A 442,446-nucleotide genomic window follows, 5' to 3' on the forward strand; every position below is an offset into this window, starting at 1 on the left:
TTGTTCGAACTTTCCTCCCTCCCCGGGCCCCGTCCTGCGGGGGAGCATCGCGGGGGAGACGTACCCAGGGAAGCTAAACGAATGCACCCAATATAATGCGCATGATCGGGAGTTGTTCATTTTCTGAAATGGGTAGACGAAGATTATTTTTAGGAGGGATGTGCTCACTTGGGTGAGCCCCTGACAAGAGCAAAACGAACGACCACTCACCGCTCTCGTGGTGACGTCGTTTACATGGGTCCAGACCCCAAGTGACCCACTCCACAAGCAGGGCACTGGATGGGGGCTGACATGACCGAGGTGAGCCCCTGGAATGACGTCAAAAATTATTCGAACGCAACGGGGCAGACCGGGGATGACCCAGGGAAGCTTAATGTAATGGGCGAGATTGCACAACTTAAAGAACCCTTGGCTTCGGTTTCAGGCTCCGTTCTCGCGTCTAATGCCCTGCTTGTGCACTGCAGTGTGCACGTCACCAAAGCAAAACAACCTGGGCAAGCCTGAGCCGAATCTGGAGCCGAGGCAGTGGTTTCGAAAAGGGCTTTACACATGATGCACACACATCCACTGACAGTGTGACAGCGGAAACATGGCGTGTTTACATCTTACTGCAGGGCGAAACCGGACAATTGTTTACATTTTTTCAACTGTTCCGTTATTTTTTCTCTCTCTTTTCTCTGGATGTATATATGTGGTAACCCTGCTTGTTAGGTAAGAAAACATTTTAGTGTAATTTGAGCTAATTTAGGCCGGATAAACTGGTGGCGACGTGCGGAAAACTTGCTTAAGTTTCTTAACAAGTTTATAGTTAGGACAGTAATTTTTAGGCATGAGTGTCATTGTTTTAATGAAATCACTGACGAAGGCAGGCAACTTCACATTACTACAGTGCGCACAATTGTTTAAATTGGCTTCCATTAAGTAGCATTTGGATTTCAAAACTATTGCAAGTGTCTCAACCCACAAAAAGGGGGATGATGGAGACTGATCAGTGTCAAATCCTACCTCCATGGTCAAATAAACCACACTTACTCTGCTAGCCTATGGTGAGCCAAAGGGGAAAGAACTAATAACATAAATAAAACAATAATTTGTATGTTAAAAAAGAACATTACAGAATTGGTTTTGCTAACACAAAATGTTGCTGGCAGTGTAAGCACTCTATGTAATCCACAATATAAATAAACTGAAAAACCTGTTGAAGTTTGAGATTGATCGGCCATCTGGGTCACGAAAGAATAGTGAAAAAAAGATTACAAATTTTGCATTGCATCGATGCCAAAACAAAAATTAATAAAATGCTCACTGAGCGATAAAAGCGAAATTAGATAACTTATTTCTCATCAAATATGAAATTTCAGACATAAATATTTCAAGGGATGTCTTCTACTATCATCATCATTAGACCATGTAAGTTTTATGTAAATCTGTGATCTTCATGGTTTTTGTTTCTTACCAATTCTGTAACATTCCTTTAATATACAGGCCCATAACCAGGTTTGTGTTTTCTTTGTGGTATGGGGGGGGGGGGGGGGTGGGGGTGATTTATTTATTTTCATTTTTTTTCGGGGGGGGGTGTTTTTTCTTTTATTAGGGGGTGTTGTTTTTTAGGGGGAAATTGTATTATTTTTTTTTGTGGGTGTTGTTTAAAGGGGCACTGCAACTCACCGATTACGTAGTTTGGTGGTGTAGATCATTGGTAAAATTGGTTTAGATGGTTGCTGTACAAAAAAAATCATCAAAATATCACATTATTGGCGAAAAATGCCGTCAAAGGTCTGCATGTAGTCCCCCTAGCTAGGCTTTTCCAGCCAATTCAACTGTCAAATCTACATTGTACATGACATTGAAGCGCACTGTTGTAAGTACACGGGTGCTTTGTTTATATCAACGTTTGGCTATGAAGCAGCATAATGCTCCAGTCTACCCATTTGTTATACCTCGATAACAGATTGTGAAGTTTGATTGGTCGAGAACCGCATGTACGTTTGTACCATGGCTGCACAGCGGGGTGGGTAACCTGAGTGACGTTAAACGATGTACATCAACTTGATTGTTCCCACCGTTGGACGATTTTCAGCGCTTAGTACGAAACAGTCGCGGGTTCAAGAGAACAGTGAAGAATGGTTTCTTATTTGAACAATGTTCATCTGCTATTAATTAAACGATGCATACTTTGTCGTTAAAATGTTTGAAGATGACAACAAAACTTTGAGAAAAGGAATAATTTTGTTACCAAGGTATAATGAAAAGACGTTGGACCGGACCACGTTGCAAACTGACCCCATCTTTAGTTGTTTTGCTGCGTCCAGCAGCAATACACCTGGTCGACTTTTTTTTTCTTTCTCAAAATGTACAAACTGACGACTAGGACTTGCATGTACTTGCGCGTACGTGTGTTCAATGTTCGATCGAGGCAAAGTCTGCCTGGATTGACGTCACAAAAGGGGTAGGCGGAGTCACCCCCTAACAGCTTTATCTATTTTTTAAACATATAAATAGTTTACAAACAATTACTAAAAAAATTATTTTATTGTTCATAAACATAATATACTCTAATGTATGAAGAAAAGAAAAATCTATTTTCAGGTGACTTTCAATTTTAAACTTTGTGGCTGGTGCCCGACTGAATATTTTGTTAGTAAAGAGATTTTTTATGCAGTATTTTCTGCTAAACATATGTACCATGGGCCCCTGTGTTTCTTCAACGATTTTAAAAGCATCTTGAGTTCGGGGGAACGAAGGGGATCATGTGGGATTCGAAAGCGTTCCTTGTTGGACTGATGAAAGCTTCTTGAGAGGCTGTACTTGAAAGCATGAAGGATTGTAAGTGTATCTTGGAATGTATATGTCGCTGGGTATCTTTAAATGTAATTTGAAGGAACAGAACCATATCTTGGAACGTAAGCGTAGCTTGACTAATTGAAAAATACTTTTTGATAGAATGAAAGCATAGCTTGAAAAAACATATTATAAGCGTATCTTTGAACGCAAGCGTATAAAGAATAAGTTGCGTATCTTGGAATGTAAGCGTGGCTTGACTCAGTATTGAAGGTGTACTTTTGGAAAGAATGAAAGCATAGCTTTACATACATACATACATATAGGGCATTTATATAGCGTCACTACGTCAAGAACGGAAAAATGTATAAGCGTATCTTTGAACGTAAGCGTAGCTCCGTATCTTGGAACATAAGCATAGCTGCCTATCTTGGAATGTAAGCGTATCTTGATTCGGGATTGAAAGCGTACCTTAGTGAATTTAGGTGTAAGAATTATAGAATTTGGGTGTAACTTGAAGGTATACGTAAGTGTATCTTGGAATGTAAGCGTAGCTGGGTATCTATTTGGAACATGAGTCTTTGTAACTAAGCGTAATTCTCATAGGAACTTGCAACTCTTGATTGCTGGACAGTCAAGGTGCGACTATCGCTATTCAACTCACTCGATTAATCGAACTGCTATGACTAAAACTACAAAAGTAGTCGCGACCTGCTTGTTTTGGGGTTCCACTTTTGTCACTCACGACTATTCAGGACAACATAATATACAAAACGCAACCAGACATCACTGACACATTCCTTCAATCATTCCAGCACAAGTTTTACTTCATTGCGCCTGTGGCAAACAGTAAGTCGCGATGCATCTTGGGCAATGGTAGTTAAAGTTTCGCGACTTTAGTATCAAAGTCGTAGCTATTTGAAACGCGACTAGTTGAGTACAAATTTCCACTAGTTGCCCACTGAGTCATTACTTAAAAAATATCAAAGTAAACATTTCATTCAAATAGTTCAAAAATTGTATTTTGTTTTTACAAAATTAAACTTTGAGGAAATTTTGTTTTATCATTATTTTTGTAAGCAACCTTTTAGGCCTATTTAAGAGATGTTAAATTTGGGTCGGGGATAAAGAATATTACATTTTGGTTTTTACCGATACACCGATGTGTGTTAGCACTGTATACTCAGTACTTTCTCAAGTCCTGTGAAAAAAATCACAGGCTTGTTACTTGAGTGGGATTCAAACTCACGACCCTTGCAATTCTTGAGTGTTTTACCAACTAGACTACCGAGATTGCCCAGTAGCTAAAGGCAGTTCAAATCCAATGATTTGGCAGCGGGTACCGCAACGATATAAGAGATGTTAATTTTGCATCGGGGATAAAGAATATAAATTTTGGTTTTTACCCATTCATCGATTAGGGAATAACAGTGCAAGGACCCGTTCTTCACTGCGTGGTAATGACCGGATTGGTGGCTGGCGCTGTTAACAGACCGAGCCACCAACCAAGGTCATTGCCATGCAGTGAAGACCGGGTCCGAACACTGTTATTCCCATTAATAAATACCTTTTTTTAGCAGATTAAACAGCTAAAATTGTCAACATTTTGTGACTTTTTTCTTGGCGGTACTTCCAGACATGTTCAGGCGCTATATTTGGGCTTTCGACGGTTCCAATCTCTTTAGTGCGCTTATCACATATCTGATCTTTGAGACCAGTGACTCTTTTAAATAATGGTCTGTTCAGCGCCTTCACTGGGGTCAAAGGAGGCAAATGATTGGACGATAGCTGTTCTTTGTGCATTAAAACGTGTGCATGAGCTCAGCGTCCATGTAGCATGTTGCTGTAACTGCGCGCACTCAAAATTGATACATTTTCAGCGCGCATACGCGCAAGTGCGCGAAGTTGCAATGAAACTAACATGGGTATAAATAAGCATGCAATTCAGTGCAAGGCACAAGTTTTACACAATGTATGCTGATTTAGGGGCCACTTAATCGCTATTTTCCGAAGACGGTCTTTATACCAACCATTAATACACCCCCACGTGACGGGGTTTTGACCAATAAGAGAATTGAAACCGTCCAAGGTATATTAATTTGTGTTATAACACTGTATACAGTACTCAGTAGGCCTACTTTCCTGAGTCACAGTCATATTTTGCAGCTCAAATAGCCTAATTTGGTCGAAGGTCAAAAAAATGCAGTCAAAGGTCAGCATGTATGTTTTTCCAGCCAATGCAACTGTCAAATCTACATTACATTGTTGGGCACTGTTGTAATAAGTAGACAGGTGCTTTGTTTACATTAACGTTTTACTTGCAGCATAAGAATCCAGTCTACACATATAATGTATAATAAGCAACCGACATAATACACGCATCAGGCAAATCCTTCTCGGACATACATCCAAAGATTGCCCGAAGAACACAAAGAAACTAACCCAAATATGATTGGACCAGTTAAGAACAAGTTAATATTTAAGCGTTTTTATATGTCCGAACTTGAACGACATACCACTGGCACTAACTAGGCCTATAGGGCCTACCGCATTGCCATGACACAGTTTGGAATGCGATTGTGTCATGACATGTTTATGCTCCCGGCGCGCAGGGCCCAAATTCATTAAGCCTGTTAGCACAAACATTTTCTCAGCACAGAATAGTATGGGTTGTATCAGAAATTGGTTACCAGCCCAAATTACTTAAATTTTAAACTTTGTGGCTGGTGCTCAGCTAAATATTTTGTTAGTAAAGACGTTTTTAAGCAATATTTTCTGCTTTTAAAACATATGAACTGGGCCCCTGTGTTTCTTGAAAGAATTTAAATGCATCTTGGTTTAGTAGGAAGGAAGATTATCTTGAGGGATTCGAAAGTGTTCCTTGTTAAACTGATGAAAGCTTCTTGAGAGGTTGTACTTGAAAGCATGAAGGATTGTAAGCGTATCTTGGAATGTAATTTGAAGGAACAGAACCATATCTGGGAACGTTAGCGTAGTAAGCTGCGTATCTTGGAACGTAAGTGTAGCCTGACTCAGTATTGAAAGGATACCTTTGGTAGAATGAAAGCGTAGCTTGAAAAAACTCATAAGGGTATCTTTTAACGTATGCGTAGCTGCGTATCTTGGAACGTAAGCATAGCTGTGTATCTTGGAATGTATAAATTAAACAAATCTTGATTCGGGATTGAAAGCGTACTTTAGTGATTAGAATTTTGGTGTAACTTGAAGGTATACGTAAGCATATCTTCTCTTGGAATGTAAGAGTAGCTGGGTATCTATTTGGAACATAAGCATATGAGTTTTTGTAACTAAGCGTAGTTCTTATAGGAACTTGCAACCTTTGATTGCTGGACAGTCGAGACGCGACTATCGCTATTCAACTCACTTGATTAATCGAGCTGCCACGACTAAAACTACAAAAGTAGTCGCGACCTGCTTGGTTCCACTTTGGTCACTCACGACTTTTCAAGACAACATAATTTACAAAAAAACATCCAGACATCACTTCAATCATTCCGGCACGAGTTATTTCATTGCACCTGTGGCAAACAGTATGTCGCGATGCATCTTGGGCAATGGTAGTTAAAGTTTCGCTACTATAGTATCTAAGTGGCAGCTATTTGAAACGCTACTAGTCTAGTACAGAATACCACTAGTTGCCCACTTAGTCAATACCTCAAAAATCTCAAAGTAAACATTTCATTCAAATAATTCACAAATATTATTTAGTTTTTGGTTTTTATCCATACAACGATATGTGTAAGCACTTATACTCAGTACTTTCCCGAGTCCTGTGAAAAAATATCACAGGCATGTTATTTGGGTTGGATTCAAACCCACGACCCTACTCTAGAGCAGTGTCTGACCAACTTGACTGCCGAGGTTGCCCGGTCTCTAGCTAGAGGCAGTTCAAATCCTATGTTTTGGCATAGGGTACCGCAACGATATAAGAGATGTTTAATTTGCATTGGGGGTAAAGATGATAAACTTTGGTTTTTACCCATACACCGATGTGTGTTAGCACTGTATACCCAGTACTTCCTCAAGTCCTGTGAAAAACTATCACAGGCATGTTACTGGGGTGGGATTCGAACCCACGACCCTTGCAATTCTACAGCAGTGTCTCACTAACTTTATAACCTTATAAAAAATTCTTAAGCACCTGTCCTTTTTACTAGGGGCTCCGGTTTTGAATTCATTTTTTTTCCATAAACAATTGTGATGGCGCCAGACCGAAAGATCCCCACCTTTGAGGGCCGAGAAGACTCCCCAGGAGAGTCCATTCCAGTGGGGGAGATGTGGCGCCAATGACAAATGCATTGAAGAAGTATAACGTGAAAGAAGAGCAGAAAGGTCAGTTCCTTCTTGATTACTTGCGTGCAGGCCCGAAGATCGAAGTAAGGTTCCTCCTCTCTGGTGGGAAAAGGGCCCAGGATTGTTTGGAGTATCTTCAGTCCTAATACGGAGAACCACCTACGAGTGGGGTATTACAGCGCCAGTTCTTGCCATCCGCCAACGCCAAGGTGAGTCAATCCGCCAGTATGCTATTGACTTAGAGAGACTCTTTCATCGATTGCAAAAAAAGGATCCAGGCCTGTACAAAACCCCTGACACAATCATTAAGGAACAATAGGTGGATGGGATCGAGACAGAGGGACTGCGTCACTCAAGTGAAGAGGGATGAATGCGAACATGCTCATCATCAAATGACACCTCGAAGTGCATCTGCTCTGCATGTTCAAGAAAATTCAAGGACAGAGTCATTTGCTTGGAGGAGCAGATGAAGAAAATTATTGACAAACTAGATGCCATCACGAGTCATGCCAATATCTCCTTCCCCAGCAGTGGTCCCATGTGTTGTGTAACGCATGTAAAAGAACCCAGTGTACTTATCGAAAAGAGAAGGGGTTCGCCCCGGTGTTCCTGGCTGTGGCTGCTTAATGCGCCGTAGCACCTTGTAAACCCTTATAAGGTGCTAACTAATTGGGTCTCAAAAATTCATCACTGCAATAACCTATCTTTCTGAAAGTTTGTATATACTCAGCGCTTTGAGTACCTTGTTTGGTAGATACGTGCGCTATATAAGACTTCGATATTATTATTCAGGTTGGCTGTTTAATGAATGACTTGGACGTTGACTGGACCATCTAACGGAGTTGCTGGGATCGACCTGTCGCTGTTTCTGGATGCCTTACTCTCAACTTCAACAGGTAGATATTTTTTGTATAAATAAATTATTCTATAATATTAATGACCTACAAAAGCTCTATTAAATTCATAATGTTCATGTTTTCAGTTTTTGGTATGTGTTATTCAGGTTGGCTGTTTGAAGACTGACTGGGACATTGACTGAACCATCTAACAGAGTTGCTGGGATCGACCTGTCGCTGTTTCTGTATGCCTTACTCTCTACTTCAACAGGTAGATATTTTTTGTATAAATAAATTAGTCTGTAACATTTACAATCTGTCAAAGCTCTATTTAATTTTGAATCTTCCTGCTTCTAGTTTTTGGTATGTGTTATTCAGGTTGGCTGTTTAATGAATGACTTGGACAATAACTGAACCATCTAACGGAGTTGCTGGGATCGACCTGTCGCTGTATCTGGATGCCTTACTCTCTACTTCAACAGGTATATATTTTTTGTGTAAATAAATTAGTCTATAACATTTACAATCTTCAAAAGCTCTATTTAATTCAAAGTCTCCTACTTTTAGTTTTTGGTATGTGTTATTCAGGTTGGCTGTTTGATGACTGAGAGGGATGTTGACTGAACCATCTAACGGAGTTGCTGGGATCGACCTGTCGCTGTTTCTGGATGCCTTACTTTCTACTTCAACAGGTAGATATTTTTTGTTTAAATAAATTAGTCTATATCATTTACAATCTTCAAAAGCTCTATTTAATTCAAAGTCTTCCTGCTTTTAGTTTTTGGTATGTGTTATTCAGATTACTGTTTGATGACTGACTGGGACGTTGACTGAACCATCTAGCGAAGTTGCTGGGATCGACCTGTCGCTGTATCTGGATGCCTTACTCTCTACTTTAACAGGTACATTTTTTTTGTATCAATAAATAAGTCTATAACATTTACAATCTGTCAAAGCTCTATTTAATTCTGAATTTTCCTGCTTTAAGTTTTTGGTATGTGTTATTCAGGATGGCTGTTTAATGAATGACTGGGACAATGACTGAACCATCTAACAGAGTTGCTGGGAACGACCTGTCGCTGTATCTGGATGCCTTACTCTCTACTTCAACACGTAGATTTTTTTGTGTAAATAAATTAGTCTATAACATTTATAATCTACAAAAGCCCTATTTAATTCACAATCTTCATTCTATTAGTTTTTGGCATGTGTTATTCAGGTTGGCTGTTTGAAGACTGACTGGGACGTTGACTGAACCATCTAACGGAGTTGCTGGGATCGACCTGTCGCTGTATCTGGATGCCTCACTCTCTACTTCAACAGGTAGATAGTTTTTGTATAAATAAATTAGTCTATAACATTTACAATCTGTCAAAGCTCTATTTAATTCTGAATCTTCCTGCTTTTAGTTTTTGGTATGTGTTATTCAGGTTGGCTGTTTAATGACTGACTGGGACATTGACTGAACCATCTAACGAAGTTACTGGGATCGACCTGTCGCTGTATCTGGATGCCTTACTCTCTACTTCAACAGTTAGATATTTTTTGTATCAATAAATTAGTCTATAACATTTACAATCTTCAAAAGCTTTATTTAATTCAAAGTCTTCCTACTTTTAGTTTTTGGTATGTGTTATTCAGATTACTGTTTGATGACTGACTGGGACGTTGACTGAACTATCTAACGGAGTTGCTGGGATCGACCTGTCGCTGTTTCTGGATGCCTTACTTTCTACTTTAATGGGAAAATATATTTTGTATAAATAAATTAGTCTATAACATTTACAATCTTCAAAAGCTCTATTTAATTCAAAGTCTTCCTGCTTTTAGTTTTTGGTATGTGTTATTCAGATTACTGTTTGATGACTGACTGGGACATTGACTGAACCATCTAACGAAGTTACTGGGATCAACCTGTCGCTGTATCTGGATACCTTACTCTCTACTTTAACAGGTATATATTTTTTGTATAATTAAATGAGTCTATAACATTTACAATCTGTCTGAGCTCTTTTTAATTCTGAATCTTCCTGCTTTTAGTTTTTGGTATGTGTTATTCAGGTTCGCTGTTTAATGAATGACTGGGACAATGACTGAACCATCTAACGGAGTTGCTGGGATCGACCTGTCGCTGTTACTGGATGGCTTACTCTCTACTTCAACAGTTAGATATTTTTTGTATAAATAAATTAGTCTATAACATTTACAATCTTCAAAAGCTCTATTTAATTCAAAATCTTCCTACTTTTAGTTTTTGGTATGTGTTATTCAGATTACTGTTTGATGACTGATTGGGACGTTGACTGAACTATCTAACGGAGTTGCTGGGATCGACCTGTCGCTGTTTCTGGATGCTTTACTCTCTACTTCAACAGTTAGATATTTTTTGTATAAATAAATTAGTCTATAACATTAACAATCTTCAAAAGCTCTGTTTAATTCAAAGTCTTCCTACTTTTAGTTTTTGGTATGTGTGTTATTCAGGTTGGCTGTTTGATGAATGACTGGGACAATGACTGAACTATCTAACGGAGTTGCTGGGATCGACCTGTCGCTGTTTCTGGATGCTTTACTCTCTACTTCAACAGTTAGATATTTTTTGTATAAATAAATTAGTCTATAACAGTTACAATCTTCAAAAGCTCTAATTAATTCAAAGTCTTCCTACTTTTAGTTTTTGGTATGTGTTATTCAGGTTGGCTGTTTGATGAGTGAGAGGGACGTTGACTGGACCATCTAGCGGAGTTGCTGGGATCGACCTGTCGCTGTTTCTGGATGCCTTACTTTCTACTTCAACAGGTAGATATTTTTTGTATGAATAAATTAGTCTATAACATTTACAATCTTCAAAAGCTCTATTTAATTCAAAGTTTTCCTGCTTTTAGTTTTTGGTATGTGTTATTCAGATTACTGTTTTATGACTGACTGGGACGTTGACTGAACCATCTAACGGAGTTGCTGGGATCGACCTGTCGCTGTATCTGGATGCCTCACTCTCTACTTCAACAGGTAGATAGTTTTTGTATAAATAAATTAGTCTATAACATTTACAATCTGTCAAAGCTCTATTTAATTCTGAATCTTCCTGCTTTTAGTTTTTGGTATGTGTTATTCAGGTTGGCTGTTTAATGACTGACTGGGACATTGACTGAACCATCTAACGAAGTTACTGGGATCGACCTGTCGCTGTATCTGGATGCCTTACTCTCTACTTTAACAGCTACATATTTTTTTGTATAAATAAATAAGTCTATAACATTTACAATCTGTCAAAGCTCTATTTATTTCTGAATCTTCCTGCTTTTAGTTTTTGGTATGTGTTATTCAGGTTTGCTGTTTAATGAATGACTGGGACAATGACTGAACCATCTAACGGAGTTGCTGGGATCGACCTGTCGCTGTTTCTGGATGCCTTACTCTCTACTTCAACAGTTAGATATTTTTTGTATAAATAAATTAGTCTATAACATTTACAATCTTCAAAAGCTTTATTTAATTCAAAGTCTTCCTACTTTTAGTTTTTGGTATGTGTTATTCAGGTTGGCTGTTTACTGACTGACTGGAACAATGACTGAACTATCTAACGGAGTTGCTGGGATCGACCTGTCGCTGTTTCTGGATGCCTTACTTTCTACTTTAATGGGAAAATATATTTTGTATAAATAAATTAGTCTATAACATTTACAATCTTCAAAAGCTCTATTTAATTCAAAGTCTTCCTGCTTTTAGTTTTTGGTATGTGTTATTCAGATTACTGTTTGATGACTGACTGGGACATTGACTGAACCATCTAACGAAGTTACTGGGATCAACCTGTCGCTGTATCTGGATACCTTACTCTCTACTTTAACAGGTATATATTTTTTTGTATAATTAAATAAGTCTATAACATATACAATCTGTCTTAGCTCTTTTTAATTCTGAATCTTCCTGCTTTTAGTTTTTGGTATGTGTTATTCAGGTTCGCTGTTTAATGAATGACTGGGACAATGACTGAACCATCAAACTGAGTTGCTGGGATCGACCTGTCGCTGTTACTGGATGCCTTACTCTCTACTTCAACAGTTAGATATTTTTTGTATAAATAAATTAGTCTATAACATTTACAATCTTCAAAAGCTCTATTTAATTCAAAATCTTCCTACTTTTAGTTTTTGGTATGTGTTATTCAGATTACTGTTTGATGACTGACTGGGACGTTGACTGAACTATCTAACGGAGTTGCTGGGATCGACCTGTCGCTGTTTCTGGATGCTTTACTCTCTACTTCAACAGTTAGATATTTTTTGTATTAATAAATTAGTCTATAACATTAACAATCTTTAAAAGCTCTGTTTAATTCAAAGTCTTCCTACTTTTAGTTTTTGGTATGTGTGTTATTCAGGTTGGCTGTTTGATGAATGACTGGGACATTGACTGGACCATCTAACGGAGTTGCTGGGATCGACCTGTCGCTGTATCTGGATGCCTTACTCTCTACTTCAACAGTTAGATATTTTTTGTATAAATAAATTAGTCTATAACATTAACAATCTTCAAAAGCTCTGTTTAATTCAAAGTCTTCCTACTTTTAGTTTTTGGTATGTGTGTTATTCAGGTTGGCTGTTTGATGAATGACTGGGACATTGACTGAACCATCTAACGGAGTTGCTGGGATCGACCTGTCGCTGTTTCTGGATGCCTTACTCTACTTCAACAGGTAGATATTGTTTGTATAAATAAATTAGTCTATAACATTTACAATCTTCAAAAGCTCTATTTAATTCAAAGTCTTCCTGCTTTTAGTTTTTGGTATGTGTTATTCAGATTACTGTTTGATGACTGACTGGGACATTGACTGAACCATCTAACGAAGTTACTGGGATCAACCTGTCGCTGTATCTGGATACCTTACTCTCTACTTTAACAGGTATATATTTTTTGTATAATTAAATAAGTCTATAACATTTACAATCTGTCTCAGCTCTTTTTAATTCTGAATCTTCCTGCTTTTAGTTTTTGGTATGTGTTATTCAGGTTCGCTGTTTAATGAATGACTCGGACAATGACTGAACCATCTAACGGAGTTGCTGGGATCGACCTGTCGCTGTTACTGGATGCCTTACTCTCTACTTCAACAGTTAGATATTTTTTGTATAAATAAATTAGTCTATAACATTTACAATCTTCAAAAGCTCTATTTAATTCAAAGTCTTCCTACTTTTAGTTTTTGGTATGTGTTATTCAGATTACTGTTTGATGACTGACTGGGACGTTGACTGAACTATCTAACGGAGTTGCTGGGATCGACCTGTCGCTGTTTCTGGATGCTTTACTCTCTACTTCAACAGTTAGATATTTTTTGTATTAATAAATTAGTCTATAACATTAACAATCTTTAAAAGCTCTGTTTAATTCAAAGTCTTCCTACTTTTAGTTTTTGGTATGTGTGTTATTCAGGTTGGCTGTTTGATGAATGACTGGGACATTGACTGGACCATCTAACGGAGTTGCTGGGATCGACCTGTCGCTGTATCTGGATGCCTTACTCTCTACTTCAACAGTTAGATATTTTTTGTATAAATAAATTAGTCTATAACATTAACAATCTTCAAAAGCTCTGTTTAATTCAAAGTCTTCCTACTTTTAGTTTTTGGTATGTGTGTTATTCAGGTTGGCTGTTTGATGAATGACTGGGACATTGACTGAACCATCTAACGGAGTTGCTGGGATCGACCTGTCGCTGTTTCTGGATGCCTTACTCTACTTCAACAGGTAGATATTGTTTGTATAAATAAATTAGTCTATAACATTTACAATCTTCAAAAGCTCTATTTAATTCAAAGTCTTCCTGCTTTTAGTTTTTGGTATGTGTTATTCAGATTACTGTTTGATGACTGACTGGGACATTGACTGAACCATCTAACGAAGTTACTGGGATCAACCTGTCGCTGTATCTGGATACCTTACTCTCTACTTTAACAGGTATATATTTTTTGTATAATTAAATAAGTCTATAACATTTACAATCTGTCTCAGCTCTTTTTAATTCTGAATCTTCCTGCTTTTAGTTTTTGGTATGTGTTATTCAGGTTCGCTGTTTAATGAATGACTCGGACAATGACTGAACCATCTAACGGAGTTGCTGGGATCGACCTGTCGCTGTTACTGGATGCCTTACTCTCTACTTCAACAGTTAGATATTTTTTGTATAAATAAATTAGTCTATAACATTTACAATCTTCAAAAGCTCTATTTAATTCAAAATCTTCCTACTTTTAGTTTTTGGTATGTGTTATTCAGATTACTGTTTGATGACTGACTGGGACGTTGACTGAACTATCTAACGGAGTTGCTGGGATCGACCTGTCGCTGTTTCTGGATGCTTTACTCTCTACTTCAACAGTTAGATATTTTTTGTATAAATAAATTAGTCTATAACATTAACAATCTTCAAAAGCTCTGTTTAATTCAAAGTCTTCCTACTTTTAGTTTTTGGTATGTGTGTTATTCAGGTTGGCTGTTTGATGAATGACTGGGACAATGACTGAACCATCTAACGGAGTTGCTGGGATCGACCTGTCGCTGTTACTGGATGCCTTACTCTTTACTTCAACAGTTACATATTTTTTGTATAAATAAATTAGTCTATAACAGTTACAATCTTCAAAAGCTCTAATTAATTCAAAGTCTTCCTACTTTTAGTTTTTGGTATGTGTTATTCAGGTTGGCTGTTTGATGAGTGAGAGGGACGTTGACTGGACCATCTAACGGAGTTGCTGGGATCGACCTGTCGCTGTTTCTGGATGCCTTACTTTCTACTTCAACAGGTAGATATTTTTTGTATGAATAAATTAGTCTATAACATTTACAATCTTCAAAAGCTCTATTTAATTCAAAGTTTTCCTGCTTTTAGTTTTTGGTATGTGTTATTCAGATTACTGTTTGATGACTGACTGGGACGTTGACTGAACCATCTAACGAAGTTACTGGGATCGACCTGTCGCTGTATCTGGATGCCTTACTCTCTACTTTAACAGTTAGATATTTTTTGTATAAATAAATTAGTCTATAACATTTACAATCTGTCAAAGCTCTATTTATTTCTGAATCTTCCTGCTTTTAGTTTTTGGTATGTGTTATTCAGGTTTGCTGTTTAATGAATGACTGGGACAATGACTGGACCATCTAACGGAGTTGCTGGGATCGACCTGTCGCTGTTACTGGATGCCTTACTCTCTACTTCAACAGGTAGATATTTTTTGTATAAATAAATTAGTCTATAACATTTACAATCATCAAAAGCTCTATTTAATTCAAAGTCTTCCTACTTTTAGTTTTTGGTATGTGTTATTCAGATTACTGTTTGATGACTGACTGGGACGTTGACTGTACTATCTAACGGAGTTCCTGGGATCGACCTGTCGCTGTTTCTGGATGCCTTACTTTCTACTTTAAAGGGAAAATATATTTTGTATAATTAAATTAGTCTATAACATTTACAATCTTCAAAGGCTCTATTTTATTCAAAGTCTTCCTGCTTTTAGTTTTTGGTATGTGTTATTCAGATTACTGTTTGATGACTGACTGGGACGTTGACTGAACCATCTAACGAAGTTACTGGGATCGACCTGTCGCTGTATCTGGATGCCTTACTCTCTACTTTAACAGTTAGATATTTTTTGTATAAATAAATTAGTCTATAACATTTACAATCATCAAAAGCTCTATTTAATTCAAAGTCTTCCTACTTTTAGTTTTTGGTATGTGTTATTCAGATTACTGTTTGATGACTGACTGGGACGTTGACTGAACTATCTAACGGAGTTGCTGGGATCGACCTGTCGCTGTTTCTGGATGCCTTACTTTCTACTTTAAAGGGAAAATATATTTTGTATAATTAAATTAGTCTATAACATTTACAATCTTCAAAAGCTCTATTTGATTCAAAGTCTTCCTGCTTTTAGTTTTTGGTATGTGTTATTCAGATTATTGTTTGATGACCGACTGGGACATTGACTGAACCATCTAACGAAGTTACTGGGATCAACCTGTCGCTGTATCTGGATACCTTACTCTCTACTTTAACAGGTATATATTTTTTGTATAATTAAATAAGTCTATAACATTTACAATCTGTCTTAGCTCTATTTAATTCTGAATCTTCCTGCTTTTAGTTTTTGGTATGTGTTATTCAGGTTCGCTGTTTAATGAATGACTGGGACAATGACTGAACCATCTAACGGAGTTGCTGGGATCGACCTGTCGCTGTTACTGGATGCCTTACTCTCTACTTCAACAGTTAGATATTTTTTGTATAAATAAATTAGTCTATAACATTTACAATCTTCAAAAGCTCTATTTAATTCAAAATCTTCCTACTTTTAGTTTTTGGTATGTGTTATTCAGATTACTGTTTGATGACTGACTGGGACGTTGACTGAACCATCTAACGGAGTTGCTGGGATCGACCTGTCGCTGTTTCTGGATGCTTTACTCTCTACTTCAACAGTTAGATATTTTTTGTATAAATAAATTGGTCTATAACATTTACAATCTTCAAAAGCTCTGTTTAATTCAAAGTCTTCCTACTTTTAGTTTTTGGTATGTGTGTTATTCAGGTTGGCTGTTTGATGAATGACTGGGACAATGACTGAACCATCTAACGGAGTTGCTGGGATCGACCTGTCGCTGTTACTGGATGCCTTACTCTTTACTTCAACAGTTAGATATTTTTTGTATAAATAAATTAGTCTATAACATTTACAATCTTCAAAAGCTCTATTTAATTCAAAGTTTTCCTGCTTTTAGTTTTTGGTATGTGTTATTCAGATTACTGTTTGATGACTGACTGGGACGTTGACTGAACCATCTAACGAAGTTACTGGGATCGACCTGTCGCTGTATCTGGATGCCTTACTCTCTACTTTAACAGGTACATATGTTTTTTGTATAAATAAATAAGTCTATCACATTTACAATCTGTCAAAGCTCTATTTATTTCTGAATCTTCCTGCTTTTAGTTTTTGGTATGTGTTATTCAGGTTTGCTGTTTAATGAATGACTGGGACAATGACTGAACCATCAAACTGAGTTGCTGGGATCGACCTGTCGCTGTTTCTGGATGCCTTACTTTCTACTTCAACAGGTAGATATTTTTTGTGTAAATAAATTAGTCTATGACATTTATAATCTACAAAAGCCCTATTAAATTCACAATCTTCATGCTATTAGTTTTTGGTATGTGTTATTCAGGTTGGCTGTTTGAAGACTGACTGGGACGTTGACTGGACCATCTAACGGAGTTGCTGGGATCGACCTGTCGCTATTTCTGTATGCCTTACTTTCTACTTCAACAGGTAGATATTTTTTGTATAAATAAATTAGTCTATAACATTTACAATCTTCAAAAGCTCTATTTAATTCAAAGTCTTCCTACTTTTAGTTTTTGGTATGTGTTATTCAGATAACTGTTTGATGACTGACTGGGACGTTGACTGAACCATCTAACAGAGTTGCTGGGATCGACCTGTCGCTGTTTCTGGATGCCTTACTTTCTACTTTAAAGGGAAAATATATTTTGTATAAATAAATTAGTCTATAACATTTACAATCTTCAAAAGCTCTATTTAATTCAAAGTCTTCCTGCTTTTAGTTTTTTGTATGTGTTATTCAGATTACTGTTTGATGACTGACTGGGACATTGACTGAACCATCTAACGAAGTTACTGGGATCAACCTGTTGCTGTATCTGGATACCTTACTCTCTACTTTAACAGGTACATATTTTTTGTATAATTAAATAAGTCTATAACATTTACAATCTTCAAAAGCTCTATTTAATTCAAAGTCTTCCTGCTTTTAGTTTTTGGTATGTGTTATTCAGATTACTGTTTGATGACTGACTGGGACGTTGACTGAACCATCTAACGTAGTTGCTGGGATCGACCTGTCGCTGTTTCTGGATGCCTTACTTTCTACTTTAAAGGGAAAATATATTTTGTATAAATAAATTAGTCTATAACATTTACAATCTTCAAAAGCTCTATTTAATTCGAAGTCTTCCTGCTTTTAGTTTTTGGTATGTGTTATTCAGATTACTGTTTGATGACTGACTGGGACATTGACTGAACCATCTAACGAAGTTACTGGGATCGACCTGTCGCTGTATCTGGATACCTTACTCTCTACTTTAACAGGTACATATTTTTTGTATAAATAATTAAGTCTATAACATTTACAATCTGTCTCAGCTCTATTTAATTCTGAAACTTCCTGCTTTTAGTTTTTGGTATGTGTTATTCAGGTTGGCTGTTTACTGACTGACTGGAACAATGACTGAACCATCTAACGGAGTTGCTGGGATCGACCTGTCGCTGTTTCTGGATGCCTTACTCTCTCTACTTCAACAGGTTGTTATTTTTTGTATAAATAAATTAGTCTATAACATTTACAATCTTCAAAAGCTCTATTTAATTCAAAGTCTTCCTACTTTTAGTTTTTGGTATGTGTTATTCAGATTACTGTTTGATGACTGACTGCGACGTTGACTGGACCATCTAACGGAGTTGCTGGGATCAAGCTGTCGCTGTTTCTGGATGCCTTACTTTCTACTTCAACAGGTAGATATTTTGTGTATAAATTAGTCTATAACATTTACAAACGGTCAAAGCTCTATTTAATTCTGAATCTTCCTGCTTTTAGTTTTTGGTATGTGTTATTCAGGTTGGCTGTTTACTGACTGACTGGAACAATGACTGAACCATCTAACGGAGTTGCTGGGATCGACCTGTCGCTGTTTCTGGATGCCTTACTCTCTCTACTTCAACAGGTTGTTATTTTTTGTATAAATAAATTAGTCTATAACATTTACAATCTTCAAAAGTTCTATTTAATTCAAAGGCTTCCTGCTTTTAGTTTTTAGTATGTGTTATTCAGGTTGGCTGTTTGATGATTGACTGGACGTTGACTGAACCATCTAACGAAGTTGCTGGGATCGACCCGTCGCTGTATCTGGATGCCTTACTCTCTTATTTAACAGGTACATATTTTTTGTATAAATAATTTAGTCTATAACATTTACAATCTTCAAAAGTTCTATTTAATTCAAAGGCTTCCTGCTTTTAGTTTTTAGTATGTGTTATTCAGGTTGGCAGTTGATGACTGACTGGGACGATGACTGAACCATCTAACGGAGTTGCTGGGATCGACCTGTCGCTGTTTCTGGATGCCTTACTCTCTACTTCAACAGGTAGATATATTTGTATGAATACATTAGTCTATAACATTTACAATCTGTCAAAGCTCTATTTAATTCTGAATCTTCCTGGTTTTAGTTTTTTTGTATGTGTTATGCAGGTTGGCTGTTTAGTGACTGACTGGGACGTTGACTGAACCATCTAACGAAGTTGCTGGGATCGACCTGTCGCTGTATCTGGATGCCTTACTCTCTACTTTAACAGGTACATATTTTTTGTATAAATAAATTAGTCTATAACATTTACAATCTGTCAAAGCTCTATTTAATTCTGAATCTTCCTGCTTTTAGTTTTTGGTATGTGTTATTCAGGTTGGCTGTTTGATGACTGACTGGGACGTTGACTGAACCATCTAACGAGGTTGCTGGGATCGACCTGTCGCTGTATCTGTATGCCTTACTTTCTACTTTAACAGGTACTAATTTTTTTGTATAAATAAGTTAGTCTATAACATTTACAAACGGTCAAAGCTCTATTTAATTCTGAATCTTCCTGCTTTTAGTTTTTGGTATGTGTTATTCAGGTTGGCTGTTTGATTACTGACTGGGACGTTGACTGAACCATCTAACGAGGTTGCTGGGATCGACCTGTCGCTGTATCTGTATGCCTTACTTTCTACTTTAACAGGTACTAATTTTTTTGTATAAATAAGTTAGTCTATAACATTTACAAACGGTCAAAGCTCTATTTAATTCTGAATCTTCCTGCTTTTAGTTTTTGGTATGTGTTATTCAGGTTGGCTGTTTGATTACTGACTGGGACGTTGACTGAACCATCTAACGGAGTTGCTGGGATCGACCTGTCGCTGTTTCTGGATGCCTTACTTTCTACTTCAACAGGTAGATATTTTTTGTATTAATAAATCAGTCTATAACATTTACAATCTGTCAAAGCTCCATTTAATTCTGAATCTTCCTGCTTTTAGTTTTTGGTATGTGTTATTCAGGTTGGCTGTTTAAAGACTGACTGGGACGTTGACTGAACCATCTTACGGAGTTGCTGGGATCGACCTGTTGGATCTCGATGCCTCACTCTCTACTTCAACAAGTAGTTTTTCTTTCTGTTATTTTTACATTCAAGAAAGTCATCACTAGTAATTTGACATAATACCAAAGGTATGCCACTTTGTTCATAATTCTACTAACCAAACTTACACCTCAAACCCAGTTGCTGCATATGCGGCTTTGCAAACTAACCTAAATCTGCTATGCTCACTTCCCATCTTGCTTGCAAATCCGTGCACATCTCAATTTATCATCTATAACTTCGCACCCTCCGCATTGTTCACGGGGTCAAATGCAACAACCACCCACACCATATATTGCACCTGACATAATTTTTAACTAAAATGAAAAAATTCTTTTTCAAAATGCATTTTCTGATTGTAGGTATTTGTCTTTTTTGTATTTACTGCAATGATGAATTGTGGAACCATCTGCCTTTGGGAGTCCAACTGAAACGTCACGTGTCAATCCAGAGCCATCAATGGAAGCTGTGTACGCTGTGTGAAGGACATTTACTCATCCAATGGAGTTGCTGGGATTGACATGTCGCTGTATCTGGATGCCGTACTCTCTACTTCAACAGGTAGATATTTTTTGTATAAATAAATTAGTCTATAACATTTACAATCTTCAAAAGCTCTATTTAATTCAAAGTCTTCCTGCTTATAGTTTTTGGTATGTGTTATTCAGGTTGGCTGTTTGATGACTGACTGGGACGTTGACTGAACCATCTAACGGAGTTGCTGGGATCGACCTGTCGCTGTTTCTGGATGCCTTACTCTCTCTACTTCAACAGTTAGATATTTTTTGTATAAATAAATTAGTCTATAACATTTACAATCTTCAAAAGCTCTATTTAATACAAAGTCTTCCTACTTTTAGTTTTTGGTATGTGTTATTCAGATTACTGTTTGATGACTGACTGGGACGTTGACTGGACCATCTAACAGAGTTGCTGGGATCGACCTGTCGCTGTTTCTGGATGCCTTACTCTCTACTTCAACAGTTAGATATTTTTTGTATAAATAAATTAGTCTATAACATTTACAATCTTCAAAAGCTCTATTTAATTCAAAGTCTTCCTACTTTTAGTTTTTGGTATGTGTTATTCAGATTACTGTTTGATGACTGACTGGGACGTTGACTGGACCATCTAACAGAGTTGCTGGGATCGACCTGTCGCTGTTTCTGGATGCCTTACTTTCTACTTCAACAGGTAGATATTTTTTGTATAAATAAATTAGTCTATAACATTTACAATCTTCAAAAGCTCTATTTAATTCAAAGTTTTCCTGCTTTTAGTTTTTGGTATGTGTTATTCAGATTACTGTTTGATGACTGACTGGGACGTTGACTGAACCATCTAACGGAGTTGCTGGGATCGACCTGTCGCTGTTTCTGGATGCCTTACTTTCTACTTTAAAGGGAAAATATATTTTGTATAAATAAATTAGTCTATAACATTTACAATCTTCAAAAGCTCTATTTAATTCTGAATCTTCCTGCTCCTAGTTTTTGGTATGTGTTATTCAGGTTGGCTGTTTGATGACTGAGTGGGACGTTGACTGAACCATCTAACGAAGTTGCTGGGATCGACCTGTCGCTGTATCTGGATGCCTTACTCTCTACTTCCACAGGTAGATATTTTTTGTATAAACAATATAGTCTATAACATTTACAATCTTCAAAAGTTCTATTTAATTCAAAGGCTTCCTGCTTTTAGTTTTTAGTATGTGTTATTCAGGTTGGCTGTTTGATGATTGACTGGACGTTGACTGAACCATCTAACGAAGTTGCTGGGATCGACCCGTCGCTGTATCTGGATGCCTTACTCTCTTATTTAACAGGTACATATTTTTTGTATAAATAATTTAGTCTATAACATTTACAATCTTCAAAAGTTCTATTTAATTCAAAGGCTTCCTGCTTTTAGTTTTTAGTATGTGTTATTCAGGTTGGCATTTGATGACTGACTGGGACGATGACTGAACCATCTAACGGAGTTGCTGGGTTCGACCTGTCGCTGTTTCTGGATGCCTTACTCTCTACTTTAACAGGTACATATTTTTTGTATAAATAAATTAGTCTATAACATTTACAATCTGTCAAAGCTCTATTTAATTCTGAATCTTCCTGGTTTTAGTTTTTTGGTATGTGTTATGCAGGTTGGCTGTTTAGTGACTGACTGGGACGTTGACTGAACCATCTAACGAAGTTGCTGGGATCGACCTGTCGCTGTATCTGGATGCCTTACTCTCTACTTTAACAGGTACATATTTTTTGTATAAATAAATTAGTCTATAACATTTACAATCTGTCAAAGCTCTATTTAATTCTGAATCTTCCTGCTTTTAGTTTTTGGTATGTGTTATTCAGGTTGGCTGTTTGATGACTGACTGGGACGTTGACTGAACCATCTAACGAGGTTGCTGGGATCGACCTGTCGCTGTATCTGTATGCCTTACTTTCTACTTTAACAGGTACTAATTTTTTTGTATAAATAAGTTAGTCTATAACATTTACAAACGGTCAAAGCTCTATTTAATTCTGAATCTTCCTGCTTTTAGTTTTTGGTATGTGTTATTCAGGTTGGCTGTTTGATTACTGACTGGGACGTTGACTGAACCATCTAACGAGGTTGCTGGGATCGACCTGTCGCTGTATCTGTATGCCTTACTTTCTACTTTAACAGGTACTAATTTTTTTGTATAAATAAGTTAGTCTATAACAATTACAAACGGTCAAAGCTCTATTTAATTCTGAATCTTCCTGCTTTTAGTTTTTGGTATGTGTTATTCAGGTTGGCTGTTTGATTACTGACTGGGACGTTGACTGAACCATCTAACGGAGTTGCTGGGATCGACCTGTCGCTGTTTCTGGATGCCTTACTCTCTCTACTTCAACAGTTAGATATTTTTTGTATAAATAAATTAGTCTATAACATTTACGATCTTCAAAAGCTCTATTTAATACAAAGTCTTCCTACTTTTAGTTTTTGGTATGTGTTATTCAGATTACTGTTTGATGACTGACTGGGACGTTGACTGGACCATCTAACAGAGTTGCTGGGATCGACCTGTCGCTGTTTCTGGATGCCTTACTCTCTACTTCAACAGTTAGATATTTTTTGTATAAATAAATTAGTCTATAACATTTACAATCTTCAAAAGCTCTATTTAATTCAAAGTCTTCCTACTTTTAGTTTTTGGTATGTGTTATTCAGATTACTGTTTGATGACTGACTGGGACGTTGACTGGACCATCTAACAGAGTTGCTGGGATCGACCTGTCGCTGTTTCTGGATGCCTTACTTTCTACTTCAACAGGTAGATATTTTTTGTATAAATAAATTAGTCTATAACATTTACAATCTTCAAAAGCTCTATTTAATTCAAAGTTTTCCTGCTTTTAGTTTTTGGTATGTGTTATTCAGATTACTGTTTGATGACTGACTGGGACGTTGACTGAACCATCTAACGGAGTTGCTGGGATCGACCTGTCGCTGTTTCTGGATGCCTTACTTTCTACTTTAAAGGGAAAATATATTTTGTATAAATAAATTAGTCTATAACATTTACAATCTTCAAAAGCTCTATTTAATTCTGAATCTTCCTGCTCCTAGTTTTTGGTATGTGTTATTCAGGTTGGCTGTTTGATGACTGAGTGGGACGTTGACTGAACCATCTAACGAAGTTGCTGGGATCGACCTGTCGCTGTATCTGGATGCCTTACTCTCTACTTCCACAGGTAGATATTTTTTGTATAAACAATATAGTCTATAACATTTACAATCTTCAAAAGTTCTATTTAATTCAAAGGCTTCCTGCTTTTAGTTTTTAGTATGTGTTATTCAGGTTGGCTGTTTGATGATTGACTGGACGTTGACTGAACCATCTAACGAAGTTGCTGGGATCGACCCGTCGCTGTATCTGGATGCCTTACTCTCTTATTTAACAGGTACATATTTTTTGTATAAATAATTTAGTCTATAACATTTACAATCTTCAAAAGTTCTATTTAATTCAAAGGCTTCCTGCTTTTAGTTTTTAGTATGTGTTATTCAGGTTGGCATTTGATGACTGACTGGGACGATGACTGAACCATCTAACGGAGTTGCTGGGTTCGACCTGTCGCTGTTTCTGGATGCCTTACTCTCTACTTTAACAGGTACATATTTTTTGTATAAATAAATTAGTCTATAACATTTACAATCTGTCAAAGCTCTATTTAATTCTGAATCTTCCTGGTTTTAGTTTTTTGGTATGTGTTATGCAGGTTGGCTGTTTAGTGACTGACTGGAACGTTGACTGAACCATCTAACGAAGTTGCTGGGATCGACCTGTCGCTGTATCTGGATGCCTTACTCTCTACTTTAACAGGTACATATTTTTTGTATAAATAAATTAGTCTATAACATTTACAATCTGTCAAAGCTCTATTTAATTCTGAATCTTCCTGCTTTTAGTTTTTGGTATGTGTTATTCAGGTTGGCTGTTTGATGACTGACTGGGACGTTGACTGAACCATCTAACGAGGTTGCTGGGATCGACCTGTCGCTGTATCTGTATGCCTTACTTTCTACTTTAACAGGTACTAATTTTTTTGTATAAATAAGTTAGTCTATAACATTTACAAACGGTCAAAGCTCTATTTAATTCTGAATCTTCCTGCTTTTAGTTTTTGGTATGTGTTATTCAGGTTGGCTGTTTGATTACTGACTGGGACGTTGACTGAACCATCTAACGAGGTTGCTGGGATCGACCTGTCGCTGTATCTGTATGCCTTACTTTCTACTTTAACAGGTACTAATTTTTTTGTATAAATAAGTTAGTCTATAACATTTACAAACGGTCAAAGCTCTATTTAATTCTGAATCTTCCTGCTTTTAGTTTTTGGTATGTGTTATTCAGGTTGGCTGTTTGATTACTGACTGGGACGTTGACTGAACCATCTAACGGAGTTGCTGGGATCGACCTGTCGCTGTTTCTGGATGCCTTACTCTCTACTTCAACAAGTAGTTTTTCTTTCTGTTATTTTTACATTCAAGAAAGTCATCACTAGTAATTTGACATAATACCAAAGGTATGCCACTTTGTTCATAATTCTACTAACCAAACTTACACCTCAAACCCAGTTGCTGCATATGCGGCTTTGCAAACTAACCTAAATCTGCTATGCTCATTTCCCATCTTGCTTGCAAATCCGTGCACATCTCAATTTATCATCTATAACTTCGCACCATCCGCATTGTTCACGGGGTCAAATGCAACAACCACCCACACCATATATTGCACCTGACATAATTTTTAACTAAAATGAAAAAATTCTTTTTCAAAATGCATTTTCTGATTGTAGGTATTTGTCTTTTTTGTATTTACTGCAATGATGAATTGTGGAACCATCTGCCTTTGGGAGTCCAACTGAAACGTCACGTGTCAATCCAGAGCCATCAATGGAAGCTGTGTACGCTGTGTGAAGGACATTTACTCATCCAATGGAGTTGCTGGGATTGACATGTCGCTGTATCTGGATGCCGTACTCTGGATGCCGTACTCTCTACTTCAACAGGTAGATATTTTTTTTATATAAATAAATTAGTCTATAACATTTACAATCTTCAAAAGCTCTATTTAATTCAAAGTCTTCCTGCTTATAGTTTTTGGTATGTGTTATTCAGGTTGGCTGTTTGATGACTGACTGGGACGTTGACTGAACCATCTAACGAAGTTGCTGGGATCGACCTGTCGCTGTATCTGGATGCCTTACTCTCTACTTCAACAGGTAGATATTTTTTGTAAATATAAATTACTCTATCACATTTATAATCTACAAAAGTTCTATTTAATTCTGAATCTTCCTGCTGTTAGTTTTTGGTATGTGTTATTCAGGTTGGCTGTTTAATGACTGACTGGGACATTGACTGAACCATCTAACGGAGTTGCTGGGATCGACCTGTCGCTGTTTCTGGATGCCTTACTCTCTCTACTTCAACAGGTTGTTATTTTTTGTATAAATAAATTAGTCTATAACATTAACAATCTTCAAAAGCTCTATTTAATTCAAAGTCTTCCTACTGTTAGTTTTTGGTATGTGTTATTCAGGTTGGCTGTTTGATGACTGACTGGGACGTTGACTGAACCATCTAACGAAGTTGCTGGGATCGACCTGTCGCTGTATCTGGATGCCTTACTCTCTACTTCAACCGGTAGATATTTTTTGTGTAAATAAATTACTCTAACACATTTATAATCTACAAAAGCTCTATTTAATTCTAAATCTTCCTGCTTTTAGTTTTTGGTATGTGTTATTCAGGTTGGCTGTTTAAGACTGACAGGGACATTGACTGAACCATCTACGGAGTTGCTGGGATCGACCTGTCGCTGTTTCTGGATGCCTTACTCTCTACCTCAACCGGTAGTTATTTTTTTTGTAAATAAGTTAGTCTGTAACATTTACAATCTTCAAAAGCTCTATTTAATTCAAAGTCTTCCTGCTTTTAGTTTTTGGTATGTGTTATTCAGGTTGGCTGTTTGATGACTGACTGGGACGTTGACTGAACCATCTAACGAAGTTGCTGGGATCGACCTGTCGCTGTATCTGGATGCCTTACTCTCTACTTCAACAGGTAGATATTTTTTCTGTAAATAAATTACTCTATCACATTTATAATCTACAAAAGCTCTATTTAATTCTAAATCTTCCTGCTTTTAGTTTTTGGTATGTGTTATTCAGGTTGGCTGTTTAAGACTGACAGGGACATTGACTGAACCATCTAACGGAGTTGCTGGGATCGACCTGTCGCTGTTTCTGGATGCCTTACTTTCTACCTCAACAGGTAGTTATTTTTTGTAAATAAGTTAGTCTGTAACATTTACAATCTTCAAAAGCTCTATTTAATTCAAAGTCTTCCTGCTTTTAGTTTTTGGTATGTGTTATTCAGGTTTGCTGTTTGATGACAGAGAGGGACGTTGACTGAACCATCTAACGAAGTTGCTGGGATCGACCTGTCGCTGTATCTGGATGCCTTACTCTCTAATTTAACAGGTACATATTTTTTGTATAAATAATTTAGTCTATAACATTTACAATCTGTCAAAGGTCTATTTAATTCTGAATCTTCCTGCTTTTAGTTTTTGGTATGTGTTATGCAGGTTGGCTGTTTAGTGACTGACTGGGACGTTGACTGAACCATCTAACGAAGTTGCTGGGATCGACCTGTCGCTGTATCTGGATGCCTTACTCTCTACTTTAACAGGTACATATTTTTTGTATAAATAATTTAGTCGATAACATTTACAATCTGTCAAAGCTCTATTTAATTCTGAATCTTCCTGCTTTTAGTTTTTGGTATGTGTTATTCAGGTTGGCTGTTTGATGACTGACTGGGACGTTGACTAACCATCTAACGAAGTTGCTGGGATCGACCTGTCGCTGTATCTGGATGCCTTACTTTCTACTTTAAAGGGAAAATATATTTTGTATAAATAAATTAGTCTATAACATTTACAATCTTCAAAAGCTCTATTTAATTCGAAGTCTTCCTGCTTTTAGTTTTTGGTATGTGTTATTCAGATTACTGTTTGATGACTGACTGGGACATTGACTGAACCATCTAACGAAGTTACTGGGATCGACCTGTCGCTGTATCTGGATACCTTACTCTCTACTTTAACAGGTACATATTTTTTGTATAAATAATTAAGTCTATAACATTTACAATCTGTCTCAGCTCTATTTAATTCTGAAACTTCCTGCTTTTAGTTTTTGGTATGTGTTATTCAGGTTGGCTGTTTACTGACTGACTGGAACAATGACTGAACCATCTAACGGAGTTGCTGGGATCGACCTGTCGCTGTTTCTGGATGCCTTACTCTCTCTACTTCAACAGGTTGTTATTTTTTGTATAAATAAATTAGTCTATAACATTTACAATCTTCAAAAGCTCTATTTAATTCAAAGTCTTCCTACTTTTAGTTTTTGGTATGTGTTATTCAGATTACTGTTTGATGACTGACTGCGACGTTGACTGGACCATCTAACGGAGTTGCTGGGATCAAGCTGTCGCTGTTTCTGGATGCCTTACTTTCTACTTCAACAGGTAGATATTTTTTGTATAAATAAATTAGTCTATAACATTTACAAACGGTCAAAGCTCTATTTAATTCTGAATCTTCCTGCTTTTAGTTTTTGGTATGTGTTATTCAGGTTGGCTGTTTACTGACTGACTGGAACAATGACTGAACCATCTAACGGAGTTGCTGGGATCGACCTGTCGCTGTTTCTGGATGCCTTACTCTCTCTACTTCAACAGGTTGTTATTTTTTGTATAAATAAATTAGTCTATAACATTTACAATCTTCAAAAGTTCTATTTAATTCAAAGGCTTCCTGCTTTTAGTTTTTAGTATGTGTTATTCAGGTTGGCTGTTTGATGATTGACTGGACGTTGACTGAACCATCTAACGAAGTTGCTGGGATCGACCCGTCGCTGTATCTGGATGCCTTACTCTCTTATTTAACAGGTACATATTTTTTGTATAAATAATTTAGTCTATAACATTTACAATCTTCAAAAGTTCTATTTAATTCAAAGGCTTCCTGCTTTTAGTTTTTAGTATGTGTTATTCAGGTTGGCAGTTGATGACTGACTGGGACGATGACTGAACCATCTAACGGAGTTGCTGGGATCGACCTGTCGCTGTTTCTGGATGCCTTACTCTCTACTTCAACAGGTAGATATATTTGTATGAATACATTAGTCTATAACATTTACAATCTGTCAAAGCTCTATTTAATTCTGAATCTTCCTGGTTTTAGTTTTTTTGTATGTGTTATGCAGGTTGGCTGTTTAGTGACTGACTGGGACGTTGACTGAACCATCTAACGAAGTTGCTGGGATCGACCTGTCGCTGTATCTGGATGCCTTACTCTCTACTTTAACAGGTACATATTTTTTGTATAAATAAATTAGTCTATAACATTTACAATCTGTCAAAGCTCTATTTAATTCTGAATCTTCCTGCTTTTAGTTTTTGGTATGTGTTATTCAGGTTGGCTGTTTGATGACTGACTGGGACGTTGACTGAACCATCTAACGAGGTTGCTGGGATCGACCTGTCGCTGTATCTGTATGCCTTACTTTCTACTTTAACAGGTACTAATTTTTTTGTATAAATAAGTTAGTCTATAACATTTACAAACGGTCAAAGCTCTATTTAATTCTGAATCTTCCTGCTTTTAGTTTTTGGTATGTGTTATTCAGGTTGGCTGTTTGATTACTGACTGGGACGTTGACTGAACCATCTAACGGAGTTGCTGGGATCGACCTGTCGCTGTTTCTGGATGCCTTACTTTCTACTTCAACAGGTAGATATTTTTTGTATTAATAAATCAGTCTATAACATTTACAATCTGTCAAAGCTCCATTTAATTCTGAATCTTCCTGCTTTTAGTTTTTGGTATGTGTTATTCAGGTTGGCTGTTTAAAGACTGACTGGGACGTTGACTGAACCATCTTACGGAGTTGCTGGGATCGACCTGTTGGATCTCGATGCCTCACTCTCTACTTCAACAAGTAGTTTTTCTTTCTGTTATTTTTACATTCAAGAAAGTCATCACTAGTAATTTGACATAATACCAAAGGTATGCCACTTTGTTCATAATTCTACTAACCAAACTTACACCTCAAACCCAGTTGCTGCATATGCGGCTTTGCAAACTAACCTAAATCTGCTATGCTCACTTCCCATCTTGCTTGCAAATCCGTGCACATCTCAATTTATCATCTATAACTTCGCACCATCCGCATTGTTCACGGGGTCAAATGCAACAACCACCCACACCATATATTGCACCTGACATAATTTTTAACTGAAATGAAAAAATTCTTTTTCAAAATGCATTTTCTGATTGTAGGTATTTGTCTTTTTTGTATTTACTGCAATGATGAATTGTGGAACCATCTGCCTTTGGGAGTCCAACTGAAACGTCACGTGTCAATCCAGAGCCATCAATGGAAGCTGTGTACGCTGTGTGAAGGACATTTACTCATCCAATGGAGTTGCTGGGATTGACATGTCGCTGTATCTGGATGCCGTACTCTCTACTTCAACAGGTAGATATTTTTTGTATAAATAAATTAGTCTATAACATTTACAATCTTCAAAAGCTCTATTTAATTCAAAGTCTTCCTGCTTATAGTTTTTGGTATGTGTTATTCAGGTTGGCTGTTTGATGACTGACTGGGACGTTGACTGAACCATCTAACGGAGTTGCTGGGATCGACCTGTCGCTGTATCTGGATGCCTTACTCTCTACTTCAACAGGTAGATATTTTTTGTAAATATAAATTACTCTATCAAATTTATAATCTACAAAAGTTCTATTTAATTCTGAATCTTCCTGCTGTTAGTTTTTGGTATGTGTTATTCAGGTTGGTTGTTTAATGACTGACCGGGACATTGACTGAACCATCTAACGGAGTTGCTGGGATCGACCTGTCGCTGTTTCTGGATGCCTTACTCTCTCTACTTCAACAGGTTGTTATTTTTTGTATAAATAAATTAGTCTATAACATTAACAATCTTCAAAAGCTCTATTTAATTCTGAATCTTCCTGCTGCTAGTTTTTGGTATGTGTTATTCAGGTTGGCTGTTTGATGACTGAGTGGGACGTTGACTGAACCATCTAACGAAGTTGCTGGAATCGACCTGTCGCTGTATCTGGATGCCTTACTCTCTACTATAACAGGTACATATTTTTTGTATAAATAAATTAGTCTATAACATTTTTAATCTGTCAAAGCTCTATTTAATTCTGAATCTTCCTGCTCGTAGTTTTTGGTATGTGTTATTCAGGTTGGCTGTTTAAAGACTGAGAGGGACGTTGACTGAACCATCTAACGGAGTTGCTGGGATCGACCTGTCGCTGTATATGGATGCCTTACTCTCTACTTCAACAGGTAGATCTTTGTTGTGTAAATAAATTAGTCTATAACATTTACTATCGGTCAAAGCTCTGTTTAATTCTGAATCTTCCTGCTTATAGTTTTTGGTATGTGTTATTCAGGTTGGCTGTTTGATTACTGACTGGGACGTTGACTGAACCATCTAACGGAGTTGCTGGGATCGACCTGTCGCTGTTTCTGGATGCCTTACTTTCTACTTCAACAGGTAGATATTTTTTGTATTAATAAATCAGTCTATAACATTTACAATCTGTCAAAGCTCTATTTAATTCTGAATGTTCCTGCTTTTAGTTTTTGGTATGTGTTATTCAGGTTGGCTGTTTAAAGACTGACTGGGACGTTGACTGAACCATCTTACGGAGTTGCTGGGATCGACCTGTTGGATCTCGATGCCTCACTCTCTACTTCAACAAGTAGTTTTTCCTTCTGTTATTTTTACATTCAAGAAAGTCATCTCTAGTAATTTGACATAATACCAAAGGTATGCCACTTTGTTCATAATTCTACTAACCAAACTTACACCTCAAACCCAGTTGCTGCATATGCGGCTTTGCAAACTAACCTAAATCTACTATGCTGATTTCCCATCTTGCTTGCAAATCCGTGCACATCTCAATTTATCATCTATAACTTCGCACCATCCGCATTGTTCACGGGGTCAAATGCAACAACCACCCACACCATATATTGCACCTGACATAATTTTTAACTAAAATGAAAAAATTCTTTTTCAAAATGCATTTTCTGATTGTAGGTATTTGTCTTTTTGTATTTACTGCAATGATGAATTGTGGAACCATCTGCCTTTGGGAGTCCAACTGAAACGTCACGTGTCAATCCAGAGCCATCAATGGAAGCTGTGTACGCTGTGTGAAGGACATTTACTCATCCAATGGAGTTGCTGGGATTGACATGTCGCTGTATCTGGATGCCTTACTCTCTACTTCAACAGGAAGATATTTTTTGTAAATATAAATTACTCTATCACATTTATAATCTACAAAAGTTCTATTTAATTCTGAATCTTCCTGCTGTTAGTTTTTGGTATGTGTTATTCAGGTTGGCTGTTTAATGACTGACCAGGACATTGACTGAACCATCTAACGGAGTTGCTGGGATCGACCTGTCGCTGTTTCTGGATGCCTTACTCTCTCTACTTCAACAGGTTGTTATTTTTTGTATAAATAAATTAGTCTATAACATTAACAATCTTAAAAAGCTCTATTTAATTCAAAGTCTTCCTGCTTTTAGTTTTTGGTATGTGTTACTCAGGTTGGCTGTTTGATGACTGAGAGGGACGTTGACTGAACCATCCAACGAAGTTGCTGGGATCGACCTGTCGCTGTATCTGGATGCCTTACTCTCTAATTTAACAGGTACATATTTTTTGTATAAATAAATTAGTCTATAACATTTACAATCTTCAAAAGCTCTATTTAATTCTGAATCTTCCTGCTCCTAGTTTTTGGTATGTGTTATTCAGGTTGGCTGTTTGATGACTGAGTGGGACGTTGACTGAACCATCTAACGAAGTTGCTGGAATCGACCTGTCGCTGTATCTGGATGCCTTACTCTCTACTATAACAGGTACATATTTTTTGTATAAATAAATTAGTCTATAACATTTTTAATCTGTCAAAGCTCTATTTAATTCTGAATCTTCCTGCTTTTAGTTTTTGGTATGTGTTATTCAGGTTGGCTGTTTAAAGACTGACTGGGACGTTGACTGAACCATCTTACGGAGTTGCTGGGATCGACCTGTTGGATCTCGATGCCTCACTCTCTACTTCAACAAGTAGTTTTTCTTTCTGTTATTTTTACATTTAAGAAAGTCATCACTAGTAATTTGACATAATACCAAAGGTATGCCACTTTGTTCATAATTCTACTAACCAAACTTACACCTCAAACCCAGTTGCTGCATATGCGGCTTTGCAAACTAACCTAAATCTACTATGCTCATTTCCCATCTTGCTTGCAAATCCGTGCACATCTCAATTTATCATCTATAACTTCGCACCATCCGCATTGTTCACGGGGTCAAATGCAACAACCACCCACACCATATATTGCACCTGACATAATTTTTAACTAAAATGAAAAAATTCTTTTTCAAAATGCATTTTCTGATTGTAGGTATTTGTCTTTTTTGTATTTACTGCAATGATGAATTGTGGAACCATCTGCCTTTGGGAGTCCAACTGAAACGTCACGTGTCAATCCAGAGCCATCAATGGAAGCTGTGTACGCTGTGTGAAGGACATTTACTCATCCAATGGAGTTGCTGGGATTGACATGTCGCTGTATCTGGATGCCGTACTCTCTACTTCAACAGGTAGATATTTTTTGTATAAATAAATTAGTCTATAACATTTACAATCTTCAAAAGCTCTATTTAATTCAAAGTCTTCCTGCTTATAGTTTTTGGTATGTGTTATTCAGGTTGGCTGTTTGATGACTGACTGGGACGTTGACTGAACCATCTAACGAAGTTGCTGGGATCGACCTGTCGCTGTATCTGGATGCCTTACTCTCTACTTCAACAGGTAGATATTTTTTGTAAATATAAATTACTCTATCACATTTATAATCTACAAAAGTTCTATTTAATTCTGAATCTTCCTGCTGTTAGTTTTTGGTATGTGTTATTCAGGTTGGTTGTTTAATGACTGACCGGGACATTGACTGAACCATCTAACGGAGTTGCTGGGATCGACCTGTCGCTGTTTCTTGATGCCTTACTCTCTCTACTTCAACAGGTTGTTATTTTTTGTATAAATAAATTAGTCTATAACATTAACAATCTTCAAAAGCTCTATTTAATTCTGAATCTTCCTGCTGCTAGTTTTTGGTATGTGTTATTCAGGTTGGCTGTTTGATGACTGAGTGGGACGTTGACTGAACCATCTAACGAAGTTGCTGGAATCGACCTGTCGCTGTATCTGGATGCCTTACTCTCTACTATAACAGGTACATATTTTTTGTATAAATAAATTAGTCTATAACATTTTTAATCTGTCAAAGCTCTATTTAATTCTGAATCTTCCTGCTCGTAGTTTTTGGTATGTGTTATTCAGGTTGGCTGTTTAAAGACTGAATGGGACGTTGACTGAACCATCTAACGGAGTTGCTGGGATCGACCTGTCGCTGTATATGGATGCCTTACTCTCTACTTCAAAAGGTAGATCTTTGTTGTGTAAATAAATTAGTCTATAACATTTACTATCGGTCAAAGCTCTGTTTAATTCTGAATCTTCCTGCTTATAGTTTTTGGTATGTGTTATTCAGATTACTGTTTGATGACTGACTGGGACGTTGACTGAACTATCTAACGGAGTTGCTGGGATCGATTTGTCACTGTTTCTGGATGCCTTACTCTCTACTGCAACAGGTAGATATTTTTTGTAGAAGAAAATAAGTCTATAACATTTACAATCTTCAAAAGCTCTAATTAATTCAAAGTCTTCCTACTTTTAGTTTTTGGTATGTGTTATTCAGGTTGGCTGTTTGATGACTGAGAGGGACGTTGACTGAACCATCTAACGAAGTTGCTGGGATCGACCTGTCGCTGTATCTGGATGCCTTACTCTCTACTTCCACAGGTAGATATTTTTTGTATAAATAATATAGTCTATAACATTTACAATCTGTCAAAGCTCTATTTAACTCTGAATCTTCATGCTTTTAGTTTTTGGTATGTATTATTCAGGTTGGCTGTTTGATGACTGACTGGGACGTTGACTGAACCATCTAACGAATTGCTGGGATCGACCCGTCGCTGTATCTGGATGCCTTACTCTCTTATTAAACAGGTACATATTTTTTGTATAAATAATTTAGTCTATAACATTTACAATCTTCAAAAGTTCTATTTAATTCAAAGGCTTCCTGCTTTTAGTTTTTAGTATGTGTTATTCAGGTTGGCTGTTTGATGACTGTGTGGGATGTTGACTGAACCATCTAACAAAGTTGCTGGGATCGACCTGTCGCTGTATCTGGATGCCTTACTCTCTACTTTAACAGGTACATATTTTTTGTATAAATAATTTAGTCTCTAACATTTACAATCTGTCAAAGCTCTATTTAATTCTGAATCTTCCTGGTTTTAGTTTTTTTGGTATGTGTTATGCAGGTTGGCTGTTTAGTGACTGACTGGGACGTTGACTGAACCATCTAACGAAGTTGCTGGGATCGACCTGTCGCTGTATCTGGATGCCTTACTCTCTACTTTAACAGGTACATATTTTTTGTATAAATAATATAGTCTATAACATTTACAAACGGTCAAAGCTCTATTTAATTCTGAATCTTCCTGCTTTTAGATTTGGTATGTGTTATTCAGGTTGGCTGTTTGATTACTGACTGGGACGTTGACTGAACCATCTAACGGAGTTGCTGGGATCGACCTGTCGCTGTTTCTGGATGCCTTACTTTCTACTTCAACAGGTAGATATTTTTTGTATTAATAAATCAGTCTATAACATTTACAATCTGTCAAAGCTCTATTTAATTCTGAATGTTCCTGCTTTTAGTTTTTGGTATGTGTTATTCAGGTTGGCTGTTTAAAGACTGACTGGGACGTTGACTGAACCATCTTACGGAGTTGCTGGGATCGACCTGTTGGATCTCGATGCCTCACTCTCTACTTCAACAAGTAGTTTTTCCTTCTGTTATTTTTACATTCAAGAAAGTCATCTCTAGTAATTTGACATAATACAAAAGGTATGCCACTTTGTTCATAATTCTACTAACCAAACTTACACCTCAAACCCAGTTGCTGCATATGCGGCTTTGCAAACTAACCTAAATCTACTATGCTGATTTCCCATCTTGCTTGCAAATCCGTGCACATCTCAATTTATCATCTATAACTTCGCACCATCCGCATTGTTCACGGGGTCAAATGCAACAACCACCCACACCATATATTGCACCTGACATAATTTTTAACTAAAATGAAAAAATTATTTTTCAAAATGCATTTTCTGATTGTAGGTATTTGTCTTTTTTGTATTTACTGCAATGATGAATTGTGGAACCATCTGCCTTTGGGAGTCCAACTGAAACGTCACGTGTCAATCCAGAGCCATCAATGGAAGCTGTGTACGCTGTGTGAAGGACATTTACTCATCCAATGGAGTTGCTGGGATTGACATGTCGCTGTATCTGGATGCCTTACTCTCTACTTCAACAGGAAGATATTTTTTGTAAATATAAATTACTCTATCACATTTATAATCTACAAAAGTTCTATTTAATTCTGAATCTTCCTGCTGTTAGTTTTTGGTATGTGTTATTCAGGTTGGCTGTTTAATGACTGACCAGGACATTGACTGAACCATCTAACGGAGTTGCTGGGATCGACCTGTCGCTGTTTCTGGATGCCTTACTCTCTCTACTTCAACAGGTTGTTATTTTTTGTATAAATAAATTAGTCTATAACATTAACAATCTTAAAAAGCTCTATTTAATTCAAAGTCTTCCTGCTTTTAGTTTTTGGTATGTGTTACTCAGGTTGGCTGTTTGATGACTGAGAGGGACGTTGACTGAACCATCTAACGAAGTTGCTGGGATCGACCTGTCGCTGTATCTGGATGCCTTACTCTCTAATTTAACAGGTACATATTTTTTGTATAAATAAATTAGTCTATAACATTTACAATCTTCAAAAGCTCTATTTAATTCTGAATCTTCCTGCTCCTAGTTTTTGGTATGTGTTATTCAGGTTGGCTGTTTGATGACTGAGTGGGACGTTGACTGAACCATCTAACGAAGTTGCTGGAATCGACCTGTCACTGTATCTGGATGCCTTACTCTCTACTATAACAGGTACATATTTTTTGTATAAATAAATTAGTCTATAACATTTTTAATCTGTCAAAGCTCTATTTAATTCTGAATCTTCCTGCTTTTAGTTTTTGGTATGTGTTATTCAGGTTGGCTGTTTAAAGACTGACTGGGACGTTGACTGAACCATCTTACGGAGTTGCTGGGATCGACCTGTTGGATCTCGATGCCTCACTCTCTACTTCAACAAGTAGTTTTTCTTTCTGTCATTTTTACATTCAAGAAAGTCATCACTAGTAATTTGACATAATACCAAAGGTATGTCACTTTGTTCATAATTCTACTAACCAAACTTACACCTCAAACCCAGTTGCTGCATATGCGGCTTTGCAAACTAACCTAAATCTACTATGCTCATTTCCCATCTTGCTTGCAAATCCGTGCACATCTCAATTTATCATCTATAACTTCGCACCATCCGCATTGTTCACGGGGTCAAATGTAACAACCACCCACACCATTTATTGCACCTGACATAATTTTTAACTAAAATTAAAAAATTCTTTTTCAAAATGCATTTTCTGATTGTAGGTATTTGTCTTTTTTGTATTTACTGCAATGATGAATTGTGGAACCATCTGCCTTTGGGAGTCCAACTGAAACGTCACGTGTCAATCCAGAGCCATCAATGGAAGCTGTGTACGCTGTGTGAAGGACATTTACTCATCCAATGGAGTTGCTGGGATTGACATGTCGCTGTACCTGGATGCCTTAATCTCTAATTTAACAGGTACATATTTTTTGTATAAATAAATTAGTCTTTAACATTTACAATCTTCAAAAGCTCTATTTAATTCAAAGTCTTCCTGCTTTTAGTTTTTGGTGTGTGTTATTCAGGTTGGCTGTTTGATGATTGACTGGGACGTTGACTGAACCATCTAACGAAGTTGCTGGGATCGACCTGTCGCTGTATCTGGATGCCTTAATCTCTAATTTAACAGGTACATATTTTTTGTATAAATAAATTAGTCTATAGCATTTACAATCGGTCAAAGCTCTATTTAATTCAAAGTCTTCCTGCTTTTAGTTTTTGGTATGTGTTATTCAGATTGGCTGTTTGATGGCTGACTGGGACGTTGACTGAACCATCTAACGGAGTTGCTGGGATCGACCTGTCGCTGTTTCTGGATGCCTTACTCTACTTCAACAGGTAGATATTTTTTGTATAAATAAATTAGTCTGTAACACTTACAATCTTCAAAAGCTCTATTTAATTCAAAGTCTTCCTGCTTTTAGTTTTTGGTATGTGTTATTCAGGTTGGCTGTTTGATGACTGACTGGGACGTTGACTGAACCATCTAACGAAGTTGCTGGGATCGACCTGTCGCTGTATCTGGATGCCTCACTCTCTTCTTCAACAGGTAGATTTTTTTGTGTAAATAATTTAGTCTATCACATTTATAATCTACAAAGCTCCATTTAATTCTGAATCTTCCTGCTTTTAGTTTTTGGTATGTGTTATTCAGGTTGGCTGTTTAATGACTGACTGGGACGTTGACTGAACCATCTAACGGAGTTGCTGGGATTGACCTGTTGCTGTATCTGAATGCCTTTATCTCTACTTCAATAGGTACATATTTTTGTATAAATAAGTTAGTCTATAACATTTACAATCTGTCAAAGCTCTAATTAATTCTGAATCTTCCTGCTTTTAGTTTTTTGTATGTGTTATTCAGTTTGGCTGTTTGATGACTGACTGGGACGTTGACTGAACCATCTAACGAAGTTGCTGGGATCGACCTGTCGCTGTATCTGGATGCCTTACTCTCTACTTCCACAGGTAGATATTTTTTGTATAAATAATATAGTCTATAACATTTACAATCTGTCAAAGCTCTATTTAACTCTGAATCTTCCTGCTTTTAATTTTTGGTATGTGTTATTCAGGTTGGCTGTTTGATGACTGACTGGGACGTTGACTGAACCATCTAACGAAGTTGCTGGGATCGACCCGTCGCTGTATCTGGATGCCTTACTCTCTTATTTAACAGGTACATATTTTTTGTATAAATAATTTAGTCTATAACATTTACAATCTTCAAAAGTTCTATTTAATTCAAAGGCTTCCTGCTTTTAGTTTTTAGTATGTGTTATTCAGGTTGGCTGTTTGATGACTGTGTGGGACGTTGACTGAACCATCTAACAAAGTTGCTGGGATCGACCTGTCGCTGTATCTGGATGCCTTACTCTCTACTTTAACAGGTACATATTTTTTGTATAAATAATTTAGTCTATAACATTTACAATCTGTCAAAGCTCTATTTAATTCTGAATCTTCCTGGTTTTAGTTTTTTTGGTATGTGTTATGCAGGTTGGCTGTTTAGTGACTGACTGGGACGTTGACTGAACCATCTAACGAAGTTGCTGGGATCGACCTGTCGCTGTATCTGGATGCCTTACTCTCTAATTTAACAGGTACATATATTTTGTACAAATAATTTAGTCTATAACATTTACAATCTGTCAAAGCTCTATTTAATTCTGAATCTTCCTGCTTTTAGTTTTTGGTATGTGTTATTCAGGTTGGCTGTTTGATGACTGACTGGGACGTTGACTGAACCATCTAACGAGTTTGCTGGGATCGACCTGTCGCTGTATCTGTATGCCTTTCTACTTTAACAGGTACTAATTTTTTTATATAAATAAATTAGTCTATAACATTTACAAACGGTCAAAGCTCTATTTAATTCTGAATCTTCCTGCATTTAGTTTTTGGTATGTGTTATTCAGGTTGGCTGTTTGATTACTGACTGGGACGTTGACTGAACCATCTAACGGAGTTGCTGGGATCGACCTGTCGCTGTTTCTGGATGCCTTACTCTCTACTTCAACAGGTAGATATTTTTTGTATAAATAAATTAGTCTGTAACATTTACAATCTGTCAAAGCTCTATTTAATTCTGAATCTTCCTGCTTTTAGTTTTTGGTATGTGTTATTCAGGTTGGCTGTTTAAAGACTGACTGGGACGTTGACTGAACCATCTTACGGAGTTGCTGGGATCGACCTGTTGGATCTCGATGCCTCACTCTCTACTTCAACAAGTAGTTTTTCTTTCTGTTATTTTTACATTTAAGAAAGTCATCACTAGTAATTTGACATAATACCAAAGGTATGCCACTTTGTTCATAATTCTACTAACCAAACTTACACCTCAAACCCAGTTGCTGCATATGCGGCTTTGCAAACTAACCTAAATCTACTATGCTCATTTCCCATCTTGCTTGCAAATCCGTGCACATCTCAATTTATCATCTATAACTTCGCACCATCCGCATTGTTCACGGGGTCAAATGCAACAACCACCCACACCATATATTGCACCTGACATAATTTTTAACTAAAATGAAAAAATTCTTTTTCAAAATGCATTTTCTGATTGTAGGTATTTGTCTTTTTTGTATTTACTGCAATGATGAATTGTGGAACCATCTGCCTTTGGGAGTCCAACTGAAACGTCACGTGTCAATCCAGAGCCATCAATGGAAGCTGTGTACGCTGTGTGAAGGACATTTACTCATCCAATGGAGTTGCTGGGATTGACATGTCGCTGTATCTGGATGCCGTACTCTCTACTTCAACAGGTAGATATTTTTTGTATAAATAAATTAGTCTATAACATTTACAATCTTCAAAAGCTCTATTTAATTCAAAGTCTTCCTGCTTATAGTTTTGGTATGTGTTATTCAAGTTGGCTGTTTGATGACTGACTGGGACGTTGACTGAACCATCTAACGAAGTTGCTGGGATCGACCTGTCGCTGTATCTGGATGCCTTACTCTCTACTTCAACAGGTAGATATTTTTTGTAAATATAAATTACTCTATCACATTTATAATCTACAAAAGTTCTATTTAATTCTGAATCTTCCTGCTGTTAGTTTTTGGTATGTGTTATTCAGGTTGGTTGTTTAATGACTGACCGGGACATTGACTGAACCATCTAACGGAGTTGCTGGGATCGACCTGTCGCTGTTTCTGGATGCCTTACTCTCTCTACTTCAACAGGTTGTTATTTTTTGTATAAATAAATTAGTCTATAACATTAACAATCTTCAAAAGCTCTATTTAATTCTGAATCTTCCTGCTGCTAGTTTTTGGTATGTGTTATTCAGGTTGGCTGTTTGATGACTGAGTGGGACGTTGACTGAACCATCTAACGAAGTTGCTGGAATCGACCTGTCGCTGTATCTGGATGCCTTACTCTCTACTATAACAGGTACATATTTTTTGTATAAATAAATTAGTCTATAACATTTTTAATCTGTCAAAGCTCTGTTTAATTCTGAATCTTCCTGCTTATAGTTTTTGGTATGTGTTATTCAGATTACTGTTTGATGACTGACTGGGACGTTGACTGAACCATCTAACGGAGTTGCTGGGATCGACTTGTCACTGTTTCTGGATGCCTTACTCTCTACTGCAACAGGTAGATATTTTTTGTAGAAGAAAATAAGTCTATAACATTTACAATCTTCAAAAGCTCTAATTAATTCAAAGTCTTCCTACTTTTAGTTTTTGGTATGTGTTATTCAGGTTGGCTGTTTGATGACTGAGAGGGACGTTGACTGAACCATCTAACGAAGTTGCTGGGATCGACCTGTCGCTGTATCTGGATGCCTTACTCTCTACTTCCACAGGTAGATATTTTTTGTATAAATAATATAGTCTATAACATTTACAATCTGTCAAAGCTCTATTTAACTCTGAATCTTCCTGCTTTTAGTTTTTGGTATGTATTATTCAGGTTGGCTGTTTGATGACTGACTGGGACGTTGACTGAACCATCTAACGAAGTTGCTGGGATCGACCTGTCGCTGTATCTGGATGCCTTACTCTCTATTTTAACAGGTTCATATTTTTTGTACAAATAAATTAGTCTATAATATTTACAATCTGTCAAAGCTCTATTTAATTCTGAATCTTCCTGCTTTTAGTTTTTGGTATGTGTTATTCAGGTTGGCTGTGTAAAGAATGACTGGGACAATGACTGAACCATCTAACGGAGTTGCTGGGATCGACCTGTCGCTGTTTCTGGATGCCTCACTCTCTACTTCAACAGGTAGATATTTTTGTATAAGAAAATTAGTCTATAACATTTACAATCTTCAAAAGCTCTATTTAATTCAAAGTCTTCCTACTGTTAGTTTTTGGTATGTGTTATTCAGGTTGGCTGTTTGATGACTGACTGGGACGTTGACTGAACCATCTAACGAAGTTGCTGGGATCGACCTGTCGCTGTATCTGGATGCCTTACTCTCTACTTCAACCGGTAGATATTTTTTGTGTAAATAAATTACTCTAACACATTTATAATCTACAAAAGCTCTATTTAATTCTAAATCTTCCTGCTTTTAGTTTTTGGTATGTGTTATTCAGGTTGGCTGTTTAAGACTGACAGGGACATTGACTGAACCATCTACGGAGTTGCTGGGATCGACCTGTCGCTGTTTCTGGATGCCTTACTCTCTACCTCAACCGGTAGTTATTTTTTTTGTAAATAAGTTAGTCTGTAACATTTACAATCTTCAAAAGCTCTATTTAATTCAAAGTCTTCCTGCTTTTAGTTTTTGGTATGTGTTATTCAGGTTGGCTGTTTGATGACTGACTGGGACGTTGACTGAACCATCTAACGAAGTTGCTGGGATCGACCTGTCGCTGTATCTGGATGCCTTACTCTCTACTTCAACAGGTAGATATTTTTTGTGTAAATAAATTACTCTATCACATTTATAATCTACAAAAGCTCTATTTAAGTCTAAATCTTCCTGCTTTTAGTTTTTGGTATGTGTTATTCAGGTTGGCTGTTTAAGACTGACAGGGACATTGACTGAATCATCTACGGAGTTGCTGGGATCGACCTGTCGCTGTTTCTGGATGCCTTACTCTCTACCTCAACCGGTAGTTATTTTTTTTGTAAATAAGTTAGTCTGTAACATTTACAATCTTCAAAAGCTCTATTTAATTCAAAGTCTTCCTGCTTTTAGTTTTTGGTATGTGTTATTCAGGTTGGCTGTTTGATAACTGACTGGGACGTTGACTGAACCATCTAACGAAGTTGCTGGGATCGACCTGTCGCTGTATCTGGATGCCTTACTCTCTACTTCAACAGGTAGATATTTTTTGTGTAAATAAATTACTCTATCACATTAATAATCTACAAAAGCTCTATTTAATTCTAAATCTTCCTGCTTTTAGTTTTTGGTATGTGTTATTCAGGTTGGCTGTTTAAGACTGACAGGGACATTGACTGAACCATCTAACGGAGTTGCTGGGATCGACCTGTCGCTGTTTCTGGATGCCTTACTTTCTACCTCAACAGGTAGTTATTTTTTGTAAATAAGTTAGTCTGTAACATTTACAATCTTCAAAAGCTCTATTTAATTCAACGTCTTCCTGCTTTTAGTTTTTGGTATGTGTTATTCAGGTTTGCTGTTTGATGACAGAGAGGGACGTTGACTGAACCATCTAACGAAGTTGCTGGGATCGACCTGTCGCTGTATCTGGATGCCTTACTCTCTAATTTAACAGGTACATATTTTTTGTATAAATAATTTAGTCTATAACATTTACAATCTGTCAAAGGTCTATTTAATTCTGAATCTTCCTGCTTTTAGTTTTTGGTATGTGTTATGCAGGTTGGCTGTTTAGTGACTGACTGGGACGTTGACTGAACCATCTAACGAAGTTGCTGGGATCGACCTGTCGCTGTATCTGGATGCCTTACTCTCTACTTTAACAGGTACATATTTTTTGTATAAATAATTTAGTCTATAACATTTACAATCTGTCAAAGCTCTATTTAATTCTGAATCTTCCTGCTTTTAGTTTTTGGTATGTGTTATTCAGGTTGGCTGTTTGATGACTGACTGGGACGTTGACTAACCATCTAACGAAGTTGCTGGGATCGACCTGTCGCTGTATCTGGATGCCTTACTCTCTACTTCAACAGGTAGATATTTTTGGTAAATATAAATTACTCTATCACATTTATAATCTACAAAAGTTCTATTTAATTCTGAATCTTCTTGCTGTTAGTTTTTGGTATGTGTTATTCAGGTTGGCTGTTTAATGACTGACCGGGACATTGACTGAACCATCTAACGGAGTTGCTGGGATCGACCTGTCGCTGTTTCTGGATGCCTTACTCTCTACTTCAACAGGTAGATATTTTTTGTATGAATGAATTAGTCTATAACATTTACAATCTTCAAAAGTTCTATTTAATTCAAAGGCTTCCTGCTTTTAGTTTTTAGTATGTGTTATTCAGGTTGGCTGTTTGATGACTGTGTTGGACGTTGACTGAACCATCTAACAAAATTGCTGGGATCGACCTGTCGCTGTATCTGGATGCCTTACTCTCTATTTTAACAGGTTCATATTTTTTGTACAAATAAATTAGTCTATAATATTTACAATCTGTCAAAGCTCTATTTAATTCTGAATCTTCCTGCTTTTAGTTTTTGGTATGTGTTATTCAGGTTGGCTGTGTAAAGAATGACTGGGACAATGACTGAACCATCTAACGGAGTTGCTGGGATCGACCTGTCGCTGTTTCTGGATGCCTCACTCTCTACTTCAACAGGTAGATATTTTTGTATAAGAAAATTAGTCTATAACATTTACAATCTTCAAAAGCTCTATTTAATTCAAAGTCTTCCTACTGTTAGTTTTTGGTATGTGTTATTCAGGTTGGCTGTTTGATGACTGACTGGGACGTTGACTGAACCATCTAACGAAGTTGCTGGGATCGACCTGTCGCTGTATCTGGATGCCTTACTCTCTACTTCAACCGGTAGATATTTTTTGTGTAAATAAATTACTCTAACACATTTATAATCTACAAAAGCTCTATTTAATTCTAAATCTTCCTGCTTTTAGTTTTTGGTATGTGTTATTCAGGTTGGCTGTTTAAGACTGACAGGGACATTGACTGAACCATCTACGGAGTTGCTGGGATCGACCTGTCGCTGTTTCTGGATGCCTTACTCTCTACCTCAACCGGTAGTTATTTTTTTTGTAAATAAGTTAGTCTGTAACATTTACAATCTTCAAAAGCTCTATTTAATTCAAAGTCTTCCTGCTTTTAGTTTTTGGTATGTGTTATTCAGGTTGGCTGTTTGATGACTGACTGGGACGTTGACTGAACCATCTAACGAAGTTGCTGGGATCGACCTGTCGCTGTATCTGGATGCCTTACTCTCTACTTCAACAGGTAGATATTTTTTGTGTAAATAAATTACTCTATCACATTTATAATCTACAAAAGCTCTATTTAAGTCTAAATCTTCCTGCTTTTAGTTTTTGGTATGTGTTATTCAGGTTGGCTGTTTAAGACTGACAGGGACATTGACTGAATCATCTACGGAGTTGCTGGGATCGACCTGTCGCTGTTTCTGGATGCCTTACTCTCTACCTCAACCGGTAGTTATTTTTTTTGTAAATAAGTTAGTCTGTAACATTTACAATCTTCAAAAGCTCTATTTAATTCAAAGTCTTCCTGCTTTTAGTTTTTGGTATGTGTTATTCAGGTTGGCTGTTTGATAACTGACTGGGACGTTGACTGAACCATCTAACGAAGTTGCTGGGATCGACCTGTCGCTGTATCTGGATGCCTTACTCTCTACTTCAACAGGTAGATATTTTTTGTGTAAATAAATTAGTCTATAACATTTACAATCTTCAAAAGCTCTATTTAATTCAAAGTCTTCCTGCTTATAGTTTTTGGTATGTGTTATTCAGGTTGGCTGTTTGATGACTGACTGGGACGTTGACTGAACCATCTAACGAAGTTGCTGGGATCGACCTGTCGCTGTATCTGGATGCCTTACTCTCTACTTCAACAGGTAGATATTTTTTGTAAATATAAATTACTCTATCACATTTATAATCTACAAAAGTTCTATTTAATTCTGAATCTTCCTGCTGTTAGTTTTTGGTATGTGTTATTCAGGTTGGCTGTTTAATGACTGACCGGGACATTGACTGAACCATCTAACGGAGTTGCTGGGATCGACCTGTCGCTGTTTCTGGATGCCTTACTCTCTCTACTTCAACAGGTTGTTATTTTTTGTATAAATAAATTAGTCTATAACATTAACAATCTTAAAAAGCCCCATTTAATTCAAAGTCTTCCTGCTTTTAGTTTTTGGTATGTGTTATTCAGGTTGGCTGTTTGATGACTGACTGGGACGTTGACTGAACCATCTAACGAAGTTGCTGGGATCGACCTGTCGCTGTATCTGGATGCCTTACTCTCTAATTTAACAGGTACATATTTTTTGTATAAATAAATTAGTCTATAACATTTACAATCTTCAAAAGCTCTATTTAATTCTGAATCTTCCTGCTGCTAGTTTTTGGTATGTGTTATTCAGGTTGGCTGTTTGATGACTGAGTGGGACATTGACTGAACCATCTAACGAAGTTGCTGGAATCAACCTGTCGCTGTATCTGGATGCCTTACTCTCTACTATAACAGGTACATATTTTTTGTATAAATAAATTAGTCTATAACATTTTTAATCTGTCAAAGCTCTATTTAATTCTGAATCTTCCTGCTCGTAGTTTTTGGTATGTGTTATTCAGGTTGGCTGTTTAAAGACTGAATGGGACGTTGACTGAACCATCTAACGGAGTTGCTGGGATCGACCTGTCGCTGTATCTGGATGCCTTACTCTCTACTTCAACAGGTAGATCTTTGTTGTGTAAATAAATTAGTCTATAACATTTACTATCTGTCAAAGCTCTGTTTAATTCTGAATCTTCCTGCTTATAGTTTTTGGTATGTGTTATTCAGATTACTGTTTGATGACTGACTGGGACGTTGACTGAACTATCTAACGGAGTTGCTGGGATCGACCTGTCACTGTTTCTGGATGCCTTACTCTCTACTGCAACAGGTAGATATTTTTTGTAGAAGAAAATAAGTCTATAACATTTACAATCTTCAAAAGCTCTAATTAATTCAAAGTCTTCCTACTTTTAGTTTTTGGTATGTGTTATTCAGGTTGGCTGTTTGATGACTGAGAGGGACGTTGACTGAACCATCTAACGAAGTTGCTGGGATCGACCTGTCGCTGTATCTGGATGCCTTACTCTCTATTTCCACAGGTAGATATTTTTTGTATAAATAATATAGTCTATAACATTTACAATCTGTCAAAGCTCTATTTAACTCTGAATCTTCCTGCTTTTAATTTTTGGTATGTGTTATTCAGGTTGGCTGTTTGATGACTGACTGGGACGTTGACTGAACTATCTAACGAAGTTGCTGGGATCGACCCGTCGCTGTATCTGGATGCCTTACTCTCTTATTTAACAGGTACATATTTTTTGTATAAATAATTTAGTCTATAACATTTACAATCTTCAAAAGTTCTATTTAATTCAAAGGCTTCCTGCTTTTAGTTTTTAGTATGTGTTATTCAGGTTGGCTGTTTGATGACTGTGTGGGACGTTGACTGAACCATCTAACAAAGTTGCTGGGATCGACCTGTCGCTGTATCTGGATGCCTTACTCTCTACTTTAACAGGTACATATTTTTTGTATAAATAATTTAGTCTTTAACATTTACAATCTGTCAAAGCTCTATTTAATTCTGAATCTTCCTGGTTTTAGTTTTTTTGGTATGTGTTATGCAGGTTGGCTGTTTAGTGACTGACTGGGACGTTGACTGAACCATCTAACGAAGTTGCTGGGATCGACCTGTCGCTGTATCTGGATGCCTTACTCTCTAATTTAACAGGTACATATATTTTGTACAAATAATTTAGTCTATAACATTTACAATCTGTCAAAGCTCTATTTAATTCTGAATCTTCCTGCTTTTAGTTTTTGGTATGTGTGATTCAGGTTGGCTGTTTGATGACTGACTGGGACGTTGACTGAACCATCTAACGAGTTTGCTGGGATCGACCTGTCGCTGTATCTGTATGCCTTTCTACTTTAACAGGTACTAATTTTTTTATATAAATAAATTAGTCTATAACATTTACAAACGGTCAAAGCTCTATTTAATTCTGAATCTTCCTGCTTTTAGTTTTTGGTATGTGTTATTCAGGTTGGCTGTTTGATTACTGACTGGGACGTTGACTGAACCATCTAACGGAGTTGCTGGGATCGACCTGTCGCTATTTCTGGATGCCTTACTCTCTACTTCAACAGGTAGATATTTCTTGTATTAATAAATTAGTCTATAACATTTACAATCTGTCAAAGCTCTATTTAATTCTGAATGTTCCTGCTTTTAGTTTTTGGTATGTGTTATTCAGGTTGGCTGTTTAAAGACTGACTGGGACGTTGACTGAACCATCTGACGGAGTTGCTGGGATCGACCTGTTGGATCTGAAGCCTCACTCACTACTTCAACAAGTAGTTTTTCTTTCTGTTATTTTTACATTTAAGAAAGTCATCACTAGTAATTTGACATAATACCAAAGGTATGCCACTTTGTTCATAATTCTACTAACCAAACTTACACCTCAAACCCAGTTGCTGCATATGCGGCTTTGCAAACTAACCTAAATCTACTATGCTCATTTCCCATCTTGCTTGCAAATCCGTGCACATCTCAATTTATCATCTATAACTTCGCACCATCCGCATTGTTCACGGGGTCAAATGCAACAACCAACCACACCATATATTGCACCTGACATAATTTTTAACTAAAATGAAAAAATTCTTTTTCAAAATGCATTTTCTGATTGTAGGTATTTGTCTTTTTTGTATTTACTGCAATGATGAATTGTGGAACCATCTGCCTTTGGGAGTCCAACTGAAACGTCACGTGTCAATCCAGAGCCATCAATGGAAGCTGTGTACGCTGTGTGAAGGACATTTACTCATCCAATGGAGTTGCTGGGATTGACATGTCGCTGTATCTGGATGCCGTACTCTCTACTTCAACAGGTAGATATTTTTTGTATAAATAAATTAGTTTATAACATTTACAATCTTCAAAAGCTCTATTTAATTCTGAATCTTCCTGCTGCTAGTTTTTGGTATGTGTTATTCAGGTTGGCTGTTTGATGACTGACTGGGACGTTGACTGAACCATCTAACGAAGTTGCTGGGATCGACCTGTCGCTGTATCTGGATGCCTTACTCTCTACTTCAACAGGTAGATATTTTTTGTAAATATAAATTACTCTATCACATTTATAATCTACAAAAGTTCTATTTAATTCTGAATCTTCCTGCTGTTAGTTTTTGGTATGTGTTATTCAGGTTGGTTGTTTAATGACTGACCGGGACATTGACTGAACCATCTAACGGAGTTGCTGGGATCGACCTGTCGCTGTTTCTGGATGCCTTACTCTCTCTACTTCAACAGGTTGTTATTTTTTGTATAAATAAATTAGTCTATAACATTTACTATCTGTCAAAGCTCTGTTTAATTCTGAATCTTCCTGCTTATAGTTTTTGGTATGTGTTATTCAGATTACTGTTTGATGACTGACTGGGACGTTGACTGAACTATCTAACGGAGTTGCTGGGATCGACTTGTCACTGTTTCTGGATGCCTTACTCTCTACTGCAACAGGTAGATATTTTTTGTAGAAGAAAATAAGTCTATAACATTTACAATCTTCAAAAGCTCTAATTAATTCAAAGTCTTCCTACTTTTAGTTTTTGGTATGTGTTATTCAGGTTGGCTGTTTGATGACTGAGAGGGACGTTGACTGAACCATCTAACGAAGTTGCTGGGATCGACCTGTCGCTGTATCTGGATGCCTTACTCTCTACTTCCACAGGTAGATATTTTTTGTATAAATAATATAGTCTATAACATTTACAATCTGTCAAAGCTCTATTTAACTCTGAATCTTCCTGCTTTTAGTTTTTGGTATGTATTATTCAGGTTGGCTGTTTGATGACTGACTGGGACGTTGACTGAACCATCTAACGAATTGCTGGGATCGACCCGTCGCTGTATCTGGATGCCTTACTCTCTTATTTAACAGGTACATATTTTTTGTATAAATAATTTAGTCTATAACATTTACAATCTTCAAAAGTTCTATTTAATTCAAAGGCTTCCTGCTTTTAGTTTTTAGTATGTGTTATTCAGGTTGGCTGTTTGATGACTGTGTGGGATGTTGACTGAACCATCTAACAAAGTTGCTGGGATCGACCTGTCGCTGTATCTGGATGCCTTACTCTCTACTTTAACAGGTACATATTTTTTGTATAAATAATTTAGTCTCTAACATTTACAATCTGTCAAAGCTCTATTTAATTCTGAATCTTCCTGGTTTTAGTTTTTTGGTATGTGTTATGCAGGTTGGCTGTTTAGTGACTGACTGGGACGTTGACTGAACCATCTAACGAAGTTGCTGGGATCGACCTGTCGCTGTATCTGGATGCCTTACTCTCTACTTTAACAGGTACATATTTTTTGTATAAATAAATTAGTCTATAACATTTACAAACGGTCAAAGCTCTATTTAATTCTGAATCTTCCTGCTTTTAGATTTGGTATGTGTTATTCAGGTTGGCTGTTTGATTACTGACTGGGACGTTGACTGAACCATCTAACGGAGTTGCTGGGATCGACCTGTCGCTGTTTCTGGATGCCTTACTTTCTACTTCAACAGGTAGATATTTTTTGTATTAATAAATTAGTCTATAACATTTACAATCTGTCAAAGCTCTATTTAATTCTGAATGTTCCTGCTTTTAGTTTTTGGTATGTGTTATTCAGGTTGGCTGTTTAAAGACTGACTGGGACGTTGACTGAACCATCTTACGGAGTTGCTGGGATCGACCTGTTGGATCTCGATGCCTCACTCTCTACTTCAACAAGTAGTTTTTCCTTCTGTTATTTTTACATTCAAGAAAGTCATCTTTAGTAATTTGACATAATACAAAAGGTATGCCACTTTGTTCATAATTCTACTAACCAAACTTACACCTCAAACCCAGTTGCTGCATATGCGGCTTTGCAAACTAACCTAAATCTACTATGCTCATTTCCCATCTTGCTTGCAAATCCGTGCACATCTCAATTTATCATCTATAACTTCGCACCATCCGCATTGTTCACGGGGTCAAATGCAACAACCACCCACACCATATATTGCACCTGACATAATTTTTAACTAAAATGAAAAATTCTTTTTCAAAATGCATTTTCTGATTGTAGGTATTTGTCTTTTTGTATTTACTGCAATGATGAATTGTGGAACCATCTGCCTTTGGGAGTCCAACTGAAACGTCACGTGTCAATCCAGAGCCATCAATGGAAGCTGTGTACGCTGTGTGAAGGACATTTACTCATCCAATGGAGTTGCTGGGATTGACATGTCGCTGTATCTGGATGCCTTACTCTCTACTTCAACAGGAAGATATTTTTTGTAAATATAAATTACTCTATCACATTTATAATCTACAAAAGTTCTATTTAATTCTGAATCTTCCTGCTGTTAGTTTTTGGTATGTGTTATTCAGGTTGGCTGTTTAATGACTGACCAGGACATTGACTGAACCATCTAACGGAGTTGCTGGGATCGACCTGTCGCTGTTTCTGGATGCCTTACTCTCTCTACTTCAACAGGTTGTTATTTTTTGTATAAATAAATTAGTCTATAACATTAACAATCTTAAAAAGCTCTATTTAATTCAAAGTCTTCCTGCTTTTAGTTTTTGGTATGTGTTACTCAGGTTGGTTGTTTGATGACTGAGAGGGACGTTGACTGAACCATCTAACGAAGTTGCTGGGATCGACCTGTCGCTGTATCTGGATGCCTTACTCTCTAATTTAACAGGTACATGTTTTTTGTATGAATAAATTAGTCTATAACATTTACAATCTTCAAAAGCTCTATTTAATTATGAATCTTCCTGCTCCTAGTTTTTGGTATGTGTTATTCAGGTTGGCTGTTTGATGACTGAGTGGGACGTTGACTGAACCATCTAACGAAGTTGCTGGAATCGACCTGTCGCTGTATCTGGATGCCTTACTCTCTACTATAACAGTTACATATTTTTTGTATAAATAAATTAGTCTATAACATTTTTAATCTGTCAAAGCTCTATTTAATTCTGAATCTTCCTGCTTTTAGTTTTTGGTATGTGTTATTCAGGTTGGCTGTTTAAAGACTGACTGGGACGTTGACTGAACCATCTTACGGAGTTGCTGGGATCGACCTGTTGGATCTCGATGCCTCACTCTCTACTTCAACAAGTAGTTTTTCTTTCTGTTATTTTTACATTCAAGAAAGTCATCACTAGTAATTTGACATAATACCAAAGGTATGTCACTTTGTTCATAATTCTACTAACCAAACTTACACCTCAAACCCAGTTGCTGCATATGCGGCTTTGCAAACTAACCTAAATCTACTATGCTCATTTCCCATCTTGCTTGCAAATCCGTGCACATCTCAATTTATCATCTATAACTTCGCACCATCCGCATTGTTCACGGGGTCAAATGTAACAACCACCCACACCATTTATTGCACTTGACATAATTTTTAACTAAAATTAAAAAATTCTGAATGATGAATTGTGGAACCATCTGCCTTTGGGAGTCCAACTGAAACGTCACGTGTCAATCCAGAGCCATCAATGGAAGCTGTGTACGCTGTGTGAAGGACATTTACTCATCCAATGGAGTTGCTTGGATTGACCCGTCGCTGTACCTGGATGCCTTAATCTCTAATTTAACAGGTACATATTTTTTGTATAAATAAATTAGTCTTTAACATTTACAATCTTCAAAAGCTCTATTTAATTCAAAGTCTTCCTGCTTTTAGTTTTTGGTGTGTGTTATTCAGGTTGGCTGTTTGATGATTGACTGGGACGTTGACTGAACCATCTAACGAAGTTGCTGGGATCGACCTGTCGCTGTATCTGGATGCCTTAATCTCTAATTTAACAGGTACATATTTTTTGTATATTAAATTAGTCTATAGCATTTACAATCGGTCAAAGCTCTATTTAATTCAAAGTCTTCCTGCTTTTAGTTTTTGGTATGTGTTATTCAGATTGGCTGTTTGATGGCTGACTGGGACGTTGACTGAACCATCTAACGGAGTTGCTGGGATCGACCTGTCGCTGTTTCTGGATGCCTTACTCTACTTCAACAGGTAGATATTTTTTGTATAAATAAATTAGTCTGTAACACTTACAATCTTCAAAAGCTCTATTTAATTCAAAGTCTTCCTGCTTTTAGTTTTTGGTATGTGTTATTCAGGTTGGCTGTTTGATGACTGACTGGGACGTTGACTGAACCATCTAACGAAGTTGCTGGGATCGACCTGTCGCTGTATCTGGATGCCTCACTCTCTTCTTCAACAGGTAGATTTTTTTGTGTAAATAATTTAGTCTATCACATTTATAATCTACAAAGCTCCATTTAATTCTGAATCTTCCTGCTTTTAGTTTTTGGTATGTGTTATTCAGGTTGGCTGTTTAATGACTGACTGGGACGTTGACTGAACCATCTAACGGAGTTGCTGGGATTGACCTGTTGCTGTATCTGAATGCCTTTATCTCTACTTCAATAGGTACATATTTTTTGTATAAATAAGTTAGTCTATAACATTTACAATCTGTCAAAGCTCTATTTAATTCTGAATCTTCCTGCTTTTAGTTTTTTGTATGTGTTATTCAGTTTGGCTGTTTGATGACTGACTGGGACGTTGACTGAACCATCTAACGAAGTTGCTGGGATCGACCTGTCGCTGTATCTGGATGCCTTACTCTCTATTTTAACAGGTTCATATTTTTTGTACAAATAAATTAGTCTATAATATTTACAATCTGTCAAAGCTCTATTTAATTCTGAATCTTCCTGCTTTTAGTTTTTGGTATGTGTTATTCAGGTTGGCTGTGTAAAGAATGACTGGGACAATGACTGAACCATCTAACGGAGTTGCTGGGATCGACCTGTCGCTGTTTCTGGATGCCTCACTCTCTACTTCAACAGGTAGATATTTTTGTATAAGAAAATAAGTCTATAACATTTACAATCTTCAAAAGCTCTAATTAATTCAAAGTGTTTCTACTTTTAGTTTTTGGAATGTGTTATTCAGGTTGGCTGTTTGATGACTGAGAGGGACGTTGACTGAACATCTAACGAAGTTGCTGGGTCTGGATGCCTTACTCTCTACTTCTACAGGTAGATATTTTTTGTGTAAGTAATTTAGTCTATAATATTTATAATCTACAAAAGCTCTATTAAATTCAAAATATTCATGTTTTAGTTTTTGGTATGTGTTATTCAGGTTGGCTGTTTAAAGACTGAATGGGACAATGACTGAACCGTCTAACGGAGTTGCTGGGATCGACCTGTCGCTGTATCTGGATGCCTTATTCTCTACTTCAACAGGTAGATATTTTTTTGTAAATAAATTAGTCTATCACATTTATAATCTACAAAAGCTCTGTTTAATTCTGAATCTTCCTGCTTTTAGGTTGGCTGTTTAATGACTGACTGGAGCATTGACTGAACCATCTAATGGAGTTGCTCTGATCGACCTGTCGCTGTTTCTGGATGCCTTTCTCTCTACTTCAACAGGTAGTTATTTTTTGTATAAATAAATTAGTCTATAACATTTACAATCTTCAAAAGCTCTTTTTAATTCAAAGTCTTCCTACTTTTAGTTTTTGGAATGTGTTATTCAGGTTGGCTGTTTGATGACTGAGAGGGACGTTGGCTGAACCATCTAACGAGGTTGCTGGGATCGACCTGTCGCTGTATCTGGATGCCTTACTCTCTACTTCAACAGGTAGATTTTTTGTATAAATAAATTAGTCTATAATGATTACAATCTTTAATATTTATAATCTACAAAAGCTCTATTAAATTCATAATATTCATGTTTTTAGTTTTTGGTATGTGATATTCAGGTTGGCTGTTTATAGACTGAATGGGACCTGACTGAACCATCTAATGGAGTTGCTGGGATCGACCTGTCGCTGTATCTGGATGCCTTACTCTGTACTTCAAAAGGTAGACTTTCTTTCTTTAGATAAATTAGACACTTACACTAACTATCTGAAAAAGCTCTTTTTAATTCAGAATCTTCCTGCTTTTAGTTTTTGGTATGTGTTATTCAGGTTGGCTGTTTGATGACTGATTGGGTTGTTGACTGAACCATCTAACGAAGTTGCTGGGATCGACCTGTCGCTGTATCTGGATGCCTTACTCTCTACTTCAACAGGTATATACTTTTTTGTGTAAATAATTTAGTTTATAACACTTTTAATCTACAAAAGCTCTATTAAATTTATAATCTTCATGCTTTTAGTTTTTGGTATGTGTTATTCAGGTTGTCTGTTTGATGACTGAATGGGACGTTGACTGAACCATCTAACGAAGTTGCTGGGATCGACCTGTCGCTGTTTTTGGATGCCTTACTCTCTACTTCAACAGGTAGATATTTTTTGTATAAATAAATTAGTCTATAACATAAAGAATCTGCAAAAGCTCTATTAAATTCAGAATCTTCCTGCTTTTAGTTTTTGGTATGTGTTATTCAGTTTGGCTGTTTGATGACTGATTCGGACGTTGACTGAACCATCTAATGGAGTTGCTGTGATCGACCAGACTCACCAAAAGTATAATAAAACACTGTAACTTAAAATCCTGTTAGTCCAGTCACAAGTAGGGAGGCAAAAACACTGTAAAATACTCTCTTTGGGAAACAAATAATAATTGAGAATAACAATTAAATCTGTAATATACACAAAGCACAACTTATAATAATCAAAACAACTTTGAAATAAAAACAAACATCAGAAATGAGACAATAACTAGTTAATTAAAAAATATAGATATAAAGTATTAATAAACAAATAAATGAATAAATAATTAACTAAGTACATGTAAAATAAGAAACAAAGCATCAAATAATTCAATATATGGATGGATAAACAACCTAAAATGTCAATAAAGAAATGACAAATTGATAAAATAACACAAGCAACGAACGCATTAATCAAACAATTTCCTTTTCCAACATGAACATCAATAAAAGTATTAATAAATATAAAAAAAGCAATCAAACAACAAACTAATTAATATACAAAATAATAAATAAACCAGAAATTATACAAGCAATCAAAAAATTAAATGAGTTTAAATAAAAAATATAGAAAAAAGTATAATTAAATAGACGAAAGCAATCAAAGCAACAAGTCAATTAATATACAAAATAATAAATTAACCATAAACAAGACAAGCAAATAAATAATTCAATGAATTTAATGTGAACATGAAGAAGAAAATAAATGATAGATGAATAAATAAACCAATCAATCAATTATTTAATAGATAAATTAGTACATGTGGGCTACGGGTAAGCGGGTAACATGACACAGAAGCATTTGCTTATTATAATGAAAACTTTTAAAGGGCACAAATCCATAAAAGTGCCCATCCTGGCGCTAAATAAAAACAACAACTTTAAAATTAAACACCAAAACAACAAATTAAAAACATAACTGTTATTTGTGGGGTGGGAGATGACAACCTTCACGTGGTCCACCCTGTTGTTAACTAATTGTCATCAAACAATAGAGCTATATGTAAATATAGCTCTATGCATCAAACCAATCTAAATGTATCAACTCCCTGTTTTTATAGCATGGTATATTTTTCGTCTAACATTTATTTCCAGTATCTGTATGCCATTGCTATTAATGCATTAATATTAATCACCTTACTTTGAAGTTTTTTTCCCATTAGTAAGTTTGATAAAATAATGTTCAACTTATTATGCCACCTTTAACATTAAACATGTATGGCTTAAGAGTGGATATAAATACATCGATCATGTTAATGAAGGGCATGATTTTGTATCTCTGGGTTTTTACTCTGTAGGCTAAGGGCATCAGAGGGGGTAACGATACAAAGAAGCAATTGTTGTTATGGTTATACACACTCAGATGTATTACGATCCCTTTCAACTGTTATTTGTGGGGTGGGAGATGACAACCTTCACGTGGTCCACCCTGTTGTTAACTAATTGTCATCAAACAATACAGCTATATGTAAATATAGCTTTATGCATCAAACCAATAATGTATCAGCTCCCTGTTTTTATAGCATGGTGTATTTTTCTTGTAACATTTATTTCCAGTATCTGTATGCCATTGCTATTAGTGCATAAGTATCAATCACTTTACTTTGAAGTGGTTTTTTGTTTTGCCCATTAGTAAGTTTGACAAAATGTCAATTTATTATGCCACCTTTAACATTATACACGTATGGCTTTAGAGTTGAAATAAATACATCAATTATACTAATGAATGGTGTTGAGTACTCATCAGCGAGGTTTTTAAATTACAAAGATCATGGCATTGTCTGTGGTGTTTATTGAGGGTGTTTAAAGTACATACGTAGTAATGCAAGCAGGGTTTTCCCGGAGTATTTTCTTGCAAGATTCTTCACACTCGGATGAATTACAATCTCTTTTAACTGTTATTTGTGGGGTGGGAGAAGACAACCTTCACGTGGTCCACCCTGTTGTTAACTAATTGTCATCAAACAATAGAGCTATATGTAAATACAGCTCTATGCATCAAACCAATCTATGTATCAACTCCCTGTTTTCATAGCATGGTATATTTTTCTTCAAACATTTTTTTTCCAGTATCTGTATGCCATTGCTATAAGTGCACAAGTATCATCACTTTACTTTGAATGTGTTTTTGCCCATTACGTGTATAGTAAGTTTGATAAGTGTTCAATTTATTATGGCACCTTTAACATTATACATTTATGTGTGCCCCCCCCCTAATCTTTTGGAGGATGGGGGACACAATATCAAATGCCCCTGCCCAAGTATCTGAAGCCCAAGTATTGCACTGTGTAAGACCAAAACCTGTGTTGACCCGCCATGAGCATTAATCCTCGGGGCAAAGGATATGTAAATATAGCTTTATGCATCAAACCAATAATGTATCAGCTCCCTGTTTTTATAGCATGGTGTATTTTTCTTGTAACATTTATTTCCAGTATCTGTATGCCATTGCTATTAGTGCATAAGTATCAATCACTTTACTTTGAAGTGGTTTTTTGTTTTGCCCATTAGTAAGTTTGACAAAATGTCAATTTATTATGCCACCTTTAACATTATACATGTATGGCTTTAGAGTTGAAATAAATACATCAATTATACTAATGAATGGTGTTGAGTACTCATCAGCGAGGTTTTTAAATTACAAAGATCATGGCATTGTCTGTGGTGTTTATTGAGGGTGTTTTACAAAGTACATACGTAGTAATGCAAGCAGGGTTTTCCCGGAGTATTTTCTTGCAAGATTCTTCACACTCGGATGTATTACAATCTCTTTTAACTGTTATTTGTGGGGTGGGAGATGACAACCTTCACGTGGTCCACCCTGTTGTTAACTAATTGTCATCATTGTGTTGACCCGCCATGGGCATTAATCCTCGGGGCAAAGGATATGACACAACTTGTTGAAGGGTGAGGGACAATATATCAAATGTCCCCCATCCAAATTGGCCCAAGATTGCACCACAGAGTATCTAAAATGCAAAATTCTCCATAGCTCGTAAGCGGGCCGGACCCCACGCCATAAAGGCTTCTCACACGAATGCTCCATCGTTGACCGATTTGCACATCCCCCCTTAAAAGAGTGAGGGATGTGTCCCCATCCCCCCCCCCCCCATTTTTGAAAGGTGGGGGACACAATATCAAATGTTTACCATGTCTTGACCATCTTTATCATAAAACTCAAGTATATCACTGTGTCTCGTCATTGGCATCCATCCTGGTGAGGGGGGGGGGGGCAATGTTCCCCCAGTTTTTTGTTAACTCGTGTGTCTTAAAAGGGCACGTACGTGCGTGTCATCTCCATACTTTTTTTAGTTCTCTTGTAGTTACTGTATGTTTACTTTACGTGGCGCACTGGCTCATCTGCCCTTGACGTTCTGCGGCCTATGGCTAGTTCAAGCGATAGTCATGTTTTACTCAGGTAACTGCACACCCAATGCTGTTATTAACTCTGTTCCATTTAACAGCATATTCTATTGAGACGCTTCTGTGATTGTTTTCTTGTTCTGCAAACCTTGCAAACAATCACCTACACACATCCATCTTTTTCATTTAGATTTAATGAAAGTTCAAGCATTTCCAAACTCCTAGCCTACTGCTCAAATTTTGATGGCTTATTATTCCGTTTCGTTTGCCATTGGGCCTCTAAATGGCCAAAGATTGCACCACAGAGCATCTAAAATGAACATTTTTCCCAGGCCCCTTAGGCGGGCTCGAACCCCAGGCTGTAAAGGTTTCACACTCACGTGCTCACTCTTTGACAGATTTGCCCCCTAAAACGTGTATCATAGATCCACACCTGAAGATGCTGTTAACCCGAAAGGTTCTACTGCTGCTCACATTTTAAAAGCATTATGTTCTGTTCCATTTTTTATGCCTCTTATTGGCCTAAGATTGCACCACAGAGCATAATGCACAATTTTCCCGGGCTCTTAGGCGGGCCCGGACCCCAGGGCAAAAGAAAACTTAGCGTTCTGCTTTATAGCAGGCTCCATCTTTAATAGATTTGCCCCTCCCACCAACCCCAACCCCCTAATGTCTTGTCTTGATCCACCCTTGACGATGCTGGTGATGATAGGGATGAGACGCGTCTGAGCATTATATGCAGAAACTATGACTACGAAGCTATAATTTAGTTGTTTTCTAGGTACAATAACCATGGTAGCAATGGTGCATCATAGCTTGAAATAGGCAATAAATTCCAACATCTAAAAGGGGGGCAAATCACCCCTCAGACTCCCTAGATTGCACCAGAGAGTGCCTAAAATGTGTCCGGGTCCCTAAACCGGGCCTCGAACCCCACGCATTCAATGCAATGACTAAATATGTTTGTTTCTATTAATTTTCTTCAAGTATGTATATTCTGAGAAGTGTTACCTTTTTAAATAAAAAAGTGTATGTACTGAGAAGTGAAATGTTTCTCAAAATGCAATGTACCAACCAAAGCAGCTGTAGGCCTACTTCTTACCACATACGTTTTTATTACCATTAGTTTTCAGAGACCAAACGTATAGAGACCCTTTAAAATAATTATTGTTTTAAACATGTTTTAGTTTGAATTAGCATCATGCTACGATGTTTCTCAAACACGTACTTGTTCCTGATCTCTGTTTTTATTACATATCTCTAAAGAATAGAGAAATCTCAATTGGAAATAGAAATCTCTCTTTGAGGAATAGAGATATTTTTATCATAGAGATGTTTCTATGTCTCTTTTCCTTATAGATATATCTTTATATCTATCCTTTGTAGGAAAAGATTATTAGGTATATAAATATCTGTGTAAGAATAGATGCATCTCAATAATAAATAGATATCTCTATACTATGAGGAATAGATATATTTTATATTTATTTTTGAGATGTTTCTTACAGATTAGTCTCTATTACTTACAGATTTAATATAGATAAGTCTACTAGGAATTTGAGATTAAGATATCCCTGTTTTAAAACCCAATAGAGAATATCTATTGTACTGTTCAAGATATTTGAATTGTATTAAAAAAATGTATAGTATACTATAATAATCTTGCAGTGTGCCCTCTATGTCTGAGGATTTTTCTTGATGGTGCATTACTAAACACATTTTTTATTAAACTGATAAAAAAATTAGGCCTTTGTACAAGTTCTCTCTTTGTTTTTGCAGGGTATGAAATGGATAAATCTGAGATGGATTTAAAAGTATTGAAAACAGTGTAGGTCTACCGTACCAGTAGCCTAGGCCTACTTGTAGGACTGTGTCTCATCATCAGTAATATCAAAGTATAAAATCAATCAAATGTTGATAAGTTTTTGTCTGGTTCTTAATCTTAGAAGACTGTTCTCTTGATTTTATTGGAGATTTGTATTTATTGTCCAAACCAACAGTGCCGATTGGAATGTCAGTCACAACATCTAGAGAAAATTAATACTGAGAAATATTCTTTTTTTATGAGTTTTTGGGGTTAAAAAAGACAACTTTGGTAAAATGGGATTTGAATCGATGTTGCTGGATCATTATGACCTAGCCCTAGCCCTATGTTGGCTGTCTCCACACAATATTGTGTTCAGGGGTGCCAGCAGTCAGAAGCCATACAGCCTCTGCAGTGGGATATCATACCCAAGTTTAGTTTACACACACAGTTAAAGGCAGTGGACACTATTGGTAATTGTCAAAGACCAGTCTTCTCACTTGGTGTATCCCAAATAACAAACCTGTGAAAATTTGAGCTCAATCGGTCATCGAAGTTGCAAGATAATAATGAAAGGAAAAAACACCCTTGTCACACGAAGTTGTGTGCATTTAGATGGTTGATTTCGAGACCTCAAGTTCTAAATCTGAGGTATCGAAATCAAATTCGTGGAAAATTACTTCTTTCTCGAAAACTATGGCACTTCAGAGGGAGCCGTTTCTCACAATGTTTTATACCATCAACCTATCCCCATTACTCGTCACCAAGTAAGGTTTTATGCTAATAATTATTTTGAGTAATTACCAATAGTGTCCACCGCCTTTAAGGATAAAACCTGGGAAGCAGCAGCCAAATAAAACCACAAGAGAAATTGACTTGGGGTTGGTTTGGAATATCTTGGGGTTGAACAAAGACAAACAAACTTACTAGAACTTGCGACACCTCAATGTAAAACAAAGAAGTTATTATGAGTTTTAAACAAATATTATCTGGAGAAGTGAATACTGGACAGATTTGGGGAATTATCATCATCTTCATTTACTGTGCAAAACATCTTCATATACTGTGCAATTTTAGCAGGTGCAAACAAAACTCAAGATATAAAATTGATCAGTATGTACAAGTAAAAGCAGTTATTAATTTTAGCATTTGGTGTAGGTTGGTATTAAGGGTAAGACTCATTATTTAATTTGGCTTTACTTGTGAGTTTCAAAAAGTAGTTATACATACTTCCGAAAAAGTGTTTTGTACGATTTCTAAAGAGTTTTGGTTTTATTGAATTCGGCTTTTTTAGACCACTGTTTCGCTGTATAGCGCCCTCACTTTTTAACCCTCATTTTAACATGACATGAATATTCATAAGCCCTTCCAGTGGTTGCACTTTAGTTCAGCTGGGTGACAAACATGGCGCTTGTTGTCGTCGAGGCATAACGCAGTTGAATGGGGGTAGTCCTTATCAGGGATACTATCATCAGCAGCTAGCCAAGCAAACACTGTACGTGTATTCACAACTGACTGACTGACCGGCAAGTGCAGTGAACGTACGGTGCTTGACTAAGTAGGATTTGTTGTGTGCCGGGTCAAATTTATCGAGCGAGTGAGCTTCCAATCTCGGCCATCCAGAGCAGAGAGCCCCCCGAAAAAGGTTAGTTTTAATTTAGGGTTTGCATGATTTGTGGATTGAAACAGGATTGAATGAAAACTGTCTATTGTTGAAATTATCAGGGGGTTGGGACAGTTAGGGGATGTGTTCCGTGGGTTTGGTTTGTTCATTTGATTCAATTTTGCCTGATTTAATATATGATAATTTGTGTAAATCTCAAACAATTATTTTTTTTCATTCACCTCGGTCGGACTGAGGTGACCACTCTCTCTGGCACCACTCTCACTGGGACCTCATTTTACTGTTTTATTTTAATGGTCATTTTAACTTATATTATGAACTGGTTTTCCTAGTTTCAGAATTTTGTCATGTTTGTGGTGTATGTGATAATTAATGTAAAAAGTAGGTCGATAATTAATAATCCTTCTGCTGCAAACTTATCGCGGCTCAACACTGAGGTAGACCTAAGTAACTTAGGCACTGTTAATACTCCTTTTTGCAATATTTTGTCATTATCAGTCACAACCGATAATAACAACATTTTGAAAATAGGAGCACAGCGCCCAAGTTACTGGGTCTATGACAGGGGTAGACTCCATGAAAAATATAAGTTTGGTTTGCATAAAACATAATTGAGAAAACTATATCATAAAGTTTTTTTTTAAAACTATTTTAAATGTTTTATATGTCAACTGAGACCAACCTTGAACCCTGTCCAAACCCACACCAAATGTTGTTTCAGATGCACTCGTCGAGCATTATAATTAAATATTTTGGTGCATCATTAATTTGTTGTGTTAGTTACAATAACTGTAATGCTCCGGCGTGGGTCGAACTGCATTAACAAAATTATTGTTATGTAACTATTGTTGTGTCAGGGTCAGTGTCATTTAAACGTATCCAAAAACAGCATTGACCGGCGCACAGGATTTTGAAAGTGTCGAAAGCTTGTATCTCGCTTTATCTGGATACGCGCACACACAAAACCAATAGATGCTGAGAATACAATTGTTTTTTGCACCAGAGTGTTTTTGTGTGAGACACGACTCATGTACAATCGAGATGACCTTATGACAGTACTGATGTGACACACATGGTGTAGAGGTAGTCTAGATAGCTTTTGACAAATGCCAACCCCCTCCCCCACTACAATTTTAGAGTCTGTACTGAACTTTTACCCTTTTGATAAAAAAAGGTCTGGGAGGGCACATCTATTTTGATGACAGTTTTTTAAAACTTTTGCTCTGCTTGTTAGAATTGTATTGTCCAAAGATTTAAAATAAAATAAAAATAAATAATCTAAAGTTTTTAATAAGTGAGTGACGACAAAGTATGGTAGGGTTCTGCAGCTGATTTCACGAAACGCCGGGATTATTCCTATCTTGAGTTAGGACGAGTTAAGGCCAAGTCACACTGCAGTATAACGAAAACGATAACGGTACGTGCAAAGAGAACGCGTTCTATTGGTTGAATTGCTCCACGCAGAATACGCCCACACTTGTCAACTAATCAAGGGTGCGCATTTTTATCGTTCTCATTTTCGTTCTTGTTATCGGGGCCTGTGTGACCGGGCCTTAACTTGTCCCAACTTAGGATGGGTTCAATGCGTCCCAACGTCTCTTGGTACCGAACTTAACTCGTCCCAAGTCCTACATGTAAGATGAATCCCAAGTTGGGAAGAATTTGGTTAAGTCGACGGCTGGTTCTTTGACGTAAAAAGAGGAGTTCAAAAAGTAGGCCTTTTTTTACAGACGCTAGATGTTTCATTTGAACTTAGGAAGACTTATACGTGTAGGAAACACTTGATACAATGTTGTGACCTTTATTACAATAGGAAGTGGCATAACGGCATTCACCATTGTCATCCATTTGTTTACTTTATATGCTGTGTTTATTTTACATAAGAGCAGTAACCTTTCTTCATTTCCAAGTAAAAACAAAAACCCACACAGATAAAATTTAGCTCAAAAGTAGCAGTAGTCCGCTAGCCTACATGTATGACTACTTGACAAAAACAAAATACATTAAATTTGATCTGATTTTATTTTTATTTTTGGGATGAATTTGTCCATTCTGTTAGATAGGCCTATATGGCAAAATTGTTCCCGCACAGCGTACATTGTAATGGTTTGCACACTATCACATCCGGTGTTAACAGTAAATTTGTCTACATGAAGGCCTATACAATGTGTCCATTTTGTTTACAAAGGCTTAGCAAATATGGAAGGCTAACATTTTGAGGTTTCTAGTGGGCGACCATAAAAGTCATATTGAACCACGTTGAGCTTTACCGGCCTACAATGTAAATAATGTAGCCTTTGATCGTATTCGTACCTGGGCATAATCAACTTGTTGATTTCACAGATCTTATTAGTGTGGGAAACATTTGTTTGCAAAGCAAAAGAAACAATAAAATTAGCTGTTGTGAACTGCTTACCAATCAAAAGGAACTACTGTATAACTGGGCAAAACACTTTATGGCCTGGCCTTTTTTACCCTACCAGAGTCTTTCTCAAAGGTTAAGACAACGTGTTATGCAATAACTTGGAGAAGAAATTCCATTGTGACAAACCCTGTCAGAGTCAGAAATGAAAGTTGACATGCTTACATTTGAACACGTACATGTAATGTAGGTTTGGTATAAAGCTATGTTCCATGGTAACTGTCTTATAATTCCCCCAAGTCCCACTACTGGCAGGTACACATTGTATCATTCATATTCACACAGTTCAATTTATCATGATGTCTGTCTGCCTAAATCCATTCCACAATTGTAGAGGTTACCCACAACTTCACACTGGATCAAACCATAAAATTAACGGCAGTGTATACATGTACTTAAGTTATGGCTTTAAAAACTTACTTGGTAAAGAACACTGGATAGCTGTTGATATTATAAAACATTGTTAGAAACGATCCCCTTTGAAGTAATTATGTTGTAAGAGAGAGAGGTATTTGTCACCGAAAGTTTGAGCCTTTCTCAGGCATTTGAAAGCACACCTACATGCACATGTAACTTATTGTAAGTTCTATAATTCTGTGCGACAAGGGTGTTTTTCGTTCTTTATTTTCTTGCAACTTTGACGACCAATTGAAACAAATGTTCACAGGTTTGATCTTCTGCATGTTGAGATACACCACTGGTCTTTGGTAATTACCAAAAGTAAATCCTGCTTTTATTTTAAAAAACAACTTTTGCAATACCGTGTTTGGCCTATCGTAAAATGTGTTTTATTACCTGATAAATGTATAGTGTGTGAAAAATTTTGCAATTCATGTTCCCCAAAAGTAATAACATGAATTTTCTGATTGGGATCTTTTATTTTAAAACAAGTAATGTGTGTTTTATAACTGTAAGTTTTTTTTTTTTAAGTACTTAAATTTTTCATGGGGAGATTTTATATGAATGATTCAGTCAAAGCAGGGTACAACTTTCAAAATGACTGCAACCATGTTACAATGTATGCTCTACTATTAAAGGAACACGATGCCTTGGTGGATCGGTCGAGTTGGTCTTTTAAAAGCGTTAGTAACCGTTTGTTATAAAATGCATATGGTTGGAAAGATGTTTTAAAAGTAGAATACAATGACCCACATAAACATGGCTCGAAAATGCATGGTTTTCCTGTTAGCTCGTCGACTAACACGATCGGCCATTTATATAAATGGCCAACCGTGTATAGTTGGCAACGTAAAAGGAAAACCACGCAATTTGGAGGCAAATTTGTGTGGGTCATTGTATTCTAACTTTTAAAACATCTTTCCAACCAATGCATTTGATATAAAAAAAACGGTTTCAGACGCTTTTTAAAGACCAACTCGACCGATCCAAGGCAACGTGTTCCTTTAACTTTCTTGAAATATAGTAACGTGCAGAAAACATTTGTCCACTGTGATTGGCTCATTTGGTGATTTTCCCTCTCTTGAATCTGAATATGGGCTGTTAATCAATATCAAAATGATTGCATGTGGTCATTGAAATCACACCTAGTAGTAAACCCCATTGTTCAATACCCACCTTTTTAATAGAGTACCTCACTAGAATCACACCTTCATGATGTAGTACTAACTACGAGTAGACCAATCATTGTTCAAAACCCACATTTTTAAAAATAGAGTGCTTTCACAAACTGGTAAGTTAAGTCAGCCCGACAAACAAAGTGCTCAGGATTAGCTCAGGGCCAGCGTGTATTGCTAAGCAGTCTCAAGCAGGTCACCTCAATTGAAAGAAAATCTAACTAGTCATTGCCCAGACAGTAAAATTTCATTGTTGAGCCTATTTTCCCCCCAGCCCCGGCTGTTGGGTATTCATTTTAAATCTCCGGTCAAGGTAACATGCAGACAAAAAAAAAACAGTTGACTGAATAAAAATGCTTTCAATTTTAAGAACAACAATAATCAGTTTTTAAGAAGTAAAACCTCTTTTTCTACAGTCGTCTCAAAGCGATTTGTGTTTTTATGACAGGTTTGCTAAGTTTTGAACTATGAAACCAATTTGTTAATTTTATACAATGTACCCGGATGTGTATCACCTTTTAGGTGATTACATGTACAAGTTGATGCAACGCATTCTGCTGCCAAGGTTGCCCCCAGCAACACCGGGCCGGGGTGAACCCCTTCTCCCGTTCTACATGAAGCACGACTTTACACCCAATTTGTTTTGAAGCAAAGTGCTATTCTTTACAGATGCTATGTCAGATTTTTTGAGTGAATGGTATTTCAAAGATTATCACCCGCTCTAACGAAAACAAGTTTAACTTTTACTTTTAATGGTCATGGAACCATGACAAAAATTTAAAACGTTTCTTATAAAACACACAAGAGTTGGTCACGCGATATATTGTCGGGATCCCGACAAAAACTAATTTTGAGCACTTTATTTCACTGCTACTAATAATTGGCAGACTTTTTCGAGCAATGGCTCAAATGGCTGAAACAAAAGCTTGTAACTTTCTCGACCCCCATCAAAATACCTATTGAATTTTAAATCAAAATTTTTGGGTCAAATCGGCCAAAAATCTGACATAGCATCTTTAAGGTTGTGTTAAGAGCAGGACTTGAACCCGTACTCACTGATTAGTAAGTAACACCAGAGCTCGAGTCCGGTATGCTTGACTTCTCTGCAAGGCACACATTATTTAAGAACAACTCGCTCATGTCTGGTAATAAAATTGTGCCTTCAAGTCAGTAGATCGTAGTTTGGATTCTCATCTGGTCATAATAAGATGTTTAGTTTCTCATTTCTCTGTCTGTGTGTGATGAAGTGAGTCATATACCGTTTAACCCTAACTGCGAGTCCCTGTCATCGAATCCCAATCATGGTTATTGCATACATGTATCAACGGCTATACTCACATTCACATTATAAAGAATGAAGATTAGAATGACCTCTCTGAGATGGAATGGTTCTTTTTCTCACTAGACATTGTATTACCTGTAAAACCACTACATGTGTATGAAAACTTTAAAAATAATGTTATAATTAATTATTACTGTGTGGCATGCACGTTGTAAAGACTCAGAATTTACATTCACCATTTTGCTCTGTCAATATTGGTTATTGTATTTATTCAGGGATAGCAAATTGCAGGTAATTACCTTAAAATTAAAGTCTTCTGTGATTTAATGTCCTATCATAATGCCCTTCATTTAGGACAACTTTTAAAAAGATGTAGAAAAATAGCAAGAATAAATTATCCTTGCTTTATAATAACCAAGGACCCTCGTTTTTTTTCTCGTTTTTTTTTGTAAGAGATTTAGACCTACAGAAAAATAGCAAGTCTGTTAAAATAACAATGAAAATTGTAGTGTGAAACCGATTACTGAGCCATAATCAAGGACCCCTGCTATGGCAATAAATTCTCATGCACAGAACGTGTCACTCGTTGGAGAAAGCATAATTTTAGTGATTGAACAAGCATGACCAGGTGTCGAAATTAAGTGTATTTCCATGGTAGTCAGCAGGGCTAGTGACCAATAATTTTTAGTAGCCCTGATAAGATTTTGGTAGCCCAAAAGACACATTATGTCTCGCGTCACGGCTCAAACTTTACAATACACCAATAACATAGTTCTTTATTGTTTGTAATGATGATTTTTGCATTATTTTTCCACTAGCCCGTTGGGCTATCAAACTGGAAAAATGAGTAGCCCGGCTGTAAATCTGGTAGTCCCGGGCTAGCGGGCTAGTGGCAATTTCGACCCCTGATGACCTTCCACCGAAAAACAAGGGATGTTGGAAAATTGTGAAAAGGCCTAGGACATGTACCATACATCAATGTAAGCTCTTTAGTTCTTAAAAAAACTGTGTATTTTCCAGGGTCAAACCCAAAAATAATCCAAATGTCAAACCAAAATATTTTATCCTAACATTTAGCCTACGTATGAACTGTATTTGTTGCGCTGAAAGTATTTAAGTTCTGGTGGACATGGTTGCAGTGCTCAAAATGAAAAGAGACCAGAATCAGTATGTGCCCCCACATTATGGAACAGTCTCCCCTCCAACGTATCCAGAATGCTCAGACAATTGACAGATTCAAAACACAATTAAAAACTCATCTTTTCAATGGTTTCCATCAGTGCCAATGAGATTACAATAATTTTGTTCTCATAGTCTAATGATATTGGTTTCTTCTAAATAGCCTGTTAATTGTACATTTCGTGTACCTTTTGTATTATTATTGTATATTTCTAGCTTTAATTTTCCCGTTTGCTTACTTATCATTTATATTTGTTTTTTTTGTGAAGCGCTTAGAAACTTATTTTTAGTATAAAGCGCTATATAAATGTAATCATTATTATTATGTTTATCAAAATGAGGGCACGGTTTAATCATCTAAATTGTTTTATTTGAACAAAACACTAAGAAAAGATACTATGTATTGCTTCTGTTTCATGGGTGATACTCAGAAAGATTGAAAGATATTTGTGAGACTCAATCTCAACATTTGAACATCTTTCTTTTGAGACATACACCATAGATGAAAAAACACAATACCACTAGACTTGTCCTATCCAGATCCAAGCCCCTGTGATAATGTCTTCAAATAATTTCTCACTGATTGAAATTACAACTCTCAAAAAGCTAAAAATAAATATTTATTGTCTAAACTTAGTGACAGTTAAGTACAGCTACCCTATTATAAGCCTGCTGTTTGCATTGCTAATTTGTAATTTATACAGCCAAGTGTTTTTTCTATTACAACATGTAAATTAGTGGCTGTGATGTTCCTATCATAGCAATCATTTGTCATTTGTTTCTGCCTAGCCCAGAGTGCACAGGGACAGAGCCCTGTCAGTCATCAGTAATTAATGCAGTGACCCAGAAACCATGACCCCTGCCCCAGTTTCTTCCAATGCCATGACCCCTTAATTACCTGCCATCAGGCAGGCATAGTGCAGAACACTGTCTAGGTGTAGTCATGGCCGTCATTTTTTAAAGTTACCGTTCATTCCCTTTGAAGTGTAGTTCAGAATTTGACAGGTTGAAGCTTGATTTAGGTCAGGTTACATAATTCTGAATACATATTTTCAATTTTCATATTATGTATTGTTTGTCTTAAACATTAAAGCGTCTAGGTACTTTTTGTAGAACACAAACACTATGTCCACATTATTAGGCTACACGGTTCAAAGATAATGATGGTAGGTAGGAAGATTCATTGAAATTTTGCTTACATGTACTGAGGTGCTGTAGTTTTTTTGAGAACTGAATAAATCAAGCCACATTTGTCTCGTCTGATGACAATTATTTTAGCATGTGAAACGTATTTTCGTGACAATGTTTTTCTCATTTCTCAAAACTACAGCACCTCATCAAGTAATATTTGAAGGGAAGCTTTCTACTGTCATTATCTTCAAACTGTGTGTGTTTAAAGGCAGTGGACACCATTGTATTGGTAATTGTCAACCTTCACAGTTGGTGTATCTCAACATATGCATAAAATAACAAACATATGAAAATTTGAGCTCAATTGGTCATGAAGTTGCGAGATAATGAAAGAAAAATAACCCTTGTCACTCGAAGTTGTGTGCGTTTAGATGATTGATTTCGAGACCTCAAGTTCTAAACTTGAGGTCTTGAAATAAAATTTGTGGAAAATTACTTCTTTCTCGAAAACTATGGCACTTCAGAGGGAGCCGTTTCTCACAATGTTTTATACCATCAACCTCTCCACATTACTCGTCACCAAGAAAGGTTTTATGCTAATAATTATTTTGAGCATCTACCAATAGTGTCCACTGCCTTGAAGTACACAAATTCTTTAACTAGGCCTATTGTTCATCTTTTAAGATAAGGGCCAAATTTCAAAGAGCTGCCTTGATTGAAGCAGAAAAACTAGCTAAGCTCAAAAGCAGTTACATGTATGCTTACAGTGTACAAGATGTAGGTTACCAGCCCGAACACCATGTCAATGGGAGACTTTGAGACGCTAGGTGGCAGCAGACTTACCAGGTAAATTGCCATTGTTTACATATTCCTGAGCAAGCGCACATTCCTGAGAACAAAGGATTTTACCTGGTAAGTCTGCTGCCACCAAGCGTCCCATAAGTCTCACATTGTCATGACATTATTTTTGACTTGTGTCATACTCACTTACATTGCTGAGAACAAAACAAAATATTCTCCTAGTGAGAATAATTTGTTTAAAAAAAAATTGAGCTCAGCTGTGTTAAAAAAAATGAAAATCAAGCACAGAATAAAGATGTTATTTTCAATGAATAAGTAGTAGTCTCCAGACCTACATGTATTAATTTTCAATGAATAATAATATTTATTTGCAATGAATAGTATTATTTATTTTCAATGGACAATAATGTTCATTTGATCATAATTTTATGAAGTAGTTTGGTTAGGCAGGTGCCAATTGTTCCATGGGGACTAATTATGAAACAAAAATATTCTTCTTAAAGGCCTCGTGGAATGATAGCGTGCAAGCCAGAGGAAGTCTGTGTAGGTCACTGTGTATAGTGTGTCAGGCGAACCACAAAGCATGGATAACATTGTAAACCTTCAGCAAACTGTTTTGATTCAGTCTTAAAGCCTGGTTCATACTTCCTGCGAATGCAAAACAAATTTTGACGTCACAGCTCTGTTTTCGCTGCGTATATTTCGCAGGAATTTAATACAGCTGAGCTCACCTCTTCATAATTATTTGCTACGAATACGTGTGACGTCAAAATTTGTACAGCATACGCAGGAAGTATGAGCTGGGCTTAAGTATAGTTTGAACACATACCTTAAAAGTAGAATCATTATTCTTATAATTGAACTATTTTGAGAAATTAATTTTTTGGAAAACCTTGATTGTTTTTTGAAAAGATTGTTTCTGTCTTGTTTTTCATTCGGGTTTATATTCATTTAGTGTTTTACAGGCTGCAAAGGAAATTACACTCCTTCGTGTCTAGAGATCAAAACGAAAGTTGTTAAATCACTTAAGAAAACAAATATTGCTCTTGAAAATACTTTCATAATGAAAAGTTAGTATTTCAAAAGTTGAGAAAGGAAGTTTCTGAAACATATAATAATACGTGTAACCGCATTTAGTTTAGGAAGTTTACATTATCTTCACGACCACCAAAATCTGTGGCTTTTATTGTTTTTAAACCATATCTGTAACAACCATCAACTTTTCAACTGAACTTGGCCCAATTTCATGGTTGTGCTTACCACCGAACTCTGTGCTTAGGCCCCCTATAATGATATCACCATTCTCCCCTTAGTGCCAGAAAGCACAAAATTTCTTTGCTACTACTGTAGCTGTGTAAGCGTAGAATGCCTAATTAATCGTGGAGTACCCACGTGCACTTGTAAGCAAAAATTCCTGCTAAGCTGTGAAATACAGTTGATGGAAGTGCAGAATTCCCTGCTTCAGTAAGTGCAGACTCTTGTCTCCTGTAAGCCATGCCATAAATTTTGGCCCAGCTGAGCTGAAAAGCGCTTAATAAAAGAGCTCTCCTCTCCTAAGATGTAAAATGAATGCCCACAGCTTATTCTACAGAGGATTCTAAGAAAATGCAGCCTGTATACCTTTGTGGTATCTTTTTTACATGACTAAACTTATCATTTTTTTTTCATCATTTCTGTCTTTGTTCAATTTGTCTGTCAGTACATGTATGCCCTTGTTCCTGTTAACATTCTGTTTGTCTGTAGGACCTTTACTGTATCATACAACAAGCCCTGGCTGCTGGAAAATGGCTATTTTCTGCTTTGTGAAAAGTACACTTTTTAAAACTTCTTTTTAAATCTAATTCAACTTTTTGGGTTGTGTATTGTCCAGAAATGTTCATGAAGTATTGAAATAAATGCAACTTTAGATAATTTAATAAGTGCCATTGTCTAAACAATTTCTTGAAGTAATGGAAACAAATGTGGGTTTAAAATTGAATTGAAATACGATGTTGTGCCATAAGAAAACTGAAATATATTGCATTATAGTGACTGATGTGTGCTGCAAGCCCTGTAATAGTTTTGTTTTTGTGGTTTTCTTTTGAGCACAAAAAATAGTTGCTTGTCTCTTTATCGAGATCGTTGGTTCGAATCCCACTCTAGTCAATTCTTTGTTTAACCCAATAAATCATTTCAAAATTTACCCAGTCAGTTTCCTGTGTGGTTTATATGGATAAAATTATCACAAGTCCTTTTTTTCTTCCCTCTAGTCTTCTTTTTGAGTGCTGTCAACAAATATTTCTAGCCGCAACCCCACTGTTTTGTTGGTAGGCCTGTGGTCATTGTGATTTGCCAATTTGTAACAAGGTGAGCGTTTGACCCAGTACTTACCCAAGAACACTCTCCCCCATGGGGTGCTGTACAAAGCCTCTAGGTTCGGAATATCGGTGGTCATGTCACAATTCCTTTTGGGTTTTTCTCTAACAGCGGCCGGTTTTAACTGGAAGAACTCTCTGACACAACTATATAGGGAAGGTTGCCAAATGAACTCACTTTAAATTGTTCTTTTATAAACCATTTCTTTGTCTAAGCAATTATAAATGTTTTTGAATAACTTCTCTCTAGCCCTTTTCACTTCTTTGCAGAAAAAAATCCTCGTTTCCAAGTCTCACTTTTGACTGGAAGAGGTGTAACTTTTCCATCGCAACAAGGTTGCCAAGACAACTCACTTGAAATACTTTTTTTTTAAACTCACTTCTTTGCGCAAGTTATTATATAAATTTGTGATGAATTCCTCTTCTTTTTCTTCAGTTTTGCAAGTTACACAACACTTGTTGCTTGTCTGCGGGGTATTTTATGAAAATTTATGTATGTTTGTCCATTTTGAAACAGTATCTGTCAAAATTCGTTGAGAGACATACGTAATCCTTTAAAGTAATTCTTTCAGCAAAAAAAGGACCTTTGCAACTTTTAACAGCATACTTCTGCAATGAGATACAAATTATAGTATCTTGAGGCGCAACCACCAAAGTTGTAAATGACCATTTTACCAAACTGTACGAGCATGATGCACTTTCACACATTAAAAAATATAATAGGTCGGTTTGATCACTTGTAAAACAATAGGCATCAACTACTTTTGTTAGCTTGTTTTATTCTTGTAGTTTCCTATTCTACTGTAAATATTTCCTGGTAGCGAAACATCCAATGTTTATCCCACCTTGTTGAGCTGTTTTTGCTCTCTTTCAACATTGGTCTAGTTTTATAATAGTTGCAATTGCTCTTTCATTTTACAACCCACCCTCTAACCATGTCTAAAAAATGCTAAGTTTTCAAAGTGGAAGCAAGTCGAAGACGTACCACTTTGATTGCAAATATAGCCCGCATATAAACATTGAATATTGCTGATATAATTTCTTTTTTTTTATACTCCTTACATACTCAGTTGAGTGTTGGATATTGCTGACTGGATGTGTACTTCACCTTACAGCCTTACTCCTCACAATTTTGTAGACTTATATTTTCATAATTATTAGTATCATCAACTTGAAACACGATGGTGTTTTGCAAAATGATTAGTAACTTTAGTTCGTCCATGTTTTGAAAAAATTACGGGGAAAAAATCCCTACTGTACAATTTTTTTTCGAATTTGTTGTGACAGGAGGTTGCGATCTTAGTTTTTATCAAAAGTGTGCCAACCAATTGATAGGATAGTTCTAAAGTGCATTGGGATATTAAAAAATACAAAATCAACAAAAGTACATGTACTGTATTCCCATGTGATGGATGAGCGAGTGACAACGAGACTTCATCATGTAGTACATTATAATCGTGAGTCACCATCGCGGTGTATTTTATGTAGGTCACAAGAGTACTTGATACCATGCATATTGTATGGACCGCATGCGGCCATCTTTGTTGGCTTCCCTCATTGTTATGATAACCTGTCTGTGGGATTGTGTTGAAGGCACCAGACTACATTGTAACTGGATGCCCCTGGTTTGACCATGTGACCTGTTATTTGCATAATAGGAGTCAGTAGTTACCAAAGGAGTCACATTACATTACTGTACTATTTACACTTTTTTTTATTGTGAACATGAATTGTACATTTTGTAAATACATTCATGAACATTTTATGCAGCCTGAACATTTATTTCTTAAATAATTGTAAAATGAATCATGAATATTTTATGTTAGATAAAAATTGTGACCATATTTTGCTCTTTGTGAGTTGAGAACATGGATGTAGTGCAACTGTTGAATGATGTACATTTTTGGATGTTAAAAGGAAGGATTGCTTTGGTTCAAATAAAAGCCATTCAATCTTCCTTGGTGATCTGCCTCTGTAGGTAAAACTAGTTGAACTCCTACGATTGGGAAACTATGGGACCATCCAAAGATTTCAACTCTTTCTCTTTCATACAGTCATACATGTAGTACTGGGGGGGGGGGGTGGAGACAGTGATTGACTGTATTAACAATTCAATTCAATTATTTGTTTATTGTCACACATACATATACAGTGGAATTTACTTCGGCTTGCGAGTCTAAAGATATTAAAAAATACAGAAACCCTTAAACCACATACACGTAGGCAAGCAATAACGAACAAATAAACAGTTACGCACATTATGCAGAGTGACAATTACAGTAAAAAAATATGCAAACCCTAGAAATAAAAAAAAAAGTTTGATTACTTTAAGTGCATACATTTTTAGAAAGAGATGTTGATGAGAACCACGTTGTGGTAAGGGGAGGTCTGAAAAAAACTTACATCCGTTGTACAATGTACAAATGGACCCTGTCTAACCTGACAAATTTTTGAGAAAGTTTGGATGCTCCCTTAATGTACAAAATGTATCGTGTGTACATGCCATTCAATCACTGAGCAGAAACTGTACACAGTCCTCTTAGTTTTTTGGTCAAACAGAATAGCACTCCACATTGACTGTACAGCAATTGAGTTCTCCTTAAATGAAGCTTAGTTGGTTTTGCATTGTTATTAGCTCACACAGGGTGCGTTCGTTTAGCTTCCCTGGGTCAACCCCGGTGTGTGGCGGTTTTTTCCCCCAGGACAAACGTGGGTAAAAAAAACGTCGCACACCGTACTCGACCCAGGGAAGCTAAACGAACGCACCCACATATGCAACATTAGCCACCCTTAAAAGACAGTGGGGCCCCAAGTGATCCACAAGCAGCTCTGATTAAATGCCTGTACTGTACATAAAGTGGCTGTTTACTGCTGCAAGATTTTACCTAATTCCTATAAGCAAAGGTGATGCCCTGAGATGACCTTTTCGAGAGTCCCTCAATGTTTAAAAAAAGAATTTTTTTCATTAAACAAAAAGTTTCTACATGGTATGGTATTATTTTTCTAGAAACTTTCACTGGAAACATTCAAGTAATTTTTTTCAAGAATACATATCAGCTGGGTGGGTGGGAAGGATGATACAGAATAGAATTTGTCTCAACAAGTTAAAAGTGATCTTGAACCACCAGTGTGGGATAATTTTCAATGAAAGAGCAACATGTTTTCAAGCCCATAATAATTTGTTTGGTCGATGAAACTTGGTTCGGACATCCGCGTGAAGACGTTTCCTCCTTGATATTTGCTGAATTTAATCGCTTAACCAGATACTACACGATTGTGGGCCTGTATCTGTAATTGTAAAACAGTTTGATTTTTTTCTTTGCCTCAAACATGGCCGAACAGTTTGTTTTCATGAGTTTTCATGACAGATGATCTGAGATCTGAGGAAAATCAAGAGTAAAATGATACAAAGAGGACAACATCAAAATCAAACGGGCATCTACAGGGTGGATTGGCAATACCCATGGATGCTTTAGTGAACTTAGTTTCAAGGCCTGGGGCTTTTCTCCACACCCTAGATGAGGCTCTGGATGGTTTGTTGGGCTCCATTTGATGATTGAAGAATTGTGCAAAATGCACACTGCTCCAAAATTGATGATGGAGCCCAAGCCCAATTAAAACCTCAAAATTTGTGTCGCATTTGCAGGAATTATGAACTGTTGGGCTTAAAGGAACACGTTGCCTTGGGTCGGACGAGTTGGTCTATAAAAAGCGTTTGAAACCGTTTGTTATGAAATGTGTACGGTTAGAAAGATGTTTTAAAAGTAGAATATAATGATTCACACAAGTATCTCTCAAAATTACACGGTTTTCTTTTTACGTCGCGAACGATCACGGTCGGCCATTTATGGGAGTCAAAATGTTGACTCCCTTAAATGGCCGACCGTGTTATTGGACTAGGTAAAAAGAAAACCACGCAATTTCGAGGCATATTTGTGTAGATCATTGTATTCTACTTTTACATCATCTTTCTAACCATATGCATTTTATAATAAACGGTCACAAAACGCTTTTCAAAGACCAACTCGACCGATCCAAGGCAACGTGTTCCTTTAATGCATGTCAAATTTTAGGGTATACTACAACCTGCACAGAAACTCAGGACATGCTTAACCCACCATCCCAAATTCACTAGTGCATAGTGCACATGGTACATTTAAGTATACATTTACATGTACATGTACATGTTGTGGCTCATGTTGTCTCACCCAGTGCAACATGTCACTGCTGATCAATTGGCAAGCAATAAGTGGATAACCTGACCTTGGATGCTAAGCCCAATGTGGCTGTCATTGTCAGCTATTCTAAACTGCCATTAATGATCATTTGTTGCATTCAAAGTGTGTCCAGGGCTTACTGTTTAATCCATTCAAATACTTCAATGTTGTCATTGAATCTCATTAGTTTGTAATTGATAGTGTACTTTGTCATCGCACCTTGCCGGCAGCATTAATGGCATATTATTCATTTATCGGTGTTATCACTGGTGACAGGTTTGGGATCTGTTTGGGATGAAGAATGGGACTGTTTAATTCTGAAAGCGCTAATTTGTTGGAATCATGTACTTGGAGAGTTGGTTGGACCTACAAATATGTAGTGTAGTGCAGTCACAAACTTTTGTAGGGTGGTTTTTAAAATAAAAAATGTTTCCAAAACGTTAGGGGGCTTTCTTTTCGAAATGTCCTTTGTGTGAATTGTGTATTCAACAATTGAAAAAGGACTGCGCTGGTTTTGCAGCTGGAAGTTAAAATTTGTTGATGTTTTATCTTTTTTTTTTTTTTTACTCATTTGTATTGAATTTTGTGAGCTTGGATTCATGAGAGATCAGTGGGGTTTTTGTTAACTGAAAGGATTACCTGTTAGGATTAGTAAAGAAATAGAATAAGTAAATAAGTTAACTGCATTCTTGTGACACTGTACACCCCTACCTTGGACACACAAACTGTGCAGCACTTCTTTGTGTCTATGAAAAAAACACTGATTGTAAAACGACTAATTCTTGCCCCGCTGTGCCAATGAAGATTACAAAGTACTTGAGTTTGTCACTTCAAGAAAGAGTTACTCTAGATAATACGAATATCTTTGTTCGTAGTGGTCTTTTTAAAACAAGAAAGCATAATTGCAAATTGATAGGAACAGGTAGTTCAAGTAACTTTAATTCCAACTGTTGACTTTTGAAGTAAGAAGGCGACTACCTGTAAACTTAACTTTACAGTGGACTCACATGTTAGCCCACTTTGTGTGCAGTTTCGTGTCGTGTAAAAATACATATATTTTGAAATACATGTACAGTAAGAAATGGATATCTAAGGATTCCCAAACAAATAAATCATGATGAAAGTTCCATAACTCCAATACATAAATTCCAGACTGCAAGCGGAGATTTCAAAGCACGGCACAGGCCGCTGCCGATGCGGTCTTATCCAGGTGGTTGATTGATCAACGCCGACTCCACACACATGAAACCCGCACTTTGCGGTAAGGGGGGAAACCGACACGCAACAACGACGTCCTGACATTACCCGGGCCCAGCAGATGGTTTTTCCTGTCAGGAGACTAGGTCCTTCCTGCCAGCCTGTTTCTGATATAATACTAGCTTAACCATAATGGCATTGGGATTACAAGCAGTCATGGTCGATCAGCGATCACATGCATGTGTTCACTGTACTTTTTTTCTCTCCAGTTTTGTCGGTTGTCCCCTTGCTGTGGAAAGCGGGGGGGGGGGGTTTTCTGTCTGGGGTATTGGGATAGCAATTACCCCCCTTCTCCCTAAGGAAAGGAGCTTGATTCGTTACTCCTTTTAAGCTCACAAGGAAAACCTTAAGTACTAGAGACGTGTGCATGCTCTTTCACTTAAAAAAAGAAGAAGAAAGTGCATTTGGAATTTAGATGGAATAATGAAGTGCCGAAGGAGCAGAACATTAAATGACATGGTCAGTGATTATAATGAGGTGATAACCATTCAGGTATTTTTTTTTCTTCCTTCCTCTTCTTCAAGAAAGTACAGCTCTTCTTAAGTCGGTCAGGAGGCTGGTGTACATTTTTTAGATGATGTTTACTCTTTTGGGTCCCCTGTTGTTGGTTCAGGATTCAGTGTGGGAGTGAATGTGAAAAGTATGTTGAACTTTTTTTGTGTATTCAATGATCGGACAACTACCTGTCAACCTGTCGCACAAACTTTATGTCGGGCTTTCACATTACCTATAGACCGTATCGGGTATGACGTTACCGTTCAATACCTTTCCCACAACATGACGTCAGTGAGCATGTGCGTGTACGTGTGTGTGCCACAGAATTCAAACCAGGAATGCTGCGTGCTTCATTGATGTGCGCGTTTAGACGCACATACGGCCTGCCCTAGGTTATACCCACTTTTATAGCAACAAAGGAGTTATTTGATACGGTCTATAGCTTTGTAAATGTCAGCACCATTTCGGCCTTTTATAGGCTACTTCTGCTATTTTCTTTGTATTGTTGTTATAATTTACATGTATGTTGTTAGTTGCTGTAACCAGATGTTGAAATAGACATTTCGTATTGGGGATGTTTTGAAAAACAAAGGAAGGGAAACAAACAAATTGAATAAAACAACATTTCTATTCAAATTTAGAAGATATTTTTTATGGTACATTTGGAAACAGTTATTTTTGTATCTTCTGGGGGCGTAAGGGTGGGACAAGAAGGCAGGGGTCCTGCCTGAGCAGAGCTGCATGGAGTGGCTGGCTCAAGATACATTGTTTTGTCAAACATGACTATAATGTTACGTCAAAATGTATTTTTAGTCTGACCAGTAGCCTGGATTTCTTTTTCAATTCAACTTCTTGGTCTTAAATAAAAGAATGATGTTTGCACTTTTGGGTTTGAGCCTCACGACTATCTTTCAATTCTGCCGAGTATCGCCCATAAAACAGAAGAGATCAATCTTCCATTAGTGTTTTGTTCAACTGAGACATTTTAGACGATAAAACCGTATATTCTTATTTTTATTCAACTCCTGTAATTAAAATTCCTTGAAGATTCTAGTTTTTTTCCCATTTTGATTCTGGTCTTGTAAACAAAATCCAGGTCCAGTAAAGATTTTGAGCGACAAGTCCTGCGGTCTTGTGGATTTTCCCCACCAATTTGAGCCCTGCAAACCCATTAATAGATTGAACTCAGCTGGACACAAACCTACGATGTATTTTAAACACTGAATTTGTATGCCAACGTTTGCCTGAACCTAACCTCTAGACTCTAAAATGTAAAGAGTAAGTCCTGGGGCCTTGTCATACGAGGCATCTTTTTCACTGTACAATGTAAGTGTACATACATGTATGCTACTTTGGCAGCACATGAGTAATTTCTCCAACAAGGTTTCACATTCCCAAAGAAAATATGTGAACATTGAAATGTGACTGCCTTTTCTTCTTGGAGATTGCCTTGAACTGGTTGCCTGCAAACTGCCTCGTCTGACATGGGCCTTGGACAGAGTTGACAGGGTAAGACATCCTCATCCCATCTCTGTGACCTCAGTCAATCTGAGGACTAAGTAGGGAATGCACCCTCCACAGACCGACCTTTGTCTTATCCATCCAGTAACAGAGGAAGAAGATAGACTGACAAGGTCTTGAAGATGACCCAGAAGCTGGGGGAGCATAAGGATGGGATTATCTTGGGACAGGATGAAACCTGTCAGAGGACATCTCAGTTGTCTGAGACCTTGATCTGTCTTTAATTTCTTGTGATTGCTTGGTCATTGTTCGGCTTTTTAATTTAATCTTCCATCGGGAAGCCTACCAGGATGAAGATGTCAGTAAGATGTACGGAAGAGTCCGGGATATTCGCGGGACGGACTGTGTTTGTGTCTGTGTGTGTGTGTTGGATGTTCTTGCTGGGTCATCTGAAGTGAAAGTGGTGATAAGTCATAATTCATGCCAACTGCATGATCATGAATGATGGATGGATGAAGCACATGTTACTGGAACAAAAAAATTAAATGCATTAACAAGATTCTTGGAAACCACAAAGACTCATACATGTACTACCCCCCCCCCCTCTCTTCCTTTTGTTTTATGTTGAAAGGATTTGAATCACACCAAGTAATTCAAAGTTCATATCAGGGTTTCAATCATATCCAGCGAGTTTTGCTGTCAGCGCAAAATCATTTACACTAAACCAGGCCTGCAATTATCCTTCATAGCCCTGGTCTTAGCCTTAACTCCCCTTCAAATTGTTTACCTAGACTTGAAATTTTTTTTATGAGAAAGACTCTTGTTAGGGTCTAAATCTTAGGGCCATTTAAAACCATTTCTTGCTAAAAAACAGTTTTTATTTATTCTTATCAGTCGGGAAAACAATTGGTTTCATATTAAAATGCTGAAAATGAGAATTGTAAATTTGAAAACAACTCTCTTTGTAAAAAGGGCTCTATGCAATTTTTTCAACAACTTGAGCAGATGTTTTGGTAAAAAAAATATTGATCTGGGACGACTTCACAAAGAGCTTAGATTGATCTTCGCTGTGACTCGATCTTCATTGCTAAGCAGTGGTACAATACAAACCACTATGGTGATACTGACAACTCATCTTAAGATGAATCTTAGTGCTTTGTGAAAGCGAGCAGCCCAGGTCAGTTTTTAAGAGAGCTTGAGCGGCTGTTCTTTCTTGTCTCACTTACTAATAGACATCATTCCGTTATTTCGCTTCCATCAGGCCTGGAATTTTATCTTTGAAAGGGCAAGGCCATTTCATTTTGCAAAGAGCACTTCCGGGGTTAAATCTGAAAGTCTATTGGACACTTTTGAAGGGGCACCAAGGCCGAGACCAGGGGCAACACAGGCCATGGCTGCAGTGGCTTCCGTGCATTTCCAGGTCTCCATGTAGTTCCAGGCCTGATCAATTCTAAGTTCTTTCAATGCATAGAAAGACTTGATCTTCCAGAATCATAGTTACTGTTCAACGTGACATTAAGCTTGACACATGAACACGAAAGGATTAAGCCATCTGTCAAGTAATCCATCTTAATCCAGCCTCTATTAAGCCATCCAAGGCAGATTCATCAGAGTCTGATCCCCTGGCAGGAAATTCCACTTCCCAAATGCCACAAGAAATCTAGGAGTGTTTCTAATAATTTCCTGCAAACAAGCAATAAAGAAGTTAGATTTTCCTATCGTGACTTGACCCATATCCAGAAAAATGGAGATTCGTTGCTTGAATTTTTTTTTATTGTTTTAGTCCTAGTACCTCCTAGACATATAATACAATAAAACTCTCCTGTGAGGATTTTATCTCAAAAGGTGGTAGTTTTTTTGAGATTTTACCGAAAACCATGAACGATCATTTCAATGAAGGAAGAAGAATCGGTAAAAGAAATGTGGAATACACTTTCTGAGAAAGATTAGTGTCAGTAAGGCTTCTCAGATTCAAATTTAACACATGAAAAACAAGTGAGTTTCAAGATGCTTTTTGAGATGGAAGTGGAAGTCACATTTATAGCCACGGACATGTTTTTTTGTTCCAGAGTGTAGGAGCAGTGCATGAGAATGACGGTCTCCAGCCTTTTCTTTTTTCTTTGAGAAATCTAGGCTAGTCCGGCATGATGAGTGCAGATTGTACGCAGACTGGTGGATATGGGGTTAAGCCCAGTTCACAGTTCCTGTGAATTTTGACGTCACAATTTCGCAACAAATAACTTGCATCAGTTGTTGTCAACTCCTGCGAAACATTTGCTGTGAAAACAGCCCTGTGATGTCCACATTCGTTTTGCATTCGCATTCGCAGGAAGTATGAACCGGGCTTTACTCTCTGAGGTACGTATGGCGTAGCCTTGTTGTAAAGTGACTTAAAAACAAGTGTTGGTATTTTAAACTGTATCCTTTGAGGGATTCTGAGCCAGTGAAGGGCGCACTAATAAGGGGAGAAGCTGGTTTGTGCAGTAGGTGTCATATGGATCAGTCATGCAGCATATTTTGAAGGTATTATTGGCAATTCAGGGTGGATTTCACAAAGAGTTAAGACTAGTCTTATCTCAAGTTAGGACTAGTTACTCATCCTAACGTAGGACTAGGCTTAAGTTTTAACTATATCCTAGGATTCAAGTCCTACGTAAGTTAGGACTAGTCCCAACTCTTTGTGAAATCGACTCCAGGTACATTACATGTACATCTTTGTGATGCCATTGAGTAAAGGAGTTATTGCAGTAGTCCAGGCGAGATGTTATCAAGGCACTAACTGGTGTACATGAACGTACATGTTTAACAAGCTAATTCAACCGTGTTAACCTTGACACTCCACTCAAAATTATTTTGATAGATAGTACAGGTGTACATCAAAATATTGGTGTGTCGAACAGCTTGTGAGTTTATTTCCTGATGAATCTAAATACTTTTTAGATTTTAGATGTTTGAAATAGAATTAGGCTTTGTTCTTTGGGAATGGATGTCATGTACATATGTTACAAGTTACAATGTATGTATTAAATATTTAGAAAACAAAAAAGTACAGTTACTTTTAATAGATGTTATTTTTGATATTGTTTGCTTTAATGACGCACATTTATTGTATTGATCAGAAGGTGAAAGTCGCCCTTTCCTTTTTAATAAAAATTAAAGCTATCAAGTATTTTGGGGAAGGAAGGGCTATAACAAAAAGAAGAAAGAAACGAACCCAAATTACAACTTTGATTGTAATAATTTTAACCAGTGCCCAGTTTCTTTAAGCTGTTCCAGCAAAAAATATTACTTAACAATTAGCACAGCTAAGCATAAATTAGCAAGATACCAGTCACAGAGGGTACATGAGACATTATAGTTTTCCTGGTAAGCATAGTTGTTTTGTGCTTACAGTTGGGTACATTTTGTACCTTTTGTGCCTAAGAAGCTCTGTGAATTTCATCCCTACGTCAACTAACAAAAAGTCACCCAAACCTCCAAACTCTGTGGGCCGCTCTCCGATTTGTGGTTGAAGAAAAGTCCACAGCACCAACAAAATATGGTAGAAGTGTAGAAGTCATTCCCAACAGTCCAAGACAGACAAATAAAATTCTTGACAGCGATGTCTGGTGCCCGAACTTCTCCCATTTCCAGCGGCTTGGTAATTCAATACTGATTGATCAGACGCACGTGAACCAGTCAAACGGGCTACTGCACTTTTTTATGGATCAAGTTGTCAAACAAGCCAAAGGTGTAGAGGATAGAGATAGGTATATTAGAATGATAATGTGTAGTAAGGATCGGACACCTAGTGTTAACGGCACACATAAAATGCGCCACACTCCCGCATATAGCTTACATAGTCCAATTTCACGGGCAAGGATTCCACACAATAGCAAGGAGTGCAAAGCACTTTCGGTGCTTCACTTATTAAGAGATACTACGGGTTGATAGAGTTTTGCATTGTCTGAACTCATGCTCTTGAGTAGGGATGGCTTTGTTCACCCGGCAACAGGTGGTTTAAGAGACATAATGACACATGGTGTTCATTTGGATGTACTGAAAAACGCACTTTCATGATTTCAGCGGGGAGATGCTTTTGTTTCGCTTCAGAGTTCAACCAGGATCGGTTTCATTTTTTTGTAATATTTTTGGCAATTGTAATTTGTTTTGCCGAGGGCCTGGAATATGTTGACACATATTTTGTCAGGAAGCACATGTAGTTTGCTTTTGTCTCCTATGAAAAAAAGAACAAGAGTAATGTTTTTCTTTTGTAAGTTCATAATGCAATGCTCAGTTGCCCCAGGCAAGGAATGCAGTCAGGCAGAACAGATACTTTGTTTGAGTAAAGCCTTTTTCTTTCTGGCTAAACTGGCGTAATTCCTTCCATACAACTGTAGTATTGAATCAAATCTTGCTTGTTTCTCACTTGAATATGCTGTGATTTGTTAATGTATGATGCATGAACAATGTAATGTAAATTATTGTCGATGTTTTCATGATACACACATTTTTTTTCCTGGAAAAGATCTAACTTTAAAAAAAAGTGCTTTTTGCCCTTGAGCTTCTGTGCATTTAAAAGAAAAGTTAAACTCAATATGGCAAACTTTGTTTTCTATGAAATGTTTCCACACCCCACCCCAGTGACCCACTCCTTTAACCTTACAAAAGTACACGTACATTTACATGTACATCAGGGTTATGCTCTCCATCACCAACAGAGGGCAGTATTCACTCTAGTCACTGGCAATGCCTTAGCTGTGCTTTATCTTGGGAGAGTACAGCCTGAGTGCCCGGTAGCATGGATAACGCACTCAAACCATACACCTGTAATAAAGGGGTCATGTGTACACAGCGTAATGTAGAAGCGACTGATTGAGTGACCGTATTACAAATTCACCACGGTAGTAGTAGCGGCCCCGGCTGCCTGCCTGCTCCTTGCATATTGTGTATGCATTGAAAATCAGGGACGGCCATCTGCTATGTAGGGTTAAATGCTGTATGGGAAATCTTTCCTCAGATGTGACTTTTTAAATATCAATTTATTCATTAATAAAAACACTAGGCCTACAACCTTGATTGAATGGTGAGTATGCTGTCACTTTTCAAAAACATGCTTTTTTATTTATTTAAGTATTATATTTCGCTAATTCTGTACAAAATGATCATTCAGTCTGATTGTGTCACGTAATAATTTGTCGGTGCTTTTGTTTGTTTTGTTTGTTCTTCTAAGTTTTCGAAAGGAAGTCATTGAGATGTTGTTTTTTGGTATGCTGGGGATTTATATCGATTGCAGCCTAATGAATAATGATTAACTAATGTCTACACATTAAGCAAACAGGGCGAATAGCAGAAGGTGTTATGATATAACAAGTGCTTGTGTACTGTACACAGATCTGCGCGCACCTTGGTGAACTTCTCCCCCAAAGTGCTGCACTTTTACCAATCGTGACAATGTGTGCAAATGAAAGGCGGCTAGCAAATAACTCTGCCGATAAACCAACATAAGGGCAAACAGCAAATCCAATGCAGAGGGTTACTGTACTCTATGACTATATACCATCTTTTATCTCCGCCTGTTAGGTCTGAGTTATTCACTGCTATTTAGGGTGATACTGACTACCAGTGAAGCTTTTCTGCCGTGGCTCGTTCCCTCTCGCCACTCAGCGACACCATTTATCCGTATTGCATGAGCAATGGCCCTTGTAATAGAATTAAGAATTAAGCCAGTACCGGGCTCTCCACTGATTCTGCTTGACCTTGTTTCCTTATTTGACTGATTAGCCATTTTAAGGTCAAGCGGACTGGGTCCATACAACCGTGCTGATATTTATGAAAATACAGCAAGCGGACCATGGCTGCTGTACTATCCCCCTTCCTCCATCCCTCCCTCCGGTTCTACCCAGAGCTTGGTTTAATGTACTTTTTTGAAGGTTAAATCATTCATGTGTTGAATGTTCAATTTGAGTCTTGGGATTTGTACTGCTGAGGAGTGAGAGTGACGTCTGCGAAGGCAATTTGAGAGACTTTATTTAACATGATTCGTAAAGCATGACGGAGTTGTAGTATGCAGATCATACTGATACCCTTGCCTTGGTTGCAATTGACTACAGACACATTGTCCAGCACACTTGCATTGTTTTAAAGGAAAACTTTTTATTTTTAAAATCTAAAGAAATTCCCTAATAATTATTATTTTTTCATTTGTTTACTCATCACCAACAAAAGCCATGTGAATGTTTGCTTGCTATTCCTTACGCAGGCCTGGAATTAACCCACAACACCAATATCAATTGCAATGGTGCCCCGCTGTGGTGCCCTGCCTTTGTGCCCTGTGTTTGTGCTGTTGTGCCCTCTGCAAAGTTCCACTACAATTTTACACTTTCCTCATACATGTAAAAGTGCCCCTTCCAGAGAAAAGATGCTGTGCCCCGTTATGAACGAAATTCAAGGTCTGCTTGCGTACATGTGTGTCTCCCGCACGTTTTGAGAACTTAGTTATGAGAACTGTGTACAAAGAAATGAAACATACGTGTATACATGTAACGCCGGATGGGCGTGCACTTACATACTTACAAGTTCATATCAAATTGTATATTCGGGAAGTACTTACTACAGCATTGCAATAGAAATATAACATAACTGAGAATTGTTTATAAGTGGATTCACTGAAAGGGAAAAACCCAAAAGTTTGTAATTTTGTAATGTTGGAAAAACAGTTTGTCAGAAACCAAAACCGCCCACAAAAATGATATTCATGGTAAGGTTTATTGATCCAGTACATACATTGTACATACATTGAACATACATTGTACATACATGTACATTGTACAAACATTGTACAAGCTATTCTAAAGAATAGCAGGTTAACCTTTTCTCAATTGTTTGCATGAGGAATTTGTGTGTGTTTTCCCCTGTACCTCTTTGTTTTCCAGCTGGGTATGGGACAATTCATAATGCATTTAGCTTTATAGTACAAATTGTCTTATAGGACCAAAATGGAAATTACTTCTGTTGAAGTGTTGCTGTTTTGTACAAAATTTGAATCTGAGAAGAGTAATGTTCCACGGTCTCAATGCCCGGGTTGTGTATTTCTATAGGGATTATTTTCCTGCATGGTCATAATTCGCTCCAGTCTTTCGGCAATACTCTCAAAAACACTGCCACCTTTTGAAATGAAAATTTCACTGGTTAAAGGCAGTGGACACTATTGGTAATTACTCAAAGTAATTATTAGCATAAAACCTTTATTGGTAACGAGTAAGAGGGAGAGGTTGATAGTATAAAACATTGTGAGAAACGGCTCCCTCTGAAGTAATGTAGTTTTTGAGAAAGAAGTTTCCAAAAAATTTGATTTCGAGACCTCAGATTTAGAATTGGAGGTCTCAAAATCAAGCATCTGAAAGTGCACAACTTCGTGTAACAAGGTCGTTTTTTCTTTCATTATTATGTCGCAACTTGGACGACTGATTGAGCTCAAACTTTCATCGGTTTGTTATTTCATGCACATACGTGTATGTTGAGATACACCAAGTGAGAAGACTAGTCTTTGACAATTACCAATAGTGTCCAGTGTCTTTAATTAATTGATACGGCTTCATTTCAATAGGATTTGTTTTCTCCAAAAACCTTGCCTTTATGTTAAACAACTTGAAGAGTTCTGTAGGTGCTGAAAACCTTGCCAAATATTTCACACCCACAAATTGATAACAGGTGAGCAATTAAGAAACAAGGTAGTAGAAAAATAGCCACTAATGTGTCCACAGCAGACAACCTGCTGTGTTATGAGGATGGGATAGCCAGTGCAGCACTTCAATCCTCCTTCAACATTCTAGAGGAAAATCATGCCATATTTTTCCTTCAATTTTTTTTTTTTCTTTTTCCCTTTTTACTTACATTGTAGAACAAAATGTTGATTATCATTGAGTTCTGTAACCGGAGATTGTAAAAAAGAGTCTCAATAATGATGTTTTTTCCAATCCAATTCTGTTTGTACGTATAAAGAAGATGAGTATTTTGCCTTGGACGCTCGTCGAGCAGAATCTATTTGTAATTTGTGATAAAATTGCAGAATCTGGCAATCATTTCTGACCTTGCGACACTCCTGAAGTAATAAGCAATTGGCACCTGGTCCCAATTGCATGGTGCTGTGTACTGCTGAAATGTGCGCTGTCTACAGAGTCATCTCTTTTTGCTTATTTTCAAGGAAGGGCACTGAGTGTCTGGGATTGTGCCACATATCTGGGTTAGCCGTGTGCATTTGTGAGAAAAAGCTTTGTATGGACCCCTTGCATTGGCCATCATCATTGATGAAACGTGCGCGCGTGGAATGGCTATCATTGGCTGAGAGTCATGCACAGCGCATACACATGTACACATGTCCATTGTTGGTTATCAAAGGTGGTGGTTAATGACGTCATGTGCAAGCTATCTGCATACATGTGTAGACTGAAATGCAAGTCTTGCGCCTATTTGAGATGGTCCCAACTTTGTTGAGTTTTATGTGTTTGGGATTCTGTTTCTACAAATACTTTAAAGTTTACATTGTTTATGGCTATGAAGGTCATATTGCTGGCAAAGTAAAATGTAGTCATAAATAAATATTTGAAACTACAATGTAAAATAGATTGAACAAATCGACAAAGGAAACCGGACAATAAGACTTGACCTCTGTTTTGGGTAATAATTGAGAATCTTGGCAACTGGCGTTTACAAACTTAACTATGTAGATGTTATCAAACCTCTGCAACAAATTTGGCTTGATTGGCAAACGGGGTTTCTAAAAAATAAGCACTCTTGTTCCAAATTTTTTGTTTGATTTCAATGTTAGTTTTAACAAGTTATTTGGGTGGTCTTTTTGATTGAAATTGTATTCAAAACAGTTCGTTATGGGTACTGTTTACTATTGATGTTAGCAGGATGTTTCTAAACAGAAAGTGTTTTAATTGGTTTAATATTGAGTAATGACTAGTACATGTATTCTATTAGTTCTCCCCAGGTGTTTTCGAAACGGTGGGGCATGATACTCGCATTTAATGTTCCTCACGTTTTAAAACTGAAATCGAAATACTGGGAACAAACCGCCAGCGATGAATAATAGTTTTTTCCCTGCAGAGCTATAATAGAACCATAGATGTACCTGACAATGTCGATAAGTGAAGTTATCTTATTTGTATTTTGTAGCATCATAACGGATTTCTATAAAATTAGGATTTAAAACAAAAATCTAACAAAAAAATTAGCTTTTAAAGGGGAGGTACACGTTTGGTAATTACTCAAAACAAATATTAACTTAAAAACTGACTTGGTAACGAGCATTTGAGAGCTGTTCATAGTATAACACATTGTGAGAAACGGCTCCCTCTGAAGTAGCAAAGATTTTGAGAAAGAGGTAATTTCTCACTAAAATAATAAAAGTCTTTTATTCCTATATCTGAAAGCACACAAATTCGTCCAACAAGGGTGTTGTTTCTCTCATCCTTTTCTCGCAACTTCAACGACCAATTGAGCTCAAATTTTCACAGGATGCTTATGTTGGGATACACCAAGTGAGAAGACTGGTCTTTGACAATTACCAAACGTGTACTTCCCTTTAAGTTCAAGGCCTTTTGGAATGTTTGTTTACACTGTACATCGAAAAAATCACTTTTAAAGAATCTATACATTTTTACTGCAACTTTCCAGCTTTTCAGACTTTATAAAGATATGACAAAAGAACTAAATCATATTTTGAAGGACAAACTAAATTTGAAATTGAAATGTCAAAACAATTATTATGTAGTCTCAAGCTTGATTGGTAGGTGGAAACAAGTTAACAGTACATATTCATTGGTGTGACTCAAGATGTGATGAAAAGATAAATCAGGGTTTTTGTGTGGAATTTTACGTCAGGAAGAAAATCAATTTGAGATTTTTGTATAGTGAGACAAGTGGCTGTTTGTTGGTACAATTGTGGATAATTGCACTTCCTAATTGGGTTGAAACTGACTTTCATTATGGTGTCAAAGCCATGGTGTTTTTCATTCAATTTATTACTTCAAAGTGAATTTATTCCTAAAATTATAAAGGATACATCCTATCAAAAGCTGCTTTACTTCTAACAAAGTAAGTTTTTTATATTGCCGTTAATTTTAGGAGTGGTTTCCCATAGGTATACCTTCCCTTTGAGACAGATTATTTTATATAAAAGATTATAATAAAGTTATCCAGTATTGAGGGGATAGTTCTTGGAGAATTTAGGTTCACCTTTACACTTGAGTCACACTTGAAATATGTATTGCTTCTAGGGAGTATAGGGTTAAGCCAGACCATACAAATTACAAATCTCAGGAATTTCCCAAGAAAATGCTTTATGGGGATTTTAACTCATGCACTCTCCCGGGAAATTTTGTTTCCCAGGATTTTGTTTTACCCCTGCTTGGATGTTAAGGGTTATAGTTTGATATACATGTAGGCCTTACTCCGGTCTTGTAGCATCTTGAGCATGCCTTTATCTGAGGAAAATCGTAAGAATTGTGTAAATGTACATCAAACATTGGGTGACAGGTTAAATTTGCCAAGGAATGCCCTTTGGCTTTTACATTATTTGATGGGAACTGGTTGAATAGTGTGAAAATGGCTTAATAAAATGTTCTTTTTATCAGGAAAATTGCATGGTGGTAAAAACTGGGATTTCTGGGAAAGAAAAGGACGGGTTGGCAGCGGTTTTTATGGGGTGGTATTTCCTGAGAACTTGCTTAATAATGTGAAAGGGGATGAAGAAACATCAAGTGACTAATGTATTGTTGTGAACGAACCTCCCCCTCCCCCATTATCTATAATTAATCTTTCTCAAAATGTGCGTGTACTTCATCTCCATTGGGACTGCAGGTTTATTTGTTTGTGTCACAATCAAATCCAAAAGTATTATTTACAAAATCTATACTGTAATTTGCAAAATCTACACTTCAGCATGGACCAATTTTATTATGCTGTTATTTCTCCACTTCAAATTTGAAGCCCCTTTAAGATCATTTTCAATCTCTTTATTTGTGATTTTTTTTCCCTCAGCTCTTTACTCTTGATTGATGGTTAGCAAGCAATGCAATTTCAGTTCTCGTGATTCCTGTAAGAGTCATATAGAATTTCAACGTTAAGTGGGACAGAAGTGCATTTACTTTTTGTAAATTGAATATTTCATCTCTTTATTCGTAGAATACTTGCAATCAAACTCAACACAATGTTAGGCATGAGCAAAGAGGCACACTTGACAAATGAAAATCAGTTAAATTCAGTCGGTGTGTGTATTGTGCTGCAATGTTATTGCGCACAAAAAAATGGAATGGACCCACACACACAAAGGACGCAAGGACCTGCAAATTTTAATAATTGGACTTGTGCCTGGTCAGAATCTGTGTCCTCGGGGGGTTCTTTGGTCAAATCTCATTGCCCATAATGATGGAAGGGAAATGAGCTGATAAGTGCACGGAACCTCAAAACCTTCTGGGTCAGGACATTCCATGCTATATTGATTTTATGGTTGTGTGTATTAACATGTAAATTGGGACCCAAAGTGTACATTCAGCGACTTTCACCGCTTACATCTCATTTGCACATTTTTTTTACATACGACCTCTCTACAATGCTTACAAGCAAACTTTCAAAGGCGTGCATTTTTTTGCAAAACCATGAAAAAATCAACTTCTTGATTTGATTCTTCACCGTGGCATGATTTCATTACCCGCTACCCCCGCCATCGTTTCGTAGTGTATATTTGCATCTGGCATGCTTTTTCTCGCACACACCCACAAAAAAAAAGGGCCAAATCACCGAAGCAGTAAAAAACCCGACACTCCCCGACAGTGAGAATTTCGGTGTCCGCTTACACCTTGTGCAAAGGGTAAGGGGTAGCCAATGTATGCCGAGCGCCTGGCGATGCAGGGTGTCAAGTTACAGCGAGATGAGTAAAGAGCCCAAATGAAATGAAGACGAGCTTAATTACATAGTGCCCTGTACTTAATGTGCACACGTGTGCACTGCCATGCTGCTTTTGTGGATGTTTTTCTCGCAGAGCGTGACGCTACCTGGTCCTGCAAGAAAAAGAGCGAGATGTTTGGAATCGCTCGGTGAAAAGGAAATTAAACAACTTAGCAGTTGTTGAAATGGAGTACACATTATAGTGTACAAATCAATAATGAAGACTGCATTAAATTTAATCACTTTCGTTTAATGGCAGGGTAGAAGAAAATTGTCGTTGTCCGATTGAAAAGTTTCTTTTTTAATGTTATTGCGAAAGAGTGGAGATGTCAAATTACTATGAGAAATTATTATGTTTGACTGAAGTACGCATTTTACAACCTATTGAGATAATTTAATAGAGTGTCCATATTTAACGAGGTGCTTAAGTTACTTCTAGTCTCTCAATCATTTTTCAATTTGGCACAAGTGTGTTGAAGACTGTAATATTGTTTTGTACATTGTATTTCAGCCTTTTGTGCTGCGAGGACAGTTTTTTTTGTATAACACGTATAAACCATTTTATCTATCTACCTTTCTAAGAATAATTGATTTCCATCAAGGAATGTTGTTTAAGCAGTTAAGGGACAAGATCACTTTCCAGACTAAAACTTGTATTAAAATCACAATGTGTGTACATGGTCTTTGTACATTCTTCTGAGAGGGTGGGTGCGGGCAGGGCACTTGGCGTTGAGGGGGTACTTTGAAGGGACACCTATGCTGAAACCACGAAGACAGGCTGTAGCTGTCAAAGTTTCTTCTACATGTAACCCTGTTTGCAGTTATTAGTGTTTTTAACTGAGTTATTAGTGATCTAGCATGGTAGCGAATCTCTTAAAATTTGAACATATGGGGCTTTAACGAAATTAAAGTACATTTAACCATGTGGCAGCATGACTGATTATTGTGACGTGATGTCATGATCGCGTGCCATGTTCCGAGCTATTTCTCTCCATCGGCCACAGAATGTGGGAAATAGTGCTAACCGCATGTGGCAATCAGGTCAACACTTCTGATCATATCCGTTATCTCCCTATCTTCCAACAAAGTTTCAATTCCATCGACATGGCTGTCAACATTTTTCAAATCTGATAAACCCGTTAGTCCACATACTGGTAATTGAGTCACGGTTTTATGGAAAAGGAAACCGTTTGTGTCAAAGTCGGAAATGCATGTTGTTTGGCATGACGAAGTGATAACTGTTAGGGATAATGTGGCTGTAATTGGGTCAGGGTTAAAGGAAGGTAATGGTACTTGAGTGGGGTCGTTCGTTGTACATGTCTAGCTGTTTAGTTTTGTTGTTGTTTCATTGGGGATTTTTTTGGCTGGTATAGGAGGCATCTCTGGTTTTGCTTCTTGGCTCATAGGCCTAATGCTCTAACCAGGGTATGCTCTTACCAGGGGTTTGCCCTTCACTTATTTCATTGAGTAGGTAGAGAGTTAGCTCATCATTTAACTGGCCCACTAGCTTCTTCACTGGCCCATATTTGGTGTTTTATGTGGATGCTTTTAAAACTGTAGTAGTCAGTCAGATCACTTGGAATGAATTTTGACTTGGTCTCATTTTTAAAGGCAGTGGACACTATCTGTAGATACTCAAAATAACTGTTGGCATAAAAAGTTACTTGGTAATGAGCAATGGAGAGCTGTTGTTACATGTACTGTACATGTACATAGTATACGTAGAACATATAAACATTATTGAATTGAATTTGAGACCTCAGCTGGGGTCTCCAATTAAAGCATCTGAAAGCACACAACTTGAGACTGGTCTTTGACAATTACCAAAGGTGTCCAGTGCCTTTAAAACTAGTGTTTGGTCAGCAGACCACTATTACGGGAGAACGCTGTATTTTTACAGATGTTTTTTTTTTGTTTCCTCCAAAAGTATCTGTGCAGGAATTTAATTCAATAAAGTACAGTGTATTTTCATGCTTTTAATGGTATTCGTTTTTTCTGCTTAAAATCCTTTGACATGTACATGTGCACCAGGGTTTGTAATTTTGTGTCAAGTATTCATGGGATTTTTCTTCCGAAAGGACACATTTATGAATGTTTAATTCTAAATAAACGTCAGTCTGAAAAAAGAAAGGCATTTGTTGAATTAGCCTTAATACAAAAATTGATGGTAGTCTGTTGCCAGTACCAGCACTTTTAGTTTCTGTACCAGACAAGGGTAAATAAACTATTTTTGACTATGTGTAGTAAAAATTTTCATGTGCCGACCGGTCGCTAGCAAACAGTTTAAAGCCCTTCAGAAAAATAGTGTGTCGATGATGCAAGGGGTCAACAGGGGTCATATCAAAATATATAAAGTGAAAAAAATAATTACAAAAAAACCAAAGACACCCTTGGATCTGACAATGCCCCCCTGCCCCGATTCCTTTGCTCAGTGAAGCATCCAAGCTAGATGAAGTATTTAATTTGCATCATGACCCTCAATTTGAGACCGTTTTGAAATATTGTACTCAAAATTTATAATCATTGTTATTTTCTTCTTTTCTATATAGTTAACTCGGGAAGCATCTTTATAATTTACAAACGAAGATAAATCGAATCCATTTAGTGTCCTGATGGAAATCCAAGACTGAAGTTTAGTGTTCATTTGGAAAGCTGACACATCAATCAGAGGATCTGGAGACCGCCCTCTAGTGACAGAAGAGAGCCACTTGCCTAGGGAGTTTTTCGGTAGAGGTGAGCTTTTGTAATCAGTCAATATTATCAAATGACAACAAAAATAAAGAAAACAAAAATCTGAAAGAATTTATGAAGAGTTTTAAACATTCATGATATCTGGTGATGAGTAATAATAATAAAATTTGAGCTCAATCAGTCGTCGAAGTTGCGAGATAACAATGAAAGAAAAAACACCTTTGTCACACGAAGTTGTGTGCTTTTTCTGATGCTTGATTCTGAGACCTAAAATTCTCAATCTCTTGGTCTCAAAGCCAAATTTATGGAAATTTCTTTCTCAAAAACTACATTACATCAGAGGGAGTCGTTTCTCACAATGTTTTATACTATCAATCTCTCCCATTACACATTACCAAGAAAGGTTTCATGCTCATAATTATTTTGAGTAATTACCAATAGTGTCCACTGCCTTCAAAAAGAAAACCCTTTAAAATCCATACAGTAATAAAATATAACCTTCGAGAAAGCACAGAAATTTCCGGCATTTTTATATTGCCAGAGTCCCTAATAAGAACTGCACTTTTTGGAAACCTTGTAGGTAACAAATGTGGTAAATCTAAAATTAAAACTAAGGCCATTTCCATTAAAACAAAAATAACCTAAAATAATTAGATGTCCTGGTTGAGTTCAAGGTTAATGTGTGTACTATGTAGTACATCTACATGTACATTGTAGTTGGTGATTTTGTGAAACTAATCAAGGTGTAACTTGAATTTCAAATTTCAAGACCAGGGCCCACTTTCATAAAAACTTGCTAAGCACAGAAAAATAAAAACAGGTTTCTTAGCCATCATTCCATAAAGTTAACAATGTTGCTACTGGTTCCCCACTCATACTTTCTAAGCAGTATTTTCTGCTATAAACAGCTTTAGGAAACTTGGCCCAGTTTATTACAGCAACATGTAAGCATAGCAAGAAATTTAGTAACAGAAAGATTCATCCAGTAAGCAACATTTAGCAGGATACCAGTACTTTACAAATCATCATATTATTATGGTGTTTTGGTGGTTGGTTACATTATTTCCTGCTAAGCAAAAGCTTTCTGACCTTAGCAATGTTTTCCAGTTTTACACCATGAATGGCAGCCAAAAGCCTAAATATGCAGGTACATCTTCACTGTAAACAGAAATGCTGGTCAATTTAATTTGTGTCTGTGTTTCTTGTCTTTGGTTATGGAGAGGCAAGTTGGGTCAAGTGTAGAAACAAACGTTCCGGTCTGAGAAACAATTGATTTGTTTATGTTGCTTCCTTTTTATATGGAGGCTAAAAATGTTTATATGCTAATAAAAAAAAAAGGCCAATGGCTGTCCTTGTACATGTCAAAATAAGGGTGCTTTTTTTTCAAATTCAGAAAGTTTATATGAGAGTATTTAAGGTATGAGAAAACACAGTGGCATAGGCAATAGGGAACGACACGTACCAGCATTTTACAGCTGGATTGTTTTGACTGTGCATTTGCAGGGCCTATTAATTTCGCTCTATTTGCAACACATTTCTATTGGTTACAGACACCATGTGACCTTAAACTTACCGTTTAATTTAACATCGTAAAATTGTTTGGGAAGTCAGCTTTTAGCTTGAGTCTGCCTTGACTGTAGTCAGCAATTCTATAATTTGTATTAGCAATTTCTTTTGAAAGGAAAAGTAGTTCTTGACTGCTTAAAATGCATGGCATATGGGGCGATGCTAGGGTAACAAGTAGTAACATTAAAGGCAGTGGACACTATTTGTAATTGCTCAAAACATTTTTTTTAAATAAAAACTTACTTCATACGGTGTAGTTTAAACAATTGTGAGAAACAGTTCAAATTTTCACAGGTTTGTTATTTTATGCATTATGTTGAGATACACCAAGTGAAAAGACTGATCTTGACAATTACAAAAGGTGTCCAGTGCCTTTGATGTACCCATGTACCTACATACTTAAATGTAGTAAAAGAAATTCAAAAATCTTGTGGCTTGTCAAGTTAGTAGAAATGTCCTACTAGTGCTACAAAAATATGGAGTTGAGAAATCCATAAACAAAACTGATTATATTTTTACCGGTGAGGGAGTCGGGGTTTTCCCCTGGATTGTTCAAAACTGTGGGGCATTCTGGAACCAAATTTGTTTTGATGTTTGACCAAAGCACACTGAATTGAAATAAAGACAAGGAAATGTTTTCTAGTTGTAATAGCTGTCCTCCCGCTGCAATAGCTTCCCAACAATAATGTACACATTATCCTGCTGCTGTCAGATTGTATATCAGCCCCTTCGCAGAATGTTTTCTACTTCTCAGTGTTTATCTTTGTTTTGAAAGCCCTACTCAATCTGGAGCATTCTATATGGTTTTTCTTTTGATAATTTTTGTGAAATTTGCACAACTGGTCAAAATCCTGTAACAGTTTGTGTTATACCTTTTGTGTTTGTATTTTTGCTTGTTTTTTTTTACGTTCATCTCTGTTAAGTGACCCTTTAGCATTTAAAGCTGTCAGTCATTTTGTCTTTGAATACCAATAAAAAAGAGGAATAAACAAAACAAACTAAAAGTATTAAATTGTGTTTTTTTTACAGGGTGATGTTTGGGTGGCCCTGTGCCAGGAACAATGTGCGACTCAAGCATGGACTCCATTGACCTTACAAGTAAGTCCATCTTTATATTTCAATCCTTATATCTAAAACGCATAAATGGACAACTATTTTGTTTGTTTGCCCTCATAAGTGAACATTCAGTTTCTACACTAATTAACCCCTCCCCAACCACCAGTCGGCAAAAAAAAAAAAAAATGAGAGAGAAATTGGAAAAAAATGATCATTGATTCAGTGTGATTGACAGCTCATTTGGCAATCGCCAACGAATGTTTATTGAAATAAATTTTAAAGTGCTTTTCCGCTGAAGAGCAAGGTATTCCTGATGGGGCCAAAGTGCCTCATTTTATTTATCGAGAATGATGACAGAGGGACTTTCATCATCGCTGGTTGAGCTGGACAAGTCATGTGACCAAGTCCCTTCTACATGTACCTGGTTAAAGTGGTGCTCTATTAAAAAAAAAAACCAAATATTCTGCTGTGTGGAGCTTCCATCCATAGTCTTTTAACCCAACCCGGTGGATTGTGAAACAACTGCAGTAATCACAGACCTGATACTTCGTAAGAGGCGACAGGGGCAATTGCCTTTGTGTTTCTGCTCATTGCCTCAGTGCCCCGTAAAATGCTCCATTATTATAATAGTACAGTGTCTCTTGAAGAGATGCCCTGAATGGAACAGAGATGCCAACTCTCCTCGATTTTGCAGAAAGTTCCCTGAATTGAAACCAGTCTTACCTTGTTCTAGTGAACAAATTTGAAAATCTCCCTGGTTTATAGAAACTGTTTTCCCTATTGAATGGAATTCTAAATGTCTCCATGATTGCTGTACAAAATGTCCTTGGTTGCCAGATGTAAATCTTGGCAGAGCTGATTCTGCAGAGAGAGAGAGAGAGTTCCCTTGAAATAAACCAATCTTTCTGTGTTCTAATGAGCGCATTTGAAAATCTCCCTGATTATAGAAAGTGTTCCCCCATTATATGAAATGTAATTCTAAATGTATCCCTGATTGTTGTACAAAATCTCCCTAATTGCAAGATGCAATATGTTGGCAGAGCTGACAAGTCTGTTTGATTATGCAGAAAGTTCCCTGAAAATATACCAATATTTCCATGTTCTGATTAACAAATTTGACAATCTCAATAATGAAAACTTTCCACCTACATGTATTATCTTCAATGTAATTTTAAATATATCCCCCATTGTCGTACAAAAAATCTTCCTGATTGCAAGATGCAATATGTTGGCAGCCCTGAAGAAACATCAGGCCTGAATTGGGGCTGAACGTAAACAAATATTTGAAAAGCATCTTAATGACAAAGACAATCTTCAAAACCTCAAAGGTAATCTTGTCATGGCTTGTTTTCAAAGTGCAAAGTACTAATGAATCAAGAGTGTTGTTTGAAACGTCGGACCCACACCGTTCATCTCCCACCACGGTATCATCAATCGGGGGGTGTTAATCGGACCAAAGTTTGGTTTATATCTCTCAGCCTACTAAATCGCATCCTCCCGTGTCAAATGAGGCAATGTTTCACTGTCAACATATTGACTATGCACTATCCTTGACGTATTCCAATCTTGTGGCCGTGTCAAGATGCTAGTTCAACGGTGTCTCGCAGCCATCAATATTCATACTTTAGCCTGGACAAACACCATTTTACCTCTGTAACAGGATGCGGGAAATGTTAGCTTAGAGGTAAAAGGCAATTTCACATTTTTTTTTTGCCTGTCGTTCCCCTCCGCTGATGTCTGCGCGTGGATTTATTGCTTTTTACATTTCGAATGTCAGGATCACTCAAAACACATCTGTGAAAGCCTCGCACTTTAGCGACATGTTTTGATTCCAACAAATTTGTTGGCAAGTGAAGATCTATAACTTACTTACTTTCATTTTATCCACCTTGACTCTGAGAATTAGGTTTTCATTTACGTGCTGTCTTGAGATTACAGGTTGCATTTGTTCATGAATGTAACATCATCTGACTGCAGCAGAGACTTGCACCTGCAAATAGTTCCGGTATAAAATGTATAAAAAATACAGATATTATGGGATCAGTGGGGTACACATTATCTTGTGCAAATATTTGCGTTTATTTTTTTTTTACGTTTTACAATATAGTGGTCAGATATGACAAGTGTTAGGAATTTGACCTTTTATATTTGATTGTGTCATTATCTCAAGTACTTATTCTACTTTTTGGTGTTTTGTGGTGTTTATGAAGCTCATCAATGTTGACTTTTGCTGATTGCTTTATTGCTAATAGAATATGAAAATAAAATATTTGGATTACGGCAACACCATGTGTATTCTACCCATGTTCTTTTGAGAACTTGTCTTGGTTCTACTACCGCGGAGTAAATTTTACGGAATTTTTGAGACCTCTCTACTGCCACAGAGTAGAACGTTTAAAAAAAATTTAACCTAAAAGTTCTCAAATTTGAATTTGCATGGACTGGTTCAAACAAAGTGGCAGGGTTTCACAGCATTTGGGTTTATCAGTTAACTCTGAATGATTATGTTGCCACATTTTATAGAATTGCATATAACCTCCATAGAGACAGTCATGGTAAAAACAATGCCAGAGTTTCGAAAAAATTAGTAAAACATTTTTTTTATATCTTGCTAGTCCAAAACTTGATGTTTAAAAACAATGAACACGGACACACTTACATGATAAAACATTTCCCCCTATTGTATGACTCCTTTAACCGATTGAGCTTTAACTTTCACATTTTTTTTCATGTAAACATGTTAGTTTGGTCACATAAGGTATCAATACTACTCTATGACAATCATTAATGTTGTTGCATGCTTTAATGCGCACTTTTATACATTTATTCAGTAGAATGTGAATTGGAGTCAGTAATCTCATTATTGAATCGTGTCGGTTTATTGTTCTTTTGTTGTCGGCCAAACCACTGAGTGTGTCAGCGTCTCCAATAAAGACAATAGATCAACTCATATTGACTCTCTCAAATTAAAGAATTCTACTTTTGATCGATGTACTCAAACAACACAAATGTGTCAACCCACTATGTGTGCAGCAGGAGTCTTTAATTTTGTTCAGTTACGAAGAAGAGAGAGGTCCTACTGATCAAATCCCTCTTATCGGCGCTTGCAGGAAGGGACTTAAAGTGACACACGTTGTGAAGTGAACGAATGTAATTGACGATTCCCCCCCCCCAAAAAAAAAAAAAACAGAAGAGAAAAGTCCACCGCTATTAAATCTCTGCAAATAGAAATACCTTGTCAATCTATGGCAACTAGAAAGCGCTACTGTGTGTGACCATCGTCGTTGTGTCTCCTTTGGTTTGAAATGTGTGTACATTCTCTTTAGTTACAAGGTTTGAGGACTAAGTGCAAACATAGAGACTGCCTCACCATCATTTCGTCTGCCCCCATAATTTGGTCGTCTTCATTGAAAATGCCAGAGTAGAAGTAATTGAGTCTCTGCTGAAAGGATTTTGACAGTGTCGTCAGAGAATACATTGTACACTGTTCATGTAACACTTTAAACGCATCAACTAAATTAAGCGCAAGGCCTGGTGTTTAACTTACGGTAAATTTTCTCATGGAGTAGTGGGGAAAATATTTCATCTGGCGGATGTGAACTTGTACATTATTTGTACATAATTTTACCAACATTATCTAAACTTTGCTTTTAAGTTGACTTACTGCAATTGTGAGAGCAATAATCTGCGACAATATGCTTCGTTTGTGAATGCTTTACATCACATAAAATATGGCTTGGGCTTACAGTATTTATCGTCTGATGAATAAAATCAGGGCCCCATTTCAAAGAGCTGCAAATTTAAGCTAAGCACAAAACATTTCCGCTCAAAACTTTAAGGTTCGCACCAAGCAATATTTTTTTGCTTAGCAGAAAATGTTCAGCTACATGTACATTAGTGTTGTCTGCTTTAAAGAAGTTCCATGAAATTGAACCCTTTGAAGTTTTAAAGTTCACTGTTGCAGCGCCCTCATGTGTTCATAATAATTAATTCCATTTAATTTCACTATTGTCTTTACTATTTTACCTACTGTTGGTCAAATAATCCAAGTGCGGACACCATTAGAATTTACCCATTGGATTGTCACCCATTGTCTCTATCAAATTCGAGCGCGGCTTTAGGTTCAAGTTCATATACATTTTGGTTCTTCAACAGCACTTCATGTACATTTGATAAATGATTCAATGCAAGGCAATTAATTAGCTCTGGTATTGTCAACAGGTTACAGGAGATAGACAAAATCCGTTGTCAGCAGTAACAGACATGCGCCGCTGACATTCCGAAGTGGCTTATTCAATTTTTATTTATTTAAAAGAAAACATTACCAAATAAATAGTCAAAGACTAAAGTCATTTGGAGTACAATTAAACAGACCTCCTTTAAGCGGTCAGCATCTACATGTACATGTACATGAACCAACATACACATCGTTGGTAAGTGTTTTTAATGTTGTTCCTTTATGGTACAATTATCCTTAAATTAGCATGGTGTTATGTAATTATTTAGTCATGCAAATGTGTATGCAAATGCCTGCTATTGAAATATGCATGGTCTTAAAAAAACTAAACCTGAATTATTGCAAATGGTTTTGTCATCAAAATATCAATATTATCAGAATGTATTTGTCTGTAAACCTCTAAACAACTTAACTGCAATTCTCTAATTGAATCAACTTTTGATATATTCCCATCTTGACATTTGCTGATTGAAAAAGGGGCCCATTTCAGATATAAGGAATAAACTGACAAAAGAAAATGTAAATACAACTTATTTATTTTATCTCAAACACAAATAGGCTTGATTCCACCTGACAACATCATGTTTTCTCCCAAGACCCTATCTCAATGACTCGTTGATTATCGATGGAAAGTAATTAATTAAGTGAGCTTTAGAATGATAATTGAATCAATGTCCCATTAAATAACTTTCTCTTTCCTCGCTGACTCTCGTGAGAGTTTCCAGGAGGCTTCCAGACAGGGGACTTAAAAGAGGTCAAATTGTAAGAATCTCTCGGCATAATAAGAAACCCCCAATGGGTTGACCGAGTCGTCTTTACTTAAATATACACTCTGTATAATAAAGTGTAGTACATGTATTTACTCCAGAGTAATCAGAGTTTTTAAAGCAAACATATGTAGACATGAAATGTTTGCCCATGGATTTATATATAACTGTACTGGGTTAGGGACGTTTATACTTGACCACTGTTTTCAGAGAATTCAGTTAGGCAAATAATTTTAGTGTTGGGCCAGTAGGCTCAAGACAGGACAGATTTGTGGTCTTGTTATTTTTTTTGATTCAACATCTTTGTCTTAAAGCCATTGGACACTTTCGGTTAACAGTATTGTCCAAAGGCCCACACTTCGTGTATCACAACTTATATATAAAATAACAAACCTGTGAAAATTTAGGCTCAATTGGTCATCGGAGTGAGGAGAAAATAACGGGGAAAACCCACCCTTGTTTCCGCACGTTTCGCCGTGTCATGACATGTGTTTAAAATAAATCCGGAATTCTCGTTAACGAGATTTGATAATTGTTTTAATGTTTTCTCGAAAAGTAAAGCATTTCATGGAATAATATTTCAAGAGAAGTCTTGCACCATTACCTTCTGTAAACCCTGTATAATGGCTTTAAAAGAATGATGCACAAATGTTGAGTTTGAGTCTCACAAAATATATCTTTTAATCCTGCTGAGTATCACCCATAATCAGTAGAGATCAGTCTTTGCTTCTAACAAATGAAACAGTTTAGATGATAAAACTGTGTTTTCATTTTGATTCTTGTCTTTTTTCATTTTGATTCTAATCTTGTAAACAAAATCCCGGTGCAGTCTTGTGGATTTTTCCCCTGAAAAAAACTTGAGCCCTGCTAAAAACTTAACAATCAACTGTGCAAATTGATGAACTCTTGTATAAATTCGAAAGAGGAAATCAAAACAACAGTGGAACCTCTTCTCTTCTGAACTACAGTACATGTAGAATTTGCATGCTAAAGGTTTTACCATTTTAAAAAAGCATGAGTGAATTAAACAAACCAATTCATCACCAAAAAAGAAAGCGCTCCTCTGTATTTGAGTCAGCAATCAAAACTCATGCGTGTTTCCTCCCATGTTTGTCGCGCAAATGTATTTTCTACCGTCTAGAGATTGGACTCACTTTCAAAACGACGAGGAAAAACAAAAGCGAGCAAGGCGGTTTCAGGAAGATGGGAAGTGGGTCAGCGTACTTGGCTAATTCCTCTGACTGCTTAGCATTAACCATTAGCTTCATGATTTGTTAAGTCCTTTTCACTAATGCTTGCAGTCCCTATACATGTTAATGCCACCCCGGGGCGATGGTTATGTGCCATTCGCTCAGAGATAGCGGTACACTTTGTACTAATCTTCGTTATTCCAAACCAGGATGGGATGCATAATGCATGTTTTTATCATCCGTGACATTCATCCAATGTACTTTCCAGGGTTGAAGGATACAAAGTGAATGATAAATTGTTCCCAAGGCGAGTTTATGAGTTTTTTATCATTTCTTTCTCTCTCTGTCTTTTTCGGTGCTCAGCAGAGGGATCGTTGTTTTTTTGTCTAATTAATAATGAGGCCAAGGTTGCACCTGCAAATGGCTCAAACAATAAAAGTAAAAATCTGATTTAATAAATCATCAGGGGAGTGTCAAAAAGATCTGGCAGTTTGTATTTTGAAAAAAAAAAAAAAAAAATTCCCTTTCTGAATCGCTATGTCATCGTTATCTTGTTGTCTTTTTAGTTTAATGTGTGACTCCAGAATAAAAAAAAAAAAAAAAAAATTAATGTTATTAAAATATCATTGTTTTAACCTGTAAACTGTAGCAATGTAGCCCTCAGGGTAACAAATGCATTGTTTTAATAAACCAGAAAAATAATAATAGTTATACTTATAGTATTTCAACATACTCGCTGGGGACCATGCTTTTCTGTCCTGGCTGAGTGTGATGGACATTTCTGCTGTATTTGAAGGGTAGTACGTAGTTATACGTTTGTTTATCACTCTTAAAATTAATGGCAATACAAACTTTCAGTTAGAAGCCTAAAACAGCATTCAAAGCATTTTTAGAAACATTTCATTTTGACATAATATGGACAAATTTTACCTGAGGTGTTACTACAGTAAGGCTTCCTCAGACTGTGTATCTCGTACAGCTAGATAATCAATGATACCTGAAAGATGTACCATCATTTGAAATGAAGTTTACACATGTTAGTTTTATTGTATATGTACATTTACTACAACAGTTCCAAAATACCAAAGGTAAACTTTGCTGTTAAGAGACAGTGGCGAGGATTTTTAAAAGACCAAGCCCACAAATTCAGGCGTTATTGGCAAGTGGGGTTTATGCATCGTGGTCCCAATTTGTTTTTACATTTTTGTCCGATATTTTTCTAGACAAATTCTACACAAATTGAAACTGTATTTATGGATACTTTTATTTTAAAGAAATTTGTATAAATCGAATTTCAAAAGAAGATTTAATTTCATAATTAGAATTTCGTTTTATATTTTAATATGACATGCACAGTCTATTGGAAGACCGTAGACTTGACCTACATGTATACTTTGACCTTTTTAGTCTGATTGAAGTTGTTTACATTTCAAATTGCAACTGTATGGTATGGGTGCAAGCTTTTGGGTTCGGCTGGTGTTTTTAGAATGGTCATCTTTGGGTTGAAACCTTGACCAATAACAACATTTCTTTGTAGTATTCCATTTTTTTATTGTTACATTTTCCTCCTATATTATGTCTGGTTACAAGAGTATACTTCCTCCATTTTTATATTTCATGTGTAATCCGTCATGAGGGTTTATGAGCTGTTCATTCATAATGAAAACCAACCCCCCTTGAAGAGAACTGGTTCTCTTGGATGAATGAATCTCAGTGACCCCTTTCTGAAACTTTCTACTGCATAAGGTCATGGCCAGCATGGAGCACAATAACTAGCAGAGTTTGTGGAAAAGGATTGTGCTTTCCAATCCACCCGGAGTTCCAACTGTGTTTTGGTGTCACTGATTTCATATTTTGTGTAGGTCTTTGTGCTGGGGGGGGGGGGGGGGGGCTGGCTTTTTTGTACACTTGATTCACTGTTTTCATTTCTGAAGTTTGTGTGTGAGATGGATGTGGAAGTTAAAGTTAACAAACACCTGTCTGTTTGTTATTCTGCAAAGAGTCTGGACTCTGTAAATGAACTGATGCTACAATGTACTTATCAAATGATTACCAATCTACGTGTACGTTTCGTTCGTTACTGAATCTCGAGCTGGACTTAGGAACTGTGAGATGAAAATAGATTTTGGGTTTCAAATATTGAGCTGAGAAATCACTACTTGAAATGACGTCTAGGAAATACCTGCTACATTTGTCAGTTTCAATTTAATCACTGATTTAATCACTGTTTTAAACAAGAGCCCCATGGAGAGAAGACAGGGAAGAAAGTTTCAGTTTTAAATGGGGGAGGAAAACCCCAGAAAATTATTCAAGGGAAAACCCACATAGTCAGACTGAAACCCAATCCACATAGTGCCCCTGGTGGGATTCGAACCAGAGTCCAAGAGGTGGAAGGTGAGGAAAGATACCACTTCGCCAACCTGACCACCCTAGTTCAGTTCTAAAGTTATATAACCTTACAGTGTATATTCAGATCATTAAAAACTAAAGCATCGGATGAAATGCACATCATGAGACGTGAGACCATTCATATTTGTAGGTTTTTTTTGTTTAAGTTTTTTTTTTAAAACACTCTTTTGGTCAACTTTGTGTCAGTGTTATATCAAACGGATATCTTGATCTTATTATTTAATTAAAAGTCTTTGAAATATGAAACTTCAAAGTTCTAGTTCTGGACCATCAGGAAGTTGATGAAGTTTCTAATTGAATTAATTTCGGCCTTGAAGATTATTATTGGGAAGTTGATGATAGGTGGGAGTAAACTTTATACTAGCCAGATCATCTGGTTGAAAATGAAACCTGTTTTTTTCCCTTTCCCCTTTTCTTTTTTGTATTCACATAAATTTGTGGACCATTAGACACGGCATCGGTTGGGCTTGGTAGTTGGGTAGTGATCGCATGGTTGGTTGCAGTCTATAGGTCCATCAATATTTCATAAATGGAATGCCATGCTCTGTTTCCCATGGCAGGAAAAAAACTGTCTTTCTGCCATTGTCATTTCTGTGTCTGTGTTTGGTGACTGATACATGGCAAACATTTACACTTGTAATGCTCGACGGGCGATTTACTTGTAATGCAAAGTAGACCACCACTGGAAAAAAATAAAATATATAATAACCAGGTGTGGAGACCAGGTAAAGTTTTCAACCCAAACTCAACGCTGCTAGCTCGGTGGAATTAAAAAAGGTAAGATATCATTCCCTCTCTCTCTTATTTTTTATCTAGAACTGTTTTTGTGTTTGTAGTTTTTTTATTTCTCCTAGTTTAGCCTTAATTCCCCCCTCTGTTGCCAGAGGCCCTTCTTTAACAGGACAAGTTGAAAGGCAGGTGAGGTATATACACAAAGACAGCAATGGATTGTTACCATTCCCTGGTGTCCCCGTTGTATAACACAGACGTGGTACACTCACTCTGCCCGGCCCTCATCACCAGGCTGGCGGCGCTCGGAGGTCGAGCTTCTAAACGCACTTGGTTATGAGATCTAGGAGGAGAAGTTAGTGAGAACGAGAGACCGTTGAAGGAAAAGAAAAAACCTCTCGGGCAAAATGTGTGCAAACATGAGACACTAATCCTTATGTGATGACTGGGCAAAACTCCCCTCTCTTATCCCACTCCTTTGCCAATGATATTGATGTGGTTGGAAGGGTGGAGTTTTTTAAGTGGGCCATTAGCACGGTGCTAAACACATGGAGTGTTTGATGTTTGACATGGTGGAGACATCTGTCAAGTTTGATGGATGGAGTGGGGCCATAGTGGGAATTATTAGCCCCTCTTGGCTCAGGAATACATGTTTCTGAAGATGGTAGAGATACATTTTTCATATTTATGGATGTTTATGCACATTGCAGGCTGATTTTGTAAAAATGGATGAAGGGGTCGCTTCTTAGTGGAAGATGGAACATCTGGGCTATAAGTCATCAGTGGACAAAATAAAATTTCATATTGAGTGGCAACCATATTATCGATTTACATTTTGGATCTGCGACATTTTGGATCTGCGATGCATATGGGAGTTTGGTCTTCTTTTGTAAGACTAATGGATCTAGGAATGATGTAGAAGAAGCGTTTCAAGTGAGAATACTTATTTAAAAAATTAGAAGAGGTCGGAAGAGTGAATTTTGCTTCAATTGCCACGCTTGCATGTTTGAGAGATATATCTTGCATCTCATCATATTTAAGTGTATTCAGAGTGAATCGTTTTCCGGGTTTCTGTGCCCCATGGAATATCAGAAAACTGTGAATATAGCCTGAAAAGTCTATTAAATCCTACACCATGTGTATATATGTAGCCCTTCTACATAAAGTAATATTCCCATTTTTTCCCCTCAAAAATGTAATGATCAGAATTTTGTTAATGAAAAGCACAAATTGTCTTCACTGTAGGTAATTGAGTAGTCATTAGAAATATTTTTAGAAACACTAGCAATAGAGAAGAACAGCAGGCAGGGTTATTTCTAGAATTTTTCAAAACTTAGTGGCAACTGGACCCAAATTTTGAAGTTTAGCCTAAGGACACTTAACTGAAACAAGTTATTCAATGTTTTCTACTTGGTGTTTGGTTTCTTATGCTTCACTGAACCATCTTAAATAGTTTTTGGAATTAGTAATATTTAATTATTATTTTTTTGTGAAATATCTACTTAAATACTGGCACGCATTTTCACAAATTCAGTCCGATACTCTAGTTTGTGCATGGGAAAATCCTAGCAGGTATTGTAAACGGAAGTGACAAATTTTTTTTACCAGCAAACAGTTATCGAATCTGAGGCTGAAAGAACTGGAATTTTTCTTAGTAGGGCAATGCTATTTTTCATTTTGCAGAGGGTAATATTAATGGTCATTGTTTCAAAGCGCTGGAGAGAGTTGTAAAGTCTGTTGGAAACTATTGAGGTGGGCACCAAGGCTAATGAGACCTGGGCAACAGATGCCATGTCCTTCATGTAATTCCAGATCGGGAGGTTGTTTAAGAGAAGATATTAGTTCCCTACAGATATGTGTTTTTGAGGTCGAGCATCTAAAGTTCACTTTATCTTATGACAGATCAGTTCATAAAGAGGCATATATGAGAACAGAGAAAAAGTCAAAGAACGCAAACAACCTCAGAATGTTAGTACATTACACTAGAGTCTGGAATGTCATTTACTCTTGTTATTGTGAATAGTTGGATGGCGTGACAGAGCTGTAACCTTAGATGATGTTTAGTTACATTTCCAGATAGGATCTGAACTGGAATTTGTGTTTCTCAGGAGAAATTTCCAAAGGGGGGAGGGTAGATTTGTACCAAATTGATTTCTGTTTCAGAAGGAAATCTACAGATTCATTTATTCATATAAATTCTTTCAAAGTGCAATGGGATTAGAGAGAGGGGAAATACTTGTTCATTTGCAGGTTCTATTTGCAACTTGTCAGCAGCGACAACTTACAAAATGTGAAAATCACTTTGTCAAAACTGGCAATTCCAGACTACCTTGGTCAAATAAATACAGCAGGGGGTGAGGGGAAGCAGTAATTTACAATTACCAGTTGTAAACAATGTCAAAGTTTGAACAAGCCCTTTGTCCGAGAAAAACCTGGTCACGCCGGAGTGAAAATAATACACACAGGTGAAAAGAAGAAGACGAAACGCAAATTGGAAATGGGGTCATAGCTGAATTGGATACTCCAATCTGTATTATTGAAGTGTACACTCCCCGGAGGTAACAAGGATTACCTTTGCCGTGGCCTGCCAGTCTGAATGAACACCCATGAGTCTACACCAGACTCTGACTGCTCGGAACTCCCGAAGAATGAAATCATTTTTTTTTTTAATAGGACCATGTGGTACCGAGTGCCATTCAGATGAAACAAGTCCCCTGATAAAAAAAAAGGGCCAGGTTCTATTGTGCTTTACAACTCCTTTTCGATTGTAGTAAAAGGGCAAAATGCATTCTAGTATAGGAGTTTCCGTTCTAAGTTTGTTTTCTTGTGTGCGGCGTTTCCTTCTAGAGTTTTTTGTGACTGTGGTACTTTTCTCTCTCTCTCTCTCGATCAATAATGTGGGAGTTTGTTAGTCTACGTGTCGTAGTGGTACCGCTGTGGTTTAGATTGTAACACATGAAAAGAAGGTCTTGGACCCGATAGGGATTACTCTTTTCAGCCAGTTTAAGTACAAACATTTCAGCCTGTTTCGGGAAAAGGAGTTCCAATTCATGTTTCAACAGCTTTTCTATAAAAAAATCAATATAGGAAAAAAATATATAAAAAGTTATACGCCATTATGTTTAGGATGTAAGTTTTTCATAGTTTTTTTTTACTATAAAAAAGATAATATGTTCCATTTCTACATGGACATGTACACTGTACCCTCATGTTCCTTTTGAAAAAGAATGGATCTGACCCAGAAATATATAATGCACAGAGTTTTCATAAAAGCATTAAACTTAAGACGCACAATTTGTCGTCAACCATTTGGGAATTTCTTTCCTCCATGCTTCGTCAAACTCTCAGCAGCTTATCTCTCGACATTTTGAATGTTTTTTGTTGTCGACTCACAAAGTTGTTTAGGTAGAGATCTAGAAATAAAGATCAATTCAGAACAATTTTAACAATATGTATTTTATTTTTATTTTTTAGGAAAGCTTCATTCAGTTTGTATTGCATGGATGCACCAATGGATTTAACATTTTGTTTTGTTTCTTCAATGCCTCCCTCTCCCTTTACTTGAAATGCTTGGAGTTGGCATCCTAAATTTGGATGAAACAAGTCAAGTTCCCCTAAATTGTGGCACAACTCCTATAGACAAAAACAAATTTACTGTAAAAATTTAAAGGGATGGTATAAGTTTGGTAATCACTCTTAAAATAAAGGGCAATAAACTTTTGGTTAGAAGCCTACAGTAGTTTTTGATAGTAAAAAGTATTTTCAAAGACATTTCACTCCAAAGTAATGTAGTTAATATGTAAAATATATGATGTCAAATATATTCTTTGCTAACGCAAAGCATATTTCCCAGGTTAGTATGGAACTTTTGCTTATTGGCGGGCGTATACAGCATCACTAGGCATTCTTTTCTTACACAGCTAGTGCAGAAATTTGGCGCTTGCACAGCTTGAGCATAAAATGGTGATTGTAAGCGCTGAATTCAGTAGTAAGCAGAGCCATAACAGTGTTTTCATGACAAGTTCAAATTATTGTAGAGAAGTACAATCATTTTTTTCAATATCATCTTTTTTTCTTACTTCCGATTATTGAAATCTGATTTTTTTTATAATTTCAAAGTGTTTGAGGTCAATGTGAATTGAGTGTCCATTTTAATTGTCAACTTTCCTCGCAGTTCATTTCTCTACAGTGTGTAATAAAATCCACCCACACCCCTGCGGGATCTTTCTCGTACATGTATGCACTAAAGCCAGTTTGAAATTATAAGTCTGACATTATCTATTTTCCCCCATACTTTTATTAAATTTTAATCATCGCAATTGCTGAGTGGATCGTGATGTGTTGAAAATTTTGAGTATTATGATGTGGCACTTTTTCCAAAGATTCGTTTGTTTGAAAATTTCCTTGTTTTTAATAAATATTTTGTCTGTCTTATATTTTTTTCCCAATAATTTCATTTCAACACATAATTTCCCCTTATGTACTTCAATTCTCCTGTCTGCGGAAGAGTTAGACAATATAAAGTAAGTCTGTAAAATTGTCTCCATTTTCCAGGTCGGATCGTGGCTCGGTCCTTTCTTCTCTTTTTTCCTTGGCTCAATGCCCCGCTCCTTTAAATCCAGAAGAAGAGGACAAAAGTACTGTAAAACCTTTTTATGCTCATCAATAAAGTAAAAAATATATAAAAAAATCTGTGGTTAAATGGAAAAGCTTTTAAGATTCTCAAAGACCTGGAAAAAAGGAAGATGCTTCGGCTTTGCACTCAATATTCCTCTTATTGTTGTCTCTCCCATCATCGGAGGCCCTAGCCTCCTCTCTCTGCTATCACTCAAGCCTTGTATTATTGTGTACCTGTATCGTAGATACAGTGAGATATGTTAATGTAATCTTACTTACTTACTTAATTCCCCCTCCCAACCCCTTAAAACCATGGTAACCTGGTCTTACAGATGAACTGATTGTGAAACCTGTAAAGACTGTAGAGAACTTCATGAAGATGACTTGTCAAATTCTGGTCAAATTTTGGTATTTTTTTTGATTGAAAATTGGAATTGGATTTGATCACTCTCTATCTCTGATTTATTTTTACTGAATCTTAAATTCTCAATTAATTATCCATCTATGACTTTAGTATTCACTTAGCTATCATTCCCCCCCCCCAAAAAAAAAAAAAAAGAAGAAAAAAAAAAGGGTAAATTAAAAAAATAAAGCTAAATTAAACAATTCATACTTGTAGAGATTTTATCAAATTTTAGCGGAAGAACTCTCCGTTATAAAAAAATAACATTTTATATTACGAACTTAGATATTGACAAAATGGTGACTGACACATTAATCTGGAGATAGTTGGTTCAAATCCTCCTCTAGTAAAATGCTTGAAAAAAAATTGATATCTTTTTTTTGGGGTCACAACAGCTATATTTCAACGTGAACAATTTCTCAAAAGGCATTATATTATCCAGATTTGATGTACTTCTTACCAAATAGACTCTTTAAGAGACTGTCATGAATCAAATAAAATTGTAATTTTAGTCTTCATTCATGTTATGAATTCGGAGACCTGCACTTTTTCATTTTCATCCATTCCAATTTCTAAATCATATAAAATCAAACTGAGGTGTGGGGGAAATTAAAGTCTGGTGCCTCTTACATTTAGCAATTTACATTCAGAATCGTGCTTGTGCACAGGGAATCTAACATTATTGGATAGTTCAGTTACGAATGCTAATCGCCCCACACTGTAACCCCCTGAAACATTCTGCTGACAGCTGATGCAGTGCCACCAAGGTGCACATAAAACCCAATTTGTCATTTCATCTGCGTTTTTTCTTCTCTCGCTCCCGACGTGGAGAGTGTAATAGAACATGTAATAACGCATGCAGCACCTTTTAAGAGATAAAACATAGTCGGCAGTTAGCCCCACCTGATAATATTGCCAATGTATATGGCTGCAGGCAAAGGTAGGGGGGGGGTGATTGGGACACAGAAAGTGCTATTACCGAACGTCATACGTCTTCCCCCTCCTCATGCAATCTTTTGGTTTACTGTTCCATCTTAACTATTTAATCCCCCCACTCCCCCTGCGATAGGGTACAACCCTTTGGGGGACATCTGTGAGTTTGTGAAGCACGGGACGAAGAACGGCAGAGTGGACAGCTTCTATCGATTTGTAGATTTGGATGTTGAGAACATGGTCATAGGTAGGTGCGAGGTGGGGGGGGGGAGGGAGAGTGGATTCAGAGAATTCCCATTACGGTTTGCAAGGGTTCAAACTGTGGGTTAGGCTGAGGAATTATTGCTTATTTATTCAGTTGTTGGACAATATTATGTTGAACTTAACATATCTTTGTAAAGATACATGTATATCACAATGTTTTTTTTTTTTAAGTATTTTGTTTTCCAAGGTATCAACTGTGTTTGCATACATGTACCATGTGTTCAACAACACAAATACAAGTCCCATTTTTCCCAATTTCGTAGAAGCTGTTTTCCAATTTCATAGAAGTCGTAGAGAAGTATAAGTTCATAGAGAAGTATAAACAATTTAAGATGATTGAGAAAACTACCAAAAGAAATCAACTAACTTGTCAAATGTAACGGTATAAAACTTGCATGTTTGGATCACAACAAATATCGTTGACAAGTAACTTGCCCTTTTCAGGGTTTTTTGCTAGACATTAAAACGAAAAACAGAGTTCACATAAAAACTAAAAACAAATGGTGGGTGTTATTGTGAAGCTGACATTAAGAGTTTAAAGTGTGATATTCGCGGGGGCACGTTTGATAAAAGAATTTCAATTTGTTTCTTTTATTTATATATCTTATAATACTTGTCATGATTTCTCCAAAGGAAATAATAGTCCACTCGGTGGAGAGTTATAATACATTAAATAGATTATCCAATCAGGGTTGGGCTGTGGTTAGCTTCCATTTTTAGCGGTTGACCTTACCACAATCCAAAAGGATTTTTGGAGCTTATAATAGGTCAGGTCAAACCATATGTGTCTGAAGCAGAACTCCAACAGCTTGTGGAGGCTTTTGTTTGTTTTCGGTCAGAGATCTTTTGCATTTTTTCGTCAACAAGAAAATACCCATAAATAGTTTTTTAAAGGGAAAGTGTTCCTTTGGTTTTTGGAACCATCCGATTGGTTTTATCAAATGAATATGTGTACAACAAAACTAAAATGAACACTTTATTTTGGTTGCTTTTTTGAGATATCACCAAAAAATCTGGAGCGATTTTGTCACACAGGTAGAATACAGTAATCTATAATTTGAATAAACATCCTGAGAGATGTTACTGTTAATAACGCTTCACACTTCTCAGATTTGGGGGATAGAAATTCTGTATCATCTTCAAAACCACATAACTTCAAAATGCTTTTACACTATTGAAAGCTGCTGTGCTTTTAATTTAAGCCTAGTAGTTTTTTTTATAGGCAATAATTTTAAGAGTGATTACCAACAGTATAGCTTCCCTTTAACCTGGACATTTTATGTACGTATTGCACTTTTGATGGTGAGGTAAATTAATGTATAATTGGCCTTTATTCCAATTATAGCACTATACAAGCACATGTAGTTGGAAATATATAGCAAACACTCAGATAATTTTTAATTGGAAAGTTTATTATTGTAAAGCAGTTTTGATGGTGATGTAAATTTGTGTGTAATTGTTTTTTAATTTTAGCTTTTTACTTGCACATCTGAATACAAATTTTAAAAGATGAAATTATTTTGAAAAGAAATTTGCATTTCTTGGTTTGGGCTGGAAATAAGATTTATTTTTGTAGCTCTAAAAGTTTTTTTTTTATACATGCTCTGCCATTTTAATAGAGTTAGTAAAATTGGCTTAAAATTTGACTGAGTTGTTGACCAAACTGGTGCTCTAATTTATTTTGATCCCAAGTTTCAAATGAAAAAAACCATTTAATTAATGTTAATTGGATTAGCTTTCACCAGCTTCAAACCATGATTAGTTGTTTACTACAATTTATGAAATAACGGTTGTTTACTTAAATATTTTTATTCTGAACTTTAACTAGAAATCACCATTGAATTTGTGACTATTCATGAAAGATATGAAAGGGTTCTCTTATTGACTCCAGTACCTTACAAGACCTACATGTACATGTATGCATGACCCAACAACACACATTGTCAACCACCAGACAAAAAATCCCCCTCCACGAACAATAAAGGGAATCATAAATCACCCCTCACCTAAATAATGGAACAACCTGGGTAAAAGTGCACTTGAACCATCCGTTCAATCAATCAATCCTTGAAGCATAGCCCTTCCTTTTTTTTTTTCTTTTTTTTTTTTTTGAATTTAGGCTGAGGCCATTAAAAATTATTATTCGGTTACTCATTTGATGTAGGGCTGAAATTACAAATGTGACACAATTTCTGTCGGGATGAAGTGTTACCTTGTCGTTGATAAATTTTGTTGCAGATGGTACTGCGGCTGTAAAATAGAGAGTCGGAAAGATGAAATAACAGTTATAGGCTTTCTGGCAGATCGATATTTCCCCCAAGAATCTCTCGGGAACCAATCAGTAGTGGAATTTTATTTTACTTTCCAAGATGAGTTTGAATTTGAGTGAAATTATTGGATCACATCAATAGAATAATGTCTTGAGAGAATTTAGGCAAAACATTAGTCTCATGGTCAAATTTTTGAGATATTGCTGAAAATCGGGGTGAAGAATAATTTGTAAATGGAATACACAATCTGAGAAGTGTAGGCCTATCTGATGGTACATGTAAATGTTTCTCATATTCAAGTTTGGGGATAAAAACTGACATATTTGTCAAAAACGCCTACTTTAAAGCCATTGGACCCTTTTGGTACAGAAAAAAAAAAGATTTACAAATAACTTACAGGGTTTACAGAAGGTAATGGTGAAAGACTTCTCTTGAAATATTATTCCATGATATGCTTTACTTTTTGAGAAAACAGTAAAACAATATAAATTCTCGTTAACGAGAATTACGGATTTATTATAAACACATGTCATGACACGGTGAAATATGCAAAAACAGGAGTGGGTTTTCCTGTTACGTTCTCCCGACTCCGATGTCCGATTGAGCCTAAATTTCCACTGGATTGTTATTTTACATATAAGTTGTGATACACGAAGTGTGGGACTTGGACAATACTGTTTACCGAAAGTGTATAATGGCTTTAATGTGAAATGATTCTCAAAATGCACTATACTGGCCAAAGCTGCTGTACTTCTAACATTGAAGTTTTTATTGCCAATAAATTTAAGAGGGATTACTAAACATGTACCTTCCCTTTCAATGAACAGAGACTAATAATTGCATGGAAGCTTATAAAAACAGTGGTTTTTTTCTAAGTAAATACAATGGTTTATGAAAGAGATATGTAATATAGAAATGTGTTCAAGCAGCATTCATCATTTCTCTGATGAAATGTTTTGTCATTATTTCTGATGTAATATGAAAGTGATGAGCTGCCAATTTGTTGGTGTAAGGTGGAATTTGTTTGCCTTCAAGGTGAGGTTGTTAAGAGCTTGTTTGCAAGTACATACAATTTGTAGCTTTCAGTACACAGTATCAAATGTGTGGTAATCAAATTCCAATAAACTAGCTGCTCTGATAATTTTTTGTTTTTACTTGATTTCTAATCAAGTTGACCTTATTGGATAATTGGTTTTTGGAATCTTTAACCAATGTACGTATGCCATAACATAAATATTTTCCTGGATTCTTTTTAATGTGAGCATGTTTTTAAGGCAACAATCAGGCACAGTGAGCATTGGCAGTTACCACCGGTAACCCCCTCCCTCTTCAACAGTTGCACACCATATGTTTCGTTCAGTATGGTATGTAGAGCTTAACCTATATGCATAGTTGTGCAAAAAAAAATTGCCCGGTACCCCGTCGTGGGGCAGTCTGCGGGGATACTCCTGTGGCCCGACAACCCGGATATCCCTAGCGTGTAAATGGGACGTGCACCGGGGACGTCGGAATAATGCCCCAAATAAACTGTAGCAATCATCATAAAACAACAAGCATTCTTTCTGTGAGTTTGGCTGTGTCACAGTGTGGGGTCGTGGTAGAATCAGCACGTACAGGCAGTTAAAGAGTCCTGTAACACTCTGTAATATAACCAACAATGTTTGTTTTGTCAATGTTTGTATCGCTGAGATCTTACTTACTGGTTGAGGAACTGTACCAAACATCCCATGAATAAAATTCCGCTTGAGTTGTCGTCAATTGTTTGAAAACGGTGAATGGAAATGGGCCAATGAGCTATTTTATACGTCTGAAGAAGTAAAAACAATTCATTTGTGTACATGGTACTGAGGATACTTCCTGCAGATGTGTCCATGATACGTAAAGTACGTTTTGGATTATTGTATGTTTGGATAATTGTACAACTAGTTCACAAAAGGTGTGCCATTTCCTGTCAGGACATACAGTTTTAGTTCAATTAAAATAAAACATGGATTCACTCTTCCAAGGTTAACTCCCAAGTTTCTCTTGAGCCCAGCTTCCAATTTTGTTGATCTGTATTTTCATAATGAGTACAAACCTCTCGGAAAGGTGGAACCCACCTTTTTTCAAATTTGCTTCCATTTGCCCCCCTCTCTGGTTAATTCCTAAATGATCTAGACTTTCAGGCCTCCCAAAAAACTTACGACACCCACTAACCATGGTGCCCTGTGCAAGGTTCCTGGACAAATTTTCATTTTCCTCTTGCCCCTTACCAGAGGGAAATTGCTGTGCCCCTTGAAGAGCGAGTGCAGGGCTTGTGACTTCGTATACATTCCATATGAACGCACAAGTTTGTGTTTCACAAGAAACTATTTCTTCGTTATAGTCCATTAATATTGCATGTACATAGCTCTTTGTAGATATTGCGTGCAATTCTGAGAAATATGTTATCATTTTGAACGAGGGTAATCTACACTTGTGTATGCTTGAAACATGATGGATGAACTATTAGATTGCAACTCCATATGTCATTGTCTGGAAAGAACATTTAACGACACTGGAAAGAATTGATATCATGACTTAGTTATGAATTACCAAATATTTATGATCAACATCAATGTTGAAGGTAGGGTTTTTTGGTGGAGTCGTTAGGCAAAAACTTCTGTGTCGTGGTGAAAAGCTGAACATTCTTTTTCAAAGCCAGGCTTTGAGTGATGATTGTGCAAGACATCACAGATGTTTCGGGGAAAAAATGCAGGCATGATATTCCTCCTAGTTTAGTCTGATTTCTGAATTTCTTTTGCTCTGGGAAAAATCTGAAAAATTTGTGATCAAATAGCCTGAAATGTCTACTTGAGATATTCCAACTTTTTCCCAAGGACCAAATATCATGCCTCGACATGGTATGGTAAAAAAATGAACATCGATCCCATTCCTCCATTGAGATAAGAAGCTTCTTTTTTTTTTTTTTTTTTGAGGCAACCAGTGAGGGTGTTCATCGCAACGGTTAGTCACTTTTTTGAGAGAAAGAGAGAGAACTGTTGTAACAGTTTTTAAAAGAATTGTTTTCCTCCATACGAAACCTTGTTAGTTCGGCAAACCCAGTGGCTACCTGCTCCATTGAGAAAACATGTTTCGTTAAGGGTGTCTCTTCAGTCTGGTGCTTTGTTAAAATGTAATGACATTACAATGTGAGTTATTGGTGGTTAGTTTCTTACGATGCTTTAGAACATGCATGATTGAATGCTGACCCAGATCCAGGGATGGCTCTTAAACATACAAACAAACAAAAACCTGAACAAGATATTGTATATTCATCATGATTAAAGGCAGTCAGGTTTGCTGAGTGTTTTCCCTCCCTGCTTTTTCACCTTTGTGTACCCAGTTCGATGCCCTAACTGGAGCCTTGCATGTGTTTTTTTTCTTCTTTTTCTCAGTTCCTGCCTAATTGCTTGGGTTTCCCTGTAGGTGTGATGTTTTCGTTAGGATGCTTTGCCGATCTGAAAACGCAAAAAAGGCCATATTTACGATTCTGATTCAACCCATAGAAAGATATATCTTTTCTGTACTTGAAGATTGTCCTTCCAGGTTGATGTTTGGTTGGAAATATATGCTTTGTTGTTTAAGACTTACTTCCCCTGCTGCGTCAAGTCATTCAAAAGTCTTTCCCCACTCGCTTGGAATAAGATAAGGCCTACTCTTGTTAGAAGTTACTTTACAAAGGCATGGACATAATAAGTATTTGGTAAAAAACTTAACTGTTAGAATTTGTAACTGAATCTCTTAAGTATTTTTCAGTTGTCTTTGAAGAAAATGCAGCAAGAGCAGATTTCCAATTTCTTTTTTTTCTTTTCAGGTTAAAAACATACTTGAATACCCAGGCACTAACAATGTAACAATGGGCTTCCACTCTTCATTATGAGGTCATCATAGCGTCAACCATGTATAATAATATAAAAAAATATTAAAGCGTTAAATCTCTCCATCGATTTATGATCTTAAAACAACTTTTTTTCTCTCTGGCGTAAGGCCTCGGGCGATGTTTTCACATCCCAGTTAGAAAGAAGGGATTAAAAATGAGGGCATGAGGAGTACCTTCCCACCATGTGTGTTCTGACTCAGCCCTCAGCCTTACCACTACTACTAGTGTATATTTATATGCAAATGAGTTGTCGTGGCCCTTGGCCACGATTGGTTGCAGCCGGTTGCAGCTGACCTGATCGCGACCCCTAGAGTCGGGCTCCCGAAGCAAGCCGTGTGTGGTATTCATGCTGTATGGATGGAAGGAATCTCTGTGTGTACATCTCAACTGCATAGAGAGAGAGAAGAGTGTGTGTGTGTACTATGGCTGAATGTGCATAAGCTATGGGTACTTTATTTTGACATAATACTACACTGCGTGGTATCCAACCATCAAGATTCGGCCTATGTGAGGTTATAGCGGTGTGGAAAGTACTAAACCCCCATGGTGATGTGTGGGGTTGTCGGAGTGTAGCATTAACCATCAAAGGACGGGCATCTGATCTACTTAATGTAGCTGCTGAAAAGGCAGAGGCTCATCATACTGCCTGACACACGCAGTCAGAGACCCTGGGTTATTCTCTGGGATGCCGTACTTCATCCACAGTACATCTTGAGTACTCTTCAAATCTTTTGACTGAGTCGGATAACTCTGTATGTAGGTAAGGCCTTGTATTCAACTTCTTGTTTTGCACAAGGAGTAAAACCAGCACAAGAAGCAACTGCAAGAGTCTGCAGGGAGAATTCACTTCGATATCCGGTTTTGAATCGAGATGATCAGAGCTCCCCGGATTTCTCTGCTGAGTATTTTGATGTGACATTTTGTTCCAGCAAGTAAAGCAGTGTGAAGCACTGAGTCTAACCTTGACCCTATGACACACCTTATTGGATGGATCCAGAGAGTGTCTGGCTAGCTCAACCATACATTTTAAACACTGCAGATGAGACACCTTTGATCATTCGTCAAACAGCTTGTGTCAGCCAAGTCAGCTCGGTCAGCGATCTTTTTCCCCTGCAGTAACCCCCCTATGACTAAATAGTAATTCTTCAATTCAGATCAGATCATTGTTACACTAGTTTACACATTCTGAATGGTGTATAGTACCCCGTGTCCTCACGTGTGGATTTGTAACCCATTCATTGGCAAGAAATTCAACACTAGGTTCACTGACCATAGTCCGGTAAACATCAACCATATCTGCTGACTCTTCCTCCAAGAAACATCATTCAGGTAACATCTGTGATTTTGAGCAATACTGCAATTCTGTAATGGTGTACGTACTACGTAATACTAGGCAGTGTAAGTAGCACTGCATGTTCTCAGTGACTGGTTAGATGCTGAGGGACCTTATGACCAAACACAGTTAAGGTAAGCTGCATCAAAACACTAGTAAAATCTTCAAACCGTCGTAGTTTGTCAACGTTGATGCTGTGTTTCACTACACCAAGGCCGCATAGTCACACGCTTATGAGAAAAAAAGTGTAGAAATATTACATGAATAGAGCTCATGCCACAGATTTCGTGACGGTGGCTATGTTTGGGGCCTGAACCAGATATCTTGCCCGAGAGCACGGACTAATTATCTCTGGAGGTGGGCTCTTCTATAACGATTACCTAGATTGCCCTTAAGCAAAAGACACGTTACAAAGCACCTGAACACTGTCCAGTGGGCCTCTGCGGCAGGCCACATGCTGTGGCCATTTTGTTTTGCTGGACATTGCTGGAGATAGGTTGCGAGACGGAGCACAGCCAGCGCACTGGAGAGATAGAGGGAAAGTCGAAGGGTAAAGGAATCGGACGACGTGGAATCTCACCTTGAATTTGCGTCATCTGTTTGTAGCCCCGCTGTGGCATGCTTAGCGTGGTACTAGGCTTAGACGAACAGCACTGAGAGATCAACAAGACGTTGTTCACCAGTGACTATAAATACGCTGGAATTCTGACCAGGGTTGGAGAAATACATTCAAACAATTTTGAGAAAACTATTTGAAGGGGAGAAAAAAACCTCTTACTCCTGGTAGAAGAATTTTTGAGTTGAGTTTACTCAGGATTTGGAGTATCAACAAAAATTCAAATCACTTTGAGAGTAATATTGGAGAAAAAACTAAACACTTCTCAAGCAAACTGAGATAGTTTTTAATTTTTGAGAAGACAAGTTGAAAAAGGGGGCAAGTGAGAGACTGAGATTGCAGCTTTGTGACATTGTAAGCTTGTTGTAGTCCGAGTGTGTGGAAAGCAAAACAAATCAAAGTTTTGATTTAGAACCTGCAGTTGCAGTTGGAACTCGGCTTCAACACAGAAAAAAAGACTAAACAAACAAACAAACAAACAAACAAACAAACAAACAAACAAATAAACAAACAAACGGCAGCTAGATCAGCTGGACTGACAGTTATGTTGGCCTCAACAGCATTGACGCAGCACATTAAAGGCCTAGCAATCGTACACTCGAGTGGGAAAGCCATCCCGGTCGCTATGGAATACTCCATACCGACTTACATGCGTACAGGGGGGCCGGCAAGCGGAGCCAGTTCTAGCAGTGACGAGTACGGCCAAGACATGGATACATCTGTACCCAATGGTAAGTCACAGGTCTTCGTCTCAACCATTAGAAAAATGTTGCTTATTGAACAGGGTCCAACTTTTTAGCCAATCAGCTGAGTTCCTCGTCTTTGGTTTGTCAGCCTGTGCCTTTGAAAACCGAAAATTTTAAAACACAGAACAAAGTCTTGTTGTTTCTGGCACATCTTCTTTTTTTTTTTTTTGGTTTTGTGGAGTAGTAGTTGCATAACCTGAATTTAAGCTGAAATGTTTCTTTGATTTCAACATTGTCTGCTGTAATTTTGTGAATAGAAAAAGTAATTTGTTTAGTTTTGCAAAGTTACAGAAATTGGTTGATAAACTGTTGGTCTTACTTGGGTATGTCAAGTGAGCCCACATTCCAAAATTCTTTATGTAAAATTATATGTAAAGTATGTAAATTTGTATTGAAAAATGGCAAAGAGCCCAACAGTTAAAAGCACGGGGCACCACGGCAATCGCTGTTGGTGTCGTAGGTTATGTTATGCCTGTCTCAATGTTTGTTCACCTGGGGCATTCACAACAAAATTATAGCAGTTAATTTAAATCGCTTTTAAAATTTTGAACAGGTCTAAACTCTCAGTGTTTTTTTTTTTTAAAGTTTAATTTTTAGGCTACCTCATGCCGTGCCCAATAGATTTGAAAACAAATTTGAAGCATGTCGCGTAATAGCCCTGGTAATCCAATCCGGTGTGAGCTGTGCTTGAACAATCAATACTTAATGAACGCGTTGCCTTGGATTAAGCGAGTTGGTGAATGCTTTTCATAGACCAACTCGCCCTATCCAGGGAACAGGTCCCTTTAATATGAAACTGGCCGATGGCACCTTGCACTTTTTTCTTGTCCCAGTGTAAATGTTGCTGTTTCTTCTGTTGTAATAACTCTTTCTTGATTAATATACGGCCGCTGCAATAGAAGACAATGATGTTACGGGATACACACGCATCATCCTCAGCTTCGGTGTATTGTTATTGAAACATGGATTGGGGATGCTGGAGGAAATGAAATGAGAAGGAAAAAATTCTGTGTGTGTGTTTTTTTGTAATTCATTGGTGTCAGATGGACATCAGATATGCAGTTAATAACTTTTTTTTGAGCATTCTTTCCTTGACCTGGTTTGGTATATTGTTAAAACATCCATGCTGTCACTAGTGCACTTTTCTTGAAATTGGCCTCTGTGGACTTGGGTTTAAATCCAAGTCAGACTTTAGCCCAACTGAGAATTAGGTTTTCTAATAGAGGATAATTTAGAAATCCCCCCCTCCCCACATCTACTTAGGTTGAAATCCAAGTCAGACTTTAGCCCAACTAAGAATTTGTTTTTTTCCTAATTCAAGATAATTTAAATATCTCCCCCTCGCCCCGTCTCAATTTATTCCTTTCCCGAAAGAAAATTTCATTTTGGTTACTGTCAAAATCAAACCTACTTTGATTTGTTCGTTTATACAGTAATACGGAAGTACAAAAAGGAAATAAGCTGTCTTATTTTACTTCCTACCACTTTCTTTGTTTCTTCCTCTTTCTTTCGTTTTTATTTTGTTTTCCAGTCTGGGGTAAGAAATTAGATGGTTGCTCCATTATAAATGTCTAGACATGTAGTAAAAGTGAAAAGTCAAAATGACCTACATTCAAAGCTCATACAAGTTACAATCAAACTTGTATTTTGCAATATACCACTGTTCTGATCCCTCCACCCACTCTGTATGGTACTATATTTCCCCCAATATTACATTCCCCCCCCCCCCCCAAAGTCCTGTCATGAATTTCCTTCTCTACCAGTGAGTTATTTTCACAGCATGACCTGAAGTACCCCCTGTGTTAAGGTTCTACACCCATTCCAGTGCTCTCCTCTAACCCCAAAACAAGCTTCCCTCCAGTTTTTCTCTCTCACACATAAAGGTGTATATATATAACGTACATATAATCAGAAAGCGGTGAAAAGGATAAACAGTCCTTGTGTTGTCCGCGTACATTGTAGTATTATTTTCTCTGTCGTTCACCCGCCGCGCTCGGAACGTGCACAGGGGGCAGAGCCAGCGGATTACTTCCACGTGATAGGCCCTGAATAGCAATTGCCCTTTTTGTCAGCTCTTTCTGATGGTTTTGGACAGAACTAGAATGCCATTGTGCAATGAGGGGGGGGGGTGCCCACACAGGACCGGGGACAAAGGCAAGGTTTTAAAAACCCCATGGTTTATCGTGTTACATATAAACATGCTAGGCCCGTTGTGTGAACCTTGTACAATGTTAACTTCCATGTGGGGGTTTGTCTGTGATTGCACTATTTCCTTAGGGTTGTGAACTGCTTCTGACAGTTCATGCACACATACTCGCATTCTTTCATTTTCTTACCTTTGATTTTTGGCTTGAATTTCACGATTCTCTTCAAAGTTGTTTTCTTTTATTCTCCCCCCCCCTTATTTTCAGTATTTCTCTCTTGCAATTTGGATTTCTTCTAAGCTTTAATCACAGTCAACAAGATTTTGTAAAACATCACACAGTCAATGTCTGCTAAAAAGTGACAGATATTGTGGCATTTAGGACACAAATATTAGCAAATGGTTGGCATTTTGTATCATGATATAATCTGACTGGGTAAATTTGAGAACTTTTATAACAGTTTAATTTTTGATGAGTAAAAGTTTAGATGTTTGGAGATGACTGTGAATTGTGACACATCCCGTGAATAGTTAAGAAGGATAATTTTTTACAATTCTGTCGAGGAGGCAACAACCACAAGTGAGACATCTCACACTCTAGTTTCGTCGGAAGAATCTCTGCCCGATAACACAGATAGGCCTTGGTGGTTCTGTTGTATGATCAAGTTACTCATGTATCAGTAGTTTTGTCAAGATATCTGTTTTTCCTATTTTCTTCTTCTCCTCTTAGTCATCCTTCAAAAATAATTTCCAGTTCTTGGATTATTTCACTTCAGATGTTTCCACAAACGATTAGACACCCAGAAACAAAACAAAAACTGTGGATGGACAGCGATACATTAAATCTGCAGCACCGTAATAATATAAGTTCTGCTTGTTTGCTCCAGAAAATTCATCCGTGAATTTCTTCCTTTTTTTTTTTTATTCTCTCTCCATCCTGTGTGGGGTCGGTCGGGGCTGACTCGCTACCCAGTGATCTCTGGGGAGAGAGAGTAATAATATTATCGTCCTGTGACATCAATGTTGTTGGGGAACGGTTGCTTGGTGAATACCGGCGCTCTTGATCGGCATGTTTGTGATGAATGCATCAGCAAGCGTTTTGGGATAGTCTCGGACCATTATTGAGCTGAATGCAACGCGCCTCAGCACTCTCCACCAAATACCGCACTGATTTAATAATGGCAATTGAATTAATGAACTGTTTTTCTCCTCCAAACAGGACTTCATTCACACCCCCCCCCCCTCACAACCTCGGTAGATTGCAAACTATTTCATCAGTAAATAAATCACAGGACCTGATTAAAGCTGATGCGTGTTCCTTCTTAAATCTTCATTAAAACTGTTCACCTGTTATATTGTTTGCTGATCTATGGTAATTTATTTAATTCAAATTTGTAATGCTTCACTTCCAAGAAAGTCTCCCCCTTTGTTACTGATAATGAATATATCATACACATTTTGTAAAAATGTTGAATATTGTTTTTGCAACAGAAAGTGAAGAGTTTAATATAGAAAGGTTTACGGTAACACCATGTAATGATAATCCCTAAATGAGTAAAAAAAAGGACTTTTATTTATTTGTTTTTCAGTGGTCTATTGATGTTTATTGTTCTAAGCAGCCATGACTCTGAATTTCAACAATACAAAAATGTTGAAAGACCAAAACCAAAACAGTGGCAGTTGATTTCTCAATCTACTGCAAGAAATTATATAGTGTAGGAGCAGGAGGAAAAAAATCCCAACAGTTGAAAACCGATGAAAGAAAATAGTCTGAAAGAAAAACAATTGCATCCCATTTCACAAGCCGAGAAAAAAAAAATATATCAATTTTTTTTAACAACTAGATACACTCTAGTGTCTGTTGGGAATCAAGCTCCATTGTGGCTAGAAATTTAATCCAAAGGGGTACTCCGCGTTCCGTAAAAAAAAAACGTATGCTCTCCCGAGTTGTGAGAACATGACTAAAAAGGGGTTCTCATATTACTGGAGCATTGCTCCCAAACGGAGAATGTTTTCCCTGATATAGTCCGATACAAAATACAGCAATACAAGAACGGAGACTGGTAATGTTTGGGTTTTCTCGATGATGCCTTCTCATAACATATTAGCAGGTGTTATGGCTGTAATTTATGCCTAAGAGACAGTCAGAGAATGGAACGTTATGTCGAGATGGTGACTTACACCGCCTGGACATTCAGAACAGGATGCTTGGTGCTTCTTGCAGGTGATCAGAACTTTCAAGAGGGCTGTGATATGTCTAAGTTTTTTTCCCCAGGTTTTTTTTTTGTGTGTGTGTGTGTGTGTGAATGTCTTGACTTCTTGAGAAATTGATCAGTTTCTTACTAAATGTCGGGTTTCCATTACCAAGAATCCCTATGGCAGGGTTTAGTATTGCAATCAACTGTAATTTTGCGAAATGAAAATTAATGGCACCCCTAAACAAAGATTATGACAAAAGAGGGAGACTGTCAACATAGGACTAGATAAGCTCAGTTTGTAAAGTGTGACGGCACACTAATCCGTAAGTCACATCGAGTTTCAAGTCCCACTTCGAGTTCTTCAGCCCCAAATACACTTTTAGCAATTACTCTACCAGTTAAATACCATTAAAACTGACTTTGTAAAGAGCAATGGAGAGCTGTTGATTTTGAAAAAAAAATATTGTTAGAAATGACCCACTTTGAAGTAGTTTTAGAGAGAAGGTAATTTTTCACAGAAATTTTTTATCTGAGAAAGGCTTCAGACATGAAGCTTCCCAGGCATACATGTATGAAGGCACACAATTCTTTGCAACAAGGGTGTTTTTTCCATTAACTATTTTCTTGCAACTCCGATGACGGATTGAGAGCGAATTTTGTTCGGAATCACCAAGTCAGGATACTAGTCTTTCACAATTACCAAATGTACAGGTATGCCCTCCTTTAACGCTCATTCATATGTTGATCACTGTGTACACAGAAATCAAACACCTGAGGGACTTATCCTCAAACAGACAAATTCACTTCGTAATAGGGTTTAAAAAAAAGTAGGCAATGACGTCATTAAAAACTTACTCTGACGTTTATTGTCCACTTAAAGGACGAATTAAATGAGGCAAGTATGAGCTGGGAATAATTGAAATGACTCTGGTTACTGTAAGAGTGAAGTTGGTGCTTTGGGAAGCAGAATAATCCACAGTGTTAGCGTGAACTTCTGCTCATTCGGTTGCATACTTCAAGCAGTATAAGCTTAAATTTCACTTCGAAATAGGGATAGCAAATGATAGGTGATGATGTCATTAGCACAGATTTTATTTTTATTTTTATTTTAATTTTTTTTATATATATATTTTTTTTTTTTTTGGGGGGGGGGGGGCGTGGGTTGGTGTCCGTTCGCAAAAGCTGTGGCCAGAGATATTCATGTGTAAATATTGTGGCTGTTTTATCAACAACTTGAATAAAACTGAAATTGGCAGAAAATTTCTTCATGTAACTTTTGTGATATCTTTCTTGACATATTTTTCTTGATATTAAGGAAGCATTACAATTACATTGAAAAAGAAACAAAAAACCAATCTACCGGTACAATTAACCCTGTACCTTTAAAAAGGAATTATCAAAGTGTATGTGCAGACTGGCTGGACTGGTACATTCCTGCCTAACTTTTTACTTCAATTGCGGATTTTTTTGACTAAATTTGTAGCATTTCGTATTCTGATGCCAAGTTGTTCAAAATCTACCTTTAAAGATGATTTATTCAGCAACAGTTCTCATGAAGTGCACGTATTTCCCTTTCGCTACAAGCTTTTAGTTTGTTGGCTTAAATCTATGTACGTGTAATGTATGCAATGCATGCAGGCACACAACCCGATAATGTGAGAAAGGTAATGGTAGGACATTGTACCATTTAGAAAAAAGGTTAGCGTGACACATTAGCATTAGGGGCTAAATTTGAGCCAAATATCAGATAGTTTCTTGGCGATTCGTCATGCTAATGCAGGGAACAATTTCATCCAGCATTTTTGCACTGGCATAATATTTAGACTGAACAAGTTGTGTGCAAACTGAAAGCTAATATTGAGTAGCACATGAGGATTTTTGAATATTTGCTGAAACATTTTACGTACATGTAGCATTTGTTATGATGTCACTACAAATGTCTAATCAAATCAAGGTTTTTTACATTTTTAATTTTTTTTTTTACAATCTACTGGAGAGTGTCTTTACAATGTATATAAAGCAAGTTTGATCTAGTTTGAAATATGTAGTGAACAATATTTGTGACTATCCTTGTTCGTACATCCTGCGATGGCAAATGCGAAGTGAATTTGACGTCACAAACTCGCATCAAACAATTCGCAACAGTTGAGCTATGCTCACTCATTGCAAATCATGAGCAGCGAAAAACAGAGTTGTGACGTCATTTGCAGGAAGTATATAAACCGGGCTTAACTCTTATCGAATGCATGTTAGTAATGGTTGGACCATTCGAGTCGATGATTAGCAACTAGTCTATTGGGGTTGGTTGCATCACTATTACCATTAGCTGTTTTTAATGGCATAGTGTTGAGAGAGGACCATTTATCAAAAAAAATGATTATGTTGATCAGACTTATTTTGTTTTCAACAGTCAACAATTACATTTTTCACTTTTTTTTTTTCTCAATAGCAAGCTTGCAATGGTTTGTGTGTACTGTTTTTCTCACATCGTCTGAGGCACTTGTTCCCACTTGGGAAATATGCTGTGTTGAGCAAATAATGCTTGTCTTGCTTTTACATTATGAACTCGTTCAAAATCATAAATAAACTCACCATCGCCATCTTTTCATGGTCACGCTGACAGTTATTGCCATAGAGTTCTTCGCACTTCAATTTCCATTAATGTGCTATGTACGTCACGAACCAACCACTCATCAACCATTGGTCCTTGTTAGTTGCTCTATTTCTTTTCTACATTCTCAATGATAATCACGCTTTGGGTATTTGCAAATTCTTCCCCAAAAGTACATCTTCCGGGTCGTAATATGACCAAGAAGGTTTGAGCTCTTTTATTGTAGTTGATATTTGCATATTTTAATCCCCGCCCCTTTTCGCAAATAAACTTGCTGTAAATTTATGGCAGTGTGTTTCCCCCAATTTGCAAAGTGTTTTCACAAATCAAAGATCGCTTCAGATTCTTGTGCTGTGTGTCTGTGAAATATTTGTTTTGTAAATTGTTTTGTGTTTTTTTGAAATATTTGTTTTGTAAATATTACTTATTGAGATATGTGGCTCACAAAGTCACAAATGGTATTATGTATTTTCAAACAAATGTTTATGTTGCATGGATATTGTTGAGTCTGAAATGTTAAACTTGGGGGGGGGGGCTTTCAGATTTGATCCCTTTGCGTAGTAAACAGAATATTTCATCAATCTTCGCATGGCTCCCCATATCTGCCAAAAATATTTGCCATATTGTAAACAGCTTATTTTCATATGTGGGACTTGATCCACCCATGTCGTATGATGTGAGTTAGACGATAGGCCAGTTGCCTTGGGTAAGCCCCCGCCGGATTACGACGGAAACTCTCAAATGGTGTTACCACGACAGAACCTCGTCCAGGTTCAAGGCGATTGAACTGGAGATGTCTTACACATGGATGCGGCCGACACTCCAAACCGCGCTCAAACTGAGCGAATTGTTGACAATACCCGAGCCTGACATTGATGTTTCAGACAAATTAACATGCCTCACAAGCAATCTCTTTGTATCAAAATGTCATGTTTTCCGGCTGTGGCATAATCTACCTGAGGAATCACAGCAAATCTCAGGAAGGTCAGGGTTAGGGTGTCCTTTTTTTATAGAGAGAAGAGAAAGAGAGAAGGAAGGGAAAGAAAAAAAAGCAGAAATGAAGAGCTTGTGTTCTTTCAATTTCATGGACAGATTTAGTTCTGTAGGCGCTGGAGCGTGTTGTATTAACAATGTTTGTTCAAGACTAGAAATTCTACAACAGATCCACAAGATGTGTTTTTTCCCGTGTTGATTTTGATGCACATGCGTTAATAAATTGCTGGGATTCTCACTGGCTCATCTTATTTTGAAGTTAAGCTTTCATTTTCCATTTTTGTTTGAAATTTCAAACAGTTCATTCATTGCAAGAATCCATCTTGAAATTTAAATCTCTGTAAGTGACCTTTTCCCCCAACAGTGAACTGTGTGTTTCACAATTGGTTTTTCCCATTCCTGTCCATGACATTTTCAGAATGTCATACACATGTAAGCACTTAAGAGTACCTAATATAACTGACCCATTTAAGTGCATTAACGCATCACAATTGAGAGACAAATAATATTTTTTTTAAACCAACAAAAAACTGTCTCGAATTAGAAAGTGCCAGCAGTGCAATTGGGAAACTATGCTAAGCATTCTCCAATGTGGTTTAAGGTCTCAAGGCCTTACCCTGAAGGCACCCCGCACTCCTCATATTGGACCCCCCCTGAGGACGAGTTTAATGTACCATACCAAACAACATTTCTAGTCTGCGTTTTAAGGGTGGATTTTTTTGCTTTAAGGTCATGACCTTTTGCTGTGACCCCTTACCACTCTCTGATTGATGAGTTTATACATATATGAAGACTGTATTTATAGAGGGATTTTTTCTTTCGTTCCCGAAGTGGGGAGTTTGAAAGAAGAAGTGGGTGTTTGATATTCATGAATTTTAAAATGCGGGTTGTTCGCTTGGTTCAAGCTTATTGTGCAATTTTACAAGGCTGCTAATGTATTTATAAACCAGGTGTTTTATTCATCCTCAAGTGTTGTTTGAACTTGAATAAAAAGCAGACTGTCTTCTTGTTGTAAATTGGGATCGTATTATAGTTTGGAATAAGTGTTCTAGTTGGCCTTTCAGTGTATAGTTTACTCTTGGAGATTTTATTTTCTTGAGCGGCCATTTTGAAAAAATTAAGTCAGAATAGTTAGAATATCTGTCAGCACACATCCAAAAGATGCTTGAATGTTTTCATCAAGAATTTATCTGTGCATGGAATCTTGTAGAAATAGATACCTTTTAAAGGGTGACTGTGCACAACATTGGTAAGAGTGAAAATATCAATGTTCACAGAAGTTTTAAAATTTCTACATGAAACAAGGAAGGTAGTGAAGGTAGTGGTAGCACTTTTAGACTAAACGTAGTTACAAATTTAAGTGGACAAGCTTTTGTAGTAACAATTACTTCATAAGAGGCAATGAAGGGGACAAGTGAAACAGAAAACTCCCTTCCACATATATTTGCCTGAGGTGCAATAGTTTTTGAGAAGTGATAAGCACCATTTTTCCTCCATGGGAAGACGAATAGTTTTGATCTTGTGAGTTCGAAACTCCAGGGTTGAAAACAATTTTTTTTTTTTTCACAGTCTGTGTGTGACTCCGGTGACTGATGTAGCTCAAACTTTCCCAGGTTTGTTATTGCATGTAAATACCATACTGGTCTTTGACAATTACAAAAGCTGTCCCCATCATTTATTTATTGATTTCAAATCTCATCTATTGATCACATCTCAATGATTTAAGGAGAGTGAGTGTGACTTCACAAGGCTAATGGGCAACAACAGCTTTTTCAAATCTGCAGCCAGGCAGACAGCTACACAGCAGAGTAACACTAGATAGCTTAATAAGGGCATCACTTGATGATAACCTTTCCAATTCATGTCATGGGGTTGTGACCTCATGTTGTTTGTGGGTGGGGAGCTTTGAAGGGGACTCTGAGGAGGAGGGAGCTTTTTTTTCCTAAATTAATGCAGTAATTTTTGTCAGGGGGTTTCAGCTGCCATGGATTCTGAAATTCCAGCTCCCTTGGACTAATTCCTGCTGTCATGACTAGTGAGCTACCAAGGATGCTTCCATAGATGTTTGATTGAACATTTGACCTCGTGACCTTCCACCAGGTGACATTGGTTATACTGAAAGACAGACTATACCTAAGCTCTCTCTCGGCAGCCATTTGATGCAAGGAGATATCTAACTGGATTTATATGTTAAGACAGGAGGATTTCTTAGCAGTGGGTCAAAAATGCAAAGGGGTGGAGTTTTTCGGGGTAGTTGTTGAGCAGCCCTTTATTTGGGGTTGTGTTTGGGTCATGTCTCTTACTGACTGATTTATTGCTGTTTATGAACCCTGTTTATGAACCTTTACAGACGTCTGTGTATTGCAGGTATAGGACCTAGTGTGACTGCAAGATATTTAGATAAAATAGTCTAGGCACTTTTTAAATACTGAGAACAAAATCAATTTGCAGTCAAAAAGAAAGACTCCAGGCTGGCTGCTAGGGTCGAAACGTCAGGTCATTTACTATTTTTGTTGCATTTATCGGTAGGTCCTTTTGGTTGGTAAGCAGTTTGAAAAAGCTAATTCTATTTCTTTGGAAAGAATGCAGTTGTTTTCACTTGTTCTCCATTCAGATTCAGATGAATGTAACTGAACCCAAGGGTAGGAGGGCAGAGTAGTCTGCGCCCCCGTTTTGTTGAAATGAAAATCAATACTCACTATTGTGTGTTTGCACACAAGGAACTATACAAATATAGCAGAAATTTGACACAAAGGTCTTTCCATAATACCGCTCCGTAAACCCTCACGATTTTGGAGTAGAACAAAAAAATTAAACGAAAAAGTATAGCATTTGTTGTAGAGTCAACAAGACTCAAAGGGGATTCTGTTTCGTCCTAATGTGGCAAGCTCTGAACGCTGGCTATTTGACTAAGTCCCAACCCCAACACCATTCCTATCTTGAATAGCATCTTTCAACACTGTCACATTTACATTTGGCTTTTATGGACACACTGTAATCACTATTGACAGAAGGCCTGTGACTCAAGATCATCTGGCCATCTCTACATAATCATAATGCCTTATAGTAGGTTGATACTTTATAAATGCCCCTAGAAAGGCAGGGTTATCCACATGCACTAGCAAGCATATCTGGCTGAGATAGGCGTGAATTACGTTTCGCACAATTAAGCTGATACGTATTTTTTAAAACTGTCATTACCAATTTCACACAAAAAATTCCAAATAAATCCAATACTTCAGAAGGCACATCAATATTTGTTTGATATAACTTACACATAGATCATTGTCATTTGATATCAAATTCACAACAAAACAAAACAAATATGTAAACTGTGGCAGCTCCATAGAAAAATCTACTTAAAGCCACTGGACACTATTGGTAATTACTCAAAATAATTGTTGCCATAAAAACTTACTAGGTAACCAGCAAAAAGTAATGGAGAGCTGTTGATAGTGTATAACATTGTGAGAAATAGCTCCAGCTGAAGTGTAGCATAGTTTTTGAGAAAGAGGTAAATTCTCACTCAAATAATGGAATACTTCAGCCCTGAAGCCTTTTATTATCCATCTGAAAGCACACACATTTGTGCAGCAATGGTGTTTTTCATTCATTATTCTCTTGCAACTTTGATGACCAATTAAATTGAGCCCAAATTTTCACAGGTTTGTTAATGTATGTTATGCATGTTTGGATACACCAAGTGAGAATATTGCATATATGACAATTACCCAATGTATGTTTAATGTAGTAACATTATTATTATACAACATAGGCAGGTAGATCAAATTCCTCAACAACAACACCATTGACATCACTAAAACATCCCTCAACAATGTGAAGTATGTTAATACAGTCTGACAAGGCAGTTGCTCCCTGGACATGGTGATGGATGTTGACTGATTTACTTTATCAGCATGATGTCCTTACTTTAGGCCATGTACACAGTTACCTTAATGTAATGAGTATCATATATAGTGGCTAGACAGTACAGTTGTCAGGTTAGAAATCCTATTACTGGACAGGATCAGATTTCCTGTCATTAACCCTGGCTGTAAGGACAACTGCCCATCCATAAACAGTGGAGTAGAGACTAACATTATTACTGTCTAAGACCATTTAGAAAGGCTTGCCAGCCATAACACTACAGCAAGATTAAAGCTTACTGTATGCTAAAAGAAGAGCCACAAATTACTGGCTAAGGACAACTTGCCAGCCATAACAGCAACATTAAAACTTACTGTGTGCACAGAGTAGTGGTATGCAATGTGTAGAGCCACAATCATTGTACTTACTGGCCGGGTACAACTGGCCAGCCGTATCAGCAACATGAAAGCCTTCTGTTTGCTAAAAGTAGAGCCACAAATTACTGGCTACAGACAACTGGCCAGGAATAGTATATAGCAAACTTAAAGCTGAAGCCCGGTTCATACTTCATGCGAATGTGAATGCGAAGCGAATGTTGATGTCACAAATTCGCAACAAATAATTCGCAGCAGTTGAACTCTGCTCTACTCACTTGCAAATATTGCTGCGAAAGGAGGGTCGTGACGTGAAATTTGCTTCGCATTCGCATTCGCAGGAAGTATGAACTGGGCTTTACTGTGTGATAAGATAAGAGCCACAGTTAACATTACTGGCCGAGTACAACTGACCAGCCATGACTGCAATATCAAAGCCTACTTCATATAAAGAGTGGGGGCCTACCTCTGTGCAAAGAGTAGAGTCACAAGTAGTTTCGCTTACTGACTAAGGACAACTGGCCAGCAACAACAGCTTTTTAAAGCCTACTGTTTGAAAGATACATGGTTAGTACCCAACAGAAAGGCATTTGTGAATTAGCAACTGCGGTTGTGGCTAGATCACCACATTAACATGGCTTAAAGTATAGTCTGCCCATAGAAAAACACCCTTAACATCAGCTGCAGCTGGAGCCACAGCTGCCAATTTGGACATGTCCGAATTTTAAGCCTATTGTTTTTAGGCTAGATGACCAACAGGATAGCCACACTAAAGCTCACTTATTAAAAGGACAACTGCCCAGTCAAAACACAAGCCTACTGTACTAAGACTACCTGACAAGCAGAACAGCCACTCTCAATCCTGTAAAATTTCACTACTGTAAGGAAGGTCTACTGGTTGAAATACTCTTTTTAATAAATTTCAGTTTCTGGCTGGAGAACTTTTTCCCAAAACTGTGATGCTCGATCTTACTCACTAGCAGCTGTTCATTTTTAAAAAGTGAGAATGTACAAAGTGTGCATCCAGGACCCGTATCCAATACACTCTCAATTTTTTATCTGTTGTGTTTCTAGTCATAGGAAATTCTACCCCGATGGCATAGGAAGCGATGTATTCAAGCCAATATTTCCAAAATTAGAAGGAGACCGTGCACTGAAAGGAAGGTATTCACTGCAGACCAATTGCAGGAATTTTCATACGACAATAGAATATAGACGGTTACAGGTTGTGCTTTGATCTCTTTAGAAGACGTGGCTTGAATGTGTTGAATTGGCCGCCAAATCCCTGAGGTGCTGGCCTGGAAGTGAAGAGAATGAACTACTGACTCTGAGAACTGGCCTTCTTTCTTTCAGTCGCTAGGGTCTGGCTTGTATTTCACAGCGTAACTGTGGTCATTCAAGTTCTAAATAGAGCAGAGTTCGAGAGGACTTGAACTTTAACCTATGATATTTTGTTACTGGGTTGGAGGCTGACCACTTAGTCTTTCTTTCAGTCATTAGGGTCTGGCTTGTATTCACAGCATGACTGTGGTCAATTAAGTTTTTAGTAGAGCAAAGTTCATCAGGACTTGAACTTTAACCTATGATATTTTGTAACCAGAGCTTCAATGATATTTTGTCCAGAGCTTGTCATGCAGAGTGGCGACCACTTTGGATTAGTCTTTCTTTCAGTCAATAGGGTCTGGCTTCTATTTCACAGCATAGCCATGGTCATTCAGGTTTTAGTAGTGCAGAGTTCAAGATGACTTTACCCTGAGGCTTGTCCAGAGCTGACCAGTATGGACTTGTTTTGAAACTTTGCACGTACATTTGAGTTGAAACCAATGGTTCTTTTCAGAACCACCCCAACTCATTTAGAGATTATCATTACATGGGGTTACCACAAACCTTTACTATTGACCCCTTGCACGCACGTCACACGCGGCAAATGTGCCATGCTCACCATTTTGGTGGTTATTGTGTTTACATGTAAATGCTGCGTGCGTGGCCTAAAATGTGCACTTCACTGAACAATGCACAGTGACACTGGTGCATCCAAGATTATTCTGATGATGATGTCAGGTGAATTGGGTCAATACCTCAAGAATAATAGCCAACTGATCATTTGTGTTTACTGTTACTTTTATTTGAGCATCAATTTGACCCAGCGTGGGGGGAAACTGCATTTTATTTCACCATTTTCATTGAAAGATACAGTACATGTTTGTCATATTTTAATTTTTTTCTAAAGTTTACTACCATCTGTATACTATTTAGTAAGTGCACAATGTTAATATATCTAACAGAACTTCCTGAACATTTTGCACTGATGTCACTTAGTAACTTCCTGTGTAGTCTGTCAGATTGAATCCATTCAGCTAAAGATAGTTCAGTGTGGATTAAACGCTGTTGTAAATATGCCTATTCACTAATAAAACACGTCCATGTACACATACCGGAAGTGACTTTTAGTCTTTCTACATAATTTCGGTGCACATTTGTGACACGAAGCCAAGCTGCAAAGCATCAAGAAGGACATCAGGCCTAGACCTTCATGGAGGCCACTAAGGCCATTGTGTTACGAGTCTTTGCCTTGATGCCCCTTCAAAAGTTTGCCATAGACTTTAAGATTTTCCAATGGAAGTGTCCTTTGTAGAAACAGAATGGCCTTGCCCTCTCAAAATTGAAATTCCACGCCAGGAACATATTTGTTAGTTTGTTTAGATGATCTTCCCATCAAGAGAACTCGGCATACTCGGGATCAAAACACCAAGCAGGCAACAGCCAATCTCTCTCATACAAACATTGGTGTTAAGGTCTATGATTATGAATTGCACAAATCAAGAAATTGTGATTAAGTAACTAGACGACACTACATTGTGAAATCAGTGGTTAGAATAAGGGGATTTGAACCCACAGCCTTGTGATTGCAAGTCCTGCAGTCAATTCACTGGACCACAGTGACTCCCATTTGACATCATATTATGTATCTCCATTTGAAAAAAAAATGTTTCTATGAAAAGAGGTTTTGTGCAGTGCTGCTATTAAACTGTGTGTGTCTCAGTGTTTAAATGTCTTGCTGGTAAGTAAGACCCCCGCCTCCTTCCTCCGGATTTCGCATTTGATTGCACGAGTGGACCCAATATTGAAAGAAGTGGAACCGAAAGATTGAGACTGCTACTGAACACTGGAGCTCCAAAATAAGTCAGTGACGTCAAACACTCACCCACCCACACATATTTGTCCACCCCGTTTATCGAGGACTGCTCCGTGCCCTCCCATTGTTATTTTTGTTAAATTTTTGGGTGAAGTCCCCAGAAACGCATCAAGGACATTCTCGCTCTTTATAAAACACTCTGAATCCCTTCAATAAAGTCTTCTGTTTCAATGAGATAACAAGCTCACACAGGTCAAGAATAAAGAGATTCAAAAGAAATTTTGTATTAACCAGTAAAATTTTAGGAAGAAAGATCAGAAGTCATGTTTTTAAATACAGCGATAAATAGTTGATATTTCCTTCCAGATCTTATCTGATTAATTATTCATGAGTAACTTCTCAGTTGAAAAAGACACTTATGTATAGTTCATGTAGTTCTAAAATAAAGCTATGAATTTTTCATTAATTTAATCCAGCTCTGTCATTCCAATTTTTAAGCATTTCTTTTGAAAAATGAATTATTCATCGCCCAAACTTCCTCAATGTAGAATTTGTTGTTGTCGACACACGCAGAAGTCATCAGTCAAAAATCATGCTGGAAAATTACTCAACTGTGTCTGGCCAAGTTTAGCTGTCTGCCCCGCCGCCACATATACATCTGATGATCACCGTCCCAAACATATTGAAATGATACCAAAGTTGTATTGAATCGCAAACTAATGTTCTTTGAAACCCAAGTCAGGCCATGGATTTTGATTGATCAGTCGAGATCCGGACAATGACATTCGGTCGGCTGCACTATGGAGACGCCTGGAAAAAATCATAATTAAAGACTTTTACAGGGGAAATGTTTTTGAAAAGGAAATTTGACTGCGAACTTGTTTTTTTGCTAAAATTAGTCACTGTTCTTTTTTTCATGATTTACCAAATCATTAAAATAACCAAGGAGGCTTCATAAATTGCTTTCCTTTAATGGCAAAGTATTCTTTTGGTTTTTGGAACCATTCGATCGTTTTAATCCTACACAAAAGTATTCATGTATAATGTACAAGTAGGCCCTATGTAGTGGCCAACAGTAGCATGTGAAATTTAATTTACACTGCGCAACTTTTACAGGCAAGTTCAAGACAATCAACTGCAACCGGGCTACTTTGAGTAATTTTTCAAACAATGTCTTAAGATCCCAAGAAAAAATATGTGAAGATTCAATTGTGACTGCCTTTCTTCTTTGAGATTGCCAGGAATCGGTTGCTTGTAAATTACCCCATGTGACATGGGCCTTTACATAGTTCTTTAAGGCAAACCAATTTTCACTTCCTGGGATAAATATCACAACAAACTGCAGTGTATGCTACCAGACTGCTTTGTCAGCACATGAGTTGTTTTTCAAACAATGTCTTGCGATCCCCAAGAAAAATGTGTGAACCTTCAAATGTGACTGCCTTTTTTTCTTGGATGGAACTAGTTGCCTGTAAATTGCCTCATGTGACATGGGCCTAAACCAATTTCCACTTTCTGAGATAAATATCACATGGCTGTCAAACCTGCGGCAAGTTTATTCTGTGATTTCCCCCCTTTAAGATTGAGTTTCTCTGGCTATGTTGGCAACTGTCCATGTTTACCGAGAATCGCATCCAGTTGACATATCCAGGAATTGAATGACCAGTAAGCCATTGACATGTTCGTACATTGCACCACATTTCAAAAGAAAATGCAATTTGTTAGCGGGTCTGTTGATCAGCCTTGCCACGTTGCCGTCGTCAGGGGGAGAGATGAAAAAATGTCTGCCCAATAATAATCAGATTGTTTATAGGTGACCCGCCCTCCCTGTGTGTGTACACTTGGCAATGATGAAATATTTGGGTCAGGTCATAATGGGTTTAGTTTGATTGCGTGACAACCTTTAGGGATCAACCGCAAAATTCTTTTGAAACCCAGCCTGTTTTGTCATGAGGGTTAAAAGCGTCAGTAAATCTCAGACAAAGTTGTTTCGCTTTACAAGAAAACAGCTTTAAAAGAGAGAATCTTTTGATACTTTGTCCTACAACAGCAGTGTAACTATTTCAGTAGCGTATCTTGAATTTGTTTTCTTTTAAAAACAACAAAATCAATGTTAAAGCAATCGCACAACATCAGTAAATAGTATTGTCCAAAGGCCCACACTTTGTGTATCAAAACTTAAATATAAAATAACAATCCTGTGAAAATTTAGGCTCAATCTCTCTTCGGGAGAAAATAACGGGAAAACCCACCCTTGTTTCGGCACGTTTCGCCGTGTCATGACATGTGTTTAAAATAATTCCGTTATTCTCGGTATCGAGAATTACAATTGTTTTAATGTTTTCACAAAAAGTAAAGCATTTGATGGAATAATATTTCAAGGGAAAGCTTTCACCATTACCTTCTGTAAACCCTGTAACTTATTTGTAAATCTGTGAACTTTAAATTTTTGTTCTGTTCAGAAAGTGTCCAATGGCTTTAATGTGGAATTGAACCTGAGACTTGCACATACTTGGTCAGTTAGGGTTACAAATTTGGTAAGGATAAACTTATCATTGTTTCATTTTTTAATGCTAACTGGATATGAATTTCGTACCAAAACCATTTTTTGTGAAATATTTCCCTCTTAAGTGAGGTCATATCCAAGAAAACTGTATCAACTCTGAAAACCTTAAAACTTGCAACAGCTGATTTCAGTTGTTTTACCCAAACTTATAAGGACAGTATGTTTTCACTATTTACAGTAGATTTAAACCCAAAGCTTCACAGGTTTGTTATTTTATGTATGTTGATCACGCAAAACATGGCCACTGTCTGCGACTGTTTTGTCGAGTCAAATCCTAAGAAACCTGTCAAGATTTGGTTGTGTCTCTTGATTTGTTCTCTGGAGATCAACTAATAAGCCAAACTAGCTGAGCCAGATCTCCCTTGTTCCCAAGAAGCAAGACGCTTTCAAGGTCTTGATAGTCACAGGGGTTCAGCCCTCCTCGTCCCTACCTAATTTGTTGTCTAGCTCAGTCCCCGTAGGAAGCAAAACCTCCATGACAAAAAAAAAAAGGAAAAAGCTGCATGTTGCAAAGTTTGGATCACCTTTCTTAATGTTTAATAGGTTTCAGGAGAATGACAATCTAGTCATAGGCCAATATTATGAAGGCCAATTTTATAATGGCACACCAATTTCATAAAGGCACACAGAAACAGGTGACCAGCCAAAATTACATTTAGTTTGTATTATTGTGACTGGTGCCCCACTCAATTTATGCTTAGCATGGAAATTTGTTAAGCAGTATTTGCTGCTAAACAGTTTTATGAAATTGGGCCCAGGTCTGTAAGGTATTTTTTGTCAAGTTGTATTTTTTTGATTATCAAAACTGTATTTTGCAGTGTGGATATCATACTAAATCAGAAAACCGATTTTTCCGTTTAATGGCAGGCATTTAAAGAGCACTCTTACCACAGTGCTTTGCAAGAAACATTTTCCAAGAGGTGTGCATTGCGGCCATCATGGATTTTTCAAACATCCCTTAAGTTAAGGGTTTTCTGCTTGTTTGCAAGTGTTGATTTTTTACCAACGATGAATGTGCATTCAAAATGGAACCCAGGTGGTTTTTAGCCAGCAGTCGATATAAGCTTTTGCTATTCTTCCACCACATATCAAAAAATTTCTCCCGCCTAATTTGTTTCGGTGCCCCCATCTTATAATAAACCCAATGAATAATCAGAAAGGGCTGATTTATTTCTTATTAGCGAAACGTATTAAATTGTATTCGATCAATACCTGCAACCAATCAAGTTCAGTCTAATAAACGGTACCTGGCATTGTTTTTATTGGACGATTATAACAACCGGGATAGTGCAAAGACATTCATGCTGTACCTTCTCTCTCTGACAATCTATGAATTCCGTCCCCAAACGATTTCACCACCAAGTTCGCCGATATTAATGCCTTAAATGCAATAAAAAAATCTCCGCTGCTGATTAGGCCTAATAGTTAGCCTGCACTTTTTGGGGGAGGGGATGCCATTTTTTAAATTTTCTTCCTTCTCTCTCGTTTTTTTTCTTTCTTCTCTTCTTTTTTTCCTGGGCACAATAGGAGCTTGATTAATAAGGATATCCCAGGGAGAAAAACAGCTTTTGGCTCGTGTAAGAGAAGTGCACTGAAGGTTCACCACACGCATAAATGAATTTGATCCAACTTAACCATTGGGTCCTTCACTGAGCGGAACTCAGTCGGGGATGTGTCGTGTATTCAGTTTACGACAGACTGGCTCAGTAGAGCGTAGGTACCAGTAACTGGTCGGCTCTCTGCTGTGGTGTTTTTAATTTTCATATTTATATATTTTGCATGTACCATTTTGATTTAAATTGCTTGTACTTTTTTTCCCTAGCCCCGTTAAAAGCAATAACACGGCATGCACTTCAGCGCATGGATAGCCTGTATTTAGCTCAGTTTGACAACTTCATTTCATGGCCTGATTCATTTGTTAATGCGCATGTCATTGCTCTCATTTTTTTGTCCATCAAAAAATAAAATAAGATCATGCCCCAATTAAAAAATAAAATTCATATAGAATTTATAACTGAGGTGATATAGCGTGTCCTGGGCGATTTTTGAATATTTTTTTATTAGTTTTCACTTTTACATGGGTGAATGCGACTCGACCAAGGTCATTTGAAAAGTACAACTTTGTAGTTCAAGCGTTACTTGCAGCTGGAGAGAGAGCCTACATGCATGTGTCATGGCCGCCCATCTATACATTAGGTCGCTTGTACTTTTTCCCCCCTCTCTGCGCCTTTTGAATAAAACCGAAGCTGGTTCCTTGTAAAGTAACATGACCAGCAGAATTGCTGGTAGCATGTTTACATACCACATGTAACATTGTATCTCGTATGCTGAAAACTTCTTTTCACCCTGCCCTGTTTTTCAAGCAAATGGTCCATGTTTTTCTAATTCCCTCTTGCATTTTCCTCTCAACTTTGAACACCGATTGAATTTCTTCAATGCCATTGTGTAGCCATTGCCTTGTTATTTTTTTACTAAAAGGAAGCCTTTTTTATATAGGGTCTTTATGTAGTGCACTTAGTTGTACGTGTATGTGCCTTTGATCTAGTGGTGTGGGTTAGCAAGTCGCTTAGTTGACAGATTTTTCTAACCTACTTCTACTGCATAGAATACATTCCCTTGCATTAGTTCCTTTTGGGAAACGTTTGTCCAGTTTTCTTAAAGTGTTGTTCACTATGCAATTCTCGTGTGTATTCAACTACATACTTTGGTTCCATGCACATTGCTTCAAGGAGTGAAGAAAACAAACTATCACACTTTAACAGGTTCTACAGTAAGGGAATCAATGTGTGGTGAAGAGGTGTAAAACTAGTGGTTTAAACACGCTGGAACTCTGGTTGTTGATAATTTTACCGAGACGAAGTCGAGTAAATTATCAATAACCAGGCCTCGGTTGATTAAAACCACTAGTTTAAAACCGATTCAACACACTTGGATTTCCATTCATAAATACCTTTGCGGTCAAAAAACATCAACACTTTTTGGTCCAAAAGTAAAAAAAATTCAAAAATTATAATTGTTCAATGATTTCTTTCAACACAACACCCCTCTAGCTATGAAATGGTAAGGCCCTCTGGTGAATACTCCTTATAAGGCGATTGGGGTGCGCGTCGCGTGTATCGCGTGATGTGACACAGGTGTTCCAGCCATTGCTCTCGACCAACAGGAATGAATAAACTGTCTTATAAGCACGTGCAAGCTCGCGTGTCACGTCTATGGTTAAACACTTTTTACTAATGTTATATCATCCGTTTAAACACCCCCATGTGATGCCCTCTCGACCAATTACAATGGATAAACTGTCTTAGGTATTTATGAATGATGATTTAAGTCTGAGACTTGCACAGTCTATTTTTATTTGCAATTTACATTAAAAAAAAGTTTAGCATCAGATGCAGGACATTACATATACAATACAGGGCACTGTAATTCTGACCAAGTTTTCATGAAGCCTTGAACACGAGACATCAGCTCACCTCCAATTTTCGAAAGGGGTAATACGTACATGCACTCCATCCCCAATGCATCACCAATGCTGACATATATTCAATAAGTCATCATTATGTGTTCACCATGGTAACCTAGGAGTGATCTGAACTTATGAGGTCTGTTTCCCCCAGCAACCATCGACGATGACGAGACCACGGGACCCCCCCCCCTCCTCCTCCTCCACCTCCTCCTCCTCCACTGATGATGACACAACGTTATGGAACACGTTGACAATCTTCATTAGTAAAGCACACAGCAGGTGTGCCTCGGCATTCATGAGGGGGTAACCTGCTGCCTCCTGCGGACAAAGTGAGATTGTCTCTCAGTCTCCTCGCACATAAAAAAGTACTTTGGAACCTTACACCTTATCCTTGATCAAGTTAGTCTGAAAAACGACATGGAGAGAATATATGGAGCTCATGCCTGCAGTTGAACCATACTAATGGGTTTGAACTTTAGGACCACCCTCTTCAAGGGTGAAATTTGCTTGCTTTCATTTTATCTTTTAAGAACTCTGAAATTTGTTGAAAGGGAGCATGTTCTTTTATCTTCGCTGGTTTCCCTTCTTGGGTTAATGTCTTTATGTGATGTTACCTAATCAATATGTCGTCATAACACTGTGAAGAGAGGAGAAGATGGGTTTTTAAATTAAGGTGGGGGTGGACTTCTTCGAGTGGTTTACCTTTTGGTTGGCCGATGTCTTGTGGTGTCTTTGGAGGCCTTGAGTTTCGTTCTTGTAGGGGCACAGCAGTTTTCCTCTGATAAGGGGGGCAAACTTATGTACATTTGTATTGGAACTTTGCAAGGGGCACCACATCAACAAGCAACGGGCACCACGGCAAATGATGTGGGTACTTATTTTAAGGCAAGTCGTTGTCCTGCATTTAGTATGTTTTTTGTGAGAAAGTCTGAATGAGGTTAGATTTAGAATGACAAATATGTTGTCGGAGGAAGTCAGTTCTTTTGGACTTAGGTTTCATTTCAAAACGCAGGGAAAACCCTACAGACTTGAAAATGAAAATTTTCTTTCTGAAGCATCAAACTCAGACAACAGTGTAAAGAATATCAATCAACCATGCCATATTTCACAGTCAGTTAAAAGAGTGTGTAATTTGTGGTTTTGGAAACGACGAACCATTTTTTATTTTTTTATTTTTTTATTATTTTTTATATATAGATTTTAGATTGATGTGTTTGCCTTGGAGCTTCTTATACTGGACCTATCTCATTTAGTATTGTCAAGGGACTGACTGTCTTTGACTGACTGCAATTTTCTAAGTTTTTTTTTCATGGCATGGGTGATTACTAGAATGCACAATTGCACCCAAGATTGCCTTAAGGAAGGAAGACAATTCAAGACAAATATGCTGCAATCCTGTCATGCAAGTAGCAATCAGGTCCCCCCCCCCCTCCTGAAAAAAAAAAAAAATAAAAATAAAAATAGTAGGAATGAACCATGTAGTGATTTTTTTTATAACTTTGAGGGGAAAAACAAACTCGGACATCCAGAAAGATAATGTCATAAAGGTGATTGCATATATAAGTTTTTTGTTTCTTTCTTTCTTTTCTTTCAACAAAACACTTTGTCCTATCGAAGGCTGTTGTGGGCTTCTAACCAAAAGTTTGTATTGCCATAAATTTTTAGAGTGATTGCCAAACAGACACGTTCCCTTTAAATGATTTTTGCAGTCAATGTTGTCAATCGGTTTCAACCTAAACTTCTGCTCACGAAATTCAATATTTTAGTCAATACAAAAGCCTTTTTATTATCATTTCTTTTAATTCACAGTTCTAAGCAAGACATTTTACCATTGCTTCGTCCTTCGGATGGGACGTAAAGCCGTTGGTCCCATGTGTTGTGCAATGCATGTAAAAGAACCCAGTGCACTTATCGAAAAGAGAAGGGGTTTGCCCCGGTGTTCCTGGTTGTGGCTGCTTCTTGTGCCGTAGCACCTTCTAAACCCTTATAAGTGCTACATAATTGGGTCTCAGAATCCATCACTGCAATAACCCATCTTTCTGAAAGTTTGTATATACATGTACTCAGCTCCTTGAGTACCTTGTTTGGTAGAAGTGCGCTATATAAGACTTTGATATTATTATTATATTATTGTTATTAAGCTTTTAAGTTTCTGAGTCGATAAAGCTGTTACATAAATATCTCTTATCCTTTTGGTTAAGGAGATCTTTTCATGTGTTGATGAATTGGAATACAAATCAGTTGGAAATATGTACCATGTATTCTATATGCGCTCCTCAGTGGTGTCTCGTTGCTTGAACAAATCTTTAATTTGTGGTATAGATTAATTCTGATCTTATCTTTTATAAGACTCTTCTTGTTTTGTCCTTAAAATAAAAATGGAATGGAACTGAGTGTTCTATCCTTCTGAAAGTTTGGGATGTTCATTAGATAAATCAGGGAACAAGTCAGGTGCTCATAAGAAATAAATTGTTTTCTTATAACTGTAATGCAAAAATATTAGTCTTCTGACTTTGAGAAAGACTTAACTAGAGTTGAAATGTCAGGCTTAATGATAAACTATTGTTTATCATTTACATCGTACACAAATAGGTCCTTTTGGTTGGTAAGCAGCTTGCAACAGCTAATTCTATTTTCTTATTCATTTTCTGTTCACTTTCGTCACAAAAAAGCCAATTTCTTTTGTACATTGAGTAATTGTTTTAGCAAAAGTTAACAAGTGAAACAAAGCAGTGGAAATAGAATTTCTGTGCAATTTCTGAGGGTTTATGTGTAGACTATACTCAAACAGAATTGAAAGATGTTTATCACACTCATAATTAACGATTCTTTCACAAAGAGATTACACAAGGAGGTGGCCTATTCTTATTTAAAGAAAAAACATAAGACCATCTGTGAGTTTCTTTGCCAATTGATAAAATCACTGGCCTTAGGCCTGCAGTCTAGTGTTCATTTTGGGACCTGAATTTGCAATTTGCAGGGGTGGAACTTTAAGGTGACTAAGATAAAAAGAAAAATTGACGTGAACAAAAAAAGAATGGTGTATCAGTAGGAACAGCAAAGTTGATTATGCTCCTGTTTTAATTTTTAAAGAGTTGCCTGCGAAGGCTGAGAAAATGCAAATCAGACTAAAGGCATCTTTTCTTGTTAACTCTCTGCAAAGTGGATCATTTTCTGTCTATTTTATATTTTTCAGCGACACTTCTGACACACCTTCGTGAGGGTACAGTGTAATGTAAACATTTTTGAACCTTGTGATAAATCTCCCTTTTGTATAAATAAATGTGGAATTGTCAATGTGACAGAAAACATAAATTGTTACCGTTTTGATGATGTGCAGTATTTAGTTTACAAGATTACATGTAGATCGACCAACTGCAGTGCTGCAGATAAAAGGGTGTGAAGATGGGGTGCATGGGGAGTGGGTTCCTTTTTGAGTGTTTGTTTGTTTATTTGTTTTGGGTTTGTTTTGGTTTTGTCTGTTTGTGTTATTTTAACTGTCAATTTTTTTCTTTTCTTCATACCTTTCACAGGGTCTGTATATGTTTGGTAACTCGCTAAAAATTATTGGCAATATTATAAAAACTTACTTGGTAAGAAGTACAGCAGCTTTGGATAGTACAATGTACTTTTAAAGTACTGCAAATATGTACACAAATATCACATTTTACACTAACAAGTTTGCGTTACTGACAGTAATGTTAAAAAATTCGCTCTGAAAAAGCATCAATCATCAATACTTTTCACCCCAAAATTTGAATCTGAGAAGGGCTTCAGGCATGAAGCCGTTCCCAGGCATCTGACAAAGTACACAATTCTATGCAGAAAGAGTGTTTTTCTTTCATTACTTTCTTGCAACTTGGAGACAAATTGAACCCAAATGTTCACTGATTTGTTATTTTATGCATGGTGGGACAGTTACACTAAAGTATGCCTTTACTACACATCAGTGCTAAAACACACAGTGAATGGGTGAAACACAAGTAATATTCTATCTAATTTAACATCTGTTATAATCTACATTGTTCCGTGGAATAATACAAAAGTAACCACACAAGGCGTTATACTTTGGATTTTACAAAAGGTTGCCATTAGTATTTTAAATTCCATCTCACAATGTGGTATTAAGCACTCCATTACAATGTATGGCAATTCAACATTGTTAATTCTCAACCCGTTAAGTACAGGCTCTACGATCGGCTTGCCGACTGATACAGAATTGAACTATTTCTGTTTACATTAATGGATTGTTAGATTTTCTCAAGGTCATCTTGGAGTAGTTTGAAGACTGCGGTCTTTTTCTTGAGTCATCCATCTTTCATTGTACTTGTGTCTTATTCTTCATTTTCTCCTCTCTGTATTATGGAAACTATGTACGGCCTTGGGTTTGATTCCGTGACTCAAGGATTATTGAATGAATCAAATCATTTTTTGTCTCCCTGCAAATCTCATAAATAATTGATGCGGACACAATATGTATTCTCCCCCCCCCCTACCCCGGTTCAGTATGTTAGATATTATACAAGTTTGTCATGTTTGTTGAATGAATTCTTCAACTGAAATGTTTTTGACTGTCTTTGTGCGACTGTCTGCTCTTTATCAAACAGATGTTTCACATAATTAAATGTGCCAGACTATTAATGTTTTACAGTAAAATTTTGGAGGGCTATTTTTTTTAGTTATATTTTATTTATTGAAAGATGTATTTATAAATTTATTTATTTATAATATTTGTTTATTTATTCATTTTATTGTAATGTGTTATTTGATGATTTGTTGTTCTGCTGTTCATTCTCTTTATTTTGTCTGGTTGCATGGACCATAGAAATTGAGAACACTGTATGAATATTAATATCAAAGGCACTTTCCTCTTTTGGGGGATTTTTTGGTATTCTGGTTATTCTTTCTATTGTGAAAACACTTTTTCTCAATTGCTGGACCCAGCCAACATTTTGTTCTGCCTCCCATGAGAAAAAGATGCTGTAAAGAAGAATCTGGAAGCCCTTCAATTCGTATTGATTATTCACAATTTAATGAACCAATTTGAAGGCTGACCATTTTTGTGAAAAGGTATGTTTACTCAGATGGCCATATGTACGGTGTGACCCCATTGGCCTAAATACATGCAAGAGTTCAGCCACGGAAGGGAAGTGTTGAATCTCACCACTAGAGGGCACTCTTCATATTTTAAGGTCCTGATCAATGTTGCAATTTACCTTACAAAATCGTGAGGAATAAAGTGATTTGTATTCAGATCATATTCTCTTGGCTTTTCTGATGTCCATTATAAAAAAAAAATGCTTTACACAATTGATTGAAACTTTGCTCTTCAAATCTTCATAATATTAGCTGTCAACAAAGTAATTTTCTTGATTGAAAAAATATAGCAAATATTATTTATGTTTTGGCTGTGAAAGTCACTAAATTCATACACACTTTACTCATTTTCACCAATACATCAAGTTGATTTTCTTCAAGAACAAGTCTTGTCAAAATCCAAAAACATCCAGTGACGCACAACATTTTAAATGTACATACAAATACATGTATGTGCATTTTTGTACAGGAAACGTTTTAGCTCATTCTTGAATGACGGCGCTATTCAATTAAAACGGCATTGAATTTAAGCCTTTTGACTGAGTCTCTTAGGAATGTACAGAACGCTTATTGGTGACATCCAACGATGTCATGTTTCAAATTTCACTCTCAACAGGCATTAATCACAATGACATTTTTTTTTTACCTCATTTTATCATGAGGTTAGTGACTTGTAATTTTTCCCCTGCAGTTTCATAAGGGTTGGAACTATTGAAATATAGCTGCATTATTAAGAAACGAATTTGACCTTGGAGCTCCTTTTCAACATATTTTGTAGGTTTCATTGTATTATAGCCGGTATTTGTCACATTGTTTATAATTTGAAATTTCTTGCTTACTGCAAGTTTTCTTTCTAAAAATGTTCCATCTTTATCATGCTGTTGTCATCCATGTCGGATACCCTGCATGCAACAGTGGCAGTGGTACAGTCGTTCTCATTCTCATACATGTATCATGAAAGGGGCCAGACTGTCTTTTCCTTCCAGCCTCGGTTTGGTTACATTCGGTTGATTATAAGAAAAGCAAGATGACCGCACCATCATGCAACATCATGCATGGTTAGTTTTGCGCATTATACTGGAAGTATTGTTGTAAGATGAATGGTGTATCAATGCTTGTCACGTATTAGTCCAACAAACCTTTCAAAACTTTGATTTATCCCATAGGATCATGTCAGTTTTCACATTAAAAGGATTGAAATGTCAAAGGTCAAAATGTGAAGCTCTAATTGGAGAACATTGTTGTGGTGACTATTCACAGTGTCACATAGGCTTTCGTTTTTATTTCGGGGGAAAAAAACCTTTAAAATTGTTTGTAAGTGTCTTTTTTTTCTTTTTCTTTTTTAGCGCTTCCTGAATCTAGCGTGTGTTTTTATTTTAATTGACAGTTTTCCTTTGGGAGGATTTACCGGAGGTGATACGAATGTGACACTTTGCCAATTATCCCGGCAATCATGCACGCTCTCCGCCGTGTTGCCATAGCGATATCGAACGTGTCCCGCATTGTCCAAAGTTGGCCTGTTTGAGGTCAGAACGAGCACATTAGATACATGTAAGGAAGCCCCCTCTCTCCCCTTCATTCGTGCAAACTGGGGAGTGCGCCAAAAGCATTGTGTCAATTTCGTTATTTCATTTACTAAAAGCTGATTTGATGAGAGAGAAAACAATCCAGAGAGTACGATTTTGAAAGATCGTTTTTAGGTGCAGTTAAAGTGTAAAGTAAATTACTGGAAACTCAACTGAAGAAGCTCAGTGTGTATTTACCTTGACGCAGAATGGCGGTGGAATTTAATTTTCATTAACAACGTTATTGATACTGTACGTACACTGATAAATAACAAAGATGCAAGCACCAAATATTCAATATTCAAAAGTTTTAAAGTGGTTCTACAGTTTATACGACAAGTTTGAAGATAATTCATCAAAAAACTTCTTTTTTTTTAGGGAGAGTTTATTGCATTCTTATATTTTTCAAACATAAATGTTGTCTAAAAAAGTCTTTACTTTCTGAAGCACAGAATAAATCAATCCCTTATATAAAATGTTAATATGTATGATTTAATTGAAATTTTGAAAACATAAAGAACGAAAAAAGAAGAAGAAAAAAAAAAAAACCTTGTTGCACAAATTTGAGTGCTTTCAGATGCCTGTGAGTCTCAAATTAAAATATTCTCTTGAGAAATTGTACACTATAAACAGTTGCTCATTAGTAAGTTTTAATGCTAATACATTATATGTTGAGTAATTACCAAACATGTCCAGTGGCTTAAAAAAACAAAACATTTTTTGAGAAAGACCGTACTCGAAATGGTTCATACTATCAACAGCTCTCAGTTGCTCATAAGTTAGTTTTAAAGCTAACACGTTGTATGTTGAGTAATTTCCAAACGTGTCCAGAGCCTTTGAAAAAATACCCAAAGCAGAGTCCCTCTCGCATCCTCCTAGAAGCATCCTTTTAGAAATCTCGGTCTATCCTCTTCACCCACAATCCATCTAAAGGTCAATGCCAAAATGATGAATGGTTTGCAAACGCAAAACCCAAGGCTGATCCCTGTGGGATAGCTAGCTCTAATAGATGACCAGGGAAAGACTCCCTCTGGGCTGTTCTTTAGATATGTATCTTTGGAATACTGATTGAGAGAGTTGAGGAGACAAACTGTCAGCTCTCAATGGGATGATACACTAGTTCTGTATAATGTGGAAATCTACTGTAAGGTCTGTCTTAAAGATGCTTTGTATAAGCTACAGAAATCACATTATTCTATTTTAAGGGAAGGCATACGTTTGGTTAGCGCTCTTAAAATCAATGGCAGCTTAAGGTTAGAAGCCTACAGCAATTTGAGAAAAATTTCACTTTTAAGAAAAAGGGTAAAAGTTTGTATGCCCCAAAAGTTTAAATCTGAGAGGCATAACTGCCTCTAACCTCATGTTAAGTAGGTGTATACATGTTAGATGTCCTTCTATTGAAACTCATTGGCACAATTGTTTTAAATGTGACATAATCAAATATAAAGACATTACATACATGTATGTATGTATTGGGTCTGTTCATTCCAAAGAAGAATTTTGTTGGCAGTGAGAAGGTAAAATTCAATGCCATCTTGGTTATTGAATATCCTCAAAATTCAGGAAGTCTCTTAACAAAAATATACAGATCATAATCTTATGAAATTTGATGTCATGAAACATTTTTGGACTCCGACAAAGATCTGATAGAAATGCAATTAACACATTTGATTCTTGTTTTGAATCCCACAAATATTTTCAAAAGTAGTTAAGTAAATTTGTGGACTGTAAAGGGTCTTGATATGCAATTAAATTTGTGTTGATTATAACAATTTAACATCTATTGAAGCAATTTACATGTATTATAGATATTTTTTGTGTGTGAACATCTGCAAGTAATCCAGTTGAATATTGGCAAATGCACTCAGTTTCTGTAGGCTGTGCCACAAATAGCGCCCTCTCAAGTTCAAGTTGGACTAATCTTTATGAGATGCACAAAAGCACAACGGCAAGCCATAGGTCACTGTGTCAGTCCGTGTTGTCCCAGGAGCTGAAAGCAACTCATTCAATAGCGCCCTCTTTTGTCTGATTTCAGCAGAGGCATTTCCCAGGCTGATATATCCCAGAAAAACATTTGATTCTCTGTGTTTTATATGTCATAACTGCTTGAATACAAACAAAACATCAAATTCAGTTGAGTAATTTGAAAATGTTATTAACGAATCAGCTATGTGTTTGTGCACAAATGCAATCATTTCTAGTTATTTGTGTTTTGTGTTATTGATTAGGCTCTGTTTTTTTAGCAGTGTGACAGATGAGGCTATAATTCTGCTCTCCGTTGATAATCTGCTTAGCAAATACTATTGATTACCAGCCAAAGCTTGATTGTTCTTGAATGTCATGAAGTTGGTAGTTCGTTTGGATGCTGCTTAGCAGAAAGAGGAACTTGTTTCATCGATAAGCAGCTGAATTGATTTAACCCCAATAGGGGTTAATTGATTAAAATAAAATAAAAGTATTTTTTACTTAATTACTTTACTAAATTTCTGTGTTTTTTCTTCTCTTACCTTTACAGGAAAGAAATCCCCAAGAAGTTCAGGATGGGATCAAATGCAATCAGACGATGGTGAGTAGACATTTTTGGTTGTGGTGAAATGTTGTTCATCAGTTAACTTGATAATCTTGACTAATATGATACAAATCTGGACTGGATGAAACAGTCGAGATTTCAACAAATGATTATGTTTTGCTAGATTGTATAATACAAAGTTATGAAAAGTGGCATGAAGACCAAGATCAGAGCAGTAGGTGATATGCCCTTGCAGGTCTGTTGCAAGGGCACCAAGGCGTTTTCTCCCCTGTAAAGGGCTCATCTATGAGGAAGTTGTAGATTTCCGTTTGAACCTGAAGGCCAGGGGCAACTCAAGCCTCTGTTGCCTCCGTGAAACATCATGCCCTGGTTGGTGTTGATGTAATTTCAGTCTTTACTCACCGATCCCCCCTCAAGTTTGTATACCTTAGAGCCTGTATGTTCTCTTCCTACTGCGGTGTGATAGATTCCAACATCAGAAAGTCGACCTCAAGAAAACAACAAACTGGGGCACCAGACTTGACAAAAGCCTACCCCAAAGGACAGGTCCCAATTTCTAGTCAATTTGTGTGCGAGAACCCAACGATGTTGTCTCGTTACAGATGTTTAGTGAATTTGTTGACTCTAGGAGGGAGGTACCCATGTTCACCCTGGGGCATAATTAAATGTTGTTTTTACCATTAGGACTTGTGTGAATGGAGGGTCATTTAAGAGTCAAGTTGGAAAGAAAAAAAGAAAGGAGGTGAAAATATGATGGTTTGCGGAGGTTTAAGTGGTGGTTTTAAAGTACTGTGATTTATTTAGTTTGTGGCGTGGATCTGATTGGCCCCATTTTGTGGTTACTGTGTTTCTGAAGTTTTTGAAAAGGGAAGCCATCACTTTGTCCCCGGCCTGTGGCCGTCTGTCCCTCCTTTGTTGTTCGGTTTTCTTGAAATCATTTCACTCATAGAAATTCTTAATGTTCTCATTACTTCCAAACTAGTCCTCTTAAACGTGATTAAAGGTTTTATTTTTGTGAGGGCTTGGTTTTCCAAACCCCATTTTCCACCAAATGATGGAGGGAAAAGATGTGTTGGCCTTGGCCAATTTTAAAGAGCTGCTTAAGCACAAACAAAAGTAGCTAACCACTTTAAATTAAGCTTACCAGAATAAGGTTAACGACGGAACTACCATACATGTCACATGTACAAGTTGTGACTGGTACTACCTATTTCTGCTTAGCAGGCAATTGTAAAGCAATAGAAGCCTTATGAAATTGGGCTTTTTTGTTGCAGTAAACCTTTGCTCTAAAGCTGAAGTATCCTAAAAAACAGTAACCTAAAAAACAGTAACCTAAAAAACAACCTAGCCTTTTTCATATGAAAAGTCCACTCAACTCCAGACACTGTGGGCTGTGTTCTCCGCTAATGTTTTAACTCAACGGATCTAGATGAATTATTCACACTGGGTAGGCCTCTTGTAAAAATTCATGCTTTCCGGAGGCCCCCAGGCAGAATTTTGAGTGTGGCAAAAATGGAATGCAAACAAAAGTGGAAAATGCCTGTATAATCTTCTAACCTATGGGTGTTGGAGGGAGTCTCGAGAATAACATCAAGACAAACATAGCATGGCAACAAATAACATTGATGGGAACTCCATGCCTTATATTTAAAAAAAATTGGGATTGAAGTCACTGACCTACCTACATGTCTTAAAAATAGGGGCATAGATTTTTATTTTTTATTTTCAATGAAATGCTGAAATAAAAGCAACATTTTTAAGGAAGATCTGTAAAATTTACCTCTGAAAGTTTCAGCTGAATACAGTGTCTACTTGTCGAGGAAACAGCAAAAGAACTGTCTCAACATTTTTATCAAGAATATTGAATCCATTCATGTCTAGCGAGGTGACACATAGTTAGCAGCTGCATCTCTGGCCACACTATTTGCCAACAAAAACCACAGAATTAGAACTTTGAGTTAACTGTCAGAAATATGAGAAATGATTCAAAAAAAAAAAAAAAAAAAAAGATTCAAATTTGTTTGGGTGAAAATTATCAAAACATTTGTTAGGCTGAGATACAAACAAAATCCCACATCCTCTTTTTTAAAAGGTTTTTTTTTTTTAAAGAGAACATTTTGCAAAATTTAATGTGAATCACATTTTTGTAAAAACATTGGGAGCAAAGAACCAAAACCAATCCAATGTTTTTAAGTGGAAAACAGCATTTTGCATTGTTGAAACATCCCCTCCGATAATCAACGCAGCTGATATGCAGCTGATATATTCAACGTCCTCTGAATTTACATTCTCTGTAAAAGTCAAGAAGCCCTGAGACAATATTATTTCTACTCCTGAGTGCCGTCCCAGTTTAAGGTGACGAAACAAAAAGAAAAAGAAAATCCAACTTGGTATGGAGTCAATTGAGAGGTCAAGCAAAGGTCACACGATTTCCTGCAGCTGGCCCTCTGTTGACGTCCTGACCTCTTAAAGTCACTTGTGGGTCAGCGTGAATTACTCAGATGCCAGAGACTCGTCCCGAGATTCAGAGACTCGGCAACAGCAGACCATGTTATTTTTTTTTCTTTCCCCCGAGCGAAACCCTGTCAGGCCTAGTGGGGAGGCTTGAAGACACTGGAATGTAGAATGTGAATATTTAGTTGGCAATTACTTCGCCAAAGCTGGACTCAAATTTGAGCACAATGGGGAACATTTTTTATTGAGATCCAAGAATCTCTTCATCTGAAAGTTTTCTCTTTCTTTTGTTCTTTTTGATGACTAGAATAGTTAAGAGCTTAAAACAACATTTTCTTGAGTGTCTGAACAATGCTTTGATGACTAATACCAGCATTTGATGATGTGATGACTGATTTTTAATCAAATACTAATATTTCCACAAATAAAATACTTTTGAAACAGTGATTGACCATTATTGTATTGAAGAGGAAAACCATTGATTTGGGGTTGACCAAAGCAAAACTTATTAGTGCGGGATTTGAACCAACGATTTCCGGTTTAAGCCCTATGTTGGCGCTACCTCATTTTGTAAATATCTTTGTTTGTGGTTTATTATTTGATTGTTTTTGGTTTATTATTTGATTGTTTGTGGTTTATTATTTGAAGTAAGAAGAAAAACAATTATTCTCCTTTATCGTGTATTCAAACGGTTTTCCCCGGATCAGTTTTTTAAAAAACTTGCATGTTACTTTTCAAAAGTCACTATTTGAAATGTAGAAAGATTAAGTGCTCCTCAGTTGTATTGGTCACAAGAGGGCAGTAGACTACTTTCCTTTTATTAGAGTCAAATCTAAGTAAATCTATATTTCTGCTCTGTAAGCATTCCCATTCCCTACTTTTGAAGTAATGGGAAAGGTTTACCTCAGCACTTAATGGAGATTTGTTTGATCTTAAACCCACCATCCTCAATGAAAAGAAATTGGGCCAGCCACTTAAAAAGAAATATTTGAGGTGAATGACCGACCGGGCATTGCCCTCCATTCTAAGATGTAGAGCAATGGTGTCACAATATTATCACAGTTCTGTATCACTGGTAGTGTATGAGTAAGGAGGGTGGTGCATCTCACCACATCGCCCACCCCTATTAGTATACTTGGAATAGGGGACACAACCTTGACCCGTAACTCTGAGTAATTGGGATCGGACCCCAGCATTGTATTTGAAAGGGGTGTTGGAGAGCTTCAAGGGGTACCCTACCTGTGGGCTAGGAGATGCTCATGTTACTGGTTGTGGGGAAATTGCATTCCTATCTGAAATACTATATGGTTGATTTTTGATTTAATATAGGTAACACCTGACCAAAAAGGACAGGTTACCTCACTGATTGTCTTCTCTAGGAGTGGGTGTCAGTGGAGAGAGTAAAATAAGAACAGTGATCTTGCCAAGGAAGTGTGGTTTTACCAGTAAAACTAGCTCATAAAACAAGATTTGTAACCTTAAAGGTTTTTCTATATTTGGGTCAAATTTCAATGTGCATACGTTTTTATCACACCTTTATTCATTTAATCCCCCCCCCCCCCCACTAGAATGTGAACTAAAACGCCTCCGTTTTTAAGAAGTGACGCACATGTAGTGTTGTAATACAAATAGGAATGTGTCACTTGCACTGTCACTTGCAAATTATCCCTTCAGCTTCCCTTTTTTCCCACGAACAGACCCATACCTTTCTTACCTTTTTGCTGATTAATTTAGGATATAAAAGAGTCAAAAACAGTAGTTTTTATCAAATTTATCTCCTTTTTAACTCTTCCTATAGAGAAATTCATTAACCCAGAATCATAAAAGCAACCCAATTAGATGACAAACTTTGACCGAACAAAAAATAAAAAATAAAACAATTTCCTGCTCTCCTAATAAAGATAGTGATTCTGTTTGCTCCATCTCATTTTTACTTGTATTTTCGTTCCATTTTCTGAGTATGTTTGGTCTAAAAAAATAAAATAAAAAAAAAAAACCATTAAATAACCATTTGTCCTTGCTTTGAAGTATTTTATTTTGTTGTTCTGAAATTGTATACCCAATCATTTGAGCACTTCTAAAATTATAACAGCTCTGTCAAAAGATGAGTAGCAGATGACTATGATAGTGTTTGTTTAAAGCAATCGCACAACATCCTAAACAGTATTGTCCAAAGGCAAACACTTTGTGTATCACAACTTATAAAATAACAAACCTGTGAAACGGTCATCGGAGTCGTGAGAAAGTAATGGGAAAACCCACCCTTGTTTCCACACGATTCGCCATGTCATGACAAGTGTTTAAAATAAATCCTTTATTCTCGATATCGAGAATTGATAATTGTTTTAATGTTTTCTCAAAAAGTAAAGCATTTGATGGAATAATATTTCAAGGGAAGTCTGTCACCATTACCTTCTGTAAACCCTGTAAGTTATTTGTAAATCTGTGTGAACTTTTAATTTTTGTTCTGCTTAGAAAGTGTCCAATGGCTTTCAGACGAGAACATTTTGCGCAGTTGTTGTTTTTGAAAAGCTGGACTGGGTCCGAAGAATTGACATACTATTGCTAATTTTGTAATTTGTTTTTAAATATAATGACGTGACAAAACGCCCTTTGCGTGCTTGAGTAAAAACTTTTTTGGGAAAACTGAGGTTACTATCCCTATAATCAAGTAAATAATTCTTTTTCTGTTTATATCAAACTGTGATCTAGCTTCACTGTTGGTCTGCAGGGATTTGTCGAAAACTAATTGTACAAGAGAACAAAATTTGACCTAGTATTGAGATTTTGTTTTGGGGTTTTCATAGCCACTGTGTGCATTTTTAGGTTAGAAAGAGGGTACTCTGTCAATAACCATTGAATTAAAGATGTCATTACCCAAGTATGTGCCAAAAGATGGCTGGTTTGTTTAATTACTGTATCTGGGTCAACGAGATGATTTTTTTTTTGCCCACTCGTTTTGATGATTTTCTGGCCTGTCCTGTCGTTCCTCCCCCCCCCCCCCCCCTGAGGTAGCCAAGCTCATATTACCCTAGCCCACCATCACTGTGTACCTGACCCACTGTTGTTTTGCCAACCAATCCCGGGCAACTCGACACCTCCCCTGCGGGTAGAATGGTATGACCTTTTGAATTCATGAAAGTGAGTGAGAGCCCAGCATGAAATCGTTGGATCCTATGTCAATTAAATCTCAGGTTATAATATTGATAATATCGATTATAGAGTGATCAATGTCGCGTTGTTTTGCTTGGGATGGGGGAACAACTCCATCAGCCCCTCCCTCTTTTTTCTTCCACCGGACTGGAAATGACCATCTTAGGTTTTTTATGGAACCGAATAGCCACATGAAACGGCCGTTTGATATCGCATGGATGAAAACTATCGATTTAGAAATTGTTATTTTAGACGTTACCAATGCTGTCCAACACGTTGATGAAATCATCGCCTTTGTGCTTCAGTCGTCGTGAACTTGCCCAGCACAATTGGCTGGCCCCACCATAAAGGAATAAATTAACCTTGTTAACTTTTTCACTCCCCGAAGTTCGCCGTGAGTTGAGACAGCCTCTCCCATCCCCGGACGGTAAATGGATCGGCCCATAACTATGAACTTTTTTTTTCAAAGGTAGTTTTGCTCAGAGGGGTTTTCGCTCGTTGTGTTGTTGGTAGTCCCAAGCCATGTGTGGCAATCAGCACTTTTTCTTGGGAGTGAAGGCAGGCATGTAATGTATCCAATGTATTGAACATGTGTGCGTGCATGTGTGCGTTACCAGTGTACTCACCTGAAACATGCCGAGTTCAAATCTGCTCAGTAGTAGCCAGTCGGAAATAACTTTAGAACGAACGGGTAGGCTTCAAACTATTGTGTGAACTGCTACCTGAACCAAAGAGAGATCTTATCGGTTTGGAGTCGACGACAGAGAAAAATGTAAGAGACGAAACCCTCTCGTCTTGTTTGCAGCTCTTCATTTCTCACCCAGGGGAAGGTGGAGAACATCCAGTGAATTTGAGACGGTCTATCATTCTGAAATGGAACACTCGTACTTTTGTAGATGCTAGCCCACCAGCCTATCTGAGTCCCTTTTGGGTGGTTCCTGACAACTAGTTTCCAAGCGTCTGGCCACCCACCTCAGAATACAGGGAGGGAAAAAACTCACCTCGGGCCAGAGCTGCCCCCCTTGTCCTTTTGTAGAGGGAACAACCCTACTGTACCTTGGCACCCTGTTTCTCCGGGCGAGACCAGGTCCGACCGACCGGGACCGATAGTTCTAAGAGACCCCATAGTTACAGCTCCTCGACTTACCATACCCCTACAGCTGACTTCAAGATGGGACAGCAGGCTAACTCCAGAATTACAGGTAATGTAGATTTGAGTTCTGCCTGCGTATCGTAGATATCCGCACTAATACCGTGGAAGCCATCCCGAGGATTACACACTATGCGCATGGTTGCGATGTGCTAAGAAGTGACGTTTTGATAATCACATTTTAAAGGATGTGATTTGGAGGTGATAAGGAAAGATATGGGGAAAGCTGTTTGGTGAAAGCCGTCTGTTTCTTTAGCGTGTGTTGGTTTGGTGTTATATGTGCTTTGGTGAAGTAGCGAGTCTAAATTGGTGTCAATTTCAGATCATTTTCCTAAAAAGAGATTGGGGGTAATTTGTATCTGAAACAAGAGTTTTTATTATTTTAAACGCTTTTTTATTTAGAATAAGCTCTACACAGAAGTCAGGATTTGGGAGGAAATTTTAATTGTGCCCTAAACAAATTAAGTGCTTTTTTGCTTCTGACATAAAATACTAACATTAAAAAATCAATTTTTAAATTATTTTTTTTAATGTTTTTTTTTCATACTTAATAATATATTCAATGAAATAACCACAGATTAATGAAAATTCTTCATTTACAAAAACAAATAAATCATTAACTAGAAATTTTTGTGACTTCTACTCATTTGCGCACAAAAAAAACTGACTATCATTTTCAAACTTTAAGCCAAAATTCCAAACAGGCCAGGACATTGAGTGTTTGATAGTTTTCTGTGACAAATTTGAAATTTCCAGACTTTCATTTAACACATGCCCTCATGGCTTATTAAATTTGTTGCAGAATGAATGAAAGAAATCCCTTTTTACAAAAGGTTCACATTTACTAAAGGTTAACATTTAGAAATTATGTCTACAATTCTGACAAGCCAACAAATTAGCTCTGGTTTGTCAGAATTGTAGGCATCGATATTCTTTAGTCTGATTTCCAAATTTGTTTTGCCTTTGGGTAGAACTGTGATTAAAAAGTCTGAAAAGTCTATTAAAGCCCACACACTATGCGTACATGTAGGTCAGCCCTTATACTCAATGAAATGTTCCTACTTTGTTCCCAAGGACAAAATCTTATGCCTGGATTTGTGACAAGAATAATGTTTCAAGTTTGCACAAAATAGTTTACATTGACCATTTTTGTTAAAAATATTGATTTTTTTTGTAATTTAAGAATGATAACCAACAATAACTGGAAGATTCATCAGTGAGACCAGAGAACAAATTTTAATCAGAACTTCAATTTTGCCGGTTATTTCCAAAAATAATGCAAGATTCCCATAAAAACTGTCAGTCCCAAGATTTTTCCTTCAAGCTTTTTTGAAAAAGGTTGAGTTGCCATTACAGAGATACAAGATCTTCCCATATATATTTGATTTGATGTAGACAGTTTTGTAAACCTCTAAAACGTAATATCCTGCAAGTTCAGAGGGCTTCATCTTTACCACACAAAGACAGAACTGTTCCACAACTTTGTAGGATTTTGTCATTTTTCTTCCATCTCACAACTGTAGTTGAAAATTAAACTTGTACATGATATGACTTGGTGTTTTGGCTGGTAACCTAAATCTGGTAATCTTGTGTTTTTTGTGCTTAACTACTTTTTTTAAAGGGTGCCTTTTTGTTATTTGGTTTTCATTCAATTGAATTAACATGAGATAAGTTTGCATTGTAAGTGTAAAGTTGGTTGAACTTCATATTCTGTGATTTCGACAAGAGAAACCTCATCTACACAGACTCTCAGTCAACTCAATAATGTAATGATATTAAATGCAATTTCCACACACTTAACTATCAATATTAAATATGAACATAAAAAAAAGAAGACAACTTTTTTTTATTCTTCAAGATTTGACCAACTACACAAACAGCTCAACAAAGTCTCATTGGTTATGTTCATGATAAAGGAAGAAAGAACAATCGTTTGTGGCAGACCTTTCTTCAGTCACCATTTTCCAAATGTAGTTACGCAGCTTCCTATGTTAACAAAACAAAAACCCAATTACTTTCCATTCTGCAAATCTATTGAATTTTTTGTTATCACAATTACCGCCTCGCCCTATCAAATTCCTGTATCAATTTAGATTGAAAATTCAATAAAAAACACCTACATGTACTGTGTGTCCAAATGCATCTAACATTTGTAGCAGCCGTAAGGTTTCTTTTCCCCCCTTCTCTCAACCACAATGGTAAATCGTCAAATTGTCTCAACAGTAAGGGGCTAGGAATTTACTACCCTTTCCTTTCACAATTGGCCTAGTTCAGACGGAGGTCATGTCATCTCGTGCCTCCATTGAGACTTGTAAATCTAAGACTTCCACACAGGGCCTGTATGTATTAATACCCAGGGTCTGATCTCAGAACTCTGTGGGTTATAACTGCTTTGAATCTTAACAATGTTGAGAGGTTTTTTTTTTGTATTTTTGAAAAGCAGCTAGACTGTGGTCTGCTTCATCATCATTGAATCTAATGGAGAAAGACATTTCTACTTTTATTTATTGAGTAACATGAACTTTCTGCTAGAATTGTTTCAGAACAGTCTGTAGTCACTGCAAGTTCAAACACTCTTTCATTACAAAAAAAAATTGAAGTGCAGATTACGGGTTTTTTTTTGAGAGAGCTGTAATAAATATTTTCCTCAAAAGAATCAATTAAACACCAGTGTTTAACCTGCTCTTTGCAAACTTGAATACAATTAAGTTCAGCCCTATTTTTGTAAATTTTCTCGCTGGCGTACGTATAGCTGTGGAATATATTGCCTTTCACCAAGTTTTTTTCTTCTTCATATAAATATTTTTTCTTATACTTCTTCTCATCTCCCCCACCCCCCCCCCCCCCCCTACTATACTGGAAAATTCAATCTGTGCGATTGGTGTGGTTGTATCACAGAGTAATTTAACCTCGCGGCTACCCACCCTAGCTTTACTACTAACATTGTACCTCAATCCTTTTCACTTCCTTCAATACCTGCCTATATGGACCTACGTCAAAACTGACCCAACGGCGACCCCACGCCTTGTGTAGAATTTGACCCCTGACCCCTGTGGTGATATGCAAATGATGTGCTGGATGTTGTTGGCGGGTTGCCCGAGGGGAAAGTCTAGATGTGCTCCTGCCACCGCTTTTTTATTTTTTATTATTCTCTCTCTCTTTCTTTTTCTTCTATAACTTGTCTTCACCGTGGGTGTTTGTGTAGGGGTCCTGAATCTGGCTTGTGTGTTAGTAGGTTAGGTTTTTCTTGCTGAATGGCTAGCCCAAGCTTTGTGATAAAAGCAATGGACAGCCATGGAAATAAAAAAGAGCTTAGAAACCAACCGTGTAAAAGATTTCCTCTGGGTATATGCGTGTATTTATGCCAAAATTCTGGCAAATTCAGAACGACAGCCTGCTTAATCTGTTGGATAAACCCCTTTGTCAACCCCATCTTTTTTTTTTTACCCCAGAAAAAAAAACGGGCTCAAAGAAATAAATTACTAAGTTTAAATTTTGCAATACCAGTGCTTTATTTATTGCACTTGAACTTTGAAAAATATTTTAACATCAAGCCAGCTGAATATTGAGCAACTCAACGTTCATCAGTGTTTTGACATTATGATGGCACTGTGCTTCAGTTTTTACTGGTAATTTGTGGTCTAAAAAACAAGGAATATTATATTTCTTTCAATAAGGAAATTTCATCTGTTTCTCTTAATAAGTTTTAAATATTGAATGTTAACTATTGCGTCTTAGCCAACATTTCATAATGTTATCAGCACCCATATTCCTCCCCCAGCAAGGTTACAATCCCATCTACATCGTAATTGCAAAAACCAAGATTTGTGCACAGGTCGGTGTTTGTTTGGTAACAACTCTGAAATTTATTTGCAAGAAAAACTTACTCTGCAAGATTGCAAGAAGTACAGCAGGTTTGGATAGTATAATGCATTTTGAGAAACTGTTCTTGTCAAAAGTATAGTGCTCATAGAAAAAGATTTCACTTCCCAACAAATTTGAGAAACAATACTGAAAGTAGCGTTTCTCAGATTGCGTATTCCAATCACAGATAATTCTTTCTGCGTGGACATAAACGCTCCAGATTTTTGGCAATATCCCCAAAACGCTACCTCCTCTTGATAGGAAATTTTCACAAGTTACTTTATTGGTATATATCTACTGATTGGCACAAACAGTGGGTTTACAATTAACAAACCGTATGCGATCCCTTTAAGAACGTTTTTCCTTCGGCTGTATGCTGACTTATTTTTCTTCTTCCTTTTTATGTATGTTTTGACTTCATGTGCGTTATATGAATCTACGTTCCCCCCACGGCAAGGCAAGCAATGTCTTTCTCACATTAACATTGATTTATGTACACACACATACATGCATTCTCTCATTACAAGTCATTGTTTGTAGTATCCACCCACACGTTATGTTGAATTTAGGTAAAGGTACTCCTAGTTTGTCCGGTCCGCCTTCAGAATACCCCGAGGGTGCTCCATTCAGTATTATTACGCACAGCTCCCCCGCCAGCTTGCCATCTGATTTTTTTGGTGAGGGATGTTTTTGTCGGTGAGGTTACGAGCACTAGGAGGTGGAAAGGGAATTACAAGTTCTGACAACCGGCATCCGTTGCCAAAGATGAGAAGTTGCAGAACTCTCTGTTAACAAAGAGAGGGAAAAAATCCATTGAAAATAATCTCAGAAATTTAATTGAAAATGTCACGTATTTTGACACATCCAAGGGCGAGAAATTCTTCTTTGGAAGTTCTTTTGAAGCACTATTGTTGTTTTGCTTTTTATTTTTGTCATTTCATTTTTCTATATTTTAATTGGATTTTTCAATAAGATTCATATTACTTTGGAAACATTTCTCCTGGATAGATTTTTCAACCTGTATAAGAAATTGGTCATAAATTTTGCGCATTTAAGTCTGGTCGCCTTGAATTCTACAAAGATTTATATGTTTTGCTACATTGAAATATTTCTTGTAACCGAAATTAGTTTGCAGTGTGAAAGTGTCAAAAAAATCTGTTAATCTCTGCCTCTACATATTTTTTTGAAAATTTATGACTTGTTTGAACATGACTTATTACCGATCAGTGGTATTTATTGACAAAGTTGAAACCTTGGCCCAATTTGCTGCTTAAGCACAAATAGTAGCTATGCACAATAAAATCATGCTTACCAGAATAAGGTTGCCAGTCAAAAATGCATTCCACAAGTACAATTTGTGGCTGGAGCAAAATTTTAAAGCAGCTCTTTGAAATTGGGCCTTGCCCTCTACTTCGAACCGGGCCAACGAACAGACGTCCATTGTCCCCATTCAAGTAATATATCTTAATGAAATGTGAGGCAAAGCCTTGTCTGGCTTAGTCAGTCAAAGGAAACCCCCCCCCCCCCTCCACCAGAGAGGGAGGGAGAGAGAAGGGGGAAAGAACAGAGTCATAGGTATGGCTTTGAGCTATAAGGATTTAGCAAGTAATGAAAAAAAAAAATCAGCGCCGACTCAGGGAGGACACAAATTGCACGGCAATTAGTTTGCCACAAGTCATTATATGAATCTTAAGACTCTGTGTGGCGAGGACACATCATTGTTAATTTCTTTTGACGAAGCATCACGAGGGGGGGAATTATAGACAGGGATGTGAGAGAGAATCAGGAGTGTTAGCGGGGAGTGGGAGGGACAAGACTCGATTGCCTGTCTTGCAGTGGTTTGTCCGTAAAGGCAGGGTATACCTTTTGGTAATTTCGCCAACAATTAATAGCCATACAAACTTACTTGGTAAGAAGCACTGCAGATAATGTATATCATTTTGACAAAAGATTATATTCAAAGGAATATGGTTTTAGAGAGAGGGATTCAAAATCATTTCAATCTGAGAATTGTTCTGGGAGGAGTGTTTCCCAGATTGTGTTTTCCAATCACGGCTTATTCTTCCTAAGTGGACATTACTCCATTTTAGGTGTCTTTTAAAAACATTGTGCCGTTTCTTTAGTTCGTAATCATGGCTACCGCGTCAACACGTCTGGACGTCACTCTATTTTAGGTGTCTTTTAGAAACATTGTGCCGTTTCTTTAGTTCATCATCATGGCTACCGCGTCAATACGTCTGGATTTGTAAAATAACGTTTGTCATACTTTTGTTCTCTTATAACGTTTCTTCTGTTTGTTTAATTGTAACATGCAGACTAAATTGTGCTGGTATAAATATGTGTATAATCCATGTGTTGAAAACAGTCTACTTAGAGTTCTAAGAGCCAGTGATGTACTGTCAAATAGGCAATGGCATCATAACAATGCAATCTACATCAACATTTACAACAGTAGATAGGTTAGTCTTCTTACTAGGCTAGGCATAAGTAATTTAGGAAGGGCCCAAACTTATCATCAACAACAACATCAAAACACTGTAAAATTTGACTTCAATATAAATCCAAGATGGCCGCTTTAAATAAAATCTATAATTGTTTACCTTTGGCTTTATGCTCCAAATCAACTCATCATACCACAGAGCACCCTTGCTCTGTGGTGTCACAGAGCACCCTTGCTGTGTGGTGTATTGCCCTTTGCTATACGCTCATACAATGACATCTCGGATTGAATAGATGCAAACAAAACTAACAACAGCTTTTAGCTTTAAAGCTTTAAGTTTTCTTTTTTGAAGCTTTGTTAGGGGTACATTTTTTGTATGAATGGTGGTAGTTATTGCTTTTAACAATTTTCGGTTAGTATTTTGACTAGCAACGCTCTTTGCTATAAATGGACCTGCACATTGAATGGGTTTTATTCCATTAGTAGTACTGAGTGACTTTACTGGAATTATATCTTATTTGTTCAGAAGAAGGACCTACAGTTATTAGACTTGTAACGATGGCTGAGGTGTAAATTAACCCAAGTGTGGAGCCATTTTCCAGTCAACCGTTTGCTTGCGCCTCAGCCAGGCTCCTATTATTTGGGTGTGTATAGGGGGAAAGTGAACAGTTGTGTTTGCTGACCTGGCCCGGCTGCGCGCTCCAGAAAACCCTCTGTCATTTTGTTATTTTTGAAAACATGGCTTGTCATAGAACGAAGAAACGCTCTGAAAGAGGCAGTTTTTTTTTATTCCACTAAGTGGAGATAGTGCACTGGTGTACATGCAATGTACTTAACCACCAATGCCATTGTGTCTAAACCCCTGTGCATGCCCAGCACACAAAACATTTTGTAATGTTATTTTAGAGGAGATTTTAAGGGGTTTTGGATGTATAGCAAGAAATTTGTGGGGAACTGAAGCTCAATTTCAAAGCTGGAGCAGAAAATCCTGCTATACATGTACATGAGTTTATTTGCAGAGCATGAACTAAATGAAACCGAATTCTAGCGATATTCAGTGCACAAGGTGGTTAACTCCATTATCTTTTCAAATGCAACCTCTGAACAGACAAGCAGTTTTTTTTGGGGGGGGGGCGGGGGATGGTTTCTGTGCCGTAGAAATTTAAAAAACACTTAATAAAATGTTCATGTCCAAAGCAGATTCCTCTTAAAGAAGTCACAGATGCAAAAATTATTGGGAAATAAACAGAAAATATTTTTTAATATACCTTAGATTGTGTGACAGAATCAGTTGGCCCTTTCAAGCATTGGCGTAAAGATTAGTCTTTTCACAACGTTAGGAGTTTTCAAAGGTTGCATTAACCACACACATATATTGCCTTTGTAAGGTTCCAGTGCACCTCAAAGTTTCAGTCGCTGATACATGTATGCTTTTTTATCTGAATGTTAGATCTGGGTCAAGCTATCTTATGTCATCTTCATTCGGGTAAAAACATGAGCTGAAATTACTGAAACACTGTCAAAGGTTGGTTTGTTGACAAATTTCCTTTGAAGAATTGCAGATGGATGTATTTCCACTTCACTGCTTATGTTTCACTTAGTCTTGCTCATGTTTGTTGTGTTGTCATTCTAGAAAGACTCTACCAGGGTCAAATGTCAGGCCATTTACTATTTTTTGAAAACATGTCTGTTCACTTTGAACAACTATTGCTGGTTTCCCACTTACAACACATAGGACCTCACGATGATATGCGCTTTATAAGAATTTTTGTTTTATCATTATACTTGGTCATTGCATGCTAATGTTCTTATTTCCTTCAGCCGATTTCAGACCTCAGTTTGAATAAAACAACAACAACTCTGATGTCGGAGAACAAATCCAATCCAAACCACACATAAACCCTAGCCTTGAACTTACCGATGGCAGACAATCTCAGGGGGCTGCTGTATTCAGCACTGATTCCCCTGTAAATAACCAGTAATGCCTGGTTTCATCATGTCCCAATAGATGTATATATCTGCCTTGTTTCCAGACAGGCTGCATACCCTGAGAGATTTACATCAAATTGTTCCCACAGTGTTTCATCATTGGTCCATTAAAACATATCCAAAGACTAAAAATAACTGTGCAAATGTCTCGGACAGAAACAAATTTTATCAAATGTTGACCTTGAGTCTGGAAAAAAACCTTTCAATTCTGTTGAGTAAAGAAGTATACTTAATACTCCGAAAGACAGAGTTAAATCTCCCTTGAAATAATTACATGTTTTTCAAATAAAAACTTCTGGTCTAGTAAAAATGTTGGCCTGCAGCCTTGACAAGTTTTCTGCCAATTTTGAGCCCTAGAATGATATTTTCATGTATTGAGAAATTTACATTCCTACTAGTTTCCTACTGTCTCTCATTTGGAGAGTCAAAACATAACACAAATATATTGGCTTCCATAATTGTGGAAATGGTAGATGCAGTTTTTAACAAAGGTGCATTCCATTCCAAAGGATCACTAGGCAAAAGATGCTTCTTACGAGGGCTTGGTTTACGCACTCTTAAATCTATTATCTGAATTTACTTTCAATGGGTCTTCATTCACAAATCTGGATTTTTATCTCATGAATATTCATGAAGGCGTAGATGTGTGACAAAAAGCTGGTAGTCGAGTCGCAGGTTGCGTGTACTTTAGGAAACAGTCAATGGCGTTAGGATGTACTCTATGTCTGAACTTTCAAGGCTATTCTTCATTAGGGACACAATACTACACTTTATGGAATAATTTATCACTTTTCTCTATTACACGCACCGACTATCCAATTGTGCTTTTGGATAGGGAAAAAAATTTTATTTATTTTTTAGAGTGATTTTTTTTTAATGAGATTGGTGTGTTTGTACTTTTTTGGATGGCACGCTCTAGGTAATTGTACTTAAAAATTGTGGTTTTATAAAATAAAATAAAAACCAAGGTCAAGAGATAAATAAACTATTACAGTGTCATTGGTTTATTTTTTGTGTTGGTGTACACAATTGATGAATCCCATATACCATTTTCCCCTCCTTCCTTTTTTTATGTGGAAAGAACAGGCAATTTGTCAGTGCTAATTGTAAACTTAATCATTCATCTATTAATCATTCATGATCATGCCAATCTGTTGTCTGGTCGACTCCCAAAGCAAAGGAACATTTCAGAATAGTGTTTGGTCGGCAGAAACGGAGCTTTTGGGGCATAAGAACTGGTACTTTTTACAGAAACATTACTTTGAAGTGAAATATTTCTCAAAATAAATCATACCATCAAAAGCTGCTCTATAGCTAGGCTTTGAACCAATACTTTTTGGGCATTAATTTTTAAAGGAACACGTTGCCTTGGGTCGGACGAGTTGGTCTATATAAAAGCGTTTGAAACCGTTTGGTATGAAATGCATATGGTTAGAAAGAGGTTTTAAAAGTAGAATACAATGATCCACACAAATATGCCTCGAAATTGCGTGGTTTTTATTTTACATCGTCAACAAACATGGTCGGCCATTTATGGGAGTCAAATTTTTGACTCCCATAAATGGCCGACGGTGTTCGTTCGCAAAGTAAAACGAAAACCACGCAACTTCGAGGCAAATTTGTGTAGATCATTGTATTCTACTTTTACAACATCTTTCTAACCATAGCATTTTATAAAAACGGTTACAATCGCTTTTCAAAGACCAACTCGACCGATCCAAGGCAACGTGTTCCTTTATGAGTGATTACCAAACAAATAACTTCCCTTAAATTGAAGTGTAAATGGACACTTGGTACTTCCAAGTGGGTGATTAGGTACTTCCAAGTGGGTGATTAATTTCAGCTTTTTGGACTCAGCTAGTCATCAAAATTAGTATTGATCCAAAACTTTATGGAGCCTAAAGACCAAAGTATAGTATTTACAAACTCCCAAAATAGCACTAAACAGTTTATTTGGCACATGTACACGGGGTATGTGGTTTTTACAACTCACATCGACATACAGACAAACATGGCTAATCAGTCTAAACATATTCACATCTCACAAAAGGTACATTTTGAGAAACAATCACTTAAACAAAAAAACATGGGCAGTCTTAGGCAACTGCACAACTCTAAATTACCAAAGCCAGCATTTCTTTACTGACCAAACAAACATGGCTTATCAGCCAAAATGTGTTCACATCTTACACATTTTGAGAAACGATCACCCCATACTTTGAACAAAAAAACATGAGTAGACAGGTTTGGAGGTCTTAGCAACTGCACAATTCTAAATTGAGGGTACCACAGCCAGCATTTCTGTACTGACCTGTATAATCACTGCCCACGGCTACCAATCCACAACCCGAAATTGAAGCCCCTTTGGCTGCTCTTACACAGACATTTTTTTTTTGTATGTGGGCCGTCCGTTTGAGAAGTGCTGTGAACTCCGTGATAGTCTGTACCTGCTGCCAGATATCTGTGGCTAGCTAGCGCTTGGTGGTCTGTCCACGGACCCTTGGTGTGAAACTGTCAAGGTTAAGACAGGAACCAGGAGTGTTGTTGTCTTATTTTTTTCCTCCGCCAAAATTGGAAGTGGTTTTTGTTGGTTTGGTTTTTAATTAGTTAGTACTGTATGAAATTTTGCATTTTGGTTGTACGGTAAACAAAATATCTGCATGGTGTAGATTCGAAACTAGCTACTGCACTGAATTTGTTGTCTTTTTTCCTTCTTGATCTTCACAGTCTGTTACTTCTTCGAAAGATTATAATGAGATTTATTTCACTAACCAACAAAACATGTTAAGAAGTGATTACACAAAAAGATTATCCTTTTGAATTTATAAAGTCCAAGAATCCACCAAAGCTCTGCAAAATGTCACAGGGTTAGTCTTCTTGCAAATCAGGAAAATTGTTCCGCAGATTTTAGAAGAATAACAGCCTCAATCTCCCCTTCTTAGCCGCATTTTCAACTGTCACTTTCAGGATGTGTACCATTTCAACGATTATTGAAAAGAATACCCGCTATAGATTCTCTGCTCCTTTCTAGCGTCAACCACAAATCCAGTCCTACACTTTCTGGGTCGTGTCCTACTTTCCCAATATTCCGAGATCCACTACCCTAGTTTTTTAATTCCTTCCCCTTTTTTTCCCCAAATCAATCCCAGCGCTGTCCAGTCTCTTGTACGTCTCCTGAGCATCAATCGTCGCAGCTACCGTTGTTCGGAGGGCAAAGCGCTGGTTCACATAATTCTGTTGCTTTGGAAGCCCACCATATATCACCATTTTGACCCAGTTGCTTAGATTTCAGCTGATGAAGTAGTTGTAGTCGTCTTGTACCATTAAAGGATGGACGCTAAGGGACCCCAGAGTGAAATCCCCCGTGTCCCCAACCAGAAGGTCTCCTTGTAAAGAGAAATTTGGGTCAATGAGAAACTTGAAAAAGTACACTTGCTGGGGATAAGTACATCTTGTGACGTTAGTTACCTTTTGCCAGATTGAGACGTACCTTACCTCCCCCCCCCCTTCTACACACGCTGCATTGAAACTCCCCTCAATGGTATTCAGCTAATGTACTATTTGGAACGTAAACATCCTCACACTTCATCACTCATACTTTAATCCCCCTGCTTACGAAAAACCTCGACCGAAATAATTACAGTTTTATTTGAGTTTTTCGCTGTGCTCAGTGAGTGTTCTCTTGCAGTGACACATTGCTCAGACGGGCATAGGTTTGTCAGATTCACATCATTACCTTAATAGTCTGGGTTTGACAAGAAATACGACAAGGGTTTTTAGTCAGGCCTGTTTAGACAGCGAAACAACAGAACCGTGCCATGAAACAAACAGTGCAAAGCCGAAAAACTATACAAAACAAATAACCCTAGAGCATGAGTGAACTTGTACGTACCAGTCATGCTGAAAGTTTATAAGATGTCTGTTAAAAAAAAACTATAAAAAAAACACGGAGTTGAAAAGTACAGGTGACTCCTCTGCCATCACCCCCTACAAGAATTGGTTGGTCAAGCAAGATTTGGCACGGTTCATGTACCAATGATGGAGGTGTATGTGGGAGTCGTGTAGATTGTACATTGCACTTCAACATGCCCTGGAAATAGTACAGTTACAATGGGGAGTCATGTTGAAGAATGTAGTCGTGTCTTTCTGACGGGCGGGATAATGATCAGTAATTCTCTGCCCCGCCCCCTCTTCTTTCCCCCCACCCCCTCTTCTATCACTTCCTACTCCACGTTCTCTGATGTTCTTAGCCGTTCCCTTGGCAACAATGATGTTATGATTACCCCTTCATAGTTTGACTTAAAGGCACTGGACACCTTTGGTAATTGTCAGAGTCCAGTCTTCTCACTTGGTGTATCTCAACATACATGTACATGAATGCATAAAATAACAACCCTGTAAAAATTTGGACTCAATTGGTCGTCGAAGTTGCAAGAGAATAATGGAAGAAAAAACACCCCTGCTTGCACAAGTTGTGTGGTTTCAGATGCTTGATTTTTAGACCTCATCAGCTGAGGTCTCGAAATCAATTCAAATATTTCAGTGAGAAATTACTTCTTTCTCAAAACCGACGTCACTACAGAGGAAGCCGTTTCTCGCAATGTTTTATACTATCAACAGCTTCCCATTGCTCATTACCAAGTAAGTTTGTATGCTAACAATTAGTTTGAGTAATTACCAATAGTGTCCAGTGCCTTAAGGTTATTTCTCGAAAAAAACCACTACAGGAATGAAATGAATCATTTGTTGTCAGTCAACATCCCCTGATTGTGTTACTGCGAAAGAAATTGGATAATGATTTTTTTCTAGGTGAACGAATCCATCTATTTTCACGCACTTTAGGTTGTCAAGATAAGTGACACCTGTTTTGGTGGAGGCACTCAATTAAGTCTGTCAGTCGAATTCATCAAATTCTTTAACTGGTAAAATAGAAATGAGCATCCAGTGGACTATTGGTGGCGCTATAACAAATACCATGATGTGACTCTTGTCAACTCCTGTGAATATTTACATGTTAATGGGTATTTATTTCTCCTGGAGTTTATAACTATGCAGGTACATGGAGCTAATACAGTGGTTTTGAATGGAATATAGTAGAAAAGGAAAAAAAATTTGTATTGTGTCTAAGTAAGAAAATACAGATACTTGTTATCCATTGCCCTTTGGGAAACACTAAAATCTTACAAGAACTATTATTTTATAGATAGTAACAATCGAAAAGTAAACTTGGAAGGCATCAGGGTTGGGATGGTACATGTACATATACTTCATTCATAAACTTGGTTAAGACTGGATAACAGGGCTTTGTGTGAAGGTGTGAGATAAACACGGCGAGGAGTTTTTTTTTAAATGCTGGGGAAATTGAGTCAAAAGAGGGCGATATCAGACTTTTCCTCGGAGGGTGCAAATTTAACGGCCACAATTGAAGTTGGTAGGTGGCATTTTGCCCCGTGCAGATTTTGAAACTTGCGAGATATAAACTTGTGGGTGGAACTACCTAGTGCTCAACATTGAGTTTCGGGAAACTGAGGCTGAATTGTCAAAGTTGTTTAGATGTTTTTAGCGGAAAAGGTTTTATGAATGGGATTGTGCAATAATGGACCTCGCCTTTAGCCGGGTCCTTCATCGCACAGCCCTGACCTTGCTGGTTTTAAATGGCTCTTTAAAAACTTGTCTCCACTTTTTTATTCCCTTTTTAGTTACATCAAACGTCTCTTGATGACAGTTTTAAACATCACATGAATTGTCTCGCCTCTTCAAGATTTTGAAGAAAAACAAGACTATAGGAGAAACATTTTTTATTATTTTGAGGCCTATTATTATTAAGTTATGTGTATTACTTAGGGCTGTCTCCCTGCCCGCCTCCCAGATAATTAATACCCCCTATTATCCTCAATGAGACATTCCCATTTCAAAAAGAACAATGGGAGTGGTCCACGTGCAAAAAGGGGGGTAGCTTCAACTTTTTTTTTATTGACACATATTTAAAAAAAACTTCTTGCTTCTTATATCAGAAATGAAGGGTAAAATATGTTGATGTTGTCATCAAGAATAATGGATTTTATTGATGAGCAAGGTATCCCTTTTGTCAGGTTGTTGTCTTTAACACCACGGAGGGGGAGGATATTGTGGTGGTCCCCCCCCCCCCCTCTTCAGAATGTCCATGGTACAAAATCCCTGTAAAGAGAAACCCGGTGTAACCCTAAAAGGCTACAAGGAGTGGGTCCAGCCCAGGATCAGCCCAGGATCGTTACTTAACTGGCCCCCTTTTCTCCAAGATTACCTCTGGACAATGGGGCTTACTTAGTCTGGGCTGTCTGAAGGGAAGAAGATCAATTATATCACGTCAGAACAACACCTGGTGTGATTTGGGTCCGGTGCTTTACTCCCTCGCTGGAATTAGAAGTTACCTGGGAATCCAATAATAAGTTGGTTTTGAATGGCTTGCTGAAGTTGCTGGGTGGTTTTTTTTTTTTCTTCTTGTTATTTTGGCGATGTCTTCCTTTGGGACATCATCAGTACAGCTTCCAGACCTTCGGTCTTTTGATTCTTTTTGGATGCTTGGATAGAAAGAGACTGTTCGGCGAGAGGAAGAGGTGTCAAAAGAAGAGTCTCTGGTCAACCGTTCATTGAACCAGGTTTCGAGGTGGTCATTTTTACATTAGTTGGCGCATATGCTGGAGTTGTAAACAATTTAGTCCGTAGGTTCTACACTGAAGTTGTAAAACAACCGTTGAAAAGCTATCTGTGTGGAGCTTTTACTCGCTAACCCAGAAAGGATTTCTTGAAGTATTATTTCATCATTACACTATCGGGAAATTAAACTGGCATGGATGTGTGAGGAGATTCCCACGAGTGGATGAAATGAAGAATCAACCGACCAATATTTCTTTTCCAGCGAGCATTTTCCTCCCGTAAAAAACCGACCAATATTTCTTTTCCAGCGAGCATTTTCCTCCCGTAAAAACTCCTGTTTTTTTGTTGTGTGTGTGTGTGTGTGTGTGTGTGAACAACGCTTTTTATCAGAGGGCCATTCAATGGAGCTATGACGGCACAATTAGTTTTCATATCGGAGGAAGCGCCCGTCGTCGTCGTTGGCACAAGAAAGACAGAAACATTGATCTTTCACATCAATCAAATCTCATCAAAATGATGAAGGCCTCATCGCAAATTACTAGATTAAATGACGAGGCACATGCACACTCCATCAGTGTAGATTAAACAAGACACATGTATAGCTTGGCTGACAGCCTAGTGTCCTGACCATCACCAAACGCCATCCATCTTAGCGTGGAGTAAGACCAGTTAGGACTCTCGCCGGATTGTGTGTGCTTCTCCACTTCCGTCGTCGACCATTTTTGTTTCCAGGATGGATTTTGGACAATATTTCGGTTAGGAAACTGACAAGTTTAATCATAACACTTAAGCGTTCACAATGTGGAATATGCAGCGACCGAACGGGAGGTGGTACGGTGAGTGTAAAGATTTAAAAAAAAAAAAAAAAAAAATGAAATTGGATGGTAATTATTTATAAGCCCTCGTTCACACGCCGGGTTCAGTTACTTCATCATGCCTGTCAACCAAGGTTTAGGAGCTTGCCATTATATCAAATCAATTTGCGTTCAACTGCTCTTTAAAAAGTATATTTACAATTTGGTAGCAGAGTGCACTTTTGAATTCTGGTTGAAGTCGGGAGTGAGCTTCATAAAAGGCGTTAATAGGCTTGGTGACAAATATTTTCATAGTTTATCTTGGGGGCAGATTTCCTTGGTTTTCGTTTCTCTATCTGTTGGGAACTTTCTTTAGTTTGCACCAAGTTGCTGAACCAAGTTTTAGGCGGGAAACAACGTAATGATTTTAAAAAGAAGAACTTTGGTAGAATTCTGCTTAGTGATTGCATAATCATTGTTAATTTTTTATTATATACATTCAGTCAGTATGGAAAATAATTTTATGATATCTATAAAAAATAAGTGATCTTTTTTTTAATCGAAAATATAAAAACTGATAAAAGATGTATATTATTTGCCACATCATGCGATTAATTGCTGTAGTAATAAGTTTGCATCAGGGTACAGTTTTTTAGTAACAAAAAACACCATATCGTTTATACATGCAAGGTTTACTTAAACTTGAGGACAAGCAGTGGGCTGCAACTCAATAAACTAATTCCTACTTTCCCTGTTTAGGAAAAGTTAATATAATTTGTGCCAAGCCTTATTAATAATTCATTCACAATCTTAATTACAGTTTAACTAAGCCTTTGGCCACTTAAGCGACGGGTAGCGTTATGTCATACCGTCCTATTTCGTCTGGGACATAAATCAATTATCTATTGTGTTGTAATTATAGAAAGTGTATCAATGAATTAGAGAGTTGGGTCATATTGACAAACAAGACAGGAACATCATTCGGTGGAAATTCTTAAGGGATATGTGCATTAGGGGGGGGTGGGGGACGAAAAAAACGCGAGAAAGCCTAAAGAAGTCATTTAGATGTAAACAATTGTTGGGAAATGCACTGAAAATATTTTTTAACATGCCTGCTGTGGTAGGTTTTGGTCATGTCAAGCCTCTACAAAATGATTAGACTTTTTTTAAAAGATAGGAACATTATTCAACGAATGAAAGAAAATATATATGAACAAATGCAAGAAAGCCGGAATAAGTCGATTAATATTCAACCTCTGAGCAGATAGAAACATAGAGACTTACAAATGTTTGTGTCCAAGGCAGTTTTCTCTTTATTATGAGGTCGCTTAGACAAACAAAATTGTTGCCAACTGTACCAAAAAACACTGTTTAATAAGCTAGGATTAATGGTCATTTCAAGCCCTTGTGAAAAGATTAGACTTTTCATCCAAAGAAGTGTTAAAGCGCATGTCATTTGGGTATTTGTCAGTGACAACTATCCACATGTGATGAAGGACTATGTATGCCAAGTACCGTAGTAGAAGTAGAAGCATGGCCCAACATGTATGAAATAAACTTGTGGAAGTTCAAGCTAAATTGGCATTGGAGTCATCAGAAATTGGAGTCAGTCAGTGGGAAAATCTGTAAATGTTTTTACTGATTTCAAACATTGAAGTTTTGACAGTTTGCATGATAAAAAAACTAGTTGTTTTATTCACTACTCAAAACTGCTTCATTTCAAGCAAAAAATTGTGAAGGGAATTTCCCACCATGTCCAACTTTATGCTGATTGGGCAGAACAATGAGCCATTCTAAAAGCTTTCTTTCCACAAACTGCATCTCTTTGGAACTCCTTGCCAGTTGAAGACTGTTTGAAGGGAAACATCAATTTCTATCTTTAGCTCCGGCCCCTAAGTAATTTTTTAACAATAATAACTTCCTGTTTTCTGTAGCCCCTTACCAAGAGTGGCTTGGACTTGCTGGAGGCGAACTTGCAAAAAAATAAAAATCTGTGATTATTTACATTTTTACTCTTACCAATGTTTTGCACACCCTTAAAATTACTGCCAGATTTTGGGGGAATTTTGTATATGGGGAGGTTCATTTCAAGGCACTGGATTCATTCGGCGAAACAAATCATTAATTTTGTCTAATCTAACATAGCTGGACATCACGCTTGGTATGTCTCGCTATCAGGCGATAGTTCCTCCTGTCATTTAATTAGAGCCTCAAAAAAAAAAAAGAGAGAAGAGAGAAAAATAAAAAATAGAAGAAGAAAAAAAAACCTGAAGACCACTTGGGCATTTTTTCATTAACGCCAGAATACTATCATCTTGGCCTCTTCTTTCTTATCAATAACAATAACCGGCTAGACAAAATCAATACTGGTTGTGGCTGGGTTTAATTGCTGTGAAAGACCTCCCCTTCTCTCTGTACACGCGGCTCTCTTAAAGCTCATTGATAATTTATGCAGTATGAGGGGAAAGTGGTCAAATCTATAATTCCAATTTAGGACTCCAATTCGAAAGGATCTCTAACTGTCCAGTTCTAACTCAATAAAAAAAGAGACCCATTAAGGGCCTTACATCCATATTTCATAACTGTCATCTGTGGGAGTTTATTTTATTTATTTTTTGTTGATGACATTTTTCAATTCCTGTGTTTTCCACCCTGAGAAGGAAGGTGTAGAAAACTAGATTTCAGCGATATATTAAAAAATCAGTTACTCAATCTTTGGTCCCCTCTGTAAGCACACATCATGTGTAAGTCCCTAAATTGGCATAATGATGTCAGTTATAATCATTTTGTAGTAGTCACTCCCACCATCCGTGTAGTCTGTGGCTGAATTCAACCCCCAAACCAACTCTCCAGATACCTCTAAACACCAACAGTACTTTTTTCCCCTGAGTCTCACTATGGCAACATTGTTATTAATGATCAAGACGACCTTCGCTGGGATGCAAAACTCCAGTTTCTCAAGAGGTTTTCAAGATGCCCTGAAGCTGAGAGGAAAAGATGGCCGACTCTTTAACAATTGAGTCTATGGTGGTTTTTTTCTTCTTCTCTTTTTCTTCCTCTATTCCATGGACCAAGGACAACACTTAGCAATTAGTTTAGATTCATTCTGGCTTCACTTGACATTATAGAGGGAAGAAATTGTTTTGATGTTTGTTAAGAAAACTTGGTGTGTCAGTTAGCAATAGAGAATGAAGTAGGTAGAATAGGGGCGGATTAAGGGTCAACATAATCAGTTCAGGAAGGTCAGAATTGGGTTTTAGAACAGGTTTAGAAGAGTTGTTGTCTGTGAGATTAAAAACAGTTTTCAATGATTCAAAGTTCAGAAAACATTTCTATATAATTCAGTAGTTACTTTAGTAACTTCTCTTACTTCTTTACTCTTGTCTAACTTTATGTAAAAGTGCAATTCTCCCTAAATTTACAGAACTTTGGTTTAAGCTCCATTCTACCAAATGTTCGTACAAACTTTGACGTTTTACTATTCTGACATAAAAGCATTTGAAGTACATGAATGGGTCAGATATTTTTGGTGAAACTGTAGATTCTATACTGCCCTCTGGCGGACACAGAATTCCTTGGGATACATTGGCACGCGTGTAAAACAAATAGTGAATCAGATGTTCAACATTTAGAATCTTGTCATAAAGGGGTTTAAAATTTACAAGGTTTTTGTTGGTCCATAATTTTGAAACCAAAATCCTAGTCCCATTACATGTACCTCACAAAATAAAGAAACAGCAACGGGAAACGACAAATGTCATTCCCAGTCATGTCAACAGCAAATGTGACCACAACATAAAAGACCACACATACAATTGCGCGTAAACAAACGTGGCTCCCAACAATACCATCTAAATAATTGAATTGTATTCTTCCCCTTGCTGTGCTAAGGCCATTTCGTCTTCTTCAAGAGTGCATGCCTTCTTGCCAGGCTGATGCTGAAAGCACTTTACTAGACACACATTGAGATGATTGGGTCAGGCAAGCTATAAAGTAGGTGGTGGGAATGTGCACTTAAAAGCATTACATAACCATCACACAATGAGCAATGACACATGAAAGGATATCCGATTGTCTGGCCCAAGACAGTTTTTTTTTAAGTGGCTGAGATCGTCCCTATTTGAGCTAATTACTTGATGAACTGTGTTCGGGGATCGTCTCAGAATATCAGGGTTAAATTCCTGCGTTAATTGAATTTGATGATGTTTGGTTTAGCGCGTGACATGCCTCCCATAGTCTGAATTTTGTTCAATCGTTATCATAATCAGAGAGCTTCACCTTTATATGGGGTTTCGGTTGGAAAGATTATCGGATCTTGCCACCACTTTTTCGCTTATTTTCACCAATATGAACATCACATTTGAGTAAATAAGATAAAAATATCTTACATAACAAAATGAGAAAGTGGTGGTCTGATACCGCGTGTAAAAAGACATTCAATGCGCCTTATTTTTTACTGCGTGAGGCCATTCTCAATAGTATTTGTTTTTTCACTTCTAGGGGTATATGCGATTCATCCAGCACAGTTGTAAACGGCGTTCTGTCATTTTTGTTGCGCCAGTTTTTAAGTTGCTTTAGAGGTGGATTATAACGGCTCCTTTAAAGGTCTTATAGTCAGTGATAGATATGATGTCTGTGGTGGTAATGTGTTCCAATATTGAATAACATTTTAGGTATAAATGAATATACCCCCGGAAGTGATTGAGAGCGCCCTCACGTGGTCAATAATATATGGGCATTAATTAAGATGCAGTAGAAGTGAGCAGTGATGTAATTACCACACCATACTCACATGAACAACAGATTAAAAATAATGGCGTAATGTACATGTATGTCTGTCTCGTTACATTACCGTGAGTCCGATCTCTTTAATTCCTACGTGATTGATTAATGGCCAGACATTAGACCATTAAGCTTTTAGCCGTTGATAAAAAAAGAATTATAAATTCGCTGTCCCTTAAATCAATATACAACAGATAAGAACAGTATCAAACCATGTAACGAAACATCTCTACTAGAGGTTTCTCGATTCCAGGAGCTGATTAGGACTAAAGTAAATAGTATTTTCTAGAGAAACCTCGAATAGTAAATACTCTTAATATCTGGACTATCTATCAAGCTGATAGTATAGAAGCGATGTATCCAGTGCCCATATGGGTCGAGCCACTCACTCTTAAAATCCAGAGCCATTTTGGATGAAGTTGTTTGGTATTGGACCTAAACAACTGTGAGTGTGGATAGTGCTGCATATTCGGTGTATTCTAAACATGTTTCTGGGGTAACTGCGATGAAGTTTGTAGTGATGAACTTTTGGAGTTATGATTAGAGCGAGTTGATTCTATGTGATTTATCGGATTTGGAAAACGCCTGGGTATCGTCTACATACGTACATGTAGAACATGGCCAAGGTGCGTGTGTATGTTAGATGATAGTTTGATAGTAGTACTCAGGGTAGGAACATTGATGAGTCATGTGTTGATTTGACTTCTTTCTTTTTCAACAGATTTTCACAAGGTAGACTGTCATGTATTTACATGGACAACTATATAGACCTTGTCTTTCATTTTATGTGCGACCATAGTTAAGAAGATCTACTTTAACTTGAGGAAGACCGATGGAATAGGACTTTGCTTCAGTGATCATGTGTTGGATTCGACCGGCAGTTATTCCCCCTACCCCCCCCCCCACACACTATTTGCCGAGAATACCCTATTTTAACATTATGTTTCAGCTCATACATGAAACAGACCTTAGGAAAGTTGAACCAAAATCATGCAAATTTTCTGCTTCTTTCATTTTTTTTATTATTTTCTTTTTTATTATAAATATTTATAAATGACTTGTGGCACCCAGACAACTTTTTTTATAGGCTCTGGGAGGCAACCATCTGTGCTGCATTTGAAAGTAAATTATTACAATTAGTAAATGTTGTTGGTAATGAAACCAAGGATGCCTATTAATCACTTAAGCTCCGAAGCCTGTAAGCATGGGTTCTTTCTGTGTGAACCAGAAACACAGGGTTAAACCCTTACTCTTCCACGGCAAGTGTTCTTGGTTCTAACACAACCATGTTTGTCAAGACCGGGACTCGAACCCACACTCTGCTATTAATCAGAAATACCAAAGCTTGAGCTTGGTTCTCTTAACTGCTCTGTCAGGTCACAGGATAACTTTTGTTTTACAAGATCAATATTCATCATGTTGTACCATCTTTCCAGCTGAGATTTCTAAGAAATTGTCCTTATTTCTTGAACTTTCATAAACATTTTAAGGGAAGCTTTTGCTATATGCGGACATTGTGTTTTGTGCTTGGAAAAAGTACAAAGACCCTTTAACCTTCAAGTTTTCTTGAAAATTGCAAAGTAGTCACCAAAGTCTGGAAGAAATAGTTCTCATTATGTCTAAATCTGAAGGTCTGTCTTTCTGGTGAGGCACAGAGTCTGTTAACTTTCTGAATTGTAGCATCTGAGATGTTATGGGTCTAGAACTGATTGGGAACCCATTTGCCTGCAGTTTATCTTTCAGGAATTTTTTAATTTATCTAACATGTATCGCATTCTCGACTGGTGAAGAAAAGTGTATGAACACAAGATTTGGTTTTCTTCTTGGAGACAGCCCTGAATTGGTTGCAAGAAAGGTTGTCTGCCGTGACATTGCCCCTTTTCCCTCTGAGATCATGTGATAAAGAACTCCTTAAAAGGAGTTCTTGTTGAGAATGTTGTATAAAGTTATCAGCCTGAATCACGCTATCGTGCCATCATGTTATCTCAAACGTGCCTTACATTGTTGAATGTACTTGGGCCATAACAATGTGATATAGAGTCTGATTACACATGAGCTTGGAAAATAACTTGTATTGTTGACGTGTTTTGATCATTGCTTGGGAACTAAGTCTAAAGTTGTTGGAATTTCAGGTGATGTGTGTTTTGTAGGTTTTTTGTTACGTGGTAAAAATTGCGCTGGTGACTGGAGTTAGCTCTTCTCTGTATGTGACGAAAGAATACCTTTCTAAACAGTCGCTGCTAGGTGTAGCTTTTGCTTGTTTGTGATCTTCAACCAATTGTTCATTATTAGTTTGTTGAAAACCATCGCAACGAACATTTGGATTCACTTTACCTGAATATTGGCTTCAATCTCCGTTTTCATAATTGTGTGAGTTTGAAAATATGTATGGGCCAAATGTTCGTAGTGTTATCAGCAAACTTTGTCAACTGATTCTTAAGTTGACTTTAACAAATTATTTCTTTCCATTCTCTCCACCTTTTAAGTTCTCGCTGATGTTTTATGATGTGATTCATCATTCTTTACTGTCACATTTCTCAACCTCCTCTCACGTTATGCCTCTCATTTGTGACACGATTGTTTCTATCATTTTCCTTATTGTCGATTTTGTTTTGCTTCTCTGCAGATTCTGGGTCCAACTCGGTCATCGTTAAGAGGGAACCACCGGATGATGGCTATGACATGTCCCCACAGTATAGCAGTCAATACACACCGACCAGCTCAATAGGGAGCACGTCAAGCTCCGGAACGCTAATCAAAGAACAGATACCTGACGGAGGATTCAGCCTGTCCAAGAAACGGAAAGGTCCAGCGCCCAGGATGGATCTAGAACTGTGTTTAGTATGCGGGGATAGGGCGTCAGGGTTTCATTATAATGCATTAAGTTGCGAGGGTTGTAAAGGTGAGTTTGTTTGTTTGTGTTTATAGGCCTTTTCTGACATTACCAATAAGACATTTGGGAGTTAGATTTGAATAAGTTCTGGTACAATGACTTGTTAAGTCACAAGATACCGCTTACATTTGAATTCCTCGGACTATAGAGACAGTTGCTATGTCACATGGTTCGGGGCAAGCTTTTGCATAGCAATCTCCAGATGGGCAAACCCTGTATTTGCCATACAATCCATTTAAAATTGTGTATGCGTGTTCACCGTCTCTCACATAACTACGCAAAAGCTTGCCCCAAGTCATGTGACATAGCAACTGTATCTATAGTCTGAGGAATATAAACATAAGGGGTGACTTCATTGTATCAGACAACACTCAAATCTAACACACAAATGGCTGGTAAAGCAAGGGTTCCTTGCTTAATTTTAACACAGTTGCACAATTTTACAAAATGCAGCTCGTGAAAGGACAACATTGTTTCTGCTGTCCATACAGGAAGGCAAATTCAAGAAGGTTTTCGATAGGGACCTTGGACGGTTAAAATATTGTTTTCCTTTCACTCGAAGGGCAACTATTAAAACTTCACAACCGTGCTAAAATTAAGCAAGGGACCCACTGCTAATATACATGTACTGTTGTGTGAAATGCTGGTATTTTGGCTGGTAATCCATTTACTGGTCAGCAACATTGTTTTGTGCGTTAATACTTTTGGTGCTTTTAAGAACAGCTCTATGAATTTTGGGCCAAGGTACTATTAGCTGTTTTGCATAATTGTGGATCCAAAATCTTTAAATCTGTGCTGTCTTACAGCAGCTGAAATACAAAATGTGATAATTTTTATGTACCAAATAATAAACCACAATTTTTCTTTGTTCAACGCCAAATCCTCTTTTTTTTTCTTTTTCTGATAGGTTTCTTCAGGAGAAGCATAACAAAGAATGCTATCTACAAATGCACGCGAGGCGGCAACTGCGAGATGGACATGTATATGAGAAGGAAATGCCAGGAGTGTAGACTAAGAAAATGTAGAGAGGTCGGCATGCTACCAGAATGTGAGTTTTAAGTACCGATAATCACGCAGTTCTTATAAGCCCTTTCACACTTGGCTCGGTGTCCCCCTGATCTACCCAAGCAAATTGGCATACCCCGGGGAATAGTCACCCCTGTTCTGGTGTAGCGGTAAGCAGTAAAACCCTGGGGTATTCTTGAAATGGGCAACAGAATTCCCCTGGAAAGTGCGCTGGGGTAACCATTGGTAAAAAAGCACCTTGGGCCTCCTTAGGGCTGTATTCCACGGGGATAAGAGATGCAGGGTGAACAGGGCTACAGCTCTTGCAAGTACCCATGTACTCCTTGGTGATGAGAAGCAATTACAGTTAAGTGTCTTGCCCATTTATACAAGTTTCACAACCGGGATTCGATTCTATACTTGACTGCAGCGTTAGACCTTAACTTTTTCAGTGACTGGCCAGCAGGACCAGCGAGCTTGTCGTTACTGGTCCGCTAGCTTTTTCACTGGTCCATATTTTGGTATACCAGTTGGACAGAATTCTGTCTTGTCCTAGTGTTTTTTAACTGGCATTTGGCCACGGGACCACTGTTAACTCAGCCAATGGAGCTTGAGTTTTGATGCTCTATTATAATAGCAACAATATCTTCTACTTGTCTAATTGCCTCCAGGTTTGTTAACGGAAGAGCAATGCAAATCAAAGAGGCAAAGGAAGATGATGAGGAAAGCTCAGGCCCAGGCTGAGATGAGCCCTCAGCAGAGTGAAGATGAGAGTCCAGTGCTCACAGACGAGCAACGAGAAATCATTGAGAGGCTGGTTGTAGCTCATAAAGATCTGGAAGTCCCTGGACCAGAAGATCTCAAGAGTTTGACGGTAGGCACCTTAAAGATTAATCCAACTTCCTTAGATTTTTTGAGGTTTTTGTATAAAGCTCGGAGGCACGATAATTGTTTACGGTTTATCTGAAATAGAAGCTTTCCTGGAAAGTACTGAGTATAAAGTGCTCACATACATTGGTGTATATGGGTAAAACCAAAATGAATATTCTTTATCCCTGATGCAACTTAAACATCTCTTAAATCTTTGCAGTACCCGCTGCTAAAACATAGGATCAAACAAACTGCATCTAGCCACCGGGCAATCTCGGTGGTCTAGTTGGTATGACACTGCTCTAGAATTGCAATGGTCGTGGGTTCAAATCCCACCCTAGTGATAAATGGGGAAAGTACTGAGCCAAAATGACGGTTCTTCATCCTGATACAAACTGGGCCATCTCTTAGAAGCTTTCCTTTTTACCAAAATTAATGTAAGATGGTAGCAAGCTGTGTATCTTAATTTTGGTTTTTACCCATACACCGATGTGTGTTAGTACTGTATACTCAGTACTTCCCGAGTCCTGTGAAAAAATATCACAGGCATGTTACTCACACACATCGGTGTATGGGTAAAAACCAAAATTAATATTCTTTATCCCCGATGCAAATTTAACATCTATTAAAGCTGTGTATCGTAAAATCAAATTGACCCAGTCAGTTTCCCTTTTGGTTTTTTGTTTTTTGTATATAAAATAAAAAGTCACATTCCCTCAAGGTGATCCCCTCGCTGCTGCTTTCCAGGTTGTATCTGACTGGCACCCAAGATGTTGTCTAAAAGGGGAGACCACCAACATAGGGCTATGCATTCAGTTAGCCCAGATTTTACAAACTTTTGATGCTCATGTTGCATGAAAATTTTTATCCCCCCGGTCACTGTCCCACTTTTTATATCTTTTTCTTCTCTGAAACCATATCAGCTCCCTGTGGAGTATGCAGAAAATGCTGCCAAGAACTAAATCAATCCTACAAACCACTATGAGTGCATTTTTCCACAAATCAATTTCAGAGACACAGATACTTGTTATTGTTAATTGATTCTTGATTCTTTTTTTCCCCTGTTTTTTATTTTTTATTTTGCAGCCGTGGAATGATGAAAACAAAGAAAAAGATGTAAGTAGAGAAATATGTCTGTATATTACTTTCTGATAAAAAGGTGGTGACCCCACATCATACAGGTTTGAGAATTTTCAGACTTTTATATGAATTCAGAATTTTTATAGTCTGTATTGTAAACAAAAGATGCTGGGTTTTTTTTCTTTAAATAAAGCAAGTCAAGCTCTTTGATCTACTTCTGTAGTTGCATGGATACTGTTTCTAAAATCTCCTATTGTGGAAGTGTCGTGGCCGAGCGGTTAAGAGCACCGAATTCAAACTCTGGTGTTTCTGATCAGCAAAGTGTGGGTTCGAATCCCCAGCGGTGACACTTGTGTCCTTAAGCAAGACACTTAGCCATTGCTTCATCCTCCGGATGGGACGTTAAGTTGTTGGTCCCGTGTTGTGTAACGCACTTAAAAGAACCCAGTGCACTCCCAAAATGGTAGACCATGGGCAGATGTCAGCTACTAGTGACGTCAGTGCAAGAGAATGATAGAGAGAAGCTTCATTTTCATTTTTTACTAGTGATGTCAAGTTACTTCTAAACAGTATTTCAGTTCTAAAACTTCTTCACTGAATATCTCCCATGCGTTAAAAGCACTGGACACGTTTGGTTATTGTCAAAGACCAGTATTCTCACTTGGTGTATCCAAACATATGGATCCTAAAATAACAAACCTGTAAAAAACTGTGTCAATTGGTCATTGGAGTTGCAAGAAAATATTGAAAGAAAAACGCCCTTGTGTCAAGTTTGTGTGCTTTCAGATGCCTGAGGAAGGCTTCAGGTCTGTAGTCTTTCTCAGACTCAAATACTTTAGTGAGAAATTACCTCTTTCTCAAAAACTACGTTACTTCAGAGGTAGCTGTTTCTCACATTGTTTTTTACTATCAACAACTCTCCATTGCTAGTTACCAAGTAAGTTTTTTTATTGTTATATATATTTTGAGTAATAACCAACTGTGTCCAGTGCCTTGAAATAGGCCATGTTTTCTGAGACTATTGGAGAGTTTGTTGGCTCCAATTTTTCGAAGATTCGACATTGGCCTTGTTGAACTCAGAGGTAAATCCACAAAAGAAGAATCTTTGACCTTAGATGACCCTGCCCTGTTGTAAACCATTTTTTCTTCTTTTTATTGCAGTTAACCCAGGCAACCCTCGCAGAATGTTTCACAGCAAGCAAAGTTGAAAAAACTTTTAAGCTACACGTAGAACCGTGTAAAGATGGCGAGGGAGTGGTACGTACCCACCACTAGAGGGCGCTGCTTGCTGGCAGAAGCCTTATGATTACTATAAATAATAGCCATTTTCACACCCAAAGGGCGTCTCTAAGCACTTCCAACATTATTACCACTAATCACTAATCATTCCTTTAACCATCTAAACCCCCATGGTTGTATACAGCCATTGCAACAAATATGCAGTACTTTTACATAGCTGAATCAATCACAAGAACCATCTCTGCCCTCACAGGTATCTATTTACCCCTGGGTGGAGAGAAGCAATTTTAATAAAGTTTCTTGCTCAGGGACTCAAGTTGTCATGACCCTGATTTTAACCCACACTCTGCTGAACAGAAACACCAGAGCTTGCGTTCGGTGCTCTTATCCGCTCGGACCATGACACCCTATGTTCTTGTGGAACATGCATGACTATTAGATGCTCCATTATTGAAGTTTCTTTTGACCCAATCAAAAGAGAAAAAATTCTGACACTGTTTTTTTATTGTCTTGTTCCATGCAGTCCGGTGAAGAAGATTCCACAGAAGAGATACAGCTCAGGTTTGCACACATCACAGAGTTGACGATCCTTACCATTCAGCTCATTGTAGAATTCAGCAAAAGAATACCGGACTTTCTGGGTCTAGGGAGAGAGGATCAGATTGTTTTATTAAAGGTAGCCTTCGTGATATGCCCTCCTTTGTTTTATTTAAGATTTGTTTTCCTTCTTTGTAAAGCCCGGTTCATACTTCCTGCGAATGCGAACGCGATGCGAAATTTGACGTGAATTTGACGTCACAACTATGTTTTCGCTGCAATATTCGTAAGAGAGTTGAGCACAACTCAACTGCTGCGATTTATTTGTTGTGAATTTGTGACATCAACATTCGTTTCGCACTCGCATTCGCGGGAAGTATGAACCGGCCTTTATTAGCCCTTTGCGTACTGTATCTCTTGTCCCTGTGGATTACAGCCCGAGGCCTGTATGTTTCAGTTTTAAAAGGCAAGGGCATCAAGGTGTTTTCTCCTCTTGGTAAAAGGCAACCTATGAGCAAACTGTACATTTCTAATGGAGCATTTTAAGGACACTAACGCAATGACATGGGGGCATGGAGGCAATTGCTTTCGATGCCTCCGTGAAGTATCAGGTCTGCAGCCCTGGGGAGTTTCAGGACTTTTTTTACCCTACTGTTACCCTGGCGCACTTTCACACTGTGTCCTTAATCCACCGGGTTCCGATTGCATGTTTCAAGACTACCAAATGTATGAGGGTAATTGATTCCAAAGTCCAGCATGTGCAAAGGTACTGTCCCCCCAGTTTTGTTAGCCCATGTGGCGGGGCAGACCAGAGGTAGTTGCTTCTAATGCCAATTTGTCACCCATTCAGTTGAAATATTCCTCCTTTTTATTCTCTCCCTTCAATAGGGTTCCGCCATTGAAGTTATGCTCCTGAGGACGGCGCTACGATACGACAAAGAGCAAGACGCCATCATGTTCGGCAACGAGCAACCCTACACGAGGAAACAACTCCAAGAGGGCGGTATAGGAGACCTTGTGGATCCCATGTATAACTTTGCACGCAGCATGTCTGAGCTAGACCTGGACTATGCTGAGTATGTCCTTCTCATGGCAATAACGATACTCTCCTCAGGTGAGAAATTGACTCATTCTTTTGACTTAAAAAAAACAACCACCATTTTATGCCAGTTAGGGGTGTGTTTAGCGGTCATAACCCAAAATTGTTTCGATTGGACTTAACCATTGGTTGATCACTGGCCATTGTTCAAAACGTTTATTGGTTATGACTGCAAAATGTACCCCTGCCCAATATATGGCTAAAAGATGCTCTTGGTAAAGGGCTACAAGATGACAAATATTAAAGATGAACATATCTCGGGGGAGCTGGAGGTAGGAATTGATATTCCTCTTAAAACAGTCTGGGTGAATTAAGCGCAGCACGGAAGGTGCTTGCCTGTGCTTGCTAACACAATGTCCGGGTGGATATTCACGTTAGCTGTACGACTGACTGCAAACAACTTGAGGGCACTCCATACTTGTTCCGGGCATTTAAAAATGTCCAGACTTGAAAAGTTTGGCATATATGGCCTAAGGAATATGCTTAATAAATGGATGTTATTCTTCAAGCTCTTATTCATTTTTACCTACCAGTTTCTATCAAGTGTAGAATATTTTCTCTTACGACTTGTGCAAATTCGTCTTTCCTACTGGTTTCTACCAAGTTTAGAGTAATTCCACTCATGACTTATTCAAATTCTTTTTTTTTTATATATAGACCGGCCGAGCGTAGAAGACAGGGAAAAGGTTGAGGAAGCACAAGAGAAATACCTGGACATGCTCACCGCCTACCTGAAATTACGACGGCCAAAAGAGACTTTGATTCTTCCGAGGGTCTTGATGAAACTCACCGAACTACGGTCTCTGAATAACAGCCACTCGGAGTTACTGTTCCAATTGAAGCTGAAAGACCAGAGAATCCCACCGCTACTCAAAGAGATCTGGGATGTACAGTAACCGTCCCCGATCGGCCCAAAATAAACACCAACAAAATGGCAAAGGGGACCAGTGAAGTTATAAACAACTATTATTATAAAAAGAAAGAAAAAAAATTGACGTCGGTTTATTTTGTTTTGTTTGTTCTGTTTGGATTTCCCATCGGAAGATGTTGTTGTTTGACATCGACACTGTAAAGAAAAAGACAGAAGCGTAGTGATCGTCTGGCTGGGAATGCGGGTAACATCATGTGACAGTATCGGCCAATCACTGAGGCGTATTGTTGTGACAGAATATGACATCATTTCAAACACTTTGTGGTTATGTGATGATGAGGAGCCATTTTATTAGTCACATCTATGGAACCCTGGAGGGATAAGAAAACAAATCTTGTTTTTGGTGACAAGTAAATCACACGCAGAACATGTGTATTGACATAAAGGCTGAATTAACTAATGCAGATATACCGCCCTCTATGGGAGAGAAGTGGTTGCATGGTCAGATCGCAACACTTGAAACCCCGCGTGATGTCCCAGGCATACTGTCACACGGGGATTATTTCAACCATGTTAACCAATCAATAGAGAAGTTGTATTTTTCCTGATTTCCTGTTGAAATCAAATTTCGGAATAAAGGGAATAAAAGTCAACTACGAGAGACACTATTGCAATGCTGCACATCAGGGATGCGCTCCTGTTTTAAGTTTTTGTTCCCATGGCAACCCTCCCGCCTCAATGATGCACCCAGCGGGTCTGACGGTGGAGCCAGGTTCAAAACCCTCCACTGACAGCAACGTACTCCACCTCTTTAATGTATAAATAAACTGTTGGTTCGGCCTAGGGTTCGGAGTGCATCAGATGCTGATTAACGTTAACAGCAGAGGGCGCTATTCAAGTGAACTTTACAACACCTACTGTAGTCGGAACATCTGCAGCACACTTTGAGGCTCGTGAATTACGCCAGAGATCTTCTGTTGAGCTCGCATACATAATCACCTGGCTTTCATGGTTCTGGAGATTCGCAGTTGAAAAGCCGCAGACATGCGTATGACATAAAAGGCAACACCTGGGAACTACATGTAGTCTATTCCTATGGTTGGAGAGCATTGGAGCTGATTACTGTCAACAAGAGAGGGCACTATTCAACTGAACTTTACAACACCAACTCTCTTCATGGCAGTAAGTTCACAGAGAGCCCATATTATTATTCAGAGAGCATCGGAGGTGATTAACGCCAACAACAGAGGGCGCTATTCAACTGAACTTTTACAACATCACCCCTTCTCATGGCATTATTTTCACACAGTGCCCACTCCTCTTAAAAGCTGCAAAACGGGGGATGTCAGTTGTTATGAAAACTAGAAAATAAATATTATGAGTTGTTACTTTTGTTTTTTTAATTAATTTGTTGCTGTGGCTGAGCTCAACTAGACATGTACATATTGAATAAATTCATCACAGCCAGTTAATTGTAATAACCGAATGATTAAACCGTCTAATGAGGTACAGATGTATTTAAACATTGCCAATAGTAATATACCCCCTCTGTTGGAAGGGAAAAAAAAACGTAATAATGTAAATTAAAACGGAGTACAAATTCCCAAGGTTTTTTTAACATGGATACTTGATCATTTTATCCAGTGCCAAACGTAGTCTATTTTAGATGGGGGTTTCTTTTTTTAGAGTGTGGTCCAAACCCTGTTTATCGTGTAAACACCACTATGTGTATAATAATCTAATAATCTAATAATCCTCAAACTCATATCAATCATGGTTTCCTATGCACTTTGTGATGAACAAGTCGTGAATATTGTCCAAGAATAACTTGTAAAGATTCGTGTGGGGGGGGGGATTTTTTTAATAGAGAGGTATGTTATATATAAACGTCAGTTGGGACGTCATCAGCAATACAATGTTAAACATGTTTTCTGCCTGTCCCCAGCTCCCCCCTTTATCATTTTCATACAAATTAGAGATTTTTTTTAATGAGATCAGAGTTGTGTATTGGGAGAGTTGCAGCATGGACATACCAGTTTTTATGAGGTTTGCGGTAGCACCATGTGTAAATCTCTTTTGATTAGTGGTGGTTCTGAGAAGAACTGGTGGTTGAAAACTCAATGTTTTGCTCAGTATACTCCGATAGTCTTTAGGAGTGTGCTGGATGCTGCTTAAATACTGCCTTGGAGATTAACTTGTAATCTCCATGACGCGCTAAGACAGGAACAGGAAAATTTGCAAAACCAAATGTGCAGTCTAGTCTGGCAACCCACGTGTGCATTTCGTTGAACGAAAACCGCCTCTAATCACTCTCTCAATACACGACTCTGAGTGAGGTTCTCTGAATCTGCCCTCACGAGTCTGAAAATGTCCAGTTTGTGAAAGTCCGGTAATTTTCTGGTTTGCCATCGAGAGTTTAACAACTGGCAGCCTCAAATGCAAAGCAAATAATCCTATAAATTTTACACAATCCCATTCAAACACTGGATGAAAATAATTCCAAACTTTTTTGTTTGGGGGGGGGGCAAACAAAATGTTTCCAAGAATATGGTTGACATATTTTGAAATTCAATGTCACCAATCCCATGGGCACAAACCATTTAATAGATAACTTTGTATTCAAAATTCCACCATAGAGGACTTCATAAATGATATTTTCTTTTGCAAATGCTGTGTCAACCCTCTCAAGGGATAGTCTGATTGAAACCAAATCAGACAGAATCAATTCCCTATCACCCAAATGTTCCTTGATTGTGAACTAATAATACCCTCATTGGCTCAGTGTTGATCATTTATGTTGCATTGACCCTATAAGTGATATTTTCCCCTGCTTTTATGGTAGAGTGCATCTACAAAGACTATAGGTACATCATTGGGAATTGGGCCACCCATACTGCGTGTAGATTTAATGTGTGTAAATAATCTCTTTCTCAATGGTGGACATTTTTACCACATTTAATTAAAAAAATAGAGTAGATTTTATGGATACTTTTTTTAACAGTTTAAGAGGTTTATCATCGTAGGCGAATTCATTGGAGTGTTGTGCATTGATTTTATTAAAAGTAATTCTAAATAATTATAGTGTATGTTTTTTCTATCAAGTTTGTGGAACTGGTTTCAACTGGTCAGAACTGGTTTGAACTGGTTTTTACACAGTCCACCTGATAGGTATACAATGGTGCAAATCACCAGAGGTTGTGGAAGTAAAGTTTGAAACACGGAGAAAGTAACAACCATAAAAGAAGAAATGTTGTTTGATAGACTCCCAACTGGTAACCCAACTGGGAATGGGAACCCATCTGGGAATGGGAACCCATCTGGGAATAACGCCCCCTTATTGCTGCAACACTAATATCATATTCATGATAAAGTATCTAAAATCTATCTCTCCTGTGCTTCCTTGGTTATTTTACTATGTTTTTATTTTACAAAAAGATGTCTTGTAAATATAGAATTTTGTAAACTTTCCTTACAGTCAGATGTCTATGTTTTGCAATCACCGGGTAAAAAACCCGGTGGTTCTCTATTTTGTTTTCTTTTATTTTTCTTCTCCTCAGCTGGAGTAGATAACTTTAGACATTTAACGTTTAAAAATGAACACAGTAAACATTATTTAAAGAGCCCTTTAAAACATTTGGTTTTATTTTTTTCATCAAGTAAAGGCCATTTTTGTCAAACGTTTCTCAGAAAATTTACAGCATGCATGCCGACATTCATTATTATCATCCAATTATTATTTTGAAAAGCCACTTTTTATATAAACTTGCACATGGGATTTTAAAGATTTAGGGAAATTACATAAGATTTAGAAATAATCAAACAGCAATGGTTTCACGAATACACATTATTTAAACTTAACTTGCTCTCTATGAAGGGAAGGGTTATAATAAGGAAGATGTTATAAAAATATCTCTAGCAAAGATTTTATTTACTATTAAATTGTAACAATTGCTAAAAGCTAAAGACACGTCTTTTGTTTTAAAGGCAAATACAATCATTTGTAACCTCACAATATCAGAACCATCATAGAAAGCTCATGATTGGTCTTATAATTAAGAACCAATTGTTACATTTTTATGTAGTTTTAGGAATAGAGATGACATGTTATGCCAGGAAATGTTCTCACATGAACCCACTGTTTGTAAAGTGTTTGTTTTGATTAGCGAATGTTTTGGACAGAGGTTTCGTTATAGTCTCCAAACAAAATCATCACACATGATCGTCAGGAATGCAGCCTTCAGCTGATTTCAAAATTTTTGTTTTGTTTTCGTTTCTCTGCTGTGAACTTGAAAAAGCACAGTACAAAGACGTTAATGTGCCTGATTTTTGACAGCCTTATAAATGCATGTCTGGATTGTAGATGGTATAGTAGTAGTTGATAAGTATTGTGATCTCTATTTTACCGACTGAATATAATCTTCTGTCACATAAAGTGATACATCTTTGAGGTTCGATAAAGCAGTGTTATTCAAGATCTTTCCTCAATATCCAGTGCTGCTTATAGATCTCATTGTAGTCTGCAGTGACTTGTCACAAATGAAGCCATGTTGGTTTTTGTTCTAAGATCATTTCCAAAACAAGGCTAGGTTTCAGTTTCACCTTGGGCTTCAGTTTCACTTTGGGCGCTGGGTGTCTTTTTAAAGGAACACACTGCCTTGGATCGGTCGAGTTGGTCTTTGAAAAGCGTTTTGTAATCGTTTGTTATAAAATGCATATGGTTAGAAAGATGTTGTAAAAGTAGAATACAATGATCTACACAAATATGCCTCGAAATTGCGTGGTTTTCTTTTAACCTCGTCCACAAACACGGTCGGCCATTTATGGGAGTCAAAATTTTGACTCCCATAAATGGCCGACCGTGATAGTTTGCGATGTAAAAGGAAAATCGTGCAATTTTTAGTGACACTTGTGTGGATCATTATATCCTACTTTTAAAACATCTTTCTAACCATATCATAACAAACGGTTTCAAACGCTTTTATAGACCAACTCGCCCGATCCAATGCAACGTATTCCTGTAAGTCATCCACCAAAATTGCAAAGTTACTGATGGGAGCGCAAGCCAAAGTCATATTGCGTAAAGGGCCTATTCAAAGTAGTGTACTTTAACAAAATAATGCTGATCTTTGTTTTTGTATGAAGTAAGATTTGGACCTACCTCTGTTGATAGAAAAACAAATGTTGGACTGCTGCTCATTTTGTACTTCTCTTGAAAAATTGCCTCACAGATCAATCCTACATTCAGTCAATATTTTAGAGATCATGTACTAAAAGACCTAAGATGTCATTTCACACCGATTTGTAATTCACTCATAAATCCCTTTTTTATTGGTATATTCTGACCATCTTTGAGTGATAGTGTTTCTAGTTCCTAAGTTAAGAGTTTTTCCTTCACCAGTAAAACATGTCAATATCCCACCTTAGTAATAAATAAAGTAACACTCGATGCTGACTGCATATTTTGTATTAATCTGTATATTTCTTGATACAAATGTTCAAGAAAATCAGGTAAAAAGATTAATGTAATCTGCTTCCACAAACTCCTCTAAAAGACACTTATTCCAAGCTCCTTCAAGATGAGAGTTAGCATCTAAAGACTAAGCAAGACCTCACAAAAAGTAAGGGTATAAACATCAATATTTTATATCAAGTGATTTCAGCAAACTGCGTCTTCAAAGGAGCTTTTGACCAAAATTTGAAAATAAATGCTGGACTTGCCACTTTTTTGTTCTTATATGTTTTACTGAAAGTTGATAAAATTGCAAGACCTTATCCATGTGGTATTTTTTTCTTCAAATTTTGATTGAAATTTTATGAAATAGTGCTGTTCCCCCTTGTGATTTTTTTCAATTTTTGACTCAAAATGTATATAAATAAAATGACCCTTGTGGTTTTTTTTTCTAACTTCAGTTGTGACCCAAAATTTATTTAAAAAAAGCCAGATTTACACCTTGTGTGTTTTTTCTTCAGTTTTTGGTTGAAATTCACTAAAAATGCTGGACATGGGTTTTTCTCAATTTTTTTTAACAACAATTTGATTAAAAAGTTGGACTTCCCTATGTGTTTTCACTCAACACAGTTATTGAAAATGTTTACTCTCATTTTGGAGGAACCAACTAGTCAAGTAGTTTTCCATGTAGTTAATTCACGTTTGTTTTTAACATCCAAGCTTATAGTTAAACATATCACAATCCACCGGACTGGTTTTCCTTAATACTGAACAATAATGTGTACATTTTCGGTGAGCATTTCTGTATTGAGTTATTATTTGGGGGTATCTCTATGAATATTAAAAATGAGGCAACGTGTATGTAAATAAGTATGAACAATCATTGCATATGTGTCAAGTTTATTAAATGGTTTGTGTTTATCTTATGTTCCTCGTAGTTAGTACATTAATACTATGCATAGTTACATAAACATTACTTTTCGAACCCAAGATTAATGTCTAACAAAACCATACATTATTAATGTTATTTTCATTTAAATATTCATTTTGGGGCCTTTTAAACATAATTTCAATGAGTCTAAACAAAAAAAGCCTTACAGTATTAATTAATAATGTATACTGTTTCAAAATATACCAATATAGGACTTGGGATGACTGGGATTCGAACCCACACCATAATGACTCAACTACCAGAACTTGAGTTCGATTAAACGGTTTGGCCACAACAAGGCCTCACTTTCATTATAATACTTCGTCAACATTGAAACAAGATTGCGGCACCATGATAAGGGAAGGTTAACACTTTCCTGTGTACAGACAAGATGGCAGTTTCCTTTGTATCTTCTCACATCCAAGCAATTTTCTTAAAAAGCGTTTGCTTTTTAGAATCACAAAATTATTCTACTCGTCCCAGCGCATGACGGAACAACCTAAAACACTTGAAAATAACGGTGTTTATTGAGACATGTGCATTAACACACATTGCATAGATATGGAGGAGATTTGAGACGGACTGCATCATCTGTACGCAAGGATGTAACATTGTCTTAACACTACAACATAATAGGGACTAGCTATTTGCTGAAGGCTTACCCTTCATGGAAGCTCCAAAATTCACTTTCATTAACGAGCTGTCATACAAAGGCAAGAAAGAACAAAATTGGTAAAGTACGACAAATCTAACAGAGAGCTTATCATGTACAAACAATATATAACCTTCTGTGTAATACAGAGCTTAAAATAACTTACTTTCTTAGAATCGGGTAATAAGTGTGAAATACTTAATCAAATCAATGCACAAATTTGTACTCGTACAACAAAAGAAACAGAAAAGAATATGGTAAATCACACGCAAAATTTCCTCCTGTTGCGCACGCTTTCTCGGTTACAATCTTATGATATCATTTTTATCAAAGAGAAGGAATAATTACACTTCACTATGTACATTTTGTTATAAGAAGAGCGCCCTCAAGCAGAGACGGCCGTCATCGAGTTGCGACTCTGATTGGAGTAGCGTTGTGATTGGTTGGAATATCGCTGTGGAAGTCTTCTGCCCTGAGGCCCCATGGTACGCTTGTAGGACGTCAGCTTGGGTTGTGTTACTTCCATCTGATTGGACAAGGGAAACGAGACGAACAATTAGTGGAATAAATAATGAACAGTTCTGAAATATATGCTTTATCACACCAAAGTTATAAAAATAGTTTGATAATTTTTTTTTGTTTTTAACTGCCCCTTTAACTTTTGAATTATTGGAGAGCCCTCTGTTGGTCACTTTTGCTCAGGTTGGTTTGACAGTGTTGGTATACTATTATGTAAGACATGTGACAGCAGGGGCAGTCCTGCATGGTCTGGTATGAAGCATGGCTGAAGTAAACCAAAGGCCAGGTGGCCTTATTTCAGAGTTAAGATTATTTTGCTGAAGGAGTAGTTTGCCATGCACCATCCACCACCTTATCTGCACTGTGCTGTGTGAGTAAGTACTGTTTTAATTATCACCTACAATATACATGAACATCATTGTAGGCCTACCTTCTTTGTGCCAATATTTTAGCGTGCTTACTGGCCTGCCCTGCCCTGCCCCCTATATTTTGTCCATGCTAACCTACTCCTAGAACTATGAGTAGGTTTCCATTTTTGCTGGCTGGCTCCACTATAAAACTATGAGGTTCATTCCACTATCATCTCGGGCTAAGCAGAATGAACCTCATAGTCGAGTTCTAGGACTATTGGATAACTTTCTGTATGGCGCCACGACTTTTTCACTTATTTTTACAAAAAGGGATATTTACCTATCCGATAAATTAGATTATTTCATATCGAATGAAAAAGTAGTGGCGCCATGCCCCAGAGACCTTTCCCCCACAGCTACAGTTTCAGTTTTTGCTGGAGGTCGTAGCTTGGGGTATAACTGTAACTTCCTTCCGAAAAACGCCTGCTTTCCATTTTTGCTGGCTGTGGCTCCTTCTATTGCGTTAATATTAAATTTAACTGTGTAGTCTAATAAACTTGGAGGTAGGATGGTCTTAACTGAAATTTGTTTCCCTACATGGGCAGCTACAAAGTTGTGAGACCGAGTGACCAACATTTTGTTTTTAATGTGATTAATAATTGTTAATATAAGGCATATTTGCACGCTATAATTAAACTTACTTTCCATCTATTAATTCTAATTGACCAGCCATCGATTAATTTCACTAAACTCTTCCCAACTTAGGATTAATTTTCTGTAACTATAGACAGGATGGTGATGAGACTTATAATAATAGAGAGCCATTAACAGCTCAACAAGGTAGGCTACATTGAACCCATCCTAAGTTAGGACGAGTTACTCACCTTTCCCCCTTGTGATTTGTATCCATTTTTGACAAAAATTCAATGAAAATGCTGGACTAACCACCTAGTTTTTTTCTCTATTTTTTTACAACAATAAATTGAAAATGGACTTACTCATTGTGATAATTATTTACACACTTTTGACTGAAATTGGGGGAAAAAATGACCTTACCACGCATGATATTATCAAATTTTTAACTAAATTCAGCAAAAATGCTGGACTTATCCCTTGTGAATTTTTCCCAGTTAGGACCAAAGTTTGATTTTTTTTAAAATGGACTTATTTGTCCCCCTGTGATATTTGTTGACCAAAATTAAACACAAATGTTGGCCAATCAACTGCTGACCAGTGCAATACTCACCCCATCAAAGATGTTTTCAAGAGAGCCGAAACTGAACGTCTTGTCGTTTCTCTTTGTATCACCTGTTTTGTCTCCAGAGGTATCGGTAGATTTGGTGCTGCTTGTCCTCTTTGCTTTAGGTTTGGGAGCTTTGGGAGGTGGGGGTTTAATTCTGGTCAAGAAGAGAGAAAAAGAAGAGAAAAGATGAAATTTAGTTAGCAACTTTTAGTATAGACGCCATCTTAAAAAAAAAACCTGCAGTGTGGCAAGTCATAACAAAGTCGTTAAGTTAAGAGCACTGGACTCAAACTCTGGTGTTTTTAATCTGAAGAGTGTGGGTTCGAGTCCAGGCCATGGCACTTATGCCTTGATTAAGATACTTAAAACCAAAATTACTTTGTCCAGATGAAACATTCAGCCATCTGTCCCGTGTACTCACATTTGTAGTGCACGTAAAATAACCCTGAACACTTATTGTGGATACGTTTGGTCACATAAAGTGCAGGTTCTAGTCTTTGACAGTTCGGTCATTCCACCAAGTTGGGAAACACTTTGTGACATTTGTACGACGTGTGCATGATTTTAAACACCGACATCCTGGTATATATTCTTAATCCCTAACCATATAAGCCCTTGAACCCTAGTACATGTATGTAAATAAGGTTTTCGGAACAGAGCGGTATCGGAATACTGACAATCACCGTAAAGTTCCTGCATCTTTGCAAATTGGACACACCACACAATCCCTTCCTCAAACTTACTTAATAACAGTAGGGCTTGTTGCATCAGCGTTGCTACTTTTCCTAGGAACTGCCAAAACATTTTTCACATCCTTTGCCCCCTTTCCATCAACTTCATCGCTGGCGGAGATATTCTCCTTTGAGTTAGACTTCTGCCCCGCACTCTTCAGTCCCTCCTTACTGGACAAGATCTCGGCTAAGCTCGTCATCGGCGCCCTTGGCTGTGACGAAGCATCTTCAGAAGCCTTCCCCTTGGCTTTCTCTTCGGGCTTTGTGTCCTTTGCGCCAGCATTGTTTTTCGGTTTGCGAGCTTTGCCCGCACGCTGGGAACGACGTGCTTTTCTGTGGCCGCTGTCGGTGCGAGGTCGTTTGGAAGACCCTTCCTCCTCGGAAGACCAGTCACTCTCTTCGGCACTTTCATCTCCAACTATAAGATCAAAAAAATTATACCCATTTTAACAAGTTATTTAACAAGTTTGTTATAAAAAAATGTGATTTACTATTTAGGTATAAAGGGCAGGTCCAAGAAGGGGGTCTATTTTTGTAGGGCGGGGAGCTAAAAAATTTGATTTTAACTTTGATTGTGGGGCAATTTTACAACACCCATGGTATAAATCTTTTGCAGTGTAAGTGCTGCACCGTAGCACAATCCACATGTACTGAAATCAGAGTCCAGCTTTCTCCCGAGGACTATCCGAGCATCCTTATCGAAATGTCTTCACACCATTGGATTTTTATTATTTTTTTTTTAGTGTAAATGTTGAATGTTATTCAAGTTTTACCCAGTTGTGTGGAAAAACCTCAAAGATTAATTAACAAAATTAATGGTATTTCATTTATTCAGTCTCCTGACAATTAAGAACTCATTCCGCGGTAGTAAAGTTTATAACGAAAGGTACCCTTAATCCACTAGAGCAAAAGTAGTAGTCCCGGCTGATTTCCTACCTTCCGCCCAGATAGTAGTTAATAAGTCTCTCGAATTCCAAAAAATCTTCACTGCGGTAGTACGAAGCAAGTTCTCAAAAGAACATAAACTATCCAGTAAGTAGACACACATAAGGTGTTACCCAAAAAAAATATTCCTTCCTTTTATGCTTACGTAAATCTACCCCTCCCATCAACATGTTCATCACTTCTTAATTAACGGGTTGATTTCTGATTCATTAGAATGTTTGACCACAATCACGAACACTGTGCGACTCTTTCATTTTATGGTACAAGATACAAGCAAGGGTTTGGAGTAGGAGACTAATTGACAAATCCTCTCTTCCGAGAGTTGACCTGATGATGAAATTAGACATTTATGTGTGATATCCTCAGTCGTGAATCAAATGTCACGATATGCATCTAATCCGTCACATCGACATCTGAAGTAGGAGCTTCAAGGTCTTTTATTTGGAGTTAAAGTTCTAGGTCGGACCTTTGCAAACCGAGGTTTTGGGTTCTGACACCCTGTCATAAATTTGGAGCAGTGTAAAGTGTAGTCAATGTTACCAACATCTAACAGAGCCTGCAGCCGATTTCACGAAACACTAGGATTAATCCTAACTCGAGTTAGGATGAGTAAATGGGTTCAATGCTTCCTACGTATTTGGATACAGAATTTAACTCGTCCTATGTCCTATGATTAATCCTAAGTTACACTATAGCCTGTACTAGGAAGAGTTTGGTGAAATCAACGGCTGGAGCTGGAGCCTAGGAGGAGTTTGGGAAAAGTCCTTTGGTATATCACTGGGTTTGACAAAAAGTTGATTGTTTTCCAAGCAGTAGTTTTCAATCAACATTTGTCGACCCATATTGATTGACATTCGTAGGTTTAGCTGCACGTTACGCGAGCAAAAACAAGAGCATGAACTTCAACAAATTGTGTTGTTTGTAGGTGACAACCCCACTTTGGGCTTATTGCATGCTCACGTATGACGTCTGCACATACTTACCTGATGTGAGAAATGGTAAGAATGTGAGATTTGTTCAACAACATTTTCCCACGGTCATGTTCAGGTTTTTGCTTGCGTATCGTGCAGCTTAACCTCCCTATTGGTTGATGTATGCCACATATGCCAGTATATTGGTTGACATAAACATGTATGTCAATAGATTGGTTGTCCGTTCGCATGTCTGTAAATGTTTTTGTCATTTGTGTCCATGGTTTGTCTTGTCCTGTATAGCATTCCCAAACCAAGCAAAAGCTTAACGGGGATTGCCACCATTTCACTTAACTCTGTCCGCTCCCACTATTATTATTTAGTATCATTAGCTGGTTTATTGTTAATCTTTATTTCGAATGATACTTGTAATATGTTTTGTGAAATGGAAATACATTTTGTTGAAGAAAGTCTGGTATAGAAGATTGTACTATGTACATTGTTGGCATTTATAAACATACAGTAAGAGTAGCTACGAAACACAGAAAATGGTGACTAAACTTTATACAAAACAAATGTATTTTTTCATCAGATAGAATTTTAGTGAGAAAAAGTTATCAGAAAGTTAAAGCACAGGTTTTGATTAAAATTGAAACTGTCAGAACTCCGCTAATTCTTTTAGGAAATTGATTGATCCATCATTTTTTGACAGGTCTACTTTGGGACTCCAGAATTACTGTAGAATTATATTTAAATATGGCAAATATACAAAACAAGGAAAGGCAGGGGTCATGCTGCACAGCTGTGTCATCCAGATGTGTAGCCTAAAAAAACATGGGGTGAAGTATCATGGGTGTTGGGTTTAGAGCATGGAATCTAAACTACTAGGAATACACGATAAGGCATATTTGCACGCTATAATGGGATGTGTGTGTTTAGAGAGTGCAATGCGTCGCTTAGTCAATTTTGAATTTTGACAAAATTGTTTTGAATTTATTTTAAAGCTAAGCGGTAAAACATCTTCTCTACCAATGCTAAGGTCGTGGGTTCGAATCCCAACCGAGTGGTTTGCCAGGTTTTTTTTTTTTTTCACTTAACTTTGCAAAGTTCAGTGTACAGTTTTGGTGTTACAATTGGGTAAAAACTAACTACATACTCAAAATTAGTACAAAACTATATTGTTGCATAGAGAAGTGACATACATGTATCACTCGTCCAAGTGATATGTTTCTTTAACTGTGGCATTACAATTTCCTTTATTTAGACCTCAGGTGCCTATCCATCCCATAGGCCTTGCTGTAATATTTTAACTGGTTTAGGCCACGTCAAGACAAAATCTGGACGGCAGATTTAGCTCCAATATTTAAAAGTCCCAATGTGACCCACTCTGTGTTCATACTTTCCTTGGTTTCTCACCCTTGATAGGAAGACAAACCCTGGTTCAAATTCAACCCCAGTCAGACCTGGGGGCAGAGTCAATGCCCCCCTCCCCCTGGGTAAAGTGTGACACATGTAACAATGAGTCAACATAGTACATGTGGCCCCACTGTCTTAAAATAGTACAAATAGTACATTAGCACATATATTTTCAAACACAACCTAACCTGACGATGACATAAAGTTTTGAATGTGACTGTCTGGATTTTTTTTTATAGAGAAGCTGTCGTCCAATTACCCTAGACGCCATTTTCGCCTAAGGGTACACCCAATTAAATGAACTCCCATAACATACTGTGCAAAATGCTAGATATTAAAAAACACGGGAAAAAAACTACTTAAAAAAATAGCGATTTACGGTAGGCCTAATGGGGAAAATACTCATTGACTTTCTTGAACTTTTATCCTCTGCGCACTTTGATATGGGGAGTCCCTGGACCTTTCAAGTAATCTCCATCCAAATAAACCACCCCTAGCAATGTAATTTTCTACGCATCAATCTTGAAGATAGGACCATTTGTTTCTGAGTGTGTCAAACAAAATACCTCAAGCTGGAAGTCAAGGGGTCGATTTCACAAAGAGTTAGGACTAGTCCTAACTTAGGACTAGTCCCCTAACAGATAAACAAATTGCATGGCTAGTCCTAAGTTAGGACGAGTAACTGGTCCTAACTCGAGATAAGACTAGTCCTAACTCTTTGTGAAATCCACCCAAGAACCCGTAGATCACAATCAAGATTTTTGTTAAATCCCTTTTTCTAGAGAGTGTCAAATTTTTCTTTAATAGAATATTTTGAGGGCCTACCTACAAACATGTACTAATGAGAATGATGCTCTGTTTTCTCCCTATTCAGTGGGATGCCCCCCTCAGAACCATCAAACTCCAGCAGCATGTTTAATTTGATTCTGTTCGACAAAGGACTGCATTCGTAAACTGATTTTGCTTGGGATCAGGCACACCACCAGAGAGTCCAACAGTTTGGGTGTTGAGCTGGTGCATGGTGCTGGATTTGAAGTGAGGTAGGATCTTATAAAAAAACACCTTTGGGAATAAAGCCCGGTTCATACTTCCTGCGAATGCGAATGCGAAGTGAATTTGACATAAATTTTATGTCACAACTATCTTTTCGCAGCGATATTCACAAGTGAGTCGAGCAGAGTTGGACTGCTGCGAATTATTCATTGCGAATTTGTAACGTCAACATTCGCTTCGCATTCGCATTCGCAGGAAGTATGAATCGGGCTGGGTTGTAATGTTTGTGGATTTTGTGTTGTTATAATCTGTTCCCTGTGTAAGAATGCATCATATCACTGTGAAACCCTTCTATTTATTATCTCTGATTTTTACAACATTTTAGTCGCTTAATTTGGAAAGGATTTAAAAAGTTTTTGAGTGTTTGTTTTCATAACTGTCACTTGTCCTGGTATTTAGAGTTGTCAAATTAATGCTGGTATGATTAGACCCAAAGTCTGTAAGAGATGTGTTGTTCATTTTGTATTTCGTATTTCATTAGATTGTACATATTTTTAAGAAGTATAATGGCCTGACATTTCGAACTTGCAAGCAGAGTCTTTCAAAGAGGCTAAAAAGAAGGTTTGGAATGATTGAAATTATTTATGATTCCACCTAGGATATTCTGTAGAAACCTTCTGCATAACAATAATTATTATGATTGATTTCTGATAGTGAAACAAAGGATGCCTCAAAAGTGAATCTAATTATTGTAGCTCACAAGCCTGAGGAAACCTGTAATCGAGGGTGCTTGTTGTGTGAACCAGGAACTCTTTGGTTTAACCCCTCCCTACTCTACCATGATAGCCTACATGCAAGTGTTCTTGGTTCTTTTACAAACACTACAAATCCAAGTACACAGGACTGACAAACAAGAGCTTGCTATGTGAACCAGAAACACTAGGTTAATCCCTACATGTACTTTGAAGTGTTCTGGTTTTTTTTTTTACGTGCAATTATACAAATCCTAATACATGGGATCAACGGGTTATAAGCGCAATTTTGATAAATTATCTTGGTCAAGGACACAAGTGCCACAATCAGGACTCGAACCCGACACTCCTGCTGGTCAGAATTAAATTCCAGAGCTTGCATCTGGTGCTCTTAACTGCTCATCCGAGACATGCCAATGATGATTGCACTCAACAACACAAATGGATAGACCACATTGAATGGTACATGTACATATGTTGGTAAAAAAAAACAGATCACAAATCCAATAACACAATTATTTATAAGCATATGTACAATTTTGCCTACCCTATAACAAAAAGGGAAACAGGAGATATAAAAACATTTTTCAACTTCCTGCACTTGAATGTTTCCGTCTATCACATTATAATAAATGGGTAGATACATGTTCTATTATAACTATTATTTGTGTAATCGTAGATGTTTAATTTGCATCGGAGATAAAGAATATTTATATCATGTTCAAATTATATAGCATCAAACAGTATAGTCAAAAATTTATGTGAAAAAAAGCAAGGGCACAACCCACATACCCCTGTATGTAATAAAATGCTTTGATGCTTTCCAAATGACATGTCTTAACACATGACCTCAATCCATGACGCCATATTTAAAAAAAAAAAACATTAATGAGTCATTGTGGCAATATGTCACTGACATCCATGTGACAAATATACCCACCTTTGAACACACTCAATATTTCTTACAGCCTATTTTGCGTACAGCCTAACGCACATGCTCTCGAGTTACACTCTGCGCTGTGACCGTAAAAACATAAAATAGCATTGAATTGGAGGAGAGTGAAGCTGGGCTTGCTCTCAACTCGTATATTGTTTAATAAAAGGCCTTAACAATAACAGTATACACTTCACAGACTACAGGCAGCCATGTTGCCATTTCTCTGAATTACAGTTGTGATAATTTGTAGTGACTGCATTTATGTCCATTTTGGTTGAGCAATTTGCAAAAGCTAAATTATTTAATTTTTCATTTTATTTGTTTCCAATTTTAGTGCCATGTCTATAAGGTTTAGAATGACGGAGAACAAAAATTATAATCAGTCTTAGGCTTGAACAAAAATTAACACGCCCAAAGAATATCATCTTTAAGAGGGCAAGGCCATTTTAATTTTGGCAAACGGGATTTTCCATTGAAAAAATTCAAGTCTGTAAGAAACTTTTAAAGGGGCAACAAAGCAATGGCTTCCCAATAGCAAATTTACAAGTATCTTTTATTGCAATTTTCCCCAAAACAACTTGAAGGGCAGTGAAATAAATAACACAAAAACAGATCAAACATGTGAGTTTGTAGCTCAAGGTTTGAACCTTAGAGATGTGTCAGCATTTGGTTACACCAAATTCAAGGCACTGATGAATGGTAACCATTTAAGTGTAATTTGCTAAACTGTATAAGGGCACTAACATACTGTCTGAACCCTGCATACATGTATGTATTGAATACATTGTACAGCTGTCAGGTGATTGAGATATTTACATAAATATATGGGAAGTAATTGTGAGTCATGAAGTCAACATTTTCCAGTTGAAGAGTAGAAGCAGACCATGCAGACAGACCATCTTAAAGACACTGGACACTGTTGGTAATTGTCAAAGACTAGCCTTCGTTGGTGTATCCCAACATATGCATAAAATAACAAACCTGTGAAAATTTGAGCTCAATTGGTCGTCAAAGTTGCGAGATAATAATGAAAGAAAAAACACCCTTGTCACACAACAAGCTGTGTGCTTTCAGATGCTTGATTTTGAGACCTCAAATTCTAAATCTGAGGTCTCGAACTCAAATTTGTGGAAAATTACTTCTTTCTCGAAAACTACATTACTTAGGAGGGAGCCGTTTCTCACAATGTTTTGTACTATCAACCTCTCCCCATTACTTGTTACAAAGAAAGGTTTTATGCAAATAATTATTTTGAGTAATTACCAATAGTGTCCACTGCCTTTATATCCTGGACACAAGCAAGTAAGCCATGATTAAAACACACTTAAGATGTATTCCTCTATATATCTAAATGTAGGCCTACAACATGTACTGCAATTTCACTGATGAAACAAGAAATCTTAAATGAGGAGGAGGTATGTAGAATGCACAATTGCAAGTCTCCTCCAAATGATTAAGAAATCCTATAAATGAAATATACCTGGAATTGGAATTTTCCAATAATGACAATATTATTAGAGTATTTTAATTGCACCTTTCTGCCAAAGAGGTGCTCAAGAAACACTTTTTGTTAAAAAGATTTAAAAGTTGATGAGTTATGAGCCCATTTATGTAGCACCTGATGGATTTAAAGGGTGCAGTGCATTCAGCAGCCATTCAAACACCCCCTTCTCTTAGCGATGAGTGTAACAACACATTGGACCTACAGCTTTACGTCCCATCCAAAGAGGCAATAATGGTGAAGTGTCAAGACCAGGACTTGAACCAACACTCTGCTGAGAAGCACCAGAGCTTGAGTTCAGTTTGCTTGACCGCTAGGCCACGACATGCTTCCTAAGTTTAAATTTCCATGAGAATTATAATTATTGACTCATGAGAAATATTTCTACAACATTTTTCATGTTTCAGGTGCTCAGGATCTCCTAAAACATAACTCCATTTTCAATTAAGGTGATTCAAACAGACATTTCAAACTAATTTCTCTGACCTCAGTCTGGTGTAGACTTTAAAATAACCAGCAAAAAACACAAGTCATAATTCCGAAACCAAAATTATCTCTAAAGTGAACACTTCCAAGGGAACGTTTCAGAGCAAGAATACAAAAGACATTTACCAGTCCGTCGCTGAAGCGTACCCCTTGCATCCTCGCGTGGATAAAAACTGCTCAATCTATTCCGAACCGATCGGCGGGCAGAAGTTAGCCTTGATCTGAGGGGCACATTCCGAATACTGCTATTACTCAATCGAAGCTGGAATCTCACCAGGTGAGAATATACTCGCCCAGGAATACTCTTGATGAATGATCTGGAAGTTTCCACGGAAAGTGCCATTATTTAAAAAACGATTGGTTGTGAAAAGAACTATTCTGTGTAACAGATGTTCATCCCTCATCAAATGCAGTTCCAAATATGAGAATGAATGCTTTCCTTAATGAAGTCCTTATCTTGCAGTTTCCTTTTTGTGGTAAATGCATTTTGCTTTCAGTTTTGAAAACAACACGTCACATGAGGGCTGTTGTTCTGTTTCGGTCTTCCTTAGTCTGGTAGAATTGAATTTCTATTCTTTAATTTCCTCAATGATAAGTTGCGGGGAGATTTTGTTGAACAAGCTATTGTTTTAAAAGACTATTTCTGTCAAGGGCAGTTCCAGAAATATTACTATGAGAGGGGACCGGTCCTTTAAAAAAGTGTTTAAAGACGAAAAAGTAACTGGAGGGTCGCTTTAATAGTGAGCAGGACGCATGTAAGCGGGCAGTATAGGAATACATTTTTACGTGTTTAATTATGGCACCATTTTGAAGCGGGTGACTGGGTACTAGTTCATGGCAAAACAAGGAAGGTACATGTACCTGTGGGGAGCCACTTAAAGACTTCTAATTAAATACGAAACTACAACGCCACACCTTCGGATAAGACAGATTTTGTTATGGCAAAAAATGGATGACATGAAACCTGTGTTTTAACAATCAAATGGCAAGAGTCTCTATTTTATGACTGTGAGAGAGTTAATTCATTCACCAAATCATGTGAGCTAGATTAAAGCTTTAATGTGATGGTGGAAGTTTAAAGATTACAAAAGGAGAACAAATAATTTTTTTTAGAGCAGGGAGAGGAGTTGGAACCATCAGAACCAACCCCCTTGAATCAATTGCCTGTTGTAAGATAAAGTCAGAAAAAAGAGGAAAAAACAGACACAAAATGTATATCTAGAAATTGTGAGACTTTCGTGGTGTTTACTGGTACTTCTACTAATCTTCCCCTCCCTCTGACTCATTTTCCAGTTGTCTTCTAAAAGTTCTGCTTCCCCCATCCCTCTCCCCGTTGTGGTGTTGTTTTTGCTTACTCTCTCGTTCAGACTTCCACTCTCTTTCATTTCTGTTAATCTTACCAGTCTTACTAGGCCAATTGCGCTAACCAAATCCTACCAAGCTAACTGCTTCCAGATTAAGTACAGTGTATTGTTGTCTAGTTACTGAATCACAATATTTTGGTTTGTGCAATTTATACATAGAATCAAGAAAGTTACAAGCTTCCATTTAAGGCAATGCGCGAAGAAATCCGACAATGACGTGTAAACAACAAAAATTATTTATTAGCTGTGATACCAACATTAATCCATCAACCATGTAAAATTAATTTATCCATGTTTCATGTATTATGTGCATTGCTCCGTTGTGGCATAATGCAAAACTTTTCATATTCGTTGAGAGAGAAAAATATGTGAAGAACAAATAATATGGTAATAATAGTTTCAGCGAAAGTCCTGCCATGCATTTTTTATGATGCTTCTTATAGCCTACCCTTAATCTCAACTTGACTTGATGGACACAAAAGGCATAAATTTAGTCATTGTCTACTATGGGATGTTTTCATGGGTTCTTTCTTTTGTGCATTCCTAGCTTGTTGCCAACATGTTAGTGTTATTTTATATTCATGTCCTCATTCTGCATATTGTCATTGTTAATTATCATTATCTTAAATTTATTTTTGAATTGTTATCGTTACTATTATTAGTTCATTCTATGTATCCCCCTTTTGTTTGTTTGTTACTTTTGTTTTTGCTGTAATTTGTGTCAGTTTGTGATTTTCAGTGGGCGCTTCAATTTCAAGCCTGATTTTGACTTCTGAAAATGCCCCGTATTGGTTTTTGCTCCTATTCATTTCATTTGTATATTTTGTTATACTTAACGATCTGTTCTTGATTGTCTTTGATTTCAATAATTAATCCAAGTCAGCTCATTTTTCTTTCTTATCTGCCAATTTGGAAATAAATTGAATTGAATTTTTAATGAATAAACAATGAAAAAGAGATCAAGGTAAAATACAATGCTCTTTTTCCCTGTTATGTTTTAAACTCTTACATGCGATGAACGGTCACTAGCAACTGGTTTATAAATGTCCCTTCATAAAAATAATTGTAAAATGAAAATAAAGATCGCGCGACAATACCATCTTTAGAATAGGAAAGAGTACTTGATCCTGAGGGCACTATTGTGACCTGTTTCGGTAGGTTGCCATTTGTGAAAACGAGTAGCCTAAACATTAAGTGTGTCCATATTATCAATTTACATGCATCACTACATGTATATAAAATAAATGGTACAATATGAAAGGGTTAAATAAAATACATATTTCCCGTTATATTCAACATACCCTCTGATAAGGAGTCCCATCCATGGAACAAACGGTTGATGAAAGACATAAATCGCCGTGGCAACTCCAATATAAACGCCATGCTCCCAAATACGCATCAATCACTGTCGGTTAGTCTCATGCAGTGGGGACAGTTCATGCAGGGAGGTTGTAGAGAGGGGGTAGGGGCGGGGCAGGCAGAGGGGAGGTAAAGTTTCATCCAATGAAGGTAGGGTGCTGTTCGGGATTCACACTCAATACGCAGACGTCATCTGTCAAGGATCATCGCATGCAAATTCAATGCACATTAGTTCTGCCATACACAAACCAGACCTGTGAATTGAAAAGACAACTTTATTAGAGACGGAATTAAATTTAAAAAAAAACTTCCTTTTTTCTCAGAAAATTATGCTTCGACTTTACCTCAATAATTGTTTACGATTGTTTTGTTGCAGTGCTTGTACACACGGATCGCTGCATCCATTCTGCTAACATTACAACAATCTCCATGGTAACGTCATTGCAGGATATTGTCCAAGTCGTATTTCCCCTGGGTAAGTCGCTATTGGGAATTATTTATGCAACGATTTGAAACCTTTCACTACAATTTAAATTAGCTTCCTTTGGAAATATTGAACAGTAGTTGTATCAAGTAAGGAAATATAATGTGTAGGTCTGAAGGGTTTTAAAATGCTCAATGCTGGAGCACAAAGAAGTAGCCAAGTACAATAAATTTATGCTTGCCAGAATTAAGCGTTTTTACCGGCTTAAAATACCAAGTACATTGTAACATGTACTTTGTATCTCTGACTGGTTTAATCTTGTTCATTTTTGTTTAGCAGAAAGTTGTCAAGCAACGTTTACTGTTTAATCATTAAATGTAAGCGCAACATAATTATGCTTACCAGAATAAGGTGCCGAAGTACATTGCCGCATGTACTTTACATCTGTGACGTGTTATCTTGTTCATTCTTGCTTAGCAGCAAGTTGCTAGCAACATTTTCTGTTTAGAATCATTAAAGGAAGCTAAGCACAAAATATATATATGCTTACCAGAATCAGGTTACCAGCCAAAATGTAAAGTCACATGTACTTTTATTGTATCCTGCTTCATTTTTGCTTTACAGAAATTTGTTGAGCAATATTTCCTGCTTATAATCAGCTCTTTATATGAAATTTGGCCCTGATTCTGTAAACCGTTAGCACATAAATTGCGCAAGCAAACCTTGACAAACAATCAGCATCCTCATAAGCAATTGCTCTAAGAGTAATAAAAAGGTTATACACACAATCACACCTAACATATTCACACTCTAGTGGCTCTTTTAAATTTGACGTCAGTGGATGATGACGAGTCAAAATCGTTTTAAAGTGAAACTACACCACAGCTTCCTCTTTCACTATTGCATCCCGATTTACGCAATGATGAAGTCAATTTTTCAGAAAGGAATTTTTAGAAATAGCGTTGACTTAATTGTGCCGGTTGAGAGGTAACTTTTATATTTTGCTGATTGCAAAATTCAACTAAATTGGTTAACTTGAAAAGGGAAAATGTCTACCTATTTTATTAGAAGAATAACTGCTATGGACTCTATCATGGAGCTAAAGTACAGAGTACTGGTTTTAAAAGTAAGGAAGGTCACTGCTTTCTGTTCCGACAACAACCCCTTGTGATCTGCACTGTTAGACTTTGGAAAATACATTAGGATTTTTGGATCATAGGTGTGAATGACCATGGAAAATGGGTGATTCTGTGCAGGTTACTCATCCATAAGTAAGCATAGCTTGTATGAATCAAACCTGCGTCCAGGTCGAGCGTGTGTGCATTGAGTTGCGTTGTTTAAGATACTTAATGGCACCCATATAGAGGCATTTCTGTTTATTCAGACAGCCATTTTGTCCCATACCAGACCCCCAAACAGTAATAACACTAAATTAAGGGGATGGGCTATAATTGTACTTCAAACCTCAATTTGGTATAATTGATGTATAGATAAAAGCCTGTCAAAATGTATACAGAGGGAATGTCTGATTTATAACAGAATCTCAGTCAATTTTTACTGGAGTGATAACTAAAAGTCTTGTCACTTACACACTTGTCACACAAGAAACTAGAATGCATTGTTGGGTCAAATATTATGACAAATCATTATCATGGTCACTGTGGTCTTGTGGTTAGACTGTAGGACTTGCAATCACAAGGTTGTGAGTTCAAATCCTACTAAGCTAATCGATGATTCAGAGTGACTACAATAAGTAGTATTGCTGGTTACTGAATAACAATTTCTTGATTTGTGCAATTCATAATCATAAATGTCCAACCAATGTTTGTTTGAGAGAATGTTGGCTGTTGCCAGTTGATGTTATTATTCTTGTGAGAGTTTGCCAAGTTCCATAGACAGGAAGATCTTCTTAACAAACAAAAAGAAGAAATAAGCAAACAAACAAACAAACAAAGAAACAAACAACAAACAAATGTATCAAAAGGTTATTTCAGGTTTAAGAGAATCTCAACTTTTACAGTAATCATTCATTCATGTAACAAGTTTAGAGAAGAAACTTACACACCCCAAACAGTAAACTAGATATAAGCATGGTAAAAATGGGTTTTTCTCCAGAACGCTCCACGCCAAATTTCTGGAAAACGCTGGACAAAGGATAGTGACGTCAGTGGCGGCTATTTGATGTAGAAAATAGCGCCCTCAGTTTGCCAAAGCTGGAGAACTGTGTTCAAACCCAATAAGAGGAAAATCGTCTCTGGCGTCAAGGGGTCATTATAATAGATAAGCCGGTTTTGAGTCTCGGCTGAAAAAGCCGCGTGGACGGGTGAATTTTTGACTCTAGTTATTTATTACTAAATGCAAATTTTGAGAGTAAAATGGTTATTAACCGGTATCTACGATGTCTATTTGGCCATAAAAAGGTAGTAGTTGAAATATTGAGAGTATCCTTTATTGGCTGTTTAAACCATCAGAATACTACCCTTGGTCCCTGATCCCTTGAAACTGTCTATCACATCAACTACAGAAATGAACTAAGTAATTTGCATCAATGGATTCTACTGATGGATTAATATTTCTCATGGATTGAGCCAAGGCCAAAGGGATGTACTGCCAAGAAAAAATACTTGGAAAATTATGCCAAACTCTCTTGATAATATGACCCCCACCACTAACAGGGGGAAATAAGCCTTTAATTTTTTTATGAAGGCAGTAATAAGAACAGCAAATTTAGATGCATGTAGATTAAGAAGTTACTTCAATGAAATTCCGTTGGTATAGCATGGTAATGACACTGCTCTAGAATTTCGAGGGTCATGGGTTCGAATCCCACTTAAGTAATATCCCTGTGATTTTTTTTCACCTCTGGAAAGTACCAACCGTGCCAACACAAATCGGTGTATATATGGGTAAAACAAAAATGAATATCCCGATGCAAATTTAACTCCTATGAAATTCCAGATATTATAATGTCAGACACTGTATGCAGTTGCATGGGTTTTGTGCTGTAATTCCAAAACCACACAAAGGACCTAATGTAAATATGGAGGGATGATAATGACAAAGGGGTATAAAGAGGTTACTAATTTAATTTTACCTCATTACCTTCTGGTTTATAGCTCTACTCAATCAGTAACTCCCTGCCTTAGGCCCCCTAAATCCCCACTCTGAACGCAACAAAGAGCATCAGATCAGATATCTTAATTTTTTCATCGTCAGTAAAAAACCTACAGTAGGCTACGGTACAAAACATATTCAAATGCAGATAATGAAAACCTGTGCTTCATAAACACACAATGTTAAATGAGACCATATTACTCACCGTGGTGATACAGCCTTATAGGAGGAATATTCTCAGCATTGATGATTAGGATGTGTTCAAAGTACAATACATTTCAGGCGTGGATCACTTAACATGTGATTTGAGACTCAGTAGCTGCAATACTCAGCAGCCAAACAAACGATAGACCTCTATCGTCGGCCCCCCTTCTCCTGGCCCCTAAAACCCAAGCCCGAAGCTCACTCCTACACCATAGATTAATTAAAGCATGCTGTTGGTGATTTGCACATGAAAATACAGGATCATGATATTGCATCCGTAGAATATACGACGGACCACTGCGTTACACTAGTCAAGAGGTCATTGATAGTAACCGTGCGACTGTTTTCACTCTGGGTATGTCGTCGTCCTAGCCATGCAGCTAGCTCTCACACATTAGCAGGTTTCTGACAATAGAGAGGCTTGGCTAGACAGTATTCAATAGGCACAAGCCCCCAACATGCTGCTATTTAAAGTCAATCACATCTATACTGTGTACACTCATCTAGGGTTGTCTCTTTTGTTATGGTATCGTTCTATTGTGTGGTCTGATAAGTTAACACAATAGACCATTGATCTGTGGGGTTATTTTGTTATCAACCAGAAAAGAGGAAGTGTTTCTCATTTATATTTCCTGGTGTTCCAAATTTTAATAAGACTTTCTTTTCCGAGAAATGTATACAGTGGTGCCATGCACAGAAAACTAATTTTATACCTACAAACAGGTTTAAAAGGCTATTTAAAAAAAAAAAGGCTCCATCAAAAGTATTGACAAACTATTATAGACAAGAACACTTGTAGCTACCTGTCCTGTCTTTTCCGATTTCAACCGGATGGAATTAGACTAAAACTTATCTTCGTAATACGGTTGAATAAATAATTAAAATCACACATTTGTGTTTACTCAGACTATAAGTCATTAGCAACAGTTGCTATGGGCTGTTATGTGTATGATTAATATCTGATCATAACATATGCACTTTGTGGCACACAAATGAACCATAGTTCTAGTCAGCTCTTGCCAATTATTGAATCAAATTGCTAGATAAGTCGGAGCTGCAAAAATTTGCATCATGCAATCAAAGAGATTGTGTACATTAATCAAGGAGATATTTAGAAACTTACATTCAACACAATGGGGAAAAAGTTTCATAATCGTTGGGATTTTCAAACTTATTCATCAGAACATGGAAAGATTGGTTTATTTTTAGGGAACTTTCTGTTCTGCAGAATCAGGAAGAGGTGGCAGCTCTGTACAGTTGAGTTGAATGGAAAGTCATAGAAAAATTTGTATGTAAAAAAATATCAAAAAATATATTAAATATTTATTCTGGGCTATTTTACAATAGGCCTATTTGGGGGGTTTCTATATGACCTATCATTTCCTAATATTTGCTCGTTTATGGGAGCTTAAAATATTAAGGTTGCACTGAATTTTTTTTATAATTTCTGGAATGAAGAAGTTGTGTATGTGCCCCCTTACCCCCCCCCCCCCTTAGAAAACAACAACAATAACAACAACAACAACAACTTGAAAACTTGACTCTTATGATTAAAAATGTACATTTTCATTTGTATACTTATACAAAGCTTAAGCTTTTAAAAAATGATAATGTTGATGCTTTTAAACTTTGTTTCCAATATTTTAGAAATATTGAAAAAAGGACCTGTTTAAGAGAAACCAAATAGAAACTACAGTTTTAATTGGCCAGAAGTACCCTCTTGACAGCATGGTACAAAACCCTCGTGAAAAAATAGTTACCGTAGTTTTAGCAAAGGACTAAAGTAATTTCACTTGGAATTATATATTCCTTCCCGTTAAAGGCAGTGGACACTATTGGTAATTCACAAAAAAAGTATTAGCATAAAACCTTATTTTGTAACGAGTAATGGGGAGCTGTTGATAGTATAAAACATTGTGAGAAACGGCTCCCTCTGAAATAACATAGTTTTTGAGAAAGAAGTAATTTTCCACGAATTTGATTTCTAGAGCTCAGATTTAGAATTTGAGGTCTCAAAATCAAGCATCTGAAAGCACACAACTTCGTGTGGCAAGGGGGTTTCTTCTTTCATTATTATCTCACAACTTTGACGACCAATTACGTCAAATTTTCACAGGTTTGTTATTTTATGCATATGTTGAGATACACTAAGTGAGAAGACTGGTCTTTGACAATGACCAATTGTGTCCAGGATCTTTATATAATGGTTCAACTGCTCTAGTGTTACAAAACTAGGATCACATACTTTTGGAGGTCAATTGTTTATTTTAAGGCATGACAAACAATGACTGAGATGTGCAGGGGAAAGCCATGAGTGATATCCTGTTCAATATAACATAAAGAGATATACAAACACAGTGACATTTAAAATAAAAGTCTGTTTTAATGAGGAAACCTGCTAAGGGATGTAGGACTTGAGATTTGATTTAAGCACAATTGTTTTCACAACCGCAGAACTTGTTTTCTTTTGAAGGGCAGGTTTACGTTTTGTAATCACTTTTGAAAATAATGGCAAATTTGTTGCCTGTGTGTTTATACATTTGATATTTCAATTTTTTTATTTTTCATATAGTAATGTTTTTAATTACTATTTTGTAAACTGTACATTTGGGCTTTTAGCCGCTGTATTGCAGTGTTTTAATAAATAAACCATGAATATAATATAATAACAACTTTTGGTCACAGGCTTTTGATAGTATAAAGCATTTTAAGCAACATTTTACTTTGAAATAATGTGGTTTAAAAAGATGAAATTTTTTTCAAAATTTGAATCTGAGAAGTATTATTGTCAGTAATGCACAAAACGATTGTCATGTATTTTTTATTTTTTTTTATTCCTGCAGGGACATATTTGCATTTTCTCTGCGATATCTAAAAATCACTGATGTGAGAATATCACTTTATACTCAATACTTTCCCAAGATCTGTGAAACAAAAATCACAGGCACTCGGTGGGATTAAAATCCACAACAACCTTTACAATTCCAGAGCAGATGTTTCTGTTATGTCCCACTCTACTTAAAAAGAGTTATGAAAAATTATGAAACAATCAACATGTGTTGCTTGGCTAATCGGGACTATTCTTCCATTCTCGGTATTGTATTTCTGGTTTCTGTTTTCATCCCAAATGTATTGATGAAATTTTTATTTATTTTGTTAAACCATATTTTACAAGGGGGACCCATCCAGCACAGCTGATCAATTGGGGCACTCACATTGTATAGAAATACATCAAAAGATAAATTACTAAAAGTGACAAGACTTGGCACTTGGCAGAGTGTGTGCAAAGGGAAATAAATTACTAAAAAAGAACAATAGGCTTTACGTTACAGGCAGTGGACACTATTGGTTATTACTCAAAACAATTATTATAGCATAAAACCTTACTTGGTAATGAGCAATGGAGGATGATAGTATAAAACATTGTGTGAAACGGCTCCCTCTGAAGTGATGTAGTTTTCAAGAAAGAAGTAATTTTCCACGAACTTGATTTTGAGACCTCCGAATTAGGTTTTGGGGTCTTGAAATCAAGGATCTGAAAGCACACAACTTCGTGTGTCAAGGGTGTTTTTTCTTTCACAGCTTTTTCTTTCATAACTTGGACGACCAATTGAGCTTAAATTTTCACAGGTTTGTTATTTTATGCATTTGTTGAGATACACCAAGTGAGAAAGTCTGGTCTTTGACAATTACCAATAGTGTCCAGTGTCTTTAAGGACAAAGTGGACAAAATTAAACACCCTCGGTAGAAAATGTTGAGAATAATTGTCTCTGGAAAGTCTAGAGAAACAATGGTGCAGAAATTTAGTGCTGACTAATATCAAACAATAAGTACATAAAAGCAAAATTTTGTCAGGAAAAAGTAAGATAAATACACGGAAAGAAAGCCATATCAACATCGAATAAACTTTCTGAAGGCATTGCGAAACTCTTTTCTGAAGATAGTGTACAGTACAGGGTTCAATACACAACTACACCAGTTGAGCCACCATAGAGATTTTGACAAATGCTGGTTCATAAATCGTTCTTCTGGGTATCTTATAAGATAGCATTCGAGTATAAAGAGGGGAAGACAGGAGCAAGCCAGCGTCCCTAGACTCAGGATCACGACGAAGAAGGTCTTCTTCTCACGGTGAAGTGGGAAACGGCTCAAGTTGTTACTTTGATCGCATGATGATTGGCGTCCAGTTGTATCAATCATTGAGATTCCGTCGAGGTTCATGCGAGAGAAGGAGCGGTGACGGACTAGCTTCGAGGGATGGGAGTTGGGATGAATACAGACACTTTTGGACGGACGCTTGATAGGGCGCTTCGACCGATTTGGAGGAGTTTTGCGCTCGGTGATGACAGGCAACGGAATCCCAGGTAATCTGGTTGTTTCTTGACAACCAATATTATCCTTGGAGACTTGAGACATCATCGAGGACGACACACCACATGAGATGGTGTTCTTACGACGAGGAGCGTGACTTAACATTTTGGAATCTCTCCGTTTGGTTCCAGGCGACTGAAGTTGCCGCCTGAAAGGCATCAACTGCATCTGCCTTTTGCGTCTCTTCAAAACCACCTTTAGGATGGCAATGTTGATCACGAAACACATCAAGAGAGGGAGCCCCATACCAACGCACACGCACAGAACAAAGTACCCGAGACCTTTAAAGTTCTCCCATGATGATGATAAACCAGTCTCTACTTGTCTGTCCTGCAAACTATCCTCCCTTGTGAGTGTGTACAGTAAGACCAGGATCAATGGCACTACCCAAGAGACGACTATTACTGTGACAGCCAATGGAACATTGCGTTTCTTCATATAAATTAGTGGTATCCTTACAGTGAAATGTCGATCCAGAAGTATTGGACAGAGCGTCCATAAACTCACCAAAGTAATAAAGGTGTTGAAACTCATAAGAAAGTTGCACGAGATCTTGAGGCAAGCGTCTGCATCCACCTGAAGGAATATATCAAACGGGATGATTACAGTACAGATGATGAGGTTGGAGAGAACCATCGAGACGGTTAAATAGTTCGGCACGGTTCTCATGTGCGTATATTTACAGGCAACGATGCAGATGGCCGCGTTCTCTACTGCTCCGATGACCGCTGCGCAGGATAAGAAGACAATAACGGACAAACTGTAGGTCAGAGCATCCATGGAGGAGGAATCTGAAGGAAGGCTTTTGTTACCTAAGATGTTCTCCATGGCTGTAATTGACGTAACTTAACTTTCAGATGCACAAAGCTGATTTTGCCGACTGCCGTCAATGTGCTTGCTTCCACAGTGCTTGCCTCTTTAATCTCAATTACTTTTGAAATGCAATTTCCAGAAACTTCAAATCTTGAAGACTATTTAGGTGAGGTTTGCAGTAGCACCATGTGTATATCTGCTTTGAGTAGTGTTAGTTCTGAAAAAAACGGTGGTTGAAAACTCAATGTTGCGATCAGTATGCTCTGATCGTCTTCAGGAGAATGCTGGACTCCGTGTCTAGATTGAAGACTGTTGTAGTAAACTGTCGTATTTTTTTTTTTTAACAAACAGTAAAATGTTTTGTCTTTCGCAGTGAGAAATCATTTGGTTGAAAAATGGAGAAGTGACTAGATCAGGATTTAAATCTGTGCGATCTCCGAATTAGAGTACCGGTGCTCTACCCACTGACTGGCGGCCCCTAATTCTGTCAGTATGTTTGTTCAGGGGTGCCATCAAATCTCTGTAAGACAAAAACTGTTCTCTTGACGTCTTCAGAAAGAATTGTGCTGTTTGTGTTTTCATCTCTTTATATATCATCTGGCAGTCTTATCAATTTAATTTAAGAAAGCTCATTTGCTGAATGGTTTAATTATGGCAGAGAAGCCCACAAACAAACTTGATGGAAAATTCTTCGCAGAATGAAACAGACCTTCATTCCCTCCACAGCCCTTTCAAACTAGACAAGAACAGGTAAACATCATTAATACCTTTGATGTCATTAGTAGTGGACATACACATTCCCAGGGTTATAATTAAGTGGTTAATGAAGACAAAAATGTGGGTTGGAGGTCAGTCATTTTCCAAATGACAAAATGACAATGGGGGCTGATTACAGGAGAAAACAACATTCATTGTGATTTTCTGCATCAAATCTTTGATTTGGTTTAGTTTGACATCGAGTAAGAGAAATCTTATTGAAGCAGAAAGTCGAACGACTGTAAAGAAAGGTTGATATGGTTTTCTTTTGTCTAGCCTCATTTATCTATCTTTATATTTTATCTAGAAGTTTTTTGTAAGAACACTAATTTCTTAGATGATTTTTATTTCTAATTTATTGGTCTTTTGTAAAGCCCCATGAGCACAGGAGATGTGCGCTATATCAGATCAGTATCGTTATTATATTATGTAGAATTACTCTCAAACAGTAAGAATACTGTGAAAAACACAGAAAAACTTCAATTTGATGATATAAGCACAAATACAAAACTATTCACAATTGCAAGAAGTTTTCATGAGCAAAACTAAATTTTATATTTATTAAAGGCAGTGGACACTATTGGCAATTACTCCAAATAATTTTTGGCATAAAACCTTACTTGGTGACAGGTAATGGGGAGAGGTTGATAGTATAAAACATTTTGAGATACGGCTTTCTCTGAAATGACATAATTTTTGAGAAATAAGTAATTTTCCACGAATTTGATTTCGAGACCTCAGATTTAGAATTTGAGGTCTTAAAATCAACCATCTAACTTCGAATGACAATGGTGTTTTTTTCTTTTATTATTATCTCGCAACTTTATGCATATGTTGAGATACACGAAGTAGAAAGACTGGTCTTTGACAATTACCAATAGTGTCCACTGCCTTTAAAAAGGATCGACTAACTTAGGAAAATGTTGACTCTGGTGTTTAATTACGGAAAACAAGATGATTCAGAATTACCAATGCTTTTACATTTTAACAAATGGTGGTAGTATTTCTCTTTCCCCCCCCTTTTTTTAAGCCACCCCCAATAATATACTAATAATTGTGGCTTCTTATATAGCACATGTCCATCACCAAGTGACGCTCCTGGCGTTTAACATACAGTATTTCCTGCAATATGTGGGACTACGTTTTTGAATTATAAGACCTAAAAAATCCTTATGCTACGGGTCCACTGGGCCAGAAAATGTTTGAAATTTTCGTCGCGCCACTTGCATCGAGCAATCAGCGCCAAGTGTCCGCCAAGTGGCACCAAATAGCACGAACATATCGCCCTTTGGCGCAAACAATCCGTCTATTGGAATCCACTGGAATGTTGCGCCAATGAGATTTCGCGCCACACGGCGCCACTTGGCGCCAAGTGGCAACTTATTTGCACCACTACGCGCCAAATAATTCCAACCGAGGCGGATAGCTCGCAAAAGCGCGCCAAATGGCACCAGATTGTTATGGTGACAACTTCGCGCCAAATGCCACCTGGTTGCCCGCCATTCGGCGCCACTTGCCGCCTATAAAAGCAGGGCGGCATCGCAGGACTTTCTCACACAACTTTCAAGATTTGACTAAACAACACCTCCACGCAGTTTTTCCTTCACAATTTCTACAAGATTTCACACAATTTTCAACAAAGATGCAGCTGAGGAGAGTCTGAACCAGGTAGCCGATGGCCGGTATTTATATAGTCGGCAAGTAGCGCCAAGCGGCGGCAAGTTCAAACCAATTTGGCGACCTTTGGCACAAACTAATCACCAAGTGGTGCAAAGTAGCCATCTATTGGCGCGAATGGCGCCAACAGGGTGAATTTTGGAATCAAATGATTGTGTAATAGCGCGAACTGGCGCAAACTGGCGCAACATTTTGGAGCAATTAGCTGGGTGGCATTTGGCACACGCCATATGGCACCCAGTTTATTCCACTTGGCGACACATGCCGAGCGGACATTAATTCGGCGCCACAGCGAGCAACTACGCGCCAATCACATAATCTTTGGCGCGAACTGGCACCAACTGGCGCTGGCCAGTGGACTCCTAGCATTAGATAGCACCATGTAATGTTTTACAAGGTGCTGTGGCGCAATATGGGATTAAATTAATCAAACGATTCCACAAACCGAGGGTAATACTTTATCTTTAATCTACACTATGTAGGCCAAAGGAAGTCATTGCAATGATGCAAAATTGTTTTGTCTGGGGTTTTCCCCCTTGGATATTCCCATTATCAATCACCCTATTGCAGGTAGGGGATCAACAGTCCAAATAGAAATCAATTAACTGCCATGAAATCTTTGAACTGTCCAACTTAAATTTACTTTTCTTTCTTCTTTAATTAATCATCATTCTGTGTGAAATGATATTAGGCGCCTCATTCTGTTTATGTAGCAAACAGAAAAACAAAATAATCAATGCACTAGCCTATAACCCAAAGGATGGAAGTTTCAGTTTCAGATGTGTGGGAGGAAACCCCAGAACAATTTATTCCAGGGAAAACCTACACATTCATATTTAGGGATTGAGAAACCAATCTTGAGAACTCAACACCAATTTATCAACCTAACCACCCCAAGAATGGTTTGGGGTTAAATTCAATTTCAGCCATTGGGGGAAAAGCTGAGCTTGGAAATGACAAGGTGAAAAATTGGAACTATGATGTCCCCCCCCCCCCCCCCCTTCCCCCAAAAACACCACACATCACTGCTGCCCTAGGGGTAATTCACCTTGTTGCTAATCAAGCTTGAGCATCCACTACAATAAGTATTAAATTGGTGCAATTTTGCTTACTAGATCACAAATCAAATGCACAGGACACCTTTGGTAAATGTCAAAGACCAGTATTCTCACTTGGTGTATCCCAACATATGCATAAAATAACAAACCTGTGAAAATTTGGGCTCAATTGGTCATCGAATTTGCAAGAGAATAATGAAAGAAAAAACACCCTTGTTGCATTACTTTGTGTGTTAGTTTCAGATGCATATTAAAAGGCTTCAGCTGAAGTTTTTTTTGTTTGAGTGAGAAATTACCTCTTTCTCAAAAACTACATTACTTCAGAGGGAGCCGTTTCTGACAATGTTTTACACTACAGCTCCCCTTTGCTCAGTACCAAAGTTTTTATGTAACAACTATTTTGAGTAATCACCAATAGGGTCCAGTGCCTAAAACCAAGAAAATTGTTGTCCTCCTTTCAGCCTACCTTGTGATTCCTCATCCAGAAGATGCCGATCCTGAGCGTAGAAAAGACTTTGGATAAACACGTACAATCGATGAGGCAGACTAAATAGATATTCCATCCTAAAATGTAGCACCAGGAAGCTCGGACTTAACATACAACAAAACCTCAAATCAACAACCAACTTTTTCACCCGTACTAAAACAAAGTGAGAAATGACAGCAGCAAACGATCAAGGGCAAATACACTACCGACCAAGGGCAAATACACTACCGTTTTAGTCACGCAGTTATTGGATGAGTCTCGTTATTGATACAGATATAACTATGACTTGAATGAATGGACCTTAAGGTCATTGACTATATGATACCAGATGCTGTGCGATGCAGTTGACTGTATCAATTGTTCAGTAAAATTGATATTAGAAAAAATGCCTAAATTTACTACTAGTCTCCTGATGATGAGAAGAGCAAAGCTAGTCGAAACATTGAGACCAATTTAAAACTCACTCTGCGGCAGTGAAGTTACTAACGAGAAGAGTCCCCTTGATCCACTAAGCGAAAGAAGTAGTCCGAACTGATTGCTTCCGCCCTAGTTTGTAGCAACAGTTCTTTTTAGAACTGAGAAGTTTCCAGAATTCTGAAAATGTACTCTGCGGTATAGACAAGTCTCCGAATTACGAAAAATCTACTTGGCAAAAGTAGAATATAAAGCAAGACAAGTTAAAAAACAAACATAATCAACCAGCAAGTAGGTATACATTGTATACATGGCGTTACTGCAAACCAATACAATGAATGCCTCCAATCCAAAACACATACAACAAAGTATTTTTGCAGTATATTGAAACAAGCATTCAATGGGTGAAGGAAATGTTAATCAAAATTGAACAGAGCAGCCTATATTTAAAACATGGGTGTTTGACTATCGATTTCTGGATTTATCAGATTATAATTGCAGGCCTGCAGCCGATTTCACAAAACTTTACCTTCTGCGTAAGTCCACTTGCGCAACGTTTATGGCTTGCGCAACATTTATGGAGCAACTTGCGCCATAAACGGCTGCTGAAACTTCATCTTTGAGAGGACAAGGCAACTTACATTTTTGCCAACCATTGGAAAATCTCAATATCTATAGGAAACTGTTGAAGGGGCACCAAGTCCACGACCAAGGGCAAGAAAGGCCAAGTCCACGACCAAGGGCAAAAAAGGCCAGGCCTAATTTTGTCATTTAAAGAACCCAAAATACTCAAACAAACAAACAAACAAATAACAGACAAACAAACAAACAAAGCAGAATTCTTCAAGTTTGTGATGGGGTGAATTTTAGTTGACCTTTGAATGGAAAATAGTTAGTCACCGATGACAAGTTGAGACACGCTGAGTTTCCTAGGTGAAAGGTAGCCTATCACTTTCAAAACGTTCTTCTGATTACCCTACGTATACAAAAATATTGATATAATCGATATAAACATGATGTTGTTACACATAGCCATAACTCTCATATGTAAAGAATTGACATATCATATGTTGTACTCAACATTCCAATGATATGATTAATCACATAACAATCGTTCCTTGCCTTTTCTCAGAAGAAAATTGAGACATAGCTTGCAATACTACAACATAAACCTTTTTATCATCCAATATACTCAAATATTCTGAATAATAACAATCTATAGTTCGTATATATGGCACAATTTAAAGTAATGTATCAATGCACTTTATGCTTATACTAGTGCCCTCATCATTGGGCCAATAACATTCATGTAATCTTTCTCAGCTCCCTTGTGAATATACAGCCCTAGGCTGCCATTGTGCCCCATAAGCTTTTTCAAACAGAATATCAACCTCTTCACTCACAGGTACCCATAAATTATACCCCCTGGTTGAATAGAAACAATTATAGTGAAATATCTTGCTCAAGGACACAGGTTTCATGACAGAGATTTGAACCCCCACCATGATGAGTAAACCTCTTGCATTTTAATTCAATGCTCTAAATAATTGCTAGTCCATGAGACCTTAAAGAGGAATTTGATTACTGGACAAATCTCCTTGATGAGGCTACAGAATCATTGAAAAAACAATTGTTAGCCTCACGTTTTAACCCCAGCAGAGTCTTTCTCAAATTGGTCATTGATGTTTTGCGGCTTTGCTAGGGTCCACATGTCAGACCATTTGCATTTTGGGCATTTACAAGTCCTTTTGGTTGGTAAGCCATTTGCAACAAGTTATTTCATTTTCTTACTAAAAATTCATTCCTACTTATTAATGTGGCCTGGTCACATGGGCCAATACATTCCTGTAGTCTTTCTCAGCTCCCTGGGGAGTATACAGCCCTGAGCTGCCGTGGCGATACAATTTTTTTTTTCAAAAACAAACATAACCTCTAGCTTCGCAGGAACCCATTTGTACCCCTGGTTGAAGAAAAACATTTACAGTCAAGTGTCTTGCTGAAAGACAGACACAAGTGTCATGACAGGGATCCAAACCCACACCCCGATATGACTAAACCTCCAGAACTTAGATTCAGTGCTTTAAATTGCTAGTCAATGAAACCCTATGTATAAGGAATTTATTTACAAGACAAAAATCCTTCAAGAATTGTTGTAAAACAACAGAATCATTAAGCTCTGCCCCATTGAGTGTTGACCAATCACAACCCATTGCACTACCAAAAGTCCGGCACTATAAAGTCTGACATGCGTGTGCATATGCTTGGCGCGCGACAGAGTTGTGCAGAACTGCAGTGGAGAGGCTCACGTGTATCTTGCTCACGAGTGCACCATGGGCAGAGCCTAATGGATCGGTGTACTTTTGCTAAGGCCTCCTGTTTTTACCCCAGCAGAGTGATTCTCAAATTAGCCTTTGAGAAAGACTTCTCTAGGGTCCCGTTTGGTTGGTAAACATTTTGATACAGCTAAGTCAGCCAAGTTAATTAATGTGCCCTGGGGCGGATTACACCGAGCGGTCTTAAGCCGGTCTAGGCGCTATAGCCGGCTAACTTAAGACACGCTTAGACAATCTTTAATTATAGCCCGATTGCAATAGCGCGGTCTATAATTATAGCCAGTCTTAAATCTTAAGTCTGCTATTAGCTGGCTATTATCGGTCTTAGTTTTGTTCTTTAAAGATGGTGTGCATTTGTTAGTTGTAGACGGTTTGATGCGACGAGCTCTACGACGAGACCGAATATTAGAGATATACACCCATGAGAGGCATTAGGATGATGATACATTGTATCATAAATATATGTTCCCAAGAGTGAAAATGATTGGATATCCGATGATTTTAACCTAAGCAATAAGAACAATGCCGTAACACCAGTGCTGCAGATGTGCTAAGTATTATGGGACGTTTGTTAGTATTGCATTACTTTTCGCCGACTTATCTAAGACCGGCTTATTGCAAGAGGCTTAATGACTGACTAAGCTAAGACCGTCTAAGGCAGATAGCCGGCTATACCTGACTGGTCTTAGACTGCTGACTAAGACCGTTTTATTGCTACCCGCCCCTGGTCATCACCATGCCAATAAAGTTTCTGATCTTTCTCAGAGATCGCTGGGGAGTATACAGCCCGGGGCTGTGATCCAAGTACCTATTTACCCCTGGGTGACGAGAAGTAATTGTAGTGAAGTATCTTGCTAAAGGACACAAGAGTCATGGCAGGGATTTGAACCCCACCCCGATGACTAAACCTCCAGAACTTGAATTCAAGGCTCTAAATAATTGCTAGTCTATGAGACCCTAATGACAACTTGAATTTGAATTAAATGCCAAATTGCTAGTCCATGAGACCCTAATGAGAACTTGAAATTGAATTCAATGCTCTAATTTGCTAGTCCATGAGACCCTAATGAGAACTTGAATTTGAATTCAATGCTCTAAATTGCTAGTCCATGAGACCCTAATGAGAACTTGAATTTGAATTCAATGCTCTAAATAATTGCTAGTCCATGAGACCCTAATGAGGAATTTGACTACTGGACAAATCTCCTTGATGAGGCTACAGAATCATTGAAAAAACAATTGTTAGCCTCAAATCTCAAATTGGTCATTGATGATTGCGACTCTGCTAGGGTCCAATCGTCAGACAATTAACATTTTTGTTTTTTTATACCGTAGGTCCCTTAGGTTGGTAAGCACTTTGCAACGGTAAATTCCATTCTCTAACTACATAATTATTATATAGGATTTTAGACTTTGCATGGTGAGGTATCAATATATATTTGGTTTGCGGTAAACACCATGTGTGTATCTACTTGCATGGTAGAGTTTGTTCTTAGAGAACTGTCTTTCTTTATTCTACTACCGCGGAGTAGATTGTTCGGGTGTTTGGGAGCCTTCTCAGTTCTGAAAAGAACTGTCCTGCTTTTTAAACTATTACCCGGGCCGATGGTAAAGAAATAGACTCGGACTACTACTTTAGCTTACATAATTATTCCTACTTAATGATGTGGAATAATTTGTTTTTATCTTCTATTATTAGCCTTCTGCTAACGGTTTTGTTTGTGCAGTTACTCCATTAAATATTTGTTGGGGGAAAAAGTCAAAATCGATTGCACAACCTTAGCCAAAAAGAGGAGGGAAAAGATTTGTTTATCCTTTGGTGCTCCAATCAAGCTGAAAAGTTGAAGGGATAGATCTGTTTATCCTTTGGTGCTCAAAACCAACTGAAAATGAGGAGGGGACAGATTTGTTCATCCCTCGAGACTCAAACACGACAAAATGTGCAATATATTGTACTAAAAAATTAGTGGAATTTATCTTTTTTTAAATACTAATTAAGCATAGAAAAATTAGATTGATTCGTAAAATCTACAGCATGTTTTTCACAATTTGGAGGAGAAAATGGTAAAACAAGAATTTCTTGCTTTACAATCCTGTTGAAAAATAACGAAATGTAAAACGAATGTAGTCAAATGCAAACTTTTTTGTTATGACAGTAACTATGGCAACATAATGACAGGATTCAGCTATTTGACGTCTACTACTGTCATCGTGGGAAATATACTCGACCTGTACTTGCCGATGGTTTCACAAGCACCATCAACAATTCCAATTAGTTCTCTTCCTGCATTCGGATCTTCACAAAGGACACTTGCGCTGTTTAATGAAAGATTGTTGTCCTTCAATTGTTTGATTTCCTTGAATCTCACATGGCAAGCATTTTGCTTGGGGTGGGGGGAAGGTACAATATTGGTGATATGCCAAATCTGAAATGGATCCTATTAGTTTAGTCAAGTCCCTGGTACTCCTCTCCGACTAAACCATAGAGGGTGTGTCCACTCCAAACCAATAAATACGCAAATAAAATGCTCCCATACTTTAACACAGTTTTTTTCCTGTGACACAATTCTTTTCCTCCAAAAGGGATTTACACATGGTTGTACCCGCAAATTTACTATAGTTATATAGTTGCTTTATATTTTCCACGCCTTGCAAAGCTTCAAGCATCACTAAAGCAAAGGTTATCTCACTATGAATATACAGCATTGGCAAGCATTGGCGAGGGATTTTAATTTTGGATTTTTTTTAAGGTTAGATTTCCACTGTTGTATAACATGTACACTGTTATAGGATTTGAGGCATTGCATGGTGGGGTATCAGTATATATTTGGTTTGCGGTAACACCATGTGTGTATCTACTTGCCAGGTAGAGTTGTTCTTAGGGAACTGTCTTGCTTTATTCTACTGCCGAGGAGTACTCCTGACGATGACTAGAGCAAGCTAGTCGAAACGTTGAGACCAATTCCGAACTGACTCCGCGGCAGTACAGTTATTACGATCCTATAAGCTAAAGTAGTAGTCCAGTCAAATTTCTATACCATCCGCCCTGGTAATAGTTATAAAGCAGGACAGTTCTTTTCAGAACTGAGAAGTCTCCCGAACCTCCGATTATCTACTCCTCGGCAGTAGAATAAAGCAAGACAGTTCCCTAAGAACAACTCTACCTGGCAAGTAGATACACACATGGTGTTACCGCAAACCAAATATATAATGTACACTGTTGATTCCAAATTGTATTATGATTTTAATTCTCAGTAAGCCTCAATCTGGTTACCTGCCCTCATGGATGATACATTGAATTGATTTGTCATACTATGTGATGCGTCACTCAAGCTATTAAAAGTCGTTTGTCTTAAAGCTTTAAAGGCAGTGGACACTATTGGTAATTGTCAAAGACCAGTCTTCTCACTTGGTGTATCTAAACATATGCATAAAATAACAAACCTGTGAAAATTTGAGCTCGATTGGTCGTCCAAGTTGCCGGATATGAGTGAAAGAAAAATAACCCTTGTCACACGAAGTTGTGTGCGTTTAGATTTCGAGACCTCAAGCTCTAAACCTGAGGTCTCGAAATCAAATTCGTGTAAAATTACTTCTTGCTCGAAAACTATATGGCGCTTCAGAGGGAGCCGTTTCTCACAATGTTTTATACCATCAACCTCTCCCCATTACTCTTCACCAAGAAAGGTTTTATGGCAATAATTATTTTGAGTAATTACCAATAGTGTCCACAGCCTTTAAGTTACTAGGTAAACATGGCTGTCAAAACTGGCTACACCTTTTTTGAACCACCATGTAGTAAATGTTTCCTTTGTTTGTATGTAGTTGTATGCTTCCGATCAAGATTTAACCAAATCATAAAGTAAAATTATTGAAAACTCTGCCGAGAATGTATGTTAGAGTGATTTGTCCTCCCATTTCTTTTCCAGTTTTCCTTTGTTACATAGTTTTTTTTCCCATTTCAATTAACAGGTCATTGATTGTTGTCACCCCCCCCCCCCCCTTCTTCGATGAGCCCCATGGTATACTTCTATTTATAGCTATTTAATCAACGAAATCCCATTATGCAACAGCATGATCCTCAAGAGACTCTTGTTCATTGCCATTTCTTGGGTATGTCTTAGCATCAATTATTGCCTCAATCACTGTAATATGAGTCACTAAGATATGACCCACTGTTCCACCACTAAAGATTGTTCTTTTTGAGCAACTGGCATCATCATATCAACTATGTAATAAAACTTATATTGGAGTCTCATAATATAGTGAATCAGGCACTACAACAAAGAAAAACACTTTTTAAGACAGTGTATGAATTAGAATATAACAGTACCGGTACTGAATTGTTATAAATATCACACCCGATTTGGGAATAAAAGCACTCCTGCAAAATATGTGGAGCTATTATTGAAGTATGGAACCTGTTCCTAAGGTGCTGATCAAACACAGGACGAACCCCTTCTCTTGACGATAAGAGTATGCAAGTGTTATAATAATAATAGTACCAAAACTTATATGGCGCCCGATTCATGCTAACATGCTCTAGGGCGCTGAACATGGGTATAGACAAACTAAAAATTAAGCAAATATTGCTCTACGTTATGGGACCTATTGCTCTACATCCCACCCATAAAGTGCCACAGCATACTTGGTAGCCTCTGCCAGCCATACCCTGGAAACCCAATCACTTATGTGATAAGTGTAACTGGGTTCTTTCACATGCAACACAACACACAGGACTTATACGTCATCCAATGATCGTCCTAATCGACAAACACCAGTACACTAGAACACTCGGCCATAAAAAACCATGTGATGCTGCATCATATTGTCCTCCTCTATATCACTATGCCCCGCCCCCATTTACCACTCCTGCAAATTTTCATTAATAAATATAACATTCTATAAATAGGGCAGTTTGGAAGTAATTTTTAAATATTCTCAATTAATGAGCAGATGCCATACGCCTAGCAATCATATGGCTTCCGAAGTAGAATTCTCTGGCAATTGGTTCTAAGTGAACTAATCAAGTCATTTGCAAACTGTGAACAAAGTTTTATCAAGTTGGAGACAAGGTTACAGTTGATTGGCTAGACAAGTAGCAGGTGTTAAAAAGTCAGTGATTATGAAATAGATCCATGCAAATGTGAGAAGAGGTCATGACTTATAAAACAAACAGGGTGAGAGTAATTTCTGACAAAAAAGTCTGAAACTGGGATCCGTTTTTTTTCTTTCTTGTTACAATATACATTTTTGTTCAAGTTTGGTCATAAACAAGGCTAAAAGCCACTCTAATGGGGCTACAATGTAAATTGAAATGATGGCATTTCCACCTGGTGGTGACCCCTCGAGTTATAGATTCCTATGAGTTTATGGAAACAGTTTCCTCGGTGCTAGAGAGAGTAGATCAAAGAGAATGGCTTATTTTGTTTGAAGATTTGTGTTTGTATTCAGATAAAATTCTGAAATTTCCTGTACTCTCTAGTGTACCTGTACTTGTGTTCATGCAATCATCGTTAAGAGATTGAAACAAATCCAGACTACCATTGCTGAATAAGAAGGCTTGCAATCTTTCAAGAAAGATACCACTTCACTATATTCAATATCGTCTACAAACCATTTCAAAGTTCTCACCATTTATAATTGCTTTTTTACTTGTGTTGTTAATTTTTTGCAAAGAGGCAAGCATAATAATTCAAATTTGTAACTGATTATGATATGGGTTGAACTAAAAAAGATTTACCACAGCGAGGTTTGAACCTTTGGATGAATGTGTTGTGCTCTACCAACTTAATTATCTCGCCCTATGTTGCTGGTCACCCTATTTTTGTTGGTTTGTTTGTTTGGGGGTGCCAGTCGGAAGCCATTCATCAACCTGTAACTGCGACATAGCCAAGGATCACACCAAAGCTTACTCTACAACCTGGGAAGTAGCAGCTGTGGGATCACCTTCAGAGTTTTTATTTCAAACATCAAGTAATAAAACCACAAGGGCTATGACTTGGTAAATTTATAACATTCGATACAAAATTTTAGAAAATCTCACCATGTTGCCCTAGAAATACTGATAGAGAAAATTTGTAACAATTTGTTGCAGCTATCTGTCAACATCATGATATCATTGTCACTTCATATTCTGAGTGAGTTTGATGTCCGATTTGAAGTGACTCATTAGAGAGAAGTTTTAGCCTACTTTATAAATCCACTACCCCCTCTAAAAGCATTCAGGAAAAGGTTTGAAATCCACATTTCGACCTGAGGAAGTAATAACAACAAATCATAAGACATTTTAAAATCAAAATTGACTTACGAATCAATGGCGTCCGAGTGAATCTCTGGACCGGCTCCATCGGGATCTCGTACTCTGACTTAATGGAGCCTTCCTCTAGACTGGACACATCGGGTAGCTCGCAGTTTGAGGGCGGCGCCGCCGTCGTGACAGTTTTCGGCGTCTTTGCAAAGAATCTTGACTGCATGCGGTTGAAGAGTGACTTTTGCACCTCTGTCTTCGTCTGGGCGCTGGAGACCCTGGATTGAACCCTCTGGAGGAAGGACACCTGGTGGAAGAAAAGTACAGACATTGATGAATATTATCAAAAAGATAGTATTATCTCAAATCTGTCTGTGTTTATAACCTCAAGTTAATGATTCCAAGTAATGATAATAGTAATGATAGGAACTTTTTCATCAAGCATGAACTTAGTATCACAGCACCCTGGAATAATAAGAGGGTGAAGAGGTGGACGATCAACCCCCTCCAGCTCAGGACCACCCTCCATCTCCTCCCTAATGTAAATTAAACGGTTTTTCTTTAAATGCAAAATGAATGTGTTTTTTTTTATCTTAAATACCCTATCACCTCCCCCACAATAAAAATCATTTGTTATGCCCATGCCCACACACTGTCACTGCACCTCTTGATTTGGGGCCTTAAAGCATACCTGAAACAATTTCAACTCCTATGGAGTACGCAGCACCGACAACCGAATTGTCTCACTGTTTCACATCAGAAATCTTTCACACTGGTACCCAACAGGTACCACTTTATTACTTGATGGTGAGAAGCTATAGCAGGGTGACCTATGTTTACATTCAAACCGCCCTTTGTTTGACAAAACAATGTATACGTCATGTTCCAAAAAATGTTTGAACGCTCCGACACAAAGTAGTGCCTCTCATTCAAGAGACCTTCCTATTGTTTTCACGGTAGACATAAACTTTTTACAGCAGTTTGTGTGCTCTGCTAAAGGAGGTTTTACCTCCTCTGGTTGCAACCCTCATTTGTACCTAATATTGTTGCACATCTTTTTTACTTGTAACCAATATTCTTGCACTTTTGTTGTTGTTTAACTGGAAATATAACAAACAAACTCCCCAATACAAACAAATAAACTTTACCTTCACCCAGGGGTAAATGGTCGCCTGTGAGGGCAGAGATGGTTCTTGTGATTGGTTTAGCCGAGTAGTGCATATAATTGCGCACAGGCTGTATTGCCCAGGGAGATGAGATTGTTTAAGGAATGTTTTAAGGCCCATTGAAAAGGGGTAATGATGTCGGAAGCGCTTTGAGACACCCCTCGGGGGTGAAAAGCGCCATATAAAAACGGTTTGTTATTATTATTATTACCTTTCCTGAATTTTTGACTTCCTTTTCCTCCTCATTCTTAACCTGCTTGTTGGCTTTGCTTGCCTCTACCTTCCGCAGGCGACTCGGCGACCATGACCTGTTGTGTGCCTTTGCTCGTTTGTTCCCGGTCCTGCCTGCTGTACTCCTCACCACCGCTGCCTCGGCAGTCTTGCCTCCGAGATTACCGCTGCTGTATGTGCTGGGTATGGCAGAGGCGGTCGAATTGTGCTTCTGGAAGTGTTTCGGTGAGGTTCGAATCCCGACTGACATCATTGGCTTCATGATGATGTCGTTCATGCGGGGTGGGATTTGTGGTGGCTTCGGTGAGGAGGATCTTGGGAAGGTGTTCACATTGCAATCTTTTGACCCCAGCAAGCGTCTTAGCTGCAAACAAGTTTTAAAAAGGTTAAGGGAGCTAGAAGAATTTAAATTTGAACAGATCTTGTTTAATTTTAAAGTATTCTTCATTAATACTGAGGACTCCACATAGCTACCTTTTTTGTAATTTACCATCCCAAATTGACCATTGACATAACGATTGCCTGATTGGTGAATCTATAAAGGGATGGTGGGAAGGTGGACAGTTTGTAGTACTACAAACCCCAATGCCCTGTGTTGACGGCACTCTAAAAATACTGCTCTATGTTAGGCCATGAAATTGGTCTTAAAGCCCACTCAGGTGTAGGGCGTTTCAGTTGGGAAAATACAGTCATTTTTTATTTGTGAGATGTCACAAAGTTAGGCGTGCCAGGACTCACCTCATGTTCAAGAGCAAGGGCTCGTGCCTCAGCATTATTAGCTCGGTCCTCGGCCATGCGGACTAACTCCCTGTGAATCGTGCCAGACACCATCTCTGCCCTGTTTAGACAAAGAAGAAAGTTTGATATAGATGGAAGCTATGCATGATCAGAGCATTTGTAGTTTTAGTGTAGGATTTTCGGATATAAGCTCAGAGAAGAAGTAAAACCGTTTCCTCCAGCTTCTAACTTTGCAAGATTCCGCAACTCTCCTTTAGAAAATTGAACTAAACTTCATCTTTCACTTAAAGCCATTATACACTTTCGGTAAACAGTATTGTCCAAGTCCCACACTTCGTGTATCACAACTTATATATAAAATAACAATCCTGTGGAAATTTAGGCTCAATCGGACATCGGAGTCGGGAGAAAATAACGGGAAAACCCACTCCTGTTTTCGCGCGTTTCGCCGTGTCATGACATGTGTTTATAATAAATCCGTAATTCTCGTTAACGAGAATTTATATTGTTTTACCGTTTTCTCAAAAAGTAAAGCATTTCATGGACTAATATTTCAAGAGAAGTCTTTCACCATTACCTTCTGTAAACCCTGTAAATTATTTGTAAATCTGTGAACTTTTTTTTTTTTTGCTGTACCGAAAGGGTCCAATGGCTTTAAGGCCATTGGACACTTTCGTTAAACAGTATTGTCCAAAGGCCCACACTGTGAAAATTTAGGCTCAATCGGTCATCGCAGTCGGGAGAAAATAACAGAAAAACCCACCCTTGTCTCCGCACGTTTTGCCGTGTCATGACATGTGTTTACTATAAATCGTAATTCTGGTTGTCGAGAATTGATAATTGTTTCAATGTTTTCTCAAAAAGTAAAGCATTTCATGGAATAATATGTAAAGAGAAGTCTTTTACCTTTACCGTCTGTAAACCCTGTAAGTTATTTGTAAATTTGTGATTTTTTTTTTCTGTTCCGAAGTGTATAATGGCTTTAATAAATAAATAATAATATGAATAATAAGTCATTTTAATGTTGCGCTTTTTATCTTCGGGCACCTCAAAGTGGATAAATCATTAATATTTTCAGACGGATTAAAAAAAAGGTTGAACTATTAAACCCATTTACTTTACACCCGGTAAAGGAATTACAGGGTGCTGCGGCACATTCAGCTGCCCTTGCAAGAAACACTGGGGCAAACACATTCTCTTCGCGTTAATTGTAACTGACTTTGTCTACATGCATTACACAACACATAGAACTCTCTGCATTACATGCCGTCTGAAAGAAGACACTCTATAATGTTTAAGTGTCTTGCTTAAGGACACAAGTGTAAGAACAGGACTTGAACCCCAATATGCCAATCGGAAACACCAGAGCTTGAGATCAGTGCGCTTAAACGCTCCGCCACAACGATCCAATGGAATAGCATGCATGGAAAGTTTTTCTGGCCTGTAAAGTGTACAACAACTTACTTTTCTCGACTTGCTGTGGCCAAGCGAGACAGCAATTGGTTGACTTCATCTTTGGATGTAAGCAGCTCTGTCTGGACAACTTGAGACGGGGAGAAAAAAAAAGTCGTTCACATTAATTGATGGCATTAAAAAAGTGTTTTAAGAAAGTCAGCTGGCAAGTCTAGACTTAACTTGAATTTCTTTGTTAACTTTAATTGTTATAATTCGTTGTGCTTTGTTATGAGTTGCCAGGCTTGGCTTAATGGTGGATAATAATAAATCCTGTAAGGGGGAGGGTTTGTTTGGTCTTTTATCGTCAAAGTGTTTTTGAGAACCAAATGACCAGCCACATTGAAAGTAACTTTCTGACAGGGTTCTCTTGTATTGTTTCTTAAATTTTTTAGTGCACCAGCCGCATTGGGGGTTGTTCCTTGATGTATTTGCCTGCCCAGCTGGGTTGCTCAGTACTTTGCTTTCAATACTTTCACTTTTTCGCTGTGTTCTTCTTTTGAAGAAAACGTATAGTTTGCTCTTGTAGATCTTCTGCTTGTCCAGTTTGTAAATGTTTGTTGGCAAATAAAATAAAATAAAAATTAAATTAATTTATATGGAATTTATGTGGAGATTTGAAGAACAGCAAGCAATGAAGCATTTGTTGTTCAGTCCAGATAAACAAACATAAGACCTTTGCACACAAAAAGGACCTGGGATCCACTGCCCTGAAAATATCTTGTGACAGCGAGTCTGCCAGGGTTGTGGGAGTGCTGGTCATTAATTAGAGACACACGATTTAAATATCACATTTGAGAATATTTACCTTCCAATCTAGCTTTGGCTTCTGTGTCTTTAGCCTCAGCAATCTTCCGATCAAGATCACCCTCTTGCTCCTTTGGGCTGACGGATGAGCTGAGCAATAATTAATCACATCATTATTTAGCAACACTTAGTATAAACTAAACCAGTTAAAATTGCTTAAGTCAGTTCTTAACACAAGTCAAGACAAGACATTACAGGGAATGTATCACCATGGGCAAGTCATAAGTCATTAAATTACAAGACAAGTTGAAACCGAAGTAATATGTCAACAAGGCAATTCCACCGGATATCTTGTAAAGACGATTTCATTAAATCATAGGTCAGTTTAGTCATGCTATACAAAGTAAAACACAGCAAATTATCAAAATTTACAAACTTTCACATATACCCAGGGCTTGCCCTTGACTTTGTCAGTGACTACAACCCCGGCCAAAATGCTTGGGCCACCCATTCGCAACGTGGCTATAAACATTCTCTCCCTTGTCTCCCCCCCCCCCCCCCCCCCCCCCCCGCTCAATGTGAGTGCAGATCGCACGACAACAGGGGGCCTTGGTGCAGGGGCCCAACGGCAGGATTGTAGACTGCAGGACCAGTTTCTTATTTCTCAAGTTCACCGGCTTTTTCACCAGTACATATTCAAACAAAAAATAGGTTGCCACCAGGACCACTTGCACTGGAGACTTTGGATGGGCCATCTGTTTTTACCAGAATTTAGCCACCAGACCACTGTTAAAGGAGAACACTGATACCTTTGCTCTTAACTTTCAAATGTTTTGCCTTGAAATTGTATGGTTTTCCCTGTATGTCGTGAATTAATACGGCCCGCCTTTTTATTTTTGAGGTCAGGTTTTTTACTCCTTAAAATGGCCGACCGTGTTAGTTCGCAAAGTAAAAGGAAAACCACGCAATTTCGAGGCATATTTGTTTATTCTATTTTTAAAATATCTTTCTAAACAGATCAACTGATAACAACTGGTTTCAAACGCTTTCCATGGACCAACTCGACCGATCCAAGGCAACGTGTTCCTTTAAACTTACCATGTCTCCCCACTTTCACCTGTTCGCCCTCTCTCAAGGTTGGCTATCTGTTTGCATATCGAGAGACAGCAAGTAAGAATGTTATCACGGAAGGTACTAGAGAGGACATGACTGTTGACACTGAACCTGTCATTTCAAGTGTTAAAATGTTGTGATGTTTTAAGAAAGGGCAAGGTTGGAGGAAATAGCAAATTGAGATCCTTGTCTCATGTGGCACCTCGAGGATGGGTGGGATATGCATCTCATCTGGCACCTCGAGGGTGGGCGGATGGCGGTCAGAAATGTACCCCATTTCTAGTTCAAATGAAGACTTCTACTTATCCAATTATTTATGCTTTCAAATAATAACAATAATAGTAAAGCGCTTTTTCCAGCAGTTGCAAAGCACTGCAGTAAAACAAATGAAAACCACAGAGGAAACATATTAAACATGTTTAACAAACAAGTGAGTTTTAAGATGCTTTGTTGACTTGGAAATGGAAGTCACATTGGCCATTAACGAACGAAGTACTAAGCTCCAGAGTGCAGGAGCAGTGCAGTTTCACAAAAACTAATTTTGCACACTTCAATATGTTGATCCTGTTTGTTGTTGTTAGTGCCCACTTGTTTGTATGCTTGTTTTCATCGTAATTGCTTGAATGAGTGGATGTGAACTTGCTTGTTCTCCGAGTTTCTGTAAACAATATTGCTTCTTGGCAGTGTACTTTGTTTCCTTGCTTGTTTTGCCTGCTTGAGAGTCTGATTGCTTACTTGGGAGTCTTGTTACTTACTTGATTGATTAGTGGTTCTACTAACCCTTTCCCAAATTAGTTTTCCACCTTGCTTGCTTCTTTGATTGCTTCTTGCTTACTTGAATGCCTGCTTCCATACAGGTTTTACCAGACTGCCTACTTGTCAATCTAATTGTTAACTTAATATTATTGTCTGCTTGCTCATCACAATGGTGGTTACTTTTCAATTGTTAGTGGTATTTCATATAGACTGTTGTGCCTACTTGCTTACTAGCAATCTGCTTTACTTGCTTAGCCTTTTTGTAAGTTGTTAAGCTTATCTTACCTCCTTTCTTGCCTTAGCTAGGCTCTTCTCTAACTCTGCTACTTGAACTTTGTACTGAGCGGCAATTTTGGTTGCCTCTCTGAGCTCACCCTGTCATGGAATAATAAAAATTATACTTTTTAACACCCAGGCAACCATAACATTTATTTTGGTTCGTAGACCATAAAAACGTTAATTAGCTTGAACTATATGCACTTTCCATTTCCATTTCAACCTGTCATGGCTTTAGACTAGTGCGGAGTAGTTCAAGAATAACAGGTGTCCTGTTGAGACACACTTAACAAACACGAGTAGGCCTATATTTGTTCGTAAATTTAGATCAAATTTTTTTAACACAAAATTCAAGACTCTTTCCTCTCAACGGGACCTGCAAAAGAACTTCTAGCTCTTGTACTTTTTTTTCTGCCACAGGTGACAACTAAAAAACAGTTTCCATAAAGGTTTTTGTGACATATGCCGGATGTAAGCTCTCAATTAATTAACTAAAAAGAAAAAAAACATTTTTCAAAAGAATAAGAAGAAAGCTTGGGACATATATAGTTTTCATTGCAGTCCTATAAACTGTGTAAAATGAAATAAAGATCATCATAATTTGATGTCCCCAAAAAGAAAGAAATGGGAGCAGCTGGTGTTTTGGGGTAGAGCAGAAAATTATGTTTCTAAACAATCAAAAACTGTATAAAAAGTACAAGAAATTGTATAAACTTATATGAACAAAATGAGGCTTAAAATAAAAAGCAGGGCCAAATTTATGATGCTGTTGAGCAGAAAATACTATTCTTTGCTGAGAATTTTTTTTAGTGTTGCACCTGTAAACTGTACCGAGTTTAGCCTTGTGGCAACCAGTTTCTGTCAAGGAATGTTTTTCTGTGCTTACCAAGTTGATATGAATTTGGGCTCGGGTTGCTTCACCACATTATAAAGAGTTTGTGATAAATCATTGTGCAGTGGGCAGGGCAATTTCGTAAAGCTGTTTAGCAGAAAATACATACTGCTTTCTTTGCTAAGCAAACAATTAGTTTCAACATTGTAAACTGTCAAGCATTGTGCCTGGTAACCAGTTTCTGTTTCTGTGCTTAGCAAGTTTTTATATGCTTACATGCATTATAGGGACCCATGTCCCATCACCACATTATACAGAATTTGTGTTATATCATCGTGTGCAGGGGGGCAGGGAATCGGACTAAGATTTCCTCACCAGGCAATGGCTTCATACAACAATAAGCAAGATTGATGAGCTACTGCTTATCTTAAGAAAACCTTCAATGAGTTTATCCTACCTCCTCATAGTGTCAAGACACTATTATCAGTAACCTTAAAATGTGCTCTAAGGGTGTAGCTCCCGGTCTTGGAAATGTTTGATTCTAAATTTGAAAGTGCATGGTTTTTATAAATCCATTTTCACGATGCTCTATTCCCTAAATGAGAATGAATTGCTTTATCCCCAGGTCTACCCCCGGCCTGCCTGGACAAATGTGGAGTCTGGTTCAGTGGTAAAACCCTTGGGTATTTTTAAAACAAGTCTGAACCCTGTAGAATAGGGACCTATAGACGGGGACAGTAGGGTTACAAAAAAAATGGGCTGCCATAACAGTGATGGGTCCTTCCAGTAGTGGGATCTTCTTGAGCTAAATTTTGTCCAACCTTTAACTGGCCAGTCGCTACCACCCACGCCGATCAAGTCACAGGGTTCCCGACGAGGGCAACAGACTTTACGTCTACATGCTTGATCCTTCCTGTCTTCATAAACATACCAGATGTCCTTATCAACAAATTCTAATCTTGTGATAATGGACAAATTTACCTCATCAAAACGCTTCCAAGTATAACTATCTTTAACATGTATAATGTGGAATCTTAGAAAGAAATCAAGACGTGTGGATTGGTTGGTAATTTCTGGATTTGATTAAAGTTGGACTGATCTCTGAATGACTAAGGTGTGAATGTTGGACCTCTGCCGCAGTACTGAAACGAGAATAACCAAATTCGGTTGAATCCAGATTAAAGGGAAGGTACATGTTTGGTAATTACTCAAAACAAATATTGCCATAAAAATTTACTTGGTAACGAGTAATGGAGAACTCATTGATAGTATAAAACATTGTGAGAAACAGCTCCCTCTGAAGTACCGTAGATTTTTAGAAAGAGGTAACTTCTCACTAAAATAATAAAAGACTTCTAGCCAGAAGTCTTTTATTCCTATCTGAATGCACACAAATTCGTTCAACAAGGGTGTTTTTTTCTTTTCATCATTTTCTCTCAACTTCGATAAACCAATTGAGCCCAAATTTTTACAGGCTTGTTATTTTATGCATATGTTGAGATACACCAAGTGAGAAGACTGGTCTTTGAAAATTACCAAACGTGTACCTTCCCTTTAAATCTTAGAAAGAAATCAAGAACACGTGGACAGGTCTGTCATTTCTTGATAAGACGATTCCAGGTAGGCTCATCTCTGAATCACCTGGGTGTGAAAATTGGACCTTTGCCTAAGAATCGTTACGGAAACGAGAATAACCACATCCGGTCTAGAATCCAGACTCAATTTCCTACTGTTTATATATACACACAAAACACACGCACACACGCTTGTGCAAATCCACAATACCCTCGGTCTATTCATATAGGTCAACCTAACTGATGACAGCTGTCAAAGTAGATAAATAAGTCGCTTCCTCGCTTACCGAGAAATAACCATGGCGACTGTTTTCAAACAAAATTATGTTGTCACTCGACACAAAAGACCACTTGTTATGAAGCACAACAGGCCATGGAACTTTGTGAATCCCACAAGAACAAGATGCGTGTCAAGAGTCGTGTGATGAAATAAAAAAAGGTACTCACTAGGTCAAGTTTGCCGACACTATGACTAGGTACGGAAATTCTTGAAAAACATTTAAACCCCCCTTCCTACTCAAACGTTGATTTAATTTTAAATTTTACACAGGTTCAGAAAAAAAGCAACAAAATAATTAAAAACTATGAACAATTCAAATAACTTTATCTTCCAGCACGCGCTAGTCCTCCAATCAGATGTTCAAACGGGAGTGTGATATCAGGCGATAACTTACTCCCAGTTTTTATATTGCACTCTGTATATTGTGAGTGTCAATGCTTCACGCTCCGCATGCGGTCAGTGCAAAAAGTAACATTCTAAACTTAGTGCTTGCAAAACCCAAAATAAAAGCATAACCTAACCTCATTGACTTAATGAGGCTGGAAGATAATTTTGTTATCAAAACTTATAATAGTTAAAAATATACTGTCTTTAAAGGCAGTGGACACTATTGGTAATTACTCGAAATAAATATCATAAAACCTTTCTTCATTAAGAGTAATGGGGAAAGGTTGATAGTATAAAACATTGTGAGACACAGCTCCCTCTGAAGTGACGTAGTTTTCGAGATAGAAGTAAATTTCCACGAATTTGATTTTGAGACCTCAGATTTAAAATTTTAGGTCTCGAAATCAAGCATCGGAAAGCACACAACTTCGTGTGACCATGGTGTGACAAGGATGTTTTTGTTTTTTTCATTAATATCTCGCAACTTTGACGACCAATTGTGCTCAAATTTTTACAGGTTTGTTGTTTCCTGCATATGTTGAGATACACCGAGTGAGAAGACTAGTCTTTAACAATTATCAATAGTGTCCAGTGTCTATAATTCTACAATAGCCAGTGGTGTAACAAGATAACAAGGGGGGTGGCAGCAGCCTCAAAATTTCGAACACTCTGCTCCTCTTCAGGAGAAAGAGTAGTATACTTTTAGCAGCGTCTATATCAAACCATGGCTCTTTTGAAAGTCAATACCCCTCCCATAAGAGGGTTGTACCAGCAAGTTTACTAGTTATGTTCCTTTTTTTCCACTCCATGTAAAGCCTCAAACATCAATCACTTACAATGATAACCTTTTCAACCTGTTATGCTTTGTTTACTTGTTTAACTTACACTAATTATAGTAACCAATGGACATCTTTCCTTTTGTGTATGGCAACACGATTTTTGAGAAAGGAAGACAATTGTATTTGCGTGGTAATCTAAAATAGCCTTAATGTCAAGGCGAAACTCTTGTGACGTCCAACAGATAAAAGGATTAGTGTTAGATCTGTGTCTCCTTTGCAATTATAAGCACCTATTTTCTCAAAACAAAAGGGCACTTTGTGCTACTCCTCATCAAGCAGTTCAGCGAAAAAGAAGTTTTATATCTGGAAAGCAGTTCCTAAAAAGGTTCTTAAAAAGAAGGCAACTTAAGATGAGGTCTAAAAATAAGGAAAAACTTAGTTGAATTACCTTATTAATTAAACCTTATTTTAAAGGAACACGTTGCCTTGGATCGGACGAGTTGGTCTATAAAAAGCATTTGTAACCGTTTGTTATTAAATGCATATGATTAGAAAGATGTTGTAAAAGTAGAATACAATGATCTACACAAATATGCCTCGAATTTGCGTGGTTTTCCTTTTACCTCGTCGACTAACACGGTCGGACATTTATGGGAGTCAAATTTTTGACTCCCATAAATGGCCGACCGTGTTTCTTCGCGACGTAAAAGGAAAACCGTGGAATTCTGAGGCATGTTTGTGTGGATCATTATATTCTACTTTTAAGTTATCTTTCTAACCATATGCATTTTGTAACAAACGGTTTCAAGCACTTTTCAAAGACCAACTCGACCGATCCAAGGCAACGTGTTCCTTTAAGAGGAGACCACAGAGTAGGTATTTATTAATTGGCTTTATTTTTTTTAGTTTGGCCTAAAGGGAACATATACATTTGGTAATGAGTCTGAAAATTAATGGCAGTACAAAATATACAGCAGCTTTGGATAGTATAATGCACTTTGAGAAACTTTTCACTTCGAAGTAAAGTGGTTATGGAAAAAGATAACAGTTTCTATCCCCCAAAATTTTAATCTGAGTAGAGTTTTTCACAGTAATGCCTCTCAAATTGTGTATTCCAATTGCAGGTAACTCTCCCTGTGAGTGCATTACCCCTCCGGATTCAGGTTAGTTTCATTGATATTGACCCCTTGCACGCGCATCACACGCGGCGACTGTTCCAAGCTCATCATTTTGGTGGTCAATAGGTTTACGTGTAAACACGCGTCGCCTAAAATGCACACTTCACTGAATAACAAGACTATTCTGATGATGACGTCAGGTGAATTGGATCAATAGGATTAAATTAATCAAACAGTTCCAAAAGCAAAACAAAATAATACTTTCCCTTGAAGTTCTGGAGTTTTGTTCTTGAAAACATCCAGTTTGCAGAATTTCTATCTTTAATCTAATTTATAATAACAAAATATCTTCACCAAAGGCAATTCTACTTGATCAGTTAATCCCAAACTCCTAAACAGAGTGCTAAAAGTGGGGGACTAGAAACTGTCATAGCCCACATCTTTTTCATTGGCTAAATGTTTTGCTCATAATGGGCTCTGATTGGTTGGCTTATCGGTACATGTTTGCATTATTCATAAGAGGGACAGTTCTGATTAGATACAACAGGAACAGGGCAATTATTTACCTTTAATACATGTTTTAAGGTCTCAACATGTAAAAGCAGGCCTAAAATTTGGTTATTGAAGGGGCACATCAATTTACCTCTAAGGGCACTTCCAGGAAAAGTTTTATTTGTATTGGAAATTTGCAGAGGACACCACATAAAGGGCACCACTGCAATTACCAGGGGTGCATTGGGTTAATTATACAACAAAAACATCATTATTATTCTCTAGAAATCATTTCAAAAATATACAAGCTACCAATTTTACACTAATTCAAATTTCCTCCCCAGTCCCCAAAATGTGCTATAACTTTTATGAGTTGGTGTATGCAATGTTGTCTATTTAAAGTGTGACTGTCACTGAACAGTTGTGTGCACCATCAGTGATGACTGATGCTTTTGAACATTAGCTTAGGATTAGCCATAAGGCATTGGATATTATGGGCAGGCTTGATATACAACATTCCAGACGCCTCCCTTAAAACCCAAAAGGTTATCGTACACTATCTGCTTCTCTTGATCCCAGCTTTCTCTTAGCTGTCATGAAACATTTCCACGTCCAATGTTTCAGTTTGGCTTCCACATTTAGTTTTGCCTTTCTTCTATCAAATAATAAACCGCAAGGGAACCTGACTTGCAAAGTTTTACATGATGTGGGGTTGGACAAAGAAAATTGACCAGAGCGGCATTTGAACCAACACTTTGAAATGTGCCGGCACTCTACCAACTGAGCTAACTAGCCTTTTTTTTGCAAGATAAAGGGATTGTACATAGCAAATAATATACAGACATGAGATGGAAATCTCAAATTAGAACAAACTTTGAAATGAAAACAGTATTTGGTTAAAGTTCTTTAAATAAAGGGGTAACAAATAGGAAAAATGTTTGGATTTTTTAAATTGGGCATAGATAGTATACCCATGGAGTTCTACCTCCACGGTATACCCAAGGGTTTATAAACTAGTAGATCCTACCCCAGTTGGGTCATTACTGGACCAACAATCCCAGCCAAAATGCTTGGGTCGCACACTTAATGTTGTTAACCCCTGCCAGAGTGAGGGCCAACATTGACTGGTGGGGGGGGTGGGGGCTAGGGGGGGGGGGTCAGCGAGATATGCCCGGGATTATAGCAAGGTTAGAAGACCCTGTACATAATTCTGACCCTATATTTAGACTTTCCAAGGATTCCCAGGATATCTCCAACACAGGCACGCTTTGGGTCAATACCCTATCCCCGTTATCCCCCTTGATTAGGAAACATACCTCTTTTGTGTCACTACCTCCCCCCTATGCCCAACTCCCCCCCCCCCTCCACTGTCCACACCTCTATCCCAGCAGACCCTCCTAGGTATTTTCCTGAGCATTTCCGGCCATCTTAGTATCTCTAGCTGACTGTAGTAAACCAACATACATGTCACGTACATGAAGGGTATTAACCAATTTCCTCTAAGTAATTCAGATCTGGACTAATGCCAAGTGCTCGTGTCTTGTAAGTTGAAATAAGGCCTTGAAGAAACTTAGCAGCTAAAACTTCAACTTACTGAACAAAAAGACATCCTTGCTGGATTTTTTCCTTTCTTTTTTGCCATTTCATGTAAGAATGTAAATATCTTTAATTCAATAGAAGGAAGCAACTCATTGCAGCATGGACTTTTTTTCACCAGGTGCTTTTTTATTACTTTTTTTATTTTACTCTGATCCATAGAGATTACTTCCAATTTTTACATCCGCAAATATTTGATGATCAATCCAAAATCAACAACTGAGCCGTTTAGCTCCATTTTGGCAGTCTCCCTGTCAATATATTGATTCGGGGGAAGCAAGCTTACAACCTTAAACTGCCTTGTAGCCAGGGGGGTGGGGAGTGACCAGGGGAAGCCGCATGCAGCCACGGGGATCACCTAAAGGGGATGCAACTTGTTTTTAAAATATCAAATAATAAACTAATTGGGAAATCGATTGTGCGCAAAAGTTAACATTCCAATGGAACCTTTGACCAGTCCACTGGATGGTAAATTAGCACACACTGAAATACTGGAACCCAATTAGAATGTTTCCACTATTCAAACTTTAAAGATGTCTCTAAGTATGACCTACCAAAAACTATCCTAAGATCAATCATAATGGTGTCCTCAACACTTTCTAACCTTTGTAATAGTCTCTTTTTAACAATAGCCCCTTTAACACTTCATTTTAATCTGGAAAATCGCCATGTTAAGGACAAATTTTTAACACAGAGATACTCTGGATTAAGCGGAGTGTTCACACTTCACTTTTCAGAGCTAAAAAATCACTGGATTAACAAATCTTAAACTGGCTTAATCAAGGTAAAAACTGTTAAACCCTGCCCAGGACTAGGGTTAACCTGCCACTGTCGGTGTTAGTATGGAACTGGATTAACTTTTCTCTGGGTCAGATATTGTAATGTGAAAGGAATCTCCGTTTCAGTATTATTCCATGTAGAAGTCTTTTTACATGGTTGGCCAGTTACACGAGTCAAGGTAGTGTTAAAAGGGCTATGAAGACAAACTTTACAAAAATGGAATTATGTCTCACTTACCTGTGCACTGCATTTTTCATCCCTGGCCAATGAAAGCTCCTTCGTTTTCTCCAGAAGATCCTCTTTCAGTTCCTTCACCTCAATCTCAACCATCTTCACCAGCTGCTCCGACACCAACCTCATGTTCCTCTCCTGCTTGATCTCCGTCACCATTCCCTCAACCTGAGCCGGCTCACACACAAGATCTGCGCATTCACACAATCCAGTGCATAGTTTGAGCTCCGTCTGGGTCGCCGTTGTTCCAATACTAATCGGGGTTTCATACTCATTACAGGAGGTCTTATTCAGGCTGGTTGTGGATCCCTTATATTTAGAACTGTCCAGGAGGCTGGCAGCAGGGGTGTCCGTAATCTCCTCGTTTGGATCAACATACTCCCTCTCTACAGTGTGATTACGCTTGGATTTTTGGCCGAGCCCATTCTGCGTGGGGAGGTTAACATAAACCACTGGCTCTCTTGCTTTGTTGCGTATGGAACCACAGAACTGCAGTGGCGGTGGCACAACAACCATACTTTGACTCTCACCAAGGCGGATAGAAGAGTTCCCGAGATTATCAGTAGAAATGAATTCTGAAATTTCTGCATAGTAACCGGAGCTCTTGTTACTTACGACCGAGTTTTTCTGACCTTTTCTCCTATCTGCCAATGGGGAAACGCCTTTGTTCTCTAAACTGAGGGACCAAGAGTCGTACAGATTCTCCACAGGGGTGCAGTTTTTGGGCGATTTCGTCCGCTTCGGTGTTGAGGATCCGAGATGAGAGGTATTGAAGAATGACTTTCCGATACTGGATTCAGAGGACCCTGAGCTGGAATTACTGGAGGTGGAGGTTGCAGAGGTTCCGGAAGACGCAGATGCAGATGATGATGCCGAGGCTGCTGAGCAAGCGGAAGATGCAGAGCAAGTTGTGGAACGATGATCAGATGGAAATAGGCCAGCCGCTGAGCTCTTAGTAGTTTCTGTCTCTTTAGACATCGAGCTGTCAAGCATGGACACAGATCTTCGCTCACTAACATCCTTTACTACACATTTATCAGCTTCTTGTGCGGAGCTCTCTTGTTCGGCGATGCCTTTCTTCAGCTTGGAGGTTGGTTCAGCATCTTCATCTGTTGCCCCTTCTTTCTTCACTTCAGAAGGTGTATCTTTCTCTTTTTGTAACAGCAAAGACGACTGTGCATCTAAAGCTATTTTATCTTCCAAGTCAGGCCATCCTTTTCTGTGGGATTTATCTGCAATGCTTGACACAGTCTTATCAGATTTTACAGCTGGAGCTTCTTGGGATGTGGCGTCGGTTTCTTCTCCACCATGGTCTTCCGAGGCAGGTTCTTCTAGTAGAGGTGGCATTGTTTTACCTAGAGATGCAGTACATGGTTTCTCCTTGATATTTTCTGACACCAAAGGAGTTGGGTCAGGGGTCACTATCACATTCAAAGAGCTTGATTCTGCTTTTGGGGTCACTTTTACGAAACTTGGTTCTGTGTTTCCAGTAGGATGAGGCACAGGTTTCCTGGGGAAGTTCACTGGGGAGTATGGCTTCTTAAAGAATGTCCCTTCCATAGGAACAGTGTCATAGATGTGGTTCTCTCGATAGCCCGGCTTTCGTCTTGGAAGCGTTTTCGGGGGTGTCTTCGGCTCCAAGCCGCTCATAATTGGGCAATGTCCGATTTTAGCTGGTAAGGCGACCGGTACCGAAACAGACATGGTTAACACTGAAGTATCCGTAATTTTCATTTTCTTTCTAGATCCTGTGACTCAATTATAGTTGCTTTGTCTTTCCGCAAAGTTGTCACATAACATCCTGGTACTTGATTCCTGGTACTTCTCATCCAATCTTACTGATCATTCTTCCCTGTACTTTTCGTCCTAAGTCATCACATAACTGCTACCCCCTAAAATGGTGACCAGTTGAATCCAAAATGTCTCCTCCAGTTTTCGACAAAACGGTCTTGTCGGCTAGGCAGTTCAGACATGTGAATGTTTCCTGTGTAGTGTCACTTTGCTTTGGTCAGATAGGCCGCTGGATCCTATGACTCTGTTGCTGACCATGCGAGTGCTTGATCATTCTCTCTCTCTCTTGCCCCTCACGAGCAGCAATGATTGTGTCATTCAGTCTGAAAATCTCCTGCCATGTGATGTTCCTTGTCACTTGAGTCACTACCCGTGCCACCTGTGGGGGTGCGAATTAAAAAGTTAATGCAACCGTCAGAACAAAAGTCACGTAAGTGCCAGGACTGTCTTCTATTTAAGGCTGGGTTTTTTCTTGCCAAAACATGGGTCTATCAAAATAAAGCTGGCTTTGATTTTGAAAGTAAAATGTATGTCTCTATTGGTTTTAAATTAGATTATCTTACCAAGTGTAACATTGTTTGGGTCTCTTATATTTAGCAGTTCGTGCAACACCCGAATAACCATTTACTTCAATTGGAAATTCTTGAGTGCTGTTTACACAAACAAAGTTATTTGTTTGGTTTTGAACTAACAGAAAAGCAGCTCATGCGTTTCAAGAGAAATAATTAAGGAAACAAACTTTTCAATGGGAAAGTATTTCGGTCATGAAGCCACTCAATTGTTTTGATCCTATAAAAATATAGATGTCTACATCAAAACTGTGTAAATATCTCAATTCAAAAAGCTGTTGCGTTTTTAAAAGGGGATTACTGACTTCTCAGATTAAATTTTTGGGCCATGAAAACTGTTACCTTTTTACAATGCTTAATACTATCAAAAGCTGCTGTAGGCTTTTAAGCAACAGTTTTTATTGTCATTAATTTTAAAAGAGATTACCAAAAGTGTTAGTAAAGCATGGTAACACTCTCACAAATCTCTTTAAATTTTGAAGATACAAAACGTCCTTGGTGAGTTTTCATCAACTCAGCCCATGTTAATCAGAACAAACACCTCTCTTTCCATTGCATTACAACTGCTCAAGTCTGCAGCTAATCTGGGAGATAAAAAAAAAATCACTGATCAGCGCTGGTGAGCAAAACAGACACCTGCCCAACTTCTTAGTCTCTCGTTATAGCTTTATCCTGGAGCCAAAGCCTTTCATTTTCTCAGCTGTATATTGACTGACTCATAGTTCGATTAAAAAAATACAAATAACTACAGTAAACGTTCATTTTAAAGAGCATTGTTGTATCAAGGGTTTCTCCTTGTAAAAAGTAAATTCTGAAGTCCCAAATCTCATTACTGCTTTGTGTTTCTTTGTTTTGCTGTCCTCTCATGTGCCCCTAACATTTTACTCTAGATGCGGTGCTGGATTTAACTTATTCTTCTTGTTAAAGGCACCGGACACTCTTGGTAAATACTCAAAAACAACTGTAAGCATAAAAACTTACTAGGTAACGATCAATGGAGAGCTGTTAATAGTAAAAAAGAATTGTGAGAATGGGCTCCCTCTGTATCTGAAAGCACACAAAATTTGTGCAACAAGTTTTTTTTTCTCAATGACACATTGAGCCCAAATTGCCACAAGTTTGTTACGTAATGCATATGTTGGGATACACCAAGTGAGAAAACTGGTCTTGACAATTACTAAACAAAGGCACTGGACACTTTTGAGCCCAATTGGTAATCGAAGTTGCGAGATAATAATGAAAAAAAAAACACCCTTGTCACACAAAGTTGTGTGCGTTTAGATGGTTGATTTCGAGACCTCAAATTCTAAATCTGAGGTCTCGAAATCAAATTTGTGGAAAATTACTCCTTACTCGAAAACTACTTCACTCCAGAGGGAGTCATTTCTCACAATATTTTATACTACCAACCTCTCCCCATTACTCGTTATCAAGTAAGGTTTTATGCTAATAATTGTTTTGAGTAATTACCAATAGTGTCCACTGCATTTGAGAGAAGGGGTTTGCCCCAGTGTTTGTGGCAGATTGTGCTAAATCAAGGTACTGCAGAAATGGGTCTTGTGATTAAAAAACTTTGCACACTCTGTCTTAAAACATAAATAATATCACTTTGAGACACTTGTAGACAAAGTGATTATTACTATTATTGTAAAAGTTGCTTAGGTTGTCTTTTATAACATTTTTGGGGGAGTAGTAGTTTGAACCACCAAACATACTTTTTTCTTTTAAGTTAGATAACCATGTAAAAGGTTTAAACTTGAAATTCTGGTAGTCAACAGTTTGTTTTGGACAGTTTGAAACATGCAACAAATTTTTTTGACATTTGATCATTTGACAGGACATGACAGAATAAAGAAAGCATTGGCTTATGTTTTGCCAATAAACTTTGTGAAAGCAAGTTATATTCACTCATTATCAAAGAAAATTAATTTATGGGTCACGTTGTGAACAGACTTAATGCCAGTGCATCACAGCCAAAACTTGGTGTTTGGAGAAAGTGGCGGTTGAAGTTGCAACTCTTTTGTCATACTGCTGTTCGAAGACTGCTTTCTATTTCTATTTAAAAATGTAATACCAAAACAAAGCTGACTTATTCTTTAATCCAAAACTGTCAATGTGTATTCAATCTTGCAACTTTCCTGATTGTTTATTATTTCCATAATACATGCATGACTTTGTGAAAATGAAAAAACGAGACATGAACACACTAGAGTGCTGTGTACAAACTAATGCATAAGTCGCTCAATGAAAATGCAAAACTTTAATAGGACAACAGATACATCACTATGTAAAAATGCATAGTCGTACTTAGCATGTTTGGCACCCTGCCAGCGCTATGTGTTTAAATTGCTAATGTTTCATGTGACTTTGTGGAAACACAAAATGGCAAATCTAGTAATATGTCAGTCATGTTAATTAGTGTAACTACAACATTTTTTGTTAGGTCCTGAAACTTGTTGTAAAAGTTAACAGTAAATAAAAAAAACAATAATTTGTCACCTAAACTTTTAACCCATTCATCATTTTGTGAAATGTAACTAATTGTATGCTCAATGACACAACGACCAACTTGATTAGGATTGGAGCCCCACACTCTTATTCATGACTCCATGCATCCAAAGACTTTTTTAGCAGACAGCTCTGCCCCAAACACTCATTTCCAGTTTGTGAATCTGGTCAATTTAACCAGCAAATGTAATCGGTTCTTCACACTTAAAAATCTAAATCAACCTGAACACAACCAGCAACGCCTTTTACTCTGAAACGACATCCTAAGCAGGTTCCATGGTGAATGAATAATATGATTCACACCATTAATTTCATCCTTAATGCTATTTGTGATTATCCAGAAACCCTTTAATCCAATTTAGCGAATCAATCCCTCGTTTATCCCTCCTCCGGATGGATGGGAGACCTCAATCAGGAAATCTCTTGGCTGAAATTGTAAGATTTATTTGAATTGATCCGTCAAATACAAGTGACATTTAATATCAGTCTTACTGTTCAAATGAAGAAATTCAATTGGTGTAATGGCAACTTCTGTTAAAGGCAGTGGACACTATTGGTAATTACTCAAAATAATTATTATCATAAAACCTTTCTTGATTACGAGTAATGGGGAGAAGTTGATTAAGCATAAAACATTGTGAGAAACAGCTCCCTCTGAAGTGACATAGTTTTTGTGAAAGAAGTAATTTTCCATGAAATTTGATTTCCAGACCTTAGATTTAGAATTTGAGGTCTCGAAATCAAGCATCTGAAAGCACACAACTTTGTGTGACCATGATGGGACTTGGGTGTTTTTTAATTTCACTAATATCTCTCGCAACTTCGATGACTGATTGAGTTCAAATTTTCACAGGTTTGATATATTTTATGCATATGTTGAGATACACCAACTGTGAAGACTAGTCTTTGACAATTACCAATAGTGTCCAGTGTCTTTAAGATACATGTAGGTTGGTTCAGGAATTGAACTATAAACCGTGTGCAGCACTCAAAAATTAACAATTGACCGCAATGTATTGTTGGACTGCAAGGCCAAGGCCAGTAGTTTAGTGTGGGGGGCTCAGTAAACTCAAGACCAAGCAAGTTCGGTGGATTTGTTTCTGAATTGAATAATAACACCTCACTATGTATTATCTTGAACAAATACAAAATATATTAAATGTGGAATTTGAGTCTGATAGCATTTTCAATTCTACTGAAACTATGGCTATACTTATAATAAACATAAACACCCAGTATTTGCCCAAACTGGCTCTTCTCCTATACAGCGTTTAAGCCCCCTATCATTTCTAGCAGTCTAGCATTCTCCTAAATTCACTGTTTCTCAATTCCAGTTCTCCTCAGAAACACAATATCTCACAAAAGAGATATTTCTCTTAAGTCTTATTGTACAAAGTTCTGATTAAAAATAATAATCTAAACAAACGCAAATTTTAAAGACAGAAACATTTAAATCAAAATTTATAAGGAAATGTGAGTCAGCCAAATACCTTTCTGAACTTTCTTGAGGTAGTTCTGCACAAATAACCTGAAACAAATTTCCATTAAACCATTGGCGCCAAAAGTTACTTTTTGCCCAAATTGTATCAAGTCATTGAGAGGATCACCACAGAAAGGAGTCTGTCTGTCTTAAGTCTAAAAGCGATCAAACCGAACCGACCTGACTGATCATGACGGGCTTGGAGTTTTGTCTTTGAAGGGGATAAGGACACTTTCATTTTGAAAACAGCACTTTCGTTGAAAGATTTTTGATTGGGGCATTAAGGTCAAGACAGGTGCAACATAGTCTATGTAATTCCTGGGCCCAATTTCATAGAGCTGTCTAAAGGCAGTGGACACTATTGGTAATTACTCAAACAAATTATTAGCATAAAACCTTACTTGGTAATAAGTAATGGGGAGAGGTTGATAGAATAAAACATGGTGAGAAACGGCTCCCTCTGAATTAATGTAGTTTTCGAGAAAGAAGCACTTTTCCGCGAATTTGATTTTGAGACCTCAGATTTAGAATTTGAGGTCTCGAAATCAAGCATCTGAAAGCGAACAACTTCGTGTGACAAGGGTGTTTATTCTTTCATTATTATCTCGCAACTTGAACGACCGATTGAAATCAAATTTTCACAGGTTTGTTATTTTATGCATATGTTCAGATACACCAACTGTGAAGACTAGTCAATTACCAATAGTGTCCAGTGTCTTTAACCAGTAAATGGTGCTTAACAGTTTTCTCCGAAGCAGAAATTGGCAGAAAACAGGTTACAAATTGTACATAGTGACATGGTAGTTTGGCTGATAACCTTATTCTGGTATCAACATTTTATTGTGCTTGGCAACTTTTTGTGCTTAAGCAGCTCTCTGTGGTTGTCCTAATAAAACAAAAACAATTAAGATGGAGCTAAGATTGATAATATTTTGCAGAGCCATGATTTTCAACACTGAAACTGTGGTTGGAGATTGTCAATTGACCTTATTTCACCATCTTTCGAGAAAGGTGTGGCAAATAAAACATTTCTGTCTCCACTCAAGGAAGTTTATATTGGTTTTGAAGTGACTCAGACAAAGTGCAACTTCTTAAAGGCAGGGAACACTTTTGGTAACTACTCCAAAAAGTTAAAAGCCATAAAAAGTTATTTAGTCAAGAGCACTGGAGAGCTGTTAATATAATTAACAAATAAATAAAACCGCACACCCTTTGAAGCAATGGACTGTAGTTTTATAGAAAGAGGTAACTGTTGAATCTGAGAATTTTCTCAGGCGTCTCAAAACACAGTTCTATGCAGCAATGGTGTGTTTTCTTTCATTATTTCTTGTAACTTAGATGATGAATTGAGCCACAACTTGCACAGATTTTTGTATTTTATTCATCATGTTCATACACAGTAAGTACCAGCACTGCGAGCTGTTGATATATATTAAACATCCTTGATGTAATGTAGTTCTAGAGAAAGAGGCAATTATTCACCCCAAAATTTGAATCTGAGTAAGCCAAGAAGTGAGGAAACTGGTCTTTGACAATTACCAAAAGTATGCCCTGTCTTTAAAGCCATTGGACACTTTCGGTAAACAATATTGTCCAAGGCTCACACTTTGTGTACCACAACTTAAATATAAAATAACAAACCTGTGAAAATTTAGGCTCAATCGGTCATCCGAGTCGGGAGAAAATAACGGGAAAACCCACCCTTGTTTCTCCACGTTTCGCCGTGTCATCACATGTGTTTAAAATAAATCTGTTATTCTCGCTATCGAGAATTGACATTGTTTTAATGTTTTCTCAAAAAGTAAAGCATTTCATGGAATAATATTTCAAGATAAGTCTTTCACCAATACCTTCTGTAAACCCTGTAAATTATTTGTAAATCTGTTAATTTTTTTTTTTCTGTACTGAAAGTGTATAATGGCTTTAAGGAAAGATTTCTTGAGCCTTTCACAGAATTTGCATGAATTTGTACACCTACTCAATTAGGTCCTTATCCCTTCTGACCACAGCAATTTTTATGTGACCCAATAAAGTAAATCTGATGACTTGATATCATGATGAAGAACAAAATCCTAATTGAAGTGACACCTTTATCATCTTTTGAGTAATGCCAATAGAAGGCGCCATACTAGACTTAGTCTTCCTCACAAGTTACTTGTGTTGAAATAATTGGCATGCGAGACATTGACCCCCCCACCCCCCCCCCCCCCCCCCCAAAGGAAAGGACCTTGTCACCAAGATTCATATCTGAACCGACCCACTTTGAAGGTTACCAATGGGGAAACTAGGGGTTGTTTTTTCTTGAGGTGACTGAAGAAAAACTTTAGCTGGTTGGAAATCTCTAACTTGCAATCTTCAAGTTGGACAGGAATTTCCCCAATGTTAATTTGGATTGGGATGTCGCCTTCACTTAGTCTCCCGTGCACCGGAGCGAGAAAACACAACAAACGAAGAACTTTTTTTCATGAAATCAAATCTTTGCTTTAAATTATTCTTAATGCCGAATCTGAACAACAACAATAATACTCATTACAGCTTGTTTAAATTAATTTTAAAAACAAATATACAATTAATCGGTTATAGTTTATGTATAGAAAAAAGTAACACTCTGGGACAGGGATGTTTATTTGATCTTAATTTTTTTTTGAAACCCCTGTTGTAAATCTATGCCCGAATGTGAAACTACTAAAAGCTGGTTTATACGCGGACGCACAATGGTCACGAGGGCGTTAGATTAACACGTGACGCAGTTTAAAGAGTAGCCTTGATCAAGGCGCTACAGCCAGCCGCGATCTGCAAAATCCCAGTCCCCATCACTGAATTCCACCAGTGCACCCCCATACATAACACAGTGCATATAATACGTATACAGCGTATGTACACACATACGTACTGTACATGTACATGTACCATCTGTATACGGTACACTTACGGTACATGGGTACTTCCTAAGTAGCGCCTTGATGGTTTTGTATCTGCCAAAATTTAGGGCGTGCCTCATTATGCTAATGTTTACTGACAACCCGTTCTCATTGGTTGTTGGTTGACCTATAAACTCTCGCTGCGATGTCAATCACAACGTTCTGCAAGCACTCGCACACACGTGCTCGTCGACGTAATTGTAAACAAACCGTGGTTGTAGTTGCAATGGCGGCGGGCGAGGGAGAAATCCCTACTAGTAAACAAAACAGTAAGTCGCTGGAAATCAGTGGTGTATAATTTGCAACACAACTACAGAAACTTTCAACAAAATATAACAACCGCGTTTAATGCATCAATCATGGGTTAATAAATAGAAGGAAGAAAATTAGAACATGTGAAATGTGTTTGAGAAAGGTTAAAAAAGTATCCAGGTGTCATGAGTTTCCGGCAAGATGGCTACTTGGTAAGAATTCTTAGGTGTTGGGCATATGACAGTACAACACACCCCATCCCTTTGAAGCACAAACACAGACCAGATGAGATAAGAAACCCAGCTGTTTATTTTGTCTTAATGTAGACATATATTATTTATTACGTTTCTCGCGGTAAATCAAAGTTGGGGATCAAAAATATGTGTTGTCGAAAACATACCAGACGGTAGAAGATGGCGTGTGGCTGAACAACAACTACAAGTAAAGTTCAATTTCATAAACTAACTCTTGCCATACTACTAGTACTACACTACAACGCTACACTTATAGTACAGCAGCTTTCAATTCAGGGACAAATCTACCAGCTACGTTGTAATTATGATGCTAGTCCTCGTGTTATAATGAAACGCAAGACAACGGAAGTTGTTCGAAGTTGTTCAACACCATTACCGACCGGGCGAGTCTTGTCCGGCTCACCCGTCCGGCAGCGCATTCAGACCCCTTACAATCATAGCTAATATACACACCACGCTCCCGACACTGCTATAAAAAGCACGTATTACAGTACATGTCCATACAGCTAGCGTACAGCGTACACACACACACACACCCATGCATGCATGGACGTGGCATGATTGCTTGCAGTAATACGTCATTCTCAATCGCGCCTGTGATTGGCCAATGTTTAGAATGACACGCCCACATCATGAATACCCTTTTATCGGAATTCCGATAAAGCTTTACAAACCCATCAAGGCTGTTGTTTGAGCCACGTGTGCGAGGTTGAAAGTAGAAAGACACGACCGTACTCACGACTACGCTATACTGTTCTCGCTGTACAATGTATGGTAATGTACATTTGTGTATGCACTGCATGCGTGTGCAGCGAACCGGGCCGGGGAACAGTACGTCAACAGCCTTGATCAAGGCTATTTAAAGAGGGAACCGATGCGTAAACGACCAATGAAAAGGCTTTTCACCCCGCGCGACCAAAGCTACTGCGTAAGTTTTGTGATCGCAGATGGGCACAAATTCTTCATTATTTTTCAAGTAACCTGACCTAAGGTCAAACTTTTTTTGTCATTTTACTGAATTTATTTTACTTTGATATATGTTGTTTATTAGTATTACATTTTCAACAACATATGTAATTTTTATGGTAATAAATTACCATAAATTAAAATAGCGGACGAAACAAAACCTCCCCAACGTAAAACTCCATGAGGTTCGGACCACAATGGTCCCAGAAGTTCAAATACGCGCGAGACTTGCGCAGTCTATTGCCATCCCTGGAAAGAGGTATTGAGATCTCATTGATCTCACCGGGATTGTGATTGATCTTGCAATGGATCTTGAATAATATCTGAATTGTAATAGTGACTAATATGAGTTGTACAGTTTAGTGATGAGGAAAAGTTAGTTAATTGTGTTATAATTAGTGTGTTGTATTTGTGCAATGTGCCATTGAAATGACAAGTTGTTTCAATGGGTATGTACAATGGATGTGCCAGTCTTGTAGTGTATCAGTGTTGTACAAGGAGTGTACCATTGTAGTTACAAGTCAAAGTCAATGTGGTTTAATGAGTGTGCAGTTGCAGTGACGAGTCAATGTTGTACAATTAGACTTCCATTTCAGTGATGAGTCAGTGCTTTACAATGAGTGTGCCGTTGTGGTGACGAGTCTACATTGTTCAACAACAACTCATTATATTGAGTTGTCAACGTTGTATGAGTGTGCCGTTGTTGTGACGTGTCAATGTTGTACAATAAGTGTGCCGTTGTTGTGACGAGTCAATGTTGTACAATGAGTGTGCCGTTGTGGTGACGAGTCAATGTTGTACAATGAGTGTGCCGTTGTGGTGACGAGTCTTCATTGTCCAACAACAACTCATTGTATTGAGTTGTCATCGTTGTATGAGTGTGCCGTTGTTGTGACGAGTCGTTGTTGTGACGAGTCAATGTTGTACAATAAGTGTGCCGTTGTTGTGCTGAGTTAATGTTGTACAATGAGTGTGCCATTGTAGTGGCGAGTCAATGCTGAACAATGAGTGTGCCGTTGTTGTGACGAGTCAATGTTGTACAATGAGTGTGCCATTGTAGGGACGAGTCAATGTTGTACAATGAATGTGCCATTGTAGGGACGAGTCAATGTTGTACAATGACTGTGCCATTGTAGGGATGAGTCAATGTTGTACAATGAATGTGCCATTGTAGGGATGAGTCAATGTTGTATAATGAATGTGCCATTGTAGGGATGAGTCAATGTTGTATAATGAGTCTGCCATTAATGTAACGATTCAATGTTGTACAATGAGTCTGCCATTGATGTAATGATTCAATGTTGTTACATGAGTGTGCCATTGTAGGGATGAGTCAATGTTGTATAATGAGTTTGCTGTTGATGTGACGCGTCAATGTTGCACAATGAATGTGTCATTGTAGTGACGAGTCAATGCTGTACAATGAGTGTGCCGTTGTTGTGACGAGTCAATGTTGTACAATGAGTTTGCCATTTCAATGACGAGTCAGTGCTTTACAATGAGTGTGATGTTGCACTACTAGTCTACATTGTACAACAATATCTCATTGTATTGAGTTGTCAACGCTGAATGAGTGTGCCGTTGTTGTGACGAGTCAATGTTGTACATTGTATTGAGTTGTCAATGTTATCCGAGTGCAGTGTTGTAGTCACAAATGCAATTATATAGAATAACTGAATATGACGTGTTCTCAATGTTGTAGAATGGCCATTACAGTTGTACATTTAGTGACCAATCACTGTACAATGAACATGCTATTAGTGACGAGTCAATGTAATAAAATGAGTACCCATATCAGACGGGGCACGGGAGGGGGTGGAGCCCTGTTCAGAACCCTTGCTCAGAATTAGTTTAGGGTACAAAGAGTAAGTCATGGTAGCGACGGGTCAATGTTTAAATACAAGGCAGTCATGTTTTCAATTCAATAGCACAAAATGTGACATAGAGTAAGTAAACCTGTCATTTTGCTGAGTGAAATAAATAACAGCTTAAATTTGCCTTCAATGCTATAAAGTCAGTGCAACTTAGTAATAAGGTTTATCGAGATTCAAAACCGCAATGAATTATGGGACTCGTTTCTATGACTCGTTTCTATGACTCGTGCACGCAACGCCTATACCTTTGTGTGGGTTCAATAGCGCCCTCTCTTGACATTTTGCTATTCGCGATAAACCGTATTGGCGGTAATACTGACAGAGTCAGTCCAACAGTGTTTGGAGCTCGATAAACAGTTTGTCATGTAAATTAATCAATGAAGTCAAGGTTATAGATTTAGCAATGAGTCAAGGATTCAAAGGCAAGCAATTTGTAAGCATTTTACAGGCATCTTACAGTATTAAATCTAACTTGTTTAAATGCAAATGTCCCCAATCCCAAGACATAGACATAAGTATAAACTGTAACTTTGGCTTCAAAGTCACTTATTATCCTATACAATCCTTGATGGATAACACAAATTCAAGTAACTATGTGTTTGATACCCTTCACAAGTGCAGTTTCTGACAAGATCCAAAGCTAATTTTTAGTTCATTCCCGAAATTATGATGATGCTCAACCAAAATGGCAATGAATTTGACATTTTGACTGCGGACAAAATCCTAATTTGATATGTAAATTGTTTTTTTATATATCTGATCACATAATTGTTCAAATCTTGAGTATAAAATAAAATGATATTTTACACCATTTTAACATCGCCAGTTAGACCATAGAGCAAGGAAAGCGACTTATACCTCCCCTCCCCGCTTTCATCAATTACAAAGCAACTTTCCTCTCTTGGTCTCAGAACCATGCCGGTGTCATCGTAAGCACAGAATAGAGAACTTAAACAATGAATTGTCCTTAAAATTAATACTCCCAACAGTGGTATGGTCTTACTGTTGATATTGGAGGCAAAACAAGCTAGCAATAGCATCAATCACTAGACAGCCATTTCGTTCGGTGATAACGTGTTCAACATTTTCTTATATGATCGTTTCTATCATTTTAAGTCAATCCTAACAATGGCTAGTTAAAATATAAAGAGCTGCCTTATCTTAAAGACAATGGACACTATTGGTAATTGTTAAAGACCAGTCTTCTCACTTGGTGTATCTCAACATATGCATAAAATAACAACCCTGTGAAAATTTGAGCTTGAGTTGCGAGGTAACTATGAAAGAAAAAACACCCTTGTCATACGAAGTTGTGTGCTTTCAGATGCTTGATTTCGAGACCTCGAATTTTAAACTTGAGGTCTCAAAATCAAATTCGTGGAAAATTACTTCTTTCTCGAAAACTATGTCACTTCAGAGGGAGCCGTTTCTCACAATGTTTTATACCATCAACATCTCCCTATTATTCGTCAACACGTAAGGTTTTATGCTAATAATTATTTTGAGTCATTACCAATAGTGTCTACTGCCTCAAACATTAATCCGTGCAGTTTACTTACCTTATTTTGGGGCTCTGTAGTATTAGTTAGTAATGGAACTGAAAACCTCGCCTCAGCTTGGATACAAAAGGATCCTGGTGTTTTTTTCTTCTTTAAACTCTCCTCTGGGTTCCAGCAATTACCAATGGTGATAACTACGCACCGAGTTCCGGTTTAATGCAGTGCCGCGTACAGGAAACAGATTTTCAAAAGGGGGGAGGAGTAATGCTGGAAATTGAGGTGGGAGTATAACTGAGTCATTGTGAAAACAGCTGCTCCAAGGTTACGTCTTGGAGAGTGGCGACAAAATGTCTTTAAGATTTGCTACCAACTGGTATAAATAAGTAGAAATAGAGAGCTGGTGAGTTGATGCAGATTTCTTGCTTTGCTTTTTTTTTCAGCTGAAAAGGTTTCACTGGTAAAGTAGTATGCAGTCTGTCAACAAGTGTTCAGATGATGCTCTCATGATAAAGTGACCTGCACATTGCCGCACATGTGGTTGGACAGTCCTGAGAAAGCGTGTCATCAGTTTTACAGTTTTCGTTCTGTTCATAAAGTTCAGTCCTTACATTATGGGATCGGTGAGGGCGCTATTGTCGAAACTTATTACTCTGTAATGATATGGTGGTTATTCAACTTTAGTGAAATATCAATGTACAGTTTGGGTTCTTATTTCTCTTTGTAACAAAGAACGATCGAAGTTTGACTCTTCACTCGCGACAGAGTATTGTAATTTGTCCTGTGCACCTTATGGGTGATTCAATTCACCATAATTGACAGGTTGTGACAGCGAAAAGTAAAATACCCTAAAGGCTACCCGGAATCCGTTAGGAAAACATTATTTCCTGGAACTGAAATAGAAGCCTGTTATTATATTGATACTTTTGAGTTCGTAATTTATCTGTCTTTTCTCTCTCTCTCCCTACCCCCACCCCCTTTTTGTGCATATAGTTTTTATATAAGCTTTACTTAATCTTTAATTCATAATGCGCGTTTACCTAACAGTGGCCTACTTTTTACTTCAGTGAACCGAATGGTACTTAAATATTGCAGAGTACTGAATAACTTCGGGGGTTCTGATGTAGGGAACTTAAGTACTATGTCTTCGGTTACTATTTACTTTTTGGAACTTTGGGGTGCTACATTAACTTTAAGGTAATAAAATTAATGCTATTGTACCCGCCGAAAAAAAGACCAAGGTTTTGTGTTTGTATTTTTGGCCTTAGGCAGTAACTGCATTGAGAAGGTGATAAATATACAAACCATTGACAGCTGCACCCCCACCCTTGGACTTAGTAGACTCTGTATCTAGTTTGAAAGTCAAAAATAGGGGGGTTGCACCTGGTCTTCCTGATCTGCAAAGGGTAAGGTTTACTGTCTCTGAAATTAGTGTTGTGTTTGTGTTTATTTACTCTTCAATAGTAGTTCAATTTAAGTACTTTATTATTTTAGAGAAAAAGTTAAGACCTTTTTTTCCCGTAGCCTAAGCGTCGTGCCAAAATAAAGTTGTCTTTTGAGCTTTGAGATTTTTTCTCCAAACTTTGTTAGTGATGATGTTGCCGGTTTTGTGATGACGTTTCTGACGTCATTCTTGGGTCTCGGTCTCCACATTGTATTTGATTTTGACTCATTCGGCACATTTTGAGGTATCCATTATCGAGACGATTTGTTTCTGATGGGTTTTGATAGCGCGAATTGTAGTCGACAAGTTCAAGCGCCCTTTGGAACTGATGATGTTCGTTTGGTCACTCTTGAAATCAATGGCAATTTTAAAACTGTGGGTTAAAAACCTGCAGAAGCTTTCGGTAGTTAAACCATTTTGAGAATTTTTTTTGTATTCCTTTCGAAGTGTAAATGTGGCTTTGTTTCAAAATATGTTATATGTTTTTGGTCCCAAAATTTGAATCCAAGAAGCGTTACTGCAGTAATGGTATCCTATTCAATAGGGATTATTCTTCCTGCGCGGACATATTCCAAATTTTCGGCGATAACACAAAAATTGTGTATCTACAATAAAGGATTAAAACAATCGAACGGTTCCAAAAACTAAAGGACGGTATATCTTTGCCTTTAAAGACATTTGACACTATTGGTAATTGTCAAAGACCAGTCTTGTCACTTGGTGTATCTCAACATATGCATAAAAACCCAACCTGTGAAAATTTTAGCTCGATTGGTCGTCGGAGTTACGAGATAACTATGAAAGAAAAAAACACCCTTGTCACACGACGTTGTGTGCTTTCAGATGGTTGTTTTCGAGACCTCAAATTCTAAATCTGAGTTCTCGAAATCAAATTCGTAGAAAATTACTTCTTTCTCGAAAACTACGTCACTTCAGAGGGAGTCGATTCTCACAATGTTTTATACTATCAACCTCTCCCCATTACTCATTACCAAGAAAGGTTTTATGCTGATAATTATTTTGAGTAACTACCAATAGTGTCCACTGCCTTTAAGCTTATACTCAAGACTCACAAGAAAGAGAAAAAACTCAACAAATTAGGCCTATGCCGTGTTCTTTTGATAATCGCGTGTCTGAACATAAATCCAAAACAATTAAATCTGATGTACGCTAAGATTTCCGAGATACCAAGAAAGGTCGATGTTGCCTCCCTAAGACGTTGACGGATGTTTGTCTAAATGGAATTTGTAATTTCCTCTAGGTCCGACATCAGGAGCAAGTTATGTTTGGAGGGATATGATATGTTTCCGGGTCAAACCAACGCAGTCACGAAACCACAGTCAAAATGAAAAGCTGTATCAATCAACACGATAGATCATCAATCAGTGAAAGTACATCTAAAACACACTGAGATGGACTCTGAAAGATAAAAGATTGGTGAATGTGCACGGTCACTGTCAAAATAATTGTATATAGAGGGCGCTATTTTTTACTAATACGGTCGCCCTTGCTCTTTTCCCGTTTTTGCAAAGATTGTTATGTTAGTTCCACAGTGTGAGACTGATATCGGAACTTCAATAGTGTAAATGTATTTGTAGCTGCTGTACCTCGGTGTAATGTTTAGCACAAAAAAAATCTGCATATGGTAGACCTGTCATCTTGTTGGCTTTAGATTTTCCTTTATTAAACATCCTATATAAAACAGCCGCAATCTTTCCGTCTTTAACTGGACAGTATGAGTTAAAGGCAGGGTGGTATCTTATCAGAGACAAAAAAACATCCCTTGTTACCCAACATATGCATGAGAAAACCCTGTGAAAATTTGGGCTCAACATTTGTCGTCGCAGTTGCAACCCAAGAAATCTATGAAATAAAAAAATAAAAAACATTGTTCCAGTGTGCTTTCAGATGCCTGAGAAATGCTTCATGCTCAAAGCCTTTCTCATTTAAGGTTTTGGGGGAGGAGAACACCACCTCTTTCTCTAAAACTACACTACTACTTTAAAGGGAGTTGTTTCACAAAGTTTTTATACTATCAACAGCTCTTCAGTGCTTCTCTTACAAAGTGAATTGTTATGTATAAGTAAATGCCAAAGTACCCTGCCTTTACAGTAAAACACCGGGTTGTGTTTGCAGAGGTACTACAGAATTCTTGAACGTGAGAAAGTACTTAACTTAAGTTATAACGACAAGCGTGTGATGAAGTCATAATTAAGTAGTTCCTTTTAAAGTTAGAACAAAATGCAATTATACCTCTGGTTTTTTTTTTCTTCTTTTCCACATACCTCTAATTTTGTTGGAGGTTGACCCAGAAAAGTTTTGACCGTTGACGAGAATAAAAGGTTTTTTTTGTCGGTGTAGCGGACCCTCTTTGCCTCGGTTTTGTTCTTGTTGTCGCGCGTGTCATTCCCGTAGGAAATTATCAAAGTACAAACAGGTGTAGGAAGTCATTACTCAATTGACAACAGGAAAGAAAACAATTTGAAGTGCGGAAGGATGCTACATGCCTTGGTTTTTATTGTGGCAGGTCTTTTCAACGCGGCTTCCTTGATGGGTAATTATTGCTGTTCGTTTTAGTGGTGGTGTACCCAAGATTTCAAGAGATGGATGACATGGTTGTATAGTTTGTAGACTGGTCCCGTGTCCTTATCCCGTATTGGTTCATGTATAAACATGCACGTCGGATTTAACTGTGAATCTCCAGAACCATGCTGAAAGCCATGTGGAATAAAATCTGAAATAGCTTTTCCAAAACTATCAATCCATCACCGATGTTAAAAAATGTTATTCAGCTTTGTTGTCCACAGTGGGAGAGGAGAGGGGGCGGGTCTGGCTGGGAACATTTGGCACAATCTGTAAAAACGCTGCAGCGCCCTGTGACAAGAGAAGTTCTACCACCCCCACTCCCGGAGATTCTATCCCCCGCCCCCGTTATGGCAACATGTACAAAGTACTTTCGGGGATAGCGCCCTCTTTTGTCCAGCCCATGTTAATAATTTATTAATAAATCTCAGGCGGATGGAATTACCTGGGACACCCCCATGGTGCCTCTACGAAAAAGAACTAGCTATATGTGCACTAAAAGAGAGGAACAAAATTGCCCCACACCACTCTGGAATAAATTTCTCCCGCACCATTCTGGAATAAATTGCCCACACCACTGAGGAATAATTTGCCCCACACCACTCTGGAATAATTTGCCCCACACCACTCTGGAATAAATTGCCCCACACTCTGGAACAAATTGCCCCTCACCACTCTTGAACAAATTGCCCCACACCACTCTGGAATAATTTGCCCCATACCACTCTGGAATAATTTGCCCCACACCACTCTGGAATAATTGCCCCACACCACTCTGGAATAAATTGCCTCAATGCTCAAGTGGAAAACCATTTTGGCTGCACTACTGCTCTGATTGCTGTGTAGGCCTATGCTTTATTATATCCTCGATCCAGTATATAGAATAATATAGATTCAAACTAAATTTAATTTCCTGTCTGTACTGTTCTTGGAACATAGCAATACACAATTCATGGCCGGATGTTTAGCATCAGGTTTTACAAATTGCTTCACATTTTATTTTATTTTAATGTCTTCTTCAGTCAGTCAGTAGTGATCTTTTTCTCTAATGACAGATGAATATTAGAACATTTTTGTTTTACATCAAAGGTTCACTGTCCAATCAAACAACAGCTGGTTGAATCGTCAAAGGTGAAAGTAATCCTGTTGAGCATTGATAATTAACACTTCCCTTTTGCCAAGATTCTTCCCGAAGTTAAAACCTTTGCACTGATTGTCACGTACCAAACATTGTCACGGACCAAGTTCACAATTATACCTTAAAAATTACTGATGATTCGGCGACAGAGGGCGCAGTTTTAACACACTGAAGGGTGCACTACTACATGCTGAAACTTTAACAATTTTGTGTGTGTGAGCAAAACACAGAGATGTTTTGCTGATAGATTGCTTTGATTGCGAGTTCCAAAACTTTAAAGTGGATCTGACATCATGATAAACTTTGAACTTCCTGTTATGAACTGGTGTGGCAGGAGCTTCTGTCCTCTTTTGAATGCTCATGCTCTTCCCTCCAGACCATGTTGTTAAATTCCTCAGGGGGCAGAATGACAGAATTGCCTGGGACACCGGGGAAGAAAGTTTCAAAACGGATGTTTTATTATGTTAGAAGAGCTGTAAGCTAAACAAAATATGCCACAATCTTGACTTTCATGTTGTCAGGAGATATAATTAATTTTGTCTAAAGTTTGGGCTTCCTGTTGAACTACCGTTCCTTTCTACCGCAACATTGGGGCTTATAATAGTTTTTGCATGTCGCTTACAACATTATGGAGGTAGAAATAGGCTATGCTTACAACAAGCGTTTGTCGCCGTCGGCAGTGTGCATCGTCTATTTCCACTCCTTTTTCTTTTTTTTTGGGTAGTAAAAAAAAAGCTCTTTTGTGTTCTTGACTCAAAAATGGAGGACAGGAAAGACGCGTGAAAAAATTAGATCGGTCCCACTCCCTCCCTTCATCCAAAGGGTGAGACCGATATTAATTTTTGGAAGAGGGAAAGTCTCCCCCTCTATATAGTGAGATGCACATGGTCATTAATGTAAGATGCCCATTCATTTTTTTTAATGACCTATTTAAAATAATTGACGAAATAGGTCTATTACTAACTTGGGTAAAAAATGGAGACTGTTTTGAATGGTCGTCGTTATAAAACAAATTCTCGACAGCCGTTGTGTCAGAAATTACAACGTATTTCCACAAAGGATGACTGGATCCGCCCCACGTACACCCCCCCCCCCCCCCCCCCGACGATGTGACGAACTTTCTTTCAAGAGAGGGCGCCCACCCCACCGTACCTCTTACAAGTTCAGGTTTTATTTTTCGATCCTCTGCCCCCACCCACCCCTCCCTCCCTCCTAGTAATAGTAAAAATGTTGTATGTGTTGAGTAGTATGTTATGCTTAATATAACGTAAAAATACAATTGGAGAGCTGAACAATAAATTGTCACATTATTTGCCGGGTGAACCGGGGGGGGTGGTGAACAAACTACTTGAGAGTGACATCAACTACACGTTGTAAATAATCACATTGCCCTAATTGAGTTGCACGGCATGAAGGCAGCAACGGTTTGGGCGGATGATCGACATTATATCCTGCATCATGTTTGACAGTTTTAGGTGTAAGGGTTCGCTGGAAATGTCTGCAAAACCGCATAGGAAATGAGTAAGGTTAGTACCTCAATATGGTTAGAAAAAATTTCCTTTTTAGATCGTAGAAATACATATTTTTTAAATTTTACATAGTGTGGGAATAAACCGAACGGTGGAGTGCCATATTTTATTGTGTGCATGGTTTCGTGCATTACTGCACGTCTTATGTTTATTTGTTACACCATGTAGGCCTACACTGGGTTGCGTGAAGAGTATTTATGACGTGTATTTTGTGTCAGAGCTATCAGTTTGCTGTCTCGTCCTGGTTGGACGGTATTTTCCCTTTTCAGTTGTGTTGAAAGTAATTAATTAATTAGCTATTTATCTGTTTTCCTTGGCCTAACTAAAATTTTACAAATAATGCTGTACAATGGTTTTGATTTTCATTCGAAATGTTGACCCTCCCCCTCCCCCTCGCACAATCACAATGTTTTATTAAGGGAATCAATGTGTGGTGAAGAGGTTTTCAACTAGTGGTTTAATCCCAACGAGGCCTGGTTCTTGATAATTTTACCGAGACGATGTCAAGGTAAATTCTTTTGATTCCCATTCATAATAGCTTTTCGGTCAAAAACATCATCACATTGTCGGTTAAAAAGTAAATAAATGCAAAAATTATAATTGTTAAATGATTTCTTTCAACACAACATCCCTCCAGCTATGAAATGGTAAAGCCCTCCGCCGCCCTCGGGTTAACAACTCCTTATAAGGGAATGCTGTGTGCGTCGCACGTATCGCGTATCGCGTGATGTGGCACTACTGTTTCAGCCGTTGCTCTCGACCAATAGGAATGAAGAAACTGTCTTATTAGAACAGGTGCAAGGTCGCGTGTCACGCCCATGAATTAACACTTTTTACCGGTCATAAACAAAGGTTTATACACACCCACGTGACGCGCTCTACACCAATAGGAATAGCGAAACTGTCTGAGGTATTTATGAATGTTCAATTAACATGGCCTGCAGGAATTTTAATTCCAAAGATGGCTCTATTAGATGCATTGCTACACATTTCAACTTATTGGGGGGGGGGGGGGTGAGGGGTAGCAGGAATCTCCCGTAGGAGTCCTGCCTTTGTGTCCATTGATTAATAATAACTTATTCTTAATAATAGGCCTACTAGCGTCTTACATTAAAAATCTTAAATTTAAGAATTCCATCAAGACTAGAGCCCTTTACCATAAAAAAAGTACATTGACCTTACACGAACAAAGCATCAGGCTTACTACATGTACTACTACAGTAGTGCCAAAATTGACAAATTTTGTATAGTGTTTAGAATGCGCCAGGGTCCATCACAAAAGATCTCATGGCACAGTAAACCAGAAAGAAATTACTCAATAAAAGAGTAAATAATTGCAACTACCTGAGAGAACACAATAGCGATGTACTTTATGGACTACATGTATAACAATATAGCTTGAGAGTACAAAAATTTTGTTTAGAGTTTCATAAAACTTTAGAAGGCTCTAAAGATCCACCATTTGTAAGAAAAAAAACAAAAAAGGAGAACTATTTAGTCTACATTTTGTACCCTTGGCACCAAAAAATTGACTTAGGTTTAAAAAAAAATGATGATCTGCCTGTAATGTTTGATTAAAGTTTTTCAAGTTCATGAAAAGGTTTGATAATAATGTTTACAAGTCGGAGAGAAGCAGTTCATTGTGTATGTAATACATTGGCAAAGTGTCATATTTTTTTCCCGGCTGATTTGCGATGATTTGCATGAATGAAAACCATGGAGGATAATAATAAGTTGATTTTTGAATACATTTATTTTTCAGACAACATTTACGTAGACTGATATTTCTGGCAGTGGATTTTCATTAAAATGGTAACGTAGGTGTAAACCATCGTCCATAGTCCAAAGAGAAAAAACAAAGATGTATCCTCAACATCAAGGAAATGTTCTAATCCAACTTCATGACTTCTAACATAATTTTATAACCATAATAATAATAAGCATTTCTAAAGCACCATCTTTCTAGAAAAATCTACCAAAAGTCTGGAGAGGAACAGAAACCAAACAAAAAGTTGATACCAAAATTTATAGGATCAAAAGAGTGCCTAATTAACAAGATGGGCGTATGCGTATCATCTGAAGAAAATAAAAAACACAACCCCCCCAAACCCCACCCCCACAGCATTACGGTAATATTTGCAAAGAGCAAACTACACACCCACACAGCCTTGTCCACTCCAAACACACTCTGTGTAGGCGTAATGGTAGATATTAATATTATAATTGTATCCTGAATCTTTTCACCAAGTTTAATACCACATGGTGAACCTTTTAGATTGTCAAATGCAATGTAAATTAATGTGCGCATTCTGAATATCAGTTTTTTAGTTTTCTCTCGACCTTCTCTCCCCCTCTCTCTCTTTCTTTTTCGCACACTAAATTGTTTGTTGATGATTCCAGCATTCAAAGCCTAAGGGGGCGCTTTTAAGTGGTCAGTTATTAAGTTTGACCATGTGACTTGACCTACCTACATGGAATGCCTACCCCCTTGACATTTAAACATTTAACAAAACGCTGGAGGGCAAAACATTTGCGTTTGTCTAGCATTTGTTTATTTATTTATTTTAAATAATGAGGTGCTTTTGTGTATATTGCTCAGTGATCATGTTTTAAAGGCAAAGTATACCTTTGGTTGTTTTCATGTTGTTTGAAAATTTCATTATAAAATGTGGTACCTTTTTTTAGAAAATTTACGAAAATCTGGAACAGTTGTAACAGTGCATGTCCATGCTGGAAGAATAATCAGTTTCATGCAGAAACATTATTTTGTCAGATTGAAATTGTTTGTTTTCCCTCTCTCTAAAACCTTCAAACAATTTATCAAAAACTTGATTTGTTACCAAATCTGATGTGGTAGCAAATCAAGTTTTTGATAAATTGTTCTAAGGTTTGAATTTGTTCAGTTTATATCCCACTTCATAATAATTTAATAACAAGACAATTGCAGATACATACATACTGTACACATAATATGTAGGTCAACTTCTTTATGGTCGACGAACTTTACTTTGGGGGTGCACATTACAATGTAAGTGTACATCTAATACATGTAGGCCTAGTGTGTATTCAATATTTACTGAAATAATATTGGTAAAATCCTACTTACTGACCGCTATTTTTACAGCTCATGTTACAGGAAACAGTATTTTTTTGGGGGGGGGAAAGACCCGATGTACTGTAAACTTGTTTGCATGTTTACGTTGTCTTGAGTTTGACAACATGAGCACCTAGTTCCCAGACCTGCTTAAAGCAAATTTGCTAAGCAAAACAAAGTTACCAAATTCAGGTTACCAGTAAAAATACCATCCCACATGTGGATTGCATTCTGCTTTGAAAATACATAAGTGTCAAGAACAGGACTTGAACCCAGCACTCTGTTGACCAGAAACACCAAAGTTTCAGTCTAGTGCACCAGACTCACCCCTGACATGCCATATTTAACAAATAAAGTATGTCTACAAGAACTTTCTTGTACTTTTTATTATGGACACTGTTGTGATTGTTTTTAGCAGGTTCTGTTATCGCATTCAAAATTCCATCGTTTTTCTTAGCTCTATATATTTAAACACATAAGGATGAAAAAATGTAGCCACCATGCATTTTCTGAAGAAAGTTTTTTCCTGGGTTTTCCGTCGATACATTTTTCCTTTCTTAATTTTCATTCCAGGCTTGTGACTTTGGTGCACAAGAAAGTGGATGTCAATAGATTGATCATTTTAGCTTCATCCCATCCCCCCCTCCCCCTCCCCCACCAATTGCCTTTCTAGACAAATCACAATCTGTAACCGCGTGCTCGAAGGTCTCACATTTATACAGTGCTGTTACAGATTTTTCTTACATTTTGATTGCTGCGTCATTTCTTCTGGGTGTGGAGCCTTGCAGAGAGACGTACTACATGTACATTGTACCCGTTGCCCACGTGGGTGTCGTTGTTTGACAGTTGCTAAGGTGGGAGGGGGCTTAGCGGATGAGCACTTTCCATCGATCTTCCTGTAAAAATGTAAATTTGTGTTTTAAAAACTAACAATATTGAGTCCTGTGTAGTTTTCTCAGTGCTGCGTGGGCATTAATGAAAATCCATTTTGCTTCCCCCGCCCACACAATGTATTGTTAGCGATTGAACAGTTGAGCTTTTGGGTATGCGCGTGTATAGTGGTAGGCATGGTCACTTCTGTCAATTTGACTGGATATTGGTTATTAGTACATTAGGTATTTGTGTGGATGTACAGGGGTCGAAATTAAGTGTATTTCCATGGTAGTCAGCAGGGCTAGTGACCAATAATTTTTAGTAGCCCTGATTAGATTTTGGTAGCCCGAAAGACACATTATATGTCTCGCGTCACGGCTCAAACTTTACAATACACCAATAACATAGTTCTTTATTGTTAGTGATGATGATTTTTGCATTATTTTTCCACTAGCCCGTCGGGCTATAAAACTGGAAAAATTAGTAGCCCGGCTGTAAATCTGGTAGTCCCGGGCTAGCGGGCTAGTGGCAATTTCGACCCTTGATGTACAGTGTGTAATATTTGTACACACAATTTACACATCAGGCATGACTATGTTGTTTGTCTTTATTAAAATACAACGTATTATTTTAATTTATGAGAAGCAATGTTTATGTACAGGTACCAAAATGTTTATAACCGTCATTTTTGGTCCTTAACTTGCCATGAATGTAAGCCACGTTAACTGGAAAATCTCTAGAATTTTTTTCTAAGAGGCTGACCAGTGTAAATTGGCCCGATAAGCAGTTCCGATTTAAGTAAACCACATTTGAGAAGCGACAGAACGTGTTAACTTTCATTTCTAACTAGTAACACAAAACAACTCGCAGTGTACACTATTATTTAATGGTTGTTCAGCTTCTTCTTCTTCCTTTGTAAGTGAAGCCTTCAAATGATTGAAGATGTAGTACGTCCTGCATGTGTGTACATGGTTTGGCTTGAGACAAGAGGAAAGAAATTGTGTCAAAGCTTCAAAGCATTAAAACAATACTTTCAGAAGTCTTGAAATGCTCTTCAAAGTAGAAATTTACAATTTCTTCATAAAGGGAGAAAATGCCTGGGTGCCCTTGTACGTATGTACAGGGCTGAGAGTCCTAAAACACATTGTGTACCAGACTACATGTAGGTCTACGTACATGTAGACGATGGATTTGTACATAATCAAATCGTCAGTGTCTTAAAATAGGCCTATATTATGTAAACATTATCAAAGAACGTTGCGTGCATATTGTTTATTTAGACAAAGATTTGACAAAGTATTGTAAACAAACAGTTTAGAAAACTTAACTTATTGTTTTCATTAGTTTCAGTTGTTCAAATTCCAAAGTTTGTGATTTTTATCGGAGATTCACGAAAACGCAAGTTTACTTTGCCAATGATGTAAGTTCTATAGCAAATTGCAGAAGAAGAGATCGGAAAATCCGCTTCTTGTACACTTCATGTCTGTAGCTCAAATCAATGGAATGTTCACTACTACACATACGTATGTACATGTATGCATTGCATTTAATGTACATTACACCCCCCCCCCCCCCAACCCCCACCTATTATGAAGCATTGAGTGTAAGTTTCTCAAAACTTACAACCAATGTCAAAAAAGTAAGAGAAACTTTCCCCAAATAATCTCTGGGGAGGCATGAAATTCCAGTGTTGAAAGATTAAACCACAGAGCAAGGTGCGCTAAATGTTGTGCACTGAAGAACACATTGTAATATTAGTGTGTGCCAGTTGAGAGTCCATGGTCCAAGCTTGCTGTTCCCATAGATGTCACAACAGTAGGGTTGAAGAATGTGATCTATGTGGGAACGGGAAGTCAACTTTCGGTTTTGAACAATAGCTGGACCTAAAGTCTATCGTTGTGTGAACAGCTCGGTACTTTAGTGCAACTTGTGTTTATTTCAATCATACTTTTGGTTTTGGGGGAAAATGTGATGATGTAATTTAAATGCACTGACATGATCAACTGTAACAATTGGGGTTGTTGTGAAATGTTATAGGAACACAACAAAGCTTTAAAAAGGAAAGCTATGAAACATGGATGTATTCCTCAAATAGAATTCCTCTGGTTCAGGTTTGGGGCACTTCTAAGCCATGAGGAACTTCTAAATTTGTAAAGGAACTTTGCAAAGGGCACCACAGCAAAAGGACAGGGCACCATGTCAATAAGCCATTTGCGAGTTAAATTTGAATATCGTCTGGTACAATGACTTGCTTAGTTACATAGCACCCTTTCGATTGAATTCCTCAGACTATCGAGACAGTTGCTACGGCACGTGATTAGGGGCAAGCTTTTGTGTAGCAACCTCCAGGATGAGCAAACCCTGGTACCATTGTGCTATAAACATCCATTCAGAATTGTGTATGGGTGTTCACCGTCTCTTACATAACTACGCAAAAGCTTGCCCCTAATCACACGGCGTAGCAACTGTCTTGATAGTCTGAGGAATTCAAATGTAAACAGTGCATTGAAACCAAGCGAGTCATTGTACCAGACATTATTTAAATCTAACTCGCAAGTGGCTTATTGCTGTGGGTGCTGTGGGTTATTTTGAGGCCTGGCATCTAAATGGTTTTATCAAGTATCCAGTAGGTACGTACAATGTATGCCATACAGACGTTCAGTTCACAGTTTTTATACTAAAACTAAAGAGACTGTGTGACAACTACCTGTACAATGACCATGTATGATGCACGTTCTAATTTTATGAGTTCGTGGAATTGTGTGCCTTCATGGTTGGTTGCAGCTTGCATTTTTCACTGACCAGTATAGTAACCAGGTGAGATGGCCCAGACCTGGTTACACTTCATTGAGTACTGTCCTTTTCTAAACACTTAAGGTCAACAGCCGGCTGACCTGTCCTTATAGTCATACATCAGGCCTTGAGCTTCGCTCTTGGAGGGGCGCAGCAATTTCCCTCTGATAAGAGGCACTTCTAATTAGGACAATGTAAATTTGTAAGGGACACCATGGCAAATGCTGTGGGTCCCGCAGGATATTTCAAGCCCTGCATATTTTGTGTATTTTTTCCCAAATTACAAGTACATGCAGGCGGATCAACAGAAGGTTAGCAAAAAGAAAGTTTTCCATTTTGTCTGTGCTGTTCTGTTGTCATCGGTCAACCTTTTCCACCTTGCATGTATTCTGACCAACAGTGCAGTACAATACACTGTAAATAGAAAAAACACTTTATCAGTGCTTTATCAATTTTTTAATAGGGATAGTCAGTCAATGTTTTTGAAAATAAAACATTGAATGGATGAGGGGTTCAACATAATTTTGAAATAATGTCAAAACTTTTAAACATTGGATATTCTGAAAGGCGTTGTAATACTAATGATAGCATTGATAGCATTTCCTCTGTAGTCTTCAAATTTATTTTACAAGACCAGCAGCCAATTTCACGAAACTTTACGCAACTGCGTAAGTACAATTGCGCAACGTTTACGGCGCAAGTTGCGCCATAAACATTGCGCAAAGTGGACTTACGCACTTGCGTAAAGTGTCGTGAAATCGGCTGCAGATTCTTAATATGAACTTTCTACATTTATAGAGAAGGTTATCTCATTTGTGTTGGGGAATGGGTTAGTACATTTTGATACTCAACAGAATTGTACAATGTACAATTACCAGACTCAAAGTGATCATTTGGTTATTCTTTCTGTTAAAGATTTTACACAGTAATTATTATTCAATCATGTCAGTTGAAAAAACACAAGCCAGCTGGACTTCTTAGGTTATGATTTCACTGACCCAAGGCTAAAATCACTTGTCGAGGGCCTATGGTCCAGTGTCAAATTCAGGCCCTGCTCCCACTAGACATACAAAGAAGGCCCTATATGTCATCTTCCTCCATGATGTCACACACAAACATTTATTTCCAAAGATGATGTAATTGGGATTTGGGAAGATATCTTTTGCAACTTGACCAGGGGAAAGATAAACACAATGAGGTCATTTATGACCAATTGCATTCCTGGAAATATGGTGTGGTTTTAAGCCAATCATCAGCCCTCTCAGAATAGGAAATAACACCAGAGGCGGCCATTGTTGTATTCTCTCAGTTGGTTCAGCACACAGGGCACAATGATATGCTAGAATGCATAATAACTGTACGTAGCTAACTTTATTACATTGAGTAAAGAAGCACTTGGTTAATGGAGGGTGTGCATAAGAATGTCTATTGATTCATTGCACTTCACACAATAGAAACTATTTAAATGCCCTTCAAGTTTCTGAAATGGTACCCCCTCTGGTATGTGTACATTGTTGGACATAGATGTCATGGATAATTTAGCACTCAGTTGAGTGAGAGATTCCCAATTTCATTTTTTTTTGCAAGTTTTTAACAACATCATACTGGATATGACTTGTTACCTGTTTCCTATCCCGTAGTCTTCTGACCGTGGGGGCACCCCTTAAAGACTTGTCAACTTGTCAGTTTCCTCCGACCCTCTCGATACTCGGACTTACTCAAGGAGTCATTTATAGCATCAGGCCTGCCACTCCAGGATGTTGTCCTCCCACTTTTTTTCTCTGTCTGCCTCTCTTTCTTGTGCCTTGCAAGTCTTTGCAAGTATCCATTTGATGTCATGTATTACATGATACAATTGGAGACTCGGATTGAATAGAAGTTTCCATGGATCCATGTTTATTTCATCATTTTGGGGTTGTTATAATAAGCAGAACAATTTCTTTTTAGCTTTTCATATTTTACTTCAATGGTAAGTTTCATCAATAGGAATGAAAGCACATCTCACTGGGACTTTCCATTTTGTGAGTTTTAATTATCAGAATACAGTGTTTGGTAACAATCATGTCCATTACACCCCCACCAATTTACCACAAAGCATCCAATACATTGCATCCAATACATTGCGTCAAATACATTGCATCCAATACATTGCAAAATCTTTCAGAAAGTTTTATAAACTTGGTGCTTGGTGTGATGCATCATGTAAGTTGTAGTACCTTCAAATCACAGGATCCACTGCTTAACCCAACCCAAGGGCAATGCAACTATGGTAGTGTCACTATAGGGACTCAAACCCACTCTCTGCCTACCAGAAACAGCAGAGCTTGAGTACAGTGCTTTTAATGGATCAGCCACAACTCGCCAATGAAATAAACAATTGAATTTTCTTGATAGCTAATTTTGTGTAATTCAAATGAATAAAAAGTTCAAAACAAGAATCTCAAAAAAAGACAACTGAACACCCCCTGTGGCTATAAACTTTTGTTCACTAAACAGAGACCACCATGTTTATATTGGTAGCTAATTTCTTGCAATTCAAATTGATAAAAAGTGCAAGACAATCGCAAAAAAATACAACTGAACCCCCCAGCCCTGTGGCTAACAACTTGTGTTCACTAAAACTTTAATTAGCTGAGACCACCATGTTTACATTGATAAATAATTTCTTGTAATTCAAGTTGATAAAAAGTTCAAGACAAAAATCGCAAACAAAATACAACTAAACACCCCTGTGGCCAACAACTGTTGTTCACTAAAACTTTAATTGGCTGAGACCACCATGTTTACATTGATAGCTAATTTCTTGTAATTCAAATTGATAAAAAGTTCAAGACAAGAATCGCAAAAAAAGACAACTGAACACCCCCTTTGGCCATAAACTTTTGTTCTCTGTTGCTTTAATTGGCCGAGACCACCATGTTTACATTGATAGCTAATTTCATGTAGGTCTAATTCAAATGAATAAAAAGTTCAAGGCGGGTATCGCAAAGAAAAGACAACTGAACACACCCCAGTGGCTATAAACTTTTTTTCTCTGAAACTTTAATTGGCCAAGACCACATGTTTACACTATAAGTATTTTGTAAAGGATGGTTTGTCAAACTGCCAAGCCCTGGACACCAAAACAGGACCATGGGTTTACCTAGGCTCTCTAGCTATTTATTATGTGTAGCAGCCCAACCCATCAGACATGTCAGACAGGATCTTGTGAAACTTCTGTTGAGAGTCACATGATGGTAATTGGTAACATCATATCCATGGACCACAGAAAGCTTCAAGGGTTCTCATCTAAAGGCGAACTTGTAATTTTGTGTGAAACATATTTTAGTGAATATAATTTCTTGTTTGCACTAGAGTATAGTTTGCAGTTTTTGCAGTTCAAAGCTATTAATTAATGTATTTTACAAACACATGTAGGCCTACAGGCAGGCCTTGCGCTTCAAAGCTTTTTGTTTATAGTCCAACGAGCTAGTAAACTTTGTATTTGATTCGCCCCTGAGGATTTTGTAGTAGCCCGTAATAATTATACTTTCTTAATGTACATGTAGCAAAAATTTGTTCAAATCTGAAACAGAAGGAACATTCCGCATTATGATTTTTAAAGTGTAGGCTGTAAAGTTTTAGTAGCACACAGGGCAATTTGAGAAGTGGGATTAAATAGCAGTTTTTACTAGAAATGTAGGCTTGCTAGTGCTAAGGGTTAGCCCTGTCGCCAAACTTGTAAAATCTTATGCAGCTGCACATGCGGGACACTTATCGCGTAAAGGTTGGGTTCCACTAATACAAGAAGTCTTGCGCAAGTGAACTTTATGCAGTTTGGTAATGTTGTTTGAACTCTGCTGCTTGCCTAAAACCTTTTCCTGGATTATTACTGCAAACTTGCATGAGGATGTGACCGCAGTCTAGTTTCCTGTAGTCCGACAGTTACTGCACAGAACAAGTTCAACTAGCACCCAGTCAACATATAAGTCTACTGATACACTACTGTAGGACTACATTTTTGCTTCATTCAGCAGCAGACAAGGTGACAGGTAGTCATATTTGATTCTCCCATCGCAGATCCTCAACTCTCCCCCTCTGTTTCTCTGTCTGTTTCTCTCGGTTCAACTTACCATGTAAGGTGGGAGCTTGCCTCATTTGTGTGCCTAGGATTTATACCAATCAGTTTTGTGTCTGGCAGAGTGTAGGGGTTTCTTATCATCATGGAGACTGTAGAAATAGGCCTTGATCTATTTCTTGGAATTGTAATGGACCGAAATAGGGTAAGTGTTTCTTAAGTGTGTTTCAGTCCTTGTTTTTTTAGAAATTGAAACAATAGGAGAGCCCTTACACTACTTGTCATCGGTATTTGAAAAACATTTTTGTGACCATCTGCGGTATTATTTTTCTGAACTTTTTTTTTTAGCTTTTTGAGTTATTGTTTTTTCTTTTAAAATATTGTTGCCACAATGAAACCCTCACTTAACAAAGGAAAGAAAACAAAGATTGTTGTAATAGAATCTGGGATTTGAAAGTTTGTGTGTGAACAATTTGGTAGACATTCACTGTGGTTTCTCAGAACCTCAGTTGCGAAAGTTTAATAATAATAATAATAATAATAATAATAATAATAATAATAATAATAATAATAATAATAATAATAATAATAATAATAATAATAATAATAATAATAATAATAATAATAATAATAATAATAATAATAATAATAATAAGACTTGTAATGCGCACGTATCCACCCTGCTGGGTGTTCAAGGCGCAGTTTGGGTGCATAAGAATGTCAGCTGGATTGCAGAAGTAGATAGCTCAGATGTTTAATTTTTTTAATTTTTTTTTAAAGCAAGTGAACAACAAATTTGTCCTCAATTCCAAGTGAGAATAAATCACACTATTTTTTATTATTGTTCAATAAGACCCTTTTTTCGCAGTCTTTGGAAGGTTAATGAGGGGGCAGGAGTTTGTACGTGTCATGATCAATTTAGTGTGAGCTGGCCATTGGATTTGAAATCTTTATTCTTAAAAGGAAGTTGCAATGTACATGAAGCAGTGAAAATAAAATGCAACTAAAATGGCAGTCACATGGGTAGAGCAATAGAGGATGTGACTGTGACATCATATACAAAAGAGCCTGAACTTCCTGCATGCACAATTTGAACACAGCTCAATGGAAGAAATCATAAAATCGTTTTTTTTAATTTTTATGGAGATCACACTGTCAAACTGTAGCAACTTTTTTATCTGATGAAAGGGTGCACATCTTAAAACTTGTTCAGCCAGCTGTTACTTTTATACCAAGCTCTTGGATGTATGTGGAAGTTATGACACAAAATGAAACTTTCTCATAACAGATGACCAAGGTGCAGTATCTTGCCTGGTAGAAAGGCCCAAGAATGTACTAAGGTCACACCTACATGTTTATAAACAAAGGTCACATGGTCTGTAGGGTCAATGCCTTCCAATGTTATGATGCTTCAAAAGAGCATCTTTAAAATGTTTATTTGTGTAGCTGAAACATACATTGTACTTTGAACATCACCTGTGGATTACACGTGTGTGGCACACAAACACAGCACATGTAGCACGTGACTCCAACTCCAAAAGAACCCCTATAAAATTATAGAGAGGGCAACTTGTGGGAAATCCCTTGCAGTGAGATCAAGTAGAAACCACCCACCCACCCCAATCACATGGCGGTTAGATCACCTTGAAACTATGTTGTTGACTTGAACTTGGGGCAGGACATGAGGTTCATGTTCACTCGTCAATGTCGGTGGGCAAACTTTCACTTTGTCCAGGGTTATTTTTATTTTGCTGGCATGTCTGGGGATATTACTTCATAATACTACGCTGTGCAGGTAATTGACAATCAGTCACCTCGATGGAAAGACACAGCATTAACCAAGGTGTTTGTATCTACTACGATTGGAACGTAAGTTTGTTGGTTTGCTTACTTGTAGTTTAGCAATGACTGAAGATAAGTGTTGTACAGGTTAGGAGTCTATTTCAATTGCAATCAGTCACCTATGGAAAGACACAACATTAACCAGTGTGCTTGTTTGTATTGTACTACATTTGCAACGTAAAATGTTGGAACGTAAAATGTAAGTTTGTTGGGTTGCTTCTTTAGCACTGACTGAGGACGGTGTAAACTTAGAGTTTTATTTCAACTGCAAAGTTATTTATGTCTTAAAAGTGTAGTGTGCGTGTATCGTCCAAGATGAGAAATGTTAGACTTTGATCTGAATTCAGGAATTTTTGTGTCTGCTTTGTGAACAAAATCTTTGTGATTTTCTTCAAATCTGAAATAAATCCTGATCTTTGATCCACTTCTCTAGCAACAAGGCTACAGTTTCTAAAAGCTCCTCGGAATCTTCAACTCTATGGGTCACCAAAAGTTGGAAATGCAGATGTTACTTTGACAGCAAATATGTAGGCCTACCTCAATAAATTTGCATCCTTGTTTCAGACCTACGTAACTGTATGGTATTTGTCAGCAATGACCCTCATCTTAGGTCATAACTTTTTAGTTTTCCTACACAAATTATTCACGAGGCTCTACGTATTTTGGTTTGGATAAATATACCACAATTTTTGTTTTTAAAAACAAAAAGTTTGCTACATTTTTTATGAGATGATAGTACAATGTGTGTGTATGCCTAGTTTGACTCAGACTGTTAATTAAACCAAGACCCTGTTAAATTATAAATGCGAGTCATACACAACATGTGTTGCGTAATCATTTGTTTTGTGGCCTTAATTAAATTGTGTTTTTTCCCCAATGACACTGTACAGTACATGTGTACATTGAAATTCTTTGTAATGGAATGGTACAAAAATGTATTAACTGATTATATATCCTTTTTGTTTTTGTTTTAAGAATGAATTAGTTCTCATCTGAAACACTGTAAAATTAACCTGTGGAAATTTAATACAAATTTGTGAGGCCTGAATGAAAACAACAAAGAAAATGAAAGGCCAACATTTGGTCAGGGAATTTGTGTGTTTTCCATATTAGGCTCATTCGGAAGGTGGCAATACAAATCAAAGGGATGCAATATATTACTGATCGACCGAATTCCTCTTACTTGGTTTCGTAGCTGTGCCATTGAACATTTTAAATACAGACCTGTACAAAGTATTACTGTGCCTGGCACTTTCCTCTCTTATTTTAATATTTTGTTGACAAATGCTGTATAAAGACAATGGACACTATTGGTAATTGTCAAAGACCAGTCTTCTCACTTAGTGTATCTCAACATATGCAGCTCAGTTGATCGTCGAAGATGCGAGATAATCATGAAAGAAAAACACCCTTGCCACACGGAGTTGTGTGGGTTTAGATGGTTGATTTCGAGACCTCAAATTCTAAATCTGAGGTCTCAAAATCAAATTCGTGGAAAATTACTTCTTTCTCGAAAACTACATTACTTCAGAGGGAGCCGTTTCTCACAATGTTTTATACCATCAACCTCTCCCAATCACTCGTCACCAAGTAAGGTTTAATGCTAATAATTATTTTGAGTAATTACCAATAGTGTCCACTGCCTTTAAGCAATGTTCAGCATTATTACAGACAGAATTTCTCTGCAGGTTTTGTACGAGGAACATTTTGGCCTGCAGTTTGTGAAAGGTTGTTGACTGTGTGAAGTATAGTGAATGGAATACAGAGCAATTAATAAAGACTCTAGGCGAAGAGCCATTGTAAACTTTAACAATGTTATTTTTGTAATGATTGTGTTGGGGTATTGTTGGGCCTAATCTCACAAATGCCTCTTTGAAATCTGTTGACATTGTATAATTTTACATTGGAAATTATTACCAAGAGGGTTCAAGCTAACCATTTACGTGGTCTCTTGCTAATTAATGCTAGCATGTTATCCATGCAGGACATTCCCATGTTACTCAACAACTTACTAGGTGATTCTACTACTGGACTACGTGCATTGTTACATGCGTGATACTGCCTGTACTGTGTACTGGTGGTTTTTAATGATGAGCAAAACTCATGCTCAGAATTCCTGTGGTTTGTGCGGTCATTGGAAAGGTCACTCATTCATAAAAAGGGCATTCATTTCCTTGTACCTTGTACAAACTGTGTACATGCAGGGACATGTAGTTTGTGGAACACACATGCGCACTACGTATGCAGATTGATAGGATTCTTGATGATCCTGTACACTACAGTACATCCCATCATGGAGGTAGAAATAGACCTCCATGATCCCATGTAGAAACCTTGACTTGTACACTTGTACTAGTACTGGACATCTCTATACATTTTTAATTCTAGTATGTACAGTACATGTATTTAATTACGATCAACACACTAACATTTAAACAGGTGGCTAAAAAGCCAAAGTAGCTTCTTTGAAAAAGTTAATACAAAAAATTGCATTAAAATATTATACAATTACATTGTTGAAAAGTCTACAAAAATATGACAAATGCAAGACTTGCCAAAAATGGCTCTAATTGCAAAATTATACACAGCAAATTGTAAAATAATTCAACTTGAGACTAGAACTAGAAGTGAGCAAGATGGGACCAGGCCCCACTGTGGCATTCATGAGTTTCCTTAGTTAGAGTAGGTATTGCAGAATGTTTGTATCAATCAAGTACAAATAGGTATTGCAAAAGGGAATAAGGAAGCTACCCTAAAGTGCATTGGACCTGAGAGAAAATTAAAAAGAAAAAATATTTAAAGTTTAGACATTGCTGCAGTCAATAATAGTTTAGACATATTGACACAAATAATGACAGCTTTTTATGATAAGTCTTCATGCAATGTGAAGAAGTTTGGGCACCCATTGGGTTAAAATGTACAATCAGTAATATTTCCTCCTTGTATGGTCACCTGTACATAAACAGGTACCGTCAGAACATGTAGAGTGCCATGGATGTCCTGTTGCTGGCCCCAAGCCGCCAGTTCTTCAATAAGGGTCACTTCTTCGGACAGCTCTATTAATGAGAGGATCTTCGATCCCTCAATTTGCCCTCTAGCGCTGTTACACTGTCCGTAATTAAATAGCGAGTCAATCACTGTTGCTTCTGCCATGCATTGGTATGGTGGATACAATGTAATTTAAATTTCCTAAGAACTGTGGGATTGCACAAAAATGATCAAAAACAGGGCGACACCTCAAATTGATTTCCATGGTGCATACGTATGTTTTTTCGTTGGTTGTTAACATTTTCAATAGAATTGTTGTGCCCTTTTTTCAGTCAAAACTTCACAGTTTTTACATTTCTTCCTACATTTGTATAATTTTGATTTGCAAAATGCCCACATGCATAGGGCCTACACAATTACATTTATGGCCGTGAATTAACGTACGGCACCCACAGCATTTGCCATGGTGCCCTCGCATTTATTTGCTGTGGGGCCCTTAGCAAGGTTTCAATACAAATTTACATTTTCCTCATAAAAGTACTCTTTATCAGAGGGATTGCAGTGCCGAAGAATGAAATTCAAGGCCTGAGATTAAATATTGATAAATTTTTAACTGCGATGGTCGTCATTCAACCCCCTGCCTTCACATCCCTGTTACAACTACTTCATCTTAGGGTCATAACGCCTCCCGAGTCATAACTCCCCAGCTCAGTATCGACTTTCATTTGTGGACCCCTTTATTAATATTTGTACAGAGCACACAAATTTATGCTGTATCAAGCGCTGTGAAAAAACAAAAACAACTTTACTTGCACTGTATAAAAAATTGTTTCCTGGACTTTTACGCACAATTAGTTCACTGAAAAAATAATTTGTTTGCCATATTCAAAATAAGCGTACAAAATGGTGCAGCCTACACCAACAGGGGTGTGAAAGTGAAAAATTGATACCGATGAAACTGCACAAATTTTCTTCTGAATTAAGACTTGTAGGCCTATTTATGTCTGTCTGACGAATGCGATATTAAAGGCACTGGACACTATTGGTAATTGTCAAAGACTAGCCTTCACAGTTGGTGTATCTCAACATATGCATAACATAACAAACCTGTGAAAATTTGAGCTCAATCGGTCATCGAACTTGCGAGATAATAATGAAAGAAAAAAACACCCTTGTCACCCGAAGTCGTGTGCGTTTAGATGGTTGATTTCGAGACCTCAAGTTCTAAATCTGAGGTCTCGAAATCAAATTCGTGGAAAATTACTTCTTTCTCGAAAACTATGGCACTTCAGAGGGAGCCGTTTCTCACTGTTTTATACCATCAACCTCTCCCCATTACTTGTCACCAAGAAAGGTTTTATGCTAATAATTATTTTGAGTAATTACCAATAGTGTCCACTGCCTTTAACTGTTTAAAATAAAGATATTGTATTCTCTTTGATTTAATCTCACACAATCCCTGCGGATACTGTTCCCAGAAGCTCCTGTAATCAAAAATAGAAATATTCAATCATTTCAACAGCCTTCTAAAACAAACTCTTAATTCCTGAATTCATTTGTCAGCAACCATACACATCAGGGTCTGCACTTTTGTGCGCATCAAATAAAAGTGTACCATATGTAGAACAAGCAGTAGTACCTGTAACGATTGAACGATTTTGTCCAGCAACTATGCATAGCAGAATATTTTTTACAAAACATTTTCTATGCACACCGAATGCTAAAATTGAGTAGCAAATGATGAAATTTGAGTAGCAATCGATACATTTTGTATTTCGCTCTGCTACAAGGGAAATCGTTCACCATTGTAGTGTACATTTACGTTTAGTACACATTTTTGATTTTAGAAATGGTCAACCCTACATGTAATATAATGACTGAAGTGTTAGGACACCACTCATTCAGTCAGCACTACAGCATGCCATCGCCAAGTATCATGTATACGTCCCATGTATGTTTATATGGTTGCAGATCATGCAATAACAAACACATGTCAGCCCAGTTGAACCTTAGTTGAACCAAAGCACATTTACATGTACCCATCATCATACCCAGCCACGCGCCGTCGTGCTCCTGCCCTACAGTAGTACAGGATGTATTGCAAGATCTTCAACACACGTCATGCGCAGAGAGCAGGATTTCCCTAATGATATGCGCCACCAGAAGGGGAAAAACAAAAAATATCCAGGCCACGTTTTGAGTGACGGGCAGTCGGCGCATTACAATGGGACATGAATCCGTATCCTCTCTCCGTGCTAGACGTGTCGATGTGTTTGACGGGTGAGCCTTTTGGGAGGGCTTCGTCTGATCAGTATCTGATGCATGAATCATTTATTCCACCGTAGACCACAACGGAAGAGAGAATTTGGTGATTGCGTTGTGATGTTTCTTTTCCCGAAAGTATTCCCCGCGCCATGATCACGTCATCCCCATACATAGGACTCGGTATTCATGTAGTTCCTGCAACTCCGGTGCAGATTTATGGCATATGTTTTTCAGCTCCGTGCTAAAATAGCTGTTCCAAGTCGTGTCAAGAAATTGTTGAAATATCTTTGGGGGCTCTTTTTCAACAGCCACTCCTGTCAACTATTATCGGGAACGTTGAATTCTTTAATCCCCTCTTCCATAAATGGATGGACCCTGTTTTTCTCAAGTTTCTTTAACTCGCCAGCAGCCTGTTGAGAAATTCAGAGTACGTTGCAGCGATCGTCGGAAGCACCATTCATTTGTTGTCTCAGCGGTAAGCACAAGAAAATTTACTCCCATAGCAGATGGCCGGTGCAAATCAAGCAGGTTTGTGGTGGGTCTTAGTTGATGAGAGTGATTTCATTGTAGTCAGAAGCCAGCACTTCTTGTGGCCGGTTTTGTGCTTTTAAATTTTACAGCCCTTTTTTTTATTTTGGTAATGATGTATGGCAGCTGCCTGATAATTATTGCAGGCTTACGTATTTGGAACCTGGTACTTTTTTTTGTAGGCGGAAAATCTCTGAACCTCTCCACCAATTGAATTCATGGGTGAGAGTCGGAGTCAGTCTGGCAATGGAAGGAGCATCTGTCATGCACATCTGCTTTTTAATGTGTACTACAGAGAGATTGGTACAAATAATGTCAAACACATGAACTTTGTGCACTACTATACATGTACTGCAGGCAAAAATAATATCCATTTTCATTTCATAATGTACATAACTACTGTGTAAGATTGGCACTGTTGTTTTCTTGTGTGGTCATTATACACTGTACAATGTCATTCCTCATGTACTTGTACTATGTTTTTGTAATTGTGAATGTATACAGGCTCTCAAATACATGAAGTGCAGCATGTTCCTGTTTCACTTTCAGTGTGCAGTCCTTTAAACTGTTAAATGTATGTATGCATGTTCACAACACAGAGATAAACATGGTACATTATTCACACAGGTGTAGGCCCACAATGTAGGTATAAGGGGTGGAAGATTTTCACTGACAAACTGCATTTTTAACATAGTGTTTATTTAACCAGTTTGTTCAGTGCATAAAATAACAAAAAGGGTCGTAAAATTCACAAACATAAATACTTCTATATAAATTTTGTGTTCATGTATTGAGCACAGTGCTTGGTTTCTTGCTAACATATAAAATGTACACTTATTCAAGTTGGAAGCTGTTTTGTTGAATGAATTTCAGCGCTGTACATGTACATTGTATGCTTCGGAAGGGAAAGTCAATCCAGCCTTACCACCATCTGATATTGATCTTCAAATTGACCTTGAAGTTCAATGAACTTTAATAGCGGATGACGTCACAGTGTGTCAATTTATACCTGGCTTCTGGCTACTTGACATTCTTGCTGTGATCTAAGATCACATAGCATTGAAACCTAAACTAAATAGCCGATAGGGATGGTAGAGATGTCAAGCTGGGGTCGTAATTCTCAACTTTCTTAGCTATGCTTTTTCTTTCCTCTTCTTAGAACTGTGTACTGCAGAATTATTATTAAATTTATGGAGTAATGTGCTGAACTGTGCAGTTTCATGAGCATAATTAGTGTGTAATGTACATGTTCTGTCTGTAATTACCTGCGGTATTGATTCATTAAGGGTCTTTACTTTAGAACACAAGTGACCAGGGGTCGATTTCACAAAGAGTTAGGACTAGTCCTAACTTAGGACTAGTCCTAGGAGATATACAAATTGCATTGATAGTCCTAAGTTAGGACGAGTAACTGGTCCTAACTCGAGATAAGACTAGTCCTAACTTTTTGTGAAATCCACCCCAGACTGGAATGTGAACCCTTGCTCTACTGATCAGAAATTGTATGAAAGTTTGAGTCCGGTTTGCTTGGGTCTGGTGCTCTTGAGTCCGGTACTCTTGAGTCCGGTACTCTTGAGTCCGGTACTCTTGAGTTGGGTGCACTTCAACCTCGTTCCCAGGGGTGTTCGATCTCGCCGTGCCATTTTTTTTTTAAAGCATGCCTTGCTCAATCATAACCCTGGAAGTGTGACTTTAAAAATATATATACAAATATATTGGATAATTAGTCCTGTGGTCGATGTGTTCAGTGTTAGGCGGTAGTCCCGCACAGGCTGGATGCGCTGTGTGGAAAGTTGTAGAATACATACTGTGTATGTAATAAGTCATAAACTTGGCGGTCAGTGTAGCGCGACAAAAAAAGTGAATACGTCGGCATTAGAGCTTTTAAAAGACACACAGCGTTTCATATTTCGTGCCTTTAAGATAGCCAATCAAAGACACGGGTCTGAGTTTCCCTCCCAGGGTTTAGAGAGGCACGCAGAGCTAGCTTGTGATATGGCGCCCATGGTAGCGAGGTTGGGTGTGCTTGAGTCCAGTGCGCTCGAGTCCAGTGCGTTGGGCCACGACACGCTACATGTGTTACAATCTGTACATTGTACATTGCACCTAATTCTTACAACACGGTTGGCTAGTTCACTGATGTCACTCCATACATGTACGTGTACCCTGTAAATATGTTCATATTTCAAAAAGTTTGTTGAAAAATTTACAATAATGCCATGTTTGAATCTATGTGAGCATATTTTATTCCAAGTGGACAAACAGCTGGATAATTAATTTATGAATTTGAAAATGTGATCAACAAATTTTACTTCATTGATTTTCAGTCTGTTGTGTACACTGATGATAAGAGACATCATTATGCTCATGAGCAGTACACATTCTTCCAAATGTCATCATTCTTGTCATTTTTTAATCTTGGCGTTTAAAGGCAAAGCCGTTTGGAACCATCGTGATTGTTTTTAAAATTAACGTGCCAGCGTTCTACCAACTGAGCTATCTAGCCCTATATTGGTGGTGTCCCTATTTTGTCAATATCTTTGTTCGGGGGTGCCAGTCAAAAAGTTGTTATGAGATTTGGATTGGGATTTGTGTGGTTAACTCAAAGAGATGAAATAGGAAACTGGAAATAGGAAATAGGAAATATGAAACTGTAATCATTTTCTTCATATAAGCCATTGACGAGTAACATATTGTAGATTTGAATGCTCTCCTGTACGAAGACATTTCATCACAAGTGAGTAAGTGAGCACTTAGATTTGGATTCCTCTGATAAACTTAGAGACCATGAGACAGATGTCACACGATCCGGGGGAAAGCCTTTTTGTAGTTGTGCAATAGAAGGCAAACACCCATCCCATAAACCATTCTGAATGACAAGTGTATTGCACAAATGTACGTGGGTTAGCTCTGGCTCGTTATACAAAAGCTTTCCCTAAACCAAGTGACACAGCAACTGTCTCCATAGTCTCAGCAATTCAAGTTAAAAGCAGCATCTTGTGACTTCAAGCAGCGTCTCATATAAAAGTTGGTCCGCTGGCCAAATGCTAGTTAAAACACCAATGGACCAGTTACAGTTCTCTCCAAGTGGTTCAACTGGCTGGTTCAGTTTGAAGCGCTTCCATTTCATTAAAAAAATATAGACCAATGAAAAACTTGATGGACTAGTAAAATGACAAGCTACATGTACATGTAGTAGGCCTAACTGGTCCTGCTTGCAAGTCTCTACAAATGTTAAGGTCAAACCCTGACATTTCATTGTACCCTCAAGTCAGAGGCCGTGTCCGAATTGGCTACGGCTACAGAGCTACGGCTTTAGCTAGATTTCTGCGTCATCATGTGTTAGAAGTATTAAGAACGTCCTTAGCAACACTGGTAGCCGCCAATTTGGATGGCTTAATGTAACTTGTAAATGGCTTATTGGTTTAAATCATTAGTGGTCAGGAATCAAGGTGAATGGCTAATGTGTAATCAGGTCAGTGTTGATACTCAAGGCTCTAATCGTAGGCCATACGTCCTGTGTTTGCCAGAAGTACCGGTATAAAAAAAATAATTCCCTCTTAAAAGGCACAGTATACCATTGGTTTTTGGAACTGTTTGATTGTTTAAATCCTGTAACAATCTTGACACAATGAAATTGTAACATGATCAAATCTATTTCAAATGGTGGCTGTCTTTTTTAGATACTCAAACATTTTGGAGCGAAGATCACTAAACTGTAGATTCAGATTCAATTTTGGTGGCATAAAAACTGATCTATAGGCTAGCCCTATCTTTTTACATACATGTAAAGTGTATAATCACATAACATACTGTGTTAAAGGCTTTTACATGTAGGTTAATTGCTTGCTACTGTCGGAAGCTGCTTAATTTTTAATTGCCATCAATGTCAGAGTGACCAAAAATGTCTACCTCCCCTTTAATACAATAGGCAGCATAGGTCAATTGTGTAGTGTGGCCTTTAGTGGAAGTGTTAATTTGTACAGGTACTCAGCTTTTCATTTGAAATGTTATGCTAACTGTTGCTCCAAGTACAGTTCATTCGAGTTCACTGTAGGCACTGCAGCCTGACAGACTAGACATTAATGCAAATTCATCTCTTGTGATCTTACCCATGCTCTTGACATAGTCCTTGGACAAGTAACTGGATTGTGCTCATCAACACGTTGAACAAAAAGTCTTTAACGTTAACGAGGCATTCAATAACGAAGAAAAGGAATGTGAATCATTTCATAGAAAAATCAGTAAAATACTATTAACAAAAATTATATTGAGTTGACATTGTGTGATAATCACGGGATTATTTTTATGCCCTTGAGCAAAATTCCAGAAAATTGTATCGCATTACAAATCGTAACGTGTCTCTGTGAAGGTGCTGGTATACTGTACACCACTGTACACAGGGTAGGAAAATTAAAAGCACACAGTCACATGTATGGTGTGAGACTGTAAAACTTAATGACGCTATCAATACCAGTTCTAAGTATCCTCTGAAATTACACTTCTGTTTGTTTGTTCTTAGTGTGGAACTCATTTTGTGTTAGTGTCAAGCAACGTCAAGGCTCATGAACAGGTCACGTACACATGTGCACGTGTCACTGAGACGTACAGTGCGTGTGCAAGCAGAGCGTGCATACAGCACTGGTGGTTTACTTGCGTAGTTAGTAGTAAGACACTGTGTACTTTCAAACGTGATAAAAGAATTGATACTGTGAATGGATGAGTCACATGTTCATGAATGTTGTTTTGTTTACATCGATAAAATAATAAAACAACCAACATCAGCGTGTAAACAAGGACGGTAAACATTCACCTTGCTGATTACAGATCGCAAGGGTGTGCAAACTGTCATTTTAGATCTTCTGATTTTCTTAAGGGTAGGACTTTGTCAAGTGCGTATGTTTACTTCTCAAGCTGGTGGTTGCTGACAGGCATCAAAGTTGAAACATTTATTTTGCTATTTGGGAAGGCTGCTTTATTTTTAAAAGGCATGTATTGTTTGAGTGCACAGTTCGTTTCATTTCTTTTAAAGCTACACAAAAATCAAACTCTTCTGTTTACCCTCGGGAAGACTTAAGCCCGGTTCATACTTCCTGTGAGTGCGAATGAGATGCGAATTTGACTTGAGTTTGACGTTGCAACTCTGTTTGCTGCGATATTCGCAAGAGAGTTGAGCACAACTTAACTGCTGCCAATTCTTCGTTGCGAATTTGTGATGTCAACATTGGTATTGCATTCGCATCTGTATGAACTAAAACCGGCCTTGAGGACTTCGCACAAGATGTGTTGGGATCCTCTAAGTAAGCTTGCATGACATACTTGGAATTCGTATTTATGTTTTTAACGCGCACCAATTGCTTGTTTGAACTGATATTCCACAAGTTTGGTACAATGGATTTTGTATCAGTTGGAAACTGTTTGTACTCACTGGACCAATCAAACGTCACATCTACTGTAACAAATTTATGAACATGGAAACATTGTGTTTTAAACAGTATACGTAAGATTACATAAACAGTGATTTCATTTGGACTTTGTTTAATCATTGTTTCTAACTTCGTTGTTTTTTGTCTTTTCTTTTCTACTACAGATGAATGACGGCAGCACTAAGCAGTTCATTGAGGATTACTGCATCAATAGGATTAGACGCGGTAATATTGACTTAGACGACTACAGCCATGTGAGCCGGGAGCCGTTCAACTTAGTGACAAGAAGAATGAGGGAAATAGGTTTGTTCTTTTGTCCTCATCTTTTGCACGGTTTATTTCGTAAATCAGGAGAGTGCAGGCCTGGAATTAACCCATGGAACCCACAGCAATGAGAGACTAGGACGCTAGGTGGCAGCAGACTTGCCAAGTAAATTGCCATTGTTAACGTAGTTCTGAGCGTGGGCACATTACCAAGAACAATGGATTTTACCTCAGGTAAGTCTGCTGCCACCTAGTGTCCCAAAAGTCCCCTATTGCACTGTGCCATGTGCTTTTGCTGTGGTGCCCTTTGCAAATTTCCGATACAAATTACATTTTCCTCAAAAATTGCTGTAGGCCTACCCCCTTCAAGAGTGAAATTCAAGGCCTGATAATGTTGTGTAGCAAGTTTCCCAAGGGTAGATTTAGGAGATTTTGCTATCCTGGCCTGGAATTTCATCTTTGAAAGGGCAAGTCTCTTTGCATTTTGCAAAGGGCATTTCCATTGGAAAATCTTAAAGTCAATGGGAAACTTTTGAAGGGGCACCAATGCCAAGAACTGCGGCAATGGAGGCTGTGGCCTCTTTTGCCTGCGTGTAATACCAGGCCTGTATGCAAGTTTCCAAATAGTGGATTGAGGCGATTTTGCTACCATCTCACAAGTCCGATGCTTCACTCTAAGAAGGGTAGTATTTCTCGGTACAGGATCCCTCTGTGGTGAACATTTTAGTTGCCCTCTGGGTTATTCAGAGGGCACCAAGGCATTGGACACAAGGGGCATGGTCTCCATTGCCTTTATGAAGTATCAGGCCCGTAGTCGTATTGTATCAGGGTTATCGACTCGTCGTACACATACAGTATATCACGTGTTAACAGTAGAGACGCTTTATATTACCGATAATATACGGATACATCAACACTTTGTTGTGTTTACGTTACGCGTTACCGCGGCTGCCAAGTTTTGCATGCACAGAGGATAGGGAGTTCCTACATTAAAAACGGATACCATCTTGCTGATTTTAGTTTTATTTTTTTCCCCTAGATTAAGAACATTTTTCCCAGTATTTGCCCTTAATGATGTCATTTCTGATATAGATAGAAATGTGTTAATCGTTTGGAAGCAACAAATTTAGAAAATGCAGTTTTAACATGGTGTCAATTTTACCAACTTACTGGAAACTTTCCAAACATGAGTCTAACACCCAACATGAGTCTAACGTGTGGGTCAAACAACTAGTTAATAAAAATACTATATAATCAAATTGCCAAATCTAACCAGAAAACATTAATACAATATGTTTTTGGATTTGTTTTGATCACAAAAATTATGCCAAAGTGTATCTCTTCTTTGCCCTAGGCCTGACACATAACTCTACGATTGCGAAAAAAAATCTGGCGCGTTTCCAATGTTAACCGACACAGTTATCATTTCTGTAATTTGTATCCGCACACTTGCAAAACCTCTCTAATAAACCCCTTACCAGTTTTGTACTGAACATTTTCATACCGTTTATTGACTGACAATCCAGTTCACTCATTTTCTTGATTTCACAATCAAGTTATATTTCCTCTTTATTGTTAAATGCCTTGATTTCATCCCTATCTCCTCACTCAGCAAGATGAATTTCTGGTTCTGAGCTTGGCTCAAGAAAGTAGGTCTATCTTCTGCAATTTTCTGGGGCGGGCAAGTTTGTTGTGGTATTTTTTTTTCCAGGCACGCCAGGATACCCATGGGAACAAAGTTTCTCAAAAAACAGGCAGAAAGGAAAAAAAAGTTGTTGTAATTCATGGCTCCGTGTACTCTGCTGAGACAACCACAAAAGGTGTTGGTTTGGTTTCAGCTACTACTCTAGTAATTTACCTCATGTTTTCTTGTCAAAGCGCGGAACGAACAAGAGAAAAAAAACACAGTTGCCCACCGGGAGGGATTTTTTATACAAGACGCAAATAAATATCAGACACCCTTTCAATAAAGTAGGCCATGGAAAGGCTTCTTTCTCCCTATTATACTTTAGGGAACACTTGGATACACTCGATGTCGACGGCATGGCTTCAGTAATGCCAAAAAAAGAAAAAGAAAAAAGAGAATCGCCGTGTTTTTGTCTTGAGTGAGCGAGGAGTAGAATGTCTGTATGTACATCTGAGCGTGATCAGAAATGCAACCTGTGGCGATTTTCGTCCGCAGTTTTTTTTGGTCCCTTCCTCCCCACTCATTGTCCTTGATGATGGGGGTTCATTGTTCTTTTGTAACTCCATAGAAAACGTGGAACGTGCAAGATTAGTTTTTTAAAACCTCTGCTGTTTAAGATGCGTGGGATGGTTTGTTTGTTTTTCCCCCCTTTTTTTCTTTTCCTTTCTAAGTTTTTTCAAAGAACTTGCGCACACGTCTAGACAATATTCAGTTTCAGTCCCTGGATGAAGGTAATAATCAACTTGGCTGCCTGTCCCCTTAGGATGGCGGACGAAGGATGCGAAACGTGGACGTTACGCGGTTTTGTTTTCCCTCCTCCGCCATGCTGGATCTAATTCCATTTGGGAAACCCAGATGGGGTTGTTCATGGTAGTGGGGGTGAAAGATGCGAGAATGCAACAACAAGAGGACAGCACACTTTTACAGGTGTGGTAAAAGTGTGTTATTCTGATGAAAAGTATTTCAGACCGTCCAGATTACAAGGACATACATTCATGTCTTCAAATTCAGGTTATGAACTTTTTCGAATTTATAATTGTACTAGGTACTTCACCATGGGTATTTAAAAAACATTTGAGTAAATGACAATAATGATTAAACATTGTTTTTAAGCGTTTTCAGACCTTGAACTTCGCTCTGGAAGTTCTGGTAAGGGCCATTTCAATGATGAAAGAGTAACTTTATACATAGAAAAAGCACAGGGCACTACGCAATTGCTGTTGGTGCTGTTGGTTAATTCAAGGCATGTTTTTTTGTTTTTGTGTGGGTTTTTTTCTTCAAATAATAGAGTGATGAATTCTCCAGACCAGGCCTGATATTTCACGGAGGCAATGAAGTGATTGCCTCCATTGCTCCCTGGTGCCCTTGAAATACTCTTGTAGAAATTTACAGTTTCCTCAATAGGGTACTGTGCCCTTGCCAAGGAGAAATTGCCTTGGTGCCCTTGCCCTTTAAAAACGAAGCCTACAAACCTGCCAGAGTACTTGTAAAGCTTTTAATGTACCAGTCCATCAAATGTGATTTTTTTTCTGATTGATCACTGGAGCTGTACCATGTCTTAAAGAAACCAGACGCAACAACAATCCTAAAAAAAGCCTTGCCGTCTTGGCTGTCTTGAGATGTTTACCATGCACACATGCTCATGGGGATCCTCGTACATAAAAAATGTGCCCCTTCTCCCGTCTGCCGAGGCCTCGATTCTTTGTAGCGCTTCATTCATCAGCAGACACCATTCACGACGCTCCATAACGGGGGTCGGCATTTATTCCCATGGCCCATTGATTTCCAACTACCAAGGAGGGAGGGTACTCTTCTTCTTTTTTTTATTCCCTTTTTTCTACATTGATAAGAGGAGTGAAAGATGTTGATACCTAAGTGCATCAGCCTCTTGTGGGTTCTGGATGAGGCTTCTGTGGTTTCCTGAGTTTCCTCTTTTGAATGAAGAGGATTTGTTGACGAGTGGGAGGGGGCGGGGGGACTGTCGTCAAATGTCACATTTTCATCTTAGCGGTGTGGTTTTGATACATAATTGTATTACTTGCATTAGAGATAAATTGTTCTTTTTGTTATATGATCAGAAATGTCAAGCATGGTTTTCTTTGATTAAACTCATTTTGTTCAGTATTTTCATTTTAGAAATTCACCTTTTAAAACCCAGTTGAAAATCACAAAAAGTATGTACAAAACAAAACCAGAGATTAGTTTTCTTTTCATCGTACACATTTTTATTGATTGCCCTCCCAATTTGATTAAACTTGTTGGAAGTCAGTCTTGTTCCCAAGCTCTTGTACATCAGAGAGGGATTTACTGAGTGGGAGATAAAGTACTGCTTCCTGGACTGTTCGCCTGTTTTACGATTATCATACAACCAGCATTTGCAGGAGAAAAAAAACACTAAACATTGTTAATTTAAAGGAACACGTTGCCTTGGATCGGTCGAGTTGGTCTTTGAAAAGCGTTTGAAACATTTTTTTATACATAATGCATATGGGTAGAAAGATGTTGTAAAAGTAGAATACAATGATCCACACAAACATGCCTCGAAATTTCGCGGTTTTCCTTTAACCTCGTCGACTAACACGGTCGGCCATTTATGGGAGTCAAATTTTTGACTCCCATAAATGGCCGACCGTGTTAGTTGGTACAGTAAAAGGAAAGCCACGCAATTTTGAGGCAAACTTGTGTGGACCATTGTATTCTACTTTTAAAAGATCTTTAATGCATTTTATAAACAACGGTTACAAACGCTTTTTATAAAACCAACTCGTCCGATCAAAGGCAACATGCTCCTTTAAAAAATACATCCAAAGGCACAGGCCCCCAAAATGGGATGGATAGGAGTTGATTAAAAGATGTTTGGCCTCGGTGCCCCTTCAAAAGTTTCCCTTAGACTTTAAATGATTTTAAATCAATGAGTTCTCTGGGGCATGGGGATGCCTATACTGAAGTGAAGTTTTGTTGTAAACAATGATCACAGGTTTGATGCACAGAGTGCATCTGTTGGAATAAAACAGAAACAAAGCATGGCATGGGGATGCCTATACTGAAGTGAAGTTTTGTTGTAAACAATGATCACAGGTTTGATGCACAGAGTGCATCTGTTGGAATAAAACAGAAACAAAGCAATAGAGAAACATATTGTCTGTCCCCAGGCATCTTACATAAGCCTCGGCTTCCAGATGATGCCTCCATACTCTATTGTTTTTCACCCTCATTAAATAGCTTTGTTTATTGGTTATTCCTTAAAAAACATTGTTTATACTCTGTTTGCATGAAGTACGGAAATAAAGATTAGTTTGGATGAATGAATGCTTTACATTGTAGCACTGTTTGTGTGGAGGGCACTGCTGTTATTATTCAACATGACCGCCTGGAAATACACATGAACATAGGGGCCAAGGCCTCTGTTGCTCTCGTCTTGGCATTGGTACCCCCAAAACATTTCCCAAATTCTCCAATTGAATTGCTCTTTCAAGTTAAAATTTAAAAGTTAAAAGTTGAAATTCATGGCCAGATGCTGTGCTCTTAAAAAGATTAACATATTGGGAAAGGTTTTTGCCCCTCTTCTTTTAAATTGAGGGGGTGGAGTCGTAGAGCCATTCAAAGTATTGTTCTTCAGTTATCAAAATGATGTTCTGCTGACACTAATGAGATGAAACATCACTATTAACTCTGGCAAAGAACCCTAAGCCAAAACAAACCAGACAAACTCAGGAGAGATCCGTCCAGACGCAAACAGGTGGGTGGGATGTGAGGGCGTTTTAATGCAGAGGTTGGAAATCTATAAAGCCTGTTGACTCAGTCGTTACCATGGTAATTTATTGCCGATGTGTTTGTCCCCTTCTTCTTACTAGTAGTGCTTGCAACCACAACAGTTCAGACAGCATGAGTCCATTACCATCATGGTTTTTTTTTTCTTCGAATTTTGAGTGAAGGTTAACAAACCAAAAATTGAACCAGTCTATTTGAGCTGAAAATGTTTTTGCCGCATTATTACAATAATGAAACAGATGGCCTGGGTTCATAAAATTGCTGTATATCGTTTTATTTTTTTTATACATATATATTTGATTTACCGATAATTTTTGTGATGGCTGCCCTTTTTGCCAGTTAACACACATCTGTGCACACACATTGTATATTTTAAGGTCAACTAAAAAAAAAAACTTTAAAAATCGGCTGGAGTGGTGGGCATTGTGTTGACTGTAACAAATTTTGAGAAAACATATCATCTTTCATGGCCATTCTTGAGACATATGGTGTGTTTTTCTGTTAACTGAGTGAGAGGGTACATGTACAGTCAGTGAACAAGTATAAGTCCAGGGTTGACTATTAAGTTGTTATTAATGGCAGCAGTAATGTGAGATGGATTCGGATCTTTGATGATGCATGGTCCTGTCCAAAGTGTCTAGACATTTCTCAATCAGGTTTGGACAAATTTTACCATTGTGGAAGTTTTGAGAATTTGGTTGGTCAGTTGATCCTTATCTGTATCAGTTTATACTGTTTTTTTGTGTACAGAACAAGGCTGAATGCAAGGCTTAAAGGCCTGAAGTATCATAATTTCTGGAGAAAGAGATAATTTCTCACTGAAAGATTTGAATATGAGAAAGACTTTGCAGGCATGAAGTCTTTCTTTGGCATCTGAAAGCACACAGATGTGCAGCTAGTGTGTTTTTTCTTCCATTTTTTTCCTTGCATCTTTGATGATAAATTAAGCCAAAACATTTTCAGAAATTTTATTTTATGCATATATGGTGAGTTACTGGTCTCTGAAAATTACCAAATCAGGTCTGTTCCAGTTCGTTTTGGCAAGGGCAAAGGCACTGAGGGATTTTGTTCATGTTAAGGGGAACCCTATGAGGAAATTGTTAATAACTGCTGGAGCATTTTAAAGCCAGTGGACATTTTCGGTAAACAGTATTGTCCAAGGCCCACACTTCGTGTATCACAACTTATATATGTGAAAATTTAGGCTCAATCGGTCATTGGAGTCGGGAGAAAATAACGGGAAAATCCACCCTTGTTTCCGCATGTTTCGCCGTGTCATGACATGTATTTACTATAAATCCGTAATTCTCGATGTCGAGAACTAATAATTGTTTTAATGTTTTCTCAAAAAGTAAAGCATTTCATGGAATAATATTTCAAGCGAAGTCTTTTACCATTACCTTCTGTAAACCATGTAAGTTATTTATAAATCTGTGAACTTTTTTTTTATCTGTTCCGAATGTGTATAATGGCCTTTAAGGGCACCAAGGCCTTCATTGCCTCCAGGAAGTTTTCCGGCCTGCCAAATGTGTCCAGTGCCTTTTCAAAAGCCACTCTTGGTAAGAGGCTATAGGAGGAAAACATTAAAGATGAAAATGTGTTTTCTTGCCTGAAGGACCTTCTTCAGTTTTTTGTCAGGAGAATTGGGTTGGGAATGGGAGGGGAACATTACTTTGAAGAATTTTTTTCATTATTTTTATTTTATCAATTCTGTTTGTGAAGCCGAGGGCTTTCAGAAAAGCGAACATAATTTCTAAAAGTACACAAGCTAACAACTCCATGGAGACAAGACAACGATGGATGTTTTATTTTTGATGTGGGAGGAATACCGTTGAGAATTATTTAAAAAAAAAACTTAAAAAAAAAAACGGTAGGGACTGAAAAAAACAACCTACGTTTTGTAGTATCCATGGGGATTGAAAAACCAATCCACATTTGTGGCACCCCCTGGCGGAATTCGAACTGGGTCCTAGAGGTGAGAGGCGAGGAAAGAAGCTCAACCACCTTGTGTGCTTACACTGTATAGGTCGCTGGTTACTTCAGGGACATTTCTGTAATTTGTTTATTTAATTTTAATTTGTTTATTTTTTAATGCAAGTTTGCCCCAAACAAGGCTGAAAGCAACTCGGGGTAAGGGGGTACAATAAGTAAAAACATTTAAGATTAAAATAACTCGAGGGGGGAGCTGAAGGTACAGTAGGGTTTGATAAAAATATTCTTCCGTATTCAGTCTACTAGTGGTACTGCATGCATGACATGTAATTCGGCTGGTAACCTCTTAGCGCTAAGCAAAAGTACTTTGTGCTAAGCTTTATTATTTGTGTGAAGCAGCCTTGGTTGTTGGTCTGTTAGACATTTTGTACAATGTTCGATAAAAGCTGAACTTTGAAAATATTGATAAAGATTTACATATCTCGGTCGTACAGACAGTCAACAGACTGTCAACAACCGTTTAATTACCAAGCTCCGGCCTTTGTCTTGTTGACATATTTATCATGAGGGATTATTCATCTCCCACCTGTGAATTAGAACAAAATTAAAACACTAGCTGCCCCTGGTCAGCCTCAGGTTGAAGCGAGACTGCAGGCAGTTGAGGCGTGTTTTGGAGGGTGGCCAAGATCACTAACAATCATGTGTTGGCTGAGTACTGCAATGTGTCAGGGGTTTTTCCGAGAACATTACTGGAATTACACAATGAGGGTTTGGATCGTGTTAGTCAGTCTCCACTAACTTACAGAGAAACAGACAGCAGAATGATGTCATGGCTATATTTGTTATTTTGTGATATCCGTTATTTGTTCTAAGTTTCTTTGGGTTCAATGAAACCATCAGTAGAGACTGTCATTTGATCGTCTTTTTTATTTTTTATTTTGTTTTTCTATTTTACAAACTAATAGAGAAACAGACAGCAGAATGATGCAATGGCTATATTTGTAATCTTGTAATATCCGCAATTTTTCATAGGGGCTTTTGGTTCAATGAAACCATCGGTTGAGACGGTCATCTTAACATTTTGTTTATTCTTTCCTTTTTCTATTTCTGCTGCTGATTTGTTATGATTTCCTTTCGGAGAACCCCAGATACTTATAATGATTTCCTGTCACAAATACAGGTCTGAGACGTTTGGAATAGTCTGGTTTTAAAGATGTCTGCGCCTTGGGGCAGTGGTGGCACCAAACATGTTTTTCATGTTCTGCCTTGATGAGATTCAGACAACATTTAACCGAGAGAGAGGGAGAAGAAGGAAAAAAAAACGAGAGAAGATGAGACATTAATATGCATACAATGTTTGTCTGTGATTCTGCAGCGAATGACTGGTCTTCTACGAAAAGTTATCAGGCCTGGATATTCATCTTTGAGAGAGCAAGGCTATTTTCATTTTGTACAAGGCACATCTACTGTATTGGATAATCTTAAAGTCTATGGGAAAGATTTGGAGGGGTAGACCAGGGCGTTATTCAAGACCTGAGTTATCCTTGTGTGGGTGTATATCAGTGTTAGAGGTAGATCAGAGTTAGGTGAAGATTATGTTTTGAGTTTGAATTGTCCTCATTTTTGAGAATCATTCGAGTAGGGGAATATATTAACTTAAAAAGGTTGCCTAGGTGTATGACCTACTTTATGGACAGGGTTGTGACAAGAGACATTTGACATGTTTGAGTGCTGGCTGCAGAATGTGTACCTCGAGCCCAGTGTGCACTGTAGCATGCAACACACGCACAGTTTGTTTCTACGTCTAGTAGTGTTAACCTAGGGGGCATGGTTGGCTTGTGCGTAAAGCGCTCGCCTCTCACCAAGGTGACCCTGGTTTGATAACCGGCCAGGGCCATATGTGAGTTGAGTTGTGCGTTGGTTCTCTGCAGTGCCATAAGTGTTTTCCAGACCATCCGGTTTTCATCCCTCGGGAAAAATTCATCACTTTTGATCTTTTAGCTGCGAGTAAGAATGATTAGCCTCCCAAATTATTATTAATAACAAACAAACAAAGTATTGGTGTTGCAATTATTGCAGATAGTTACTTTATAGCTTACCAGACAAATTACCTTACAATTGTTTTCAAGTGACACTGCAAGCACGCAAGTCATTAATTTCACATCACAAATAACAGTTCTCAGGTGGGCATAATGATGGATCATTTGTTTAGATGATCTTCCCATCCAGGGAACTTGGCAAACTCCCACCAGGGGATATAAACACCAAGCTGGCAACAACCTATCTCTCTCATACAAACATTGGTTTAACGTCTATGATTATGAATTGCACAAAATCAAGAAATTGGGATTCAGAAGACAACAATAATTATTCTAGTCATTGTGAAATCAGCGGTTAGCTGGGGGATTCGAACCCACAACCTTGTGATTGCAAGTCCTACAGTCTAGCCATTTTACCATGGTGACCTCTATCAGTGGACACAACTGCTGGTGTGGGAGCCTTCAGTGTAGCGTTTTCATTACACATACATGTACCAGTTGTAACAGTTGTACCAGTGCTCTTATTTACTGTGTGCATCATGTTAACTGCATTGACAAGTTATGTGCAGTCTGTTGTAGTACACGTGTTTGAGATCAGTGAGATGCACATTTTACCAGGTTTGGTCGAGTAAGAGGTTAATGAAAAAAAATTGTTTAGCAATAATTCAATCAGGCTTGAACGTTTCATTTTTGAAAGGGCAGGGGCACCAAGGCATTTTCTACAATTATTAGTAGAGGGCTCTCTGTGAAGAAATTGTAAAGTTCCACTTGAGCATTTCAAGGGCACAAAAGCAATGCTTAGGGGGCATGGAGGCAATTGCCTTCGTTGGATATTGCCTTCATTGCCACTGTGAAGTTTCAGGCCTGATTCAATTAATAAATACTGCAGGTCATTTATAAGAAAACAATACACAAAGAACTAACTCAGGACAGTTGGTCGAGGTTCATAAAAAAAAGTTTGTAACCTTTTAGATTAGAGGTTCCCTTTTAAAGTTCTTTTTTGACCATTCCCAATGATGGTCTTTGTATCTTGAAATACAGAAAGGTTACAGCAGTAGGCGTTTGAGACTTTCGTTGTTCATTTCTGCAATTAACTTTGAAAAACTACATTTACAGTCGTACTTAAAGAAGTATTTTTCTAAATGGGATTTGATTCAGTTGACTTTTTTTCCCCGTTCATTTGTTCGTATAGCCTTAAAAGGTTGCCAGTGATATCAATTTGGCAACTTTGAGATAAAGATCGGCCAAAAGGAGGTATTGATAAGTCTGTTGAACTTTTCTTTGTAATCCCTTGTGGTAAAAGGTTTGGCTGTCGCACTCACCTAAGCCTCATAATATTGCTCTAATCATGAAGTGCTACAAAAACAAGTGAAGAAAAGGACTTTGGAAAAAAGTCGTCTTAAGAGAGAGTGAAAGATCCGGAGGAAAACAACTTGATACGTGTCATGGGATATGAATGCTTTGAAAGCAGATGTGAAGTTTGGCAAAAGGTTTTTTTGAATGCGATGGGGGGATCTGTAAACGCTTACCGGTAAACGGATCCCCAAATGGTTTGGTGATTGGCCTATAATGCGAGGTTAGAGTGAATGCACTTATTCAACAACAACGGGAAGTCACAAGGCGAGAGTTTTTTCCCGGGGAAATAATCAAAACGGGGAGAGATTGATTTCATGGTGGCTGATGATTGCCGCTATTAGGTTACGTCCATTGTTATAGGTTGTCCGAGGAGTTTAGTGGATGTAGGTAGGGGGTGATGATGACTTGAGGGAAGGGGGCGTTGAAATGTAGAGAAAAATGGGGGTGGTGTTCTTGCGTTTCTTAGAACCTTGCGACATAAAAGCTGTTTTGGGGGCAATACACGGTTTGCCCGTTCCTTTTTCACTGACTGGCCAGCAGGACCCATTTCCCTGTTGTTTCACTTATAGGCCTAATCTGACATAAACAGGAATGCCTTTTTACACTGACCTAGTCAGCTGGGCCACTTGAGTGAACTCTGAGTGGTCCTCTCATTTTGTACAGTTGGCCAGCGGACCTCTGTTTTAGGGAGAACACTGGAAAAGACTGTGTGGAGGTGTGTAAGTCCACAAAGTGTTTCAAATCCCAACATGTGTAAGTCCACAAAGTGTTTAAAATACCGACATTACATGTACAGTGTATGTGGACTGCTTTTGTTCTCGGGTCCACACTTCGGTAGCGCTGAAGCACAGAGAGACAGCTTGGGGAAAGTTTTTGATTTTGTACGATGTACTTTTAAAACTTTACAAAACTACCACGTTAAAGGTGTGTTCCATTTATAAATAGCGACAGCTAGTGGTCAGCATACCTGGATGAAATCCAACTTTCTGTTGAAAAAAGAAACACTATATTCTGTCTATGTACCAATGAAGGAATAAAAGAGAGGTGACTCAGTCTCAACGGCCGTTTAAAATCGGCAGGGATTGTGGTCGTGCGATAAGGGACCGAGCCAAAGGCAAGGTCTTTTATATGCTTGGCCACGGTCCTGAGTCAACACTCTTTTATTCCCATTTATAAATACTTTTCTGCTAAAGACATCCAAAAACCTTTAAAAGTTGAGAACAATTCTTAAAGCTTAGTGCCAGCTGCGCGCCTTGACTCTGCGTTGAATTTCATCCATGTTGAGCTCCAAGTAGCTTCTCATGTGAGTCTTGATCTTGCGCGCATTTGTTTCAAACTAACGCACAGAAGTTTTAAATTTGCGTCAGCCATAAGTGCAACCTACATTGTACATGTACCAACTTTATTTTGGATGAAATATGTGCGTTCTGCACAATTCTCTGATAGTGCCCTCTTTTGACTTACATGTAGGCCATGTTTAAACATTCCTCAAAGTGTTTATTTAGCATGTTTAAATATGGCTACATGATCTCCTCTCGACCAATCAGAATGGATTTACTGGTATAAACTGTCTCCGGTATGAATAATTAAAGTGTCTGTCCATTTTTGCTTTTTGATTGGTTGATTTCCCATGGAATTTATGGAACCCAGCTTTACTTACGATAAACAAGACTGATATCGGTGAGAAGAAATGCACAAATTTGTGGTCTACACATTCTTTTGCTCATTCTCATCAAGATAAAAAGTTGTTCTTGGAACGGGTGAGTTATTGACAAAAGTCTGTTGGTTTTGTAATCTAGTTTTGTGCTGTAGTTGTCATGGAAGGATTCAGGTATTGTTTTTAAAGACATGGATGCCTTTGGTAATGTCAAATACCAGCATTCTCACTGGGTGCTTCCCAACATTTGCATTAAATAACAAACCTGTGAAAATTTTGACTCGATTGGTTGTTGAAGTTGCGGGAGAATAATGGAAGAAAAAACACCATTTTCGCACAAGTTGTGTGCTTTCAGATGGAGGTCTCAAATTCAATTCAAATATTTCAGTGAGAAATTACTTCTTTCTCAAAAACTATGTTACTTCAGAGGGAGTCGTGTTTTATACTAGTATCAACAGCTTTAAATTACTCATTACCAAGTAAGTTTTTATGCTAATTATTTTGAGTAATGTCCACTGCCTTTCAGTGTGCATGTTAATATTCAGCCCATCAAAAATGATGCAACTGTAGGCGGGATTCCCTGACTCAGAAATCCACTGGCAGGCACATGTAAGAACTTCCACGTTGTAAAGCGTGGCTGCTCTTGAATAATTGTAGAGGATTTTGACAACTCTCCAGAAAAAATGTACATTAAGCGTAGGAAGCGAAAGGTCACTAAAGGTGTTGCATTGAATAAAGTTTGTACCCATAGGCATGAATGTGCTTTTTATTTACGAGTGATGCAATACCCAAGTCTTGTGACCTACATGTAATGGGTTTTTCCGTGATTGCAGGATGTTTTTTCTTCCGAAGATCTTTTGGTTTGAAACTTTAATCGAGATCAGGCGTGTGATTTATTAGGATTTTTTTTTATTTCAGGACTTGTAAATGGTCTCCCTCTAATCTTACAGATTTTCTTGAACAGAGGCAAAAAATTGCCACCACTGGGATGAAAAGCTGAGCCCACGTTTTGACAATGTTTTTCTTTCTGAGAGATCTTTTGCTTTGATACTTAAATGAAGATCAGGTGTGTGATTTATTAAGACTTTTTTTATTTCAGGATTTTTCAGTGGTCTCCCTGAACCTTCCAGATTTTCTTGAGGAAAACTTTTCATCACAGAGATGAAAAACTTTGCCCTTTTTTGTTGTACTATTTGAAACTTTTTTAGTAGAATGGTCAAGTTGGAACTTCGTATGTATGCGGAGAGTTTGTAAACCTCTACAATTTAACATCTTGCACTTCGGAGAAAACCTTTTGCTTTTGTAAACTGCTCGATAACCAAAAAGACGTTTGATATAAATACACAAAATAAATGCACATAATTGCACAAAACTATCTTCCATTACTCAGGATTTGAAATTTTGTGAAGAGAAAACATTCTCTGCAAAGGTTAAGTCCATCAAACCACATTCACACACGTGTCCCCATGTGGTTTATAATGCCTCCTCTCTGCAAAAGGTCAACAGTTTGTAACAAAAAACCATCTTTACAGATAAACAGATTCACCTCTTTTTGGACAGTATCACTCGCCTTATAGAGAAACACTTGACTTGCTGGCACGGTCCCCAACGGCAAGGAGTGCTCTCCTTGTGGAGATATAGTGCATAATGTATTCATGTAGCATTTATAGCAGTGATTCGTACTACACTACATGAACATAGGCCTACATGATGTGTAAACGTCTAAATTGTAATAATAGAGAGGTTTCGCAGAGTCGCGGATACGAATACGCATACAGATATCGAACCGTACGCGTTGGCGTCAAGTGAGCTTTGTAGTATTGTTTCGCAAAATTCTAACGAATACCCCCAACTTAAGGCTCAAGAGGGCGCTATTAACCAAATGGCTGCACCCATGGACAATCGCCATTTCTCTTTTTCTAAAGCATGGTGGTTAACAAATGTCCAACTACATCCATGTATGATACCTCTAATAGACCGGGTGAAAACCTGGTACATTAAAAAATAACAATCTGCTACAAAAACATGAACAAAATATACTCGTTGTTTACTTACGTGTATGGCGACAGATTCCTGTTAGAGTGACTATTCTAACTTGTGTACAACGGTTATACATACGTCACATGGACTTCAAAAAGTGATGACTTATTATGGCGTATCCGTTCACGTAAGAGTATCGGTGACTGAGCGAAACCTCTCTATTACTGGGTCCTTACCAGTATAGCACTTTAGGGCCATATCATAGCCCACTTTTTTCTGCAAAGTATTTTGAGCTACATTTTTAAATATGACACGTATAGTATGGTAGGTGCTGTGGCGAAAGTTGCTGCCAATGGACCAGGAACACAGGGGCGCACCCCTTCTCTTTTTGTTAAAGACAGTGGACACTATTGGTAATTGTCAAAGACTAGCCTTCACAGTTGGTGTATCTCAACATATGCATAAAATAACAAACCTGTGAAAATTTGGGCTCAATCGGTCATCGAAGTTGCGAGATAATAATGAAAGAAAAATAACCCTTGTCACACGAAGTTGTGTGCATTTGGATGGTTGATTTTGAGACCTCAAGTTTTAAATCTGAGGTCTCGAAATCAAATTCGTGGAAAATTACTTCGTTCTCGAAAACTATGTCACTTCAGATGGAGCCGTTTTTCACAACGTTTTATATCATCAACCTCTCCCCATTACTCGTCACCAAGAAAAGTTTTATGCTAATAATTATTTTGAGTAATTACCAATAGTGTCCACTGCCTTTAAGTGCACTGGGTTCTTATTCGTGCATAAAGGCAGTGTCGCAGCGATAACGAAAACGATAACGACACAAAGAGAATGCATTCTATTGGTTGAATTGCCTCTCGCAGAATACGCACATGCTCATTCAACCAATAGAATGCGCTCTCTTTGCATCGTGATCGTTTTCGCTATCGCTGCAGTGTGACTCGGCCTTTACACAACACATGGTTTTATGCCCAATCCAAAGGTTGCAGCAGTAATGGTTTAAAAGTGTCTTGCAAGGACACATTTTTGTCATGACCCGGACTCGAACCCACATTCTGCTGATGAGAAACTCTGCTGATCAGAAACACCACAGGTTGAGACGGTCACAATGCAGGGTTTACCCCTGTTTTTTTCTTCAGTGACTAGCCAGCAAGACCAATTGGCCTGTCATTTCACTATTAACTAATCCATACTTTATAAAATAGGGATGATTTTCTACATTGAACGACAGCCATCGCTGCTACTAAAGGGCCAGCCATACTGGTAACAAAAACGATAGCGATCACGACGCAAAGAGAACACATTCTATTGGTTGAATTGCTCCGCACAGAATACGCTCACACTAACTCAACCAATCGAGGGCGTGCCTTGTTAAACATGATCATCATCGTGTTTTGTTATCGCTGCAGTGTGACTGGGCCTTTACAGTGAAGTTGCTGGTTTTGTTTACACCAAGGTTTATTATTTTTTTTATCGAGACACTGGTTTTGTTTTCCTTACTCAACTTTTACAACAAAGTTTTTTGATTCACCTCTTGATTTTTTTCTCTTTTGTTTTGTTTTGCAGGTGAAGAAATTGAGAATAGGAATCCAGAGTTCTTTGCAGGGTGCTGTGAACAGCTTCAGATTAGTGAAACGACGGCATACGCAAAGTTTAGAGATCTCGCTGATGAGCTCTTTAAGGACCAAGAAAATGGGCAAAGGGGAACATGTAAGTAGATGATGGTCCCAACCGCAGGGCTCAAATTAACCCATAGCACCCATTGCTGTGGTGCCCTGTGCTTTTGCTGTGGTGCCCTATGCAAAGTTCAAATACAAGTTCCTTGACATTTTCCTCATAGGGGTGCCCCTTACCAGAGCAAAATTGCTGTGCCCCTTTAAGAGCGAAGTTCAAGGCTTGCAACAGACCTTTATCAGGCTGCCTCCATCTTGGTCATGTTCCTTGTATCAAATAACAGTAATGGTTGCTAATAATCACTTTGCAAATAGGAACCTGACTGTTTTGTTCTTCCAGCCTCGGTCTAGAAACATTGATAGGGAATGGGAGAAATTCAAGATGGCTGTACCATGATAAAGGCCTATTGAGGTTCACATGTGTTTTTTCAAATACTTAAGTTTTAAAAACCAGTTAATGGTTTTAATACAAAATTTGATTATACTGTTGTGAAAGTAAAAGTTGATAAAATTGTTTGAAAGTGAAATCAATTTGACAATTCAAGGAAAGAAAACTTGAGGAGAAGACCTGAGTTGTTTTTCTTGTTTCTGGTGAATGATTAAGAAAGTCTGTCCAATTGACATTCATGTTATCATAAAACCTACATGTACTGTATGTAATGATTGCATGTACATTGTATTCGAGCGTTATTTAGAAAAGATTTGGTTGTTCCAATTATCATTAATAGAACTCATGGTTTATAGCCTTCATTTGTCTGGCAACAAGTAATTCCTTGTCATACAGTGTAAGTGTTTGCCATGGATAGATGTTGAAACTGTGTGCCCAGTAGCTCCGCTTTGTACGAGTACATAAATTTATTATTTAGAAACATTAAATTTTATTTACTTAGTGCATCGCTGCTCTATTACATCTGGCCTTTTACCATTGTTTAGTTTACACGAAGGTAAACATGTATCTTGTATACGTGTACGTGTGTAGGTGTGTATACAACAGGAAACACTTTCGTCCAGCAATTTTGCGTCTTGCAAAGTATCAAGTTTTGTTCCCACTGAATGCTACATATTGAGTTGGCTAATGATGAATTTGAGAAGCAGCTGACACACTGACACATGCTGTGCTGCATTTTGCTATGCTGCTACAGTAGTTGTGAATCTTTTCTCGCCTTTCACCAGTGGGACCCTGGTTCGAATCACGCCGGGGCACAACATAGATTGGGTTTTCAGTCCCTACATGTACTTGTACCTGGCTGAGTGGGTTTTCCTTGGTATCAGTCTCTGGGGTTTTCTTTCCACATCTAAAACTGAAACTTCCTTCATAAGCCTTTTTGAGGTATGGCGGACGTGATTAGAGTGTACTGTTTGGTTTGGGTGTATACACACAAATTTACCCAAACCTTATAGTGTTGTAGCATTGTGTCCGCCATATCTCAAAAAGGCTTATTGTCTTCGCTCCATTGGGTTCCTGGCTAGTACAGTGATTAAGTTCCCTATAAGTGATTAAGTCCTTGGCTTCACATCCAGAATAAAATGAAACAAAATGAAATGAACGAAGCTGTACATTGCAAATCATCTCTAAAGAAAACCATTATCACTAAACTCTTCTCCTTCTAAAGGATTGGGGTACTCTTTGTAACCAAAAACACAATGTCCACAGATTTACTTGAAACTTACACTGTTTGAAGATATGACTAGTAGAAAGCTTACCTTAAAATATTACTTGCTGAGGTGCTGTATAGTTTTTGAGGAACGAGTAAAACAATGTCACATTTCTTAGTGCTGCTAACTGTAAGCACACAAAAAGGCATGCTAACCTTCCGGTGCTTACCGCATCAAAATAAATGACGTCACAATGCAAATCCACTGTAAACACGCAACATGGCCGCCCATTTTTTCTGCTAACCTTTGAAATACGCTAAGGCTTAAGCAAATTTTTCTGCTACAGTAAGCATGCAAATTTGCTTACCATTAAGCAGCGCTATGAAATTGGGCCCTGGGTTTGCTCATCTTGAGGTTGCTGTACAAAAGCCTGCCCCAAAACCATTCCACCCAACAACTGTCTCTATAGTCTGAGGAGTTTAAATGTAAGCGGTAACTTGTGACTAAGCAAGTCATTGTACCAGACTTTATTCAAATCTAACTCCCAAAATGGCTTATTTCAAACATCTATATTCACAGGTATGTCATGGGGTAGGATAGCAGCTTTTATCACATTCAGCGGTAGGTTAGCTCTTCATTGTGCGTCGAATAACATGGAGTCGCTAGTACCAAGCGTCATCGGCTGGACGGCCAGGTATATCGACACCAAGCTAGTCTCGTGGATGAATGAGCATCAAGGCTGGGTAAGATCACTTGTGGATGTTGGCAGGAGCAGAGAATCAGGGGTTGATTTCACAAAGGTAGTCCTAACTTAGGACTAGTCCTAACTTAGGACTAGTCCTAGGACTCTTTAGGAGTTATTAAAAACTGAAGGCTGGTCCTAAGTTAGGGCGAGTATTATGTCCTAACTCAAGATGAGACTATTAACTCTTTCTGAAATCCATCCAAGGCCTCGGTCTGGTTGTTGAAAGAGGCACTGTTGGGGTGGGGTGGGAGGGGTGGGTGTTGGCTGGTAGTGGCATTTATAGTCTGGCCGGGAACTCCAAGAAAAGGCCTTCAATGTTCTTGTACAAGTACTTGACTGAACCTGAAGAATTTTTTTTAAATACCGAAAAGTATTTCTTTCTTTGTTCATATGTATGCTGAACTTTTAAGAGATTTGGAAGACAAAAGCTTATGAATACACACATAAAGTAAGTTTTCAGAGGGTGATGCGAGATAAGGTTCATTGAAATATTTCTCAACGTGCGTTGTCGACAGATTGTTGATTCACAAAGATTTGATTGCAAATGAAGTTCAAAACAACCGATCCTCAAATCACGAATCCATAAAAATGGTTGTTGACGGTAAAAGTATAATTTAGGGCAGAAATTAAGGGATAAAATCATTCCAAAATCTAATTTTACGAACTTCACTTCACGTAAGTTACAAAACCTGCGGGTGATCCAAACTTTTTTTCTGACTCGCCCGGCCAGCGATTGAAAACAAAAGTTAAGGGAAACCCCTGTACATAGTTAAAACGTATAGCGAATCCTGCCATATCTCCATTGAGGGAGGAGGGCCCCATCAAGGCAAAGGTGCATAGATATCCCCTTTGGGATAGTGCCAATGACAAATCTATCCCTAAGAATGTTTTATAAGTCTCTAGTCTGTAGAGGTCATTTAACCTCAATTTGTCAAAAATAGTTTCACCGGGAAGAGCAAGTCCTCATGGACTAATTCGGGCTGGTTATCAAAGTTATTTCCGACAGTCAGATATGTATCGGTAACATTCCCCCAAATGTTATGCATAAATTCATGGTGATGCATAGAGGCTCATGCTTGTAAACCTACTTAAGATATTTTGAATTATTTAAATCGGTGATTTCTAGGAAAATGACAAATCTCCGACTCCAATCGTCTCTTTTTGTTGCTGTTTGAATTGAAGGGGATAGTATCGCTTGTTAGGGATTTGTTTGGCCGGCAACTATTTTTAAATAATTGCTAAAGATGCACCGCACCTTGGCTTCCAGTCTATGACACCTTATTGCTTTTAAAAGAGTAAACAAAATGTTTATTTCATGCATTGCATGTTATGATTTCAGCATAACCCAACATACCTGTGTTATAACGTTTGTGTTCAAACTTACTGTATTTGTTTGTTTGTTTAAAGGCAGTGGACACTATTGGTAATTACTCAAAATAATTACTAGCATAAAACCTCACTTGGTGACGAGTAATGGGGAGAGATTGATGGTATAACACATTGTGAGAAACAGCTCCCTCTGAAGTGCCATAGTTTTCGAGAAAGAAGTAATTTTCCACGAATTTGATGTCGAGACCTCAAGTTTAGAACTTGAGGTCTCGAAATCAACCATCTAAACGCACACAACTTTGTGTGACAAGGGTGTTTTCTTCTTTAATTATTATCTCGCAACTTTGATGACCGATTGAGCTCAAATTTTCACAGGTTAGTTATTTTATGCACATGTTGAGATACACCAACTGTGAAGACTAGTCTTTGACAATTACCAATAGTGTCCACTGGCTTTAATTGTTCATTTATTTATTTACTTTTTAAGGGGGGGGGGGGTGTTGAAAGTGTTAAAGAGACACGTTGTGTCTGATACACCTGTACCTCGTGAACTAACAAGGTACGCCATTTTTTGGAGTCATGTTTTTGACTCCATAAAATGGCCAACCGCATTTAGTTCGCAAAGTAAAAAGCAAACCCAGCAATTTCGAGGCATGTTTGTGCACGGATCATTGTATTCTACTTTTAAAACATCTTTCTAACCATATCGATTCATAACAAACGATTTGAAATGCTTTCATGGACCAACTTGACCGATCCAAGGCAACGTGTCCCTTTAAAGGTTATGAGAATTAACTACTTTGATTGGTGTTATTAAATAGCTAGATATTAATAAACAACAAATCCAATTTTTTTATATTTTTTTAGCCCTCCCTTGTATTTTTTATTGAATTAAATTGAATTAATATGTAGCGCTTCTGGAACGCCCACTAAAAATAGACCGTAGCTCATGAATAAGTGACGTCATCGCCGTGACGTCACTTGGGGAACGAAGAGCAACCACCGGTCCACACTCGACCTTCGCGTTGTGCACGACCGACCCACGCTGACTCCACTCTACTACACATCGCGCAATCAACGACTTACAGAAAAATTATCAACAAAATGGATTCCGACAGCGAAGTTTCCAGCGATTTATTTTCTGAATCATCGGGATCATCATCGGGCGATGGTATCACTGAAGATGAAGTAGGAGAAGTCGGGGGAGTCCGTGCTATGCAGCCGTATATGTACGAGCCAGAACGTGGCTCCGATAGCGACAGTGACAATGATGTTCCCCCGGCAGTGCGGGACGACGACGACGACATCGAAAACAGACTGGGAAACTCCCAATGGTGTGTAAATTGTATTTTGTTTTAGCGCTAAATTTTGTTGTTATACTTTTGCTACGAATTATACTGATTTTATAAGATAAGAAGGATTCAAAACACATATACTAGAACAAAACCTGGCAGCTGTTACACAATCATATCGCAACTGGTTAAGGGCATAGCAACCCACTTGGATTGGACTGACAACACGTAGATACGGTGGTATCTCATTCATGTCGCCTTCATAATTTATACAAAGCTAATATTTACTCGTGGGGATTTTCATGGAAATTGGCAAACTTTAGGAAGACGGTTTGTTTATTTATTATATATTTTCTTCTCCCTGGTTTCCTTCTTCACTTGATGATAATGTTATTTCTTTCCAAACCGTCAATATTTTGGCATACCAGACCTTTTGTTTGGTCAATTCAAATGACGAAACAATACATTTTGACTGTTGTTCATAAGACAAAATCCCTAATAATCCTTTTTGGTAGCATTTATTTTTGCACAAACCAAAAAACACTTGATGGAATAGACCAAGATAAACCTATTAAATAATAATTTATTTCAATCAATATCAACAGGTGCCTGTGTGGATGCTGTGTGGCAATGCCAACAGTCAAGGAGAGCATTTGCTGCAAGGAGGTTGAAAGGGTTGTTGCCAAGATGGATGAATTTGTCTTGGATGTCGATTGTATAACCGAGCACCCAGGTTTTTCGGCAGTTTGCCTTAATTTATGGGTTTTGGAAACCGCATTATGGGAATACAATCAGGCTTATAATCCACCGGAGCAGGAAGTAACTCAAAATCAGTAAGTTTGACAATGATTAATTGAATACTAGTGATCGGTTGCATTTCCATCTACTTGAAGAGTAATGTTTATGTAAGAGTTAACTACTATTTATTTTAAATCATGGTTTTATTTTCAAATCATTGCTCAGTCCTCCGTTTCGCAATGTACATGTACATGTCGACAACGCTCAGTTCACTTGTCAAGTTTTTATGAAGAGGTAGTTTTGATGAAACTGTTCACTGCAAAGTTTAATCAAAGCTAACTCATCAAATATGATTTATTAATTTTGGTTTTTACCCATACACCGATGTGTGTTAGCACTGTATACTCAGTACTTTCCCGAGTCGTGTGAAAAAATATCACAGGCATGTTACTCGGGTGGGATTCGAACCCACGACCCTTGCAGTTCTAGAGCAGTGTCTTACCAACTAGACTACCGAGGTTGCCCGGCAGTTAGAGGCAGTTCGAATCCTATGTTTTGGCAGCGGGTACCGCAACGATATAATAGATGTTAAATTTGCATCGGGGATAAAGAATATTAATCAAATATGATTTACCAAAAACTTAACTCAATTTTCTGTATATTTCCTTTGCTTTTACACAGAAAAAATCGTCATGCTGCCTACAGACAGTTGGTACGCTGGATATGGCACTTCTTGGGGAAGGAAGTGAGAGTGCCATTGCCGTCCTGTGCGGTGAACAGGATCCGGCAAGCCTTTCCATCAGACGTTTACAAAGGTTTTAAAGAAATTGAGTAGTTTAATTTTAACAAACCAGAGGCAAACATGTCACTACACTGTACATGTGTAGATTGAAACAAAATAAGAAACTTAATAACTTAAAATGGATACTCATTCATGTGATTCATCTGGAATTACCATGTAGGCCTTTTATTTCAATTCCCGGAGAAGGGTACAGCTGACAAACGGACAGATCCTCGCTAGGTGTTATCTTATAATAAGTTTGGGGACTTTGGGGTCAAATGTGACCATTGTCCAAGTCCAAACCTAATAAATTTCTTTACTACTAAAATTAAATGCCAACAGTTTGTCCAACTTGTATTTTATTTATGGCACTGTCATTCATGTCTAAACTAGGGTTCACATAACTTCCCGTCAGTAAAGAAGTCTCCCCCTAACAAAATTCCTCAAATTTGAGCCTCAATGAAGAAATAATATTGAGCACCAAATGAAAGACAAGTACACGAATAGTACAAATGATTCTTGAGTCTTTTGTTAAAGTTATGTTTCTGCACTTGTCATTGATGCACTTAAAACAAGATGAAACTGGGAATTGTATGCAAGCTAATGCCTCGATAACAACACCCCATCAGTCAAACAAACTGGTCAGAGCTTTGTACTGAGAGAGCTGCAACACAGGGGGACAAGTTGTCTTTGATCACATTTATTATTCAAAATGAAGCACAACCAAGTGTGCAGTCTCTAGTCTGGCAGCCTGCAATGTGCATGTAAATGGGAAGGTTTCGAATACAAAATTTCAATACAGAGCTTTGTAGTTTGTATCACAAAATGGTGCAACACAATGCAGTGTTTCTAATCTAGAGAAGGTTAAACCTGGTTCTGTGCCGAGAAATTAACTCGTCCTTGGGAGGAAACTTGTACACACTGCATAGTGTCGGAGGTGGTTTCTTCATGAGTTCTCTTGACGAGGTTTTCACTCTACGTACTACTTCCGCCATCAACTCGTCTACATAGCCTGCACATAAATCGAACAAGAATGGTTTTGATTTATTACAAATGTTTAATTTTTTACAGTGAAACAACTCGTTCTCAGGGTTCCTCATAGCCAAAATATTCCTGAGTCAAACAAGAGTCTTTTTCTTACCATATTTACAGGGTTCTTTCACTGCCTTCACAGTCGCACTCCCTTTCTTGTACTTCGGTTTGTTGAGTTGGTATCTTAGATTCCCTGCCCTTGTTTTTGCCTGTGCGCTGTCACTAATCTCATTATAATGAAGAGCAGTCATCTGTAACCTTTCAAAAACAAATACAATTTTAAAAGGTTAGAAATAATAATATTATGTTTACCAACAATAGGCATTATTCAAGGGCTGACAAGTTTCATTAAAAATAGGTGAAAACAGAGCGAAAAAGGTTAAAATGTCATTGAAGCATGACATGTATAAAAACGGGCCAGATCGACATTCACATACTGTTTTGCAACCAACAATGCAACAATACATGAAGACATTTGGGGCTGTTTTAATCTCGTTTTACCCTACACATGAACTGTTTGTCGCCAAACTAACCTGCAGGTCATCCCATGATATGTGTACGCATTCATCTTGGGTGCAAAGTAGTTTAGAACGCTGTGGAAGGATTCCAGCGATGATGTCTGCCTTGTTGTTGACATCATCTTGATATCGTTAAGAAGCATCGTCTTGGTCAGGATACTCGTCAACTTTTCGGTCGCTAGTGTACCTTCAGTTAAAACAACAAGATTATGTTATAGCATTACAAATAATTGTACTGTTCTCTGCTGCAGGAGAATGCCTGTGGTCCTCAGTTATATTAAAGTAGCGAATAAAGAGAAGTGTACTTACTTGGCTTCATATATTTTTTTTTGCGATCGCCATCCAGAATGTCGTGCTCACAGTTAGGATACAATTCTGAATGGCCATGGTGAACTCCCTGAATGTGGTTTACTATCGAGAGCCATTTGGCGGCACGCAGTGCCGACTGGTCATCTGTGGTGCTGGATGCGCACCAGTAAATATGGTGGTTTAAACTCTTGGACCATTCAGTCACCGCCCCACAGTTCTTCACCTTTGAAAGTTTATCCACTTTCTTCTTCAATCCTGTGAGAACAGATTTTAAAAAAAAGTGGTATTTAAAGAGGGCCACTGTGAACTTGAAAAGTTTTCCAAAAGTATCTGATATGCCAAAATCCATGAGCATAATCATCTATCGCTTGGCACCATAAAATCTGTCTATTACAATCAATGAACTGTTCAAGCTTACCTTTGGCGATGTGCCACACGTCAAACATGTGGCTGATGTCAGTTTTCTCCCGCACATATTTCGCAAGCTGCCTGTGCCTGTCTGATACCAGCTTACTAACAACTAGCCCACTGGTGTTGAGCTTCTCTAGAGTTCGTTTGAAGCCTTCTAACTCCATATGGTAGCTCCCTTTCACTTCGTTGCTCTGAATAAAAAGTAAGAACAATACCATGAATAAAAATAAACGGGAGTTACAAACTTTACTTTGCTAACTTGCACACAAACATGAAGTAATTGTTTATTTACCTGTACCAGTTGGATATCAAGAATCTTGTTCCGTTCGAGATCAAGGGCTGTGTATGATCCATACTTAGCGCTGTGTCCAGGGCTGTCTGCCCTACCATCCCCTCCAATAACCAGAGGGTCACCCTCTGCCGCAATTTCCATTATCAGTCTTCTCTGCTTACTGACAAATACTGCATTCACAGCCGGAAGCAGGAACTGCTTCTGATGCTTAAAGAAGTTTCGTTGCGTCATGGTAGCAACACCCATATGTCGGAGCACACGAAAAGTCTGTGCTACTGTTCCACCTGCAAACAAGATGGATGCTGAGAGAAGGATGTTCCCAGCCGGTGTATTGTTTAACCAGGGCTGGCTATCCCAGGTGGTTATGTCGTCACATATCTCACAGGACTGCCGAACCCTTAACATCCCTCCTTTCCTAGAGCTCTTCATTGTCACCAAATAACCACCACAGGAAATGCATCTGTTGAACAACTTCATCAGCTGACTTTCAAACACAATGAACTTTCTCTCCTTGTGGATATTACTGGAGCTGTGAAATGAAACAAAGACATGACAATCACTTTAAATCGCTGTCTGTTTTTATGTTGGTGTAAAAATAAAAATAAATAAATAAAAATAAATAAAGAAAGGAAATAAGAAATACAATAAAATTCTCATTAATTTTGTGTTACAAAAATCAAGTTGTACAAATTTGGTTCCCAGTTAATTTGCATTTAAAATTCTTAAAAGGAAGAAAAATCATGTAGTGATCCGTACCCTTCATTATTGTGAGTGGAACTTGAACCATCCGAGTCTGACGATGGACTATCATAACAGGGCTGGTATTCTGGATCTCTCCCATCATCATCATTGCTGCTGTCTGAACTGGACTCCTGAGTTGGGACATCATCAAGAAGTTTACAGATGACTCCACATGAGACAGTTCTTGGCTGAGCCTGGATCCCCGTACAATGCATGTGAGCAGATGCTTGCACCACTAAAAAAAAATGCATTGAAACTTATTGAGCCAAAACATTGATACATTGGTCAGTAAATTTTCAGTCATACAAATAATTGGATCCAACGTATTATCAAGCCTCAGTAATCATGATTGTTAATATGGATTTCCTTAATGACAAATTCCCTAAGAAAACAGCACCTCAAACACGGTAAATTTTGTGAGCTGTGCTAACTTACTCCGTAGTTTATGGGAAACATGTTTCAAGGTGCCACAAGCTTATCGGGAGACTATCATGCAAATTAAACTGAAAAAAATAAATTAAAAAATAAGTGAATAAAAATAGTTACATTTTACTCTTGTAGGGAGACGGGTTTGAGTTGCAACGTGTGTGGTGCATGGTGTTGTCTGGCATTGTACGGATACACTGTGTGAAGCTGAAGCCACCTAAAAGAAAAAGATTGGAAATCAAGAAATCACATTCAATGTAGGAAGATGTTTTAGTTGTTGGTAAAAAAAAAAGGAACATGATATAAAAAATAAAAAAAGTGTGCAATTGTTTAACCCCAAAAATTATTTGCAATATTTTTCAAACAGATTATTATAAATTCAAGTTTTTGATTAATCCTGTTTAAAAATATTCTCATTCCATAAATTGTTTAATGCAGAATGCCAACATTTGTCCCACTTACCGAGTTATTTTCGTTATTTGATTGCTTCCTCTTTCATTGTATTGTTTCAATTTAGCCTTAGCTACAATCATGTACATTATTGTAATAAACAAGGTTCATAGTATATTATCAACAACAAACATCCACGGAATAAGTAAATGTGCAAGTCTTGGCAGCTGTATGATAGATGAGATATGTAGTCTAGTCAAATGTACAGAGTATAGCATTCTTTCAGCAGGTATACTTACATGATCAATTTCTCCATAACTTTGATCTGAATCCATGTCCTGATCTGTGGAAGTGGATGAGCTGCATGCTGACGTGGACTCGGCAACAGGACTGAGCAACTCTTTCAGGAGCTGAAATTAAATAATGATTTTATGATTACTGGGCTGCAAAGTCAGTGTGAAGTTATGTAGCCAACAACCAGCAAAAAGATGTGCTGAAAGCTACTTCAACCTTCTAGATGTATTTTATTTGTACTATTTAATTATCAGGTTGGAAATAAAAACTACTATGGGTGGTGCGGTTATTTTTATTATTTTTTTTTTATTTCTTGCATCCTATAAATTATTTACCCCCAATCAATTAAAAAAAAAATAACAGTTTCATCAAATCAATTAGTTTTCAATCATTAGTTTCAAGGTCTGGTTGACATTTCCAACAAACTAAGCGAATTGTGTGCGACTAAATCTCACGTAAAACCCCGAGCAAGTGACAAAAATTATACTAAAAATACCACAAAAAAACACCGACCACTCTCGCGCGGTACCTGCACGTTGGAGCGCGAAACACTGTGCATTATAATATAGTAGTATGGTGGTACTGTCTACGTTTCACACACAAATTTACCTTAACTTTCTCCCGTTTCTGGATCCCTTTCCGATGCTTCTTTTTGACTGGAGACTTCTCGGTTGCTCTGAATATGGTGGGGATGGCCTCTGGCTTCAAAAAGCGTTTCCTTTTTAGACCAAATTCTTGGTGGAGTCCACCCTCGAAGCATTCTGGCGTGAAGTGTGAGCAACATAGTGTGCTATGTTCAGTAGGCCCCTGCCACTTCGCACGAGTGAGACGAACTTTTTTGGCCCAGATTCGTCTTATTTTGGGATCAAGTGGAAATTTGTGCAGACTCACTCCAGCAGAAGTGGTGTTGCTGCACCCAGCAGCAACACATCTTTTGGTCATGCCAAAAGAAAGGCTCAAAATCGAGTTAAAAATCGAAAATCGTGGTATGATAAATCGTGGTATGATAACTGAAACTGTGAGAGACGACGATGGTGCGACGCGGCATGCATGCATGCACGTAAAAACACACACCACCAGCGGATGGATAAATATAACTTTGTATTTATATCGTGTGTTTGTTGTGTTTCTTATAACTATATTAAAATAATCTGTATATATATATATTCATTGTTACAGTCATTATTACTTTCCGAGGTAAGTACAAAAAAAATATAGCTGCAATCACAATTAACAGACCGCACCATGAACAAGCATATCACTGCCGTCTTTCCTGTGTTGGGCAAAGGTTTGTTTACATTCAGGCAGCAGTCTCTTCGTTCCCCAAGTGACGTCACAGCGATGACGTCACTTATTCATGAGCTACGGTCTATTTTTAGTGGGCGTTCCAGAAGCGCTACATTTTAATTCAATTTAATTCAATAAAAAATACAAAGGAGGGCTAAAAAAAAAAAAAAAAATCGGATTTGTTGTTTATTAATATCTAGCTATTTAATAACACCGATCAAAGTAGTTAATTCTCATAACCTTTAATGTGGACAATTAGCAATACAAGTGCGCCCTCTCTGAAAAGGTTCGCATTGTCTCACAACGCCCCTCTTTAGCAATGATTGCTCATTTTTGGTTTGCAAAGCAGCAGCGAGGTTGTTATTTTCTGTGTCTACATTGTATGGCATAAGATTGTATTTTGTTTGCGAGGCCGGTTAATGCTTCTAATATTTGTGTAGGCCATTTAGAGGTCCCAGCCTGTGCAGTGCTGAGCTGAGCTGTTAGTGTGGTTGGTTTTTAGTCAACCTATTGGGGGCAATAGCCTGTCCAGGGTCAACTGCAGAGGGCGCTCGTCATTGTGAAACGGCTAGATTCGAATGCATGAAAAGCTCCCTTAAATGTGTATTCTAAGTTTTGTTATTTTAACTGTGCTGTACCACTACCCTTGACTGCACCATACTATTTTCTTGATCTTTACATACTACAATCCCGGCCAAAATGCTTGGGCCACCCTTTCCTAACGTTGTATACAACGATTCCCTGTGCACTTCCCATTCACATTCAAAACATTTGTCCCCCGCCCCCCGCTCAATGTTGACTGTAACTCGGAACACAACTCAGAACACAAATAGCAAAACACAACTCAGAACACAATCAGCAGAACACAACTCAGAACACAATCAGCAAAACACAACTCAGAACACAATCAGCAATTGGAACCAACATTGAAAGGGGGCAGGGGGGCCCAACGAGATATGGACGGGATTGTAGATAGACACCATGTTGCCACAATTGCTATCTGTTTCCATACAGTCGCACTCTTGTCTCACAGTAGAGAATTGATTTATTTCTGGTCCATATTAGTTTCGGGTTTGTGCGCTGTCATATTGAATGAAAACAATGTGGTTGAAGCTTAAAGGAACACATGGCCTTGGATCGGACGAGTTGGTCTATAAAAAGTGCTTGTAAATGTTTGATATAAAATGTTTTATGGTTAGAAAGATGTTGTAAAAGTATAATACAATGATCTACACAAATATGCCTCGAAATTACATGGTTTTCCTTTTACCTCGTCGACTAACACGGTCGGCCATTTATGGGAGTCAAATTTTTGACTCCCATAAATGGCGACCATGTTAGTTCGCAAAGTAAAAAGAAAATCACGCAATTTCAAAGCAAATTTGTGTGGATCATTATATTCTACTTTTGAATTATCTATCTAAACATATATGCATTTCATAACAAACAGTTTCAAACGCTTTTCAACGACCAACTCGTCCCATCCAAGGCAACGTGTTCCTTTAATGTACCTTCCCGTGCCTTATTTTAACAATATTGCTTGTGCTGTGGAAAAACATGATTGAAAAAGAAACACCTTTTTTTTGTTGGAGAACATTTTTGTTGAAAATCCAGCATACAAATGTTATGTTAATAGCGTTAGGGAGGATCGTGCAAAGTTAAATAGGCAGTAACTGGAGTTAGCAAAGCGTTTTAAAATAGGGGTTGTGCAAGGTTACCCGAGTTTCAATTTTGAGTTACTTTGAGTTACTTTGAGTTACATACATGTACTGCTTGTTTAGGCCAAATTTAAAAAAATACCAGTTGATCGTCCGGATTTTTCAACAACAAAAAGGATGAGGGCCTTTTTATGTGTTAATATTTTTTTTTCAAGATGGCCGCTAAGTATTTCAAATCAAACGGGCCACCAATTCTTCAGTTTAAACCCATTGCAAACTTCTTTTATACCTATTTGTTGCGTGAGGACCTGTGTTAACACTATTAACAGGGTCGGATTCTAAAAAGATTTGCTGGTAGGCATTCACTATTATTGTTTTATGAAACAGACGGTTACACGTATTCGAGAGCATCACGTTAGATTCGGGAAAAGCTCCTAGGCCAGTCCTTTTGAAAAGATGGATTTAAATAAAATAAAATAAAAAATATAAAAAACCCAAAAGGATGCGGGCGGGAAAGATCAACTGTTATTTATTTTTATTTGGCCTTAATTCTGCCTGTTACTCCTTTATCTCAAGGATTCTTTTTTTCCCTGCTTTTGGAAATTTATATCTTATACCTTCACGTTAATGTGGAAGTTGCAAGTTCCTCCTCACTGTTGGTCAGTTGATTCCTTTGTGACGAATTCCTCTCTGAGGCGCAACCACAAGAAAGAAAAACTTTTGAGGTAGCATTGACTAGCTACATGTACCTGTCAATCTCGGTGGTCTAGTTGGTTGACACTGCTCTAGAGGTGCATGTACACATATGTAGGTCGTGGGTTTGAATCAGAAAATGCTACGCCACAAAGTTTTCTTTAACAGACATTAAATTTGCCATTTCTTCGCAATTTTAAATTGGGGGGTTTCATCCAACATTTTAAAAATGCACTCATCATCTCACATACATGTATTGTATCTTGAGTCCAACAAGTCACAGTGCTAGTCGCTTTTATGAGTTCTTTGGTCTCATTATCAGAAAGATATACTAACATTAATAAAAATGGGAGTTCCCGACCAGTTAATTCTAACATTGCCACAGTGTTTCAACATACGTTCAATAGCTGTAGGCAAAAGTAGCTCATAACCCGAGATGGCCAGCTTGCTTTAACTAGACTAGATGCAATTTTAAAAAGCACTGTAATATTTAGCCAGCCTTTCTGGCCCAGTTATTTGAGAATACAACTCTGGCCCAGTTGTTTGAGAATACAAGCATTGCTGGTTGCTCGTCTGGCGCTCTTTAATTTTAATCAATTTATCAATTCTGGAAAGAAGACAAAAACAACAAAAAGCATCAGGAAACTTGCAACGATGATTGCATGCACATTGACATAAATACTGGAGGCATGCCCGAATTCCTAGCTACACTTGCAACACGAAATATGTGAGGAATTTTAAGGGCGTGTATTTTTTTAGCTATTACGGTGGTGGTTGTAGGCTTACATTACTTCTTTTTTTTCCCTTTCTTTTCTTTTCCTTTCTTTTCTTTTTCATTTGGGATTCACATGAAATATGTAACCAGGCTGTCAGATAGTGTGAAGTACATATAAAACACATGTACCCCATGACCTATTTTAGAGAGGCTGTCGTTTTTTTGGATTTTCTTGAATTAATGACAGATTCAATTTGATGAACTTATGTTTGTTTTACAGTGTACATGTAGTTCAAATGAATTTTGTGGCTAACAATGCCTTTCAACATGACACAAATGTATTATTGATGGAGACACTTATTTTTGTTAAATGCATACAGTTTTATGGGATAGGGAAAAGGGATGCTTTTAACACTGAACTAGCCAGGTGGACTACTTAGAGTGAAGTTTGACTAGTCGTTGGGTGTTTTAACTGCAATTGGCCAGTGGACCACAGTTAAAGGACATACATAAAGCAATTCTTTTTCACTAACCAGGTCCCAGTTTCAAAGCTCTGCTTATCACCAAATTCTGAACAATATGATCACCATTCTCCACTTATGTGCAAGAGCTGAATTTCTACTCTAACCAGCTAGCTGTGTACATATGTAAGTGACGACTGCCTGGAAACATGGAGTAACACACACACAACACCAAAAACCCCTGCTAACCCGTGAGATATGCTTGACTTAAGCGCAGTGTTCCCTGCTTCGGTAAGCGCAGATTCTATGCTTAGGGTAAGCAGAGCCATGAAATTGGCCCTACGGCATTTTGGAAAACCTTTATACTTACCTTTTTTCTCTATCCCCTTTTCTTTACCTTTTTTATTCAACACCTTCCTCTTGCCGCGACGACCAGGACGGATTTGCAAAATTCTTTGACGATGACAAAGCGAGGGAGAAGGCGTTGCGAGATACCGTCACGGATATCGTGACGTCTGTGTGCCAATTTGCGGTGTTTGGGGCTGGACTTGCAGCGTTAGCATGCCTCCTGAAGAGATAGGGTACTAATGATTGCTTCATTAACAATAAAATGAATGGTGTTGTCAAGGGTATTTTGTACTGTTATGTCAGATGTTATTTTAGTGTTATGGTTTCTGTACTTGTGTATGAAATTTTAGTAGTGTTTTTGTTTAGTTAATTCATGTTAGTTAGTTTTGTAAAACTGTAGTACTTTACTCATTAATCAGTTGGGTCATCCTCCCAAATTATTTTAATTTTTTTATGAATGTTGTGATTGTACGTAATTTGTTGTTAAAGGAACACGTTGCCTTGGATCGGTCGAGTTGGTCTTTGAAAAGCGTTCTGTAACTGTTTGTTTTAAAATGCATATGGTTAGAAAGATATTGTAATAGTAGAATACAATGATCTACACAAATATGCCTTGAAAATGCATGGTTTTCTTTTTACCTCGACGACTAACACGGTCGGCCATTTATGGGAGTCAAATTTTTGACTCCCATAAATGGCCGACCGTGTTAGTTCGCGACGTAAAATGAAACCGTACAATTTTGAGTGATACTTGTGTGGATCATTATATTCTACTTTTAAAACATCTTTCTAATCATATGCATTTCATAACAAACGGTTTCAAATGCTTTTTATAGACCAACTCGTCCGATCCAAGGCAAAGTGTTCCTTTAAGAAACAAAACAGCCAACAAACTGTCTCACTTCCCTTTTCAAATTGCAGAACGGCTTTTTGGAGTTCTTTGATAAGGATAGAATGCAGAACAGGAGGGAGACTGACATTCTTGGCGATGCAATCGGGACAGTGTTAACGTATACGGCAGTAGGGGTTGGCGTTGTCGCAGGACTTGCTATGATTTTCAAACGGTGAACTCTCTTTCACTGAAATGTAGACTTACTCCGCTACTGTATCCGGAAAACTTGGATTTGTATGAAAGGGATGAGAGGAAATCAGTGCCCGCTGGTGTGTCTTATATCTACGAGTATTTTCTTTTGCGACCTCAAGATGACAACACTGGAAACAGGAAGGGAAAGAAAGACAACAAATACCACCAACAATCCTGTATTCTTAATATCTCAATTCCTCCCCCGCTATGTAAACAGTGTAAATATGATATGTGACTTCGTCGTATGGAAGCCAAAAGGAAAGCAGGATGGACCACAGAAAGGATGAATCAAAACCCACACTCAAGAAAAATCAAGGCACCTTAAGCAACAAAAAATATCGTCGACAGTTAGCAGCGTGACTTTGAAAAATGTTATTGTCAAGAGGACAGGAGTTTTTAATTTGTTTAAATGCCACCCTGCAGCTGAATATTTAATGTGCGTTTTGCTTGTCAAGTCCTGTTAATTATGGAAACAAAAAAGTAATAATAAGTTGTCTCAAGTCTAAACCCCCCCCCTTGTAATCGTTGCATTTCAGCTCCTTTTCAGACATGTTGACATGTAACTTGAGGACACTTTTCTGTCTGACCATGTCAAAAGAGAATGTCAGTACAAGATGCCGAACAAGAGGCGGCTTAAGGATTGTCCGATGTAACCAAGCCCCCCCCCCCTCCCCTTACAGTGTTTTTTTTTTTAAGAATTTATGTCTCCAATCTGATATCAATTTCATCTTTCAATGAATCATTTTTGGAGGGGGGCTTTTCAGCCAAATTGTGTAGAATTTTTTTTCCGTTTGCGGTTAGTATTGATTCGTCTCGGAACAACTAAAAACGTAGACTATCAACCGTTTCTTATTTCACCATCTTGAAAGACAACATGTCTTCTTTTTTAACTTGGGGGTGGATACACGAATCAGCGTGTATGGACAAACAGGAAACAGTCTTTGTCTCTAAAGTAACAGAGCATCTTGTACTGATCATACTTGCTTGGACAATCCTTTTATGCATTGTAGAGTGTTTTGTATCGGACCTAATTCTCCTTTTGTGTACTTATTTCTGGTGGGTGGATGCCCAAAGGAAAGTGCAATTCTGGTTGAAATTCTAGACAATCTCATTAAGTGTTCGAGAGATGTAACTCTGACTCATCTATAACCTAAATGCTTGAACTACAGGCTACTGTCAGCAGGGCCCAATTTCATGGCTCTGCTTAGCGCTGACTTCTGCGCTTGCGATTAGCATTCGCCGCTTACGTGCAAGCGCCGAATTTCTGCGCTAGCTGTGTAAGCGTAGAGTGTATAGTAATGTGGAGTACGCAAGCGCACAAGCCATACTTCCCAGCTAACCAGTGAAATATGCTTGATGTAAGCACAGAACTCCCTGCTTCCGTAAGTGCCAATTCCTTGCTTGGAGTACGCGAGCGCACAAGCCATACTTCCCAGCTAACCAGTGAAATATGCTTGATGTAAGCACAGAATCCCCTGCTTCCGTAAGTGCCAATTCCTTGCTTACGGCATGTATGGTAAGCAGGGCCATGAAATGGGGCCCTGACGGTCAACATGGTTTTTAGTGATTACATCATTGTAGCTGGTTAGGTTTTGGGGTTTCGAGATTACCAAAACATGAAACATTTTCATTGAAGATCCCTATTTAGTCCAAAAGGAAAGGGTCACATAGTTAGAAGGATGGATGGAGACTAACACCCGTTTCAGACAGGCGCTCCAGAGTCGCACCGAACCAAGTTCTGAATTAAGTACAAGAAAAGTTTGACATCTGAAACAGTTGAAGTTGTAAGATTGACTGTTGCAGTTGTTCAGAACGACTCTGGAGCACCTTGGTTTCAGACGTTGATCTTGTCATGAGCTGAGCCAATATAAGTTGGCATGTCTGAAAACAAAATTTATGCGCCTGTCTGAAGTTTTTTATTGACTCAATCTGTCTCTTGATAAATCTTGGTAAACCGTTTTGTGCTTTAGATTTCCTGTACATGTATGTGTGTATGTGACAGAATCTGTATGGATGGTGTTACAGTGTACTGTACAGTGTAAAAAAGGTGAAGCACTTGCGGTTAGGTGTCCACTTTATCTTTACAGGAGACTCCCCAAAGAATGCAGACCGTGGGGGGGGGGGGTGGGGGGACGGACTCCCCCTCACAATCATTGTGACCATTGTCATACGGATGGCCGATGATGACGTCACACCAACGGGCGCTAATCCGTTGACGTCATGCTGCCCTCCCCCCCCCCCCCAAAAAAAAAAGTCTGTAGAAAACTCTGTGTAGATCATGAGACATTGGTGCAAGGGATCTTATTGATCAAATTGACCTGACATCATAGTCACTGCTATCTTGGAAGTCAATTTCTTCATGTGTATTATGATGTACATGTAGTGAGCATTTCATGACCAAGCGGTGTTTACATGCTTACCATTTTATTATGTATGTGCAATTTGACTCTCAAAAATGGTAAGCATGGCAAAAGGGAAATCTTGTGAGCGTGATCTACCATCCTGACCAGAAATGTTGGCTGATGAATCATTGAGTTCATCAGGGTTGATTTTCATAAAGTCTGTTAGCACAAAAAAACTTTCAGAGAAAAATATTGCTTAACAGAAACAGGTTACCAGCCAAAACAACGTTAAGTTTACATTGTTGTGACTGGTACCACACTCAATTTTTGCTTATCAAACTTGTCAAGCAGTATCTTCTGCTTAACAGCTTACTGAAGTTGGGCTCAGCTTGCAAAATATGTTGTACTGAATTGGTTTCGACTGACCTGACCTGAATTCAGGGTTGCCTGATCAGGATAATACATACACTCCCAATGGGTTACGGTGTTTCAAGCACAAAAGTCTGCTAAGCAGACGTGTGTTACCAATCAAAATATCATGTGTTTGTATTTCTTACTGATTGGTATCCTACTATGTATGTTTTGCTTTAATAGCATAAGCATATTTTTGGGGCACCGAAGAATTGAGGCAGTATTACAACATCTATAAGAAGGTTTGATCAAAGCTACATGTATTGGAGGAAACCTCAACAAATCTGATGAACCACAATAACTACTGTATCATCATTTTGGTGATATATTATTAGATCCTCAAGGTCAGGCTGGTGATTTTACTCACCCACCCCCCCCCCTCCTTTCACCACTATGACATCAGGTCAAAATGTTACAGTTGTACAAATCAAGCCCAGACATACATGTACATGCATATTAAACATGTGGCGTAAGTATAAGTGCACAAATTCCATATGGATGTACAGATACTTTGTACATACATACGTACATGATGTACATTGTTTAACTGTATGAACACATACACAATGTGCAGTGAACATCAAATTCAATGAAGTCCTTGCTGTTTTTCACCACAAGAGGGGGTACTTCTGTTTTTGGCAGTTAACACTCATTCAGCTTGGCGGGTTGCCATTCATCCTTCAATTATGTCAAAGAAAATTGGATGTAGATGCAACAGCCCCAAAAGTGAAATAGAATATTGCCTGGTGGCCCCCTGCAGATACATGTAAAGGCAGGGGACTGACGAGTCAATGATTACTAAGTGATCACATTTTTGACTGACATCTTATTTTTTGTTGAGAAAGTATCATCTACGTTGCTAAACGGTAAGCACAAGCTTACTGTAGCAGAAAAATTTGCTAAGGTGCAAGCAAATTATTGCGCATTCATTTATTTTGGCGCAGTAAGCAAAGGAAGGTCAGCATGCCTTTTTGTGCGCTTACGGTTAGCAGCCCTATGAAATGAAAATCGCACAGGGAGCACAAAATCGGCCGCTAAGCAGCTTTACGAATGTGGGCCCAGATTGTTTAGGATTAACAGCCATTTTATTATTGGCCTCTCTTATTTCGTAATATTCAGATTGTTCCAAAAGTTGCTCAAACATGCAAAAGTGCAAATTATCCCAAATGGTACTCTTTAGACACTTAAACAAGCAGCCATGTTGGATTGTTATCCAAAATATCACCCCGTGGGTTTCATAAAGATTCCAGAACAGTCCGATGCCTATTCTTATAATAGTGTATATTCATTTCAAAGATTAAACATGTCCGGTGGGAACTAGACCCATTTGATGCCCTTATATTCTATGACTTCCGCTGAGGTCACATTCTTGTCCGTTCTGCCCTTTGACCCTCGTGTAAATTATTCTGTTAATACGTCATAAGATCATTTTTGTATATAAAATATATATTGTATAAGCTTTTATCAAGTTCCTTTTTAAAGTACTGTAATCCTTCACATTTTTAAAGTCCCTTTTTTGTGAGGGCTGGAGGGGATAAATATTAAGCCACGTTAACAGATTTTTGGATTGTTATTAAGAGATTGAAATATGTTTATCAACCTTTCAAATTTCTGAGAGCAAAACAGCTTGTACAGTGTACCCCTGGTTTTCAAAGAAAGTACGACATTTTGTTATTCGTTGAAGCAATTCATGTGTCCAATGCAATTGAAAATATTTTAAAAAGCCAAAGTTTGTTTTGTAGGTACATGACTGTCGAATCACAATTGCCGCACAGCCATGCGTGTAAATTATGCGCATAATAAGAAAAAAAAGCCTCTGGAATGTACCGTAACATGTATCTACAATGTCTCTTGAAGCATATGTGTTTTGTAACTGAAAATTTGTCTGAGGGGGAGATGTATTCCATTAATAAGTGTGTTGTAATGTTCTGATAGCTATTTAACGCCTTTTAGTCAACTCCAAGCGTTGATGAAATTCCTTGTTGATTTGGTCATCAGTGAAGACCTACAAAAATGAAGATACTAGGTTTATGTGCTTGTTTAATTTCTTGAAAGTCTGTCATTTTTACAAAAGGGTTATGTTTGTTGAGATGATCTTCCCATCAAGAGAACTCCGCAAATACCCACATACGAACATTGGATTAACGTCTATGATTATGAATTGCACAAATCAAGAAGTTGTGATTCAGTAACTAGACAACACAACTTCTTCGTCATTGTAGCCTTGCTCAAGGCAGTCGCATTATTCGCTCTGAAAAGACGCCGCTGTAAACCCTTTACCCCGGTTCCCCAAACAGGGTCAAAGTATACTAAATAAACCCTGGTCGCCCAATCAGGGTCAAAGTATACCCCCAATGGGATAGTTCGGATGCCAACAAAATGGCAAGATTACCAGCCAAAGTCAATGTTTATTATATGTTGAGATACACCAACTGTGAAGGCTAGTATTTGACAATTACCAATAGTGTCCAATGGCTTGAACACAAAATTACAGGGGACCTGGATCTCTGTGTCTGGGCGACTGGTCGTAATAGTTAAGCACCGTTCCTGCCTGAGCCCATCCGAATGTAGTGGAGGCGTTTGTTTGCCACACATTATGTTGCTGGTTACCAGCCAATATTTCACTTTAAAGTGAAATATTGGCTGGTAACCAGCAACATAATGTGTGGCAAACAAACGCCTCCACTACATTCGGATGGGCTCAGGCAGGAACGGTGCTTAACTATTACGACCAGTCGCCCAGACACAGAGATCCAGGTCCCCTGTAATTTTGTGTTCAAGCCATTGGACACTATTGGTAATTGTCAAATACTAGCCTTCACAGTTGGTGTATCTCAACATATGCATAAAATAACAAACCTGGGAAAATTTGAGCTCAATCGGTCATCTAACTTGCGAGATAATAATGAAAGAAAAAACACCCTTGTCACACAAAGTTGTGTGCGTTTAGATGGTTGATTTAGAGACCTCAAGTTCTAAACCTGAGGTCTCGAAATCAAATTCGTGGAAAATTACTTCTTTCTCGAAAACTATATGGCACTTCAGAGGGAGCCATTTCTCACAATGTTTTTTACCATCAACCTCTCCCCATTACTCATCACCAAGAAAGGTTTTATGCTAATAATTATTTTGAGTAATTACCAATAGTGTCCACTGCCTTTAACGGGTTCCCCGCCTTTTTTGTCCCAAGCAGAAATTTGTCAAGCAAATTATTGTCTGATTTGAACAGCTATGTGATATTGGGCCTTGGTTATCGTGAGGCCCCCCAAAAAAAATGTAAAAAAATAAAATATATTTTGGTGCATCAAAAGGATTGCTTTAGTAAAGCCTTGTCCGAAGCGGTGATATCGGCTACAGCTATAGCTAAATCATTGCGTCTGCAACTGTTGTAAGACTAGGCAAACGTGTGCGTTCTAGCCACAGCTGTAGCAAAAGTTGAGTTTTCGTGCACGTAAGAATAGTTACGTGTGCGTTCTAGCCGCAGCTGTAGCCAAATTTGAGTTTTTCGTGCACGGCCTAAACTTATGTAAGCTGAGCTGCTGTATGGCTTTTGATCGGCTGTAGCAGATACTGCTTAAGGTTTTTCTCTGAGCTTATCCAGAGAATCTATGGCTCACTCTTTTATTAAACAAAATTTAAAATAAAGTACATAAATCTCCACAGAACGGCGCATGCAAAACAACTCTCTTTAATGTATTTTGTAAATTGTATAAATATTTTAGTGTACAAAGTCATTAACATTGTGGTATTATTTTACCTGCAGATTTGACAATGTTTAAATAAAGTAGACTCACGGTCAGACACTGAATCGGGCTTTGCTCGAAAATTGTACATGTACATGGTGTGTTTGCCACGGCGTACAATGGTTAAAGAGCTTTTGAATTGCAAAAAAGGTCTGCAGATATGTATCTGTCGTACCAGGAATTCAGGGGTGGCGGGGAGATGTATTCCATCTCAATTTGTCTGTTGCGTTCAAGTTTCATTTTCAGGGGGATGTTGAAGCAAATTTGCTGAGTGCAGAAAATGTTTTGTTGAGTTGGCAGAAACCAGTTACATACAAACCTCTGTCTTGTGTATACACATGTATGTCTTTTGACTGGTTCCCAGCAAGTTTCACAAGTTTGGTCTGTGCTTGTTTGTTTTAGTCAATTTTGTTTTAAGTGGTCTCTGAAACAAGTGGCCACTGGCTTCTGACTTTAGTGGCCCAAAACAGCCGCATTTTAGCTTCTCTCACTCATCCAAAAAGGTCAAAGTTAAAAGTCATGACCTGAATTGATATTTTCCAATGTTTCCCATGCTGACCTGGTATCTACGTTTCTCAAAAGCAGAACCAAATTCCTGTTTTGATTTGTTCAGTTATGTTAACTGGGATATAAATGAGGTAAAAAATGAACAGTATTAGCCTTATCTAGGCGTATTGTGATGACTTTACAGAAATTAATGGTATGTAAAGAAGATACTGGCTTAGGTTATGTACCAACCAATATGTTATGTCTTTTTCAAAGTATATGTATACGAATGGCCCCCCTGTCAATTTTGCTCATGGAAGAAAAAAAAAAAAAAAAACCGAAAAGCAGAACTGAGACTAATTTCTTAACAGCTCTATGAATCCTGGCCGTTGTGTGTTACTTGCTTAAAATTAAAAATGTAATCGCTAACAGTACTTGGGATTCCAAGTTAGGCAAGGTGGGATCCCTAATTGGGTTAATGGAGATCCACTACCAAGCCATGTCAGCAGTCTTTGCAAATTCTTTTGTTTTTTATAGAGTTTTGATTCAAGTCAATCATCTATTTATTGAACAGTAATGTTTTCAAGTTCTACATTTCCTTATATATACCCTCGTGTAAAGTTACAGTTTACTCCGTACTTGTAAAAAAATTCCTTACGTTGGAGAGTTTTCTTTCTTTGTTTTTGCCTCGATTATATATTTGACTTTGTACAAAATATGTTAACCATAGTCTTTTGCATGTACATTGTGTATTGGTTACAAATTATGTTGCGTTGTTTTTAGAAACCTTGAAAACCTGAACACCTGAACATTAACAGAAGGTGACGTTTCAAAGGGAGGAATTATTCAAAGCCAGTGGGCCTTCTCATTGGGTGTCCTCAATCGGGTGTTCGTTCTCCTTTGGGCAATTGTTGCATTTCAGTCACACCTGGGCCCAATTTCATAGAGCTGTTATAAAGCACAAAATTATGCTTACCATAATTAGGTTACCAGCCAAACCACCATGTTACGTGTACAATTTGTGACTGGTATCCTTCTCATTTCTGCTAAGCAGAAATCTGTTCAGTCAATATGTTCTGCTATAGCAGCTCTATGAAATAGACTCTTTCCATGAAATACGTAAATTGCACATAGCACGTACGCACTTACATTTTAGTTGGCAAAATGAGGGAATATTGCGCTGTTCTGTACACGACTAATGGGTGCGTGATGCAGACGCGATTTGGCGTCTGCTTAGTGCACAACCAATATGGTGCGCATGCGTGAATGTATGTTGTCCATTTGGCCCAGATGCTATAAAGCCATTTGCGAGTGTGATTTTGAAAAGGATGAAACGTTTGTAATTTTACAATTTTCCTGAAATACTTGTAGGGGGATTTATTAGGCACAACAACAAGTATGATTCAAAAAAGCCTAACAATGCGAAATGAAAAATACACATGAGACATGGACGTAGACACTCTTTCCTCGAAACTCAACCGCAGTTTTTTTAATCCACAGCTTTTACTTTCCGGAACTTCAAATGATTTTTTCCCCAGATTTCTTTGAATACACAATTAAACTATTGTGACTTTTTGTACTTTGAGAAATATATTTATAATGTGAGCCAACATACATAAATCACAGGTGTATACTAAGCTCACTGTGTACATGTAGCAGCCAGTCACGACCGGTTTCATCCAACCGGATCTAGTTTAAAGCTGTCTGGAATATTATAATAGGAGAATTCAATTAGTGGAGTTCTATTAAAAATGATGAACATTTTGTGATTAATCACTGCCAATTTTTTTTTCTTCAAAATGAATCATCTTAAAAAGTACATGTATTTAAACACTTGCAAAAGGTTGTAAGAATTTTACAACATCATTTTAAATAATCTTTCTTGGGAATGATCCACTTGGTAGTACAGTAGCTTGTGAAAAAAAGCATTCCAGTTTCAAATAGACGCTCTCGTTTGTAAATAATCCAAGGTCTGTTTTGTTTTGCCTTGGAGATTATTTCAGATGGTTTATTGTTTTGTAGAATGCGTTTCTGTTTTTGGTTCATGTTACATTGAAGTGAGGTTCGGAAACCTTTTTCAAACTTGATGCAATGTTAAGATACCAATGATTCTATTACTACATAAAAAGCCATTTTGGTGTAAGATTTGAAAATTGCCTGGTACAATGGCGTGCTTGATCACAAGTTTCCACTTAAATTTGAATTCCCCAGACTATCGAGACTATGCTTAGTTACTTAACAGATGGTGAACACCCTTACACAATTCTGAATGGATGTGTCTTGCTGATGGTACCAGGGCTCGCTCATCTGGAGGGTTGCCTTACAAAAGCTTACCCGAAACCAATTGACATAGCAACTAGCTGTTTCTATAGTCTGAGGAATTCAAATTTAAGTGGTAACTTATGATCAAGCAAGTTTTTGTAACAGACACTATTCGTAACTGACTCACAAAATGGCTTATTGGGCATAGGGGTGGGGGAACGGGGAGGGGGTGTTTCAGCTGTAATTGTCTACATTTAGTAAACGTTTGTTTTGAATGTTGTTGTGCAGGCTGGCTTCTCAAACAGTAAAATGAAAAGAAAAGAAGAAAAAAAATAATGCTTTCGTTGTCAAAGGTATTTGTTGAATACTATCATGTGTATGCATTTTGTGGTTGTCTTGCATATTAATGACTCTTTTGTGTTGTCTCATGAATAATCATGAGCAACATGTACCTCATGCTTTATGTAATAGCTGTATGGCTTGCTTTGTTTGTTTGTTTATTTGGATAGTACGAGTGTCTGCCGTTTTCTTAAGACCCTTCAAAGTCCCCAAATCAGTTTAAAGTTTCAATACTTTGATGATACATGTGTGTATTAAATCGTATTCATACTGGCCATTGGTTTTTATGTTCATTGCATATTTGAAGGTCGGTATTGCATTTATTCAAATGTCATGCAAATTAGAATAATTAACTAGGTCAAGTAGCATAACACAAAAGTGTAATAAGATCATATCCGAGCTTCCCTTATTTGTGATTATTTGATTTAGTCTGGGCTGATTTTAGCGTAGGAAAATGCTACCCAAATAGAATCAGTTGTTACTAAAAAATCATGATTTGTTACTCGGTATTAGCATTCAGTGTGCTCAATGAATCCTATTCACAACACGTAGCACACAACACACGCATCTCTTGTCTGCCATTTTGTGTGTCAAAACGTGCACAAAAGAAATGGACTGAAATGCTTGACGCACATTGTTTGGAGGTGCGTAAACACAAGTATCGTCCTTTTGTGCACGTTTTAGCAAACAAAATGGCGGGTGCGTTGCGTGTTGTGAATAGGAGGGTACCGGTATACACAAGTGTAGTCTAAACCTTTTGCTATGCAAAATTGCGGGACAAATCTTTCCCTTACAGTGTGAAACTTACACCAGAGATTATGACAAAGTATCTCAAATTTCTTAGTGATTTCAAATTCCTTAAATATACATGATAGGGCTTATGATTTCACAAAACTCACATTTATCAACTGCCTTTGGTGTCCACTATCGTGGTACGTAATGTGTTTTGTGAGATTTTAGCATTTAAAGATCTCACCATTGCCTTAACATTATACATGTAGGCCTGTTATTCAAATCGGCCAAATTTCATGAAGCTCTTATATAGCACATTAAACTGCTTTAATAGCATAGAAAAAGTTTGCTTAGCAGAAACAGGATACTAGCCAAAATATAGAATGTATACCGTTTGTAATTGTTCCCCTGTACAATTTTGCTAAGCAACCTTTTTGTGCTTAAAATCTTTGTGAAATTGAGGCCTGGGGTCGACTCGATAAGACAAGTCTTAACTCTTTGTGTAGTCCTCCAGGGTTGAAACTTTTTACTCTTATTCATATTGGAAAGCAAATAATGAACAATTTTGTGAACTGTCAGAAAGTGGGCCTCTTCGTTTTTCTTTGATATATTGTTCCTCTGCTTGCAATTTATGCGGTCTTTACAAATAAATATAAATATGGAAAACAGATATATATGTGTGAGATTGGTCATGCTTTGAATGTGAAAGCGTAACCTTTCATTTTTGTGAGACAAACCAGACAATATTTATTTCTTAAGAAAGTTTTACATTATGATTTGAGGTTTTTGTGTTTTTCATGGTTTAAAAAAAAGTACACAAACCAGAAGTTCTGCCCAAACCTTTTGAAAAATGACATGGCCTATCTTGCTTAAATCACAGTAGCTGACCAATCGCAAGACTGCTTTGTGTATCATGTGATCACGTAGTATTTAAATTAAGGTACATTTTATGTAGATGCGCTGTCAATGTGGGCAGGGGCCTTATGCTTGTAAAATGTGGGTCAAGTGGTGCAGATAATCTAAACCTGGCATCCATCCGTTTAAAAAGCATAAATTTAGTGTGCTATATTATTAAAACATGGAAAGACAGAAAGATGATGTTATTTTGCAGAAGTCAATTGTCAGAATGTCATGATTGATTTTTATTTTACGTTTATTTATTAAGATTATTGTAATGAGGGTGTTTTGGTTTTGGAAGGAAGGTTTTAGACAAAAATAGACATTAAGGAAACAAACTCTTTCAGAGCCAGGGTCATACATGTACGTTTTGTTTTATGTATCCCGCCGAAAAGTGCCATTATTGTACATGTATGATCTTTTTATGTACTCAAAAGGTGTCGTCAATGGTTACATATATATTACCCATATTCAATCACTAGAGGGCATTATTTTCTTTGGGATGTACAAGGCAACACAAATCAGCATTATTATGTTATTTTTGTGAGAATTTGTTTTTGACAGAATTAAAAAAAAACTTAACAAGATGGGAATTTTGGGTTCAACATGCAAACAAAGAAAGAAATTGGGCACTTACAGAGTTAAAGGCAGTGGTCACTATTGGTAATTACTAAAAATAATTATTAGCATAAAACCTTACTTATTATCGAGTAATGGGGAGAGGTTGTAAGTATAAAAAAACGGCTCCCTCGGAAGTGACATAGTTTTTGAGAAAGAAGTCATTTTCCACGAATTTGATTTCGAGACCTCAGAATCAGATTTTGAAATCAAGCATCTGAAAGCACACAACTTCGTGTGACAAGCGTATTTTTCTTCCATTGTTATCTCCCAACTTCGACGACCAATTGTGTTCAAATTTTCACAGGTTTGTTATTTTCTGCATTATATGTTGAGGTACACCAAGTGAGGAGACTGTCTTTGATAATTACCAACATTGTCCCGGGGTGGATTTCACAAAGGTAGTCCTAACTTAGGACTAGTCCTAGGCAATGCTAAGAGATAGGACTGGTCCTTAGTTAGGACAAGTAACTCATCCTAACTTAGGACTGGTCCTATCTCTTAGCATTGCCTAGGACTAGTCCTAAGTTAGGACTACCTTAGTGAAATCCACCCCAGTGTCTTTAAAAGATTTGTGTTGAACAGAATAGCCAACTGCATGTTGTAGTTGGACTGTGTGTTAATCACACATTGAAGCCAATAGCCACAGCTGAAGTCGCTTGATACACTTGCGGCTTACATTACACTGACTATGTTCAATATTCGGAAAGGCGACAATGCCTGGCATTGCCTTATATCAGGTCTGAAGTTATGGGCAATGTTAAGGTAAAATCCCCAGGGTCCTCCACCTTCAGATGTGTCACAGATCACTTCACAAATCCCTCTGCGCTCGCATGAAGCCCAATTCATACTTCCTGCAAATGCAATGGACCTACGAGTTTTTAAGTCACAAACTCGCAACGAATAATTCATGCCATTTGACTTGTGCTCAGCTCCTGCGAAAGAATCGCTGTGAAAAACAGCCATGTTGTGTCAAAATACACTTCGCATTCGCATTTGCTGGATGTATGAACTGACCTATATTTACCCGTTTGTTATAATAAGCTGCATGCAGGTTTAGTCGCTATTTTACAACAATCATTCAGCAGATTCCTTTTACAGAATGTTAATTATTCATTACCAATTATTGCTGGTAAAAATATTATCAACTGCCAATTATATTTCCTAAACTGATGGGAATACATTTGGGCACTTTGTACTGGTATACGAAAGCTTGTTACAAAAGTCCTAAGCTGTATGAATATTTAAAAAACTTATTAGTAATTAGTACAAGTCTCATAATGAGATTTGAGGCATGGCATGGTGAGGTATCAATGTTGGTTTGCGATTTCACCATATGTGTATACCTACTTGCTGGCTAATTAATGTTTTTTTTTAGAACTTGTCTATTTATATTTTCTACTACCGCATAGTATATTTTTCAGAATTGGGAGACTTCTCAACTACCAAGGAATATATTTTCAAAATTCAGGAGTGTAAGTCTCATACGGAACTGATGTTTTATCAAGTTGAAACTGGTAAGTATTTTACAGTTTTTAGGGGAGTAGGATGTGGGACAATCATGAGCAGAGATCCGTTTAAACCCAATCACGTTTGACAATATTTAACTCCAGCTCAGTAAGGTGCACCAGAACTGCGCCGAACCAAATTAGGAGTGACTCTAGTCGTTCTGAACGAGGGCAACAGTCGGATTCAACTTCTAGCGTGCCCGGTCGCTCTATTGTAGATGTTTTTCATGTACTTGACTCAGAATTTGGTTTGGTGCAGTTATGGAGCGCCTGTCTGAATTGGGTGTAAGACACTTGCAATTCCAAATCCTTTATTATCCAATTACCAAAGTGAGGGAATTTGAAGGATTGGAGCCTCAGTTGGTCCAAACAACAAGTGCTTGGATTGGGACTCATTCTAGCCAAAACTGGTTGCCTGTACATGGCCTGGTATAACAAGACTAACTCCATAGCATTACCAATGTCCTAGCAATCATCAAAATAAAGATCCCAGATATTCATGGATCAATAAATTGGCATGTACCATGACTTGAGCTTAACACCATGGTTGTACAAATAATAGGTCCAGAGTTTGAGTTCCACTCGCTGCTTTTACCACTTTTATCTGCAAAAAATTGTTCATTTGTGTTACAGAAATTTGTTGATTAAACATAACCTCGGATTGTTCAAGTAGAACAATATTTTATCAAATGTTGTTTGAGCTTTACCCCTTCATGTTTTTTTTATTTACTCCTAATACATGTTGTTGATCTTTGTGTTGTTTATCTGCTAGACAAGAAAACAGTGGTTGAAAGTCACAAGTCCATCAGTTAATGGTTCTGATGCTGAAACTTCACATTCAGAGACAAAGTTGCTGATAACTGGTGAGGACGACATTCTCATATCACATGTGATCTCCAAAGCTTCAGTGACTGTTTGTTTGTTGATTGTTGGTTACAACAGTGCATTGTGTGGAAGGTAAATACCATTCGAATGATTATAATACTAAAGTCTGGCTCATACTTCCTGCGAATGCGAATGCGCCACAAATTTTTTGACATCACAGGGTTGTTTTCGCAGGACTTCAGTCAACTGATGTGAATTGTTTGTTGCAAATTAGTGATGCAAAAATTTGTACATCAATCACATTCGCAAGAAGTATGAACTCAAATAAAGAACGTTTTTATAAGGGGATGTTATTTTTTGTGATTGTTTAAATTACTGTTTTGGTTAGACTGACACTTGTGGCCTGTGAACATTATAACTTTGGTCAATAGGCCATTAATTGGTTCCTTAAATTTCCACCCTCTTCCGGATAAACCAATATGGAAGTGTAGCTCCATTAAAGACACTGGACACTATTGGTAATTGTCAAAGACAAGTCTTCTCACTTGGTGGATCTCAACATTTGCATAAAATAACAAACCTGTGAAAAGTTGAGCTCATTTGGTCGTCGAAGTTGCGAGATAATAGTGAAAGAAAAAACGCCCTTGTCACACGAAATGGTGTGCGTTTAGATGGTTGATTTCGAGACCTCAAGTTCTAAATCTGAGGTCTCGAAATCAAATTCGTGGAAAATTACCTCTCTCTCAAAAACTACGTTACTTCAGAGGGAGCCGTTTCTCACAATGTTTTATACTACTAAACTCTCCCCATTACTTGTTACCGAGTAAGGTTTTATGCTGATATTATTTTGAGTAATTACCAATAGTGTCCACTGCCTTTAACGAGTTTCTGTGTTTGGCACCTAAACCTTGAAACTGTTATCCTTTCTAAGTGTTCTCTAACAACCATCTCAAAAAACTATTTGAGAGTTGTGGCCGAGACCCAATAGTCTGAGACCAAGATCGAGAAAGAGACGTGCGGGCTCGACCCGAGACCTGGTCTTGAGAACTACAAAACTGCTAACAAAACAACTTGTATTGGATCCTCTTTTTAAACTGATTTTTCCAACAGGTTAAATAACTGTAGTTTTCTTCAAAATGAGAGTTTTGTTCGCCTGGTACCTTTCCAAAACTAGTATTGAATCATGAAGCTTCATACTTACAGGTACTGGACACTATTGGTAATCACTGTTAGCATAAAAACTTACTAATTGTTAAGAGAAGGAATTAATTTTCACTAAAATTTTTGAATTTGATTTCAAGACCTCAGAATTAGATTTTGAGGTCTTGAAATCAAGCATCTGAAAGCACACAACTTCGTGTGTCAAGGGTGTTTTTTCTTCCAATGTTATCTCGCAACTTCGACGACCAATTGAGTTCATATTTTCTCAGATTTGTTCTTTTTGTGCATATGTTGAGATACACCAAGCGAGAAGACTGGTATTTGACAATTACCAAAGGTGTACAGTGTCTTTTATAAAATATTCATATATTTTTTTCAGGTCGGCCAACAAGGGCCACTACAGAACTGACTTTGAGTTGCTTACAAGTAGTCTCGACGAAATCATCAATATTCAAGGTCGCAGGATGACTGCAAAGGACCAGGGCCTGAAAACAATAGAAAGCATTGACATGAGGACATCTGAGGTTAAAGGGTCAAATGTCAAAGGTGACTCCAAGGTGGAGACTGAAGTGAGGCTAACTGCTGAAACAGCAAAGGTAAGTTATTTCTTTCTACCCTTCTAGTGCAGCCTTCATGGTTGAAGATGTTCACACTGTCAAACACACCGGGGCAAACCCCTTTTCTTTGCGATAAGTTTGTGCTGGGTCTTTCCGGTGAGTTGATAGTGTAACGGCTGCCAATCGACCAGTTGGGAGCGCCAGCACAAATCCCTGTCAGAGCAATGCTGGCGGCATTCCCCGTCGGAGCAATGCTGGCGGCCCCTTCAGGCTGATTGGAGAAACCTGCTCGTCAGAGATGGGGTCCTTTTGCTTAAAATTCATTGATGTGTAAAAGTCATGACTTGAGTGTCAAGGGATATTAACAGAAAAGTCAGTTATGTGTATTCTTGTGTCATTGAAAGCTGTGTGCATCTCAACCTCTGGTCAACGCTTCAAAAGTTTTTAAAATAACATACCAGACCTTCAGCTTTATGTCCCTTCCAAAGGACGAAGCAATGGTTAAGTGTCTTGCTTAAAGAGAGTGGACACTATTGGTAATTGTCAAAGACCAGTGTTCTCACTTGGTGTATCTCAACATATGCATCAAATAACAAACCAGTGAAAATTCGAGCTCACTTGGTCGTCGAAGTTGCGAGATAATAATGAAAGAAAAAACACCTTTGTCACACGAAGTTGTGTGCTTTCAGATACTTGATTTGGAAACCTCAAATTCTAAACCTGAGCTCTCGAAATCAAATTCGTGGAAACTTACTTCTTTCTCAAAAACTACGTCACTTCAGAGGGAACTGTTTCTCACAATGGTTTATACTATCAACCTGTCCCCATTAATCGTTACCAAGTAAGGTTTTATGCTAATATCTTTTTTGAGTAATTACCAATAGTGTCCACTGCCTTTAAGGACACAAGTGTCCAGACGTACATAAATTGTTCTGTTCTTTAGGCATTTTCAAGATTACTGGACTTATGCTTAAATCTTGGCAAAGTTTGCATTCATTTATGAATATTAAATGCTTTGGTTCATTGAACACTAGAGAAATCAAATTTATGGATCAAACTGCCATGCATAAAAGCATTAAGACTGGTTCATACTTACTGCGAATGCGAATGAGAATGCAATACGAATTTTGAAGTCACAAATTTACAACGAATAATTAGCAGCAGTTGAACTGTGTTCAACTCCTTCAAAACATTCGCCGACATGTATCGTCACAATTTGCTTCGCTTTCGCAGGAATTTTATTAATCTATAAATTACATGGGTAAGTTTCGTATAATCAGGTGGTTTTTGGAATGCTATTTTTTTTATTTCTTTTTTTTTCTACGCTTCCTTCCTACCCCCTCTTCCCCATCTCCTGCCCTTCATCACCCCCCCCTTGTTCCTTCTCACCGTAGACACATGAGCAGATCATACCATCGTTCTGTCGTATCTGTTTTGATGAGAGCTACAGCCCCCAAGAAGCACCTGTACTGGACCCCTCATCTAAACCCGCTGGCCCCTCTACTACGCCTACTACGCCCACAGACAACCCACTCCTGAGCCCCTGCCTGTGCTCGGGTACAACTGGTGCTGTTCATCTGGTATGCCTCCTGAGGTGGCAGGCCATCTCTAAGTCAGATAGCTGTGAACTCTGTCATGCAGAATACAAGATTCCGAAGGAGCGTTGCACGAAACAGGTACAAAAAATAAATTCATAAATACCTCAGACAGTTTCGCTATTCCTATTGGTGGAGAGCGCGTCACTTGGGTGTGTATAACTTTGTTTATGACCAGTAAAAAGTGTTGAAACATGGGCTTGACATGCCAGCTTGCACCTGTGCTTATAAGACAGTTTCTTCATTCCTATTGGTGGAGAGCAACGGCTGAAACAGTTGTGCCTTATCACGCGTCGCACAGCTGGAGGGGTGTTGTGTTGAAAGAAATCATTGAACAATTGTAATTTTTGCATTTATTTTACTTTTTGACCAAAAAGTGTTGATGTTTTTTGACCGAAAAGGTATTTATGAAAGGAAATCAAAGTGTGTTGAATCGCTTTTCAACTAGTGGTTTAAACCCGCCGAGGCCTGGTTTCTTGATAATTTACCTCGACTTCATCTCGGTAAAATTATCAAGAACCAGGCCTCGTTGGGTTTAAACCACTAGTTGAAAACCTCTTCATCACACATTGATTCCCTTATTTAAAGAGGTTATATTATACGTTACCAAACCAGATACACCAGGATGAGCCCCTTTTCTTTCAGGGTGTTTTATGTGCATTACACAATCCACAGGATCTAAAGTCCCATCTGAAAGACGCAAGCATGATGCCCCGTTCTTTCATGTCCAATAGAAGCCATCGACCATGACAACAAATAGAATGGTCTTCCTTCTGGTTACTGACCAATCAATGGTGCTTAACTTGCTAGTTATCCTCAGCAACAAAACTTTGGTTACTTTTTTTGGGGGGGGGCACAAGGAGGTGCATCATTGGGTGAATTTTATACAAACATATGCTGGTTAGAATTGGAGGAAACTTTATCAGCTGAGCATCGTGTGACCTAATGACTTACCAACAGGATACATGTATCACAAGCTCTTTCACTGAGCTAACTGTCTGGCCTATTGACCCAACTCACATGACGTCATCATCAGACTTAACTTGGATGCGCCATTTTGGTGCTCAATGGCACTGTGCCTTATTCAGTGAAATGCGCATTTTAAGCAACGCCTGTTAGGTAAGCCTATATGTATTGAACATCAAAATGGTGAGCGTGGCACAGTTGACACGTGTGACGTGCATGCAAGGGGTTAATAGAAATTTGCGGTTTAGAGGACCCAAAATGGTCAAATTCTGTGGGAAGCAGTGCAAAGTGAGATTTTTCCCCCCGAGGTTCAAAAAAGAAACCTCTCATCATCTAGTGCAGCCAAAAATGGCTACAAATATTCTGGTGTTTCTGTATCCAGAGTGTTGCTTCGAACACTGGTTGCAGGCACTTACATGTATGTCATTGAGAAAGATACTACATGTATACAAGAATTGCTTTGTCTTTTCAAATGGGACAAAATTATCCCTAATAAGATTCAGATTCATCTTGATGCATAACAACTAATATCTTTTTACATACGTGTAACCATATTACTTTGGAATGAAACCATTCTCAAAAAGAAGTGATTACCAAATGTATACCTTTCTTTTAATTTTGTTTCAGAATTTTGTCCGATCTGACACCGAGTCTCTTCCTGTCAACCCTCGTCCTCAAACAGCACTCAGATGGCTCTCAAAAAGGCTATTTTTGCTGCTGATGCTTCTCTGTCTTCAAATTATACCCGTTGTTTTCGTTGTCTTGATTATGACAGTCAATGTGGAGGGACAACTTCAGACTACTCCCAGCAGTGAGCTGGCGAACACCGGCTGGGGAAATTTTGGTAAGTGCCCTGTAGGTTTTTCTAGACAGTTTCTATTGAAGGCTGTCCTTGCAAGCTTTTACTTCAAAGACACTGGACACTATTGGTATAACTGTCAAAGACCAGTCTTCTATGTACTTCAAAGAAATTGGACACTATTGGTAACTGTCAAAGACCAGTCTTCTCACTTGGTGTATCTTAACACATGTACAAAATAACCAACCTGTGAAAATTTAAGCTCAGTTGGTCAACGCGGTTGCAAGATAATAACGAAAGAACAAACACGTTGTCACGCGAAGTTGTGTGCTTTCAGATGCTTGATTTCTCGAAATCAAATTTATGGCCAATTACTTCTTTCTCGAAAACTACATCACTTCAGAGGGAGCCATTTCTCACAAGGTGTTGTACTACCAAGAAAGGTATTATGCCAATAATTATTTTGAGTAATTACCAATAGTGTCCACTACCTTTAAAATTCCTTCCGTTTCTCACAAGGTTTTATACAATCAACCTCTCCCCATTACTAGTTACCAAGTAAGGTTTTATGCTAATAATTATTTTGAGTAATTACCAATTGTGTCCACTGCCTTTAAAGTTTCAAGGTAAGCCTTTAATGTTTTTTTTTTCAAGATTACTAAAGTCAGGACATTTTGGTTCATCTCTAGAATTACAATTCTTGACATTTTGGTTCATCTCTAGAATCACAATTCTGGCATTTTCCCCTCAAGTTTTATTTTAATATCCGGTACAAAGGAGCAAATCTTCATAATTTTAAATGAAAAATCCTATGAGTGTATATTACTTTAAAACCAATGAAGGGTAAAACGCATACATCAAATAAGGCTTGCTGTTTTTACTGTTAAATGCGAGAAAGGTCAAATCTTGCAGTTGTACTCTAGAAACCATTTAGAGAAAAGATTTGCAGTGTTTACACTAAATCTGATGAGGGGTAATGTCTTGCAGTTTTTGGTATAAAGTCCGATAAGGTTTTTACACTAAATCTCTTGCAGTTTTTACACTAAACAATCTGATAAGGGTTAAGTCAGAATACGCCCTTGCTTATTCAACCAATCGAGGGCGTGTATATTTATCGTTGTTGTTTCATCCTAAATATTGGGGCCTGTGTGACCAGGCCTTTATGCCAGCGTTGTAGACTTGACTTGACAGTTTACACCCGTTTTAGACAGGCGCTCCACAGTCACGCCGAACCAAATTCTGAATTAAGTACATGAAAAGTTCAACGTCTGAAAAAGTTGGGAGCTACTGGACGTGCTAGAGATTGATTGCAGTCCGTCGGAATGACTCTGGTGCATCTCAGTTTCATAGGTCGATCTTGTCATCCGCTGAAACCTAATGTAGGTTGCCTGTTTGAAACCAAAATTTAATTAGGTCCACCTAGAGTCGCTCCTTGAGTCCTTATCTACTTGGTTTTGCGCAACTCTGTCTTCTTGGTTTGGCGCGATGCTGGAGCTCCTGTCTGAACCGGGTGTTATAGTTTCTCTCATAATGTGCCAACAATTCTTTTCATTTCATGTTTTATTCCTACAGGTCGAGCTATTCTATCGGTTTCGGTTTGCTTGTTGTACATACCACTCCTCTACGTTTGCCTCTTCAAAACTAGAAAATTCATGAAAACTTCCACAAGTCAAAACCGCAGGCGAACCAGGAGAAGTTCCAGTGACTTTAACACGTGGCAAAGACAACACGACTATCGAGACCACTTTCTAGAAGCTGCAGTAATTTAAGTTTTGATTGAACGGAAAGGTCAGTGTGTAAATGGAGAAAGCAATGGACCAAGCATGGACCTTTCAGGCCTGTAAATTGTATGCTTAAAATGTGAATTGGCAAGTCATTTTCTCTGTGTTAAAGGGCACCCTATAAGGAAATTGTTAATTCCTACATGTACTATTCAGAGCAAAATTAAAGCCAGTGGACACTTTTGGTAAGCTGTGTTGTCCAAGGCCCACACTTTGTGGTTCACAATTTGTGTATAAAATAACAAACCTGTGAAAATTTAGGCTCAATCGGTCATCGGAGTCCGGAGAAAATACCGGGAAAACGCACCCTTGTTTTCGCACGTTTCGGCGTGTTATGACATGTGTTTACTATAAATCCGTGATTCTCGATGTCGAGAACTGGTAATTGTTTAAATGTTTTCTCAAAAAGTAAAGCATTTCATGGAATAATATTTCAAGAGAATGCTTTTACCATTATCTTCTGTAAACCCTGTAAGTTACTTGTAAATCTGTGAATTTTTTTTTCTTTTTTTCTGTTCGGAAAGTGTTTAATGGCTTTAACACAAGATTATAGCGTTGTGTACATCTTACACCTAGCCTTTTGCACACTTATGTGACACGCTCACAAGGCTTTAGCCCTTGTACACATTTTTGTGCAAAATTTGACAAGTTCACAACACAGTTTTTGCAACATTTGACAATTCGCAAGCCTTCTAGTGTACACATTTATGTGCACAAATTGGACAAGTTCATAAGGCTATTGTCTTGTACACATTTTAAAGCAAAATTTGACAGGTTCCCAAGGCCTTGTACACATTTTTGTGCAAAACTTGACAAGTTCGCCTTGTACCTATTTTGTGCAAAATTTGACAAGTTCACAAGGCCTTGTACACATTTTTGTGCAAAACTTGACAAGTTCACCTTGTACATGTACCTCTTTTGTGCAAAAAATTCACAGGGCTATTGACAAGTTCACAAGGCTATTGACAAGTTCACATTTGATAGCCTTGTACACATTTTTAAGCAAAATTTGACAAGATCACACATTTTTGTGCAAAAGTTCACAAGGCTAACCATTTGTGAGCAAAATTTGACAAGTTCACACTTTTTCGTGCAAAATTTAACAAGTTCACAAGGCTATAGCCTTGTACACTTTTTCGTGCAAAATTTTACAAGAGCCTTGTGACCATTTTTGTGCAAAATTTGACAAGTTCACAAGGCTATAGCCTTGTAAAAATTTTTGAGCAAAATTTGACAAGTTCACAAGGCTATAGCCTTGTACACTTTTTCGTGTAAAATTTGATCATTTTTGAGCAAAAATTGACAAGTTCACAAGGCTATATAGCCTTGTAAACTTTTTCGTGCAAAATTTGACAAGTTCACAAGGCTATAGCCTTGTGCACTTTTTCGTGCAAAATTTGACAAGTTCACAAGGCTATAGCCTTGTGCACTTTTTCGTGCAAAATTTGACCATTTTTGAGCAAATTTGACAAGTTCACAAGGCTATAGCCTTGTACACATTTTTGAGCAAAATTTGACGAGTTCACAAGGCTATAGCCTTGTAAACTTTTTCGTGCAAAATTTGACAAGTTCACAAGGCTATAGCCTTGTACACTTTTTCGTGCAACAATTGACCATTTTTGTGCAAAATTTGACAAAATCACAAGGCTATAGCCTTGTGACCATTTTTGATCAAAATTTGACAAGTTCACAAGGCTATAGCCTTGTTCACTTTTTCGTGCAAAATTTGACAATTTTTGTGCAAAATTTGACCATTCTTTAGCAAAATTTGACAAGTTCACAAGGCACTTTTTCGTGCAAAATTTGACCATTTTTGAGCAAAGTTTGACAAGTTCACAAGGCTATAGCCTTGTACACTTTTTCGTGCAAAAATTGACTATTTTTGAGCAAAATTTGACAAGTTCACAAGGCTATAGCCTTGTACACTTTTTCGTGCAAAAATTGACAATTTTTGTGCAAAACTCGACAAGTTCACAAGGCTATAGCCTTGTGACCATTTTTGAGCAAAATTTGACAAGTTCACAAGGCTAAAGCCTTGTTCACTTTTTCGTGCAAAATTTGACAATTTTTGTGCAAAATTTGACAATTTTTTAGCAAAATTTGACAAGTTCACAAGGCTATAGCCTTGTACACATTTTTGAGCAAAATTTGACAAGTTCACAAGGCCTTGTACACTTATTCGTGCAAAAATTAACCATTTTTGTGCAAAATTTGACAAGTTCACAAGGCTTAAGCCTTGTGACCATTTTTGAGCAAAATTTGACAAGTTCACCTTGTACATGTACCTCTTTTGTGCAAAGAATTCACAGGGCTATTGACAAGTTCACAAGGCTATTGACAAGTTCACATTTGATAGCCTTGTACACATTTTTAAGCAAAATTTGACAAGATCACACATTTTTGTGCAAAAGTTCACAAGGCTAACCATTTGTGAGCAAAATTTGACAAGTTCACACTTTTTCGCGCAAAATTTAACAAGTTCACAAGGCTATAGCCTTGTACACATTTTTGAGCAAAATTTGACAATTTTTGAGCAAAATTTGACAAGTTCACAAGGCAAGTTCACAAGGCTATAGCCTTGTACACTTTTTCGTGCAAAATTTGACAATTTTTGAGCAAAATTTGACAAGTTCACAAGGCTATAGCCTTGTACACATTTTTGAGCAAAATTTGACGAGTTCACAAGGCTATAGCCTTGTACACATTTTTGAGCAAAATTTGACAAGTTCACAAGGCTATAGCCTTGTAAACTGTTTCGTGCAAAATTTGATAAGTTCACTGCAAAATTTGACCATTTTTGTGCAAAATTTGACAAGTTCACAAGGCTATAGCCTTGTACACTTTTTCGTGTAAAATTTGACCATTTTTGAGCAAAATTTGACAAGTTCACAAGGCTATAGCCTTGTACACTTTTTCGTGCAAAATTTGACAAGTTCACAAGGCCTTGTGCACTTTTTCGTGCAAAATTTGACCATTTTTGAGCAAAATTTGACAAGTTCACAAGGCTATAGCCTTGTACACATTTTTGAGCAAAATTTGACGAGTTCACAAGGCTATAGCCTTGTACACTTTTTCGTGTAAAATTTGACAAGTTTACAAGGCTATAGCCTTGTAAAAATTTTTGAGCAAAATTTGACATGTTCACAAGGCTTGTGCACTTTTTCGTGTAAAATGTGATCATTTTTGAGCAAAATTTGACAAGTTCACAAGGCTATAGCCTTGTAAACTTTTTTGTGCAAAATTTGACAAGTTCACAAGGCCTTGTGCACTTTTTCGTGCAAAATTTGACCATTTTTGAGCAAAATTTGACAAGTTCACAAGGCTATAGCCTTGTACACATTTTTGAGCAAAATTTGACGAGTTCACAAGGCTATAGCCTTGTACACATTTTTGAGCAAAATTTGACAAGTTCACAAGGCTATAGCCTTGTAAACTGTTTCGTGCAAAATTTGATAAGTTCACTGCAAAATTTGACCATTTTTGTGCAAAATTTGACAAGTTCACAAGGCTATAGCCTTGTAAAAATTTTTGAGCAAAATTTGACAAGTTCACAAGGCTTGTGCACTTTTTCGTGTAAAATGTGATCATTTTTGAGCAAAATTTGACAAGTTCACAAGGCTATAGCCTTGTAAACTTTTTCGTGCAAAATTTGACAAGAGCCTTGTGACCATTTTTGTGCAAAATTTGACAAGTTCACAAGGCTATAGCCTTGTAAAAATTTTTGAGCAAAATTTGACAAGTTCACAAGGCTATAGCCTTGTAACAATTTTTGAGCAAAATTTGACAAGTTCACAAGGCTATAGCCTTGTAAACTTTTTCGTGCAAAATTTGACAAGTTCACAAGGCTATAGCCTTGTACACATTTTTGAGCAAAATTTGATAAGCTCACAAGGCTATAGCCTTGTAAACTTTTTCGTGCAAAATTTGACAATTTTTGAGCAAAATTTGACAAGTTTACAAGGCTATATTAAGCCTTGTAAACTTTTTCGTGCAAAATTTGACAAGTTCACAAGGCTATAGCCTTGTACACTTTTTCGTGCAAAATTTGACCATTTTTGAGCAAAATTTGACAAGTTCACAAGGCTATAGCCTTGTACACTTTTTCGTGCAAAATTTGACAATTTTTGAGCAAAATTTGACAAGTTCACAAGGCCTTGTACACATTTTTGAGCAAAATTTGACGAGTTCACAAGGCTATATAGCCTTGTACACTTTTTCGTGTAAAATTTGACCATTTTTGAGCAAAATTTGACAAGTTCACAAGGCTATAGCCTTGTAAACTTTTTCGTGCAAAATTTGACAAGTTCACAAGGCTATAGCCTTGTACACTTTTTCGTGCAAAATTTGACCAATTTTTGAGCAAAATTTGACAAGTTCACAAGGCTATAGCCTTGTAAACTTTTTCGTGCAAAATTTGACAAGTTCACAAGGCCTTGTGCACTTTTTCGTGCAAAATTTGACCATTTTTGAGCAAAATTTGACAAGTTCACAAGGCTATAGCCTTGTACACATTTTTGAGCAAAATTTGACGAGTTCACAAGGCTATAGCCTTGTACACTTTTTCGTGTAAAATTTGACAAGTTCACAAGGCTATAGCCTTGTAAAAATTTTTGAGCAAAATTTGACAAGTTCACAAGGCTTGTGCACTTTTTCGTGTAAAATGTGATCATTTTTGAGCAAAATTTGACAAGTTCACAAGGCTATAGCCTTGTAAACTTTTTAGTGCAAAATTTGACAAGTTCACAAGGCTATAGCCTTGTACACTTTTTCGTGCAAAATTTGACAAGTTCACAAGGCTATAGCCTTGTACACTTTTTCGTGCAAAATTTGACCAATTTTTGAGCAAAATTTGACAAGTTCACAAGGCTATAGCCTTGTAAACTTTTTCGTGCAAAATTTGACAAGTTCACAAGGTCATAGCCTTGTAACAATTTTTCGTGCAAAATTTGACCATTTTTGAGCAAAATTTGACAAGTTCACAAGGCTATATAGCCTTGTACACATTTTTCGTGCAAAATTTGACAATTTTTGTGCAAAATTTGACTATTTTTGAGCAAAATTTGACAAGTTCACAAGGCTATAGCCTTGTACACTTTTTCGTGCAAAAATTGACCATTTTTTAGCAAAGTTTGACAAGTTCATAAGGCTTATATAGCCTTGTGACCATTTTTGAGCAAAATTTGACAAGTTCTCAAGGCTAAAGCCTTGTACACTTTTTTGTGCAAAATGTGACATTTTTTTAGCAAAGTTTGACAAGTTCATAAGGCCTTGTATACTTTTTCGTGCAAAAATTGACCATTTTTGTGCAAAATTAGACAAGTTCACAAGGCTATAGCCTTGTGACCATTTTTGAGCAAAATTTGACAAGTTCACAAGGCTTTAGCCTTGTAAACTTTTTCGTGCAAAATTTGACAAGTTCACTAGGCAATAGCCTTGTACACATTTTTGTTCAAAATTTCGTCCATTTTTGAGCAAAATTTGACAAGTTCACAAGGCAATAGCCTTGTACACATTTTTGAGCAAAATTTGACAAGTTTACAAGGCCTTGTACACTTTTTCGTGCAAAATTTGACCATTTTTGTGCAAAATTTGACCATTTTTGTGCAAAATTTGACAAGTTCACAAGGCTTGTGCACTTTTTCGTGTAAAATGTGATCATTTTTGAGCAAAATTTGACAAGTTCACAAGGCTATAGCCTTGTAAACTTTTTAGTGCAAAATTTGACAAGTTCACAATGCTATAGCCTTGTACACTTTTTCGTGCAAAATTTGACAAGTTCACAAGGCTATAGCCTTGTACACTTTTTCGTGCAAAATTTGACCAATTTTTGAGCAAAATTTGACAAGTTCACAAGGCTATAGCCTTGTACACTTTTTCGTGCAAAATTTGACAATTTTTTAGCAAAGTTTGACAAGTTCATAAGGCTATAGCCTTGTACATGTACACTTTTTCGTGCAAAAATTGACCATTTTTGTGCAAAATTTGACAAGTTCACAAGGCTATAGCCTTGTACACTTTTTCGTGCAAAAATTGACCATTTTTGTGCAAAATTTGACAAGTTCACAAGGCTATAGCCTTGTACACTGTTTCGTGCAAAATTGTACCATTTTTTTGCAAAATTTGACAAAATTTGACAAGTTCACAAGGCGCAAAATTTGACAAGTTCATAAGGCTATAGCCTTGTACACTTTTTCGTGCAAAATTTGACAAGTTCACAAGGCTATAGCCTTGCGACCATTTTTGAGCAAAATTTGACTAGTTCACAAGGCTATAGCCTTGTAAACTTTTTAGTGCAAAATTTGACAAGTTCACAAGGCTATAGCCTTGTACACTTTTTCGTGCAAAAATTTGACAAGTTCACAAGGCTATAGCCTTGTACACTTTTTCGTGCAAAATTTGACCAATTTTTGAGCAAAATTTGACAAGTTCACAAGGCTATAGCCTTGTACACTTTTTCGTGCAAAATTTGACAATTTTTTAGCAAAGTTTGACAAGTTCATAAGGCTGTACACTTTTTCGTGCAAAAATTGACCATTTTTGTGCAAAATTTGACAAGTTCACAAGGCTATAGCCTTGTACACTTTTTCGTGCAAAAATTGACCATTTTTGTGCAAAATTTGACAAGTTCACAAGGCTATAGCCTTGTACACTGTTTCGTGCAAAATTTTACCATTTTTTTGCAAAATTTGACAAAATTTGACAAGTTCACAAGGCGCAAAATTTGACAAGTTCATAAGGCTATAGCCTTGTACACTTTTTCGTGCAAAATTTGACAAGTTCACAAGGCTATAGCCTTGTACACATTTTTGAGCAAAATTTGACGAGTTCACAAGGCTATAGCCTTGTGCACTTTTTCGTGCAAAATTTGACCATTTTTGAGCAAAATTTGACAAGTTCACAAGGCTATAGCCTTGTAAAAATTTTTGAGCAAAATTTGACATGTTCACAAGGCTTGTGCACTTTTTCGTGTAAAATGTGATCATTTTTGAGCAAAATTTGACAAGTTCACAAGGCTATAGCCTTGTAAACTTTTTTGTGCAAAATTTGACAAGTTCACAAGGCCTTGTGCACTTTTTCGTGCAAAATTTGACCATTTTTGAGCAAAATTTGACAAGTTCACAAGGCTATAGCCTTGTACACATTTTTGAGCAAAATTTGACGAGTTCACAAGGCTATAGCCTTGTACACATTTTTGAGCAAAATTTGACAAGTTCACAAGGCTATAGCCTTGTAAACTGTTTCGTGCAAAATTTGATAAGTTCACTGCAAAATTTGACCATTTTTGTGCAAAATTTGACAAGTTCACAAGGCTATAGCCTTGTAAAAATTTTTGAGCAAAATTTGACAAGTTCACAAGGCTTGTGCACTTTTTCGTGTAAAATGTGATCATTTTTGAGCAAAATTTGACAAGTTCACAAGGCTATAGCCTTGTAAACTTTTTCGTGCAAAATTTGACAAGAGCCTTGTGACCATTTTTGTGCAAAATTTGACAAGTTCACAAGGCTATAGCCTTGTAAAAATTTTTGAGCAAAATTTGACAAGTTCACAAGGCTATAGCCTTGTAACAATTTTTGAGCAAAATTTGACAAGTTCACAAGGCTATAGCCTTGTAAACTTTTTCGTGCAAAATTTGACAAGTTCACAAGGCTATAGCCTTGTACACATTTTTGAGCAAAAATTGATAAGCTCACAAGGCTATAGCCTTGTAAACTTTTTCGTGCAAAATTTGACAATTTTTGAGCAAAATTTGACAAGTTTACAAGGCTATATTAAGCCTTGTAAACTTTTTCGTGCAAAATTTGACAAGTTCACAAGGCTATAGCCTTGTACACTTTTTCGTGCAAAATTTGACCATTTTTGAGCAAAATTTGACAAGTTCACAAGGCTATAGCCTTGTACACTTTTTCGTGCAAAATTTGACAATTTTTGAGCAAAATTTGACAAGTTCACAAGGCCTTGTACACATTTTTGAGCAAAATTTGACGAGTTCACAAGGCTATATAGCCTTGTACACTTTTTCGTGTAAAATTTGACCATTTTTGAGCAAAATTTGACAAGTTCACAAGGCTATAGCCTTGTAAACTTTTTCGTGCAAAATTTGACAAGTTCACAAGGCCTTGTGCACTTTTTCGTGCAAAATTTGACCATTTTTGAGCAAAATTTGACAAGTTCACAAGGCTATAGCCTTGTACACATTTTTGAGCAAAATTTGACGAGTTCACAAGGCTATAGCCTTGTACAATTTTTCGTGTAAAATTTGACAAGTTCACAAGGCTATAGCCTTGTAAAAATTTTTGAGCAAAATTTGACAAGTTCACAAGGCTTGTGCACTTTTTCGTGTAAAATGTGATCATTTTTGAGCAAAATTTGACAAGTTCACAAGGCTATAGCCTTGTAAACTTTTTAGTGCAAAATTTGACAAGTTCACAAGGCTATAGCCTTGTACACTTTTTCGTGCAAAATTTGACAAGTTCACAAGGCTATAGCCTTGTACACTTTTTCGTGCAAAATTTGACCAATTTTTGAGCAAAATTTGACAAGTTCACAAGGCTATAGCCTTGTAAACTTTTTCGTGCAAAATTTGACAAGTTCACAAGGTCATAGCCTTGTAACAATTTTTGAGCAAAATTTGACAAGTTCACAAGGCTATAGCCTTGTACACTTTTTTGAGTAAAATTTGACAATTTTTTTGCAAAATTTGACTATTTTTGAGCAAAATTTGACAAGTTCACAAGGCTATAGCCTTGTAACAATTTTTCGTGCAAAATTTGACCATTTTTGAGCAAAATTTGACAAGTTCACAAGGCTATATAGCCTTGTACACATTTTTCGTGCAAAATTTGACAATTTTTGTGCAAAATTTGACTATTTTTGAGCAAAATTTGACAAGTTCACAAGGCTATAGCCTTGTACACTTTTTCGTGCAAAAATTGACCATTTTTTAGCAAAGTTTGACAAGTTCATAAGGCTTATATAGCCTTGTGACCATTTTTGAGCAAAATTTGACAAGTTCTCAAGGCTAAAGCCTTGTACACTTTTTTGTGCAAAATGTGACATTTTTTTAGCAAAGTTTGACAAGTTCATAAGGCCTTGTATACTTTTTCGTGCAAAAATTGACCATTTCTGTGCAAAATTAGACAAGTTCACAAGGCTATAGCCTTGTGACCATTTTTGAGCAAAATTTGACAAGTTCACAAGGCTTTAGCCTTGTAAACTTTTTCGTGCAAAATTTGACAAGTTCACTAGGCAATAGCCTTGTACACATTTTTGTTCAAAATTTCGTCCATTTTTGAGCAAAATTTGACAAGTTCACAAGGCAATAGCCTTGTACACATTTTTGAGCAAAATTTGACAAGTTTACAAGGCCTTGTACACTTTTTCGTGCAAAATTTGACCATTTTTGTGCAAAATTTGACCATTTTTGTGCAAAATTTGACAAGTTCACAAGGCTTGTGCACTTTTTCGTGTAAAATGTGATCATTTTTGAGCAAAATTTGACAAGTTCACAAGGCTATAGCCTTGTAAACTTTTTAGTGCAAAATTTGACAAGTTCACAATGCTATAGCCTTGTACACTTTTTCGTGCAAAATTTGACAAGTTCACAAGGCTATAGCCTTGTACACTTTTTCGTGCAAAATTTGACCAATTTTTGAGCAAAATTTGACAAGTTCACAAGGCTATAGCCTTGTACACTTTTTCGTGCAAAATTTGACAATTTTTTAGCAAAGTTTGACAAGTTCATAAGGCTATAGCCTTGTACATGTACACTTTTTCGTGCAAAAATTGACCATTTTTGTGCAAAATTTGACAAGTTCACAAGGCTATAGCCTTGTACACTTTTTCGTGCAAAAATTGACCATTTTTGTGCAAAATTTGACAAGTTCACAAGGCTATAGCCTTGTACACTGTTTCGTGCAAAATTGTACCATTTTTTTGCAAAATTTGACAAAATTTGACAAGTTCACAAGGCGCAAAATTTGACAAGTTCATAAGGCTATAGCCTTGTACACTTTTTCGTGCAAAATTTGACAAGTTCACAAGGCTATAGCCTTGTAAACTTTTTCGTGCAAAATTTGACAAGTTCACAAGGCTATAGCCTTGCGACCATTTTTGAGCAAAATTTGACTAGTTCACAAGGCTATAGCCTTGTAAACTTTTTAGTGCAAAATTTGACAAGTTCACAAGGCTATAGCCTTGTACACTTTTTCGTGCAAAATTTGACAAGTTCACAAGGCTATAGCCTTGTACACTTTTTCGTGCAAAATGTGACCAATTTTTGAGCAAAATTTGACAAGTTCACAAGGCTATAGCCTTGTACACTTTTTCGTGCAAAATTTGACAATTTTTTAGCAAAGTTTGACAAGTTCATAAGGCTATAGCCTTGTACATGTACACTTTTTCGTGCAAAAATTGACCATTTTTGTGCAAAATTTGACAAGTTCACAAGGCTATAGCCTTGTACACTTTTTCGAGCAAAAATTGACCATTTTTGAGCAAAATTTGACAAGTTCACAAGGCTATAGCCTTGTACACTTTTTCGTGCAAAAATTAACCATTTTTGTGCAAAATTTGACAAGTTCACAAGGCTATGACCTTGTACACTTTTTCGTGCAAAATTTGACAATTTTTTAGCAAAGTTTGACAAGTTCATAAGGCTATAGCCTTGTACACTTTTTCGTGCAAAAATTGACAAGTTCACAAGGCTATAGCCTTGTACACTGTTTCGTTCAAAATTTTACCATTTTTGTGCAAAATTTGACAAGTTCTCTAGGCTATATAGCCTTGTACACTTTTTTGTGCACAATTTGACAATTTTTGAGCAAAATTTGACAAGTTCACAAGGCTATAGCCTTGTACACTTTTTCGTGTAAAATTTGACCATTTTTGAGCAAAATTTGACAAGTTCACAAGGCTATAGCCTTGTACACTTTTTCGTGCAAAATTTGACCATTTTTGAGCAAAATTTGACAAGTTCACAAGGCTATAGCCTTGTACACATTTTTGAGTAAAATTTGACCTTGTGACCATTTTTGAGCAAAATTTGACAAGTTCACAAGGCTATAGCCTTGTACACTTTTTCGTGCAAAATTTGACAATTTTTTAGCAAAGTTTGACAAGTTCATAAGGCTATAGCCTTGTACACTTTTTCGTGCAAAAATTGACAAGTTCACAAGGCTATAGCCTTGTACACTGTTTCGTTCAAAATTTTACCATTTTTGTGCAAAATTTGACAAGTTCTCTAGGCTATATAGCCTTGTACACTTTTTTGTGCACAATTTGACAATTTTTGAGCAAAATTTGACAAGTTCACAAGGCTATAGCCTTGTACACTTTTTCGTGTAAAATTTGACCATTTTTGAGCAAAATTTGACAAGTTCACAAGGCTATAGCCTTGTACACTTTTTCGTGCAAAATTTGACCATTTTTGAGCAAAATTTGACAAGTTCACAAGGCTATAGCCTTGTACACATTTTTGAGTAAAATTTGACAATTTTTTTGCAAAATTTGACTATTTTTGAGCAAAATTTGACAAGTTCACAAGGCTATAGCCTTGTAAACTTTTTCGTGCAAAATTTGACAAGTTCACAAGGTCATAGCCTTGTACACTTTTTCGTGCAAAATTTGACCATTTTTGAGCAAAATTTGACAAGTTCACAAGGCTATATAGCCTTGTACACATTTTTCGTGCAAAATTTGACAATTTTTGTGCAAAATTTGACTATTTTTGAGCAAAATTTGACAAGTTCACAAGGCTATAGCCTTGTACACTTTTTCGTGCAAAAATTGACCATTTTTTAGCAAAGTTTGACAAGTTCATAAGGCTTATATAGCCTTGTGACCATTTTTGAGCAAAATTTGACAAGTTCTCAAGGCTAAAGCCTTGTATACTTTTTCGTGCAAAATTTGACATTTTTGTGCAAAATTAGACAAGTTCATAAGGCTATATAGCCTTGTGACCATTTTTGAGCAAAATTTGACAAGTTCACAAGGCTTTAGCCTTGTAAACTTTTTCGTGCAAAATTTGACAAGTTCACAAGGCAATAGCCTTGTACACATTTTTGAGCAAAATTTGACAAGTTTACAAGGCCTTGTACACTTTTTCGTGCAAAATTTGACCATTTTTGTGCAAAATTTGACCATTTTTGTGCAAAATTTGACCATTTTTGTGCAAAATTTGACAAGTTCACAAGGCTATAGCCTTGTACACTTTCTTGTGCAAAATTTGACCATTTTTGTGCAAAATTTGACAAGTTCACAAGGCTATAGCCTTGTGACCATTTTTGAGCAAAATTTGACAAGTTCACAAGGCTCTAGCCGTGTAAACTTTTTCGTGCAAAATTTGACAAATTCACTAGGCTATATAGCCTTGTACACTTTTTTGTGCAAAATTTGACCATTTTTGAGCAAAATTTGACAAGTTCACAAGGCTATAGCCTTGTTTTCTTTTTTGTGCAAAAATTGACCATTTTTGTGCAAAATTTGACAAGTTCACAAGGCTATATAGCCTTGTGACCATTTTTGAGCAAAATTTGAGAAGTTCACAAGGCCTAGCAAATTTGGCTTGAAAATGTTTACAAGGACTTGTGAACTTGGCTTAGTACACAAGGCCATCTTGTGTACTTCTCAAACGTTGCTATAAAATGTACACAAGACTTTCCCCATATTGGATTTAAGTGTAAAAACTGAAAGAGCCTATGCCTGATTGGATTTTAGTTTGAAAACGGCATGACTGACCCCTTATCAGATTTTCAGACATGCAAAAGGTCTATTAACTGTTGACTATAATATAAGAATGACACAATAAAGTTAAAAATAAGAAGTTCGTGCAAACTCTCCAATTCACCAATGAACACTCAATGGCCTTCCAAACATATGCTCAAAGTAGAAGCTTAGTACCTGGATCTCTGAAAATATGTCAAACTTCACTAATATAAGGCCAAGTCACACTGCAGCAATAACGAAAACGATAACGATACCGACGCAAAGAGAACACATTCTATTGGTTGAATTGCTCCACAAAGAATACGCCCACGCTCATTCAACCAATCGAGGGCGTGCATTGTTAACATTCTCGTTTTCGTTATCATTGCCTGTGTGACAGGCCTTTACAAAGTTAATGTTTACAAATATTACACACAAACATTCATGACTATTTTCTTTAAGAATACATGTACATCTATATATACAATCTAAAATTACAATTAGAAAATCTCCATTTTCAATTATAAGGTTTGTAACAGATTGAAAAAGTCAAAAAACCTGAGCACCATGTTATGTTCATGAGGTGTTTCCTTCTGCAGGATTAAGGTTAAGGGTATCGTTAAGGATTAGGGTCAAGAGTTGGGGTTGGGTTTAGGGGGAATGTTGGGTAGGAGGGAGAGGGTATCGAGAATTGGGTGGGAAGGGAGAGGGTATCGAGAATTGGGTAGGAAGGGAGAGGGTATCGAGGGTGAGGGTTTGGGTTGGGGTTGGGAAGATGATAATGGGTGAAAATAGGAGTCAGTGTAAGGGGGATTATTTAGGGTTTGGATTTTGGTAATAAAATGGCAAGGGTGGAATTAGTAGTTCTGGGGAGTTTTCTCAAACCTGTGCTTGGGCTTCATTTTCAGCGCCTTGAGTACCTTGTTTGGTAGATATGTGCGCTATATAAGACTTTGATATTATTATTTGTCTCTGCGCGCTGTGTAGGCAGTGGACATGCAGGGCGGCCTTCGAGCCTGCACTTTTTGGAGCAGCGTGTATTTTACACGAGGTGGTAATTTGAACATTAGACGGCGCATGGAGCCCGAGCCGAGGTTTGAGAAATGTCCTAGATGAAGGTAATCGTGAGGATTGTTCAAGGCAGGGTCTAAGTGTTCTTTTCTTGTTCAGTTGTGCCTCCATAATGGCAGCCAAACTTGTGATGCCTCTCTAGTGTATAGTCTTAGAGCTACTTAAATGACGCAGCAGCGGGAATGAATGTAGTCTCATTTCTTGTCACTGCAGTGTACATGTAAGCAAGGAATGTGCAACACAAATGCTTGAATTTCATTTCCATCAAAATAATTTTCTTCTAATACAAGTGATCCTGAATATCAGTTTGTTTGCGATATTTTTAAAACGTAATGACAAAGCCGTTAGCAGGATATCTACCCCCCCCCCAACAATTTCCAGAAAGAACAAAATTGTGTTTACAATATTTTAAAGCGACAATAAAAATTGACAAGTCACAAACATTTTGCTGTATCTAAACAATGCATGCAGATATTTTAAGCATGAATCTCTATACACTACAATTGAATTTCAAACTGTGAAAGAACCCACACGCTGCATAGCTCAAACTATTTTAATGAAGAGTTTGCCCAAAACACGGAAGTGCTTTATGTTTTTTGACAAATATTTATTTCAGCCATTTGTGCGACAAACATTCTTCGAACATAATATGTTAGTGTACCATTGAAATGAGAAGTTAAAACAGTTCTTTACCATGCATGAGAGCCTTCATTGGCTGAGAGAAGGGATGACTGCTCTCTATTCAGACACCCCTGTTTTCCAACAGTAAGCGGAGAATGGTGATCGTCAACGTCAGCGCAGAATTTGGCGATAAGCAGGACATTAAAACTGGGCTAAGTTACATTCTCCATAGCCCATGCACATGTGCCATCTTAAAAATTTTAGACACAATGTAGTAGGTTACACGTACATTAAACTATGCCAGGTTATGTCTTACATTGCTTCAAAATGAGCTACCCACGATGGTTTGCCGATGCTGTTACGACTCCAATTTCACACAGAATCCTTTGCGAGACAATCATATGCATATACATGTAGATGGATTGCACATAGCGTCGACTGCCGTGTTTGATAATTAGCAATGAAAAGTGCACACGAGTACGCGCTGCGCACAACTCTCAGCCAATGACTATTCTTGCATGCATGTACATTTCATCAAAGATGGTGGTCAATGACTTCATGTGCAATCCATCTATTGAATTATGAGCTATTTGAATATTGTGGGTTAGCAGCCTCAACCATTATCACTTCCTTTAAGTGGACTAACTTACACCTGTTTCGAACATGCGCTCTAGAGACAGGCGCTCAAAGTTTAACATTTGAAACAGTTAGGAGCGACTGGACACGCTCAAAAGATCAACTGTTCGGAAAGACTAGAGTCAGGATTAATGGACCCTTCCCATGAAATATGCTAATCACATTCAAGCATGTAAACAGACCCTGTTGGTTGGCAAACGCCACAGAGTTGTGCACTAAGCAGACGCGCAATTGCGTCTGCATCACGCAGCCATAAGCCGTGTACAAAACAGCGCGATGTTTCCTCATTTTGCCAACCAAAACGTTAGTGCTCACGCGCTATGTGCAATTTACATATTTCATGGGAAGGGTCTATTGAGTCGCTCCTAATCTATTTGGTTCTGCGGGACTCTGGCGCGCCTGTCTGAGACTGGTGTAAAATGGGTGTCTGAAACAGGTGTAAAAGTTCAAAGAAAAATCATGGCAATAAATTATAAAATTCAGATAGATCAACATAACTTGGAATGAGTGGCGGTCCACAAGTTGCTCCCAGATGGCTTTCTCTTCTTTAAGTCTCCACAGCTTCATCTCTCACAATCCATCTGATCTATCTTCTGTCGAACAAACTCTGATGGTTCAGAGTGGTGTTTACTTTTCACACTTCAGTCCTCCGCTTCATCATTGAAGTTCCTTCCAGAGTCAAGTTGCTCTATATAGAGCCCTCAGGTTGCACAGTTGTAGTGGCTGTCTTTCCAGAGTTATTACCATCCCTGTAATGGAAATGAGTTAGAACCAAAGTCAAGATGCTCTCCGACAATCATAGAGTTTTATATTGACGAGAGAAATTTTGATAAATGACATGTTTGAGGTTTGTGTGAAAGAGGTTTAAATTTGTTTTGTTTAGATTTTGCGTTCACATAGGTGTGAATGTAATGTTTGTGTTTATATATTTATAGATAATATATATGCAAAAAGCAACTGTACGCTAGTTGAGGAATTCTTTTAAAGGTTTGATCCAAATATGGATGTGCCAAAACAGCTTCACAACTCAAGGTAGGTGAGCACTCTAATCAGTAACTCTGTCATACTGACCCAATACCTGGGCCAAGTTTCATGGCTAAATGTCGGCAAAGAATCGGTGCTTACGGAAGCAGGCAGTTCTGCGCTCACGCCAAGCTTATTTCATGGATTAGCAGGGTAATTTGGCTTGTGCCTTTGAGTACTCCACAATACCAGGCATTCTTTGCTTACACGGCTAGCGCAGAAATTCTGCAATTGCCTTGTAAGCGGAAAATGGTGATCGTATTCGACGGTAAGCAGAGCCATGAAATTGGGCCCCATTGTCATTATCACAATAATCTTGGTTGCGCCATTTTGGAAGTCGATGTTACAGTGTGATATACATTCGGTGTAGTGTGAATTTAAAGCGACGCAGCATTTACACACCCTACCTGTGGACCCCCCAACTGGTGAGGGTCGCACAGACACTGTGACATGAAACTGAAGTGCATGTAAATGTAAAACTTTCCGTGAACATTGAAAAGGTTTAAAGAAAAATCATCCCAGCTTCAAACCCTAACAAGTAAATTAAGACTTGAAGGTTCACATGGTGGAAAGACATTATCATAATACATTTGTGGCAAAACCATTAAGGTTAACATCTCTTTTGAGTAATTGTAAGCTCCAACAGAAACAGGTGGACACAAAGTTTCAGACAGTACATTCTGCCACCTGACTACGGACAGAGTATCCAATCCGAAACATTCAGTCTACCATTGTTCAAAAGAGAGATTAATCCACACTTTGTTTATGTACTTACCTTGTCATGTGACCAGTACCCTTTCAATCTTAAACCCCTTTCAAGAGTAACAGCTCCCCCTCCCGTTTCCTTGCTTTTCCATTGACCATCCCGAACCGACCACTATACTCAATGCACCTTCATTTCACATCATTAAGCCCGGTTCATACCTCAAATGCGAATGAAGCCACAGAACTGTTTTCGCAGCAAATTCGCAAGAGTTCAGCACAAATTAACTGATGCAAATTAATTGTTGCGAATGTGTGATCGTGTCTGCAGGATGTATGAACCAGGCTATGGCTGTAGAAGGTATGTTTTCATATGAAGAACCCAAATGAACTTTTTTTCAAACACTGGACATCTTAAACATGATCGGAACATAATCTTTAAAGAGGGGCTCCACGATCAAATCGGGTTTTGTGATGCACTCATTTTTCAGTAGAGTCCAATAGAGTTTGTTGTTGTAAAGTTTGGGTCATATTCAATCAAAATGGCATTGCATTTGACCATTTGACTGGATCCAATACTCCTCTTTGTAATTTTCAAACCCTTTGTTTTTTAGCCGCAACGCTGTGTTTCAAATTGAAACAGTATTTAAAAAAATGATATTTTACACCATTTGATTACGAGGTTAGACAGTTCCCCCCCCCCCTTCTAGGCACTTTCTATTACACGAAAATTAGTGCATCACAAAACTTTTTTTAGCTCTGGAGCCCCTTTAAAGGGAAGGTGAACGTTTGGTAATTGTCAAAGACCAGTCTTCTTACTTGGTGTATCCCAACATGAGCATTAAGTAACAAGCCTGTGAAAATTTGAGCTCAATTGGTCATTGAAGTTGTGAGAAAATGATGAGAGAAACAACAACCTTGCTGGACAAATTTGTGTGCTTTCAGATAAGAATAAAACACTTCTGGCTAGAAGTCTTTTATTTTTTTAGTGGGAAATTACCTCTCTCAAAATATATGTTACTTCAGAGGGAGTCGTTTCTCATTATGTTTTATACAACCAACAGCTCTCCAATGCTCATTATCAAGTCAGTTTTTAAGTTAATATTTGTTTTGAGTAATTACCAAATGTGTACCTTCCTTTAAAGTACAAATACTTTAAGCACAACAGAAAACCACACAGTACTAGAATTGTACAATGATTACATAAACCGGTTATTATTCAAAAGCCTAACTTAATACAAAACAATTTAATTTTTGTACAAATAATTGAACTCCACTGGCCAACCAAGAGTTACATATAAACTGATAAAACCAAGTAACTAAATGTGGCTCTTTAACATAACTTGTATAATCTGAAAATAACAGCACACTACATAAAGAAACCACAAAGCAAAGCACCTATATGAGATAATGGAGGGGCGGTAGAAGGGAGGTTTGAGTTTGGGTAGTGGAATGGGTGTAGGATTTGGGGGATTTTTTCATAAATCATGAAGCGATATCACATTCTCATGATGAGATCCCATAGTCCACCTTACATCTTTTGCAAATTCCTTTCATAAAATTAACAAAACCATCCTGGAACCATCAGTCATCTATTTTATTTTTTTTCTTGAAAATATCAAGCCTTTTTAGACCAAGAACTCCTGTTAAATAAAGTCGTTGCAATAAACAGTTACATTTTTCAGTGTGGAACATTTTACTTCACAATTTGTCGCCCCGATTAAAAGCTTTTAAGGGAAAGTAGTATGGCCCATCTGTGGTTTCACATCATGAAGTCAGGGTACATGACTAAGATGGTGAAAAACAAAATTTGAAATTGTATTCTACTAATCACATTATCATACTTCATGCATGCACAAAAGCAAAGCTGATTTTCACAACATCACGTGGGAACAACCAGCAGGTCGCCATCTTTCTTACGACGTGGAAAAATATGATGCGATTTCTGAATACGTGAATATGAAGCCTGCTTTACGTTTAACGCATACACTGGTAACTGACACAGAGATGTTTTCTTGAAAACTAAAGTTCTATGTTCATGCTGTAAAAATAAGCATTTGGGGGAAAACCAGTTGATTTAGCTTTAAAACTGGATTATCTTTTCCAGTGTTTGAAAAGTTTTGGTAACGGAAATCACATTCAAAATGACTTGATCCAATCAAACTCTCAAAGTTTGCTCGTAAAATCCTTGGCAATGATTGAGCTTCAAGCTGAGCTGGCAGATCTATTTTAAATTTATTTCCGTCAGATCTTTAAAACCTGCCAATTAGGTTTTGTTTTTTCCCCCAAAGGCCTTCACAATAAATACACTTTAAAAACAATGAGGGCAACACTACCTACCATTTAACCCACGAACTGTGAATACAGATAATTGAAAGAGAAAAAAACATACATGGATTATAATTATCTTACATAGAAAATAATTCACAAAATAGATATTTCAAAAGGTGTTATGAAAGTTGAGATACGTGATAACGACTTATAACATTAGGTGAATAGTAAACAATTTTTTTGTTATAGACAAGTTCATACCATTGGATTTATTTAGAATTATGTATAAATAATATAAATTAAAAAAATAATTGTTGTACTCTTCGCTTGTTGGTAAGAATTATACAAAAAGGGTAGACAAGGGAACAAAATTAAACACAGCATGAACGAAATGATTTTAACTTTTTTTATAATAACCCTTTAGAAGTCCACATTATTTTAAAATCATTCTATCCTCGAGCCACAAAAAAAAAAAAAAAAAAACTATAAAAACCCAACTGATATTGAAAAACTAAATATCGCCAGTTTCCCTCAAACTACTTTTATACTACAACTACACATACTTTACTACACGTCAGTTCCAAGTCAAATTATTTTTGTGGACATTTCTAGAGGTTTCGCTAATACTAAGAAAGGGCAGTAAATTCATCCATTTTGAATAGAAAAAGACATTAATATGTATACACCCATTTCGCTTACATCCATTTTAAGAGTCAAACAAAGAAATCATCACCAGGTTATAGGTTTGAATCCTAATAATGACTAGATTAAGTATTGTCGTCTAGAGTTGCTGAATCACAACTTCTTGGTTTGTGCAATTCATAATCATAGGCGTTATACCAATGTTTGTGTGAGAGACATTGCCTGTTGCCAGCTTAGTTTGCAGAGTTCCCTTAAATAGGAAGATCATCCAAACAAACAAAAACTTCCAAAATGTTGGAATTAGTGGATTCACACTATGAGGAGATTCAATCTGCGTAGCGCAAGGGGTCACTGCAGTTGTTTGATTGCATATATTTCAAATTTTCATAAGATGGGTTTAATATATTAACAGAGTTGCTTTCATTTCCTTGAGATTATATGTTAACACCATTACTAAAGTAGTGACGACAAAGACAGTGACCAAATAGGGAGATGTCAACAGTAGGGCTAGATAGCTCAGGTGATAGAGCTAGTTTGTTAATCCAAAGGTTGTTGGTTCAAATCCCCCTCATGTAAATTTTGTCTTTGTTCAACTCCAGAAAATTTCAGGAGTACAAGTTGGGGTTGGGGGTATAACCTCTAGATATGGTACAACTTGCCTCTGGTGCAGTCTGGTGCATTCCACAGAATGCCGTTAAAAGCAGGGGAAAAAGGAGCATTTGATCTGTGCCGCGTAAATTCTAAAATGATACTAATTTGGCACACTGGATGTCAGTTGACAATTGTTTACATTTTTTTTTGTTATGGTAATCAGTTGTTTGGTTGTAATAAACAAAGGCATATACACTCCTTAATTTCAACATTTAAAAACCAATTCAACCGTACGTCCCCACTTCTATAAAATATCAACATGCACATATATATCTACATCATGCTTTATGAACACTCAAATTATTATATAATGCACACTACGTTTTGTACAAAAAGATGCACCAGTTTTAAAAAAGACCACCTGGAATATTGAAAAGTTATAAATCGGACCGCTGCTTTAAAGTAGCACAAGGTTTGTTCTGTATTCAACTCCAACCAAACCTAAAACACAGATTGCACCCAAATCATGCAAAAAACGCCAAGTTCTCATCAAGAAGGCTATTAACTAGAAGATGCAAAAATTGATTGTCACTTGCCCAAGATGTTTCCTTTTTAAATATTTTTTATGATTGTTGATCCTGAATGTTTGTTACCCAAAACAAGTTTTAAAAACCTGAACAACAATTTATTTTACTCTACATCAAGTGAGTTTTGTTATCAAGTGAGTTTTGTTATTATTTGTTATTGGTCATCCTAGTTGTTGTCATCAAAAACGTGTTTTGAAGACTTCAAGGACAATTGGTTACTCTGATCATGGAGGTAGAATTTGCTCAAATCAAATCTTTTACAAGTTGACTGTGAGGTTTCTTTGAAAACAATATTGTTAATTGAATTTTCATCTTAGATGTTATGTTATTCATCAAAATCATCTTTAGCTTTAACCGTTTTACAAATATCTGTCAAAAAATATTGCTACTTGACTTTGATATTTCTTGCATTCCTTACTTTTTGACTATATCGTTTTCTGCCATCTCGTTTTTAAATATGATAAATCCAACGCTATTCACTGTTAGAAAGGACCTTCTTTGTTCTTTTTTTTCCCGAGAGAGCTAGTGTAGATTGTTCCAATAAATTCTGAGAACTGCAAGTTGGAAATGTCAGGGCAAAAAAATAACAAATGCTTCTCCCAAACAGGAATCTGCAATGCTATCTTCAGTTGGGAAACTATCTAAAAAAATAAAATAAAAACTTCCGTTTGATCTACTTTTCACTGTATTTGTCGACCCTTGTGTCTTTCCACTATATTTGTTGGCCTCTGTTCCATACTTAACATTAACGACGACTACAATTACCCATGATCCCTACATAATAATAGTAATAATTATTAAACAGTTATCAAAAATAGCCTGTATAGTAAAACCCTTCAACCAACATCAGTTAATATAAAAAAAAACATTTACACTGGACTACGTGAGTAATAGTTTGTTTTTTTTGCATTTGACTGAATAACTTCCTTATATATTTTTCGTACAAGGAAAAAATACAGAGAGATATTGGTCCTAATTCTATACTCGACTAAAATGGTCTGGAGGACTATGGAATAAAGTCTGGTTGCAACGTAAGTTTTTCACTCATTACGGCTGACCGCTGAGGAAATAAAAACACAAAACAAGAAGCAATTTACAATCAGAAAGAAAAGAAGAAAGAAATGTAGAAAGAAAAGAAAAACCTTGAAGATTCGAGGCCCGATTCTGGGGCGATTTGACCCTGAAAATTTGAGCAAAATTTTTATCGGTTATTTTATTTGAGAAAGTTACAAGCATCAATTTTAAGCTCTTCTATGACAAAAACCGCTGGTACTGATAACGGGGTAGATACATTTTTATCTGCTTTTAAGCAGAACAATTATTTCAGAACTAAAAAGTCTCCCGACAAATCAGAAAAACCTACTCCGCGGTAGTAGAATATATAGTACACAGTTTTCTAAAGAACAAACTCTACCTGTTTGGTGTTTCTTAGGCATGACTTCAGTATGCGAATGAAGCAAGTCGGGCATTTAGACTTGCAGTCTATTATACAGGGTTTACAGAAAGAAGACAAACAAATAATAGCATGCACAGACACTACTAGTTAAAAAAGCAGTAAGCCTCGTAAAACAGCTCTAGTGACTTCAGACTCACTGAAGCTTGGTTCTGGTTTTCACACGTAATGGTTTCGCAATTTCATGTCATTTGACAAATCTAAAGAAAGAAATTGGGATTCTCAGTCCCCCCCAAATAATTCTAGACCCAGAACCTCCCAGATGTTACAGATTGGGAGGTTTACAGACTATGCATTTGTATGTGCACCACCAGAAATACAATACCATGGGTTTGAACACAATGCGACTAATTCTTTCTCCCTTTGGCACTGCTTTACTTCCTTCAAGAAACTCTGAAGGCTCAAGGAGGTTTGGAGAAAATCCTGAAATCAGGAGAAAATCCTGAGAAATCACACGTCGCTACACAATTTACATTATAGACTGATAGACCAATCCAACAAAACAAAATTGGTAGCGCCACCTATTGACAAAATTTAACAACTGCGGTGTCTTTGTGCATGATCTAGGCACTGAAGACACCGCAGCAATGGCGCGCGCCAGGCTCAACCTCTGCGCGCCCGGATTAATGTATAGATAATCTTGAAAAAGTGGAGAGAGAGAAATTTGAGAAAACACCTACCTTGTTGACGGGTCCTTTCCGCCATCTTGGAACTGACTTGCACGTTTCTTCTGGACGATGTGATTCCTTGTGGCCTCCTCAAGAGCTTGTTGAGACAAATAATTCTCTCTCTTGATTTGATTCTTGACAAAGTCAGGCATGTCAGGTACGATGTACTCCAAGGCAAACTTGATCAAGAAGATTACATGCTGAAATAAAAAGGGGCACAAGAAGAGGTAGAGAGTGTTGAGAACCGAACTCCTTTTAAAGGCAGTGGACACTATTGGTAATTACTTAAAATAATGACTCCCTCTAAAGTAACATAGTTTTCGAGAAAAAAGTAATTTTCCACAACTTTGATTTTGAGAACTCAGACTTAGATTTTGAGGTCTTGAAACCAAGTTGTTTGACAAGGGTGTTTTTTTCTTTCATAGTTATCTCGCAAATTCGACGACCAATTGAGCTCAAATTTTCAAAGATTTGTTATTTTATGCATAATTATGACATGTTGAGATACACCAAGTGAGAAGACTGGTCTTTGACAATTACCAATAGTGTCCAGTGTCTTTTAGCAGAGAACACTGCTGGACAAATTTCTTTGCTAAGCAAAATTTGAGTCGGGAACCAGCCACAACAATACAAACCTAACACAATTTGGGCTGGTAACCTCCTGCTAAGCTAGTCTATTGTGTGCTTAGCAATTTTGTGTTATTATCCTCACCTCATAGACTAGCACAAGAACTAATCTCATGGCAAAGACACGCCAATAATGTAGAGTTAGAGTGTAGGGAGGGTCAGGTCCCGTGTAAAAGCCACGATATCTAAGAACAAACAAAGAGAATGTGAACAAATCAAATCAAATAAATAATAGAAAACCCTAACAATCAATAAAGTTCTTACTTATACTCGTTCACTAATAACTAAAATTATACACCGCACACACACACAGGTCCATGTCTTTTGATTGGCAGAACAATTTTGATTGATTTTTCCTGGTGTGATTGGCAACATATTGCGCCACAGCACCTTGTAAACCATTTAACGGTGCTTTAAATAAATAGGTCTCATACTTTGAATCGTAGCTCCAAATACTTTACAGGAAAAAACTGAGTGCTTTGATACACCCCTTAGAGTTGTGATAAAGCGCTATATAAGAACACAGTTTTTTAAATGTTACATATTCATATATATATGTGACCCACTCTGTGAAAATGAGTCACATGTCGCCCAATGCAATATTAAGTTATGGACAGTTTAATGTGGAAAATGAAAAAAAGAAATGGAAAAAAAAATCTTTTTATTTCTTTTTAAGATCTTTAGTTGCATGGTTAACCTTTAGAACACTTACTTTTAGGCATTAAAGCTATGTATACAACATACTTATGTCTAATTTGTATCCTTTTGCACACAATGGTAGTTTAAAATATCATTTTACTTGTAATTCGTTTTTCAAAAAAAATGGTGTAGTGGCTAATTTCAAATGGGAGTAACTCAGCAACGCGATACACCCCAAAGCTTAGACACATACCAAATTACATGCTGCTGATGTGTTCTTTCCAGCCATGCATATAACTCAATTCCTGAAATTGCCTACATCTGACTCATTTTCACAGAGCGGGTCATGTATTTTGTTTAAAAGCCACTCTTGGTATGGGGCTACAAGAAAACCAAATACTTAATGTGAAAAGAACTCAGGGGAGCTGAAGGTAGGAATTGATGTTTATCACAAATTATAAAACAGTCTAGAGTATTATTATTATTATTCTAACTTATACCTGCACAGTTCCACTTCCTGGCCAGCCAGATCGCCAGCTTCTGGTGGGTAGGTGTTGTTCCTTGGCATGGACCCATTCATGAAAAAGGTGGTGTTGAAAAGGGACAGAGAGTTCAAGACGTATCCATCCATGTTCCGGTCGTTCTCCCACAGGTAAACTTGCCGGGGAATGAAGTCAGATGTGAACGCAATGACACAAGCCTGAGAAAGATATACAAACAGGAACAATAAGCCATTTTGAAGGTATGGTGGACATAAAACTACCTACATGTTGGGTTTGGGTAAAATGGTCTTTTATAATTATAATTATAACTTGGGAGGCTAATTGTCCTTATATTAATCAAAGCTAAGAGCTGAATTGCAAAGGACGTGGCTACGTCTTTGGCAGCCAGCCACCTCAACCCATTATGACCACAGAGCACAGCCAGAGATTGAAAATGTTTCCGAGGGAGGAAAACCAGGTTGGTCTGGAAAACCCTCATGGCCGAGAACCAACGCACAACTCAACTCACATATATGCCATTAGTTGCTGTCAATGACAACGTATCATACTCACATTGGACAGGACGGCAATGTTACCAATGGCAACCAAGATGGGATACCAGGCGCCTGTTGGGAAAACCAAAACAAAACAAATGCTAGTTAATCTCACGAAATGGAAGAAAGTAAAAAATACTTAAAACATTCCTATTTGCGTAATGAATTATTGTCCCCAAAAAGTGCAGCAAGAACTAACACTTAGGGTACACTAAGCATTTAAAGGCACCGGAAACCTTTGGTGATAGCCAAAGACTTGTATTCTCGCTTGATGTATCTCAACATATGCATAATTAAAATAACAAGCCTGTGAAAATTTGGACTCGATTGGTTATCAAAGTTGCAAGAAAATAATGAAAGATGCCTAAAAAAGGCTTCAGGCCTGAAGTCTTTCAACATTTGAGAGAGAAATTACCTCTTTTTTAAAAACTACGCTACATGTACCTCAGAGGGAGCCATTTCTCACAATGTTGTATACTATCAACAGCTCTCTATTGCTTATTACCAAGTAGGTTTTTTTGCTGACAATTATTTTGAGTCATTACCAATAGTGTCCAGTGCCTCTAAATGAGTTCAAGTTGCACAGAGTCTATACTCTTAACGTTACAAGTCAAACTGTTTAAAGCAAACAAAGAAAACAAGAGACTCCGTTACAAATGTTGCCACTTACCGATATCTTGGGCTCGAGCGGCAAATGGACGTCTCAGCTGAGTGACAAACTTGTAGGCATCGAGACGGATCTCCATCAAATTGTTGACCAGTGCAAAGAATGGGGCCAAGGGGAATGCCGCAACGAAGATGGTCACAAAACCAAACTGGACGGCTGCAGAAATTAATTTAAAAAAAAAAATGTCAGGAATGAAAGTTATTCTGGATAAATGAGATTTAACCGTCAGAATTTTAAGTCAAGTCATCCATAATTGCTCTTGTTGTTCTTTGCAGTCATGGCTGCATAATGTGAACTGAACGATGTTTAATTTTTAAGCCTACGCCACAGACCCACATTTTCTCAAAATGTTCAACCTTTACCAATGATATAAACATATTTAGAATGGGTAGGGTAGATGGCCGTAGCTTTCGATCCGAACCGGACCTTTGTTCAAAGCAATAACAAGTACAAAAATATCCAGTTATAGAAACAAGAGGGGAAAAGGATTAAGAAAAGGGATCCAGAAACTGCGGGAAAATTACAGTTTATATAAGTTCGATTTTTAGAAACAATTAGTGGCTATGAACCAATGACAGTTAAGTGTGAGGACAAAGGATGGTCAGTATGAAAGGGTAGATTACTGGACCAGAAAAATGGTTAAAACATTGTATGTATAAACAATGCGGGGAAATAATATAATAATAATAAACTACAGCATTTATAAGGCCCACTTTACTAAAAAAGAAAAACATTCAAAGGCATCGGTCAAGATGTTGGAAAGCAAGCAAGAATAAGTATGTTTTGAGTTTCTGCTGGAAGAGAGTGATGCTGAGGTATTGCGGAAGTGAGTTCCAGAGTCTTGGTGCTATGTTGGAGTAAGCCTTGTCCCCGAAACATCTTTAGCACATGATATAGGCATATTTAGCATATCCATAAAAGAAACATTTTCACAGAACGGTGGTTTATTACTTGACAAGGAGAAAAGAAAAAGAACCTATAACATTCATCCATGCCTCGATCTTACAATGGCACTTACCCATTTCCAGGTATTCTTTGAACAATCCCCGGGGGCCGAGCTCACCCCGGTCAAAGTCCTTCTCCCATTGGTCATAGGATCCCTTCCCTTCCTTCTGCTCCTTACGCCCGGTACGGGAACGCCAGAAGTTCAAAAACAGCCTGAAATCGTTCCACAAAAAGTAATTAAAAAAAAGTTGTCATACACTGCCTTGACTTGTTTCTCTATGTGTAAATAATAGATAAAAATCAAATGCTTAACCATGAATAAAATTTTGGGCGCCTTTAAATGAACACAATTCTGAGCAGGAAACTTAAAGGGTTATGTGACCCGCTGCGTGAAAATGATTCAAATGTTGACAATTTCAGGAATTGAGTTGCATGCATGGCTGGAAAGAACACACCAGCAGCAGTAATTTGGTAAATATGTCTAAGCTTTGGGGTATGTCGCGTTGCTGAGTTACTCCCGTTTGAAATTAGCCAATACATAATTTTTTTCTGAAAAACGAATTACAAGTAAAGTGATGTTTTAAACTACCATTTCGCGCAAAAGGATACAAATTAGACATAAGTACATGTATGATCACAAAATTGTTGTATTCAAAGCCTTATTGCCTAAAAGTAAGTGTTCTAAAGGTTAACCACGCAAATAAAGATTTTAAAAAGTAAAAAAAAAATAAAAATGTTTTTTTATTTTTTTTTAAATATATTTTCCACATTAAACTGTCCATAACTTAATAATGCATCTGGCGACATCTGACTCATTTTCACAGAGTGGGTCACATATGATATTTACGTTTGGTGATGGCACTGAAAAAAAATGGTAATAAAAACTTGCAATGTAAGAAGTACAGCAGCTTTGGATAGCATAATTCAATTTTGAGAACCATTTCATTCCGAAGAACTGCACTTTTGAATATACCACAGTAACGCTTCTCTATACAATCCAATTAACAATCAATGCATGAACTGATCCAACGACAGTAAGCTACCAGTACGCAGTGGTAATATATAACCAGACAGGAGAATGGGGGGGGGGGCCTTAACAGTAACAACAGCATGTCCAATATTTCCAACTTTTAATTGATGTTAAATTTGTATCTAGCATGACAAAGGTCGTGGGTTCGAATCCCACCTGAGTGGTTTGCCTTTAGAGTTTTTCACAGGACTCACGGGAAGTACTGAGTCAGTTGGGTGTTGTCATGGTAATGAAATGACACTTTCATCCTAACAGATACACATCAAAACAATACAAATGAAGCATGAAGAGTCGATCGGCTCTACACACAGATAACAGATTTATGTCTCTTAAAACAAAACTTAAAGTATAACAACAAAACATTGACTGTTTTGTTTTTAAACTTACGGCAGAAAGATTTCAATGAAGTTGTTGAAGAACTGCTTGCCACACATGACAATAGCCAAGTTAATGAACAATTCTTGCAAGCATCCAGCTGGATCACACTAAAGAGCAACCAAATGACAACATTATCCAAAGTGAAAGACAAGCATAGAATCCTACCAATCCTTGAATCTGCCTGTTCAACAAAATGTGATGTGATAAAGCAAAATGAGTTATTTGTCGACGCAGGTACATTTTTATGTTATGATACACTGAAGAGAGCATACATGTATGACACCATTATTCAATTGAAAGGACAAGCATTAGCCCTTTTGAGGCATGGTGGGCATTTCGACTGCGTGCACGCACTCAACAATTTTGAATTATGATTGGGCAGGTTTGTTATTTTATGTATATGTTGAGATACACCAAGTGGAAAGACTGGTCTTTGACAATTACCAGTAGTGTCCCTTGTCTTTAACTGTATTGCACTTTGATTGCATTTGAAATGTTGTGGGTCAAAGTTCATACTCATACTGATCTCACCTCCTCTTGGCGTAATCCGAAGATCTGACCGTACTTGCTAGGATTTCCTGGAAGGCTGAAAAGTCAAACAGAAAAAAAAACCATCTTACCGTCATCATTGTATAGGTTGGTTGTAAAACATACGTACATATTTGGTTTGCGAAAATAAAAACATTTTGTCCTGAATGAAACTGTAATTCAAATACTACTGCTTTTCTAAGACCATTTGGGTAAAAAAAGAAAAACTTTTTTTACCCGCATGAAACTAGAGCCACTGGACACTGTTGGTAATATTTGTCAAAGACAAGCCTTCACTGTTGGTGTACCTTAACATATGCATAAAATAACAAACCTGTGAAAATTTGAGCTCAATCGATCATCGAACTTGTGAGATAATAATGAAAGAAAAAAACACCCGTGTCACACAAAGTTGTGTGTGTTTAGATGGTTGATTTCGAGACCTCAAGTTCTAAATCTGAGGTCTTGAAATCAAATTTGTGGAAAATTGCTTCTTTCTCGAAAACTATGGCACTTCAGAGGAAGCCGTTTCTCACAATGTTTTGTACCATCAACCTCTCCCCATTACTCGTTACCAAGAAAGGTTGTATGCTAATAATTATTTTGAGTAATACCAATAGTGTCCACTCCCTTTAAATAATGCCGCTTTTGCCCCCTGATTAAAATTGACCTTGCATAGTGTTTTCTTTACCTTCCCTTGAAGAAGGCCACATAGAATGACGAAGAGTAGTAATTGACAAAGGCAAAGAAGTACATCTTGAAGGTGTAGCTGTCTTCATATTCAGTCTCCGTGCGATGAAGCTCTGTAAAAGAGACAAGACAAAACATTATGAAAGTAAAGCCGTCTTCCCATTGGACCTTTTTCCTTCCGCTGCCACGCGGAAAGTTACTGTGACTTGCTTTGGTGTAATACACCGATCTAGGCTCCGCCCACGGCGCACGTATGAGCAAGAACACATGCGCCTCTCCATTGCCATTCTGTACAACTCTGCCACGTGCGCCAAGCATACATGCATGCATGTCGGACTTTATATTACCAGACTTTTGGTTGAGTAATGGGCTGTGATTGGTCAATACGCAATGGGGTCGAGCTTAATGGATCGGTCTATATTCTACCGTGCATTCCCACCCGGACTTATATTCCACGACGCTTTGCAGCAGGGGCACATCTGTACCCATTGGACTTTTTAGTGGTCCTGATAAGTTAACGTGGCTGTGCGGAAGTCTTTCAACAGGTTAGTTTTACATCACAGTCGAGGTCGCAGTAAGTTGCCAGGGAGATCAGTCCCCATTTGATTTAATTTTGCCATTCTGCGGAAAAGTCGCGGTACTGTCATGTTAAATGATAATATGTCATCTCAATTCTAAACATGATGGTTTTGAAGTACATGTAAGATTCAGGCCGAAAGGGTCAAATGATACTATCTTATCTCAATTTCAATATTCAGGAACTTGCAGCTATTTTAAAAGTATATCATTACTTTATTCGGTTTTACCCATACACCGATGTGTGTAAGGCACCGTATACTAAGTACTTTCCCAAGTCCTGTGAAATCTATTTATGATTGTTGTTTTATTTTCAAAGATGAAAATCGGTAACTTACCAAGTTCAGTCAGCCAGGTTGCGATTCGGTCATAGAGCTATGAACAAAAAAAGAAGAAAAAAACAGAGATTATATGAACTGCAATAAAAACATTAAATATACAGAGCTCTAAAAATATAATACAACTGATCCATGGCCCAGTTGCACAAAGATGTCTTTGGGCCTTGTCACCATGGCAACTTTTACTGGCAACTTGGAGGCAACCAACTGCAATACATGCTACAGGACTACTTTTGTTGTACAAAAGGCATTCTGCAAATAATGTATCATAGTCCCCCAGAAAAATGTGAAGGCATTTTCTTCCTAAAATGGTTGCCTGTAAATTGCCTCCTGTGACATGGCCCTTAAACTAAAAGAACAATAATTTTTAATAGTTATACTAGGTTCTTATATATCACACCCCTAGGAGTATTCAGTAGTTTGTATCACTAGGGATCTTGCTTAAAGGCAGTGGACACTATTGGTAATTACTCAAAATAATTATTATCATGAAACCTTTCTTGATTACGAGTAATGGGGAGGTTGATAGTATAAAACATTGTGAGAAACAGCTCCCTCTGAAGTGACATAGTTTTCGAGAAAGAAGTAATTTTCCATGAATTTGATTTTGAGACCTCAGATTAAGAACTTGAGGTCTCGAAATCAACCATCTAAAAGCACACAACTTCGTGTAACAAGGGTGTTTGTTTCTTTCAATATTATCTCGCAACTTCAACAACCAATTGAGCTCAAATTTTCACAGGTTTGTTGTTTTATGCATATGTTGAGATACACCAAGTGAGAAGACTGGTCTTGGACAATTATCAATAGTGTCCTGTGTCTTTAAGGACACAAGTGTCACGACCGGGACTCAAACCTATACTCTGCTGATCAGAAACTCACAAGCTTGAGTTCTGTGTTCTAATCTTGACGGCACCACATGCATACAAATTTGTGCCTAGATGCGTTTCCAACTTACATTCTGCAGAATCATGATGATGACCAAGCTGATACAGGAAGCAGTGATGGATGTAATAATGGAGGCATTGGAGCTGATGATACCAGCACTGGATGCAGCAACGGCCGCCTTGATACCGATACGGTAAACGATCACACCAACAACTGCAGCGAGCACCAGGAATATCTAAAGAGTCACCAGAGATTATGGGAAAATTGTCAAACACCAGGCAGAGCGACTGAGAATCCATGTGTCTTTTGTTGTAATCGTCATGCGCTATGCAATGACAATTTATGTTCAGAGCTTTTTCCAAACCTCAGCTTAGGCTCCGTCTGCAGCTCTTGGCTTTGTATGATGTAAGAGCCCAAGCTTGAGCCAAAGGGAGCCCAAGCCTAGCCCTAGCCTAGAGCCCAGTCCAAACTCCAGCCGGAGCCCAAACTGGAGCCAAAGCTGGTACAGGAGCCTGATGAGCGCCAGAGCCCAAGCCCGAGACAGAGCTCAAGCCTGAGACAGAGCCCAAATTGGAGCCTGAGCCCAAACCAGAGCTCAAGCCTGAGACAGAGCCCAAGCCAGAACCAGAGCTCAAGCCTGAGACAGAGCCCAAGCCAGAACCAGAGCTCAAGCCTGAGACAGAGCCCAAGCCAGAACCAGAGCTCAAGCCTGAGACAGAGCCCAAGCCAGAACCAGAGCTCAAGCCTGAGACAGAGCCCAAGCCTGAACCAGAGCTCAAGCCCGAGACAGAGCCCAAGCCAGAACCAGAGCTCAAGCCTGAGACAGAGCCCAAGCTGAAGCCAGAGCCCAAGTCGGGCCCAAGCCAAAGCCCAAGGCAGAACTAAAGCCCAAGGCAGAACTAAAGCCCATGCCAGAACTAGAGCCCAAGCAGGAGCCCAAGCCGGGTTTCGAAATAAGGCTCAGGCAAAGAACATATTTCCATGAATCCGTGTTGCATAATAAGTTAAAACGGACCACTTTAATTTGTTTTCAATGGATGAGGGCCCACCCACAACGACTACGGACACATGAACTTTCAGTCTAAAAAATGAAGATAAGGTAATTTAAAAGGCAAACAAATCCAAAACAAACCACCCTTTTAACTTGAGTTCTTGCTCATTAAAAACAAAACCCCTCGAGCCATAACAATTTATTGATGTGGTACTTGACAGCCAATACCCACACACATGTAAAACCACAATTCTTGCCTGAATTATAGAAAATTTCAACAAACATAAAGGGTCTATTTTTTCAGAGCAAGAAGTCAAATCTTAAAATTAAGAATCAAATGTGCTTCAAAATATTGTTTCAACCATAAGAAATTGTTTAGGGTTTTTGAATGTTTCAGTTTTGTTCTGATGTTAACTTTTTTGCAAGTCACTTCTCCTCCATGGAAAATATTCTTGACTTCAAATTTTGTTTTGTCTCAAACTATTCTTGAAAAAATGAAATCACAGGTTTCAGAAATTCATTTAGATCAAGATTTGAATTCTATGATCAATACTATATTTTGGCACTTGATTCTTGCAAAAAATATGACCATACACCGGATTAAATGATGGAAGTGATAAGGAATATTATTTTAGCTGTTTAAAAATCCCCAAAACATTCCTCTAACTGGCATTTAAAAAAAAAACACAGTTGGTAAATGTTTCAATTATCTTTCTTTTCCCGCCCTTTTTCAACATACAATCTAAAGATTCCTCCAAATGAATTTTTTACTACTAAGAAAATATTGGAGTAAACCACTTCATGTTGAATGACATGAATATCCATCAAATATATCCAAAAAATAATACCCTGCAGAGGCATGGAAATACTAACGTGACATGATTATGTAACCCCTCAATTTCAAGACTGAAGGGTATACCCAGAGTTTTGAAGTATGTTGAACTTTTCCACAGATTTTGTCACAGATATTTTTATGACATTTTGTTCAAACAAGCTCTCATTTCATTCTACTGAAATTAACGTCACTCTTGCAACGGTGTACAACCCTCTTTTTTGTGTGAATTTTAACCCAAAAAATGAAACCACCAGAAGTTAAAAATATCTGACTTACGAAAAAAGTAACAAAAACAAAACCGGCAACAAATCTTGGAAAGCGGGTGCGGAAGCTGACATGGGGTTCCTCTTCCTAGACAACAGAGGGTGTGCAAGCATGCAGACAGAAAGCCCAGGAGAAGGAGGGGGGGGAGGTGCAAGAAGGGTTAAATAAGCAAAATCAATTAGCAACATTAAAAAGCCGTGCATGAACAAGCAAATCACATTCAGGTGCAACTCATTAGTTGATGCAGACCATGCTGGCAGGAGAAGGGAAAAAAATGAACAAGATTTTTAAAAAGTAAGATAAGAGTTAAGGGTTGATGGAAGCGAGTCTAGTGGCGTAACCAGAAGGGGTTGGGGAGCGCTCCTCCGACTCCCTTGAAACCCTTGACCCCCTCATCACGCCCCAAAATCAAATATGAGCTGAATGAAAATAAAAACAGGTTTGATACACTAAAAAAAACCTCCCAATTTACGCACCCCAACAGGTATGATATTTGGTCCTTGGGGGAAAAAAAATCAGAATATTTTCAAGTACATGTACATGGGAGTACAAGGGCACAAATTGTGTACGCCTGAATAGACTTTTCAGACTACTTTTAATAATAACTGTTCTGATTTTTCCAAAGGGAAACATATTAGAAATTAGACTCGAGTAGGAAAAATATCATTCCTGCCCCAATGAAGTCTTTGCCCTCGCTTGCCCCCTAATGTTTATGCACCAGCTTGCCCCCCAATTATGTTCTTTTTACTGCTTGCCCCTCCCAAGTTTGTCTGTTTACGCCACACAGCGAGTCACATTCCATATCAAACCTTCAAAATGTATAGACCTTATGCATTGATGTCATCCAGCTGCCATCTTAGAGGTTAAACGAGACCAGAAGTTGAGGGCGCCCTACTGATAGGACATGTGCATAAGGTCTATACTTAGTGCAAAAAGGTTAACTTTGCGTCACACCAGTGCAATTTACCAATAACACAAAGAAGTACACAAAACATATAACAAAGATAACACATAGACTGACAGGGAAAGGACATCAAACATGTTTAGTCATTGCAGCTTTGACCAATCAGAGCGCCGAATAGAAAAAAAAGCAGCCAATCAACAGGATTGTAGTTATCAGCGGAAGAACAAGCATTTAGCACGGCGTATGGTAGACACAGGCTTAGGATTAAGCATGCCAAATATATAATGCACATTTACGTAGCAGGTTGGTAATTGTGACAATGACGCCAAAAGATGTTTTACTTCTTCACAGAGAAAATGACTTTTCATTAAAGGAAACTTTGAAGGATACTCTGTTTATACCAAGAAAAAGGTATTGGTTATTTAAACAATTTGGGAAATTTTCTTGACTTAACTTTTGTTTAAATAAATGAGTTCCTGAAAAAGTAAGAAAAGGGTCAACCGAGAGAGATTAACAGCTACGTATCATTTCAACAAATTAGGAATTTAATATTTTTGTTGTTGCAACAATTCCCTTTTGCTAAAACCTCTCTTAATCTTGGTTGTTGCAATTTTTGGTTAAGACTACTCGAACAAAATTTCTTAAAAGATCCACGATTGGTAGAGCTGACTAAAATAGTCGCAAACAGTGTTCTTGTTTTGTGTAGTCAACCACAAACATGAAATAACCAACCTCGTAATCCATGTTGCTCTGTTTCTGTTTGAGTCAACACGTATATAACTTGTATAGGCTATTTGTAGACAAATATCCTCTACTGTTTTTCTTTAAAAAAATTTAGTGGCAAAGTGTATAAATTGTTGCAATTTCATGTTACGTTACTTGTATCAGCTTTCGAGCTGTCTTTTATCCGATACGATTTTCAATAGACACCATTTAAATGCAAATTAAAAATGAGTAAAAGCAGCAACATCAGATCTTTGCATCATTGTCACAATACATCAGCTACAATTAACAGCCCTGCCGAACACCTCTCACCATGAACACAATAGATGTTACAGACGCGAAGAAGCGGGGGAAACGGCGTGCCAGTTTCACATACGGCTCCGACGACTATGTTTATCAAAAGCGGGAGCAGAAGAAACAAAAATTACACACTTACTTGTGGGTTAATTTTACCATTTCAGCGCCAAGGTTACGACAAAAACATAAACTACTCAAGTCTGTCTCACCATGAATGCTATTGATAAGATCGAGGTCACAAATCGGGGAAAACGCTTTGCGAAATTGACGTAGGGTTCAGCCAACTGCAATTCAAAATTTATTGTTTAACAGACACACATTTAAGGTTGACGGGTTAGAGGTTCTTTTTTTTTTTTTGGGGGGGGGTGTATCAATCAAACACAGGTGCATTGTGGGTACATCCATCCAGACAGATTTGGTCATCTCACCATGAAGGCAATAGTTACTATAGATGCTATGAACCTCGGGAATCGGCGGAAAATCTTTACATATGGCTCTCGAAGCTGTAAAAAGGAAATTCAATGACCAGAGAGGGCAGGGGGAAAAGATTTTGCATCGAAGACAATGAAACCTGTCTTAAGCCTGGTTCATACTTCCTGCGAATGTGATATGAATTTTGACGTTACAGATTTGCCATGAATAATTCGCATAAGTTGAAATGTGCTCAACACGGCTGTGACGTCAAAATTTGTACAATGTATCCGCTTTCTCTGCATTCACAGGAAGTATGATACGGGCTATTCATACTCTGAACAAATCCTAACGATGTTTAAAATTTGAAGATATCTAGACCCCTTCATCATGATATGGCCATTTTACTAGAAGGGTCAAAAAGTTATCACTTCAAAAATGAACACTCAAATAATTTTAATGCGTCCGGCTCAATTTTTTTTTTACTGGGTGAAGAACAACGAGTATGGGAAAGCGAGCCAGAATTTTTTCCATCAGAAATGTTGTTTTGATACTCAGCTTCTATGACAATCAGCTGACCTAACAATAAATAAAGAATTGGTTAGTTATGGACAAGAATTCAGATTATTCCATAGAGTTATATATAAGAACTAGAGGGCACACTGGTGATGCTGTTTGCACAAACGCAACGGGATCGCACGGAGACACGCGCGCCGTTTTGTATGTGCGATGAAGATCACATTGGAGTTTGTATTAAACGCTGCGTGATGCTGTTTTGCCAACTTACAAAATGGCTGCACAAACACACACTGTGCGATGCTGTTTTGTCAACTTACAAAATGGCCGCATGTGTGCATGCCGGGCCGCGTACATAGGCCAGTGCGCCCTCTAGTTCTTGGATAATTCACATAATACATCTCAAAACCAACAAAATGGCTGCTTTTGAAGAAATGTCCAAATATTGAACATTTCATCAACTGGAGAAAAAAACAATAAATCTGTGTTTGAAATATCAGCACTTGCAACTTTCTGTAGGTGAAAAGAAAAGTGATTAAACAATGCAATTAAACAATGCAATTAAACAATGCAATTAAACAATGCAATTGTTTACAAGATGTCATACACCAAAGTATTATTGTAATAAAAAATGTAAAAAAAATTAAGGGAAGGTAAACCTTTGGTTTTCGGACTCGTTCGATTAAGTACAAAAAAACTAAACAGTAAATTGTGCCTTCAAATGTGGTGTGCCTTCAAAATGTGGTAGTACTTTTAGATACTGCCTGAAATCCCAAGTGGTTTTGTCCAAGCAGAATAAAAAATACGCACGTATAAAATGCACAATCCGATAATCTTTTCGAGAAAAACAAAAACGCTTCTCAGATTCAATATGTGTTTGATAAAAACTTGTTTCCATAACTACATAACTGGATTGATTCATAAAATGCTTTGTTTTACAGAAGCTGTTGTATTTCTACCCGAGTAAGTTTTTATTGGCAATAAGAGTAATTACCAAACGTATACCTTCCCTTTAATATCAATGCAAGAAATGACATAAAATACAACATGGACAAATTCTGCATAACATTTTTAAAATACATAGGCAAAATTCCTATTCCTATTTTGGGAAGATTAAATTTATCATCTTCGTAGCATTATTTAGAAATGTTTTCAACACAAGCTTAAACTGAAACTATGCATTTCTCTATAGTATCTGAAAATGTTTGAGAAATTTGACTATATTAAAAGAATAACGGAAATGTTGTTTGCTGAAACAAGTTCCTTCATCATTGATACACGTAACTCATGTGAACTTGGCTCCAGGGAAGGCCAACTAAAAAATCTCATCAAAAGAGCTTACATTTAATTGCAAGAAATTTCGTTCGATGAAAACATATTAACTTTCAAGCCATTTCTTGAGATGCTTTCAAGGTGTGTACTCAACTTTCTCATTGACTTGTCAGGTATTTTATAATTTCATTTTTCTGTCAGCTTTTTCACTAGTCCATATTAATTTACATTAAAGGCACTGGACACTTTTGGTAATTGTCAAAGACCATTCTTTCCACTTGGTGTATCTCAACATTTGCATAAAATAACAAACCTGTGAAAATTTTAGCTCAGTTGGTCGTTGAAGTTACCAGATAACTATGAAAGAAAAAACACAATGTTTTATACTATCAACAGCTCTCTGTTGCTTGTTACCAAGTAAGTTTTTATGCTAACAATTATTTTGAGTAATTACCAATAGTGTCCCGTGCCTTTAAGTATGGATGCAGCTAAGACTACAATAAGTATTGTCACTGTACATTTCTTGGTATGTCGTTATCTTACCTTGGTAATTGGGTTGACTCTCTTATCCGGAGCAAGAGCTTCAAACTGAGGTCGACAGTTCTCCTGAAAAACAAGTTGCGAATGGTCAAGCGTAATAGATAACTTGGCATCTGGGATAAAGAATATAATTTGTTTTTACCGTTTCACCAATCTATATATCAAGCACTGCATACGCAGTACTTTCCTGGGTTCTGTGGAAAAATTCCACAGGCAAATCACTCGGATGGGATTCGAACCCCTTTCCTTTGCATTGTTAGAGCAAATGTCTTACCACTGGACCACCGAGCTAACCCGGTGGCTAGTGGTGGTTCGAACGTGAAGTTTTACCAGCGGGTCCCGCAACGGTTTATGTAATATACAAACTGAAACAGATCGGACTCACATGAAAAGGAGAACTCAAATTTGATTTTTCTATTAAAGCCATTGGACACTTTCGGTAACAGTATTGTCCAAGTCCCACACTTCGTGTATCACAACTTATATATAAAATAACAAACCTGTGAAAATTTAGGCTCAATCGGTCATCGGAGTCGGGAGAAAATAATGGGAAAACCCACTCTTGTTTCCGCGCGTTTCGCTGTGTCATGACATGTGTTTAAAATAAATCCGTAATTCTCAGCGGCGAGAATTTATATTGTTTTTTTTGTTTTCTCAAAAAGTAAAGCGTTTCATGGAATAATATTTCAAGAGAAGTCTTTCACCACTACCTTCTGTAAACCCTGTAAGTTATTTGTAAATCTGTGAATTTTTTTTTTTTTTTCTGTACCGAAAGGGTCCAATGGCTTTTCCTTCTGGGTTTTCCAACACGAAGCCTCGTCTCAGGCTCTTGATGACAATTTTATTTTGTTTGCTTTTGGGTTGAACAAGGACAAATTTACTAGAGTGGGATTTGAACCAAAGACATCTGGATTAAGGTGCCGGCGTTCTACCAACTGAGCTATCTAGTCCTTTGTTAGCGGTCTCCCGACTTGTCAATATCTTTGTTTAGGGTGCCAGTCAGAAACAATACTATCGTTAACTACCATGTAGCCTGGGATCACACCAATGTTTATGGTACAACCTGGAAAGCGGCAACAAGGGGATAGCCTTAAGGGGATGCCACTTTTTGTTTCAGATATCAAACTTAAAAGTTTATTGCGATTCAAAACTGCAATGCGTTATGGGTAGGCAGATGGGGCATTTGCTACCGCGGTATATGTTGTCATGCACAACTTGCACTTGCATGGCCTATATCTTTGTGTGGATTCAACAGCGCCCTCTCTTCATATTTTGCTATTCGCAATAAACCTTATAAGCCACAAGGGAAACCTACTGTCAGACTGTGTAAATTTTACCCAGTCAGTTTCCCCAAAGATTATCGATTGGGGTTCTTCTTTTTTTAACAGAAAAGAACGGTAAAAATAAGACAAAAACAAGTATTACAAATGATCTTTACCTCCTGGTCTTCAAATCCGAAGAGATCCCAGTCATAATCCAGCTCATTCTGGCGACGTTTCCAGAACTCACAGAACATGGTGGCTGTCAGACAAACAAACAAGCAAAATGATTGGATGAAATGGACAATTGATGGCGAGAAGTTTATATTGCAAGTGAAATGAGAAAACTACATTTGGAATCATCAACAAAAAGTTGCAATAGTGCACAAGAATTAAGGAAATTAGAGTGTAAATATTTCCAAGGTACATGTATAGCACCCCCCGGAACATGGTGGCTGTTAGGCAAACAAGCAAGCAAAATTGTTTCATGAAATGAAAATTTGTTTGGAGAGAAGTTTATGTTGCAAGTGAAATGCGAAAACTGAATTTGGAACCATAAAAAAAGGTGCAACAGTACACAAGAATTGAGAAAATTGTCTATTTTGGGTGCAAAAACTTTGGGCGTAAATATTTCCAAGGTATAGAACTACAAGAACATGGTGGCTGTCAGGCAAACAATCAAGCAAAATCAAAGTTAACAATGCATGGTTCAAGCAATGGGAAATATTTTCAAGGTATATTTTATTTATTTATTTTATTTTTTTCTCTCTCCAGAAAACGATCAGAGCATACTGATCGAAACGTCGAGTTGAAACCAACATTTCTTTTCAGAACCACCTCAACTCATTTAGAGATTATCATTACATGGTGTTACCACAATCCTTTCTATATTGTGTTAATGCTTACCCCATAGGGACATGAACGCAGCGAAGAATACAGTTGCCCCGTTATCAAAGAGGTAGGTTAGCTGGGAGTAGAAGCAGCTCGTCTCAAGGAGCCAGTAGCTACATCTCTCGTCACATTGTGGACACATAGTAAATGTGTTCCAGTCTGTGGCATTACAGATCTGCTCACTGTCATAATAATAATGAATGATAATATGAAAATAGTGGCAAACTGCTTACAAACCAAAAGGACCCACGGTGTAAATACAAAAAATTGTTAATGGCCTGACGTTTCGACCCTAGCAGAGTCTTTCTCAATAATAATAAATAAATAAATAATAATAGATGATAATACTTTACATTTATACAACGTTTAATACTACAATTTTAAGTACTTTAGTATTTATCAGAGCTACGTTGTTCAAGTATGAGACCTATTCCTTACCATAGCACCATGCCACAATGTAACAGTTTACAAGGTGCCAAACAAACCCAGAACCGACCACAGCATTTAAAATAAATAATAATACTCTACATTTATACTGCGCTTAAAGACACTGCACACTATTGGTAATTGTCAAAGACCAGTCTTCCCACTTGGTGTATCTCAACAAATGCACAAAATAACAAACTTGTGACAATTTGAGCTCAGTTGGTCGTTGAAGTTGCGAGATATGAATGAAATAAACAAAACACCCTTGTCACACGAAGTTGTGTACTTCGAGACCTCAAAGTCTAAATCTGAGGTCTCAAAATCAAATTTGGGAAAATTACTTCTTTCTGGAAAACTATTACTTAAGAGGGAACTGTTTCTCACAATGTTTTATACTATCAACAGCTCACCATTACTCATTACCAAGAAAGTTTTTATGCTAAAAATTATTTTGAGTAATTACCAATAGTGTCCACTGCCTTTATCACTACTTTCTTAAGCGCTATAGTATTTACTTGAAGTATGAAACTTTTCCTTTATCTAGCACCATGGAATGGTTTACTAGTTTACACCTATGCCATTCAATCAACAAGGCACTAAACCATACTTGCTTCGTAAACAGTTGGGAAGGTAGTGCTTTCTGCTCTACCAGCCAGGCTCGTAATTGGTAATTACTCAAAATAACTATTAGCACAAAACCTTACTTGGTAATGGGTAATGGGGAGAGGTTGATGGTATAAAACATTGTGAGAAACGGCTCCCTCTGAAGTGCCATAGTTTTTGAGAAAGAAGTAATTTTCCACGAATTTGATTTCAAGACCTCAGAGTTAGAACTTGAGGTCTCGAAATCAACCATCTAAACGCACACAACTTCGTGTGACAAGGGTGTTATTTTCTTTCATTATTATCTCGCAAGTTCGATGACCGATTGAGCTCAAATTTTCACAGGTTTGTTATTTTATGCATATGTTGAGATACACCAACTGTGAAGGCTAGTCTTTGACAATTACCAATAGTGTCCACTGCCTTTCAGTAATCTCTCATGAGAAATTTTTAAAAAATGTATTGGGAGTTCGGGGCTTGAAATTTGGGAGAACATCCACAAGACCACAGGACTTGTAGCTCAGAATCTTCACTGGACCAGGATTCTATTTACAATACCAGAATCAAAATGAAAACAAAGAATAATCATCTGAACTGTTTCTAATGAACAAACACTAAGATACTCAGCAGGATTGAAAGATATTTGTGAGACTCAGACTCAACATCTTAACATCATTCTTTTGAGTCAAATGTGATGAAAAAATCCCCAAAGGAGCACCACGACTTGTCCTGTCTTGAGTTTGCTTGGCCAGACAACGAAATCACTGGTCCAGTGAAAGATTTGACTTCTGGAGTCGAGGGGGGGGGGGGAGAGGAGATTGAAACTTACGTGACACCGTCAAATGGTAATGAGATACATCCATAGAAGAAGACAATGAGACCAACAATGGCTGAATAGGTCAACATCTCTGTGTAGAAGCCAAGCCAGGCAAAGTAGAGTCCGATCTTCTCACCAAAGTAGTCACTAAAAGTAAGACCAGAAAACATTCAGAATCGAAAACAATTTCTTCGATACTGTTTCTTCTATAACCTTTTGCTAGCTTGGTGAATTCTTTAGATTGAGCAATACTTAGGAAGTGTGAACCAGAGATCAAACACACAATGAAGGGACTTGAAACACTATGTGGACTTGCACCCATCCACACAGTGTTTTTTTAGGTGTTGAAGAATAAGTCTTATCTTAAGCAGGCAGGTTATTTGGCCCTTGGGAAAATAAAGGAAACTTTTTAGTGAGAATAATTGCTGACCTATACAAGTACGCATGGTTATGGTTTGGAGAGGTTTTTCAAGCTATTTAAGAACAATTCCCCTTATTTCTCTGGGGGCAGAAAATTGGAAAATTAAACTAAAGTAGGAAGGATATCATGCCTGCCTAAAAGTGTGCCAAACACAAGAATGTCCACAGAGTATATACATATAAAACAGTTGTGTGTTCATGTCCATTCAAATTTTGTTTATTACACTACGTGTAAGTACTAAATATCTTAAGGATTTCTTATTTATTTACAGAGTCAATTTTTACAAAAGACAAATATACCTGATGAGATTCAGAGGTTGTTTCTTGTACCAGCGACCAGGCCGAGCCCACTCTTCATACAGCAGCTATTGTAACAACCAGAAATAAAACGGGTACAAATAAAAAAATAAAAAAATACTTCTAATAACATAACAATGAGCATTTATATAGCACCTTTAACAAGATCAAAGCATTTCACAGAAACCTAGAACCTACACAGAAGCTAGACAGAAATAAAAAAGAAGGTTTTAGAAGGTGTTTTTTTTTAAACTTCTAACAAAAGTTTGAAGGCCAAAAAGGGGAAAAATCATGAACCATTGGATTGATTAAAAAAAAAATTACAAAAGCTTGAATCTTCAAACTCCAGGTTAACATGCTGACAGCGGCAGTAGACACTATTGGTAATTACTCAAAATAACTATTAGCATTAAACCTTACTTGGTAAAGAGTAATGGGGAGAGGTTGATAGTATAAAACATTGTGAGAAACGGCTCCCTCTAAAGTGAAGTAGTTTTCGAGAAAGAAGTATTTTTTCCTGATTTTGATTTGGAGACCTCAGATTTGGAATTTGAGGTCTCGAAATCAAGCATCTGAAAGCACACAACTTTGCGCGACAAGGGTGTTTTTTCTTTATTTCAACGACCAATTGAGCTCAAATTTTTACAGGTTTGTTATTTTGTGCATATGTTGAGATACACCCAGTGAGAAGACTGGTCTTTGACAATTACCAATAGTGTCCGGTGTCTTTAAGGGGCTAAACTTACGTGACGGTCATTCAGAGGTCCGTGGGTCAGCATGGAATGCTTGCTTTTGTATTCTCCTTCATGTAGTGGGTATGCTGCTACATACGATCCATTATTGATCATGTGATCAATGCCTGTTTTCGAAAAAAAATAACAACCACATTTCAAAATGTCACAGACAACGTCCAAGTTTGATTTCACAAAACACTCGGATTTATCTTGAGGTGAGATGCAATTAAGTGAATAGGGGTTCTTTTACGTGCATTGTACAACACTCATGATGCTTAGGATTTACGTCCCATCTGAAGGACAAAGCAAAAAGGGTTAAGTGTCTTCCTTAAGGACATGAGTGTCAAGAACAGGACTCCAACCCACACTCTGCTGATCAGAAACCATGTATCTTCTTAGTACTGTTTACTCAACAGAGGTTTGTACACATTTCTTTGACTGATAAATGTTTGAACGAGTGATTTTGATAAAATAATTTAGTTTAAAAAATCAAATTGAATGACGAGATTGAAAAGAAATGTTCAACTCACCAAACTTGGTCTTGTTGCCTGGATCATATCGGCATTTTTCCAGAATTTCATGAACCTATCCAAATGCAAGAAACCAAAAACTGTGTTAATTTGCGGATGAAAATTTAAGTATTTATTTAACCCTTTAACACAATGAATGTGATAAACACTTTATACTACATTGCTTTTTGAGTCCTGTCATTGCCACTCGGATGGGATACTCGTTCTAGAGGTGGGCCCAAGTTCATGGCTTACTGCAAAATAATGCGATTAAGGCACTCTGTAAAGCGCTAGACTCCATGCTTTTTTGGCTTTTGTAAACTTGCTCTTTTTGTTATAAATGCTTGAACTTAATACTGTATGTCTTTCAAAGTTACTGCCATACATGTATTACACTCCTTTACAATTTCTTTGGTCCACATTTGACATCACTCACTAGAATATGTTCCCTGAGCAAACATGGCTTTCAAAAGTTTCAGTGGACCAATGATTTGTTAGAATCTTCCTCTGCTGCTATCAGGGAATCTATTTATAGGACATTTTGTCCACTAAGCAAAATTAGCAGGGAACCAGTCACAAACAATATAAACATACATGGTAATTCAACTGGTAACCTGTTTTTGCTGAGCAACATTTTTCTCCTGAATACAGGAGAGTTTTATTCAGTATAGGATGCATACAGATATAACAAAATAGAATTACCATTCTGTTTCTTTGAGACATACTGAAGAATGTACTTCTGTCCTCCATCACAAACCTTAACAAGAGAAATAGTGAGAAAGTTGTAGAGTTAAAGTGATCATCTTGTTTTTAACTTGTAACATGTATGCGTTTCAAAACTAGGCTTTAATGGAGTCGTTGCATTCAAATCTCTAAAAAAAATTGCTGTTTTGGAACTTCCCCTTATCCTTTTAAAGGTACTTGACACGTTTGGTAACTATCGAAGACCAGCATTACCACTTGGTGTATCCCAACATATGCATTTGGAATTAACTCTTTTTCAGACACTATGTTACTTCAGAGGGAGTTGGTTCTCACAATTTGTTTTACTATCAACAGCTCTCCACTGCTTGTTACCAAGTAAGTTTTTATGCCGAGTATAATTATTTTGAGTAATTACCAATAGTATCCAGTGCCTTTAAAGAGTTGTTCATACACAAAACACCTACAGCGTTACTACAAAAAATAAATTTGCTTCCAGATAACAAACCATTGACAACTTTTTTAATATCCAAGTATGATACAACTTTTTTAATATCAAAGTATGATACAACAACTTTTTTTCTCCTCTCCGTTTTCTGTCCCTTTTTAGTCCTGAAGAGTAACGGGAAGGATTTTTAGCCCAACCCATTCGTTTGTCTCGATGTTTCTTGCATATAATTTTTCAGTACTTTTTAAACTAGTTTTTGCTGAAGTTATTTCGCTTCAACATTCAGTATTTTCCTGCAAAGTTTATGTGAGACTATGTTTCAATGGCAGTGGACACTATTGGTAGTTACTCAAAACAATTATTGGCATAAAACCTTACTTGGCGAGTAATGGGGAGAGGTTGATGGTGTAAAACATTGTTAGAAACGGCTCCCTCTGAAGTGCCATAGTTTTAGAGAAAAACGTAATTTTCCACAAATTCGATTTTGATACCTCAGATTTAGAACTTGAGGTCTCGAAATCAAGCCACACAACGTTTTGTGACAAGGTTGGTTTTTTTTTCTTTCATTATTATCTCGCAAGTTCGATGACCAATTGAGCTCAAATTTTCACAGCTTTGTTATTTTATGCTTTTGTTGAGATACACCAACTGTGGAGACTAGTCTTGGACAATTACCAATAGTGTCCAGTGTCTTTAATTATGAGACCTAATCCGTTTACATACATGTAGCACCATGTAATGGTCCACAAGGTTACATGTATGTGACCCAATATGTTGCCAATCAAACCAGGAACACTTGAGACGCACCCCTTCTCTTTTCGACAAGTGCACTGTTGTTGTGTTTTCTATAATTATGTGTTGCACAACACATAGGGCCAACGGCTTCACGTCCCATTCGCGACTATGATTACATACATTATTGTTAAAATATTATTCATTATTATCCGAAGGACGAAGCATAAAGGTTAGGTGTCCTGCTTTATGGACACAGTTGTCATAACTGGGACTCAAACCCTAACCCTGCTGCTCAGACACCCCAGAGCTTGAGTCCTGCTGTCGATTTCACAAAGAGTTAGGACTTGTCTTATCTCGAGTTAAGGCAAGTAACTCGTCCTAACTTAGGATTAATCTTAAGGTCTGCATGCTACAGTGCAGGGTTGGGACTCGTCCCAAGTCCTAAGATTAGTCTTAAGTTAGGAAGAGTTTTGTGAAATCAACGGCTGTGCTCTCAACCGCTTGACCACCACATGCCACTCATGAAAATGTACAGATGTACATGTACTACTGTGTCTACTCACTCGTCCTCGCGATCCCGTATAAATGCAGCGGTGAAATAATTGGGCTCTGGCTTGACATACTCTTCCGAGAGGTCAAAGGGCGTTGGAATCTTCTTGAGGCAGCTAAGAACTGACATGGGTTCCTCCATGTCGTTGAGCTACAGGGTAAACGAACAGAAGAATCAAGTTATTGTCTTGTGTTCAGAACACAAACGTTGTTGTTATTTACTTGTATGAGTTTTTAATTATTTGTTTCCCTTTATTCTTGGTTTTTTTTTTCTTTCTTTATAGCGTTTTGTTTGTGTTGTTCTTACAAATCAAAAAAATCCTTTTGGGGGAGTGGTTTTCTTTCTCACACTCTCCAATTTTTCTCAGTTGATAATAAACTCAGTTGATGCTAAACTGCGATGAATGAACACAACAAAATCTCCAAAGTGGAAAACAATGCAAGTCAACAAATTGGCCTGCATTCCCCCTCATAAAGGAAAATGCCTTGGCCACGCCCTTGTCTTACCTTAATAGGCATCTTCACTTTCAGGGTCTCAGCTTGGCGAGAGAGCACATTCCATGTTGCATGAAGTTTGACAAAGACCGTCTTGCCATCGCCAGATGACTAAGAAAAAGAGTATCGATATTAATCCAAAATAATAATAAGAATACACTGGGGGAAGCGAATGTTTGTGATACTTTTTTTTTTAAGTATCCAACTTCTTTAAAAAATTATTTTCATGAATTTAGAATGATATCTTGGGCCCATGAACCAAACACTTGGCAACAACTTTTAATTAGTCCATACCACGCTATTAATAAAAAAGTTACAGTGCATTAACATTTTAATTAAAATGAAAATGCAAATTTCTGAAATTGAACGACATTCGAGTGGACTTTGCTTTCAAAATTATATCATAAATTTGAAGTGGAGCACATCCTTATTTTGGTCTAACGATTGAAAAAAAAATTGAAAATGCAAATTTCTGAAAACTAAATGTTATGGACATGATCAGTTGATCACCCTTAAATGGACTCATAATTAAAGTGGAGTAAGTTCTTATTGCTTTGGTCTATATATATGAAGCATCATAAAATAGATGCATGGATAGTACACTAAAAGCCAGCCAGTATTGTGATCTCAATTGCATTTGAAATGAGTGGCACTGGTAATGGGATAAATAATGCATGTAATAATTTGATATGAAACTCTACTCCTATTTAACAATTCAAGCGACGTCATCTATTTAAGTTACTGCATACATTGACTGCTGATAATAAACCATGAATGCTTAATAAGAAATGACTATGAAACATTAAAGAGAAAATGTTCTGTTACTTAAAAAAAACGTGAACTAATGGACATCTAGTCGCATAATTGTACATGAACGGAGAAAAATGTTTTATTGCTTAAAAAAAAACTGTTGGTAATGAACCATGACTGCATAATTATAATTGAACATGAAACATTGGAGAGTAAAATGTTCTATTGCTTGAAAAAAAGTGAACTAATGGACATCTAGCAGCATAATTGTACATGAACGGAGAAAGATGTTTTATTGCTTAAAAAACAAAACTGTTGGTAATGATCCATGACTGTATAATTACAATTGAACATGAAACATTGGAGAGAAAATGTTCTATTGCTTAAAAAAAGTGTGAACTGAGGACATCTAGCTGCATAAATTGTACATGAATGGAGAGAAAATTTTCTATTGCTTGAAAAAAAAAATGTGTGAATTAATAACCATGACTGCATAATTACATATGAACATGAAAATTGGGATAGAAAATGTTCTATTGCTTAAAAAAACAAAACTGTTGGTAATGAACCATGACTGCATAATTATAATTGAACATGACACATTTGAGAGTAAAATGTTCTATTGCTTGAAAACAAATGTGAACTTATGGACATTTAGCTTCATAATTGTACATGAAAAATGAAGAGAAAATGTTCTATTGCTTAAAAAAAAAGTGTGAACTAATGAACCATGACTGCATAATTACATATGAACATGAAAATTGGGATAGAAAATGTTCTATTGCTTAAAAAAACAAAACTGTTGGTAATGAACCATGACTGCATAATTATAATTGAACATGACACATTTGAGAGTAAAATGTTCTATTGCTTGAAAACAAATGTGAACTTATGGACATTTAGCTTCATAATTGTACATGAAAAATGAAGAGAAAATGTTCTATTGCTTAAAAAAAAAGTGTGAACTAATGAACCATGACTGCATAATTACATGTGAACATGAAAATTGGGATAGAAAATGTTCTATTGCTTAAAAAAACAAAACTGTTGGTAATGAACCATGACTGCATAGTTATAATTGAACATGACACATTTGAGAGTAAAATGTTCTATTGCTTGAAAACAAATGTGAACTTATGGACATTTAGCTTCATAATGGTACATGAAAAATGAAGAGAAAATGTTCTAATGCTTCAAAATTAAAATAAAGTGAACTAATAAGTAATAAACCATGGCTGTATAATTACACATGAACATGAAAACTGGGATTGAAAATGTTCTATTTCTCCAACAAAAAAACTGTTGGTATCAATCAAGGGTTAGAAACAAATCAGTAAAATAGCACTTGTAACCTGAAATTGTACTCAATTCCCTGCAAAACAGTATACAAAATTTACTGAATTTACTGCATGAGCTGAGTGTACGACATTGAACCAGTGACCTACATTTTACATTGTATAGCACGTTTACACAGACAGGAAATTAATAACTCACTCTGCCGTGATCTATAGCATGTAGTGGAAAAGCAAAGTACAAATACAAGTAAACAAAATATGGACTGTTTAATAGAGCTTTAACAAAACAACCTGTTTACACAAACAGACTACCAATTCAACTGAGTATTGTGTACCCAAAGCATTTTATACAAAAAGGAAAAGTAGAAGTTACAATGCAAGGAGGTTTTTGTTTGTTTTTTTCTAATGATTCAAACAATATTTGAAACTTTTAAGTTTCAAATATTGTTTCATACCAGCTTTCTAATATATGGTCGTTTGCAACCAAATCGCTAAGGTCTAGTAAAAGAAATCGCAAATTTGCGCAGTGTGGAATGAGTCTGTGTGATAAAATCACCTCAGACCTATGAATGGATCTGGAATTGAAAGTGCATGCCCTATCCAGGTTGAAAATATAATTACTGCAAATGACTGACACACCCAAACTAACAGCGTAATTTAGTGAGATAGGGCCAAACACTGTGAGTGGAATGGTTCTACACCCAGTTTCTGTTCGCTAACAGTAGGAACTGTCAAAGCCTCACGCCCTGTGTCCAGTGGACAGGAAAGGCAGGGTTTACCACAGACAGGTGACCCAACGATTTTTCCTGAAGTTTGACAGAACCGAGCCTTGCAGGCCAAGGTCATGCACTGAATCAGTAAATGAGTCAAAGTATGCAACACCCACAATAAATGGGTTCAAAGTTGAGCGTCTGTTGCACCCCGATAGTGCTATTTCACTGGGCTTGGCACAGGACCATACAAATACTAGTTTTCATGAGTGGGCGTTTGGTATTTTGTTTTGACAAATATGTTGGTTTCTTTCTGTCATGCAGTCCTGTACATACATGTACGTACATACATTAAATAATGTTTTTGTTAAGCTTGATAAAGCAGCAGCTTTTGGCTTCATGATACTTGAAACAACTTGATAGCATCAGTTGCACTTTTTTTACACCAGGGAGTGATGGATAAAACGCCCATATTGATTTATCGCCAACGAGAGTAAACATTGGTGCGTTTCCAAACAAAGAAAAAATGAGTCACATTGCGACTTTTGACATTTACAATATTAATACTCGTGTTTTTATACTGACTGCATTTTCAAGAACAAACAAATTCCTGGTGGTTAACTCTGAACGTAAAACTCAGTTTAAGCTACAAGCAAAAAGCTAACATTCAACTCAAAATTAATTCATAATAATAATAATTCTGTATATCGTTTCATGTTAGAAAAGAATCATTACACTTTCATGCATTGTCTATAGAAAAGGCTACACTACAATTGTGTTCCTTAACTTAACAAGAAAAGTTTTCAGGAAAAAAGATAAACAAACAGCGAGTTTAAAATTGCAAGTTTAAGTGCTGTTTAAGTACTAAGAATTAGAATGTTGCCAATGAAGTTGAGATGACTATGCAACACACAGTGAGTTCAGAATGTCATGGTTGAAGGAAACACATAACAGAAAAACAAACAAACAAATACAAACAGCAACAACAAACTCTAAACTCATGCAAACTACTGAAACCTGATACTTTCCCACATGCAGAATTCAACAAGTTAAAGTGCCCACCTTTGACATTGAGTGATTGAGTTGCAAATGTACCGAGTAGGAATATAAAACTCAGTGGGTAGCACTTTGATCTACATGTAGTAGCGAGCAGAAACAGCACGGCAGCAGTACACCCCAGACAACTGCAATTACTGTAAACCAAATTTACAGTACAGATTTTGCAAGGGGTGGCTGCAGTACACCCCATAAAGCTTCAGTACATCCCTCAAAGCTTCAGTACATCCCATAAACAGGCATGCAACTGCCCAATGAAAAAAAAAGAGAAAAAGGCTCATCGCAAGCGCGGAGCGAGGCAGCCGAACTGCCACAGGACATGATACCCACATTGTACCCTAGAAAATGTTGAGGTTTATTATGCTCTTACATGTAGGTGCATTTTTAGCATGTACATGTACTTGGCTTATTTTACATGATTGTAGTTGTACACTGTTAATGCCAGGCATACATTAGGCTAAAAAAAAAATAACTCAGGGAAAAAAAACGTTAAAAAAAACAAAACGCTGAATTCCGTAGAAACGCGAAAGAGTTGCATGCCTGCATAAAGCTGCAGCATAACCCATAAAGCTGCAGCGTAACCCACAAAGCTGCAGCGTAACCCACAAAGCTGCAGTGCAACCCACAAAACTGCAGTGCAGCTGTATTATACACTCACTCAGACATATTTTTGTTTCCTCTTGTTTGTGTCTCCAACCCAAAAAGCTGCAGTGCAACCCAATAAGCTGCAACACAACCCAATAAGCTGCAACACAACCCATAAAGCTGCAGTATAACCCACAAAACTGGTAGTGCGTGTACAACCCACAAAGCTACAGTGCAGCTGCAGCATCCCCCATAAAGCTGCAGCACATCTAGTAGTTTTAGAGTTAGCCCAATCAAGGCACCTTGAGCATCAGATCTTAGTGGTTTGCCGAGAGTTAAGACTTTGATATTGTCCGAAAATTCTGTCTCATACTTACATCCTCCTCAATCTGATGAAGAACACCGTGGCAACATGCGATGAATTGACATAGCAAATTTCAAAGCAATTATAGATGGATAGCAAGGATAGACCCAGGTTTTTAGAGGCACAGCAAGCGTATATATGCAGTAGAATGAGAAAATGAGAAACATGAACAGATTGGGAAGAAAAGTTCAGTCAGGCAAGCATGCAAAATCTACTATAAAAATAAGCAACAACAGGAAAGAAGTTAAATCAAACAAAAATGTCAATAACAGGGGAAAGTTTATGAATGGACACATGGCAGCCATCTTGGAATGGTCACAATCTAAAATAACAAATAAGTTAGTTTGTGACCGCAAAGGGGGGGGGGGGGGTTCCACAGCAGAGGCTTTGTATAAGTATAAGAGTTTTGTCCAGTGACAGCGCTGATTGTGACGCTAAAGTAGTGCAGTACTTTTGAGATGCAACACAGCACCAGCAGACAACATGAAAAACTAAGCATTTGAAAATATTTTAGGCGTGTATGAAATTTGCTTAACAATTGCGGAAGTTTTACAGTCTTTTACACCTACTTTTGCAAGAATAGTTAATGAAGACACAAATAGGTAATCTAGGTTTGCAGTACTATTTCTTACAAAGCCTCTTTGTGGATTGCAGAAATAACCAAGATGGATGCCATGTGAAAAAGGGTCAAAACTCGCAATTGTCAGTATTATATGGAACAACATGTATACTCTAAACAGCATACTTGTAAGCCAGCAAAAGCAAAGCTAGCAATTATAGGCATGTAAATTTATCATAAACATGTATTACAAGCGCATGACATGGTCTAGCTCAATCTATTGATGCTAGTCATTAAAAAATATATATGTTGTTTGCATGAAATCAATAGCTGTGGAATCATCTGCTATGTTTGCATAATATATGTGATTAAAGGGAAGTTATACAATTGGTAACCGCTCCTAATTCATTTTGTTAGAATGGTATAAAAGGGAAGGTACACGTTTGGTGATTACTCAAAACAAATATTAACTTAAAAACTGATTTGGTAATGAGCATTGGAGAGCTGTTGATAGTATAAAACATTGGGAGAAACGGCTCCCTCTGAAGTAGCATAGATTTTGAAACGGAGGTAATTTCTCACTAAAATAATAAAAGGCTTCTAGCTAGATGTATTTTATTGCTATCTGAAAGCACACAAATTCGTCCAACAAGGGTGTCTTTTCTTTCATCATTTTCTCCCAACTCTGACGACCAATTGAGCTCAAATTTTCACAGGTTTGTTATTGTATGCATATGTTGAGATACACAAAGTGAAAAGACTTGTCTTAGACAATTACCAATAGTGTCCACTGTCTTTAAATGGAAGGTTTACATTTGGTTACTGCTCCTATTAAGCACGTTGTGAATCATTCTTTTCGAAGTAATGTGGTTATGGTAACTGATATCAGTTTGTTTGTTTGTATGTCCCCTCCCCCCCAAAAAAAAAAAAAATTAAAATTAAACTGAGGAAATTGTACTGTCAGAAAAATTTCTTAGATTGCGTATTCCAGTTACGAATTATTCTTCCTTCATGGACTAAAACCACTACCCCCTTTTGAAATGAAATTTTCACAGGTTAGTTTTTCCTGAAAACGTCTTCATTTTTTATACGATAATAATACTTGAACGATTTTAAAAACCATTGGTATTTGTACGTTCCCTTTCATTGAGCTCTACTTGTACATTGCTGCTTGGTAGAGCCATGGCAAAACTGATGGCTGCAACATATCTAGACGTAATCCATCATGGCTTCCCCCCAGATAACAATGCATTCTCCTCATGGTACAAACCCATCTTTCAAGGTTAAATATTTCAGACAATGGTATTTTTCAATCCATGCAATGCACGTTAATTAATTCTTTTCAATGACAATGGCATTGTCGCCCACACTGGTTTCACCAACCAATTGGTCTTTTGACAAATGCATGACACAGATTTGAAGTGCATTATAAATGGGCCGAGTTCACAGAGCTACTTAAGCAGTAAATATTGCCTAATAAATTTCAATAATTTTCAAAATATGATAATTGTAACTTAAGAAACCTGCAAAATTGTTTTTTTATTTTTATCTGAGTTAAAATAAGTCAATGTCTTAAAGGTTGTACAGCACTTTCTCCGAGATCGGTGGAAAAATCCCACAAGGCTTATTTTGGGATTTGAACCTGTGACCTTTGTCCTTTTGGAGCAGATGTCTTACATGTACAACTAGACAACCGAGACTGCCCGGTAGCCAGAGGCAGTTGGAATCCCATAAAAATAGCAGCGAGTTCTAGCATGGCAAAAGTCCTGGGTTCAAATCCCACCCAAGTAACATTTATTCCTGAGATCTTTTTTTTATAGGACTTGCCAAAGTACTGAATATTAAGTGCTGTACACAACTCCGTGTTCGGGTAAAAACAATAATTCTTAATCTTTGATGCCAATACGACAATATATGAAGCAATCTATGGAAGCATTTTTAAATCAAATGTACATGAACCATTGCATGACTAGACCAACATGTAAAATGCACATCTTTCATCTGCAGTGTAAGCTTCAATAATAATGTAACATGTGTTCTTCATGCATCAATTAAAAACATGGCAATTTGAACAACAGCTTTGCATGTAAACTGAATGAATGCAGAAATCCACACACGAAACAGTAGTGCGTGTATACTCACAAGTGTCTAAATATAGAGCAGCAACATGGAAGACCAATTTAATATTCCAAGAAAATAGATATGTAAGAAAAGTTGGAGGAAAAGTTTAGTCATGTATGATGTATTGTACACCTATGACACTATTTGCCTTTTTAAGCAAATAACTGTCGCTATTTTTTCATGCAAAGTCTTTTCGTTTGTAGGACAATTTGCTTCTCAAAACGACCCCAAGTTCTTCTGCTTTTGTGCTTTTGATGTATTCAGAGATCACCAATATCTGACATTAATACTGTAATAACAATAAACACAATATACCAAACTCCATCTTTCCCAGTAATTTTATGAGGCATTTATTCATTTGTATAGGCCCCAGTTGTCCCACTCTCATTTCTGAATTTGTTGTCTTCGTATTGCCATTCAATTTATTTTCTTGGTCTCGGGAAGCTCAAACCCACTGCAATTTTGCTCTCCAAGGTGCCTGCATATCAATGTCAGTGAACCGAACACTTCATAAAGAGCAATTTAGTACACAGGTTGCAACAACAACTGGGAAAAATTGTTATGAAGTATGTGCTTATCATTCTTGAGAAAAAAACGCAAATGCTTGTCTCTTTACACTTCACATATGAACTGCGAAAGTGAACTTCCTTGCATTCAAACAACAAGAAAATATGGTGTACACCGATTGTTTGCATCGTGAACAAATTTGTTTAGCAGTGTGCCTCAGAACAAAGCTTACATTGTTGCCGATTTTCCCACTAACAAAAGCGTGCAGCGTGCTGAACTTTCCCTCAAAACACAATGTAACAAGCTACTGTCATGTTAGTTTCTGTCAAGATTTTCCCCAATGGTTTACTATTTTGTTTAGATACCTGAAACTACATGTAGCAGAACAAGTTTTTCAACATGAATAAAGGACGTACAGGCATGTACCGAAAATAGTTTTTGAAAACATTATAATTTTTGAATTTTTTAGAATTAGCCTACATTCCATTCATATGTTTGTTAACACTTTTGGGGACTTTCAGGTACTTAAAAAACACACACAGTTATAACCACTGGAAAAAAAGCCTGCTATTGTGTGGGTAGGAAAGTTTATTTTATAATTTGTCTCTATTGATCTGATTATGCTCTGATCATGCGCTAGACATCTACCTGTACAAGTGCTAAGCAAGTCTACAAACAAAGGGTCTATTTACACCTAAAATGCTTTATTTATTCATAGAACAAAATATTTCTCACCAACCTTTGGTTATTGGGTGTTTCACATGGGAGGCTTATTTAATCATTTATTTTTTTTTAGTTAATGTATTTTAACAGCAATTTGGTACTTTTTATACGATTGTAATTGCACATCTATAATTTCTACATCGTAAGAAATGTTAAATAATGCAAAATAATTTCAATAGCTAAAGTCTTTCTCTCAAAGACTTTGAGCAAGACTCTGCTTGGGTGAAAATGTCAGGCCATTTTATCTTAATTGCATTCATTAAACAGGTCCCTTTGGTCGGTAAGCAATTAGCACATTAGCTCATTCTAATTTCTTGCAAGAAACCTAGAACCTGCTCTGCTGATGAAGTTGTTCGAGAAGGTTAAATTACCTTGGCACATTTTGGTAGTTTGTGGCGCTATTTTACAACGAATCAACGCAAGAAGCGGGGTTATTATGACTTAAAAAGTAGGTAGAATGTTTCAAGGAAGAAACATAATGCATGCAACCACGTAAAAAGAAAGAGGGGAAAATTACTAATTATTTTTAGTATTTCAGAACCATACCTGAGGATCTTCTTTTTCAATTTCTATTCCTTCCTCTTTGAGGTTCTTCTCAAATTCTGTCCGTTTCTGTTCTCGTCTGGCTTCCTTCTCCCCTTCTCCTATCCGGTAGGCCAGGACGTAGTCGATACGGCGCACTCCATCGCGGAAGTACAGATCGGATCCCTCTTTCTTCTCTGCTTTCTTGTCCTTAAACCAGATTAAGAATGGAATGAATATTATCTGTGAGTCGATATGTGTCGTCAATTACACATCAAAAAGCCTACAGATCATTCCACTTGATACTTCTATACTGAACAATTTCCATCTGGCGTACAAGCACAAACCAATAAAAAGCAGAACCTTAGAACAGCACTTAATTCTCGTTGTACTAAAATTTTACCAGCTGGGCCCAATTTCATGGAGCTGCTTTAAAAAGCAAAAAATATTGTAACAAAAGCAAATGCTCCAATTTTTCAATTTTGGAAAAAAAGCAAAAACTGTGACCTCCGGATTAACGTGCTGGCAGTCAACAAAATGGCAATTGCTCAATTTTTTTCAATATCTTTATTCCAGGGCTTCTGATTTGCACCACAAACAAAGATATAAGGGAAAAATAGAGAGAGACTGCCATTGTTAGGGCAAGATAACTCAGTCAAAGTAGCGTCCAGACGTTATCCGAGAGGCAAGAGGTTCAAATCCTATTGTCTTTGTTCATCTTAAAATTCCCTTTAAAAAAATCTGCACATCTTGAAAAAATTAAAGAAATTATAAGAACCTACTTCAGGTTTGTTGAGAGGCTCTACTTCTTTATGTCCTTCAGAGAGCTCGATGCTGTCGGGCGCCATGCCATTGGTCGGTTGGCTCTCACCGTAAGCTTCCAACCCTGAGGGAGGGAACAGAACAAGACAGAAATGTTATTAGGTTGCCAGAGGTCAGCATGTTTTACAGCAAGTTGTGACATCCTAGAGCTTTGTAAACTGAGGAAATGGCGCTCTATAAATACCAGCTTATCATTATTATTACACAGTTAACAATTAGAGGGTCTCCAAGGAACAAATTAAGTTTTAGTGATCGGGTTTCGCGGCTGTGATTGGTCATGTGGTAAGGAGGTGGGGCGTAATGGATTGGTCTATTATATTTTGGCGTAATGGATCGGTCTATTATATTTTGGCGTAATTGATCGGTCTATTATATTTTGGCGTAATGGATCGGTATATTATATTTTGTGATGCACTCATTTTCCAATAGATTGAGTCCGCATGAAAGTGTAGATAAAACTACAGGTCTCTAACCCCATGTTGAAATGTTGTAAAACGTAATTTTATTTTATACTTTTTCAGATCGAAAAATAAAAAACATGACGCCGTCGAACAACAAAAGCGAATGGTTTTGAACCAAAGAGGAATTTCTGCGCCAGTCAAAACGTCAAATTCAATGTATTTAGAATGAAAAAAAAAATCAAGATCAGAAAAATACATCTGAAAATTTGCTGTAATCAAATGTAATCAAATGTACAGACCATATTATTTGGAATATGAAGTCATCAACATATTTTTGATTCAGACAAAAATTGCTTTTGAAGGGTATCAAACACAGTTGGCATCTACACCATTTTAATGATGATTTTTTTATTTTTTTATTTTATTTTTTTTTTTTTTGGGGGGGGGGGAGGAAATGAGTGGATCAAAAAACTGAGTTTGACCTGAGAACCCCCTTAACGATTATAAAAGCCCTACAGGGCCATTGAGGTGTCTCCACTTCCAGAATGCCGCCAGAAAGTTGTGGTGGCTCCTATGCTGTATCTAGCCTGTAGACAGGATGGAATTGGCGCCTCATTGGCTAATCTGCACATGATTCTGGAATTGCTTCGTTCGTTTTCATGTTTAAACATCTGGATCATTTTCAATAATTGATTTTAAAGTAAAACCTTGTCCGTTGCTGTACAGACCATCCTGTGAAATCACATACATGTATTTACAACAAGCCACAGAGCCTAGACTTCTTGCAGGCATGATCAGCACACAATCCAACAGAATAACACATTAAACATTACGAACGAGATCATGGACAAGACAAGCACAAGACACCATTCAACCAATAGTAGTGCCTAAAACTGTCCAGGGTATTTATGAAATAGGAACAAAGAGCGCCCTCCAGTGATAAAAAGACACCAGTCACTGAATGTACCTACCGAGCATGCCCTCAGCAAATGGCAACTTCTCCTCATCCTTGCTTTTAAAGGAAATCATTTCCAGCATGGTGGAAGGAAATTAGATCCCTAGATCTTGAAGGTTGTCACAAAGCTCACAGCAAAACAGTCTTCAAATTACTGACAAGTTCAATTCACTTATTGTATGATGACGACTGGTAGATCTTCTAATAAGCACTCGGACTATGCAGATCCTATCCAATACATGTGATACTTACTTTACCTTGCAGGGAATGATTTCCCTTGTATAGCATAGCAAATTGTTGCGCAAAATATCCCATTCAGTGTGTACACAAAATGACCTGTCTTATGAGCTCTGAAAAATGGCTGAGCAAAATCACTCCCTGCCTTGTTTCACGTAAGGTGTTATGATGTATCACTGGAAGACTATGGGATGTACATGTACATGTATGCGTGTTCTGGCGTGCACATTTGAACACCATCAAGACATGAAATACACTGTACACTATCCAAACTTTGAAGTCACTCGACTCACTATTCCTCAGTAAGCCTGTTAATGTGCAGCTTTCATCACTGGTGTTTCCGTAAACTTGTGAAACATCGATACTAGTAACATTACATGAGTGTATATTTCTGCCAATATGCACTAGAATGGTCATACAGTTACCAGAAATAAAAATACACCACAGTGCATTACAACATTAGTAAACCCTTATGTAAATCATATGGATTTAATACTTACCCGGCTCTTCGGCCTCATTGGCCAATGGCTTCTTATCTTCCTCTTCTTTAGGCATTGTTTTCTCAGTGGATTAACGTTTTTATCTCAACACAATATTTCACAATAACAACACTGATCAGCACAATACAGCCTTAGAGAAGCGCAGCGCACAAGTAATCACAAACAACCTGAATGCAACTGACATTGATATGTACTCATGCAGATACACTTGCAATATGGCACTTCATGTGAAACTAAAACTCAAAAAGCAACTTTCGTATCGAATTTGGAACTATTGTGAAAGGCGAAGAACAAGTCCTTAACTGCATGAGCTTTGACTATACTGCAGGAAGTGGAAGTACGAAGCAAATAAACCCAACGACCATGGCAGTTATGACTGTTGCTTTAAAACACAATGTAAAGACTGATGTACTATGTATGTATACAGAGTCACACCCCCATAGCTATCCCAGACAGCTTTTGCCTTGTAACAGGCTAGGCTACAATCATGACAGTCCTATAGCTGGCTTTTTACTCCTTCCTGTCACACAGTTCCTGTCAGCTTGACCGACCATGCATGACAGGGTGTACACAAACTCTTTGTCATGCAAAAGAAAAGGTTTTTCTTTTTGTGTTAAAAGGTGTATGTACTTTTTGTAAGACAAAAAAACACAATGTCCACATTTACACTAAACTTACACAGTTTGAAGATAATGATAGTAGAAAGCTTCCCTGAAAATATTACGTGCTGAGGTGCTGTAGTTTTTGGGTAACGAGTAAAACAATGTCATGAAAATAATGTTCATCTCATGAGACCAAAATTATGTTAAGCACAAACGTGTTTTCATTACATTATTTTACTCATTTCTCAAAAACTACAGCACCCCAGTAAGCTATATTTGAAGGGAAGCTTTCCACTATCATTTTCTTCTAGTTTAATGTAAACCTATGGACATTTTGAAAAAGTACCCAAATCCTTTAAGGTGAAAGTTTAAAAAAAAATAAAAAAATATGAACGGGTGATTTTATTTTTTGGATTACTTTGTTAAAAACTAAAAACAAATTTTGGTGAAAATTGTACAGTGATAAAAACAAGTTTTTAAATAATAATGTTCACTGCTTTTTTGTGCAGTATTTAAAGGTAAAGTATATATTTTTTACTGCAAACACTTTCTTGAATACCAAGGATAATTGGAGGACATTGTACATTGATTTCTTTATATTAAAAACAATTGTCACTGCGTTTTGTGCAGTATTTGATTGGGTAAAATATTACTTGTTGTTTTGTATTAATGTCAAATGACTTGTAACAATGTTTCATAATTTGTAATAAAACCACCATGAGTTTTAACCATTGATCTCCATTATACTGACTGGATAGGACATTGCGCTATGCTGCGTGCATAAACACGCGGCCCAACAATGGCGGCGCAATTCCTTCAAACGGGTAAATTAATGTGCACTTGGTCGGGTTTGAGTCTGTCAGTTGAAGTTGTAAATTGAGAATAGAAATGTGGGGAAAACATGACGATCGATAGTTTGAAGTATGAAAAAGTTTCTGATTGAAATGCAATAAAGCAAACTAACTTTACATTTGTTTCTATCAAATGCCCTATTAGTATTATGATAATGATATTTAAATTTCTAAACAAACACTCGGCCAAGAAACTGTATTGGGATTCAGGTACATGTTTTTTTTATTCTTTCAGTTCATTGAGAAAATGGCAATAAACCATATAAAGACAAAACAAGAGTCGCTCCTACAATAAACAATTCGAGTAGGCACTAGAGTGAGAACTACATACTCGCTAAAATCGAGGGAAAAGAACAAGAAAGATGAAAACAAAATACTATGTGATAATTGAGAGTTGACTCCATTAACAAATTTAAACTTTTTATTGTTAAGCTTCTATTCATCATGTTAATTGAAAAACAATCCCAACAGCAAAACTTCCATAACCGTTTTACTGTTCCGCCAGAAATAAATATTTTTAGTTTGGTCACAAATAACGAAGTCGGCTATTTCCGAGATGACTGATCCTCTCAACGAACTTGTATCGTCTGTACATAATTCGCATATACTTGTCGCTTTCCCGAAACTTTTAATTATTGATGCTATGACAAACATCTGTTGAAATCCGGACTTCCCGTCCTCGTCGATTCCAGACAACCATCTGTAACGGAGCGAAAACAAAAATAGTATTGCTCGGTAAAAATAACAAATACTTGGCCTATAATAATTGTTTTATGAAAGATAATTTAAATTTCCGGCTTATATTTGTAACGTTAGATATAATAATAATAATATGAATCGCTAAAAAAATGCAAAGGCCTACCTACTTATGGAAAGACAATCCCTTTGCCGACTCAGTTTTCCCTCCTCCAGTGATTGACAGCCGCGCACGACTTCTCCATCAGCATTTTTAGTTTGTTTGATCCGATTCCAATTGTATTTATCCCCAAATGGCAATTAAAAGGACGAAAACTTCTCTCTGCTTGCAGCAACTCCGTTTAAAAGTGTACAGCGCATTTCGTGTGACGAACGGTCTTCACCCGTTTGAAAAAATACGCGCGCGGCCTGCGTTTAGACGCGATGTCCTATCCAGTCAGTATAATGGAGATCAATGGTTTTAACAATGTCATTTAAGGCTTGTAACAATCTCACATGACTTATAAGAATGTCACATGTCTTGTTTCAATGTCACATGACCGGTAACAATGTCACATGACCGGTAACAATGTCACATGACCGGTAACAATGTCACATGTCTTGTTTAAATGTCACATGACTTGTAGCAATGTCATATATGGCTTGTAATAATCTCACTACGTGTAACAATGTCATCTGTCTTGTAACAATGTCACATGACTTATAACAATGTCACCCATCTTGTAACAATGTCACATGACTTGTAACAATGTCAAATGACGTTTTTTTATATAGAACATCATTGGTAGCAGTGGAGAACATTAAAAACCGTATTGAGATGTACATGTACATGTATAGTGGAGATGTACCTCTATCTAAGTGGCATAACAGAGGGATGGGGTGCAGGCTAAGAACCCTTGCCTTTCAAATGAGATAAAAAAAAGAATAACTCAAAAATTTTCTTTCCCCCCCTCCGACTTGAAATTTTGTGTCTGTTTTTTTTCTTATAAAAGTTGGATGCATTGTTGTGATATTTGAGTGTTTTCTTCCACTGACCTGTATACACTTTGTGCCCACAATTTTGTAAACATGGGACGTTTTTTGCATTACTTTGTTTGTTATAAAACGTGATAAATTGCACCTTGTCTGACAAACATCTTGAATTGAATTGAATTGAATTGAATTGAATTGAATTGAATTGAATTGAATTGAATTGAATTGAATTGAATGGTTTATTCGTCAGGTATATAAAAATACATGAAATTTACAATCCTATTGTACAGCAACATATAAAATATTAAAATGTAAAATAGCACAATACTACATAAAACAATAACCTTAATGTAAGAAAAATCATTAAAGTTTATATAATTTTTTTTTTAAAAAAACAAAAAAACAAACAAACAAACAAACAGTCAAACGCTTAAGCATGATTGAGTAGTAGACCCCCTCCCCAAATTAAAAAAAGAGGCCAAATTGCACAGGAGATGCCAGAAAATCAAATAAAACAATAATAAACAATTAGACAGATCATAGGGCTGGATCATGCATTGTAGTTATCTAATACAAAAAAGGTGGTCGCCGCGGTGCAGCGCCCTCTCTAAACGTATGACTTAAACATGTGTACACTTTATGTAGCCATAACTCACATTTTTTTAAATAAACGAAACACAATGGTTTAAAAAACCTGTCATTCTGAAGCAATGACATGGCATGCCTACATGAAGGGCCTCCATGGTTGAGTGCTCAGACATGGGATACAAATGGCCGACTGTAAACAACAACTTGCTGGGTCTTTTAAAGGCAGTGGACACCATTGGTAATTGTCAAAGACTAGCCTTCACAGTTGGTGTATCTCAACACATGCATAAAATAACTAACCTGTGAAATTTGAGATTAATCGGTCATCAATGTTGCGAGATAATAATGAAAGAAGAAAACACCCTTGTCACACGAAGTTGTGTGCTTTCAGATGCTTGATTTCGAGACCTCAAGTTCTAAATCTGAGGTCTCGAAATCAAATTCGTGGAAAATTACTTCTTTCTTGAAAACTGTGGCACTTCAGAGGGAGCCGTTTCTCACAATATTTTATACAATCAACCTCTCCCCATTACTCGTCACCAAGAAAGGTTTTATGCTAATAATTATTTTGAGTAATTACCAATAGTGTCCACTGCCTTTAATAATGCAAAGTGTTACAGACAGAAGCTGTTTAGTTACACAACATGTTGGGGGAGGGAGTGAGCTTAGAAGGGAGGGGTAGACCTAGGGTTTGTATAGTCATAATTAATTTCTTTAAAATAAAATGACAAGACAGTTTGCTCTCTTTCTGGCATCTGGAAATATTAAGGAGGCAACTTAAGGGAACTTAAAGTAAAATTATATAATTATGAGTTAATTTTTGTTTGTCCTAGCATGGTAATATGGTTTGTTTTACAAGAGACTTCTCCAAAAGCACATGGCAAACCAAGCAAGCCACAAATCAGACTCAGAGTGTCCCCAAAACAGCGCCCCACCCCCCTACATCCCCTCCATCCTACCCACCCTAAACTTACCCAGTGGCTGCATGGAGTAATTCATAAGAATACATTCTTTATCCCCCTGGTCAACCTGGGGATCCTCTGCTTTTTTCCTCATGGAAGTCATTCTCAGAAAGTTGCCAACGACCTCCTTGCCTTCCTGCCATACCCCCGTCACATAAACGTATGTCATGTGGTTTGGGCTATTTTGGGTGTTTTTAATGAACTTTGACTGTGATGAGCAAAGTCTGTTTTGAAGTTGGGCCCAGTGGCTTTCATAGCCGGAAACAGACACTGTATAAAAACACACTGCACTAGTGTACATGTTAAAGAGCCTTAGCTGGTGGACATGTTAATCTGTCCATGTGTTGACTCTTCTGTAAAGAGCCCCACCTTTTTGCGTAACAAAAGAGCCCACATTTTGCTGGTACAGTCTTCAGCCATGCATGGAAGCACATAAGAAGTAGCCCTATTGGGCTATCTTCGTAGTTTTAATAAGTAACTCATCCTGACCACTATCTCTGCTGTTAGAGATAATTGCTTTGTATACAGGCAGGGCAAATTGAAGTACATAATGGGGCCTTTCAGACTGAAATATGTGAACAATTCTTTTTTTGTCAATGAATGGAGTATTTGAGTTCACAAACACAATTGAAATAATCAGTTAGAGGTGTTAAATTGCTAAATTTAAAGTAATAATAATCTTCAATTGTCTTTTTATAGAAGGGCATCTCAAAGCCCCCCCAACATTATTACCCCTGGTCACTGGGCCATTTAATTCATTCCTCAAACCATCTCAGCTCCCTAGGGAGTAATTAGTACAAGTTATGCATTCCATACCTTGGAAGGATCTGACTTTACGTTATTGCACATTAGATATGTTGGAAATTATTTCGATTTTGAATACAAAAGTAAGAAGCCATCAAATGCAGGCATGTAATTGCAGTTTGTCAGGGGAAAACAAACGGTTCGTAAGATCTGGCATCGTTCAAGAGCCTCAAAAGTGACCATGTCAGATGTTGTTGGCAGCATATAATCCAGTCGCAGACCTGGCTTTACACGAAGACCATGATGGCCTCCGTTGCCCCTGGTCTTGGCCTTGGTGCCCCTTCAAAAGCTTCCCTCACTTAAAATCTTAAAAGATTTTTCAATACAAATGAGTAGATTTTGATCGCATGGTGGAAGTATAAAACTAAGAGGGGTTTGCGGTAACACCATATATGTATATCTCTTTTGCCATTGGAAATGGCTTAAAGCCATTGGACCCTTTCGGTTTCAGAAAAAAAATAAAAGTTCACAGATTTACAAACAACTTACAGGGTTTACAGAAGGCAACGGTGAAAGACTTCTCTTGAAATATTATTCCATGAAATGCTTTACTTTTTGAGAAAACACCAAAACAATATAAATTCTCGTTAACGAGAATTACGGATTTATTTTAAACAAGGGTTGGTTTTTCTGTTGTTTTCTTCCGACTCCGATGACCGATTGAGCCTAAATTTTCACAGGTTTGTTATTTGATATAGAAGTTATGGTACACAAAGTGTGGGCCTCGGACAACACTGTTTACCGAAAGGGTCCAATGGCTTTAATTCAAAAATTAAAATGATCAGATTACCCTTTCAAAAATGAAATCCCAGGCCCTTAATAAATGGTTCATGTGACCAAAGGGTGAGCTCTCCATATTTACTGATCATGCTACCATCATCTTTTTTTAATGTCATGGTGTTATGATTCTAAGTAATTCATCCCAGTGCAAAAGGGGCTCATTAATTTCCTGGAATGTTTCAAGACCCTGGACACTATTGGTAATTGTCAAAGACCTGTCTTTTGCAACCTAACAGCATTGTTGTTGTGAATTCTCTATACATTTTTTGCTGATCTTCTGTTCTAAGCATATCCTTTGGTCTAGTCCATTGTACTTCAAAATATGCTTTTATTGATTGATGTATTTATGCATTGATGTGGAAACAAAGTGATTGATTAGTTGATTGGTGCTCGATCGATCAGGTTCAATCGATCTGGGGGGGGTGGGTCTGGGAATCCACAAGACAGCTGGAGTTGTAAACTTGTGGACAAGTTGTTTTATTACCCCGACAGACATTTAAAAATGTCTGTCGTTGTAATACATACCGAATCTTCCGGTGACTCCAGCAGTATTCTCGCTAGACTGCTGGCCCCGCAAGACTACCTGCTCCAACAACTACGGTGGTCCCATGGAGTAGAAGTCGGCAACCAGCATTTTGGTCAGGAGCAGCGCCACAACTTGACTATCTCACCATGACAGACCATTAAAGACTTGTCCACAAGTCTACTTGAATTGTAGCTCATCATTTTTACTCGACCAGAATCGTTTTGACCAGATTCGAAATGAGAAACCAAACAACAAAAAAGACCAGAGTCAAAATGATGACACAGTTTTGACTTTGGCCTTTAAACTGTTTTTTTTTTTTTTTTTGGGGGGGGGGGTCGAACAAAGAAAACTTTAGTAGAGTGAGACTCGAACCAAAAACCTCAGATTAACAAGCTGTCAGTCTACCAACTGAGCTATCTAGCCCTATATTTGGCAGTGTTCCTATTTTGTCAATATCTTTGTTCATTTTTTTTTTTATAAGATAAGATTGATGTCAGCATGGAGGAAGAAAATCAGCGGGTTTAGTAGACTTTGATACTCAGCAGTAATGAAAGACACTATCGAACTCAAAGTCAACATTTTAACATTGGTGTGACAAAAAAAAAGATATAGACTTGACTAGTCATAATTTACTGGCTGACAATAAAATCACTGGCCTCGAGTCTGGGGGTCAAGTGTGAATTTCCAGCCATGTTGATTGAAAACTAATCAACCAACATGCTGAAAAAAGGTTCTTACATGTAGTTGTTTAATGCAATGCATTTATTTGATCAAAGAACAAAAACAAATTAGTTGATCCATGAAAAATGTCAGTCACTTTGTTGGCTGATCTGAAAAAATTATTTCCTTAGAATCAAACCAAACAAACTGAGACACCCATCAGTCTGCCACACCATTAGGCACTTAGCACAGACACTACAATCATAGAGAAAGCTACAATTAAGCAAACAACACCGCTTACATATAAGTCACTCTTACCAGACCTATAGATGATGACCAATGTTTTTGTCTTTGTCAACTGGACTTTGGTGGAGACTGATGCTTTCTATACTATTCTCTTTTTCTCCTTGATTTCTCCCTGTTTTTTGGGAAAGTACATTAATTTTTGCTTTTGTGGTGTTGCATCGCTACTTGGACAGAAGGAAAAGTGGGTTGAGGCTCTACAGATCAAAGTGGTAATATTTCAAAAAACACAAAGGGATTCTTTGCAGTTAATTTTACCCATTCATAATTACCTCAGACAGTTTCGCTATTCCTATTGGTGGAGAGCGCGTCACGTGGGTGTGTATAAACCTTTGTTTATGACCGGTAAAAAGTGTTAATTCATGGGCGTGACACGCGACCTTGCACCTGTTCTTTTAAGACAGTTACTTCATTCCTATTGGTCGAGAGCAACGGCTGAAACAATTGTACCACATAACTCGGAAATGCTATTCCCCATGGGCGAATAGGTCTTTTTGATCGCTGGTGCAGATGGGAGTAATAGTGAATGTTACGTGTCCATGGTTCCACCAATCAAATGACAAGGATCTTTATGTCAGTTATATAATAGAAAACATTGTGGGAAACGGCTCCCTCTGAAGTGACGTAGTTTTTGAGAAAGAAGAAATTTTTCTTGAATGTTCCACTCCGACGACCAATCGAGCTCAAATTTTCACAGGTTTGTTATTTTATGCACATATTGAGATACACCAAGTGAGAAGACTGGTCTTTGACAATTACCAAATAGTGTCCACTGTCTTTAATGGAAGCACGACTTCTATATGGACAACAAATAAACACTTTCTCTAATGTCTTTGTATAGAAAATCCCACTGCCAAGTATTGCTGATTTGATGAAAATGAAAGCAGAGCCAACAAGTCTGGTCTAACTATAATCCTTCAAGCGAGACGCTGATCAGTGTTTACTGAAACAACCATCGCAGATTCCTTAGGGCTGTACCACACATCCTCCTCCATGGTTCATCAACCATGAAGGCATCAATGTAAATGTACACAGACAAGAGCAACTTAGCTCTCATGACAAAATTCAAACTTGTATAGTGCTGAATGTTGCAACAATGATCTTTACAGATTTTGCAATAGGTAGATGTTAACCACACAGCTACACGTAGAATCATTGACTCTATCAGGGCTGGTATTAACCCTTGGCTCCCACAGCAATCGTTGTGGTGCCCTGTGAAAGGTTTCAATACAAATTTACAGAGTCAACACTCCATCAAAAGAGAATAATGTATGGTTGTACATTGTACCTGCAACTTTACTATTAGTTATTCTTAAATCCTTCACACCATGTTTATAGCTTCAAAAAACATCACTTACAAATTTACGTATTCCTCATAAAAGTGCCCCTATTGAACCCTTGCACGCACGTCACACACGGCGACTGATGCCACGCTCACCATGTCGGTGGTCAATAGGTTTACATGCAAATGCCGCGTCGCCTTAAATGTGCACTTCGCTGAACAACACCAATGACATTGACCACCAAAATGGCATATCCAAGATTATTCTGATGATGACGTCAGGTGAATTGGGTCAATACCATGCAGAAGAAAATTGCAGTGCCCCATCAAGAGCAAAATTCAAGGCCTGCTCTAAGATTTTATTGTTTAAAACTAATTTGTGATAAGTTCTGACTTGTGTTTAAAATTGTAATAAAAATAATGTTTAAAGTAACGAATTTGAGTGTTACTAGTGCACACAGGGATAACAATTTTTACTTTTTCTTGTAAACTGTGATGAAATAAAAAATTGAATTGAATTGAATTTAATTGAGGATTGTTCTTTTCAAAAATATGACTGAAGAGGTGTCCCTTTAACCAGAACAAAATTGCAAGCCCCATCAATAGCGAAATTCAAATGAGCACCATATGGACATACGTGTATCTTAGACTGCTGGATTGATGTGCAATCACAAGGTTGTGGGTTTGAATCTAGCCAAGACAACTAAAACAAGTCTTTTTTATTGAGTCACAATTTATTGATTTGTGTAATTCATAATCATAGATGTCAAACCGATGTTAATTATATGTTGTCAGCTTGGTGTATATCCTCTTGTGGGAGCTTTACCTTCCCTTATTTCTAAGACCATCCAAACAACTTTGATATTGATAGTAATGTAATACATGTCTGTTTATAAACTAGTCTGCATCAACCACAATTTCCTGGCCCTGACATGCTACCTACAATTCAGTAAATGTATAGCACACAACAGAGAGGTTTCGGAAGTGTATGGATAGGAATACAGAGATACGATACCTGTATCCGTTCACGTTGGATGCACTCTATATAAATTTTGTTTTGTGATCTTAGTCAGGCCCAAAATACATGTTGCCAGAGGTTTTGCAAACAAACAAACCCATAACTTTTTTGTATGTTCTTGTTACGAACAAAGATTTTGTTTGTGTTTGTTTTCAGACTCTGATGTTAGACACAAATAAAGTTTTCAACAGGCATGGTAAATGACACCATGGAAACCCCTTACCAGCAGCCCTGCACAGGCCCGAGAACAGTGATTTTGGTTTTGTGGCAAATAAACTCACAACTGCGCAAGTCCAGCGGTCTTGTGTTTTTCAATTGAATAATAAAACCACCAGTTAATGTGTAATAAAAACAAGTGATGTTGAAATGTTGACTTTGAGTCCGACAAAAACCTGAATTCTATCTGTGTAATGAAGAATGGTGAATACCCATTTAAGACAAATGAGATCAGTTTTATCATTAACATAGCTAATGTCAATTCAATTCAATTCAAGAATACATCTATTTCCATACTCTCATGAAAGACTAAGAACAGTTACATGCGTTACGGAGTAAAGCAAAACATATCATTAGGTAAAAGTAAACATAAATAAATGAAAAGTATGGGGCTATTTTTGTATAAAGCATGAGCTTGTAAAAAACAGCCAGACAGACAAGAAACAAGAAACCAGATAGACAGACAAACAGACAAAGGACAGATGAACATTTAAGACAAGACACAAGTAAAAGAGACAAGATGGCAGAACAGTTTAAGCTGAAAATAAATAAGACAAGTATTGAAGAGGTGGATGTCAAAAGTAGTTGTTCAAATAAAAACAATACGTTAAAGCTGTTCTGGTCTTGGTAAAACAATTCTGGGCCAGTTAACAATTTTGGAAACAACGAGCCCTATGATCAACTTCGATAGTGAACACTTTTATGCTGCATGCTCAACATTAAATTGGCAAATAAGACTTTGAGGTTTGCAGGTCAGAAACAAATCCCCAGTCTCACTGGTTTTGTTTTGACCCAAATGACCTGCTGAGGTAATATCCCCAAGGTCAAAATTGCATCATCTTCAGCAAAGCTTGCAACAGACCCAAGGCCAAGTGGATTATATCCAAGGGCCAGTAAACTCAAGACAGATTGGACAAGCCAATGGGAGACTTTGGGACGCTAGGTGGCAGCAGACTTACCAGGTAAATTTCCATTGTTTACATAGTTCTGAGCGTGCGCACATGACCGAGAACAATGGTTTTTACCTAGTAAGTCTGCTGCCACCAAGTGTCCCAAAGTCTCCCATTGGTCTTGTGTCTTTAGTTGAATCACAGTGAGGTAATCTTCAAATTTTCTGAAGCAGCACTTTAAAGGAAGAAGAAGAAGTACTAGGCTACATGTATACCATGGCTCCATGACTATTACCTCACTGGGCAACATCTTTGTGAAAAAATATCGACCATTTTTAGTCTTATCCAAATCTTTCGAAACTCTTAGGGTAATACATGTTTTTTGACCCTGCTCTTGTACAATAAACTCTGCTACAAGCGCTGCAGTTTTGTGGATTTTCCCGCCAAAATCGATCCCTAACTGGACTTCTAAGAATCCACAGGAAGTAATCTACAGAGCGGTGCAATTTGACTTCAGATCACCTGATAATGAGTTTAAAGGGCACTACCATCTCCCAGTGCCTTGTTCACAGAAATCCCTATCACAAGACAGCAGTTTTACAAGGCTCCCTTGCTTAATTTTGGCATGGTTTGGAAAATTTTACCGAATGCACCTTGTGTGAAAGGACAACATTTGTAATAACCATATAAAGACAACAAATTTGAGAAGATTTCATTGGGGATTTCATGTGCTATTCACATGACAGCAAATTTAACCAGGGTCCCTTGCTCGATTTTAGCATGGTTGTAAAACGTAGCAATGTCTGACAAGATTTTTCAGGAGAACTTGGACAGTAGAAACAGTTTTGTAGTTGTCCTTTAAATTTTACATTTTGTAAAACTTAACAACCACACTACAATGTAAATGTAGCAAGGGAACCCTGCTAAATGCTGTTGTGTGAAAAGGGCTGTACAAATGACATTGCAATGGATGGATTTTGTCTCAACTACATTGTAGGATGGTTTTAACTTGAACACAAAGACCCCTGGCAGTTTTTTTTCTTCACCACAGTTCAAACTGTCCCTGATCGAGACCTCGCCTACGCAGTACAAGTCGGAACTTGCAACACTTGTCGGAAGTTACAAATCCAATGACTTCCTCCAACCCCAAACAACAAACTGATGATGCATGCATAGTACTGAGTGTGCGTTTCCATGGTAAAATCAAGGGAAGATAAAACCCCAGGGCCTGACAGGGTCACCCTTATTAATAACTATGACAGCCTGAAAACATTCCCTATTTAACAATTTTGTTATTAATTTTCCTCATAAGTGTTAGTGGGTCGAAAGAATGATCAAAAATTGAAACTTTATTTTCAATTTTAAAATAGGCCTATAAAAACAAAGGAAACTTGTACAGGTAACACGCTTTACAACACTTGGTTTGTCTGTAGATTAAATTTAGAATTATAAATATTGTTGATAATGCTAAGTGCCCAACATATTTTCAACATTATAAATTGTAAACTGCCTCATGTAATTTAGCCTTAATAGGCCCCCACATCAGCCCAAGCCCTGAAATGATTCCCAGACGGCATTGCCAAACTGACTGAACTATCCATAGACGTACAGTGTATACCGGTACAAGTTTACAAGGCGCGCAAATCCACTCTTCTGCTTCTTAATTCATATGAATATTTGTACGCAGACCTCCATGCAGGGAGATCATCGTTCCATTTCATTGAACTTGATAAATTATGGCTGGTCAATCTTTCCATTCATAATGTATGCGTTCATTCAACCATGGCTGTAAGAACCGAAAATGAAAAATAACAGACATTCTTAAGGCAAAACTTAAAGCCATTGGACCCTTTTGGTTCAGAAAAAAAATAAAAGTTCACAGATTTACAAATAACTTACAAGGTTTACAGAAGGCAATGGTGAAAGACTTCTCTTGAAATATTATTCCATGAAATGCTTTACTTTTTGAGAAAACAGCAAAACAATATAAATTCTCGTTAACGAGAATTACGGATTTATTTTAAACACATGTCATGACACGGCGAAACGCGCGGAAACAAGGGTGGGTTTTCCCGTTGTTTTCTCCCGACTCCGATGACCGATTGAGCCTAAATTTTCACAGGTTTGTTATTTGATATAGAAGATGTGATACACAAAGTGTGGGCCTTGGACAACACTGTTTACCGAAAGGTTGCAATGGCTTTAAGGTCAACTGTGCTAACACTATAAAAATAACACACCAGGAAAACCACACAAAAAAAAACAATTTATAGTACATTTCCGTAACTGTAGCCTACTTGGCAAAACAATCCAAGGAGCTCATTTCAGTTCAGTGTGCCACGGGTCATACTAGCAAAATTCAGGAACAGAATGCCCTCAGTTTGGAACAATCCTTGAGGGAAAACCCAGCAACCTGAGAAATGATTGATTGCCCTTAAAAACTTTGCTATTTTTGTCCCAACCCTGTCCCATATGGTGTCAATTCATCAATATGGACCCTACTATGGTGCACTGTAATGATTAAAAACTGTGCAAAAACATTGCTTGTTGTTCCGCACAGGGCCCAATTTCATAGAGCTGCTTAAAGCACAAAAATTAGCTTTTAAAAGCATGAATTTTTTTTTCTTGATAAAAACAGGATTACCAACCAAATTTCAATTTGTTGCATAATTGCTAGTTACTGGTGTGTGGATAATTGGTTGGTAAATCCTGTTTTTATCAAGGCAACAGTTTCATGCTCAGCTATTTTTGTGTGCTTAGCAGCTCAATAAAATTGGGCCCAGATGATAAACGAAAAAAGCAAAATCATAAAAAACATCTTGCAGCAAATTGTACAATTTCAGACTATCTCTTTCAGATTCTGCTGTCATTATCCGTTAACTTGATGCCACATAACAGTAAAACAGTAGCTGCCTCATAGGAAAAAACTTACCTTAATTGGAAAAACCCAGGATATTATGTTTAACATCCGTCAACTATACCTTTATTACTGCAAACACAGATCAAAAACTTAATCATGAAGGAGTCGACCTGGAATAATCACAGGACGCCACGGGAGCTTTGCACCATCATTTTGGTCATGGACACTAATCTTAAAGTTCAACAGAAATTTTGAAATGCTCGCGATTGTTGACATTTTCTGGCACATCTAGCTTGAAAAACATTTTGAGTGGGCCATTTTACATAAGATGTTTCACTGCCCCTCTCATGCCATCCACATGACCTTTGCCATGGGAGGTGCAGAAGAAAGTCCAGTGAATTTCAATCTTGTGCAGCTCTTGAAGTACAGCTTAGCTATCCCGCCCCACAATGCTTTTCAGCTTAACGCTTAAATGGGCAGTCTCTCTCTCTTCATCACACCCTCCCTCCTTTCCAATAATTGTTTCATTTAGACAATTTGTAAAATGTAGGCTATTCAACATTTATTTCAAATATTTCCTAATTGGGAGTAATATCCCCAATGAGTCAGTTACTAAGCTAAGCAGATTTTAGGCGATGCGCACACACCACACAGTGCACGCAGTTTTACTTCGACAATGGCAGACCATGTGTAGAGAGCGGTTTTTGTACACTGCAGTGAGTGGTTTTGTACTGTAAACTGCCAATTCCTGGCTTGAGTAGGAGACTACATTGCACTGATTTTTGAAATAATCCTCCAATGGGGGAACATGCACATAGCTGCATTAGTCTCATCTCAAGAAAACCACTTGCTTAGGTGTCAAAACAAAAATGTGCATACAGAGAGTATCCACATGTGACGCCAGGAAGGGAGTCTAGCACCTTCTTTGTGTCTAGTACGCGAGTAGCTGATGTTATTTTAGCCTGAACATAATGACGCCACACTTCAAGGCTTAGGAATAACGCCAGATAGTTGTCTCTTGCCAAGTCAATCCCCATCCATTTGTATTTTTCACCTAGATTCATGAATCTTTATATAAAGAATCTATAATCTACATAGTAAGTGCAGCTCCCAATTGCACCTCGAACCGATCAAAGTGATTAAAATTATTGTTTCCCAAAAAATCACTGGTTCCGAAAAGTTGCCTGTAAAAACCTTGTGGATCGAGACAGGTGACCAGTCTAGTATTTTTTTTAGCTAAGATCTACCAATAATTTTTACTACATCCTGGTAGCCCTTTAAACTGATCTGGTAGGAACTGAACTTACCAATAGCTTCATAGGGTTGGGCGGGTTCCTGAAGGCCCTCAAATCCTATCGCTGGTGGCGCTGCCATGTCTATAAAAAAAAACAAGAAAAACAACAACACACTTGATCAATAACTTTTTAAAATACTGTATTATACTCAGACAATAAAAGCACCACATCTATAGCAGAATGTATTGTTTTGTTGCAGCTTAAACCTCGCACAGCTTAATCAAAACCTTGCACAGCTTAAAATATTCAAACAATGACGTAAGGCTGTCCATTGCTGTCAATTGTACAAGGAATAGAAGTAATAATAACAACAAATATTATAGTGCATTTCACAATGACCGTATCAATGCGCTTTACATTTGTAGTGCACTGGTCATAGGGCCAATAGCATCTTTTTTTAAATGTTTCTCAGCTCCCTTGGGAGTATACGACCTGTGCAACCGTTTATATCTATAGGCCTATATCGCTCCCAAGGCTTTTTCATTCACAATGTCAACCTCTACCCTCGCAGGTACCCATTTATACCTTCCCACTCTGGAAAAGTTGTTGGGATGGCGTCATGTTTTAGAATAACTTTTCTCTTCATGTCAAATGTGTGGTGTATATTATTCCGGATTCAAAGCACGACGGCTCGTAGTGTTCGCTGCACAGCGCTGAAAAAGACGTCGGACCGGACCACTTTTGCTCTTGTGAGTCTGACTTTCGCGGCCCACAACCACCCATACTTGGGATCTGCAGGAAAAAGATGCAACCTGACCCCCATCTTTAGTTGTTTTGCTGCATCCAGCAGCAATACACCTGGTCAGCATTGCCGAAAAAATGCAAAAAAAAAACTTTTTTTGAAACCTACAAACTCATGACTTGGACCGTACATTGTACTTTGCAAGTGTGTTTACTCTACGCATTGCAGGCAAAAGTCTGCCTCGATTGACATCACAAAAGGGGTAGGCGGAGTCAGCCCCCAAACAATTTTCTCTATTTTTTAACCATATAAATCATGACAAACAATTACTAAAAAAATTGTTCAATATAAGCATATACTCTTATGTTTGATAGAAAAAAATATATATTTCCAGGTGACTATTTATAAGTATCTTGCTCAAGGATAAAAGTGTAACGGCCGAGATAGAACCCACACTCTGGTGACTTATCAACTATAAATTGCGACACCAAGCCACACTAAACACAGACACACTAAAACCAGTACAGAACTCTACAAATAAACACACAGCTACTCTCTGTCAGCTAAGAAAAACTGTTTCTTCAACCATACCCGGCCTTGGGACTATCTTGATATATGGAATGCTCTGCCATGGATCTAGCCCCACTTGTGTAGCCAAGGATAGCTGGCCACACAAGTGGGACTACCATGGATCATAATACAGGTAAACGTGCTTATCAGCCACCACAATCATAACCCATTATTATGGACAACTTAAATATTCTTAAATTTTCAAGGGCACCCTGATTCTGAACGGCCCATGTATTTACTACCTACACACTTAAATGCAATGTGGGTCATTCCGTGTCAAATCAACCAGTGGTCCCCATGTGACCCCCTCAGATTTTGATGCAACTTCATCAGAATGATTGGATGTGGCTCAAACGAACACATGCAAAAAAGCTAAGTCATACTCCATGTCGTTTTTGAGATATGATCCATTGAAATTTGGTCAAGGCGGCTATTTTGTGCGTGCGCGAGACGCAAAATGTGGTTTTTGTGATAATTGCCGACTTTGAAAACTCATAACTTAGATTTTGCACCAGGTAGAGAGCTCAAACTTGGTATTCCATCTTACTTTTTGCCAAATTTCATGAATCTGCACTCAATTTAAATGTATCTCCTTTAATTTTCTAGTTATGGCAGGGGTCGAAATTAAGTGTATTTCCATGGTAGTCAGCAGGGCTAGTGACCAATAATTTTTAGTAGCCCTGATTAGATTTTGGTAGCCCGAAAGACACATTATGTCTCGCGTCACGGCTCAAACTTTACAATACACCAATAACATAGTTCTTTATTGTTTGTGATGATGATTTTTGCATTATTTTTCCACTAGCCCGTCGGGCTATCAAACTGGAAAAATGAGTAGCCCGGCTGTAAATCTGGTAGTCCCGGGCTAGCGGGCTAGTGGCAATTTCGACCCCTGGTTATGGTCACCCAAAGTAGGCACTTTAATCAGCCGAAAATGTTTTTTGTGATAATTGGGGTCACCCTGTGCCCGCATGAGGGGTCAAATGAAACTTATATTCCCTAGTTATTATCTATGGGTGCATGTCTTTACCCATAAGCAATTATAGGCTCACCAATGCATTCATTCAGAAATAGCATAGACCCAAAGTTGGTTCCAGCCAGAAAAAGGTCAAAAAGACCCAGCCCGTCTTGACCCCGGTTGACCCCGCGATCAATTGAAACGATTTTTGAAATTGATACCAGTTGTAGATATATATTGTATCTACTTATACACCAATTTTCAGCTTTGGCACTCAACTCCTTTATGGTGTGGTGGCAATTTGAATATTAAATGTTTTTGGCACATTTTAATGTAATATCATACAGAAAACATGTACATGTACATTCATGTACACATGTACAATACATGGTAATATATGTTTGAAGCTTGTGTAACTGGTTTTTTTTTCTGGCTAGCAAAAAAGTAAGTTTATTTGTATTATTGTTTTTAACTGCAATAAATAATTTAAGGCAGGTACCTCAAAGTGCTGCAAAAATCTCCCATAAGACATACAGAATATTTGAACAATACCCCAGAATGAAACCATACCACAGTATTACATACCATGTGGAGTTTCACTTGAAACATGGATCAAACCACACAATACAAATAAAATCTGCCAGTACGTAACACTCACTGTCTGTCATATTCTTCTCTGGTTTTAACCCAACCCCAGTCCCCTTTGTTTTCTCATGTTTTATGCTGGTTAAACTTTGCAATCACATGGTCACCTCATTTGCATAAATACTGGTATTATTACTTCCATACACTACTTTTTTAGAACAATACTTCTCTAATGTGTATCACATGCAAACACTACTTTCTCAAACAAAATTTGTACTTGTGTATCACGCAGACACCACAAATGCCAATGCATTGATGTTCCTTTTTGCTAGCCAGAAAAAATAAGCTTCAAACATTTGTTACCATGTATTAGATGTGTACATGAATGTACATGTACATGTATTCTGTATGATATTACATTAAAATGTGCCAAAAACATGTAATATTCAATTTGGCACCACACCACGAAGGAGTTGAGTGCCAAATCTCCCATAAGACATACAGAATATTGGAACAATACCCCAGAATGAAACCATACCACAGTATTACATACCATGTGGAGTTTCACTTGAAACATGGATCAAACCACACAATACAAATAAAATCTGCCAGTACGTAACACTCACTGTCTGTCATATTCTTCTCTGGTTTTAACCCAACCCCAGTCCCCTTTGTTTCCTCATGTTTTATGCTGGTTAAACTTTGCAATCACATGGTCACCTCATTTGCATAAATACTGGTATTATTACTTCCATACACTACTTTTTTAGAACAATACTTCTCTAATGTGTATCACATGCAAACACTACTTTCTCAAACAAAATTTGTACTTGTGTATCACGCAGACACCACAAATGCCAATGCATTGATGTTCCTTTTTGCTAGCCAGAGAAAATAAGCTTCAAACATTTGTTACCATGTATTAGATGTGTACATGAATGTACATGTACATGTATTCTGTATGATATTACATTAAAATGTGCCAAAAACATGTAATATTCAATTTGGCACCACACCACGAAGGAGTTGAGTGCCAAAGCTGAAAATTGGTGTATAAGTAGATACAATATATATCTACAACTGGTATCAATTTCAAAAAATGTTTCAATTGATCGCGGGGTCAACCGGGGTCAAGACGGGCGAGGTCTTTTTGACCTTTTTCTGGCTGAACCAACTTTGGGTCCATGCTATTTCTGAATGAATGCATTTGTGAGCTTATAATTGCTTATGGGTAAAGACATGCACCAATAGATAATAACTAGGGAATGTAGGTTTCATTTGACCCCTCATGTGGGTACAGGGTGACCCCAATTATCACAAAAAAACACTTTTGGCTGATTAAAGTGCCTACTTTAGGTGACCATAACTAAAAAATTAAAGGAGATACTCTTAAATTGAGTGCAGATTCATGAAATTTGGCAAGAAGTAAGATGGAATACCAAATTTGAGCTCTCTACCTGGTACAATAACTAAATTATGAGCTTTCAAAGTCGGAAATTATCACAAAAATCACTTTTCGCGTCTCGCGCGAGTACAAAATGGCCGCCTTGACCAAATTTCAATGGGTCATATCTCGAAAACGACATGGAGTATGACTTAGCTTTTTTGTATGTGTTCCATTTTTGCCACATCCAATCATTCTGATGAAGTTTCATCAAAATCTGAGGGGGTCACCTGGGAACTTTTCTGAAAATTGGTTGATTTGACACGGAATGACCCATGTATCATGTAGGTACTACAACATTGTCTTGACAATTTACATATAATTCAGTTATTTGTCAAATCAATGCAATGTATGTATTAGTTTGGTGACACAACAGTCACCGTCCATGCAATCAATTGGCTTACCTTCAAGTTCAACAAGAACTGTATTAAAACTGACTATCTAGGCCTTAGTTTAGTGCTTTCCAAAACTGTACTTGGTGCAAGTTTTATCGTGGCAATAGCATGGCTGACTGATCCAGCGAAAAATAACCGACAGGCCTCCGTCTAACGACTGCACAGACACGGCGCAGAAACACTAGGCGATACAGCAGTAAAATTCCCTTCCCGTGCGCTATCACTAAGTTCAATCTGGTCAGGCAGTCACATTCACAACTGCACGATCAGTTTCATATGGTTTCAAATGGTTTCAATACCTTACACACACTGACTGATATAATTTACTAACCTTGTCAGAACAGGAACCAGCTAAGGAGTGATAAACACCGGATTAAACTTGAACTATGGCCAATCAACCCCTCTTTATCGTGTGTTTACAAAGTCCATGCGTCAATATGACCTCTCCCGTAAACAACAGTTACACTTTTCTGGCTCTGGGGGAAGGGGCTACGCCTAAAATTAATTTCCCACACAGTACAACCTTCAATCCAGTGCTGCGTAACACAAGTGCTATGACAATTCACGTAGGGATGAATGAGTAATACTTTTGGGATCGACGTGGGCGTTTCACACACACACAACGGTTTGGTGTAGTCTGTGATGCAGCAGGTTCTAGGTATATTAAAGTGTGTTTAGCGATGCAAAACAAACAAAGTGGCTGGAGATGAGACTACTCTATAAATGTAAAACAAACAAGCGAAGGTCAGTCCCCTTTATGAGGCCTTCCTAAAATAGTAGCAGCACTGCCGTACTAAATAATGCTTTGAAATTGTTGGTATGCATTGGCCGAATTAATAAAAAACTAGCGGGATGCCGCGCTTCGCGCGGCACCCCGCTAGGCTATAAAAATCCTTTACACAAATATTTTGAAATGTGGGTGAGGGTGTTATACGCCTCTCTCAATATTTATGCATGGCGTCATAATTCTAACCCAAAATGAAGCTATTTCGCACGTCCACCACTACTTGCAGTGGCTGTACCCACCTCGTTTTGGGTTAGACGACGTACCTTATGCATCTAGAAACTATAAGGCTCCCCCGTGATCCTTATAGGGGTCTAATGTGTTGGGCCTCCCTAACGTTACACGTTTTTCAAATCAGCGTTGATAGGTGAAACTGACCGTTAGCCAGCAATAGCTAAAATTTCTTTTGTACTACACTACCAAAACTTTCTCCACACACTCAATATACATTCATAATGCTTGCATTTCCTTTTTAAAAAACATCGTCAAAAATGACATTTTTACGTCCCACGATACATAGCGTTGCTACAGCACTATAAGTAAAGCGAGTTTTTGGAACATGCTGTGTGCCACAAATCTAATTTATCTACTGGGTTTTTTTTCGGGGGGCGGGGCGGTAAGAGCGTAGGCCTCTTTTTAGTTTATTCTCATCTGAATTGGTCTTGTAAACTTTCTGGTCAATAGGCTGCATGTATAACGGGAGCACTTAACGTGAACGTCAAAAAAGTGTTTTGCAGGCAGAGATGCCAAGTCCAGAGGCTAGCTATGTGTGAGATTTTTCAAAGCTCAACCCCGATCCCCCCGGAAAAAAATTGCCAGTTTAAGAAGGCCTTTTTAAATCGCCGCCCAACCTTTTTTTTTTTTTTTTTTTTATAAATAAATAAAACAATGTGAAATTTAATTGTGGACAAAAAGTGTTTCAAAATGCATCAAAAACCTCCTCAGAATAATTAAAACTCACTTGAGGTACACAGAAGATGTTGATGGTTAATGTGGAGGTTCGATTGTGTCAGATTATATCCTTCCAAACTTGAAAAAAATAGACTAAAAATGATGTCCAAATCCAATCGCTCACTTCTTCTGCCTGTTGTGTCTTCGCTAGTGGAGCGCATTTCAACGAATTTGCTAAAAGAATCGGAACAAACTTGTGCGCAATAAGCGTTTTGCGCTCTGCCGAATTTGAGCTGAACCTACTGGATGAGCAAAAGCGTGCGCAATCTGCAAATTTGCGCTCTGTTTGTACAAATTTTGTACAAAAAATGTCGTTAATTTTTTTTCCCGATCTCGCCCCAATAATGGTTGATGTGCGTGTGAGCGTGAGACAGAGCCCAAATGCGTGAGTCTCACGCCTAATGCGTGAGACAATTGGCAGGTCTGGTTTTGTTTTATTGTCACTTTGGGCTTATTGCATCTCGCGAAATTTGAACGACAAACGACACAATTTCTGACCGCGTTCATGTTCACGCTGCTCTAGGAACAAACCTCCATACATCCCATATCTCTGGAACCCTATATCGTACAAACTAAATAAAAACGATAAACTCGTCCCCACTCCTTAATTTTCTCTAACTTATTTCACTTTCAGAAAGCATGTCAAGTCATGTTTAGGGTTTGTTACGTCCAGTTTGGGTCAATAGACAAACTCCTAAAAATGTACCCCATTCAGCCGCACGAGGTCTCTTTTGTTAATATTATCTCCATCAGTAACCAACCCGACGGGCCGATGGCTAAATTAGGCTTCAAAATGGATTTGGCAAAATGTACATTCTGAGACCTGACCGACACACTGCTCTAACCAATTTTGTGAATGGACTTATTCAAAAGGAAACTTAATGTCGTTTTGCTTAACAACTTTGACCAAATGCAAACAGCCTTTGACGTACGTGTATAAGTTTCACCATAGAGTAAGGAATGGTTTCACAATTCTACCTCCATGGTTAAACTCTGAAACTGCAACATTATACCTCCATGAACAGACCGTATTCTAAAACGATATGCATGTACCCATTTGAGTTTACTGGCAAAAGGTCCAAGGTCGCCACCCACTGTCAACCTAAAGTGGTCCCACGGCGACCTTCTTCACCAAGCAACAGGTGGCCTGTCTCAAACCAGACAACACACCACTCACAATACACTGACCAGAATGGCTCTTTGTGTAAGGCCCCCCCACCCCCAAAATGTTATTAATTGTAAAGTTCCCTCAGACACCTTCCAACCTATAGCCGGCCCTACCCAATGTTTCCAAATTATTAAGCTTCTGTTTGATCCCATCCTTGTTCATCATGATAATTCTCATGCCGTTTGGAAGTGAATGCTTTTTTATAAATATTCTCCATTTAATCTTTTCAACAAATGAGTCACTCGCAGAAGGATTTCTAGGAAGTCTGATAACAACGTCGACCAGTGGTAGACACATGGTCGCCTGCGAAACATCAATCTACGGTACTTCATCCATTCAATGCGAATTCGGTCAAATTCGTGGGATTGGTTTCGGTTTTGTCCTGGCACCCAGCCTCTTCGACCCTTTCGACCCTGCGCGGCAATGAATGAACCAATCCGGAGAACCATGCTTAGTACAACACGAAAGTAACCTGACCAAAAAGGGCGGATCGAATGGCGGGTGGGCGGGCAAGGGGCAATGAATGAACCAATCCGGAGCACCATCTGCGAAACACTGTCCAATGAGTCGCCTGTCAGAAAGATTTCTAGGAAGTCTGGTAACAACATCGACCAGTGGTTGACGCACGGTCGCCGCCCAAACTTCCTCCAATCACATGACTTGTAAGTGCGAATTTGGATCCGGGTTTTGCAGACTTGCAACCCGACGTCTGAAACCACACAAACGTATTGAATTCCACACAAACAACCGTGTTGGATTCCACAAGGATGCCATACCACTGGACCTTCTAATTTTCAATCCAAGATGGCGCAGGTTACGCTTTTAATAGTATAGATAGCATTAGTTTTGTGCTATGCTTTTAATGCTTCAAAGAGTTCATAACAAAAAAAAAGTTGCTAGCGTGCAAGCGAGCTTCTATAGTTTGAACTGTGAAAGCCCATTTAGAGGTGTACTTTCAATACCATCACTGTGTCCCGACAATCGGTCCCAATAAATACAAAGACAGAAAAGAAATGTTGAGCATAGTTGTACTGGGTAGAATTTATAAAGAAATATTTTAGACGTGTAAATGACGTTTCCTTTTGATCAATATAATAACCATTTGAACAACATGTCAAACCTTTGCTTGGAAACAATTATTTAGTTTATGCTTTTTGTTTGTTTACGTTTGTTGTTAATGTTGTTGTTGCTGTTCTTATGTCACCCCCACTTATGATCATAAAGAAGACGGTTGTCATTTAAAATAAGAGATCACCGTCATATCACATTATAGGACAGTTTGGGTTAATTTTGCGTGCCTTTAAAACAATTAATATTCAGCAATTTGCAAATTTCAAAATGGCCGCCATTGTTATACACCTGCCTTTTCCCCATGGCCTTATTGACTCGTGCGCGAATACCATGCTCGCATCACCAAGGGCACAATAACATGCCTCTATGTTCCCAAACAATGCAATATCATATACTAACTGTTTTACGACAAGAGGGAAAACTATTTTCCCTTCCCGTTCATGCATAGACCACGATAAAGATTGATTGCTGAGCCATAACAATTCGAGAGTTCTAACTAGTTTGAATGTCAACGAAACGAATGTCAAAGGCTCTGGACACCAATTGGTAATTGGTGTCCAGTACTCAAAAGTACTCAAAAGAATTGTTAATCTAAAAACGTACTTGGTAACGAGCAACGGAGAGCTGTTGATTGTATAAAACTTTGTGAGAAACGGCTCCCTCTGAAGTAACGTAGTTTTTGAGAAAAAGGTAATCACTCAAATATTCAGACCTGACACATTTTTTAGGCCGCATCTGAAAGCACACAAATTATTTCTTTATGCAACAATATTAAGGGTGTTTTTCTTTCGCTATTCTCTTGCATTTTCGATGGCCAATTGAGTCCAAATTTTCACAGATTTAATATGCTATGCATTGTGAGAGAATACACCAAATGAGAATACATGGTCTTTGAAAATTACCGAAGGTGTCCACAGTGCTATAAAGGCAGTGGACACTATAGGTAATTACTCAACATAATTATTAGTAAAAAAAACCTCACTTGATAACAAGTGGGGAGAGGTTGATGATATAAAACCTTGTGAGAAACGGCTCCCTCTGAAGTCATTTTCGATAAAGTAATTTTCCACGAATTTGATTTCGAGACCTCAAGTTAGGTCTCGAAATCAAGCATCTGAAAGATACACAACTTCGCGTGACAATGGTGTTTTTTCTTTAATAGTTATCTCGCAACTCCGACGACCGATCGCGCTCAAATTTTCACAGGTTAGTTATTTTATGCATATGTTTAGATACACCAAGTAAGAAGACTGGTCTTTGACAATTACCAATAGTGTCCACTGGCTTTAAAGAAGAGAATGAATTGTTTTTAGTTTTAGACCTGGAAAGGGTGGAGGATCCCAAATAGGAAAAACCACGCGGTCATCAGAAGGGACTGGAAACCCAATCTATATGCAAGAACCTTGTTTAGGATTCGAACTGGGGCCGGGTTCCACAGAGGAGAAAGGCAGGGAAGAAACCACTTGAAACAGTTCAACAAAATGTCATACAAAATTAATGTCACATTATGCACAGTCCCATTTACCGTGGGCGGGACGTGGTATAAACAAGACATTTTTTCTTAAGAACGCGCACAACCATGAATTATGATCAACGGCATTATTGTAAACAATCAAGATGGATCTGAATCGATTCCACGTGCATGTTTACCTAAAAAATAATGTCAATTATTTATAATGGGTTTTTTCAAGTTGTTTGTGCGATGTTATCAAAGGGGACTTGTTATCATCAGAGTCACGTCTTCACAAATTGATATTGCCACAAGAAATAAATCATATCAAAGAGCAAAATAGAAAACTAATTGTTTATAAATCTCCGTGAAAGAGATTTCTACCATGAATAATTCAAATGCATTATTACGAACCCGTTATACACAAATCGCCATGCCCGGCTGTAGCCTCTACTCCGGGCAGTGGTTCAACACGATTCGCCCGGTGGTGATGCCCAACTAACTCAGTGCCGTTTTTACTCATTTTGGTGCTTCAAGAGAATTCCGTCCAAAAAGATAGAAACGCAGAGATTTCGAGACTACGGGAGGCCGCCATTACACATTCGGTGCATGTGTGTGATGCTCTTCGCTTGATGTCTTGATATACTCTTACACACGATTGAGAGGAAAATCTATTATGAGATTCGAGTTTGCGCAAAACCCGTACATGTGCGGGATGCGGTCCCGCAATGAAGTATCTTATTGTCATGACAACGGGTTGGGTGAATAATTTTTGACTCTCTGGAAACGTCACATGACTTGTTTGGTTTGGCTAAATAAATAAATACCAGGCTTTAAGATTTAAAATATTAATTACAATATGCGGCTGTCACTCATCATTTTGTATTTAAATTTTAATTACTTAATTTATTGCTTACCTTGCGCGGTAACAATACATGTGGGTCCAAACGCGATGGTACATTCTTAAACATCTTTACATACGATGAGTGAGTCTGTCGTAAATATAACAGGCAGTTCCCGTAATTTGATGTTAATAATAATTTATTTTCCGTTGCAAATTTTGACAGCATCACAAACATAACTGTACATTGATTAAGGGTTATAAAAATGAGACCAAAGGACAAAGAATATCTGCATATACATACTGAAGTTAATGGGTTTTTTTTTTAAATTCTACCCCAGCCTAAAAAATCAACACCGAGACAAAGAATTCGATTTTTGCTTCAGCTTATTAGAAACATCAAAAATCCGATCAATACGAATACAATGTATGTACATTTCATCATCATAATTTATATAATACCACATGTCAATATCTGGTAAAAATCTATGCATTGAACTAACACTGTTATTGCAATGTGATAACAATTTTTTAAATATTTATTGTCAATGAAGAAAAGAAACGAACAATTGATAACAAATGATTTTGTTATTTTCAATAAAGAAACTTTGGTTTCTGAAAAGGATGAACCATAGCCTAATAATAAAGCCTAGGCCTAATAATATTTATTTATATTATACCACATGTCAATCAAGTTAAAAAATAATAATGCATTGCATTGTTATACATGCACACACATCAACGCGAAATATGAACATGATAATAAAGTGAGTTTGTTATTTTAAATAATTCAACGTTGATTTCTCATGGATTAAACCATTGGTTTTAATTTTGATCCACTCGAGTAAGTTTTAGAATACTGTTATTACAGTAATTAGGCACGACACTTTACGGAGGTAACGAAGCGATTGCCTCCATGCCCACTGGTATATTAATTGCCTTAGTGCCCTTGACATTTAAAATTTAATCATACGGTGCACTATATAATTTTATACCGAAAAGAAAATGCTTTGGTGCCCTATCCCTTTCAAGCACGAAACATACAGTAATATTCTAATAGAAATGTATCCATAATTCCACATGCGTATAAAATTATAAAAAAAAAAAAAAACTCCGTTTATTTCTAGTTCTCAGAGGTTGAAGTATTAACATACCACCGGTGTTATCATTTGCTCCCGGTCCGTTGTCAAGAAGCGGCTGGGGGCCGACTTTACGCCCAGAACGTGGTTTCGAACGCCTGCTCGATTTTCCCGCCGAATCCAATTCCATAGACGAACCCCGTATAACATAAACTACGGTCGAATGTTCATAATCATTTTTTTTAGAAGATTAATTATTCGGGATAACAATTGACAAGCCACATCCTAAAATTATAAGTATTGTTATCTCGACGAAGTACATTTAACAAAACATAGCGTGGGTGTTGACTGTCAACATCTGGGGACGGGTAACAATCATTTAAAGGAACACGTTGCCTTGGATCGGTCGAGTTGGTCTTTGAAAAACGTTTGTAACCGTTTTTTATAAAATGCATATGGGTAGAAAGATGTTGTAAAAGTAGAATACAATGATCCACACAAACATGCCTCGAAATTGCGTGGTTTTCCTTTTACCTCGTCGACTAACACGTCGGCCATTTATGGGGGTCAAAATTTTGACTCCCATAAATGGCCGACGGTGATAGTTCGCACAGTAGAAGGAAAACCACGCAATTTCGAGGCAAACTTGTGTGGATCATTGTATGCTACTTTTAAAACATCTTTCCAACCATATGCATTATATAAAAAACGGTTACAAACGCTTTTGTTTTGACCAACTCGTCCGATCCAAGGCAACGTGTTCCTTTAAATACACAAGGGGTCAGGGGTCACGTGCTATCACTCCGGTAGATGTGCAACTGGACTTTGCCCAGAAGAGTTAATGTATAAACCCAAACAAATCCGATCCGAGTTGAAATAAATAATCCAAACGAAGGTATACATTTCTGACGGCAGCATGATGCGAAGATAATCAATTTCAACAAAATATTATTCATTAACCAACATCACTCAGTAGAAACTCTAGATGACTTCGAATAACTCACTGGCTTGGACAAAAACCTTTATTTTGCAAGACATCTAATGTGAACACTCAGGCGTAGGCCTACGTTCAATCAAGGCTGAGGAATAACTGTACTAAGAACAGTCATGAACTTGGAACAAATTCGCGAGCGCATCTTTAATTTAAAAGCTTCAAGTGGTTTAAAAGAAATCACTTCGGATTTGAAGAGATGAGTCTTTGAAAATATATAAAGATACACTTTTAGATGTCAACAAAAATAAAATTATTTATTTCCCATTATCATCTTATTGCAATTTGTTTGCAGGTCTCCTCCGAACATTGTTTACATTATTACCACACCTAAACCTAACATTTGTCATTTAAAAAAAGACCCCCACCAAAACACCACCAACACCCACAAAAAAACCTGACCGACACGACTTACAATATCTGGATCGCCAACCAATTTGGTTTTTGTAGTTATAACATTTTTTTTTCTACGAGTATTTCCGAAAAAATTAGCAACTACTTCGGGTCAAATATGTCTGTTGCCGGTATTATTCTCCATTTTAACGACATTAAAACGAAAGAAAAGATGAACCGAATTACAAAATGAGGGATTATGCGACCCTTTTGTGATTAGTTTTATGAGCTTTTGAGTGTCGATCACAAGTTTAGGGTAGGGGCGCCCTTCTACATCGCATGTGGTAGGATTAAAAAACAAGAGAGGGCGCCCTTTGATTAACTTTTTTAAACTTTATGGCAGCCTATACCACCAGTTTATAATGGGAGAGTTGTAATATTGGGAACGCCTTCAGACGCCCTTCAGGTGTGGCAATCGCCACATAAGAACTGGGCCCAATTTCATAGAGCTGCTAAGCAGACAAATTTGCATAGCATGAAATTTCTTCCTTGAAAAAAACCCAGGATTACCACCCAAATTTCAATTTGTTGCGTTTTCCACGTTACTGGTATTCAGCTGTTGTTTGCTTGTCCTGAAATCACGTGGACATGTTGTTAATCCTGTTTTTATCACTGAAGAAATTTCATGCTAAGCAATATTTTCTGCTTAGCAGCTCTATGAAATTGGGCCCAGGTTATTGTTGTTACTATTATTTGTATTAAACTGTAGGGATAAATTCATGCATGGGGCGTGACGAGTCCAGTTTAAATCGGGGTACACCTTGCAAGGGTACAGAGAGACACATATACACCACCTTAGATTAAGAGTTACACCCAGGTGCAAAGGTACACCACAAGGGACACTAAACTGTTGAAATTCAATGAGGGTGCGTGGGTAAAGCAACCCCATGTAGGAATTCGAAATGGGTGCGTGGGTAGACGTAAAATACATGGCGAAATAAAAACGAAACTTGTTCAGGCCAATACGAGTAAAAACACCGGAATGAGACAATGCGAGCGTTATAATACAATGTTTATAACGCCATTCGACCGGGAATTCCGGAAAGCATCCAAAGGGTGAATACCACTTTGAAAAAACAATCTCACTGAACCAGAACCGTCGGGAAAATTGTGACTTGCGCCATTTTCGGTAAAAAAAGAAAAAGAAAAAATATCATGTGCGCACATAAGAATATAGGATGCCAGAAAAGACTTTGTGTTGTGCTGCGTTTTGACCGAAAATGGCGTCCAGCAATCACGTGACCAAAGCAAATTGGTCCCTCCATATACGTCGCAACTCTCCTAATACAAAGCTCTGAACTGAAAACCTCGTGAACAAAACGTGATTTCCTGTCATGACATCAGAATGTCGTTTTGGATTTGCAGGCAGGGGGCGTGAATGGGTTTCAATTGATTAATCAGACCATGAAGCTCCATGATTAGACAATTGAACATAAACTGCAAGTAATTCATTTTTCCCAACAACAAATAATTGGGTCTGGAAAGCAGTGGGCACATTTTTAAGAATAAGCAATTTTAGGTATAGAAGGATAATATTTATTGTTGATTGAAATCATTTCATTATAGGATCTCACGATATGGTAATTCTTCCTAACCCCCTAAACCAACATTCTTAAAACCCTCACGGGTCAGAATTGGACCGGATCAGGTTCCCGTGGACCCTGACCATTCGCTGGGTCAGTATGACCCGGAATCTGTTTCAAAAGTGACCCAAAAATGCGACAAAATGTCGCTGAACCTTAACAATTTACTTTGACACCACTTTCCGATCAGCCAGACCAAGAAATGGGACAAGGACTCTAGCTCAGTTTTGTTCTGTGGTTTTGCTGTGCCCTCCCCCCCCCCCCCCCCACCATAAAGCTGATGAGCTGAACAGGTCATCGCATAACCTATACGGTACGCAAAAATGACCACCAAAAAGTCACTGTATTTGAGAAATAACACAGAGCAATATTGTGCACTTTGTCAAATTCTATAGCTTGTGTTTATTTCAATTTGACCGAAATAAGAAACTTGCTGTTTGGAAAAAAAATTGCTCACGCAATAGATGTATATAGGGACTGAAGTAATTTATCTCGGGACGACTCTCCCACTCAAATCAAATGTATAACTACTTTCAGATTAATTGCCAGAGATTTATGTAGGCCTTCCCTAACTAGAAAGTACCCCCCCCCCCCCTCCCCCCTAACACAGACCTTGGAAACAACAACCAAACGCTCCAAGAGTTGAAAGGAACACTCAAGTTGTTAAAGTGCGATAGCCCCGGAATGACAAAATAAAGGATGACCTTACGTGACCCCTCTATTGTTGGACTCATTGGTAGCCATGTTTGACGTTCGCCTTGAAATCAAGTTATATATACTCATCGCAACGGAAGATAAACGTTACTCTTTGGAGTCTGATGGGTTTTAAAGGCCCTGGACACTATTGGTAATTCTCAAAAAACAACAAAAAACAACAACAACATAAAAACTTACTTGGTAATAAGCAATAGAGAGCTATTGATAGTATACACATTGTGACAAAACGGGTCCCTCTGAAGTAACGTAGTTTTTGAGAAAGAAGTAATTTCTCACTAAAATATTTGAATTGAAAACGAGACCTCAGCTGAGGTCTCGAATTCTTGTCATGGCATCTGAAAGCACACAACTTGTGCGACACTTACGTTTTTTTCTTCCATCATTTTTCCCCCCAAAATTTGTTGACTCAACAAGATACACAAAGTGTCCATTGCCTTTAAAGGCAGTGGACACTATAGGTAATTGTCAAAGACTAGCCTTCACAGTTGGTGTAATTCAACATATGAATAAAATAACAAACCTGTGAAAATTTGAGCTCAATCGGTCATCGAACTTGCGAGATAATAATGAAAGAAAAAACACCATTGTCACACGAAGTTGTGTGCGTTTAGATGGTTGATTTCGAGACTTCAAGTTCTAAATCTGAGGTCTCGAAATCAAATCCGTGGAAAAGTAATTCTCTCTCGAAAACTACGTCACTTCAGAGGGAGCCGTGTCTCACAATGTTTTATACCATCAACCTCTCCCCATTACTCGTCACCAAGAAAGGTTTTATGCTAATAATTATTTTGAGTAATTACCAATAGTGTCCACTGCCTTTAACCAATCAGCGTATACATAACTTGTATACTTTCCAAAACGTTATTGCCATGACTTGTGTTGAATATTATAATATGAACCGTTAACATGTAGGCCTACTGATGAGGCGCATAATATTATTGTAAATAACAATCATAATTGCGCATAAACTGTTCATATCCCAGGGTCTAGAGTACATTATGATTATATAAATATGTAACATCTGCCGTCCATTGGTTATGGTGTGTCTTCAATGACTACAGTTGCCACGGTGACGATGGTGACACACCCTTTCCCGGCACCCATATGTTCCGATACCTCTCACGTATTCCGTAATCCTATAAACCCAACACTAACGCATCATAGATCGGAACACAGGGTTTTCGGAACGTAAGCCGTTTCACGATTCCGCCATCTTGAATTTCTCTGAAGGTAATGAATGGGAACGATACATAATAACTCTATGGACAAACTATGATCTCGTACAGCCCCGCTAGTGGCGGCAACAGGTGCAATATTCAATGCAATTGCCTAATGTAAGGGTGCACCCAGAGCAACGCTCCCATGATTTTTAAGTGGGCAATTTAAAGACAATGGACACTATTGGTAATTGTCAAAGACCAGTCTTCTCACTTGGTGGTTCTCAACATATGCATAAAATAACAAAACCGTGAAAATTTGAGCTCAATTGTCGAAGTTGCGAGATAATAATGAAAGAAAAAAACACCCTTGTCACACGAAGTTGTGTGCGTTGAGATGCTTGATTTCGAGACCTCAAATTCTTAATCTGAGGTCTCGAAATCAAATTCGCGGAAAATCACTTCTTTCTCGAAAACTACTCCACTTCAGAGGGAGCCATTTCTCACAATGTTTTGTACTACCAAACTTCCCCCATCACTCGTTACCAAGTGGGGTTTTGTGCTAATAAATATTTGGAGTAATTACCAATAGTGTCCACTGCCTATACAAAATTGTGAGCCACAAAAAGTAGCACAATATTAAATTATGTATAAGATTAATGTTGCCCAAATTGTGACCTGGGCTTGTTGACTTCCAACATTGTTTATGACCGAAGCTCTGAAAGAACTGTTTATTTGCCGAGAGGGAGGTGTAGGGATATTTTTCCAGATTGATGCTCATTGCTCGTATGTTTGACAATTTACACAGAAGTAAGGGCGTTTTTATTTGAGGGGAGAATATAAAACTCAACGGGCCTTGGTGGGACACCCAATGTCATATTGGGTTGAGGAACAAAGTTTAGGAGTTATTGGATAGTTTTATCTTTAGTCTAAAAAGCTGTAGACTAATCTGTGGTGGTTCTTTCTACATGGTCCATCTCTCCACACAATGAACACAAGCACAGATCTACATCCAAAACATAATTATGGAAAAAACCAAGATCGATGGTTTAAGAATCATCCATCTATAAAAACCTGGTGGAATGGTATACAAATCTTCTCCAAGAAAACAACTGGTCGTTCGTCAAATAGTGTACCTATTTGTGCATCACATAAGCTCCACGCCGCAACTAACCACCAACTCCACAACCTGCGATTTATATAGCGATTAAGTTTCCTTGACATAACTAGAGTGTCTTGGGAATCAAGACTATATATCTTGCCCCATCATTCCACACCTAGTTATTTCTTAGTGTCAAAGTTCACGGTGCGAGGGTGGGCGTTGGCTGGTGGAATTTAACGGTACATCTCGGAGGACACTATAAGAGCCAGAGGGGACGTAGGCCTACGCTTTTATTTATAATAGGGCCTGTATGTGGATTTGGCTGCACCATTGTAGACAAACATTGCTGGCAAGACACAACTGAAGTATTCGCATGACCATTCCGAATCGAAAGGCAACAACAAAAGTCAATTGATTAATTTATAGCTGAGGGATCGTTTGACAGCTTTGTGATCCTTTATACAGCTTCATTTGCACAATTGCACAGAACAAATCAGCTCAATTATTAATGTAATACAAGTCCGTTTAGAATATTATGGTGCAACTGCACTGCGCCCTTGAGCTGGACAGCTATGGGTTTTAAAATGTCACCAGTAAACTGAAATAGAAAGCAATCATATGAAACGTTTGTCATGACGTCAGTTGTATCATGAAGGTAGAAATGGTTGTACTCAGTGCAGCCATGGAGGAAGGAAATGCATGGTGTAGCGGGACACGAGTCAAACATGGGCACGAGTCAAGAAGTGCCCTTTCCTTTAAAATGATAACACATACAAACACCACATTAACCCAGCTTCCAGCCAGACACATTATTATTAGCTTATCATCACATCAGAGGAGCTAATATGTATTTATGTAATTATTTGCCATGCATGCTGGTGCAACCACTAAATTGGATGAGGGAAACTGGGAATACTGGGAAATATAGCTATAGAGTATCAGCAGGAAGATTCGTGTAGGTGATATAATGACAATGTACCTATGTATGCTTCGTTTTAAAAGGGGGAAAGGGCACCAAGGCATTTTTTCCCTAGATCAAGGGCCACCCTGTGGGGAGAAAATTGTAAAATTATCCTGTGGTACGTGTGAGCATTTCAATTAATTAGGGCACAAAGAATGGCCGAGGCACATACATGCACATGACACTGACAATTTACTAGTATTGACAGTTGGTTGTAAATCGTGGGTCTTGCTCATTAATGTTACTGTTTTTACGCCCCTACCTGGTTCAGCTGCTGGCTTGTTGGTGTCACCCTCTACTCTCTCGTAGTTCTGCCGGCCTGGCTTCGGCATGACTATGTTGTCACCGGGCGACGAACTCCAAACAACGGTACTAGAGGTTGGTCCACTAGCCACTCCTCGCAATGTCACGGTGGTTTCAACCACGACGTGTGTCCGGGTTTTTTTGGCAGTCAGCTTTTTTACTGTGGCAGGTTGTAAACACAACAGCGTGTAGCCAGTCACTTTATTTACTATGCAAGATCTACTACACAAACAATACGCAACAAAAGGGCCTTGGGATTTATAATGATAACTTGTGCACTGATGTGTGTTAATATTAAACACCGCCGCCGGGGTGAACCGACTTTCCAAGTATACTGCCAGGCAAATCTACGCACGTACAAAGGTTGCCAGTACATGTACATCGCAAAGTGTGATGGTACACGGTACGCTTTCTGACCTATGTCATCCATCAGAGAGACATCATGACCTCGATCGAGAGAGACAGAAAGAGCCCTTGAATTTTATGGATTATTCGGTCACATTTTTATTATAGTTCAACGGTATAATACGAAACTATTCAAATCGCTGCCAGCAGCAATAATAGTACTTGTATCAAACTAAACGTCTGGAGTAAAACATTACTTGGGTTTCCCGTTTATTAAATATAGCAACACACACAACACATTAAAAAATACTAATAATAACAATAGGTGTTCTCAGTCAATTTCGGCAAATGAGCAGCCAATTTCATTTGTTTGCGTTTGAATTATAGCTGGTTTGTCTCTCCAGTTGTTACAGCGTTTTAAGTTCAGAATTCGGCCTTTCAATTTCGTTTCGAGTCGAGTCAAATTCCTTTAGCACTCTCAATTTAACGCATCATCGTTCTTTTTCGTGGCACACACGTCTCAAGAACCGTCTGCGAATTTGAATACTGCTTTGATGAATTGTAAAATTGAATGATTATTTTGTTAGATCTAATAACGCTATATTACATTTGACTAATCTTAACGAAATCGAATGACTCTTTTCAGTAGCATTCGGTTTCGCGAACCATAAAAGCTTGGTGGTTAATGGCTGCTCATTCGCCGAAATTGACCGAGAAAACCTTGAACTAATTATAGAAACATTATGAATAGTTACTTATCGACTTGTTTATCATTGTTATTAATGTTTAGGTAACAGAAACATTTATTGCAAAACAAAATAGTTAAATGCCTGACGTTTCGACCCTAGCAGAGTCTTTCTAAAAAATAAAGAAATTTACAAAATGTGTGGGCGTTGTTGCAGGTGCCGGATCATCAAGAGTCAGACCCTACGTACCTTGAAGATTAAAGTTAACCCCTCGTGTAAACATGTCATCTTATTATTTATTTTCATTTCACGTGACATTGCCAAATTAATGTACGGAGTTATGTATACGGTTTACATTAAAGGCAGTGGACACTATTGGTAATTACTCAAAATAATTGTTATCATAAAACCTTACTTGGTAACGAGTAATGGGGAGGGTGATGGTATAAAACATTGTGGGAAACGGCTCCCTCTGAAGTGCACTAGTTTTCGAGAAATAATTTTCCACGAATTTGATTTCGAGACCTCAGATTTAGAATTTTAGGTCTCGAAATCAACCATCTAAATGCACACAACTTCGTGTAACAAGGGTGTTTTTTCTTTCATTATTATCTCGCAACTTCGATGACCGATTGAGCTCAAATGTTCACAGGTTTGTTATTTTTATGCATATGTTGAGATACACAAAGTGAGACGACTGGTCTTTGACAATTACCAATTGTGTCCACTGCCTTTAAGATGATACATGTTGGCTGAGTGGATAATTGAGTTTTATGTGTTTATTATTTCTGCATGTACTTCTGGTCTTTATGAGCCTAGTCCACAGATACTTCAGACCTTGTAGTTGTGGTTTTTATGCCTAGTCCCCAGATAAAGACCTTGATGACAAGCCTGCAGACATTCAAGGTTTATCAAAGGCCCTAAATATGAGGGTTGAAATGGTGACGGCTGAACTGCTTTGAGTTGTATGTTGTTATCAGTTTTAGCATGACGAGGACAGATCTCAAGCTATTGTCATGGCACATCCATTGCAAATAAACTAAAGGGCGATGCCACACGAGGCAATTTACAGGCAATCAGTTCCAGGCAATCTCCAAGAAGAGAAGGCATTTATATTTCAATATTCACATAATGTTCTTGAAGACAGTGTTCGAAAAAAGTAATGATAAAGAGCTTCAAAAGTGGCCCTGTAGCTTGGACTCATTTGCTCTCAGTTGTCAAAGCGCTACGGCCTGGTATTCAAAAGACGACAATGCCCGCCGCTTTATGGCGCTCGCGTCGCCCTCCCTCTCGCGTTGTGCCGTCTCCTGTTTCAATCGCATTGCGTCGTGCCGTCGTGGTGCCGTAGCTCACACACGTTTTTGTTCTTTCTTTGTTTGACAAGGGAACTCGGCAAACTCCAACAAAGGGATATAAACACTAAGCTGACAACAGCCAATCTATCTGAAACACATTGGTTTAACGTCTATATGAATTACACAAACCAATAAATTGTGATTAAGTAACTAAACGACAATATCTATTCTAGTCATTGTGAAATTAGCGGTTGATAGAGCTGTCAACATTTGCATCTTATACAATCTATAAGAATTTGTACAGCAATCAATGAAATAGCTAGAATTGCATTCAAAGAAATATACGCAGACTTGACTCAAGTCACAACCTCGTACCATCTCCAGAAAGCTATAGTTTAGTGATGATCTGGTCAAGCATTCCCAAACCTGTTCCGCGCACGGGACAGGTTTTTCCATTCTCGAGACCTGGGGTCTGGTTGTTCGAGGCTCGATCTAAAGTTGCGGGTACTCACATGTGATTGTTTCATGTTAAACCAATCTGTTGGATGCCTACAACGATGGGAGATGCTGTTCTTGTAGATGCTTGGCCTGGATGGCAAAATGATTACGGGTGGTGATTCGTTGCTCTTCGATGCTCTTCGTTGCTTGCACGGGACGTTTATCATGTCTCCATCTTTGTCTTGTTCCTTGTATCGAATAACAATGATGAATGCTGATAATCATTTTGCAATTAGTAACCAGACTGTTTTGTTCTTCCAGCCTCGGTTTGATTACATTGTTATCAATTGGAAAAATTCAAGATGGCTGCACCGTGATAAAGGTCTATAC

General features: G+C 37.7%; 8 protein-coding genes and 1 long non-coding RNA gene across 33 annotated transcripts; 5 read left to right on the plus strand and 4 right to left on the minus strand.

The window, feature by feature from the left end:
* Nucleotides 1-62,091: 62,091 nt before the first annotated feature.
* LOC139939322 (oxysterols receptor LXR-alpha-like) lies at nt 62,092-195,477 on the plus strand. Of its 7 annotated transcripts, XM_071935102.1 has the most exons (12): nt 62,092-62,333; nt 94,969-95,152; nt 97,706-97,774; nt 152,679-152,729; nt 182,582-182,857; nt 183,756-183,896; nt 184,525-184,727; nt 185,810-185,839; nt 186,965-187,060; nt 187,566-187,718; nt 188,468-188,693; nt 189,336-195,477. In XM_071935102.1, the coding sequence occupies exons 3-12, from the start codon at nt 97,738-97,740 to the stop codon at nt 189,572-189,574; spliced, it is 1,452 nt and encodes a 483-aa protein (XP_071791203.1). In that variant the 5' UTR covers nt 62,092-62,333; nt 94,969-95,152; nt 97,706-97,737; the 3' UTR covers nt 189,575-195,477. The 7 variants fall into 7 exon arrangements, with proteins under 7 accessions (XP_071791203.1, XP_071791206.1, XP_071791202.1 ...); XM_071935105.1 differs by lacking the exons at nt 62,092-62,333; nt 94,969-95,152; nt 97,706-97,774 and adding an exon at nt 107,022-107,112; XM_071935100.1 differs by lacking the exons at nt 62,092-62,333; nt 94,969-95,152; nt 97,706-97,774 and adding an exon at nt 119,864-122,132.
* Nucleotides 193,163-223,181, minus strand: LOC139939324 (uncharacterized). 4 transcript variants are annotated; one of them, XM_071935111.1, is made up of 5 exons: nt 222,973-223,176; nt 210,031-210,342; nt 199,437-199,842; nt 198,697-198,847; nt 193,163-197,107 (listed from the first exon to the last, which is right to left on the minus strand). In XM_071935111.1, exons 2-5 carry the CDS (start codon nt 210,110-210,112, stop codon nt 196,967-196,969), a joined length of 780 nt encoding a protein of 259 aa, XP_071791212.1. In that variant the 5' UTR covers nt 210,113-210,342; nt 222,973-223,176; the 3' UTR covers nt 193,163-196,966. The 4 variants fall into 4 exon arrangements, with proteins under 4 accessions (XP_071791212.1, XP_071791210.1, XP_071791209.1 ...); XM_071935109.1 differs by lacking the exon at nt 222,973-223,176 and adding an exon at nt 213,832-214,305; XM_071935108.1 differs by lacking the exon at nt 210,031-210,342 and having other exon boundaries at nt 222,973-223,181.
* Nucleotides 197,339-261,822, plus strand: LOC139939325 (uncharacterized). Its single transcript, XR_011786283.1, has 4 exons — nt 197,339-197,474; nt 203,571-203,736; nt 210,465-210,563; nt 261,093-261,822. It is a non-coding gene; the product is annotated as an uncharacterized lncRNA (long non-coding RNA).
* Nucleotides 229,803-234,219, minus strand: LOC139939517 (uncharacterized). Its single transcript, XM_071935484.1, has 4 exons — nt 234,126-234,219; nt 233,368-233,751; nt 232,051-232,297; nt 229,803-229,885 (listed from the first exon to the last, which is right to left on the minus strand). The coding sequence occupies exons 1-4, from the start codon at nt 234,216-234,218 to the stop codon at nt 229,803-229,805; spliced, it is 807 nt and encodes a 268-aa protein (XP_071791585.1). The 5' UTR covers nt 234,219.
* A 5,359-nt stretch (nt 261,823-267,181) lies between the features above and the next one.
* Nucleotides 267,182-330,103, plus strand: LOC139939412 (apoptosis regulator R1-like). Of its 5 annotated transcripts, XM_071935269.1 has the most exons (6): nt 278,117-278,365; nt 291,374-291,512; nt 307,480-307,623; nt 309,762-309,925; nt 323,731-323,875; nt 324,564-324,695. In XM_071935269.1, exons 1-5 carry the CDS (start codon nt 278,306-278,308, stop codon nt 323,872-323,874), a joined length of 651 nt encoding a protein of 216 aa, XP_071791370.1. In that variant the 5' UTR covers nt 278,117-278,305; the 3' UTR covers nt 323,875; nt 324,564-324,695. The 5 variants fall into 5 exon arrangements, with proteins under 5 accessions (XP_071791371.1, XP_071791370.1, XP_071791369.1 ...); XM_071935270.1 differs by lacking the exons at nt 278,117-278,365; nt 323,731-323,875 and adding an exon at nt 267,182-267,340 and having other exon boundaries at nt 324,564-330,103; XM_071935268.1 differs by lacking the exon at nt 323,731-323,875 and having other exon boundaries at nt 278,126-278,365; nt 324,564-330,103.
* LOC139940048 (uncharacterized) lies at nt 312,173-314,899 on the plus strand. The gene is made up of 3 exons (XM_071936249.1): nt 312,173-312,590; nt 313,154-313,381; nt 313,968-314,899. The coding sequence occupies exons 1-3, from the start codon at nt 312,361-312,363 to the stop codon at nt 314,119-314,121; spliced, it is 612 nt and encodes a 203-aa protein (XP_071792350.1). The 5' UTR covers nt 312,173-312,360; the 3' UTR covers nt 314,122-314,899.
* On the minus strand, nt 314,919-319,453 carry LOC139940047 (uncharacterized). Its single transcript, XM_071936248.1, has 10 exons — nt 319,090-319,453; nt 318,486-318,596; nt 317,917-318,013; nt 317,386-317,605; nt 316,630-317,158; nt 316,345-316,528; nt 315,927-316,181; nt 315,633-315,804; nt 315,209-315,357; nt 314,919-315,079 (listed from the first exon to the last, which is right to left on the minus strand). Exons 1-10 carry the CDS (start codon nt 319,420-319,422, stop codon nt 314,922-314,924), a joined length of 2,208 nt encoding a protein of 735 aa, XP_071792349.1. The 5' UTR covers nt 319,423-319,453; the 3' UTR covers nt 314,919-314,921.
* A 7,790-nt stretch (nt 330,104-337,893) lies between the features above and the next one.
* Nucleotides 337,894-346,649, plus strand: LOC139939839 (uncharacterized). Of its 2 annotated transcripts, XM_071935980.1 has the most exons (6): nt 337,894-338,073; nt 338,837-339,021; nt 340,430-340,646; nt 342,002-342,283; nt 343,796-344,012; nt 345,540-346,649. In XM_071935980.1, exons 3-6 carry the CDS (start codon nt 340,515-340,517, stop codon nt 345,734-345,736), a joined length of 828 nt encoding a protein of 275 aa, XP_071792081.1. In that variant the 5' UTR covers nt 337,894-338,073; nt 338,837-339,021; nt 340,430-340,514; the 3' UTR covers nt 345,737-346,649. The 2 variants fall into 2 exon arrangements, with proteins under 2 accessions (XP_071792081.1, XP_071792082.1); XM_071935981.1 differs by lacking the exon at nt 337,894-338,073 and having other exon boundaries at nt 338,694-339,021.
* Nucleotides 346,650-365,686: 19,037 nt separating this feature from the next.
* LOC139940049 (anoctamin-4-like) lies at nt 365,687-439,562 on the minus strand. 11 transcript variants are annotated; one of them, XM_071936256.1, is made up of 28 exons: nt 439,252-439,562; nt 420,120-420,188; nt 402,670-402,773; nt 401,912-402,097; nt 397,469-397,480; nt 392,708-392,806; nt 392,215-392,351; nt 390,469-390,523; nt 389,788-389,842; nt 389,270-389,382; nt 388,527-388,591; nt 387,819-387,953; nt 385,976-386,142; nt 385,249-385,331; nt 383,814-383,876; nt 381,087-381,161; nt 377,128-377,292; nt 376,170-376,206; nt 375,257-375,368; nt 374,569-374,623; nt 374,047-374,144; nt 372,703-372,842; nt 371,688-371,840; nt 371,037-371,089; nt 370,482-370,681; nt 369,428-369,527; nt 368,728-368,915; nt 365,687-367,654 (listed from the first exon to the last, which is right to left on the minus strand). In XM_071936256.1, the coding sequence occupies exons 1-28, from the start codon at nt 439,319-439,321 to the stop codon at nt 367,642-367,644; spliced, it is 2,802 nt and encodes a 933-aa protein (XP_071792357.1). In that variant the 5' UTR covers nt 439,322-439,562; the 3' UTR covers nt 365,687-367,641. The 11 variants fall into 11 exon arrangements, with proteins under 11 accessions (XP_071792357.1, XP_071792354.1, XP_071792353.1 ...); XM_071936253.1 differs by lacking the exons at nt 381,087-381,161; nt 439,252-439,562 and adding exons at nt 379,160-379,234; nt 432,161-432,295; XM_071936252.1 differs by lacking the exons at nt 381,087-381,161; nt 439,252-439,562 and adding exons at nt 381,281-381,355; nt 432,161-432,295.
* Between the last annotated feature and the right edge of the window lie 2,884 nt (nt 439,563-442,446).

Source organism: Asterias amurensis, chromosome 7 (genome assembly GCF_032118995.1).
Source record: "Asterias amurensis chromosome 7, ASM3211899v1".
Taxonomy (NCBI): domain Eukaryota; kingdom Metazoa; phylum Echinodermata; class Asteroidea; order Forcipulatida; family Asteriidae; genus Asterias; species Asterias amurensis.

Bases quoted from the DNA above. Each gene is read 5' to 3' on its own strand.
- LOC139940047 (XM_071936248.1), bottom strand. From the start codon at position 319,422: ATGACCAAAAGATGTGTTGCTGCTGGGTGCAGCAACACCACTTCTGCT. The intron at 316,182-316,344 runs GTAAGCTTGAAC...CTGTTCTCACAG, and splicing joins CGTGTGGCACATCGCCAAAG to GATTGAAGAAGAAAGTGGAT. The intron at 315,358-315,632 runs GTTAGTTTGGCG...TGTTTTTGAAAG, and splicing joins TATCATGGGATGACCTGCAG to GTTACAGATGACTGCTCTTC.
- LOC139939517 (XM_071935484.1), bottom strand. From the start codon at position 234,218: ATGGTGTCTGGCACGATTCACAGGGAGTTAGTCCGCATGGCCGAGGAC. The intron at 232,298-233,367 runs GTAATAATAATA...TTCTTCCACCAG, and splicing joins AAGTCAAAAATTCAGGAAAG to GTGTCCTTCCTCCAGAGGGT. The intron at 229,886-232,050 runs GTAAGTCAATTT...CTCATATTACAG, and splicing joins CACTCGGACGCCATTGATTC to TGATTGAGGCAATAATTGAT.
- LOC139940048 (XM_071936249.1), top strand. From the start codon at position 312,361: ATGGATTCCGACAGCGAAGTTTCCAGCGATTTATTTTCTGAATCATCG. The intron at 312,591-313,153 runs GTGTGTAAATTG...CAATATCAACAG, and splicing joins AGACTGGGAAACTCCCAATG to GTGCCTGTGTGGATGCTGTG. The intron at 313,382-313,967 runs GTAAGTTTGACA...GCTTTTACACAG, and splicing joins CAGGAAGTAACTCAAAATCA to AAAAAATCGTCATGCTGCCT.
- LOC139939322 (XM_071935100.1), top strand. From the start codon at position 121,946: ATGTTGGCCTCAACAGCATTGACGCAGCACATTAAAGGCCTAGCAATC. The intron at 183,897-184,524 runs GTGAGTTTTAAG...AATTGCCTCCAG, and splicing joins GGTCGGCATGCTACCAGAAT to GTTTGTTAACGGAAGAGCAA. The intron at 185,840-186,964 runs GTAAGTAGAGAA...TTTTTATTGCAG, and splicing joins ATGAAAACAAAGAAAAAGAT to TTAACCCAGGCAACCCTCGC.
- LOC139940049 (XM_071936253.1), bottom strand. From the start codon at position 432,275: ATGGAATTGGATTCGGCGGGAAAATCGAGCAGGCGTTCGAAACCACGT. The intron at 374,145-374,568 runs GTGAGATCAGTA...GTTGCTCTTTAG, and splicing joins TCGGATTACGCCAAGAGGAG to TGTGATCCAGCTGGATGCTT. The intron at 371,090-371,687 runs GTAAGTGGCAAC...TTTTCCCAACAG, and splicing joins CGCTCGAGCCCAAGATATCG to GCGCCTGGTATCCCATCTTG.
- LOC139939839 (XM_071935980.1), top strand. From the start codon at position 340,515: ATGACTGCAAAGGACCAGGGCCTGAAAACAATAGAAAGCATTGACATG. The intron at 340,647-342,001 runs GTAAGTTATTTC...TTCTCACCGTAG, and splicing joins TAACTGCTGAAACAGCAAAG to ACACATGAGCAGATCATACC. The intron at 344,013-345,539 runs GTAAGTGCCCTG...TTATTCCTACAG, and splicing joins CACCGGCTGGGGAAATTTTG to GTCGAGCTATTCTATCGGTT.
- LOC139939324 (XM_071935107.1), bottom strand. From the start codon at position 207,708: ATGGCACTTTCCGTGGAAACTTCCAGATCATTCATCAAGAGTATTCCT. The intron at 199,843-207,491 runs GTAAATGTCTTT...TTGATCTTATAG, and splicing joins TACGCTTCAGCGACGGACTG to TTGGAGATGAAAGTGCCGAA. The intron at 197,108-198,696 runs GTGAGTATTGCA...TTGTCCAATCAG, and splicing joins TTGAAAACATCTTTGATGGG to ATGGAAGTAACACAACCCAA.
- LOC139939412 (XM_071935268.1), top strand. From the start codon at position 278,306: ATGGAGACTGTAGAAATAGGCCTTGATCTATTTCTTGGAATTGTAATG. The intron at 291,513-307,479 runs GTTTGTTCTTTT...TTTGTTTTGCAG, and splicing joins AAGAAGAATGAGGGAAATAG to GTGAAGAAATTGAGAATAGG. The intron at 309,926-324,563 runs GTAAGATCACTT...TTCAAATTGCAG, and splicing joins TGAATGAGCATCAAGGCTGG to AACGGCTTTTTGGAGTTCTT.